The sequence below is a fragment of the Ovis canadensis genome, chromosome 24, assembly GCF_042477335.2.
Source record: "Ovis canadensis isolate MfBH-ARS-UI-01 breed Bighorn chromosome 24, ARS-UI_OviCan_v2, whole genome shotgun sequence".
NCBI lineage: Eukaryota > Metazoa > Chordata > Mammalia > Artiodactyla > Bovidae > Ovis > Ovis canadensis.
In genome coordinates, this window is record NC_091268.1 from 21,443,497 (window position 1) to 22,020,212 (window position 576,716).

The following is a 576,716-nucleotide window of genomic DNA, read 5'->3' on the forward strand; positions in this document are numbered from 1 at the left end:
ATGGAGAATAATAGGATGCATTGGAACAGGGCAATGGAAAATGGAGAGACTTTATAGTCAAGAGATGGGAGAGCTAAGAGTGATATAATGTGGGGATGGATTGACCAGTCAAAGCTGCAGAGGGAGGTATGAAGGGCAGATGTTAGGGTTTCAGGGTTATGTAAATGGGAGGGAGGTGTTTCCACAAGCAAAGGCAAGTCTATAGAGGCAGAGAGTGGGATGTACAACGTCTTGTTTGGCGGGTATTGAAACAGCCAGGAGGACAGGTCCTTTGTACTGAGACGTGCAGAAAGCAATCTGAGGTGCGTGATCATTCCTGAGGGCTGCAGGGGAGCCGAGGATTCTTGGAGAGAGTGGTGCTGTGGTTTCCCACCGATGCTGCAAACCCCTCTCCCACGCGCAAAGAGTACTGTAGTAAGTAGGTCATTCAGGGTGATGGCGATCGGAGTACAAGTGTGAAGAGACCTAACAAAGCACAAGATGATGCTGACGGAGGTCTCAAGTTTATGGAGCACGTAAGAATTCTGCCACAGACCTGTATCAGAAGGTCCAACCAGGGAAATACGTAGTTTTCATCTTAATGTGTCACTGTGCCTGACAGAGTGTCAGATTGTTCTATCTGAAACCAAGTGCAAAGGATACACCTCTTTTAACGGTGGGCACAATGAGTCATCTTCTGCAGAGTTCTGTTTGGGTTTAGAAAAATGGCTTGATGCACGCTTGGGCTTTCCAGGTGGTGCTGGTGGTAAAGAATCCGCCTGCCAGTGGAGGAGAGGCTAGAGACACGGGTTCGATCCCAGGGTTGGGAAGATCCTCTGGATGGAGGAAGTGGCAACCCACTGCAGTATTCTTGCCTGGAAAATTCCATGGACAGAGGGACCTGGAAGGCTACAGTCCGAAGGGTCACAAAGAGTTAGGCACAGCTGAGTGACTGCGCACACACAGACACAAACTTGAGTGAGAAGGTGATTCCTTCTAGGACACAGGTCAACAGATGTCAATATTTCAAGGAAAAGGAAACTTGAGACAAAATGGTGGGCATGGGAATTTGCTCTTGGGCTCTCAGTGGGAAGGGAAAGAGGAAGTATAAACATGGCCTAGAAACTCTGGAACCAAGAGAGTCTCATTGTAGTGGACGGTGGCAGAATAGGCAAGTGTCATTTGTGAGAAGGTGATTCATGCCGATCCTTCTAGAGTCGTTTTTCCCCCTATTCCCTTTCTTCCTTATATCTATCCCCAGTCTTGATGTCTGCTAAACTCAAATGTGCCTTCCGTGAGTAGATGTATTGTGGAATATGGCAAGAGGCTGAGCTTCACTGTGAGTTCTTGGGATGGAGCTCAGAGACTCCATATAATATAAAAACCTGGGTGAAAAGGTCAGATGAGGTTGTAAGAGTGTGAGTTTCCCATAATTAGGAATTGCAGTCTTGGGACCAAGAGTTGAAATTCCAGAGACATGTATCTATTGAAGTGAGATCTTGAGAACCAAGAAGCTCTTCTAGCTCATATCTGGTCCATTTGCAACGTGACTTTTTTGCAGACTAACCTAGTTTTGTCTCGAATCTTTACATCCATCCTAGCTCGCTGCCAGAAACCACCAGGCTTTGAAGCTGTGCCAATATTGCTGGGGATCCCTGTGGAAGTTCTTACCTTGTGCCAAGATAGGACCTTGGGGGGGTTAAGGTCAAAAGGGATGATTCCAGAGCTTGAGATGTTAGAGGCAAAATAATTTCTCGTAGGATGCGCTTGAGGGTGACTCTGGTTACATAAAGATAAGTCTTTCTGAGCATCGGTGGGGTCAAAGGACCTTGTAGCCGAGCTTGCTGCAGAGGAAAAGCAGAATCTGCTACAGGCTTTGTTTGCCTGCAGGTTTGCAGCAAGTCGCAACACAGAGAGTGGGTGGGGTGTGGAGGCTTCCTAAAGTAGACCTCTCCACCCACTTGTTCATTAGGAGAAATCACCGCTTAGCCGTTTTTGTCTCTACTGCCTACGGTCCCTTGTCCCACGCACTTACATTCTGTCCTGTGCACTGGAAACAAGATTCCCACCCTCTCAAGTGCTAAACTTTGCACTCTCCTTCAGCACCGCCTCCTGGAACCGATCATTTCAGGAAACCTCCTCTGGACGCTTAAGGTATTTGCTTGCTCTGGGTCTTTTTCAATTGGGGGGCTCTGCCTGGTATGTCTGGGGACACTCCTGACTCAATGTCAGTTGGCTGCTCTGATAGGACAGTCTCTCCATGTAGACGTGCCCAATCGCATCCAACTCTTTGAGACCCCCCATGGACTGTACCCCACCAGGCTCCTCTGTCAGTGGGATTTTCCAGGCAAGAATACTAGGGTGAGTTGCCATTTCCTTCTCCAGGGGATCTTCCCGACCCAGGAATCAAACCTGCATCTCCTGCACTGGCAGGTGGATTCTCTACCACTGAGCCAAGAGGGAAGTCAGGGGCGGGACTGACTTACTTCTCCCTCCCTCTAGTAAATAGGGACTAAAAATCTAGGAAATTCCCATTATAAAATTAGGTAGCTGGTCTCTAGGATAGATTCCTAGAAGAGGAAATCTTGCAGCTGAATTGACAAAGAATAATGCTTTGGAGAAGTGCTTGCTAAGTTTAGGTATTGCAAATGATGACAAATAAGATGATGACGATGGCAGTGATGATTTTGTAAGCAGCATTTCTGCCACTACTGGTATAGCATGCTGATGGAAAGAATACTTCCTGCCTTTTTAATTCAACAGACCTTTCTGAAAACACTACCCCTCATTCTTTATTACAGAGACAGGAGTATAGTTCTCGCAGCTTCAGTTCCTTCTGTAAATTCGAGCTGTAAAACCTACTTTACAGGGTTTTATGAGGAGATAGATAGGGTAAATAAGGATTGGCAGATAGATAGATAGATATAGGTTTACATAGATACAGAGGTCTATTGCACTGGCCATAAGCAATCTCATTACAAGTGTTAAGCATAGTCAGTTTCCAAAAATAGTAAAAAAAAAAAAAAAAAAACTTGACCTGACATTTTGTGAGATTCAGCTGTTGAGGAATTTAGTTGACAAGGACTAATGTGAAAGTTTGTGTCCGTTTGATTCATTAGCAAGGTTAAATAAAATGTGTGTACAGAGGACCAGGGCAGAAAGGTGATGTCTACACATGTTCATATGAATGTCATGTCATTTGAAAAAAATTCTCAAAAACAATTGCATCTGAAGCTGGTCAGTCCATGAATGTATTGATATTGTTGGTCTTGTTTGTGTAAGTTTTGGCAAAAAAAGGGGAACGCCTCTTTCAGCAGCTGGTTGGGGACTGAGTAGAAAAATAAGTCATAATTATAGTCACTAGTTTGTATGAGTGGTTATTAGATGGTAAGCACCAACCTCAGAACTTATAAGTACTGTGTTCATTTATGTTTAACAACTTATTTAGGAAGGCCAAATTAGCATCATTCTCTCTTTGAATGAGGCTTCCCTGGTGGCTTAGACAGTAAAGAATCTGCCTGCAATGCAGGATACCTCAATTTGGTCCCTAGGATGGGAAGATTCCCTGGAAAAGGGAATGGGCACCCACTCCAGTATTCTTACCTGGACAATCCCATGGACAGAGAAGCCTGGCGGGCTACAGTCCATGGAATCACAAAAAGTTGGACGTGACTGAGCAATTTAGCATTTATTCTTTCATCTCTTTGAATGAAACTGAACTTTTTATAACTCCATCGACATTTCATAGCAGCCATAGAAGAATGAGGGAGAACCAGACCTTCACACCCAAGAAGAGAGATTCCAAAAGGTGGATTCCGCCCTCCGCACTACACCACACACCCTCATATGAGCCAGAAAGTTATTTTTTTAAATAAAGAGTGAAAGTGTTAGTCACTCAGTCCTGTCTGATTCTTTGTGGGCCATGGCTAGCCATAGTCCTCTGTCCATGGGATTTCCCAGGCAAGAATACTGGAGTGGGTAGCCATTCCCTTCTCCAGGGGGTCTTCCTGACCCAGGGATCAGACCTAAGTCTCTTGCCTTGCAGGCGGATTTTTACCATCTGAGCCCCCAGGGAAGGCCCATATGGTCCAGAAGAAGCGCCCAACCCCTCCATCAGAGCCATTATTTCTGGTGGCCTTGAATGAGCAGGCTGCAACCCTTGTGTCATTGGGGAAAGGGAAACCAGTAATCCAATCAGTATGACCTTGATTAAGCTTCTCCCATGTGAAAGGCATGCTGCTCTGTGGCTCAGGGAACTCGGAAATGAGAAAGGTATTTGGCTGGGTCTACTGCAGGAAGTCTGTGGGGGTGAAGAGGTTAGTGATTCCAAGTTGTGTCTCTCACTGTTTATCATTTCCAAGCATCCCCTTAATAGATGATGTGTATTGTTGATTTGGGGGTTCTGATGCCCTTGCTAAGAAGCACTTTACGCTCATTTTTTCAGTGGTTCCTGGATCCACCCATTCATCTGATTCCATAATGACATTTTCAGCAGACTGCAGCTAAATGAGAAAATTAAGGGCAATTTAGTGAAATTTTTAATAGACCTAAATTTAATCCATTTGAAAGGCTGTCCTTTATTTTGAGGCTCTGTCCTTCTTACTTTTGGGTACAAAATGCCCTTTCCTTTACGAGATGATGATGAGAACAGATGGTGTATGTGAGTTTGTGTGTGTGTGTGTGTGTGTTTGTGCCTGTGTACAAATATACTAACTTGAACAAAAAAAAAAAAAATTCATCCATTAATCTCATGCAACCCCCTTCATTGTTTTCATACTTTTATTGCGATAAAAGTTATTATATGAATTAGGGAGGAAAAAAATCTGAGAATCATTGTAGTTCTGTGAGGGGGGCTATTATTAGCCCCCTATTAAAGATAAGCGGCTTCCCTAGTGGCTCAGATGGTAAAGAATCTGCCTGCAATGTGGGAGACCCAGAGTCAACCCCTTGTGTCAGGAAGATCCCCTGGAGGAGGGAATAGCAACCCACTCCAGTATTCTTGCCTGGAGAAACCCAGGAACAGAGGAGACTGGCAGGCTACATTCCATGGAGTTGCAAAATAGTCAGGCACGACTGAACAACTAACAGTTTCACAGATAAAAGAACTGAGCCATAGAGTGGTTACTTTGCATGCTCTCTGTACAGATCCTGCAAGTCGCGCATCTTGAATACAGACCCAGCTCGTTTGTTTCTGGGAGCTGGAATGCTGTTAATATATCTACTATGGGCATCTCCACACTTCTATGGCAATAAACTCCCTAGTCTTCCCTTGGCCAGGATAGGGTCAGATAGGGTCATGCCCTACAGATAGGTCATGCCCTATCCGAGCCCTGGAACTCTCCGGGTCTCTCTCTGGGGTGCAGGCTGAAATCCAGGACAGTTGACAGAGATTCTTGATGCAGTAGAAGCAGAGAAAGAAGCTCTGGTGGCTGGCACAGAGCAGATCAACACAGTGGGGAAGGGTTGTCCATTGCTGCAGGCTTGCCCTCTGAGGACACCAGCTAGCAGCCAGGGAGGCCACTACCCAGTGAGAGGAAGGGGGCCCGCAGGGAAGAGGCGTTTGAGCAGAGCAGAAAACAAGCCGCTCACTCCGTACATCATAAAGGTCTCCCTGAACTCTATGTTGAGCCTGGTACCAAGACAAACCGTCTCTCGCCCTGGGAAGTGGGGGATTGCAAATCAGCCCCTCCTGGGGTTACAAACCGATTCTGCCCTTACAGTCTAGAGCAGCGTTGTCTGACTTCCTCTTCACTGGTCTATTTCTCAGCAGCACTGGCCCTTGAGGAGGTGGTGGGGCTGGTGCTTTTATTTTCATTTTTGTCTGGGTCAGCTGCAGACCTGGTTGCTAAGAAGCGAGGTAGTAAACAGAGGTGAGGTTCTAAGTTGCTGGAACCCTGTATGGCTCCCAAGATAACGTGTGCTTCTCATTTTTGTTGTGGGCGTGTATACCTAGGCGACTCACTCCAGTATTCTTGCCTGCAGAACCCCATGGACATAGGAGCCTGGTGAGCTATAGTCTATAGTCTTGCAAAGAGTCAGACATGACTGAAGCGATTTAGCCTATTTATCTATTCTTGATTGGTAGTGTGTTTAGGCAGGCTTTCGTGGCCTAGCCAGGGAAATTTACCACCATTTAGAAAAGTATTCCTCAGGAACATGTAACCTGAGTTCCTCATTGTGGCAACAAAGATAACAGAATAGTGTTACTAGTTGTGCCACGCGAGCGTAGTCGCTCAGTCGTGTCCGACGCTTTGTGCCCATTTGGACTGTAGCCCATCGGGCTCTGTCCATGGGATTTTCCAGGCAAGATGCTAGAGGCGGTGGCCATTTTCTTCCTCCAGGGAATCTTCCTGTCCCAGGGATCTGACCTGCATCTTCCCGACCCGTGTCTCCTGCATTGCAGGCAGATTCTTTACCCACTGAGCCATCAGTGTAGCAGTAGAATTTTTTTTTTTCATCTTATTATAGAAGTCCTGCCCAAATCCATTCTTGTGAAAATTCAGACAGAAACATCCACAGAGAGTAACATTTGGAAGTCCCCCACCTCCCTTTTCTACCTCATTACTCTAGTTGTAATCGAATTTACCCCTGGTACCTTTTCGGATCCTTTTGTATGCATTTCACACGTGTATATACCTGTGTTTTTATAGCCAGACATCCACAGATGCCTATGTGTATGTCTCTATGTGCGCACACACACATCTACATGCATAAAGAGATGGTGGGGCTTTTCTTGCTGTCTGGTTAGTTTGGTTTTCACATATGAAATTTTAAAAAAATATATTTATTTATTAATTTGGAGAGGGGCATGACAACCCACTCCAGTATTCTTGCCTGGAGAATCCCATGGGCAGAGGAGCCTGGCAGGCTACAGTCCATGGGGTCGCACAGAGTTGGACACGACCGAAATGACTTAGCGCATTTATTTATTATTTGACTGTGTCGGGTCTCAGTTGCATCATGTGGGATATTTCTTCTCTCTTTTTTTTTTAACATGAAAATTTCTGCCTTATTATCATTTTTGGTGACTTTACTTAACAAATAGTTGGTATCCATCTTGTCTTTCTGAATAAATACAAAGACCTTAAAGCTGTTTAAGTCCACATTGCTTTGCAGTATTCACTGGACAGAAATGAACACCTACAAAATTTCTATTTGTCTTTAAAATGAGCATTATATTCATGATCATGATTAAAACGACTTTGAGTTTGGTTTTCTTTTTCATCTGAGGTATATACAAGTATATCAACATCTATCTACCTACTTAATGTTTTCTAGGTACATTTAATGAGATGTGTTGTGTCAGGAAAATGATCTTGGACTTCCGAATTTCTTACGTTTGATGACTTGAAGTTTACTTTCATGTGGGATCTTTCACTGCAGCGCACAGTCTCTCTAGCTGTGGTTCTGGGGCTCAGTAGTTGCAGAGCGACGGCTGAGCTGCTCTGAAGCACATGATGGACAGGGAAGCCTGGCGTGATAGCATCCGTGGGATCACAACGAGTTGGGCATGACTGAGTGACTGAACAAAAACGAGCGTGTGGAGCTTAGTTCCCTAGCCAGGGATTGAACGTGTGTCCCCTGCCTCGGAAGGTGCGTTCTTCACCACTGGACCACCAGGGATGTCCCTTCGTTTGTGAAATTAATCATCTATGCCGTGAAACTTCTTAAAGATCTTTCTTAGAAATCTTTCCAAGGAGAGACAACTAGCTGTCCCTTGTTCTTTCTAACAGCTTTTTTGTATGTGTGTGTCACACTCCACTAAACTGCTCTCCCATTGCTTCTGTCCATTTGCTTTTACAAGCAATGCTGGAAAAAAAATGATCCCACTATGTGTATCTCTGTGCCCATCTCAGCAATTTCTTACAGGACCCGTATGTAGAGCTCGAATAATTAGGTTGAAGGATAAGTATATTTGAGATGTTGAGAGTGAATGCTGCCTGTCATCTCCAGTACTGTACGAATTTTAACTCTCATCACCTGTGCTGAAGACGCTCCATTTCTCCACAGAGATCTCATTTCTAGGTAGTAGGCATTTTATTTTAAACTAGCTGATTTTATTTATTAATTGATGTCCATCTTATGGACAAAGGATCATAGTTAACTCTTCTAAACAGCCAGTATAATTTTGAAAAGAGCTTGTGTGATGGGAGCTAGTTATGAACTGAGCATCCTTGTGCTTGTATTTCTGCTCTTTTAAACTTGAACTTGACACCGCACACCCAGGCTGGGAAGCTCGTGGAGTTCGAGGGTCCTTGACTCAGAAGTGGATTCTGATCTCCAGCGTCAATCCTGTCATTACTTGCAAAGCAATTGTGTCTGAATGGTTGGAATCCAATCTGTCTGAGACACAGCCCTTTACTCTGAAAGAACGCCGTGCTCATCATCTGAGCCCTGCTGAACCCCAGTCCTCCAACTCTGCACCATGGAGTGGGGACACCTTTTCCAAAAGAACTATCTGGGAAGTAGGGCTTCACCAGGGTAGCCCTGAGGGACCATCAGGGGCTGAGACCTCATTCTAGAGGCCAAGAAACCACCTTAATATAGAAAGAGCTAAAAAGTAAATAAAACTCAGAATCTGTGTGTTTCTTGAAAAGAAAGAGATAGCTAGAGGTCATTTGCTCCAAATTGCTGTTGTGTTCATCCATCCATCCATCTATCTACCCATACGTCCATCCACCCATCCCCTAATGCAGTATTTTCTGAGTCCCTACAATATATCAGACACTGTGTTAAGCCCTGCCCTTCAAATGGACAACATTGCAAGTAGGAATCTTCCCCACTTTTATGCACTGATAGGGTCAAACTCTCCCAACACCCCTCTCAGTGGGCTGACCCACGAGAACTCCAGAACTGATATATTAGGCAAACCTGGGGCTTGGCAATCAGAGTGGATAGGGTGAGGATGCAAGGTTTTTCTTTTTAACTTCGTATTGTACATTGGAGCATACTCGATTAACAATGCTCTGTTAGTTTCAAGTGTACAGCAAAGTGATTCAGTTATACATGTATCTGTTCTTTTTCAAATTCTTTTCCCTTTTGGGTTGTTGCAGAATATTGAGCAGGGTACCCTGTGCTGTATAGGAGGTCCTTGTCAGTTATCCATTTTAAACATAGCAGTGTGTACCTGTCAAGCTGAAACTGCATTTGCAGAGTGAGCACCAATTTATACAGTATTTACTGCCACCTACCCCAACTTCCTTATCTTTGGTGTCCCTGACGCCGTGATCCTGTTCTTTCATTTCTTTGCAGAGCACTCGTCACCTTCTGTATTCTGTACAATTGACTTACTCTAATCTTTGCTCTGTGCTTGATGACACTCCCACCAGAATGTAAACCGTGCAATGTCAGGGATCTTTGCCTTCTCCCACTAACGCAGCCTTAGGGACTAGATCAGTGCCTGAGTGTAATCAACATCCACTAAATAGTGTTCAAATGTTTACACAAGTAGGTGACTTAATATGCTTGTGATAGAGATAATAACAACCAGTTCCCTACAGAGACTTCACTCTCACTCTCCTGAAGATTGTTGTTGCCATATCAAAATTTGGAAGTGAGAATAAAATACTTCTCAGTCACTTCTTGCCTAGCCTTCGAACGGAAAATTGCATTTAAGATCAAGAAGGCCTTCTTTCTGTCTAATAAAGTTTTTTTTTTTTTTTTTTTTTTTTGCTCTGAGGCAGGGCAACTTCCATAGAAAATCTTTCTTTAGCTGAATACCTGCTTTTTGACAGTCTTAGGAAGTTAGAATAAGGGATTATGAAAGAGAGTAAAGGAAAAAAAATGTTTCCTTTATTATTCTGAAGAGGTGGCAAATTTGAATGAAGTAAAAAGTTCCAACACTGTTGTGTGGGTCAAGTTCCATCTGAAGACAGCATTATTCATTATTTTCCTGCGCACTCTGCTTCCTGCGGGGTAAGCGTTCCATGACGGCTCCTTGTAGTTGAGAAAGCAGGAGGGCGGCCCTTGAATGTGACTCAGAATATACACCCAAGTGACACTGACTGCCCGGGCATTCTTTGTAGGGAGAGAGAAGAGTATTTTCTTTCCCCCACGTCTCCCATTTATTCATGTATAATAGAAGAATCATTTGGGAGCTAGTAGCATTGATGTGGCTCTCTCTCAGTCTCTGTTGAGGTGGAATTCAAATTCAGCATCCCCAGACACTGCTTAAAAGGCTAGCAGAGTTTTTTTCCACTGAGCCATAGTTGCAGCTGGGGAGTTACCATTTGATTTGGGGTCACCGGTGCTGTGTGTGTTTCTCAGTTACTGCAAAGTCTTTCCTGCCCTGTCCTGTATCCGGTTGATGGGCTGCATACTTGTCTGTGTGCAGAGTCAGGTCTGCATGAATTTGTCTGCATGCACTTGTGCAGGGATGTTCTGACTTGGTTATCCAGGGAATGCAGCCTGGCCCCGAATCATCCTGAGACGTGTTTATATGGTCTGGATTCTACGGTTTCTCTTTGCCGGCTTCCAGTTCGCCCGGCCGCGACACCTAAGTGTAAGGGGGAAAGTGGGAGCCATTATTGCCAAAAGGGTCTGTAGGAATCCAATCACCACCGAGAGTTTTCAACTTTCGGGAGAAAAACGGACGGGCAAACCAGTGTTGGCTGAGTGCAGCTGAGAGCAGTTATTGGTTCCTTACATAATGTAGTTGTTTTTCATTAAACCATTCAGATAAGGTCTTATTAAAGTGCCATGTATTATTTATCGTGTTTCTTATGAAAATGAGCTGAGGGGGAAATTCTGTTCTCTTCTTGGGGCCTTTGCAGGTTTTCCCAGTGGCAGCAAGGAATTAAAAAAAAAAAAAAAAAAAGGCAGGCATGACCAAACCCTGTCAGTTACAGCAGATTGCTTAAGGCAAAAGGAGAGAATGGGAAGGCGATGGGAAGGATGGGATAGGCAGAATCTTTGACCTTTCATTCCAGATTGTGTTTTGTGGGATGGTTTTCCCTTTGATTTTGCGAATTGCAAAATTTTACCAAAAACAACCAAAAAAGCCAAGACAGGCAGAGAGTAAGAAAAGACAGTAAAAAAAAAAAAAAAAAAATTGAATCAGTTTATTTGTAAATCAGACCTTGTCTGATGAACTGAGACAAAGTATAGCAAGGATTTTTCAAACAATCACTGCACCACCCCATCCCCACCCCTACTCCCAAAAAAGCAGTGTAAGATACCAGTCTCTTCTCCCTTAATCCTTCAGACAAACTTCTGTTTAGGGTTTAGCATCCTACAGTGCCCCCTCTAAACTGAGGGGAATGTGAGAGTCCCAGGGTGTTGGAGAAACTGGTTTTGCAAGGTGAGGGATAGAAAGAAAACAGCCAGGTCGGGGCCTAGTGTTTGGCCGAGTGAAGACTTGGTTACTGATGGTGTCTCAAAACAGAACAACAAAAAATGGAGCTGTGGCGTAATTAATTGCCTTTTCTTCAGAAAGCATTTTGATTAGCCTGCAGAGTGAGTTGTGCCTGGTGAAGCTGATGCCTGGGAAACTGTCATTTGGCCGAACATTCCCATGAGCCTCCCAGAAAGGTCAGTGGGGTTGCCCCTGGTGGCGAGTCCCCTGCCCTGTCCTTCAGGGCGAGGGCACCCACCACCCCTACAAGGCTTCTTGCAAGAAACCCAGCAATCAAGAGATGCTGTTCACACAGCCTCTTGCTCTGAAAAAGAAAATCCCAATTGCTGGGTGCAAATCTATATCACAAAATAGGACTACTATTTCTGATCGTTTTCCTGCAGCCCAGAACGTGCTTCCCCTCCTCCCCACCCCCATCCCGCTCCCACCGCATGGGGGACCAAGGACTCCTTAGAGTCTTAATATTTTCTTTTGATTTGCAGATCACATCCTATTTTATTGCATAAAGACTAACGAAATCTACTAATGAATAATTATTACTTCATAAAATAGAGGAAGGGGGGGGAGCCCCTTTGCAAGAGTGGAATGCTAATGCTGGCCGAGGAGGGCTGGTCAGGCAGGAAAATAAAATAAATAAACCTTGATGGGGGTTATTCGGGGCTGCAGCCCAAGAGTCATCGCTGATCAAATCCGGACTTGCCCACCCCGCGCGTTTATTAATTTGAGAAGAGCGGGGATCCTAGGCAGAGTGAAGCCCCCTTGAATTGGCCGTAGGGCTGGAGGTGGTCTTCGAACAGGGGCTTGATTTCCACGCCAGCCCCCAACCCCATGCAGGGCGGTTTCTCCCATCTCCAGTCTCGGGCTGGGTGGTGTGCGCCCGGCTGCTGGCTCAGCCAAGGGGAGGCGCAGAGCAAAAAGCGGCGCCCCGAAGGCCCGGGGGGTGCAGCGCCACCTGGGCCGCCCCGCCCGGGGTGCGGGGACCCCCACCAACCTCCCTGCCTCGAGCGCCCGTAACAGCCCCCAGCTCCCCCTGGCCGCCCCTTCCCGCCCCCCATCCCCTAGGCGTCCTCCCAGCACTCCCACGAGGGGGAATCCCATTTCTGTGTTTATTTGCCCAACCGAGCCGGGCAAACACCCCGCCGCCACCCCACATCTAGACTCTGGGTCCCGGCTCCCATTGCACGAATTGTCCAGCCTGCCTGGATGCTGGCGGTGTGGGGCGCTCGATCGCTTCCTCGCCCGCCCCGCGGAGATTTTTAGCAGACACAATTTGAATTTTGGTGAGTCGTTAAGGAAAAAAAAAAAAAAAAAAGAGCAAACGGGAGGGGAAAAAAAAAAAAAAAACCCTGCCCCTGGACCCATTTGACAAATGAGGAGACGCGGCTTCAGCATCAGCGGCTTGAGCCTCGGTGTGAGTCTGAATCTCTCCCTCCCTCTCTCTCTCTCTTTCTTTTTCTCTCTCTCCCCTCCCTCTCTCTCACCCTAAGCTCTATCCTCCCCCCCCCCTACCCCAAGGCCCCCCGCCACTACTCAGCATCTCCCGGAGGGCCTCCGCCCCCCTCTACCTTCCATAGAAGTTGCCTTTGCTGGTTTTCCCATCCTCGCGGGGGCGGGGGACCAGGAGACACCCTCCACTTTGAGGGGCCTCAGAAAGCAGGCCCAACAACCAGAAAAGAAAAAAAAAAAAACAAAACCAGCTACAGCCACGAAAGGAACAAAATAGTTGCCCGGCCCTCTCAAGTGTCTTAGTTGGAGGCAGAGATGAACGCCACCGGGATCTAGCAGAACCTACGGGAAGGAAAGCGAGGGAGGAGGGACGGACCGACGCGCGGGGTGCGGCGGGGGGGAGGGAGGGAGAGAGAGATAGAGAGAGAGAGAGAGAGAAGGGAGACAGGCGCCGGGTTTTGACTTAGATAATCAGCAAAATTTAAAAAAAAAAAAATTGTAGCGGCCAGGCAAAGAGCAGCGGCAATTGCGTGCGAGCGTGCCCACTCGTGCTCGGCGGGCGCCAGTATGCAGCATCCTCTGACGGGGGCCACCTGCGTGGCGCTCCCCAGCGTGGGCATGTGTCCCCAGCTCTCGTGTGCCTTGACTTTTATGTACTTACAGCAGGTAAGGCGCGCGTTTCTTCCCTCGGTGGCTGCTTCCCTGGGGCTCGGCGGCGGCGGCGGCGGCGGCGGCGGCCTGGGTACCCGAGTCGTTGGGAAGCGCTCTGGTACCTTGGATGGGTTTGGGGAACGGGGAATGCTTGCGTGTGGACCGGAGGGGTGGGAATCGGAGCCCCTAGTTCTCCGTGGAGCCCGGACACCCCGCGCCTGGCTGTGTTTGCTGCTGTCTGGGTACTTTGAACGCCTGATTCTGAACCTGGGTATCGGGAGTTTAAAATTGCAAACTGCATTTTTTTTTTTTTTAATCACTCACATTCTTTCTCGTGTCCGTGCGTCCGGTGGCGATATGAGCCTGAGACCTCTTTGATGCTAAGAGTTTGGGTCTTTGCGGAGGCATTTGGATGTCTGGAGTTTTCATTCAGCCGCTTTAATAAGGAGTGCAAAAAACATATATGTCGGTGGGTAGGTGCTGAGTATTTTTGTTTCCTTAAGTTTGTCTGGGTTGTGCTATGTTCCGCCCGCTGGGGACCCGAGCCCTCGGCTTTCTGGAGCGTGTCAGCCCCGGAACCTGCGTGTAAACTCACAGGGGATGCTGTGATGAAGGCTAGTGGTTTAGGATGCAGTCTTTGTTGGCATGGAAAAAGGCTCCCGCCCCCCGCCCCCCCAGGCTCCCATAACGGTCTTGTTGATGGGTTCTGCGTTTTATTTTCCATTCTGTGTCTATTTCAGAATCTTCCACTCTCTTGTCTTTCTCTGGGTGTTTCCCTCTGACCTTTTTTTTTTTTTCTTTTCATTTTTTACTAGTAGAGTGACTGCTTAACTTGGTTCCAAGGCTTGGGAAACAGGCTCAGTATTGCCTTGTGGGGTGACTAGCCCAGCTCTGTCTCACTGGACAGGGCTTGTGGATGTGAACTGGCAGAGTTGAAGGAATGCTTTTCCCTTCCCAGGATCACGGATCCTTCTCTAGTTTAATCTGATTGTAGTCTTTGAATCTGTTTTTCCACTGACTCCCTTCAAGAGTCCCATGTGTTAAGTGTGTGTGGTTGTGGTTGACTAAACTTCCTTTACACGTGTTCCAGGGGGCCTCGTGCTCCAAAGACCCTGCGTATTCATAAAATGTCAAGATTCTGCTTTGAACATCTGGGTAATTTGTCATCAAGTTGGTTGCCTCCAGAAAAAATATTTCTTGGGCGCGTTGTCTCTTTCGAGTCTTTTGGAGAACAACCTTTTTAAAATTTTTCTCGTTGTTTTACTATCTTAGGGCCAAACTGGTTTATCCTTTTAAATAGTGTTTTATCCTGTTTGTCGTTAAGGAAGCTGTGCCAGGAAACATTTCCCAAGAGGTTATTGGTAACATATGATGTGATTCATCTGCTTCTACCATTTCTGTGCCTTTGCTGTGAGTGTGAGTGTGTGTGTGTGTTTTATACCAGTTACCCACCAGAAGAGTCTCCTAAGGAGCTTTCTACAAATGCTAAACCTCAGCTGAATTTAATCAAAGTATTAATATGAGCTGATCTTTTGCCTACCGTATTCACTTCTTTCATGTTATTTATTAATCAATTTGAAAAGCATTACCTAGCAAGTGAAATACTACAAGTGTTCAGTGTGCTCATGGTTTCTTTATACATTTTTTTTTAAGAATATATTCAGGTTTCTTCCTTCTAGGTTGTTAAATTGCTTTGCTTTGGGGGGCACAACTTAGCAAAGAAGACAGTGACTTTGAATGAGAGGTTATTCTTGCCTCGAAAAGGACAAGTTATCTAGGAGGAATGCAGGGGTTTTTAACATCAGTCAGGCAGTGTCTATGGAGGAGGGGGAGAAACATTCCTGCTCTAGAAAGGGGTGGTTCAAGGGGGATCTTGGCAGCCATCACAAATATTTAGAAGTGACTGAATCAGCATTGTGGTTCCATATGGCAGTAGACAAAGGTGGGCTTTGACACCGTGGAAGGCACCCTCTCGCCAGTCTCTGACAGGGCTTATAATGCTTTCTACGAAAGCACTGATAAGGTGATGCCGACATTCATCGGAATGCGGTGTGTGTATCTGTGTGTGTGTCTGTGTGTGTGCATTTTTCCCGAGTTTCACTTAATGCCTGAAGTCTAGTAAGGCAGACGTGTAGTTTTGCCTGTCAGGTTGAGAACCAGGTTTTCCAGCCATTCATTCCACCTCGCTAAAGGCTCCCTCTCAGGGTGGGAGAGCTTTATCTTCAGGTCATCCCTCCTCACCACGGCTGGCGTGATAGTCCGTGCACACGTCTCATGTCAGTGCTTTTATTTAGCAGTGCAGACAGTTGGCTGATGAAGGGTGTGAAAGAGTTCACGTCAGTCTCCACGAACCACTTACTGTTACCATCCATACATCTCCTCTCTGTACATCTCTACAGTGTTTTCTATCTGCTATTAATCTATAACTATCACGGTATCCCTATTTAAGTTTGATGACCGGAGGGCTAAATCTGTATTTTCAAAGCTGATTAGATGGCTGGATGGGGCCACACTGATGATAAATGACACTTTCTTTGGAGACATTTTTCCTTTATTATTATTTAGAAATAAACATATTTCAGGAGTCTTGATCATTCAGATCACCAGTTACATAAGAACATAATTAAAACACCACTCTTATTTTGGAAGCATTATCATTCTGTTTTCTAAAGGCACACACTCTAATTAGGGGCCCCTGAGTCCTCCTTAAAATACATTTTCCTGGAATGAAGCTTCTGATGGTGCTTATTTCTCATCCAGTATTGAAGGAAAATGACTTCGTCATCCGTTTTCTTTGCCTTAGCCTTGACATCTCACCTCTCTTCCTAAACCCTCCCAGATTTGTTCCTAAGACAACTCATAAAAGCAAAAATCAATCTGGATACCTCAGCATCGTGTTTACCCTGAATGACCAAATGAAAACGGCGTAACCATTTTGCCACCAAAAAAAAAAAAAGAAAACGAAGTTGTTTATTCAGGCCGAAGAAGAGGCAACTTTGGCGTTGAAATTATTTGACTTATTCCATTTCATTGATTGCTATTCCCCGCTGACTCTGCTTTAGGCGAGCATTTTCCTACAGTTACAATTTCTTTCTTTTTCCCTTTTTCTCCTCTCTTTTCACATCAGGGATGTTACTACGGTTGCGATCACGTCAAGGGGTCCTTTTGGCATCTAGATCTCGAGGCCAGTGATGTCATCACATACAGATGTACCCACATCTGTATTCCTCTAGGGTGGAGCGGCGATCTTGGGGCCCTGGACCATTTTAAAGGTGGAAGGGACAGGCGAGCTTTGTAACAGTTCTGGGTTCAGTCTTGCCCTCTAGGGCAAGCTTCTGCTCCAGCCTCCGTTCTTGACACACTGCAGCATCTTTATCTGGTGTCTTCGTTGATGGTGAATCTACTTCTCCCAAGTGAACTTCAAACTCACACCTCCCCAGTATAGAATCTGCCCAGCTTTCCAAAGCAGGTACACATTTCGACAGTCTGACTTGGAGGGAAAATTCTGAATAGATTACTACAAGCCAGGTAGTGTTTTTCACAGAGAAATAGAAAACAACCACACACACACACACACACACACACACACACACACACACATTCCTCATAACAACAACAAAACACCAAGAGATGCTTGATGTCCACCCTAAAGGCACAGGGCATGCGCCAAAGAGCATTGCATGGTTAGGTATGGTAAGCGTATGGACAGAACAGACAGGTCTGCTGCCTGACTCACAGTGCGTGCCACATTTCCCCTAGAGCTGTTTTACGCTCAGTTCTAACTCCCTGGGAGAGGATCAGTAGCATATTAACTTCATTTTCCCCACTTCCTAAACCTCCATCAGTGTCTCCCAGTCCTGTTCTAAGAAAGCTTCTCATCTGTCAGATCCTTTTCACTGAGAACCTTTTTATCAGCTTCAATATGAAAACAAGTCAAATGCTTAAATTCCACATTAAAAGGGAAAGGGCCGGGGCGGGGGGGGGGGGGGGGTGGGGGCGGGGAGGGCCTGAAGTGGACGGTGCCACTGTCAATATCCGATCGGTCATTTTTCCCCACTTAATGATGATCCATGTGGTTTGTTTTAAATAGTGAAGTGGTTTGTACAAAGGGTAATTCCTGGTAAATGAAGTCATTGCTCACTATGGACACCTTCAGATCGAAAGCGATTGAACTGAAACCTGCATATCAACCCTTTCTGTCTTTAATTAGAAAGCGGATCTCAGCTCCAAGTCGCCAGGAAGATGGCTCTTACACCAAGGCAGTGGGGACGGGGTCGGGGGTGGGGGGCTCTCACCCCCACGCACCTGCCGCGGTTATAAATTTGGGACACGCTAGGGAGGCCGTAACAATGATGGCTGTGCAGAGAAGTTCAATTCTCATTCTAGTTACTTACCTCGTGCTGCTTCATCTGATGATTTATAGAGGACCAAATGGCATTTTATCACCTTCTTTCTTCTCGGCTTAATCCCGTGTTGATTTATTAGATCGTGCTGTGGATCGGGGGGAGTCAATAGTGTCAATAATGCAGAAAAGAATTAGGATAGATTATCTTCATGTCTGAATTGTTTAAGGAATTTAAGTGGCTGGAATGAGCTTATTCCCAAGCCTGGGTGGCTCCCTGATAGAACCGAGAACCTCGTGTCTCTTTGTAGAGAGATCGCGTGTTATAAACTGGCTTATTAACCAATTTTCCTAGTTTCTCCGAATTTTCCAGTGAAGGGGGAAAGACATGAATTATTGGGCTCTTGTCTGCCATGTAAAAGACCCATATCTTAGGTGGGCCAAGGTTCACCCTCTGTTTCTTCCTTTTTTAGGGATCTGTGTTGAAGCAGGGTGGGGAAGCGCTACAGGGTTCCTTGGGCCATGTCAGCCTGGAGAATATTTCATCCAGCATGCACTTGTGAAAACTGTAGGCATCTGTGAGGCCGGAGACCCGAGTCCTGCGCCATTCGGCAGCTCTGTCTGCCATTTCGTGGCGGTTCCCCGTGTCAGCACACACCCGGCGGCTTCTGCCTTTACCCGAGCCCAGAAAGCCCGTCCTATTAGCGCTCACACCATCTGTCTTCCTTGCAGCCGACCCTTGAGTAATTGTCCAGTAACTGATGGACGGAGGGTAGACAATCTTTTTTTAGGGTTTTCTGATTCATTTAACCAGGCTCTGTGCCCCCAAGAGAAAATGTAATGCTTGTTTATTCATATTTGGCCGGATGAAAACAGTGTCGTTTGTCAGGCAAATAATAGTCTTCTGGAAGAGAAATTGCTGCCTTGTAAACAAAATCAGGTTGGTTCGTTGGCGCAACGCGCAGAGGAGGTTGTCCTGTGAATGAGCAGAGATGACAAAGTGTGGGTGTAATCGTCCCTTCTGTAGAGACCTTTTTGATGGACGGGGAGAGGTGTCCCAGTGTGCTGTTTAATTCATTGAAGAAAGGCAAAGAAAATTCCATTCATCAATAGTTTTCCTCTTCCCCACGCGCTGCCCCACGAGAACTTGGCAGGGCTGGGCGTTTCCTCTGGGACTGTCTACGTGATGTGGCTTGCCTGGCCTGGCCCGGTTCAGAGGGGCTGCGTCAGGTGGGGTGAGCTCTCAGACACAATAGCTCAGGAGGGCCCTGGCCTCGGCCCTGGCATTTCAACCACACTGAGTGCAGCCGAGCTGGGGGCAATGAGCAGACCCCCTGCAGGAAGAAACTCCTAGAGAAAGGTTTTTCCAAAGGACCCCCAGTTCCATTCTCGAGCCTGTTATAGGCTTGGGAAAGCGCTTCTGTGGTTAGAACTTTCTGGTTCCTGAAACAGTTTGGGGAAAAAAGGTTTCATTGCTCTTTCTGCTCTTCCTGGCATACTATGGTGCTGACTGATGGATCTCGGCTAAAAAAGGGCAAAAGATGACGACTTTCTGTTATTGCCCGGGACCCTACTCCTGAGTGCTCTCTTGTTAATTTACTTTTAATATTTGTTAAAGTAAATATCGTGTTAGTTTTACTTGTAATATTTGTTAAGCATCAGGTGTTTTAGCGGGAGCTTTTGCTTGGCTTGTCCTGACCTGTTAGACCGCAGGCAAGATGGTGGCAGAGACGCCTTCATTTCTGTTTTCTTCTACCCCCGTGCCTAGAAGAAAGTCTGAGACTTAGTAGTTGTCCAACTAAAATAAAATGTGCCATGGATGAATGGATGAATGCATTTGCGCCTGAGAAGCGAGAGGAGGAATGTACTTATAAGCCAGAGGAGGCAGTGACTGTCCATGCTTTTTACAGCTGTGTGCCATTACACGTCCAATCACTCATCTTTCACCTGTCCACACAAAACATGATTTCCAGGCATCAAGGATGATGCTGCGCAATGGTTAGGGAAAATCTCCGCCACCCTGGAGCTCGCATTCTAGTAAAAGACTAGATGGTACAGAAGTAAGTGAATCGACAGGTGTTTTCAGATCATGGAGAGTGCTGTGCAGGAAATAAGCAGGATGATGGGTGAGGATCAGCAGCAGTTATTGGTTGTTGGGCTTTATCTGATGGCTGGGTCAGTGTGAATCCCAGGAGGAAAGTGATGATTTTCCTGACCGGAGGGTAAGGGATGTGTGCATTGTGGAGAAAGGTGTTTCAGGAATGAATGGAGAAGAGCAAGTCCACCTGCCTTGTCTGCGAAAGAGGATGTAAGAGACCGAGGGAGACAGTAAGTGGTGGAATTGGGTCAGCTGCCAGTGTGGTGGTCTCTGTGGATAGAATGTGGCTTCTGTTGCCCTCTGGAAAGTGTTAGTTGCTCCGTCATGTCCAGCTCTTTGCGACCCCATGGACGGTAGCCCGCCAGGTCCTGTGTCCATGAGATTTCCCAGGCAAGAGTACTGGGTTGCTGTTTGCTCCTCCAGGGGATCTTCCTAACCCAGAGGTTGAAACTGGGTCTCTTGTGTCTCCTGCATTGGCAGGAGGATTCTTTACCAATAGCACCACCACCCGGGAAGCCTGTATGTAAAAGATGTGTGTGTGTGTGTGTGTGTGTGTGTGTGAGAGAGAGAGAGAGAGTGTGTGTGTGTTAGTCCCTTCAGTCGTGTCTGACTCTTTGCGACCCCATGGACTGTAACCCACCAGGTTCCTCTGTCCAAGGAATTCTGTAGGCAAGAATACTGGAGTGGGTTGCCATTCCCTTCTCCAGGGGATCTTCCTGACGTGGGAATCAAACCCAGGTCTCTTGTACTGCAGGCAGATTCTTTACCATCTGAGCCATCAGGGAAGCCTGTTACCCTCTTAGGCCACATTGAAAAAGGGAGAAAAGACAGAAATGAGTGTCCAGCGAACAAACGAGACAAAGCCACTTCTGAGTTGTTCTGTGCGACACTCGGAGACAGGTTTTGCGATTGCAAGTGGAGAGAGGTTTTGATGGAAGCCCTAAGTAGGACGTTAGTTGTGGAGCTCCAAGAGTCTTGCTGGTATCTTCTGTCAAAACCCTATCATGGTGCTTACACAGTGAGCGGGCTTGTCACAGCAAAAACAATGAATGTGGCCCAAAGTTTCTCACATGTTATTCAAGCATCCCTTTCCTAATTTCTGCCAATTCACTCATCAACAACAGTTGATATCTACTTAGCATTCACTTATGTGTTGAACTTCAAAGTAGATTGCCCAAACCCCAAATAAACATGCTAATAAATGAATCAAGACATCCCATCATGTCACAGCTGTGATAGCATTTTTCCCAATAGACTTTGAAATACTTGCACATTGAAGTACCTGTGTATGCGCACGGTCATTCATTCAGTCTCTGAGCTCCCGTTAGGGGCCAGCTGATCTTCTCGACTGTTCCTAGAACAAAGCAAAGCCCCCGCCAACCCCATGCTCACATGGGGTCCATTCAGTTGTCCATCCGGGTGCCATCTTGTGAACCATAGGTGCAGGGCCACACCTTTGCTTAACACTGTCTTGGTCCATTGGCTTTCCTAGGAATCCCCTTCTATGCCTGGCCTGGAATGGCTCATTCCTCCGGACCCAATTTGCGAAAAGCAAAATTCTAGTTTTCTCTGCGTCACCTCTTGTCCTCTTTGCCAGAGCAGTAGTCAAGAGTCCACAGTAGAGGAGACCTATAGCCATATATTTAGCATCTCTGTGCTATCCTGGGTGCTCAGTCGTGTCTGACTCTTGCGACCCCATGGACTGTAGCATGCCAGGCTCCTCTGTCTGTGGGGTTTCCTAGGCAAGCATACTGGAGTGGGTTGTCACTTCCTTCTCCAGGGGATCTTCCCGACCCGGGGATCAAACCCAATTCTTTGTGTCTCCTGCACTGGCAGGTGGATTCTTCACCACTGCACCACCACCATCGTTAATGTCAAAAGCCATATATTTCACACGGGGGCTTTGAGTTGGTGGGACTGTGCAGAATGCGGTGCTCGGGCCTCTGACACTCTAACTGGTTCCCAGGTGAGGAAAAGCCTCCCCCTCTTTTCATCCTGTTCTTTATGTTGTGGTTAAACACACACAGAATCAAAATTAGGAACTGGAGCCAGAGTTTTTTTTAAAAAAAAGCATTCAGAAGGTGTGTGTGTTCCTAGGGAGGTAACGACTTTTTCTTTTTTTTTTTTTGTTTTACCTTGGCAGCTGTGGAACAAAGTACAGGCAGCCGTAGGATTTCGGAGCCTCAGATTTCCCAGCCCTGATGAGTAAATGCACAAAAGCTTCAGTTTTAGTGAGCCTTTTCTTTTTTGGCATCTGATGTTTGCCCGGGACTCACCTCGAGGACCAGATCCTCCTTATCAAAAACAACAGTGAATATCCCAGCTGTTCCTTTAGATGGTTCTGCTTTCTCCAGGCTGGAGAAGGCAATGGCAACCCACTCCAGTGTTCTTGCCTGGAGAATCCCAGGGACGGGGGAGCCTGGTGGGCTGCCGTCTATGGGGTCGCACAGAGTCAGACACGACTGAAGCGACTTAGCAGCAGCAGCAGCTATCTCCAGGCATGGGGCGAGCTCTGCCCTTAGGCAGGAGTGAGAGGAGAGAGGTACCCCCTGCCCAACGGATGGGCCCTCCGACCACACATGAACAACATTTGGCTCCAAAGAAGCAGAAGGGATGATGCGGTGGACACGTCGCAGTCTCCAAGTGCCCATCTCAAGATCCTTTCAAAATTCAGTTGAGAAACCAACATTATTTTAGAACCAGTTGGTGTCAGCTCTTTTGCAAAGCCTACTTTGAAAGAACTGGTGTCTCCGGAGCTGTATGTAGGACAGAAGTGGTGAGCGGAAGGCTTATCCCAGCTCTGTTACTCAATTAGCTGATCCAACTGGATCGAGCAAGTTGCTTAACGTGATTCAGGGGCTTTAATTGCCTTCTGTGAAAAAAAAAAATAGGGGTAAGAATAACTATTTCATACTGTTCTTTGCAAGATTAAATCTAATCCTTAGCACAGCATCTGGGACAGGGTGAGTGGCCAATGGGTGTTTATTAAAAAGTGAATGAAAGACTGAATGAACACCTGTGTTAAAAAAAGTAGCATCTGTTTATCAAACATCATTTTTTGTTTTCAATTTCTCCCAAATCAACATGATCCATGCCCCCGTGGCTTGCTGAGGACACACACGAGGCATATAGGGGGTAGGGGTCTCTCTCGGGTCCCTCGGATCCTCCTACCTGTCCTGGCTCTCTTCCACTTTTTCCTCCCGACCCCTGGAAGTCCTGCTGGTGGTACCGGCTTGTACAGTGGCTGCACAGCTTAATTAATGCTCTGTGACAGGAGGAGGGGAAATAAAAATTGTCTTGCTCTTGTCAGTAGCAGTTATTTACTTTCAAAAGCTGACAGAATCACACTGCAGGGGCTTCACTTATTTCGGTTCAGAATGTCCTTGTTCTGGATGCAGGAGACCTGAGCCACCCTTTCAAGTTCATTCCTATAAGCTTTCCTTGGGTGGGAGCCGGCTAAAGTGAAGATGGTCACCGGGAGAGTCCAGGGAGTCCCTCCGGGGCTTGGTGATGGCTGGGTCCTTGACTGATGCCTGGGCAGATGTCCCAGTCTGGGGATGGTCGGTCCAGCTGACACGTGCATTTTTAGATCCTGGATCTGTCCTGCCAGAGGGCATATGTGTCACCGTGTCCTCTTTGTTGTTGTTCAGTTGCTAAGTCTTGTCTGACTCTTTGCGACCCTGTAGACAGCAACACACCGGCTTCCCTGTCCTGTCTCCTGGAGTTTGCTCACACTCATGTCCATTGAGTCAATGATGCTGTTTTAACTATCTGAGGATAGATATCCAACTATCTCATCCTCTGTCACCCTCTTCTCCTGCCTTCGATCTTTTCCAACATCAGGGTCTTCTCTAATGAGTCAACCCTTTGCATCAGGTGGCCAGAGGACTGGAGCTTCAGCTTCAGCATCAGTCCTTCCAGTGAATATTCAGGGTTGATTTCCTTTACAATTGGCTGGTTTGATCTCCTTGCAGTCCAAGGGACTCGAAGAGTCTTCTCCAGCACCACAATTTGAAAGTATAAATTCTGTAGCGCTCAGCCTTCTTTATGATCCAACTCTCATATCCATACATGACTACTGGAAAAATCACAGCTTTGAGTGTATGGACCTTTGTTGGCAAAGTGATGTCTCTGCGTTTTAATATGCTGTCTAGGTTTGTCATAGGTTTTCTTTCAAGGAGCAAGTGTCTTTTAATTTCGTGATTGCAGTCACTGTCCACAGTGATTTTGGAGCTGAAGAAAAGAAAATCTCTCACTGTTTCCACTTTTTCCCCATCTATTTGCCATGAAGTGATGGGACTGGATGCCATGATCTTAGTTTTCTGAATGCTGTTTTAAGCCAGCTTTTTCACTCTCCTCTTTCACCCTCATCAAGAGGCTCTTTAGTTCCTCTTCACTTTCTGCCATTAGAGTCGTATTATTTGCATATCGGAGGTTGTTGATATTTCTCCTGGCAGTCTTAATTCCAGCCTGTGATTCACACAACCCAGCATTTCACATGATGTACTCTGCATATAAGTTAAATAAACAAGGTGGCAATATACAGTCTTGTCTTACTCCTTTCCCAGTTTTGGGCCAGTCAGTTGTTCCATGTCAGGTTATAATTGTTGCTTCTTGACCTTCTCAGGAGATAGGTAAGGTGGTCTGGTATTCCCATCTCTTTCAGAATTTTTCAGTTTTTCATGATCCAAACAGTCAAAGGCTTTAGTGTAGTCAGTGAAGCAGAAGTGATGTTTTTTCTGGAATCCCTTGCTTTTTCTATGATCCAACGGATGTTGGCAATTTGATATCTGTTTCCTCTGCCTTTTCTAAATCCAGCTTGTACATCTGGAAGTTCTCGGTTCACGTACTTTGAAGCCTAGCTTGAAGGATTTTGAGCATAACCTTGGGAGCATGTGAAATGAGTGCAGTTGTACCGTAGTTTGAGCATTCTTTGGCATTGCCTTTCTTTGGGATTGGACTGAAAACTGACCTTTTCTAGTCCTGTGGCCCCTGCTGAGTTTTCCAAATTTGCTGACATAGTAAGTGCCGCACTTTAACAGCATCATCTTTTAGGATTTTAAGTAGCTCAACTGGAATTCCATCACCTCCACTAGCTTTGTTCATAGTAATGCTTCCTAAGGCCCACTTGACTTTGCACTTCAGGATGTCTGGCTTTAGGTGAGTGACCACACCATCGTGATTATCCAGTCATTAAGACCATCTTTTCTTTTTACAGTTCTGTGTATTCTTGCCACATCTTCTTAATCTCTTCTGCTTCTGTTAGGTCCCTACCGTTTCTGTCCTTTATCGTGCCCATCTTTGCATGAAATGTCCCCTTGCTTTCTCCAGTTTTCTTAAACAGATCTCTAGTCTTTCCCATCGTGTGTCCTGTTTGTTCTGAAGCAAAAGGACAGAGCTTAGGGGTTCCCAGCCTCACATCCCTCTCATCTGAACCACTCCTGGAATTTCTGGAAATGCAAAAGCACCTCGTGTAACAGGCTGGGCTTGGGGTTTATCGATCGTCTCTACTTAAACCCTCTGACAGTTTCTCTCATCCAAATAATCTGTGTAAAGCTTTTTCGCTTCCTTTCTTCTGCCTCACCATCCCCCTCCCAAACCCCCAAGTGTTAGCAATGAACAGCCAAGTGGAAAAGTCCTTCTCTTCAGGGTGCAATGGCACAACCTTCCACTAGGGGTCTCCGTTTGGAACACGGTACTCAGGATTCTTGAGAACTCTTTCTTTTTTCCGTCTCCTTTCGGTTCCATTCAAAGAGTGAGACTCCCCTACAAGCTTGGAGATGCGGCTTGTTAGGTCTTGTGGATAAGCAGAGCATCCAGCTGGTTTCAAGGCGGAGGATGATGATGAAAAATGATAAAAAATAATGAAATAATAACTTTTCTGTGCTTCATGACAAGCACGTGAAACTAAGCCCTTTTACATGGATTATGTCTTTTAATCCCCCACAAAAGGCCTCCAGGGGAATTGATAGGAATATGAAATGTTTTTTTCTTTCTTTTTTTTATTTTTAAGATGGGAGGCCTAGACGGAAGTTGTGTGTGTGTGTGTGTGTGTGTGTGTGTGCGTGCTGAAGAGCCCATACTTAAAACCAGACTGGCTCTCTCCAGGGGCTTCCCAGGTTGTTCAGAAAGTAAAGAATCTGCCCGCAGTGCTGGAGACCCAGGTTCGATCTCTGGGTCGGAAAGATCCCCTGGAGGAGGGCATGGCAACCCACTTGAGTATTCTTGTCTGGAGAATCCCATGGACAGAGGAGCCTGGAGGGCTGCAGTCCACAGGGTTGCAAAGAGTCAGACAGGACTGAGTGACTAAGGCACGTGCCACACACACACAGACACACACACACATGCACACTTTCACACACACATCTCCCTCCAGAACCAGGCTTCTGAGCTCTGGGGTTTGTGCTGTCCCCTTGACCACCTGCTTGCCCTGCAGGGCACTGGTCCCCCCGATACACCTCCGCTTCAGTTAGGCCATCCCTCTGCACCTAACCACACCCTTGTTTCTTCTTCCTTTTCAAGGCAAAACATGTCAAAAAGGCAAAGAGTCTGGAGATGTCTCGGCTTGGAAGCTTTTTGCCATTTTAAGTTGTTCGGATGCTTGTTGAAACAACCACAGCACACATGGAGGCTGTTATCCAGGGGTGGGGGCTGAGCTGGGGAGTGGGTGAGCCAGTGGGGGAGAGCTGATGGCGAGTGCTGGGAGAAGAGTGGCCTGCCCGTCTCTACTGCCAGTTCTGATCCCCAGATCCCCCCGTGCTGAGCAGCTCTCCATCCAACTCAGGAAATGCAGTCACTGCCCAGCACCGTATTAATGATTTATACACCCCAAGCCACTGCTTTTGTTCACGTGCGGGGCCGGTCTTGTTAATAAAGGAATTTCTGGAGGTGGGATCTGGGCTCACCAGGCTGTTTTCCTCCATGCAGTGGAGACTGCTTCATCAATCAGAAGAATTTAGTGCTTTACAACCTTCCTGAGTGTCTGCCTGTGTGTGTGTGTGTGTGTGTGTGTGTGTGTGTGTGTGTGTTGTGGGCTTAATCAGGTCCACCTCGGGACCTGCCTTCCTAGAAGGGATGAACAAAAGAGGGGGTGCCATCTATCTAGGGTGTTTCAGGGTTGGTTTGTTTGTTTTGCAGTGGCGTCACAGCCCTGTTTGTTTACCATTTGGAGTTCGTGCTTTATGGTGTCTGTGAAAATGGGCTGACACCGCTTTATTAGCAGGAAGAGGTGCAGACCGCACTAGAACCACCCGCTTCCTTCATGCCGTCAAAGACAGCAGACCAGGAGATGGCAAGTGTGCTAAAGACTCCTTCACTACAAGTCAACAGGACAACGTGGGTTCTTTAAACAATGGGAGTTTTGAGGCTTTACTTTTTTTTCTTAAATTATTCACAGAAAAAGGACTTGGCTTTGTTTTAAAGCTGAGAGAAGATATTTATTTTCTGAATCGAGAATTCTGGATCTTGGAAACTCTCTCCTCTCTAGTGAGCCACAAAGAGTGAATTTTAATCCCTCCTGGTTTTTTTTTTGTTCCTAATTAAAGGGGAAAAATGATATAGTCACATGGTGTGTTTACCACTGTCCATTCCTTTTTCAAGGTATCCACAGAGAAAAGTCCTGAATTTCTGGGGGGAAGGGGTGGAGGGGATATTGCACGTGTGTTCTCTTCATTGTATCATTCATCTCATTTTGCATGTGGTTTTATTTCTTCCCCTATAGAACTGATTGATAACAACCAACAGAGATCTGAGTAGGAGTTTGAGGGGGAAACAGAATACTTAGAAAATTAGGATCATACTTTACATATGCTATCCCACAGGCTTCTTTTTACCATAAGATGAAAGTTTGATTTTATAGAAATGCACCTTAATTAAAACACACACACACACACACAAAGAGATGTAAGGATTTTAGGAAATAAACATGTCAGTTTAGTAGATTCCCTAAATAATGCATGAAAGATTGAATGCAGAGACAAATGAATAAAGCTGCAACCAACCCCCACTCAAACCGGGGCTTTCATTTCTTTTAGAGATGGGAATGTTTTGGCTAACTGGTTCTTTTTCACATTGAGGCTTATGAGAAAATGAAAAAACGTTTTTTGAAACTGTCCAGGGTCTTAGTCAGCAGGCAGGAGATGGAAACAAATATTCAATTGCAAAGACTACCTTTCCCAGTCTCATCTTCTTGAGAAGTGGAGAACAGAGTGTACATATTTACATAAGTAAATAAAGGACGGTACAGCCGTTTGCCATCACAGGAAATATGATACAGCGTTCTGCACTGGGAAAGCAGGTGTCCAGCACACACAGCTTCCATTCGTATTGTACTGATTCTCGTGTCTGTGTTTGGCCTCCATTCTCTGCATTTGTGAGCGTCTCATTGTCTTTAATTATGTCTACGAGGCACAAGACAGCAGTCAACATCTGCTCCATTGTTTACTCGGTTCACATATAGCTTTGATGGGTTATTAAACAATCTATTTTTCAAACCAAAAGCAGAGACACCAGCCGAACCCGTATTATGGCATTTTGTAAAGATCCATTATGCAATTAGCACTTGGGATTTGTGCAAAGCTGGTGATTCACCCAAATAAACAGTCCTTTATCCTGATAGCTTTTCTTGGCTTTGTGGAAAATGTCCATTCCCCCCCCCCAAAAAAATCAAATCACATTTCCTTCTTAATTGTGTAGCATGCCACGAAGATGATATATAAGAGATGTGTTCATATAAGAGGTGGATCCTTCACTTTTTATATCAGAAAAAGAACAACTCTCCAAAATAATGATGTCTTTAATTCAAGCCAGCAATTACTATATTACATAAGACAACTCTCGCCTAACACGTGAGACAGACTTTTCAAAGTTTATCCCAGACTCTCGGAGAAGACTGGCCATTTGTAGAGGGTTCCTCACACTTCATGGTCTATTGCTGAGACTTACCGTATCATCTACAACAAAGCGTGTGTCACCCATAATGACTGGCTCAGACCTCATTCTCTCACTTAAGTAATTGGTTAATAATTAATTCAATCGCTCACTCACTCAACAAATGTTTACTTAGCCTCTGCGCTGCCTCAGAAATGAGGTCAGTCCCTAAAGAGACACAGGAAGGAACAACCCACGTCATTTTTTCCTTCATGGAGCTCACAGTGTGTTGAGATTAGCGATCCCTTGATACATCGGTATCGCAAGTGGTGGTAAAGGGTCTGAAAGAAGGGTCCACAGAAAACAAAATGGGCTGGATTCAGAGGTGAAGAGTGTTCCCTCTAAGGCAGCTGCATTGAGACTGAGGCCAAGTAGGAAGTGGACAGAGAGGTGAGTGGGGATGTGTGCGTCCCAACCTGGGTGATCTCAGGGGAGGCTGAGAAAGGCCAGGGGGCCTGTGGGACAGTGAGCTAGGGCAGGAGAGACAGAGAGGGGCCAGAAGCCACAGGGGTGTAGAAGCATCCGTGTAGGGGTGGATTTTAATCCCAGAGAAATACAAAGGAAAAAAAAAAAAAAGAACGTAGAGGGTCTTTTTAAAAAATTTACTTCTAATTGGAGGATAATAGCTTTACAATGTTGTGTTGGTTTCTGCCCGACAGCAAGATGAATCAGCCGTAAATGTGTACACATGCCCTCTCTCTTGAGCTTCCCACCCACCCCTTGAGGTCATCACAGGGCACTGGGCTGAGCTCCCTTGTGCTATACGGAAGCTTCCCGTTGGCTACCTGTTTTACATATGGTAATTGATATGTTTCAGTGCTACTGTCTGAATTTGTCTCACCCTCTCCTTCCCCACAGAGGGTCTTTAAGCAGCGGGCACGTATGATTGAATTTAGCCTTTAAAAAGACCAGTGGGGCTGTTCTGTGGAGTCAAGAGTAGCAGGGAAGGAGATTGAAAGCAGAGGCTTAGGTAGGAAGCTGCTGTAATAATTCAGATGCAAGATGACGTACCCGGGAGTTGATACAAGAGATGGACAGGAGGGAAAAGTTTGAAAAATAAGCCTGATATTCCCTGTGACATTCTCCACCCCCCACTGCAGGTATTCAGCCAAAGGCGAGCACGTGTAATATCCTGCAGGGCGGGGCATCTGAGAGCTGGAGGAGGATGGTAATGTCTCAAGAGGCACCACCCTGGACTACAGGGGGCTTCACCGAAGAGAGTTACAAGCCAGCTCCAGCCTGTGCTCCCTGGAGTCTGCTTGGCCAGGGCTCTGAATCTCAGCGGCTGGCCCCGCACCTGGTTTGGTAGCAGTTACCACAGAGAATGGCACCCACATTGACAGTGTGACCTCTCCCCTCTTAGCAGCAGACTTCAGAAATACCGAGTGAGGAGTGGAGAGCTAGTTGGATGAAATGTCCCAGGAGCAATGCCTCCATCCCCCACGTCTGGTCAGGGGAGCTCGGAAGTTAGATGCATTCCTGTTGGTGTCCGGCAGAAGTGGCTCTGGATCTTTAAAACATTATGAATCTTTCAGACCTCTGACCAGCTCAGTGGGCATGTCTCTTAACCTCTCTGGAGCTTCGTTTCTACATTTGTGAAATAGAGGTATAGCAGGGCCAGTAACGTGGGATTGTCATGATCATGGCATGAGGTGATTTATACAGCTCCCAGAACAGCCCCTGGCAAATAAGAGCTCAGGAGTGATTGTACTGGTGGTGGTGGTGGTAATGGTCCTGATGCTGGTCCTGATGCTGGTGATGGTGATGGTGGTGTTGATGCTGGTAGTGATAACAGTGATGGAGGTGCTGATGCTGGTCCTGATGGTGGTGATGGAGGTGGTGATGGTGATGGTGGTGGAGATGCTGGTCGTGATAACAGTGATGGAGGTGCTGATGCTGTTCCTGATGGTGGTGATGGTGGTGTTGATGCTGGTTGTGATAACAGTGATGGAGGTGCTGATGCTGGTCTTGATGGTGGTGATGGAGGTGGTGATGGTGATGGTGGTGGAGGTGCTGGTCGTGATATCAGTGATGGAGGTAGTGATGGAGGTGCTGATGCTGGTCCTGATGGTGGTGATGGAGGTGGTGATGGTGATGGTGGTGGAGGTGCTGGTCGTGATATCAGTGATGGAGGTAGTGATGGAGGTGCTGATGCTGGTCCTGATGGTGGTGATGGAGGTGGTGATGGTGATGGTGGTGGAGGTGCTGGTCGTGATAACAGTGATGGAGGTAGTATGGAGGTGCTGATGCTGGTCCTGATGGTGGTGATGGAGGTGGTGGTGCTGGTTCTGATGCTGGTAGTGATAGCACTGGAGGAACTGATGGTGATGGTGGTGTGGTCGGGGGTGTGTGATGCTCTGGGTGATGACGGTGGTTGAGCTGATGGTGGTGAAGGTGCTGGTGGTGGTGATGGTGGTGGCAACAGCGATGGCAAGGATGCTGATGTTTGGTGATGGTGGTGATGCTGATGAGAACGATGTCTAGTAGAACCGTTGCAGAGCACTTGGATTTAAATCAGGTCCAAATCTGCCCCTTGCCATCACGTATGCCCACTAGCAAGTTATCTTTCTTTGTTTCAGTTTTCTCATCTATAAAACGGGGATGATGATATGCACTGTGGTCACTACAATGACAAAAGGAATTTATCTTTGTTTAAAAAGTGCAGCCAGCATTTATTCTAATGAACATTCTTTTCAATGAGCATGGAGTGTTTGATAAAGAACAAGCTGACTCTGAGTATAGCCTTAAAAAAAATGGTACACAGGGACTTCTTTATTCCTGATTTTGCTTTTCATTGTGAGCAGGAAGGCCATCTTCCTCTCTTCTTTACTGTCAGACCCTCCCCCCTCTCTCCATGTGTTCTGAGTATAGCAGGTGTGTGGTGAGCTGGGATTCTGGCAGAGTGCAACATGAAAAAGACTCCCAGTAATTACAAAAATAACAACGAGGGCTGCTTAGCCTGGTAGGCAGATGAGCACACCGCTAGCCAGAATGATAAATAGTGCCTGCAAAAGTTAGGTCTCAGAGGGAGTGTGGGAACATATGGGGATAAACCACAGTGAAAGTTGGGCATCGTTGGTAAGTTTCAAGCGGTTTAAGGAAGGCCACTCCAGTGCCAAGCTTCCTTTTCTTTTTTTTTTTTTTTTAATCCTAATTTTAAATCTTTCCATTCCCTTTTGTCCCTTTGTTCTATTTCGGTCCTAAAAGAAGTATTCAGCTTTGAGGTCAGCCATGGAGTCTCCAAGGAAGTGAGGTCTGGGTTGTAACCCTAACACGGCCGTACACCCTGGAATCTGTGAATTTCTACCCCGCGCTCTATCCAATATTGTTGGGGGGCGATGCAAACGAACACAGTAATTATGTTATGGAATGCCAACCTGTTGAGTTCAGATCTGTGATAGGTGGGTGTGCATAAAAATACACTCCTCAAAATGACCCAGCCCAGGAGTTTTATTTGGAGAAGGGGCAAACAGCACTCTCTGCCAAACATTATTTAGAAAGATATGGATGGTGGTGGGTTGATGTCAGGTTGCTGTTTTGGGTTCGGGTCTGAATATAGCTTGATCTGTGTTGTCACAGCTCTGCAGCAGTGGGATTTCTCTGGAAGGAAATATTTCAGTTCTTGCTTACCATTCATGCAGTTTTTCCTAGGGCTCACTTACAGGAGATTTCAGCATGGAGACAAGGTTCATGATGTAGGTACCCGGTGGTTCAGTGGTAAAGAATCCTCCTGCCAATGCAGGAGACGTGGGTTCAGTCCGTGGGTCAGGAAGATCCTCTGGAGGAGGAAACAGCAACCTACTTGAGTATTCTTGTCTGGGAAATTCCATGGACACAGGAGCCTGGCAGACTGAGGTCCATGAGGTTGCAAAGAGTCAGACATGACTGAGTATGCATTCATGCACGCATGCACACCTAAGAGGTGGTGTTGGCTCCTTCGTAAGTTTCCAGGATGCCTTATTTAGCAAATACACCAGCATGCTCAGGAATGGAAAGTGAGAAGAGGAATCACACAGACCTACGGCCCTCCCATTCAACTTAGCCATGAATGATTTGAACTTTCTGAATGATACTTCCTCATCTGTATAATGGGGCTAATACAGGCACCAAAATCAGAGACTTGTTGAAAGATTGACTCAATTAAAGTTTCTAAAGTGCTTAGATCGGAGAAGGCAATGGCACCCCACTCCAGTACTCTTGCTTGGAAAATCCCATGGATGGAGGAGCCTGGTAGGCTGCAGTCCATGCGGTTGCTAAGAGTCGGGCACGACTGAGTGACTTTACTTTCACTTTTCACTTTCATGCATTGGAGAAGGAAATGGCAACCCACTCTAGTATTCTTGCCTGGAAAGTTCTATAAGATGTTTGCTGATACAGATAAGCAAAAAGTATCCCGTATGACTCTTTTAAAGCATGAAGTGAAGTGAAATCGCTCAGTCATGTCCGACTCTTTGCAATCCCATGGACTGTAGCCCACCAGGCTCCTCCGTCCATGGGATTCTCCAGGCAAGAATACTGGAGTGGGTTGCCATTTCCTTCTCCAGGGGATCTTCCCGACCCAGGGATCGAATCCAGGTCTCCCACATTGCGGGCAGATGCTTTAACCTCTGAGCCACCAGGGATGCATGTATGTATATCTGCTCTTCCCATGGTTACTCTTGAATTAACCCAGAATCTATTAGTTGTAAGGGACAGAAAACTAACTCAGGAAGTAGCTTAAGCAATATGGGGCTTTGTTTATTCATGGAGCTGGGATGTTTGGGGTCAACCAGCAAGAAGTGAGCAGTCCCTTAAATGCTGGCCTTTGTATAAACAGAGATGATCAGGCTACCATGGAACCAATCACCATGAATCAACCCCACCCTCACAGAAGTGGACTCGAGCCCAAGAAGTTTTTCAAGTGCATTGCTACACTATTTAGAGCGCTCCCCACAACAACCTAGTAAGGAGAGTATTATAACCTCCGAATTTATAAGTGAATTATTTGACATTCAGTAACTCATCCATGTCAACAGAGCCAGGAATAGTTAGAGCCAGATTCTGAACCTAAGCTCAGTATGGGCCTGATATCTGAGTTCTTAGCCAGTATGGTACATATTATAATAAAAAGAAAATTCTGTTTTATATTAGTCAATTGGAGACCTGCAGAAATATATTTTGCAAAAATGTGTCTTTGGGAAATACACATGGGGCTGCCTGAGCCTGGACCACCCACATGTTCTGTGATCCTGGGCAAGTTGCTTAACGTTTCTGTGCTTCAGTTTCCCTGTCAGTCATACCGTGATAGTAGTAGCAAAACTTGCCTTTCAGAGTTGCTGTAAAAATTATATGAGTTAATCTAATTTGGCAAGTTGCATGTACACCAGTGTTCATAGCAGCACCACTCACAATTGCCAAGACGTGGAGACAGTGTAAACACCCATCCGCAGATGAACTGATAAAGAAGAGATGGTCTATATAGGTACACATGATGGAGTACTACTCAGCCATAAAGATGACATGGATCACCTAGAGATTATTATACTAAGTGAAATAAGTCACTTATTTCACTCAGGCAAATATTATATCATGCATATGTGGAATCTTAAAAAAATAATAATACAAGTCAACTTATTCGCAAAATAGACTCACAGAGAAAACAAACTTATGGTTACCAAAGGCGGAAGGGGAGGGGGACGGATAGCGTGGGATTGATAGATACACAGTGCTATGCATAAAATAGATAGAATAGTCCTATTGGGTAGCACAGAAAACTGCAGTCAATATCTTCTAATAGCCTATAATGGAATCTGAAGCTGTACACCTGAAACTAACACAATATTATAAATCAAGTGAAATAAAATGTTAGGTGCTTAATCATGTCCGACTCTTGAGACCCCATGGACTGTAGCCCGCCAGGCTCCTCTGTCCGTGGGATTTGCCAGAAAAGAACGCTGGAGTGGGTTTCCATTCCTTTCTCCAGGAGATCTTCCCAACCCAGGGATCAAACCCAGGTATCCTGCATTGCAAGCAGATTCTTTACCATCCGAAAAAAAAAAAAAAGAGGTTACAGGAGTGAATACATACAGGAGTTAGAAGGTGCCTGGCAAATAGTAAATGATATATATGGTTTGTTCCCAAAGTATTTAAAAATAGATGGTAATGTCGAGTCAGAAAGGAAATGAGGTCACTCCGGGTGGTTCCTCTTTTGATGTCCCCAGTGTGCCCCAGAAGGGCACTGCTAATCCGGGAAGCTGAGAAGCCCACCTGTCAGAGGCTCTCTCTTGCCACCAGCTGCCAGGCCCTGACATCGCGGAGAAACCATCTGCAGCGGTCAGCACCTTGGCTCCGACTTTCAGATGCTCAGCTGCATGGCGTGGTCCTGGGTCCCTCCTCTCTCTATCTTTTTTTCTGCAAGAACCAGACTGCGTAGTCTCTGAAAACACAGATGTGTATGTCCTGGCTCCATTCTCCCCCAGCGCTTGGTGACGGGTTTGGTGGGTGATACTCTATGCCTAACACACGCTCTTTGGGGTCTGTTTGTCTGTTTTCATTTCTGCTGTGAGTCTTTGTTGTAGCACGCCGGATCTTTTGTTGTTGCGGGAGTCCTCACGTGAGGACTGTGGTGTGCAGGCTCAGTTGCCCTTTGGCATGCGACACCTTAGTTCCCCGACCTGGGATTAAACCAGTGTCCGCTTGGTTAGAAGGCAAATTCTCAACCACTGAACCATCAGGGAAGTCCCCCACTCTTCGGTTTGATAGAATCTGTTTCTTGGCCTGAAATGGGAGGTGAAAGCTTCCGCTAGAAGGCAGACCTTATCTTAAGACGATTGTTCATTGTCAGACAAAAGGGCTAAGAGTATGTGTTCGAATTTCTTAGTGTCTGCCTAGGTTTGGGGATTCCCGGATGGCTCAGTGGTAAAGAATCCACCTACCAAGCAGGAGACGCAGGAGACATGGGTTCAGTCCCTGAGTTGGGACGATCCTCTGGAGAAGGAAATGGCAACCTACTCCAGTATTCTTGCCTGGAAGGTCCCATGGACAGTGGAGCCTGGTGGGCTGCAGTCCCTGGGGTCGCAAAGAGTCAGACACGCCTGAGCACACATACTCCTTGATGGTACAATGTGCAGTGCCTTAGCATCTCCCCACATTGTTTGATTTTTTCGCCTTCTTGAAACTCTCACTCCAGCTGAACTGTGGTGAGTGTTCTTTCAGTGGCAGGTGTACATCCACAGGGCTGGGCAACGTGATTCCAGGCAAGGACGGTCACCTGATCCGTCACCGGGAGCCTGAGGCCCCACAGGGCTCCGCAGATGGATGTCAGAGGACCCACCCGCTCCCTGCCGTGATATGGAACATTTTGTGAGTTATGTGCAGTTTTCTGGGATGAGGACAAAATTCAGAGTGGTCCATGCATCAAAAATAAGAGTGAAGAACCATCTCGTCACCTCGAGAAGAGGCATTTATAGGAGAAAGAGCCAAGGACAGGATGGGCCGAGGAGATAAGGAGTGCTGGAGGTTGAGGTGGTGACACGGGGTCATCTCTTTAGGGCTTTTTCTCTTGGATCACTCTGCCATCTTTTTTCTTTTCTTCCCGTGGTGACTCCTGGCTGGTGTTCCCGTGTATCAGCCCATTTCTACTGCCTTAGACCTCCTCTTCCTCGGGAGGTATTTTTCTGCTTCCTGATGACTCAGTGCGGTGGAGAGGGAGGGGCCGGAGGCCAGCCCTTCTGCAAGCCTTTAAGTCTTGTCCATCTGTCTTTCTGGGCTGTGGTTTTGTCTGGCTTTGCTTTAATGGCAATTAGGGTACTTGAGAATGAGTGGGAGATTGAGGGCAAAGGAGATGAGGGTCTACTCGGCTTGAGTTTAGTCCAGGCCAGCAGTTCTCAGAGTGTGTCCATGATTGTCGCAGGCGCAAAAGGGTTTCTCTTAGGTTTTAGGCGCTAGGACTTCTGGCCTGTTGCACAGGTCTGCATTTAGTAGCTCTGTTTTCTTGGTCAATTTACTCCCCTTCTCAGTGGCTCTGTGTTCTTGTCTCTGATGCAATAAATGTAACAGAATCTCCTTCATAGGGATTTAGAGGGGATCACCTAGATAACGCATCTGTTGAAATTAGTACAGGACAGGGCCTGGCACAAAGTAAGCATTGAATTCACAGCAACTGTGATAATGATGATGATGGTGGTAGTGGTGACGGTCACAAAGATTCTGATGAAAGTGAAGAAATAGGAGGAGGAGAATTGGGAGAAACAGTAAAGAACTTTGCCCAGGGACTGACATAATTTATTACTCTCAATAGCCAGATATTCATATAGACAGCAAGATGGATGGATGGATAGATGCATGGATGGATGGATGGATAGATGCATGGATGGATGGATGGATGATGAATGGATGGATGGATGGTTGGATGGATGGGTGTGTGTGGATGGATGGATGGATAGGTGGGTGGATAGATGGATGGATGGATGCATGATTGGATGGATAGATGGATGGATAAGTAGGTAGATGGATGGATGGATTGCCAGTCAGTCATCAAATACGTTTGGGAATGTCTGCATCAAACATGGTCAGACTGGTCTCTATTTTTCTTCCTTTACAGGACTTCTTGGGTACTGTACTAGGCTATGCACCATGAACCCCCAAGTGGGAGAGAGAACAAGCTGAATCTCTCCCACTTATTTGGCCTCAGGGTTCTTTTTACACATGAAGCATCTCACCAGGCATCTTTGATGCTGAGTTGACTTTGGTAGAGGCTAGTGCAGACGTAGTCTCTCAGGGGAATAGGATGCCCAGAGTTCAGGTGGTTCAGCCCATTCCGAGGGAGGACAGGGCAGACATGGGGTCAGGACAGAAAGACCAGTTCTGAGTCCTGGGGCCTCAGGCTATTTGGAGTGAACTCTGTACCCGGCTCCTGCAGGGCCTTGTAGGGCATGCACGCGAGTGCGCGCAGGGGCACGCACGCGCACACACACACACGACCAAAGATGCCGGGAGGGCAGGAAGCGCAATCTAGCTGAGCGGCTGAGTATTCATTCCCCCATCCCTGAGAGACCCCAGGGAGTATTTGTTTGCGGAGAACAAGGTCAATACGTTCTCAAACCCAGTTGCCATTCATCCCCAGACAGGTCAGGGGTCGGTTCCTGAAGCATTGTTGATCTCAGCAGAGATGGTGTGCGAGGTTGATATTCTTAGATTTGCTCATTCAGCCAGTCAGTCTGGCTTTCAGAGGAGAATCAGGTCAAGTAGCGCTTAATGATCCGAGAGGAGGCGCTGCCTCCACCACTGGGGGCTGGGGTTTCTAATGCTGATCACCAGCTTCATCACTCACAAGACCTACTGGAATTTTCTTTGTGTGTGTTCATAACCAATTTTATTGAGAGGGGGTGTGTGATGTTACTGGGTGGAGGTGACCCAGTGTCCTGGATTTTTTGGGTTATTCTTATTTCTTTCTTTCTTTCTTTTCTTTTTTTTTGTTATTCTTATTTCAGAGGCACTTCCTCATCCCCATAAACTCCCAGTTGAATTTGAAATTCTCGTATTTTGTTTTCCAAACTGGTCTTCCAGGGACAGTAGCTATGTCCACATATTCGTTAGACTCTCTGTCTTAATTTTTTGGTTTAGAACCTGGAAGAAGAAGGAAGGTAAGTTCTTCCAACAGAAATGCACCTCCCTGCTGGCATCTGTAAAAACTATCTGACCAGTTTACATTTGAAGGAAGGAAGGGTTTTGATACTTCTGGTTTGTGTTAGTCAATCAGTCGTGTCCGACTCTGTGCGACCCCATGGACGATAGCCCGCCAGACTCCTCTGTGCAAGGGATTCTCCAGGCTAGAAGGCTGGAGTGGGTTGCCATTCTCTCCTCCAGGGGAATCTTCCTGACCCAGGGATCGAACCTGGGTGTTGTGCTGATTTGATCCTTGGAACTAGATGCTGCTAATGCCTCATTACTCTGACAACTGTGTCCCCACTATCAGCTCTGAGCCAGGGCCTCAGCTAACCGTGTCTGTATGTGACTCTTTTTTGAGTCTCTCGACACCCCGCGAGGTGTGGTTGCTCATCGTATTCTTGTTTTGTTGTTGCCGTTCAGTCACTAAGTCGTGTCTGGCTCTTTGTGACCCCATGGTTTGCAGCACGCCAGGCTTCCCTGTCCCACACCATCTTCCAGAGTTTGTCGTAGTTCATGTTTTACAGATAATAAACCTGAGGCACAGAGATGTTAAGATTTTGGCACAAGAACACACAGTGAGCATCGGGTGGAAGTGTCAGGCAATGAGAGAATGTAGCAATGCCGCTGAGAACTGATGCTTGCTTAGTACTTATGTAAGAGCTTGTGTAAGAGCTCTCCATGCATCACCTGATTCACACGTGTTAACTGATCCCAGTGGGCTGGGGATGTGTCTTCTCTTCCCAGGATGTGACTCTCCTGGCTGGACTGGTCCTTGGCTGAGGTTACAAATGAGGCGACTATAACCTAGAGAACAGGCGGTCGGTGGCAGCTTCTCCTGTAGAAGGTCTTGCCTCCCTGGTTGTTGACACGATGCTTCCAGCCTCCCCTCTTCTGGGAGCTCACATGTCAACCCTCAGCCTCAGGACCATAAGCATTATGTAGCATCTCAGAAACTTTTTCTTTGAGGTCCATTTCCCTTTGAGACGAAACCCTTCCATGCTTTGATCTTACCTGCGTTGGATGGGGTTAGAATGTGTGCCTGGTGCTGAGTGTGCATGTGTGTGCTCAGTTTCTCGGTCGTGTCCGACTCTTTATGACCCCATGGACTGTAGCCTGCCAGGCTCCTCTATCCATGGGCTTTTCCAGGCCAGAATACTGGAGTGGGTTGCCATTCTCTTCTCTAGGTGATCATGAGTGGAGTTTATCCATTTTGGTTCAAGTCGTTGCTCTAGAGTGGTTGTTTATCATGCTTTTGCAGAGATTAGGGGCGTGTAGAAGGGAAAACTGGCCCCTGAGAATTAAGAAAGCACCTGTTTTGCTGTCTAACATTGGACAGGTCACTTAACGTCTCTGAACCTCCAGAGCATCATGGGGCTACCCCGGATAATTCTCAAGTGCCTCCTGGACGTCTACTCTGTGCCCAGTCCTGCGAGAAAGATGGGAAAACAAAATGCTGGAGCAGGAGGTGGAGGGCGTGAAATAGAAGCATACAGTCACCAGTCAGTCTTTACCTGTGGGAGAAAACCACTGCTGGTCTTCCAGGGGTTTAGGCAGGTAGGGTTCTAAGCTCTGGAGAGGGTGGGAAAGCTGCCTGGGGCATCAAACGCATGTTTGCTTGTTGAAGAAGGGAGCATTCATGGGTCCTGGGAGGAAACAGATGGCATGACGGCTCCTACAGAGACATCATTGTGGTGTACAGGTAGGGCATTGAGGAGGCAGACTTGGCCAGAAGACTGGGATGACTAGGAAACCCTTAACCTGGGCGCATGAAAGACATTGCTGAAGAAGAAAACATCGACTAAACTAGCCCTTTTTGAACACTTTCTGAGTGCCAGGAACACCCGTACACAGCCTATCATTTCACAGCAGCAGCGTACCTGTTAACAGGCCAGATGTTGTCCCGTTTTACCCCAAGGAGACTGGGGCTCAGGGCTAAGTGTCTTCTCATCCCAGATCAAATGTTGAAAAGGATGACAGAGCCAGGATCCCAACTTGGCCTCTACAGGTATGGAGCTCATGCTTTCTCATGGTACCCAGACCCTTCCAGGTGAGTTGAGATGACCTTGGAAATCTGAAGCTCTCAATGGTATGGAGACCGCTGGCAAATGCAATGTGTAAATGCAGCTTCACTCTTACTGGTCCAAAACCATTGTTCCATCAGTCATTCCCTCAGGAAGCATTTTAGGAAGCTTCATTTGTCTACTCGGCCTTTTAGTCATTGGGTAAATAAGCATGGGGACACTTCCCAGGTAGCCCTAATAGTAAAACAAAACAAAAAAAAAACCACCTAAGAGAAGTGAGAGATGTGGGTTCCATCCCTGAGTCGGAAAGATCCCCTGGAGGAGGGCATGGCAACCCACTCCAGTATTCTTGCCTGGAGAGTCTCATGGGCAGAGGAGCCTGGTGGGCTGTAGGCCATTGAGTCACAAAGAATCCGACATAACTGAAAAGACGTAGCACTGCATGAATAAGAATGAATAACACGCTTCCTTCTGTGAGCCAGTCTACCTACTTGAAGGAATCATCACACGTAAAAGAATCATTATTATACAATATAACATGATTTTAGCACACGGGTGATGGTACAGTTAGTTCTGCCTGGGGTGATGCAAAAGGTTTTGCAGAAAATGTGCCTTTGACTAAGGCCAGTAATGTTAAATTACAAAGAAGGAAGGGAGACAGGGAGAAAGGAAGGAAAGAAGGGAGGGAAAGAGGGTAGTTCTGCATAGCAGGCAAATTTGTAAGGAGTGGTGGATTCGTGAAGGTGTTTGGCAAAGGCAGCTCAGTGTGGTTTGCAGAGAAGTGATTGGTACAAGGAAGGACAGTGTGTATTAGAGGATGCAGCTGGGAAAGGAAAGCTGAGGGATATGGCAAAAGACCTTGAAAAATGGTACAAAATTCTCTGTCACCCAACTTGGCCTGGAAATGGGGTGTGTGCTAAGCGGCTTCAGTTGTGTCCACCACTTCCTGGCGCTATGAGCTGTATAGCACACCAGGCTCCTCTGTCCATGGGATTCTCCAGGCAAGAATACTGGAGGGGGTTGCCATGCCCTCCTCCAGGGGATCTTCCCAACCCAGGGACTGGACCAGAGTCTTTTAAGTCTCCTGCGTTGTCAGGCGGGTTCTTTACCACTAGCGCCACCTGGGAATGGGGAGGTGTGGGTCATTAATCTGCATAGATCTTCCTCAGGAGATAACGACTGTCAATACCCGCAAGATAAAGAGTATGATTATTGTCAGAGAAACACTCCATTCCCTGCGCGGTCTGTTTTGTCCTGTCTGATGGTCATTTTTCAGGAAGCAGGTAACGGATGATGGGGATGGTCACAAAGGCTCCTGATCAGGGGGTGTGTGGGGCGGGGTGGGGGAGGTGGCTCTCTCCCAGACTTCAGGGATTGTTGAGCCAAGGAAGTGTGTGCCAAAGGTTCTAGATCTTCCAGGCTCTCAAGAGATCTTGCAGATCTACAGTGTATAGACGGTACTTCCGTTTAAACATGCCTGCTCCTTTTCGTGTTGTGACGTCAAAGCATCATCGCTGTTGTTGTCATCATCATCCCCGTTAGCACGTTCATCCTCATCGTCCCCTATAAACTGGATTTGGTCCACGAGGCAGCAGTCGGCTCTGTTGGCCAATAGCAGCCGTAAGTCAGGAATCAGTCTTTGCTGAGTGCTCCCCGATCCCATCCTCCAGCCAATCCTTGTGCTTTCTGTCCTTTTTCCTTCTCTTACATGAGTGTTGAGACTTGGGGTAGCTGCTGCTCGCAAGGGTTGGTGCTGGCTGGTCACCCTCATGTTGGCTCTCAGGATCCAGGGAAAGAGTTGTCCTATGTGACAGCACAGGAAGAGCCTTCTGGGGTTCCCTCACGGTCCAGTGGCTGAGACTCCTTGCCCCCAATGCAGGGGGCCCAGGTTCGTTCCCTGGTCAGCAGGCAACTAGAGGCCATGTGTCACAGCTAAAACCCAGTGCAGTCAACTAAATAAAATAAATAAAAAATATTTTAAATAGAAAAACTATTAAAAAAAAAAAAGAAGAAGAAGCAGCATTTGAATCCAGGAAAGGATAAGAGAGGTCAGTAACCATGAAGCAAGTGTCTTATTGCACAGCAGAAATGAACACAAGATTGTAAAGCAATTATTTTTGTTGTTCAGTCGCTAAGTCATGTCCGACTTCACTCTGTGACCCCATGGACTGCAGCATGCTAGCCTTCCCTGTCCTTTGCTATTTCCCAGAGTTTGCTCAAACTCATGTCCATTGAGCCAGCGATGCTATCCAGCCATCTCACCCTCTGTCGTCCCCTTCTCCTTTTGCCTTTGATCGTTCCCAGCATCGTGGCCTTTTCCAATGAGTCGGCTCTTAGCATCAGGTGGCCAAAGTATTGGAGCTTCAGCATCAGTACTTCCAATGAATATTATACTCTAACTTAATAAAAAATAAAAAAAAGAAAGGATTTGGATAAAGATGAGAAAAACCATGGCCTGTGAGGCAAACCTGGCTTTGACTGTTTTTGTATGACCCTTAAGCTCAGATTGGTTTATATAATTTTAAACGGTTGAGAAAAACTAAAGAGAATATTTTGTGACAGGTGAAAATGACTGGAAATTCAAATTTCAGAATCCACTTATGCACTGTAATCATTTCCATATGAAAATGGCACAGTTTTGAGTAGCTGTAACACAGAGTTGAAGGTTCACGACATCTAAAATATTTGTCACCTGCCCATTTTCAGAAAAAAAGTTTGCCCTCCGCTGCTTGCGACTGCCAGCGTGCTAATGGTACATGGCTCTTGGTTTGAATTCAGTCTATCATTCATTCCCATGTTTGCTACCCACTGAGAAGTCAATGGCACCCCACTCCAGCACTCTTGCCTGGCAAATCCCATGGACGGAGGAGCCTGGTGGGCTGCAGTCCATGGGGTCGCTGAGAGTTGGACATGACTGAGCGACTTGACTTTCACTTTTCACTTTCATGCATTGGAGAAGGAAATGGCAACCCACTCCAGTGTTCTTGCCTGGAGAATCCCAGGGGCGGGGGAGCCTGGTGGGCTGCCGTCTCTGGGGTCGCACAGAGTTGGACACGACTGAAGCGACTTAGCAGCAGCAGCAGCAGCCAGGACTATATCTCTTGTCCTTTGCCTCTTTTTTTTTTTCTTTTTTTCTCACTCTCTCTTTAAATTCCTGCAAGATACTATGAGCTTAAGACACCAGTACTAGACACTGTAGCTACCTGTTTACTGTGAGCCAATGGGAAGTGAAGATACAGAGAATATAGTGCCTGCTTCTCTGTCCATGGAGCTTTTCCTGCCAAGAATGCTGGCGTGAGTAGACATTCCCTTCGAAAGATCTTCCCAACCCAGGAATCGAACCCAGGTCTCCTGCATTGCAGGCAGATTCTTTACCATCTGAGCCACCAGGGAAGCCCACCTTTTAGTGGAAGAAATGGACCCACAAGCAAAGAGCTGTGGTCCAGTCATATTGGATGCTTCCCGTTTGGGAAAACAGAACACGTTAGAAAACAAGAGGTTTTGGTTAGTGATCATCATTTATTTCCATGTTGTATTATTTCATAAAGTTTGGTGGATGGGTTTTGAAAAAGGAAACATTCAATTCACACAGCTTCACAAATATAACTACTACAATCATAGATGACAGTTGTATCTAAATATAAAATCAGAATCAGAGGAGATGTGAGTAACAGGACTGGAGGTGGCGAGAACAGGAAGATGAAAACACAGATACTCCCGTAGTACAGGTCAAAGGAATGGACAGAGCTGAACCTCTTATTGGGCTCTGACCTCGCAGCCAAAGTGAAAAAGGGTCACAAGACAACAGGCCTTTATTTTCAGAGAGAGGGAAAGGTATGTTAAACGCTCAGGAGCAGAAAAGCTTTTGTGGCTTAGAGTTCTTACAAAGAAAAGAGAAAGCACCTTTTGCAAAGGAAACGGTATCTATCTATATGTTCTGGTTGTATAGGCACGCCTCATTTCATTGTGCTTCCCAGATGCTGCGTTTGTTGTTTAACAGACTGAATGTTTATGACAACCCTGAGTCAAGCAAGTCGGCGGACACCATTCTCCCAACAGCACTGGCTCACCTCACATCTCTGTCATATTTTGGTAACTCTCACTGTTTCAGACTTTTTCATTATTTTCCATTTGTCTGTGTCTGTGATAACTGATTTTCAAGGTTACGATTACAGCTCGCTGAGGATTCAGATGGTGGGGAGCTTCCCTGGTGGCTCAGAGGTTAAAGCGTCTGCCTGCAATGCAGGAGACCTGGGTTCAATCCCTGGGTTGGGAAGATCCCCTGGAGAAGGAAATGGTACCCCACTCCGGTATTCTTGCCTGGAGAATCCCATGGACGGAGGAACCTGGTGGGCTACAGTCCACGGGGTCACAAAGAGTCAGACACGACTGAGTGACTTCACTTTCACTTTCACTTTAGCCTATTTTAACAACAAAGTATTTTTTTAATTAAGGCATATACTTCTTTTAGATGTAAGGCTATCACACACTTAATAGACTATAGTATAGTGTAACCATATCTTTTTTATGCACTGGGAAACCAGAAATGTGTGCAACTTGCTTTATTGCAGTGTCTTCAAGGTCTACCTATATTTCTGAAATACATCATCAAGTTCTTTAAAAAAAACAGCACACACAGTAATATATAGAAGACTCTCATATTTACGTAACTCTACAGTTTCCATGCCATTCCATGCCGTATTTCATTGAGCATTACCGACTCAATGGACATGAATTTGAGCAAACTCCAGGAGATGGTGAAGGACAGGGAAGCCTAGCTGTGCTGCAGTCCACGTGGTCGCAAAGAATCAGACACAACTTAGCAACTGAACAAGTTTCCAAAACACTTCCACAATTTTGCTCATCAGAACCCTCTTGGTGAAGAGGAAGTGAGTATTATCACTTACATAGGAGATTCAGGAAACAAAGTCTAAATGTATACATTTCTGGCCTTTCTGAACTCCTGCCTCCTGGTCCAGTGATTTTTCCATCAGAGACATAACACAATCTGACCCCAGGGCTTTCCAAAATCAGGAAGAGCTCTCCCCGCCCCCAGGAAGCAGTCTCATGGTAAGGCTTCTGTTCTCACTGGTAACTTCTCAGAAGAGCAGTGTTGAAAGTCAGCGTCAAAAGCTAAAGTTAGAAACAGTATCAGGCTGTTAAGTAAGAGAGGGTCAACTCGCAGCTGTTCCTGGAGCTTTCTGAATCGTAACAGGGTGGCCACTTGGATACATGAGAATCAATTATAGAGAAACCTTGTCAAGATGGCCCCAATTCAGCCTTAAATCATTGCATTCTCTGCCAAACGCTGTCCACTGTCGTTATCTAGAAATGTAATTATGCAACTAAATCAAGCAGCTAAAATTAGTGTAGTGTAAAAACACCTTGGCGATCTAAAAGTGGAGGCATTGACATTTGGATTTAGAAAAAGCCAATAGTTGAATACGTTTTGCTGTGTCTGATGCTCTCCAAGTTTCAACAAAAATCTATATCCAGTGTCAGGTTTCGAGTTCGAGGTGGGCGGTGGCAAGCAGATGTTGGGCTTGAAGGTGATTTTCAGTGATCTCCAGGGCCTTTAGCATGGCCTGAGTAGACTCAGTCTGTGCTCTCAAAACTGGGAAATTCTCCACACTAGCAGGTGCTTTCCTGGGATACATATTAGAAGAGTGACAATCTGAGGCTGTCTTTGCCTTCTACCCGAAGTCAAAGGCGTATCTATACCAGGCGTCCGTAGAGAAACAGGAAACACAGGATAAGAATGCCAAATACATGTCTTGTACACGTTGTGAGAGGATGCCAAGCACTTTTCTTGTCGCACAACCCTATGAGGTAGGGTCTGTTATTATCTCAGTTTTCCAAATGAAGAAACGAAGGTTCAGAGACGCTGAGCAACGTGTCCGGCATCACACAGCTGCCAAGTTGGGACACCCAAGTCAGTATAATTCCACTTCCTGCAATCCCATCTGGGTGTGTCTGTGACCATGTATCTCATGCTGGACCATCACTTGGATGTTTTCAAACATCAGAAAGATCTGAAATACTGGAGTGTATTTCTCATCTGTGGTTTTGCTGTACATTGGGTATGCCTTTAAACTCTCGGAGCAGGGAGTCATCTGATTAATAGATTGCATATTAAAATATAACAACTGAAAGCTCAAAGACAAAGAATGTTAAAACTTTATTTTTAAGGCATATGAAATTATATTACAGAACCAAGTACTGTAATGGATACAGTGGCCAATTAGGAATTAGGAGCCTGGCACTGCCTCTCATGTGTGGAGGGCTGTGAGCGTGCAGTTCAACCAGCGTGAACCTCATTTCTCGTGTGGACCAGGAACTAGCAATAGTAGCTACTTGCGAGAGTTTTGAGAATGAAATTCCAAAACATGTGTAAATAGTTTAGCTATAGTTCTGTGTGCCATAGCACACGCTGCAGATACTTGGTGGTATTATTATAGTTTGGGCACAAGTTGCCCCTTTAAAACTAAAACCAGGGAGAGAGAAAGAGATAGAGAGAGAGACATAGGATAACAAGATAGCATCTTCTTCGTTTCTCTGTGATCAGAACCAGAGGCTGTCTGCGCTCCTCTACTGAGCTTTTAAGTGGCAGCTGATAATCATATCAATTGACATTTCTCAGCTTTCCTCTCTAACCATCCCACACAGACTCCAATTTTGTTTTTTCTTTTTCCCCAAATTCCTTTGGAAAGAGCCCAAATCTGCCAGCCTGACCACCTTGCTCCCTGTCTCTGGGTCTCTCTCACTCTCTCTGAGAACTAAATTAATGAAGAGTATTTGGTTAGTCATGTTAGGCAAGCCGTTCCCAAAATAGAACCTTCCATTTTGGTAGCTTCAACCCTGCAGCTGCTGTGTCTCTCCCTCGTCTGCGAAGAAAACTTTCACATTAAGAGTTGCTGATGCTGGATTTTCTTTCTCTCCCCTCTGAGTGTTGATGAGCTCTGCGCTCCTGACAGCGGCGATCTGGCTCTCAGCTCTGTGGTTCGGAAGAAGTTGGGTCTATAGATTTTTTTTTTCTTTCTTTTTTTCCCCCCAACTCTCCATTGATGCGTTGAGCTTCCGAGGGGATCCCACCTGCCCGTAAAGCATGTTGCCTTCTCAAGGAGTCCTCTTGCATCCCTATGGCGTACCTATGATCGTTCCAGCCGCCCCCTACTTCCCAGGACTGATCCAGGTAATTCAAGGCCACTGCCAGCCAGCAACTTAACTCCAGAGCGCGCAGAGTAATAATTGGAATTTTTATGGTTGAGAAAGCAAACACTTTTAATACAGGAAAAAGCCCTCGTGTAGTCTGAGGGAAGACAGTAGGAAATCAAAAAGATGGATCACCCTAATCTGGCTATTGACATCTCTCATGGTTGAATAAATGGTGTAGTTGAGCTATATTTGCTTGTATTGATCGGGCTGCTGTTTAACATTCATGCCTTTGCTTCGGGAAGTTGACCACGGGGCAAAGGATTTGTTCTCCTTCTCGGCTCTCGGAGGGGCTCCGTCTCCCACAGCAGATCCCTAGATGGACTAACTGATCATGAGGTGACTTGGTTAAGAGCTTTCATCCAGGAAACAGGAGCATGAAATACGCATTAATCCTTAGGTTCCGCTTCCCAGGGTTTGTCTGTTTTCATGGAGGGTACCCCCGCCTTCCCAAACCTGAAATTGACCAGTGGCAGGGAGGCAAAAGGATCGCTCTTTTGATGGTTAATTTATGAAGTTCAGAGATGATACTAGGAATCCCTTACCAGTTGTTTACATCTGAATGATGGCAAGAAAGGAGATGATTGAAACACAAGTTGGTTTCACTTTTAAGGCTTTTCATTCTGTGTTGGGAGAATCATCAAATAAGATATCTGGGGCCTTTTTTTTTTCCTTTTCATTTTAAGTGTGTCTTTTTAAGCAAATGTTGGCTTCTGGGTAGTGTCTGAATTTCTCTGTGGAAGACTGATTAATGACAGAGGCTGAACGTCAGAGGAAACCCGGATGTCTTCTTTCGTGGTTTGTTTGAGAGCAGTCATCTTTTTGTTATACATTCTGTATCTCCCTTCTACAAGAAAGAAAAGCTGCATGTAGTTAGTATGTCCTTTTTACCTTCAGTTCTATGCTCCTCCCTCCACTATCTTTCAAAATTCTGCAACACTAGCTCATTAATTCAAATTTCTGAGGAGGGTTCTGGTCAAACCTCCAGTGTCTCCTTTTCTGAATATTGTTGTTACCTCTTGTAAACTGTAAGACTCTTGGCAATTTGAGCCATTAGGGGCGAGTCCAAAACATAGCGAAACATCTTATCATGCCAGATTTATGGTCCCTGATCATTTGGGAGGCTTCTACATTATGCATGAGAAATAATGGGCTACCTGGAGAGTGGTCCTCAACAACGTGGAAACAGTTCCATCCTTCCAGGAGTATGCAGGCCAATGAGGCACTGGGGTCTGAAGTCAGGCTCGGTGAGACACCGGAAAACCTTTTACTTCCGCTGGACATTCGGGGTGAAGGTTAGCGGTTGGAGTTTTGTCAGATCCTGGACCGCCCTACCCGATAAATAATTACAAGCAAATCGTGCCCTTCACTCTATGCTGATTGATGCTGAAATTGCTTTTGAAAGTTCTCATAAGTTCCTGTTATAGATTAAGTGCCGGTGTAGGAAAAATAACAGCACCCACTGAAATGGGTGAATGTAATCAGGCTTAATGGACTCGAGAGCTTGTTGGGAATTAAATAACTATCGATCCGCTGGAATGCTGCTGTCATTACAAAATGCCACTCTGGACGTATTACCCGGGTGATAGATGAGAAGACACACGGGCGAGCTGAGAAATTGGGGAGGCCCGGTTCCCATTCCTTCCTCCTGTGCAGAGCCTTTGAGAAATGGATTCAGTTTCTGGGGGAGAAGAAACAAGAGATTTTACTTGCAGATCGTTGCTGGGATCATGCTTTGTTTTCCCAAGTGACACCTCCGGTAACTAGTTACCCAGAAGTCAGGGAGTGGTGCGGCAGGGGGTCTGAGCCCAGATGCTGTGACAGCCTTCATCTTCTTCCTCTCCCAGCTGCCGTGGATCACACGGAAACGCTCTGGGTGGGGAGAAACTGGCCTTCTTTCCAGTTTTTTGAGACAGCCTGTGTTATTTATCCAGCAGCATCAAGCAACTCAGACACTCCACTGCAGTAACATTTGCAAGTGAAGGAAAGGCAACTCAAAGAGAGAAAAAACTAAGACACACACCCACACCCTCGCCTCTCAGCTGATGCTTCAGGTGATACTAGGTGCCCTGTACTCCCACAGACTCTATCAGCTTGCTGACCAATTCGTTGATCATGTGGGTTTCCTCCCAGACTCTTCAAGATGGAAATGTGTGTGGGGGTGATTTGTCGCTCAGTCATGTCCAGCTCTGCGACCCCATGGACTGCAGCTCACCACACTCCTCTGTCCATGGGGACTCTCCAGGCAAGAATACTGGAGTGGGTTGCCGTGCCCCCCTCCAGGGGATCTTCCTGATCCAGGCTTTCCCAAACTCACAGACTTAGAGAACGAACTTATGGTTGCCAGGGGGGAGGGAGAGTTAGGAAGTTTGAGATGGACATGTACACACTGCTGTATTTAAAACGGATAACCGATAAGGACCTACTATATAGCACAGGGAACTCTGCTCAATGTTATGTGGCAGCCTGGATGAGAAGGGGCTTTGGGGGGAAATGGATACATGTGTATGCATGGCTGAGTCCCTTTGCTGTCCACCTGAAACTGTCACAGCATTGTTAATCTGCTCTACCCCAGTACAAAATAGAAGTTTAAAAAAAGATGCCAGGGCTTTCCTAGAGGGAGTTAAGGTGCCGCCCACGTCCTCATAATGTGATCAGTGAGACAGTTCCATGATCCCAAATAGAGTGTGTTCCTTCCGCAGTAGTAAGTTCCCTGGGACTGGAGGTATGAAACAGCTGTAGGGGCCACTTGGCAGGGTTGTCTTATCAGAATTTAGGATTCCTCTCACAGTCTTTCCAACATGAAGAACCAGTGATTCTGTGGCCTAAGAATTTCCTTTTCATAACCCTATCAAGTGCCACTTTTTGTTTTCCTATTGCTCTGTTTTTGTCTTCTCAGTCCAAGAAAACAAACAATAATTGATCGGACATCATAAGAGGCTTTTAAGAGAGCATTGCCTTATCCTGCAAAGGCAGTGAGCAAAGATGTTTCCTAATAATTCCGAGGACGTGACTCAATAGTATCTTTTGTCCCAGGAGTAGATTCAGTAGTGACTGCTGACCTCATGGGCCATCCCCGAAGAAAGCTAGATGCTTTACCATATTGAATATCCTGAACCCATTTTTTGATGTCTGAACTTGTTGAATAAGATAGCAAGGTGAATAATTATTCCTTCCAGCCATGTAAAGTATTCCAGAGTGACCGTGGAGGATTGGGCTAAACCAGTTTGGACAGTTTTCATGCATAGCAAGAAGCAGAAGAGGAGAAATACTATTAAGCATCAAATATTAACAGTGTATAAACACTGTTCCGTTCCCCTTGGCATAGAGCGGACTGCTGGTATCTCTGGTTAAGAAGAACGAACATGTCTTCCCATTGAACGCCTTTATTCATGTCTCAGTTTCCAGCAAGACCTTGGATGATCAATGAGTTATCTGACCTGAGAACAGCAGATTTGGCAAGTAAATTGTCCGTCAGTCTTGAGTGGAAGAAGCTACCAAGAGAACTTACCCGAGCCGTGGACCAATGGCCGGCCACACAGCGTCAGACGATATTATCTAAACCACAGTCTTGTAACTGATCAGTCTGGGTGGTGTTTGGGTCAAGTGAGCCCTCGGCTCTGGGTTCAAGTTCAAACTTGAGCCCCTCACTCTAGATATTTATCTGCCAGATATAGCCCTTGCCCATCACTGCTGGATTATTCTCCACACCAAGACAGTTCCACTCTCGTCTCCTCCGGATAGTGCAGATCAGGTCTGGAGACTGTTTTCCTAGACAGAGGATGGTGTAGACACGGCCACATTTGCCTCACCACGCATTTTTTCACTTCAGTCATTCAGTTGCTGCCCACATAGTCCATATCAGGCACTTTCCATGTACCTGGAAACCAGAAGCAGGCAGTACAGCTACTGACTGTTAGGTTCACACCCTAGTGGAAGAGAACCTTAGATAAATATAAAATCCAGATGACAGTAAAAGCACCAGGAAGGCCTGATAGGTGTTAAATATTTCATACTTGCTATGTACCAGGCAGGGCTTCCCAGGTGGCATTAGTGATTGGTAAAGAACCCACCTGCCAGTGCAGGAGACGTAAGAGACTCGGGTTTGATCCCTGGATCAGGAAGATCCCCTGGAGGAGGGCCTGGCAACCCACTCCAGTATTCTTGCCTGTAGAATCCCATGGACAGAGGAGCTTGGCTGGCTATGGTCAATGGGATCACAAAGAGTCGGATCTGACTGAAGCGACTGGTATGCATGCATGTACCAGGCATGGTGCTAAATACTTGCATATTTTATGTCAGTTTATCCTAACAATGCAGTTGTCCCCCCGCTTATCTGTGGAGGATGTTGACTTTAAAAAATCTTCAGCAACCTAAAAGTTGAGAGGTATGTTTTATTCAATACTAAGTTTTAGGACTTCAAGCCTGGGCCTCTCCAGTAAGCCTGAGCAAACTGCTCCGAGGAGGCGAGGGGATGAGCCTGGTTATATAGAAGTTTTGTAACAAAGAGCAGGTAGTCTGAGCATCAAAGAGATTATTCTTATTGAAAGAAAAGCAGATATCCCAAGTTAAGGAATTTAGCACTTTTCTATTATAGGAAGATGCAAGAGTCCAGGCTCACTGAGATCATACCTTTAGTATGCGTCTCAGCCATCAGGGCATGGTCCTGTGTTTTCACATCCTGAGCTTCCTCAGGGCTCACCGTGGGGAGTGGCTACAGTCTGCTGGCTGCTGGATTGCAGGCGTTCTTCTGCTTCCCCCAGGGTCACCAGCCACTGATGACTGTGATGTCCTTGTTTACTAGCTGGGCAGGAAATGCTCCATTTCCCAGGGATATGGCCTAGACCCCCAGTGGATGCTTTAGATAGTACTGGACCCAAGATAGATTGTGTTTTTCCCTGTACACACATACCTCTGTGTGTGTGTGTGTGTGTGTGTGTGTGTGAGTTACTCAGTCATGTCTGACTCTCTGCAGCCCTGTGGACTGTAGCCTACCAGGCTCCTCTGCCCATGGAATTTTCCAGGCAAAAATACTGGAGTGGGTACATACATGTGGTCAAGTTTAATTTGTAAATTAGACACAGTCAGAGACTACTAATAATTAATAATAAAATAGAACTATTATAACAGTTTACTGCAGTAAGAAGTTGTGAATGTGCCCCTGGATATCTTACTATACAAAGCACACACTTTTTTTTTTTCCTTCCTAGAAGTGTCACAGAGAAGATTCATTCTTAACATAGATCTTAGCAATATTAGCATATGGTTTTGTTGCCTTCCTTATTAGGTTGAGAATGTTTTCCTTTTCATTTCAAGGAAGCACTTGACGGCTTCTCTTTGTCCATCAGAACTGCCAGCATCACTAATTCTTGTCCTTTGGGGCTGGTATTCAGGAAAATCAGGATCCTTTGCACCCGAGCATCGCAGTAACTCTGGAGTCAATCTGATAACTGAGATAGTTACTAAGCAACTAACTGTGTGAGATCTTCTAAACACAGGGATGGTCCACATCCTGGACAGGACAGAATGGGATTGGACCACCCAGAACAACATACAGTTTAAAATGTATGAATTGTTTACTTCTGGAATTTTCCATTTAATATTTTAAAGCTGTGCTTGACCTCAGGTAAACCTAGGAGAGCAAACTTGTGGATAATGGTGGTTACTGTAACCAGAAAGTTGGGTTCTATTTATCCTACCATTATCTGTAATTGTAAATCTCCCAAAGCTCTGAAAACCAGTTTTTTTGTGGGGTGGGGGGAATGTTGGCACTAAAATGCCTTTCGGAAGAAAACTTGACCTGAAATGATGTGTTGCTATTTATAGACTGTCTTTATCCCACTCAGTGTGAATATTCATATATTTTGCTACGGGAACTTTTCTGTGTTTGATTTTAGAGTGTTGTCCCAGGCCCTGCTGAGAAAGTTACATAATCTGTTTCTGATGGATTCCCTTTCTGGAAAAGAAAAATCTCCTCAAATCTGAATTTCAAGATAGAGGTGACCCCAGGGGTCTTGGATGAGAAATCACAGTCATGTATTACAATGCCTCTTCTGCATATGGAGGACCTGAACCTGGCATTTAGAGAAAGGTCACTTGCCCAAGGTCACAAGGATTGTCGCAAGGATTGTGCCAGAGCTGAGATGTGGGCCACATCTGGGAGACTGGAACCTTTGTTCTTTGTCACAGATCCACTGTCGAGGTGCATATGGAGATACAGGAGAGGGAGACAGTGGACGCCTCTTGAAGTAGGAGAGAGGGTGGTTCAGAGGGGGATGAGGGCTTCCCGGGTGGTGCTGAAGGTAAAGAACCCACCTACCAGTGCAGGGAACGCAAGAGGTGCAGGTTCAATCCCTGGGTCAGGAAGCTCCCCTACAAGAGGGCCTGGCAACCCACTCCAGTGTTCTTGCCTGGAGAATCCCACGTATAGAGGAGTCTGGCGGGGCTGCAGTGCATCGGGTTGCAAAGAGTCAAACACAAGTGAATCAACGTAGCATGCATGCACTCAGAGGGGAAAGGTGGCATTCAGGTCTGGCTGTAGAACATCATCAGACACTCTCTGGGCAAGCAGAGGAGAAAGCCCTTCCTATCAGAGCAGAGAACGTGGGTGAGCTCACGACGCTTGGGTTGACATATCAAGACAGAGCTTCAGTATCTTCCCCAACCCATTGGCACTGTGTGTCTTGCCATTGTGTAAGTATAGGTCTCAAAAGACAGGGCTCCAGAGGAGCTGAGAGGAATCTCAGAAATGGAGCTTCTGAGCCCCAAATTTCTCTGTGCCCACAGAGGAATGGGCTCTCTAATGCCCTTCTCTGAATCCGGCAGGTGAATGTCGAATTCCCTGGATTTATTTGCTATCTTTTCTCTCTGAAGCAGTAAGCTCTCTGAAGGCTGTGTTCTCCACCCTGTACCCCACAGAATTAGATGGCAGCAGAGAAATAAGGAACGCCTTCCCTGACGTGGATAGCAGTGGTAGAGGCAAACCCCTCAACTCTGGATTTGGAAGCAGAAATCAGCATCATTGAATTGGGTGATGTGTCTAATGAGAGATCTGTATACACCTGTGTCGTGAGGTCACAGGAAGGAGGAACACACCCCCTCCCCCAGGACCCTCTCGTCTAACACTCGGAAATGAACATCCCAGGAGACACACTTGCTGACAAACCCAGAGACTTTTGGGGGAAAGGGTGCCCAAGTGGAGAGCTGCAGGGGAAGGGAACGCAGGAGAACTGCTCTGCCGTGCAGTTCGCGTTCTCGGGTTTTACGGCGATGGGTTGGTCTCTGGATTTCCCGGTCAGTCATTGTGACTCAGGGTCCTTCCTGCTGGTTCATGCGTCACTTAGCCAAGATGGATTCCAGCGAGGAGGATTCTGGGAGGTTGGTAGAACTTATGGAGTCTCCTCTCTCCTTTTGACCTTTGCCGAATTCTTCCGGTTGGTAGTAGCGTTTTAGTTCCAAGTTCCTTACCAGGACTTCCTGTTGTAAGGTAACTCATGCAAGTGGTTACTCTCAGGCCTAGTCAGAGTGGGTGATTTTGGTCAGTGGGTCCCCTCACAGTGACACCAAGAATTATCAAACTTCTGGTTTTAGCAGTGGACCAAAAGTAACTGGCCCCTGCAGAAAGGTAGGGAAATGTATGAGGAACGTGCAAGGCAGTGGTGTAAACCCGAAGGGAATGAACTTGTTTTGCTCAGCGGCTGGTGGAGCCATTTTCAGATCTTGATATTGCTGCCCTGCAATGTTCTTTACATGTTTGGAATATCTGCTGATTGGGAAAGAAAGCAGAAGGCACGCCTGCATAATGTGAGTGTTGGTGGCGTCATTTACTTCGTGGCTGCTCCATCTTAGTCACCGAGTGACTTTTCTGTACTGCCAAAGAGGCCGTGTCAACAGCAGACTAAATTAAAGAGTCAGGGAGGTGGCAAAGAGAATTTGGCGTCAAACAGGTCCGTGTTGATATATTGGCCCTGGCATTTACTAAGCATGTGGCCTTGAGCTTGTCAATTAACCTCTCCAAGGCTGTTTTCTCAGCTACAAAATGGAAACAGGAACACCTATCTTGAAGAGTGGTTGTGAGTTTACATGGGATTCATCTCTTTGTTCAACAGTTATTTATTGAGCACCTACTATATGCCAGGCTGTGAGAAGTGGAGTGAGACGTGGTTGTAGGTGATGAGGCAGAATAGGAAACACACAAGATTCTTTTCAACCTAAAATTTATATCCTAATAGATGGGAAAGGTGGCACTTATACGTATGTGCTTAGTCACTCGGTCATGTCCAACTCGTGCAACCCCATGGACTGTAGCCCACCAGGCTTCTCTGTCCATAGAATTTTCCAGGCAAGAATACTTGAGTATCTTGCCATTTTCTTCTCCAGGGGATCTTTCTGCTCCAGGCATTAAACCTGTGTCTCCTGCATTGGCAGGCAGAGACTTTACCTCTAGTGCCACCTGGGAAGCCCATGTATATGTATATATAATATTTATTCTCAATTGGTAAAGAGCCTGGCGGACTACAGTCCATGGGGTTGCAAGAGTTGGACACAACTTAGTGACTAAACCACCACTGTAATGCTTATCCTGTGTTATTCTGAAAGAGGATAGGCATTTAGTCAGAACTCTTTTATCTTTCAGTGACAAGATCTAATTCATAATTGTTTAGAGGGGAAACAGAAAACCTCCACCTTCAGGCACAGTTGAATTCAGAGGCTGCAATGACTCAAGTCGAGTCAGCCCATGACTCCACAGTAGTTATTCAAACTTGATCTTCATTCACAAATGTACCACATCCAACTGGTGGCAAAGATGGTGAAGTAAATTCTGGCCTCTGTACACTAACCCTGAATTAACTCTCAGACAGAGTTGGTAGTTCAGCTGGTAAAGAATCTGCCTGTAGTGCAGGAGACGCTGGTTCTATTCCTGGGTCAGGAAGATCTGCTGGAGAAGGGATAGGCTACTTACTCAGTCTAGTATTCTTGGGCTTCCCTTGTGGCTCAGCTGGTAAAGAATCCGCCTGCAATGCAGGAGACCTGGGTTCTATCCCTGGGTGGGAAGATCCCCTGGAGAAGGGAAAGGCTACCCACTCCAGTATTCTGGCCTGGAGAATTCCATGAACTGTATAGTTGGTGGGATTACAAAGAGTTGGAAATGGCTGAGCAACTTTTGCAGAGTTTTGGGTGAAGTAGAAAAGAATAGCTTCATTGTTTGCCAGGCAAAGAGGGCCACAGCGGGCTAATACCCTCAAGGCAGTGTGTCCAGCCCTGCAGGTGTGTGTGTGGAGTGGGGGGACGGGGACCCCTGTGTGGAGTCTTCTAGTCCACGGATGGGGTTGCTGATGAGGATCAGAGTGCCTGAAGAGGCTGCATTCCTTCAATCCAGAGATCTTCTGGCCTAACAGTGACCTTCTCTCTGGAATGAAAAGTGCTTTATCAGACATTAACATCTTTCCATTTGGTGGGAGTTTCAGTATCTGCAAAACAGCTCAAAGATATTGTTATGTGTATCCCTTGAGGGGGAACTCGGACCTGCCCCCAAGGCTGCACTATTGTTTCTTGACTGTTCCTCCCTGGTCTCGGCATCCTCTCTCTTCCCCGGTTAGCAACTGTTTGAACCTGCCCTTTGGAACTCAGGGAAAGGGGCTTTTGTGCCCACGAGCCCCATAGGGTCCAGCTGGATTTCAGTGAGCCCCAGAAACTCCAGGCTAACACCCCAACCCTTCCCGAACTCTTCCCCAACTGCAAAAATTCCGGAGTCAAGCTGGAGGCTGGGGTTAGATCCAGCCAAGCAGGGAGTGAAAGAGCACTCAGAGCTCACTTATCCAGTTTAGGCATTCTTGTTGTTGAGTTGCGAAAGTGAAAGTGAAGTCGCTCAGTCGTGTCCTACTCTTTGCGACCCCATGGACTGTAGCCTACCAGGCTCGTCCATCCTTGAGATTTTCCAGGCAAGAGTGCTGGAGTGGGTTGCCGTTTCCTTCTCCAGGGGATCTTCCCAAGCCAGGGATCGAACCCAGGTCTAAGTCGTGTCCGACTCTGCCATACCACGGACTGTAGCCTGCCAGGTCCCAATGAAACCGTTTACCTCAGATTGGGACTTGAACCCATGTGACTGGGATTTGAACCCAGCCAAAACCCAGTTTGGAAATTGAACCCACGTGACTGAGACTTGAAGCCAGTCAAAACCCACATTGCCTGGTTTCAGGGCCTAATAAAGCTCAGGTTCTTGATGTTTCATCCCAGAAAGAATTCAGTGAGAGACAAAGTTATAGATACGAAATGGATTTATTCAGATTCAGAGAGAAACACCCGCCACAGGCAGAGTGTGGGCCTTCGCAGAGGGTGAGTGTGGCTGTGAAATGTGGTGTGGTTTTTATAGGCTGGGTAATTTCATATGCGAATGAGTGGGAGGATTATTCCAACTGTTTTGGGGAAGGGATGGAGATTTCAAGGATTTGGGCTATGCCCCACTCCTTGGTCTTTTAACAGTGCCTTGGAACTGTCATGGCACCTCTGGATGGATCATTTCACTTGTGATTGAGGATCAAGGTCTAGTCTCGTCTGCCATCTTGATTCTAATTGGTTTATGTTGTATCCTTGGGCCATGTCATTCTTTCAGAGGTTGTGCCCAGCTCCTTTCCCTCCTGCTACACCTCTGAACCTGGGATTGCAAGAATCCAGGTTCTGAACCCAGGCAAGAATACTGGAGTGGGTTACCATTTCCTTCTCCAGGGGATCCTCTAGACCCAAGGATCGAATCCACAAGTGGGCAGCCTTTACCATCTCTAGGGGATCTTCCCAACCCAGGGATCTAACCCGGGTCTCCCATGTTGCAGGCAGATTCTTTACCAGCTGAGCCACAAGGGAAGCCTAAGAATACTGGAGTGGGTAGCCTATCCCTTCTTTAGCGGATCTTCCTGACCCAGGAGTCGAACCGGGGTCTCCTGCATCGCAGTGGGATTCTTTACCAACTCAGCTATCATGGAAGCCGCCTACATTGGCAGGCAGATTCTTTACCACTGAGTCACCAGGGAAGCTCAATTTGGGTGCTCAACAGATGAAAAACAAAGCTCTCAGTTCCTTGAGAGGTATTACAGTTGTCTCAATTGTTCAAGCTATTACAAACATCCAAACATGTATTTTCTCCCCCAAACCTTGCCCATACCCCACCAGGGAAGAAATTAGTGGGTTTCTGATCTTACTTATCCAGTTACCTTTTTTTTTTTGCCAGTAATCATAGTTACCAGACATTCAAAATCACCCAGTGTATCTTGCTTCTCCATACCTGATCAGATGAGTCAAAGGCAGATATGGCAATTTTATGCAGTATTTTCCCACCTAAAGTAATTACAGGAGTGTCTCCCACCAGAGTATGTTTGGGTAATCCGCAGTCTTTTGCAAGTGACACCACCACAATCTAGGAACATACAGATAGCCTGATGAGGACAACACGTAACACCATAATTGAGGCAAGACAGGAGTTACTCACATCATGCAAACCCATACCTTCTTTTTATATTAGCAATACCAACGTCAATAAATCTAGAAATAAAGGGAAACTAAAGCCCTCCTTTTAGGAAGTTTGAAATCATGTGGACCTTGCACATCATTCCAGGTGTCTCAATGTGCTCGGAGACGCTAGCAGCTTTCCCCCTTCAGCTGTATAGAGGTGCACTTTTTTTTTTTTTTAATTAAAAGATTAAAGGGACACTGTCAATCTCTTCTGATTAATAGCAGTCCTATAAAAAGGATGTGTTCCTGCTGCAGCCATCTGTCATTCTGATCGTTTTAAAGGCATGCTATATCAGCAAGTATGCTTTTTATAATACGTTGGCATGGGGCAGGCGGGGCTGGAGGGACTTGTGGATTTCACACTCCACTTTGCCGCTTTGGTGTTCTGCGATCTGAGCCTTTGATGGTGAAGCGGAACCCCCCTCCCTGTCTTTGAAAGGTTGTTTTGGGTAAGTGCTTTCCCGGGCTGACTTAGAATGGAGATACTCGCCCCTATTTATGTTTCTCTCCCGTCTAAAGATAGATCCATCACACTTGCATCCCACCAGCATTCAAGCAGCCAGCTCCTTCACTTGATTAATCACTGAACCCTAAATACTGTCCAGAAGCAATGAACTCAATATTCCGTGGGTCCGTGGTCTTCTGCAAAGCCTATTTCTTTTTAATGTTTAAAATTATTTCTTTTATTGATGTATCGTTGATTTACCATGCTCTCTTGATTTACCTACTCTACATCTGGTTCCAGGAAGCGTGGTGGGTCTGGTGCATTGCTGGCCTGGGAGAGGATGGCTTCCCTCAGCTGTTACCTTTCATTCCCCCCCTAATCCGCACTGGCTCTCAGACAGGGGGGCGAGATTCAGCGACCGCGGAGGCAGCTGTCTTGTGCGTTCTCACAGTGTTCTCACCAACCACTCTCCGAAGAGCTATTTCTTCTCGTTTCATGAGGCAGCACAATTAAAGATTTAGACTAGAGGATTGAGAGTGTGGAATTTAGACCAGGGAAACCTGAGGCTGGCCATGACCTTCTCTGGGTGATTCTGGGAAAGCTGCGTGACCTCTCAGAGCCTCCGCTTTCTCATCCAGAAAGTGGGAGTAACATTCCATGGACTTCTGCCTCCCGGAGTCAATATCAGGAATAAAAGAACTCAAAGATGATCACACCTGGGGCCCTTGTAGGCCAGCCATGAGGACATTATGCCCAGGGCTGAACCAGAGCTGGCCCTTGGTCCTGTGTCCTGGGGGTTTCACCTCTCTGAGCTTCCGCTGTCTCAGCTTGGTGGCAGGGACAGTCACACCCACTTCGCAGGGGAGCCCTGGGGCTTTAATGCGATAATGTTTGTGAAGCAGCCATAGCAGCACCTGCTCATGGTGCAGACTCCATCGTGGTTGGCCAACGTCGCCGTTGTCATGGTGTTTCCATCCTATCCTGGGTGGCTGCGGTTTCCTTTGCATATGAAGGTGCTCTCGGTTTGGAGGTGGGTGGGCCTGTGTGCAGCTCTCTGCTTCTGCTGTCCATGGAGATTCCTGTGAACCAGGGGCACAGATTTTAGGTGCAGCTGAACAGAGTAGGGGTGCGGTCAGGGATATACCACGCTGGGGGTTGACAGCCTTCGCCCATGGCTTTGGGGGGCATGAGACACACATCCCTTCCCACTTTCTAAGTTGTTAGCCTGGGGAGCTGGGACTACTAGACACCTGATGCCGAACACTCAGTTTCTCTGTACACAGGTGTTGAATTAAACCTCGAAGACAGAGTTTTGGGTGAAGTAGAAAAGGGGGACTTCATTGCTTTTCCAGGCTAAGGGGGACACAGTGATCTCATGCCCTAGAAACCAAGTGTCTCAGCTCGGGGGAGACAGTGACAAGTCTTACAGTAAAAGAGGGTGTGATCAGCTCACAGTTGGTGGTGAGGTAAGTAATAGTCAGCATCATCAACCTTCAGGTTTAACTGGTCTGGGGTCCGCATGCCTGTGGGTGGCATATCATCATTAATCATTAACTTCTCCCACCTGGAGGGGGTTTCAGTATCTGCAAAACAACTGAAAGGTATTGTTGTACTGATCCCTTGATGAGGAAGCAGGACCCTGCCCCGAGGCTTCTCTTGACTGTTTCTTGCTCTTCCGGCATGCTCCCTTCCCTAGTTAACAACTGTTTGAATCTGCCCATTGGAACTCAGGAAAGGTCTTGGAGGCTGAAGGAAGGCTGTTTCCTGTAATCTAAGAAATGGGGGCCTCACAGAAGCCTTGTGTCCACGAGCCCCGCAGGGCCCTGCACGTTGGACACCCAGGCAAGAGTGGAGCAAATCTTTGTCCATTTGCTCTAGTAGAACAGCTGGGGCTGGAACTGGGGCTGGGTGGAAGGAGAGGGGTGGTGGGCTTTGAAGGCGAAGAGAGAAGCCCATCCCCTCTCTTCCATGTGGCCACAGCCTTCTGGGGACAGACTCTTGGGGACCACCCACACCCCTGTTCCATGTGGCTCCTGGCACACTGTGGGCGCTTAATAAATGCTAAATAATAAGAATAGCTCCCATCTGTCAGTGCCCGGTGGCGGAGAGGATGTTCGAGTACAGGACAGCCGACTGGCACCGGGCAGCTTGTGAGAAGCCTTCAGGGAAAGACGCAGCTCTGAGTCAGTCAGAGGGCTTCTTGCATCCAGGGGTCAGCTGGCCCTACGACTCATCAGAACCTGGGCCAGCTCATTAAGCATGCAGGGGTCCACTCTGAACCCCAGATCATCTCCATCAGAAGGTAGGGAGCAGAGCCGAGTGACCTGTGTGCCTCACAGGCAATCTCGGGTTTCCCACATGCGGCTGGATGCAGGAACTGGTGTCGACTGACAAGGCAGGGGCTTTGTTAGGGTTTAAAAGGGGCCCTGGATCTGCCCTCTGAACAGACGGCGTCATAAATTCATACTTCCGTCATTTTCTTGGAAGAAAATGCCTACTGGGCTTTGCGCATTTAGTTACAATAAAAACAACAGCAGCTGCTTGTTTTTAGGCATTTACTATGTACCAGGCCATGTGTAAGGCATTTCACCTACAGCATCTGACTGAAGCATTGTGGTTTGGAGAGGAGAAAGCAGGTGGACAGAGTGCTGTCAGGATGTGGAATCTGTGGCAGGTGACCTGGTTCATCTCCTTCCTTCAGCTGTGTGACCTTGGGCATTACTTACTCCCTGTGTGACCTCGGGCAGGGATCGTCATGTCTCTGGGTGGCAGTCACCTCGCTGGATGGTAGTGAAAGGAACCAAAGCGTATAAAGTTCATAACCCAGCGTCTGGTGCTTGGAAAGGACTAAGTGGATGTATCACCCAGTTCATTTCCAAGTGCACTGCAACACCACCACAACCAAACTGTGTAAGAGAGACAATATTGAGTGTTTGAGATACGCACACACATGCACACACACATATCTATAAATGCATGTGTGTGTGTGTGTTAGTCCCTCAGGCGTGTTCGACCCTGCGACTGCATGAACTGCAGTCTGCCAGTCTCCTCTGTTTGTGGAATTCTCCAGGCAACAATATCGGAGTGGGTTGCTGTTCCCTCCTCCAGGGGATCTTCCCAACCCAGAGATCGAACCCGAGTCTCCCGCATTGCAGGCAGATTCTTTACCATCTGAGCCAGCAGGGAAGCCATAGAGATGTATATGTATGTGTAATATATATGAGCTAAGAGCGTGAGCTCTCAAGCCAGACTGCAGACTGCTGAGCTAGAATCTCAGCTTTGCCTGCTGGGGGAAAACTACTCTGTTCTACAATTTTTCCATCTGTAAAACGGACACATCCAAAGCACCTCAAACCATGGTATACCATCCTCCTGTATTGGATGAGGACCACACCGGAGTTGCTGTTGAGAATCGTACGAGTTAGTTCTTGTAAGGCACTCTAATTGTGCTTGGTATATAGTAAGGGCTCAGTAAATATTAGAAATAATTATACAATTAGTAATACTATGGATTGTGTTTGTGTCTGACAATATGCGTTAGACATAATACATGCATAAATACATATTACATGTAATTGTCACATAATTACATAATGATTTTAAATTATGCTATTTAATATGATTATATAGTGACATAGGACTTCCCAGATGGCACCAGTGATAAAGAACCTGCCTACCAGTGCAGGAGATGTGAGAGATATGGGTTTGATCCCTGGGTCAGGAAGATCCCCTGGAGGAGGGCATGGCAACCCACTGGAGTATACTTGTCTGGCAAATCCCATGGACAGAGGAGCTTCACAGGCTACAGTCTATAGACTGTCGGACAGGACTGAAATGACTTAGCATTCACATACACACAGCAATATATTATTGATTATATAATAATACCAAGGAGAAATATAAGTATACAGAATATTGTGCATCATTTAATATTATAAAATATCACATATATTAATATATGTTAATGTTACATGTCATTATATATCATTATGTATTATATAATGTATTATGTATTATATATTATATAATGTATATGTATTATGTATTATGTATTATATAATGTATCATTAATATATAATGATACATTATATATGTATACATTATATATGTATTAATAATATATATGTATACATTATATATGTACTAATAATATATAACATTATTAATACATAATATATAATGTATATGTATTATATAATGTATCATTATGTATTATATAATATATAATATATAATGTATAACCCCATATAACACATATAATTACATTATTATCGCTATTATATTTGTTGTTATTGTTTAGTTGCTAAGTCATGTCCACCTCTTTGTGACCCTGTGGACTGTAGCCTGCCAGGCTCCTCTCTCCATGGGATTTCTTAGGCAAGAATACTGGAGTGGGTTGCCATTTCCTCCTCCAGGGGCTCTCCCTGACCCAGGGATCGAACCCACGTCTCCTGCATCAGCAGGCAGATTCTTTACTACAGAGCCACCTGGGAAGCCTTCATTATCTTATATAATCACCTGATAATAATCTTGTCCTTATTATTTCTACTATTGCTGCAGCTGCTAGTCACTCTGTTGGTTACTTTGCGTAGAATGTTTCTACCAGAACATTTCTATTACTGCTCGAGACCATCCTGGAGAGATGGAAACTGAGGCTCAGCTAAGTGAAACGCCTGCTGCAGCTCTCAGGATTGGAATACGGCAGACCGGGGGTTTCTGCCCTTGCAGCCGGGGGCCCCGAGCCACGCTGGGACCCTGCCACGCTTGGTAACTCTGGTGTCCTCTCCCTGTCCTCCGGCCTTGTCTCTGCCCTGTACAACCTCTTCTGAGCAGAAGGCTAACGTGGTTTTGTGCCGCTGTCATTTCTGATCAGCGTTCCTCCCTCTGCCTGCCAGTTCTCAGTCAAAAGGTCTCGTTCCCCCTGGAAGCCTTGTTCCTCGGGGAGAAGATCAAAACGGGAGGTAGGGGGTGACAGAGGGCGAGGAGGGAACTGCTGGGACGTGGTCCTTGTGGTTTTGTTGACAAGACTTGCGTTTTGGTTTTCAGTGTCTAAATCTCCCCGAAACACACTCTCCGTTTTCCCTTTAAACACGCATCAAGCGGTGTTAGCAACATACATTCTCTGTCAAACATGTCAGTCCCTCCGGGGGCCAGGGACAGCTTGCGAGCGGCGTCTCCTATTGTTATTGCGCTGGTGTGTTATTTCTCCCTTCAACAGCTCTGCATTTGTTCTGGCGAGAGGCGCGAACATTGAGGTGCCTGCGCACTGGGCGATTTTGACAGGAGATGTGAAATTGACAGGGACCGTCCACTGACCGTCTTAATAAGGCGACTCCTCCCGCTTTGTAGAGACTGGCCACGCAGGCAGCCCTGCCTTTGCCCGGATCCCTCACTGGGGATTTGGGTGGGAGCGTAAGGACTCTAAAGAGCTGGGGCTTGTTTCACACCTGGCGCGTTGGCCGGTGTCTCCCATTGTGATTTAGCCCAGGGACTGGGTATTGCCTGCCAGAGGGTCTAAGATCTGTGTGGGGCACTGAGCAGGTGTTGCACGCGTTCACACAGCATACGGTCCACCCGTCATCGGCCGCTGAGTCCCGGTCTGGTCTCCATTGTAGGGACCCGAGCTCTGACCTGCTGCATGGTGACTGGGTGTCCTGGGGATGGATGAAAAGCCTCTCGTTGCTGAGGGTAACACAGAACATATGGGATTCTTCTCTGTCTAAACAGTGGTAGGGTTGGAGTGTGCGATGCTGTCTGCACCTGTATTTTCTTTAGTGTCTGATTCTTGCAAGGTCAGAGCCTCGCTAAGGATACCACTCTGTAGAGTCCCCTCCTGGGGGGGCTGCTCAAGGTGTGTGTCCAAAGTCATCTCTGCTTCCTGGCTTCCCGACTTCCCCAGGTGCTGGCACTAAACTTCCAGTGACAATCCAGGGAACCACCCCCACCACCTCTCTCTGGGCCCTGCTAGGCGAATGCTCCTTGGCCATCTTGGTTTACTCCCTAGAGGTCTTGTCCCTGACACGCAGTGGTATGTATGTTCCCAGCCTCTCTGTGGCCCAGGGTCCTCCGCTTCATTCATGCCTCTGTGCTCAGATCTACCCCAGATATCAGAGATGAGTTCAGGCCTGTTTGGCTTTCTGTGGGTTGAAAGATGACAGATGATCGATCCATCATTTTGAATGCCAAGAAACCGAACATGATTCTTGAAAGTGGGTGTTTGTGTTCAGATCCCCTTTGGTGAAAGGAAAAGAACCCAGTCCTGGCTACGGTGGTGGTGGTGGTTTAGTCACCAAGTCATGTCTGACTCTTTGCAACCCCCCGGATGGTAGCCCACCAGGCTCCTCTGTCCTTGGGATTTCTCTGGCAAGAATACTGGAGTGGGTTGCCATTTCTTTCTCCAGGGGATCTTCTTGACCCAGGGATCGAACCCATGTCTGCTTGGCAGGCCACGACTGCGTTAGGAGAGAGCTAAAGCAAGTCACAGTTTCCCTTGTTCGCTCCCGGAGGAGGGGCAAGCTGGTTCCTAATATGAGGTGCGTGTAGGGGCGTGTCCAAAGGTCGGGCAGGGAGAGTGGCTTACATGGTTTGCCCACCCCTTTGGCGGTGTTGAGTGCACAGGGCCAGGGCAATACCCTGCTTTTGCTCCCAAACCCTTGGCTTTTGTTCCGGGCTCTTCAGAAATATTATTTGTGTCTTTGTGTGTGTGTGTGTGTGTGTTTCTATCTGTTGTCCTAAATTTGCCCGAGCTGCACATGCGCACAGTTATTTTTGGTCCCTAGAGTTTCTTTGTATTTTGTGACCCGAGGAGACGTTTGTCCAGGTACACACACTACAGCAAAGGGTCCCAGGTTCCAGCCCGTCTCAGATCCAGCTCGGAATCTGTCTCCATCTTTGAATCGATAAGCTATACATCCCAGACCCCAGGCCCTTGGAGCCACTACTGAAACAAAAGGAAACGGAGGTGGGTTTAGACTTGAAAGCCAGGAGCCTTCTCAAGAGATGGGTCTCACAGCGTTCGGGATAGCCTTCAGCGCTCCTCACCTGTGGCTGCGGTCCACTCCTCCTTGGGTTTTTCACATACGTCTGTCTGCCTTCAGGCAGCACGTCACTCCTTGGTGCCAGTCTCAGCAAGCGGTGGATTGGTTGGTGCTTTGATTTAACCCTGTGGCTTCCTTCTTGGGCCCCTTTCCAAAAGAAGATTCATTAAAAAATAATTGTCACCTAATTTTCTAATTATAAAATTAATTCAGGATAAATGCTAAGCAAGTTGGGGCGAACAGAAAAACACACACAGACTCACTTGCACACACACACCACATACATGCAGACATTGTAATTCACCACCCAAAAACAATGACTTCAAACCACTTTTTTTCTGTACACGTCTGTCTGTCTGCTCCGTCACGTCCAACTCTTCGTGACTCCATGGACTGTAGCCCGCCAGGCTCATCTGTCCATGGGATTTCCCAGGCAAAAATACTGAAGTGGGTTGCCATTTCCTTCTCTGGGGCATCTTTCCGATCCCCGAGATCAAACCCGTGTCTTTTGTGTCTCCTGTTATTGCAGGCAGATTCTTTTGCACTGCACTCCCTGGGAAGCTCTATATACATACTCTCTTCCAAAAAAAGTTCTCATACCCTTATCTTACACATAAACATTTGTATCACTTGCAGCTAGTGCTTTTTTTTTCTAAAAAGAAGCTTTAAAAAATATAATCTTTTTTTTTTTTAACTTAGGAATGTCTTTTCTGTTAGGGGCATAAAGCCTAGGATGGCATCCTAAGTGAATATCCTGTGTTCTTTTCTTTTCCTTCACCCATGACATTTACTAGCTGGGGATCCTAGTAAATGAATGATCTGAAAATTATGGTCCTTAAGTCAGAGGGGAGGAGGTAGTTTGGGCTGAAGGAGAGGAATCAGCCAGGGCTTAGGGAATTCCAAGAGAGAAAGAGGCACAGGTGGGCTGGCTCCAGCCAAGTGGTTGTGTCTCTTTCTAGGGTTCCTTCTAAGTTCCATGAAATGGAGACACTAAAAGATATGCTTCCCTTTGAGCAAAGAAAATTCCATCACCATCTGGAAGGCATGAGTATCCTATGACTCGTCGAATACAAAAGTCTCTCTGAGCACCTGGGCAATGTCGATGCTCATTTTAGAACTGGAACTTGGTTTCAAAACTAAGCTCCTTAAGACATTGAACTGTCTTCGTGGGCAGCCTTCTCTCAGGAGCTGAGACTGGAGACAGAGAAGACTTGTCAGCTCTCATCACCCCTGTCTGAATATTTCTCTTACAAACCAAACGTACGTTTGAGAAACGACATTGGATTTCCATTAAAATGATCTTTCTTTCTCTCTTAAAAGACTAAGTCTGTCTGCTAATTCCCTTACATCCTAAAAGTATAACATCTTCCCATTAGAGTTTGCAGAAAGACTTCACACACCGGGCTTGCCCATGGCATTGGGATGAGGTAAGCCCTTGTTAGAAGGTGCACACGAAATGCAGACCTTTTCCTCCATCAGTCGCTTACCTGGGAATGTTCTTCCCTGTCCATCTCCGTAACTGACCCTCAAAATCAAAGAGAGGGTGATGACGTATTAGGTGCATTTCAGAGGTCGAAAAAAGGAGTTGGTTTGAAAAGTCAGATTGCTCTCCAGTGGTTTCTGTGCGTGTTTGTTAACTTAGTAAATGTCTGTTGAACTGCGGCGTGTGCATGACAACAGGTGTACAGGGGTGAATAAGATCACTTAGATTTAATAGGGAGAAACAGGCAATGAGCAGGAGAGCATCAAATGGCGTTAAGCGCTAGAAAGAAAATAAGACAGGTTATGTGAGAGCGATTCGATATCACATAACAGAAGACAGGTTCTGTGATAGAGGGCTATTTTGGATGGTTGAAGGGAGGAAGGTGTGGAATCTGAGCTCACATCTGATTGACATTAGGGGCCAGCTGTGTGATGACCTGGTGTGGGGAACAAAGTTCAGGCAAAAGCCACGCGCAGAAGCTTGAAGAGGGGATGAGGTGGGCAGTGGTGCGGCTCACAGGTCGGTCATTTATGCCTGGGACCCAGTGGATGAAGTGGTGTGAAGCAGGCATCAAGTCACCTGTGTAATTCTGCAACCTTCTAGGACACCAGAGGAGTTTAGATTCTGGTCTACGCGAGATGGAAAACCCCTGGAGAGTTTCAAGTAGAGGAACACTGTGGTCTGGTTTTACATTTTTACAGAATTCCTCTGGAAGTTGGATGGGAGATGGACAGATGGTCTTTTGGGAGACAAGATGGGAGCCAGGGAGGACAGCTCGTGTGCATTCAAGTGGAGACGCCAACAGCGCAGCAGCCACGGTTGACAAATGGGTGTCTATTCCTCAGGCCACCATTTCTTCCACCTTCATTTTTTCCACTTTTTAAGTTCATTTTTTTCTGACTTAAGTATAGTTGATTCACAACATTGTGTTATTTCCAGGAGTATAGCAATGTGATTCAGTTATACATACATATATATATATATATATATATTTCTAGATTCTCTTCCCTCACAGAATTATTACAAAATGCTAAGTATAGTTCCCTGTGGTATATAGTAGGTCCCTGTTGGTTATTTACTTTATATATTGTTGTTGTTGTTCAGTCGCTAAGTTGCATCCAACCCTCTGAGACCCCGTGAACGGCAGGATGCAACTGCTACAAACTATATAGTAGTTTGTGCATGTTAATTCCGCACTCCTACTTTATCCTTGCCCCCCGTTTCCTCTTGGTAACCATGTTTGTTTCCTCTGTCTGTGCTTCTACTTCTGTTCTGTATATTGGTTCATTTTTTTATCATTCATTTTAAGATTCCGCGGATAAACACAATCATATGATGTTTGTGTTTCTCTGTCTGGCTTACTTACTTAGTATAATAATCTCTGGGTCCATCCATGTTGCTGCAAATGGCATTATTTTATTCTTTATATGGCTGAGTAGTATTCTAGTGTGTGTGTGTGTGTGTGTGTGTGGGGGGGGGTGTGTATCATCTTTGTCCATTTACTGATAGATGTTAAGGTTGCATCCTTGTCTTGGCTATTGTAAATAGTGCTACGGTAAACACTGAGGTGCAGATAGCTTTTTGAATTTCAGTTTTACACAGATGTATGCCCACGAGTGGAACTGCAGGATCATATAATTGCTCTATTTTTAGTTTTGCAAGGAATCTCCATACTGTTCTTCTTTCATCTTTGACTAGAGAATTCTGACCAGAAAGGAAGGCCAGTTTTCAGGGGGTGAGATAGAACAGGGAATCACAATGCTTATGGAGATGACTGGGACTTATGGACGGGTGTCTATGGGTCTGGTGGCTCCTGCTGCTTCAGGGGATTGCAGCATGTATGTTTAATTGTTAATGACCCCAGGGCTATGCATCCCAGGGCTATAGGCAGACCTGCTACAGCATGGGAGATCAGTCTTGGGTGTGTTATTCAGTCTTGCTGTACCGAAGCTGCGAGCCGCATCTGTTGATCCACATGCCTGTGGAATGGACTTTTCCATTACAGGACAGTTCTGTCTTGCATGCGTGCATGCTCAGTCATGTCCGACTGTTTTCAACCACATGGACTGTAACCCACCAGCCCCCTTTGTCTGTGGAATTTTCCAGGCAAGAATACTGGAGTGGGTTGTCATTTGTTCCACCAGGGGATCGTCCTGACCCAGGGATTAAACCCACGCATCTCCTGCATTGGCAGGTGGATTCTTCACTGCTGAGCCACTTGAGAAGTCCCAGTTCTGTCCTAGGGCTGCCTGATTTTCCCTTTCATTTCAGCAGAAGTAGGGAAGGCACCTGGGGGCCAGATGTCTCACTTGTGTCATTTGTGACAACAGGAACTATTTGAGTGTCTGGATTCAGACAGAACCGGATTCCAGAACCAGCTGTATCCCTTCCTAGATTCCATCTGGAATAGATTATTTTGTGTCTCTGCGCCTCAGTTTACTCACACAAAACATAATGAAACGTTCGTATGTTAGAGAGCAGCAGAAAAGATTAGGATGTGTGACTGGTTCATTGATTCTGTTGAGAACTCTTCAGACGCTTACTGAGCACTTGCTCCATGTAAGAGGCCATGCTGGATGTTAGCAGAAAGAGGCCCAACGTATTGGGCTTCCCTGGTGACTCAGTGGTAGAGAATCCGCCTGCCAATGCAGGAGACGTGAGTTTGATCCCTGAGTGTGGAAGACTCCTCTGGAGGAGGAAATGGCAACCCACTGCAGTATTCTTGCCTGGAAAAGCCCCACTGGACAAAGGAGCCTGGTAGACTAAGTCCATGGTGTTGCAAAGAGTTGGATGTGACTTAGCGACTAGACAAGAACAATAAGCCCAAAGAGTCAGGATGGTCCCTTCCTAAGCCCAGTTCACAGTCTCACGGGGGAAGGAGACAGAGCAGAACAGCTAGCGTGGCGCAGGAACTGACTAATGACGGGTGGAGTGAGTGCTATGAAGGGAACAATGCAGGAAGGGAGGTTAACGACGGGGATGGGAGAGGGGTCACGATATCCCCACTGCCAGCTCTTGAGAGCTCCTTCTGTAGGCTTATGCCTTGGCTTTCTGCACTTCCTGGGTTTGTCTTGGGGACACTTGATACTGCCCTCTTCAATGCCTGAAGTGCACGTGGCCGTGGGTGCAGCTGAAATTGCAGGAGCCGGGGAATGTGCTTTTCCAGACTGTGGGAGCCACCTGTTTCTGGGAGTGCCATGGAAACGCACATTCCGTCCCTTGATCTTGAGACCCAGGCAGGAAATTTTCAGCTGTCAGCAGCTGTCCCTTCTGATCCACTGCCGAGGAGTTTCCAGTCCCATGAAAAGCTCATCATGACCCTCACTAGTGATTTTGTCACCTCTCTCTGGAACTGAGCAGGAAACAGGGGTTCCTTCCGAGTGATGTGTGGGCATAGGTTTTTAACTGGGGCACCTGAAAAATCTCCCCTCCAACTATGTGTCAGACTAGGAGCATATGGTCTTGCCATGGAGGGATTTTAACCGTCTAATTGGTTGTCATAACACCCCGTGGCAGAACCATACTTAAGAATCTCTGCAGCAGAGATAGCCATGGCTCTGTGGCTTTGTGGCTTCTGGGTGGGGAAAGTCATCCAGCCTTTCAGAGGCGGTCAACTGGATACTGCAATACCATGTTACCTAAATCTTTCACCTGTCCCCAAATAGAGCAGAGAGGACTGGCCCCTTACTTTGGGCCTGTGTAGGAGGAGCCTGAGGTTGCCTCATCCCATCCTGGATGTGGTTGTGTGTCCTCTTTAGGAATAGCTGGCCATTCCCTTTCACAAGAGACTGTCAGCTGTTGAGCAGTAGTGTTGCTGAAACTTGGCCCCTGTTCACCAGTGCCGAAATGCAGAGATAGTGTTTTAGATCAAGTAGAAAAGAGCAACTTTCATTGCTCTGTAGGCTAAAGGAGCCACAGTGGGCTAATTCTCTTAAGACTGTGTGACCCACCCTGGAGGCAGAAGTGAGGAGTTTTATCGAGCAGGGCGTGATCACCCTGTGGACATTTCTTAGATTGGTTGGCGTCAAGGTGAAGTTTCAAGCATTGTCAGCCTACTGATTGCAACCAGTCTAGGGTCTGTGTTTGTGTGGTCAGCAGTGTCCATCTGGAGGGGGTCTGTTTCCTACAAAAACAACTCAGAAATGTGTTCCAGGTCTTTATCTGTAGCTTTCAGGGAACTGGGAGTTCAGTGGTTCTGCTAAGGGGCAGAATTATAGTCTAAATTGCCACCAGTTCCTTGGCCCAACAGCTAGCCTTTGTTTTTGCATCTTCACATTTCCCATCATTGGCTCTTGTTGTTTAGTCGCTAAGTCGTGTCTAATTCTTTGGGATCCCCTGGACTGTAGCCCTCCAGGCTTCTCTATCCATGGCATTTCCCAGGCAAGAATACTGGAGTGGGTTGCCATTTTCTTCTCCAGGGCATCTTGCCAACCCAGGGATCAAACCCATGTCTCCTGCATTGGCAGGCAGATTCCTTACCACTGAGCCATAAACTCTTGAGTCAGCATTTTAATTCAAAAGATCAGGACACAGAGTCTCATACACGTCAGCTGGGGAACAGTAGAATGGACAGAGATCCATCCTCCCACCAAGTTTTGCTTCAGATTCTCCACCTCTGTTGTCTGGTCTGTCCTGCTCTTCCAAAGTTCTTGGTGTCCAAATTCCAAAGAAAGGTAAGATGAGAACAGAATGATCAAGAGGGCCAGAAGTCATGGTCCTTCTCCACTAAGAGAGTGGTTGTGGTCCCACCTGCAGAAACTGGCTGAGTGATGCTTCTGCATTTTCCGTGCAGTTCTAGAAAGACCCTGATGCAGGAGCTCTGAAGACTGCACACTTGGTCCAGATCTGCCCCTGGTTGTCTGGGCCCCTGGCTTCTCTGTTTCTCGTTTATATATGTAAAGTGAAGGAGAAGGTCAAAGCAGGAGTTTCCAACCCAGGCACACACACATCTGAGTGTGAGTGCTTGGATGTATACACGGTGCTTTTGTACATCATTTCAGATGCCAGATCCATGCATGGACCCCTCGAAAGGGGAATCCAGAGCCTTGTCTTTGACTATAGTTCCTAAACTTAAGACATTCAAATGATTTGTAACACAAGTACTACTATATAGTGAATACTTTTATTTCAGTTGATTTAGCTTTTATAACTAATGTAAAATAATTCACAGAAGGACCACCTCAACTTCCAACCGATATTCACCTTCACTAGGTATAAATAAGTGGTATGTGCTAAACATACATTGATGGTGCCAACTAAAATGGTAAAAAGCAGAGACATCATTTGTCAATAAAGGTCCCTATAGTCAAAGCTATGGTTTTTTCAGTAGTCATGTACGGCTGTGAAAGTTCGACCATTAAGAAGGCTGAGCGCCCAAGAATTGATGCTTTTGGACTGTGGTGCTGGAGAAGACTCTTGAGAGTCCCTTAGACTGCAAGGAAATCAAACCAGTCAATCCTAAAGGAAATCAACCCTGAATATTCATTGGAAGGATTCTTGCTGAAGCTGAAGCTCCAATACTTTGGCCACCTGATGTGAAGAGCTGACTCATTAGAAAAGACCCTGATGCCGGGAAAGATTGAAGGCAGGAGAAAAAGGGGACGGGAGAGGATGAGATGGTTAGATAGCATAACTGACTCAATGGAGGTGAATTTGAGCAAACTATGGAAGATAGGGGAGGAGAGAGGAGCCTGGCCTGGTGCAGTTCATGGGGTCACCAAGAGTGGGACATGACTTAGCGACTGAACAGCAACAAGAACGGTTGGTAATAACAAGTGTTAGCAAGAATGTGGAGAAATGGGAATTTACATGCATTGCTGATGGACATGTAAAATTCTGCAGCCCCTTTGGAAAACAGTTTAGTAGTTTTTTTCCAAAATGACATATAGGGTTACCATATGACCTAGCAACTCCACTCCTAGGTATACAGGATAACTGAAGTTTTCCTACACGAGCAAAATAATCTTGTGCACAGATATTTACAGAAGCACTGTTCGTAGTGGCAAACAATAGAAACAGCCCAAATATCCATCAAGTGATAAATGGCTAAATAGAAATGGTATATTTCCTACAGTGGGAAGTTATTCAGCCATGGAATGGAAGGAAGTGCTAATATCTGCTGCAACATGGATGAACTTTGAAAATAGTATTCTAACTGAGAGCAGACTCAAAAGACCACATGTTGTATGATTTCATTTGTAGGAAATGTTCAGAATAAACAAGTCTATAGAGACAGAAACTAGATTACTGGGAGCCAGAGTCTGGGGGAGGAGGTCAGGGAAATGACTGACAGCTAGTATATACAGGGTTTCTTGGGGGTGGGGTGAAAATGGTCTGAAATTAGACACTGGTGATAGTTCCAAAACTTTATGGCTATATTAAAAAAAAAACAGTGAATTGTACACTTTCAAAGAGTATATTTTATGGTGTGTGAATTCTTTTCTCAATTCAAAAATGCACTGAAAACAAAGCAATGTGATCAAATCCTCAATTACTTGTGTTTACCAAAGGCATTTGTGGCATCTGAGGCATGTTCTCTCCTAGGGAAAAAGAGAGGCTCGAAAGTGTTCGATGAGGGAAGGGATAGTTGGGGAGTTTGAGATGGACATCTACACACTGCTATATTTAAAATGCACAGCCAACCAGCACCTGCTGTATAGCACAGGGAACTCTGCTCAGTGTTACCTGGCAGCCTGGATGGGAGGGGAATGTGGGGGAGAATGGATCCATGTATATGTACAGCTGAGTCCCTTTGCTGTTCACCTGAAACTGTTACAACATTATTAATCCAGCTATAGTCCAGTACATTGGAAAAGACCCCGATGCTGGGAAAGATTGAGGGCAAGAGGAGAAGAGGGTGGCAGAGGATGAGATGGTTGGATGGTGTTACCAACTCAATGGACATGAGTTTGAACAAATTCTGGTAGGTAATGAAGGACAGGGAGGCCTGGCATGCCTGCAGTCCATGGGATCACAAAGAGTTGGACACAACTTAGCGACTGAACAACATACTGCAATACAATAGTAAAAGTTCTCTTTAAAAACAAGAAGAAACTGTAGAAAAAATGGTGTTAAAAGCAGGATATCACAAACAGAAACTTTCTCTTCAAGCGGCCAGAAAAGCTGAATGACACTGAAAAGGCGATGGCCTTCTAAATCCTTCTAAACCCATCTGTTCTCCCACAAGTGAGACGAAATGCTTAGGATCTCACAAGATTTTGGGTTCTGTGACTTCCCCGTGCCAAACGTTTGTACCTGATGATCAGGAAAGAGAATAAGGATATTTTAGCTGGGAAACTAAAATGTCCAAGAAACTCACTGTGCAGTATAAGAGCCACTCGTTTCACGTAAATATTTGAATTGAAAGTCAGGTCACATCACTGGCGTGTCCAGTGCTCAGTAGCCATGTGTGGTTGGGGTTTATTGTATTGAACAGTGTGATACAGAACACATCTTTCATTGCTTAAGGTTCTACAGTACATCACAGCTTTCGAAGATTGAATTAGTTCCATTGCTGTGTTGTGGCTTCCTTTTTCTCCTTTGCCTTTCCCTCCTTTCAGCAGATTTGGGTGTTGAGACATGGATAATGTCGTTATAACAAAATTAATAATTTATACTTGCTCTGTGCCCAGTAGTGTGCCAAGCATTTACCAGGCATTATCTCAGTTATTCCTCACGAAAATTCTAACAGGAAGGCACTGTCATTATCCCAGCTTCACAGATGAGAAAACTGAGCTTCCGAGAAGTGAAGTCACTTGTTCAAAGTTGCAAAGCTGAGGTCCTGTCTGCTCCATCCTTTTCATCGACCTCTGCCGGGGCTTGGCACCCCTCACTGAGGCACAAATTCCCTTCCTGGGCCTGTCTAGGAGTCTTTCAAGGTCTCTCAGCCCTTTTCCTTTTCAAATTGCGATGCAATGGCAATGTTTATCCTGGAAGAGTTTCCAGAACTAAACAAGAAAGCAGAGTAAAACACCGAGTCTGCCTGCCAGATCTCCCCTCCTCTCCTGTCTCCTCCCCAAGAGGTGGTGCCCACGGACAGTGTGGAGAGTTGGTTAGTTTGACGTCCTCCCATACCTTTTCCAGGTAGTGACACACTTAGACATGTGTACTGGACACAATTCACGCTTTAGGTAAATGGGATTGCGCCACCCACATCATTCTGCAACTTGATTTTATTTTTTGATATTTATTTATTTACTTATTTGGCTGTGTTGGGGCCTGGTGGTGGCACGCAGGCTCTCTCATCGCGGTGTGCAGGCTTCTCTAGTGGCACACGGGCTCTGGAGTGTGTAAGCAGGTGGGATCTTAGTTCCTTGATCAGGGATCCAACTGCGTCCCCTACATTGGAAGGTGGAATCTTGATCACTGGACCAGCAGGGAATTCCCCACAACTTGATTTTATTCCCCTAAAAACACATTCTGGCCATCTTCCTGTGTGAGTACATATTGGTCTACCCTGTTCATTATAAGGGACTACACAAAATTCCAGATACAGTGGTACCACAGTACTTTGGCACCTGATGCTGGGAACGATTGAGGGCAAGAGGAGAAGAAGGAGGTGACAGAGGGTGAGATGGTTGGATGGCATCACCAACTCAATGGACATAAGTTTGAGCAAATTCAGGGAGACAGTGAAGGACAGGGAAGCCTGGTGTGCTGCAGTTCATGGGGTTGCAAAGAGTCAGGTAGGTACAGCTTAGCGACTGACGACAACAACAACAATTTGTTTAGCCATTATCCCTTTTCTACACGTTTTTGTAACTTCTGATTTTCTTTGCCTCTTACAACGATGCTGCTGTGTTTAAATGCCCTTGCATGTCTGTGTTTGTGTGCTGGTGTGAAGACATGCTTAGGGCAGCATCTTAGAATTGAGTTTGCTGGTTCTGAGGGTTTGCACACTTTACCTGCTGATCAGTGGTGCCCGATGCCCTCCAGAAAACCAGAACGTGGCTCTGCCAATTCTTCCATCCTCAAAGACCGCATGAGAGACACCAACTTCCCTGAAGCAGTGCCCAAACTGTATATCATCAATCTTTTACATTTTTGCCAATCTGTCGGGTGATAATTTCTTTTCCTCTCAACCTTCAGGGTCATTTACACCTCCCTCCACCTGCTTCGCTCAGGCTTCTGCCTGCTGACAGCCAAAGGCATTCAGCCGCAGGCAAAATGAGGTCAAGGCCGAAAGCTTATTGCCTTTCAGTAGAAGGGTGTTTACTTGGGTAAAGACAGTCCAAGTGAAGTGTCTCCTTGGTTTGAAAGGTGAAGAAGCAAGGTCTGAAGAGCCCCCACCAAGATGTGTGTCTCAACTCCCACACCCCAATGCATGGATCCATGCATTCTGATCAGTTAAAATGTGGAATATGTCCCTCCAATTATTTATTCACTTAATAGCAATCCACTGCTATGAGAAGAGCTGTGTACTGATAAAGCACAGGATGGTGGTGGGCAGAGATGTTACAGGTGGGGCCATCTTAGTTTTTCTCATCCTGTGGCCTATGTCCCCTACAAATCTCTGATTCCCAGGGAGGGAGGGCAGGAAGTCCAGCCACATTGCTCTCTCTTCATCGTGACCTACCTTGTTCTGCCTTGTAACGTGACCCCTAAATGCGCCTGGCAGTCTTTGAACGATATTCCTGGATTTGGAACCACCCTGGCACCACTTTCCGTCTCTTGCCCAGGACTTGTGTGCAGTCCTGGGGATGTAAAAGGCGCTCACCTTGCTTCACCAGGCAGCCTGATAGGAGAACAAGCCCTTGGGGATGCTTGCCATGCAGGGTGGTGCTTTAACAGCTTGGTTTTGAGGTGAATTCGAGGGAGCTTGCCTGTGCAACTTCTGCTGCACCCTCTTAGTTTTCTGTTTGCTTGGGGGTTTTTTGGTATTTAAAAAATATATATTTTTAAAATATGCTAATACCACTCTTACCTTTAACAACATAGTGACTGTATATATGTAAGTATATTCTTGCCCATTAGATTTCTACTCTGCTCTAAGCTTTCTACTCTGTTCATGGAAAGAGATGTCTTCTCAGCCTACGTTTGATTCCCATTTATTTCCATATTTATTTATTTATTTATTTTTCCTGGCAATCATGAGAGCAGGATTTGCTGTCGTAGCAAAACACATTTCATTTTTATTTTTTACTGTCTCTGTCTTAATAGCAAGGTCTGCCTCCATCCGCTGGAGAATCACATTATCTTGCATGCAGGCTAATAAATAGTGCAGTCTGAGACCTCGACTCAGAGCAGCCTCGTCGAAGTCGAACATTTAATAGGCTGATCTTCGATAGATAATTTATAAGACTTCCACTTCTTATTGATTAACTTTCATAACTCACTCCAGAAAATAAATTATGCATCTGTTGTCATCGCATCAGAGATGCACAAACTGTCCTGAGAGGGTTGATAAACCTTTGGAAGAATTCAGAGCCAAGTCAGCTTCTTCTACAAATAAACCATGAGCGAGCAGAGGGATGGCCTTATTCCTAAAAGAGGCAAGTAGCAGCAGCATCAGAGCAAAGCCTTGGCAAATTATTTGATATAGCATGACAAGTAATTCTCTCATTGGCACCTGCACTTTCCCAAAGAAAAGCTAAGATGCCCCTTCTGTATTTTCTCAATAGGAAGAGGAGAGCCAAAGCTATGTTAATATGACAGGACCCAGAGAGAAGCAGCGAGAAAGAAGGTTACATGTACATATGTTAGAGTGTCTGTGTGGCCAGAAAAGGGGCTTCCCTGGTGACTCAGAGGTAAATAATCCACCTGTAATGCAGGAGATGTGGGTTTGATCTCTGGGTCAGGAAGTTCCCCTGGAGGAGGGCATGACAACTCACTCCATATTCTTGCCTGGAGAATCCCTATGGCCAGAGGAGCCTGGTGGGCTACAGTCCATGGGGTCGCAAAGAATTAGACATAATGGAAGCTACTGAGCACTCTTGTAGGCGCGTGGCCAGAGAAAACCACAGGACATGCAAGAATGCTGCCCTTCATCCCTGTTCCTTTATTTTTAATGATTAGAATTTCAGATCTGCAAAGCAAAAAACAAAACAAAACATATATTTAATATAAAACTAGATTAATTATGTTTAAGCGCTAGGAAGTATGACTATGGATGAGCTCTTTGCAGGCTCTGCTTTTCTTCAACCCTGATGTTCTTGGGAATTGTCAGTTACAGTGTTATCACCTGAGGAAGTACAGAAAAAGTGTTAGTTAAGCTCATAAGCTCTGGGTCCAGCCCCGAGTCATCTGTGTGCATGCTTTGTGACCTTGGGCAAGTCTGAGGATCTCTCTGAACTGCAGTTCCTATCCTTGACCCAACAGGGTGGTTGTGGGAATTAACAGAATTAATGTGTAAAATGCTCACCCTATAGTAAGTAACTGATAGATGCCAGCTAATTGTGTGTGTCTGTATGTTTGTGACAGTTACTTGGAAAAATAATTAGCTTTCAATAAAGAACTAAATTCTTGCTAATACTCCCCCTGGAACTTGATATATAGAGCTATCTACATGGCTAAGCTGGTACAGAATCTGCCTGCAGTGCGCGAGGCCCAGGTTTGATCCCTGGGTTGGGAAGATCCCCTGGAGAAAGGAATGGCTGCCCACTCCAGTATTTTTGCCTGGGAAATTCATGGACGGAGGAGCCTGGCGGGCTATAGTCTAAGGGGTTGCAGAGTTAGACGTGGATGAACAGCTAACACACAAAAGGAGCAGTAACTTGATAGAAAATGGTGCCCTGCATTTTGAAGTCTCTGTCCCCTTGTCTTGATTTGGGGCTCAGATGTGGAACCATCTGTGTTTTCTGTGTCCATGGCTCTTTGCCGTATGTGGCCTGCCTCTCCATCAGCAATCTCAAGAACTTTATGGTGAACCTCCAATTCAGCCACTCTGGAAAATCTGTTTTTCTTTTCATGTGCTGAGTTATCTTGATAGGATTGAGCTATCTTAGATAGTTCCTCCAAATATGATGAAAAGGGAATCGAGCCAGTAGACAGAGGGACACAACTTTATATATTATCTAAAGCACTAAGTATATTCTACCTATTAGATGCTTCACACTATATAGTACGGTGTTCTGTTGGATGCTCTGTGTCATGAACCTACAGATGTTAGCCTGTGTTATTGATGAAGATTTCTTAGACTGATGCAGTTAAAATAAGAAGACCCGGAGTTGTTGGAAGAAAGAGGAAATGCTGCCGATCATAGCAAAACTGCCATCAGTTAACTCATCTGGGAAGATCTGAAAACAGTGGCTCTGTTAGCTCTCATGTGGCTGAAATGAATGAAGTGGTTTAGAGTGTGAGTGTGTGTGTGTGTTTGAAGGAAACCGAGCTGCAGGAGCCAGCATAGGCCCTCTGCACAGGGACATGGGTTTTTCTGAAGGACTTTTCATGAGGCCACTATGAGGCTAGAGGAGCTCTCCTCCCACGACATCATCAGCTTCTCTATTGTTTGAAACGCCGGTGTCCCCGGGATCTATTGTAAATCTTTTTTGGATGATGCTGTGGCCGCGCTGCCAATGTCTGACCCTCCGGGCTTCCTTTTCTTTCCCCCACGTTGGCCAAGTCCCTTCTTTTCACGTAGCCTTCCTTCAGGCCGTGCCATTAATTAGGCTTCCACATTCCTGCCTTGCCTCCCAGAGATGTCACCCAGGTCACCTTGGAGTCTTTGAGTAGATATTTACAGTCCCTTAATTTATCTTCATCCGCAGAGCGTCACATCCACGGGGTGTGAATTTCTCTTCCCTCCTTCCAAGGGCGACCTCAGTCCTCAGCCCCAGCGAGCCATCCGGAGAAGGAACCAAAAGCAAACAAGGAAAATGAGTCTGCGGCCACATTTGCAGGCTGTCCACCTGCGGGGGGTCCTCGACCACGCGGAGAAGGGCCACATGCCCAAGGATGGAGAGAGCTCTCGTTCCTCCCCCAGATGCGCTCTCTCCATGTCTCTGTCTGAGCCGCCCACCACGAGCTTGCGCAGTGAGGCCACTTCTGTTTCATGCAGGTTCTGGGCCTGAAAGGCCCAGTTGTGTCACTGCACATTTTATTGCAGTCCCATCTCATTGGGCCTGCCCGTAATAGCAGCAGAGCTTCTAGGCAGTGCTTACGGGGGGGCCTAAATTGACTTAGAAAGCTTTGCATTAAGCAGATGTTTACTCTTGGGGATGATGAAAACCATTTTGCATCAAAGGGCAAGGCAGTGGCACTGTCCCCAAGCAGGAGAGAATTGTTCCTTTGGCTCAACTGAGACTCACTCCATCCTCTGCTTGGCACCCTCATGCTCCTTGAAATGGACTCCGTCCAAGGGAGACCAGGTGAGTCTAAGGGAAGCGGGTGACAGAGCAGACTGTCTCCTCTGCAGCTGCTCTGGCCTCGCTTCTGCTCAGGAGAGTGATTAAAGCGACCAGACTGCGTGGGTGTCTCCTTCCCACACCCTGGGGAGGTGGGAGGCAGGATTCCTGGATCCGATCACGCCCCTGTTCTCATGACAGTAGTGGGAAGCGTGTAGGGATTCTAGAGGCTGCACTGGCGGGCAAATTGTGTGCCAGTGTGCGTGTGTGCATTCTCCACACTTACTGCGAAGCGACTTAACATGAGGTACGAAAATCGCTGGTGACAGCATGTGTATTTTATAATGTTATCAGTTAAGAACCCAGAGGCGGGAATCAGATGCAACTGGAGTTCATTTCTTTTTTTTTTAACCAATTTTCAAAATTAATTTTTACTTGTTTATTTATCTTTGCCTGTACTGGATCTTCGTTGCTTTTCTCTAGTCACAGTGAATGCGGACTACGCTAGTTGTGGTGCCAGGCTTCTCATTGCGGTGGCTTCTCTTGGTGCAGACCATGGGCTCTAGGCACCTGGGCGTCAGTAGTTTCAGCTCCCAGGCTCTAGAAGACAGTCTTACTAGCTGTGGGACACGGGCTTAGTTACCCTCCCTGGCACGTGGGATCTTCCTGGATCAGGGATCTAACCCGTGTCTCCTGCATTTCCAGGTTGGTTTCTTTACCACTGAGTCACAAGGGAAGCCCTGCAGTTAATTTTTAACTCAACTATGCAGTGGCTGTGTGATCTTGGGCAAATCACTCAGCCTCTCTCATGAACCTTAGTTTCATAATCTGTAAAAATAGAAGAGAAAATGGATAAGACCCACATGGAGTGTTTCCAGAACCTTAAACAGGGTACCTTGTAAATCACCTAGCCTGGGATTTGCCAGTCCCTTGAGATAATTAGATTTGTTGATGCCAGGGCTTACTATTGCCTCTGCTGTTGCTGCTGTTATTATGATGATTATTGTCATTATTAGTATTACTATGATGGGCTTCCTTGATGGCTCAGAAGGTAAAGAATCTGCTCGCAGTGCGGAGACCCAGGTTCAGTCCCTGGGTCGGGAAGATGCCCTGGAGAAGGGAATGGCAACCCACTCCAATATTCATGCCTGGAAAATCCCATGAACAGAGGAGCCTGGCGAGCCCCAGCCCATGGAGTTGCAAAGAGTCGGACACAACCGAGTGACTAAACACTTTCACTTTCTACTGCTGCTGCTGTTATTGTTATTAGTATTGTTGTTATTATTATTAGGGGCATTGCCAGAAATAGAACCACAGAGATTGCCAAAAGCCTCCGTCTTGAATTCACGCTGTAATATCGGAGAGAAACCTTCGAATAAATACATCAAGTAGTTGAGAAATCTTGCCTGCATCCTACACACCTTTGTGCTCTTTGTAGTTAGTCACACTCTGACTTCTTCAGGAAAGTGGAAGTGAAACAGACCCAGTTCTGCACCTCAACTCCATGCAGCCAGTGAAATGACAAGCGGGAAGCACTTAGGACAGTGTCTGGTCCAGACTAAATTCTTCCTAAGAGGTCACCCCGGGAGCTAGTTATAAAAAAAAAAAATTAAGACTGGTCTCTTTTAGGCCTCTCATCCGGGCAAAGTGCCTGGCAGAAAATGGGTCGCATGTCTTTTAAGGCAGTGTGCCTAGCAGCTGGAGAAAGGTCACCATGAGTTCATGGAACCTTTCAACACACGGGAACTTGATGCCGCTGGATCCTTTTCTGATGTCACCGTTTAGGTTGTTTTGTTGGAGGACACAACCCTTTTTTGCTTAAGGCAAAATACATTTTATGGAGCATTTAATGACTCTCCCCTAGAAGTCAGAGTGGCTGTGTTTTGGTTTCAGGGGAACAAACAAGTGCCCAGAAGTTGCTCTGTCTTTCTTGCTATTTATCATCTGGTGGAGGGGGAGGGACGGGGCCAAGTTAGCACATGTCAGCTTCTGCGTTTCATTGTTGACACTTCAGTAGAAGTGGGAGGAGGCATATGGCCCTCCTGGTATCTCGCGGGGAGGAAAAGAGGACATTTGAGGCGAATTATTTTGGAACAGGAAGGCAGAGCAAGATCGTATTTGTCTGTGTGCTGGAAAAGTCGAACAGCCGGTCAACTTTAGAACTCCTAAGTCTGGTGTAAAGCCCACGTCTTTTCAAGGCATTTTAAAAGATGAGGAATCCATCTTTCACTACGTGCTGGTGATTGTGGGATCAGGAATTCACAGGAGGTTATATCTGACAAGCTGGGCTGGGCTGGGCTTGCTGTGTCCCTATTTTCCAAACCCTGGATTGCCAGGAAAGAAAATGCCCTTTTAAGTGTGAGATCTATTTCTCTTGTAATTACTATAGAGAAGAGGTCTTGGAATTAAATGTAGGATATTGAATCCGATGTGTTTTTAGTAATTTTTTTATTTTTAATTGGAGGATAATTGCTTTACAATGCTGTGTTGGTTTCTGCCATACAGCAACACAAATTAGCTATAAGTTTATACATATCCCTTCCCTCTTGAGCCTCCCTCCCACCCATTCTCCCATGCCACCCCACTAGGCCATCGCAGAGCACCAGGCTGAGCTCCCTGTGCTTCCCAGTAACTCCTAGTAACTTCCCACTGGCTATCTATTTTACGCCTTATAATATGCTACCCTGTCAATTCACTCCACCCTTTCCTTCCCCTACTGTGTCCACAAGTCTGTACTCTCTGTCTGTGTCTCCATTCCTGCCCTGCACATAGGTTCATCAGTGCCATTTTTTCTAGCGAATCTGACATTTTTAATAGAAAAAAAAATGGACTACATCCTGGGGCTGATGTGTAGATGTGAAGTTGCCTGTGCGTTTGGCATTCACCATTTTAGTTGGCCTTTCCTGGTTGTACCAGGTCGAGTTCCTTTGTTTCAAGTACTAGAAATCTATTTGGACTGCCCTAGGCAAGAGAGCACTTCCCTGGTGGCTCAGAGGTTAAAGCGTCTGCCTGCAATACCAGAAACCCGGGTTCGATCCCTGGCTCGGGAAGATCCCCTGGAGAAGGAAATGGCAAACCACTCCAGTACTCTTGCCTGGAAAATTTCATGGACAGAGGAGCCTTGTAGGCTATAGTCCATGGGGTCGCAAAGAGTCGGACACGACTGAGCACCTTCACTCAGGCAAGAGGGAACACCTATTGGGTGTGTGTTGAGTAGCCCACAGCGTTGACAGGTAAGCCAGAGGAAGGAGCTCTAACCTAGGGAAGATACCCAGAGGATTGCAAACTATTGGGAGCGACCTTTCTTTTGTCCACATGACCCTCCAGCTGTATCTTCTCTCATTGTACCTGTCCTAGTTGAAATCCCAGGTCTTAGGAGGTAACATACTTGTTGGTTGTGTTCTTGCCTGAGAGAATCTTTTGGAAGAAGTCTGGAGAAATCATTAGGGCACCCTTAGTAAGGGCATCTATTTGTTATTCTCCATGTAAATGAGGAAGAGGCAGTTTATGTAAAAGGATATCAAGATTCTCTTAAGAAGATACAGTAGCTACTACTGACTGCACATTAGATGCCAAACATTCTGATCATTAATATATTAGAACATCTGGGGACTGACATATACACACTGCCCTATATAAAACAGATGACTAATAAGGACCTACTCTATAGCACAGGGAACGCTACTCAATACTCTGTAATGGTCTGTATGGAAAAATGATCTAAAAAAGAGTAGACATATGTGTATGTATAACTGATTCACTTTGCCGTATACCTGAAACTCACTCAACATTGTAAATCAACTATACTCCAGTAAGAATTAAAAAAAAAAAAATTTACAACCGATCTGCAATGATCAGAGGGCTCTATTGGGATATCCATAATATATAAGTACTGTAGTACAATTTTTCCATAAATCTATGTGTATTGTCCATCCCAGAGTGATACCTATACAATCTCATGATGGACTATGTCTCACAAACAATGCCGTGAATACAAGAGATCTTTTTTTCCTCTTTGTAACCATAAACATCTTTGTGAGATATAAATGTCACCAGAAACCAGAGAAACAGATGAAACACTCCACAGGGTAATAAATATATGAAGAACCTTGCCAGATTTTTTTTTTGTAGCAAGGAAGAATTTAGAATGTATCAAAGACTGAGAGCCTAAATTGGGACTCACTGTTTTATAGTCTCAACTCGGTGAAGAATCCGCCCGCCAATGCAGGAGACGCAAGAGATGTGGGCTTGATCCCTGGGTCAAGAAGATCCCCCGAAGTAGGAAATGGCAACGCATTCCTGTATTCTTCCCTCGAAAATGTCATGGACAGAGGACCCTGGCTCACTACTGTCAGTGGGGTCACAAGGAGCTGGACCCAACTGAGCTACTGAGCACTCACACATAGCCCTGGACCTTAGTTGCTGTATGGGCAGGGACAGAAAACCTTGCTGGTTATTGATGTCAAGTTGCTGGATTATAATTCTGTTAGTGCAGCAATTCTCAACTGGGAGCAATTTTTTCCCCCCATGGGGGACCTTTGATGATGTCTGGAGAGATTTGTTTGTTACAACTTGCGGGGTGGCAGTGTCAGTACTGGTGTCTAGTGGGTGGAGACCAGAAACACTGCTCTCCACTCTGCAGTGCACAGAACAACTGTCCATAATAGAGCATGAGAGCACCCAAAATGTCAAGTCTGGAGACTGAGACACTGTTTTAGTGTAAGAGGTGGAAATGCCACTCAAACCGACTTATGCAAAGTGATGCCTCTATACGGAGCACACAGGTCTGTCTCATATGATTATCACCAGAACAGTTCGGACCATAAGATTCTCCTTTGGGTCCTTTCTTTGTGCCAGGTTCACTTCCACAAACCTGCTTCCTGCACATGGTGGGAAATGTGGCTGACATGAGCTTGTTGTTGTTTGTTTAGTCACTAAGTCATGTCTAACTTTTTTGCGACCCTGTCGACTGTAGCTTGCCATTCTCCTCTGTCCATGGGATTCTCCAGGCAAAAATACTGGAGTGGGTTGCCATGCTCTCCTCCAGAGGCTCTTCCAGACCCAGAGATCTAACCCAAGTCTCCTGCACTGGCAGGTGTGTTTTTGTTTTGTTTTGTTTTGTTTTTTTTTTTACCACTGCACCACCTAGGGAGCCCTGCTATTAGCTCCTAAGCCTCTAAGTTTGGACGTTAGAGAATGCTTGAGTCTTTTTCCTGGTTCCACAGCAGAAAATCCCAAGGAAGGTTTTGATTGGCCTGGCACAGGTCAGGTGCATACCACTGAACCAATCAGCTATGGCCTGTGTGCAGGACTAGGTCATGTGACACAAACATGGCCACTGACTCTCCACTCAGGTATACTGAGGCCTCTCGCAGAGGAAAGGGGATTATTTTGAGCCAGGCTACCACCCCTGTTGACAATGTCTGCTTCCATTGTGCAGTCCCTGATTGCCAGGACATTTGTAAATCTGACATTGTTTCCTGCTGGCCTGTGCTGGAGGAGAATGTCACTTAGGCATTGCCAGATTGTTGAGCACCTTGGCCGAAAATCACAAAGACATGGGCACCTGTAGAGAAAACAACATTTGTGCATGTTTCCAGGGAAGCCAGGCCCTGACATTTATTGTGCAAAAATAATCCGGTGCAACCTTCTGCCTCCAGACTTGTGAATTTATAAACCTCTGGGACATGCAATGGTAAAGAATCCACCTGCCAATGCAGGAGACATGGGTTCAATCCCTGGATCAGGAAGATCCCCTGGAGAAGAAAACGGCAACCCACTCTAGTATTCAGGACAGAGGAGTCTGAGGGGGCTACAGTACGTGGGATTGCAAAGAGTTGAACATGACTTGGAGACTAAATAATAACAACATGCCCTTTTTGTTTTTGTTATTTGTTTAGTCACTAAGTCGTGTCCTAATCTTTGTGACCCCATGGACTGTAGCCCTCCAGGCTCCTCTGTCCATGGGATTTCCCAGGTAAAAATACTGGAGTGGGTTGCTGTTTCCTACTCCAAAGGATATTCCTGACCCAGGGATGGAAACTGAGTCTCCTGCATTGGCAGGTGGATTCTTTACCATCTGAGCCATGGGGGGAAGCTAAAAAAGGCCACACAGGCTATTCTGTCTCAATCTTAGAATGTTTCTCTCATCTCTTCCTGGTCCCGCCACAGAGGTTGCCTTCTTTGGCCTGTTTGACACCTTCACTGCAGCATGTTTGAAACTCTGGTCAGTTTCTCAGATGATATTGATAGTGGTTTTTTTTTTTTTTTCCCACTTAGATGAAATTTGTCAAGCCTGCATTGTGCTAAGCCCTATTAAAATGGTGCCAGAGACCCAATTATGGCAGCTACAAAGGCATTCAAGAGTAAGCACGGAAAAACACATAAAGGGATTAAAGATCAAAAATCGGATTCTAGTGAAAGTACATTAGGAAACATCAGGCGGGGAAACATGAAAGAATTAGAATATGAAGAACAAAGCCACACAGAGCTTTGTGGATGTCCTCACTTCTCACCCCCACCCCCCATCATTTAATTTCGAGCATGTTTACTCTTCAAAATAGAATGAAATGATCGATTGTACTTTTGTCAGGTGGACATGTTTTTAAAGTCTGGTGTGAAATGAACTGCAGTTGGGTTTTTCTGGCTTGATCTTTTTTTCTCATCCTGGTCTTAGACAATCTGGTGTCGGTGAGTCATGAAATCACTGCTGATGAACTTGTTTATTTTAGTCGATAGAGATGCTCCCAAGTGGGTTAATGTTGGCAGCTACACTCTGGGGAGTGGTCGAGGCCCACCCTACCCTGGGCTCTGGTTTGACTTTTGGCAGAGATGAGGCAGTGCAGGCTGGACTCTTGGGGTTTTCTTTCTGAGATACGAAGTGGTCATTCTGAGCGTAGCCATCATCTCGTCAGCCCTGAAAGGGTCTTGCCACGGCAGAACTGCAGAGAGCCAGGTATAAATAGACATGGTATTGCCTCTGGTCTGTCTCCCTTCAGTGGATTCTCTGACAGATTCTTATCCAGATATTTCATTGGCCTGCATTTGCTTGCAAAGGAAATGTAGGCTTGGCCAAAACCAAAATGGTTCAGTTTTTCCATAAGATGTTACAGAAAAAGGGAAATGAATTTTTGAGCCCACCCAATATGTTTGCAACCTCATATGAAGACAAGAAGAGATTCCTTCACCTAGAGTGTTGTAAAGTATCTTTTCTAGGTTTATGTGGTAAAGTTGTTGGAAGAGATGGAAATCTACTTGGCTCATGATAGTTTCCAACTCCAGACTCAGATACCCGCATAATTCCACATAAAGTATATCAGACAGGACAATGGGAACTGTGAGGAAATGGAAAACTAATATCCTGTCTCATATGTTCCATCGAAAGGAGGCAGCTTCTACTTAACCAGAGTCATTTTTCCCCCCCAGTGCTATAAGCTCTGTGTTACCAAATTTTCTGATATAGTTCAAAAGAAGCAAAATTAAAACCCTAGATTTTTAGGGGGATATTCATCATGATTTTCAAATGATAGTCACTAATTTGACATATGTTTTCACAGACATGGGCTTCCCAGATAGTTCAGTGGTGAAGAATGAGCCTGCAGTGCAGGAGACCCAGGTTCAGTCCCTGGGTTGGGAGGATCCCCTGGAGGAGGAAATGACAACCCACTCCAGTAATCTCACCTGGGAAATCCCGTGGACAGAGGATCCTGGCGAGCTACAGCCCATGGGGTCACAAAGAGTCCAGCGTGACTGAGAGATTGAACAACAAGACTTCACAGATATATGTATATACACACAACACACACATGTATATATCACACTGAACATGCATGTGTGCATTGCACATAACCAAAGATATGTGTGTGTGTTACACAGAAATAAACACATCATGAGCCCAAGTGTCACCAATTTTTAATGTCTGTCTACTCTAAAGAGAAGAAGAACCACAAGTATTTCCCAAACTAGTGGCTTATATTCCATCCGTTTTTCCCCCATTTATCTTGAGAAGACTCATGCTTAAGGATTACCAGCATCATTGATCAAAAGTCTTTTTATACTTAAAAAGGTTTCACGAAGATCTCAAAACATCATTAATTTCAGTTCCCTTTATTTTAACATGGAACCAACGTCCTAGCATAGCGTAGGAGCTTGATGGTGAGAACAGAAGTTCTCTCTGGTACCATTATCTTCTACAAAGAAGGGGTCTCCCAATGATCCCCATTCTTTATTGGAATGAGAAGGGTGGTGAATTTTTATTCTTTTCAACTCAAGACATTAGAGCTAAGGAAGACGTGCCAGATGATGGTCCTGGCTCAGGCATCACTGACGTGTGCAAGCTTCCATCGCCCATTTAATAGAGTTTCCCTTCTGATCTTATCAGGCTTCCCAGGTGGCTCAGGGGTTAAGAGTCTGTCTGCCAATGCAGGAGACGAGGGTTCAGTCCCCGGGTTGGGAAAGTCCTCTGGAGAAGGAAATGGCAACCCACCCCAGTAGTCTTGCCTGGAGAACCCTGTTGTTGCTTAGTGACTGAACAACAATGTCAAACCTGGTGTTATCTGTGAAAGGCCTTTCCTAACATATGTGAGAAATTGTGAGCATGAAATGACGTGACAGCATTTGTGAAAATCCAGAGTCGTGCTGTCCAGTAGGGCAGCCGCCAGCCATGCGGCATTATTTCCATTTAAATTAATTAAAATTACATCAGACTTTAAAAATGCAGGTTCTTAGTCACATTGGCCACATTGCAAGTGGTCGGTGGTCACAGGTGGCTCACAGCTACAGTATCGCACAGTACACACTTGGGCCATGTCCATCATCCCAGAAAGTTCTGTTGACCTACACTGATCATATTGGCAGGTAGAACGTGGTGATGGTGTTAGGTGATCAACAAGGATCTTACCCTCACATAAGTAAGGCAAACAGTGAAAGCAGGGCAGACCTGGGTTCAAGTCCAGAGCACCACCTGGTTGCCAGGCGAATCATCAAACCTCTCTGAGTCATGACTCCCTCACAGATACACAGAGACCTGTTAATACTTTGTTCATCAGGATGGAAGCAGGGAAAATTACCAGTGGCGGAGTCAGATCTAGGTTCAAGTTCCAGTTCCTCATGAGGTCATTAGGCTGCTTCATGCTGAGTTTCTCATCTTTTTAAAATCGGGGTAATGAACTACATCATGAAATTTTGGGGAAAAATGAGATGAGTCAGTGGCTAAGACATGCAGAGCTTTGTCCTTAATGCCTCCACCCCCGCTATGCAAACTATAGATATTCCAGGAATCTACACCTCCTCCTTCTCAAAGTTTCAGAAATAAATTTCTACTGGAAGCATCTCATTAGCCAATGAGCTGAGCTGAGGACATAGTTACTAGGAGAGGCAAGCATATTATGACTAATAATAGTCTCAAGTCCAGTGACCTTGGTGAAAAGCAAACCTGAAACTAACAGGATATTGTTCATCAACTATACTCTGATATAAAATGAAATTTTAAAAAAATGAAAACAAGAGCAAATGGACTTGGACATAGAGCTAGTATCTATGTATCTATTAATAGTAAGAGAAGGATTGATATCATCAACTTATAATGGGAAAGAATGTGAAAAAAATATATAAAATAAATCACTTTGCTGTACACTTGAAACAAAACGTTGTACATAACTATACTTCCATTAAAAAAAAAAGGAAAAATGAGGGCTTCCCAGATAATTCAGTGGTAAACAATACAATCCACCTGCCAATGCCGGAGATGTGGGTTCGATCCCTGGGTTGAGATGATGCCCTGGAGGAGGAAACACTATTCGTGTCTAACAATCCCATGGACAGAAGAGCCTGGGTTGCTACAGTCCATGGAGTCGCAAAAGAGTTGGATACCATTTAGCAACTAAATAACAACAACAAACATGAGAAAACTATAATCATTATCAATTATTAGTAGTAATATCATAATTTTATTTATATATATATATATACAGGCTTCCCTGGTGGCTCAGATGGAGACCTGGGTTCGATCCCTGGGTCGGGAAGATTCCCTGGAGAATGAAATGGCAACTCCCTCCAATATTTTTGCCTAATCCTCTTCCTCTTGATAAGGGAAAAATAACATACTGGTGGTGGAAATCATAATGAAGATGGAAAAGAAAGAAAAAGGAAAAAAAGAAAAAAGAACAAGGAAGGAGGTTTTCACAACCCATGACTCTGGGAGGACCTTGTCAATTTCAAACTCCTCGCCTGCTGAAACAGCAGAGAGGGTTCAATGCCACCCACGCACTTTGGTCCCCACCTTCAGAAACAAGCAAAGGTTCCCAACTCAGCAGTGACCATCATGCTCCCTCAGCTCGGGAGGATAGGGGGTGCAGACTGGGCCCCAGGAGGGAGCTCAAAGCCTCCTCCTCGCCTCTTGCAGCTTCCCTGTAACGTGGAGGCCTGAGCCGCAGAGGCGGACAGATGGTGTCCTGTGGTTTCTCCCTCCAGCACTTTCATCTCCCCTCTCACTATTAATTCATCTGTTTGGATGGATAGGTTCACGCATGGAACCGAGATGAATAATAATGAGCTTTTTAATAACTCCCTGCATTTGCATTCCTTGTTACTCTTTACATGGTTCTAGCTGATTAAAATGAATCATTTACATAATTAACATATGGTTATAGTGTTGGCTTTAATATGCTGATTATCTCAATACTTTTGTCTGGAGTCAATTGGACTCAAACTGTAACAATTGTTTGAAGTGAGGCTAGTTTATTCCTTGGAGGATTGGGGTGGATATTTGCTATGGTGCCCAATGAGCAATAGCAGGATTCTCCAAGAAGTTTGGTTCGGTTTCTATTTGGTGATGGGATTGCAAAATACGTTAATAATCACTGCTGATAATAGCCACCGTGATGATGAGAGCTCCGCTTGATTCTGTCACAGGTGCTTTCTGTCCTGTTGTTTCAAATTGCCGTCACTGCCATGCAAGGTAGGAAGTATGATTTCCACTTTCTGGAGGCAGAAACTGAGGCTCACAGAAGTTCAGGGGGAAATGCTACTACTGTCAGAGCCACGGACTCTCTGGGATCTTCTTCATCCTAGACTCCACCCTTTTAAATTACACTAAGCATGGTTTACCAATCTTGGCACTGTTTAAAAAAACATTATTTGGCTGCATCAGGTCTTACTTGTGGCGGGATCTTTTGATTTGGCTGCATCAGGCCTCACTTGTGGCGGGATCTTTTGTTGGGTCACACAGACTTTATAGTTGCAGTGCTCAGGCTTAGTTGCCCTGCCACATGTGGGGTCTTATCTTAGTTCCCCGACTAGGGATTGAACCTGCGTCCCCAGCACTGCAAGGCGAATTCTTAACCACTGGACCGCCAGGGGAGTCCCTCCACTTTGGCACTATTGTCATTTTGGCCAGATAGTTATTTGTTGTGGGATGGGCTGGCTCTGTGCTTTATAGGAACTTTTTAGCAGCATCCCTGGCCTCTGTCCACCAGATGCCAGCAGGAACTCCGAACCCACTGGTGATGACCGAAATATCTCTGGACGGTGCCAGATGTCTTCTGGGCTGTAAAGTTGCCCTTGGTTGAGAACTGCTACTCTAGGTTACCTTTTCATATATGAGGACAAAATGCTCATGGGCAACTGTGTTGTGCAGGTTGGCCCACTGGTGTTGCTGTTGTTCGGTTGTGTCTGACTCTTCGAGACCCCATGAGACTGCCTCATGCCAGACTTCTCTGTCCCTCACCATCTCCCGGAGTTTGCCCAAACTCCTGTCCATTGCATAAGCTGAGTAACAAGCTGTGTTTAACCAGAATGATGGCACTGTAACCTTTTTTGACTCTTGGGAGATAAATCCTGTTGTACGTGAGTCTTTCAGTTGCATAAGGCATGTTTGCTTTGAGCTACTCTGTTAGGTGTTCTCTTTCTCTCCGTCTCTCTCTCCCCTCCTCCACTCTGTCTCCTCCCTGTAACTTCTCTAAAGAACATCCTTGGTATTTTCAGAGGTGCCGCTTTGCTGAATTCATTGCATGCGTTTTAAGATACCATTTTCTCATTTACCCGACCCTAGGCATGGATGCCATCAGCTATGATCTGATTATCTTGCTAGCTCACATTGAATCTGAAAGGGACTTGGGAAACAGAGACCAGTCTTCCTGTTTAGGTACCGGAGGCTTTGGAAAGTGAGTGCTTTCGGAACATTCATATTGGAGACACATTTTGGCTAATTGCATGAGTGTTGTCCACAATTAGTCTGTGGTAGGCATGATTAATTGCAAGGAACACTGACATTTATGCATAAAATGCTTGAGGTCAAAAAGAAATGGAGAGGAATGGTGACTGCATCACTGGGGAGTGGAATACTAATGCACAGTGACCCTAAAAGCAAACTCCCAAAAGCGGAATTTTTGCATCAGCAGGATGGGTATTCTAATGTGACGGATGTCTCTATAATTTTGACTTGCCTGTATTTTATTCTTCCTGCCTCCAAAAACCTTTCGTTTCATGCAGGTTCTCGGAAGCTTCTCTGATGTTTTAATAAATGCCAAGACCTGTCTTATTCCTCTTCCTCAGCCCTTCTCCTACCCCCATCGCACGCCATCTCTGGAAGCTCATCCCTTGCTTCTTTAACATAACATTTATGTGTTACATGTCTTTCATGGAAAATGAAGACGTAAACCCATAGAGCACAGTCTCATCAACTAGACCAACCAGCAAACATTTTTGTTATAAGTTAAAGGGCGGCAAGCCCACGATAAATCATCCAGATGGCGCCAATACTAGCAAAGGAAAGTGCAAAATAAAGCTCGTTTCTGAGTCTCAGTTTTAACTAGAGCTAGTCATTATCAGTGGCTTGTAAATACCCTTTGGGGGTGGGGAAGGACACAGTATGTGTGCCTGTGAACATGTGTGATGTATATGTGGATGTGTACAGAGGTGCTTTATTTCCACAAAAAAATCAACAGATTGTATGTCCCGCTTTCTTTTGCTTTCATTGACTTACAGACACAGCATGGACACTTTCTCATATTAGCACATACTGGTTTCTATCACTCAATTGTCCTCCATTGTATGCTTGTAACATATCTCATTTAATCAGTTCACTTAATGAACTCTTTGGGCGTTTGTTTTATTCTATTGCAGACACTAATTCCAGGTACACATACTGAGTTATCTGTGTAGACAGAGAGATACACATAAAACTTAGATGGAGGGGCCTTGGTTAATATTTACAGGCATGTTATTTTCATAGCAGATTGTTGGGTCAAAAGGTGGTATCTAGAACTTACTTTTCAATGATGTGACTCAAAACTTACCAACTACTATAGATAATGGTATGCTTCCCAGTGACACAGTGGTAAATAATCCACCTACCAGTGCAGGAGACCCGAGTTCCAGCCCTGGGTCAGGGAGATCCCCTGGAGAAGGAAATGACAACCCAATCCAGTATTCTTGCCTGGAGAATCCCATGGACAGAGGAGCCTGGTGGGCTATAGTCCATAGGGTTGCAGAGTTGGACATGACTGAAGTGACTTAGCATGCATGCGTGGCAGTGTTATAGTGTCAGTTTCTTGAGGGCAAGAGCTATATAAGAAGGAGAGTTTGCGTCTTGCACCAATCCTGATTGATTAGTAGTGGCTGCTTGGAACTTTGTTTGGCCAAGAAGTCTGACTCAGGAAGGAGATGGTTCATAATCGATTGGTGATGTCTGCTGTGGACACTTGGCAACCCACTCTAGTGTTCTTTCCTGGAGAATCCCAGGGATGGGGGAGCCTGGTGGGCTGCCATCTATGGGGTCACACAGAGTCGGACACGACTGAAGTGACTTAGCAGCAGCTGCGGACACTGAACAGAGGAAGGGCAACCTATGAACTCGGTGTCCTTTCCCCGTTGTTCTATAATAAACGAGAGCTATGTATCAGGGTTATTTGGGGTTTATAGAAAACTTATATACCAACATATGAAAACAACTTTGAGGAAAGGGGCAAGAAAGAGAGGAAGGGAAGAACAAAGAGGGGAGAGAAAGAGAGAATAGAAAGATCTCAAAAATATGAAGAATATCCCGATTCTAACCTTATCTGTGTATTACCTTTTCTATATTTTTGAAATTTACTATGGGGGACATTGCATTTAAAATGAAGGGAAAAAAAGACCCCTGTAAATATTGTTAGGATAAAATAAAGATGGTCTTAAAGCAGAGCTATGAGGTAAAATTAAAATGCACAGAGATCCTGGGATGGGAGACGGAAGGCATGTCTGCGTTGTTCTGGATTTTCTTGGTTTTGTGGGACCGGAGAGCGGTGGGCATCCTCCCCTTGCAGGGCGGATGGTGTTAATCTGCAGTCCCTTTGTAATAAATGCTGGACCATGAGCAGGAGATGGCCAACAGAGAGTGCCCAGGCAAGCTGTATTCTTTAATAAGGTTCCCAGCTAGTCTATAACTGTCAGGGAGTGATGGAGGAAGCCGGCCTTCCACTTTCCTGCTTGGAATGAGAAACGGGGTCCAACCTGCGAAGCTTGCAGGAGCTGAGCTCTTCGCTCTGATCTGGGAGATGCTGGGAGGCCCCACGCTTTGGGGCCTTGACTCATTCGCAGAGCACCCTGTGCCAAAGAAATGGACGCTGTAAAGAGGCTCAGTTTCCTGTGAAAATCAAGTTCAGGTAAATTCTGATTCCACTCAACTCTTGGCTTGTCACTTAGGCGCCCGGTACCAGCCCTTTGCGATGAAACTATATCACTTCTGAAGCTTAGCAGATGGGAATTGTCATAAATGATATTTTAGTCACAGATATGAGCCATAAAACTTGAAAGATGAAGTATCTTTCTGAGACACACATGGAGAGGCAGATATAGACCCAGACATGGCGTGAGATTTTTCTGTCGCTCTAATGGAGTGGGGAGAAGGACCACTTCCTGGAGCTTTATCGTAGCATCGGGGTTTGCCTGGGATCGGGGGTGGAGGGAATAGCTCGGAGTGTGGGTTTGCAGTCACAGGTAGAGCTGGGTTTCAATACCAGCTGAAACATTTACCACCCAATGAAATCAAATTGCTTCATCTTTTTTTCAGAACCTCTGTAAAACCCCTCTGTAAAGGGGCATCTCCTTCATTAGGTGCTTCTAGGAATTAATTTAGAACAGCATTTGGCGCAAAAAAGATGACCATCAAATATTCCTGTTTGTCTTCCATACAGTTCCCCTCAATGGAAGCATTGCTTATTCCTATTTATGTTGGATTCTTCTGCTGAGCTGAATAATTCATGAGGGTTTGGGTTCTGAGATATGGCGCAACTGTAGCCAACAGCCTCTAGCCTTAAGCTAATATGTATATTAATGCTTTTTACCCATGGAATATACCTGGCTCTCACCCACCCTAATCCCACCTCCACGTGATTGCTATAACAATAACCTGGCGGAAGATGAGTTTGCATGGGACAAAGAGGCGATTGTTATGCCCAAACTAACATTTTTAAAAAATGATAACAAAACCCTGGGAATCTTCTAGAAATACCTACAAATTCCCTCTTTTTATCTCCAATAGGTACTCAGTCCTCTTCTTGTACTCCCAGCAATGTTTTCATGTCTTTGTTTGCGCAGTATCAAATATCCTGGAGATCTATGCAGTTGTCATCATAAAGTTGTGCTCATCTGATCTCAAGCAGTTGGGTATTTTGAAATAGAATAGCATTCTTTCCATTCCATCCAAAATGCATCTCCATCTATAACTTGCCAAGACTTGCACTTGAAGGCCTCAGCATTCAGGTATCTAAATATGGTTTGGCTAATTGAAATTAGGCTTTCTTGGTGGCTCAGATGGTAAAAAATCTGCCTGCAATGTAAGAGAGCTGGGTTCATTTCCTGGGTCAGGAAGATCTCCTGGAGAAGGAAATCGCAACTCACTCCAGTATTCTTGCCTGGAGAATTTCGTGGAGAGAGGAACCAGGCAGGCTATAGTCCAGAAGGTCGCACAGAGTTGGGCACAATTGAAGAACTGTCACTTTAATTGAAATTAACATGTACAACACAGCTATTGGTGGATGGAAGTGTAAAGGTAATCTCAAGGCATGCCCGTGTCTTCTTTGTAGAGTCGATGGGTATTTGTATGTGTTCCAGGAGAAGAAAGAAGGCTTTGGTTTCTACTATGTTTCAGGCATTCTGCCAGACCTTTTGCATGTATTATCCTATTTAATTATTTCAATAACCTTGGAAGATTAATATCATCATCCATGCTCTTAAGATAAAGACACTGAAACTCAGAAATAAAATTGCTTCTATGGACAAACTGCCAACTATTGAATCACTGAGTCAGTGTTCAAGCCAGCACTTTTTCATCCCAAAATGTGAAGTCTTGGGCTAATCCATTGCCCCTGGTGTCAATCTCAGGATACAATGGGTCTAATATATTTTTAGCTCTGGTGATTAAAGCAGTGTCTCCTTAGGGTAGATTAAAGCAGAAGATCCAGGAACCCCATCTTGCTGATAAGAGTACAAAGATATCTTCAGTAGCCCTTGAAAGTTTACCCCATAAAAAGGATACTTGCTTCGGGCTCCACTATTATGGGAGTTTTCTTTAGAATAGGGTATGGAATGTTCTTGGCTTCCCTGGTGACACAGTGGTAAAGAATCTGCCTGCCAGTACTGGAGTCACAGGTTTGATCCCTAGGTCGAGAAGATCCCCTGGAGAAGGGAATGGCAACCCATTCCAGTGTTCTTGCCTGGGAAATCCCACGGACAGAGGAGCCTGGCAGGCTACAGTCCATGGGGTTGCAAAAGAGTTGGACACGACTGAGCAACTAAACCACACCAACGACAGCGTGGGATGTGCTGATCCATTCTTGCTTGCCTTCATGAAAGGTGTTGATACCCTGCTGGATCCCTTGTTCCTTCCAAAGGTGGAGAGATGCCTAGCATAAACAGTGATGGAAAAGCGTTCTGGGTTAAAGTTCTGTAGTCCTTGTTGGTCTGGTAAAGTTTGTCTTGAGAGCGTCTTACCTATAAGGACAGGAAGTGACACATAAATTAATGGTATCTCTCCCTATCCTTCTTTTACTCCCTTTTCTGTTGACTTATGCTTTAAAAAAAAAAAAGTTGGCCATGTGGTATGTGGGATCTTAGTTTCCTGACCAGGCATCAAACCTGCATCCCCTGCATCGCAAGGCAGATTCTTAACCATTGGACTACCAGGGAAGTCCAGTCTACCCGTGCTTTTACGAATTATTTCAAACCCACTTATTAACTATGACACTGGCAGCAATTTTATTATTGTCTAATACCATGTTGGGCAAATATTCTCCGATATAGGTAACTTCTCAAAGAAGATCTTGGGCTAGAATGTGTCTTGGCTGAAACACAAAGGGAAGAGTAAGCATTCGATAGGTGGGGCCAAGACCTAGCAGCATGAAGGACCCAACTATTCATCCCATAACCCAGAGACCCCATGCTAGACTCAGACATGAAGCCTGGTTTTATTTTTTTTGTTGTTGTCAAAAAGTGCATTGCAAAATCTGAGGTGTTTCTAAAGCATTTTCTAAAATAATATGAGGTCATACAAATAGTAAAGCAAGAAATCTTTTTGGAATATATATGTGTATAAAAGCTTGGAGCCTTCTCTAAGTTGTCAAGAAATACACCCAGTTGGGACTTCCTTGGTGGTCCAATGGTTAAGATACAAAGCTTTCACTGTAGGGGTGTGGGTTTCATCCCTGGTCTGGGAACTAAGACCCCACATGCCGTGTGGCATGGCCACAAAAAGGGAAATCAACAAAGTCTGTATAATTATATTGAAGTAAAATTAGTTATAGTAAAAAAAAAAAAGAAATCCAGCCAGTTGATGTGGTAAAACGGAAACTGATTTAGACAAAATTTCGGTAAACAAGGCATCATATTGATGCTGACTTCCCAGCTCCTACTGCTTATTATATAATATTAGCAAGTCAGCTTCATTAAAATTCCTTGAATGTGTTATGGGCAGTCATTTGATTTCGAATCATTACTATATGGCTCAACCCAGCTTCCCTTTCGAGGTGATCCAGGACTCTCACCCCCATTTTACAGATGAGCAGGGGAGATAAGAACAGGTTAAGTGATTGCTGCCTGAGGTCCAGCACGCAGAGAGAAGAATTAGGAACTGGCGAGTGTTCACTGAGGTCCTGTGTCTGTGATAAGTCCCGAAATTCAAATTTTCCACCCTCGGAATTTTCTGGGTTAGACCTCTGGCTGACTACCACGGGACGTCATGTTATGTAATTAATTACAACTATAATTATCTTGGTTTCTGGGTCATTTAAAGATCATCAGTGCATTTTGTTTTCACGGTTCTTGCAGCAAAGGAAGTTTTGTTTCTGAAGTACCAGTATAATTTATTAATCCAGTTTTTCGACTCTTAAATAACAGAAAAGTTCAAACATCAGTTTAAAGACTGAGTTCATCTTTGCTGGTGTGCCTTGCCTTTCAGAAGGGCGTTTGGAGACTTCAGAATCGTTGAAAGTAGCTGTCATCTTTCTGGGAACATAAAACTTCCTGACTCGGGTTTGAGCTTCTTTAAGGGGCAAGTGCAGGTACAGTGAGTCCCCAGCACATACACCTGTGTCCACACCACAGACATAGGTAGTATTCCTTAGATCCCTGACATCAGGCGATTGCTTGCAAAACCAGGGATGTCCGTGCGTGCTCAGCTGCTTCAGTCATGTCCGCTTCTTTGCAACCCCATGGATTGTAGCCCACCAGGCTCCTCTGTCCGTGGAATTTTGCAGGCAAGAGTGATGTCCATAGGACCATATATAGGCTTCTACAGAAGTGATGGAAGGTACAAAATATTCAAAGTTATTCTGCAGGTCGAAACCACAATAATGTGTTATCTCACAGCGACTCATGAAAAAATCTACAAACAATAAATGCTGGAGAGGATGTGGAGAAGAGGGGACACTCACGCCCTGTTGATGGGAGTGTGAACTGATATGGAGAACAGTATGGAGTTTCCTTAAAAAACTAAAAATAGAAGTACCATGTGACCCAGCAATCCCACTTCTGGGCATATATCCAGAGAAAACCATAATTCAAAAGGACACACATACCCCCGTATTCATTACAGCGCTGTTTACAACAGCCAGGACGTGGAAGCAACCTAAATGTTCAATAAGTAACTTCCAAATTCCACTTTTCTTTAAATGAGGATAATATGATACTCAAGGAATTACCTTTTTCTTATACCAGCTGAAGTGTTAAAAATTTCTTTCTTGGCTTTGTTTTGCTCCACGCATGGAGAACTCCTCTATACGAAATGCTCCTGCATGGATCAGTGACCTCCAGTGGATTCTGGGGCAAGTGATATCACACAAGTGAGGTGGTGCCTTGCATTTTAGGGCTAAACCCATCACCAGACGTCTCATTTACAGGAATCAGGCCTGTTTACATTCTGTGCTTGTCACTGGAGGTGACACACAGGAAAGGGTTTCTAAAGGATCATTTCATCACTAAGATACATTAAATATGACAGCAGTGTTTGCAAATCAGTCATTTTGGGGAAAAGACTATAGTCACAGCCTAAGGAGGAGATGAACCCCTTTGCTCTGGGATCCATGTTTGCAGAGTAGGAAAAAGTGTTTTAGGACTGAATGTGGCATGGTTAGTAGACCTTTGGAGCACTCAACTGTATGAAAGGCAATGCATTCATGGATCTGTATATTTACTCATTTGTTCCAGGCATGTTTATTGAGACTCTTTCTGTGCTCTGGGAACTGTGTCTGGGGAATTCAGTGGTCAATGAGAGATCTAGGTTTCCTGCTCCCGTGGAGCTTACATTTTCTGGTAGAGGAGGAGAGAGAGAAGGGGCAGAGAGTGACAAGATCAGCCGAGAGAAATACTACTCGGTGGTAAAAGATCAGCTAGGGGACTGGTCTAAGAAGGTGACATTTCAGCTGAGACGTGAATGTCATGAGGGAACCAGCCCAGGTGAACATGTAGAGGAAGAACACTGCAGATAGAGGAAAAACAGCATGCGAAGACCCTAAATTTGGAACTTGACAAGTCTGAAGAAGAGGAAAGAAGCGTGGGGTGGGGGGGGCAGAGAACTGGGTTTCAAGGGAAGTGGTAGAAAAGAACAGTTGAGACATGGATATACCAGATCAAGAAGAGCATTGTTGGTAAGGTAAGGTGAGTGAAAGTGAAAGTGAAGTCGCTCAGTCCTGTCTGTAGCCTACCAGGCTCCTCCCTCCATGGGATTCTCCAGGCAAGAGCGCTGGAGTGGCTTGCCATTTCCTTCTCCAGGGGATCTTCCTGACCCAGGGATTGAACCCGGGTCTCCCGCATTCCAGGCAGACACTTTAACCTCTGAGCCACCAGGGAAGCCCAAGATGAGTGAACTTTCTGCTAAGAGAGTGGGAATTTGACACAACAAATTCCCACTAAAATTCTGCTAAGAGAGATAAGGGTCATGAGATAAGGGTTGATGAGTGGGCACAAAACATCTCTGGGGCTGGGGGTGATGAGGAGAATGTATGGGTGATGAGGAGGCTCCATCATTCAGGTTCTAAGTTTTAGGCGATGGGGACCCGGGTTGGCCGGCCATGCCTTGAAGACCCAAGTTCACCAGAGAGTCCTTGACAAGGGACAGGTTGACAGTCACGTCTGAGTCCAAATTGATTCCTGAAGCTGCTGCTTGTCAAGCTTTCTAAGCCTGCTGGTACTTGTGTAACATTTCTCTCTTGGGTAATTTTCCAACTGGATATGGAATTTTACCAAGACGGCAGCCATTCCAGCCTGGGGGTGTGTTTAATCTGGGACAGAGTTGTCTGTCTTCACTTTCATGAAGAATGCTCGGTAGAAGTTCCGCTCTGACTCCCCGGTGCTGTAGCCTTTTTATCTTTCAAATAGTTCCTCTCCTCTCAACACCCAGTTGCTTTCTGATAAGCTTTTTGCTGCTTTTCTCGGTGGCCAATTTGTACAGCGGCGCATGGACACAGGTGATGTGTGAATTGCTAATTCAGCCTCATTCCTGGCCAATCTTCTTGGTGGGCATGAAAGACCCTTCCAAAGCAGTGATGTGGTGTATGGTCACATATCAGCAGCGGTGGGCATCTGTGGGTTCACATCATCCTGAGAGATAAGAGAGGAGCAGACACTGGAAAAAGCTCACCACAAATATTTAGACTCAGACTGCGAACTAACTATTTACTTTGTAAGCCCAGTGGCCTCATCGGTGAAATAGAAATACGAACCATACTTGTCACTTGGAAGTGTAGCATCAGGTGTGATCCTGGCACATCATAAGCATTGGGAAAATGGTAGTAATGTTTTTGATAAAAGTAGTAGCAGTAGTAAGCTCCCCAAGGTGGTGGTGGTTTAGTTGGTAAGTCATGTCCAGCTCTTTGTGACCCCAGGGACTGCAGCCTGCCAGGCTTCCCTGTCCTACATGATCTCTCAGAGTTGGCTCAAACTCATGTCCATTGAATTGGCGATGCCATCCAACCATCTCATCCTCTCCTGCCCCCTTCTCCCCCTGCGCTCAATCTTTCCTGGCATCGGGGTCTTTTCCGGTGAGTCGGCTCTCCGCATCTTTGTGTTTGGAAGAGAGACGACACAGATGGAGTGAGGGGTATCTTTCCTGTTTCATGATAGAACTAAAGAGCGTCAGTAAACAACTGTGGCTTGCCTCTTCCTACCCCCAATTTTTCTTATTCTTAGGTTGTTTTGAAATAATAAAGGTGATGCTTCGTGGTGCAAGGAAAAATCAGGAAATGGTCTAATTGAAGAGGATAATGTACAAAAGAACACTCTGGAGCAATGGAAATAAACGGGAGACACAGGTCACAGGCAGAGTGGCTCTAGCCGATGTGACCCTGGGTGATCCTGGGTGAATAATGCAGTCTAACAAAAATAATCTACTCAGAAACTTAGCGCGCCATAGTTTCAGTGCTCTTTGCAAACATATGTGGTAAACTCATATGGTAAACATGTGCAGATGAGAAAGAAAACCCGGGATACAGAATATTGATTGCCTATAGCGATTCCTAATAAATATACACTCAAGGAGGTTTTCAGATGCAGAATTCAGTGGCCCTAAAATGTTCTGTTTTCTAAGCTGGGTAGCATTTACATGGATGCTTGTGTTTTCTACATACCTTTTGGAATGTCTGAACTATATTGTACTTTGCTTTTAAAGTAACATATGCTCTGAGTTAAACACATACATACATATCGCATTCATAGCATAGAATTGTATAAAGTAAAAATAAGTGTCTCTGTTTCCCTTCCCTCTTAGCCTCTCTCCCTTCCACCCTCCATCATTTAATGATTGGCAGTGTATCTTTCCAAATATTTTCCACGCACATTCAAATGCATGTGTTGAGAAAGATACACACTTAATATAATAAACTGTGACTTTCTGTCACCACTTAAAAATAGTGACTAAATCTTCAGTGTCAGCACATATAAATTATCTACCTCAGTCTACTAACACCTGCCTAGTAATCATACTCCCATGTACTGTAATTTGTTTAAATAGTCCTCCTTTTTAATAGACAAGTGTATTTAAAAAAAAAAAACAAACACTCTTTACAAACCCTGGGCTGTTTTCAAATAGAGTCAAGTATGGTGGCCTCAGTTCACTCCCAGATGAGTGACAATGGGTTGTCAAATGGAGGACAAACACCCAGGTGTCCTGGTTTTCATCTGAGTGTTTAACTATTGTGTGACAGAAATTCATTTCCTGGGAGAGAAATGAAAAATAATAATAACCCCTAAAAATCCCCAATAAGAATTTCAGATTTAGGGGTAGCACGGGGTCTCCTCCCTCTCATCTTTCAGGATGTGAGTACTTTTCAGGAATCACATACTTGGTAAATGTTATCACTAAAGGGTGCAGGGGACGAGAGAAGAAACAGTATTTTGAATGAGAGAGTGTGAATTTCCACACTTTCTAGTCTTATTTGCTTTCCAGGTATTTTCTCTGTTTGACTGTTTAATGTGTAGGTCCTAGTTCATGGGTACTTTGAGCATGTCATCAAACAAGCTCTGTGTTTTGGCTTTGCATCAAATTGAGTCGTTATGGCAACCTGATGTTCGCCCACCTCACAGTCTTTATAGGGGAGAGGTGTCAAGGCACTTCCTTCAAGGCACTGAGGTCGCTTCCCTTGAACTCAAACGCAAGTGGAAGGCAGTCTTTCCAGTTCCTACTTCCTGTTTCCTCTCCCGCACCCCGCCTTCCTTTTCCATCTTTATTATTGCTTCATTATGCAAGTAATGCATGTAACTTGTGAGAAAAGTTGTAAAATAGGAGAAGCAATTAGAAAAAAATCAATATTTGAAATAAAAAGTCTTTGAACTCCCATAAAAGTAATTCCTACTCTCCTCTCTAAAATTTCTGACTCTTTTTTCGACAAATATACATCCTTGTAAAACACATAGTTATCAAGATGGGTCCATGCTATGCACTGTATTTTGTAACTTTTGCTTTAGCCATAAAATGATACATAAAAACCTATTCTATTTCATTAAACTTTTTAAATAGGTATTTTTAACAGCTTCACAGCATTGTATGGCATGAATGAATCATTAAGGAGGGGATGTGGATTTTGGTGTCAACCCCCAATTTTTCTCACTGTTATTCATTATTTGAGGGTTGCTTTTATTGAACACTTGGGCTTCCTGTATATATATTTTATTGAATATATGGGCTTCCTGGTGGCTCAGAGGTTAAAGCGTCTGGCTGCATCTGCCTGCATCTGCCTGCAATGCGGGAGACCTGGGTTCAATTCCTGGGTCGGGAAGATCTTCTGGAGAAGGAAATGGCAACCCACTCCAGTATTCTTGCCTGGAGAATCCCATGGACAGAGGAGCCTGGTGGGCTGCAGTCCATGGGGTCGCAAAGAGTCAGACATGACTGAGCGACTTCACTTTCACTTTTACTGAATACTAGTATTTTAGAACTTCTATACTATTGAGTAAATTTTTCTTCTCCTCACTGGAAAAATGCAAGTGTCATACAATGCAGATTTGAGAGTTGCAAGTTATGGACAGTGGACACATTTTCCCACCAATGGCGTGGACAGGTAGCTAGTGAGTTGACTGTTCACAGCAGTCCTTTTCCATCTTGGCAGTACTGACTTTGGAATGCATAATTCTCTTGGATAACTGTCCTGTGTTTCGTTGGGTATTCAGCTTCATCGGTGTTGGCCCTCACCCACTAGATGCCAGAAGCACTTCCTGATCCATTGTGACACCCCAAAATGTCTCTTGCTGTTACTGTTCAGTTGGTAAGTCATGTCTGGCTCTTTCCCACCCCATGAACTGCAGCACACCGGGCTTCCCAGTCCCTCACTATCTCCTGGAGTTTGTTCAAACTCATGTCCATTGAGCCATCCAGCCATCTTATCCTCTATCACCCCCTTCTCCTCCTTCCCTCAATCTTTGTCAGTGTCAGGGTCTTTTCCAATGAGTCGGCTCTTCACATCAGGTGACCAAAGTATTAGAGCTTCAGCATCAGCCTCAGTCCTTCCAATGAATATTCACGGTTGATTTCCTTTAGGATTGACTGGTTTGATCTCCTTGCTGTCCAAGGGACTCTCAAGAGTCTTCTCCAGCACGACAAAATGTCCTTAGATGTTGCTAAATATTCCCTAGGGAGGGGATAACCTCCCCTCCCCCTCCCACTTTGAGAACCATTGCTTTCAAGTGATGGGGTTCTTGAGTCGTCTGAAGGGTGACTGTCTCTTGGAGCCTGTGTAAATCAATTGCAAGTTGGCCCTGGATTAGTGCCTAAAATAAAATTCAACCTATTCTGAGGAAACAATATATCTGAGTAGGGCCTAATTACCTCTTTTTTATTTCAAGTGACAAAAGCCAATATATCACACTTAGCCACTATGAAGACTCCATTTCAGTAAACTAATTAAACTAATCCTATCTCAACTCATTATTCTCAGTTCCACTAAATATTTTAACACTCGGGATTTATTTCATTCCATAAATTATATCATACTTAAAGCTCCGCACAGCCCTCAAGAGTTTATTTTGGACCTTTTAAATGCAACTCAAAGCTTTATCTAGAATGTATATTTTTCATAATCTCTCTTAGCTAATCATTCACCTTAATTATGACTAATTATTAAAAATGATATATTACTTTAATTAAACGAAAGTGCTCTTCATCTTGTTAGCCCTTATTAAACGCTGAGAACGTTACAACGATCACACAGCATGGGAAACAGTATAACTTGCAGATTTGGTTCTATTTTCTTGCTGCAAGCTGACAGAGATGCACATTTCAGGAGGCTGATTAATGCATAAGATGGCCAGAAAATTGTTTTTCATAGTTGCAAGGAATTAAGCCCTGTGTCCATCCCAGATTCGTTTTCTAACAGAGGATCGCCACATAATTAAAACGTTAATACACATCCTCCTATCCGTACTCAGGTTCCAAAGCCAGCATACATTAAATAGAAATTTAGCCCGAGTGCTTCCCGGAGAAGCCGAGAGGAATGATTCTTAAGTATCACTTCAGAGTAAATTGCTCCCCACTTATAGACGTGAAATGCAATTAAATCGAGGAGCTGTAAGCTGCCGAAATCAAGTAAGTTTAGTTTAGATATTTGTCTTTAGACATCTCTCTTTAGACATCTCCATGCTGAAGAGAAAAGAACGGACATCCAGCCAAAGAGCTGTTCATTAGAGTTGACATATGGTAAGCAAGGCCAGAAAACGCCTAAGGAATAGAGAATTTTCTTTGGCATCGAAAGAAAAAAAAAGGCCGCATTCAGGATGATCTCAGGATAACCATCGTTAGGAAACGTTTCCTCTGATTCTAACAGGGGTTCCTGGTCCAGTGTCTCATTCTATGCTTAGTTCAAGAACTGAAAATTGTTAACTTAAAGACAATGCAACAATACTAAATGCATTTTATAAAATGATATAACTGTTCTGCTTATGGCAGAATCAGATTCCTCAGAGGCAAAAAAAGTGCTGATGGCGAATACGTAAGTGACATCATTTTGAGTGTTTGGGGTCATAGACCCTTGACATTGAAATCGTCTCTAGAATGATCTGGGTTTTATGCTAGCCAGGGCCAAAGTGCCAACTGAATTAATGCCCTTATCATTCATCTTTGGAGCTTCCAGTGAGCATCAGTAAATGCTTTCCTTGACACATTGGCCTCATTTCTCCCCATTCTCCATATTGAAAACCATTTTGTATAATATTTGAGCTCTGAGGGTGTGACGCCTTCAGGAGAAAGAAATTTAGCAGTGATACATTAATCTGGAATTACACTTAGTCTCCTTTATGCACATTAAACTCTTATTCAAGAGATCCTCAGATGCAAGCAGGAATTTACAAAGCATGTTATAATCAAGGGAAGGAAGCATCAGTTCATGCAGTGAAAATAAATATATACAAATAATATACATAAAATTATACACATATATATATGAAAAGCAAGGAAAATGAAGCAGTCAATTGGATATTCCTGATAGAAACTTTGATATCCCAAAACAAGGGGAAAACATGGCTCCAGTTCATTACTCTATCTGTGTATGCAGATGATTGCAAACACGCGGCTGTTCTGTTTATTTTTGGTTCTCACATTTGGACCTGGAGCTGAATGTGAAGAGCTGAATCGTTTGCAGCGGGTTTTGATGTCAGACATAACTGAGTCTGAACACCAGCTCCACAACTCCCTGACTGTAGAACCTGGGGCAGTGTCATTTACCTAGCTTCTCCCTATCCTGTGGGGAAATCAATGAGATGGGGGTGAACTACTTTGCAAGTCATGCCACGTCTGGAATTAGTGAAGAAAGTAAGACCATCACCACCTAGGCTTAAATGTGAAGCAAGCGGAGACTGACTGGTCAGAATGATTTTCTCATTCACTCAGCAAATCTCTGCTGAACAGCCACTCTGCTGAGCCACGGGGGACTTGGTGCTGAACAGAACAAAGAGAATGCTGTTCTCATGGAGCTTACCTTCTCCTTGAGAGGATAAGTGAAATAAGAAAATGGCTCATGATAGATGTTATTCAGGTCATTCAAATAGAGGTTGGTGGATGTTTAAGGAAGGTTCTTATGAAGATGTGAAATTTAAGTTGAGCTGCTAATGACAGACCATGCCGAGATGGACAGGAAGAGCATTCCAGGCAAATGTTCTCAGAGGGGAAGAACTTGCAAGACCCCCAGACTTGCAAGAACTTGCAAAGACCCCCAGAAGGGCCTCCCCGGTGGCTCAGAATCCACCTGCCAATGCAGGAGGCCAGGTTCGATCCCTGATCCTTGAGGATCCCGTATGTCATGGAGTGTCTAAGCCTACGAGGCACAACTACTGAACCCAAGTGCCGAGAGCCCATGCTCTGCAAGAAGGGAAGCCACTGCAGTGAGAAGCCTGCTCGCTGCAACTGGAGAACAGGCCTCACAGCAGTGGAGACTCAGCACATAAACTTATAAGTCATCATTTATACTAATAATAAATTATCTTTTTAGAAAAGTGACCCTCATAAAATGGGAGCATGGCACAGCCACACAGCGAGCTCTGAGAAATGGGCAGAAGTCAGATCGTATAGAACTTTGCAAACCAGGGTGAGGGGTTTGTGACACTTCTGTGGCAATGCACAAATTTCCTTCACAAAGGTGACTGCTGTGTGGAACACTGGCCAACAAGGGCCCAGGGCAGGAAGCCAGGACATCAGCTTGAAGTCACCTGGGGATTTGGGCCAAGGGAGAGGGTGGCTTGGACTGTGGTGGTCACGCATTGGAAGGTGTAGAAGAAAAAGGGGCGGGGCTTTGGAAATGGATTTGAAATGAGAGGAAGTGATGAAAGGTGACTCTGGGTGCTGAGGTTGAAGCCTGGAGCGGGTGGTGTCAGCGGCATAGAAATTGCACACTGAAGGCTCAGGGCAGAGCTGGAATCACTGCTCAGAAGTTACAGGAGAAATTGTGAAGGCAGCGATTATCAACTGAGATGAAAGATCGATTGTATGGGGGGTCATCTCAGGCATTGGAACTGGATGGAGTTCATCCTAGAGAGGAATACAGCAGTTAGAAGAAACCTCAGTCAGTAGATCTGTTGTGCTGTGATTTTGTGTCAGACTGAGGTTTTGGTTCTTGCCTCTCCCCCAAGAAGGCATCAGGAGAGTTCTTGGTACTCTGCAGAATTGCGCGTGTGAACTGGGGGCATCTCTCCATCAAATCCACCACTGTGCTTGCCAAGAGAGACCTGAGGGATGCTGTCTATTGTCAGAGGAGGAAACCGAAGGTCAGAGAGGACGCCTGACTTGTCCAAAGTCACAGAGCGAGTTAGGATGGGGCGGAGCCAGGGCAGGGTCCTCTCATTGACTGCCTTTGTGTAGGGTAAGGAGGACCCGGGCCTGCTCCCTGTGGGTCAGAGGGAGCTGGACTCCACCTCTCTTTGGTCCTCTAAAGCAGAACCTTTGAAAATACAGATTCTGTTGTTGTTCAGTCACTAAGTCGTGCCTGACTCTTTGAGACCCCATGGACTGCAGCGCGCCGGGCTTCCCTGTCCCTCACTATCTCCCTGAGTTTGCTCAAACTCATGTCCATTGAGTTGGTGATGCCATCCAACCGTCTCATCCTCTGTTGTCCCCTTCTCCTCCTGCCCTCAATGTTTCCCAGCATCAGCTTCTTTTCCAATGAGTCTGCTCTTCGCATCAGGTGGCCAAAGTATTGGAGCTTCAGCATCAGTCCTTCCAGTGAATATTCAGGGTTGATTTCCTGTAGGATGGACTGGCTGGATCTCCTTGCAGTCCAAGGACTTCAAGAGTCTTCTCCAGCACCAGCACATATTCTAGATCACCCTTAGCAAATAGATCCCAGACACTCCTGTGCCACCACGTATCAACCCAGCCCAAATCATTAACCTCTGCAGCTCGGGAATTTTCATTTTATCAGGCTCCCAGGGGAGTCTGACACTCCTTCAAGTTTTAAACTGACTTGCCTGTCTTCTGCAGAGTCCCATGGCCTCTCTAGGAGCATACCTGACATAATCTTTTGCTCAGTATATGTTTGCTTAGTTTATTCATCATGAATTAATTGATTAACCACTAAGGAACTAATCCAGTCATTAAAGATAAACCCCTCATCCATGACTTCTTCAAACTCTTCACTGAGTCAAACTCAGCAACACCCACCCATCCTATCAGACACACCAGCCCCACTCTCGAGCTAAGCACCTCTGACTAGAGAATTTGGGGATTTTTCATATATTAATTTTTATTGGAGTATATTGCTTTACAATATTGTGTTCATTTCTACTGTACACCAAAGTGAATCAGCTGTACGTATACTTATACCCTCTCTGTTTTAGGATTTCCTTCCCAATTTAGGTTACCCCAGAGCATTGAGAAGATTTCCCTGTGTTACATACAATAGGCTCTCATTAGTTATCTATTTTACACAAGGTATCAGTAGTGTATATGTGTCAATCCCTGTCTCTCAGTTCATCTCACTCCCCTCTCCCCCTTGATATCCATACATCTCTTCTCTTCATCTGTGTCTCTGTTTTGCAAGTAAAATTATCTGTACCAATTTTTCTTTCAGATTCCACATAGATGCATTAGTACATGACGTTTGCTTTTCTCTTTGCGACTTATTCACTCTGTTTGACGCCTCAAGGTGCATCCACATCTCCACAGATGACCCAGTTTGGTTCCTTTTTATGGCCGAGTAACATTCCATTGGATATATGTACCACATCTTGCAATCTGGAGATATTAGCAGAGAGGTGTGTATCATTACGGGCACGTTGCATCTCTCAGTTGCCTTGCCATGTACTCTGAGTTCTGTAAAATCACTGACTGAGAAGGAACTGCATCCCATGAGGCTATATTGTCGGACTGTGGTGCCTACACAGGGGAATTCATAAGATACCTCCCTCAAGGACAGGTCAATGCAACCAGGGAGGTTTTGACTTCTCACATCTCTGTCCCAACCTGCAGTGGCCAATGGTGAATAATGAAGAAGTTGTATAGAGAGGAATAGAGGCCAATGGTAATAAAACAGAGAAGGTAGAGAAAAAGAAGGGAGAAACAGGCAGAGTTAGTTTTAAATTTTTTTATTTACTTACTTATTTATTTTTATCTTTTGACTGTGCTGTGTGACATGTGGGATCCCAGTGCCCTGACTGGGGATCAAAGCTGCTCCCCCTGCATTGGAAGCATGGAGTCTTAACCACTGTACCACCAGGGAAGTCCTCAGCGGTTTTTTTTTTTTTTTTATTGCTTGTCATACACCAGACATTGTGCAAAGCCTCCGCCACGTGCATTCTCTTGCTAAATTAGTATAATAATTGTATGAGATAGGTTTCATCATTACCCCCATTTTATAGGTAAGAAAACTGAGGCTTTGTAAAGAAGGGAGCTGGAATCTCCAGTTCCAGAGCTGGTGCCTTTAGTCATTCTGCCAGACTGACATACATGGTATCATTCAGATATTCGTGTCTTCTGGATCAGTAGATCTCTGACAGCTGTCAGAATGTATCTTCCCAATCTTGTTTCCTATCAAAATCTTGTTTTCTTCTCTGACAAGAAGAGAGCAGTGTGTTGGTTGATCCCAAACTGTGAAATAAACGCACACCTTGAGAGAGGCTGTTGGAATCTGTGGTTAGACACCATGGAAACTGTTATGTGTTTGGGAGGAAGCTGGATCTGCTGGGTCTTTAACACAGGGTACCATTAGGAGCGGTATCCATGGCAGCTGCAGGCGGCCCTGTTACACACCGCGCGTCTACTCCAGGCTCTACACAACTTCAGGGACGGCAGAGCCCCTCATCTCTTGAATGATCAAGAGAACAGAGGGCATACAGAGCTTCCCTGTCAGTAGGGGAGGTCTCTGGAATCCCTCCTTTGTTTTTAACTGAAATGTAATATATTGTTGTATAGTGTATATAGTATATTGTTTTTGTTGATGTTGAAGTGTATATGTGTGTGTGTGTATATATATATATATATGTATTTTCTTTTTAAAAATTCTTTTCCATTTGGATTTGTCGTTGTTCAGTTGCTAAGACATGTCCGACTCTTTGCAACCCCATGGACTGCAGCCCACCAGGCTTCTCTTCCTTCACTATCTCCTGGAGTTTGCTCAGACTCATGTCCATTGAGTCTCTGATGCCATCCAACCATCTCATCTTCTGTCATCTCCTTCTCCTCCTGCCTTCAATCTTTCCCAGCATCAGAGTCCTTTCTTTTTATTATAGGATGTTGAATACCGTTCCCCATGCTGTACAGCTCAGTTCAGTTCAGTCGCTCAGTCGTGTCTGACTCTGCGACCCCATGAACCACAGTACGCCAAGCCTCCCAGTCCATCACCAGCTCCCAGAGTTCACCCAAACTCATGTGCACCAAGTTGGTGATGCCATCCAGCCATCTCATCCTCTGTCGTCCCCTTCTCCTCCTGCCCCCAATCCCTCCCAGCATCAGAGTCTTTTCCAATGAATCAACTCTTCTCATGAGGTGGCCAAAGTATTGGAGTTTCAGCTTCAGCATCATTCCTTCCAATGAACACCCAGGTCTGATCTCCTTTAGGATGGACTGGCTGGATCTCCTTGCAGTCCAACGGCCTCTCAAGAGTCTTCTCCAACACCGCAGTTCAAAAGCATCAATTCTTCGGTGCTCACCTTTCTTCATAGTCCAACTCTCACATACATACATGACCAATGGAAAAACCATAGCCTTGACTAGATGGACCTTTGTTGGCAAAGTAATGTCTCTGCTTTTTAATATGCTATCTAGGTTGGTCATAACTTTCCTTCCGAGGACTAAGTGTCTTTTAATTTCATTGCTGCAATCACCATCTGCAGTGATTTCGGAGCCCAGAAAAACAAAGTCAGCCACTGTTTCCCCATCTATCTGCCATGAAGTGATGGGACCAGATGCCATGATCTTAGTTTTCTGAATGTTGAGCTTTAAGCCAACTTTTTTACTCTCCTCTTTCACTTTCATCAAGAGGCTCTTTAGTTCTTCACTTTCTTCCATAAGGGTGGTGTCATCTGCATATCTGAGGTTATTGATATTTCTCCCAGAAGTCTTGATTCCAGCTTGTGCTTCCTCCAGCCCAGCATCTCTCATGAAGTACCCATGCTGTACAGTAGGACCTTGTTTATAATCCATTTGCTACATCATAGTTTGCATTACGTTATGTGTAATCCTCACCTCTCACTCCACCCTTCCCCCTCCACCCTGCCCTTGGCAAACAGTAGTCAGTTCTCTATGCCCATGAGTCTGTTTCTGTTCTGCAGATTCATTTGTGCCATATTTTAGAGTCTGCATGTAAGTGATATTGTAAGGTATTTTTCTTTCTCTTTCTGACTTGCTTCACTTAGTATGGTAATCTCTAGTTGCATCTATGTTGCTGCAAATGGGATTATTTCATTCTTTTTTATGGTTGACTAGTATTCTATTGTATGTGTGTGTTATATATAAACACACATGTTTATCCATTCATCTGTCGGTGAACCTTGTTTGCTTTAATGCGTTTATTTCATGAGCTTTGTTTCTGTCTCTTAGTCTCTTATTTTATGCCTTTGTTGCAAGGGTGAAAGTCTCTCAGAACTTAAGAGTATTCTTGTTCTTTAGCTGTCATAGGGGAAAAAATGCAAAGCAAACAAATGACCCAAAACACAATATCCTCGTTTTGCCCCAATAAATCATTTCCGTTGCCTTTTATCAAGATCAAGTAAAAGGCATGAGGAGGTTGATAATTTTAAGACTGAAAAGGACTGGCCTCTGATCCGAAATTGTATGGAGCTCGAGGAGATTAACCCTGTTGTTCCTGACCCGGAAAGATTCTATGGAACACACAGATGAGGTGTGAATCTGTACTCTGTATTCAAGATGTGCTTGGGATCAGTTCCCATGCAGATTTTGCCTCCTTCCGGGATAATGCAGACACTGTGCAGATTTTGAACGCAAACGGAGGTGAAGTGGCATATGGGAAAACAATCTAAAACTGACATTGTATTGACTTCATTATTGCCGGGGTGTGTGATTCTGAAACTGGAGTGTGAAATGTGACCCTTGAAATCTTGACAGATTTGGGGTTCAAGTTCTCTCTCTTTATCCTCAACTTGTACCACGCCCCTGAGCTTAAGTCCCCTCAACTACAGAAGACAGTAATAGCCCTCACCCCATGTGGTTCTAGGGAGGCTCAGGTAGAGCTCTTTCAGTGCTTGATACAGAATAAGTGCTTTTAAAAGATTGTTTTATGCCAGGATGTAAGTTCTCTAGGAAAACCTGAGTGAAGTGGAGGTGGGGAAATAGGTAATGTGCAGAGCACAGCACCATTCTTTGATAAATTAAAAGTCAGCCTATTTAATGAAATGTTAATTGGGGCATACCCTTGTCCCCCTAAGGGCTTCCCTCGTGGTTCAGATGATAAAGGATCTGCCTGCAATGCAGGAGATTCAGGTTCAGTCACTGGGTCAGGAAGATCCCCTGAAGAAGGGAATGGCTACCCACTCCAGTATTCTTGCCTGGAGAATCCCATGGACAGAGGAGCCTGGCAGGCTACAATCCATGGGGTCACAAAGAATCAGACACGACCGAGCGACTAACACATTTATTTACACATACCTGCCCTCGTAAATGTTGGCTCTTGACCTTCATTCTGGACTTCAGGTCCTAGGACAACATGGTTTAATCTTGTGAATAACTCAGGACTAGCTTTAGATGGTGACTTACATTAATCAAATCAGGAGTAGGGCAAAGCATTGCCTAAAATAGTTAGTAAGCAGAACTGTCATCCAAATATGTTCAGGCTGTAGAGAGAAAAGAGCTTCTCTTGCAGCTCAGTTGGTGAAAAATCCACCTGTAATGCAGGAGATCTAGGTTCTATTCCTGTGTTGGGAAGATCCCCTGGAGAAGGAAATGGCAACCCACTCCAGTATTCTTGCCTGGAGATTCCCAAGGAAAGAGGAGCCTGGCAGGCGACAATCCATGGGATTACAAAGAGTCAGACACAACTGAGCAAATAATTATAGAAATGATAAATTTCCAGAACCAGGACTTGACCCAATCAATATGACACCCAGGCTCACATTGTTCACTACGAGGTGTTGGAGCTTGGAGTCAAAATATTTGAATTCAAACTGTGGCTTGTCGGGCCTTCATCCACATCCCCTAACTTCTCCGAGCCTTGCTTTTCTCTCGTCTGCAGAAGGGAATAATAAAACCTTGTTGACAACATTGTAAAGATGGAATGAGAAAAGGCATCTAAAATGTCTTTGCACCTCACAAAGATTATGCCGGTGTAAGGTGCCCTGTTTTGCATCATCCCCAGCCAAGAGATCATTTTCGGATTGTATTTGGGATTGCGAATTTACAAGGTTGGCAACTTCGGATGAAAAGAATCAATACGCTGTCTCTTTAAAAAGGAATTAGTGGTTAAAAGAACTGACAATCCATTTAGAGATTTGTGTATCTCAATAGCAGGCAATGAGACCATTTTCTTTCCATTTATAAGAATTTGTTTGTGCTACTGGGAGGACAGCTTCAACAGTCGGGCTGTTTACTATGATTTGTATGCCCTGGGGATACAGAAAGGCAGGAAGGTATGAAAATTGCAAATATGGAAGAAAAGATCTAGGAAGATTTTTCTTTTTTTTTTTTTTTTTACTACCTGCTTCAGTTGTACGGCTTGGAGCCAGACCTTCCCGAGTCCCCGGGACCTTTCAGACCTTTGTCGTGTGTGTGTGTGTGTGTGTGTGTGTGTGTGTGTGTGTCTTCTGCAGCCTTGTTGGCTCTCCTAGTTGTGGCTCTTTCTTCTGCTCCCAGTCCTTATTATCATACCTCCTATCCTCGACTGACCTTTTGAACTAAATTTGTGAAAGTCGATTCTCTGTGAGGTTCTGGGTAGGGCAGTGTGCCCAGGCCTCGTCTCTCCTGGGCGTGACCTCCGTCCCCTATCTCAGATCCACCAGCGTGTTGATCTGTGGCATGAATTTTCTAGTCTCTTTTTAGAATGGCGTCTGCTGACATCGCTGTAAATGGGCTTGTGGGATTATGTGCACTGATCTGAAAAAGGGGCCCTCATGCGGGTCATGGGGAAAGCTCCAGGTCCTTAGAGCTCCAGGGCTTCCTGGGTGGCACTAGCAGTAAGAATCCACCTGCCAGGGCAGCAGATGAAGGCGACGAGGGTTCGATCCCTGGGTCGGGAAGATCCCCTGGAGAAGGAAATGGCACCCTGCTCCAGTATTCTTGCCCGGGAAATCCTGTGGACAGAGGAGCCTGGCGGGCTACAGTGCAGGGGGTCACAAAGACTCAGAAAGTTGGATGTGACTGAGGGACTGAAACACACACGCAAGAGCTCCAAGGGTACCAGATATGGGGTAGCTGCTCCCCGCCTGTTCTCATCAAAGGAGCTGGGTCAGAATAGCCTCTCCTCCTGGACGTCCCCGTCTTTTTCTCTCCCTTCTTTGCCTAGTTAACACTCTCGGGTCTGCTTCCAAACCTAGTCCATCGGTCCCTTCCTCCAGGAAAACTTCCCTGATGTCATTGACTAAGTGCCTCTACTATCATTTCTCAATTTCATGTGCCTTCATGTGTAGCTTGTAGGGTCGTTTGGGCTTTTCATCTTTTGATATAACGATTTAATTCATTCCTGAAAGACTGTCAGTCCTATGGGAGGGGAACCCTATGTGGTTTTTCTGCCTGCCTCATATACAGCAGGTGTTTGTCAGTGACTGGATGGATAAGTGAGTGGATGAGTGAATGAATGGGTTACAGGACAAGACCGGTAGGACACCCATGTTTTCAGGCAAGCTGAGATCCATGACAGAAGGGATAAGGTGGGACCTTCCACTAGCTTTCTCACTGCACCCCATCCCAACGTAGAACCTCTTCATCCATCCTGAATGTCCGCAGAATGTAAGCTCCATACAACCCACCCCCTGACCCCTCCTGCCCTCTGCTGTCCCTTTGCTCAGTGTCTACCACTGTTCCTCAGCTGGGTTGGAATGATTTCCAGATTTTGAAACTTCCCAACCTTCTGAATTCTTAAGCACTTCTGCCCGTGATTTTCATTCAGCAAAAATGTTTTATTCCACCTCTTCAAGTTGGTTTTTCAGCATTGGTTTTAGACCTCTGCCCACATGCCACTTTTTGAATGGATGTTTCATGAAGTCCTGTAAGACCAGGTCCCCTTGGAATCCCCTTTCATACATAGAATCTTGCATTTCCCTTTAAAGACATGATGCTGTGTGTGTTTAGACAATGGCTTGTTTCTTCTACTGAGGAGCGAGCTACTTGTGGAAATGCATTAAGTCTTGACCATGGCGGTCTTGACCATCACTAAGCATCCAGCTCTTAGTAGGTGCTCCATAAGTGACTGTCAGCTGAAACTGCAAAGCTCAGACACCACACCCTTTGCAGTCCTACCAGAGCCTGTGACCTTGATGGGAGACACTTGGGGTCAAGGCGGAAAAGGGGCCGTGCGTGTTCATATATATTCACCCACCTCCTGTGATGTATGGATCCTCATCTCTCTCTGGGCTGGGGCCGGGACCTCGTTCTCCTGCTGTGCCATAGATTCAGCTGAATAGGTTATAAATCCTAACCTACACTAGCATAAGCCAAAGAAAGATTGATTATCTCGAGAAACGGAGAAGTCCAGGCGTAGTTCTGGCTGCCATCAGTCATTGCTGAGGATAAGGGTTTAAGTCCTCGTGACAGGGGTCTCTCCACTGCTGAGCCAGCCTCACTTTGGAGTTTTTTGGGTTTTGTTTTTGTTTCATTCGCTGTAGCGTCTGGTATGTTGTCAGTGGCTCTTCAGATCCGACGGCAAGTGCCTAGGGGTGAGCGGGTGGGGAGCAGTGCATGCTGGGTCATCCTTAAACCTGAATTGTGTGGCCAGGAAGTTGGAGGCTTTGACAGGCAAGACGTCCATCACTTCTTGCCCATCTCTGGATGTCAGTAAGCATGTTTTCCTTAGCATTCCCACTGCATGTGAAACCCAACTATTATACTCAAGAGTTTATTCATAGGAGTGCAGGTTTATTTATTTATTTTATAATTTTGTGGTCTATTTTTGGCTGCGCTGGGTCTTTGTTGCTGTGGCGAGCAGGGCTACTCTCCATTGTGATGCACAGCCTTCTCATTGTAGCAGCTTTTCCTGTTCCAAAACATGGGATCTAGGGTGTGCGGGCTTCCGTAGTTGTGACTCCCGGGCTCTAGAGCACAGTTCAGCATTTGTGGCGGTGGTGGTTTAGGTGCTAAGTCACGTTTGACCCTTGTAACCCCATGGGCTGTAGCCCACCAGGCTCCTCTGACCATGGGATTTCCTAGGCAGGAATACTGGAGTGGGTTGCCATTTCCTTCTGCAGGGGATCTTCCTGATTCGGGGGTCAAACCCGCGTCTCTCGCATTGCAAGTGGATTTTTTACCAACTGAGCCACAGGGAAGCCCCTCAGTGTTTATGGCGAATGGGCTTAGTTGCTGCATAGCATGTGGGATCTTCCCGGACTGGGGATCAAACCCGTGTCTCCTGCACTGGGCATGTAGATCCTTCACCAGCAGGCCATGATGGAAGCCCTATAGGAGTGTACTTTTGGTCGAGATTTAGAGACAGTGTTTCTGCCCCCCACCCCAATCTGGCTTAGGGCAGATTCCCTAGGGATTACGCCTGAGCTGGGAATTGCCAAGCAAGTCATCCATTGGCAGGATGGTCTCAGGAGAGACCTCTGGGTGACGCAGTAAAGAATCAGGGTAGGGCGGGAGAGACAGACAGAGGTGTAGTTTCAGGGGAAACCCAGCCTCAGCCTGACCCTGTGGCAGCTCTGGAGTATTAACTGGACCAGAGATCATTTCAGCTAGGGTATTCCTCCCACCTCTTCACCTCAGTCTGTCTTTGGCCACAGGCTCAGGCTGTCCGCTCTCGGGAAGGACGCAGCCCTCCTACCCTCCTTACCCGCTCCCTCCACCCTGGGCGTCTCTGACTAGGGCAGCCCCTATCAGTCTCCTTCAACCTTTCAGAGAAAAATTCAGGTTGGGAGCAATTTTCAGCCAATACACACACCAGCCAGGAGATCGTTCACCAAACGGGGGAGGATTTGTGAGGCTCGAGCTTTAAAGAAACACAGAATAATGAGAAATCTGAAATGACAGGGATCCTTGAATAAACAGTAGCCGATAGTTTTTATTTTCTGATCAGTCCCAATTCTGCCTGCTCTCTTCCCTCCCCTGTCCCTGACCTAAGCCTCCCTGGTGATCACAACAGCCTTTCAGATTTAAGGAAGTGTTGGTTGCTCAGTCGTGTCTGACTCTTTGCGACCCCATGGACTGTAGCCCACCAGGCTCCTCTGTCCATGGAATTCTCCAGGCAAGAGTACTTTAGTGGGTTGCCATTCCCTTTTCCAGGGGATCTTCCCGACCCAGGGATCAAACCTGCATCTTCTGCATTGCAGATTCTTTACCATCTGAGCCACCAGGGAAGCCCCTTAAGAGTAAAGTCACTATTTCTAAGAAATTTAAGGAAGACTTCCTATTAGAAGGGTTGACCTAGGAGGTGAACCATCTTTAGATACACAGGGAGAGAAATTGCCCTGACCTCCCATCCTCTTATGTTGCAGATTGTACGTCTCCTACAGAGCTCGGGGTCGTGACGTCTCTGCTCTCCTACAAACGGTCTGCGTCGGCCTCTGGGTTCTTGGTGGCTTCCCTTGCAGTCTACTGATTAGGCAGTTTCGGGGGCCAGAGTCAGGTTTTGGGGTGCCCCAGTTGTGACAGGAGCGATGGCATATTGAATTCCCCCTTGCCATCTCAGGAAGGCACGCTCCGCTCCTCTCCCTCTGGTGTGAAGGATCGGACCCACGCCGCAGACTCGCCCACGACCGCTCTTGGCTCGCTGCGTTTCCGGGTGACGCCCCCCTCCATCCCCCTCCCTCCCCCGTGACTACGCGGTCACCAGCAGCCTGCGCGCACATAAATAAGGCTGCATGCACGCGTGTGACGATATATAGCCATCACGGTACCGTGTGGGCATGTGGACGTGCGGAGGAAATGTAATAGGCTGTGGCTGTATGTCTGTAGGTATATAATAAGTTTGCCGCAGACCAGGGGCGGGGAGAAATGGAGCCATTTGTTGATTCAAACCAATTTTTTTTTTCCCCTCCCTTGAGTTAGTACCCAATCTGTAGCTAAGAACTGCTGACGACAGCATATTTCTGAGTGTAGATTTTTTTTTCTCCCCTGACAGCTAAGACCTAACTCTCGCCTGATCTATGTAGCCGCATTGTTCAAATTACAAAGCTTAGGTGACAGAACTGCTCTATTTTCTGGGAGCCCCAGACACACCTGTCATCAGATAGAAGCTAGAATGCAGAAGTCATCACTTTACTTAGAAACTCAGCAGATGACTGAAATTATTTCTTACTACTAATTCCCCTTTTAGTGGAGATAAGCCGCTTTGTTCGGCTGTAAATGAAACATTAGGGTATTAACGGAGGAGCCAGAAGTATTGGGGAAGCAAAGATTTTATCTGCAGTAGGAACATTTTGGGCAATAAATTGTTTTGTTGGACAGAATACTAAATCTCTTGAGTTACAAAGAAGCAGAGCTCATTAAGGAGGATGCTTAAAGCAGTAGGAAAAAAAAGGCGAGACAAAAGCTTATTACCTTTGTTGTGGGGATTGTGGGTGTTTGCAGGTTCTCATGTATCTAGCATGGAAGAATTATTCAGTGCAGTTATTAAATAGCTATGTCTATAGACTTGGAAATGCTCCGTGAATATGTCCAAGGGACAAATACATTGCTGAAATATCAATAGGAATCTGCAATCAGTTATGAATTCCGGAGTACATATTTATCCTCAAAGACTGGATTTTTGTTTCCTGTGGGTGAAATTTGCCCGTCTCTTTGCCACATCCTTCAGATTAATCGGCTGGCATGGTTACATAAATGTTTGTAATAGAGAAGACAGAACGCCAGGGTTATCCAAAACGTTGTCGCAAAACACACACCTAAATGAGGAGCATTACGCATTGAGAGTGGGGATCAACGGGCCTTGGAAGGGAGGGGTATTTTCCCAGGATGGAGGTGGGCAGCTCCGGAGTTGTGAGTGGTCGTGGGGTGTGGGTCCTGTCGGGTGACTCCCTGCTTGTAAGTGTCAGAGGAGGGACACTTACGACTCGGGGATGATCCATTGCGAGCAAGCAGGGAGGAAGGAGGAAAGTAGCAGGGAGACGGCTCCATCTCTTCTCTGGACATGGCAGCCCGTTTGGCTGCATCCCCAGGAGCAAGGCTGCGTGTTCTGACTCCTTGACTGCCTGGACTTGTTGCTCTTTAGAGCTTTCGGGAGGAAGATGGCCCCGGAGGTGTCGCACCTGAGAAATCAGGTGGGAAACGGTATCAACAGCCACACCTCACTTGCAAGCAGATGGGGATTTCTTGAGAGCAGTTTCATGGCTCTGCAGTTTTGCTTCTTCTTCTTTTCTCTCTGAATGAGGCACAGCATCTCTTCACTGACACCCACCCCGATAGCTCTCCATGCCATTTCTGCCTCCCCCTTGCCATGACATGCCCTACAGTGCAGGTGGGTGCCCAGGACTTGTCACCAGGAGAACCGTTCAGTTCATACTCTGGACCCACCAGTGGTTCCAGCTCACTGTCTGCTTTCTTGGTGGTTTCTACAAAAGCAAGGGTGTGCATGCCTGTGTGCTGAGTCGTGTCCCTCTCTTTAGTGACCCCATGGACTGTAGCCCACCGGGCTCCTCTGTCCATGGGATGTCCCAGGCGAGAATACTGGAGTGGGTTGCCATTTCCTTCTCCAGGGGATCTTCCCGATTCGGGGTTCGAACCCACGTCTCCTGTGGCCCTTACATTGGCAGGCAGGTTATTTATCACTGAGCCACTAGGGGAGCCCCAAAACAGTGACATCTTTCAAAACACAGCAGTGGACAAACAGATAACGTACACTCACATGAGCTATGGAAAAACACCAAAGTTGGATTTGGTTTGAGGAAACTCTGTGTATGAAGATTATTTTTTGAAGCTGCAAATAAACAATCGTAATTTATTTCAAAAGGCACTGAATTGGAAGATGTTCCACCAAGAAATGGCATCCTTTTTGGTCTTCTATCTCTGGCACGCAATCCAGTGCCAGGAAAAGATTCTTGATCTGTAGTGGAGATAGAATAATTGCCTGCATCACATTGAAATTCAGCATGTATTTAAAACATGATTCAGATCACAGCCTCTTTACCCTGTCATTCACTGAGCCAGTGACTTTTCAGGACCACTTATCCACAAGCCATCAGACAGCCGCCTGTCAACAGTGGTTTATAGGAGCTCCGAGCATTGAGCTAATGTCTTATGACTGTCGTGTGGAGGGCGTTGAGTCTTCTTGAGATGAGTAGAAACAGGGGTCCATGTGAAGGTGAATGAAACACCCTGGTGACAGAGGGGAGCCTCAGGGCTTTGCATCTCCCTGTGAACATGATTTCAAGTTAATTTTCAATTTGAGTCTAGTTGAATTACAAATGTTATGTTAGTTTCTGCTGTTCAGCAAAATGAATCAGTTATGCATATACATATGTCTACTCTTTTGTAGATTATTTTCCCCTGTAGGTCATTACAGCGTATTGAATAGAGTTCCCTATGCTATGCAGTAGATTCTTATTGGTTATGTGTTATATATATATAAGCGTGTATATGTCAATCGCAAGCTCCCAGTTTATCACCCCTTCCCTTTCCGCCTTGGCAATCATAAGTTTGTTTTCTACATCTATGGCTCTACTTCTATTTCGTAAATTTGTACGATTTTTTTTTTTTAGCTTCCATATAAAAGTGATATCGTGGTATTTTGTCTTTCTCCGTCTGACTGACTTTGCTCAGTATGGCAATCCCTAGGTCCGTCCATGTTGCTGCAGATGGCATCATTTTGTTCTTTTTTATGGCTGAGTAATATTCTATACCAATTATTTTCTGTCCATTCATCCACTGATGGGCATTTAGGTTGCTTCCACGTCCTGGCTATTGTAAACAGGGCTGCAGTGAACACTGAAGTTGGTATCAAAGAGTAATAGTGGTGAATAGAGAAAGGTGAAAATCAGTATTTTTCAATGTAGTGTTCCGATTCTACAGCAGATGAACTGTATGGTGAATAATCCAAAAGTGAAGCAGCACTTAGGTGGGGAAAGTGTCTGGGCACCTGCAGAGATTTTGACATTTATTTTTACCCCCATTTTTGGCCCTGAGTGTTTATGTGCTAGATGTATGATAGAGTGAACGCACGTGTCAACAGTTCTGGTTGAAATCCCGTGTCAGGAACTACACAACTGTGAATAAGCCTGTTAGTCTCTTTGAGACTCAGTTTTCTTATCTGTAAAATGGCACTATGGAGCTACCCAAGTGTTAAGAGGACAGTCAGCTCTAAAATGTCCCGTTTCTGGTACCGTTCATGATGACGTGAGGCAGAAAATGCCTTTTATGGGCCCATCTCAAACCAGCTAGGGCATTGAAGGAGACTGTCTCAGATGTTTGTACTCAAAGCACAGTCAGTGTCGCCAGGCAGACTGTAGCCTCTGGAGAAACACAGGGTTGAATGCTATCTGCTTTCCTTCCCCACTGGGCAACAGTGACAGGATCCTTAAGCTTGCTAAGCCTTAGTTTCTTCATCTATAAAATGGGACAAAGAATCATCTCAATGTCACACAAGTTTTAAAGATGATGATGGTGAAGCATTTAATTGAATTTTTTTGCTCTTTTTTTTTTTTTTTGAGGAGGGGGAGTGAGAAATTAAATATTTCCTGCCATGTCAATAAGCAAGGGTCTCACAGCCATCAGAGATTCCCGCCCTCCAAATGTGAATTTAGGAGCCCAGAGGATTCCTGGAAAGAACAATGCCTGCAGTCCAGCAGTTATCAGGTTGCTGCCACTCCCTAGGATGAGAGGAACTAAAGACTGTGAAAAATCAAGTCAGAGGCTGCTGGCCCCCGATAACTGAGATGCATATGAAAGGAATGGTTTCAGTGAGCCCAGTTCTTGCGTCTTCCCATACATACTTCAGATATCTGATTTTCCTTAATTAACAATAACCTTTTGATGTTCAGACTATCTGCTCCCTGTTGCAAGCGTCTAAATAACCTGGTGCACCCTCTCCCCTCACTTCCTCGGACCAGTTCTCTGAGTTACTTGAGATGCTGTTTCCTGGGCTTGAAGTCCTAAAAATTCCCACCAAATAAAGCATAACTCTCAACTTGCAGGTTGTCACTATTTTCTAAGTCGACAGGGGCGTGCTGTGTGGCATGTAGGATCTTAGTGCCCCAACCAGGGATCAAAACCGTGCCCCCTGCAGTGGAAGCATGGAGTCCTGGGCACTGGACTGCCAAGGAGGTCCTTTAATTTCTATTGTTAAAGGGTCTCAATGTGTGATGACTGTCACCAGCATTATTATTACTTTTATTGGGGAGTGAGATCCATGGGTGAATTCTCGGGCCAGTCCAGAGCTGAGAGCAGAGCTGCAAGCTCACGGCCGTTCTGAGTGGCATACCCAGATGCTGGCTCTTGGCCACTCTCTGACTGGCGCCACCTTCGGACCTCTATACCCAAGGAGCTCTCTAAACTGGAAACTCCTTATTCTTTCAAGAGCCTGCCAGAGAGTGAAATTTGAGCTTGGAATGTGCCCACGTGGTTGGCGGTGGCCAGGGGCTCCTGCAGTCACTGACAAGTGTGGAGACCAAGTAGCGTCTGTGCTCTGGTCCCCCCACTATAGGGGAGGGGGAGAGTCCCAAGCCTGTTTCCTTGGAGAACATTGGAAAGATCACCCTTTCCAAACAAGAGTCTTAGACGACAGTGGAGCTCAAAGGCTCCCTTTAATGGCTAGGAACACTACAACAAATTCTCAAACTTGGTGACATTCAGCCTCAGAAATTCTAGAGGCTAGAAGCCTGGAATCAAGATGTCAGCATGCTTGGATCCTTCTGGAGACAGAGAATATCCATGCCATGCCCCTCTGCCAGCTTTTGCTGGCATCTGGTAATCCATGACATCTTTTGACTTCTAGACGTGTGGCTTCAGTTTTCCCTCCATCTTCACATGGCCTTCTTTCCTGTGCCTTTTCCTCTTCTGTTTCTTGTCTTTGGATACAAGGTTCCCCCTAAAACAGGATGTTGTTGTTCAGCTGCTAAGTCATGTCTGGCTGTTTGTGACCCCATGGACTGCAGCGCTTCAGGCTCCCGGTCCTTCACTATCTCCCAGAGTTTACTTGGATTCATATCCTTGAGTTGTCGGTGAAGCTATCTAGCCATCTCATCCTCTGCCGCCTCCTTCTCGTTTTGCCTTCAATCTTTCCCAGCATCAGGGTCTTTTCCAACATGTCACATCAGGTAGCCAAAGTATTGGAGCTTCAGCTTCAGCATCAGTCCTTTCAGTGTAAACTCGGGGTTGATTTCCTTTAGGATTTACTGGTTTAATCTTTGCTGTCCAGGGGACTCTCAAGAGTCTTTTCCAGCGCCACAATTTGAAAGCATCTCATGTTAAAGTCTTTAATTATATCTGCAAACCACTCCCCTTTTTTTTCCAGTTAACATCACATTTGCAGGTGTGTGGGCTTAAGACTGAGACATACCTTTTGAGGACGCACACTTCGACACTGTCATTGTGTGTGTGTGTGTGTGAAACACCTTTGTATGGAGAAACAGTTGGATTTAACAAGACCACTCAAGGACAATTTCTTAATAAAAAGAAATGATATCCTCAGGCACTTACTAGGTCCACAAGTTGTGTTGTCTGATTACATATGCATCTTTTTTTTTTTTTATTCATCCCAATTCTCTGAGACAGGTAGTATGTTCCTCCTCAATTTATGAATCAGAAAACTGAGCTTTCGCAGCAGCTCATTTTTTCTTGATCAGCCAACCAGGAAAGTGGTAACGTTTATATTCTAAGCTAGGCTTTTGTAATTCCAAAACCCTTGCTTTGAACATTCATGCCAGTGCCATGTGTAGGAATCTTCTGGGGATTGTTAACACTTCACCATCCCTCAAGCTCCATCTCCAGAAATTTTGATTCTGTAAGAGTGATGTAAGGGTAACGATTCACATGGAAAGTAACTGCATTCTGTTGTCCACCCCACCCCACCGCAACCCATCTCTCAGGCCATTGCAACCTCAGCCTAGGGTCTAGCAGACATATTCAGAATATCCCCAAAGAGAGAAATCCTTCAAAGGGAAACTGCACTCATAAGAGACGCCAAGTTCCTTTTTTGATTATTGTTCAGTTGCTAAGTAATGTCCAACTCTTTGAGATCCAATGGCCTGTAGCACCCAGGCTCCCCTGTCCTTCGCTGTCTCCTGGAGTTTGCACAGACTCATGTCCATTGAGTTGGTAGTTCCATCCAACCATCTCATCCTCTGTTGCCTCCTTCCCCTCCTGCCTTTAATCTCTCCCAGCATGAAGGTCTTCTCCAATGAGTCGGTTCTTCACATCAGGTGGCCAAAGAAAGTACTGAAACTTCAGTTTCAGCATCAGTCCTTCCAGTGAATATTCAGGGTTGATTTCCTTGAGGATGGACTTTAGGATTGATTCCTTTTTTCATTATTGTTAGCTACAGTTCTCTGTGTCTGGAGCTTTCCCCCGACACTTCCCTTGCCTGTTTGCTCAAACACACACTTGTGTTATCATCTAGCTGCAGTGTGGGTACTGATGGTGGTTCTCTTAGTACCTTCCCAGATTTAAGTTTCCTTACTCATCAAGGGCTTCCTTGAAGGCTCAGTGGTAAAGAATCCACCTGCCAATGCAGGAAACATAGGTTCCATCCCTGGGTCAAGAAGATCCCCTGGAGAAGGAAATGGCAACCCACTCCAGTGTTCTTGCCTGGAAAAATCCCATGGACAGAGGAGCCTGGCAGGTTACAGTCCATGGGGTCTTAGACACAACTGAGGGACTAAGCATGCACTCTTTAAGCATCTGACGTTTTCCACGTGGAGGATGTCCACAGAGGTAGAGAGGGAAGTCATTCAGCAAAGCACAGCAGAGGAGCCATAATCCTACAGCAGCTCTAGTGAGTGAAAAATCGATTTCAGAAACCAGCACAGTGGTGGCAGTAGTGGGGAGTCATCCATGCCGCCCTGTTGTACAGGCCTGTTAAGTGAAATTTACAGGACCTTCCGTCATAGCAGAAAACTGTGCAGTTGATGATCTTTGCTGCTGAAGAAGCAAAATTGAAGTGTCACCTACCACGATTGCATTTTATTTCTAATATGTTGCCCTGCCAACCTTGGAGCCATGCGTGAAACCCAGGAATGGGAAGGGACAGAAGTGTGAACTCGGGCTCAATGGAGCTGATTGGAGAGGGTTTTTTTCCCCCAAAGTACAGCCCCAAGACATCTCAGGAGAACCTGCCTGAATAGAAGAAACAAGCGATATTTGAAAATCAAGAAGAGTTAAGCTGCTTGATAGAGTTACTTAAAAAATTTTTTATCTTCAGATCATTCAGTTTTAATCACACCGTGGTTGGCGTAAATCCATTCTCTCCGCAAAACGACTCACACAATACATAGATAGGCAAGAATAGAGTAAAAAGTGAAGGTTTCCAAAATTTAAAGAGCCTCCAAATCACCTTGCATTCCTCAAGGAGGGAACTGCTGTAAATACTTAGCAGTTATTTCAGGCATTTCTCTGCTAAACTCTCAAACTCAGTTTAAAATAGTTGCAGGTGCTCTGGTGAGACTGTAGACAGGTTGACAGGCTGATGAATAGATGAGATAGTCAAACATGGTGATAGATAGGCAGACAGACCGGGCAGGTTGAAAAACGGAAAAAAAAAACCAAAAACAAAAACAGAAAAATACTTTAGAATCCCAAATGAGAGCAGGCAGAAGTTTTTGTTTGTTTTCATATGTATTTACGTAATTGGGCTTCCCTGGTGGCTCAGGTGGTAGAGAATCTGCCTGCAATGCAGGAGACCTGGGTTTGATCCCTGGGTTGGGAAGATCCCCTGGAGAAGGGAATGGCAGCCCACTTCAGTACTCTTGCCTGAAGAACTCCATGGACGGAGGAGACTGGCGGGGTACAGTCCATGGGGTCACAGAGAATCATGCACAGCTTAGTGACTAACACTTGCAATTTTTATTTATTTATATGACTGCGTCAGGTCTGAGTGGTGGCATGAGGGATTTTTGTTGAATCGTTTGGAATCTCTCGCTGTGATACACAAATTCTCTACTTGTGGCCCCTGGGCTCAGTAGTCGCACACGGTGTCACTTGCTCTGTCGCAGGGAGCATCTTAGTTCCCTGACCAGGGATGGAACCCACACATCCCCGGCATTACAAGGCAGATTCTTAACCACTGGACCACGAGGGAAGTCTGCAGGGAGAAGGTTTTGAGTTTGCTGGTTACTCCCTCTATGATTCTAGGATTAGCAAATCCTTTAACTTCTTTGATCCAAACTTGCATTATGTGTTAAGGTGGAGGATGAGAGTAAAGCTTCCATAATAAAATGTATTTGAAAATAGAGGCTGTAGGGTAGTCTGTAGAGGTTTGGAAGCCAGGTGTATTCAAATTATGCGAAAGAGTCTGGAAGTCAAAGAACACCTTTCTACAACTGCAGTTCAGGTACTTTGAAGTATCCTCTCCCCAACCATGACCCACCAAGAGTAGCAAGGAGTCTCTATTCGCCCCTAGAAATTCTCAGTTCAGGAAGAGGCTGTCATAGCCTCTACAGATATAGTGACGCCACCGGGAGCAAGAACACACTCAGTTCCTTTCACACGCTATTACTTAGCAGCGGCCGAAAGAGTTTGTAAATTGCATAAAGGAAACTAGAGTGTCCTGTAAGGATGGCTCTTGAGGAACTTCACCTCCAAGTTCATGAATATCTATCTCAGTGAGGTTCAGTCTCACAAAGAAGGATGTCGTTGTTAATAAGCTATCAAGCCTGAAGCAAGTGGGTGTTCTTTTTCCTTCGCTTTGAAGAGTTTATTTTATTTTCGATTTTACAAGTACAGAGTGCTGGAACTTACCTGGTGGTCCAGTGACTAAGACTCTGCACACCCAATGGAGAGGGCCTGGGCTGGATCTCAGGTCCGGGAACAAGATTACACATGCTGCAGTTAAGAGTATGCATGCTGATAAATAAATAAACATATTTTTTAAAAAATACAAAGTGGCAGAGTGCATGTGACCAGACCGTATTCTAAAGGAAAAGTTTAACTCAAACATTTCTTTTTGCCAAATATACAGATTTTAGAACTCTAGCCGTGATGAGCAACCCTTTGAAAGTATGTTTAAAAATTCACCGAGTCTTGTCTGAAGGCTCACCTGTAAGGAAGAGTGAGCTAACTTATTCAGTTAGAGACGTTGTTAAATGCCCTGAAAGCGGTAGTTACTCATTTCCTTTTGAAGTGAAAAATAGCATATTCTTGAGCCCATCATCAATCTTTAATCATTTCAGATTAAGGCATTATCACTGGATACCCATGAATATCATTTTTAAAATGTTGTCCTAAAATTAAAGAAAAATAGTAATATCCCAGCTTCCTGACCTGAGAATTTCTAGGAGTGAATCAGCACTCCTTGCTGCTCTTAGTGGGTCATGGTTGGTGGCAGGCTACTTCAAAGTACTCGAACTACAGTCGTAGAAAGATGTTCTTTGACTTCCAGACTCTTATGCATAATTTGAATATAACTGACTTCCAAGGCTAGGTAAGTGAGGCTCCCCTCTTAATTGATAGTATTTTGGATGAGCCTAATTTGACAGCCACTGGCAAACAACATGCTAAATATTTAATAGGCTGTGACTTTGAGAAGGGAGCCCCCTGCCTTGAGAATCCCACTGGGTGAGACATTATGACTTAGAATCTCAACATCAACAATCGGGACAGCTCAACTGCAGAAAAAAAAAAAAAATCTTTCTTTGATTTGATGCTACCCAAAGTAGAGACCATGGTCCACAGATACAGTAAGTTCTAGAAACATTGCAGATAGCCTGATCTTGAAGGAAGTGGAGTTCCACATTCATAGTGCCTTTTTTGCCCTGAAATGGGGCTTGGTTTCCCTTGGATTATCTGACTGCTTCTGACAACACCCCCTCCCCATTTGACTGGGTAGAACTACCTTCTAGAAGAGCCCTTCTCAGGCAGTAACTGAGGCACGCACATTTTCAGACACTCCCAAACAGTTCCCCAGTGTCTTCTAAAAGATGCCCAATGAGTGACGTTGGCTGTGTATGTCTTACATGGACGTGAGCAACAAATAGAACAGTGCTGCCTGTCTGTACACTAGGTCTTTTTAAAAAGCAATGATATGTCCTAACGCCGCCTATGCTGATAATATTTAGAGTGAAATAATTTTTAAAAGCAAGTGGTATCCTTTCTGTTTTGGCAGATAAGAAAGACTAATACAGAGAAATGGAAATGTATTTAAGGTTACATTCCAAGTCACTGACTTACCTGGGATGGGTCCCCCAACTTCCAACATCTAAGGATGACGTCATATAGGTTAACTCTTGTGACTTAGCCAATATTTTCTGAGCATTTCTGGGTGTCAGACACCACATGAAGTAATTGGCATGCGTGAAATCCATGGACAGGTATTCATACCTTCCCTGTTTTGCAACTGAGGGATAAAAGAGTGTAGGCTGTTGTTGTTGCTCAGTTGCTAAGTCGTGTCTGACTCTTTGCAACCTCATGGGCTGCAGGAAGCCAGGCTCACCTATCCTTCACTATCTCCTGCAATTTACTCAAATTCATGTCCATCGAGTTGGTGATGCCATCCAACCTTCTCATCCTCTGTCATCCCCTTCTCCTCCTGCCCTCAGTCTCTTCCAGCATCAAGGTCTTTTTCAGTGAGTTAGTTCTTCACATCAGGTGGACAAAGTATTGGAGCTTCAGCTTCAGTCCTTCCCATGAATATTCAGGACTGATTTCCTTTAGGATTGACTAGTTTGATCTCCTTGTAGTCCAAAGGACTCTCAAGAGTCTTCTGCTGCTGCTGCTGCTAAGTCACTTCAGTTGTGTCCGACTTTGTGCGACCCCATAGATGGCAGCCCACCAGGCTCCCCCGTCCCTGGGATTCTCCAGGCAAGAACACTGGAGTGGGTTGCCATTTCCTTCTCCAATGCATGAAAGCGAAAAGTAAAAGGGAAGTCGCTCAGTTGTGTAGGACCCTCAGCAACCCCATGGACTGCAGCCTTCCAGGCTCCTCCGTCCATGAGTTTTCTCCAGCAGCACAATTAGAAAGCACCAGTTCTTTGGTGCTCACATACCTAACACATGAGTAAATAAGACCTCAAGCTCTGAAACCAGTCTGCCTCCCAGCCATGCTGGAATGCTCTCTTGGAAATATGTAGTGAATCTATTGATTTCAAGAGAATGGTCTTTGAAAAAATTGAGTATATTTTTGTTGACAAAAATTTTATCTGTGTTAAGATATGTTGATATCTTGATGTTTTGACATATGCATAAACTGTGAAATAATCTGGTACATATGTTGAGAAAAGGGTCCACGGCGGTGGGAAGATAAATTGATGCAGCTGCTACAGTAAAGAGTATGGATGTTCCACGAAACACAGTCCTAAACACAGGGCTACCTGATGATCGAGCCATATTGCTTCTGGGTATATATCCAACGGAAACCAAGTTAGTTTTGCAAAGAGATGTCTGGGCTTGCATGCTTATTGCAGCTTTACGCACAATAGCCAAGATACGGAAACAACTTCATTGTCTTTTGGCAGACGAATGGATAACGAAAATGCAATGTCTGTGTGGAAATACGTATATATCCACACACAATGAAATAGTATTCAGCCTTTAAAAAGGAAAGAAATCCTGAACGTGCTTTTTAATCCTCCAATTCCCTCCTGCCACACCTGTATCAGGTAGAATGCACGACAAGTTAGCCTTCCCTTCTCATCAGTAAAGACACACATGTGATCTCCCCTGGGATGCTGATGTGAGGGCAGGGGGGTGATGGTCAAATGGAGTTCCTTGGTCATTACATCTTGTGCCCAGGCAGTAGATGTTTGGGGTTGTGCTCCCCTTTCTCATCTCTGCTTCTCCGAGTAGAGCTGACTCTACAGCTGGAGAGATGCCTGCCAAGCCAGGAAGGGCATCCTTTAGGGGGGTACCATAATATCCCAGAAGCATTCAGTAAATGCTTGCTTGATCTGCAGGGAGGATCATTGAGGCAGCTTTCTGGGCACAGCCTAGAGAAAAAACCTCCAGTGAGGCTGCAGTTGCAGTTTATTTCCTTGTCCCAGTGAGAGAGCTCTTGCCGATACAGCAATGTGTGTTTTCTGCTTGGTAAAGTAGAAATGAAAACAGGAGAAATGGACTTGAGTACAGCCTTGCTGGCAGCCTCGAGGCGGGGCCTCTGATGGGACCCCGCCCTGCTCCCGCCGTAAACCTTTGCCGCTGGAGAGCCTTTGGCAGCGATGAGATTAGCAGAAGCAGCATCTCACGCCAGGGCGCTGTGCAGTTTTTTCTCTGTTCCACCAGGTGTTGCCAGAGAACATTGAGCAGAGACCAGCTCCGGGCAAAGTGTGTTCGCAGCTGCTCTGGAACTCGGGGGCTGCTCAGAAGGCAACCAGTAAATGTGATCCCGACTCCCGCAGCGCTCTGCCTTGCCCTTTGTGATATGGCTCCCTGTCTGCTTCTTGCCTTGCCTTTCAAATCCACACCTTGTGTGGCACATTTGGGCCTGTCCACACATTCTGGGCTTCCCAGGTGGCTCAGTGGTACAGAATCCATCTGCCAATGCCAGAGATGAGGGTTCGATCCCTGGGGTCAGGAAGCTTCCCTGGAGAAGGAAATGGCAACCCATTCCAGTATGCTTGCCTGGGAAATCCCATGGACAGAGGAATCTGGTGGGCTATAGTTCATGGGGTCGCAGGAGTCAGACACGACCTAGTAACTAAACAACAACACATTCTCATACCGGAGGTGGGAGACCACTCAGGCTTGTGCTGATCCAGGTCACAGCCCTGAGTCCCACTGGTACCTGTGGCTAGCCTGCATTTTTACCAGGAAGTGGATGGTCCCCTGGGTCACGCATGCAAGGAGAGTTCTCTCTACCAGGGATCTTGTCTCTTAATGCAGAGCCTTTGTCTCAGCACCTGTTCCTTGTGCCCTTTCCGTTCTTGGACATCGGGAGCAATGAGGTTACGTCCTTGATCAGTGATTCTCAGGCAGGTGTGACAGAGTGCCCAGAGGCCATCGACCACGTCCAGAGACGCTTTTGGATGTGCTGACTAGGGAGGAAAGGAGAGTTGCCGTGGACATCTATGGGCCAGAGGCCAGCAATGCTGCTGAGCATCCTTCATGCGCAGGACAGAACCGACCCCACAGGAGAAGAATTGCCCAAACTGCCGAGTTTGCGAAATCTGCGCTAGACACAAAGGCTTTACTGGCAAGATGATTGCATTCTCCAAAACACACATGGAGAGGTCTCTTCAGTTGTGATTGTCCCAGAAAGCTCCTCTGTATCGCTGCAGTTCCGAACTATGCCAAGACTATAGCCCATGGAGGACTGTGAAAGAGATGCCATGTGTTGACGACCTACTATGTGCCAAGTACTTCATGCCTGTCATTTTCAGCCTTGTAGAAAGGATGTTGGGGCTTCCCTCGTAGCTCAGTCGGTTAAGTATCTGCCTGCAATGCAGGAGACCCGGGTTCGATTCCTGGATTGGGAATATCCACTGGAGCAGGAAATGGCAACCCACTTCAGTATTCTTGCCTGGAGAATCCAGTGGACAGAGGAGCCTGGCAGGCTGCAGTTTATGGCATCATGAGAGTTGGACACGACAGAGAGACTAAGGACACAGCACAGAAATGATATTCAGGGCGGGATTCTTGCCCCATTGTGTAGAAAGGGAAACTGAGGCTCAGAGAGCTTGTGCTTCCTGCTCTGAATTACCCAGCTACTGAGAAGGGTGTCTGGTTGTGAACCCAGTTCTGATTCCTTTGGGGACATGGTCTCTATTCCTGTGACGTGTGGTCCCTCCCTGTGTCCAAGAAGGCAGGTGTGGACTTCAATGCTTTGTGCACATATTGTGGGGCAAAACATGTGCTGAGTTGTACCCCAGCCTCCCAAACTGGAAGAGGTACCTTCTCTTCATTGCTCATCTGCTGGTTTCAAGCAGAGAGGGCTTAATTCTCCATAAAGGGCACTTCCTGATTTGTCCCATCACCGATGACTGAGGGACGTTCGGTTCCCAGGCACCGAGGACATCCACAGTAATTGCACACCAGCAACTCGATCACTGGGCTTATGCTGTGGGCAGATGCTGAGGCTGGCATCTCCTACACTTGTCCCCATAGTTTGCCGCCCAGGATGCTTGGCCTTCCCCAAAGAGTCGAAATTGACAAGAGGCCAGACAAGAAATTCAGGCAAGGCTTTACTGGGGCCCCTGCTACAGCTGAGCCGGAGGAACAAGAACAAGGGTTCCCTTGCTCCCTCCCTGATGGATTGGCGGTGTGGGTTGGGGATGGTTAGCTTGTTCCTTTATGGGATGAATATAGCAGTGTGTCTAGGCTTCCCAGGTGGCTCAGCGATCAAGAATCCTCTTGCCAATGCAACAGACGCAGTTTAACCCTTGGGTCGGTAAGATCCCTTGGAAGGGGCAATGGCGACCCGCTGCGTGTTCTTGCCTGGAGAATCCCATGGAAAGAGGAGCCTGATGGGCTACACTCCATAGGGTGGCAAAGAGTTGAACATGACTTAGGGGCTGAACAACAACAACAGGGGTGTGTCCCGGGGTCACGTCGGGAGAGGGGCTTAGGTGTTTTGCCCACCCCTTTGTGCTGGGTGTGGGGCTCATGCATATAGTACTCTACTTTTGCTCCTGAACCCCGTGATTTTCTCCAGGCTCTTGAGGCAGTTGAGGGTTTTTGTTTTTTGTTTTTTTTTGGTCTCCTTGTATCTTTCATCCAGAATTTGCCCCAACTGTGCAGGCCCGCAGTTCTTTCTAGTCTCTTAGAGTTTCTTCGTCTTTTGTTGCTGGAGGAGGAGACGTTTGGCCAGGTGCACACGCTGCAGCAGAGGGTCCCAGGTCCCAGCCTCTCTCAAAGAAAGCCCTGCAGATGCTTTAGGGTAGAGGGCTTAGGCATCCGTGCTGGATCTGTACTCATAAGGAGGTCCAAACCCAAAAGGAAACCCACTTTTGAATCTAGTTTTTGAGTCAACAATAAACTAGAGAGTGATACAGAAGTTCTTAAGAAGGAAAAAAAAAATTCAAATGTTTCCAGAGTCCAGAGTTGCCCTCCTTAAAAGCTTCCTGTGTCCCAGAGTGACCCTTCAACCTTGCAGTCAATTGTCGCTCAACAACTACAGCCTCGGTAGGTGGCGCTAGTGGTAAAGAGCCCACCTGCCAACGACGGAGACATAGGAAATTCATACTCGATCCCTGGGTCGGGAAGATCCCCTGGAGCAGGGCATGGCAACCCACTCCAGTATTCTCACCTGGAGAATCCCATGCACAGAGGAGCTGGCGGCCTACAGTCCATAGGGTCACAAACGAGTCGGACAGGACTGAAGTGACGTAGCATGCTTGCACGTCCTGTGGCTGCTGTAAGCGATGACAACGAACAGTGTGTTTGAACCAACACGGAATTCATTATCTTGCATTTCTACAGCTCAGGAGTCCCAAGTGGCTCTCACAGGGTGTTGGCAAGGCGGTGCTCTCTCTGTGCTCCTCTGTTTCCTGGCCTTGTCCAGATCTCAAGGCCGCCCGCATTCCTGCGCTCATGACCCCTTCCTCCATCTTCAGAACCTGCAGCATAGCATCTGCTGTGCACTCTGACTCTACCTATGTGGTCATAGCTCCTTCTCTGCTCTTCAGAGGACCCTTGTGATCCCATTGGGTCCACCCAGATAATTCAGGATAATCGCCCATCTCAAGTTCCTTTACTTCATCACTTTGGCAACATCCCTTTTGCAGTGGAGGGTGACATTTTCATTCTGGGAATTGGGACCAGAACGTTTCTGGAGGGAGGAGGGGATTATGCTGTCCACCTGCTTTACAGCTACTCCTGCTAGAGTTAGTGGTGGAAAAAAGCAATGAGGAAAAAAAACCCACGACGTTAGCTTCAAGCGACTCGTATGGGGTGTGTATGTGTGTGTGTGCCTACGTGCATGTATGCTGTGGAGAAGCCTGGTGTAGAAAAGAAAACGTGACGGTCGTACAGTCACTCTTGGACGAGGACGATTACTGTAGCTCCGATTCATCTTTGCATCCTCAGAAGCTATGATGGTGCCTGGGGTATGGCATGGTAGGGGCCCAGTTAGTTTCATGCATTAGTGTTTCTAAGAAATGCATGTATAGGGTTCGGTAGAAACACAGCAGAAGCACTGTCTATTATAGCAACCCCAAGCTGACACCATTTTCATTATGCTCGTTGCTGCTGAGACTCACCTTAATACACTGGTGACGAGTAGGCATAGTCATAACCTTGAGACTCTACCCACTTTCAAGTGCTGCCCACACCCACTGCAGATTCAGTGACTTCAGTTAAGCTCTAGGATTTTCTCTTTCCCTGGAGGTGGACAGATCACGGCCCAACAGCTGAATCCATTTTCTTAAACAGAGTTTCATTGGAACGCAGCCATGCACATATTTATTTACAAACGGTTGATGGCCACTTTTGCGCTGCCACGGCAGATTTGAGTACTTTCAACAGAACGTATGACCCGCTGGCGTAAAATATTTACTCTCTGGCCCTTCATGGACCCTCATGGATAAAAGTTCAGAAACTGGTTTTAGACAGTGGAGCATTGACAAACTTCCACATGACAGCTCAGAAAATTTGATCCGCCTAGTATACCACTGTCCAGCTACTTTTGAGGGTCAGGCCTTTCACAGTCTTTGGATTAGAGCGTGCCTGAATGCTTAGTCGCACAGTCATGTCCAGTTCTTTGCGACCCTTTGGACTATAGCCTACCAGGCCTCTCTGTCCATGGGAGTTTTCAGGCAAGAGTACTAGTGTGGACTGCCATTTCCTTCTCCAGGGATCAAATGTGGGTCTCTTGTGTCTCCTGCATTGCAAGCAGATTCTTTACCTGCTGAGACATCAGGGAAGCCCAAGGGCTATAGCACGGGTCCTCAGCCGCTGAAATCTGATACCTGATGATTTGAGGTGGAGCTGATGTCATAATTAATAAAGTGCACCACAATAAATGTAATGCACTTGAGTCATCCCCAAACCATCCTCCCCCCAACCCCAGCCTGGTCCGTGGAAAAACTGTCTTCCACAAAACCGATCCCTGTTGCCAAAAGAGTTGGGCACCATCAGCTTATAGTATTTGAGCATCATCCGGTGATGCCCTTGTTGTTGCAACTAATAAAAATCTCAATCGGGGCGGACACTCAAATTGTTTAGATTTTTTTTTTCCTCCCCAACAGTTTCAGTGAGATAAATCACACTTCACCGTGGTGACTCGTTGATACCAGTAAAGCAGAAGAAATTCTATAAAGTGACTCTATTCATTTTGGGAAAAAAAAAAAAAAGAGTCTTCTTCGGGAAGTCGAATACAGCAAATGATTGGAGAGTGTCACCATGCTGGGGTGGATGGGAGTAAACAGTATGTCTCCAAAAATATCCTGTAAATATCCTTAAATTATAACCATCTGTTTGATCTGCTGAAGAGAAGCAACTAATTCCGGACCTTTTTTTCCTGTCCAGACTGTCCATCGATGGCACTGAGGACTGAGATCATTGTTGCCGATAACTAACTTGATAATCTAATTTAATAAGGCTTTATCTCCATCTAGCTGGGCAATCGGGGGTCGCTATCTCCTAGAGCAGGTTTCCCCGTCATTGGCGTTTTGCACCATATGTGTGTCCATTGTGAGAGAGCCGTCCTACGCATTGCGTTACGTGCATGCCGGTCAAAAGCGCCCCTCCCAGGGGCTTCCTTGGTGGTCCAGTGGTTACGAATTCACCGTGCAGTGCTAAGGACACCCATTTGAGCCCTACTCCAGGAAGATTCCACATGCCACGGGGCAGCCAAGCCCCGGAGCCGCAGCTACTGAGCACGCCCACCTGGAACCGACGCTCAGTACCAAGAGAAGCTGCCGGCAATGAGAAGCCTGTGAGCTGAATACTGTAGAGAAGCCCCCGTTTGCTGCAACTCGAGAAAGCCCTTACAGCGACCAAGATCCACCATGGCCAAAAATAAATAAATCCTAAAAAAAAAAAAAAAAAGCCCCTCCAAGTGTAACAATCAAAAGTTTCTCCAGACATTGCCAAATGTCCCTGAGGAACAGAAACCACACTGGTCCCCAGTTGAGAGTTGTTCTACGCCAGGGATGGGTTTAGAAGGGGCTTAGGAGGTGCTTGGCATCCAGGCGTGTGAAACACAGCACATTGTTCTATCAGATGAACTTTTATTCTTTTCCTTTTGCAGCCCTACATCCCTAGTCCTTCCCTCCTCCCCTTCTTCCAAGGCTGGGCTCTTATTAATGTCTAAGTGTACCGCCAGGACCGAGATCGCCTTGAACTCATCCAGCTTCATCCGATAACCCTGAGTCGTGCCGTTACTCTAAGCCAGATCAGCGGAACCCGCTCTGTGATCAGATTCCCGCGGCTGGACCACCTCTCCATCTCGGGCTGCTGTGATCCGAGGGTCTGGGACACAAGCATCTCTCTGATGTCGTCTTATCAGGCTGAGCCTAATGTCAGCCCTGTTAGAAGAGCTTTGTCCGATCTGCCTGTAGCTTTGTTGTGAACCATTCAGTAACAGTTCACTGGAGCAGAAAGAGCCCTGTGAATTGATATTATAAACCCTCGTGCCTGTTTTATTCGTTGCAGAGGGAACAGAATATAACACAAGTATTTATTTTTAGTGATTGGAGAGTGGCACTTCTTTCCAGTCCATCCACCCCCCGCCCTCCGCCCCCCAGCCTTGTCGCGGAACGCGGAAAACAGAAAACAAACAGGGAGACTCTTTCTGAACACGATTCCGTGGAAGAGACCTTGCCTATTGTTTCTTGTTTCAATTATTTCCCAGGATCCTGAGACTATATGCGCGTGCACTGAATACATATGCGTGCGTGATATCTATTACATCCGTTTGAATGGTCTTAATAAGGAGCCACTTGCCAGTGGATATAATCCAATCACGGCCGGACTGGCGCTCTCTCTCTCTCTCTCCTCTCTCTGGCTGTTCCTGGATTCCCATCTCCGATTTCACTGAAAGTTCGATTTTCTGGAAAAATTCAGGAAACTTCATCATGTTTCATTCATTCTTTGCTCCCGGGCACTCCCCGCTGAGAGCCTGGAGCTGTGAAATTCCTCTTTGGTCCCATTGCTTTGAGAGTCCTCTTTAGTCCCAGGCGATGGATGGAATGAAGGGTGGAAAAATGGACTCAAGACGATGATGTCAATGGGAGGAGGGGGTGGGGAGCCTGCCCAACCTAGCCTGGTTAGAAATGAGGGGGGATGCTGACAGTTCTCAAATAGGGGGCAGGGGTCCTGGAGGATCACCAGGGCACAGCTGGCTGGCTCCAGTTCTGGGTCACTTCATTTAGTGAAAGCTCCGTTGTATTTTGGCCTCTTCGGTGATCATGATGAAGATGGTGATGATGGCGAGAGGGGCAGGTTGAAATCTATGAAAATGCTGGCATCTGACAGTTGTTGACCTACTGAAGTGTTATATCCCTATGTTCAACTTCATCTCTGTAAAAATAATGGCTAATCTATATGGGTTAGACTCATGTGGTCAGAAACAGTGCTGTAATTCTTGCCTAGGCATCAGCTCTTTGGCCCAACATAATAACTCTTTGTTGGAGGTATTGTTCTGACCCCAATTTGACAAATGAAGATGCTGATGCTGTGGGAATATCTTGCCCAAGTCCTCTACGTATGAATAACAAAGCTGAGACTTAAACCCATGAAGTACCCAGGTGGCGCAGTGGTAAAGAATCCGCTTGCCAGTGCAGGGGCCGCAGGAGACAGAGATGTGGGTTCCATCCCTGGGTCGGGAAGATGCCCTGGAGGAGGGCATGGCAACCCATTCCAGTATTCTTGCCTGGAAAATCCGATGGACAGAGGAGCCTGGCGGGCTAGAGTCCATGGGGTCACAAAGAGTTGGACACAACTGAATTCGAACACATATACACAGGTTAATACTATGATCTTTGGTTGGATAACAGTTTTACAGAGATGTTGATACTTTACACAGAGGTTCCTGTATTTTCCTCAGATTTCAGACAATAAGATTCTTTTATTTGTATGCAAATTTCCCTCATCATGAGAGTTCTAATAGGCTCCAGGAAACTGCTCATCACCCAAGAATGGTCTAGTTGCCATCAAATTGGAATTTTAACAATCACCCACACACATTGTTGTATTGAAGGGTATGCATAAGAGTCAGATTTTTATCCTCATCAGGTTAGCCAAACTTCCACATGCATTAACACTGGTACATCAGTTATGCAAGAGGTACCATACTATTAAGATATATTAATAATAGAAGGAGTTGGGTGTGGAGCATGTACAGAGCAAATCCTCTGTACTATTTTTACAACATTTCTGTAAATCCAAAGCTATTTTACAGTGAAGTTTATTTTTTTTAAAAAAAGATGCATAAGCATACAGAGAAAGTATGGAATAACCAAAAAGTCCCAATGTTTCCTGTTAACAAGTGTTTTTCTGCTAAGTTTTTACTGAGTACTATAAAATGTTCTCTTTACTATTTTCATGGTTTCTATCAGTCAGTTAATGATTTTGAAAGTTCCCACCATAAACATCAAAGTAATTGTGCCATTTGCTTTGAACCAGGTTTCCCAGACTGATTTAATCATGGGGTCCTTTTATCAAAAAAAAAAATATATATATATATAAAAACTATAGGGAAGATAACTCAGTGGACCTAAGTTTTATCAAACTCCAAGAGATGGTGAAGGACAAGGAAGCCTGGTGTGCTGCAGTCCATGGGGTCGCAAAGAGTCAGACACAACTGAGTTGACTGAACAACAATAGGGAAGACAAACTTGGGTCACAAGCTTCCCTGACCCTGCTCAGCTTCCCTGAGCAGCATCTTAGCATCAGCTTTTCCAGGAAGCAGAGCTGGACCACTTTCACATGAGGGCTCTGCCTAGTGACTCCTCACCCTCAAACCATTTCTCTCCCCTGATAATTCCAACCTACTTGAAATGCCCTCTTTTCCCTCCCACTCTCTAAGGAGGGTCCCTCTCTCTAAGAGGGTCTTCCTCTTCCCAGGGGAACTTGTTGAAACCAAGGTGGCCTAAGGTACCATCGTTCCCCATCCTGACTCTGGGATGAGGTGGGGAGAATCTGCATTTCTTGAAAGATCCCAGGTGATGTGATGCTTCGAACACCACTGAGGTCCCATCCTGGTTGTGAAATCGTCTTTCAGTTCTCCATAGAATCTCACCTCTGCCTTGCTACCATATGTTTGCTTTTGCTGTTCCTCATGCACTGGTGACCTAATACCTAAAATAAGTATCAGTGAAGTCTTCCCCAGTGTCTGTGGGATTCAGAAACGACTGGAATTCCAATGGGAGATGGGGAGTATTTGGTTTGAGAATAGTACCGTTTATCAGAAGGAGTGTTTCTCTTTGTAACTATAGGTCAGGGTCCCACGGTCAGTGCCATGAGTTACTAGCTGAGTGACCTCAGCTGTGTTTCATAAAATCCAAGAGCTTGGTTTCTCTACTGTAAAACAGGGGTAGTGTTTACCTCTTCGGCTTCTGTAAGGATTCATCGGTTATACACATGTGAGCATCTGGAGAACCCCAACACATTGCCACAGTACCAGTTGCTCAGTGACTCATTGCTCATGGACAGTTTCTTCTCTAGCACCAGAAAAGTGATTCTCGAGCTTTGGTGTCCAGAATCGTCTGCATGGCTTGTCAAAATGCAGAGTCCCAGGCCTTGGCCCCTGAAGATTCTGACTCATGGCTGGAATGGATTGAAAAGCAAAGTCGACGGGGCTTCCCTGGCAGTCAGTGGTTAAGACCCCGTGCTTCCACTGCAGCGGGGTTGCAGGTTCGATTGCTAGTCAGGGACCTAAGATGCCACATGCCAGAAATCTTGCAGCCAAATTTCTTTTTTTAATTGTAAGAAAGAAAAAGATATTTGAATAACTCCAATTCAGGTGATCTACAGGAATTGATCCATTCGCATTCACTTACTTGGTTATTCAACAAATGTTTGTGGCCGGTCTCCAGGTGCCAGTAGGCTTTTTGGTGCTCAGGATAGATCCGTGGACTAAACAGATGGTTGAGTGAGCCCATAATGAATACCTGGGTCCTAGGAAAGTGATACAAAGTGGAAGTACAGCCTTGTGAGAAGATAAGTATGTAACACAGTCAGAGGAGGTCTTTCTGAGCAGATGACATTATTGGAAAGACAACATAAAAAGAGAAACTGTAAAACAATCTCCAATTCAAATGTGGTCTTCCCCAATGGAAATCACGCAACTTAACACAAATGTAGGCATGCTTATTTTGTAGTTTTTTTTTTTTTTTAATTTTTAGATGAAATCATGGACTTCCCAGCCAATATGGTAGGCCTTGTTGAATGCCCACTGTATTCTGGGCGCAATGCTGAACGTTTTTCCTTTTTTTTTTTTTCTAATTTACATAACAGCTCTGCCAGGAGAAGCTTTTGTTGTTCTTCAGTTACTAAGTCACTTCCGACTTGTAGCAACCCCATGGACTGCAGCACGCCAGGCTTCCCTGTCCTTTACTATCTCCCAGAATTTGCTCAAATTCATGTCCATTGAGTCGTGTCGTCCAACCGTCTCATCCTCTGTCGTCCCTTTCTCCTCCTGGATTCAATCTTTCCCAGCGTCAGGGTCTTTTCCAAAGAGTCGACTCTTCATATCAGGTGGCCAAAGTATTGGAGCTTCAGCATCAGTCATTCCAGTGAATAGTCCGGGTTGATTTCCTTTAGGATTGACTGGCTTGATCTCCTTGCAGTCCCAGGAACTCTTCACAGTTTGAAAGCCTCAGTTCTTCAGTGTTCAGCCTTCTTTATGGTTCAACTCTCACATCCATACATGACTCCTGGAAAAACCAGTAGCTTTGACTATACGGACCTTTTTCAGTAAAGTGATGTCTCTGCTTTTTAATACGCAGTCTAGGTTTGTCATAGTTTTTCTTCCAAGGAGCAAGAGTCTTTTAACTTCATGACTGCAGTCACCGTCTGCAAGTGATTTTGGAACCTAAGAAAATAAAAGTCTGTCACGGTTTCTAGACTTGCATCTCCATATCAAGAAGTTTTGAAGGCGTTACACAGTCACATCGCTAGTAAAAGGCCGACGTTGGCTCTTTCTGCTACAGCCTGCAGCCTCTAACATATAAAATTGAGAACTTTAGTTATTTTCAGTATTCGTGCTGCTACCAACCATGTTGTCATAATCCTCTCAAAGCACCACTTTGTCTCCATTTTTCAAATTTGTTACATCACCGTGCCCAGCCGTTTATAGCCCTGGCTGCCCATGGAAATCTGGGAGTGGCGGGGCTGGGTATTTGGGATTCTAAAGTCTCGGATGAATCTGACGTGCAGCTACTGGCGGGCACCCCTGGATAGCATGACAGTCCAAGACTAATACGTATTTTCTGGCTGTATGACCAACGGATCTCTGGTTCAGAATGCAGATCCAGAGGGTAGCCGTGAGCCAACACACTTGAGGTCCATAATCACCAGGGTGATAAATCTCTCCGAAACAAGAGACAGCTCAGTCCCCTTGAGTGAGCAGAGTGGCACTGTGGGATCAGCGCAGAATTTGGGGTCCGTGCAGGGCTTGACACCCAGTTCTGCTTTTCTGGCTCCAGGGTTTGGGTGAGGTATGGAGCCTAACTGTTCCTAGTTCTTCCTTCCCTGATATTGGGAACAATACAGGGGGTTCTCCACGTGGTATTCTCTTTTCTCTCTCTCTAATACACCACCCATGCATGCTTGGTCATGTCCGACTCTGTGTGACCGTGTGGACTGTAGCCCGTCAGGCTCCTCTGTCCATAGGCTTCTCCAGGCAAGAATCCTGCAGTGGGTTGCCATGCCCTCCTCCAGGGCATCTTCCTGACCCAGGAATAGAACCTGAGTCTCTTATGTCTGCTGCACTGACAGACGGGTTCTTTACCACTAGCGCCACCTGGGAAGCCAGCACACTATCCTATCAACTAAAAAAATGCACAGTGTGAGAGTTGCAAGTTAAAGTTTTTTACTTGGGGCAAAATGAGGACTGCAGCCTGGGAGATGGCTCTGAGAAACTGCTGCAAAGATGCAGGGGGCAAGTTCAGTAAATATTTGATTTTGATGAAGGGGAATACATGCAATCAAGCACACATTTTCCCAGAAGGTTTCTTCTAATCACGAGAAACATTCCTTCCCATGATGGATTTAGTGCTTTTCTAGATATGGGGAGATACACGAATTGGGCTCTCAAAATTGGCTCCTGAAAATATCTAACTATCTGAAGAACTGTCCTGCCAGTTTTTCCCCTCCCAGAGCACAGAGTGCCTCATTTCTGCTCTCCTTCCTGAACTCTTTTCAGGGGGTGCTGAAAATCAGCAGCTGCAGCAGCACGTGATTTAATTCTTGTAGAGGCAGGTGGGGTTCCTTAGTGGCTCAGATAGTAAAGGATGTGCCTGCAATACGGGAGACCGGGTTCAGTCCCTGGGTCAGCAAGATCCCCTGGAGAAGGGAATGGCTACCCACTCCAGTGTTCTTGCCTGGAGATTCCCATGGACAGAGGAGCCTAGTGGGCTACAGTCCATGGGGTCGCAAAGAGTCAGACACGACTGAGGGGCTAACAGGTATATACATATAGAGGTAGATGGCAAGTGGGCATGACCAGTGCCAATTTGTAGTTGGCAACCCCCACCAAGGAGATTTGTTGCATACCAAGAAGACAGCCACAGTTTCCTCTCCACCCAGCAATGACTACACTCCTTTTCCAGTAGAGGAACATAGAAGATAAGCAGAGTGCATTCAATTTTTTTTCTTTTTCCAGGCCCTTCTTTGCAAAGTTATTCGATTTCAAATTTCGCAGTCTCTCCTGGGAAAGATAGAACCATCCTTTTTATGCATTTGCTATGATAACTTTGAACCCAGTAACGCTTGCTATGAATCTTGGGCTGGTTGCGGTTTAAGAGAGAGGAAGACAAAACAGAGGACACGAGTGAAGCTGAAGCCTGCCTTCTCTCTTCTTTCCTGAACCTTCTCTCTGTGGAGCTGGTCTCCCCCTCTTGCAGACAGAGTCCCCCCACCCCCAGATCTCTTCCTTCTCGCCTGGCCTTTTCTTTGTTATTAAACCCCCAGTCGGAAACAATTGCCCCCACTTTGTATTCCGGGGAGCTGTAATATTTGCCCAACGATGAGCTCCATTCAGCAGTTTGTTAACAGAAATGGGAAGTGACAGACTCAATATAAGGAAATCTCTGTGCCAAGGAAACAGATATTATTTCTCCCCCTCACTCTCTTTCTCTCGCTCTATGCCGGGAATCAGCCGGCTCCGAGCTTACGGACATACCAAGGCTTGCTATTGATCCATGTCCAACTAATTCGATCAGAATAGAGACTTCTATTCCCCACTGCCCCTTTCAGTAGCTCTTAGCAGATGTGACTGAGTGCCCAGGAGTGGACCCTGGCCTCTTTGGACTGCTATAAGGGATGCAGGAGACCCTGGGTCTGCACTGGGGAGGCAGGGGTGCCCTCTGCTTCAGATGGGAAAGTTATAAGTGGATGATGCTGGGGAGGGGGCAATGCAAGAGCCCTTCCGCGGAACAGGCTTCTTATCCCTTTTTGTCAGTGATGAATTATGGAAAGCACCCGCCATTCCCAATCGTTGAAAATCAGAGAATCTAGTGGCAAGAGGTACACTTTTAATCTCTGAGTAAAGGCAACTCAGAGCTTAGGTGCGTCCTTATTTATCCATATAGATAGGGATACTACTTGTAAATATTAGTGGTCATGCTGACCTTAAAAGTTAAAAAAAATGAAGTAATGCCATTTGCAGTTACTAGAGATTGTCATACTGACGGAAGTAAGTCAGACAGAGAAGGAGAAAGGAAAGCTATCGTCTGACATCCTTCATATGTGGAATCGAAAAGAAATGATACAGATGAAATTACAAAACAGAAACGGGCTCACAGACTTATGGATGGGGGAAAGGGTAGTTTGGGAGTTGGGGATGGACATGTACACCCTGCTGTATTTGTAATGGACATACTGTGTAGCACAGGGAACTCTGCTCAATGTTAAGTGGCAGCCTGGATGAGAGGGGAGTTTGGAGGAGAATGGATACATGTATACGTATGGCTGAGTCCCTTTGCTGTCCACTGGAAACTATCGCAACATTATTAATTGTCTGTTCCCCAAAGCCAAGAGACTTCCCTGGTAGCTCAGATGATAAAGTGTCTGCTTGCAATGCAGGAGACCCAGGTTCAATCCCTGGGTTGGGAAGATATCCTGGAGAAGGAAATGGCAACTCACTCCAGTATTCTAGCCTGGAAAATCGCATGGACTGAGGAGCCTGGTAGGCTACAGTCTGTGGGGTCCCGAAGAATCGGACACGACTGAGCAACTTAACTTTCACATACCCCAGTGCAAAATAAAAAGTTTAAGAGAAAGCAGGTTTAAAAAAAGAAAAAAGTAATAACTAACACCAAACCTTTACTAAGTACCAAGGACTCTCTAACCAAAGAAAACATTACTTCATCAATCCTCCACAATGATTCTTTGAAGGACACATTATTCTTATCCATATTTGATAGAGAAAATTGGGGTTTATAGAAGTAATTTGTGTAAGAACTCGTGGCTGGTAGGTAGGGACCCTGAAAATCCCATGCATAAGTCCTGAACTTGCATTTTGCTGAAGGCTTTTTTTTAAAAAATTTGGAGATAATTGTTGATTCACACGCAGTGTGAAATGACATAAAGGAAAGATCTCCTATTCTCGTCACATGATCATCAAACAATATCAGAGCTGGGAAACTGACCCTGACCCAGCGCATCCACCTGACTCAGAGAGCACCGATTCCCCACGCGCTCAGTGATGCTCCGGCGCTTACTTTTGTCAGTGGTCACCCCCGTGGTTTCCCACGACAGCCTCCACAGTCAATACACAGAGCAGCTCCCTCACAAGAAGCCTGGCCCCTCGCCCCAGAGCCAGGCAATCGCTCATCTCTCCCATCTCTATGATTTTGTCATTTCAAGAACACTCTGTAAAAAGTATGTGAAGAGAGTGCGTTTCTGCTCCTCCGCGTCTGCGCGTGTGTAATGAGTTAGAGTCCAGCCCAGAGACAGAACTTGATAATCCGTTTGGCTTCCTGTTCCCCTTATGTTCCTCTGCCATCTCCCACTTCTTTTGCAGCAGATTTACTGCGATGAGATACACTTTTGACACCAGTGTGTAACCCATACACAATCCACCCCGACCTCCCACCCCTCACCCCTACCCAGCACCTCTTCTCTCACCCCCGGGGACAGTCTCCGGATCATTGTCTCCTGACAGTCTCCTGATCAGCTGGAACTGCGAGTTCCAGCTCCAACTCAGCCTCTGGAGGCGGAGACACTTGCATCAGTATTTCCTATCCGTTCCCATGCCCACTCTCACCGCTTCTCCCAGGCCAGCCCAGGTCCAATAGCTATACTGAGCCTGGGGATACCGGGTTGATATTTGATGTCCAGTCCCAAAAAACCTCCAGGCCCCATCCTGGTTAAAAAGTTCTGGCAGAGGAAGAGGTTTTCCAGGAGTAAAGCAGGTCTTGCAGAGTCTTATCAGACTGGATTTTGTATTGTCCATGGCTGGTGGGGGCGTGGAGGGGTGGAGGGCTTCACCCCCAGTTTCCACCAGATATGGTGTTTCCTGAAATTGTGCATGGCAAGCAACCTTGCCTCTCCCCTGCATTGTAGAGTATCCAGAAAACTTTCGACCCACTTAAATGACCACTGCCCCTTCTGGGTGTGAGTCAGGCCTCAGAGATGGAGATGGGGCATCACAGGTCACTGCCCAGTACAAGGAATGTCTCACTTTCCTCGTGTTGTAGCGATACTGTTAAGGTCATTGTCAATGGTCGGTATGCACTGGGGATGAAAGACCAGATGAGCTAAACTGAGCTATCCTTGGCCACAGAGTGTTAACTACTGTAGATTGAATCTGAGATTGGCTAGGGGTTTACCCCTTCATTTTGCAAGCCCAGGAACGGGGATAACCATGTTGAATCAAGGTCACATTCTCTCTGTCTCTCTTCCCTGTAAACTAAGGCACGAGTCATCCAGAGACCCCTTCTCAGACACACTAAGTGTCATTTACATTGTTGTCCTTTAGTTGCTAAGTCACGTCTGACTCTTTTGTGACCCCGTGGACTGGAGCCCAGTAGGTTCCTCTGTCCATGGGATTTCCCAGGCAAGAATTGTGGAGTGTGTTGCCATTTCCTTCTCCAGGGCATCTTCCCAACCCAGGGATCAAACCTGTGTCTCCTGCGTTGGCAGGCACATTCTTTACTACTGAGCCACCTGGGAAGCCCCTGTTTGCACTGCAGGCTCAGTCTAATTGGTTGCCATCCTGTCCTCCACCAGCTGATGCCCCTTCCCAGCCTTTCCTGCAATGCCTCCCGCCTTGGCTGGCCAGAAAACACAGACCTTGGGGTGGGGGCGTGTATTTAGTTTTAAGAGTGTCTCCTCACCCCCGCCCAGCTCCATTCTCCCACCTGAGTTTCAGGAAGCCGCCCCATGGGTCAGACACCCAGGAACAGAACCCCACTGGCTCCTCTGCCTTTGTGCATCTGGCGCCTTGGGGTGAGCCGACGTCGGTCGCTGCTCCTTGTCAGGCCTGCCATGGCGTTTTGTTTTCCCGCACATTTGAATAATACATCTGATTGCCATGGCAAATGTGGTGGTGTATGCAAGCCCAGACCTCCTGCTTAATTAACTGATGATAACAAGGTCCACTGCCCTTTCCCCTCCCTGCAGCCGTCACAGACATGGCAGCCCTTTTATCTTTCTTCAAAATTGACTTGCTCTCCCGACCCTCCAGCAGCCCCTGTTTTGTCTGTTTACTTCTCATGCCTGCGCCAGACTGTTAATTTTCCATGGCACCTCCTATCTGGTTGTAATTAACACATCGAACGCTGAAGACATAGTTCCACGTTTCACAGATGCCTAACGGACGTGTATTCCTCCTTCGCTAATTATGCGGCTGTATGTTCGTGATCTGCATTGACCCCAAAAGCTTTTTTTTTTTTTTAAAGTGTTTTGGTTGGAAGAACAAGTACATTTTTGGAACTCAGTTGGGGCAGAAGAGAAGGAAATCATTACCGATCTGTGTTGTCAGTGTTGCTTTTCATAGCCTTGAAAGTAACAAACGAGGATACATTTGTTGTCAGCTCTTCTGTTCAGCGTTTGGCAACTCTTTGTTAGATGTGGGTCATATTTGCTTCGGATATATGCTCCCGCTCGAATATAAATATTCTGCCTTGGTAATTATACAGATGGGGCGGCCGACTTATTTCATCGAGTGTGGAAATCCTCCGCAGATTGTGAATAGCCTGCCGTCCTGTTAGATTTTAGGAAAGCTGAGCCCTTTGCCGGCGCCAAACATGAGACGCAGAATCTGTTTATGATCTTATGCTTAGGCTTAAGATTTAAGCTGTAATGAATACCGGTTCAAAGAGATCGAGGTAGGAGAAGGAGGCTGGTAGTTACAGCAGTAAAAACAGGAGCAAAAAGAGCAGCTTTTGTGAAGGACTCCGGCTGGAATAATAATGATAGAATTGTCTCAATCGATACATCTCTTGTCAGACCCATGTCTGATGTTCGAATCAACCAAGCCTCTTCTCCAAGAGCTTTCCTTGAGAATATTGAATTATTTATTATTTGTATCTCCCCCCACCCTTTCTCTTTCAGATGATTTTTTTTTTCCCCCTTTGACTTAGTAAAATTTGTTTCTCATGCTGCCAGGTTCAATGTTGTCTGCTTTTTGATAAATAGCAGTAATTGGGCGTAGAGCAGAAGTCATGGACAAATGTATGACTTCAATTACATCTGGAGCATGTTTTTCCTTTATATCGATTTCCCCCTGCCCCCCCCCCCCACCACTTCCTATAAGATGTGTTCTCTATAGCCCATAGTGCTGAGTCGTTCTAAGAATTATTCTTTGTCCGTGTGTCGGCCTGCACTCTTGAACCCATGAATCTTTTTTTAAAAACGTGATGCTGCCCTTTCATCAGTCTGGACTGACCTGCAGGGGGAAAACTGGAGACCTTCACCTGGTGATCTCTTATAGACTCTTCTCACCTGACTCTTATCTCGTCTGGCAGCACTTAATATTTTTTTGGTCTGCTTTTCCTTGTTATAGGTAGGGCCAAGGTAAGGAAGGTGATCTTATAGATGAGGAAATAAATGTGTTATGGAAATTTAAAGGGGCAGTTCCCTTTAAAAAAAAAAAAGGAAAAAGTAGGAGAAAAACAAAGTGAAGAAATATAAAGGAGAGCGTCTGTGTTGTAATTCAAGCTTAAGAAAATGTTGTTCACGGACCCTGTTTCTGACTTGATCTATTGCAGTCCCTGTACGACTCTTAAACCAGATGTATTTGCAGCCTCTTTGTTTGCTACCTGAAGGCACGCGCTCACGCGTCCAAGTGTCCAGAGCAGTGCAACCTGTACGTGTGCACTCAGTTGTGTCTGACTCTGCCACCCCATGGACTGTAAGCCTGCCAAGGCTTCCCTGTACATGGAATTTTCCAGGCAAGACTCCTGGAGTGGGTTGCCATTTCCTTCTCCAGGGGATCTTCCTGGCCGAGGGATCGAACCCGCGTCTCTTGCAAATCTCCGGCGTTGGCAGATGGGTTCCTTACCGGCTGAGCCACTGCATCCCGTAAATATTTCCAAGGTGCCTGCCCCAGCATTTGATGATGATGGCTTGACACAGGGAGTATCTCCAAGGTACAAGTGGGTTTTCTAAGTTTCAAAGCCGCTGCTCTGGTTGAAGCAAACCCACAAGTTGGAAGAATAAATGCTAAGGCTGGGAGCCTACCGGGGCGCTCGGTTAGACAGAGAGCCTCTCCAGAAGTCAGGCGCACTTGGCGTCCCACGTCACATTCCCACCGGCCTGGAAGTGGCCTTCATTCGCCAAAGGGCAGCCCTACAAATCACGGCTGAGCAGGCTGTCTGGATGGTTCCTTCGGAGTCTCTGAATCTGTACCGTTGCGTCGTGCTGCGGTCAGCACTTCTCTGAGAAGCAAAAAGATGATGGGGTGCTGAATTTTGCTTTTTAAGGGCATGCAAATAGAGTGTTGATTTTTTTTTAAGTGTTTTTTTTTTAAGAAGCTGTCAGTGCTTAAGAGGCGTTTTTCAGGTAGGGTGCACGCACGCATTATTTTGTCTCCCGTCCAGTCCCTAAAGCTGTTTTCTGTCCCATTTTATTCAGAGGGAGAAAATAGAATAAAAGCCTTCAGAGCATCTGAGTGATAAAGGAGTCACACTCTGGGTTATTATGCTGGAGGTGACGAAGCTGGGGACTTAAAGAGACAGAGATTGAGTTGGTTTGGGCAGAGTCTGGGACTCCGGACCCCATCAGGTCAGGGTGTATGTGTGTGTGTGTGTGTGAAGTGCTTTGATAAAAATGCCTCTCCCACCAACAGGCTGTTAGGCACGGCGCTCAGAAACAGCAGTATTGTCTTAGACTCCCTTTCAGATCATGTAGGTGTCTATACCATGCCACCCACACAGGAGAGCAAGTGAGCTGTGAAATATATTCATTGTTAGAGTCCCGGGGAAACGGTGGCAAGCAATCGGAGGTAATAACGTCCGACAGGCAGGGGAGGCCGCCGACATTACCTGCATTATTTCGGTTGCCTTTTTCATTATAGGTTCGGGAAATAGGCAGCAATTCGATTATGGTATGATTTGGGGTGGAATTGCTCGCGCTCCCTGACCTCGTCACTGGGGGATCGGATGAGAAGTCAGCTCAAATAAAGTTTATAGTGCATTAACCGGCCGGAGCAGCGCCTCACCCACGGAGCGATTTCTCATCTTCCAGGGGTTTGGAACTGCAGTCCTGGATAGATCTGTACCTTAAGGCACAGGGAGGATTGGCTGAGATGTATAGGAGTGAGCAGAGGCGCCCAATGATGTTGAAAACCCTCCCCTCCCATGTGCAGCGCTAGGTTTCTCTGCAGCTTGGGCGAACCGGTGTGATTAATAACACGCAGGAAACCTGCTTGTTGGATTATTAATTTCTCGTCCCCTTTGCCTTATTTTTTCCCCCTTTGCACACATTTCTGATGCTTTTGCTCCTGCCTTTTTCCACTGTGCGTTTTGCCAAGCTTCTCCATCCCTCCTTTTCTGCCCTCTGGCTCACCTTTCCTCCCATGGAGCTCACTACTAGCATTGGCCACTGACGCCTGGCCACCCCACCTGTGCGGCTGGCTTCACACCTGGGGTGAGTTTATCGCCTCCCACTGGGGATTCTGTCTGTGAGAGCAAGAGAGAGAGACAGAGGGAGAGAGGAAACAGATCCTGGGGAGTTTGAACACTGCTGAATTATCAGCACAAGCTTGCTTGGCCTTCGGTGAGGAGTGACCCTCCCAAAAAAGCAAGACCAGGTTACCGAGAGACTGCGTCCCAGCCCGCCCCAGCTTCGGCTGCCTGGAGAGCTGTGGTTCCTCGTAGTTATCTAATGGCCTTGCTCACCACTTCTGGAGGCAAAGAGTGTGCATGTTGCTAAACAGAAACGAAAGGGGGGAATAATGACAGGTGATGCAGGCTCTCGTGCTAAAAGGTATTGAGGAAGAAGCTTTTATCTGATGGCAGAACTCTGGAACGGAGTCAAGGGGAGGAGTTGGGAGATTGCTGGAGGGGATAGGTTGTGCACTGGGGAGACTTGCATCCAAACTCCCATCACAGTCTCCACCCCTGGTTTGCTGCCTATACCTTCACCCCCTCGGGAAGGTGTGATTCCTGCTGATTGTGAACCCGGGAGAGTTTGCAGCTGTGATCTGGGCGTGGGGGTGGGGTTGATCCTGTGCCTGTGATTTGGGGGGACTTCTGGGTTTTGATTCGCTGACCTGCTCATGTGCCTGGTTCTATAAAAGGAGTAGAAAGGGGCGGCCTTCCGCATTCCACGTCCTGTGGTTCTGCCCAGATCTCTCCTCACCTGCTTGGGGGATCTCTCTCCTCCTCTCTGAATTTCTGCCCTCCTGGAAATCCCTTTGATTCAGTCGCGGAAGAGTGGAGGAAGCGCTGTCTTATTTCCCTGAGCTGTCTTGACTGGCGGGCCCATTTTTCTGCAGAAAACCTTGTGTTTTAATCCCAGGATGTCCCCTCTTTGTGGAGAGATTAGCTTGAAGCTCCCCAAAGCTAATAGAATGGAGAATAAAAGGCAGTTGACTTTAATTGTTCTCTTTATTTATATAACTTAAGCACGAGGCAAGAAAAATCCTCCAAGCTGATTATTCCTTTGGTTTATTCTGAGTCTTTTTTTTTTTTCCTTTCTTTTATTTAAAGCATCTGGAGCTTTTTAAGTAGTGAATTTTGGTTAAAAAGAAGGATGCAGTGTTTTAATGACTTCAGTTTCAGGAGCGGGGTTTATCACAGTGTTTTGAAGCGGTGCTAAACGTACACTCTCTTCTGTTTGATCCAATGGAAGATTGCTGTTAAGACCCGTATGTTCGACTCCTTTCCCCACCCACAAGCTCCAGTGTATATCTAGTCTGTGGCAGGGCACACAGCATCAGAAAGAACTCAGAACTCCATAGGGAAGAGGCTCTATCTTAAGTCTGACCATTTGTAGCCAATCAGAAACAAACAAGCAGGCAAATGGATAAGCCAAAAATAGTGTCAGCTGGAGCCACCACCCAGATTATCACGTTGAAGTTCTGATGAATTTGTCTTCCGTTTCCTTTCTCAGGGAATGACAGGTATTATATTGACCATGTCCATTGAGAGGTGAAATTTGGAGATGAACTCAGATAAATTATGCTCCAAAGCAGATGGGATATTTATAAGTTTGGGTACATGATATTTGACAGAGATATCACTCTCTCATGCTGATTATTTTGAAATATACAAGGGAACTTTTAAAAAAATTAGTGTATTGTTTATGGTAAATGCTTATTTTTTTGTTTTTGGTCTGGGAAAGGCTTGTCTGGGTGGGATATCATCTCATCTGGACAATTAAGAGAAAAATTTGAAAATTATGGTTTGAAACACAAGCTGCCACCCCAACAGAGCTTCATACTTCATTTGGAACATGCAGCGTCACCCAACACACATTTAATGAGCGGGGTTTAGTTTCTCTTTTACTATGACTTTTCAGAAATCTCTGAGGGGAAGAGGAATATATGATGAGTAATAGATGGGCTGGCTTTTCACCCCCCACCCCACCCCGCCCCGTCTCCCCCTTCTCCCATTTCTCATTCCCCCTGCCTTTCTTGACAGAAGCCTGCCAGTGAATCCAGTTTCAGGAAACTTCCTCAAAACATGTTTCTATTTGGGAAACTGCAAAGGATTGGACCCCTTCTTCAAAGGACTTTAACATTGCTAGCTGAATGAATCACATTTTAGTTTCACATATCTACTCATTTCTGGCAATCTCTTTTTTTCTCCAAGTTTAAGAATATTTCGTCTCAGATCAACGGATCCCTCTAGTTTATTCTGTTACCAAACTTCTCTAGATAGATGTATGAAAATAATGATGGTGTTAAGCCCCAAGAATAAGGTTGAAAAGAGCTGTTTTCCAACCTGGTAAAGACTCCAAACATTTAGAAAAGAGGTCTAGTCCTGTCTAGCACTGCCTTTTTAAAAATCTCCCTTGAACTAGGGAGGGACAGGATACTCTTCCAGCACATTATTTTCCCCTCTCTCTAATGTTGTATAATGCTTCTTAAAGTGCAGTCGACCTTTCCTAGCCCTGATTTTGCACCCGTGGATTCAACCAATCGAGGGCCAAAAATATTTGGGAAAAAAAATTCCAGAATGTTCCAAAAGGCAAAAGTTGCATTTGCCACACTCAGGCAACTATTTACATAGCATTTACATTGTTTTAGGTATTTAAAGTAATCCAAAGATGATTTAAAGGATAAAGGGGAATGTGTTTAGGTTGTATGTAAATACTACACCATTTTATAGAAAGGATTTGAGCATCCATGAATTTGGGGTTCCACCCGGTTGTTGGAACCAATCCCAAGCAGATGTAGCAGGATGACTGTATTACCTGGTTAATTTGTTTCTATGTTACGGGGATATGATGCAAACAGTGTTAAACTATGTATCTGCTTCCCCCCATTCTTCCGGAAGCTTCCTCCCAGACACTCTGTTTACAGAAAGGTGCTGTGTTTGAGGGGCTTCCCTGGTGGCTCAGCTGGTAAAGAATCCACCTTCAGTGCCGGAGACCTGGGTTTCAACATCCCTGGGTTGGGAAGATCCCCAGGAGAAGGGAATGGCTACCCACTCCAGGATTCTGGCCTGGAGAATTCCTTGGACTGTATAGTCCGTGGGAGTCTCAGAGAGTGGGACAGGACTGAATGACTTTCCCTTTCACTATGGGAGAATTCTCATCAGTTGTTTCTGCACATTTGGTGTTTATTCTTGAAGCCAGAGAACCCTGGGGGCAGAGCGCTATTCAAGGTGAGGCTTATCTCCTTGGGTGGGTGGATGGGGGAAGGAATTATTTTCAGAATGCTCCAGAAAAAGCCAGCTTGCAATTCTCAGCCCACCTTCCTCTAGGGAGGGTCCTCACCTTCCAAAGGCAAACACCTCCAGCAAGAGCTCTTCAGGAAGTGATTACAGAGTCATGATTGCTCGACAAATTGAGGCTTTTTTTTTCTGCTTGACAGTGATCCTGGCATAGTCCCTCCACTTAATCCTCGCTAGCAATTTGCCTATAGTTGCAGCTAACAAGAGGTGATTAGAGGGGAGTTGACCGTCACCACTTAACACCCAGCTCTAGGTCACCGTGGGCATAGCCTGCCGAATCAGACCGCTTTCCCTATTAACTTGCCACCTCCGAATGCATTAGCAAGGCACTTAGCAAATGATCATTTCCAGCACCAGCCAGAATTCCCGAATGACATCCGTCATCCACCCTCTGGCTCCCCGAGCAGCAAGGGAAACCAGGGAGGAAGGAGAGAGGTTTGTAAATCTTCATGGCAAAACCAAAGAGATGGGTCAAGAGCGAGGGCCTCTCCCCAGAAAGTTAGGTGGTCCCTGGGCTGGACAGCCGCCTGGGGCCTGTGGGTTGACTCCAAGGCAACCTGGGAGAGGCAGCAGGAATGAAGCCGATCCTGTGAGCTGTGGAGGAGAAGGGAGAAGCTGGCAGAGAGTGGAGTAGGTCTATGGTTCCCACAGGTGAGCATCTAGCGTGGCATCAGCTTCCCCTGGGGGTCTTGTTAAAACCTCAGGAGTTTCACGTTCAGTAGGTCTGGGTGGAGCCAGACGACTTGCATCGTAACAGATTCCAAGAGACTCTGCTGCAGTTGGTCCAGACCACACGTGGTTGGCAGTCACTGGCGAGCCCTTTGCTAGTGTGAACCAAGCCCCAGCCTCCCTGCCTGACGCCCACAAGTGGCTTTCAGCATCTTTTAAAGTTTATTTATCTTTGGCTATGCTGTGTCTTTGTCGCGGCAAGTGGGGGCTACTACTCTCTAGCTGTGGGGTGTGGGCTTTTCATTGTGGTGGCTTCTTGTGGAAAACGGGCTCTAGGGCGAGCGGTCTCTTCTCACTAGTTGTGGTACACAGGCTTAGTTGCCCCGCGGGATGGGGAATCTTCCCGGACCAGGGATTGAACTCAGGTCCCCTGCGTTGGGAGCCGGATTCTTAAACCGTGGACCACCAGTGATGAAGTCTGCTCTCACCATATTCAGGAGGAAGTCCCCAATCCTTAACAGATTCCTGAGACCCTTTATCATCTGGCTACTTGCCTATGGTCTTCCATCCCGCTGTCCAAGTTATGTAACTGGGAACATGCCAGGGGCATTCACAGCAAATGTGTTTTTACGTTTCAAGAATGTCCTTTCTTCCATTCTCTCGCCTGTGAGGTTATCACCTCTCGGCTAAGCTAGGGCTCAACTATTGCCTCTCCTGGGTGGCCTCGGACTGAATTCGTCACTCTCTCCCAGTCTGAATCTCCGACGTATATATATACACCTGCCAGATGTTTGTATCATTTTGTGTTAATATGACTGGGTTTCTTTTCCCTTAAAGTCGGGGATCTCTTTTGTTCATTTTATTAGGCCAGCACCTAGCATTGTGCCTGGCTCATGATCATTGCTCTATAAAATTTGCTGTTGAGTAAACACTTGCCTCAGACAAATCTGTCCTATGGAAATTGTTATCTAATGGTAAGGACCAAACTTCGGGGTCATATGATCTGTCTTTGAATTTTCATGCAACCGTATTGTGGCTTTTTGTTCTGGAGGTTAATTCTGCTCTCTGAGCCTCAGTCTGACCCATCTTTATAATGGGGATATTCATAAGCATTGTTATAATACTAGCAACAGTAACATTAATAACATCCCCACACAGGTAATAAAATGCACAGGACATGGACTTGCCTGGTGGTCCCATGGCTAAGACTCTGAGCTCCCAATGCAGGGGGCTGAAGTTCGATCCCTGGTCAGGGAACTAGATCCCACATGCCTCAACGAAGGGTTCACATGGCACCACTAACAGATTTCACATGCCATGGTGAAGACTGAAGATGCTGTGTGCCACAGCTAAGACCTGGCACAGCCAAACCAATAATTTTGAAAAAGGCAAGAACAATGCCTGACCCATAACAAAAATTCAAGATGTACTAACATTTGTTTTCTTTTCTCTTTCCTACTGTGGGATTTCCACACTAGAATAGAGGATCGGATGCGTGGAGAGGAGTGCATGACTGTAGAGGGAGCAGGTGCTGGAGGATGGGGTCCACACAGGGGGAGGAAGGCAGCTGAGCAGGGCAATGCTTTTCTCTGGTGTCCCTTGGTGTTATTATCAGCATAGCCCTGTGAATTGGAGCCACTGGCAGGCACAGCTTCTGGTGGACGGAGGCCCAGCCGCTTCTTATCTCTGGAGACTCTGTGTCCTGTTCACCCATCCTCAGCCACCCTGGCTTCTTTCTCTGGCTGGAGCCCTCTGGGATCCCTCAGACTTTGCTCCAGCCAGCCTGCCTCTCCTTCCCTCATGCCCTCTTCATTCCTCAGCTGTTAATTTAAATGTTGTGTCCTCGAAGAAGCCTTCCCGGGTCAGCCCATCAAAAGTAGCTCTTTCCTGGGACTTCTCTGGCACTCCAGTGGTTAAAACTCCACGCTTCCACCTCATGGGGGCACAGACGGGTTTGCTCCCTGGCTGGGGGCTTCCCAGGTGCTCAGTGGTAAAGAACCTGCCTGCCAGTGCAGAAGACACAGCAGGCGTGGGTTCGATCCCTGAGTTGGGTTGATCCCCCAGAGGAGGAAATGGCAACCCATTCCAGTATTCTTGTGTAAAGAATCCCATGGACAGAGGAGCCTGGTGGGTCCATAGGGTCACAAAGGTCAGATACGACTGAGTAACTGGACCCGCAGAGCACACAGGGAGCAGAGATAGACTAATTCATCCACCCATCCATCTGCTCCTCTGTTTATCCTTTCATCCATTCAGCCTAAAAATACTTGTTTCAGATCTGCTGGGTACCATGCGCTAAGCCCAGCAACAGAGAGAAAAAAGATAAAGGAGACCAATTGTGAAGGCACTCAGAGAAGTGTGGTAGACAGCTATGTTAGTCAGTTAATTATGGACTGAAGAGGTAGAATTTTGGACAGGGTATTAATGAGAGTGTGGAGGATGAACAATTAATACTGTTGGAAGCTGCTCTTGGAGAGGTCAAGGCTGAATGGTCTTAGAGACACTGAAAGGGATTAACCAGGTATAAAGGAAGAAAGATCAGGGGCACCTTGTGGTAGAGGAGCACACAGGATACGCTGAATCTAGGTATTGGAGCAGATAAGGCCGGAGGAGAACCTGGGAAATGCAGAAAGGGCCAAAAAGCAAGGGTCCCCATGGCGCTAGTGGTAAAGAACCCGCCTGCCAACACAGGAGACGCAAGAGATGCAGGGTTGGATCCCTGGGTTGGGAAGATCTCCTGGAGGAGGGCATGGCAACCCACTGCAGTATTCCTGCCTGGAGAATCCCATGGACAGGGGAGCCTGGCGGGCTGCAGTCCATAAGGGTCGCGAAGAGTCAGATACAACCTGAGTGACTTAGCCAGCACGCACGCAACCTGCCTTGCTGGACTGCATCTCTCAGAGATTCTTGGGAGCCCCCTGAAGTTTGACATGTTTGAATCAATTTTTGTTTCAAAAGAGTTCTAGAGTTCCAGCAAGGTTGCCAAGCTGGTGCAGACAGTTCCCACGGACCCTGCACAGTTTTCCCTGCCATGGATGTTTTACATGGCGACGGTACATTTATCACAACTAATGAACCAAGACTGATGCGTTATTGCTAACTCAAGTCCGTATTTTATTCATATTTCCTTAAGTGTTAATCTGGGGTCCCTTTCCTGTTCCTGGGCCCCGTCTGGGGTGCCCGCGTACATTTGGTCATCATGGCATTTATTCTGAAGGCTGCACTGGGTCTCCACTGGGACACACCGGCTCTTTGTTGCTGTGTGGGTTTCCCTCTGGTTGTGGCGAGCTGGTTTCTCATTGAGGGGGCTTCTCTCGTGGGGCGGCACAGGCTCCGGGGCGTGCAGGGTCAGCAGTTGCTCCTCCCGGGTTCTTGTGTGCAGGCTCAGACCTTTTGGCATATGGGTTCAGCTGCTTCGCAGTATATGGAATATTCTCAGACCAGGGATCGAACCCATGTCCCTGACATTGGCAGATGGATTCTTTTTGCCAGCGGACCACCAGGGAAATCCCCTGGTAGTCATGTCTTTTAACTCCCCTCTGACTGTGACAATCTCCTGGACTATTTTTTCTCTTTTTTTTTTTTTAATTTTTTATGGTGATCTTAATGGTTTTGATGAATTCTGGTCAGGTCTTGTATAGAATGTCTTTCAAGGGAGGTTTGTCTGATGTTTTTCTCATGGTTAGACTGAGGTCCTGGGCTGGGGGAGGAAGATCACAGAGGTCAAGTACCGTTTTCATCACATTCTATCAAGGGCATGTACTATCAGATTATCGTTGAGATGTTCCCTTTGATCACCTGGATGAGGTGCAGTTTGTCAGACTTCCCCACTGTGGACTTACTCTTCCTCTCCCCTTCCATACTGTGTTCATGGTATGTGTTCCATACTGTGAAGATGATAGGGGATGAGATGGTTGGATGACATCACCAACTCAGTGGACATGAGTTTGAGCAGAACTCTGGGAGATGGTGAAGGACAGGGAAGGCTGGCGGGCTGCAGTCCCTGGCGGAGCAGAGAGTCGGACATGACTGAGCGACGGAACAGCAAATAACTGTGTTCTTTGAAAGGAAGCCACTGTGTACAGTCCACGCTTAAGGACTGGGAAGTTAAACTCCCCCCTCTGAGAGAGGGCAGCATAGGCATCCATGGCGATCTTGAAGCACAAGAGGGACCTGGTTTAAGGGCCACTGATTAGAAAGCCACCTTGAAGCATATTGGACTCACGACCAGAAAGAGTGCCTGCCCCTTTCAAAATGTTTGATTGTGGGTTCAGTGTAAGGATAAGTAAGATTCTTTAAAGGTCTCCATCATCCAGCAAACATTAGCCACAGCTTCAGATCCTGTCTGAAAGAAAGCCTGAGTATTATTCTGGCATGCAGAAGTTTGGGTTTTAACCTCAGAAGTTGCCGCTTTATGGGGTATGTGCATGCGTGTGTGTGTGTGTGTGTGTGTGTGTGTGTGTGTGTGTGTGTGTGTGTATTTCCCCATGGATATAACCAAAGAGGGCAATCCTTGGTGCAATGCTTCACTATCATTGTAGCAAGTTATTTTCTTCTATCACACAGCAACCTCTTTCCTTCTCTCTCCACTATGATTGTCATATGTAACATTTTCTTTTTCCCTCTCTGGTATATTTTTTCTGGGGAGGGGATGGACTGAACCCTCCTATCTCATGAAACCTTCTCTCCAAGTGTACAGACAATTCTGTTGATGGGAGCATAACTCAAGACTGCTTCTTTGGAGGGCAAATTGGCAGAACCTTTCCAATTTAAAATGCTCCTGTATTTTGGCGAAGCGATATAAATTTTTTTCCAGTGGAATTATTCTTTTTTTTTTTTTTTTGAACAATGGACCATAGACAGCGTTTCCTTTAGTCTATGTTTATGTGATTTTCAATTTGTTTTTCCCTACTCTTTATTTGTATCTCTAAGTATTTCAGTAGGCAAACTCAAATGAATGTGTTTATGTGTATGGCTTCCTGTCAGATATTTTACAAGAGGTAGAATGGCCTATTCTGGAGCAAGGCACATTTGAAATTTATATAAGATGCAGCAGTTCACTCTCCTACAACTGGATGGATGTGCGTTTATGACATGGTGCAAGAGGACTGCATTTTACTTCATCCTAACTATAACCCTGCAAGTCAGGCCTGATCATCCCCATTTTAAAGATGAGAAAACTGAGGCTCAGTGAGGTTAAAGGTCTAGCCCTGTTCTTCCTCCACTCTAAGTGTGATATCTAGACAATTACACTGAGATCTCTTTGCTGAGATGCTCCCAACACATAAAGCCTCATGACACCAAAAGACTCCCTGGAACACATGCATCACTCACATTTGCATCAGGACCAATTTAATCTGCTTTTTAATAGATACCCCTCTAGACTTTTTCAAGTTCGTAGTTGTGAAACAAATGCATTACCCTCAACTGTGCTAGAATTTGGGGCTTCCCAGGTGGCCCTGGTGGTCAAGAACCCACCTGCCAATGCAGGAGACATAAGAGTTGTGGGTTTGATTCCTGGGTGGGGAAGATCCCCTGGAGGAGGACATGGCAACCCACTCCAGTCATTCTTGCCTGGAGAATCCCATGGACAGAGGAGCCTGGTGGGCTACAGTCCATGGGATCGCAAGGAGTCGAACTCGACTGAAATGACTTAGCAAGCACATGGATGCTAGACTTCAATTTTCTTTCCCTTCCTTGCTTTTATTATATTAAATTAGTATCCCACTTCTTCAAATAAGCTGTCCCTGCTTTAGGGGGTGGATGGGGTAGTCCTGTTGCATCTTCTCTGGGGAAAACATGTCCTCCTCCTCCAGCAGAGTGGAGCCTAGGCCCTCATGTGTTAGCCTTTGTGGAAAGGCCGTGAAGAGAGACAAAAGGACACAGCCGGTGTGTTATTAATGTTAAAAATTGTTGACATTCCACTCAGTCTGTTTTTCTAATTAGAGCCAAGCTGCAGAGTACCATTTCCATAATCAACATGGGAACGGGAAACTCAGCAAAATTTCATGTATTTGCAATGAAACTGCTCCCCGGCAACACAAAAATGGCTTTTATAACATAAAGGCTGTAATTAGAATAAGTCAAATCAGTTGGAAACGATTAAGGGCCGGAATCGGCAAAGCTGCCTTCTAAATATTTGTCTGGAGATTAGCCGCCTCCTGCAGCCCTGAGAAGCATCTTTGACTTACTTACACTGCTCAACGTGGCAAAGATAATCCCGCAGAAGGCAAATGAACACAGATTTAGATGTGCTGTTTGGCCCTTTCTGCAGTTTGACAGGAGGCAGCCCCTTGGAAGCAAAGTCGGGGAGGAAAAATGAACAGAGGGTCACATTAGACAAATTGCTTAAAAAAAAAATTTTTTTTTTAAAGGAAAGCAAACCATGATCATCCATTTAAATTCTTTTAAAATGCACTTGGTCTTTGAAGCTCTTAGGATGCACTTTACAAGTCCATGTGGGATCATTCCTGCACGTCAAGGCGACAGTTGATGCGTGTGCGTCTCATTGTATTTAAAATTATAGTTCTGAGATGGGCCCCAGTCTACGAGGCTTGTCTGACATCAGCTATTAAAATACAAGTAAGTCTTGGCAGGTGGAAATTCAAAGAAGAAAGGAGATTATATAAGAAAAATTCAGGATTGTTAATATTAATTTGCTAACCAGGCGACACCAGCTGGCGACGGTTCTTCAAGCTCTCTCATAGGAGGGTGATAGGAGAGACACCTTACTGTTGCCTGGAGTGGGGATGGAGGTTATGAGTGAGATTGCAGGGAGGAAAAGCCACGGAGGGCTAGGTGCACTCCATGGCTTGGGTCTTTTAAAGCCCAAGTGGTGAGGATGAGACTGCAGGCTTCTTCTATGACATCCAGACCAGCAAGTTTAGCTGACATGACAGAAGGGGATCAAGGAGAGAGGGCCTGGAAGTAACCGTTCTAGAAACCAGGCTAGAACACACCCAGACACATGCTTGCCTTTCAAAGGGCGTAATTTGTCCTGACAGGCTCCCCACTCATTTGTAAACCCTTCGGCATCCCAAACTCATGTGCGTGCCTGCATTTAGCCATTGAAACTATAATCAGCCTAATGCATTCTCTTACTGAATTTTAAACCAGCCCATTAAAACTCTTTAACGTGCTAAAGTCGGCTTCAGAGAGGGTTTCCATTTCATCTTTATTGAGCTGAGGCTGTGGTTCACTCTCCCCTTGCACCACAGTGAACGCCTGTCAATAATTCAATAGCGTGGCCTTGACGGGCCCAAGCCCAACCTAGACTTTCAACCCAGCCAAGCAGCTTGTCAAAGCGTGAGGCGCTGTCAATGGCCGACTGATCTATACTGCATGAATCCCCCCTCAGCTCTTGATGTGTCCCTGGGAATAAAAAGAAAGCCATTTCAGAAGTCAGCCCAGTGAGAAGCACCTGTTTGTAGGGAATCTTTAATGAGGGCAGGTTGCACCGCGGTGAAGTAGAGTTCGGCGCAAGCTTCCACGTTGTGTTTTGTTGAGCCAATGCGTGGTCTCTCCAGGTGCACCCAGGGCAAGCTGAGGAGCGTGTTCTTGGCACAAGGGCGTGGATGGGTGTCCTTCTGGTTGACTCTCTCCGATGCAGGTCTTTGCATTGTGCTTGGTTTCACCATTCTGGCTTCCCTGGCCACTCAGACCGTCAAGAATTTAGCTGCAGTGTGGGAGACTAGGTTCGACCCCTGGGTTGGGAAGATCCCCTGGAGAAGGGAATGGCTACCCACTCCATACTTGGAGAAGTCCATGGACAGAAGCCAGTCCAAGGGGTCTCAAAGAGTCAGGCGCAACTGAGTGACTCACTTTGACTGTTCTTGGAGACCTTGTACATGCAGATCCAATGGGGAACAAAACATACAAACCACATGATCATACCAATGGCATGACCTTTCCCGCACCGTCAGGGCGGCAATTTGACATTTCTGGCTCCATCTCCTTGTGGAACATCATGCGTCTGTGCAGACTGAAGGATTCCATGAAAAACAGGTAGGCTTCCCAGGTGGTGTTAGTGATAAAGAACCCACCTGCCAATGCAGGAGACATAAGAGATATGGGTTCAGTCCCTGGGTCGGGAAGATCCCCTGGAGGAGGGCATGGCAACTTGCTCCAGTATTCTTGCCTGGAGAATCCCACGGACAGGGGAGCCTGGTGGGCTACAATCCATGGGGTCGTAAAGAGTTGGACATGACTGAAGTGACTTAGCATGCAAGCACGCACGCATAAAAAACAGGTAAGAACTACAGCCTCGCTTTTCTTCTGGGATGGAGGAAAACACACCCATTGGTTGTAAAGAAGAACAAAGCATTTGTATTCTTCCAGTCTGGCCAGCTGGCGCTGGTGGTAAAGAGCTCACCTGCCAATGCCCGAGACTTAAGAGATAGGGTACCATCCCAGGGTCAGGAAGATCACCAGGAGGAGGGCAGAGCAACCCACTCCAGTATTCTTGCCTGGAGAATCCCGTGGACAGAGGAGCCTGGCAGGGTACAGTCCATGGGGTTGCAAAGAGTCAGACGTGACTGAAGCGACTTAGCCAGCATACATGCAGTCTGGCCATGGTTCTGTAACCCAGAAGTAGCCATCTAGCCCCTGCCATCTTGAAAAATTGTGAACAAGATGTGCCAGTCTCTCCCCTCCAAAGGGCTATAGGAGAGCGCTTTATCCATGTTTTAAATGCAGAATGACTTGAATCCCCATGCTGCCTGTTTTTTTCCCCCCGAAGATAAATTTTAGCTGGATTAAATAACTGTTTTAAAGGCACTCTTCATACAAGCTCAGGTCTCGTTTGTGACTGTATTTGCATTGCTAATGGACATGTCTTTTCCTCATGCAGTCTTTTCAGAGCAGCCACCCCCAAATTTACAGATTTCCTGCTCGTCAAATCGGGGTTTGTGGAAGCGATGGCAATAACGTAGATGAAAAAGAGGAGCGGTGATGTGTTAAAAGCTAATGGAAAATAGTTGTACTGGAATAGATTTCTGGTGTCGAATTCCTGCTTCCCTTAACCACAGAACAAGCGAATCATTTCTGATCAGGTCACTCGTGCCATGGGGCCCTGTGGTCTCCTGAGATGAGTCACACTGAATTTGTTTTACCCCAGTCATGGGCTTTGGGGTATGGAGAGATGGGCATTGGAGAATTAACAGTGAGCCAAAGCAAGGTTGCTCTGGCAGTAACCTTTCCAGGTGGGGAAAATAGAGAGAAAATGAAAATGGTGATTTTTAGGAAAGGAACTCTCTCTTTCCAGTTTAGCCTTCCCTAAATTTCCCCTCGGCTGTCCCCAAACCCAGTTAGATGATGGAGATACAGGGAACCAGGGTGACATGGCCAGAGTTAGATGTTAGTGGCTGAGTGGGGTCAGCACATTTCAAGCTTCTGAAAAATGAGGGCTTCAAGATCCTGCTGTCTTTGTGCTTTTCATTTGGAGAGGTTTTTTTTGTTTTTTTTTTTTTGTTTTTTTAATTCATTCATTCATTTATTTTTTTCAATATTTTTATTGAAGGATAGCTGGTTTACCATGTTACTTTCTGCTGCACAGCAAAGTGATTCAGTTATACTTGTAGAGGTGGTTGGATGGCATCACGGACTCAATGGACATGAGTTTGAGCAAACTCTGGGAGATACTGAAGGACAGGGAAGCCTGGCGTGCTGCAGTCCATGGGGTTGCAAAGAGTCAGACATGACTGAGCAACTGAACAACAACAAATATATATATACATATATATATATATTTTTTTTTTAAGATATTCTTTTTCTTTGTGGTTTATCTTAGGACATTGAATATAGTTCCCTGTGCTATACAGTAGGACCTTGTTGTTTGGTGTTTATTCATCCTATATATAGAAGCTTACATCTGCTAACCCCAGCCTCCCACTCTTATACGATCGTTCATTTATTTTATTTACTTTTGTTTGTATGTTTCACATATTTTGTTCCAAGTCTCAGGTGAAGGTGCAAAATAATACTGCTCCAGTGAAGCTTCTCTGTTGGAGGCCGGGTGGGAGGAAAGAAAAAAAAGAGAAATGGCACCAGAGTTTGCCTCCTCACTGCTACCCTTTTCTCTGTTACTCACCTTTAGCAGCCCCCATGGGGTTGCATAGGCCCTCCCAGATGGCGTCAGTGGTAAAGAATCCGCCTGGCAATGCTGGAGACACAAGAGATGGGGGTTCGATCCTTGGGCTGGGCAGATTCCCTGAAGGAGAGCATGGCAACCCACTCCAGTATTCCTGCCTGGAGAATCTCACAGACGAAGGAGCCTGGTGGGCTACAGTCCACGGAGTTGCAAAGGGTCAGATGCAACTCAGCACGCACAAGACAACACGTGGGGTTTCAGAGACCCCTTGGGGTCCAGCATGGCCTGGTCTGCCAACTTCTACCCAAGTTAAGCTACGTGCTCTTATGGGAGAGCTGGGGGCCGGGGCGGGGGGACGTGACCCCCTGGCGGGTCGGGAGATTCGGCTACACCCAGACTCTCCGCCTCCACCAGTGGCCCCCTGAAACCAACCTCTCTCGTTTTATTGAAGCCCATTGCGGTTAGAGGATCGATGCTGTGTGCACATGACTTGGCAATTCTGAAAGCTCTATTAGGCTAATAATCTATGTTTTTAAGAACAGTCAGCGTCAATGGCTTTGGCAGTGGTGGAGCTATTAGCATATTAGTTCCATTTGAGATGGTTAAATGCTTTTGGACTCTATAAGCCCTACCTAATAAAGTTTCTTGTAGAAATATTTGAGCCGTAGAATTTGGGCCCGAGACATGGCATCCACTAGCCCCTCACTTTATAGACTTGTGGAGAGGAATCAGTAGGAGTCCACCGATGTGCAGCCATCATCACCAGGTGCGGGAAGGCTGGTACTCGCGCCCCTCCTCATTCAACATCTTTCTCCAGTCAGGTGCCGTGAACCTGAACTCTGTACTTTCCTTTTACCCATAGAGTTGTTTTTGCTTTCTTTCTGTTCTTGGCTGCCAATACTGAAATAATAAAGATCTCACTTCAAATCCACATCCCTGGCTTCTGTGAAAATCAGACTATCGCCACATGGGGTAACTTCCCCACGCGTCAACCATCAGCTCAAACTCTGCAGCACCTCCTCGCTAAAGAGGGGTGTGAGCTTTCTAGTTCAACATGGTCCACCCCTGGACCTCACTCTTGACCTTGACTCAGCCTTGACTTAGCTATCCAGGGCTGCCCCCAGCATTCGGGTTTGCAGCCCTGTCCTCCTGCCCCTGGAAAAATGAGCTCGCCCGGAGAAATTGGCAACAGGAAGGCTTTGCATTTGCGTTTGGGGCTGCCTGTTTTTTGCAGCCATGCCTGGAGAATCGAGCAGCTCTTTCTCAGCACAAATAAGCTTCTTCCTGAGTTCCTGTAGAGAATGGCATCCTTGGCATGGAGCAGAAAACATCTGGTAATGAATCCATTAGCCCGGCTGTTGCGCAGGCTGCAGGTGCCCAAGGGTCTGAGTGTTTGGGCTGAGCAGGAAGCATGAATGAGACCCCGAGGATTTTACCTTTTGGCCCTGGTTCTGCCTGAGCTCTGGCTTGGTCCTTGGGGCTCCTGTGACCGCTGCGATGCCAGGTGTTGTCCCCTCCATCCCCAGGTGAGGAGCCGGCCCTTAGCATCCTCTCCTCCCTTCTCTCTCCCGCGCGGCCCTCCAGACGCACACAAAGGAGAGGCAGCAGATCCTCCCTGGCAGACGTAAGGGGCCGCATTTGTCAAACCCTTGGCCCTGCAACTGTGCAGACAGACCTGCACACTGTACAAAATCATTAGAAGCCCCGTGTCTGAGGGCTCACGGAGGTTGGGCAGGAAGGTGAGACTGAATAAAAATGAGGGGGCTCGCAAACCACTTTTGCCCAAGGGCTGGTTTTAATGAGCCTGTCCCTAATGAGTTGTTCCTGCAACTAGCTTCAGGCCTAAACAGATGAGGCAGGGTTTCTGCTAAATTTTTGATAGGATTTGCACTGGTTTTATGAGAAAGCGAGCAGTGGAAAGTGCAAAAGTGAGATCATGAATCTTTCACGAGGGTGGATGGTTGTCCATCTTGTCAACCGGAACAGGAAAGACCTGGTTGCTAGTAGAAACCATGGTCTCAAGCCCTCCCATCGTCACCCACCAGATCGGCTCACTTGGTCCAGGTGGCTGGGTAATTTTTTTTTTTTTTCCCTGATTCAAGACCTAGTCCATGGCCTCCAAGAATTCATCTTCCAACTCCATCAAGGAGATGACTTGACTCATTGCCTGTTTCTGATGAATGATCTTTGGTGAAACTCAAGTCACATTTATCTCAGGATGTCCTGGGAAGAAAGTTCCATCAAAGACCCTAATCAGCATTTTTTTTCTTGGGGAGGAGGCAAACCCCTTCCTCTCAGAATCACAAGCCTCACCCTTCTGGTGCATGAGGAAACCCTGATCAAGGATAAAATATCATTTTTGATTCATACGGGGATGCTACTAATGTTTCTAGTATTTGTCAATTCTGGGATTAAGTGGTACAGGAGATTTCATATACAACTACTTTTTTTTTTAAATATGAAAAGCTGCCAACAAATATATTTCTCTGGTTTGATTCATTCTCCAAGAAGCAATTTTCTTGGTGGCTTAGGAGGTTACAAAAGATGCTTAATCAGCATCCTTTGCTGGGCTGAGTGAACAAGTGTCTCTCCTCCTCCTGCTCACACTCTCTTTCACATTAATCATGTAATTGATTTAATAAGTTCTGGCTTTAAGAGCTTTTTTTTTTTTTTTCTTAACTCAGCTCTTTCCCTTCTCCCTGTAAGGTTTCAGTTTCACAACTGACTGGAAGGCTGAGGCTCTTGGATTTTGCCAAGCATGAAATCCAGCAACTGGGTTCATGTAATGAACATTCTCATCTTTTTGTAATAAATATCTTCTCTTACACTTCTTTTGCTAAAGCCATTTGATAAAGTTTAAGCATCACAAAATGCACAACCTATTTCTGCATTCATCTAGTTTTGAGGGGTGGTACTTCATACATTTGTAAGCATTTCACATTTGGTGTCTTTATTGACACCACAACTCAAAGCCCTGAGAATTAGCCAGGAAAGATCTGGACCCCTCTTTTATAAACAAGCAAACTGATATACAGTGAAGTGAACTGCCTTGTTTCATGTTTTAAACCTAGCGAGGGATGTGTGTGGGGTAAAAATGTTGACTTCCAAAATCATTGCAACAAGACGTTGCTGTTTTCATATTCCTATATTGCTTAAGGCATCCTTTTGCTGGGCTGAAACAATATCTATACATATTTATCTTCAAGAGAATACTTCTAGTTTGTGATCAGGAAATAGCTGGGGTTGTTTTCTGTGGTTGCCTTAAGTTAGATGTGTTAATATATAGGTTTAAGTCAAACAAGACCATACGTGCATAAAAAACATGATAAAGCACGTAATACTAAAGCAACATTGGTGGGGGTTCTTATTTCAGATTACTGTTAATGCGACTATGCAGTGTGAAGCCTCATGGCAATGTTCCATCATGGTTCTCAAAGTGGGGTCTGGCTGCTCGCCGCTCAGAAGCCATTGAAGACGCGGTACTGGTAGAAAGGGAAGTTGGATTTATTCTGGAGGCTGGCAGCTGGGGTGGGGGTGGTGGACTCCTGTCTAACGACTGACTGCCCCCTCCCCACTGACAAGCAATGGGCAAGAGCTTCTGTAGAAAGAGGGGTACCTGTAGAAAGAGCACAGTGAATTCTGATGGTCATTTTGAAATCTAGCCCTGCAGTGGTCTGAACAGCATCGTCTTGATTGTTTTAGGAATAGTTAACCTTCAGTTCCAGGGGCGGTTTGTTCCCATTTCTTTGAGGCCAGTCCTTGGAACTGTGGTGGCTTATGTCACGGCTAGAGTCTGGTTATCATGTAGTTAGCTTCCCCGCCTGGTGGGGGTTTCAGTATCTACAAGTCAGTTCACAGGAGGTGGCTCAGAATATTATCTGTAGACCTTGAAGGAGAAGTGAAAGTCCTTGACTTTGCTTAATGACTAAACTATTACTATTTGGTCTTCTCAGACAGTTTTCCTTTGTTTCTGCATTTTCTCATTCCTCTAATTAAGTTTATTGTTTGGCTAAAGTTTTTCCACAGACGAAAAGCAGGTGGAGGGCATGGTAGGGCAGGGGAGGACCATACGTCTCTGTTCCATTTCACCAGGAGTGAAAACGAAAGTCTTTCTTGCCCGGAGAAAGATTACCTGGTGATGCTGGTGCTGGGCTTGAGGAATTTCCTGGGGGAGAGAGAAGGGTGAAGGATAGTGCCTGGAGGTCACCAAGGATTAAACAAAAGACACATCTTAGTGCTGCTGCCTAGATTGTTGTTGTTTAGTTGCTCAGTTGTATCTGACTCTTTTGCAACCCCGTGGACTGTAGCCTGACAGGCTCCTCTGTCCACGGGATTTCTCAGGAAAGAATCCTGGAGTGGGTTGCCATTTCCTTCTCCAGGGGATCTTCCTGACCCAGGGATCGAACTTGCATCTCCTGCATTGGCAGGTGGATTCTTTACTGCTGAGCCACCAGGGAAGCCCCCTGGATAATGAGTATTACAAACAATGGAAGGCAGAGTGCTTCAGTGTGGATGGGGGCTCTGTAACCGTACCCTGTTAGCCATCCAGTTCCTTACTGCTCTCTCACTAATCTAGAGGCCCAGCGGGCACCAGCTCCATTAGAATAAATGAAAGCCGGGATCACAATATTGGCCCCAGATCTGCATAATTAGGACAAGCTTTTGAGAGCTGAAGAGGCTCATCAAATGAACTTCTCAAAATGCATTTGATATGGCATCAAATAGCAGTGACAGGTCCATAAATCAAGTGAGACTGCGGCCATCAGATTCAGAATGTAAAAAATTGTCTTCTCCCCAGCAAGCTCATCCCCAGGAAGTCCTTCGCAGAGTACAGAGGGTGTCTTCCTCCGGTCTCTTAGAAATTCAGAACACCAGGACATCTCCTGCGTACTGCCACAGTTCTCTTCCCTGCCCTTGTATATGGGATGATTTCTGAAATGCTCAAAGACTGGTATCCCCAAAGTACCTAGTCTATAACCACAAATATTTCTTGAACACATGATCACATGTCCTCACTTACGAAAGTTGTTTAATAAACCTTCCTTAGGTGAATGCTCTCAATCAGGTGGTAGATAGATACTGTCCACTTTAATTTACTGTATTACTAAGCTGTTAAGCTTCATTTTCCTTCCCACATCTTTCCTTTTCTTGGCTGAACAAGACCATCTAAAGAGGAAGGAATCTTCAGGTTTTAACCTCAACCTGGCAAACAATTTGCAGGGTGGTCTTACTGGCTCAGAGATAAAGAATCTGCCTGCCGATGCAGGAGACACAGGTTCGATCCCTGGGTCAGGAAGAGCCTCTGGAGAAGAGAACGGCAGTCCACTCTAGTATGCTTGCCTGGATAATCCCACGGACAGAGGAAGCTGGTGGGCTATAGTCCATGGGGTCACTCAGAGTCAGAAATGACGGCTCACGTGCATGCATGCACGTACTAAAGCCGTTTTCCTTCTTTGCTACTCCGTCTTGTCTGAAAGCTGGGTTAACTGGGACCTAACTCCTTGTCAAAGATAGTGTGTGAGATGACTAATTAACAGCACACTTGGAGACAGAATTGTCATTGACAAATAGGGCTGTTAGTAACCAGCGGTTCTCCTGGAAGTGTCTGGTCGGCCCGCGAGTCTCCCTAAACCCATGTGAATTTACATGAAGGATGACCTTCGTCATCCTTCTGTGATTGAGATAGTTGTCACTTGAGTTAGTAAACTTGGGAGCCCCTTGATTCAAGCTGTCCTGGAATGAACAGTTGCATGATTATAGTTTCGGAAGTTCATGAGCCATAGACGCAATGAGCCTGTGTTTTTCTGCTACCAAAAACAGATGTCAGCAGGTTCTCCCATACACGGTGTGAGATAGGTACCCACACTGGCCCGTCATTGAGCTATTGACATAATTGAGTTGGGGAGGGGAAACTGATACTGCATTTCAATCAGACACCAGTCTGTGTAGACGTAATATGAACTGTCATCCAAACACCTTTTTGCCTAGACTATCAGTGCTGCCCTCTCGCATCAGACCAAGCTTCTGGAAGCACATGACCAGACCTTCCCTTTACACCAGAAACCTCCCTCTTCGGTAATCTCCCCAGGAAAGACTCCAGAAACCGCAGAATTCTTATTTTCATAACCAAGACTCTCCCCTGTCAGCCTGAACTCACGTTTTCATAAACACACGTCCCAGTGGAGGCAGATCTAGGTATTATAAAACACGAGATTTACGCAATTTGCGATCCCCCTTTTAAAAAAAGGTGCAAAATGAATCGTGCAGGGTGAGGTGTGGCTGGGACAGCATGCTGCCCTAAGTGGGGGTCTCTGAGGCTTAATGTCCATCATCTTCCTGTTCCCCTCCTCTGTCCATCCCTGTTTGCCCACCTCTGTTTCACAATGAAATCTTGCAGCCACGAAGCTAATTTTATGAAGCGGTCAACTGGACTCCAAACTTCAGCTTGAGTCTCCTTCTTCCTCTCTATGAGCCTCTGCCTCAGTTGGACTAATCTTCTCTTGATGAAGAGTCAAGTTTTATGAGAGTTTAACGCATTGGCTTAAGGTCTTGGAGCTTGTAGGGGAAAGACAAGTAGGTGTTGTAGTTGAATTGACCTCGTTTACAGTAGATTCCTCACTGTGTTCAGTGTATTACCTGTGATTGCATCAGCTGGGGAGGGGTCAGCATTCAGCTTGTTCACCATGCAGTTTCCTGGGCCCTCTCCTTGCAGAACTGCTGAATTAGCACCTCTGGGGTTAGAATGCAGGGCTTTGTGTCTTAAGAGTCATCCACCTCCCATGATCTGGGCACAGAAAAGTGTGAAAACTACTGCTGTCTAGGCCCCTGAAGGCTGCTCTTAAGATGGGCTGTTTCCCTGAGAATTGGAAGATGAACAGAGGTGTCTGAGTGTATCAGTTTGCTAGGCTGCGTAACAAATGAGTACATGTGGAGTGGCTGAGAAACACAGAACCATATTCTCACTCAGTTCTCAGAGTCTGAAGCCTGAAATCAAAGTGTGCCCTGGATCAGTTCTTTCAGAGGTCTCTGAGGGAGTATATGCCCGTTCCTCTCTCCCAGCTTCTCATGGTGCCCAGTGCCCCTCCGTCCACCTTGACTGTGACTCTGTGTCTGTCTTCATGTGACCTTCCCTCTGTGTGTGTGTGTCTGTGTTATCACACAGCCTTCTTTTTAAAATATTTATTTGGCTGCAACACACGGATCTTCATTGCTCGTGTGGGAGCTTTCATCGCGGCCCATGGACTCCTTGGTTGTGGTGCCCAGGCTCAGTAGTTGTGGCACGTGGGCTTAGTTGTTCCAAGGCATGTGGCATCTTAGCTCCCTGACCAGGAGTTGAACCCATGTCCCCTTCATTGCAAGGTGGATTCTTAACCACTGGACCACCAGGGAAGTCCTTTATAAAGACACTAGTCATTGAATGGAGAGCTTACCCTAATCCAGTGTGACTTTATCTTAATTACATCTGCAAAGACCGTATTTTCAAATAAGGTCACGCTGCAAGGTGGACAGGAGTTGTTGGAAGGATCCTCTTCAACCCAGGACTCCAAGCAAAGGTAGCCAATGTGGAAAAAGGCAATGCAAAGAGAGGGATGAGCTTAGAACTCATTAAAAGCTCAAGGAGTTGATGCAGTGGACAGATGGCTTGTTCCCCTACTCTTTCTAGCACTCCACCACGTGTCAGTGCCTGGAGGAAGGAACTCCTGTGCACGGGCAGGATCTTGGCATCGGCGGATGAGTGGGCTGTGGTTGTGCAGTGTGGAGGGCATTCTCAGGAGGCCATGCTTGAGAGATTGGTCAGGAGGCCAGAGGAGGACTAGCCCAGTGAGCGATAGATTTGGTTGCTAATCCCCAGGGTTTCCATTCAGTTTTGGAGAGTGCACTGAGAAAGAAGAGTCCTGAGCCAGGCATATGGGGAGATGGTCTAAGATGAGGCTGGAGGAGAAGCTATTTGCAGGTTTCCAAAAGGAGAAGAATCCTGAGACCTGGAGATTGTCCTGGAGGGACTCGCTCCTCTGTCTTCCCCTATCTGCTCAGTGATCGGAAAGCACTGGCTGTGTTCTGGAAGGCATGGAATTCCATCGTCAGAGGAAAATGCTTTTTTCCCCCCTAAGTTCCATATTTCTGGACAGACCCAGGTCCTCTCTGGTTACTCTTTAAACAGTGAGTGAACAGTGTTGTGACTTTTTATTCCTTCATTTCCTTACAATTAATGCTGTCTTTGGGTCTTTGCACTTTGGCTGGTATTTTTTTTTTTTCTGCCTGGAGCACCCTCCACTCAGATCTTGCAAACAGGGCGCTTGCTCAGCGTCCACCTGGGTCTTGCAGAAATGCCCCCTTGTCAGGAGTGCGCGGCTCCATGAGTCACAAGCTAGTCCATCACCCTCTGCCATAATCTTGCTGTGTTTTGTGATTGCTCTCTCTGTTTCCTTGTTTAGTACCGTCCCTTCACCTCACAGTCCGGGGTCTGCCCTGGTGATCCAGTGGTTAAGATTTCACCTTCCAGTACCGGGGGCGTGTGTTTGATCCGTGGTCGGGGAGCTGAGATCTCATATGTTTCATGGCCAAATGGAAACATACATGACCTTATGTAAAATAGAGAGTGGGAATTTGCTGTATGACTCAGGAAAGCCAAACCAAGGCTCTGTAACAACCTAGAGGAGTGGGATGGGATGGGAGATGGGAGAGAGGTTCAAGAGGGAGGGGATGTGTGTATACTTATGGCTGATTCATGTTGATATATGGCAGAAACCAACATAATACTGTAGAGCAATTATCCTTCAATTAAAAATAAATAAATTTAAAAAGTTGAAACAGAAGCAATATTGTAACAGATTCAATAAATACTTTAAAAATGATCCATATAAAAAATCTTCAAAAAAAAAGCTCTACTACATTCAGGCCCGTGTTCTCCCTGCCCCCTCATCATGCCTAGAACAGGGACTGGTAGGGTCTCAGGGCTAACTTGTTTCATGGATGCTTTTAGCTGGGAGAAGGGAAAGTGTTTGCTTCTTCCAGTGACTGGAAGCACCACCTCTGTACCATAAAGAGAAATGCTTCAGGGGGCTTGATCTGATGATGTCTGACACTATAAGTACGAAATGTAAGGTGTTTGAAGGCATGCGAGGAGGAAAGCTGTTGAAAGATGAGAGCAGGGAGAGATGGAGGACTGTGTCTCTGGCTCTCTCATGAGGATGGTGCCACATCAGAGTGGAGCGGAGACACGGTGGGAGAGCCATCCAGGGCAGCAGTCTCCCCAGAGCCTTTCTGGGTGCAGCCTTCAGAGCCTGTTTCTCATCCTCGCTGCTGATGTGGGAGGATCAGGGAAAAGATGGAAGACGGAGATTGACAGCAGAGACGATTGTGTTTGGAGAACCCAGAAGGAACTGCCAAAGATGAGGGTGGGGCTTCCCTGGCAGTCCTGTGGTTGAGACTCTGAACTTCCACTTCAGGGGGCATAGGTTTGATCCCTAGTCAGGGAACAAAGATCCCACATGCCCTGGAATGCATAATATATATATTTTATATATATATATATCAAAGATAGATAGGGAGGAAAGAAAAGATGGAAGGAAGGCAGTGTCGACTAAAAAGATGCACGATGTGAGAGTTGCGGGTAAAGTTTTATTTGGGGCAAATGAGGACTGCAGCCCGGGAGACAGCACCTCGGGTAGCCCTGAGACACTGCTTTGAAGAGGCAGCGGGGAGCGTGGAAATGTAAGACTTTCGTGAAGGGGAAGTTCAGTGCAATCAAGCGCTTATTTCATAGATGGTTTTCTGCTAGGCACGAGGAGCTGATGTCACCATGAAGCATTTAGTGACTTTCTAGATATGAAGAGAGGCAAGGATTGGGATCACGGAATCAGTTCTGAAAACACCTGACTATCTAAAGAGCTGTTCCACCACTGGAGCGCAGAGTGCCTCCCTCTCCACCCTGAATCCCCCTCAGGGCGGGTGTTGAAAGTTGCCAGCTGCAGCAGCACGGGGTTCAATCTCAGCAGAGACAGATGGCAAATGCTCCTGTTGTTCAGTTGCTGGCAATGCTATTGGCAAGAGCCGATTTGTGGCTGATAGGAGGGTGGGAGGAAGGGAGGAAGGGAGACACCCAGGCTAAAGTGTAAATAAAGGAGAGAATTACAGAGAACCAGTTCAAAAGAAGCACCTGTGGAGATTAAATCCTGCCCCTTGGACAATGTTAACTCTGTGAGGGCTTGAAGTTAACCCCCTGTTACATTACAGAGGATGAAACAATGGCTCCAGGAGCCTGTTTTGGTTCCTTGGTGACTGTCACAGAATCCCATGTTTGGATGGTTTATGTACAACAAAAACTTGTTTCTCACAGTTCTAGAAGCTGGAGGTCCAAGGTCAAGGTGCTGGCAGGTTCAGCCCTGGTGAGGATCTGCTACCTGGTTCAACCTGGTTCACAGATGACTATTGTTTTTCTGTGTCTTCACATGGTGGGAGGCATTGTGGGTGGGTGGGGACCTCTTTTAGGAGGGCACTAATCCTATTCACAGGGGCTCTATCCTTGTGACTAAATCACCCCACAAAGACCCCACCTCCTAACACTACCACATTGAGGGTCAGAATTTCAGCCTATGAATTTGGTGGTGGGAACACAAACATTTAGACTGCAGCAGAGCCTGGGTGAGTTTCTTAAGGAGAAAAAGAGAATTGCTGGCATATCTGGGACTTAAGTGCTTGTCCCCAGAACCCTTACCTTTTCCCCCTTCTCCTTGTGCCTTTAAAGTGGGTGGAAGAGCATTGGCATCAATTAATGCCTACCAGGTGCCAGGCATGGATATATGAGTGCATGCTCAGTCATACAGTCATGTCTTGACTCCTTGAGACCCCATGGACTGCAGTGCACCAGGCTTCTCTGTCCATGGAATTTTCCAGACAAGGATACTGGAGTGGGTTGCCATTTCCTTCTCCATGGCTTCTTCCCAACCCAGGGATCCAACCGGTGTCTCTGGTATTTCCTGCATCAACAGGTGAATTCTTTACCACTGTGTCCACCTGGGAAGCCCTCCAGACATGGATGTTAATGATTAATTAGGTCTTCAGGCTGCGGGAGGAAGGTTTAAGGGGAGAGACTGGTGATCCCACTGGACATTGATGGGATTCTGTGACAGCAGGTAGAATCCAGGGATCCAGTCTGGGAGGAGGGGAAAACCAGCTGATGGAATTTGACAGCAGCAGTGAGAGAACAGGAGAGCTGGTGGGTTTCAGGACAGGGATTAGAGTATGGGTTGGTAGCTTGAAGGCCAGCCTCTGAAACAGAGAGGGGACCGCCTCCTTCAATCACTGCTCTGATGAGATCTGACCTGGGCTTCACTCCTGAGCAGTGAACTCAGAGGCTGCTGAGAGTCCCTGAGTGACAAGGAGGGGACTGGCTCACCAGGACATACAGGTGGCTGGTTAAAGTCTGAAGGGAGGGGAATCCTGAACAGGGCAGCCAGCTTCTGGAGGGAGGGGGCGCACACACTTCGGAGGTGGGGTGTGGAGCAGCAGGACAGAGGCATTGCTTTCCTAGGATTTCTGTGGAGGTATTTTGGGCAGGACTTTAGATATTAAAGGGCTTCCCTTGTGGCTCAGCTGATAAAGAATCCGCCTGCAATGCAGGAGACCTGGGTTTGATCCCTGGTTTGGGAAGATCCCCTGGAGAAGGGAAAGGCTACCCCCTCCAGTATTCTGGCCTGGAGAATTCCATGGACTGTATAGTCCATGAGGTCGCAAAGAGTCGGACATGACTGAACGACTTTCACTTCTCGTTAGATATTAAAATTAGATTGAATTCCACTTCATCATATGAGCTTTTGTTCTGCACTGATTCTGTGCAAACCCTGCAGGGAATGACCTGAAAGCATGTTTCTTCCTTACAGTGAACACAAAATGTCATTTCTTTTGACATTTAGGGTAACAGTGTGGCTTAATGATTTCCATGGACATGAGTCTGAACAAATGATTGAAAGCACATCATTTGAGAATGAATTGGGCCACGTTAGTAGGTAGGATGATCTGAATTGCATGGAGATCTTAGAACAAGAGAGGATATCATAGTTTAGGAAACTGAAGTGAAAGCCCTATTACCCTCAACCTGGTTGACTAGGGTGATGGTGAAGTTGACTTGGATGAGCTGGCCCTTGACTGCACCCACCACAGGCTTAAGACCACAGGGCCAGTGCCCTGCGCAGCACAACACAGCTCAACACATTCACTCATGACATCTTCACACCTCTGCTTCTCCCTTGCTCTCAGAATCCAGCATTTCCATTCCCGGTGAGCAGCACATACTTTCTGAGACTAGACAGTGCCCACATTTGGGAACGAAACCTATCTGCCTTTCACTGAATGCGTGGCTTTTCCTTCTTGTCTGTCTTCTTGCAGAACCATTTTGAGCTAGGAAATCTCTCTTCCCCATCTTGAAGTTGCTATTTCAGTCGCTAAGTCGCATTCGACTCTTTGTGACCCCGTGGACCACAGCACACCAGGCTTCCCTGTCCTCCACCATCTCCCAGAGTGTGTTCAAACTCATGTCCATTGAATCGGTGATGCCATCCAACCCTCTCATTCTCTGTCGCCCCCTTCTCCTCCTGCCCTCAGTCTTTCCCAGCATCAGGGTCTTTTCCAATGAGTTGGCTCTTCTCATCAGGCGGCCAAAGTGTTGGAGTTTCAGCTTCACTATCAGTCCTTCCAATGAATATTCAGGGATGATTTCCTTTAGGATTGACTGGTTTGATCTCCTTAGTGTCCAAGGGACTCTCAAGAGTCTTCTCCAATACCATGATTTGAAAGCATCAATTCTTTGTTGTTCAGCCTTCCTTATGGTCAAACTCTCACATCTTGTGGGGGCATAACCAAAGATCCATTGGCTTCCACGGAGACCACTGGCCAGCCCTCCTACTCGCTTCCCAATTCCCTAATCTAACTTGATGGAGTCTGTGGGGGGTCATTCAAGCACCAGAAGCTGGGCTATCATTGTTACATGTGCCAGCCACGACTTGTACCATCTGGGTATAGGAGGGGGTGGGGAGAGAGAGAGACAGGGGCGAGTAGTATAAGCACAGAGAAAGACTTTTATTCTATTACCAAGACAATATAATTCAAGAGTGGCTGCAGAGCAATTGGAAACTAAGGAATGGGAAGCAATGCACTTATAGTGAAATGTCAAAGTATAATGAAACAGGAGAACAGCACTGCTTTATGACACAGCCAAGTTACAGGCAGGTGGCAGCTGTAAATATGTATATAAATAACAATATGGATAAAATGTCAGGCCTTCCAGCTGGTTTGGTTAAAGCACTTTAGTAATATTCTATTTAGGGTAACAATGTGGCTTGACAATTTCCACGAAAAACACATCATCTGAGAATGAATCAGCCCACATTAGTAGGTAGGTAACCTGAATTGAGTTCTTAGAATACGAAAGGATGCCTGATTGGTCCTTGTCATACCGAGAACAGCTGATTGCTTCATATCGTGTGAGGTTAACTTGTGGGCATCCTCAGTCGCTCAGTCGTGTCTGACTCTTTGGGACCCCATGGACTGTAGCCCACCAGGCTCCTCTGTCCATGGGATTCTCCAGGCGAGGCTATGGAGTGGGTTGCCATTTCCTCCTCTAGGGGATCCTCCTGACCCAGGGCTCAAACCCGTGTTTCTTACGTCTTCTTCATTGGCAGGCAGATTCTATACCACTGAGCCACCTGGGAAGAGAGGTTAGCTTGGTTCTCTGGCAATGGAATGCAAATGTTTGCATTCCCTGTTACTCTATTATCAGTAACACATACAAGCGATAAGTAGTTGATGTCCTAGACCTGGGGTCATCCCAGTAGAAGGTGCCACTCAGTTTCTTTATGTGTTCACTCAACTAAATGTTTTGAGCCCTTTCTGTGTTGCTGAGGATCTGAAAGAGAGCAAAGTATGTGTAATCTTATTTATAAGATCTTATTATTATACAGAAGATCTAGTGGGAGAGAAAACACGTGAATGAAATAATCTTAAAAAATAAATGCACAACTGTAGGAGTCACACAGGTGACGAGTTCCATTTGGGTTGGTCAGGGAGGGCTTTCTGAAGGAGCTGATGTTTGAGTTGACATCAAAAGGTGAAAATGTATCAAGCAAAGCGGGATGAGAAAAGCATTCCAGATGGTAAGACTGGCACATGCAAACGGCTTGTGGTAGGGAGGTGAGTGGGAGAGAGGTCCTTAAATTGGAGCTGAAAAGTGGTCCAAGTCTATTTAAAACATGTAGGGGGCAGACAGGGTGTCACAGGTTGTGATCATGAGTTATGACTTTGATCCAAGAACGAGAGCTCATCGGAGGGCATTGTTGCTATTGTTCAGTAGCTCAAGTCATGTCCGAATCTTTGCAAGCCCATGGACTGTAGCACAGCAGGCTCCTCTGTCCTCCACTATCTCCCCAAGTTTGCTCAAGCTCATGTCCATTGAGTCAGTGATGCTATCTAACCATCTCATCTTCTGCCTTCTCCTTTTCCTGTTGCCTTCGATATTTCCCAGCATCAGGGTCTTTTCCAGTAAGTCAGCTCTTCCCATCAGGTGGCCAAAGTATTGGCGCTTCAGCTTCAGCAACTGTCCTTCTAATGAATATTCAGGGTTGATTTCCTTTAGGATGGCTTTATAGCATCAGACTTCTCTCCATCAGACACATCCACAGCTGAGGGTCGTTTCTGCTTTGGCTCAGCCACTTCATTCTTACTGGAGCTGTTTCTCCACTGTTCTCCAGTAGCATGTTGGACATCTTCCGAGGAGGTGGGGGGCATCTTCCAGGGTTGTGTCTTTTTGCCTTTTCATACTGTCCGTGGGGTTCCAGCGGCAAGAGTACTGGAGTGAGTCGCCATTCCCTCCTCCAGTGGACCGTGTTTTGTCAGAACTCTTTGCTATGACCTGACTTTCTTGGCTGGCTCCACATCACATGGCTCATAGCGTCATTGAGTTACACAAGCCTCTTCGTGTGGAGGCCATGATCCATGAAAGGGGCATTAAACATTACATATAGACCTAGGACTGAGGAGAGAGCTGGGACCAGACCTCCTCGGAGCTATTGTGTTCATATTGTAGTTACCTGGGAACTCTAGGAAGGCAGAAGCTGCTCTGCTCTATAGTCACCACATACGCTTTCATAAACATAAGCATCCACTTTATACCAATCACTAGTCAAGCCACTGAGCAAACACACACACACACACACACACACACACACACACAAGGGAGCATCCTTGCCCTTGAGAAATTTGCAGGCTAATGGGAGAATTCCATGGACAGAGGTGCCTGGTGGGTGCAAAGAGTCAGACACGACTGAGCAACTAAGACTTTCACTTTCAATGAGGTAGAGGTCATCTGTAACCAGTGATTTAAATATCAAGCATTTTGGTGAAATTAGGATGCACAGAGGAGGGCCTATAACCTTATGGATCACTTCCCAGAGTGGAAGTTCTCCAAACAGAATCTTCAGAGGAGGGACAGAAGTTGTCCCTCAAAAAAGGCGGGGAGGAAGGGTTGCTGTCTCGGCAGGGAGAACATTATGATTAAGAAAACCGCAGTCAGTGGCAAGTGGGGAAGGCTGCTGGGGTCAGTAGACAGAATGCTGGCAACGGAGATGGGGCGCCTGCTCCCAGGGTGGACCTCCGTGATCAGTGTCTTCCCGGAGTCTCCTAAAACTGTATCTTTTCACTAGAAGGTAACCTCCCATGCTTTTACATCCAAATTCATGTTTTATCCTTTTCCCCTTGCCCTATTTCCCAATCATATGTGTATAAAATAGGCTCTTATAATCAAGTTGAATTCATACAATCCAGAATTGCCATGCGTTTGAGGAAGAGTGAATGAAAGCCACCTTTGGGATTATACTCTCTGCCTTGGTGTGTGAAGGCAAGCTACACAGAGATGCGGGAAACTGGCTGGTTAGATCAAGAAACTAAAAAGACAAAATACCATCCGTAACTCACCTCTACTCAAAAACAAGTATGTGGATGGAGCTTGAGATACGATAGAGGAATGAGGTTTTGCCTCAGCTGATCCAGTCATTTTCACACCCACACATTTCCACCAGGAACACGTGCAATTGCCAATCTGTATTTTCTTCTTTCTGACCTTCCTTTTGGCCTTCTGGATCCCAGGGAAGTCCTCCAGACAAGGATGGACCCAGGACAGTTCCACCAGGGACTGCAGTGTTGATGACTGTCCTCTCTGTATGGGGTCAGCCCTTGGCCAACCTCTTTCCCATAGAAGAATCCTTGTTTCCATGTTTTGCTCACAGATTCATTAATTTATTCAGTAGTGATTTGTGGGGCACAAATTACATGACAGATGTGATACGGTGAACAAGACAGGTATAGTCTCCACCATCTTAGGGCTATATATCTAGAAGGGTTATGTTTTAGCTTTTAATTGAAATGGGACTATATCTTTCAAACGGATAGCTGCAATCAAGTATTAGGAACAGTTAGGTTTTTAAATAATTTGATTGACTGATTGATTTGTGGCTGTCCTGGGTCTTTGTCGCGGCACGGTCTTTTCTCTAGTTGCAGCCCACAGGGAAGACTCTAGCTGTGGTGCCCAGCCTTCTCATTGCGGTGGCTTCTCTTGTGCAGGACAGACTCCAGAGTGCAGGGCTTCCGTAGTCGCAGCACACAGGCTCAGGAGTTGTGACACCTGGGCTTAGTTGCTCTGCAGCATATGGAATCTTCCCGGATCAGGGACCAAACCCCTGTCTCCTGCATTGGCAGGCAGATTCTGTACCATTGAGCCACCAAGGAAACCCAGGAACAGTTAGATTTTAATTGGAAAATCTCTATTCTGAGCCCCCATCTACCAAAGGGTTAGGTTTTAGCTAAAATACGTTTTGTTTTTTCCCTACTTTGGAACATCCAAAGATGCTTTCCTCCCATCCTTCACCCTCTTTGTATTTTGATACATCACATCTTTTGAGTAGCTTTCTTCTTTCAGCTCTTTGGAATGTCTTTTTTTTTTTTTAATCTAGCTTTGTTTTCTCTGCAGGAATTTAACAGATCTCAGAGCTGTTGGCGAGGAAATATTAAATATTTATACAGATGGGGCATTTTGTTTGGATGATATAAGAGATCGTACTCACACTTTAACGCATGCTAATAATTAACATTATTGAGAGTGTGGGCCAGTGTGCAGTCTAAGATTCATTTCCTTCTTTGATTCTTACAACAACCCTATTAAGTCAATATCATTAACATCCCTGTTTTGGAAATGTCAAACCGAATCCCTTTTATTGAGGGCAAGTTCAGCTTTGTGGGCATGTTCCCTCTACGTTCACACGGGTCCCCGTGCTTTGAAGGACCCCAGATGTTGTCTAAACCTCTGCTTGGGGTTCTTAATGATTTTTAAATTATTCTTAATAATTCAAGGAATTTGAATATGCTTGATACATTTTTAATATGGTGCCCCGCATTTCCTTCTTGCACCAGCCCTGGGAATTCTATAGCTGGTCCTGATCAAGGGGCAGAGGCAGAGGTCCATGCAGGGTTGATCCAACCCCAGAATCTGTTCCTTTAACAGCTCCCCTACGTGAGGACTTGCCCCCCCACCCCAATATTTCATATCATGGAAGGGCCTCTCCTAGAGAAACCCGAAAGATACCTGCTTCGGTCTCCAGCTAGTGGGTGGATTCTCATTGTGAAGGGAATCACCTTTTAATGTATCGTTGGTACATCTGTTGTGTTGATATAGCACTTGTTTTATGGGCCTGGATTAATTCCAATGTAAACACAAAGTACTCAGCTGAAAAACTGCAAACACAAAACAGGCCGGCATGCGTCTCCAGCTCCCAGTAGCGTCTGCCAAGGGCCCGACTCCCTCCACACGTGATCCTGTTTGGTGTCAGAAAACCTTGGTCTCGTCTGCTCAGAGTAGAGATTTCCTAATTGATTTTAGGATCTGGAGGTGGGGCAAGGTGGCTGGGAGAACACACCTCGACTTGCTTTCCTTCCCCTCCTCTGCCTGTCTGGGTACCACTGGCTGATCACCCTGGGATGCTCTACCTCTTGAGAGTGATGCATATCTACAGAGCACCGTTCTCTGCTCATGGAGAGCCTCAGAGATGATGAGCAGGGAGCAGAAATTGACTCTGGGTCTTCTGTTTAAGCCCCCTGCGCCAGGGCATGGCTACATTGGCCTGGAGGAAGGGCTTGTTGTTGTTCAGTCGCTAAGTCATGGCCAAGTCTTTGCCACTCCATGGACTGCTGCACGCCAGGCTCCTCTGTCCTTCACTATCTCCCGGAGTTTGCTCCAACTCATGTCCTTGAGAAATGATGCCATCTAGCCATCGTGTCCTCTGTCGCCCCCTTCTCCTCCTGCCTTCAATCTTTCCTGGCATCAGAGTCTTTTCCAGTGAGTTGGCTCTTCACATCAGGTGGCCAAAGTATTGGAACTTCAGCTTCAGCATCTGGTCCTTTTAACGACTGGTAATTCATCTTCTGAGAGAGATGCCTTTTTATAATATAAAATCCGCGAACAGTGGCATCACGCCTACAGCTATTCAGGGGGTCAGTAACAAACCTACGGATCATCAAGTAGCGAATACCGTCTTCATGTCCGTGTCCTGGGCCCCTGGCCCCCTGACAACAGCGACCTAATTCTTGCTTCCCAAATGACATCATCAAAATAGAGGCTGTCAGTCTCATAGTCATGGCATTAGGATCTCAGGAGTGGAAAACACACAGGCGTATACACATTTATTCACGTGCAAATATACCTCACCTTGTATTCTTCCCTCCTGTTTACTTAAATGGAAAAGGGGCCTGGTTTCCTGCTGTGAGCTTGAGGAAGTCCCTGGGGCTCTGGGCCTCTGTTTGTTGGCCTTTAATCTGGTTTTCATTGTAAATATTCTTTGCAAAGTGTTTTAATGGCAGAGATGAAATCTCCTTTCCAAGGTTCAGGGAACTTGTCTCTGTGGCCTTCTTCATCTCCTCTGTCCTCATATCCTCAGCCTGACCAGGGCCCTTCCTGGTCTTCCCAGAAACATCTGGAAGCACATGCCTCCCTGGGTGGCTGCAGTCAAGTTGGTTATCCTAATGAGCACATGGCCTCCCACCCAGCTGTCACAATGATTTCGATTAAAAGAAATAAAAACCTTTCAGTGGTTAAGATCAACATCTTGAAGGCTGCCCAGGTGGCACTAGTGGTGAAGAATCCGCCTGCCATTGCAGGACACGCAAGAGCCCTGGGTTCAATCCCCAGGTAGGAAGATGCCCTGGAGAAGGGAATGGCCACCCACTCCAGTCCTCTTGCCTGGAGCATTCCATGGACAGAGGAGCCTGGAGGGCTGCAGTCCATGGGGTCCCGAAGAGTCGGACATGCCTGAGCGCGTGTTCCTGCACAGGAAGAGGATGGAATCGTGGAGGCGGCTGGAGGAAGATCGGCATTGTCGCTACGATCCGCAGACCTCTATAGCTTCAGCACCTCCCTTCTCCTTTCTCACGGCCAGCCATGCAGACGCCCTTGCTAAGTCGCTTCAGTCGTGTCCGTCTCTGTGTGACCCCATAGGCGGCAGCCCACCAGGCTCTGCCGTCCCTGGGATTTTCCAGGCAAGAACACTGGAGTGGGTTGCCATTTCCTTCTCCAATGCGTGAAAGTGAAGTTGCTCAGTCATGTCCGACTCTTCGCAACCCCATGGACTGCAGCCTACCGGGCTCCTCTGTCCATGGGATTTTCCAGGCAAGAGTACTGGAGTGCCCTTAGGTCCCCCCGATAATCATGATGTCGCTGCCACAGGGCATCTGCACATGCCTTTCCGGCTGCCTGCGATGCCCCACCCTAACCCTTGACTCATTCTTATAGTCAGCCTTCTTTGGTCAGACATCACTGCACTAAGGATATACCCTCAGATTTAACACTTCAAATCAGAATGAGACCCCCTGTTCTAGGAGCTAACTTTCTGTACTTTTCTTCCTGTTGTACCCAATGCATCTCTCCAACCAGGTCATGGGCATTTTAAAGGTAGAGATATTGTGTCTTCAGGACCCCAGTGCATCCTTGGAACCTACCTCTAACAGTCACGAATGCAGGGATTGTCTGATTCCAGGGCTTGCCACCTTCCTCTGGGGTTGGCTGGGCCAATGATTCAATCTACCCTGTGACCAGGTGCTCGCTTCCTCACAATGGGGACCATCCATTTCTCAAAGCTCTCCTTGTCCATTTTCTGAAAAAGTAAGTGTCTTATATTGATGTTTGCCCCCTTACTTACTTCCCTTTCAGATTTACTTGTTCATCATCTTTTCAGACCAGACCTCCTCGACCCCTCCGTTAGAATCAGACCCTCTGCTCATTCCCGTGTATCCCGCTCCCCTTCATCTGACACGCTGTCGTGCCACTCACTTACCACCATCTGAGGCACTCTATGGTTGTGCTTTTTGTTTGCTTGTGTCTGTCTTTCCCCACTAGTACGTCAGCTCCATCAGGGCAGATATTTTAGTCTGTTTTGACTGTTGAGGTATGTGACAGAGTAAACATTAATTGTTTCTTGAATAATTGAAACAATGGATGCATGGATGGGTACATGGGTGGACAGATGGATGGGTGGATGGGTGGATGGAGAAATGGATGGATGCTTGTTTGGGTGGATGAACGGACAGACGAATGGATGTATGAGAGTATGTTTGTATGTATGTATAGACAAACGAATGGATGGGTGGGTGTGTAGGTGGATAGATGGATGAATGGATTGATGGACAAATGGGTGGATGGATAGATAAGTGAGTGGGAGAATGGATACATTTGGCCTTGAGTTTTAATATCAATAATCATCTCTAATTTCTCGATTCTAGATTTGTGGATAAACACCAATCAGTATTATATTTTGAGACAGACTTTCTGAGGCAAGTCCAAGATATCATTTTGCTTCACTTGGTGTGAGCAATTACCTGGCACTTGCCATTCTGTGCAAAAAAGATATTTGTTTCTCTTCTCCCTCTCTTCTCTGGCAACTTGAATATGGTGGTTCGTGAAGTAAGAATTCCCCAAGATCTGCTGGAGTGGGTACAGATAAAAACCAAGCCATGGATTATTATACATTTCATGGTGCCAGATTAAGGCATTTCATCTAGGTTGTGGAAGCATTTAAAATTTCAGCTGTTAATTGGAAAAGTTATTGATATGGCAGCCGTTCAGCTTGGATTCGGAAGGACAATTCTAGTTTCAAATATTCTACTGTGTTGTGTCTGTAAATCAAGTAAATGACCTAGAAATTGCAATATTTTGGCATTCCAAATTATTGCTTGCACCTGGAAATAACACAAACAACAACAAAAAATCTTTCCCAAATCCAAATTGGTTTCGAAAATATAATCAGCATAGTTTTCAGACATATCTCTTATTCTAGTCCCTTTTCTTTCCAACCATTATAGGCCACAGTATAGTCACCTTTATTTGTAACTTTTGTCACCCTACTGAATGGCTTTTGTTTTCGACTGACAACTTGTTAAAGGGAAGAATCATGTTTAACTGGTGTATTGGTTGAATCCTGTTGAGTAAGTAATTGAAAAGTCACCTGAAAATAGTTTTTGAGGAAAGGCACGCGTGATCTCACTTAAGAATTCAGGAGGCGAAGCTGTGTGTGTGTGTCAGTAATCTGACTCTTTGCGACCCTGTGAACTGTAGCCCGCCAGGCTCCTCTGTCCATGGAATTCTCCAGGTAAGAATGCTGGAGTGGGTAGCCATTCCCTTCTCCAGGGAATCTTCCTGAGCCAGGAATCAAACCCGGGTCTCCTACATTGCAGGCCAATTCTTTACCACTTGAGCCACCAGGGAAGCCCCAAGCTGATTCAGACAGTTTAGCAATTCAGCGTCAGTAACGTTTCAGATTTTTGCTATATTTCTATTCTGCTATCCTGCTACTCTCATGGTGCCCACCTGTCCTCTTAGATGGGCGTTCCTCCTGGTCCCAAGACAGCTGCTGCTGCTCAAGACATCACACAAGATGATAACACTTCAGAGGAGAGTAGGAAGTGACCCTTTTGGATTTTTCTTCTTATGAAAAGAAGCCCTTTCACCTCTTCCAGAGATTTTTTCCCCCCGACATCACATTCCAGAAATTTTTTCCCCCTGACATCACATTGGCCAGATTATCGTTTGCCTTTATCACTGAACAAAAGAAATGAGACCCTTAAGAGTAATGACTTAAAGCAGTGTTTCTCACACTTGAACATCCTTCGCAGTTCTCTGCAGAGCCTGAGAAAACACCAAACACTGGATCTGACTCTCAGAATTTCTGAATTCAGTAGGTTTGGGGTGGGGCCCAAGATTCTGCATGTTTACGTTCCCAGATGATGCTGATGCTGCTGGTTGCAGAGCAACATTTTGAGACCCATAGACACAGAGCAATCCCGATTTATCCCCTTTGGCACTGGGGAGAAGTTCGGCTTCCCTGAAGGGCGTGGATGTCAGGAGGTGAGTGAAATATTTGGGTTTCTGTCAGCCAGAAAATTACCTCTTGTTTAGTTACCCAAAAGCATCGACACGATTGACATCTTACAGCAGTAACCTGATGTTTCACGTGGTTAGTAAGAGCTGGCTGAGGGTGAACTTGAATTTGGAGATTGAATTTTGTCTAAATGTGGACCTGCCACAATTCAAAGGCTTACCACTTATATTCAGCTCACTGTGGTAGTTCCACTTTATTTGTGTGTGCTTATTTTTCCAAGAACTGTACGTTTCATTGCATTCGTTGGGTTGAACAGATATTTTGGATGCTGGCATGATAATGCATGAATAGAAGGTGAGAAATTGGGACACACAGTGGTTAAGAGTTTTTCTACATCCTTGTCGGTAATAAGTCTGGTGTTAGCTCTGTATCTAGGCTCTCTTAATGTCTCAGTCTCTGAGATCCAGAGGACACAAGCATCTGGCAGTTTGTTGTGAGTACTCTCAGACGCCTCTCCAGAGGGTCTCCTTCCTCCCTCTGATCTTCTCATTAGCTTCTTAAGCCCACCTCTGAGGTGGACACATGGCCAGGAGGATTAGAGAAAGGACTCAGGATGACTTTTTCCACTTATACACCCGTGGACATGCCAGTGAGCCATGAGCAAGATAGAAGCTTGGACGTCTTCTCTTAGGGACTCCTTTGGGTCCGCCATATACCAGGAATGTGGAGGGTTCACCCACAGCCCGGAGAGGAGCAAGTGGTCACAAAGCGAGTTTTCAGTTCCAACACGTCAATTGTTTGGCACTCAGCCTTCTTTATGATCCAACTCTCACGTCCGTATATGACAACTGGAAAAATCATAGCTTTGACTATCCGGACTTCTGTTGGCAAAATGATGTCTCTACTTTTTCATACACTGTCTAGGTATTCTCATCTTACATGTTAAAGGTAAACAACTGAGACACACGAGACATCGGCATCTTGGTTTGGGTCCCTCAAAAGGTGATTGGGTTGCTCTTCAGCCCGGCGAATCAGAATCCCTAATGATGAACTGTGGGACTGTAATTTGCAACAGGTAACCCAGACAACTCTGATCTACACAGAGATATGAGAATCCCCAGCCTGGAGTGTTCAGTGTTACCCGTTATCTGCTCATAAAGGTGTCTTCTTGCACAACAAGAGTCTCTCTGGGTAGTCAACTAGGCAGTTTTATGATTTTTTTAAAATGTGACAGACTGAATAACAGAGAACAGACATCTCTCTAACAAATCTCATCATTCCAATTTTAAGTGGAAAATGTATCAGCTCCATTTTCTGATCCTGGGCTTAGGTTGGAGTAAACCTCCTCGGGGACTTTTTTTTTCCAGCCCTCGGCTGAGCAGACAGGGAGCAAAAGGCTCCTGGTTTTAAACAGGGAGGGTTGTCTGGGTCAGCAATAGACTTAAGCTGCCAAAAACCTAGCCCGGTTGTCATTTGCCTCTAATAAAAGTCATTTTTATGGAACAAAAATCCTACCAGCATGACTCTGCAGTGTTGTGTATGGAAATAATGCTGTTGGTTTTTGCTTTTTTGCCAGACCTCTGCTATCTAATAATGGTAATAAAGGTTAAATTAAGTGAGTGCTTATTCTGTGCCAGGCTAACCCTTCTAAGTGCATTATCTCATTTAATTCACACACAGCCCTGTGAGGCACGTACTAATGTTTGCATTTTCCTGGTAAGAAGAGAGGAGCTTAGTTTAAGGACAGTCGCCCCAGGTCATCCATTGGGTAGGGGAGTCTAGATGTGAAGTTTGCTAAACCTCAGGCCCTCTTGTGTTCCTCTGAACCTTACAAAGAAGGCAGGGTTCGGATTATTTGGGATGGATTATTGCTTTGGATCTTAGCTCTGCACACACTGGCCATGCAGATCTGCAAAACAGCAATGGTGAACCTTACCTGCCCTCACAGGCAGGACAGGAAAATGAAGTATCCTTGTGAGGCATGGGCAGAGGGTCTCTATCAAGAAAAGTAAAGTGAAAGTGTTAGTCGCTCAGTCCTGTCTAACTCTTTGTGATCCCATGGACTACAGCCTGCCAGGCTCCTCTACCTATGGATTCTCCACGCAAGAATACTGGAGCGAGTTGCCTTTTCCTACTCCAGGGGATCTTCCTGACCCAGAGATTGATCCCACATCTTCTGCATTGCAGGCAGATTCTTTACTGTCTGAGCCATGAGGTACTCACTCTCCATCAAGGGAACTCTATGATTATCTGGTTGTACACAGAGTGTTCACTTGGGGACACCACCCTTCTGGAGGAATGAGAACAGATTAGAACAGGGAATGACCAAGATGATGGAATGACCAGGGTGTATGTGTCCCCAAGCAGGGCTGGAGACGCTGATGCTCCTTGACCCCAAAAGTGACTCATCTGATCTGCAGATATGATACACAGCACCTCCTGGTGCTCCCAGGACATTTAGGAAAGCAGACAGTTGTTAGGACAGTTAGGAAAGGCATTAAGAATGCAGAAATAAATAAAGAGTGTTTCTATTCATTCATATTTCGCAAACAGCAAACATAACTATGTAGATTATTTAAAATTGTGATGTGAAGGATAAGTCACACTAGTATATAAGAGAGTCAAGCGCAGAATTATTTCTTAAAGAAGAAATCAGACTTCTTCAAGCCCCAGCGTGCTCAAAGTAGGGTTCTAGCTCAAGCACAGTCAGAAAAGCAGGGAGAACTTTCTAAGCAACCCCCCAGTCTGACCTGCCAGGTGACCTTGAAGTAGAGAACACAGGCTAAAGACAGACTGCTGCCGTGCACACTCGTCACAGGGGCCCCCTTGTACCCAAGGCTCACAGGTTGCACTATCTCCAAGGTCAGCCCTCGAGTCTGGAGATTTTGTGTCTGCCTTCCGGCGCTTTTTTAAAGGCAAGCACTTTGGATGGAGAGGATGATAGAGCGTAACAACCACAGTGGTGGGGAAACCCCAAATGCCCAGAGAGGACATTCAACCCCGAGAATATTAGAGAAGGCAGTATAATATAATGGGTGAGAACATGGATTTTGGAATCAAATCAACACTGGTTCAAATCCCAGTTCTGTCCTTAACTAGCAGTGGGATCTTGGGCAAGATAATTCAACAGTAAAAATGTGGTGTGATAATAAGAGTGACCTTGCTAGGGTGTTTGAGGATTAAATGGGATTGTGTACCTCCAGAAAAGTGGAGACAGGAACTCCGGTCTGTCTGCGCTGAAACCCCACATCCTCCAGACAACTTGTGGGCAGCATCCTTCCCGCCCTGACTTTATCCCTTTGGGAACCACTGTTGTCCAGCCTGACTTGAGTCTCTTAAAAGAATCCTTCTTTGTTTTCTGAGAGCTCCATCTACCACCGAAGTAATGAGCCTGATCTGACTCAGCCCAAGGATCCTGGCCATTGAATTTGACTTGGTGTGTCCAATAATTCATACATTTTGAATAACAGGTTCTGGCTAAGAGGAAAAACTTGTGCTGAATCTGACGCATTCGCAGCAAGCGAAGCAGGAGGAAAATGCCTAATTCCGGCTTGTTAGCCGCTGAGCTTCTGAGGACAGCATCAGCTTAGCCGCTTGCAAATAAGCCAGCATCAGAGAAGTTGGTTGAGCTGGCAGGAATATAACAAGCTGTGTATGAAAACCTTGGGATTAAATCTCCATAGCCAAATTGCTCGGTGTGCAGGATCAAAAGCGCTGCAAGGGGCGTGGGACAATGCACCGGCTCCCTTCTGCACGCCCGCCCGACCTTTCCCGGCAGGAACACCCCGAAGAGCATGTGCTTTGGCGCCTTATCAAGAAATAAGGCTGCGCTGTAGATTATAATTAAAACAATAAATTCTTCTCCCTTGCGTGTCTCCCGATTAGAAAGTTGATACTGTGTCAAGCTGCTGGGGAGATAAACTCTCGCTGCTTCTCATACTCACCGCACTGCTTATTTTTGAGATCCTCTGATGGCGTGTTTTTTTTTTTTTTATGACAACTTGCAAATAACATCTTGGAGTTTCTTTCCTTTGATTTCTCTATCACGCTATTGACACTGATACTCAGGGAACTTTCAGGGTGAGAGAGCTTTCATCTTAACGTGTGTTGGAGGCCCTGGCCTGAGTCATTGAGGAATCCAGGGAACTTGTTGGTCAGGAAAAATATCTGATGGCGCATGAAGGTGAAAAGTATTAGTCGTTCAGTCGTGTCTGACTCTTAGGACTCCGTGGGCTGAAGCCCGCCTTGCTCCTCTGTCCATGGGGATTCTCCAGGCAAGAATACTGGAGAGAGTTGTCATGCCCTCCTCCACGGGATCTTCCTGATGCAGGAGACACAAGAGACCTAGGTTCAATACCTGGGTGAGGAAGATCCCCTGGAGGAGGAAACGGCAATCCACTGCAGTATCCTTGCCTGGAAAATTCTGTGGATAGAGGAACCTGTCGGGCTACAGTCTACGGGGTTGCAGAGTCAGATACAGCTGAGCACACACACGCACATGCGCCCAACTGCCTCCTCATCTGTTTCTTGAGGCATCCCGGGCTTTCCTGTGGGGGATCCCACCGGCACTCAAGCACCATCAAAGGTTGGGACCTTGCTAGAACCATAGGGTCCCAGCCAAATGATCTCATTCAGGAATCTGGGACCTTGGGAACACTGTTGTGGCCAGACTGGTCATTTTTAGTTCCCAAACCTTAATATGCTACGGGCTTCCCTGGCGGCTCAGATGGTAAAGAATCCGCCTGCAGTGTGGGAGACCTGGGTTCGATCCCTGGGTGGGAAGATCCCCTGGAGGAGGCCATGGCCGCACACTCCAGTATTCTTGCCTGGAGAATCCTCATGGACAGAGAAGCCTGACGGGCTACAGTCCTTGGGGTTGCAAAGAGTTAGACACGACTGAGCGACTAAGCCCAGAACACGTTATGTTTGTCTCATTCTTGCACTTTTGCGCGTGGAGGTTGTTTTGTCTTACCCTTCACCATTCCCTTGGGCAACGCCAGTTCATTCTTCACACCTTAGCTCAGTATTAACTTCCTCTATTTTAAATAAACATTTCATTTGAGAGTAGTTTGAGATTTAAAAGGACTTCCCTGGTGGCTTAGATGGTAAGGCGTCTGTCTACAATGCGGGAGACCTGGGTCCAATCCCTGGGTTAGGAAGATCTGCTGGAAAAGGAAGTGGCAATCCACTCCAGTACTGTTGCCTGGAAAATCCCATGGATAGAGGAGCCTGGTAGGCTACAGTCCATGGGGTTACAAAGAGTTGGACATGACTGAGCGACTTCACTTACTTTCCCACTTCTGGGCATACACACCGAGGAAACCAGAATTGAAAGAGACACATGTACCCCAATGTTCATTGCAGCACTGTTTATAATAGCCAGGACATGGAAACAACCTAGATGTCCATCAGCAGATGAATGGATAAGAAAGCTGTGGTACATATACACAATGGAGTATTACTCAGCCGTTAAAAAGAATTCATTTGAATCAGTTCTGATGAGATGGATGAAACTGGAGCCGATTATACAGAGTGAAGTAAGCCAGAAAGAAAAACACCAATACAGTATACTAACACATATATATGGAATTTAGGAAGATGGCAATGACGACCCTGTATGCAAGACAGGGAAAGAGACACAGATGTGTATAACGGACTTTTGGACTCAGAGGGAGAGGGAGAGGGTGGGATGATTTGGGAGAATGACATTCTAACATGTATACTATCATGTGAATTGAATCCCCAGTCTATGTCTGACGCAGGATGCAGCATGCTTGGGGCTGGTGCATGGGGATGACCCAGAAAGATGTTCTGGGGAGGGAGGTGGGAGGGGGGTTCATGTTTGGGAATGCATGTAAGAATTAAAGATTTTAAAATTTAAAAAATAAAAAACTAAAAATTAAAAAAAAAAAAACAATGTAAAAGATATATTAAAGGTCAGATTTTTTTTGGCATTGAAAGAATGCCAAGGGTCTGACTACAAGTTTTTGGTATTTACTTCAAAATTAAATGTTACTTTAAAAAAAAAAAAAAAAAAATGTTGCCAGCATGGTACAGAAATCCTGTGTACTCTCAACCCAGTTTCTTCTGTGGTCAGTATCTTACATTATTATGAGACATCACTCACAATTAATGAACCAATATTGAACCAGTATTCAAATTTGCCGTCTTAGCTCTTTTTAAGTGTACAGTTAATACACTTGAGGTGTACTCACGTTGTTGGGCAACCGTCACCACCACCCATCTCCAGAACTTTTTCATCTTCCCAAATGGAAATCCTATATCCATCAAACACGAATTTCCTGGCTCCCAGTCTGCCAGACCCTGGCAACTACCATTCCTGTCTCTGTGACTCTGTCTGCTCTAAGTACCTAATGAAACTGGACTCACACACGATTTGTCCTTTTAGAACTGGCTTATTTTGCTCAGCATAATGTCCTCAGGATTCACCTATATGGAAGCACGTGCTGGAATTTCCTTCTTTTTCAAGGCTGAGTAATATTCCAACGTGTATCCAGTAGACCCTACCATCTGTGGATGTGGGACCCATGGCGACTGAAACCAACTGTAAGGGGTTTGGGCATCCTTGGATGCTGGTCTCTGTGGTCGGTTCTGCATTTGGGTATCCTAATCAGTTAATCCTCCCAAGACACTTTTGGGACGACTTGTTTATCCTACATTGTGTCCATCTATTTGTCTGTTCATGGACACTTGTGTTTCTTCCTCCTTTGCTTTCACAAGGCCTTTCTTGACCCAACTGTATCACCCAGGAGCGTCTGGGGGTCCCTTCTGTCAAGGTGTGCTTGTCCCACAGAAGCGTGAAAACTCATGTCCCCATCCACCTTCCACACTAGACTCTCAGCTTCTTAAGTACAGGTTCCATGACAGTAAGTGGTTCACCCTTGTTTCTCCATGATCTAGAACTGTGCCTGGCTCACAGGACACACAATATTTGTAATGCATGATTCATAGGATAGATGGATGCATGGATGGGTGGATGGATGGATGGAGGGTGGGTGGATGTATAAAAAGATGAGGATGAGCCTGAATAGATGTCTCAAGGGATACAATTGGATTCCTACTATTGATTCCAATGGGCTTCCCTGATGGCTCAGTGGTAAAGAACCCACCTGGCAATGCAGGAGTTGTGAGTTCGATCCCTGTGTCAGGAAGATCCCCTGGAGAAGGAACTGGAAACCTGCTCCAGTATTCTTGCCTGGGAAATCCCATGGACAGAGGAGCCTGGTGGGCTCTAGTCCATGGGGTTGCAAAGAGACATGACTTTGTGACTAAACAACAACAGCGTCAAGTCCAGTTGGTGACCGTGTGATTATAAAGCAGGAGTTCAGGGCAAAGGGAAAACACAAGGTTAAACTGATTCAGAGCGGAGAGTAGGAATGGAGCCATGGGTGGGGCATCGGGGAGTGTATTTTGCTTGACATTTTTGTACTTAAAAAGTTATGCTTAGTATTTTAGCAAAATAAATCAATGAAAAACTTTCCTAAGGTCTTACTGCCAAAATGGATACTGTTGACCTTATAAATATAAAAATAATACACAAACAGCTCACAGGGGAAAGAAAGGAATAAAATGTAAATTAAAAATTCCTCTTTGCAGAGGTAACCCCATTAACTTCATCTTAAGTGTTTACAACCATTCTTGGGGGAACTTTCCATAATCAGTGAATATACATGGCCACACTCTTTTTAATGGTGCCTATTCATCCATAGCGTGGAGATAGCATTATTTAACTGCTCTTCATCGGGGAGGATGTTTAGCTTTGATCATTACCCACCGAGCTGCAGTGTCTTAGAGTACTTTTGTGAGCATATCCACGAGATAAATTCTTTGAAGGAGAACTTCTGAGCTAAATTTTTTTAAGCACTTTGCATTTTGGTAGATATTATATGTGTGTGTGCTCAATCGCTCAGTCTTGTCCTACTTTTTTTTGTGACCCCATGGACTGCAACCCACCAGGGTCCTCTGTCCATGGGATTCTCCAGGCAAGAATATTGCAGTGGGTTGCCATTTCTTTCTCCATGGGATCTTCCCAACCCTGGGATCAAACGTGCATCTCTTGTGTCTCCTGCATTGGCAGGCAGGTTCTTTACCACCGTGCCACCTGGGAAGCCCAGATGTTACAAACACTTTGCATTTGGGTAGATATTGACCCAGTGCCTCTCTGTGTACTGTAACTTGTTTTATTGCTGTTAGCCCTGTTAACAAGAGTGAACTGTGCTGGTTAAAACACACACGTTTGGGGCCTTTGGTCCAGTTTATAGCCAGACCTTACTCAGACTCTTCAAGGAATGAGTCATGATATTCCCTAATTTATAATAAATTCTGCAAGGGGGCAGAAATGACTCTTTTTTTTTACACTTAGAGCTGTGTATATTGGATCAAGAAAGGGGAAAATCCAGAGAGGTTGAACTCAAACATGATTTGAAGTTCCGTCCATGATTTGAAGTTTCTTGTCCTCGATGGATATATTTAAAGTGGAAGAGACAGATAAGGTTAAGACCTCAGTCGCCTCCCCTTAAAAGTGATGGGTGATTCTCTTCTGTCTGGGAGCTCCAGGGTCTACCCCGCAGCGTGGCTGTCACTCCAGCTGAGAAGGGATGTCACCGGTTTGGCATGCCCTATATTTTGTGTTATTTCCTGCTTCCTCAGGTCAAGTGTCAGCCCCGTTCAGTAAGGGCTCAAACAGCCGATGAAAAGGAGTGTGGGGCTGGCTGTATCCCAGGGTGCAAAGGAGGCAGGAGGTGAAAAAGTGGCAAAACCCATTTAGCGTGTGTTTGACACAACTTAACTGCTGTGCCCGGCATCTCAGCTTCAACACACCCAGCCTGATGTTTGACACTAGGAAAAAGAAAAAAAATCAAAAGAGTTATCTTCTTTTTTTCCATCGTGCAGTGGGAAAAAAGTTGCTTGTCTTTTAATTCAGAGAGAAAAAGATACAGAGATATTCACAGACGCAGAAAACAAATTTAGTGTTACCAGAAGGGAAACAAGGTGGGATAAATTAGGGGTTTGGGGTTAGCAGATACAAACTACTCTGTGTAAACTAGATAAACCGCAAGGCCCCACTGTGTGGCTCAGGGAACTAGATTCAGTATCTCGTAATAAACCATAATGGAAAGAATATGAGATATATATGAGATATATAGAATATGTATATATCTATATACACATAGATACTCTTTGCTGTTGTCAGTGAGTCACTCGGTCATGTCTGACTATTTGGGACCCCGTGAACTGTAGCCCACCAGGCTCCTCTGTCCATGGGATTCTCCAGGTGAGAATACTGGAGTGGGTTGCCACTTCCTTCTCTAGGGCATCTTACCAACCCTGGGATTGTTTGCAGGCAGATTCTTTACCACTGAGCCACCAGGGAAGCCCTGTATACTCTTTATGTATACATAGACACATATATTTACAAATACACACACACACACACACACACACACACATATATATAACTGAACCACTGTCTGACTGACTTCCCTCAGTTTGACAGAGGAGGAGAAATGTAGTATGACATCCCTTATATGCAGAATCTAAAAAGAAATGATACAAATGAGCTTATCTGCAAAATAGAAAAAAGAGACTCACAGACTTAGAGAACAAACTTATGGTTGCCAGCAGGGGAAGGATGAGGGGAAAGGCTAGTCGGGGAATTTGGATTGGACATGAACACACTGGTATATTTAAAATGGATAACCATCAAGGGCCTACTGTGTAGCACAGGGAACTCTGCTCAACATTCTGTGGCAGCCTGGATGGGAGGGGAGTTTGGGGGAGAATCAAGCCATGTGCGTGTGTGGCTGAGCCTTTTTGCTGTCTACCTGAAACTGTCACAACATTGTAATCAGCTATACTCCAGTATAAAATAAAAAGTTAAAAAAAAAACAGAAGCACTTTTCTGTACACAAGAAACTAACAGAATATTGTAAATCAACTATACTTAATGAAAAAAAGAGAGAGAGAGAGATAGACACAGGCCATTTCCTCCTTTAGGATAAGCTGTAGCTAGTCGTCTACAAATTTCAACCCAAATCCATGGTGCTATGAGGGGAGAACGTACGTAAGCAACAGGAACTTTCCATTACCGCAGCACCTTCTCGCAACTGTCGCACTCGATTCTTTGTGGGTTAACTCATTTGGAAGTCAATTTTCTCCACTGCTGCTGCACTGTAAAGTCTAGAAAGCGGTGTTATGAAACTTGCAGAGAAAACATTACATTATTTTGATGTAAAATACTTTATTTTTAGACTATCACACAATGTAATATAAGGTTTACTGTGAAATGCTTCCTCTCCCCCCCACTCCCCTAAGTCAGTTCTGTTCCCCAGAGGTTCACTGTTAACAGTTTTGTGCATCTTCTGAGAGACAATCAATTAATACACAAGCACACTCACGTAAATAATAGCATGTGGTCACATTACGTTAGATCCAAGTCCAGGAAGATGAAACAATTATTTCCTTAAAAACAATAGGCACAGAGAGGAATACTCGTTCCGCAGTTTTTTAGCTATAAATATTATTAGATAAAAATATAAGAACAATAGTAAAACCATGAATATTCATGAATTCATGAATACCATGGCTGGTACTTCTTTTAAGTATATATTGTTTTATTTACAGCATGCACAGTCTTAAAAGGACCTGGAATGTAGTAAATAATAAAAGTGATTTACTTATTTTCCTCTTTGCCTGCCTATAGTATAATTTACTGGGACAACTTCTCAGACAGTAATATATTTTTATCCTCTATTTGGCTACATTCAGTGGGTTTCCCAGGTAGCTCAGATGGTGAAGAATCTGCCTGCAATGCAGGGGACCTTGGTTCGATTCCTGGTTGGGAAGATCCCCTGGAGAAGTGATAGTGGTTACCCACTCCAGTATTCTTGGGCTTCTCTGGGACCATAAAGAATCACCTGCAGTGTGGGAGATCTGAGTTTGATCCCTGGGTTGAGAAGATCCCCTGGAGGAAGGTATGGCAACCCACTCCAGTACTCTTGCCTGGAGTATCCTCATGGACAGAGAAGCCTGGCGGGCTACAGTCCATGGAGTCACAAAGAATCGGACACAACCGAGCAACTAAGCACAGAATCACTAGAGAGAGAGACAAAAAGAGAGAGAGAGAGAGAAAGGAATCAGGAGGTAACCCAAGAGTGCTTCCTTATTTATCAACATCCCCCACCCCCACTCCTTTGTTGCCTTCATACATGATGGAGCATGTGGACATCCTTTTTTTTTTAATTGAAAAATACTTAGTTTACAATGTTGTATTAGTTTCAAGTATACACAGTGATTCATTTATATATATATATTTTTTTTTTCAGATTCTTTTCCATTGTAGGTTATTACAAGATATTGAGCATAGTTCCCTGTGCGATACAGCAGTCCCTGGTTGTTTATCTATTTTGTATCAAGTAGTGTGTATCTGTCAAATCTGGACATTCATTCTTGTCTCACAGTGACTTTCATCCTAGGCAACTCCAGTGATTAAGACAGTGATTTTAGAGTATGTGTCAAATGCCCAAGCACCTTATAGCTCTCCAACTTTTTCTAAACCACCTCAAGCACTGTTTGAACCATCTATTAGCTGGCAAACAATTGAGATGCTAATTAGAAATCAATGTTATCTTTTCATTAAAGCCACCTCCCACCCCCATCTTCCCAGCTCTCACACTTTTGAACAAATGGCCTCTGCTTACCTCTTAGGGGTTTCCTCGCTCACTTCAGCTCCACTCTGAAGATAATCTATCCCTGCCTCTAATTCTCAACAATTAAGGGTGGACTCTCCCTTTAGGCTATTTGAATGCGATTCTGGCAGTGCCTCCATTAGCTTGGTGCACAGCCAGCTTCAGAGGTGTCTGGCTCTCGAGTCAGACGGGCAGGCTTCTCTCCTTATTACTCATGTGTTTTTGGATGAGTTGCAATGCTTTGCCTTTCCAAGACTTAATCTTCATTTCTATGAAAGGGAGGTGAGAGCAGAAACGAGCTCCTGAGATTCCTGAGATGAGAGGATGACTCTGAAGATGTCAGCAAGGAGGCCCTGGTTGCTGAGCCCAGGAAGCACTCTTTCTGGGTCACCTCCTTACTGTGAATGCTGTTCAGTTAGCCAGATCCATTCATCCATTTCCCCTCATTCATTCATCTGCTATTTACTACGTTGCACGCTTTCCTGGTGGCTTACACAGTAAAGAATCTGCCTGCAATGCAGGAGACCCAGGTTTGATCCCTGGATGGGAAAGATCCCCTGGAGAAGGGCATGTCAACCCGCTCCAGTATTCTTGTCTGGAAAATCCCATGGGCAGAGGAGCCTGGTGGGCTATAGTCCATAGCATCGCAAAGAGTCAGACACGCTTGAGTGACTAACACTTTTGGGCTCCAGAAATTCCGGATACCACTGCCGAGTTACCATCATCCTCCTTGGTGATTCTTGCATGTCTTAATGATTGTTCTCCAAATGATCGCCACCCTCTCCAGGTGTTTGCTGCAGTGAGTGATTGTTCACTCAGCCAGGGAGTCCTTTGAGAGTTTGTAGGAGCTTAGGAAAGACAGATGGGTGCCTTTTTAATGACTAGAGGCTCCTCTCAAGAGGTTGTGTTTCATGCGGAGACCCAGGAGGGGTATCTCATTCCTCTCTGTCATTGTCTGCCGTCTCACGGGAGCTGAGGAGGGGGATTACTCAAGAGAAGAAGGGAAACCCTGTGACCCCATTTTCTGTGCTGGGTGGGCCAAGTGATTCATGCTGCTGCTGCTGCTGCTAAGTCGCTTCTGTCGTGTCCGACTGTGTGACCCCATAGATGGCAGCCCACCAGGCTCCCTCGTCCCTGGGATTCTCAAGGCAAGAACACTGGAGTGGGTTGTCATTTCCTTCTCCAATGCATGAAAGTGAAAAGTGAAAGTAAAGTTGCTCAGTCACGTCCGACTCTTAGCGACCCCATGGACTATAGCCTACCAGGCTCCTCTGTCCATGGGATATTCCAGGCAAGAGTATTGGAGTGGGGTGCCATTGCCTTCTCTGAAGTGATTCATAGATTTGCAGAATTCCCCATTGGTGGGCACTCTGGTACATGGAGACGTAACTAAGATCATGCTTTGGGGGTCTAAAACCTTCGTTACAGTCCTGGCTTGGCTGCTCACTGCGAGTGACCAGGGGCAGCTACTCCACCTGTTTGATTCTCAGTTTTCCCATATGAAATTGAGAACTGGGTGATCCTAAAGTGTTAAGAGGACTTCCCAGGTGGCCCAGTGGTAAAGAATCTGCCTGCCAATGCAGGAGACACAAGCGATGTGGGTTGGGACGATCCCCTAGAGGAGGAAACGGCGAGCCATTCCAGTATTCTCTCCTGAGAATTTCCATGGACAGAGGAGCCTGGCGGTCTACAGTCCACAGGTGTGCAAAGAGTTGGACATGGCTGAACATGCATGGATGCACACCAAGTGGCTAATACAACACCTGAAACATTCAAACGTCTGTGACTTCCATCAGTTTATTGTTGAGTCTCTCAGTCATGTCCAACTCTTGTGACCCCATGGCCTGCAGCACACCAGGCCTCCCTGTCCATCACCAACTCCCGGAGTCCACCCAAACCCATGTCCATCGAGTCAGTGATGCCATCCAACCATCTCATCCTCTGTCGTCCCCTTCTCCTCCTGCCTTCAATCTTTCCCAGCATCAGAGTCTTTTCCAATTAGCCGGCTCTTCGTATCAGGTGGTATTGGAGCTTCAGCATCAGTCCTTCCAATGAATATTCAGGATTGATGTCCTTTACGATTGACTGGATTGATCTGTTGCTGTCCAAGGGACTCTCAGGAGTCTCCATCAGTTAAGAGGTAGCATTTATTGAGTACCTAGTGTATGCCAGGAGCTGAGTGTAGAGCTTCTTGTCGAAGAGTCAGCTGCTATGTAGTAACTCATGAACAAAGTTCTGGGGTCAGACTGTTTGAGTTTAGATCTTCCCTGAAACAATTATAAGGAGTGATTTTAGTCCCCTTAACCCTTTCTTTTCTTCAGATCCTTCGTGTGTAATACGTGAGAATTCAAGGAGATTGTATATGTAAAACACTTTTAAAATGTCTGCAGGTGTGGAGCTCTGGATATATATGCATGTGTTCCGTCGTGTCTGACTGTGACCCCATGGACTGTAGCCTGCCAGGCCCCTCTGTCCATGGAACTTTGCAGGCAAGAATGCTGGAGTAGGGTGCCATTTCCCCCTCCAGAGACTCTGCCTGACAGAGGGACTGAACCCACGTTTCTTGCATCTCCGGCATTGGCCGCGGTACTGAATACGTGTTGGTTATTCTTTACCGTCTGAAAGGATCAGAGCTGCTAGATGGCGTTAACCTTAGTAAGTTAGAGCAGCGAAGGAACCTGCCCAGGTTCACGTGACTTGGAAGATGCTGGAAGCAAGCCTGAGCTGGTTTTGTTGTTTCCTCTGCTGGAGTGAAGGCTAAATGAGCAGCATCTTGAAAACGAAGCCCTCCTCGTCTCCAAGGGACAACAATGCCCCTTTGTCCCTGGAAATGTCACCGTTGGGGCACATTCTATAAACTGGACCAAAATTAAATCCCTCACTTCATTTCCCCAGAAAGGCTCCTCCAAAGTGTCACTCTGAACCCCACCTGGCAAATCTGTATGAGAGGATGTTGGTAGGATTTGGTCTCCCTACAAAATCCCCTCAAAGATGTATGAGGCTGCATATAAATTGCATTGAATTTGGCTGGCCATGGGCTAGCCTTGCTTTTATGCTGAATATCAGCGGAAAGTATGAAATGGAGATTACATTTTTCAATTCGGGCTTTTTCTCCCAAAGCTCTGCCGAGATGCCCTCATTCCCATCCATCAGGGTAGAATTGCACTGGGGTGGAGTCCCAGGCTCTCCTCTTCCGGGAAGCGTATCTCACCCTTGCTATCAGACTGCAGCTGTGGGTAACACTCTTCTTAACAGCCAGTTACTTTATTCCTCTCCTTCCCAAATTCATGTCCTTTTTTCCCCAGGACTTTTTCTTCTTAAGATCTCTCGCACAGGAGGATCACAAAACCAACCTCAAAAAAAAAAAAAAAAAAGGCATTCTTGTGGATGCTGAAATTGGTATATCTGTCTCCTGGGTTGTTCAGGGCAGAAATAAGACATGGATGCAAATGAGCTTCATCCACCGACTATGAGAAACGTGCTCATTACTTCCTTCTGAAATACATATATTCATACCAGCTATTTCAGTTCTTTCCCCCCAAACAGCCCTAAATCATTGTCAGTGTTCAGCTCCAGCCGGGGTCTGTGAGAGGAGTATTTCCCAGTGGGGGGCGGGAGGGTGATTATGCATCTGGCTTTACATCAGCAGGAGCTTCAATATTTCAACAGCCCTGACTCCCCATGTGCTTGCCTCTCCCTCCTGCCCCCTTGAACGTGATTGCCTGGCTGACTCCCCAAAGACAAAGTGTGCTAAGTGAACTTGACAGATTCCAGGCTGGCTGCATATGGCAAGGCCCGACTTACATGTTCCTGGGATCCCCCAGCTGCTCTCACCTTATTAAGATGGCAGTAACTACATGCAAGTCAAGTTCACTGCATCCGTTTTAATTCTCTGAGCCCTGGAGACTAGCCTTGGACTTCAAGGTGGAATTGGACAGAGCGTCACCCACTGCAAATCTGACTTTTCCCTTTTCTTCCCGAACCCACGGCTGGGAGGCAGGTAGGTGAAAAAATGGACCCAGAAGTCAGAGGGATGTTAGGGAAATGTGAAGGGGAGGTTCCAGGATTTTCTTAGGGTCGTCAGCAGAGTCTAACAGAGACTTTTAGGTATTGTGTCCTTGTTGTTTAGCCCTAGATCTGTACTTTCTGAACCTCTGACTCCACACATAATGGAGACTTCGACTTTGATTCATAAGTCTATAATTTGCACCCCTCCCTCTCCCCACGTGGATTTAAAGACATGGAAAACATTCAAAAGTTGCCTTTCAAGTGGATAAGCACTTGGCAATTCAGTGATTAAAGTTTGGGGTTGAATCCATGCACATTATTTTAATAATAGAAATTTGTTACAGTGAATCTGTAAAGCGGAATTCTTTGATGGCTTTTCACTTTACCCAGGATCTATAGACAGTGTCGCTACTTTTATATAAGTAGTTTTCTATATTCTGAGAGCATGATTGCTATGTAGAATGGAGAATACTAAGAGGACACAGTATCATCTTATTAAAATAGATAAAAGGGAGATGTAGGTTCAGTCCCTGGGTTGGGAAGATCCTCTGGAGAAGGAAATGGTAACCCACTCCAGTACTCTTGCCTGGGAAATGCCAAGGACAGAGGAGCCTGGGGGGCTACAATCCATGGGGTCGCAAAGAGTTGGAGGTGAGTTAATGACTAAAGAACAGCAACAAGACATAACTGTAGGCAAACAAATGGAGTGCATTCTCAGTGGAGCCCAGAGGGAAAATTGTATCCAAAAGGAAGGCTATTTGAGGGGAGGGGATGGGGAAGTCAGCAAAGTTAAAGGCAGAAATGGTCTAGGGATTGGAGCTGACCAGCTGGAGAAATCCTGAAATGTTCACTGTGGGAGTGACCCTTGTAGTGGATGGAGAGTGGACATCTCTTGTCTGAAGTTCCTTCCAGGTCTGAGGTTTCCAGATTCTGGGCATTGGCACACCCACAGAGAGATGCGATGAGAAGACTTCCAGTGGAAGCTGAAGTGATTGTAGTCATAAATGATTCGGGTGATTTGGGAAGCCATTTTTCCAGCTTCTCAGTAAATGCAACAAAAACCTGAAGCTCTGAATTTGAGGAATTGAAACCGTTTGCATTTCTTTTACCCGAGGGTAACTAAAAACTGACTACCAGTGAATGACTTAACTAAAAAAGAATTTTTGAAGAAAACTTTAGCAAGAAGCCTTAAAGTAAGTGGTTTAGTGTTCTCAGGACCCACTCTGGTTGCATCTGTCCTTTACTTTTCTGCTCATGGTAACAAGATAGCCGCCAAAGTTCCAAGCCTCGTATCCTCACTCCACTGCCTCAAGTGTAAAAGGACAGGGGTAAAGCACTTATTATCTTTTGCAAGGATTTGCCTTTTTTTCTGAGAAGGAAAGCCATCAAGGAGACATGAAATTATGTCTTATTTGCCCAAACTGGATGGCATACATACAAAAGGTCATTGGATGACCCTGACCAATTTAGATTGATCATTATTCATTATCTGGATCTGGATAAGTGGACCCACCTTGCTGAGATTAAATAGTATTATCTCTTTACCTGAATAAATTGAAATTCTATTAATAAGTTAACAATGGGGCAGATGCTGGGTAGGCAGCAAATAGTACCATTCATGTAAATCCACCTAATTTAAACAGTGTGGAGCCCTTCTTAAATTTCAGCAGAAGGGCTTTTTTCCCCCAACCTATATTGTCCTAGGATTTACAGGCTCAGACTTTAACTGAGGTATCCAGAGGACAATATATCATGTGAGTGCAGGAGAGAGGTCCATTCATGCTTTCAATTTCTTGATACTACCTTTTTTCAAAATGTCAATGACTTTCTCCTAGAGCTTGGATTGTAGATGGATCAAGGTAATCAGGATAATGAAAATATCATTTTAATTTTACCAATGCTTGCTATAAGCCAAATATTGAGCAAAATACTTTACATATAGTTATTATTCATCTCATCACTGCAACAGTCTTATGTCTTGGAAAGGCAGAGGGTTAGGGATTATTGTTACTGGAATGTCTCAAAAGGGCTTCACAGGTGGCTCAATTGGTAAAGAACCCGCCTGCCAATGCAGGAGATGTGGGTTCAATCCCTGGGTCAGGAAAACCCCCTGGAGGAGGGCATGGCTACCCACTCCAGTATTCTTGCCTGGAGAATTCCAGGGACAGAGGAGCCTAGCAGGCTACAGTCCTTGGGTCACCCCCTGGGAAGCTCCTAGAATATAGTGCGTGTGTGTGTGCTGAGTTGCTTCAGTTGGGTCTGACTCTTTGCGACCCCATGGAATGTAGCCCACCAGGTTCCTCTGTCCATGGCATTCTCCAGGCAGGAACACTGGAGTGGGTTGCCATGCCCTCCTCCAGGGTAATCTTCTCAACCCAGAACATAATAGGTGCTCAGCAAATATTTATCCTAATCCCACAAATGAGAAAGTGGATACAGTAGTTCTTTGGGAAAAATAAACGTGCAACAAGCATGAGGTTTTTGTGCTCTAATGATCACCAGCTCATATCTTTTTCCCCCTCTCCTACGCTATTTACTTCTTCAAAGCTGCAAGCCTTGTTTTCATCACCCTCCTTGTTTCCAGCACAGACTTATTTTCAGTTGTGGATTCTCTCTTGCCTGAAGGCCTTAGCACCACCTGGGAAGCCCACTGAGCTTGCCACATGAGCTGCATCCTCTCTGAGAGCCCTGTGTAGAGCCAGAAGCACGGGCCACTTTCTGCTGCTGAGAAATCTTCCCTCCCAGGGCACATGCGTGCCTGCAAGGCAATGTGGGAAACCATTTGTAGAAGCTGTAATTAATGATCTGCTGGGTCTTGGCACTTATTTGAGGAAACGCAAAGCCACTGGGAACCGGGGCAACCTCTTAGATAAAAGGGCTTTCCAGGTGGCCGTACTAATAACCCACGTGCCCGTGTGGGAGACATAAGAGACGTGGGTTCGATCCTCGGGCTGGGAAGATCCCCTGGAAGAGGGCATGGCAGCCCACTCCAGTATTCTTGCCTGGAGAATCCCATGGACAGAGAGGCCTGGCTGGCTGCAGTCCATGAGATCATAAAGAGTCAGACACAACTGAGCGACTAACGCTTTCACTTGCACACTTTTCAGATGCATTAGGTGAGAGTTCCAGTCTCACCTTACAGGTGAGGAATACAGGGCCCAAAGGGACGTGTCTGGCCCACACAGTATTGCTGTTATGTAGTAAGCAGTAGAGTTATTCTTGATCTTCTCTTTGTGCCTCTTCATCAACTTCCTTCTGGTTCTTTTTTTTTTTTTTTTTTTTTATCAAGAGTCAGCTACTAGCACTGCTCTTCTCTTTCCTCTGATTGCCTGGGGTTTGTTTTGGGAAGCAATCATTAAAGACAGTATTGAGCCTTAGAGACACAATTTCTGGATTTGCTTCACTAGAGAATCCAGTGGGGAGAGGATGTCGGGCCAGGCGACCTTGGTCACTCCCTACAGACATCCCTGCGGGGTGTTAGAGCCCAGAGCAATGAAGGAATTTTCCTTCCTGGGTGTGTTTGCTTGTGTTCTTGGATGTTCTGCTAAGCCCCTGCCCACCCACCTCTATGCAAATGTGTCCTCCCACACACTCGGGATGTTCTGTCCCCAAACCCTGAACATCATGTACAGGGGATGGGCTCAGCTGTTGCAGAAACGAGATCTGAGAGGAGGACCGCTTTGCCTGCAATGATCTCTTTGTAGACTTTATCCTGGGTTGGAAGAGGCCTGCACCTGGAGGTGAGATCTGGCAAGGTGTTAGCCCCATGTATCGGCTTTCCCAGATCTCAGATGCACCTGGGAATTTTTATTCCTGCTACACTACAGTTTGCACGCATGCTAAATCCCTTCAGTCGTCTCCAACTGTTTGCAGTGCTATGGACTGTAGCCTGCCAGGATCCTCCGTCCATGGGATTCTCCAGGCAAGAATGCTGGAATGGGTTGCCCTGCTCTCCTCCAGGGGATCTTCTGGACTCAGGGATCAAACTCACGTCTCTTTGCATCTCCTGCATTGGCAGGCGGGTTCTTTACCCTTAGCACCACCTGGGAAGCCCACTGCACTACAGGGTAGGTGCTAAAATATTATTTTTCTTACCAGAAAGCAGGAAGGCTTGTAGCTATCATGACTGTTACTAGTCCTTGCTATGTGAAGACACAGAGCCAAGTGACCTCCAAGTCCTATTTCGTATAATAGTCAAAGCAGTCTTGTAAGTTTGGTATGAGGGATCACTGATCGCTTTTCAGTAGGAGGTATTTGCTGTTGTTGCTGTATGCAGGATCTCATTCAGGGATTGAACAGTCTATAATTATTTGAAGGAGTAGGTTAACTTCCAAACTGGCTTCCAAAATAGTACATCGCCTGGGCACCGCGGCCTGGCTGACGATGGCAGGAAAGGGAAGCCACTCTGTACCTGAGTTCCGCCAAGTGTAACGGGGCTGTGTTGTCATTCCAGAAGCAGTCTCTTATTTGGTCGCTAAGTTGTGTCTGACTCTTTGTGACCCCAGGACTGTAGCCCACCCCCACCCCCTGCAGGCCCTGTGTCCTAGAGGTTTCCCAAGGCAAGAATGCTGGAGTGGGTTGCCATTTCCTTCTCCAGGGGATCTTATGCACAGCCCTCACTGATTAGCTGTGATGTGTTTGTGGGTCTCGACTTGCTGAACTCTTTTGAGTCCCTCCGGAGCTCTGCTGGAGACTTGAAGTCCTAAACGTGGTGATTTTAGAATCCGGCACACCTAGCTCTGTCCCAGCTCAGCCTTACTGGGTGTGTGAACTTGGACAGGTTATGTATATTCTTCATACCTAAAGAATATATGTGAGCTTTAATTCCTTCATCTATACAAGGAGGATAGTAATGTATATCTATTCATAGAGTTCTCATGAAAATAATAGGCTGTGATAGTAAATAAGCACTTAGTGCAGTGCCTAGAATCTAGTAAGCACTCAGTAGGACGTTGTGTTCATACCATTTATCCCCAAGCCTGTGATGCTAACTTGGTCACCTCCCTATACATTCCCTGGGTTAGGGATGTGTCAGGTTGGATGGATGTAAAGGAAAAACCCAGAGAAACCGTTTGGCCCACTCAGTAGAAGGCCAGTGGTCTTATGGGAATGACTGATATCAGGGTATTAGTTTAGTGTCATACATTTTGGGAAATGCTGATATTTCAAAGATGTTTTTTTCTGGAGTTGGATCTATGATTTATTTATATAGTGTTTTGGTTGTACTGGGTCTTCGTTGCTTTGAGAGGGGCTTCTGCTAGTTGCAGCAAGTAGGGGCTACTCTTGTGGTGTGGTGAGCTGGAGTCCCCTTGCAGTGGCTTCTCTCGTTGCAGAGCACAGGCTCTAGACCCACAGGCTCCAGCAGCTGCAGCCGGTGGGCTTAGCAGTTAGGACGCATGGGCTTAGTGGCTCCAAGGCAAGTAGGATCTTCCCAGATCAGAGATTAAACCCATGTCCCCTGCACTGGCAGGTGAATTCTTATCCACTCTACCATCAGGGAAATCCTGGTGCTGGATTTAAGTCCAACCCAGGATAACAGGTTACTGGGGTCATATGGTTGTGTACCAGGATTGAGAAACAGACGTGGGAATAGTAAAACCAGTTGCTTTTCATTCTGAGAAATTCTTAAACTGGTTTGCACTGGAGACCACACATTAAGGTTTGTTTGTTTTTTTAAGTTAGTATTTATATGCAGTAAGATTTATTTATTTACATGTACAGCTTGGGGACTCTTGGTAATTATATACAATCTTATAACCTTCACTTTAATCAAGAGAGTGAATAGTCCTTCATTTTGAAAGTTTCCTTAAGCTCATTTTCAAGTCTGTTTTACCCCTAAATTCCCAACCCCTGGCAACCACTGATCTAGTCTCTCTCTATCATTTTGAATTGTTTGACTTTCTTCACTTAACTTACTATTTTTGATATGCATCCATGAAATGTCTATCAACAGTCCTTTTCACTGCTGAGTAATATTCCATGACATGGATATACCACAATCTGCTTGTCCATTCTCCAGTTGATGGACATTGATTTCCAGGTTCTGGTGGGTATGAATGCAATGAAATTTTAGCATACACCTCTGTGTGGACAAAAGTTTTCATTTTTCTTAGGTAAATCCTTGGAAAGGCACTGCCAGGTTTAACATGGCAAGTATAGGTTTAACCTTATAAGATATGGTGGTACTGTTTTCCAGAGCGATTGGTGGCTGTACTGTTTGCTGCCCACCAGCCATGGGGCATCATGTGTTATATTCTGTTTTGCTTTGTTTTTAACAGTGTCCCTAACATCAATTCAGCATAAGACCTTCTGACCTTTGCTTTTTCTGGTTTAATGGCAACTTTCAGACACTCAGATGAGTGATGATGTTAGTGTCATAAGGAAGACATTTGTCCCAACTAATATCTTTTGACTTGCTCAAAACTGTGAAGGAGTGAGATACTGTCTGGATTTCCACAATCAAGGTGAATTTTTATATGTCTTACACATCATAATTTGTATGCAAGTTTACGTTTCCTAGCATTAAATCATCATACTTTTAAAATATCAGAGAATTCACCTTAGATATATAAAGATAAGTCATACTCACTCCTGTAGAAAAGTGTTCTCACCCCCTGTACTCAGGCTGGATAATGAGCATTTGTTCAGCACGTTCCCTTTGACATATATGCTCATTGCATGTATGTTTGTTATGCGCCATTGGCATGTAAATTCACTGCTGCATGTGCTGGCCACTGTGATCTGTTTACAGCTGCAGTGGCTAATTCTGTATACACACGCACACTGGACTGCACAGCCACGTGTCCTCTGCCCCTCACCACTTTTTGAGGCAGGCTGAGCATGGCCTCTATAGTGGTCTGCCTTGCCATGCACCGTTGCTCACACGTTTCCAGAAGACATCTTCCCGTCTTCTGCTATTTGCCTTGTACTTGCATTTTCTCCTTGTTGAATTACAAGTGGATTAACATGCTTAATAGGCTTTCTCTGAATCCAACTGGATGCCTCAGCCTCCCACGTGTGCTTTTTTTAGTTTTAAGACATGACAGGGAATGAGGTGAATGAACTCAGGGCAAAGAATCTCAAAGCTCCCAAATGGGGTGTCCCCACTCCCCCAGGCAAGGGATTATAAGGAGAGGCTTGAAATAGAAGACTATATTTGCATATATCTAACTAATATCTACTTTTTTTTATTATGTGAACATGAAATCCCTTGACTGTTGTTTGTGTTTCCCCAAATCAGTTTGCCTCTGAACTTACAGATATTTAAAAGCAAATGTCAGCAAATGATAGCCTGTGGGCCACATCTGGCCCGCTGCCTACTTTTGCAAATAAAGCTTTATTGATACTCAGCCACACTCATACAGTTGTATCTACTTTTGCAAATAAAGTTTTATTGATCCTCAACCACACTCATTCACTCACACACATTCACACATTGTCTACGGTGCTTTCTGGCTATAATGGCCGACTTGAGTGGTTGCAACAGAGGTGCTATAAGCCTGGCAAAGCTCAAAGTTTATAGGTGTCTACTTGCCTTGGGCTCGTCACAGAAAAATGCTGCCAGCATGCTTCTGCTTTCTAGCATGCTTGGCTTGTTTGCACCTTCTTTGGACTGTGTGTCCTTCTGTGTGTGTGTGTGTGTGTGTGTGTGTGTGTGTGTGCTGGCAGTTTATCGGTGTTCAGTAACCTAGAGCTAGTCATCTAAGCTCTTTGAGATCCATGTCCAGAACTGTAAGCGGACAGCATCTCTCCTGTGGAATAGTCATTTGAAGATTTGTGGGGGGCCAAGTGGTGTGCTTGGCACACATGGTGTCCAATTCACATAAGGTGAGCTCACTGCATGGAAGCCAGGCCAATATTAGTGTAGAAGTGAAGTCATCCATCGTGTTCTGGGTGGTATTCCCTGCTCTAATGGGGCAGAGGGTAGGAAGGAGAACCTCAAGCGGAGGCTTCGGGGGCTGCACAGATACTTGTCTCTTGTTTCTAAGAGACAAGCCAGCCAAGAGTCAGAATTCCAACATCCAGGTCCTTGGCTGCCCTGTAAGTCTCATTCTGCCTCCTCGCTGCTGCCCCTAAATCCTTCCAAATACACAGCCCACTTCAAGGCATTGATCTTGCAGTTCCCTGGGCCTTATTTTCCCTAGATTTACACATGGCTTCCAGTAAAGAATCTGCCTGCATTGGGTCAGGAAGATCCTCTGAAGAAGGGAATGACAACCCAGTCCAGTATTCTTGCCTGGAGAATTCCAAGGACAGAGGAGCCTGGTGGGCTATCTCCATGGGGTCACAAAGAGTCAGACAAGGCTGAGTGACTAACACTACTGCATTCCATGTGGCCTCTCCTCCGCTGACTCCCTCATCTCAGGGAGCAGCTCCCATCACTCTCATTCTGTGCCTGTCCTCATCACACTTCTAGGTCATCATATTCTCCATCTATGTGTTTGTGGGTCAGTTACTTGCCTGCTTTCCTCACAGGCACTCCACAGGCAGCTGAGGAATTTATCTTGTTCTCTGCCCAGCACAGAGTCCTTGGCCTGGCATGAGATAGGAGACTGATGCATACTGGCTGAATAAATGAATGAATGGAAACATTCCTGAAAGGAAGCATTGCCTTCGGTGCTCTAGGTGCGTCAGCTCCCTCCCTTTAGGAGCCGTCTCTCCCTCCCTCCCTCCCCCTTCCCCTGCACAAAGACAAACCAGCCAGGAAAATCCACTCATATCCACAATGTGGAAACTCACGCCCAGACTGCACAGCACACACAGGACCCCTCCCCTGCACTCACCTGCCCTCAGCCCTCTCAAGGCAGATACAAACATTCTCCTGGGTGATCTGGGCACAGCCTTTCAAAGGGCCTCCTTCATTCCCCACTCTTGGAAGCTAACAGCTTCTTCAGTAAGACCTTACATAGCTTTATTGGAGAGGTCCTGGGTAGAAAAAAAGCTGCAGCTTAATGAAGGCCATTTAATAGTCAATCTCAATTCCAAGGAAAAGCAAATCTTTATTACCAGCATCCAATCATTTCTGTTCAGGGACTCCCACCCTTTGGAATGGATATGTGTGTGTGTGTGTGTGTGTGTGTGTGTGTGTGGTTTTTTTTTTTCCAGAACCTCTTTTCTAATTAACTCTGAAGCCTAGATTACAGGAGGCCGGCCTTGGGAATGGAGGGGTAGGTAGGAGCGGGGGCATCTCGGCCGGAAGTAAGCACTGGAGGTGATGTTTAATTAAAGGGAAGCTGTGAGAGGAAGAGGTCTGGGCGGGCTGCACTGCTAATCCTCTTGCCTGGCTCCTGTGTCCCCGCGTGACTGTGATTGATGAGCTGGTCGCCCTTACATCTTCATCTGCGGCAGTGCTAATACCCTCAGGCAGAAGGGGCGCCGGTTTGCAGTGCGTGCACTTAGCTCGATGGAGTTCTGAGCTGGCCAAGAGCTGGCTGAGCAATTCCTTTTCCTGTCTCTCTCTCTCTCTCTCTCTTTTTTTTTTTGCCTTTTCTTTTCTCTCCAAAGATCATAGTTTGATAGAAAGAGTGATAGACGGATGGATAGATGGATGGATGTGTAAAGGGGCAAGTGGATGAATGGATGAATGTTTAAATAGATAGAAACACATAGCTATATATAGATATGAAAGCGAAAGTGTTAGTCCCTCAGTCTTGACTCATTGCAACCCCATGGACTGTAGCCGCCCCCCCAGGCTCCTCTGTCCTTGGAATTCTCCAGGCAGGAATACTGCAGTGGGTTGCCATTCCCTTCTTCAGAGGATCCTCCCCACCCAGGGATTGAACCCCAGGTCTCCCGCATTGCAGGCAGATTTCATTACCATCTGAGCCACAAGGGAATATCCACACACACTGTATGTGGGTATGTGTGTATCCGTCTATCTATGTCTATGCAGCTAAGTCACTATCTGTCTGTCCATCTGAGGTCTTGCACTGTGAATTTCACTTCCGTGTTTGTGTCCGCTTTTCCTGGGTCTGCTTTCCTCCCTCTGTCCCGATTTCTCTGTTCAACTGCCTCTACCTGTCTCATCTTACTCTGTGTCCTGTCTCTCCGAAGCCTGCCCTATGAGGTAATATTAGGGAGTCTCTGGCTGAAATCTTTTATTATTCAGCAATATTAATGTCTGAGTAATTTGGAACCTGCCTTTCCTTAAGCATTTACTGAATGCCAAGAGCTGCCTGAGATCCTATTGAATGGTCGTTTAATATTTGTTCTTAAAATTGCCAACATTGATTAATCTCTTAATATGTGCCAGGTGGCAATGCTAAGCACTTTGGATACCTAATCCCATTTAATCTTCAGAATAATCCAGTGTAGTAGCTACCGTCATATTCCCATTTTGGAGATGGAAAATCTGAGGTTTAGAGACAGAATTATGCACATTTCCTTAATCTCTTCTTTATCACATCAAAATAGAGATGTTACCTCCATCTTTTAATGATACATATGTGTACAGTGTTTTGAAAGGGGACAGGAGCCACCCATTCCAGTATTCTTGCCTGGGAAACCGTGGACAGAGGAGTCTGTCGGGCTACAGTCCATGGCGTTGCAAAGAGTCAGACACAACTGGGCAACTAAGCACACTCAGCACACAATGTATTGTCGAAGGTCAGAGAGCTTAAAGGGTAAGACTTTTGGGGTCTTACTGCAGACGTGTCTTTCCCCCAAATGCTCATTTGAGTAGACTAGAAGGTGAGTTTGTGCCTGCCAGTGTTTCTCTGTTTTCTCTCCCCCTGTAAAATCTGTGCCCCGGTTGTGTTTACCGGAACATCCCTACCATGCGGCCAAGGGGCTAGTTCTAGAACACAGGCGGTTGTAGAACTTCTGTCAGTCATACGAGCCAGAATAAATTGGCAGAGATGTCTGATCGGACTTTTTCTCCTTCTTCAAGGCAGATGCTTTTCTCATTACCAAAGAAAAGGATGACACTCTGTCCAAGGGCTCAGACGTTCATGGTGATAGCCATGCAGCTTCTGATCTTGGACGTGCTAGCTTGGGAGGGTTGGGAGGCTGTAGTGCTCTACTGAGTGTTACTGCTGGCAAAAACAAGTTTGCAGACTGTCTATTAGAACTCATGGCCAACCCCCAGAGTGGATTAGTCTAGGACTCTGGTTTCACTGTGTGCAGTTTAATTTTTTTAGTTAGACGGGCTGCCTTCTTAATTGGAGGGGTTGAGTCCGACGGGGGGAACGGATAATGGACCCATGTTCTCCTCCACTTCCATCCATCAATGGGGAGGAGTCAAATAAACTTTGACCTTTCAAGTCACAAGTTAGTTTGTCGTTGTTCGGTTGCTAAGTCATGTCTGACTCTTTGCAACCCCATGGACTGCAGTACCCCAGGCTTCCCTGTGCCTCACTATCTCCCAGAGCTTGCTCAGACTCATGTCCATTGAGTTGGTGATGCCATCCAACCATCTCATCCTCTGCCATTCCCTTCTCCTCTTGCCCTCAGTCTTTGTCAGCATCAGGGTCTTTTCCAATGAGTCAGCTATTAATTAATTTGGGATAGCAAATTTTACTTTGGAGAAGGAGCCATGAGCTACAGAGCTATTTGAAGCCATGGGCTGTATTAGTTCACAAGTCCAAATCCACATCTGGTTGAAGGTAGAGTTGTTTGTTTTTGTTTTATTTATTTTTGGCTGTGCTGTGTCTTCGTTGCTGCGTGGGCTTTTTGCTAGTTGTGGTGGGCGGGGGTCACTCTCTAGGTGTGGTGCTTGGGCTTCTCACTGCGATGCTTCTCTTGTTCTTGAGCACGGGCTCCAGGACGTGCAGCTCCAGTAGCTGTGACTTGCAGGCTCTAGAGCACAGGCTCATTAGTTGTGGCAAATGAGCTTATTTGCTCCCCTGCAATCTTCCCAGATCCGGTATCGAACCCGTGTCTCCTGCATTGCCAGGTGGATTCTTTACCACGGATCCACCAGAGAAGGCCCAAGGGTAGAGTTCTGATAGCCTTGACACCTGACTTGTTCATGAGCTGCTGCTGCTGCTGCTGCTAAGTCGTGTCAGTCGTGTCCGACTCTGTGCGACCCCATAGACGGCAGCCCACCACGCTCCCCCGTTTCTGGGATTCTCCAGGCAAGAACACTGGAGTGGGTTGCCATTTCCTTCTCCAATGCAGGAAAGTGAAAAGTGAAAGTGAAGTCACTCAGTCATGTCCGACTCTTAGTGACCCCATGGATTGCAGCCTACCAGGCTCCTCCATCCATGGGATTTCCCAGGCAAGAGTACTGGAGTGGGTTTCCATCGCCTTCTCCGTCATGAGCTTCTAGCCTTGGTAAAAGGAGATTTCCCATAGTCTCAAAGAGAGGAAACCATGGTAAATAAAAATCTGATCCCACCTTTTTGCAGAAACAGCTCTGCATTTTTTCCTTCGATGGTTTTGCTCTGACATCTAGGCATCTTTGCTGTCCTGAGAACTTGTGGAAATGTAGATCACCATTTAAACACCCTTTTTTTTCCCTTGAAGTGGCCTGAAAAAACCTACTGTCAATCTCTTCATCATCACACATTTTGAAAAGTGTCTTAAAATATACTGCTGAACTACTTTAATAGACAGTGAAAATAAGATGTATTTGAGTGTTTAAGGATTCAGTAAGATGAGCTGAATTGGAGGAGGTAATGGCACATCACTCCAATACTCTTTTGCCTGGAAAATCCCATGGACGGAGGAGCCTGGTAAGCTGCAGTCCACGGGGTCACAAAGAGTTGGACATGACTGAGCGGCTTCCCTTTCACTTTTCACTTTCATGCATTGGAGAAGGAAATGGCAACCCACTCCAGTGTTCTTGCCTGGAGAATCCCAGGGACGGGGAGCCTGGTGGGCTACCGTCTATGGGGTCACACAGAGTCGGACACGACTGAAGTACTTAGCAGCAAGATGAGTTGAATTACTCTCCTACCCCTGGTTTAGAGACCCATCAATTAGAGATCTGGGGAGACCAAAAAGTGACCCATACTTCTTATCTCCCCTTCTCCTCATGTCTCTGAAATAAAGTGAGGAACTGTCTTAACTGTAACAAGACTCGCAGATCATTGGATTTCCTCTGACATCAGTTCCTAAAGCCTCTGCCACCTTATCTTTCCTTGTCTGCTGAAGCTGCACCCGCTGCCTTAGAGTCCAGTCTACGCCACCATTCCCTGTCTGTGACCATTTGGTTGGCTCCAAATCCTTCATTTTTCCTTTGTGATAACTTGTCATCCTGTCCGTGGCCTTGACTTGAGTTGACACCCTAGAAAGGGATTCTTGGCTTTTTCTTTAGGATTCAGTCTCTTCATGGGTTATGTCTCTATCATAAGTGGATACAGCCCTGGAGGGCTGGACCAGACACACCGAACATCAGACAGACTGATGGTGTTGTCTCTCTGACTTTCAGAATTCTTCTGAGAGATCACATTAGCTTTCCTTATTGATCACTGGGCTGGGGTCAAGGTAAGTTTTTAAGTGGTCTCTCTATCTTAGGTTTTTTGCTTAATGTAATATTAAAGGTTTTTGTTGGACTCTTTATTCTCAACAAGTAATTTCATTGCTACTATATTTGAGTCTGTGGCCCACTAAATCCCTGGGGTCCCCCCACCACCACCAAACTGACACATCCTAATAGGTAACAGTCTTTTAGCCATAGTGTTTATTCCCATTCAAATTGTTAGAAGAAATTGGGTCTTATTGACTCTTACCTAACAAAAGTTTCAAGAAGAATTTCAGTAATGCGATTTCAATAATTTTCTATCCAGTTTTCTATATCTAGTCAGTTCCTATGTCTAGCCCTCACTCTTGTGTCTCTCTTTATCATCCTGGATATTGATGAATATTGTCTATACTACTAATTCCTGGGCTTCCCAGGTGGCACAGTGGTAAAGAATCTGCCTGCCAATGCCAGAGAGGCAGGAGATACAGCTCTGATCCCTGGGTTGGGAAGATTCCCTGGAGTAGGAAATGGCAACTCACGCCCTATTCTTGCCTGGAGAATTCCATGGACAGAGGAGCCTGGTGGGCTACAGTCCACAGGCTCACAAAGAGTTGGAGTGACAGAGACTGACAACACACAGAAATCCCTTGGCTAAAAATTCTCCTCAGTACACTTATTTTACTTTTCTAGTGTTGGAACTGTGGGTTTCATGCTTGTATATCATGGAACCAGCTCAATTTTCAGCATTAAACTTACCATGCTGAAAGATGGATAAAAGCTCAACAATAAACTGACTACTTTGCATGATTTTGTCTGCATTCTGCATTTAGCACTGATTCCCAACGTAAGCTAAACGGGCATAAAATTCAGTTCTTTGGTATTCAGTCACCAATCAGAATACTGGAAAAGTCATCTGTAAAAAATTCAAGAGGAATGTAGATTCACAGAGAGGAGTCAAAGCAGAAAAGTCTTTGTACTTCTGTCCTTGGTGCTGAAAAATGAAAAGGAAAAAAAAAACTTAGGTCAACTTCTCTGCTTTAGTAAATGTAATGATGTGACTGTTTGTAAATGTATGAGAGATCACCCATTTAAAATAATCATTATTTAGCCTTATTTTCCTAAGAGAACAGATTCTATTGGTGCCATGCTGCTGCTGTTGCTAAGTCACTTCAGTCCTATCTGATCCTGTGCAACCCTGTTGACTGTAGGCTGCCAGGCTCCTCTGTCCATGGGACTCTCCAGGCAAGAAGACCAGAGTGGGTAGCCATTTCCTCCTCCAGGAGATGCCATGGGAGCTGACTAATGCTCACCCCAGTACTGCCCTGCTGCATACAATAATCACTACTATTTAAATAGTAGCTATTTAAATCAATTTAAGTGAAATAAAATTAAAATTCAGTTTTCCAAGGACATTATCCACTTTTCAGGTGCCCAAGAGCTGCATGTGGCTGGTGGTTACTGTGTTAGATGGCAGAGGTATGAAATGTTCCCATCATCTTGGAAAGTTTTAATGGACAGTGTTTGCTTAGAATATCATCACTATGGTAGACTCAACATTATTCCCCCCAATATATCTGCATCCTAGTCCTTGGGACCTGTCACTGCTGTGTTAACCTTGTATGACAAAAGGGACTTTACAGATGTGATTAGGTGATGGATGTTGACCGAGAAGCATTATCCAGCATTATCCCAATGGGCCCAATATAATCACAAGGGTCCTTAGCATAAGAGGGAAGCAGAAGTGTCGGAGTTAGAGGAAAAACCAGTGTGATAGCAGAAGCAGAAACTGGAGTGAGGCATTTCAAAGGGAGAGAAAGGGCCCAGAAGGCCGTGCATTCAAGCGGCCATTGGACGCTGAAAACAACGAGGGGACAGATTGCCCCCAGAGGCTGCAGAAAGAGCCAGCCCTGCTGACATTGCCTTTAGGTCAGTGGCACTGATTCCAGACTTCTGACCTCCAGGACTCTAAGAGAGCACAGCTGCGTTACTTTAAGTCACAAAGTTGCTGGTGACTTGTTATAGCAGCAGAAGGAAGCACATTCATCATTATCATGATTATCATGATCAAAATCACACTCAATTCTTGCATTTCATTTGGATTCTTACAGTTTTGCAGTCTCCTCAAGTAGAGAGTCCAGTCAACCCCTGGGGTATTTGAAGAATCAAGCTCACAAGCAACGGTTCCCTTTTTCATCTGAGATAGTCACATTGACTCAGAAATGATTTCTACTCTGAGAGTGGGTAACGGGAGTTCAGTGAATCACGAGTTAGCTGTGTCAACAGGGAGTGGAGGGGGCTGTGATAGTTGAAAGGGACAAGAGGTGATCTCTGTAGCCTGGCTTTCTATTTTCTCTGACTCGGGTGGTTGCCGACTCTAGTTCTGGTTTTGAGTAGTGTGTTTGTATGCGATCAGTAGAGCTGAACACATAAGTGACTATCCTACTGAGCGACTTCAGACAAATCAGAATCAAAGTTCAATCCAATAGATGAATGGATAAAGAATTTGTGGTACATATGAGCAGTAGAATATTATTCAGCAATGAAAATGAATGCAATTGGCTTGGTTCTAGTGAAGTGGATGAACTTCGAGCCTGTTATACAGAGTGAAGTTAGTCAGAAAGAGAAATACAAATTTTGTATATTAATGCATATGTATGGAATCTAGAAAAAGGGTAGTGATTAACCTATTTGCAAGGCAAGGAATAGAGAATGGACTTTGGACACAGTAGGGGAAGGAGAGGGTGGGTCCAACTGAGAGAGTAACATTGAAACACTTACTGTATGTAAAATAGCTAGCTACTGGGAAGTTTCTTTAGAAGCAGGGAGCTCAATCCGGTGCTCTGTGACAACCTCGAGGGGTGGGAGGGGGTGGGGAGGAGGTTCAAGAGGGAGGGGACATATGTATACTTATGGCTGATTCAAGTTGTTGTATGGCAGGAGCCAACACAATATTATAAGGCAATTATCCTCCAATTAAAAATAAATTTAAAGAAAGACAATATGCAAATAGAAAAAGACAACATTTTATCCTAAAAAAGAAAAGCTCAGTTCAAGACTTGGAAGACACAGTTCAGCGAGAAATCCTTTGTGCCCTTCCTACCCCCGCGGACCAGCGTGTTATTTTCCAAGCCTAGTGTGTGACTGTGGGTGTGATGAGTCAAGTTTCTTCTCTGCTCCCTCAGCCTGCTTGTCTCCTCCCAGGCTGGATTTTGACTCTTTGCTTCTTTTTCTGGAAAATGTCCCTTCATCCACTGTACACTGTCATGTAAGTTACATCTCTTTCAAATAGCAGTAATGGTAATAATAGCCCATATACCATAACTATTATAAGAAATATAATTGGATATGTATTTTCAGGATGGTGATAGGAACTTTATATGCTTTGCCTAATTTATTTCACAGATAACTCCATAAGGATACACTATTAGTATTCCCATTTTACCAGAGAGAGACAAAGCACAGAGTTAATGTTACTTACTCAAGAGTAAGCACCTAGTAAGAGGGAGACACAGGATTCAGTGAGTTTGGGAGGGTATTATGATAGCTGAAATAAGTCAAATGGAAAAAAGACAAATGTGGCGTGTTATCACTTACATGTGGAATCTAAAGAATACAACAAAGTAGTGAATACAGCGAAAAAGAAGTGAACAACGGAGAGAATGAACTAGTAGCTACCAGTGGGGAGGGCGGGATGGCAAGAAGGGATGGAGGTGTGAGAGGTACAAGCTACTGGATATAGGACAGGCTCAAGGATATATTGTGCACGGGGAAAATAGCCAAAAATTTGTAATAATTGTAAATGGAATGTAACCTTTAAAATTACATTGAATTAAACAATTTTTTATTAAAGAGGGAGAATCAGAATTTACACAGCAGGCCTTTTGGCTTCAGAGGTGGGCTGAATTTTTAAAAGGTGTCTCCCTCTCTTGTACGAGGAAGAGGAGGACTCTTTTTTTAAAAAAAAAAATACTTATTATTTTTTCACTTATTTATCTGGCCATGCCGAGTCTTAGCTGTGGCACACAGGATCTTTCGTTGCAGTGTGTGACGTCTTCATTGTGGCATGTGGGATCTGGTTCCCTGACCAGGGATCGAACTCAGGTCCCCTGCATTGGGAGCTCAAAATCTTAGCCACGGGACCACCAGGGACATCCTGGGCTTGTATTTTAGAAGTCAGCAAATGGTTCCCCTTCCCAGACTTTAAGCTGTTTAGTACTGGGAATCATGCTATCTTCTTTTATTCTTTCTCTGTTCCCTCAAAGACAGCAGACAATTTCTTGGAAAACTAGCAGAAGCTCATTGATCCTGTTTATTGAAATTTATTTTTGAATACTCTAGATTGTTAATAAAGGACCCCATAGAAAGGGGAGACCACTAAAGAAGATGCCCAGAGAAAGCCTATAGAATATAGAATAGTAGAAAGACCCCAGGCTGGAGTCATATTCTGGCTGTAGCTGTTAAGAGCAGTGTGGCTGTGAATAAGTCATTCTTTGATTGAGCCTCAGTTTTCTCATCTGTCAAGTGGAGATAATATATTACTCAGAGTCCTTATGAGGATTTAATGGGTATGCAATATGAAGGGCTTTATTAATTGTCATCATCATCATTAACATTTTTTCCCATAACCTGTACTCAAGAGCTTGGTGCATGTAAAGTTCATAGTAGGCCTTGTTTTGCTTGAATGTATTTCTATTCCAACAGCATAATCCTAGATAGAAGTTTTGCTTCTTTAATTTGACCACTTCAGCATTCTCGTGACAAAGACAATGGAACACAAAAGCAGTTTCCACCTTTCATATAATTACTCTGCATCTCTTTCTTGTGGTGAGCAGAGATTGTGGTCTTTAGAGTCCTAGTAAAATAAAAATGTAAACATCAGTGAGTTTGCACTGGACCCGAGAAATACGGCACACGTGAAGATTAGAGCCGTTAGCATCCTTACCGAAGCAGAAAAGTAGCTTGGGGAGTGGGCCCTGATTCCATCTGCCCTGCTCCATCTCTGCCCCTGCTTTGTCATTTCATTTGTGGTTGACTGCGGTCATCTTTGCTCTTCCCTGTCTCCATCATGTTTCTCCAGTGCATTAGCTGGTCAGTGGTCAGAATACTCTTTCTATAGCCCAGATCTGACCATTTCATCCCCATTCCTGGAACTCTTCAGTGGCTTCTCGTTACTTAAGGAATCAAATCCAAACTACTTTATCTGACATTCCCTTTTCTTGTCTGTGTATCTGCAGCCTCATTTCATTTGTGGTTGACTGCGGTCATCTTTGCTCTTCGCTGTCTCCATCATTTCTCTCCCGTGCATTAGCTGTTCAGCGGTCAGAATACTCTTTGTAGAGCCCAGATTTGACCGTTCCATCCCCATTCCTGGAACTCTTCAGTGGCTTCTCATTACTTAAGGAATCAAATCCAAGCTATTTTACCTGACATTTCCTTTTCTTGTCTGTATATCTGCAACCTTATTTCTAGCTCCAGTTTCTGTTGAATCCCCACCACCCACATACTTCACTCATAGGAGTCTTCTCTGTGTTCTTTCTTTCCCTGATCTCCATGCTTTTCCTCTGTTTCAGATTCCCCCTAACTCACTCCAACTTCTCCTTTAAGACTCATCTCCATCATATCCTTCTAGAAGCATTTGCTACACCTTCCATCTCTGAACTGGGACGCTTCCACTCTGGCTCCCGTAATCATATGCATGTTGACTCTTAAAAATCCATGAAACTTGCTTTAACTGTTGATTTTCCTGCATCTGTCTTTATCCATCTTTTAAATCTCCTCTTGAGAAGAGACAGTTTTCTCACGCCTGAATGTATCTTACATTCATGTGCACGCTTAGTCATTTCGATCGTGTCTGACTCTGTGCGACCCCATGGACTGTAGCCCAGCAGGCTCCTCTTGCCATGGGATCCTCCAGGCAACCATACTGGAGTGGGTTGCCATTGCCTTCTCCAGGAGATCTACCCCACCCAGGGGTCGAACCCACGGCTCTTATCTCTCCTGCCTTGGCAGATGAGTTCTTTACCATTAGCGCCACTTGGGAAGCCCATTTTACATCCATACAAACACAAATGCTGATCCTGAGCCCACCAGGAGCCAGGCACACTGAATCAAAGTGTCCTTGGGCATCTCTCTGTGCCAAAGACACAGGCAGAAAGTACATCTTGAGTGACTGGCTGACTGAATGAATGAATGAAAGCAAGACCATGTGTCTATGAGGTTTAAAGAAGAACTGGTTCCTTTCTGATCAAATACAATGGATAACCTTGCAGAACAAGAGCTAACTCGGACTGTCTGCTCATGCCTTAAGCATGTTGCATACTGGAGCGTGTTCAAGGTTCTTCCCTGACCTCACACACACAGTGAATGTCTGAGCTCTGTAGGCTATTTGTAGAGAGTTTATTTCATCTTTGCAGAAAGCTGCCCAGTATAAATATTAGTCAGTTGATTTCACACAGAGTTAAAACAAGCTTTTAAAAGCCTTTTACCTCGCCTGTCCCCAAACAGGTACTTTAGACTGATTCTCAAGAGCCTTGGGAAGCTTTGTCGGATTTGGTAAAGTGAAAGTTATGTTCTGTTCAGATGCGGCCTTCTGTGAAGGCTGTCTTGGGGTTGATGCTGAAATTGTGCAGAAAGGGTCAGGGAAAGTGAAGGATTTTAACATCACAAAGATGGAGTGGGGGGTGGTGTAGGAATCAGACTTCCCTGGAAGTCTTATGGAGAGGAATCTTATGGATTCCTCTCAACAAGGTTGTTTCTGAAGCCGTTTTCCTTTGGTACCAAGAAGATAGCTTGGTATTGTGAAGGTGCAAGGGCTTCATATTTCAATGGTCTGAGTTCACTCCTAGTTCTGCCCATCAATTGGTGGTGGCTTAATTGCTAAGTTATGTCTGACTCTTGCAACCCCATGGACTGTAGCCCACCAGGCTCCTCTGTCCATGGGATTTCTCCAGGCAATATACTGGAGCGGGTTGCCATTTCCTTCTCCAGGGGATCCTTCTGACCCAGGGATCGAACCCACGTCTCCTGCACTGCAGGCGGATTCTTTACTGCTGAGCCACTATGCCCATCAGTTAGTCAATGACAAGCATAAATCCACCCCAGCTCTATATAACACTTGAACCAATGGGTATCGCCACCAAGGACCAGCAGAAAGATAACATAAGCCGCACATAGATTTTTTCTTTTTTGTAATTCTGGTAGTCACATTAAACTCAGTAAAAAGAAACAGGTAAATTTAATTTCAAGATTTTATTCAACCCAGTAGTACGTCTCAACATAACTGAAAATGTTTTATTTAATCCAATGTCTCCAAAGTATTATCATTTCAACCTGCAATCAAAATAAAACTATTAGACAGATACTTTGCATTCTTTTCCTTGTACCTTGTCTCTGAAATTCAGTGTGCATTTTGTGCCTGCAATACGCCTTATGTCTGATTACTACACTCCAGCTGCTCAGTGGCCACACGTGGCTCGCGGCCACACAATAGGACAGACTGAGGTGGGACCACAAGATAGACACCTGCACAGATCTTAAGGAGTGAGTGACTCCACTCCCAAGTAAGGTCACATTGTGAGATAGAGGGGGCGAGAACTTCAAAAAGTTGATGGGGGGAGCACAATTCAACCTTTAACAGCACGTGTTCATTATAACAGCATGTGTTCATTAAACCTAAATCAGATCCATGAATCAATAATACTTGACTATAAGGACCATCTTTTTCTCTACTCTGGGTGGGTCCCAAGCATATTCCATTTTGTCTGAAAAAGATAGGCAGGTTAAAAATCAAACAAGGAAAACTGGACGTGAAGAGGATGAATATTATTGATGGGCAGTTCCACTCTGCAAAGGCACCTGCTTTGCAGTTATCGCATTTGAAAATATTTACATATGCTGCTTGAAGGTCTTTTGAATTAAATGTACTTCACTTCCATCAGCCTCAGTGTCCTAGCTAAAACTGCCTCAGAACTGTTCAGATAAATTAACTTCAGTATCTTCATTTGTACACAGAGTGATCACACACTTTATTTGGCCAGACTTACACGCTGTTGTATCTAAATAAAATGTCTTGTCAATAGGCACATTCTCTCTTATATACAAATAAGGTGAACTTCTTCCATATTTTCAAAATTTCACTCTTCTCCTTGGATCCACCTTGACATTTTGCAAAACCTCGTCTTTAAATCAGTCCAGCCCTGTTTTACTCCAAACTGTGTGCTGTTCTCGGCTCAGCATTCTTGGAGGCAGATATCCTTAAAACATCACACATCTTTAGCTATAGGAAAATACTTGTGCACTGACCAAACATATGTAAAGAATTCAAGGTTTTCCAGTCTCCAGTGGTGCTTTGTTTGAAGGTCCAGGGCTCAAGAGGCCCTTGTGTTGGGGCAGCACCAGTTACTGAACTTGGTTCTTCACTTAGGAAAATGGAGTTCTCTGTTTTCAGTCTCGCTTGACTTTAGAGACGTCAACGGCACCCCACTCCAGTACTCTTGCTCTCTTGACTTACTCTTTTACAAATAGCAATAACTTCAATACTGGCATGTTCATGCCAAGTTGGATTGTATTGAATTTGTAAAGCCAATAAAGTTTTATCTCCCGTTTGTTCTGATGGGAATTTCAATTGTCATACTGGCCCTGTTTATTTCTCTTATTCTCTGTATAAAAGTTTATGGAATGAGGATGGAAGAAACCCAGAAATGCATCATGCAATCAAGTCTGTTGATATAGCCAGACATTTGGGTCATATGGATGAAAAATTTAGGAAGCCGTGTAATGTAATGGAAGTGTATCTAGAGTTCAGATCTTAGCTAGAATGTGTTTGCTGTCTGAACTTGAGCATGTCACTGAGTTATTGGCCTCAACTTTCTCTTCTGCATGTCACTGAGTTATTGGCCTCAACTTTCTCTTCTGTTAAATGAGTATATATGGTACCCATCCTACCTACTTTCCAATGTGGTATGGAGGTTCAAACAGACCCTGTTTGAATGCTCCCAGAAGCCTTTACGTTGTATCATTGGCTAAGCAACTGTGATGATGTCTATGGTGAGAGTGAGAAACTCTATCATATTTATTTACCTAAACTGACCACTCGAGTTATTGATTTATTTCTTCGGTTTCAAACATTTGAGTTTCCTCAAGAGAAAAGGTATCATCAAACAGTGTAGTTTAAAAGATCAGATCCCTCCCTTTTATTTTTCTTCACTCTTCCCTTGACTTTATTTACCAGCATTACATTTACTCTGTGACTTGCCAAGATGTTTCTCAGCATCTGCTCTATGCATGCCATTCAAACACTCCTGGGAAGGTGATATTCAGTAATGCAGACCTTCCCTCAAGGGCCCAGATAATTCAGGCCTCTTCCCTCGAGGGCCTTACAATCCAGTAGCCTCCAGGTCTCTGTCTCAGCTCACCCATGGCTCTGAAAATAACCTCACCACTTTCTTTTACTTCGTGTCCACTGATTCTGCCACCCCAGGTATGAGCTATTTCCTCCTTCTGCAGCATTAAACTGGCCTTTCCACACATGATTTTATCAACCTGTTTCGTACCATCTGGCTGTTTTGTACCTACCCTTCAACTCGAGGTTTAACATCAGTTCTTCTGGAAAGCCCTCCCTGATAAACCATAGGGGATTGGCGAGTTCTCTTAGCTCTGTATATTTCTCTTCTTGTGGCACATACCCCATCAAACTGTACATTCCCGGGTTATTCTGTGACTTCTGCCAACTTAGAGCTGCAGAGGTTTCTGGGCTGCATGAATCCTTGTCACCACTGTGGCCCCTGAAGCTAGCAGAGGACCTGCCATACCAAAGATGCCCAGTACTTTGCTACTGAAACAACGGCGTGAATATCAAGTTCTTGCCTATTTGAATAGTTCATTGCCCTTGCTTTCTGGCAGTCTCTCCTAATTTCATTTCTTCCAAATCCAAGTATAATTCATTTTGTGACAGCCTTTTTTTTCAAGTTGGCAAACTATTAGAGGCTAAAACTTATGCAACGCACAATGAAAGACAAGGTCATATTTTATCATCTTTGCCTGTTGCCTTAACCAGATTAGACATCTTTCTACAAGTAAGGTGAATGCAAGCCAACAGATATTTATCATGTCAAACACCTGATTACAAAGGACGGAAGAAAAAGAGGGAAGTGTTAAAGATGAAGATGGCAAGTCCCTGCCTTGAAGGAATTTACATTCTTTGGTGAGGCTCATAATAGCCATGTAGGGAGATTGGAAAAGACTCATTGGAAAAGATCCTGATGCTGGAAAAGATTGAGGGCAGGAGGAGAAGGGGGTGACAGAGGATGAGATGTTTGGATGGCATCACTGACTCAATGGACATGAGTCTGAGCAAACTCTTCACTATCTGGGAGATAGTTGAAGGACAGGAAAGCCTGACAGGCTGCAGTCCATGGGGTCACAAAGAGTCAGACACAACTTAGTGACTGAACAACAACAAGGGAGATTGGATAACTGAAAACACCAAAAAAATAAAAACGGAAGCCTCAAAGGTTTGGTTCTGGAAATTCATGATAAGTTATGTGGAGGTGGTACATAGCTTCTGTATCTTAACAATGTCATGTCTCCTCAAGGTCATGGGTTATCTCAGCGATGTTTAGGATCCACCTTTGAGAGAAGACCAAGGAAGAAATGTCGATTAGTGTCATTGGGAAATAAACTTTCCTGATAGGTAGAAAATTCAGTTTTCATAATGTGATGTGAGCGAGGTTGCTTCAATTAGCAACATCCACGGTGGAGCTGGCACTGCTCTGGGCTACTTGGTGCTTGCCGTATGTACAGCAACGCCCTCTCTTACAGAGAAAGTTGTCTTACACCACATCTATTAGTTTCCTGTTTCAGATGCAGGCAGAGAATCCCCTGGATAGCTACAATGGAGTAAGGAGCACCGCAATATTATCCCGTCGTATCTGCAGGGCAACTGTAAGCAAGCTCTGTAGGGGAACACAAGGCATTCTTTTCTTGTTGTGGATATGGTTAAATGTAGTAATGTTAGCAATGGTGCAAGTCTTTGAAGTTCATCTTGGATAGAAATTTGATGCTGATGTTACCCTGGTGGTGGTGGCAAGAACGTTTCTGTTTTTCCCCCTTCTTTACAAAATAGCTCCTTGTAAAAGGATTTCGATTGTGGATTGAAGGTTTCCTCCATACCCAGGAGATGAAGGGTCTTTGTGGAATGATGAGTTAAAATGTGTTGATCTGTTCCTTCCATTATGGAAACAGTTTCTGCTAATATTTATTTGCTTGGTTCAATTGTCAATGAGTTCATCTGCCCTTCTGTCTGCACCACTCTGTCTGGGATGGTGGTGGGCAGCTCCAACTGGCACTCAGGGATGTGTGGCAATAACAGTGAGGCCATGCTATGGATGCAAAAGGGGATGGCTGAACTTTTGCTGCCCTAAATTCCCTTTGTGTTTGCGGCCATGAACGTGGTCCTGCAATGTCAAGTATCTGGTTTTGACAGTTTCCTGTAGTTGTGTGAGAGATTACGTTGGGGGAAACTGGATGAAGAACACAGAGTAACTGGCCTGAATTTTTTTTTTTCAGCTTCTTGCTTTGCCGTCAGAATTAGATTGGTCAAACTATGATTTTCATCCTGCCTCTGGGGGTGATCGCAGATTATTTGCATAGTCTTTCAAAGCTGCCCGTCTATAAAATGAAGATAATGATGGAGGCTGTGGAGTGCACTGAGGGAGTGACATTTATACAACACTTAGGGCAATAGATGCGTATGTTGAGAGCCATTCTAATTATATCCGTATTTATTTATTTTTATTTTTGGCTGTCCTGGCTCTTCGTTGCTGCACAGACTTTTCTCTAGGGGCAAGCAGGGGCTACTCTCCAGTTGCAGTGAGCAAGCTCCTCATTCCAGTGGTTTCTCTTGTTGCGGAGCTTGGGCTCTAGGGCACATGAGCTTCAGTAGCAGCAGCTCCCAGGGTCTAGAGCACAGGCTCAATAGCTGTGGTGCACAGACTCAGTTGCTCCGTGGCACACGGGGTCTTCCCAGATCAGGGATCAAAACTGTGTTGCCTGCATTGGCAGGTGGATTCTTTACTACTGAGCCACCAGGGAAGCCCTTCCAATTATATTCTTGCTGTTATTAATAATGGTATACTCACCATCATCATCATTAACACTACTAACCCCTCTTGGGTTCTGGATCTTGAGATGACAAGAACAAGATCTCATGCCTTTTTGGTAACTTCTGACTTTGGCTAGAATACTTCAGAAAATAATTTGTGATTGAAATAGTTCTACCATAGCCCTTACAGATAACAGCGCCCATCTTGGCCAACAAAGAGGCCAATCAGAGCATCCTTGAAGGAACCTCAGCTTCGGAGAAAGATGTGGATTTGAGGTCTGCCTCTGACATTTGGTGGCTCACTGGGAAGGAACCCGCCTGCCAGTACAGGAGACACAAGAGCCACGGGTTCGATCCTTGGGTCAAGAGGATCCCCTGGAGGAGGAAATGGCAACCCCCTCCAGTATTCTTGCCTGGGAAAGTCCATGGCTAGAGGAACCTGGGGGGCTACAGTCCATGGGGCGACAAAGAGCTGGGCACGAGTGAGTGAGTGACCACACATCTGCCACTTACTAGCTTCCAGAAACCATTTGCTTCTTTATCTGTGAAATGGGTTTGATAACAAATAAGTTTAGTAAAAACACAGTTCCTGTAAACATGAAGTTAGACATGTATATCAAGCGGCTACCATTATCTAATGCTGAGAATGAACTCAGTGTCAAGCTGCTATTCTGCCTGGTACTTTTTAAAAATGTATAATGGGCTATAATAAGGCATTTACAGCTATTTCGTAGACAGAGAAGTGAATCCCTATGCCGCATGGCTTTCCAAGAAGAAATCTTTCAGTATGATGTTGGGATATTTCAGTAGGGAATTTTTTTTTTTTTCCAACAGAGCAACCCTTGATGGTTTGACTTTGTTTCTCAGCTCCCTGAGTTACTGGGTGAATCAGAGCATATCTTAATTCTCATCGGGACCTGAGAATTTTTCAAGGGACAAAACACTTGGAATATGGGCATGTGCGTACCACTCTTTAAGATGCTCCAGGCAACAGTGGTGAGAAAAAAACAGCAGGGGTTCCTGCCCTCATGAAGTTTACAGTCTAGTTGAAGACAGACCTCAAACTGCAGATTTTACCATAATATCTTACAGAAGGGTCCCCCAACCTCCAGGATCTAATGCCTGATGACCTGAGGTGGAGCTAATGTAATAGCACTAGAAATAAGTGAGTGAATGTTGGTCACTTAGTCGTGTCCAACCCTTTGTGACCTCGTGGTGTATAGTGTGCCAGGCTGTTCTGTCCATGGAATTCTCCAGGCAAGAATACTGAAGTGGGTAGCCATTCCCTTCTCCAGGGGATCTTCCCGACCCAGGGATCAAACCCAAGTCTCCTGCATTGCAGGCAGATTCTTTACCATTTGAGCCATCAGGGAAGTCCAACAGAAATAAAGTGCACCATAAATGGAATGCGCTTGAATCATCCCAAAACCATACCCCTTCCCTCCCTGGTCCCTGGAAAAATTGTCTTTCACGAAACCAGGCCTTGGTGAGGACTGCAGTCTTACAGGAAAACCCAAATAAAGTTTTTGGCCAACCCAATATACATAATGTAAAAATACACATAATGTCAAAATCAAAGTGTACATCATGTCAGACTTTGACAAGGATTTTAAAGGACAAGTCAGGGTCCTCTAAGACCCTGTGGATGCAGTGAGCAGGATAAGAAAGCCCCTGTTCTTAAGTGCCCAAGATTGTTGGCTGGGAACTTCACTTGCTCCAGAGGCTAATGATTCTTTTTTTTTGACACAAGCATGTTTCTCTTTGGAAATACCACCTCATAAGCCACCATGTCAAGGCTACTGATTAACACCAAGTGCCATAAATATTTGATTGTTCCTAACTTTTAAGGAGTTGAGAAAAACAGCTTCTCCGTTGCCTTCTGTGGCTCCACATGGAAAGTCAGGACGGAATGTTTCGTAAGCGTGACACCTCACTGTTGAAAATCCGCCCCGCCTCCCATGCTTCATGTTTCTGGGGCTGGGGCTTTCAGCCGCGGCAAGGTGGCTCCTGGCCTCTCCTCTGTGCCTCCCTGCGGAGCCTGGGAAAGCGAAATGAAACAAATTGCTTTCTCTCCAATCTGTGACATGGATTCCTGTTATCGTGGTTGTTGGTTTTTTGTGAATTATGGTCCCAGAGCAATTTCAGAGCTCTTTGTTCCAGGGATTTTTTTTTTTATTTTTTGGTAAGCTCATGTAGTTAGGAAACCAAGGTTTGTATACTCACCTTACAAACTATAAGATCAGTTTGTAAGCTGACTTGGAGGTCAGCTTTGAACCCATCTCCAAGTGTTTAAAGATGTGGGGCTTAGGAGTCTGGTGGATTTGGGTAACTAGCTTTTTCTAGTTGTGTGAGTAGCAAGAAGTGCTGGATTGACCAAAAGGTTCATTTGGGTTCTTCTGTAAGATGTTATGAAAAACCTGAATGAACCTTATGGCTGACCCGATAACTCCACCTCGCTTAAAAAGAGAATGATGGTAGGTGCCACATTGGGTTCTTATCAAATATGATAATATAGGCAAAGCTGCTTTATTGAATCTTGTATCTTTGGTGCCAAAAACAGTGACTAGTACATAGTTAGTGCTCAAGAAGATTTTCTTATCATCACCATCATCTTCATCACCACCATCAGCTTCATCACCATCATCTCTGTATCATCATCTTCATCACCACCATCATCTCCGTCTTTATCATCTTCTTCATCACCGTCATCATCAGCTTCATCACCACCATCATCATCGCTATATCGTCTTCTTTATCACCACCTTCATCTCCGTCTTTATCATCACCACCACCATCATCATCCCCATCGTCTTTATCATCAATATCATCTCCATCTTCACCTTAGCATGGATTCAGTGACAGGAACTCTTCAATAACACCAAATCAGGTTCAAGATCTGGGTTCCACCATTTACGAAAATTTACAGACTCCCATAGTGGGAAATATCTTTTCACCTATTTGGAGCCTCAGTGTTCTTACCTTTAAAAGGACCATAATATCTGTCTCTTGGGGGTGGTGGTGATTATGGGGATTAAAGTGCCTGGCACACAGTAGAATGAATCCACACCTGCACATGTGTTTTTCAGAGAAGAAAGAACTTTGCTGGACTAGAAAGGGGACTGATTTCATCCCTACAGTGGGTATATATGCTCAAGGACTTTCTACATTATGAAACACATTCCCATAGATTTGATCCCTAGAGCATCACAAGAGCCTCATCAGGAAGGAGAATATTTGTTTTGTTTTGTTTTTTTTAGGAAGGAGAATGTTTTTGATTTATGTTAATAAATGAGGAAATGGGATACACAATAGTTCCACCATTGAGTTTCTGATTTTTCAGCATTTGTCTCCCACCCCGTAGTCACAGCACCAATAAAAAGTTAGATGGTAACCAACAGGGAAATTACCCAGCACAGAGTTTTTTATTTTACTTATTTTATTGCGATCTATAAAAGATTTTACATCACAACCCAATTCACCCGCATAAAAGTTTCATGAAACATTTCTCTTGCTCTATTCTATTCTTTCCCAGTGTGGTATAGTTTATTTCATTTAGAGACTGTTGGTGCCATAACCCCCACCAGAGTTTTACATCCCAAGGGATCACACCTGTAATTTGAAAACAATACATTTCACCCCAAAATTGTGTATAAGAATAGTCTGAGGCACCTTTACACAGCGCCCAAGGCTGGATCCCACCCACCCTCAGAGACTTTAAGCTGGTGGGTCTGGAGTGGAGTTCTAGCATCTGGCTCTGTAGGACCACCCCTAAGTGACCTGATGGCTCGTGGGCTAAAGAGTAATGTCCTATTACATCACTCTGATTGTCTCCACCTGAAACAGTCTCCTCTGTTGAGTGTTTTGACTTTTTCGTGTTTTGGGTTTTTGCATTTTCTCTGTCACTTCCCAGAACACCGGGGACTCTTTCTGTGCTGGTTTCACACTTTTTGCTTTCTAGGAGAAAGCAAGACCCCTTTGATTAAAGAACAGAAGTTTAGCTCTTCAGTTATTAGTTGGACAAGGAGCTTGTGGCGCGTAAGAATGACTGCTGAGTCCACCTATTGAGCGAGTCCTTTGAGAAGGGGCTCTGGTCGTCTCGTGATGCGGTTTTGAGAGGGGGAACCTGAGTGAAAGTGAAAGGTGCTCAGTCCTGTCCGACTCTTTGCAACCCCATGGACTGTCTGGTCCATGGAATTCTCCAGGCCAGAATACTGCAGTGGGTTGCCTTTCCCTTCTTCAGGGGATCTTCCAGACCCAGGGATTGAACACTGGTCTCCTGCATTGCAGATGGATTCATTATCAGCTGAGCCACCAAGAATACTGGAGAGGGTAGCCTCTCCCTTCTCTAGCAGATCTTCCCGACCCAAGAATCAAACCCTGGTCTCCCGCACTGCCGATTGGATTCTTTACCAACTGAGCTACCAGGGAATCCCAAGGAACCTGAGTCGGTTCGGTCAGTTCAGTCACTCAGTCGTGACTGACTCTTTGCGACCCCATGAATCGCAGCACGCCAGGCCTCCCTGTCCATCACCAACTCCCGGAGTTCACTCAGACTCACGTCCATCGAGTCAGTGATGCCATCCAGCCATCTCCTCCTCTGTCGACCCCTTCTCCTCCTGCCCCCAATCCCTCCCAGCATCAGAGTCTTTTCCAATGAGTCAACTCTTCGCATGAGGTGGCCAAAGTACTGGAGTTTCAGCTTTAGCATCATTCCTTCCAAAGAAATCCCAGGGCTGATCTCCTTCAGAATGGACTGGTTGGATCTCCTTGCAGTTCAAGGGACTCTCAGGAGTCTCCTCCAACACCACAGTTCAAACGCATCAATTCTTCGGTGCTCAGCCTTCTTCGCAGTCCAACTCTCACATTCATACATGACCACTGGAAAAACCATAGCCTTGACTAGATGGACCTTAGTCGGCAAAGTAATGTCTCTGCTTTTGAGTATGCTATCTAGGTTGGTCATAACTTTTCTTCCAAGGAGTAAGTGTCTTTTAATTTCATGGCTGCAGTCACCATCTGCAGTGATTTTGGAGCCCCCAAAAGTAAAGTCTGACACTGTTTCCACCGTTTCCCCATCAAGGGCTGCTTAATTTCATCCTACTTTAATTAATTAATTAATAATCACATCCCCAGACTGTGATTGGAAATAGGACTGTAAGAATGGCACAAATACTGTTTATCCAGATTTTCTTTCCAACCCTGGGAAGCTGGGAATTTTAAAAAAAAAATCACCCAGGGGCTCCCTGAACTAGCACCTCCAACAGATCAGCAGGAAAGTGGAATTCTTCCGGGCAGCCTTCTCCGCCCTCACCTCCTCCTCTGTTATACAATTTAATTACAAGTTTAATCACTTCAGAAACCTCATCCATTCCCTCCAGTGTAGCGAGATCTCTCCTTTCCAAGCAGGCGTCTCAGTGATAAGCGGCTGTCCATGCAGAGTGGATGGGTCTCTTGAAACCTCTCCTTGGGCGAGCCAGAAAGACATGACTAAATAAAAACTGAGATTGTGTTCACATTTCACTGCGGTGGTTGTAGTTTTAATAATAAAGGAAGAACAAAGTATTTGCAGCTTTAAATAAAGAGGCAGCATTTGGCATTGAAATCACAGGGGATTTTGTACGAGGTTGTATTTTTGCTCATTGGGAAACAAGAAAAAAAATGAGCTTAGAAGAGACAGAAGTTCAAGACAAGAGAAAAACAAGAGGCTCTGATTTTCCTTCATGCCCTTGATCATCAACTGGCGTTCTGTGGTCAAGGGTGGGTTCCTTTTCTTCAGAGCCTACTGCAGGTCCTTCCAGTTGGGTCCTCGGGGACAAAGATGGTTTTGGATTTTGCTCACCACGTTACTGAATGTGATGAATGAAGCTGTTTATCTAGCGCATCCTCTGAGGCAGGGCGCCGTGCGTGTTTGTTTTTTGATTTTTATCATGATCTTCTCACAATTACCCTGTGAAGTCACTCATCATGTTCCCCATTAAACAGAAGCAAAAAAACAACAACAACAACAAAAAAAAACTGGAGCCCAGGGCATTGTAACAACTTGCCTGAGATCACGCAGAGAGGCTGCCAAGGAGCCAGGCCTGAGCATCTTCCACACACTCGCCCCTGACAGTATTTTAAGATCAATTTACAATTAACCACTCAGCTTTGTTATACATTTATCTGCAGTGTTCTCAGGGTGTGTTTTTAAAAAACGTATCCATCACCATCTCTCTTATCTCTTCGAGCTCTGTCTTCCTCCCTCTTCCCTCTCCTCCCCTTCTCATTTTGGCATTCCCCCCACCCCTGCCCATCCCCTCTTGAAAATATAAAACAAAAATAGGAGAGTCACGCGAGCTTCCCGGTGGAATTCCTAAGTTTGCTTGCATACCATATATTTAGTTTAGTAATGAAAAATTCCAGCTCCGGGCGGTGCAGAGGATAGCATTTCTAATGTTTTTTAAACAGCTATTAATGTAGTCAAGCGCTGTGTGGGTTTTCTTTCTTTTTTTTTTTTCCCCTTCCTCGTCTATATAATCATCTGCTCAGTGTACACTCGGAAAGGGGGAGCAGGGGCCAGAGGAGGGGTGGGCTGTGATTGATGGATCAGCTCCAGGAAGGAGTCCCCTCTGGGGCTGGTTTGGGGAGCAGTCAGATGTTGAGGAGGAGGTCAGCCGGGCGGCCCTGGCCCCCCCTCCTCCCGCACCCCCGCCGTCCCCACGTTGCACAGCACACACACCCGCGCTCCTCATCGAGGCTCTCTCCTGCCAGATGCTCTGTGGCGTGGCGCTGGCACAGCTGCTAAGTTTATGGAGGAGAAAGGAAGCAGGATGGTACAGCAGGTACATTTCCCCCATTTTCCTGTTTCACTCGAAACTGTGCTTTGAATGGAGCGGAAGCCTTTCTTGGTATGAAGTCTGTGTTACTCTCTGTGTGATGTGGATTTTGCTCCTTGAATCATGCCGGGAGGGAAAGGAGAGGAATTCAGCCAAGTGTGTGTGTGTGTGTGTGTGTGTGTGTGTGTGTGAGTGTGTGTGTGTGTGTGTGTGTGTGTGTGTGTGTGCATGGGCTTTTCTGCTTGATGTGTAATAACTGAGCTGGTCTTCGAACCCGCAGGTTAATGATGTGATTTTGCATTTCCCTTCTTTGGTTTCAGTGCCCCAGGGGTATGATGCAGTTGTAGTTCCTTTCCGTCCAGCACAGGAGGCTTTTCTCTGAATATGCGCAATTTCTTGCCAGAGAAGTAGAACAGACCCGGCTGAGAAACTCAAGTCGACCAAACTGTCAGCAGGACGGAGAACTGCAGGCAGCTGAGAAGGGACAGTCTCCTTTCTCGAGTTGGAGTTGGTGGGAGGAGTGGGTCCCAGGGCAGGAGACACCGCTTTTTCTAGGCGGTGTGGAGAGGTGTAATCAATTGGTTTAGGAGGACTGAACCATTCCCGTACATTTCTTTACTAGAGGGGCGATGTTTAGGCCAGAAGAGGTTTGAGGGGACGAGATAGGGACTGGGAATGGGTAAATTTCAGACGCAAAAGGAGAAAGGATGCTCTAGACGTTAGATGATTAGAGATGGGAAAACACACACAGAGACAGGAAAGAAAAATACTTAAAGTCCACCTTGGCAGGCACTTTTCCCCCTCAGTAAAAGTCAGACAGTTCACGGTGAGAAGAATAAATCCGTTCCGTGCTCTGCCACGTAAGGACTCTTTTCTGCAGTTGAAATGTGCTTTGCATTAGATGGTGAGCCAAAATATTTTGCCAAGTCCGGTGGGCTGCCAGTCTTGGTTCATTTATTAGTTTCCCAAAACTACTTTATTAAACCACTCAGGGCTGTGCCCGGGAGAAGGGGATGTCTAACAACAACAAAACCCCACCAAAATATTAAAGAAAAGCACCTCCTGTTTTCTCCCCGGCTCTGCCTCCTGAGAAAATTAAGGGTGTGGGATGTTTCAGCGACCCAGGAAATTCTCCTTGTATTTGAGGGGTGTCTCACTGAATGCCGGCAAGCAGCAAAGTCCACACACTATGCTAATGGTCAGATTACGGTATTTGTCTTAAAATAGCAATAATATCCTGGCTATTTCATGCTTCAGTAAAATATTTAAATTGAAATGGCATTTTTTTTTCCTTTGGTGAATCAGACTTGGTTGCATTTTAATAACCCGTTTTTCGCTCTGTAACTGGAGTGCAAACTACCCACCGGGGTGTTTCGGGGAATGAGGGAGGTGGGGTGGTTCCCACGTCATCTGGCTGCTGTTGAGCTGCTGTTCTAATTGAAGTTTGGCCCAGGAGGACGAAGAAGTTTCTTTTCCATTTATCCTAATAGATGCTCTTGATTTCAAATTTCTACCCAGTTCTGCAGCAGCCAAGGGTGGGTTGGAAAACACGAGGTCTTGGCATCTTTTTCTTCCCTTGTGTGTATTCAGCAGTGCCCCAGGGAAGTCCAGGCATTGACAATCAGATGCTAGGGTTGCAAAATCACTTGAAGCCCCTCCCCCCGATGATGTGGTTGTCCAGTCACTAAGTTGAGACCCCGTGGACTGCAGCACGCCGGGCTTCCCTGACCTTCACTGTCTCCCAGAGTTTGCTCAAACTCATGTCCATTGAGTCAGTCCAACCATCTCATCTTCTATCATCCCCTTCTCCTGCCCTCAGTCTTTCCCAGCCTCAGGGATGATGTGGAGGTACATGCAAGGCAGAATCACCCTCCGCTGTCAACTCAATACTCCCACAAGCACCCTGACTCAGGAAACATCAGCATCTCTGTGATCATTCCACTTATTTGGGAAAAGCAGGCATTTGGCGTTAGAGGAGAGGGATGATCCTCAGATAGTAAAGAATCCGCCTGCAGTTTTGGAGACCTGGGTTCGATCCCTGGGTTGGGAAGAACCCCTGGAGGAGGGCATGGCAACCCACTCCAGTATTCTTTCCTGGAGAATCCCATGGACATAGGAGTCTGGCGGGCTGCAGTCCATGGGGTCACAAAGAGTCGGACACGACTGAGAAGCTAAGCACAGCACAGACGGATGGAGGGAGCTTCTGCAAATCAGAGAATGTCTAGCCAGCATGCTCTGGATAATTGTTGCCTGTCCCCGCCACCAACATGAAATTGACATCAGCTTCCCCTCATTTCCCCCCACTGCCCTCCCTGGAGCGTGTTCAGGTGACTTAAGACTTGTCTTGACCTGGAGTGGAGAAGATGCCCTTAATGGGAATAAGGACTTCCCAAGTGGCGGAAGTGGTAAAGAACCTACCTGCCAAAGCCAGAGATATAAGAGACACAGGTTTGATCCCTGGGTTGGGAAGATCCCCTGGAGGAGGGCACAGCAACACACTCCAGTACTCTTGCCTGGAAGATCTCATGGACAGAGGAGCTGGTGGGCTACAGTCCTTAGGGTTGCAAAGAATCGGACATGACTGATGCGACTTAGCATGCAAGCACGAGGTGAATGTATTTTTTTCCAGAAAATTCTTTTCAACCATGCTAAGAATCCAGGAGCATCACTAGGGAGGAAAGAAAGACATCTCCAAAGCCCTTTGAAGGTGAAAAATAATTCCATAGGAAGAACGATGATCTTAATTAAATATTAGATGTAATTAGCTCAAAGTGCAAATGTTGGGAATATTAATTAGGGTCTCTTTGGAATGGTTGTCAGTGTTAATAAGAAACCGCAGGGGGTCCCACCAACATCTGTCTGAGAACTCCAGGAATGGGAGTGCATCTCAGGCTCCAAGGACTTGAGTGCTACCTGTAGACTCCTTGGCTACCATGGACACTGTCTGTTAGAGTTGAGCATCCTGGCTTTATTTTTCTGGGCTCCAAAATCACTGCAGATGGTGATTGCAGCAATGAAATTAAAAAACACTTACTCCTTGGAAGGAAAGTTATGACCGACCTAGATAGCATATTAAAAAACAGAGACATTACTTTGCCAACAAAGGTCCGTCTAGTCAAGGCTATGGTTTTTCCTGTGGTCATGTATGGATGTGAGAGTTGGCCTATAAAGAAAGCTGAGCGCTGAAGAATTGATGCTTTTGAACTGTGGTGTTGGAGAAGACTCTTGAGAGTCCCTTGGACTGCAAGGAGATCCAACCAGTCCATACTAAAGGAGATCAGTCCTGGGTATTCATTGGAAGGACTGATGTTGAAGCTGAAACTCCAATACTTGGGCCACCTGGTGCGAAGAGCTGACTCATTTGAAAAGACCCTGATGCTGGGAAAGATTGAGGGCAGGAGGAGAAGGGGACAACAGAGGATAAGATGGTTGGATGGCATCACTGACTCGATAGACGTAGGTTTGGGTGGACTCCGGGAGTTGGTGATGGACAGGGAGGCCTGGAGTACTGCAGTCCATGAGGTCGCAAAGAGTCGGACACGACTGAGCGACTGGACTGAACTGGGCTGAACCCTGGTTCTGCCAGATTGGTTCAGGTTTGGGTGGAGGTTGGGGGTTTGTCCTGGCTCCAGTGGTGCCCCTACTTGGCCCGTGCCGTTGCCTCTCAGAACCTCAGAGCCTTCAGAAGCCAGGCTTCAGGCTTGAGGTGGTGGAAATTTCCCAAGCTGCTATTCTAACACTTGCCAAAGGATACCCCTCGCCCCTCCCCAGTCTGGCAATCGGAAGTTTGGCCTCTTTGAATCAAATACCCTAGCACCTGGGGGCTTCCCACGTGGCACTAGTGGTAAAGAATATGCTTGCCAGTGCAGGAGATGAAACAGACGAAGGTTCCATCCCCAGGTAGGGAAGATGCCTTGGAGAAGGAAATGGCAACCTGCTCCAGTACTCTCTCTTGGAAAAAACCATGGACAGAGGAGCCTGGAGGGCTACAGTCCACGGGGTCACAAAGAGTTGGACATGACTGAGCAACTGACTGACCCTAGCACCTGACATGCCACCTGACGGAAAACGGGTCTCAGCGTCACTGTATATGTGACAGAGAGTGGCTTATTTATTTAAAATCAGAGACGTATCTCCCCACCAGGGAATCTTCTTGCCAGATGAGAGATACCTTGGCATGGGATAAACACAGCTCTGGTTCAGCTCCTGGCTTTCCTCAGCAATACCTGTGGCTGTGACCTCACAATATTATTTACCAGTTCTGGGCCACAGTATCCTTTACAACGAAATAAAGTGGGATTCCAGATGTAAAGCAGAGTCTAGACCTTGGCACTATTAGCCTTCAGAGCTGGATAATCCTTGGCGGTGGGGTGGGGTGATCCTGTGGATCGTAGGGAGTTCAGCAGCATCTCTGGCCCCCTAGATGCTCTAGCTGCTGGTGGTGCTACTTAATCCCCAGTTGTGACGAACGAAAGCGTCTCTAGTCATTGCTTCATGTCTCCTGGGAAGAAATCATCCTTGCTTAAGGACTTTTGCTGTAAAAATGCTCAGCACCATGCCTGATGCCCGCTAGGTGTGAGTTACTCGCTTTGTCTTCTGGGCTCTGGTTTGAAGAGGACGTCTTTCAGATGGAGCAGAGAAGTGTGGCACCATCATTGCTCTTCTCATAAGCCCACTTTTGCTGGGTTTGATGAACCTGTGTGTACAATGTAGATGTCTGGTGATATAAAGAACATTCTGGAAAAGATTCTATGGCATCCTTCTCCCACCATGCTTAACACTGTTGATCTTCAAGTCTGGCTAGCCACCCCGTCCTTGGTTTAGGGAGAAGGCACCCCGTTTTCTCTCCCTGCTTCACCACTGACTGTATTTCCTGCCCAAACTATTTGTGCAACCACAGCTTCTTAACTGATGTCCCCATGATTCATGATAAGTCCCCCAAAATGATGAGAAAACCTTTTCTGCAAAGGGCCCCCAATAGTTCAATAGTTTAGGCTCTGTGGGCTATGTGGTCTCTTGTCGTAGTGACTCAACTCTGACATTGGGGCACAGTGAGCATGGTTATGCTCCAATAAAACTTTATTTACAAAAACAAGCCATGGGCCAGATTTCTTCCAGAGTTCATTTGCCCATCCCTCTCCTATCCCCACCCCCTCCATCCTGTTACCAAATGAAGCCTGACAGAGCCCAGAGTTCACTGTCTAAGCATGCACTCACTTAGCAAATACTGGGGTCTGTTGACTTTGCAGCTAGTGTGCTTTGGAACCCTGGGGATAGAGCAGAGAATATGACACAGTCTTCTACCCTCTGGACGTTCACAGGCAAATCATCAGGCAATGGCGGTACCTCGAGTTATGTGGGAAGTGAGCAAAGCTGTGATGGAGCTTAGAGGACAGGCAGCTGATGTGATGTAATTGTCAAGGAGACTGGCTAGGGGATCTGGAACCTCCAAGAGAAGCCGAGGGCTCCCCTGGTGGCTCAGCGGTAAAGAATCCTCCTGCCAGTGCAGGAGACACGGGTTCAATCCCTGGTCCAGGAAGATCCAACGTGCCGGAGGGCAACAAAGCCCATTCGCCACGACTACTGAGCCTGTGCTCTTGAGCCCAGGAGCCACAGCGTTGAAGCCCATGTGCCTAAAGCCTGAGCTTCCAAAGAAAAGCCACCACAGTGAGATACCCACACACCGCAAGTTGAGAGTAGCCCCACCCTTTAAACTAGAGAAAAGCCTGCACAGCAATGAAGACCCAGCAGAGCCAAAGTAAATAAATAAATATTAAAAAAGAGAGAGAGAGAAGCTGAGACTAGCCAGGCAAGGGAGTAGGGGAGAACTTCCCAAGCACAGGAGGCAGCAAACAGGAAGACATGATGTTGTTGAGAGGATAAAGAGACCGTACGCTTCCTGAGGTCAAGCCCTTCCCTGGGCAGTGCAGAGAGAGGTCAGGTCCTAGCGCAGAGCGGCTGCTGTTTTGCAGAAGCACACAGGACTGGTTCTCTCTTCCTGAGATGGCTCTGCCATGCGGAAAGGCTAGGTGGGCGTATACGTTCCAGGGAAAGAATTTCTACTGAAGGCGGAGCAAGGAAAGCTGTGTCTATACTGACCATCTCTCTCTACCCCTGATCCTGTGAGCATTTCAGGCTCCCTTGGTGTTTTTCACAAGACTGTCTTTCAGAGACAAGTGACGGGAGGGGCAGGAGAGGCTGAAATAGATCTTTGGGCGGAAGTGAAAATCTGTCCCAGTGTATTTCCCTTTGGAGGATTCTCAAGGTCCCAAAGCTTCTAGGACTTCTTATGAGCCAGAAAGAAGTTGCGTTGCATGGAATTTCTGTGCACAAGTCTATGTTCTTTGAGCAGCCCTGTAGAAGAAAAGAATGCTAGTCGGCTGATACACAGTATTTTTTTTCTTGGTATTAGTCAAGACCTTTTTGGTTGCATGTAATGGAAAATCGGACTTACACAGACATTTACTGAGTTATGGAATTTAAACAGCATCATTACTGACTGCAGAAAGAGATGGGTCCAAGACTTCAGATGACGTCAGGGGGACTCAGTGGGTCTGTGTCTCCATTTCTGGGCTCCGTTTTCCTCCAGGTCGGCTTCTGCTTTAGGGAGGCCCCCTTTCAAGGGGCATTTCTTGGTAGCTCCAAGCTCCTATTATGTTTTCCAGTTACCAGTCATCGTAGTGAAGGAACTTCCTCCCTGAACGCCAGTCAGGTCCCAGGATTAAGCTTCTCAGGAATGGCAAGGGGTCAATTTGCTAACCGGCTTAGAGGGACGGGCATGAGTCCCCATCACTGTGGCCGTGAGAGGAGAGCGCTCTCTTTGGTCAGCCAGGCTGGGTCACGTGGGGCTCGGCCACATCTGCAGGTGGTGGGCTGGGAGTGGAGGTGTCCCCTGAGAGGGAACCGGGCTTATCCTTGGAGAGGCTGAGCAGTGAGCTACAGTGACGGCGAATGTGGTTTCCCAAGGAGAGATAGCTAACTTTGCACCTCAAGCGATCCAACCCCAGCACAGTCGGACCTTCAGCTCCCAAAGTGCTGTGAAAACACGTTGCCAAGAAATCCACGGCTGTGCATTTTTGCTTCCGATGGCACAGACATTTGGAGAAATTAGTCCAGGGGAGGAAAGGGCCTGCTGGGGGTGTTTTCACTCGTAAAATGTTTTAAACTTATCCTATGCGCTGTTCTCTTACAAGCGTCGTCTTTAACATTCTAATTAAGGTTCCTTCTAAACAAATGCACCCGCTCTTGGCACCGCTCTGAGAATAAACTTTTTTTTTCTACCCTCTCTGTCGTAATGGGTTTTGTTGCACTCAAGTTGCTTGGGCTGAAGATGCTCTCAAATGTCAGTGGCAGGGACTCTGGAGATGGGAGAGATTCTGACATCGTTGCCCTGGTATCATTACAGGAGGGCTGAAGTCACATCTAATTGACCACAGACAATGGGAGAGGGAACTATTTGGTGGGCTTAATTGCTAAGCTTTCCCTGTCTCTCTCTGGCTGTGCAATCCTATTTCTTAAGACCATGGAAAATTTAGACCTCTGGGTTATAGTCTCTGATGCTGTGTGTGTGTGTGTGTGTGTGTGTGTGTGTGTGTGCGCGTGCGTATGTATGTAGGGTAGTAAAGTTGTGGGGGTGGGGGTGGAGAGACAGGTTTCCTGAAAGGGAAGCATTTGAACTCTTCTTTTTTTATTCTTTTGACTTGACTGTAATTATCACATTGCATGTTTTGCCTGGATCTGAAGGGTGAATTGTTATATAATGCTCTGCTTATAAAAAAAAAAATTAGTCAGGGAATTGGGGGGAGGCACTGATTAATGAGGCCAAGAGTCAAATCCATGTTTTGCAGAGACACTTAAAATGAGACTATCATAGAGGGCCATCGTTGTCCAAATTAGGTCTTGAATTTTCATCAGCCACTTCATGTTGGCTCTGAGAATATCACACACAAACACACACACACACACACACACACACAGAGTGACCCTTGCAAGGACCACCACCCCCATCCCATTATGTGAGCCAAAGCACATAAAATGTTGATTAAATTCTAATACTTACACGAATTGTCTCTCCTCTCAAGAACACACACGTTCAATTTAATCTCTCTTGGCATTTTAAGTATCAAATCAAGGCTCCGCTGTCACTGGCGACAACTACAGCCTCACATGTTCCAAAATGGGAATGAAATGAGAAAGACCTGCCAGAAAAATCCAGTGCAGAACACAGACTCTCACAGTGTGTGGCTGGAAGACATGCGAAAGGGTCTTCCACCTTTCAGAGCCTTGATTTCTGCATCTGTACAGTGGGGCTGTCTCAGTGATGACTGTTCTGTTGTTGTTATTTGCTAAGTCCTGTCTGACTCTTTGTGGCCACCTGAACTGTAACCTGCCAGGCTTCTCTGTCTGTGGAATTTCCCAGGCAAGAATACTGGAGTGGGTTGCCATTTCCTTCTCCAGGGGATCTTCCCCACCCAGGGATGGAACCCATGCCTCCTGCATTGGAAGGCGGGTTCTTTACCAGTGAGCCACCAGGGAGGCCCTGGTGATGGTTACTTCATCCTTATACGGTCTGATGAAGATGGTACCCAAATCAGGCTCTGGGCACTACCCTGGCACCCACGCGACATCCGGGGAGCTGTTGTGTCTGGGCCCGGGGAGAAGGTTCTGCCTGGTGCCCACTCATGCTTTCTCTCCCTCTCTCTGATTTTCCAGGGTAATCAGGAAGCAGCAGCTGCCCCTGACACAATGGCTCAGCCTTACGCTTCGGCCCAGTTTGCCCCCCCTCAGAACGGCATCCCCGCGGAATACACGGCCCCTCACCCCCACCCCGCACCGGAGTACACGGGCCAGACCACCGCCCCGGAGCACACGCTAAACCTGTACCCTCCCGCGCAGTCGCACTCGGAGCAGAGCGCAGCGGACACGAGCGCGCACACCGTCGCGGGCACGGCCACAGTAAGTGTGCGCTGTTCCGGGGGGCGGGGCGGGACTCCTGGAATGGCGGCAGGGCGCGCCTCCATGCGGCTAGGGGGGCCCCACCCTGCAAACCGGTCTCCAAGCTCATCCCTGGCATCCCAGCCCCGCCGGGTTCACCTTACTCACCTGCGTGCATCCTCTCGAGACGCTCGTTTCAATCAATACATTTTCCCATTAACCGCGTGTTTTGTTAAAGGGCAAAGTTAATCTCTTTTCTGCTTCTGCAGTTTTGCTTTTTCTGGAATTATGTCGTCTGTGTGGAATCATACATATGTAATTTTTTTTTAATGCCTTTTTGGAGATACCATTTACATACCGTAAAATCCACCTATTCGAGGTATACAATTCAGGGATCATTATGGTATTTACAGAACTGTACAACCACTGCCACAGTCTGTCTTAGGAATATTTCCAACACCCCCCAATCCATCTGTCCTACAGCCACCCCCTGCCGGGTTCCCGCCCCAGCCCTCCTTATCCTAGCCAAATTCATTCAAGTTGCACCCGCATTGTGGCTTATGTCCCTAGCGTCTTCTTTACTGCAGAGCCCCCGAGGTATGGGTGACCTGGGCTGCCGAAAGGCAGCAAGAGAATTTTGCAGACCTGTTTTGCATTTTGATGGTAGTGGTAACATACCTCTGTGCACCCAAAAGTCACCTTTCTTGTCTATGAATGAATGGAATGGATAAAAAACAAGCAAACAAACGGAAAAGAAACAGTCTATCACCACTGCCAATGGAAACTAACATTGCTGGCTATTCATAAAAGCTAGTCGCTCTAAACAAAAATGATGATTAAAAGTACACCATGTTTATTTACATACCCCCGGAAGTAACCATGCAATATGAATCTCAGGAGAGGTTTATGTAAGCATTTAGGAAACCTTGTTCTGTGGAATTCTTGAGAAGCCTGGACACATGCAGCTTCTGTCCAGAACACTTTATAGGTGCAATGCACTTAGGCCTCTTTCTCCTGACCTCTGAAAAACTAGTATTTGTGAAGAAGTGTATTGGTTTGAAACAGTTATCTGTTTTCTTATAACCAAGTTCAGTTCAATTCAATCGCTCACTCATGTCCAGCTCTTTGCAACCCCATGGACTGTAGCACCTCAGGCTTCCCGGTCCATCACCCACTCCTGGAGCTTGCTCAAACTCATGTCCATCAAGTTGGTGATGCCGTCCAACCATCTCATCCTCTGTCATCCCCTTCTTGTAACCAAGGCAGTCATCTAACTTTACTACCTGGTACCTCATTCATTTGGAAGTTCAGTTTGGAGATTTTTCAAAATAATGTAAATTGAAAAGTTTTCTATTGCTTTCCCTTTTTTATTGTGCCAAAATACATATAAAAATTTTAACCATTTTATCACGTACAGTCCAGTGGCATTAAGTACATTCACAGGGTAGCACATCCATCACTACTACAGAGTCCCAGACGTCCCCATCACCCCAACAGGAAACCCAGTATCCATCAGGCAGACGTCTTCCATTCCTCCCTCCCCGCAGCCCCTGGGAGTCACGAGTCTGCTTTCTTTCTGTATACATTTGCCTCTTCTGGCTTTTTCAGAAGACTCAGTCATACAGTATATGACTTTTGTGTCTGCCTCCTTTCATTTAGAATGCTTTCAAGGTTCATCCACGTTGTAGGATGGACCAGTACTTCATTCTTTTTCTACGACTGAATCCTATTCCACTGTATGGATAGGTCATATTTTGTTTATCCATCCATCCATTGATGGGCATTTGGGTTGTTTCTACCTCTTGGCTATTGTCAAGAGTGCTGCCCCTGTCTTGTTTGTCATTGTTTGCTGTAACGTAGAGATGGATTTATTAAATGGGCTTGCAAATGTAGTAGGTGTTTCTTGTCGTTGGGTTGACTACCAGTGGTAGTGATGGGGCTGTTGTTCATTTGTGTGTTGTTTTTTTTTGGTGTGATAACCAATGGTAGGGCTTGTTATTTTAGGCCTAAAAATGTTCCCATCAGGCATTATTTATTAAGCTTCCACATGGACCAACCATACACACACTGCTGTGGAAGATTCATTCCTTCACTCACAAAGATTTATTAAACATCTGCTTAGGCCAGGACTCATACTTCATGCTGTGAGTGAGCCAGACGGAAATGGTCTTTTCCATCTTTTTTGAAAAAAATTGTTTTTTGGCTGCACTGGGTCTTCATTGCTGTGTGCACGGGCTTTCTCCAGGTGCGGAGAGTGGGGCTCCTTTCCAGCTGCGGCGCACAGGCTTCTCATCGCGATGGCTTCTCTTGCGCGGGCCCAGTAGTTGTGGCACGTCGGCTTTGTTGCCCCATGGCACGTGGACTCCTCCCAGACCAGGGATTGAACCCATGACCCTTGGATTGGCAGGCGGATTCTTAACCACTGGACCACCATGGAAGTCCAGCTCATTCCTTCTTAGAACTAAATGTGGGAGACAGTAAAAATGTAGAAATCAGATACCTCTATAAATACACATGGTGAGACATGCTCTTAAGGAAAAGACGGGTGCTATGGAGGATTAAAAAAAGCAGAGGTACCACCTGCAAATGAGTAGCCGGGGGGCTTTTCTTCAAGGACATGATATTTAAGGGGAAAAGAAAAAGCTTCCAGGTAAAAGGAATGCCAAGGTCATAGGTCTCAAGGTTGGAAAGAGCTGAAAAAAAAAAATGAGGCAGTATGTCTAAGGGCTTGTGAAGAGGGTGTCGGGATGCAAAGGAGCACAGTGGCAAAGGAGAACAAGAAGCAGCCACAGGGATCCTATGGTGTATTCTATAAGGGGGTGGGCTTCCCAGCTGAAAGCTATGGGAAACCACTGAAAAGCATTTAAGGCAGAAAAGTTAAAAAAATGACATTTTGAAGGAAAGAATTAATTATGCCTATGCTGTGCTGAGTCGCTCAGTCATGTCCAGCTATTTGCAACTCTATGGACTGTAGCCCTGCCAGGCTCCCCTGTCCATGAGGATTCTCCAGGCAAGAATACTGGAGTGGGTTGCCATGCCCTTCTCTGGGGCATCTTCCAGACCCAGGGATCGAACCCATTTCTCCCACATTGCAGGTGAATTCTTTACCATTTGAGCCACCAGGGATGCTTACCTTAAAGGAAATATTAAGCCAGCAGGGGAGATGAGAAACTCAGTATCCTTTTCTCACACGAAGAACTCTTAAGAGATCAACCTGGCGACTTTTAAATTGCATGTTGTGTGTTCACAGTGCCCCCGGCACTACAGCGAGGTGACATGGGGAGCAAACAGGCTCCCTCTATCAGGGAGCTTTACACAGACAGCCAAATACATAGATCAAAGATGGTTCCACCAGGGTCAATGTGAACAACTTTTTTCAGTGTTTATTTTTATTATGTATTTATTTGGCTGTGCCAGGTCTTGGCTGTGGCACATGGGTCTTCAGTCCTGTTGTGGCATGCTGGATCCTTAGTTTAGGCATCTAGTTCCCCACCCAGGGATGGCACCTGGGCTCCCTGCATTTCGAGCTTGGAGTCTTAACCACTGGACTACCAGAGAAGTTCCTGCGACTTCTCATTAAAGGTTGTCGAATGAACAGAAATGGTCAGTGCTAAAGGCAATATGGTGAGCCGTTTGCATAAAGAGCTTGAATTGACACCTTTGTCAAGTGTAGGGAATGGAGAGGAAGTCAAGGACTGATCACTAGAGAGCTCATAGGTGGTGAGGTTTGGAAGAAAAGGCTCTATTGAATGACCTAAAGAGGGTACCTGGATGGAGGGCTGAACCAAAGATTGTTGTCATGGCAGCCTGGCAGGTATAAACTGAGGACATGATTGAAGCTGGCAGATTGGACAACATTGAAGACCCAGGAGAAAGTAAAGTACTGGGAGCGATTCCAGGGAGCTAGGAGTTGAAGAATAAATGGGAAATACCAGAGTGGGTATGTGCAGTACCCTCATAAACCTTTGGAGTAAAGAGGAGAAAGAAAAGATAGCAAAAGAAGAGCACAGAGGGCTGAGGAACCGGTTTGTAGGAAAGTGGATTTTGATTCAATATTTTATACCACAGAGAAGAGAGATGGAGGAAGGACAGGGAATCAGAGATAGGGAATGACTCGAGGGAGAAAGCAGCAAAGTATTTTAGAGGAAATGGGAAGGAATCTGACCTTGAGCACACAGATTCAGTAGGTGGTCTGGGAAAGGAAAAGATGTACTTTATTGTTTACAGTTCCATTGACATATAAATGACATACAATAAGCTGCTGCTACGCTAAGTCACTTCAGTCGTGTCCGACTCTGTGCAACCCCATGGCAGCCCACCGGGCTCCTCCGTCCCTGGGGTTCTCCAGGCAAGAAAACTGGAGTGGGTTACCATTTCCTTCTCCAGTGCATGAAAATGAAAAGTGAAAGTGAAGTCGCCCAGTCATGTCTGACTCTTAGTGACCCCATGGACTGCAGCCCACCAGGCTCCTCCATCCATGGGATTTTCCAGGCAAGAGTACTGGAGTGGGGTGCCATTGCCTTCGCCATGCTTAATAATTTTGTAATTATTTAGTGTCAATAAGTACATATGTATGGAACCATTTCTACTCTCATGATAATAGATATATCCATCATCTTCAAAGTTTTCTTTTTTTTCCACCTAGTAATCACTTTATTTTTGTTTATTTATTTGTTCATTTGTTTATTTATATTAAATTGTAGTGATTTACAATGTTGTGTTAGTTTCAGAAGTACATATATACAGCTGTACATATATTCAGTTATATATACATATATATGTACATACATATGTGTCTATATATATATATATATTCTTTTTCATTTTATATATAGTAATTTGTATCTCTTAATCCTAGATTCCCAATTTATCCCTCCCCTGCCTTTTCCCTTGTTTTGTGTATCTGTGAATCTGTTTCTATTCTGTAAATAAGTTCATTTGCTCCATATTTTAAATTCCATGTATAATTCAGATCATACAATGTTTGTCCTTCTCTTTGTGACTTACTTCACCTTGTATGATCATCTCTAGGTCCATCCATGTTGCCGCAAATGGCATTATTTCATTCTTTTTTATGGTTGAGTAATATTCCAGTGTATATTTATATGTAACAGTAAAGAAGTTCCTTAAAAAACTAAAATGCATATGATCCAGTGATTGCATCCTGGGTATTTATCTAGAAAAAGGAAACTATAACTTGAAAAGATACATGCACCTCAGAGTTGGCTCATAACCCCTCTGTAATCTTCCCTCTCTATTCTCTCTCCCCATTCCCAGGAATCAACTGATCTGCTCCTGTAGTTTAGTTTTCAATTTCTAGAATTTTCTATAAGTGACAGCAAGCATTGCATGTTTTTCCCCTCCTCCTCTGGCTCCACTCTCACTCAGCATCATTGCTCACAGCTTTGTCCACCTTGTCGCATGCATCAGTCCATTCCGTCAGTTCACTCACTCAGTCGTGTCCAGCTCTTAGTGACCCCATGGACTGCAGGCACGCCAAGCTTCACTGTCCATCACCAACTCCTGGAGCTTGGTCAAACTCATGTCTATCAGGTCAGTGATGCCATCTAGCCATATCATCCTCTGTCGTCCCCTTCTCCTCCTGCCCTCAGTCTTTCCGAGCATCAGGTCTTTTCCAGTGAGTCGCCTCTTCACATCAGGTGGCCAAAGTGTTGGAGTTTCAGCTTCAGCATCAGTCCTTCCAATGAATATTCAGGACTGATTTCCTTTAGCATTGACTGGTTTGATCTCCTTGCAGTCCAAAGGACTCTCAAGAGTCTTCTCCAACACCACAATTCAAAAGCATCAAGTCTTCAGCACTCAGCTTTTTTTATAGTCCAACCCTCACATCCATACATGATTACTGGAAAAACCATAGCCTTGACTAGACAGACTATTGTTGACAAAGCAATGTCTCTGCTTTTGAATATGCTATCTAGGTTGGTCACAACTTTCCTTCCACGGAGCAGGCATCTTTTAATTTCATGGCTGTAGTCACCATCTGCAGTGATTTTGGAGCCCCCCAAAATAAAATCTGTCACTGTTTCCATTGTTTCCCCATCTATTTGCCACGAAGTGATGGGACTAGATGCCATGATCTTAGTTTTTTGAAAGTTGAGTTTTAAGCCAACTTTTTCACTCTCCTCTTTCACTTTCATCAAGAGGTTCTTTAGTTCTTCTTCAGTTTCTGCCATAAGGGTGGTATCATCTGCATATCTGAGGTTATTGATATTTCTCCCAGCAGTGTAGATTCCAGCTTGTGCTTCCTCCAGGCCAGCATTTTTCATGATGTACTCTGCATATAAGTTAAATAAGCAGGGTGACAGTATACAGCCTTGACATACTCCTTTTCCTATTTGGAACCAGTCTGTTGTTCCATGTCCAGTTCTAACTGTTGCTTCTTGACCTGCATACAGATTTCACAGGTAAGGTGGTCTGGTATTCCCTTCTCTTTAGGAATTTTCCACATTTTGTTGTGCTCTACACAGTCAAAAGCTTTGGGATAGTCAATAAAGCAGAAGTAGATGTTTTTCTGGTATTCTCTTATTTTTTTGTTGTTGTTGTTGTTGTTGTGTTTTTTTTGTTTTTTTTTTTTGATGATCCAGCGGATATTGGCAGTTCGATCTCTGGTTGTTGGCATGCATCAGTAGCCTACTCCTTATATACCGCTTTGTAGAATGTGCCGCAATTTGTTGACTCATTTACCTGTGGATGGGCATCTGGTTGTTTTCCATTTTTGGCCACAAAGAAATGACCAGCTTACAAATAGAGACTGCCATGGATGCCTGAAAACATTTCAGTTTTGAGGCAAAAGAAAGCTGTCACTGTCCATTCTGGTTGCTGTAACAAGAATAGACAGCAGAAATTTATTGCTCACAGTTCAGGAGGCTGGAAGTCTAAGATCAGAGTGCCAGATGGTCAGGGGAGGGTCTGATTCCTGGTTCAGAGCCTCTCTGCCTTTTCACATGATGAGAGGGGGTGAGGGGCTGTATGAGGTCTATTTTATGAGGGCGCTAATCCTATTTGTGAGGGCTGCACCCTCATGACCTAATCACCTTGCCAAAGCCCCATCCTCTAATACCATCACGTGAGACTTGAGAATTCTAACATGTGAATCTGGGGCAGTGAGTGGGGGACACAAACATTCATACCCTAGCAAGAAGGAAGAGTGAGTGTGTGAGGAAACGGATGAATCCCGAGGTCAAGAGACAACTTGAGAAGGTCCTTGTGTGCGACCTTCAAGCTCATCATCAACTGACAGAATGAGAAAGGGAAAAATTTGGAAGCAACAGAATGAGTCCTAAAATTGGGTAAACCTGCCAGGAATCTGGCTCAGACAATCCCTAGGGTTTTTGAAGGGCATGGACAGCCTTTCTGACTTTGGAGACTGTGAAGTTGTGGTGGGACTTGGTTATTTGGTGACTGTGTCTATTCTAGCGATGTTCGGATGGTACATACTGCTTACAGGAGCTCTTCCAGGAAAGAGGACCATGATGAGGTGAAGCGGGAGGGATTTGTGTCTGATCCTGAAGGGAGTCTTAGAACGTAGCCTCTTAGCTGGCTTTGAGGAAGGAGCAGTCATTCTAACAGGTGCCACCTTATTGTCTGCTGCAATTACATACTTGTGCTTTTCTCCCTTCTGCCAAAAGGGAAGATGCTTCTGTTCGTCCATGACCTACTTTTGAGCTGTAGTAACCTGGCCTGACTGTGCAGGACATAGTCTATGACAAGTTTCTTCAAACTGTCTCTGCATCCTTGTGCGTTTACCAAGTGCACCTTCTCTTTACTTAACCTCAAAGTGGGTCAGAGGCATGTTTCTGCCAACCCTGGAATACATAGGCCTGTATCAGACACCTCAGTTATTGCCCACAGGGTAGAGTTGTACCCAGAATAACTCCAACTTTCCTTTGACAGGTGCTCAAAGTGCTTATTGCCAGTCTGAGGTCACTCTGGGGGCTGTTATAGAGAAAAGATCGATCCATCTGGTAGGCTGCAAGAACATCTAATATATGCACATGATTTCACACAAAGTGCAGGATCTGTAAAAGGGAAGCAGACTGCACCCAGAGTTCCCAGCCAGAGTCGAGGAAAGTACAGACAGAAAAGAACTACCAGGTCATCCTTTCAGCTCCCCAAGGGCTGAGATGAGTCCCCGCAGGACATTTTTCTGCTGAATGTCTATTTAATGCGGGCCTCCAAACACATCATGGATCACTGTGCTGACAGAGCCAATGCTGTATTATATTAGAGACTGCTCCTGACAAGGTATTTTACTCTTGACATATTATAATTAGAGATTTGCAAGTGGTGAATTTCTCCATGTATCTCCAATAGCAACTTAACTTCTATTTTTAACACCTCTGCAGCCTGTCTAACAGTTTCCCACCAGCTCCAGGAACTAATGGGGAAAAAGAACGTGGGACTTAGAGCTTGGTCTCTGAGCTCTGGGCTCTGTCAACAGAGAGAGGAGCTGTTTAAGAAGCCAGCTTTCACTTGATCTTCAGCTCCTTCTAACTGGAGTGCTAACTGTGTCCCCTGTTTTCATGAATACCTTTGAGAAGATAAGACTTGGGTTGGTGATGACTTCCTGTCCTTAACCCTTTATATGCTGGCTCTTCTTTGGGAGCCGATTATATAGGTAAGGTTTGGAGAAAACTGTTCAGTGCACTCCTTTTTGTTAACTGGTAATTATTATTATTACTATTAATTATTCTGGCAATTAATGTTTGTGGTTAAAAAAATCACACAACAGAAAAGTGTGTAAAATGAAAACTAAAATTTTCTTAGACACAAGAGTCACCAATTCTTTGTATTTCCTTCCAGAAATGCTTTATGCAAACACAAACATATGCCTGTGTCTTAGTCTGTTCAGGCTGCTATAACAAAAATGTTATAAATTGGCTGACTCATAAACAGTAAGTATTTATTTCTCACCGTTTGCAGGGTGGGAAGTCCAAGATAGTGGCATCAGTAGATTTGGTGTCTGGTGAGAATTCACCTCCTGGTTCATGAAGAGCCATCTTGTCACTGAGTCCTCACTTAGCAGAAGCATCAGGGGAGCTCTTAGGAGTCTCCTTTATTTTATTTTTATTGGAATATAATTGCTTTACAATGTTGTGTTAGTTTCTGCTGTATGACAAAGTGACTCGACCATATGCAAACATATAGTCCCTCCCTCTTTGATCTCTCTCCCACCTCAGCCCCAACCCCGCCATCTAGGTCACCACAGAACACTGAGCTGAGCTCCCTGTACTTTGTATCCGCTTCTCACTAGCTATCTGTTTTACACAAGGCAGTGTATATATGTCAATCCAAATCCCCCACTTTGTCCCACCCTCCCCTTCCCTTTGGGAATCTCCTTTACAAAGCCACTGATCTCATTCATGGCAACACTAGTGGTAAAGAACCCACCTGCCAATGCAGGAAACATAAAAAACGTGGGTTTGATCCTGGATTGGGAAGATCCCCTGGAGCAGGGAATGGCTACCCACTCCAGTATTCTTGCCTGAGAACTCCATGGACAGAGAAGCCTGGTGGGCTACAGTTCATGGGGTTGAAAAGAATTGGACACAACTGATGGACAGGGAGGCCTGGCGTGCTGCGATTCATGGGGTCGCAAAGAGTCGGACACGACTCAGCGACTGAGCTGAACTGAACTGACGTGATTGAACAGGCATGTACAGTCTCATTCATGAGGACTCCACCTCATGACCTGATCACCTTGCAAAGGCCCCACCTCCTAATATCATCACCTTGGGATCTAGGATTTCAGCATATGAATTTTGAGGAGATACAACTCTTGGTTTATAGCAGCCTGACTGTCTGTTTCTCTCTCTGTCTCTTATTCAGTCTTCACATCTTCTAACTTCTCACTAGTTCCATTCCCAAAAGGACAGAATTAAAGTCTATTAATCACCTGCTTTGGCACCTTTTATATCTTAGAGATCGTTCTGTATCAAGCTTCGCATTCTTTTCTTTTTTTTTCCTTTTGTGTGCTGTCTGACATAGAGAGGTCTGCCAGTGATTGAATTGGGTTGTTCCTGGGGTTCATTTTGCAGGGTCTGTATTCTCAATAGGCTGTAGTGAGCAGCTGAGAGCAAATAGCACTGCCCACTTCCGGTATCTCTATGAATGGTTAAAGGTGCCTGGGTTTAAATGTAGACCCTCCAGGGAGCCACGTGCAGCCCGCAGACAGTCTAAAAAGGCCTGCCGCCCTCACCCTTGCCCAGAACATTGTGCCATCCAGTTCAGTTCACGGCCATTCCCCCGTGTGTCTGTGGCTATACTTCTCTTTAACAAAAGAAAGTAACTTGAGAGCTGTCTGGTGTCAGGGAGAAGAAAAGGAAAGACATGCTACCACTGATTGAGACCTGTTATGGTCACAGACCCTACCAGGCACACTTTCATCCTTCATCTCGTCTTGTCCTCACCAAACCTTTTACAGGGCGTCCCCGGTGGCTCAGCAGTAAAGAATCCACCTACAATGCAAGAGACGTGTCTTTGATCCCTGGGTCAGGAAGATCCCTTGGAGAAGGCAATGGCAACCCACTCCAGTATTCTTGCCTGGAAAATCCCATGGACAGAGGAGCCTGGCGGGCTGCAGTCCAAAGGATCACAAAAGAGACAGACACGACTTGGAGAGGAAATAGCGATAGCAAAGACTTTAGATGCTATTAGTGCTCCCCATGTTACACTGAGAGGCCGAGGTTCAAGATGCCATGAGTATGAGGAGTTGTGAGGGCAGAGTAGAGACACTCACCAGCTAGGTCTAGTGTCAAAGTTCAGACTTTCCTCAGTCTCCAGGCTCTTCCCTACGAGGTCTCCTGGCCAGCAGCTAAGATGACCAGTGCCCAGGACCAAGGTGGACAATCTACAGTTCCACCTAAGGCTGGCTTCTTCAGCCTGCTCTCCAGTTTAGAGAAGCATGTCAGCTAAGAAGCTGAAATCAGCATTTGCCAGGGTTAGCCCCTCGGCTTCACCATTTCCACGGTGAAGGCTGTTGGACCGGTTGTTTGACCTCTCTGCCCTTAGAGTCCTACTGTTCCTTTCTTGCATGGTGGTTCTGCCATTCTCCAAACACCCTTCCTCTTCCCTTCTAAACATCACCAGAGAAAAAGTTTTTTAAAAAATACCAGAGAGCCCCTCTTCCTGTCGGAAGACTGTGGCATTCCCTGCTTCCGTTTAAAGTTTGGCAAAATCACTAAAAGATGCCAGTCTAAAAATAGGGTAAGGAGCTCCATCAAAACAGAAGGCAGGGACTTCCCTAGTGGTCTAGTGGTTAACAATCTGCCTTGTAGTACAGGGGATGTGAGTTTGATCCCTGGTTGAGGAACTAAGATCCCACATGCCATGGGGCAACTAAGCCTGCACAGTGTAATAGAAGATCCTGCATGCCACAACTAAGACTCGATGCAGCCAAATAAATAAATAAAAATAAATGTTTTAAGAAACAGGAGGCAGAGCATCCAGTCTCAGAAATAACAGTGTTTGCTCATCGAGTCTCAGGCTATGTTGTAATCACTGTACATGTACAATCTTGACCCTCCATTATCAAAAAAAGAGAAAAGAATAAAAATATATAGGAGGCATTGTCATCCTCCAGTTTAAAAACCCGAGGCAAGTAACTTTCTGAAGGTCATTGAAGCTAACAGATGGAAGCCGGGGCTCCAAAACAGTTGTGTCAGACCAAAACTCTTTAGGGCTTGGAGCCCAGAAGGCACCCCCAGGCAGGTTGGGGCACACACCCGGGGCTCGTCTCTCCATCCACAGCTGCGACAAAGAAGAATGCTTTGCCCAGGAATTCCTCCATCCACCCTGGGGAGGGCCCTGGCAGATCCAGGCATGTGCAATATTACAGGCTTAGCGCCGGCTCATATTTGAGACCAGTGCCTTGAGCAAACTCCAATAACATGTTTCAGTGGCTTCAAAATTGTCTTTTCAGATGACAGTGTAGCTGAGCTGTTTTGTCAATACCAGTTCTGCTTTCCTAAGGTTCACATTTGCTTTAAGGACACAGGTACTGCCTCTAGTTCCCTCATGAGGCTGAGTATTATGCGTTTGCTTGCTGTCTATGCTTTAGAATAAATGGTCCGTGGCTTTCAGGATGAATTAAAAGCCTGTGTTACCCAATTCCAGGGCCATTTTACCATTCCAGAGCGCCAGTTGACCGAAGATCACCCAGTCCTGGAGGTCCAGTGTGTATCATTGAGTCCAACCAAGCTCAGTTCAGTTCAGTCACTCAGTCATGTCCAGCTCTTTCTTCAACCCCATGGACTGCAGCACCACCAGGCCTCCTTGTCCATCACCAGCTTCACGAGCTTGCTCAAACTCATGTCCATCGAGTTGGTGATGCCATCCAGCCATCTCATCCTCTGTTGTCCCCTTCTCCTCCTGCCTTCAATCCCTCCCAGCATCAGGGTCTTTTCTAATGAGTCAGTTCTTCACATCAGGTGGCCAAAGTATTGGAGTTTCAGCTTCATCATCAGTGCTTCCAGTGCATATTCAGGACTGACTTCCTTTAGGATCGACTGGTTGGATCTCCTTGCTATCCAAGGGACTCTCAAGAGTCTTCTCCAACACCACAGTTCAAAAGCATCAACTCTTTGGCACTCAGTTTTGGAGCCCAAGTTAGGATAATTCTAAAGCCATGAGCATCAGAGACCCAAGTCTAATGTCTAGGAAGGACAGGCTTCCGGGGCTGCTGCCTGGAAGTCTGAAAGAATTGAAGGTTCTCATGACAAGTCAGGAAAAATGGTCCGGGATAAATAAATACCCTTAGGTATTTTCAGGAGAAGGGGCTTCCCAGGTGGCACAGTGGTAAGGAATCCACCTCCCAATGAAGGAGACGCAAGAGATGTGGGTTCCATCCCTGGGTCTGGAAGATACCCTGGGGTAGGAAATGGCAACCAGCTCCAGTATTCTTGCCTGGAGAATCCCATGGACCGAGAAGCCTGGAGGGCTACAGTCCATGGTGTTGCAAAGAGTTGGACACAACAGTTGCTCAGTCATGTCCAACTCTTTGCGATCCCATGGACTATAGCCCACCAATCTCCTCTGTCCATGGAAATTCTCCAGGCAAGGAGACTGGAGTGAGTTGCCGTTCCCTTCTCCAGGGGATCTTCCTGACCCAGGGATAGAACTCTAGTCTCCTGCATCGCAGGCAGATTCTTTATCATCTAAGCCGCCAGGGAATCCCATAGCCACAGACACCCATACACACATTATCAACACATTATCAGGACAGGTAGTGAAGCATCAAGGTAAAGAGCATGGAGTTCCCATCCCAGTTCTGACCCAGGGTGGGACCGCTGGCATGGGATGGAAACTCTCCGAGCCTCACTTTCTCCCTTTGAGTACACGAGGCTGTGACATCTTGCTGAGATAATGCTGATGAAGGGCTTAGCACAGAGATGGGCACATAGTAAATATTCTACCAGATGAGCTATTGTAATCAGGAAATAATTATGTCATTCTCCATGGGAAATCAGAGCATTCTCCTTTGTCCTGAATTCTTCCTTCTAATTTTTTTTTTCAGGACAATAAATCCATCCTAAGAATTGTGAAATTTCCTGGGTTAAGGGGAAACAAAGACTCAATTTCCCACATTTATTTTAAAAGGGATTCTTGTATGTAATGATTTCCATACAAATTGTTTTCAATCACTCATGCCTGAGTTCAGCTGATGGGTACAAGTAAGTCATTGACCTAAGTCTGGGTCATAGAGAGCAAGGTTAGGGTTTATTAAAGGGATACATGACTTAATGTTTGGCCCACATGGCTGAAGCCATCTTGCTTTTGCTGAACGAGGGAAGAACAGACCTATTCTGTTTCCTTAGGGAGACTTTATTGTTGAATTTCCACTGGGAGTGTTAAGTCACCAGAAATGTTTCTTTGTGACTTTGTCTTCATTTGGTGTTCTGTGCTTGTTCATACCTATATTCACTGTCATCAATTTTACCCTCTCAGTATGACTAAGCAGTCTGTATCCGTGATGAAGATGTTAGTCTTTGAGCAAGTGTTTGTGCAGTGTCATTGTAAAGGGTTGGGATAATGATTGGATAATTCAAAGATGAAGTGGACTGTCTATGAGCTGCACAAACGACTTTTAGGTGTTGGAGGAACCTTTGCATACCCCGTGGCCTCCTACGGTGGTTTCATTCCTCTTGTTTGTTTTTATTCAGAGATTAATCTGTTTTGTGGGCAACATTTGAATCACTTATTAGCCAGCCATCAGCTCATGCTTTTAATTCGTGGCCATATATTTTTCAAGTTGATGGTGAATTCCTACGAAATCTGTGCTCTGTTGGATTTTAGGCAGGAGAAAGAAGTTGGCTGTGCTGTTAATTGAGGGTTTCTGGGGGCTTCCAGCCAGACTCTTGGAGTTTTAGAGTTCGAAGGAACCACCTGTTGCAATCTCCTCATTGTATGGGTGTTAGGTGATCACATAAGTTAAAGGCTGAAACCCAGATACTTTCAGGCTCAGGCAAGTAATGTACCTATATGAACGGGTTTGGTTTATGTTGGAGACATCGGTAAAAGAAATAACTTTCTCCATTAAGATAAGAATGATAAAAGCTTAGGCGTTATGCTGTGTGGGGCTCCCCTGGTGGCTTAGTGGTAAAATATTCGCCTGGAGTGCAGGAGCCACGGGGGACTCGGGTTCGATCCCTAGGTCAGGCAGACCCCCTGGAGCAGGGTATGGCAACCCACTCCAGTATTCTTGCCTGGAGAAACCCATGGATAGAGGAGCCTGGCAGGCTACAGTCCATAGGGTCACAAGAGTCGGACATGACTGTGGTGACTTAGGACGCATGCACGCATGATGCTCTGTGACCCCCTGATAAAACCCTGTTGGCAGTCTGGAGGGCTCGTGGCCCTTCCTCCCTTTCCTATCATTCCATTCAATCTCTGCCACGTTGAATTGCTAGCCCGGCATTGCAATATCTTGATTTTTTTTTTTTCAAGAGCAAGCAGCATTTTGGATTTTTAAAGTGCTCTCCCATTCACTTCTATTTTGTTCCTTTTTGTTATCTGCCCAGCTTCTGAAGATACTAAGTTTATAACCCCTGACTAGTTTTTGAACCTTCATTTATTCTTTTTTAATAAGAGTTGAAATGAGGAAGCTTAACCCTTTAAGTGAGACTCTATTTCAGGTTTATGAGAAAGGCAGCTTGGCTACTTCTGCATGACAATACAGAGGTTCGTAGACTATGAGAGCTTGAAGTGACCATCTGGTCTACCGGCTTTGTTTACAAATGATGCCAAGGCTCAGAGAGGGAATGGGACCTGCCTGAGTCACACAGTGACTATCTCAGCAAAAACTAGAACAGGGACAAGAAAATTTCCACTGTACCATGGCCCTCCCTGTGCTATGACCATGCTTTTTTTCCTCTCTGTCTCCTGGATTCTATAGTAGCTTTCAAAGTCCACTTACTTAGAGTTATCTCTGCATAAAAATAGACAAAGCCCACTAACCCTGCCTGTCAGAGCAAGTCAGGCTATATGATTTAAGGCGCCGTTTCTCTTTGATGTTCCATTTTGGTTCCTAGTCGGAGGTTTCAGCCAGCAGTGGACCCTGCTTCTGTAAAGCCTTCTGGAGTTCTGAAAGGAGGCGATTTTCTCTGTTCTCTCTCCTGCTGACCACAATAGTTGTGCGAGTTGGGCTGTGCTCATTCAGTAGTGTTTTGTGTTCCAGCTGGCTCCTGGGCCAGAACGTTCTAACCAGGGAGTCCTGGATTTTATCTTTGCACCCCTGAAGGGCATGGAGGCTGTCAGATTGTCAAGTGATAGCCTTCAATGTAGAGCTCAGTCCAGGTCATCGTCCCAGCTCCCCAAAGGGCAGAAGATCAAACGGTGGGTTCTGCCCACCTCAGCAGAGTCACCAGACCCTTGCGAGACAAGTCAGTCTGGCCCATGAGCCAAGCAGAGTGCAGTCCCCACAGCAATGCTCATGGGTTCTCCAACTCTTGGACTTAGGAGAGAAGGCCACTATAACACAGACTCTAACTCAGCCCTCTGACATCGGGAATGTCAGAATGTATCCTGTCTAGAGGCCCTGACTTTTATGTGCTCTCTGTGTCCTTGGAACAAAACTACATAGGCAAGTTTGTTCCCCAATAAAACAAAATTTGCAGACTGTACAGTCCAAAATAAGCCAGGACATCAGGACCAAAGTCATTTGAAGGCTTAAGTGTTGCAGACTTTTTTTTTAAAAAGCAATTATCCTCCAATGAGAAATACCTTTTTTTAAAGTCCGTATTCTAGTTTTTGCTGAAATATTCACTGTGTGATTCAGGCAGATCCTAAGATAGTGTATATATATATATATATATATGTATATGTATATATATATATATATAATATATTGTGCTATACCCTAGAGGGGTGGGGTGGGGAGTGGCAGGGAGGTCCAAGAGAGAAGGGACATATGTATGCTTATGGCTGATTCATTGTTGGTTTCTTCCACACAACAATGTGAATCAGCCATGAGCACACAAATGTCCCCTCCCTCTCAGACTTCCCTGCCACCCCCCCCCCCCACCCATCCCACCCGTCCAGGTTGTCACAGGGTACCGAGCTGAGCTCTCTGTGTTGTACAGCAGCTTCCCACCAGCTATCTGTTTCACGCATAAAACTATATATGTCACTGTTACGGTCTCCGTTCATCTCACCCTCTCCTTCCCCTGCTAGGTCCATAAGTCTTATCTCTAAGCCTGCATCTCTATTCCTGCCCTGCAGATAGGTTCATCAGTACCATTTTTGTTTTCTAGATTCCACAGATATATATATCTCTTTCTCTATGTTTCTATGTATTTGTTTTTCTCTTTCTGACTTACTTCACTCTGTAAAATAGGCTCTGGGTTCATCTACCTCATTAGAACTGACTCATATCTGTGCAGACTTGTTTTGGAAGCAAAAAGGCTTTTCAGAAAAATCATGGAATTAGTTGCAAATAATACAGTTCAACAAGTTTGAGCTGCCCTCTCTCTGAAAAGGGGGAAATATTAATGTGGGTCCTGATTGTATATGCATGCTTCCTTGCATCATTTGTATCTGATTCTACAACCCCACGATGGACTGTAACCCACCAGGCCTCTCTGTCCACAGAATTTTCCTGGCAAGAACACTAGAGTGGGGTGCCATGCCCTCCTCCAGGGGGCATCTGGATTGGTAGATGGGGAGAAACAAATAGAAATTTGGGAAACTGAAAGAAAAATATTTTTTTAAAAAAAAGAGTCAATTATCCTGTGTGAGTAATGTCTAAATAACAATATCTAGCAGGTAGGGAGTGCATGTTAAATGCCCAGTGCAGCGATGCTCCCAGTGCTTTGGACATGATCTGATGGAAGCTTGCAGCATCCAGAGGAGGCGGGTACCATAATTAACCCCTTGTTATCGAGGTGAGAAAACCAGAGCATGGGGAAATCAAGGAGTGGGTTCAGGTCACACCACAAAGCCACTAAGGGCAGAGCTGAGATTCAGAGGAAGTCAGTTCAACTCAGGGTTTGCTTCCTAACTCACTCCTGAGCCACGTGCTACGCTGCAAATTTTACTCACATTCCATAACCCATCATGGGAGGGTTGTGACGATGCCAGAATGACAGGTAAGGAAACAGCCCAGATGTTCCGTAACTTGCCCCCAGGCCGTACAACTAATAAAGGGAAGGGAATAAATGCCAGCAGAAGCCTGGTAGATTCCTAAACCCAAAATGTGTGACTTCCCCATCAGAAATCATTTATTTTACCAAAATGACAGTCCCTGCTATTTTAAACAGGATAATAATGTAGCAAACAAGTATCTTAACAATCTTCCTGGTAATTCTTACTTTAGCTCTAAACTGCCTCAATTTATACACACACACACACACACACACACACACACACTTGCATCTCCCAATCACCACCTCCCCCTATAGCATCCAGTGACCCCCATGGAGTGAAAGGGACCTTCAGACCCCTTGGCAAGCTGACTAGAGGAAGCCTGGATCTCCCAGAGAAACTTGCTACAAGGAAATCGCTAATTATAACCCAAATTGTATTTGACTTCTGCATCTCTGCTTCACGTTATCACACTGTAATTTAAAGAGATTGTTCCCTGGCCTTTTTTTAGGGGAAGAAATTAACTACCTTTTTTTTTTTTCATACTGAGAAAAGCGGTGGTAGCAGCAGTACCCGAATGACAGGAGGTGGGTCTTGTCCCCCCTTTTCCCTCTAATTGGCTTGCAAGTGGGAGTCAGGTTAGCAATTATGCGAGGAGTTGCCTAGGGTTCCAGGCAGTGTCTCCGGGTGACACTCATCTGGTGAGTTCACAAAAGGGAAAGAGATCCTGGGGGTGGGGCAGACTGGGGGGACGAGCCTCAGAGTCTCCTTGACTCCTGGAGGTGGAAGTTCAGAGACAGGAGAGAGGCAAGGCAGCTTAGTCCTGAGATTTGAAAATCTTTTGTTTTGAATCTTAGAAAGTGAAAGTGAAGTCGCTCAGTCGTGTCTGACTCTTAGCAACCCCGTGGACTGCAGTTTACCAGGCTCCTCCCTCCATGGGATTTTCCAGGCAAGAGTACTGGAGTGGGTTGCCATTGCCTTCTCCGTTTGAATCTTGGAAGCCTGTGGCATTGAAGAATGGAGGGGACCTGATCAAAGGTTGCAAAGAGAAGTAGGGAACATGGCATAGACCCTAGAGCCTTGGATGTCCTTCTGCCTGGTCCAGCAGCCCCCAGTCCAGCCTTTCCCTCTTCTTTCCAGCCTTCACCTCTCCCAGGCCTTTAGTATCAGCATTAATTAGCTAAGCCAAGGCTTGGCAAACTGACCCAATGAGTCAGTTCTGGCCCACTGCCCCTTTTTGTCAATAAAGTTTTATTGGCACACAGTCATACCAGTCCTTTCATGTATTGCCCATGGCTACCTTTGCGTTACCACAGCAGAACAGAGGAAGTGCAAAGAGACACAGGGCCTGCAAAACTCAAAATTCTTACCCTTTGCCCTTCTGAAGAAAATGTTTGTTCATACCTGAACTAGGACATAGCTTATGTATTGTTGGCCTGCTGAACTTGACTCCACACCTCAAGCCTCCCAAAGGAATTTACTGCCTACATTTAAAAATGGGTGATTTTCATGTGTTTGTTAGCCATCCGTATGTCTTCTTTGGAGAAATGTCTATATGCTCAACATCACTCATTATTAGAGAAATGCAAATCAAAACCACAATGAGGTACCACTTCACACCAGTCAGAATGGCTGCGATCCAAAAATCTGCAAGCAATAAATGCTGGAGAGGGTGTGGAGAAAAGGGAACCCTCCTACACTGTTGGTGGGAATGCAAACTAGTACAGCCACTATGGAGAACAGTATGGAGATTCCTTAAAAAATTGCAAATAGAACTCCCTTATGACCCAGCAATCCCACTTCTGGGCATACACACCGAGGAAACCAGAATTGAAAGAGACACATGTACCCCAATGTTCATCGCAGCACTGTTTATAATAGCCAGGACATGGAAACAACCTAGATGTCCATCAGCAGATGAATGGATAAGAAAGCTGTGGTACATATACACAATGGAGTATTACTCAGCCGTTAAAAAGAATTCATTTGAATCAGTTCTGATGAGATGGATGAAACTGGAGCCGATTATACAGAGTGAAGTAAGCCAGAAAGAAAAACACCAATACAGTATACTAACACATATATATGGAATTTAGGAAGATGGCAATGACGACCCTGTATGCAAGACAGGGAAAGAGACACAGATGTGTATAACGGACTTTTGGACTCAGAGGGAGAGGGAGAGGGTGGGATGATTTGGGAGAATGACATTCTAACATGTATACTATCATGTGAATTGAATCCCCAGTCTATGTCTGACGCAGGATGCAGCATGCTTGGGACTGGTGCATGGGGATGACCCAGAAAGATGTTCTGGGGAGGGAGGTGGGAGGGGAGTTCATGTTTGGGAATGCATGTAAGAATTAAAGATTTTAAAATTTAAAAAATAAAAAACTAAAAAAAAAATGGGTGATTTTACAGTATAATCTGGCTTTGATTAAAAAGTGAAAAAGTCTTACAAACCATGATAATGATGTAGAAATGTTCAGGATGGACTGTCCCTCCAGACAGTATGCCGTGGCCACCAGCATTCCCTGCAGTATTTCACCAAGCTTACCTCTTCTATCTACGTGGACTGGTCCTCATAGGCGTTTGAGTTTGACTAGGGCATCTTGGTCTTCTGGATTATTTTTTAATGAAATAATTCTAATTTTTCCCCTGGACAAAATTGCATTTATTTTATTTTTTTGTTCTCCATCAAACTGGGCTTCCTTATGGAACTCTGGCAAGGAAATAAATGTTTGTGCAATGCCAGGATTTAGTGAATGTCATAGTTCTATCAGAAATGTAGCATCTCCTTCTATCTCTAAACGCATCCATACATACATGTAGTGTCCACATTAAAAAAAAAAAAAACCTTTGAAATTGAAATCTGTATCACCATTGACTGACTTAAATCAAAACAGGGTTAGTAAGTGTTACCTTCATCTGAGACCATAAAGTGAAGGACTTCCCTGGTGGTCCAGTGGCTGAGACTTTGCACTCACAGTGAAGGGGAACCAGGTTCCATCCCTGGTCAGGGATACCACAACTAAGAGTTTGCTTGCTTCATCTGAAGGTCCTGTGTGCCACGACTAAAACCTGGTACAGCCAAATAAATATTTGTAAAGAAATAAATCATGAAATGAATATCACAGTTACTATTGACAAATAAGTATTAGTAGTTTGGGGTAATGTTTTCAGGCTTCAAGTCCGTTATTTGAAACCTTGGTGGAATGCATAGAAAACGAAAGTGACAGTGTTACTTGCTCAGTCATGTCCGACTCTTTGAGACTCTGTCGGCTGTAGCCCGCCAGGCTCTGTTATCCCCATTTCACTGGCTAGGAAAACAGAGCCTCAGAGGTGATGCGTACTGCCAGAGTTTGTAACACCAGGAAGTGATGGGCACAGAACTCCAGTCCAGACCTGGCTGATACCAAAGGCACTGTTCTTTCTAATACAACAGGGTAGGTCTTCACACTCGCTGGCACAGACAAGAGAAATATCAGGAGCTCTTAACTAAAGTAGGTAACTGGTGCCCAGCTCTGGGATTGACATAAGAATGTGGTGTGTGTGTCTATATATATATATATGTTTAACATATATATATATGTATATGTATATAACATATACACATATATATGTTAAACATATATATATGTTTAACATATATATATATATATGTTAAAAAAGAGTCCTAAGCGATCACTTCTCCTGTAACTAGAAAAGCTGACCCCCAGAAGAGCCTCAAAAGGCTTGGTTAGGGCCATTGACGTGAGTTTTTGGTGACCATCCTTCATTGCTCTCAACAAATCTGCAGCGAATGTTTTTTCCATGGTCTTTAGCAAGCTTAGCAGAAGGAGAACTGAGGTTGAGCCTAAGTGGGGGAGTGAGGTGCTTGTAGGGCAGGAGACTTGCCCTGGCAGAGAGAAACCCTAGTAAACAGGATCCAGGATTTGTTGGGTAGCTTAGTTCTTGCAGAGAGCCCAGCCTGGGCGGCATCTGGACTTACCCTGGTGTGGTGAGGTGTGGTGAGCTATGGTGTGGGTGTGGGTGTGTTGGGGCGGGGGGGGCTTTAGGAAGCCTTGTATTTGTTTTTTGTTAGCTGCATCCTGTGACATATGGGACCTTAGTTCCCTGACCAGAGATCGAGCCCATGACCCCTGCATTGGAAGTGCAGAGCTTGCCCACTGGACCACCAAGGAAGTCCTGGAAGTCTTGTACTTTTCCTTCTGCTGCTTGGGTAGTGAGTTCCACGGGCTTTCTGAGAATTCACAGGGGCCTGACACTGGGGCCGAATCCTTGATAATGACACTGTAGGCATGAGATAATTACAGATCCGCTACTTCCCAAGTCAAGCTAAGTGGACCTCTGATTATTATTCTGAGTATAATAGGAGCATAACTAACACTGAAGGGAAATTGTACTTCTCTATTTTATTAACCGCTTTTATATTCCCTCGTGCATGGCTATGATGCTATGAAATCTTCTTAAATGTGATATTACTCAATATAATACAATAATAACGCACACACTGTAATGTATTGGATTACTTTGCAAACAGCCCTTCTGAAATTGAATTTCCCATCATTTCCCTGGACCAGCTCAAGGCTTCTGGGCTCACAGGCCCTCTCTGGGGCTGGGAACCTGGAGTCTACAGTCACTTAGGTTTTCATAGATGTAAGCAGTTGGTCCTCATCATGTTTATTCATGGTAGGGATGTTGGCAAGCCCTGTTTCCAGACATCTTGCTGTTTCTCATGGCTCAGAAATGTAAGCAGTTTTTGATACCTCAGTACAGTTTAAAAATGAACTGGGTTAGAAAGCACCAAGAAGGAACTTTGCTAGGCAGAAAGGAGACCTTGCACGTTGGAATTAAATTCTGAAGTATTGGTAACTGCCTTTGCTGGAGATCCTATCAAATCTTTACTTACTCCCAGGCTTTGTTCATCTGTAAACCTTTTTTTGTGATATCATCTCCAATCCAGAATTGGTATTCCCTTTACATGCTAGATGCGCCTTGAGAATTCACCCCTGTGGCATCCAAAAAAAAAAAAATTGTTTCTTGACCTCGTGCAATATATCACAATACACATTCATCTACTAAATGCCCACCCAACAACTTTACAGTAATTTAAAACTTTCTTTTTTGCCATACAGCTGGAAAGTCCTTGAGGACACCATGGTACCTTACTCATCTTTTTTATTCTCAGTTCCAAGATAAAATAGATACTCAACAAGTGTGTGTCATTCATCAATTCATAAAGATGCCTGGAGTTTCTACTATTTGGGAGGTACAGTGCTTGGCCTTGGAGGTATAAGAGTGAAGGATACATGTGGATTGTCCTTTAGGAAATTAGATTCTAGTTTAAAACATAGAATATAAACAAATAGACAAAATCACGTATATAATTGAATAATTATGTTTGTGGAAAGTGCCATAAAGAAAAGGTATGCCATGCTGTGCTTAGTCGCCCTGTGACATCCGACTCTTTGTGACCGCGTGAATTGTAGCCCGTCAGGCTTGTCTGTCAATGGGGATTCTCCAGGCAAGAATACTGGAGTGGGTTGCCATGCCCTCCTCCAGGGGAAGGATCTTCCCAGCCCAGGGATTGAACCCAGGTCTCCTGCATTGCGGGTGGATTCTTTACTACCTGAGCCACCAGGGAAGGCCAAGAATACTGGAATGGGTAACCTATCCCTTCTCCAGGGGATCTTCCCAACCCAGGAATTGAACCGGGATCTCCTGCATTGCAGGCAGATTCTTTACCATCTGAGCCGCCAGGGAAGTCCAAAGAAAAGGTTTGGGTGCACATTTCTTCCCAGGTGACAGAAATGCCATGTTCGTAGCTTGAAATAGCCTTGAGAGTATTTACACCACAGAAATTGGCGGTGATACAAAACAGGGCTTTGGGGGTTTTGTTTTCTGTAAAGCTGGTTGTTAACCACTTACCACCTTACTCCTGGTGAGGAGGAACTTGATGTCTTCAAACAGAACAATGTCAGCATGGCTGGACTGGGGAGGAGAGAAAGTTGGCCCAAGATGAGGATAAAGAAGTGGTCAGGCAGCAGACCCACTACTGGCCATGTACCCTGAGAAAATCGTAACTCAAAAAGACACGTGTACCCCAATGTTCATTGCAGCACTATCTGCAATATCCAGGACATGGAAGCAGGCTAAGCATCCCTCAGTAGATGAATGAATAAAGAAGATGTGGTACGTATGTGCTGTGAAATATTACTCACAAAAAGGAGTGGGGTGGAGTCATCCGTAATGATGTGGCTAGACCCTAAATCTGTCCAATGAAGTAAAGTAAGTCGGAAAGAGAAACACGATCATCGTGTATTAATGCACATATATGGAATCTAGAAAAATGGCACCAATGAACCGATTTGCAGGGCACAAATAGAGACACAGGCATAGAGGAAAGATGTGGACACAGTAGGAGAAGAGGAGGGTTGGACGAATTGGGAGAGTGGGATTACCATATATAACTATCATGTGTAAAATGGGTAGCTCATGGGAAGCTGCTGTATAACACAGGGTGTTCAGCGTGGTGCTCTGTGATGATCTAGATGGGGGTGGGGTGGAAGGGAGGTTCAAGAGGGAGGGAATATATGTATACACGTAGCTGATTCACGTTGTTGTACAGTAGAAACTAGCACAACGTAGTGAAGCAATTAGACTCCAATTTAAAAAAAAAATAAGAAAAGAAGTGGTCAGGGTATGCTCACGCATGGCCCTGTGAGCCATCCTGGTCGTGGGAGTAGTAGCTAGCTATCCTTTGCACTGGAAAGCCATTGGAGGGTTTCAAGCAAGAGGATGACAGGGATTGGTTCTGATTTTAGGATTGATCTAATGGCAGTAAGGGCAAATGAATGGGAGGGACACAGAGATGGCGTGGGGTAGGAGTGACTGAAAGTGCAGTTAGGAAGCTCTTGCAGTGGTCAGAGAAGAGACAACAGCCTGAATGCGTGTGATCTGGGCGATCCGTTGACTGTAGGATGTAAGAAAGAGAACAGGGCCCAGGATGACTCTTAAGCTTGGGCCTGAACAAATGCCAGCTCTTATAAAGCTGAGTTTGGTTGGCTGTAAGGATCACCTTCCCAAGAACAGAAAGAGTTGAGATCAAAATTTCAATGTGTGTGTATGAACTTTGTGAGACACCTAACTCTATCATTAATCAAGGCTCTATTTTTCTCTCTCTAAGTGGAAAGAATAATGCCTGTCTTATTGGCTATGATTCTTAAGTGCACTGATTTATGGGGAAGCACTTGGCATATAGGAAACAAGTAATAAAATATAGATGAAGCTGATTTTCTGACACGTTTAATCTGTGTTCTTTTAAAAATAGGACAGCCAGATTGGCATTAATTGATCAAGTTTGAGGTTTGGTCTGAAACACACATTTGTACAGATTGAGTTTCAATGTCTAGAGTCATGGGGAGAAAAAAGCTTCAAGTTGTCAGCTCTAGTTTCAGTTTGCTCTGCTGTGCTGTGCTTAATCGCTCATTCATGTCAGACTCTTTGTGATCCCGTGGACTGTAGCCCACCAGGCTCCTCTGTCCATGGGGATTCTCCAGGCATGAATACTGGAGTGGGTTCTGGCCTCCTTCAGGGGATCTTCCCAACTTGGGGATCAAACCCACATCTCCTGCATTGCAGGTGGAGTCTTTCCTGTCTGAGCCTTTGGGCATTCACTTAAGTAAGTCATTTAGGGCAGTGACCACCAGTGATAGTGTCAGGCTGTCTCGGTTCAAACCCTGCTTGACCACCTCTTAATAACTCAAGCAACTTACTTAATCTCCCTGATCCTCTATTTTTCAGAATATAATTGTTTTAACTTTGTAACTTTTATGAGCACAAGATATTTCAGGCACAGCTCTTTAGGACGCTGTGGGGCACGTAATGGGCACTCAGTCCATGGGGGCTATGATTAGACAGCATCTTGAGTTCTGGTTTTCCTATCTTCTGAATGGGCACAATAGTAATCTACAGCCTGCTTGACTCACAGAGTTGGAGTAATTTTCAAATGACTGAAGAATCTGCCGAAGCTCTGTGTAATATGCAGTGTGCGCGGGTGTGAGGTTCTGCTGGGCCTCCCTGGTGGCTCAGTGGTAAAGAATCTGCCTGCAAAGCAGGAGATGGGAAGATCCCCTGGAGAAGAAAATGGCAACCCACTCTAGTATTCTTGCCTGGAGAATTCCATGGACAGAGCAGCCTGGCAGGCGACAGTCCATGTAGTTGCAAAGTCAGACATGGCTTAGTGACTAAACAAAAACAACAGAATGTCCGTTGCTAGTTTGGAGTGCTATAATCCCTTGTCATTTCATCCTCAGATTGACCATCAAGTGTAAATGTCATGATGCTCTTTTTACAGATGAGGAAATGAGGGCTTGGAGAGGTGGCATGACTTGATGGTTTTCCCAAGGTCACGTCAGTAGAATGTGGCACATTTGTAGCTACAACCTGTGCTAATAGTGACAACTTTTCTGCAGCCCTCTCCCCAAGGAAGGAAGAGTAGAGAAGCCACACCCACTGGATTTGGGATGAGGATACTCAGAAAAGATGTACCTGGTCCTGGGATATCCATCCATCTTTACCTTGCCAAGGGAGGAGGGAGTCAGGAAACATCACCTCTCACCTGACTCTTTCACCCAGATCCCTATCGTACTTACCTAAGGAATAGTGTTTGAAACTGACAGAGGGTGTCAGAGACCAGCCAGACAAGCCCCCACCCCAGTGCAGATTTCCAGCTGGATGCAGACTAGAGCCTTTGAAAACTGCATTGGAAAACAGTTCCGGATAAATTAATTTCCATGCTACATAATGCATGAGGGGGAATCTGTGATATTTTTAAACAATGGAAATGAGAGAATCTGCCTTTCGGGCATTGATCCCAATTGCATTTAGTGCAGAAAACATTTATCAACACCTACTGTGTGCCAGGTCCTTGATGGGAAACAGAGATGAGTCAGACCTTGTCTGTGCCCAGGAAGAGCGAGAAATCATAGAGGTACCGCTGAGCCCTCAGCACTGGCTTAGACCTTGAGATGGGGTGTCAGGATGAGCTGTCAGAACACCTGTCCTAGCAAGGGGACCCAGGGGATCTGAGGAAGGAGCTTCTGCCCATGGCTGCAGTTGGATGGTTTCTTCCTCTTGTCCTTTTCGCTATCAACGAGATCCTTCTTTCAAACCTTCTACCTTCTAGCACCTTTGAAACCAGGATCTGCCAGCTTACCCAAAACCCACCAAGAAGCTTCCCAAGTCTTTGGGTATCTCAGATCATGAGCATCACTTGAGTTTTCTGAGAGTATACTACCTTCACTATATTCTGGGGTTATTGTAAGTGGAGGACAGAGATAATGTACAGAAAGCCTCTATTACAATATCTTGTATATGATACTCATGGACTGAAGGGAGTTGCTGTGATGACAATCACCTTGAAAATGATGGTTCTTTTGAAAGCTGTGTTCTGTGTTGCTTCTTTAACTCAAAAGGGTAGCAGTTGATGCTACTATGGTGTGACTATGTCTTTGACTTCTGCTGTTATGACAACTGGGCTTCCCTGGTGGCTCAGTGGTAAAGAATACCCCTGCCAACACAGGAGCCTCAGGAGACTCAGGCTCGATCCCTGGGTCAGGAAGATCCCTTGGAAGAGGAAATGGAAACCCACTCCAATATTCTTGCCTGGAGAATCCCATGGACAGAGGAGCCTGGCGGGTTACAGTCCATGGGGTAGCAAAGAGCTAAGCAACTTAACTAAGTTCAGTTCAGACGACTGAGCAGCTGAACATGCACACACCTTATGGCCACTGCAAGTACCCCTACTCTATTGTTTCTGCTATTCCTACTTATATGGTTGCTGTTATTATTACTTAGATTGTGTAGAGGTTCATTCAGAATTATTTGTTGAGTGCTTACTATGTAACAGACACTGGGGATTCAGGGTCAAGTCAACACAGGCTTGGTTTCTGCCCTCAGGGTGATTGTGTTGATAGAGAACAGAGAGATGAAAACAAGTAAACAGCATAACTAAATAATTACAAATTGTAATGTTTGCTTTGGTGATGAGTGGCCGCCTGACAAGCTGCCTGCCAACATAGGGACCTAAAATGATCAACATTTTATTTGCTCTTGCTTCTATGCCTTACGAGTTTGGGTAAGGCTCAGCTGGACAGATCAGTTGGGTTCATGCCCTCATATTCCACTGGTGGTTGTGTTGGGCAGGAAGAACCATGGTTCCCCTTAGCGTCTGAACCTTGGTAAGCATCTCTAAGCCGTGCGCACTGTCAAGTATGCTTGACTGCATTGGGCTTCCTCACAGCATGGTGGTCTCGAGTGAGGCAGACTTCTTGAAGAAGCAGCCTCTTAGCAGAAGAACACTGACGTGGTGGCTGGATTCCGAAAGGGAGGGGATCAAGAATGGAGACGTAAGCTGCCCACCTCCTAAAGCTCCACCTTGGCATTGGCACAGTTGGCCCCTCTGCCCAATCTGTTCAGCCCACATCCAAGGAGAGAGAAGGAGGCTCACCTTTGATCAGGAGTGTCAAGGAATGTGCAGCCATCTTCCATCAAGTCTTTGAAAATAAACACATACTAGGTTGAGAAGGGCAGTGTCCAGTGGCATCACCTATGCAATGGACATGAACTTGGGTAACTTTCAGGAGATGGTGAGGGGCAGGGAGGCCTGGTATGCTGTAGTGCATGGGGTCGCAAAGCGTCCATGGGATCGCAAAGAGTTGGACACCACCAGGCGACTGAACCACAGCAGCAAGGTTGAGGAAAAGGGCAAGAATGGAGGGACATGAAGTCCTGGAAGCCTTCTTGGAGGAAGTGACAGTTAAGCAGTATTCTGAAGAATGAGAGTGATTCAAGCATGAGAAGATCATGGAACAACGTTCAAGAAAGAGGGAAGAGCATGTGCAAAGCCACATGCTACATCTCTGAATGCCCAGTTCAGTTCAGTCGCTCAGCCGTGTCCGACTCTTTGCGACCCCATGAATCGCAGCACGCCAGGCCTCCCTGTCCATCACCAACTCCCAGAGTTCACTCAGACTCACGTCCATCGAATCAGTGAATGCCCAGGGCAGTCTTTATTTCTCTCACTTGGAAGTGGTAGTAACACAGAGTATAAGGACTATGCTTTTGGACATCTGAGAGCCCCGAGTGAAAACTTGTCCCTGTTGTTTTTAGCTGTGGGATCTGAGGCAAGAGATAATGTACATAAATCCGATCACACTACTGGAGGCTCCATAAATGGTGATTTTTTTTTTCCTGTGTGTACTTCCAACTGGTCCTCCCTGGTTGCTCAGTGGTAAAGAATCCACCTGCCATATGCAAGAGACACAGGTTCAGTCCCTGGGTTAGGAAGATTCCCCTGAAGGCAGAAACGGCAACCCACTCCAGTATTCTTGCCTGGGAAATCCCATGGACAGAGGAGCCTGGCGAGCTATATAGTCCATGGAGTCACAAAGAGTCAGGCACAATTTAGTGACTAAATAGCAACAACAGCAGAGTTAACCGGGTCTGATGAGAGGGACATTGCACTTGACCTTGTCTAGGGCCCAGGGTGTTTTTGTTTAATAGAAGCCCCCTCCCTGGGAATCCAAGGCTCCGGCATTCAGTCAAGTGCCTTTCTACCCTCTACCACTGTACCCACCTTGAGCAGAAAGGTGCGTGCATGCTAAGTTGCTTCAGTCGTGTCCAACTCTTTGTGACTCCATGGACTGCAGTCCACCAGGCTCCTCTGTCCATGGAATTTCTGAAGCAAGAACACTGGAGTGGGCTGCCATTTCCTTCTCCAGGGGATCTTCCCAGCCTAAGGATCAGAAAAACATCTCTTACATCTCCTGCATTGGCAGGAGGGTGCTTTACCACTGGTGCCACCTGGGAAGTCTGACCAGAAAGGTCAGTCAGTTCAGCAGAAAGGTAAGTTACTCTAATCACCCAGGACAGAATTGAGTTGGTTGGATGGAATCCCTGACTCAATGGACTTGAGTTTGCGCTAACTCTGGGAGATAGTGAAGGACAGGGAAGCCTGGCATCCTGCAGCCCGTGGGGTTGCAAAGAGTCAGACATTACTGAGCGACTGAATGACAAGAACCCAGAACAAGGACAAGTAGAGAGAACACTGTGTGCCGCGTGCTTAGTCACTTGTGTCTGACTCCTTGTGATCCCGTGGACTGCAGCCCTCCAGGCTTCTCTGCCCATGAGGATTCTCCAGGCAAGAATAATGGAGTGAGTTGCCATGCCCTCCTCCCAGGGATCTTCCCAACCCAGAGATCGAACCCAGGTCTCCCACGTTGCAGGTGGATTCTTTACCATCTGAGCCACCAGGGAAGCCCAAGAATACTGGAGTGGGTAGCCTATCCCTTCTCCAGGGGATCTTCCCAACCCAGGAATCGAACTGGGGTCTCCTGCATTGCACGTGGATTCTTTACCAACTAAGCTACCAGGAAGGCCCCCAGAGAACACTACCTGCAGTTAAAAAATTAATGATTCAGGAAAATCTCTGGAGACAAATTCCCTCAGAAAGACGAGTCCATCACTGACAGTCCTAAAATCCAAATGTTAGACCAAGTATACCTGGAGTGTCTCCCAATGTAGCTCGTGGAGGAACCCACTTCCTGTGGTCACGTCACCCTCATCAGATGATACCAGTAGTGTTTGCTTTACATCAGGTGTGTCTCTTTTTTTTTTTCCCCTCACTTGTATCTTACTTAGCATCGAATGTTCACTATCATTTAAGGTATTAGGGAATACATCTCAATTTGCTGTGAAAATCCTATTCATTCCAGCAAGAGTGTCTCAGATACTCTGGTGTTGATGGAGGTTTGGCATTTGCCCTTTAATCGCTTTCTGACATAGAGGTTTAGTGATGGATTTTCTGGAATACTCCAAAGGGTTGGCCCGTTGGAATGGGAGACCACAGACTGTGTGGTCCAAACAGCCACACTCTCCTTCTCACTTAACACGTGGCCTTGAACCCAGCATTCATTCTGAGTCTCAGTTCTTTTACTCAGTAAATGATCTTGTTGCCTGCCATGAGGATTGTGTGAAATAATATGAGTGATTTGAGGTGCTGAAGGAGTCTCCTGGGGCATCCTAGAGTAGGTGCTTGCAAAGATGTTTTCGGGTGGACGAAAGCTCCATTTCCCCTGAAAGCGAGATCCCTGAGGCATACTGCAGCTGCTTGAGATCAGAAAGCAGGACGGGCTGGCATCTAAGGTTTTCCTTCGTTCCTTCTTTTTTCCTTGAACTGGAGAGGACTGTGGGCATCGGGAGGCTCCCCAGGGATGCCTCTGAGCTACCTAGAGCAGCAGTTCACTGATAGAAATGACAGCTGAGATCTCAGCAGTAAATGTCACAAAGGCTGAAACTCAAATCTTCTGAACCTAGTACGTCACCCGCCTCCATCCCTGTGAGGTAGACAGCCCAAGGAGGTATACACCAGGAAGACTTACCACAGAGGAGATCGCATCCTCCCTTTTAAATATCTAGACAACAGGGCGCTCAACCCTGGTGACAATCTGGAGGGGTGGACAGGATGGGAGGTGACCAGGAGGTCCAAAGGGGAGGGGACCTATGTGTACTTGTGGCTCTTTCATGTTGATGTATGGCAGAAACCAAATTAAAGGAATTATCCTCCAATTAAAACTAACTTTTAAAAAAAAATTAAAAAGAAAATTCTAGCCGGACAACACATATCCTCTGATTCGGGGACCTGGGACAAAGACAGACTTGAAGGATGTAACTTAAGGGCAGAAGAAAGCATCAATCAGGCAGGTCACTTTCTCCCAGCTTCCCAGCACATCCCCCCTCCTGGACTGCAGATCCTCTAGGTCAACAGGTCAGATTCCAAAAGACTTGTAAGCACAGAGGAGGAAGATGGGGAACAGGGAGAGAATAAGACAAAAAGACAAAAAGGGGAGGCGTGAGGGGGACGGGAGGAGAGAAGAGCAAGGGAGAGAAGCTGGGCTCCTAATTTTTGTCTTCTTACAACAAACAAACAAAAAAGACAAGCAACAGAGAATTCATTGACATCACTACTGCAGATACTGACATCCAGGGCTTGGTGACTCTGCCTGCTGTGAGCTGAGTCCCAGTGAATGTCCCAAGTTCTGATAGTAAGAGATGAGTGTAGGCAGATGAAGCATTGAGCTCCCTAAGCATCTCACCCTTTGCTATTTCTGCTCCCAGCAGTGCCTAGGAATCCCCCAGGGATGGTGTTTAAGGGACACATCCCCTGAGCTACTGAATCTGCAGCTGGAGGATGTGAGGGGCGCAGATAGGAGGCCAGTGGGAATCTAGTTTTCACACAGTCCCTGGGTGAGGCTTATGCAGCCCAGGGACACATCTCTACACACAAGGGGTTAAGATCTAGTGTTCCATGATAATTCCCTGCTCACTTACCCAAGAGTGTCAAGCGGCAAGGAGACATTAGGGATCTGATGCAAAAGACAAGATTCTTTTTACAGCTCCTGATAACGGTGATGCCGAGGCCAGCAGCTGCCATGGCCCAGGATCCATCAAAGGCCAGGCCTTCTCTGTCATATCACCCAAAATCCTCTGGATAAAGCTGTCTTTTTCAGACGAGACAACTAAATTTTGGAGGGGCTAAATGGTTCTGTGGGCCCTGGTAACATAGCCTGTTCAACATAGCCTTATGCACATTAAAATTGAGAACCATTTCTGGAGGATTTCTTAACAACTGTAATTTACAGGTTACCTGATATTTGCTGGGCAATGTCTATGTGTCCCGCTTCCCTGGTCGCTCAGATTGTAAAGACTCTGCCTGCCAGTGCAGGAGATGCAGGTTCAATCCCTGGATTGAGAAGGTCCCCTGAAGAAGGAAATGGCAACCCACTCCAGTATTCTTGCCTGGAGAATTCCCGCGGGCAGAGGAGCCTGGTGGGCTATAGTCCATGGAGTCACAAAGTGTCAGACACTTAGCGACTAAAACCATCACCACCATCTATGTGTCCTAAACTACTTATTTCCATTTATCTTCTCAGTGACTCTGTGAAGCAGGAGAGAATCTTCTCCCTCTATGGAAGAGGAAATGAGACTAAAAAAAGCCTAAATTGGACCCAAAACTAACTCTTAAGCCTGGGCTCTGAGTTGCTATATTATATGTCTTGTTCCTGTCCTTTTGGGGTAAAAAATGGCTTGGTGATGATTAATGGAGGGGGAGAATAACTAAGGGAGAGTGGGTTTTGGAGTAAGACCAACATTTATTCAAACACATGCTGATGGTGTTGCCCAGTTTGCAAAATGGGCATGCTATTTATTAACTTGAATAGTGCCTGGTCCAAAATTCATGTCCACCAGGAACCGCAGAATGTGACCTTGTCTGGATGTACAGTTCTTGCAGATATTATTAGTTAAATGGCTCAGCAGGTAAAGAATCCACCTGCAGCGCAGGAGACATAGGGGACCTGGGTTTGATGCCTGGCTCGAGAAGATCCCCTGGAGGAGGGCATCCTCGTGGATTCCGACACAACTAAGCACGCATAGCACATTCTGCAGCTCAGAGTCAGTTTTCTTACTCGTTGATTTCCTCATGTGGACCCATCAGCTTCCTGGAGGATCAGTTCCCTGGAGCTTTCTGCTCAGCATCCCTGATTCGCCGACGTTTTGCTCAAAGTAGCTGCTCAGGAAGAAGGGCTGAGTGATTGAATGGACGAGCAAATGAACGAATGAATGAATAGGGTTGTCGTGAGGATGAAGCCAGGTGATATACCAAACTGAAAGCTACTACGATGATCATTTGAGGCAGGGATTATTTTTCCTGGAGCCCCTCTGTCTGCCTCACTGAGAGCCAAGGGGAGCTTAAGGAGCTACACGGAGTCAGAGAACACTTAACAGCAAAGGTTGTTTCTGCAGAAACTGACAAGATGAGAGGCCCCTGCCTTCCGTTTCTTGACCAGCAGTTTCCCTTGGGGAAAACAAGCCCACCAGTGAGAGAGGCAGGGTCCAGGCTGTGGGGGGTAGGGAAGGCAGTGTTTGCAGCCCCGTGACCCCCTTGCTCACAGCCGGGCCCCCGCCTTTCCCCTCCCTGGAAAGCTTTGATCTCACCTCTCTGTCCAGCAGACACACATTAGTCGATAATTCTCGGAGACATCAAAACCTCAGTACCATCCCCTCCGCCCCCTGCAGCCTCCGGGAGCTGCGAGCCATATTAATGGGCTCTGGACAGGCCTGTTCTATATCCTGGGGTTTAAGGTGATGCTGCTCCCTGTTTAAGTCATCCCCAGACTGCAGCCATGAAATTCAAAGATGCCTGCTCCCAGGAAGGAAGGCTGTGACAAACCTGGGCAGCGTATTAAAAAAGCAGAGACATCGCTTTGTAGACAAAGGTCCCTATAGTCAAAGTTACGGTTTTTCCAGTAGTCGTGTAAAGATGTGTGAGTGGTATCATAAAGAAGGCTGAGTGCTGAAGAATTGATGCTTTTGAACTGTACTGCTGGAGAAGACTCTTGAGAGTCCCTTGGACTGCAAGGAGATCAAACCAGTCAATCCTAAAGGAAATCAGTCCTGAATATTCATTGGAGGGCCTGATACTAAAGCTGAAGCTCCAATACTTCAGCCACCTGATACGAAGAGCTGACTCATTGGAAAAGACCCTGATGCTGGGAAAGATTGGAGGCGAGAAGAGAAGGGGGCTACAGAGGATGAGATGGTTGGATGGCATCACTGACTCAATGGATATGACTTTGTGCAAACTCTGGGAGGACAGGGAAGCCTGGTGTGCTGCAGTCTCCATCGAGTTGCAAAGAGTTGAACATGACTTAGCAACTGAACAGCCATGCGTCCACTCCTGGCTGCCTCTGACCCAGTGAATTTAGAGTTAGGCCAAGTGCCCTGAATGGAGGATCTGACCTTCACAGTAACTTGGTTGACCTCTGGCTGCTGTGGTTTTCTTGCCACATAGAGACAAACAGTGGAGGTGAAGAAACCATAGGATGGGGAATTGGACAACTTGGTGAAAGGTCTTAGCACTGCCTTCTGAAGCTGTGTGATGCTCAGTAAGTCGCTTGCACCATTTGAGCCTCCCTCTCAGAAACTGGGAACAAAATCAGAAACATCAGCCATGCCTGCCCAGCAGGACGGTTTGAGACTCAGATGAGATATCAGATGGGTATATGCTTTAGAAATCCAGAAGCATTTATAAAAAAAAAAAAAAAAAATAGAAGCCGATTGTTACCATTATTCTGTGCCTTTGCGTTCATTTAAAAAAAAAGAAAAAAAATAAGGATTTCGCTGATGGTCCAGTGCCTAAAATCCATGCTTCCAATGTAGGGTTCTTGGGTTCGATTCATGATCAGGAAATTGATATCCCACATGCCACGTGGTGCAGCCAAAAAACAAAAAATAAATTGAAAAAAGAATTAGTCACTGACCATTTATTCTGTGTTGCAGATTAAGAAAAAAGAAAGACTCAGTTCCTTTTGACTCTTTAAAACTATGCAAATAAATCCAGTTCATTATAAAGATTTCTTGTTGGTCGCTAAATTATGTCTGACTCTGTGAGACCCCATGGACTGTAGCCGACCAGGCTCCTCAGTCCGTGGGATTTCCCAAGCAAGAATGCTGGAGTGGGTTGCTATTTCCTTCTCCAGTGGATCTTCCGGGCCCAGAGACTGGACTTGTGTCTCCTGCATTGCAAGCAGACGCTTTACGACTGAGCCACCTGAAAAGCTATAAAAAAAGATTTAAAAACCCCAAGTAAGTAAGTAATAATAATCACAATAGTTCTACCCTTTCATTGGTTACCTGGTTGTTTATCGTCTGAAAGCTTTTGCAGTATGTTACAAATTAAAAAAAAATAATAATAAGTAAAGATAGAAAGATGGTACATGCCATACTGTTTTGTGACTTGACTCTGTAATTTAAAGATCCTACATATCTTTCCAAGTCATTTTCTGTATTTTAACCTCTCTTTTTGCCTCTGATGGCCTCTGGGCATTTTAGTTCCTAGCATCGTTTGGACCTAGCTTATCTAACCAGTCCCTTATAGTTGGATACTTAGGTTCTTTCTCATTTTTTACAGTGGCAAATATTCACCGTGATGAATTTCCTGTGGTCCAAATCTTTGTGCACTTTCGTGATTGTTTCTGTAGAAGAAATTTCTCCTGTAGAAGACATTCCCAGAAGTAGAACTGTTGGGTCAAAGAGTAAAAATGCACATTTTTTAAGGCTTTTGATAGTCAGATAAAACTGAAAAATCACCCTCCAGAAAGATGATACCAATTTAAACTCCCACCAAGAAGGCACCAGAGTGCCCTGTTTTTCCGAACTCTCGCCGGTACCCAGCATTATCTCAGAGTGATTTAAAATGCCTGAAGAAAGGAGTGATAAGGGTTTCTAAACAGCACCAGCTAAAACACGAGCGCTGCATATTGGCTTTCAGCTTGATAAATACTTTCTTATAAGGTCATAAATATCAGTGGTACCAAAGGTTAATGTAGTGTGCAGTGCTGTAAAATTCAGCAGGCAGCCAGCTAGATCACTGTGATGCATTAGCACCTTTCAGTATGAAGTGGGCTGACTTACAAAGTCTGTTTATAAGTGGCCACTAACTCAACAAGTGCATAATTGTGCTGGTTGGCCCCACCGTTCCTGCAAACATAATTTATGAAGGGAGCACCTTGCCTTTCGTTATCTGCCAAACATGCAGAGGAGAGGGGAGAAAAGTGGAGAAGAAAATGATGAGTGGCTCTCACTCGGCACTGATTTCCTTTTGCAAGCTGAAGGTGCTTACCAGAAGGACATCACTGACTGATGAAGAATAAAGCAAGTAATCCTTTCCCTAGAGGAGAGTGAGCTTACCGCAGGACTAGCTGTGTCAGACTCAGAATGGAGGCAGGAGTGACAAAGAGCTGGACCACCAGACAGCGTGGAATTTTAGAAACGCAGCTTCTCGGTGATTTAGTTGGTGTTCTGAAGTTTTTGATTCAGATAGCTTGCTTGCTCCATTTTTTAGGCGGGTGGAAACAGGTATCGCGGCTCTCTGCTGTTGTTCTGAGATTGGCTGGTATGAGGTGGGAACCTGTGACTGTGATGAATGAACGTGAGGCTTGTGTGTATTTAAAGCAGAAGGGCAATCTATCCTGGTGGGGACACAAGAGAATGGATGATCCCACCGACCACGTGACCATTTGATTTTGCTCCTTTGGGGTATATCTCAGGCATCAGGGACAAGATTCCCTCAGCCCGTCTGAGCTTGTGCTCGTGGGTAGTACCTTTGCTCTTGGGGCTTTTTTGTAGAAGAAAATTGCTGTGTGCAATACTGTAAGCTGGACGTTTGCATTTTGAGTAATTTATTCCATTCATTCTCAGTGACTCTTCACCATGTAAATTATTCTGAAACAGGCCGAGGAGTTCTTACGTTCTCCTTTAAATGCACACGCACAGACACATGCATGGCTATTAATTTCTCATAAGAGGTTTCATTTTTGTTATCATGGGGCTCTTTGTTACATTTTGTCTTGGGGGGTTTTCTGGCCTCGAGTCATGTGGGATCCTAGTTCCCCAACCAGAGATCGAATCCTTGCCCCCTGCATTGGAAGCACAGCATCTCAACCACTGGACCATCGGGGAAGTCCCTTGGCTGTTCATTTTTAAAGCAGCTTTTAAATCTGGCCCTGAATGAAACTTGCATCATGCCCCCACAGAACTTAACCTAGTCTGGTGGTCTGGCAGTGTAGGCCAAAGTGAATGGCGAATGCGTTCCCAGGGCCCGTGAAGACGATGTTACTGGAGCTCAGACAAATGAGGCACAGACCTTCTCCTCTTCAGTCTGAGCTTCTGTCTGTCTCCCCTACTGCCTGATGTATCACGCGGAGAGGAGCGTTTCCCTGCGTGGTTTGTTTTGCTCCTGACACCCCCATGTTCCTCTATGTCCTGAGTCATCAGCCAGGCAGGAAACAGAGAGGAAATTTCAGGCATGACGGCACTTTCATGGCACAGCTATTAATTAGTTGTGTGTTCGTCATTACTTCATTCATTCGGTGTTAATAATTTTTGTGTGTATGTGTGTTAATTATTAATGAAGTCATCACTGTTCAGAACCAATGTCTCTGTGCACTGGAAGTATGTTGAACAGAACCACAAAGATGCTGCCAACACACCGTTAATCTTACAGGGGATCAATGCAGTTGTTCAGAGACGGAACAACAGTTGTGTCTGACTCTTTTTGACCCCTTGAACTGCAGCCTGCCAGGCTCCTCTGTTCTTCGCTATCTGCCGGAGTTTGCTCAAATTCACGTCCATTGAGTCAGTGATGCCATCTGACCATTTCATCCTCTGTCGCCCCCTTCTCCTCCAGCCCTCAATTTTTCCCAGCATCAGGGCCTTTTCCAATGAGTGTACCCTTCGTATAAGGTGGCCAGAGTATTAGAGCTTCAGCTTCAGTCTCAGTCCTTCCAATGAGTATTCATGTTGATCTCCTTTAGGATGGACTGGTTTGATCCCCTTGCAGTCCAGAGGATCAAACACACTCTCAAATACTTTCTGGCCTTGATGGCAATAGGAGAGAAACTGGCAAGAGTGATGCTGGGTGGATGGGGAGGGTCATCTGCAGAGTTGACTTTTAAGCTAATGACTCAGGATGAGTAAAGAAGGCTGAGCACCAAAGAATTGATGTTTTCAAACTGTGGTGCTGGAGAAGACTCTTAAGAGTCCCTTGGACAGCAAAGAGATCAAACCAGTCAGTCCTAAAGGAAATCAACCCTGAGTATTCATTGGAAGGACTGATGCTGAAGCTGAAGCTGGCCACCTGATGGGAAGAGTCAACTCACTGGAAAAGACCCTGATGCTGGAAAAGATTGAGGGCAGGAGGAGAAGGGGATGACAGAGGATGAGATGGTTGGATGGCATCACCGACTCCATGGACATGAATTTGTGTAAACTCTGGGAGATAGTGAAGGACTTGGAAGCCTGGCGTGCTGCAGTCCATGGGGGTTGCAAAGAGTCTGATTGAGAAACAAGATAAGAAGGAACCCTGGTTGGTTGCAGAAGGAAGGGGTTCTAGGGAGAGGAGCCACTGTACGCAGAGGTTTTGGGGTGGGAAAGATCCTGCAGGTGTTGAGGCATGAAAGGCAGGAGGAGAGTCTAAGGATGTGAAAAAGCAAAGAAGGACTTGAAGTGAAATTGTCAGGGTGGAGCCTTGCTAGACAAGCCAGGGACTCAGATCTAATTGGAAGATGCAAGGGGAAGGTTCCAGAGACTTTTGAGGCAGTAAGTAAGAGCACTGTTCTCTTAGGCGGATTCCTCCAGATTTTTTTCCAGCGAGGCTTGAGGACACCCTTAAGGACCAGGGGAAACGAGTGGTCTCCCGGATTCCGCTGCCCATGAAGACTAATTTGGTAACACAAATATCTGCTCCCAGGCTGGGGAGATGGCTCTTACGATACCCGGAGGGAGAACTCTATGATCTCAGAGCCCTTGGAATGTTTGCAGCAGCAAAGCCACGTTGTCCCATGGAATGTGTCTTCCACTTTTAATGAGGAGCCTGGAGGCACTATATAAATAAAACGGCCAAATTATTAAATTATCACTCTACAGGGCATCTTATATTAGTCCTAATTAAATGATGCTTTACATAGTTTCAAACAGTGCTAAAAAAAAAAAAAGAAAAAAAAAAGGATTCCCATGTTTAATCCAGACCTAACAGAAGTAGGAAGCCTTAGAAATTTCTACAAGAGGCACGGTGCCCCTTGACTCACTGGAGGGCACAGGTGGTGAGTTTTCAGGTACTGCCCTGCATTTTAAAATTCCCAGTTACCCCAGCAACTGCCTGGTTCACCAAAACTCAGACACTTCATTCATCCAAACAAGAAATGCTTGTGGGACTTCTGCTTTCAGCTACAATGGAGAAATAGGTTTACATTAGAAATAGGTCCATGTAGGTTTACTGGGTTTACATTCAGACCATAAACTGGATTAAAAAAAAAAAAAGATCAACGTATAAGGAATGATGGAGACACATAGTGGATAAGAAAAAGAACCAGCAGAAGGAAAAATAAATGAGCTGAACCCTCCAGTTGTTGTTCAGTTGCTAAGTTATGTCTGACTCTGCAAGCCCATGGACTGCAGCATGCCAGGCTTCCCTGTCCTTCACCAGGTCCCAGAGTTTCCTCAAACTCATGCCCACTGAGTCGATGATGCCACCCAACCCTCCAGAGGCCCCTCTCCATAGCTTATGGCATGGAGAGGGCTCCCATGCCACAGGGCAGGAAGGGGGAACCCAAATAAGGAATATTTGGAGTGTACTTGCTGGGTATCAGCTATAAGATGCTGGGGACAGGACACAGTAGCCAGTGAGATAGACAAGGTCTCTCCCCGACTGCGCTTACATGATTTGGGAAGAGACTACATAAATGGGGTAATTTCAGGTGATGCCTGAGCAGCCGGCAAGAACCAATTGTGAGCTTTTCTTCCCAACTCCATATTCAGTGATGTCATGTCAGTAGAAGAGTATTTTTACTGCAGAAGTTGGCAGGGCTTGGTTTTCCTTGTTGTTGCTGTTTTATCTCCTGGGGGTTTTCCCCTCCTTTGTTTTATTTTCAGATAGTGTGGTCAGGGAAGGCTTTATAAGGGAGTGTCATTTCTGTCGAAACATGAGCCAGTCATTCATGAGGCTAGCCCTAGGAGGAGTGGTCCTGCAGAGACGATCGCATGTGCAAACACCCCACATCCACGTCCTCCATTCGTCCATCCATGCCGATATCAAGACAGAAGCTTCAGCCTTCCTTATGATCTTTTACTGAGACTTGTGTTCCACTGGTGTATCAGCCATCCTTCTTCCAAGTCAGCGTAGTGGAAAATATCTTTGTAGAATCTCATACCTGGATCCTCATGTTCGTTTTCAGATTGTTTCCGACATTCTGAGTCTCTCTCTGTCTTTTCTTCTTCTTTTTTTAATTATTCCATAGTGGAATTTTACCACTCATTCCCAGGAATGTTTCTTTCTTTCCTTGTCGGGGGAGAATGCTGTTCTGGAGCTCTGCTCTCTTACACAGTCTGTGACATTCATTTGTAGGTAGTTACAGCAGATTTAAAAACAAAAACTGGACTGTTCCTTTTACCTCTAGAAGTGTTAGGACTGCAGCCTGGGAAGGGGAAAGAGACTTTGGAAGACATTTTCCAGAAGTATTTTCTTGAGCACCAGGGTGTCTTCAGAGAATTTGCAGCGTTGACCCTGAAGGAATGACCAGACTGGAGCCATGCCCTGAGTCACCGCCAGGTCAATGTTAATTGATAATGATGCTTTTTATGGCGAAAGCTGAACTGACCCTTCGTTCCATTCTGAATATGCACAGCAACAGTGGAGAGGACAAATCCATAGTTCATGACCCTGTAAGATTTACGTCTCAAGCCTTTCCAAGGCTCCATCCTTCTGTGTTGTCTTGGCCTGATTCGTTCACTGCTTTCAGACATCCTCTGATATAACCCCTCCGTCCTCTCACTGAAGCAAATGCGATGTTCCAGGAGGAGCAAGGTCATGCCTCCCTCCCTTCTGCCCTTCTCCCTTTCCTTTCTTTCTTTTATTTTTGCATTTTCTAATGTCTGCAATTTTTAAAGACCAGGATCCGTGTGGGCTCATTTGGTCAGTTGTGTCCGACTCTTTTCGACCCCATGGACTGTAGCCGGCCAGGCTCCTCTGTCCAGGGGATTTTCCAGGCAAGAGTACTGGAGTGGGTTGCCATTTCCTACTCTAGGAAATTGTTCTGACCCAGGGATTGAACCCACCTCTCCTGCATTAGCAGGCGAATTTTTACCACCTGGGAAGCCCAAAGGTAGATAGCTTAAAATTTTGCCTGACAATTCAGAATGGATGTTAGACTTACAGGGCAGTGAGGCCATGCTAAACACTGATCCACAGACACTCACAGGGAAGGAAGTACTTGTGGCAAAAGTCGCAGTTCAGATGAAGACCCCCAAGTGCCCATGCCTTGAGGCTAAGGTGCACAGTTCATTCTAGAAGGTACTGGGGGTTGCCCAGATGAAGCACTGTGGTAAGCCCCAGCTGCAAGGGAATTCTTATGGCAGAGTGGAGTCAGCTAGGGTAGTCCAAATGCTAGGACAGTCACAACCTTAAAGAATTCGTAAGTTGAGAAGGCTGCTTCTGGAGGCTAAGAAGAGCCTGGTAGATGGTGACATCTAACCTCAGAGGTAGCTGAGCCTGTCTGCAGAGAGTTCTTTTTGTTCTGCCCTGAAGCCATCAATATATACCAGGCTCTGTTCTGGGCATTAAGGATAAAGAATAGACACTCGGTTCTTATTCTTTCAGGGCTCATGGCTTAGTTGGGATAAAAGACAAATTGACAGTTTTGGTTGAATATTGAATCCACCCTGAATCTTCATTGGAAGGACTGACGCTGAAGCTGAAGCTCCAATACACTGGCTACCTGATGCGAAGAGCCAACTCACTGGAAAAGACCCTGATGCTGGAAAAGACTGAGGGCAAGAGAGAGGGGTGACAGAGGATGAGATGTTTGGATAACATCACTGACTCAGTGGATATGAATTTGAGCAAACTGCAGGAGATAGTGGAGGACAGAGGAGCCTAGTGTGCTGCAGTCCATGGGGTTGCAAAAAGTTGCACACGATTTAGCAACTGCACAAGCAACATTGTCTAAGAGCATGCCAGGAGCGGTAAAACAGCCAGCAGCATAAAACCTCCCAAGCCAACCCAGGGATGATTATTCATTCACTGATGTCCCGAAGCCCTGTACTAAGTGTTTTCCATGCATTCTGTGATCCTTACAGCAATCCTGTATCTTATATCCTCTTATAGGAAAGTCCATTTTATTGACTAGCAATCTGAGCCCAGAAAGATTAACCAACACACTCATGGTTGCACAGCATGTAGTAGAAAAATGATTCAAACCAAGAAAATCGAATTCTTGAGTTCAGCCTCTTGGTCATTAGCTGTTCTGACACGTAGCTGGAATAACCCAGATTTAGCCCTCTGGATCTCAGTTTCCTCTCTGGAAATATGGGTATATTCATGTCATTGTAACTCTAAAACTGAGCAGCTGACTTTGAATGTAAAGGAATTCAGAGGAGTGGTTCAGGCACCTTCAGCCCTCACCCTTTTAAAAACAAATATCCTGCATGCATAGCTTGGGGTTTTCCCTGGTGGCTCAGATAGTAAAAGAACCTGCATGGATTGCAGAAGTTCTGGGTTTGATCCCTAGGTAGGGAAGAGTCCCTGATCTTAGCGACCCACTCCAGTATTCTTGCCTGGAGAATTCCAACTGTTTTTCTGGCTGCCAGGCTCCTGGCTGGTTTCATTTTCTCACGCAAAACCAAATGCCTGACAGCGAACCTGTAATTTCGGCCACATTATCGCCATGTCCTAACCAGGCAAGCTTATTAGCTCAGACAATTAAGCAAATACAAGTTGAAAATACTTGGTTATTAGGGAGAAAGGAATAGCATATTAATAAATCCAAGAGGTTGCGACAATTAGCACTTGTCATAAAAATCAAGGAGAACGCTAAGGAAATGGATATTATGTTTATTATTTAGCATTTCCATAGCATTTTGCATTTATTAAATGCCTGATAATTGTTCTTGTCCATTTCTTTCAGTTATAACTCCAGTAAAGGACATTTGCTATTCTAGTGGGCAGCGTTCGGGGCCTTTAAGGAAGAGCTCATTAAATTACTTTTCAAGTAATCTTCCTATCCTCCTGCTCAACTCAGATTTAAGTAAAGAAAGAAAACACCCAGAAATCCTGCTGAAATGTAAATTATTTTATCCCTCTTCTTGGTTCAAAGCCCTCCAGTGGCTCCCCCATTTCTCTCAGAGTAAAAACCCAAATCCCACAAATGCAAGTTGATTGGATCCTGCAAGAGAAGAAAAGCATACGCGGAAATTTAAATAAAACCCTCAGTTGATAATAGAATACCAAAGTTAACTTCTTAGTTTGGAGAAATGCACGTGATTAGGAAAGATGCTAACTTCAGGGGAAATTGGGTGAAGAGTGCGGCTTCCCAGGTGGTTCTGCTGCTGCTGCTGCTGCTAAGTCGCTTCAGTCGTGTCCGACTCTGTGTGACCCCATAGACGGCAGCCCACCAGGCTCCCCCGTCCCTGGGATTCTCCAGGCAAGAACACTGGAGTGGGTTGTCATTTCCTTCTCCAATGCATGAAGGTGAAAAGAGAAAGTGAAGTCACTCAGTTGTGTCTGACTCTTAGCGACCCCATGGACTGCAGCCTACCAGGCTCCTCCATCCATGGGATTTTCCAGGCAAGAGTAGTGGAGTGGGGTGCCATTGCCTTCTCCACCCAGGTGATTCTAGTGGTAAAGAAACCACTTGCCCATGCAGGAGACACAGGAGACCTGGGTTAGATCCCTGGGTCTTAGTGCTACATTCTAGTAATAATTATTTACTTTATTGTATACTAGGACTTCCCTGATGGCTCAGGGAAAAACTCTGCCTGCAATGCAGGAGACACAGCAGACTTGGGTTCGTTCCCTGGGTCAGGAAGATCCTCTGGAGGAGGGAATGGCTACCTACTCCAGTATTCTTGTCTGGAGAATCCCATGGACAGCAGAGCCTGGTGGGCTACAGTCCACGGGGTCGTAAAAAGTTGGACACAACTGAGCACTTATGTATCCGTTGTTTACTGTGAGTCTGCAAACAATTATTAAAAACCCATTTTGCAGATAAGGCAATAGAGGTTGCATGGAGAACTAATTTGCTTCATGACACACAGCCGTCCTGGGGCCCAGGTCTGTGACCCACGTGGTTCTGATCCTAGACTCTAGCTCTTCATCAGTTCTCGGCACTGTCTTATCACCAAGGAGAATTTTAAAGCAACCGACAAAGTGATCAGAATGCAACTCTTCCATGGACTGGCTGTTCTCAAACTTTGCCAGCATTTCTTAAACTATGTATCAGAAACCACTTTTATTAGAATTGCCTGGTATGCTTGTCACAAAGGTGCATCCCTGGCTTCCGTCAGTGATGGGGTAGTAAATGTTTAACTGTCCTCGGCCACTGACGGGGCAGGAAGGGCTCAGGAGACTTTACCAGTTTCTGTGGTGTAAATACTTCCCCCATGACCAATTTCAAGCTACTAGTGCCTTGTCACTGAATGAAGAGTTGGCTGAAGATGCACAGTAGCAAAACATTACGTAGAATTTCTACCATTCAGGTATTAGAGAAACAGAAAGAAATTTCAAAGGCATCTCGCAAATTATCATAAATTATCATATTTACATACTATCGTATTACCGTATTTACATATTATCATATTTATGTATTATCATATTACTGTATCATAAATTAGTAAAGTGTTAGTAAATAAAAATTAGGAAGCAGAGTTTGAATCCTTAGGACCTTTTAATATATTTTATTTCAAGGTGGGTTTATGTCATTTCATTTTTTAACTGAAGTACGATTGCTTTTAAGGTTGTGTTCGTTTCTGCGGCGCAGCAAAGAGAATGAGCAGTCTGTACACACGCGTCCCCTCCCTCTCGAGCATCGGTCCCGTCCGCCCCCATCTCGCCTCGAGGCCATCACAGAGCACCGAGCTGAGCTCCCTGCACTACACGGCAGCTTCCCACTAGCTAACGGTTTTGCACACAGTAGTGTGTAAATGTTAGTGCTACTGGCTCAATGCATCCCACCCTCTTATTTTTTTCAAGGCTGTGTTCAACACCAGGCTCACAATCGCTCTGACAAATGGACCATTGGTTCTCACCATTCCATGGGGAGAGGCTGCAGCCTCCCTTTGTGTATGAATGCTGAATTGCTCAGCCGTGTCCCTCTCTTTGCGACCCCATGGACTGTAGCCCACCAGGTTCCTCTGTTCGTGGAATATTCCGGGCAAGAATACTGGAGTGGGTTGCCATGCCCTCCACCAGGGGATCTTTCCGACCCAGGGATTGAACCCTCACCTCTTGCATCTTCCGCAGTGACAGGCGAATTCTTTACCACTAGCACCACTTGGGAAGCCCACAGCACCCCTTGGCTTCAGACTAAGGAAAATCAGCAGTGGAAAGGCTAGGACCCTGGAATCTGCATTTCCAAGGAGTTCCCCAGGTGATCCTGCTCTGGGCTCAGATTCCAGAGCCAGTGCCCTAAGCCTCTTTCAGAGCATCTTTGGAGTAAGTGGATGAAAATAACCTGTAACAGGACAAGCATCTAGAAAACGTAGATGGGGATCCATATTCCTAGTGGATGCTCATCTGCAGTTCAGCAGAATGAACTCCACTGTTACTCATCTTAAAAGATTTTTCTAAAAATTGCATAAAAATATTGCAGAGCTTTATTGTATTTTGCCCTTCAGTGAAGGATGGTTGCTCTCTGTGAAGGCACAGCCAGTAAATCGTGTTCCCCTCCCAGTCAGCAGAGGAGGAAGGTTCAGAGGCCTCTCCTGGAAGGTTTAGGCAAAGATAACAAAATGTCAGGAAAGCTGCAGGGCAGGGCTGAATGGAAAAGGAGGCTGGTAATCTCAGATTCAATATAAAAAGATCAAAAGCATCAAATAATCAGTCAGAGGTGAGCCTCCCCATCAGAATGTTCCATCAGCCTTGGAATTCAACCTTGTCATTGTATTATGAGGTATACATTATACAACTCCCTTTCTCTCTTGCTCTTTCTGTCTCTCTTTCTCATATACATACGTGTGTGTGTGTGTGTGTGTGTGTGTGTGTGTGTGTGTGTGTGTGTGCTCTGCTTGGCTGCTCAGTTGTGTCCAACTCTTTGCAACCCCATGGACTGTAGCCCGCCAGGCTCATTTGTCCATGGAATTCTCCAGGCCAGAATACTGAAGTGGGTTACCATGCCCTCCTCCAGGGGATCTTCCCAACCCAGGGATCAAACTCAGGTCTCCCATGTTCCAGGCAGATTCTTTACCATCTGAGTCACCAGGGAAGCCCAAGAATACTGGAGTGGGTAGCCTATCCCTTCTCCAGAGTATTTTCCTGACCCAGGAATTGAACTGGGATCTCCTGCATTCCAGGTGGCTTCTTTACCAGCTGAGCTACCAAGGAAGCCCCTCTCTATATGACCTCATAGAGAAAGCTAGGTGCATCTGAAATCCATAAGAAATTCTTGTATGACTAACTGTTCAAAACCGTTTGAGAAACCTTTTGAAAAATCACCTGCCTCCACCCTTCCCCACCCTATCCCCACCCCCATCAGCCTTAAAAATACATGTCTCCTTTTTAGGTAGAGGAATTAATTCAGAGAGACGGTATACCCCTCAAAATCAAGGGTAATCCAGTAGCTGTGTGCATACCCAGATATACACAAGATCCAACCCAGGGCTTGGGGTGTGTCCTCTAAATGGTGGTTTTGCTTTTTGAAGCTGTCTCAAGAGGGTTGCTGTGCCGTGACTAATGTTTACTCAGCGCTCACAGAAACACCTGAAGTCACCGGTCATCCCTGTGCATGCATTGTGGTTTTAATCTTCCCCATCTCCTGGTTTTTTTCCAGTCATGTTGAAGGTAGTCCATCAGTGCACTTTGGAGGAATGAATTCATAGGAGGTGAGGTGTAGAGGGGCCGTGTGACAAGTCCAAGGTCGTATACCTGGGAATAGAGCTCCACTTTCATTTGGTTTCCTAGTCCAGACATGAAAGCTCAGCACTGCTGCCTCCCTAAAGAATATAACAGTGACTCTGAGATACATCAGAGTCGCCCATGAGGAATGATTATAAATGATTCGTCTTGGGTCCAGGATTGTGAGTAATTGGTTGTGGGGTAGGGCCAAGAAACCTGCATTTTCAACTAACTTCCCCAGGTCACTTAGATGTGATCTGAATATGCCTGTAGATAGATTGATGTTGTTCACACAACACTCTCTACCTCTCCAACCATAGGCGAACCTGTCCACCTTTCAGAACACAAAACCTGCATTTCGCTAGGAGGACCAACAACATCAACCCGCTGGATCTCTCCTGCCAGTCTTCCCACTCACCCTTCCTGAGTCACAGAGCCTTGACTAGTCAACTTTATAGGTACCTGGAAGCCCACCAAATTCAATGCTCTCATGTTTTCAGATGACTTAAATTTCAATCCAGAAACAGGACACAGTGAGAGATGGACAAAAGTTGGGCTTGAATCCAAGTCTCTTGAATTGAAGGACCTCAAATGACTAAAGGTTCAATGGCTGTAGTCCAGTGACTACAGGTCTCCCCTGTAGCTCAAACAGTACAGAATCTGCCTGTTGCAGGAGACCTGGGTTTGATCCCTGGGTTGGGAAGATCCTCTGGAGAAGGGAATGGCAATCTACTCCAGTGTTTTTGCCTGGAGAATCCAATGGACAGAGAAGCCTGGTGGGGTACAGTCTGTGGGATCCCAAAGAGTTGGACACGACTGAGCGAGTAATGCTACTACTGCCAATGAATAAACAAGCTTTCTGGTCGCTACATTGGTTTCCATGTTCTCCTCTGCTGTGTGGGAGCATCTTGCGTTTCCCTTTAGCCCACAAAAATGGAAATCGTTGCTCACAGATACGCAACATCCTGAATTAGTCAAAGCACTTTCTGGGACATAATTCCATTTGCTTCTCTCTGACCCAGGAGGGAGGTGGTATCATGTTCCTTAAATAGATGAAGAGTTGGAGACTCTGAGAAGGCAGGTGACTTGCCCTAGGTCATGCAGCATGACATCTACCACCAAAATCTTATCTCTTGCAGCCTCACCCTCTTCTTCTTAGAGCTATGAATGACATAATTAGATGAGATGGCCGAGGACTAGCAGCTCTTTCTCCTTCTTCTCACCGCCGTTGGCTGCTTTCATGGGCAACAGAGGCAGTTGTTCAATCACTCAGTTGTGGCGACTCTTTGTGACCCCATACACTGCAGCACACCAGGCTTCCCTGTCCTCACTACCTCCTGGAGTTTGCTCAGGTTCATGTCCATTGAGTCAATGGTGCCATTCACCTATCTCACTCTGTCTCTCCCCATCTCCTCCTGCCCTCAACCTTTCCCAGCATCAGGATCTTTTCCAATGAATCGGTTCTTCGCATCAGGTGGCCAAAGTGTTGGAGCTTCAGCTTCAGTCCTTCCAGTGAATATTCAGGGTTGACTTCCTTTAGGATTGACTGGATTGATCTCCTTGCAGTCCCAGGGACTCAACCGAGGCAGATCAGCCATCAGTTTACTAAGCAGACCTTTAAGGAAAAGTTTGCTCTCTGTCTAGGTAAAGAGCAAACTCCAAGGGAGATGCAGGCGTGTCTACTTTCAGAGTACACGTCTTAGTATTTCTATTTCCTGATGTATATTTAGACTCCTCCCCATCTACCAGTGCACTAGAAATTAGCCTTCTCATGAATAAGATTTGGAACTCAGAAGGAACCAGAACTGTGTCCATTTGTAGAAATCACATACATAATGAGACAGAATTCTTTAGCTCTCGAGTGTCAGAATAGACAGCGCCACGTTCACACACACACACACACACAAAACCACATCCACCTACGCCTTGGAAACATCTACATATGTCTTGGAAACACATCCACCTATGTCTTGGAAACACATCCACCTATGTCTTGGAAACACATCCACCTATGTCTTGGAACCACATCCATCTACGCCTTGGAAACATCCACCTGTGTCTTGGAAACACATCCACCTATGTCTGAGACACTGAGAAAACTCCAGTAGTCCTAGAACAAAACCCCTGGAATGCTTGTCTCTTTGTTTCAAGCATTTATACAAAGAAAGGTCATTAATGAGGCAAATCCAGGGATTTTAGCTGAGATCAGTTCCGTCTTAAATCCATCACTCATTTTCTGCAGCCAGATTGTGCTGTCAGCAGTTTTCTTAGGCCTGGGGACTGAACGCCATGCATAGGTCTGCCATTTGGTTAAATTAAATACATGTGGGGGGGGGGGGATCTTTGAGGATTTGAAGATTCATTGCAAAATAGCCAAATTTTTTTTCCTTTTAAATTGATGTTTAAGCTGACCTTGATTTCTGAGTGGAGGATTAAAGACAACACGGGGACTCAGGTGGGATGAGAGGAGAGCCGTAGGAGAGTCTCTCCTGGAGGGGGAGGCTGGGGGTCGCTGTCTCTTTCAGGCTGTGTGCTTGCTGGGCTGAAGAAGAAGCCTTATCTTCATGATGCCGTCAAAGCAGGAGAAGGCGGCACAGTTTCTGCAAGAATTTGACACATTCCTTGAATCATTTGGGCCCCGGGATGTCATTAACAGAGGATTCACGCCTGCTTCTTACCTGGGGGTTTATAAAAGTGGAGGTGTGCTGGCGTAGTTAGAAACAGCAGGATGGGAAAGGACTGTCGTGGAGAACGCATCCAGGTGCCCACCCTCTGCTCCCTGTGGTCCCCCTGGCTCCTGGAGGAGCCTGAAGTTCAGAGGAAGGATGGGAAGGGGTTCTGAGGCTGTCCAGGAAGCCTATTGCTCAAGGAGGGGACCCTGCTTATAAGGAGAGTTGCAGTGTTGAAGACACAGGGCGCTGGGCAACAGTAGAAGTTGAATGGGGCGGGGGCGGGGGGGAGGTGGCTGATCACGGCTCCAAATAACCCAAACGTGCTGACCCCTCAGGCCCCTCCACCCTCACCGAAGCCACCAGGGGCGCACGTGCTCCAGCTGAAAGACAGAGAAAGCCCAGCAGGGCACCTGTGTCTCCCCATCAAGAAGCATCTTGTTTCTTTGAATGTCCTCCACCTCCCGCATCCTTTCTTCCAACCCCTGCCCCAAAGGACAAGCCCTAACGGGTCCCAGGGTGGACCTCCTCTCGCGAGTGCTGGAATGGGAGGGGCAGAGAGGCAGGGAACACGCCCTGCTACTGCAGGTCCATCGGGGCAGGTTTGCAGCACTCAGCGGTGGGTTTGCATCTCACGGACTTTGGAGGTCCTTGAAAGTGGACCTGGCTGTTTTAAATCACCAGGTGATCAGAGAGCTGTGACATGGTCTTCATGTGTCATTCAGGGGTTTGACCCAGGAGATCGGTCCCACCCACCCTGCCACTGTGCCTCCCGTGTAATGACTGAGCATCCCAAAGAAGCTCTGAGCTCTCTGAACCTCAGACTCCTTGATCATAAAATGGGAACAAACAGTAGAATCTTCTTCTCTGAGTCATCAGGTGATGCAGTGAGCTTATCGGAGTGCCAGTCATTCAGCGAATCTTTATTAACTGGCTGTCAGGTGTCAGACACTGTTCTAGCTGTCCATCACCATAATAATTATGTGTCAGTTGCTCAGTCATGTCTAACTCTTTGCTAACCCACGGACTATAGCCCCACCCTCCACCAGGCTCCTCTGTCGTTGGGGTTCTCCAGGCAAGAATACTGGAGTGGGTTGCCATTCCCTTCTCCAGGGAGTCTTCCTGACCCAGGGATCAAACACGTGTCTCCTGCATTGCAGGCGTGTTCTTTACCGTTTGAGCTACCAGGGAAGCCCTTTAGGGCAAAACGCCTTTTCTTATTCCTAGGTATTTGCAGGTTCTGCTAAACATTGCTATGGACTGAATTGGTTCTCCCCAACCCCGCCCCCGTCCCCTTGCCTCCCACCCAAATTTGTATGTTCAAACCCTAACCCGCTGATGTTATTTGGAGGTGGGGGCTTCAGGGAGTTATTGAGTTTAGATGACATCATGAGGGTGGGATCCTCCTGATTGGATAAGTATTCTTAGAATAGGAACTGAGAGAGGCCATCCCCTCTCTGGGGCTCCCCAGATTGCATTAGTGGTAAAGAAGCCACCTGCTAATGCAGAAGACACAAGAGAGGCCACAGGTTTGATTTCTGGGTCGGGAAGATTCCCTACAGGAGGAAATAGCCACCCCCTCCAGTACTCTTGCCTGGAAAATCACTTGGACAGAGAAGCTACAGTGCATGGGGTTGCAAAGAGTTGGACATGACTGAGCACATATATGCTCATCCCCCCTCCACTGTTTGGGGACATAGCAAACACATTTGCCAGAAGGTGGCAAGCCACAAGAGTGCTCTCGCAAGAAACCTAACATGCTGGTACCTTGATCATGGGCTTTGCAGCCTGCAGAAGCATGAGAAATAAGTGTTTGTGGGTTCAACCGCCCAGTCTGTGATATTTTGTTACAGCAGCCAGCACTGACTAATACAGGCACATTGGCAGCTCATCTCCATTACAGATGTGTTCAGTGCTTGGCCCTTTTCCGCTCATCCTATTCTTTCAAAGACTTAAAAAAAAAAAAAAAGCCAAAATCTATTGAGTCGTCCTGTCTCTGTCCTCCAGTCCTTCTCCTTTCCTAGGAATTTCATCATTCTAGCAGAGCGTTGAATTTGAGTTGAAAGAAATGCAACATGTTTCTTAATTCTGCGTCACCTGGCTACAGAATCAGCCCAGCTGAATCAGGAAGGAGGCATTAACTCCATCCAAAGCTGTGTGATTAACTTATTTGTTTGCCTACAGAGCTAAAATGGAAAGAAAGAAAAAAAAAAAGCAGGAAGCAGAGTGAATCCGCACAGGCCCTGTTTTGAAGTTGGATGGATTTCTAGAGAACCCGAGATGAGGGTTTTAATGCACATTCCCCTGGCTTACCACGATTATTACTTTTAATGGAAAATCGCTTTGCACCATCTTGCTTCATTTTAAACGGAGAGTGTGTAATATTGTCTAACGCCAGGGTAGGAAGTCGATTTAGTATGCATGCTTTTCGTCCCTCTTCACTCCTTTCCGTGGTCCTTTGTGCACATTCAGTATAGTTACATTTTTGCTTAGAACATGTATATTTTCCCCCTGAACTTTTCTCGATTGCTTTTTTATCAAGTTTACAAATCAAATCAAATAGGTATGTTGCAAAGCTCCGCGATATTATTTTCGGAGCCGCTAGCGCAATGTATTGAATTACGCTAGTCTGTGCTCTTCCGCTGCTGCTCTCCGTGGATTGAGAGAGAGGGTCAGCGGATCCTCTAAATTCACCCGGCATTCCTGGCTGAATCAAGACTGCTCTTCAGGCTGAGAGAAGAGGCAGGCCAAGTGTTCGTTGCACGAATCAATTTGGTCCCAAGTACATCGCAGTGGCTACTCAACTATCTCTCCCAATAATATTGTCAACTTAATCAAATAATGCCTCCAAGACACTCAGCTTTTCTCTCGGAGAAATAAACTTGATTGGTGGGGACGGAGAAGCAGCTGGCTATGCAAAAGTACACTTTTTATTTATCACCACTGAGAGCTTTGTGTGTGAAGGTGGGGGATGCCCTTAGCAGAGGGAAGATGCTGAATATTCAGTAGGCTGACCGGGAGGTGGGGCAGGGTAGGGTTCTTACTGCCTCAGGGTTGAGTCTTGGATGGTCTGTTTTGATACCTCCATGGCAGAGTGAGAGATGCTCAGCAGGAAAGAAGATGGACCCAGAGAATGTTCCTGGAATTACTCAATAAAGTACCTACTATGTAATGTGGGCTTCCCAGGTGGTGCCAGTGGTAAAGAATCCACCTGCCAATGCAGGAGATTCAAGAGATGGCAAGTTTGATCCTTGGGTCCAGGGGGGTCTCAGAATTGGACACAGTTGAGCAACTGAGCCCACAGTGCGTGCTCAGTACCTTGGTTGTGTCTGACTCTTTGGGACCCCATGGACTGTAGCCCTCCAGGCTCCCCTGTCCATGGGATTTTCCAGGCAAGAATACTGGAGTGGGTTGCCATGCCCTCCTCCAGGGGATCTTCCCGACCCGGGGAGTGAACTTTTGTCTCTGTTATCTTTTGCATTGGGATTCTTTACCACTAGTGCCACCTGGGGAAAGCCCTTTTCCTATGCTTCTCCTCCCAGAGATCTGGTCATCCCGTTTCACAGGTGAACTCTGCAGAGTCCCTGGGCTGGGAGAGAGGAGACCATAGAGGGCGGGGCCACAATCTGAAAGGCGCGGATTCCTGCATGACCATGCGTGCTCTCTCCAACAATCGTCCCTGGATTGGTCGATATCAAAATCCAATTTCACCAGGATTAGCCTTGGGTTGCTCAGAGCTATTCATTGAATTAGGAACGATTATAGCAGAGGGAGCCCCACGGTTCTTTATTAAGGTTTTCTTTCTTTTTTTTTTTTTTTTAACGGAAGCACTAAGCAATCAGGAGATTAAAGAGCTGGTGATGTTTTCTTAACATTTATAACCTGTGCTGATATCTGGGGAGTTTGTTTATTAGGAAAAATTCCAAGGTACACATTCTGCCTCCTAATAGGGCCCTCGAACTGGACCAGAGCAGGAGCGGGCTTTGCCGTTCTAATGAGTTTATTTGGGAACCTCTGCCAAGAGCTTCCTGGAAATCTACCTCTGGAGTTAATGGGCTTTACATGATGTAGGTTCCCTGGTGGCTCAGATGGTAAAGAATCTACCTTCAGTGCTGGAGACCTGAGTTCAATCTCTGGGTCAGGAGAATCCCCTGGAGAAGGGAATGGCAACCCATGCCAGTATTCTTGCTTGGAGAATTCCGTGGACAGTCCTCTGGTGGGCTACAGTATTTGGTGTTGCAAAGAGTCGAACAGGACTGAGGGATGAACACACACAGGGTCCTTCAACCTTTCCTGCAATGATGAGGAAGCTGCATTTGAGTCATCGACATCCATGGGCCTGAGAAATAAAGAACAAAGCTGATGATTGTTAATCCTGTTTGTAATAAAGATGACGATGATCCCATTTCTTCATGGCGCTTTGATTTCATGACCCTGCACTAAAGGATCTAGACAGAGATGCATTTATCATTTTGGTTGTTCAGTCGCTAAGTTGTATTTGACTCTTTGGGACCCCATGGACTGCAGCTCACCAGGCTTCCCTGTCCTTCACCATCTCCCAGAGTTTGCTCAAAGTCATGTCCATTGAGTTGGTGATGCCATCCAACCATCTTATCCTCTGTTGCCCCCTTCTCCTGCTGCCCTCAATCTTTCCCAGCACCAGGGTCTTTTCCAATGAGTTGGCTCTTCTCATCAAGTGGCCAGAGTATTGGAGCTTCAGCATCAGTTTCAGTTATGGAATGTTCAGTTAGGAATGTTCAGGGTTTATCATTTTATCCAAGTTGGAACTAAGACCCAGAGACATGAAGTCAGGATTCATGCAACTCACTTGTGGCAAAACCAGGTTTGTTCATGTATGCCACAGATATTTACAGAGAACTTACCACGTGTGCTAGGTGAGCGGTTTTAATTGGTGCAGTATTGCTCCCCAGGACCTTTGAAGCCTCGAAGAGATTTTCAGTTGTCCTAGCCCCAGGGCAGGCTACTGACATCTAGTGGGTGGAGGTCAGGGATGCTACTGGACAGCTTATGGTTCACCAGGTGATCCCCACATCACAGAATTAAGGAACCCCCAGTGTCAAGAGTTCTGTTGTAGAGAAACTCTGCTCTAAGAGGTAAGAGGTCGGTGCATAGAGGTTCTGCCTTCCCTGTTCTCATGTACTGTGCATTCTGGTAGAGAAGACAGATTATAGAAATTAACAGAAACATGAAATGTAAAAGCAAGAAGTGATGTGTGTTGCACAAGAGCAATAGGCATGAAGGGAGGAGATGCTGATGCAGCTGCTTTATTTACTTATTTATTTTTTTGCTGAAGGATAGTTGACCCACAATGTTCTGGGGAGAGAATTATCCAGGCGAGGGGACAGATAAACAGGTGTGAAGGCTAAGGAATGTACTGAGTGTTGAAGGGAGAGCTAAGAGGCTCGTGGGCAAAACGGGGGAATACCAGGAGACAGGGGGTCAAGGCAGCATCTCTTAAATCAGGGTGAGGGTCTGGCCTGGAAGGTTCTGAGAGGGACAACACCCCAGCCATTCTGCCTACACCACTAACATCCTTACCTCAATTTCCTTCCATCTCTGAGCAAGTGGAACAGTATTAATTTGCTTGGTTTTTAAGTTCCACCTTCTGATCTTCCAGACATGGTTACGAGGTACATTTCTAATTCAGCTGGGTCTCACTTTAGAGCCAAAGTGACTTTAAAAAAATCAGACACGGATAAATCAAGAGTTCTTCTTTCAGTGATTAATTCCCACTAAGCTTTGACACGCACCAGCCTTGGGGAATGTAATCGGAAACCTGGTAGATCCTGCCTTTCAAAAAGACATGTTCTAGATGGTTCATTCCGTTAGTGAGTCTTGTAGCTTTTTCACATTGCTTTATTTTTGTCTTTAGAAATCTCACCCTGTGCTTTTACCATAGGCTTTAGTGGACTCCTCAGGGATGCTTGTCCATCTGTGTGAGGAACCTGCAGGCAGGTCTTCATCTTTCAAGTGCTGGTGGCCTTTCTGGAGGCTTCTCAGCCCAGCTGAAGGTCATCACTGCATTCAGGGGCGAGTACGGAAAGGGGTCTTGGAGCTCGTGTTTGAAGGGAAAGCTCGAATCTCTTCTCATTTTGCTGTTCAGTTCAATTTAGTCACTCAGTCATGTCTAACTCTTTGGGACCCCATGGACTGCAGCAGGCCAGGCCTCGCTGTCCATCACCAACTCCCAGAGTTTACTCAAACTCACTGAGTCGGTGATGCCATCCAGTCATCTCATCCTCTGTCATCCCCTTCTCCTGCTTTCAATCTTTCCCAGCATCAGGGTCTTTTCAAATGAGTCAGCTCCTCACATCAGGTAGCCAAAGTATTAAGTCATAAGTCATGTGTGACTGTTGTAATCCCATGTATTGTGGCCCTCCAGGCTCCTCTGTCCGTGAGATTTCCCAGGCAAGCATCCTAGACTGGGTTGCCATTTCCTTCTTCAGGGGATCTTCCTGACCCAGGGATCGAACCCACGTCTCCTGCATTGGCAGGCAGATTCTTTACCACTGAGCCATCTGAGAAGTGAGAACTCATCAGACTGACCAGTGTGATAGCTGAGAACCCCGGGACAGCTCTGGTGGGGGCATTCTCCCTTCTTCTGCATCTGGGTTGCAGCCAGCCCTTTTGAGAGCCTCATACCACCAGGACTGCTTAAAAAGTACAACTGCACCTTGATAATTCTTGATAACAGTTACTCATTTTCCAAGCATTTCCCATCTGTTTGCTTAGCAGGGGACTTCGTGGGTTGAACGAAGGCCTTCAAATATGTGTCCATGTTCTGACCTTCGTAAACCTGGGGATGTGACCTTATTTGGAAAAATAAAATAAAAGGTCTTTACAGATGCAATTAGGTTAAGGATCTCAAGACTAGATCAGCCTCAATTTAGCGTGAACTCTAAATCCAGTGTCCTTAATGTCCTTATAAGAAGAAAAAAGGCTGAGGGAGACTTGAATCTCAGACACTCAGACGGAAGAAAGCCAAACAGAGATGAGAGACTCTAGCAGTGCAGCTCAGGCGAGCCAAGAAGCCACCAGTGGCTGGAAGAACAAGGAAGGACATCCCCCTGGGGGTCTCTGGCCAGAGCGGGACCCTGGGGGCATCTTCACTGTACTTTTCTGGCCCTTGCAACTGAGAGAGAGTCCATTGCTGTTGCTTTAAGTCACTAGGTTTTGGGTAATTGCTTAGGAGACTAATACAGGGATATGAAACCCCGAGTATGTGCTGAATATGTTTTCCCTGAAAGTTCCCAGCAAACAGGAAACCTCACAGCCGGAAATACTCTTGAGGGGTCAATACGGGTCATTCCCACAGCTCTGACCCCTCGCGAGATCGCAGCTTCATTGTAGCTTCTTTTGTTTGCCTCATACTCCATATGGTCCTCATCACATCACAACATACAAGCGGGCCTGCTCAGTCTTTTAGATTGCCTCCTTATGCTTCTTCGTCAGCCTCTGGATACTGATACCCTCCCTCTTCCCTTTCCTTTTCCATTCCCCTGTTGTTGAGTCACTAAGTCATGTCCAACTCCTTGCAACACCATGAGCTATAGCCCACCAGGCTCCTCTGTCCTGTGAGATTCTCCAGGCAAGAATCCTGGGGTGGGTTACCATTTCCTTCTGCAGGGGATCTTCCCGACCCAGGGATCGGAGCCATATCTCATGAAGGCAGCTTCTTTTACCACTGAGCCACCAGAGAAGCTCCCTATGATGTCTGAAATAACTTTTTGGTTTAGTTTTTTTCTTTTTTCTGTGTTATCTTTAAAAATTACTTTTAACACACAGGTATGCCGGCGCAGCCGTTTCTGAGCATTTTTCGTATTTGTGCCCAGCGCACAGTGATCAATTGAGCGTTGCGTGTTTTTATCAAAGGAAACAACACAAAGATTTCTCCAAAGTCCTGTTTGACTAAAGATGATTAATTTAAATTTTCACATGAGCAGCATAATGCTATTAATCATTTAATATGTTTAATCGTAATCTCTGTAATTCCTAATTAGGTTTATTAAACTGAAACATCCAACAGTTACACACAAATCCAAATCTTAAGTTTCCTTCTTGGGAGGCGAAGGAGCAGGTTTTCATCTGCATTTGAACAGCAGCTTCTGACTGAAGGGGGAAAGTGGGTTGAAGCCTGAGAACTAGCGTGCTGCTTCTGCAAACTGAAGAGTCTTGTATTTGGCCAGTAAGACCCCCAGCCCCTCGGAAAGTGACAGTCTCAGAATTCAAGGTCATTCCTGTCTCGTGGCTGTGTCTCCAGACCTCATATTGTGCGCGTGTGTGTGCTTACTTGCTTAGTCATGTCTGGATCTTTGTGACCCCATGGACAGAGGCGCCTGGCGGGCTACAGCTCCTCTGTCCATGGGATTCTCCAGGCAAGAGTATTAGAATGGGTTGCTATTTCCTCCTCCAGGAGATTTTCTTGACCCAGTTTATTGAACCCACGTCTCTTGTGTCTCCTGCCTTGGCAGGCAGATTCTTCACCACTGCACCACCTGGGAAGCCCCAGGAAGACCCGGCACGGCCAAAAACTATAAATAAATATATAAATACCCAGGTTACAAGTGTCAAAGTTGTAATATTGTTCTTCCTCTCACTTGGGGGGAGCAAAGGAGACGGCTCACTCCTTCCTTCACTGGTTTCTTCCTTGACTCCTAACGCATTCACCCCTTCAGTCGGTGAGTCAGCCAGCCGGGAGGCAGACGTTTGTCATTTGTCCAGCATGGCTCAGCCTGTGTCTCATGCTGGTCATGCCACCGCCCTGCTACGGTCCTTAAGGAAAAATTGTATCCTCTTGATCTCCCCTCAGGGTTCTTTAGGTCCACCACCTGCCTCCCTCTGCTGGGTCCTCTCCCACCCTTCCGTCATGCACGCTCCCTCCGACCAGTGACATGGAGGTCTGCCTGCAGTCCCAATCTCAAAGGAGTGCAGTGAGGTGTGAGTTAAAGTGAGATCTTGGTGCTCTGCCCAGGAATTAAACTGGGTAGCCTGGATGAAAACCATGACTCCTAGCCACTAGTCCCCAGGGGCTAGAGGCTAGAAGCAAAATTTCCCGGGCCCTTGCCCCATTGAAAAATGCATTTCTCAAGGAGGCAAAAACTGTAGAAAGAGGTACAAAATTTATGATTAGAGACACAGCACAACCAAGTTGGAGAGCACACAGAGAAGCAGTTTGTTAAGACAGAAGCAAGGCAGAGATACACACCCAAGGGAAAGGGTGTTGGCGTCCCCCCTAATGAGGAGTGCATTAAAGAGGCAGTTAAGTCATTTATGTAGGGCATTTCTGCCAGATCTTTGTCTACCTTTGGCCAATTCTCTCATTTCTTTTCCCACTCCTGACCTGCCTAGGACCCTCCCTAACATGCCTGTGAAACTTTTTCCCAAGATGGATTTTCCCCAGAGGCCAGTGCAGGGTTGGGGTGGTAGGGGGTGCTTGGCATCACATATTATGGGGTGGTGCCCCCTCCATTTTGACCTCCAAGGAGCCTTTCTGGGCATGTGTAGTGTCTCCCTTGCCCCAAGGATGGAAAATATATGACCTCTTGATCCTTTACTCAAATTGGGTTTAGTCCCTCTCTGTCCTTGCCATAGCTGTTAATGTCCCCAGGAGACAAAGTTTGGCTATTTACCCTGTTTCTGCTGTTGTTTTCTATTTCAAAGTGCACACAGGAGGCTGGTTGTAAATATCTGGCCTGGAGCCCACCTGCCCCCTTCCTCAGGAAATGTAAAAAGGAGGCTAGCTGTACATGCCTAGCTTGGAGCTTGTCTGTCTCCTGCTCAGTCCCCTAAATCCAGAATTCACCTCTCTGCATCTTGGCACATACTTCGCACTCCACTGGTACAGCATCACCTTTTCTCTTAGACATGTCCCACTCAAAGCGTGACCTCCAGACTCAGCAAGCCTGAGGAACCCCCAGCCATACAATTTAGAGTGGCAACCCGCTGAGGGTCACTCTGACGCTCTTAATAGTCTGTTTAACCATTGCCTTTTCTGCCTCTTTCTCTTCTACTAAGCTAGACACTGTGCATGCTTTGGAGGATGAACTTTTGTGCCTAGTGGATAGTAGTTGCTCAGGAAAGATGTGTTTACCAAGCAAATGGGAACCTTCCCTTCATGTTTCCTTAATGAGGCTTTTTACACCTCTCCTTTGACATTTTTGGGGCTTCCCTGGTGGCTCAGCTAGTAAAGAATCCACCTGCAATGTGGGAGACCTGGATTCAATCCCTGGGTTGGGAGGATCTCCTGGAGAAGGGTACAGCTACCCACTCGAGTATTCTGGCCTGGAGAACTCCATGGACTATTCCATGGGGTCGCAAGGAGGCGGACACAACTGAGCGACTTTCACTTTCACTCTCACTTTGGCATTTTTTGTAAAAATCACCATCATTCTGAAAAATGCCTTGCCTTCCACTTATTGATTGTATCTTGTGCTGGGATCTGTGGCAAACAGAGTTTGGTTGTCACAGAGCCTTATACAGTATGCACCATTGTCATTATCTAACTCAATGGATATCAATTTGCGCAAACTTTGGGAGACGGTGGAGGACAGAGAAGCCTGGGATCAGCTGTCCTTGGGGTCCCAAAGAGTCAGACATGACTTAGCGACTGAACAGCAGCATTCTTACTGCTCATTTTTCATCCTTTTTATTAGATCCAGCAGCATTAGGAATATGACCAAGTGCATTATCTTCTTGACACAACCCTTGGAAGTTGAAGAAAGTATCTGGTAGCGCTTTGGATACCAAAGAAGCTTGGAAGCATAGTACGCCAACTACCAAAATGCCTTACCTTACAAATACAGTTCAGTGTGTGTTAGGAAGGAGATTTCAATGAAACCTGTCGATATGGACAAGCGTTGATGGGAAAGTCACTGATTCTGTCCATGTTATTAGTTTTGTCCTAGTTGTATGCGTCTAAGTTGCCCCTAAGTACAAGGGGACGATCTCTCCTTCCTAAGTTTGATGGCCTTTTCACGGATTTTCCCTCATGTTTTAGCAAAGCAGACATCTCCTGTGAATGGCGTCTACTGCCACCTAGAGGCAGTACATGCTAATTGCAGAGAAAGCATCTGGAAGCATCTCTGAAATGCTGAAACTCTAAAACTGAGCATATGAAAGTGGCCTAGATGATTAAATCAAATGTTACTGTGACTTTTCTCCTGGTTCCTGCCTCACTGGGGGTATCATTGTAATATCATGTATCCAGGCTTTTCCTTGGACGATGGGACTGAGTGGGAGTCAGAGTAACAAATTATACTAATTATACTGATAATGTCATTGTCAACACCAACTTGAGCCAATATAACTTTCTAATATAGGCACTGTGCGTCTTCGTTGTCCAACATGGAAACCACAGCCACGTGTGGCCTCTAAACACTCAAAAATGTGGCTGCTGTGAGGGAGGGGCTGAATTTCCCATTTGATTTAATTTTAATTCATTTCCGTTTAAAGAGCCACATGGGGCCAACTGTCATGAACAACACAGGTCTGCAAAATCAAGAAAGGAAAAATTAAAACCTTGAAAAAGTTTAAGTCCATCAGATACTTACTTGGACTTCAGAATACCAAACAGCCTTTTCAAATATTTTGTGAGATTTACTAATGTTTTTATCTGTACAGCCTTGGCAATTAAGTAGGCATATTTTAAGATTTTGAACAGCCTGGATGAAAGAAGGATTCTCCTTTCTAGATGAAGCTTTCTCTAATTACCTACTGAAACTGCCTGCCCCTCAGTCCCAGCGAGTCCTTGCCCTTACTTTATCCCCCTCCCTCTTATCTCCTTCCTCCAGCTCTGTATTTCTTTAGTTTATTGTCTGTCTGATTCTTCCCTGGTAAGAATTAAATCTGTGATAGTGAGGATCTCTGCTCCTTTGCTCATGGCTGAATCCTGGATCTCTGATGGGCACTCAGTGGTCTTTCAATAAATCTTTGCTGGATGAATAAATGATTCAGCAGTTTCTTCCTGTATTATTCCTTTGTTCTGGCATTTTTCTACCATTTTGAGGGAGCAAAAGCACACTGGATATATGTGGAATCTAGAAAAAAAATGGTATAGACGAACATATTTGCAAAGCAGGAATAGGGACACAGACGTAGAGAACAAACGGGATGGATGCCAAGTGGGGACGGTGCAGGGCGGGGTGAATTGGGAGATTGGAATTGACCTATACGCACTGTTGATGCTCTGCATCATAATACACTATTGATGCTATGCATAACCTAGATAACTAATGAGAACCTACTGTATAGCTCAGGGAACTCTGCTCAGTGCTCTGTGGTGACCTAAATGGGAAGGAAATCCTAAAAAGTGGGGATATACGTATATGTATAGCTGATTCACTTTGTGGCACAGCGGAAACTAACACAACACTAAAGCTACTCTATGCCTATATATATATTTATGGAAAGCACGCTCAGGTCCGCTCAGAGCCTCTTTGCTTTGCTCTTGTTCTTTTAGCAGACAGATGACGCGGCGCCCACGGATGGCCAGCCCCAGACACAGCCTTCTGAAAACACGGAAAACAAGTCCCAGCCCAAGAGGCTGCATGTCTCCAACATCCCCTTCCGGTTCCGGGATCCGGACCTCCGACAAATGTTTGGCGTAAGTACTGCCTTTCTTCTCCTCTGCCGTGGCCGCTCTGGGGTCCCCAGAGTCCTCCCCTCCTCATGTAATGTCTTGGTATTCATAATACGAAGTGAGCAGGGGTTGGGGGAAGGCATTTTAGATCCTATCTGTGGGTATTCCTTGGCCAGGATCTCCATGATTTTAGTATAAACTTTTCTGCTATGTTCACCATGTTTGCACTTGGACCAATGGTACTTCTTCAAGTTAGTAACTTGAACGTCAAATGGAAAATAGGCTCCCAGGGGCTTGAAACAAGCTCATTGCTGATCCCCCGTCAAAAGCCTGGGGACCCATGTGACAGCTAACATAGTTATGGGTCATCTTGCTTTTTCTCGCTATGGTGATTGCCAAGTTATTGGGAAGAGTGACTCGTAACATATTTCTGCAGACCTTGCTCTTTCCCAGGTACTGAGCATCTAAATCTCAGAGGTGATTGTAGAAAATAATTAGTTCTGCATAAAGCCTCGTTAAAACAAAACCACTGCAGATTTCAGAGTCTGACTTGTATCCTGCCATATACGTTCTTCTGGAATCCGTGGTGAGGATTCAGAGATTTAACTTATAAGATTATATGCCACAACTGACAGTCTTGCCCAAGCACCATGACGGAACAGCAAGCAAGGCAGAAGCCACCACCAACCCAGAGAAAAGGAATGATAGAGTCACTTGCTCAGGGGACATTGTGACCCTGATTCTCTTTTTGGAATGACCTTTGCACCATCCACCTTGCGAAGGGATGAGCTTGCCACCTCTTTGGGCTCAGTTCCGCCAAAGGACAAAGCTATGACAGAGCTTGGATAGCATTCATTTTTTGCAAATACAGTCACAGTCCCTTTGTCTATGTCGGCCCAGCATTGGTGGGAAATGTCTGTGGATTCAATGAACAAAACTACATTCTTAACGTTCTACTTGGAATAAAGGTTGGCTGCCCAGAGAGTCCCCCTCTAAGAGCTTTTGGATGGGTGCAGAGATGGCAAAAGGAATAAGAAGAGGCTCAACTTTCCAAGTCTAGGTCTGGGCCAGGTAGACCTCATTGTCCATATGATAACACCAGCTCTGTGTCATCATTCCGCGATGGTGGGGTGAACGCGCATGTTTTCTTCAGCATGCATGATGTTTATCAAGTATGCATCGGACACAAAAGCCAAAAAGTGTCCTCGTAGTTAAGATACCCAGGCCTGAATCCTGACATTTCAGTGGAAAAGGTCAGCTTGTGCTCTTTTATCTCTCTCATTTGGTAATAACCTTGAGTTGAGCCTCTAACTCTTGCAGAGCAGAGATACCCTCGGGCAATTTCAGGTCAAAGATGACTTTGAAAAGTGCAGAGCATTCAGAGTTAAAGTCGAGGTTAAGTGTGTGTGAAGTGAGGAGACCAGGTTTGAATGATGGGCAGCCTGAGGAATTAGATCCCTTTTGTCAGGTCTGGTTCGAAAGTCTCGCTCTTCAGCCTGTCTTAACTCATCAAGTGTCACTGGGATGTTGACTTGGAATTTGGTCCTCTTAATGACCATCCTGTGCTCTTTTCTGGTGTCACTCATTGTAGTAGACCCCAACTCCCACCCCTGAGGATGGCTATGCGCTCTCTGGTCTTCTTGATTATCTTGAAAGTGACCAGAGGGCTCAACTGCAAAGGCATTCAAAATATTCAGAGCTAGATGCCAAAAACAGATCCTATTTGCATGAATATCTGAGCCTCTCTGTTCTTACTGGGTGGTACAGGAGAGGTGGTACAGAGCAAATTCTTGCCAAAAGAATGGTCGTGCTACCAGTTGTCAAACCTTGATCAGAATCTACTAGTTTCAGAGTTGCTGTTTGTAAAAGTCAGAATTTTCAAGCAACTGACAAGATGTCGATTTGACAAGATGATGGATACACTTAGGATCCATCTATCCGTTCAGAAAACGCAGCACACAGTCAGTCATCCTGAAATTAATTCAGTTCATCACAAGCTGCCTCTACGCCCATTTTTAAAAGTATGCAAGATTTTTTGGTGGGCTTTGTGACCATCCACTCCAGTATTCTTGCTGGGAAAATTCCATGGACAGAGAAGCCTGGTAGGCTACAGTCCACAGGGTCGCAAAGAGTCAGACACGACTTAGCATGCTTCTGCGCACACACTTCTGTAACAATCATCCAGCACCTACAGATTCCTGGACTCTGCGATAACTCTGAGGCCTTCTTGGTTGACAACCACCATTCTGAAGACATGGAATTTTAATCCTGCAAAATCTATTCTTCCCGGGCAGACGTCAGTGGTGGCCACCCCGCTCTGGTTGGGTGCTACATTTACCAACATGAATCACGTGGAAAGGCATCTTTAAACATTCTGACTGGCTCCCCACTCTCCAGCTCAGAGAATTAAGAGTGGTTTCCTCTTTCAGGTCACAGTTACTCTAAGAAATTGCATTTTAATCCCAATCAGCTGTTTTCCACATCACTGGGATGTGAGATGTCATCTCTCCTTTTCTTGCTCTATTTTGCCCTAGTTCCTTGTAGCAGAGGCTACGAGGGGAGAGACAGCAGAGAAAAACTCTCACGAAGATTTGTTTGCATTTTTCTTCTTGGTCTCTTTTGTTCTGTATGGCCGTGGGGACTGCAAACCAAAACCACAGCACAGGAGTAAAGAGACTTTCTTTCCCAAAGTCCCTGACACCCGGCAGTGCTCTGAACAGGTTCTGTATCCGTGCATCATTCAGCCGTGATGTTTGCAACCCCTACACGCCTATCGGTTACCGCAGGTGCCTCAGCGTTTCATTTTAAACGGTGGCTTTAGTGCCTCCTTATCACAATCCTGGTTTCCCTTCTTCCACAGTTCACTTTGTATCCTCTACGTCCTCCTCTTTCAGATGAAACATATTCCAGTATTTGGCATGAAACCATCCAGATCATCTTAGATTTCCTAGGGTTTCCCTTTCAGATGGAACATCCCTTGGTCAAAAAATTTGGTGGCTACTACATCCAAAGCAGAGGCCAGAGCATCTTTCGTTATTTATTTTTGGCTACTCTAGGTCTTCGTGGCTGTGCGTGGGCTTTCTCCAGCTGTGGCAACCAGGGGTGTCCTGGTGCAAAGGTATCTCCTTGTGGTGGCCTCTCCTGTTGCAAAGCACGGGCTGTAGGGCATGTGGGCTTCAGTAGCTGGGGCACGTGGGCTTAGTTGCCCCCTGGCATGTGAGGTCTTCCCTGACTAGGGATCGAACCCATGTCCCCTGCATTGGCAGGTGGATTCTTAACCACTGGACCACCAGGGAAGTGCAGAATCCAGAGTCTTTTTTAAAAGATCAATTGGCATGTGAAAGAATGGATCTCTTATATTCTCAGGGGCCTTGGTGCTGGAGGTTTCACTGGAAAGGATGTGGATTCTGGCCCTGCTACCTTCTTCTTGAACATATCAGAGGTCTCAAAAGAGCATGTCTTTTCTTTCCATTTGAATTCTCCATGGGCCCATGCAAGCATTGTATGGATTGCCATCAAATTAATCATGTCTTGGTCTTGAATAAACAGCTCAGGTGAACCTAGTATTTTAAAGTAAGCATTTGGGCTTCCCGGGTAGCTCGGTGGGTCAAGAACCTGCTGGCAATGCAGGAGACACAGGAGATGTGAGTTCGATCCCTGGGTCGGGAAGATCCCCTGGAGGAGGGTGTGGCAACCCACTACAGTATTCTTGCCTGGAGAATCCCATGGACAAGAGGAGCCTGGAGGGCTATAGTCCATGGGGTCACAAAGAGTCAGACACGATTGAAGCGACTGAGCAGACATGCTTGCACGCGGAAGTAGTTCTAGGTTTAGACCACTGAGACGAGCCGTTGTATCCTAGAGCTGTCTTCAGTAACAGCTACTCAGGGAGTCCTGGGTTCAGATTTTACCTCCTGCTTGTCCGTGTGACAGTCCTGCTTTCGTTATCAAAATACAGGCCTTCTGGGCATGAATGTGACCCACCGAAGTCTCTATTGTCACCAAAGACAGGTTACGTGGCTTTCAGAACACTCAGAAGAAACTTGCATTAAAAGTAGAAGAAGAAGAAGAAGGGACTCTTGTGATGACTTTTTAAATGACAAAACAGATATTTTCAGACATGGCAGGGTGCCTCCTCCTGTTCCCACATCCGAAACGTGAAGACAGCCCTAAGAAAACAAAACCAATACAATATTGTAAAGTTAAAAAAAAAAAACAAAAACCCTTTCAAAAAAATAAATAAAAGAAATGGGAATTTAAAAAAATAAAATGAATATAGAAAAAATGAAAACTAGGATGTTGCCTTTTCTTCGCTTCCATGCACATTCTTTGAACTAAGCTTACTTTCATGTTTCATACTGTATCCATTGAACACCTTTCAAAGGTTTTCAGAGAAATGTTATTTGATCTGAGCCAGTCTAAACATGGGCGGTACCTCTTGGCCCAAGTGTGTGCCTACAAGCTCCCAGATTTTAACCTTGAAGCATCTGTTGAGACCCCTCCGGTGGAAACTGAGACTTTTGTTGAACATGGCTGAATGCCGGTGTTGGGCAAATAGATCCTAGTTATGTCTGCGAATGAGTCGTGTCTATTTAAATTGAAAATGTGCCAGCTGTGTTTACATCATTAGTACCAAACTTCCCAATTAAACTGTTGATACTATAAATATAGTACACAACTGCCTTAGAAAGGGGGCTTACATCAGCATTCTTCTTACGGCTTGTTTCACTGGCTTTGAGAAACTTCCACCCCGTGGCAACTGCCAAAGAAACAAACGTTGGAGACATTTCAGGGCATGCGGTGCCGTTGTTCCGTTTAGGGAATGACACATGCGGAGATTACTCTTTGATTGGTGCTGTCTCAGCCGGCAGCTTCCCAGGTGGCTCAGTGTTAAAGAATCTGCCTGCCAGTGCGGAAGACACAGAAGACTCGGGTTCGATCCCTGAATCAGAAAGATCTCTTGGAGGAAGGCATGACAGCCCAGTCCAGGAATCTTGCCTGGAGAACACCATGGACAGAGGAGCCTGGTGGGGCTACAGTCCATGGGGTCACAAAGAATCAGACACAGCTGAGCAATTGAGCATACGTGTATCTCAATCAGATCTTTTTTCTTTCTTTCTTTCTCATATTTATTCCACTCATCCACATATTCCCAATCCCCGTTTACTGGCGTTGACTTAATATAGTAATGAGGTGGATATTTCCCATGTGTAAGGAGCATGGTGGAAACCAAGCAGGACCCCATGAGGTTTCTAGGCACAAAAGGCTTTCTGTGTCCCCTTCTCCGATGGGTAGGTTCAAACAGTTGCACATCAAGAAAGGGAGGGGAGGCCAAGAAAAGGGAGGATCAGTGAAGAAACCATAGTGTAGCTTTGGGGCAGGTCTTGGTTTCCTCGTAAGGGATACACATAGCAGTATCTTTGAGCTCTTCAGCAGAACTATAACCTCCAACAAATGGAAGATGTTAACTATTTGATGCATCTCTCCTCATTCCAGAGAAACTCACAGTTCGCCCATCACCACCTGAGACCAAGTGATCTCTTCAACCAGATCTTATTTTAAAGGAAATGTGTTTGTGTTGACTGCTTCGAGAAGGTTCCGTGGATGACATTTGTTTGTTGGTTTTAGAGGAAGTCCTTTCCAAGTTTCTCTATCCATAAATATGTGTGCTTCCTGTCTCTTAGGCCTGAAATATACATGGTAGCATCTGTGTGGACTGAATATCCTAAGGGGGTTATATCAGAATGATGGCTTCTCAGAGAGTCGCAAAGCTAAAGGATTTTTTTTTTTTAACCATGGAATTCAGTTTGCCTTTAAACGCAAATCTTGCATTTCTCAAGTCTGAAAATCATCTTCTCTTTTTAACAGTTTTCTCTGCCCAAATCTAGGGCATGGAAAAAGCAGTAGAACCATCTTGTCTTCACCAAAAGAATTCCTAAGTGTCCACTGATCACAGAGTGAGGGAGTTGCGTGTTTCCTGGTGTGTCTGGAGGGCATGCTAGCCATGGAGACCTGCTGTCTTCTCTCCTGGTTGAGCCTTCTCTTCTTGGTTTCTTTCTCTTCTTCTCCCTCAAGTCGAGAAGCACAATAAGAAGCTCAGTAAGAAAAATTCAAGTCTGTAATCCCCAAGCTGAGTACACATCCTGAGGGATGGGCACCTTTCTGTGGCTCAGGATGACTTAAGCTTTGGATTTCTTTTTCTCATAGTCAGAACTACTTTCATTTCAAGGTTTTAAGCTATTTATATTCAACTGAAGTCGGCGTTTTTCTCTTTCCGAGGGAGTGTAGATTTATTTGTATGTTCCAAAGGATAGTATCTGTATATTCTTTTTTTTGAATCTCAGTAAGATCTTCTTGGCACTTACAGTCTGGCTCTCTCAGTACCCTCTGAGTGGGGCACATCGGTCAGGCAAGCTGCCCCCGGTTCCTGGGTTCTAATTGCTTGTTCCCTTTCTCTCCTGCCCCTCCTACCCTATCACCCTGTCCTCTGCGACACAGAAGCTGCGTAAGGCTTTCCACCCAGGGGAGAGAGACAGAATACAGAATTTCCTAGGGTAATAAAAGATGTACTAAAAATACCCAGGCTGCAAAAGCAAAAATGTTGCTGTTGTTCAGTTGCTCAGTCATGTCCGGCTCTTTGCGACCCCATGGACTGCAGCACGCCAGGCACCCCTATCCTCCACTGTCTCCCAGAGCGTGCTCAAATTCATGTCCATTGAGCCGGTGATGCTATCTAGCTATATAGCTTTGACTAGATGGACCTTTGTCGGCAAAGTGATGTCTCTGCTTTTTAAGGAAAGTTCCAAATCAGGGAAAAAGAGCCTGGAAATATTACTTTCTGTAGTTCTTTACATGTATTTTAATCCCTAAAACAGGCATTTGCTCTTAATTCTGCATCAGTGTAAAATTTCTATCTGATTTTCCCCTGGGCCTCGTCATTTACTTTTATGCCACCCTCTCGTACCTACCTTTATGTAGAACACACCATGCTCAGAAAATGCCCACTCAACTTCATGCAATCTAAGAAAACGGAAAGAATTCTAGCCTCAGGAGACCGGATTTGGGATTATCAGATGCTTCTGGTTCAGGGTCCTTGTTCTCATTTTTTTTTTTTTTTTAAGTATGAATCACAGATCTCTTGCTGTGTATTTGTCCCGAGGACTACAGGAAATAGTCAGTCACTAGTTGTATTAAGTTACAAAATACAAGACGCAGCAGTTGCATGTGATTTCAGATAGCAAATATTTTAGTAAATTTAAGTATGACCCAAACATTGTGCGGCGGTGGTGGTTTAGTCTAAGTTATATCTAACTCTTGTGACCCCATAGACTGTAGCCTGCCGGGCTCCTCTGTCCACGGGATTTCCTAGGCAAGAATACTGGAGTGGGTTGCCATTTCCTTCTCCAGGGCATCTTCCCGACCCAGAAACTGAACTTGGGTCTGCCCCCTGCCTTGCAGAAATATTCTTTACTGGCTGAGCCATCAATTAAAGTACCATTGTGCAAGGTATACTTATCCTGAGAAATCTGAAATTTAATGGAACATCTGTAGTTTATTGGGGAAACTTTGTCATCTGAAATGTTGTTTCTAGGTTTGAATACGTTGAGTTTCTTGCATTGCTCAGAAAGCCTATTCATGCTAATTGTCTAAAATCTATGTGTTTGTTTAACAATATGGAGAATCATCTTGCAAGAAGGACATTTCAACCTGAGGATAGACAGCTACAGTGGTTTCTTGCTTGTAAAGAGTGTCTGTGTAATGGATACTCCTTTTACCTTTACTTCTCTTATATGGCCTGGCTACTCCTGGCTTTTATGAAACCAAGGTCCAAAATCCTAAGCATCTCATTTTAGTTGGATATTTTAAGTTATCAAAATCCCACTTCACTAAGGATGTTTTACCCAGTGGCTAGTGACACAGCCTAGAAGGACCGTTGTATATGCTAGCTGTTTTTAATGCTTGCTGCTCAGTGCCTTGGAAAGCAATCAATCATCCATCAAGAAAGAAAACTAGAATTAACCTCTTGCTTACATACTTGGTACTGGGTCCCTAATTACAGTATCTCATATGATGGGTTATGCCATAATATGGAAATAATACATACAGTTGTATTTTCTCTTGGTTCAAGTGCATCATTTAATGATAGGAAAACATCAAATGAATATCCTTGATATTAAAAGAGAGAAAAATTCTGACTCGGGGAACAATTACCCATGCATAATCTGATTGACTCTGTTTCTCTTCTTGCTTATAAACTATTTCTATTTTTTTGCAGCAATTTGGTAAAATCTTAGATGTTGAAATTATTTTTAATGAGCGAGGCTCAAAGGTAAGCAACTTAATTAACTTTAGAATTGTTTAGCTTTATTTTGAAATGCTTGTTATAAATACGGGGAAACAACTGCACTGTTTTAATCAGCACGTTGTGAAAATACGCTTCCGTGGGAATTCCTTTAGGGACCATCCCCCCCCCCACCCCCGTTTCCAAAATGGTGGGGAATACACTGGAATCAATTTAAACTGTATAAGGGGGTATTTGAAAATTGCTGTTTTATAGATGTCTATATATCAAGTTTCCAGAGGAAAACTACCCATGCTTAAAAAAATAATGCTGTTGCTACATTTTTGTTTTTCAGTGATAATTATGTTCTTTATATTAAAAAGTGAGTTCATAGTCTCATGAGCAGGTAAATATGTGATTATTCTGTATTAATAAAGTGCAGTTATTTTCCTGGGTTGTAGGGGAGAAAATCTCATATACACCAACCTTTTGAATAAAATTTAATCCATTGGTCTGTGTATACAACCACATTTTGCAATTTGCCATTGCTCTGAGTTAGTTTTTCCTAGGAAACCAATTTTTAAGTAGGTTTTTCTTACAAGTAACAGTGTTAGTAAAAATCAGAGGTGAGGGATTTCCGTGGTGGTCCACTGGTTAAGACTTCACCTTCCAATCCCTGATCAGGGAACTAAGATCCCACCATGCCTCATGGCCAAGAAAAAACAAAGCACAAAACAAGCAATATTGTAGCAAATTCAATAAAGACTTTAAGAATGGTTCACATTTAAAAAAATTCTTTTTTTTTTAAATATCAGAGGCTATATGGGTAAACTCCAGCATCTTCAAAATGCAAACATATTGATAGAGAAAAAAAAAAAGCCGCCAAACTCTTGTAAAGCATCTTCTGTGTCAGTGATCATCTAAAACCAGTGCTCACACCGGCAGCAACATCTGGAAATTTAGCAGCAATACAGAGTCTCAGGGTCCAACCCAGACCTATTGAATCAGATCCTCTGATATTGGGGCCCAGCAATCTGTGTTGTAACAAGCCTCCCAGGGCTATGGTTAAAGTTACAAATCCCTTGTCTCCTTATTCTCAACACACGCCCAGGCTTCATGTGAATACAGACTACCCCTGTGCCCACTGGGATTTCATGGTGGCTCAAGTGTCCTGTTTCTACTTGCACTCACAGAAAACGCAGGGAAAGTGGTGCGCTGGGCAGAACAGCAGCTGCTGTGAGGAAGGTGAAGAGAAGTGAAAGTCACTCAGTTGTGTCCGACTCTTTGCGACCCCATGGACTATACAGTTCATGGAATTCTCCAGGCCTGAATGCTGGAATGGTTAGCCTTTCCCTTCCCCAGGGAATCTTCGCAACCCAGGGATCAAACCCAGGTCTCCCGCATTGCAGGCTGATTCTTTACCAGCTGAACCAAAAGGGTGCTGCCAAAGACTTGGATATTGACATCAGAACCTAGGAAGTGAACACATCCAGTAACTCCGCCTGGCTTCTGGTTCCCCAGGAACGTTCAGCTTCCTTCTCATGTCCCTAGACTGTGAAAGCAAAAATGGAGAGAAATTCATTCCCTCACACAGAGAGATTGCAGGTTTAGCCCCAGAGCTTTCCTTACAGAGACTGTTTGGGACAAGCCAGTATCCAGAAGTGTTACTTAGAGAAACATGTTTTGGGACTTCCCAGGCGGTCCAGTGGTTACAACTCTGCACTTGAACTGCAGGGGCTGCGGGTTTCATTCCTGGTCAGGAAGCTACGGTTCCATACGTCATGTGATATAATAAAGAAGGATGGGTTTTACCTAAGGGAGGAGGGGTGCAAAAGCCAGTCTTCTGGGTATAGGAACCACCACCTCCCCACAAAACAATCCTGTATGATTCCTTGGGCAGCCTGCATAGGTTTTATATTAACTGACTTAATGTTAACTGAATTGTATTAACTGAATAGGAGAATGCTGATTGAACTGAAGAAAGAAAATGCCAGTATTCTCTTTGCCACAGCCAAAATGGTGTTGTGATATGCTGGATGAGTAGAAAAAAAAAATCAATTCACTACACTCTGAAGTTCTGCTACTTTAAGGACCTCGTCTTTCTGCTCTAATTTCAGATATTTACAGTAATCCTTATAATCTGTCAGTAGTTTGACCTCCAGGTTGGGGGAAAATAAGTTAACTCTTTTTCTGCTCTGGTATGAAAAACCATTACAGGGACTTTTTCTACATGTCCAAAGCTACGTACATTAAGAGAAAAATGTGTCTGATCCCTTTCACTTATGACAGATGTATTCTGGGTGAAATTGTAGAAGATGACATGGAAAGTTGGCCAACTTTCTTTTACTCCTGAGCCCAAAGCACTACTGCCTTTAAAGTTTTCTTTTCTAAATTCATATTTCATGTGTATTTTGTTTTGTGACTTTTGCCAGTTGGAGGAAACTTTAATTTTTTTTTTCCCAGAGTTGTTTGAGGACATTAGAAGAGTATCATTTGTTATTCTAAAAGTACAATGGTGATGCTATTTTTAAGATTTCTTCCGTCATTCCTGTGATGAGCCTGTCTCTGGGGCTTTAGGAATAAGCCCATTTAAGTTTGCCACATCCAGAGACTCATTTTGTGAAGCTGTGAAGCTGCTTTTCTTTTTTTTTCATGAAGAAACATTAAAAATAGCCTCTCTCAGTGGGTTTGCTGAAACAACCAGTCTTGCAGGTGTCGGAGCTGACTGGTACCACTGGAGTGTCCTGGAGACACTGCAGTTGGGACCTGCTGAATGAAGGTGGCAGCCCACACAGGAATATCTTTTGTAATTGAAAGATATTCAGCTCCGACTCTTTGTGACCCCCCTGGACTGTAGCTTGCCAGATTTCTCTGTCTGTGGAATTCTCCAGGCAAGAATACTGGAGTAGGTTGCCATGCCCTTGTCCAGAACTTGATGTTATCCTTAATGGGAAAAGTCTTATGGAAAGGGACATTTCCATTTCAATGGTCAAGAAGGCTACACCGCTGGAATGACCTCATTTTCATCATTTGATGGTGGAGAAGCAGCTAGGAAATGGGAGAGCCCTTACGAGCTAGGAGCTCACCTTCAGGCCATCATCTTTGGGGACCTTCCCTGGGACAGTCACTCGATGCAGAGTGAGGATGGCTGTGTGTTCTGGGGGTGGTTGGTGTGTGTGTGTGTTTCTGTTTGTGTGCATGCGTGCATGTACACCTGTCCATATACAGGCAATATCTATATTATCCTGAGAATATATAATGTACAAGTTCATGTGTATGCGGATAGCAAGTAAACAAAGAAATCACATTTTAGAAGGATCTGGGCAGACTTTGAAAAAGCAATGAGCTGGCATTTCGGGGGTGAAAGATCCTATCATTCAAGTTTCCTTTTAGGAGATTTTAAAACATTGTGTTTACATCTGAAACCTTTTCTCTGGGGGGATAGACAGAGATGGCCGTGTTTTCATAGACCTGGGAAATGCGTAGTCTGCTCTGTGATTCAGTGGTGTCTGTGGTACTGGCTTGGGCTTCCTTGGTGGCCCAGTGGTAAAGAATCCTCCTGCCAAGGCAAGAATCGAGGGTTTGATCCCTGGGTCAGAAAGATCGCCTGGAGAAAGGAATGGCAACCCATTCCCAGTATCCTTGCCTGGGAAACCCCAAGGACAGAGGAGCCTGGCGGGCTACAGTCCACGGGGTTGCAAAAGCATCAGACAGGACTTGGCAACTAAGACAAGAAACACAGTCTTGGTTTCATTCCAGTACCAGGCTAGTGAATCGGATGTGAGACAGACAGAAGTGCTTCCTGTCCTCAGACTGCCCTGAGTATCTGAGAGACAAATCCTTAAGACAAACAAGTGTGGTACAGTTTGCTGTGTTCCCTGATGAATGAGAGGCTGCTGAGACTCCAAGCAGGCAGACCCATCTTGTTGAAAGCCAGGAGGGCTTCTGGGAAGAAGGGGCATTTCAGCTTGGAGAGAAAGATAAGTAAGACATGCTCCAGGGGAGGGAAGGAAAAAAGATGGTTTTCTAGGGAGAAGGGGCTATGTGGAGAAAGGTGATTGGGAACAAGTGTGCTTTAAAGTCCTAAGTCCCACAGGAAATTGAGTCTTCAGACCCTTAATCAACAGCTCCTCTTCTTCTAGGTGATAGGAGCTCTCTGTACCAGAAACTGGAGGAATCGAGTTTTCCTGTAAGATGAAAAGTCAGTGCAGCATCCATCCTGGGTGCTTCAAAGCCTTGATTTGCACACTAAATGTTGTATGTGTGTTACTACAAAAACATAACCCAGACGACTAAAAGAGAAAAATAACTGGGATACAGGAACGCCAGAATGTATGTTTCATAAAAAGATGCAAAAATGAATAAGTCATGGCTGATCTACGTTAGTGTTGCCATTATCTGCCTAGGGGTCACGCCTTCCCATCACAGGGCACAATCATCACAGATGTCTTCTGCAGGACTGTGCCTTCTTTCAGCCACCTCCCCCCCACCACCACCGAAGGTAAACCTTGGGAAGTAGCATCTCTCTTCCAACTGGCTCCTCCCTGCCCAATGTAGCCTCCCCTGCATCCTTGATATGGGATCCTTACAGCGTACTCAGATCCTGTGTTCTCCAAGCCAAATCCAAAAGGTGCTTTTTTTTTGAAACTGAGATTTTTAAAAAAAAATATTCAGAGTAATTTTAAGAGTATTCTAAGTATTGCATTTTGCCAAAGACAGGGTACTGACCATGAAGTGAGAGTGTTAGTCGCTCAGTCATGTCTGACTCTGCAATCCCATGGACTTGTAGCCTCTGTCCATGGAATTCTCCAAGCAAGAATACTGGAGTGGGTAGTCATTCCCTTTTCCAGGGGACCTTCCCAACCCAGGGATTGAACCCAGGTCTTCCACACTGCAGGCAGATTCTTTACCATCTGAGCCGCCAAGGAAGCCCACTGACCAAGAGGCAGGGCAAAAGAAACCAGCTTTGTTGCCACCTACTTTCAAAGTTGCCAGCACCCGTGCCTGCTGGAGTGGGTGCCTGAAAATGGCCAGGTGACCGTCTGCCTGGCCACAGTGTGGCTCCCCAGATAGGCACCTGGCTATCTTCTGATCCAAGGATGTCACATCCCTTCTTGGCTGGGTGGAGATAGGATGGTCCCATGGGACAGGTGGGAACTGCCCTTTGGCATTTGGGTGACTGTTTCTGCAGCAAGGTCTTCATGAACCCAGCTTTGCCAAATTTCAGCTAGGCTTCTCAGCAGGTTGAAATGAGATATATTGAACCACTCAGAAAAAAAAAATGTTTAGCAGAAAATAATAAGAGTAAGAATAATAATAAAAAAGAATCAATATATTATTTTTACTTGAAAGCAAAGTGAAAATGGAGTAGAATTCCTCTTTAGTTTATGAACTTGGGATTCAGAAGAGATTTCTATTTCTACTTTCATCTCTTCCTCATATACGGATGCAGATTTTAGGCCTATGTGGTTTGCCCAGGATTTAGATTGGAATCATTCTGACTCCACTTGTGGGGATTGTGTTATTCAAATGGGTCGAGTGTTCACTTCTTCCCAGCACTGCGGTGACAATGACTGTTAGGACCCATTAGCAGCAATGATGCCCCCAAATCCTCCATTGGTATATCACATTGGACTGTAAATTTCCTTTCTTAGGCAAGAGAGAGAATTGTCCCAGATAGAGTCATAGTCCTAGTTTCCCTAATTATTTATTAAGTGTATGGCATGGCTCAGGATGCTAGAGCCTCGGTCTTAGAGGTCAGGAGGAGAACATTTCTGTGTGATTTTGGCTGATTCCTACATTTAAGATCTGAATCACCGAGTCAAGTAGATATTCGCCACAAAAGCTCACTCCCCTTCCTAAACTGCTCTATAGAAACTGGCCATGTAATTCTGTATAGTCAAAGCTATGGTTTTTCCAGTAGTTATGTACAGATGTGACAGTTGGACCATAAAGAAGGCTGAGCACTGAAGAATTGATGCTTTCTAGCTATGGTGCTGGAGAAGACTCTTGAGAGTCCCTTGGACTGCAAGGAGATCAATCCAGTCAGTCTTAAGGGAAATTAACCCTGAAGCTGAAGGCCCAATACTCTGGCCACTTGATGCAAAGAGCCAACTCATTGGAAAAGACCCTGATGCTGGGAAAGGTTGAAGGCCAAAGGAGAAGGGGGAGGCAGAGGATGAGATGTTTAGATAGCATTACCAGTTCAATGGACATGAATTTGAGTGAACTCTGGGAGATAGTGACAGATAGGGGAGCCTGGCATGGTGCAGCCCATGGAGTTGCAAAGAGTCAGACACTGCTCAGTGACAGAAGAAGCCATGGAAACCCAATTGCTGGGCCACATAGGTAACTTTTTCGGCAAACAGATTTATGGGCTCCATTCTGGGATTCTGATCCAAGAAACATGTGTCAGGGCTTAGAAATCTGAATGTTTCATATGCCCCCCAGTTCTTTCTGATGTATAACTCAATCTAAGACCCAGTGGCCAAATCAGAGGCAACAAATAGTACCAGCCCTCCAGATTTTATCTTTTTTGCCTATTGAAGTGCTATTATTTCAAAATGAATCAGCATGTATGTTTGTGTACCAAATGTGGCTAATCCCATCAGTGATGAGCAGGACTAAGTAGGGTCTTTCTAAGCTTATAATCTTAGATTAGTCATATAATTCAGATCTGTCCTTATCACAGATCCTCACTATGAGAAATAGGTAATTCAGTCTAATCCCCCAAGTGAAGAATTTTTTTTTTCCTCTATCAGATCACCACCTCTAATCTAACTTGACTACATCCATAGCTGTAATGCTCTATGGAGGAGCCCATCATAATATTGGAAGGTTCTCCCTTGTTGGAACCCTGGGTAACAGCTCTGTGAAACTGAGACAGCTCTCCAAAACCCTGAGTTTCAGAAATTTCTTTCATGACCTAATGAGGAATTGAGAGTTAACGAGTTGGTTATGACCAGCTGAGATTTGTAATTTTTTGTTTTATTAATAAGACTGACTGTCCTACCACTCCAGCTAAGTTTAACACCAACATTTTCCTTTATGTAAAGATTACCTAACACAAAGAGCAATCTTGGCACATTGCATTATTTTACCCTGTTTATACTGTGAAGACCAGAAAGAGCTGGGCAGATTTACACTGGAATGGTTTCAAATGGTTGGTGTATATTTCTGAACAAGATGTACAAATATTTTTAGGGGTTTTAAAAATAATGTGTCATATTTTCTGTACTCTTCTTAGGAACAGTGTCAGTGAAGAAAAAGGATGGATTTTGACAATGTGATGTGTAGGGGGGTTGTTTTTTTTTTTTTCTTTTTGAGGCTGAAATATTAAAGCAAAATATACCAGTGGTGCAGAAAAGAGTGCATTTGTTATTGATCAGTAAAAGAAGTACCTAGAGTGTTACTGTAAATACTATTCTATTGAAGGAGGTTTTGAATTTTCTACCTGTTGATTTGATAAATGGGTATCAGCATAATGTCTTAGAACTTTACCATATGTATACACATTTCTGGTTGGGGTTAGTAAAGCAGTCCAAAAAGCTGACAGTTTCAGAAGCACTTATGGCATTTGAAGGGGGAGGGAGGGGATATAAAAATGTTACTTGACCTGTTTGCATTAGCAATCAATGGGTGTTTATTTCTATTCATTTCATGGGATTATTTTGTTGATTTAGAGCCAAGAGTTTCAGATTTATTAAAAAAAAAAAGGTCTTTCCCTTTTTTTTTTTTTAGGCTTCTAATTTTTATTTTTTGAGACATAAAGGCTGTAGACTTGACAAATTTGAATAACCCTAAAACTGCATGGAGAAGAGATGGTCTTAAAACCACACGGCATGACTCTGTAGGCAACGTTAGAAGACTCTGGCATTCATTGTTGAATTTTGTGCACACGTTTTCTTTTCTTTTCTTCTTAATTTGCATGTCAAGAAAGTGGTTCCCTTTTTTTTTTCTCCCTCGTTATTTCATTTTCTTCTCTGTGAAGACACTGTACATTTATTTTGATCTCATTTTCTTTCCGTTAGATTTCTTTTCTTCTGTAGTGACATTTAGAAAGGTATTTTGGGTATCATTCTTTGAATTCTTCAGGGGTGACAGCTAACGGGTGACAGAAAACAAAAATCTCGTTCACATTTGTCGCTTACTTATTGCACATTTTAGTACTCTTATAATTTCTCTAATTTGCATGTTACAGAACGGAAGCCAGGACAAGAAATAGAAATTAAAGCGAGAGAACGTTCCGCAGTGGTCGTTGACTGAAAATAATAATCTGCATGTTGTTTTCCCTTCTCCCTCCTGCATGTAGGGATTTGGTTTCGTAACTTTCGAAAATAGTGCCGATGCGGACAGGGCGAGGGAGAAATTACACGGCACCGTGGTAGAGGGCCGTAAAATCGAGGTGCATGTCCAAAATATTTTCCTTTTCATCTTTTCGATAAGTGTCTGCTTCCCGCTCATTTGTTGTTTCAGATGCATCATTGTGTCTTGTATGTGACCCTATTCCCTTCTCATTGTTTATATATATATATTTATATATAAAAAGGAAAACTGGCCTTACTTTTTTTTTTAATTTTCCTTTATTATGTTACTCTTATTACTGCTGAAAGGTGGATGGCAAAAGTGAGACAAAAGAAAGGTTAATCTGAAAGGTGTTTTTTTTTTTTAATTCTTATTTTATTTTTCATGTCTTATAACCAATGGGTGCAGTAGATTCCAAGCAGTGGTGAGAGAGTGTTGCAAAACAAATTATAGAGTAGTTTTCTGTTTTTCTTTTCTTTTTCTTTTCCTTTCTTTTTCTTTCCACTGCAGGGCTGATGAGGGATCCACAGTGGTGTGCAAATTAAACCAAATTGTGAAATGAATAGCATTTAAGAGAACAGTTTCTGGGGGAAAAAAAAAATGAGAGGTCTTTGTCATGAAACCTTTCATTTTTTTTTTCTTTTTAAGAAGCCAGTTTCAATCTTTGTATTCTTTTGCTAACAATGTGAATAACCAAACAGGATTTCCTGTTCAATATTTGGCCTTTCTTCATGGAAAAAAAAAAACAAAACGCTGAAATTCCTATACTCAGAATCTACTCTTTCTACCACTGGCTCTCCCTCAAAATGACCATAGGGTCGTATTTGTTAAAACTTAAAAAAAAGAAAATACCAGTTAAAAATGCTTTAGTCTTTGGAGTAAGATGTTGCATATTTTGCCTTTCATTTCCCCCCACCCTCGACGATAATCCTTAGGCCCCTCACCAAACTCTCAGTAACCATGGTAACTGTATACAAACCCATGCTGGCGATGGTGGTGAATGGTAAGTGGTGAAATCCATCTGCCGTTTCACGTATTTAGTGCTGATATATCTCTATACATATATATATACCACGTGAATTTTTTTGACTTGTTGTATTAAGTTTTCTTGATGCTCTATTTTTTTGGATATTGGTACGCCTGTAACTGAGTGTACGTTCTAAGCTGGCCTGGGAGGCACTGACTGGATTGAGATATGACCAGTGCACATCTTACTCAGATTGTTAACTCCATATTGTGTTAAACAATGCACCCTCTCTTTTATCCTTTTGTTAGCTGTGACTTTAAAGCTTGAATGATTTTGTTAATTCTTGCGATGTAAAAGGCTCTTGTTCCAAGTGTTGAATGCTAGATGTTGCTTCCCCGACGGTTCTTCCCCCTTAAAGTGTTGCATACGGCTAAAACTTGTTTGTCCTTTTTTTGACATTTATGTTCCCTTGTACCTTGTCTCTCCCCTCTTCTCCTCCACTGCATGTTCCTTCATATGAACCTTATTTTATGTTTAAAAAAAATATTTATTGTTTCTGTGTTACCATGGAGTACACGCATGCTTTTCAGCCTTCAATTATGCAGTTCCTTTTAATTTGCTTTTACTGTCTCCTTATTAAACTTTTAAATGATATGACATTGCTTTATTGAAATGATTTGTTAAGTTAAAATGGCTATGAAGTAAATGTAATTATAAAAATGTATGATTTTGTTATGCACCTACTGCCTTTTATAAATTAAAATGCATTTTAGTTTTTGTTTTTTGTTTTTTAATAAGTAATCACAGTCATAATGCATGCAACTAATTGAACTGTGGACTGGCCCTGGAATATGTGCTGATTTGAGTTTTCTATGTACATAGGTAAATAATGCCACAGCACGTGTAATGACAAATAAAAAGACTGTCAACCCTTATACAAATGGTAAGTAGAGTTTGGCCTCTTACAAGAAAATGTCTCCACCTCAGAATCTACCAAGGAATTTAACTGGGGAATATGTGTCAACAAACCATATTTGCCTCAGCATGGCTCCTGTGTCTTTGCTGCTGACCTGCTACAGTGGACCACTTGAATCAGTAAGATAAATTTCATGACAAAGGCAATTTTAGTTTTTAAGTGAAGAGTGAATGTTCTTCTTTCATTCTCTCTGGAATAACTCCCATGTGGGGTGAGATGCATAGGAATTATTTGAGAATTACATGGGTGGTTTAATTTATTGTAATTAGAATGAGTTGATGGAGAATGAACATTTTGTTTGTTTCTCCCTTAATCATCACCTCCTCGCTGATCACTAATCATTCCCGGAAGTGGGACTACAGCATTTGGTTCTGGCTTTGAATCTTCTCTGGAGCTCTTAGACTTCTGAAGTATCCCTCACGATGACTTCCACACTGAGAACAGAATGTATGAGTATGTTACACACTTCTCTCTGGGTTACCAAGTGGCATTTGGGGCAAGGGAGGATGTTTACTGTGTATTGCAGACCCCTTCAGGACAATGCATTTCTGCCCTTGCTCAAGAGGAAAACATCTCAAACCACCTCATAATAAGGACTTACAAAATATGAAAAATTATTAAAATATTCACACATCTTGATGTTTTAATCCTCAGAAGAAATGTCTCTTAAGATATATGGAGGGGGTGGGGCAGGAGAAAATGTCATATGCTAATCACATGCTTAATTGTACCAAAGTTAGAAAGAAGGTAATATAATAAGTTAAAGTTAGAGTTTCTTGGGATACAATGCTCATTATAATGAGTAGGATGAAGACTACAAAGGGGCTCGTAATGAATGAAAAGTTTTAAAATAAAAGAAATTATATGTAAATAGCATGATTTAAATTAAGGTAGGCATTCCCCCCAAAATGTTTATGGTTGAGTTGCATTGTGAGAATGGAAGGTGTTTTTCCTCTGTTTTATGGATTTTTAAAAAAAACAACAATTTCATTACAATCTTAAGGAAAAATTTATGGAATTTTTTATTTTAATATTTTAATTACGCATGAAACATGAAAATACAGACATTTAGAAAATGAAAAGAGAAAGAGGGAGAGAGAAAGGAAGGGAGGAAGACAAGGCTAAAATATATTTTGAATGACACCACTGCCATGTTGGTTTCCCACCTAGCCCCTCAGAAGGTGCCACTATTACGGATTATTATCTATATTTTATTTTATACTTTCTTCTGTACATGTGTAATAAGTATATAATACAGTGGCATGTGTATGATTTTTATATAAATGGTGTCATGGTATAGACATCATTTCTGATTGACTTTTATAAATCAATATGGAGTTCTTTTTTTAATTTTTTTAATTTTATTTTTTTAATTAATTAATTTTTTTAATTTTAAAATCTTTAATTCTTTGTAAATACATACAGTCTACATTCATTCCTTCTAATGGTTACATAATATCCCATACAAAGGATTTATTCCCACCTTACACACTGATTGACCTTTTTTTTTCTGTTGTAAACAATACTACTATCATTTGGTAGTTTTGTTTTTGTTTTTCTTCTTTATTAATTAATTTGTTTGTTCTGATATTTTAAAGGTGCACTGTTAAACAAAAATATCCCCTCAATGTGATAGAACTCTAAGGTGAAAGACTGGAAGAATTACTTATTCTGCTAACCCATTTTTTCAGCTTTCAACCACCCAAGACAAATCCTGAAATGGTATAGAAAAATTCTGCAACAGGCTTTGAATGCCCAGTGCTGAAATGAAGCAAACCTCTGATTTAGCGTGTCATGGAGTCTTTCTACTTGGGTAAAAACGATAGCTCTGCAGCTTGCCAGAGTTAGTACACGATGCCACCAATCTGACTGTGGGGCATTTTCTTTAGTTATGAAGTAGCAATTGTGTGTGTGTGTGTGTGCACCACACATGCCTAGGCATAGGTGTTCATGAATGCTGCTAATGTGAGAAAATAAGGCAAAAGAAGCCAAATATTCCTTAAGCCATATGTAGACATATTTATATTAAAGAGAGGGTTACTGATCAATGTCATCCCCAGTGGCTGAAAACTGGACCTGTGGTCCTTGGAGACACAGTTCAAGCCACAATGAATAGTCAACGTTTCTGGAATACTGACTGTGTGGCATTATGTTAAACATTTTAAATGCAGTGGGTCCACATAGTGTCTTAGAAAGAAGACATAGTTATTCCTGTGGTAAAGATGTAAAATGTGAGGCTAGTGGAGATGAAGTACTTAGTGGCGTCTGTTCCTTTTATTAGGACATAACAAAATCCTATGGCCGTGCCGGGTATTAAGAGTGCATCACTCTCACCTGTCGTTTTGCAGGACTGCACTCAGGCAACTGGCTGCAGGAACATAAAGATTATTCAGTGTGCAGCCCCAAACTCCTGCCACCTTGGCAAGTGCTTGTTTGCTCAGTCAGGCCAGACTCTGTGCCCCCTCATGAACTGTAGCCCCCCCAGGCTCCTCTGTCCAGGGAATTCTCCAAGCAAGAATACTGGGGTAGGTTGCCATCTCCTACTCCAGGGGCTCTTCCCAACCCAGAGATCACACCCACATCTCCTTTGTCTCTGGCATTGGCATTGGCAGGTGGATTCTTTACCACTGTGCCACCTGGGAAGCCCATGTGTTGGCATAAATATCTCTTATCCCATTACGGGGGACCCTGCATTCTTAGTTTCTGGAAATAAATCGCATGGGTCTCTCACCTGTATACCTGAAAGGGGACACTCAGGGGATTATCCTGTTACATAGACTGTGTATGTTACCTAACTGGGGAAGGATAGTCGCAGTAGAATTGACTTTAAAAAAAAGAAGAAAATTCTAACTGTATAAAGACAGTTGCTTTTGTAGAGGAGATCATGAAGAATTTTACTATTCAAGTAAAGGATTCTCAAGACTTTATTAATCCTCAATTCATGAATGCCATCACTACAAATAAAATTTCCCATAAAATGCAATACAACATTCTGGAAACATAGGGGCCCTCTTAGATCCTTGGACTTCCCTGGTGGCTCAGACAGTAAAAGCATCTGCCTACAAGGCGAGAGACCCAGGTTCGATCCCTGGGTTGGGAAGATCCCCTGGAGAAGGAAATGGCAGCCCACTCCAGTATTCTTGCCTGGAAAATCCCATGGACAGAGGAGCCTGGCAGGCTGCAGTCCATGGGGTCGCAAAGAGTTGGACACGACTGAGCGACTTCACTTTCACTTTTCACTTTCACTTAGATCCTTAACACGCATGACTGTGTTAATAGAAAATTTTATCACAACACAAAAAAGAAAGAAACAAGAAAGTGGTAGCTGTGTGAGATGATGGATATGTTGGTTAGCTTGATTATTGCAAAAATTTTACAATGTGTATGTATAGCAAATCCACAATGGTACATTTTCAATGGAGACACCAATTATACCTCAGTAAAGTTGGAGGGAAAAATAGAAAAGTGAGGATCAATGAAGCCACATGGAAATGAGAAAATTAAGTGATTTGGGGGATTCATTCATTGGCTACCTCATTCATCCTCACAAACCATCAAACTCAGGCTTCAGCAAAATTATGGATTTACTCAAGTCATCGAATTTTGAGGTCATCTTCAAATGGAGAAGCATCTAACTATCAGTGCCATCATCACATTTCATGCATGCCTTTCGGATATCAGTCAATTATCCAACAAAGTGTTAAGCAGCTGCAAAATTTCCAGTGATGAGTAAGACAGGATCCTAAGCATGGTAAGACACCTAGCTAGGACTCTCTGCTCTAGAGGGGCACAGTTAATAATGCTGTGGAGGAGGCGGATTCCCTTTCCCAGGACCTTTGAGCTTGTCTCTAAAAGACTGTGGAATGACATAGAAGAGTCTGGAAAACCCTCCCAATCTGAAAGCTCCATCAAGAGAGTTGAGTGGGCTACTTCCATATTGCTGGGTTTTCCTGAGGTCATCAAGCCTCAGAGAAGAGTTAGGGTTTACTGTGCTCATTGGAGATCAAATATTTGCTTTGTAAAATACGTGGAGAACCATAATCCCAGGAATGTCTTCAGTGTTGCAGAAGCTTGTGTGTTGGATGTAGCTCTTTTATTTTCTCAGCGTTCACAAGAAGGGTGAAGACTGAACAAAAAGATCCGAAACTATATAAAGGTGGATTTTATATCACCTCTGTTTTTCAGGGACTGTTGACCTGCAGCGGGGCTGTTGAAATGTTCTGCATAAGAGCTTTCTCAAGTGGGACCTGTAGATATAATGGGACCTACTATATAGGATGTTTGTGGTTATTATGGGAGATGAAGCTTCCTTGGTGGCTCAGTGGTAAAGAATGCACCTGTCTCCATAGGGGACGGAAAGAGATTCGGATTCAATCCTTGGGGTGGGGAAGATCCCCTGAAGGAGGAAATGGCAACCCACTCTAGTGTTCTTGCCTGGAAAATTCAATGGACAGAGGAGACGGGCAGGCTACAGTCCATGGGGTCACAAAGAGTCAGACACAACTGAGTGATGGAGCGCATACAAATGCTCACAAGTGCATGCGCACATACACACACAGGAGATGAAATACTCAACACAGTGGCAGGCACAAAGTGCCCTAAAAATGTAATATCATGATAATCTCAATAATAAATACCCATCTTGTTCCATTTCTTGCTATGATAGTAAGCAGATAGATATACTAGTTTAAGGATCAAATATTCGGATGCCAACAGAGGCTGGCCAGGTAAAATAAACAGAGAAGGTCTGAGAAATTTGCAGCCTTTTTGACTCTCTTTCATTTTCATACTGAGCAAAGCAAAACAGTTCTCTTCTAGGAGGAAAAAACCAGAGAAGGCAATGGCAACCCACTCCAGTGTTCTTGCCTGGAGAATCCCAGGGACGGCGGAGCCTGGTGGGCTGCCGTCTATGAGGTCACACAGAGCTGGACACGACTGAAGCAACTTAGCAGCAGCAGCAGCAGAAGGGAAAAATAGCACAGGGTAACCATAAAAGACGGCTGATTTTTGGCCCCCAAGCCAAGCATGTAACAGGGAACAAACTGGGGGCTTAAGTGAGAGTTATCCCTGGTCACCCCAGCAAATTGGTCTGTAGGGAATTCCTAAAGGTGCCATTTCTGCTCATATTTGAAGAGAAGCAGAAATCTTGTATCATAGATGAAATTTAAATGTTGACAATAAACATGTATTTCAAAAAAAGAAAAAGTTACTGAGTGAACCGGATGCAATGTGCAAATGACTTTTCATTTTGGGCATTGCCTTCTGCAGCATTTCAAATACCAGATTCCTGGCATCTGCAGTACACGTCTTTAGAAAGCCTCGGGACAGTTTTGGAAACCCCTGTCGGGCATTTAAGTGTGCTTTCTTGAATGTGTTTTCCTTGAAATTCAACTCAGCAAAGCCCTGGAGAAGACATGTGTTGATTTGTTTGTGTGCACATTCAGACCTGTCTTTTAACACCCGATACAGCCATAGCCGAAGAATTGATGCTTTTGAACTGTGGTGTGGGAGAAGACTCTTGAGAGTCCCTTGGACTGCAAGGAGATCCAACCAGTCCATTCTAAAGGAGATCAGCCCTGGGATTTCTTTGTAAGGAATGATGCTAAAGCTGAAACTCCAGTACTTTGGCCACCTCATGCGAAGAGTTGACTCATTGGAAAAGATGCTGATGCTGGGAGGGATTGGGGGCAGGAGAAGAAGGGGATGACCGAGGATGAGATGGCTGGATGGCATCACTGACTCAATGGATGTGAGTCTGAGTGAACTCCGGGAGTTGGTGATGGACAGGGAGGCCTGGTGTGCTGCTATTCATGGGGCTGCAAAGAGTCGGACACGACTGAGCAACTGAACTGAACTGAACTGAACAGCCATAGTTAACACTAAGGACCTCAGCCAGTGTTTTCTACAGAAGGCTGGCAGATGACCTTAAGGAGGGGAGCACTGATTTGGAGGCAGCCCCTTGAAGCTGGGCCGCAGAGGGGTCCCTCTAAACAGCTCTTGCGTCTGATGTGGAGTGAGACCCCCGTGTGGCTGGTGTCTGCTCCGTTGCCTTCCTGTATGGGGCTCTGGGGGGCTGGGGGCCATGCGCTTTTATCAGCAATTCTCCGTTTGCTGTAAGCCTCATTGTTCGGTTTAATGTCCTTGATCAAAATCTCTGAATTCGCGAGGCCTGGGGACAAACACAAACTGCCTTAGAAATTAAAGCTGGGATCATTTTGTCCATCTTCCTGACAGTGCAGGCTCCTATCTCCAGCAGGGTGATCCCAAGGGTCCCTTCCAGGTACTAGAAGGAGTGGAAGGGACTAGGAGACCATTTGCATGTGATTTGCATGCATTTACATAAGCCTGCAAGAGCCCTGTTAAGTCTGAGCAGAGGTGATTTTCAAGAGCTGGATTCTTATTGCCTTTCCCTTGAAGACAGTCACCCTAATGGTGCCCCCCCCTTTTTTGTAGATGTGTATAAGGAAGCAGGCCATCAATGGTTGGAAGGAGAGCATAGCCAAAAAGGAATGAGTCCATTAGAAAAAAGCTCTTTATTCTTTCAGTTTCTTTAGAGCAAAACTAAGTAAATATTTATGGAGCCAAACACACAGTTTTATATGTTGGGAATTCACCTCAGACAGCAGTCAGTCCCGCTCCCTTTACCATCAATTTTAATGAGGGAGGGTGGTTATAGAAACAATTAAGAGCAAGCGAAGAAAGAAAAAAGAGAAATCTAGGCAGTGTTAACTGCTTTGCAGAAAACAAAGCTGGGAATTGCATCAGGGAAGAGCCTGAAGAGTGGAGAAGGGAGAGACATTAGGCAGCCTGCCCTGGAGAAGATGTTGTTGTTCAGTTGCTCAGTTGAGTCTGACTCTTTGCAACCCATGGACTGCAGCATGCCAGGCTTCCCTGCCCTTCGTTGTCTTACAGAGTTTGCACAAACTCGTCCATTGAGTTGGTGATGCCGTCCAATCATTTCATCCTCTGTCACACCCTTCTCCTTTTGCCTTCAGTTTTTCCCAGCAGCAGGGTCTTCTCCAATGAGTCAGCTCTTCGCATCAAGTAGCCAAAGTATTGGAGCTTCAGCTACAGCATCAGTCCTTCCAATGAATATCCAGGCTTGATTTCCTTTAGGATTGACTGGTTTGATCTTACAGTCCAAGAGACTCTCAAGAGTTCTCTAGCACCACATTTCAAAGGCATCATTTCTTCGGTGCTCAGCCTTCTTTATGGTCCAACTCTCACATATGTACATGACTGCTGGAAAAACCATAGCTTTGACTAGACGGAACTTTTTTGGCAAAGGGATGCCTTTGCTTTTTTATGCAGTCTGGGTTTGTCATAGCCGGTAAACTCTGAGTACTGGGCAGATGTGTCCAAGCAGAGCATGCAGTGGGTACAATTCAGAATGCTCTAGATTGATCTAGAAAGATCTTTAGTTCTTTTGAAAAGATTTAAAAGGCCAGTATCACCATAGATTGGAGGGAGAGGAACAGTGGTACCAAATAAATGGACTTGGGTTAGATTGTGTGGACTTGTTTGTTGCCATATACCTAAGAAGTAGAAATGTCTAGGCTGGCATGATGGCATTGATAAGAGAGGGATGTAGAGAGAGAAGAAGTACCTGTTCAAAGTCTAACCTATAGGATTTTTTAATGGATGGTACAGGATATGTGAGGATTAAGGGAGTATCAAGGCATTATTGACCAAGAATTTTGTTTCGAGGAACAAAGCGGATGGAGATGCCATTTGCTGAAGGGGGATATCTTGGTGAGAAATCCACTTCAGAGGGAGGAGGGAAATGAGAAGTTAGGTTTCCATGCCTGAGATGTGGTTCAGAAATGCCTTTGTTTCTCCTCCAGTGGGTGTATAGTAGCCTTGTATAAGAGACAGGACCAGTGATGGGAAGAAGGGAAAACCCTCTTCTCGTGTTCCCAGGGCCCCCTGCGCAGTCTCAGTGGATTTCGCTGCTCACAGATCCTAGCTGGCTTCTTGTAGAGACCTAAACATTTATCTCTCTTGATTAATGCTTGTGACTGTGAGATGGCGCGGATTTCCTGAGGAGGGAGAGTATTGTTTTGTTTCTTTTATGCTTACATTGATTGAAAGTTCTCTGTAGGGAGATTTAGTAAACCAGTAGACCATTGGTAGATAGATAACACCATGAAGGGGCGTGCCAAGAAGACATCAGCTTTAATAAGAGCTGATAGGTTGATTGATCAAGCAAAGACAGATAATAGCAATGATACACTTGGATGGGTGAGTGGATGGACAGACAGATAGATGATAGACGCATTCCATCAGCGTCTGGCATGAATGAAATTGCATCTCGCCCTTCATCTCCTGTTGCTGATGACCCTTCAGTTCTACCATCTCCCACCTCCTCTCCCTTCTCTTCTTGCCTGTTCCTTTGATGCCAGCCCCTGGATGCCAGCCGTTATACTACTGTCCTTTTCAAGGTACTGTTACAAGGTATAAGATTAAAAACATCTTCTTTATTTTTTTTATATTATTTGTATGCGCAGTATTATAAACCTGTATAGCCAGTTGTGTCAGTAGGGTACCTAGGCTAACTTTGTTGGACTTACGAACAAACTGGACTTACGCACATGCTCTCAGAATGGAACTTGTTCATTTGTAGGGGACTTACTCTATCTGTCTTCCTCAGTGGCTACAGTCCGTGGGGTCACAAAGAGTCAGACATGATTGAGCACACACACACACACACACACACACACGCATGCTTCCTTAGTGGCTCAGTAGGTTGTGGCTACCTCTCGGCTGTTCTTATAGGTGCATCACTTGTACCAGGCAATGGGATGGCACACTTTTCCCTTCCAGAAAAAGCCCTGAGAGTACTTGTCAGAAACACCTTCTCTCATATCACAACTCTCACCATTGCTTTTTCTCAGGAGCATTTAGTAAAGGACCTCTGGTGTTTAACCTTCAACCCAAGGACACAGGGTTTCCCATACCTGTCCTTCTCTGTCTTTCAGCAGTTCTATAATAGATGCTTTCACACACACACATACACACACACACACACACACACACAGATACCAGAAGGAACAGGAATTAATCACCAAACCCTGAAGTATGATCATTTTTTGAGCTGGTGGTTTAATCACCAAGTCGTGTCTTGAGAACCCATGGACTGTAGCCTGCCAGGCTCCTCTGTCCATGGTATTTCCCTGGCAAGAACACTGGAGCGGGCTGCCATTCCCTTCTCCAGGGGGTCTTCCCAACCCAGGGCCTGACCCTGCGCCACCTGCATTGCAGGCGGATTCTTTGGCACTGAGCCACCAGGGAAGCCCATAGATTGTTCCCTAAATAGTGTGCAGTGGGTGTGTAGTGCAGATAGCTTCCTGATTTGCAGATAATCTTGTTTGCTATTTGCTTAAGTAGAAGTTTCTAAAGGGCCAGGATTTATTTTACAGAAAATGCACCATGCAGAACATTTGGAAAATTACAAAATTCTGTTAATCCTATATACAGGTTATTTGAAAGTTCTCTTAGATATCATGCATTGACTAAGAATTTGTATGGTTCTTGACTGATTTGAAATGTATTCCACACAATCTGTAGTGAATAAATGTCATTTTATTTGGGTTTTAGAAAGCACTTTGGAATTCTATAGGGTCTCTGGGTCACAATTAGGAATGACAATTGTTAGAATATAGACACTTGCTCCTTGGAAGAAAAGTTATGACCAACCTAGACAGCATATTAAAAAGTAGAGACATTACTTTGCCGATAAAGGTCCGTCTAGTCAAAGCTTTGGTTTTTCCAGTGGTCATGTATGGATGTGAGAGTCAGACTGTGAAGAAAGCTGAGCACGGAAGAATTGATGCTTTTGAATTGTGGTGTTGGAGAAGACTCTTGAGAGTCCCTTGGACTGCAAGGAGATCCAACCAGTCCATCCTAAAGGCAATCAGTCCTGAATATTCATTGGAAGGACTGATGCTGAAGCTGAAACTCCAATCCTTTGGCCACCTGATGCAAAGAGCTAACTCATTAAAAAAAGACCCTGATGCTGGGAAAGATTGAAGGCAGGAGGGGAAGGGGACGACAGAGGATGAGATGGTTGAATGGCATCACTGACTCAATGGACGTGAGTTTGAGTAAACCCTGGGGGTTAGCAATGGACAGGGAGGCCTGGCGTGCTGCAGTGCATGGGGTCACAAAGAGTCAGACATGACTGAGCTGAACTGAACTGAACTGAATATGAACTGAACTGAACTGAACTGAAGAATGTTTCTAAAAGAATTCCGTTTTATGTGAGCTTCCAAAATTTTGCAAACTTAATACAAAGAGATGTGATGGATTATCTAGCAGCAATACATGAAAGAAGAACAGAATATTTCAGTTATTATAGAGGCTCTAGCAAATATGGATATGGGGCAGAATCAATTACCATATCCTTTTCAAAAGGTTCATCTGTAGCTGGTCAGTAGTTTCCATGCTATTAACGTGGGTAGGCAGAAAATCAAAAAAGGCCATAAATCCATTAAAAAAAAAATACGCCAACCCATTTGTCTTGTGGTTAACTTGCAATGATATGAGTTGTTGAATCAAATGTGATAACATTTTTGTGTATTTGTTTTAAGGCTGGAAATTGAATCCAGTTGTGGGTGCAGTGTACAGTCCTGAGTTCTATGCAGGTAAAGAGTTCCTCTTTGCATGATGTTTTCTTTGTCTTTTCTAAATGTGCTTTGCCTGCCCATAAAGAGTGGGTTTCATCAAATAATCTGAACCAATAAATTCCTATCCTCCCAAGTTCTGAATGATTTTTTTTAAGGCAAAACCAAAAGTGTTCAAAACATCTTAAAAATAAATAAAGGGGAATCATGTAAGTTACATTATGATATAAGCATGGGGCCACAGCCCCTTGTGATGTTTCACATAGATTTTGCCTCAAAAAAAGCATTGAGATTTTGTTCAAGAGCCTTTGAACAAATGGACGGCTGTTCATGCAGGTTTTCTTTCAATGTGCCTGAATGTGTTTTTTAGCCATACCTTTCCATTTGGAGTTGCATTTTTTTCCCCTTGGCAAAGCAGAGAATTGGATTAATTATTCCAATCATGTGGCAGTGAGTTGGAATTGCAAAGAGAAGTATTTAGAAAACTAGGAAAGTTAAGTTCTCCTTCTTTCTCCATGAATCAGTGTTCCATAGTGGTTCCCTTTCTCTCTGCTTTGCCTTCAAGGGTCTGTATCTTTCTCCTCATCCCTTCCTTGCCACCCACCAACTACCACTCAAATCCTCTGTCCCAGAAAACTTGGTCATCAAATTTGGGGAGAGAGTAACCTGGAAGCAACAACAGCTGAGACTGGTTTTTTATTTTTTTTTGCTTGGCTTTGCCTGTTAACTTCTATCAGTTATTTTTCCTGCTCATGAGCAAAGCTGCATTGAACATCTGGGATGTTCAACCTACTCAACCTTAGTAGATTTGCCATGTAGAGGTTGAGAAGAAGTCTTGCTTCAATGTGGCCCTTGTTTTTTAATAAGGAGAGATCAATGACCCATTGGTCTATATCCACTCTTTTGTAATCTCTTGATGGTAAGCCACTCCCCTTGCTTTCTCTCTTCTGCGATGCTCTACATCAGTCATTTTCCTGAAAGTCAACACTGACCTTAGTGGATGGCAAAGGAGTATAGGAAACTTCAATAGCTGCTCTAGCACAAAAACCAACTTGACTGTAAAAGATGATAAATCTGGAAAGGCCCAACATGATAGCTGAGTTCCAGATTTTAGACAGTGTTTGGAGTTGTTCTTCATGTGTGAATTTTATTACAAGCCTGGGATACATCAAGGGACTCTAATAGTGAAATAGTTGTGCTGACTTTTATGGGAGGGAGGGGGAGGGACCTAGCTTTGAGACTTCCCATGATTATGTGGTGGGATCCACTTCCCAAGAGGACACATAGCAGAGTGAGGAACATGGATGTTACTCTCAGGCACCCTGGGATGGAATCCTGGTTTCTCTGCTTACCAGATGTGTGACTCTAGGCAAGTTGCTTAACCTCTCTGTGCCTCAGCATCTTCATCTGTTCCGTGGGAGATGGTGGTAGTAACAAACTCACAAGTATTTATAAGAATTACATGAGTTGATATATGAAGAGTATCGGTGCATAACCGGCACCATAGAAATGTTGGGGAAATACAGATAAATCAGTTAATGCCCCAGCTCTCTGGCATAAGGGGAAAGTTAATGGAGAGCTGATTCTGCTGAATTCTGGGTGACCCACTAGACTAAAAGATTCTCTTCTCAGTGTGAGAGAGGCCTAGTGCTTCAGGGCTTAGGGTATCCAAGCCAGGGGGCACAGACATTTCTGGGGTTGTTCAAAGCTCCAAAGAAATGAAATCTCCTGAAAGGGCAAGGAGGAAGTTGGAAAGCAGCTTCTGTGTATTTGCAGGTGGTGCCCGGTGAGATGGAGTTGCTAGAATAGAAAGGAGGCAGATTTTCTCTGTGTGTGTGCCAATGTATATGTCTTCTCCCCCAAAATAATGAGATCAAGAACAGGAAGCTTGACACTGTCCTAGGAGGTCGAGTATGAATGTGTGAATTGAATCAGAGAGAAGAAAGTGCATTTTTTCAGGCCCATGCAATATAATTTCTGTTCACCTTTGGCTCATGCAACCAGGAAAACACCAAATATCTCCCTTACAAGTGATTTTAAACCTCTTTGCATGTATGTGAGTGTCTAAGAGGTTGTTAATTCAGAAGAAACCATCCAGAATGACTTACACATATAAGAATAAATGAATCTGTATAACTCTTAGAGCGTTAGAGCAACCATTGAAATGAGCCCTGGGCCCAGCCTCAAAAGTCAGGTCATTGGACTCCAGGGAAAGAATCCGTTATTATAAGGGTTACTATTGACTGAGTGTTTTTTGGTCAGGCACTGTTTTAAGCACTTTACCTACATTAATGTATTTGAATCTTCACAGCAGTTTCCCAAATGTGGAAACTAAAGTCCAAAGGGTTTGCATCACGGAATTAAGATTTCACAGCTGGTAAGAAGCCGGCTAGAATTGAAGTTAAGAGCCTGTGTTCTTTGAAACCAGCTTATTTTGCTTTCTTTTTTATGAATGTTACAAGTCATCATTCTTACTGAGCATGCCTTCTGATAGTAGATCACGTTACTACTCTGTCCAAATAAGTCAAATTAAAGAGGAAAATGAAATGATCGTTTTGGATTATTCCAACCACCATGCATGCTGCTTGTGATCAGTTACTCAGTTGTGTCCAGCTGTTTGCAACCCCATGGACTGTAGCCCGCCAGGCTCTTCTGTCCATGGAATTCTCCAGGCAACAATACTGGAGTGGGTTGCCATTTCCTCCTCCAGAGAATCCACCATCATATTTAGATGTATTAACTGGTTGTGTCAGGGGAAGTTTTCAGGAGCCTGGACAACTGGGTAATTATTTCTATGGGCTGCTCCAGTAAACTTGAATCTAAAAAAAGGTGGGGTAGGGGAGGACAGATAAGTAAGTGTTCCTTGAGAAATCTGAATATTTGTGTCTGGTGTGGCCGGTATCTGGGCCGTCCTTCATGACCAGAGGCTGTCTCTTTTTGCCTGTATGTCTGTCTGTGTAGGTAGACTGTGCGTGTGTGCATGCACGGGTGTTCAGTCGTGTCTGACTATTTGTGACCCCGTGGACTGTAGCCCGCCAGGCTCCCCTGTCGATGGGATTCTCCAGGCAAAAATATTGGAGTGGGTTGCCAGAGTTCATGATATTCAGAAATCTGGGAAAATGTTGCTGCAAATTCAACACTCCAGAACAATTCTTTTGAAATACTTGAAGACCCATAAACCCTGAGAATCCTGCTAGCTTCCATTTGAAATTTCAGGCACCTGTGTGTGTGGAATGCATATATGCAAAACAGAGCCGTAGAACGTATTCATTTCCATAACCAGGTATAATGCCTTATGTTATCCGTTTAAATACCCATGACTAAGAATCTAGGGGGCATTCGAAATTTCCCCAACTATAAAAATAGTTAGGATTTATCTTGGAATTTTGAATGTGCCCCAGAGCTGAAATGAAGATCATGTCATTGATTTGCTGTGGGTATTTCACAGGTCAGCACTGTATCTACCTGAGATAGAGAACCAGCCTTATTTTGTTAGTCATTTCTGTATATAAGATTTTTGCATTAATGACAAAGATCACCATATCCCCATAGTATAATCATTGATTTTCTGAAGCTTATACAGAATTAACAACCCAGCCTCCAATTGTCTCCCAGAATGGGGCAGGAAAAGTCCACATATTTTGTAAATTAAAATCAATATTTTCAATTTCTCCTTAAGGTAATTTTCCTAATTTAGTGGACTTTTCCCTAACATTTATTTTCTCTTTAATTATAAAATGGCAGGTTATTGATTTTCGTCTATACCCTCTTGACGCCCTGAGTGCATTCTTATTGCTAATGCAGGGTGGGGGTGGGGAGAACAGTCACACCTCTTAATGAGGATCTTTAATTACTAGCTGAACAGTATTAATTTGCTTTGATAAATTATGACACACACTCTCCCTCGCACACACGTTCCAGGGGAACCATTTAGAAACCTGTTATGAAAGGTCTTTCACTGGGGGTGGTTTTTCTGAACTCTCATCAAGTCATGCCTGTAAGGACTCTTTTAAATGCTTATCCAGTACCAGTCTCCAGAAGCAGATATACCTAAATCAGCATATTCTATGAACGTATATAAATCTCCTCCAAAGACAAGTGGGTGTTTTTCTATAAAACTAAGCAGCAGCATTGATGATTTTTTTTTCTAAGCCTAATGATCTTCAGACTCCTTGAGGCGTATTCTCATGACAAATGATTGATAAGTCAATAGGAAAAACAAACAAACAAAAAAAGCCCAGGTGAGTTTCAAAGACTCCAGTCAGCTTCTATGAGCATCCCATTTTAGAGTCAAAATAAAATTGAAGGTACTAAATAGAAGTAGAATGTCTGAAAATATCTGTTGCCAGTGTGTTCATGCTAAGTCATTTCAGTCGTGTCTGACTGTATGAAACCCTAGGGATGTAGCCCCCAGGCTCCTCTGTCCATGGGATTCTCCAGGCAAGAATACTGGAGTGGGTTGCCATTCCCTCCTCCCGGGGATCTACCTGACTCAGGGATCAAACCTGAGTCTCACGAATTGACAGGTAGGGTCTTTACCATTAGCACCACCTGAGAAGCCCATTGCCAATAGCATTTCTCAAGTTACTTAGTGTAATTAGAAATAAGATTTTTAAGAGGAGAACTCAACAGGGACCTCAACACTTTCCCTGTCATTGTGACAAGAGATTTTTTTTTTAAATTATATCCTTAAGGGATAATCATGATATCAAGCCAACAAAACTGTTGATGGAAAGCACTTTTAATCTTCACACATAAGGGAAACAAAATAAAAATAAATAACACAAGGCTATACACAGTTGTCGACACAGTGCTGACAAATGGCAAATTCATCCATTTCTTAGTTGCTGGTAAGATGGCTACAGAGCTCACACACACTGTTTATCATATCTGCCAACTCATTTCTGTGATTAAATATTCCATCAGTGGGGCTATAAGGCAGCAGAGCTTAACAAGATTCATAAGATGCACCACTTGAACATGCATAACTCACTTCCGTGGATGGGGAGCACCCCGCCTGCAGAGGAAAATTGGAACGGAGTTAAATTACTCCACAAGTCGTGATCAATGGAGAAAGGAAAAGATCTTCCAATGCATTGCAGGTCTAAGATAGGGTTAGGTTTTGATGACTTGAAACCCAGAAAATCAAAAGAAGAGAGATACAGAGCCAATTAACTTGGAGACCTTGAAGATGATGAACAATAGTCTGAGTGACGCTGTTATCATTAGTGGATTTGGCAGTGGGGAGAGGGGAAAGAAAGGAGGTCCTGAGTGGATCTTCCTCCTGAAAATAAATATTTCTGGTTTGGGGGCGGGGTGTGAAACAAAATGTCACGTACTCCAAGAAGGGCATACGTTGGCTGCCAAGTCACATTTGAAAAATGGCCAGGTCTTAAAACTAGGTTATCCTGGGGTTATAGGGAGGATCAGATACAGTAATGAGTATAAGAGAACTTCGCAGACTCTAAGGTAAGATAGAAATATAAGAGATTAGTGTGATCGCTGAAGTCGCCTGGATTGATTGTGTCCACGTCAGCACAAACCTGGCCACGGGCCACATGACTTGATACCAGGCTAGGTGACGGGAAAGAGGATTGGGATCTCAATATAAAGGTTAGAAATGAAGAGGATGGATGAGCACTGTGAGATTGCACATCTTGAAAGGGCAGCTGTATTTGACCTTGGATTACCTGAACCAAGGTATTGGTTTTCTGTGAGCTCTTGGCCACTGTGAACCATGATTCATCTAAGAATTGGGTCAGAAGAAGGTTAGATGTAGGTCTCCCTGCCAGCTGCCCCTTTACCCCCACTTGACTTTGTTGAGTCCATTACAACTAATAGAATGACCTTTAGCCACACTTTTGGATGGACTTCTTTCCAATTCCTTTCCTGAAATTTGGATACAGTAGCTTCTGACAAAAGTAAGATTTGTCCAGAATCTGGGTTAGCCTGACATTTGTTGCTGTTGATAAATTTAGTCACAGTCCTAGACTTTGGGTTGGGCTTGGGGTAATCTACCAAAAGACTGGGTACCAAGCATGCTCCATTTTGGGTAATGGTCTTAGCATCCTGAAAGAGTATGTGCGTAGTTGCTCAGTTATGTCCGACTCTTTGTGATCTTGTGGACAGTAGCCTGCCAGGCTCCTCTGTCCGTGGGATTCTCCAGGCAAGAACCCTGGAGTGGGGTGCCATTCCCTTCTCCAGGGGATCTTCCTGACCCAGAGATTGAACTCACATCTCCTGCGTTGGCAGGCGGATTCTTTACTGCTGAGCCACCAGGGATGCCCCCTCTACGGCTCTACACTTCCTTGGAGCCACCCAGAGGACCAGCCCTGCCTGGCCTCAGAGCCACGGCGGTGAGGAGCTGCTCCTCATGCAGAGAGTGACCTTTGGCTCGGTGATATTTTGTATAATTTACACATCTGCCCAATTCCAGTGCAGTGCACTCCAGTGAACTGGAACAGAAGAGTCCAGATTGAAGTCCCCAAGCAAAGGATTTTCAGCCTGGAAATGTTCCACTTCAAAGAGTTTATCTTGTACATCTGTTTACCTTTGCCTCCCCTTTCAGCTGCAATTCACTATGCTTCTCCCCTCTCCACCCTGCATCTGTCTTGTCAGATTTCATCCCAGCCCAGCCCACATTTGGCCTTAATTTTTATCTGCGTCCTTCCCTGTCCCACAGAGGGACTGCAGCTCAGCTTTGATGGAGCCCTGTGGGCGTTTTTGATCTTCAAATAGGATTAGAACTTGCTTATGTGGTGCAAACGGCATTTCCTAAATAAACGTGTCCCCATTCTATTGCATGGAAAGGCCATCAAGGCGAGCTCCCCCCAACGTGAGGAGTGACGAGATGGTCCTTGTAGGAGATGCCCCACCTTTAGCCCATGGGAGGAAGATGAGGTTCAGGTATGTGGCTCTGGATAAATTTCACAGGGAAAGTTCTAGGCTGCCCTGATCAATATACTCAGCAATTTGAAACATCAGCTACATAAGCCAACTTTGGGCACTTCCTCTGTGCCAAATTCCGTCTCTCCTCCCATTCTTATATAAATGTTATAGCCTTGTCTTCATTATAGAAATTATGAAACCAAGGTTTCACAGAGAGTTTCTCTCATTCATTTAAATCACAGAACTAGTATGTGAAGAATCTGTATATCCTATGAGCGTAACCTTTTTCAGGGCTTCCCTGGTGGCTCAGACAGTTAAGAATTTGCCTACAATTCAGGAGACTTAGGTTCGATCCCTAGGTCGGGAAGACCCCCAACAGAAATAAATACCAAGCTTATTCCCTGGGGAGGCGTTGTATTTCTGTTTAGCATTGCACTTGGTAGCAATTACACAATACTGCACGAGCCCATGAGGTCAGCTGGCTGTCACTCAGTTACATGATGTCCATCAAGGGAGGGCCACAGAGAGAGGCTGTGAATAAATTCACACATACCACTGGCTTCCCTTAACTCATCCTTTATATCAGAGTAACAGCATCGAGGACCTAGGAAACACCAAGCACTGTGGTGGGCCCTGGGGTAGCAGTGATTCCCTCCAGAATTTGGCAGAGCAATATTCAAACTCAGGTATAATAAATAACGGGCTTCCCAGTGGCTCAGTGGTAAAGAATCTGCCTGCAATGCGGGAGACACAAGAGACATGGGTTCGATCCCTGGGTCAGGAAGTTCCCCTGGAGGAGGGCATGGCAACCCACTCCAATATTCTTGCCTGGAGAATCCCATGGACAGAGGAAGCTGGCGGGCTACAGTCCATAGGGTTGCAAAGAGTCAGGCATGACTGAAGCAACTGAGTATGCGTGCACACACATAGTAAATAATGGTACCTCCTGGAAGACTGGAAAATAGCCAGGCTCTCTGCCTTAAAAGGGGTGCCATAAATTAGTTGTGAAAGGATAAGTAAGAGTTTGCCAGGAAAGAAGGCAGAGAGAAAGGCATTTTAGGGCTGAGTAAGAAGGAATTTGGTAGTGTACAAAGGAGTTTCTCAACCTTTATCTTCAGAATCCATTGAGAAAATTCTAAAAAGAAACAAAAATAATACAAGCACTTGATGTTCACTTGAGATGGGAATTACTGGGGCAAAATCAGGTTTCTCCAAAGGCTGCAAAGGATTGGCTAAGATCAGAGAGGACCTTCTAGAGAAAAGTTGCCAAAGACTTGATAATACCATAATCTGCATTCTGGTTTATCTTCTGAGGGTTGACAAAGGCTTCCCTGATGGCTTAGACAGTAAAGAATCTGCCTGCAATGCAGGAGACCTGTGTTCGATCCCTGGGTCAGGAAGATTCCCTGGAGGAGGGCATGGCAACGCACTCCAGTCTTCTTGCCTGGAGAATCCCTTCGACAGAGGAGCCTGGCGGGCTACAGTCCATGGAGACACAAAGAGTCAGACACAGCTGAGTGACTAACACACACACAGACACACACACCTATTGAAAGCTCTGATAAAAAAAAGAAGAAGAACGCTTAGTGATGAGTTAGTACCCAGATCTATATTCAAAACAAATAGGAGTCTAATCATGAGGAATATATGTGGATTAACCGTGAAAGACTGAAAGATGTAAGAACACATTGGTGACTGGTCACCAGTCCCAGAAACTGGCTTCTTGACAGACCCCAGGATAGCAAAACGGTGTTCAATAACCAAAACTGTTACATTGATAGAATGTCTCCTAGCTTTAATCTAAAAACTTTTCTTAGGAAAGAAGGCAAATTACCAGAGATTTTAAAAAATGAGATGGATTCATTTTTCTCTTTAAGTTTTAGCTTGAGCTGCCGTTCTGTCATAAACCATTTTGTTTCTAAGACTTTTTTTGTTTTGCTTTCCACTTTTAGTGTTCCCTTCAAAATTTATGGTTCGCTGTTATTAGCCCAGGCAATTAAGTTGTTGTGTAAATAGAGACAAATTGGCCAAATATTGTTTAATATACTTTATGTTAATTATATGTATATACTTACTCTCTAAGCATAAAATGAAGTTGTCCCTTTTTCTTTTTAAAAAATGTAGTGTTGAAGAATCAACACATAAATGGCAAAACCCTACTTAGACTAACTGCATTGATGACAGTTAATGCCATTCCAGAACTTCTATGGAACTGTTACAACCCATTACAGTCAAAATATTGGTTTATGAAAAATTAATAAAGCCAGTGGAAAATGGAATCCAGCATCTGCATTAGCTATTAACACCAAAAGAATCAGCCAGAATTAATTATGCTGCACGATACATCCTAATGAGTTTTTCATTAAGCTGTATACCATTATGGAAACTAAACAAGGATTATTCAAAAAATAATGCCAATGGCTGTTATTTTTTTTGAGACAGATTAAATTAGTTAATGGGTTATCCATTTAAATCTGATGCAAAGGTTAATCGATATACACTCATAATTGTATTAAACTCAGTATCATTTGAAAAACAAGAACACCCCAATATCACTGATACTTCCTCTAAAGAAAAATATGAGTTTATTTGTATATTTCTAGTGTTTGTTTGATATATTGATACGTGCGGTATTGTAAAGACTGAAACCCACTATATTACTTCTCTGTCATTTTCAAAACCAATTTTCACCAGGTGAAATAGTGTGCTTGTTGTCAGCTTCTGTGTGTGTGTGTGTGTGTGTGTGTGTGTGTGTAGTGTGAGAGGCATGTTTATATACCTTATTCCTCTTTGAGAGGGGCTTCCCACGTGGTGCTAGTGGTAAAGGGGGGGCATAGATGTGGGTACAATCCCTGGGTCAGGAAGATCCCCTGGAGGAAGGCATGGCAACCCACTCCAAAATTCTTTCCTGGGAAATCCCATGGACAGAGGAGCCTGGTGGGCTACAGTCCTTTGGGTCACATAGAGTCAGATACAACTGAGCAACTTAGCCTGCATGTGCTCTTTGAGAGATTCAAAATTGAAGTATTTTTTATTCTCACCAAAAGAAAGAGGTCAGGATTTAAACCTAATCTGGGATAAGAAGGAATTTCAAGATGAATCTCTACAACCATCCCATGAGTACACCCAGTTCCTCCTAAAATCCAGTCCTGTAATAGGAAGTCAAGTATAAGAAGGGGGCACGAGGGAGAGCTTTTGGGTGTTTTGGACTCTTATAGCATCATAGAATACGGACTTCCCTGGTGACTCAGAGGTTAAAGCATCTGCCTGCAATGCAGGAGACCTGGGTTTGATCCCTGGGTCAGGAAGATCCCCTGGAGAAGGAAATGGCAACCCACTCCAGTACTCTTGCCTGGAAATCCCATGGACAGAGAAGCCTGGTAGACTAGAGGTTCTTACCACAGAAGATGAGAGGCAGAGAGGGAGAAAACCCATCTAACTCCTTTGCAGACTCTTGTAAACGCCACTGTTTCCAGCCAAAGCACAATTTGTAATTTGTGTTTAACCCCAAGCAGAGATTGCACTCTAAAATATCTTCAGGAGCAGAGCCTGCACACTAAAATATCTTCAGGAGGAGGCTGTGAGATAGGTAAATGAAATGTGCAAATTGAAAGAGATACCAAGTGTTTTGCAGTTACTTCCCAGTCTTAAGATGTTTTCTATTAATTCTGTTACATTTAGCATTATGTTGTTGGTCAATCAAAACGGTATGTTTTTGTTGTTTAATCGCTAAGTCATGTCAGATTCCTTGCGACCCTATGGACTGTAGCCCACCAGGCTCCACTGTCCCTGGGATTTTCCAGGCAAGGATTCTCGAGTGGGCTGCCATTTCCTTCTCCAGAGGATCTTCTCAACGAAGGGATGGAACCCATGTCTCTTGCATTGGCAGGCAGATTCTTTACCCTTGGACCACCAGGGAAGCCGCCAATCAAAATAGAATAGTAGTTACAAATTTGCTACTACTTTGTTAAATAAGCAAAACCAAGAGAACAAAATAGGTCACCAATGGATTATATTTTGAGATTCCAAATAGTAGTAATTACTATTTCCATTATTATTACTGAGATCACTTACTGATTAGCTACTATTTGCCAAACCCTTTCGTGTGATAATTTTAATCCTTACGACAGTACTCAATGAAATTGATAGTTTGTCCCTGTTTGGCAGATATGAAAACTGGAGGCTCAAGGTTATTAAATGATGAGGTCCAAAAAAACTGAGCAAAGTTAGAGAATAAAACTAAGCCTGAAAGTTTCCAAAAACTATGCTTTGCCAGCTACTCTATCTGAGCTTAAGGGTTCACTATTTCTCCTCTGTTTCCTTCCTCCATGTCTTGTTTCTATTTTGCAAGTGGGATTTTTTCTTATCTACAGAAGATACAACCTCCCCACAGACTTCCTTGGTTGGATTTAAAACCCTACCTCAGATTCTTCAAGTTGATCAGGAGCTTCTAGATGTTAATAACATCTTTAGCCTGGAAGAGTCAGATGGTTTCAGCCAGAAGATGACTGCAGAATCTTTAGACATAGTCTTGTTGAAATGGGTTTGGTGAATATTTATCAGGCCTTGCCTGGGAAATTGCATGGACAGAGGAGCCTGGTGGGCTACAGCCCATAGGGTTGCAAAGAGTCAGACGCAATGAATTGAGTTACGCACACACACACGCACATGGATTATTTATCATTCCAAGGTTAGAGAGGATGTGTTATCAACTCTAAACCAAGTATCACTGTTGATAAGTTTCATGAGAGAGTCTGAGCTTCGGAGTCATGCCAGGCTGGCTCAGATTTCGATTTTGTCTGATGTTTTTCTGACTCAGCCTTAGTTTCCTTGTGGATTTAATAAGACAAAAAGTTCCAGTGCTTATAGAACATACTTGGACCAGGAGCAGAAACTCAGTGTCATCTTATCAGTCTTATTAATATCAGATGTATTTAAGATTGTTTATATAGTTCTTGGATTTCCCAGGTGACATGGTGATAAAGAACCTGCCTTCCTATGCAGGAGACTGGGGTTCGATCCCTGAGTCAGGAAGATCCCCTGTAGGAAGAAATGGCAACCCACTCCAGTATTCTTGCCTGGAGAATCCCATACACAGAGGAGCCTGGTGGTCCACAGTCCATGGGGTTGCAGAGAATTAAACACGAATGAGCAGCTGAGGACACACATATACCCTATAGTCTCTTCGTTATCATGTTACTGTTGCTGGTAATCCTGGAATCCCCTGAGAGCTTGTAGAAATGTAGACTCTCAGGCCTCACCCCATGGGGTCTCAAAGAGTGGGACATGATGGAGCAACTAACACTTTCACTTTCTTTCATACCTACTAAATCAGAAAGTTCATTTAAAAACTGTTCTGGCCCAGCCCATTGATTCAGTGCATATTAGCATTTGAGAAGCAAGGCTCTAAGATGGCCCTTATCTATATACTGATGCCTATGACCCAGAAGGCCAAATGCCTTAGGCAATAAAACTTATTTTCATCATTTTTCTTTTATTTGAATTGTTATCTTTCCACAAATGCCTTATGGGACCATATTTCTCCTTGTTCCATTCAAACAACAATGAATTATAAAGAAATTTGGGTGAAGTGTTAGAAAAAAAGAACATGTCTTCAAACTCTTTGGGGGATATTCATTTTTAACAAAACAAAGAACATTAAAAAATTTTGGCAAATATTGATAAAATGATACCTTCTGAAATTTTTAGTGCCCACTTCCTGGGAAGGGGCTAAGGTTGTCCTGAAAGACAATTATTTGTAGTATTGTTCCAAATAGAAAGTAGACCTAAGAACAAGGGTCCCTAAACATGTTCTGTAAAGGTCCCGCCAGGCTCCTCTGTTCATGGAATTCTCCAGGCAAGAATAGTAGTGTAGGTAGCCATTCCCTTCTGCAGGGGATCTTCCTGACCCAGGGATCAAACCTGGGTCTCCTGCATTGCAGGCAGATTCTTTACCATCTGAGCCACCAGGGAAGTCCTACAGGGGTCCAGGCAGCAAATGTTTTAGTCTTTGTGGACTACATGTTCTCTGCTGCAATTACTTAGCTCTGCCATTGTAGCATAAAGCAGCCATAAATAAGATTTAAGTGAATGAGTATAGTCGTGTTCCAATAAAACTTTATTAATACTTAAATTTGAATTTTATATAATTTTCACCTATCACCAAATATTATTCTTCTACTGATTTTTTTTCCCCCTCAGTCATATAAAAATGTAATCATTCTTAGCTCATGGCCATACAAAAAGGTGGTAGGCCAGATTTGGCTAAAAATCTGTAGCTTGCCTTCACCTAATTTAAAAGATTAGTTTTGAATCCCTGAACTGTTCACCTGAAACTATCACAACATTGTTAATCAGCTATACCCCAAAACAAAATAAAAAGTTTTAAAAAAAAGATTAGCCTTAGGTCCATGGGTCCAAAATCCCGTTGGTTTATTTTGCACTTACAACACAATAATTCTGTCTGTGTAACCTTGGGCAAAATGCTAAAACTCTCAGTGTCTCAGTATCCCCATCTGTTAAATGGGTATGATAGTAGTACTTGTCTTATAGGGTAAATTAGGGGATAATCCAAAGGAAAGATTGAGAGGGTTTGCCTGGCACATAGCAAGTCTTCAATAAGCAGTTTTTGGAACTGTTACTGTAACATATGAGGATCCAATATATTTATTATCTTATTGAGTCAATTAAATATTTTCTGTAGAATCCTCTATTAGCCTAAATTTGGGAGGCAGGAGAATACAGTGAAAAGAATCATTACATTTTTTAAACAATAAAGAATCAGGGAGAAAATTGTACAGATATCTGATATACTAGCCTTTTTCTCTGCAATTTTGTCAAAATAAAAAGTGAAATGAAAAAAGCGATGTGTTTCTAAATAGGAAAATCAAAACTCCTTAAATAAATTGGAATGAGGGATTATTTACACTATAGGCAGATTCACTCCAGGGCTCCTTTAAATATGGAAATCCCTTGGCACAATTAAAACATGATTTGATTTATAAGAATTAAACATACATGCTGCATTTTCTGCAGCCACGATGCCTAAATGGAAATACCTCGGTACGTAAAACGCTCCCATAACCCTTCAGAGAAGCTCATCTTTCAGGCATATATAAAAGCTTTAGGTATTAGCTGTGAAAATATGCTTACATGGATTAGCTCAATGCTAGTCTATGTTCAAAAATGCATAACTATAAAAGCCAAAATCGTCCACAGCCCTTCGGGGCTTTGGATAAATTTGTCAACTGGAAGCAGTTACCTCCACTGGCAGGGACCACATGGCTACCTCCCAGGTCTCTAAAGAGAACAGAAGTTTGATGGTTATATGACCCTTCGTGGGGAACCCTCATGATAGCTCATTATTGGTCCTTAAGGCTAAGGTAGGGTTATTATGACAAAGTACCATTGACTGGGTCCCATCTCTTCAAAAACAGACATTAATTTTCTCACAGTTCTGGGGGCTAGAAGTCTGAGATTCGGGAGTTGGCAGGATTTGACTTCTTCTGAGACCTCTCTCCTTGACTTGTAGACGGCCATCTTCTCCTGTCTCCTGTCTTCACTCGGTCCGCCCTCTGAGTCTCTGTCCTAATTCCTGTTTTTATGGGGACATGAGTTGTTGGAATTAGGTTTTACCCTCATTTTACCTTAATCACCTCTTTGAAGATGCTTTCTCCAAACACACTCATCTCCTGAGGTGTAGGTGTAGGACTTCAGTGTATGAATTTTGAGAGACCACCACTCAGTCCATTACAGTAGAGCAAAGAGTGTGTGTGCCTTTTTTCTGGATGAGCAACTAAGAGTGACCTCTCTAGGATTGTGTAATTGATGACTGCCTGCCTTCTTCTGCAGCCAGCCTCCACAGAACTTGACAGGACTAGCTCAGACTAGAAGTGAGGTACACTTTGATGTTGAAATGCTCCCAAGCAAAGACAAAACTGGTCAACAGACCATAGGGTTGGGATGAAAAGTAAGTCAATTCTGCCTCTGCCCACAGAAGTATTCAGACCAAAGATATGTAACCATTTTCATTTTTCTTCTAAATATATGGAGATGACCTAGGGCCTGGTTTACTCTGAGCTCATCTGCAGAGCCTTGCCTTGCTCTGCTGGGCTGCTGATTGTTGTTCAGTCACTAAGTCATTTCTGACTCTTTGTGACCCCATGGACTGTAACCCACCAGGCTCCTCTGTCCATGGGATTCTCTAGACAGGAATACTGAAGTGGGTTGCCATTTCCTTCTCCAGGGGATCTTCCTGACCCAGTGATTGAACCCATGTCTCCTGCTTGGCAGGCAAGTTCTTTACCACCTGCCAGATGGAGACAAATAGATCCAGTTTCTAGGAGGAGGAGAAGTGAGTGGGAAGGGAAACTTCCTGGGAGAAGGACCAGTCTGTGTGATGACCTGGAGGTGTGAAATTGCATCCTTGTTCCAGTTGGCTTGTGTCCAATTTCATCACCTAAGGGTTGGCAGCAGAGAGAAAAAAAAAAAAAATGTAGACACTTTCTCCTTCCTGTCTGGGCTAGGAGACACTCCCGGCTGGGCTTCTTCTTGCCCTTCCAAGGGCCAGAAATGGTTCTCTGTTCCATTTCTGTACTCATTTCTGTACTCATTTATGGAGTGGGGAATCTCCAGGTGAGAAGCAGAATTGAGCTACCCCATCTGAGGTCTGGATCCTGGCTCACCAGCTCCTGTGGGAGATGCCAAATCCTGCCTGAGAGTGGCCCTGGGGATGTGCATCTTGCCAGACTTTGGGATGCTGGTGGTTGTGGCACCCTGAGTACCAAGGGACAGGCTTTGCCAAAGGCTCCAGTGATCCCAAGATCACGGTCGGTCACACAGAGCCCGGTCCCTGCCAGTTGCAGATAGAGCCGTCAACACTGCAGGGAACGGATGAGCAGGCGGCCCAGGTTTCACTTAAACTGGATGAGTCAACCTTCAAAGAACCAGAAAAGAGGAGGAGACAGTGAGACCTGTAGGCACGCGAATCCCCAGCTATCAACAAGGGACAGAATGGTTGACTGGGAAAAGCACTGTTTTTATCAAAGAAAAGAGAAAGGAGGAAGTCTTTAAAAACATTATCATTTAATCACATTCATGAACCCCTCTGAGAGCCAGGTACTTTGGTGGGCATGGCAGTCCACTCCAGTATTCTTGCCTGGAGAATCCCATGGACAGAGGAGCCTGGCGGGCTGCAGTCCACAGGGTCGCAAAGAGTCAGACACGACTGAAGTGACTTAACAGGCACGCACGGGGATAAAAAGATGAGTATGATTTGGCTCTGATCCAGGGGGATTATCTGTAGCTGAGGACAATATGTAAATAAAAAGCTGTAATACAGCATATCAAAGGATCTACTAGGGAGATTTCTAAGTGTGATAGGAGCATAGAAGATGGAGTGATTAATTAACCCCTGGGGACTGGGAAAAGAAGCAACTTTTAAACATTGAAGAAGGGTCGAGGTGGAAAGCCTTTTTTTTTTTTTTCCAATTGAACCACATGTAATTGCCAGTGTTCAACCATCTTTGACATAAGAAAAGTCAGTTTCATATGGTTCAACCTAAATCCCCTGGAGGAGGAAATGACAACCACTCCAGTATTCTTGCCTGGGAAATCCCACGGACAGAGGAGCCTGGCAGCTTACAGTCCACAGGGTCTCAGAGAGTTGGGCACGACTTATCCACTAAACAAGAAGCAGAGCAGGAATAGAATAGAGGTTTCATCCCATCTGCCGAGGCTGACCTAGTGGTAGTAACTGCCTGCAAACTGTCAAGAATGACCCAGAGGATCCCAGGCTAATAGAAAAAGATACTATTGAAATTTGATGAAAGGTTTCTCCTGACTAATGGGTGGATGGATACTGGAATAGATGGATAATGGAATGGGTAGATACTGGTATAAATTGAACATACCTGCCATCCTTAAATTCTAAGGAATTTATAAACAGAGGCATAGAAGTCTGAGAAATACCAACAACAGCATAATAGACGGTTCTTGGTAGTTGGAAGTGGTGAGTCTATATTTGGGGGTGATGGCAGGGGCAGATCAGAGACTCAGTTCAAGAGACTCATTAGAAAACTCATCAACGCTGTATCACAAAGTGCCTTAAAAAAAAAAAACTTTATTGGAATATAGCTGATTTACATCGTGGGTTGTTTTCTATTGTATAGCAAAGTGATTCAGTTATATACATACATACATCCGCTCTTTTTAGATTCTCTTACCATATAGATTATCTCAAACTGCCTTGATGACTTTATAAACACTTTTTTTAGAAAAATATATTTTTATTGAAGAATAATTGCTTTTCGACATTATATTGACTTCCGCCATACATCAACATGAATCAGTCATAAGTATATATATGGTACACACTCTGTATACTGCTGTTTGTACCCTGTTATCTGTTTGACTTTTTAAATAAACACGTTAGCTGCTCAGACCTAAAAATACATGGAAGTGACAGTGTTCTTCTGTGCTCCTTTGGTTTTCTTTACTTCAAAACCCTCTTGTAAGAAAAGGTCACGAAGTACTAAGAGAACTTACAATAAATACTTTGCAAATTAAATTGGAGAATGTTTTCAGATAAAATAAAAACCAAGTCCTGTGACAGTATGGATTTTGTTTTACAAAGGTCAAAATCATCACATAAGGTTTTTTTTTTTTTTTTTTTGCTATAAAGAGAACATCGAGAGTTATTTCTGTCTTTTTCTAAGAATCCACAGCATAAGAAAATGAGGAAAACATCACTATGCACTTCCAGAATTTAGCTTTCCAGAGAGAATCTGTGTGGTGTTCCAGAGGGCTTTGCTCTGCCACAGAACACAGTATTGAAAACTGTCCCTAAGTCCTTAACCGCATGATACTGAAATGCCCTTCTGGATATGGTTTTGCTACAATTATATAATTTTTCTTTGGAAACCTGGGCACCGAAGGAGGAGGAAATGGCAACCCACTCCAGTATTCTTGCCTGTGGAATCCCATGGACAGAGGAGCCTGGCGGGCTACAGTCCATGGGGTCACAGTCAGACATGACCGAGCATGCAGGCAAACACACACCACTCACTCTAGAGGTTCTCACTCCCTCTTGTTGACGTTGGGAAAGACAACAAAGGATTCCGGAAGCCCTTCCTAGGGCAGGTCTCCAAGGATATAGGTGAGTTGATGGGAAGTCAGGGCTGCTTCTCCTGGGAGATGGCTTCCCAGTGGCAAGGATGACAGGAGGAAAGAGGATCAAGTGGAGGCAACTGACCTTGCCCAGCCAAGGAAGGGAACAGAAGCCCCAGGAGCCCTTATCCGTCATTAGCAAGGGGCTTACCGGTCCTCAAAAGTCTCTCTCACTCTTTGCAAAATCTCAGAATGTGAGCTTCAGGCCACAGGATTGCAGGACTGATAACCTGAAAGATTCATGACCCTGGTCATCCTTGGAGCAGGTGGTCATTCCACAGAAAGTCATAGATTGAGAAGATACCGTAGGATGCCACTGCTCGTCCCCACTGCAAAATTCCATTTTGCAAGGACAATCCCAGGGTCCTTTGCTCTAGATCAGGGGGAGGAGAGGCATCACTGCTGCGCACCATGGTCCATAGGCTTAGGAAGCCACCTCAGACACTGCAAGGCACAGAGCTTTAGGGAAGAAACTGGAAATGCAGAAGCCAAAGGTGGTTTCTCCTGAGTCCTGGGTGGGTCCAGGGTGGGTCCCAGGGATGGCCAAGTTGCATTTATTTTCTTCCCCTGCCTTACTTCTGCTTTTGCCCTGAAGAAATGATTCAGAAAAAACTAAAATGGGGGAAAGAGGAAAAATTTTCTTGAAATAAATCAATGCATGTGCTTACCATGTATTCAGTTGAACACATCTCCAGTAGTACATACGATTTCATAACCCTTCCTGGAGGTGGGTATATTCACCCTCGTTTTCCAGATGGGAGTCCCGAGGCACAGAGAGGTACAGTGGCTTACTGAGGTCATGCAGCTAAGTAATACCTGCATCAAGCTTGTTGACCACGTCTCTCCGGTATTTCTTTCTTTTTTTTCGCTTTTTTGGATGTGGACCATTTCTAGTCTTTGTTAAATTTGTTGCAATATTGCTTCTGTTGTTTATGTTTGGAAATTTTTTGACCCTGAGCCATGTGGGATCTTAACTCCCTGACCAGGGATCGAACCTATACCCCCTGCACTAGAAGGCAAAGTCCTAACCGCTGGACTACCAGGGAAGTCCCATCTCTGATATTTCTAAAGCTCCCTTTTGAGTATGCCGTGCTGCCTCCATGCCTGATCTGAAACCGGGCTCCACTATCAAACCCCATTGGAAAAAGGAAAGTCGAGCATGTGATGGGCTGGGTGGTGGGCTCCTACCAACGCCCTCTGACTAAGGCAGGGGGCTTCCCTGGGTGTCCCCATCCTACACTCGGGGGTGTGGCTGTGTTTTCATTTCTCTGCCTTTCTTGCTTGTGTTTCCATGACTCCCAGGTGTAGTGAGCGTGCCTGTTCCCAAACCAGATACCATCTCTCTCTCTCTCTTCCGTAGGCACCGTGCTGTTGTGCCAGGCAAACCAGGAGGGATCTTCCATGTACAGTGCCCCCAGTTCACTTGTATATACTTCCGCAAGTAAGCCCGTTCGCCTGGCTCTTTTTTGTTTTGTGATATAAATCTGAGTCTAATCACCTTCCCTCCCATGTAAGTTCTCTTCCCCTCCCTCCGCACCACCCTCCCTTCTGGCTTTCTGCAAGGTGAAGCTGATCTTCACAAGCATGTCTCCATTTTTCCCTGTTGCCTTAGCATCTAACCCCTCTGCTCATTACCTCTGAATCCTTGCCCCAGCCATTCTTTGTTAGACCTTTGTCAGAATGGGGGCCAATGAATGGGATGCTGGGCTTTGGGTTGGGGGCAGGGGGGGTGGGAGGGAGGGCATAGCTGGTTGCCTGCCTTCTATCACAGCTTTGCAAATATATGTGAAAATAACTTACCTAAAACATGCAGGCCATCTAAGTGGCACCGTAGCCTCGCAAAAAGTGCTTGGTTGGTGCTTGTGGGCACAGTGTTCTCATGGTGGGAAATACCACTAGCCTGTGGCTGGAGACTTGTTTGCAAGGCTGTATTATCCTTTGTGATTCCATTGAAGAGGAGGAAATGAGAGGAAGGTGTGGTTCTCCTCCATTTAACTGGGGGTGGGGGAGAGAAATAATAATTTAAAAGCACTTTAATAGATATGATTATAGCCACAAATTCCTAGAAGGAGGAGACCGCAAAATCATTGTGAAAGAAGAGATCACAGTGTTGGCAAGGAAAGACCAAGGATTCCTCTGCAGGGGATGGGTCCTCTAGGGTGGAGGTGTAGTACCCCACTCCCACCCCAGTTCCCAGAGCAGGTTGAAGAATTCAAGGTCTCGCTGAGTCCACCGTTGTTCTCCAGCTGGTTGGCCCCTCCTCACAGTCCCTTGGCACAACCACGAAAGACCTTCCCATCATACAATGTGTCTACACCCTGTGGAATCTCCGTAACTTCCCAATGGGTCCCCACTGGGATAGATGATCAAGAGTGAGTCTAGGGGCCAGAGGGGAGGTGGGCTGCTTCTGAGATCAGCTAGAGGAGGGGATGGGTGGGGGTCAGAGGCAACAGCTCGGGGTAATTAGGATAAGAGACTGAGGGAAGTCTTTACCAGGTACCAAGGTCAAGCATCTCAATTCCCAAAGGCTGAGACAAACCAAACTCTTCGCTGTCGGGGCAAAGGTTAGAAACAGTCACTGGGAAGCCAAACCCGAGGGTCCCTGAAGGCATTGGGTCATGGAGGCGTCCCAGTTGTTTCTCCCAAGCAGAGTGTAATCTTCAGCAGAAGCTCTGACAGTCCTTAAATGCAAGGTATTTTTCTGTGTTCCCCGAGAAGCCCAAATCTAACCATATCGGCAAGAAATGGTTCTTCTGAATTTATGAACATTGCCCCATTGCCAGTGTAAATTGCATCTGTCTCCTAGAACTAGAAATCTACTGCACATTTTCACAGGCTCAAGCTTGTTTAATCCTCGTAGTCTGCACCAGGTAGGTATTACCCTATTTGCTTTTCAGCTGAGGAGGTGGAGGGCAATGAGAAGTGGAGTGATTTGCCCAGGATCATACAGCTAGGATATCACAGAGCCAGGATGTGGTGTTTCTGAACTTGGGGAGATTTTTCAACCATTGTCTGTTTTTCTGGCTCCATTTGATGCTTAATTTTATCATCTTTCCATGGAACCTGTTTCTCCTTCTATATAAATTTTATTTTCTGTAGGAAAGAGAGTGACCCAAAACTCACCATAGGATACGGTATATTATTTGGGGTTTTCTCCACCATGGTCCTATGGAGCTGTCTAGAATGACATGTTCTAGACCTGCATGGTTCAGTACATGGTGTGGGTGGGACCAAGGCATGGAATTTAAAATTTCATTAAATTTTAATTAATGTTACTCTAGCCTCATGGGCTGACGGCTACCATTTTGGGGAATGTGGCTCTCTATGTAATATGTATATTTCAATTTCCTTTATAGAAATGAAAACCAAACAAATTAACTCCAAGGAAGGCCTGGTTTGAATTGGTATAGCTCTTCTAAAGTGACTTGAGGAAAATGTGTGTCGTAAATGTCAAACATAAAAATATGTCACAAAGTCTCTGAATTAATAAATGGGTAGCAAATACAGGGGACATAAAATCATCTAAATTGGGGATCAGCAAACCATACCTTCAAGGTCAAATCCAACCCCCATCCTGTTTTTGTAATGCTGGCAAACCAAGAATGACTTCCTAGATTTTTCAAAGGACTAAAAAAAAAAAAAAACAAAAAAAAAGCGAAAACAAAAAATAACATATGACAGACATGAAAACAAAAGCTAGCTCAGTTGTGTCCGACTCTCTGCAATGCCATGAACTGTAACCTGCCAGGCTCCACTGTCCATGGGATTTTCCAGGCGAGAATACTAGAGTGGGCTGCCATTTCCTCCTCCAGGGGAGATTCCCGACCCAGGGATCAAACCCCCGTCTCTTATGTCTCCTGCATTGGCAGGCGGATTCTTTACCATTAGCACCACCTGGGGAGCCCATTTGATGACAGACGCAGGTGTCCCACAAAAGCCGCCTGGCTTTTTACAAAAAAGTGTGCTGATCTCTGATTTAAATGGTCAGTTTTATTATTGAAAATACAAAATGGCAATGTCACGTCACTGGTTATAATGCAACTGTTTTCCCCTGGAGTTTTAAAGTAAAAAATTTATAATAATTATAGAAACTGCATCATGTGTGTCCAAGACCCTTCAGTTTTAAATTGCACGATCTGTCATATTACCTACACATTTTTCATCCTATTATTTTCACTTATTATCATGTCAGATGCACTTTATGAAAATATGTTAATAGCCTCATAATAATCTATTGTTTAATGATATTATATTTTAATCTATCCACCCACTGCATTGTTGGGTACTTATGTTGATAGCAATTTTTCAAAAATATTAAAGAAAATAAATGTCCTTGCATATACCTAGTATATAATCATTTTAAAGAAAACAATTAATAAATAACTAATCCTACTGCGTGTGGGCTCAGTCTCTCAGTCATGTCCAACTCTTTGTGACCCCATAGATTGTAGCCCGCCAGGCTCCTCCATCCATGGGGTTCTCCAGGCAAGAATACTGGAACAGGTTGCCATTTCCTCCTCCAGCAGATCTTCCTGCTGCTGCTGCTGCTGCTGCTAAGTCGCTTCAGTCGTGTCTGACTCTGTGTGACCCCATAGACAGCAGCCTACCAGGCTCCCCCGACCCTGGGATTCTCCAGGCAAGAACACTGGAGTGGGTTGCCATTTCCTTCTCCAGTGCATGAAAGTGAAAAGTGAAAGTGATGTCATTCAGTCGTGTCTGATTCTTAGCAACCCCATGGACTGCAGCCTACCAGGCTCCTCCATCCATGGGATTTTCCAGGCAAGAGTACTGGAGTGGGGTGCCATTGCCTTCTCTGAGCAGATCTTCCTGACCAGGGATCAAACCCCGGTCTCCTGCATTGATAGGTGGATTTTTTACCACTGAGCCTCCTGGGAAGCCCAGCTAACCCTACTACCCCATAACAAAGCCAAACAAAAACTAGTTTCTTGCCTTAAGCATCTTCACTTGTCAAGTCCTTCAGGGAAGGTATTCAGATCAACAAGCTCATTGTTTTTTTGTTTTTTGGTTTTTTTTTTCCTGGTTGATGCTTTGTAAGGACAGACAACCCTGAGACCCCTCCTTTTCCGCTTGAGTTCCAAGTTCCCATCTTGAGGCAGTGGCTCTGAGTATATAAAGATGTTCCATCCCTCCCTAAGACATGTTGCTGAGGTTTCCTTTCTGTTCCAGTTCTCAGAATCAACAATGCCTTTTGGAGCTGGACTGTTTGCAGTTAGCTGACGTCTATGAATCATTCATTTATATTTACTTTTCCAGATCAAGGTGTCCATTCTAGTTACAAAGTCACACCCTACTTTCTATAAATAATTCAGCCAGAAACTAAGGGTTCATTCTTACAGGTGCGCGCACACAGTCTGGGGACCCAAGCACCATCACCTAAGATTCTTTTCCTGACTCCAGGTCTGACATCCACAGGGCTGAGAGTCAGGGGCCTCCTCTTGGAGGCCTGAACAGTGTGGCCTTTCTTTCTCTAAGAATCCAGCCTTCTCCCCCAAAGCTGAGGCTCCCTTAGGTCTCAGCAACTTTCTTTTCTTAGGCTACACCATCGCAAAGAGTCGGACACGACTGAGTGACTGAACTGAACTGAATGGCACCCCACTCCAGTACTCTTGCCTGGAAAATCCCATGGACAGAGGAGCCTGGTAGGATGCAGTCCATGGGGTCGCTAAGAGTCGGACACGACTGAGTGACTTCACTTTCACTTTTCACTTTCATGCATTGGAGAAGGAAATGGCAACCCACTCCAGTGTTCTTGTCTGGAGAATCCCAGGGATAGAGGAGACTGGTGGGCTGCCATCTGTGGGGTCACACAGAGTTGGACATGACTGAAGTGACTTAGCAGCTTAGCAGTGTTTCAACTTGAAAATGCATGTGTTTCTCATTTTTATCCAACAATTGTGCTCCTGGAGCAAGATGTGTGTAAATCACACTTTTATCAATGGGATGCTGTGTGTTTACGGACTTCCAGGATTACACCAAGTTGGTACTTTTTTCTATGGATCTTAAGCTGGCCTTGGATGTTTTAGGCTTAAATTGTCCTTCTGCCTAGCCCAAAAGCTAATCATCTGTAAATAACACCCTTAAATGCAGTAGGAGAGATGGTTTTTAAAGGAACCCTGCTGAATTAGTCTGTAATGAAAACAATGCTACCAAAGTTATCTGTTTTTTATGATGCATTTATGCATAATGGGTTTCCTTCCCCATCCCCCTCCTCATAATACGTCCCAGGACATTGAAAGCATTAACAGAATGATTTTCACTTGAAGCTCAATGTCCACACAGTCCAATCCCACATTTTCTGCCATTGCACTCCCACTGAGTCCAGCATTTCCTCCTTTCCCCCAAACTTGAGCCTCCTCCTGTGAAACCCACTTCAAGCTGTGTGCCAGAACGTCACGCATCCTTTTTCATGTCCTAATAAACCACTTCCATCCATTAGCATATCAGACTTAAGTGAAGTCTGCTCAAAAGTCTGGAGAATTAGGTTAGATCACGTTGGACCAAATGGAAAACATTTTAACATCAGTATTTTTGTCTTAAAATATTAACCTTTCTTACTCACAAGTCAGAAAGAGACTTATGGACTTACAGAATGAACTTATGGTTGCTGGGGAGGAAAGGATAGTTAGGGAGTTTGGGATGGACATAAACACACTGCTATTTTTAAAATAGATCATCAACAAGGACCCACTGTAGCGCAGAGAACTCTGCTCAGTGTTAAGTGGCAGCCTGGATGGGAGGGGAATGTGAGGGAGCGTGGATACATGTATATGTATGGCCAAGTCCCTTTGCTGTCCACCGGAAACCATCACAACATTGTTAATCGGCTATACCCTAATATAAAATTAAAAGTTAAAAAAAAAACCACCTTTAATCAACTAAGTTTAATTACATAAAATTATTTTAGTGACTTTCAAATAATTATTTAATTCATTAACATCATGCTTTGCTTTGTGTAACAAACAATGCAACCCCTCAACAGAGAGGTTTGAGGAAAGTCGGGGCAGGGCTGATGGCCTGCTCAGGGCCCCTCCCTTCCTAGGGCCAGGGGTCTGGAGGCTCCTTTTGTTGGGGGAAGGGCACTAAGTATATTATTATCCTCTCTGCATACGGTGGTTGCTTACAACAAAAACAGCTTTAGGCTGAATCTTCATTAGTCTTTATCAAAGAATCCAAAGTAGTTGTAAATACGGGGCTTCCTTGGTGGATTTTCAGACAGAATAGAATCTGCCTGCAGTGCAGGTGACTTAAGTTCCATTCCTGATTCCCTGGAAGATTCCCTGGAGGAGGAAATGGCAACCCACTCCAGTATTCTTGCCTGGGAAATCCCATGAACAGAAGAGTCTAGTTGGCTATAGTCCCTGTGGTCCCAAAGAGTCGGACAGGACTGAGTGACTTTCACTCACTCTCATTCCTAATGGTAAACATAGATAAATTATATTTGAGTAGATGTATTAAATATTAATGAAATCAAATATACTGACAGCTAAGTATTTCTCTGTTAAATAGTTATACACTTGAGAAAATTGGAGATAATTTGTATATACAAACCTGATCCAAGAAAATTCCTGAATCTAAAATCATGGTAATGTTCAACTATTTACAAACCCTCTGCGTAAATCAAGCATCAACATTTGTGAGTGATGAATTCCTTCCTCTTCTAAAGTTCTTCAAGTAATTATTCAACAGTTGTTGTTCAGTTGCAAAGTCGTGTCCGACTATTTGCAACCCCACAGACTGCAGCTCAACAGTTCTTGGGAGCTCTTAAATTTATTTACTTTTGATCCAGTGTACCTTTGGGCATCCTTAATCCTGACCTGAAGAAAGAAAAAAACTGGCTTCAGGCAGAAATAGCAAGGTAAAAATTCTATCACCTTTCTTCCAAATTAAGACATTATTTCCATTTTTCTCAGTTGAAATATTGAGGTAAATCGTTCGTTCCGTGAACGGGACTAATGAAACATCCACTTCCAGTATGGATTAGCAAAGTCGGCTCTCACGGATTCTTATATTCGCATGGGGTTAGATGTGTGCAGAAGCAGGTCAATGTCAGCTGCTTTAATTTGTCTTTCCAGTTTCATAAATAGATTTTAAATTACAAAAAAAGCATGTATTCACTGTAATGAAGGAAGCAGGCAAACACACACACACACGCCTGTATGGAATGATGCAGTCACATCCCCCCAGTTTGCCCCTAAACACATGCCTTCCAAGTAATCTGTAATCTGACTCCCTGGTAAATTATCTTTCCACATTTTTTCCGTAACAATGCAAAAAGGACATACACCAGTGAAATGCGGGTGTGAGCAGTTTGTTTTCACCCAGAAGGAAGTCAGTAACATCCATATTAAATCCACGTTACACATGTTGATCACACTTGGTGTCACTTAATATCACATTTGGGCTTCCCCCATAGCTCAAGTGGTGAAGAATCCATTTGTAATACAGGAGACCTGGGTTCAGTCCCTGGGTTGGGAAGATCCCTTGTTGGAGGAAATGGCAACCTACTCTAGTATTCTTGCCTGGAAAATCCCATGACCAGAGGAACCTGGTGGGGTACTGTCTATGGGGTCACAAAGGGTCGGACACAACTGAGCACACACATACACAATAACACATTTTCACTATCTCCCATTAAGCGTTTTTGATAGTTTCATGCTGTTCCCTGATATGAGTGGTCCAGAGTTCATGCAGTCATCTCTGTGCACAAACTTTAAAGCTATGTCTTTTCCAGCCTCTCTCTGAAGGCTGCAACACATATCGTTACCTATACTCCAACATACCCTTCCATGTTCCAAATCCACATGGAGATCCCCACAATTGTCAGCTTCATCCCACATTCTTACTAGCACCTGCATCGTTTGCTCTTTTCTATAATTTTGCAAACCAGGTGGGTGAAAAATAGCATCAAGCTTCCTCTAGTTGCCTGTGCCTTTCTTTTAGTGAGGAACATCATCTTTCACATACTTAATTGTCATCTGGATGTTACTGCTTGCGGATTTCCAATGCACAGCTGCTCGTTTCTCTTCCAAGTTTTCCTCATTTTATTTTTAATTCACATCGAGTGATAATTATTATTTATTTATTTGGTATATGGGATCTTAGATCCCCCGATCAGAGATTGAACCCACAGACCCTGCATTGGGAGCACAGAGACTTAACCACTGGACTACCAGAAGTAATTATTTGTGAGGTGCATTACCTATGAATAATGTAAATGTCACAAATTAATTCCTGTGTGGGCCAGTTGATTCTGCTTGCATTCCACCCTACATTTTTAGTTCTGTAGGTCAATGAATTTGTCCTTTCTTTTGTTACCAGCTTAGACATTGTATTAGATGACTAGAGCCGCAACGTTGGGCTCACTGCATCACACATCAAGCTCCCACTGACTGCCTGTTTTACATGTGGCAGTGAAAATGTTTCAGTGCTGTTCTCTCAAATCATCCCAACCTTTCTTTCCCCCACTGTCTCCAAAAGTCTGTTCTTTAAAGTCTGGGTCTCCTTTGCTGCCCTGCTAGTAGGATTTGAGTACCATCTTTCTAAATTCCATATTTTGGTATGGAATATCCATATGCGTTGATATGCAATACTGATCTTTCTCTTTCTGACTCCACTCTGTATAATAGGCTCTGGGTTCATCCACCTCATCAGAACTGATTCCAATGTGTTCCTTTTCATAGCTGAGTAATAATCCATTGTGTTTCTGTACCACAGCTTCCTTATCCATTGCTCTGTCGATGGACATCTAGATTGCTTCCATGACTGGCTATTGTAAATAGCGCTAAAATGAACGTTGGGGCACATGTGTCTTTTTCAATTATGGTTTCCTCAGGATATATGCTCAGTAGTGGGATAGATGGGTCATACGGTAGTTTAATTCCTAGTTTTTTAAGGAATCTGCATACTGAAATTTTCATCCCTGGCAAAAAAAAAAAAAAATTTATATCCCAGGCAAATGCTCAAGGACCTAAATGTTATCAAAATGCAAAGACATCTCCTCCTTGATTAACTTTTATGAAATTCAAGGGCAAGTGGTAGTGGCAAAGTTTTAATTGATGTATTGATTGCAGATTTTATGGCAGTAGTCGTGTGGAATTCATAAAGCAATGGCTTAAGTGGCAGAAACAAACGTAAATCAGGCCTGCCCTGTTCTGCTTTCAGGTAATTGATAACATTTCCATTGCTTTCTGTAATTAAAGTAACAGCCTAAATTAATTGATGGCTTCTTCTTTCTTCTGCCCAACATAGAAAATGTCAGTAGGTGGACTTCAGTTAATAGAAGGTGCCGGAACAGGTCATTGTGCTACTGATAACATTGGTTTAATGAACCATGCCCTTCTTTCTCTCTTTTCAGTAACTCACACCTTCCTGGTGACCTCTGAGAGGCTTTTTCTAATGTTTTCTGGAGGAATCACTTAGAATAATAAACAGTACTGGGGCAAGGCCAGTGAATTTTGTCTTTGGTCAAAATTTAAAGAAGCACGAAGAAACTCAGTCATCAAGGACTTACCTGGTGGGTCCAATAGTTAAGACTCCTTGCTCCAATGCAGGAGTCCTGGGTTCTATCCCTGGTCAGGGAACTAGATCCCACGTACCACAACTAAAATTTCACATGCTGCAATTGAGACCCAGTGCAGCCAAATTAATAAACATTAAAAGCAAAATAAAACTCAATCATCAAGATAAATAACATTTTAAAGCAATAGTTTTTTTTTTTTTTTAAGGAAATGAATGGGAAAAGATCCAAGATCAGCAAAATATCAAAAATTTCCAAAAAACAAGATGAATATTATTCAGTTTTCTTTCCATGTAGGATCCAAAATGGCACAGCCAAGCACTTCTTTATTTAAATTTTGAGTCTGTTTATCACCAAATCATTAATAATCATTTAATCTTTTTAAAAAAATTGCATGAAAATATGATCAATCCTAATTACTGAGTTTTTTGGCCTTGTTACATTTTTAAGCCCAAGGTGAGTCCTAGTTCCAGCCCTGAAATAGAAGATAATAATTATAATGGTAATAATCAATGGTTTTTGAGCACTTTCTATATGTTCAGTCGTGTCTGATTCTTTGGGACCCCGTGGACTGTAGCCCGCCAGGCTCCTCTGTCCATGGGATTCTTCAGGCAAGAATACTGGAGTGGGTTGCCATGACCTCCTCCAGGGGATCTTCCCTACCTAGGTACTGAATCTGCGTCTCTTACGTCTCCTGCATTGGCATGTGCGTTCTTTACCACTAGTGCCCCCTAAGCCCTTCATATGAATGTTCTCACTTAATACAGGAAATCTATGCTCTAGGTGTGATTATTATGCCCCCTTCTCACATGAGAAAGTTTAGGCTTCAAGAGATTGAAGAACTTGGCTGTGGTCATGGATCAAGGATGAACTAGTCTGACTGAATCCTGAGTTTTCCATCTTTCTGACTCTAAACTTACACACCAGAGATTCCTTGTTCTGTTCCTGGAAAAGTCTGAGCAGAGAGAGGTCAGATGGACCTTCTAGACAGCTCTCCGTCTTCACCATTCAAGCTCTGAGGTTGGGCTCTCTCCTTTCCATCCCAAGATCCCTGGAGAGTCCTTTTTTCTCTGTCTGTTCTTTGGCAAAACTATTCTTTGAAAAGTCAGATAGTCAATATTTCCATCCTCGTGGCTTATCGAGTCTCCATTGCAACTACTCAGTTTGGTCCCCATAGCTTGAAAGTAGCCATGGGCAATACATAAATGAACGGGTGTGGCCTGGCTTCCCATAACAGTTAATTTATAGAAACAGTCTTTGTGTTTATCGTCTCCTTCATCAGGCCGTCCTTCTCCTCTGATATGGCAGGGCCCGGGGCAGCTGGCTGCTGGGGTGGAGGAAAAGGAGACTTCCTTTTGAAGTGAACGCTTGTGTCTCTTTTGCCTTTTGTACCATTTAATCACATTTTAAAACAAGTAATGTTAGGTAGGCACAGACAGAGAATCCCCTTCTCCTGATCCATAGTAAAGTAAGATCCATGCATACATTCAGTCTAGATACAACGCATTGACCTCGTTTTGCCCTCACAATAAACAGTAAAGAAACACATCTGGACTTGGAGCCCTGATTTTGGAGCTTTGATCTTCTCTAGGGCTTCCCTGGTAGCTCAGATGGTAAAGAATCTGCCTGTCATGCAGGAGACACAGGTTCAATTCCTGGGTCAGGAAGATACCCTGGAGGAGGAAATGGCAACCCACTGCAAAACGCTTGCCTGGGAAATCCCATGGACAGAGGAGCCTGGCAGGCTACAGTCCATGGGGTCAAAAGAGTTGGGCATGACTGAGCGCGTGTGCACACACACACACACCGTAATTCACTTGTATTTTCGATCCTTGCCTCCACCCCTGAACCCCAACCCGGTTAGCTCCTTTACTGACATCTGTGATCACCCCCGCTCCAGCTGGCTTATGATCACAGGCCACTTGCTTGTTACTGTTGTGTCCATTTTTTACCCTTTTTTTTTTAACTAGTTTCAAGAAAATTCTTAAAACACGCTAGTTGAACACCCTCAGTTGTTCACAGGGAAAACTCAGCAAAGGAGAAGCCATGATTCAGGCAACTGCTCTCCCAGCGCTTTGCTTATTAATCTCCATGCAGAAGAGGGCTTTTGTCTTTTTCAGACGGGGGTCTCACTTCTACAATAGGCTGCCAGTTGCAAAAAAAAAAAAACCTACCATCCGGTAGTGTGCCCCCAAACATCTTATTTGTCTTAATATTTCTTGCACAGAAATGCATGTGACAGATAGGGAATCACTGGAGAATGGTTTGCTTTGTGTCAGACAAATATTAAAGCAATAAACTGCGTTGCCCTGGGATCCCCCTGCATGCAGCCAGAGAACGAGGCTGAGATGAGCTGTTTCTGAAAGACAGGGAGGTGGCCATTCCAGGGGAATTCCCTGGAAACCCCACGTCCCGTGATGGCACTGACAGTACTTTTTCTTATGCGCATCCACACACAGCCTGGTGCAGAGCCCACATGTAAGCCCTTGACCATGGCTGTGTTCTCCTTCCCCTAGCCCTGAGCAGAGGCCACAGGCTCCTTGTTGATTATCTCTTGTATATATAGAGGTGAAAGTGAAAGTGTTAGTCACTCAGTCTTGTCCAGCTCTTTGTGACCCCACGGGCTGTACCTCGCCATGCTCTTCTATCCATGGAATTCCCCAGACAGGAATACTGGAGTGGGTAGCCATTACCTTCTCCAGAGGATCTTCCCAATGCAGGGATCAAACACAGGTCCCCTGCATTGCAGGCGGGTTCTTTACCCTCTGAGCCACCAGGGAAACCCTGTGTAGCAGTGTGTACATATTAATCCCAAACCCCCCTTTTATCCCCCACCTTGCCACTTTGGTAGCTGTAAGTTTATTTTCTATGTCTGTACCTCTGTTTCTGTTTTGTAAATAAATTCATTTGCATATTTTTTTAGATTCCACATATAGATGATATCATATGATCTTTGTCTTTCACGAATGTGGATTTAAAATGGGAAGAAAAAGAAACCAACCTTATACTGAGTTCAGAGCTGGGATCTTGTTTGATTCCTGGAAAGTAAAGTGAAGCAGCGTGATGCACTGGTGCAGGTGTTTGTTTTTAGGGAACCTGGCTTTGTAAGTGAAGCCAAGCCCTCCCAGTCTGCAGAGCTGGGAGTGAACAGCTTAGGAGGGAAGATAAGAACCCCGAGGGGAGCTTCCCAGGTGGCGCTAGTGGCAATGAACCCTCCTGCCAATGCAGGTAAATGTAAGAGATGTGGGTTCGATCCCTGAGTCGAGATGTGGGTCGAGAAGATCCCCTGGATGAAGGCATGGCAACCCACTGCAGTAGTCTTGCTCGGAGAATCCCATAGACAGAGGAGCCTGACAGGCTACAGACCGTGGGGCCACAGAGAGTCAAACACACTCGACCACTAAACAACAAGGACCACCAAGGACCCTCAAGCCCTGCAATGGGATGCTTGATATTTCTTGCATAGAAATGGGTCCAACCTCAGAGAGGTGGTCCCCTCCTTCCCTTGCGTTATTTCTCTTCAAAAGCAGATTTCCCCACACACGGTAAAGATGCATGAAAGGAAACCGAACCTGGCATCGTTCCTTTAAATAGTTGTTTTAACACTTGCTTCATGAAGAACTCCAAAACACCATTGTCTGAAATCATGTTTTCATTCATGTAAAGGCAGTGACTTGCCAAGAGCTCTTTTATTGCTTCTGGGGAACTTGGTGTCGCGTGTGTGCTAAGCCACTTCGACCCCATGGTCTGTAACTCTACAGGCTCCTCAGTCCATGGAATTCTCCAGACAAGAATGCTGGAGTGGGTTGCCATTTCCTCCTCCAGGGGATCTTCCCGACCCAGGGATCAAACCCGTGTCTCCAAAACCGTGTCTTCTGGGTCTCCTGCATTGCAGGTGGATTCTTTACTGCTGAGCCACTGGGGAAGCCCAAATACCTGCTTACCTGTGAGCATTAAGTGACATCCTTGTTTTAAAAATTTTCAGGCTGCTTGAGGCATTGTAGCTCCTCAAACAAATGGCTCTTCTTTCCTTTTCGTTCTTAGATGCGATCTTTTCCAGGTGCTTTCGAAAGTTCACCAACAAAGCTGGCTTGGAAGCTTTATGTTAATCTAGTGCCTGGACAACTGGACCATGTCTGAATGGCCCTCCTTCGATCTGGTCTAGGTGGGCATGTTGGGGAGGTCTCCAGCTGGGAAATCAGACAGGTGATCCCAGGTCCAAAAAGTACCTTTAAACCTCTGGGTTTGTTTGGGGACATTGCCCAGAGGATCAGGACTCAGTTTTCAAGTCTGGAGCTGGTTCTCAAAATCAGATGAGGTTTGACATCACAGTGGTGGCTGGCAGTGAAATGAACTATGCTTTTGCATCTCATTTCCATCCCGAGAGTCCCCATCAACCCCCATCTAGGGCCTCGCGTTCATGGAGCTGCAGCAGCCCCAAAGAACCATGGGAAATTCAGCCCAGCATAAGGGAGCTCATTTATCTCACTTGCCCCGCTTCCTACCTGGAGAGGCAATTCACCGAGCTTGCTGTTTCAGCCAGCTGTTAGCTAGATCATGAATGATTTAACAATTGAACCTTTACTGTGTATATGCACTCGATAAAGTAATTATTTATATAAATTATTAGCCTTTTTTTTTTTTCTGCTCCATGGCTGCCTGCAAAAAGCTACATTGACACCAATACAGGTTTTGTCAGAGGAATAGATGCTGGTAAATTGCTTCATCTGAGTTACAGTAGGTCTCAGCATCTCAGGTCTTTGTCTCCCCAGGTTCCTTCTAAGGACAGAAAGCACTTTTGCAGATGCCTTCTGAGGTCCTGCCGAGTCAAACACTCCAAGATGGAGATGCATTCTTGTTTTGTTTTGTCTTTTTCACTGAATGAAATGTTATAGAAACCCTGCCCAGGGGGCTGATGTCAATACATATAAGTAGATGGAACACAAAAAGGTCTTTAGCACAGAAAAAGCTGCTCACTGCACGTTTTAGCAGCCTTGGCCCTCCCCACATGTCTGTTGGATTAATCTGCCCATGTGTAACCTGGGAGAAAAGAGACGACCAGCCCCTAACTTCAGGGGGTAAGCAGGAATCAGGAGGTAATTAGATAATATCCAAGGCTGCTGTCCTCATTCAAAATCCTAAGTGTTGAAAGAATATTTAGGTGTGTGAGCATTGTGGGATTGTGAGGAGGTTTGTTGAGACTTCTTAAATTTATTAAGTTCAGAAACATGTTTGCTTTGGAAACACCAAACTCACTGCTCAGAATGCATCCCTGTATCAGCATTACATGTTTTAATGTATATTTTTTACCTAGATGACTCCTTTCTTTCCAAGGAAGAGACTATTTCTAACCAAGCTGTGAGTCAAGTGACATTCGAGAAAGTGAGTTGCTCAGTAGTGTCTGACTGTTTGCCACCCCATGGACGATACAGGCCAGAATACTGGAGAGGGAAGCCTTTCCCTTCTCCAGGGGATCTTCCCAACCTAGGGATCAAACCCAGGTCTTCTGCATTGCAGGTGGATTCTTTACCATCTGAGTCACAAGGGAAGCCCAAGAATACTGGAGTGGGTAGTCTATCCTTTCTCCAGTGGATCTTCCTGATCCAGGGATCAAACCAGGGTCTCCTGCATTGCAGACAGATTCTTTACCAACTGAGCTATGAGGGAAGCCCAAACATAAATATGGAATGGAAGAAATGTCACCTGCCCCCCTCTTTTCCATGCCCTGGCCTGCAGCAAGATCTCAGGGAGGCTTGTAGACAGATCCCCCTGCAAATTAATTCAGTCCATGATGAATCAGGGCTGGTTCTCTTGGATGTGTTATGGATTAAGGGAGGTGATGGAGCAACTTGTCCAGACAATAGGAGGGAAGTGAAAACTGATGGCCTGGAAGCAGTTTAGGGGGGCTTCCCAGGTGGCGCTAGTGGTAAAGATCCTGCCTGCCAGTGCAGGAGATGCAGGAGACATGGGTTCAGTCCCTGGGTGGGGAAGATCTCCTTGAGGAGGGTATGGCAATCCACTCCAGTATTCTTGCCTGGGAAATCCCATGGGCAGAGGACTCTGGCGGGCTACAGTCCATGGGGCCGCAAAGAGTCAGGCACGACTGAAGTGACTTAGCACACACACATGCAAGCTGCACGTGGAGAAAGTGGAAGTGGAAAGGTTTTGCCTAAAACTGACAAAGGATCCCTTTGTTCCAGCGCCTCCTGCCATAAATAAGATGTCAGGGTCTGGTGTCAAGTTGTCTGGGTTCAGATCACTGGAGAGTTTCTGAGCTGCTCTCTGTCTCCCTTTCCTCTCCAGGAAAGTGAAGATTACAGTTAAGACCTGATTCGTGTGGTTCTGTGGAGAGTTTTGTGAGTTCATCTGTGGGTCTGGCCTTTAGCAAGTGTTAGTAGCTGTTTACTGTGTGTTTCATCATATAGTAAAATCTCATCTATCTGATCATGGAGTCCAAGAGGATGGAATTATGCCAACCGTAATCGCCACTTTTAACGATTCCAGTTATCACTGCCTGAACTTTGAGACACGTGAGGTCCAGAGTCTCTCATCACTGATGTCCTCATTAAATTTCTCTTAAAATAGACATCCTTCCGAAGCAGCAGCTCTCACAGGGTCAAGGACTGGCACTCATCTTTCCTCTGTAACAGAATTGCTATGGCATTCTGAGTTTATCTAACGACATAATCAATAAACATCTCAGCGTGTACCTGGGGCCAGGTCATCCTCTGGGTACTAGAGACACAGTCTGGACAAAGATAAAGTCCTCAGGACACCTCAAGAGAGAGCTCGATAAGGAGAGTGCAATCGTATGAAATGGTAGGAAGGAGATGGTAGGTGAAGAGGGAAGAAGGAGGGGTATGGTGGTGGCTGTGCTGGCATCAAGAAATGTGGGGTAAAATTGAGAGGAAAAACCTTTGAAGGAGGAGGTGATGTTGGAACCAAGGATTAGATTAGGGAGTCGACGTTTAGAGACTGGACAAAGGCGAGAGTCTTTATCACTAAGACGCGGTGGTCAGAGGAGGCTGGAGGAAATGAAGTCTGTCAGTCTCAGTGAAGATTTAGGTCGATAAATTCATTTTTGGCAATCAAGCCAGCACAATATCCCCATCATTTTTTTTTTCCTTTCAAAAATGTACATCTCTCTCCAAGTTCTTGCCAGTTCTTTCCACACATCCTCCTCAGACCTGTAACGGCCTAGAAACTTCTGGCTAATTTGGATTTGACTAAAACTTTTGTACCATGACATTATGTAAAGAGATTCAATTATGGTGCGCAATGTTTTGTGAGTAACTGCCGCCCATAAAAAGTTAATTAATCAGGGCTGTGTCAATTTCCTTGTGCCATGTCAATTTGCTGCCAGGTAATTAATCACTAATCACCCACCAAACAGCAGGCGGGGGTGGGGGGGTGCATCCTGGAGCCATTTATTGTCTTTCTCCAAATAAATGGCACATGCAGCCAGCAAGAAACACATCTTGCCTTTCATAATATTTTTATCGACACTTTTGCAAGTTGTAATGGACTGCACCAACAAGCAGCTGCAGTTCAATGGAATATGAATATTAAAGAAACAAATGAGCGGAGATTTATAGGACATTGCGTTTCTGTTATGTCAGTTTTGAGATTAAACCAAGCAAATGAACAGTGAAAAATTACTCTTCCATGTGGAGAATGGTGATTAGACTTGTACATTAATTAGAAATTTTTGTTTTCCTATTCAATGCATTTCAAATGAGGATGTCCTGTAAGAAACTGTTTGTCCAAAACGTAGATTTATTCACTTCTAAACAGCAGTGTTTAATATCAACATGCATTTTAAAAGGAAACAAGAGCCGATCCCAAATGTGAGTTTCAGGGATGAATAGATGTGCGTATGAAAACCAGAGAGTCCAACAAATTAAGTGGCCATTTTGGTCTTTTTGTCAATGACTGCCTGAATGCAAGACTCCCTTCTTACTCCTAAACCTGGAAATGACTGAATTTTAACAAAATTGAAAGCCTTTCCATTTTTATTTTGACCTAGAACCAAATATGATCCATCATATTAAGTTTTCCATTTAGTCTTATTTAAAGACAGTGACCTCACTATGTATACACTCTGTGTTACAAACCAATTTGATGTATCTTTCTTTGAGATCTGTCCTGCAAATTGCACAAACATTTTTTTGCCATGTGGAAAAGAAGTCATCAGGTTTTTATGTGGGCTTTTTTGGAGGATGCATTGTGATGTTTATCACACAGTGCTCTGCCTGTGAAATTGAGCTATCGCTGGTTGTTTATTTCACCTCGGTATGTTACCTATTATGCCACTTCTTAATTTATGGTCCAGCTCATGGAACAGGAGTTCCCTCGAGGGGAATCCTGCAGAACCGTGAACCTGCTGTTGAAACCGCATCTGTACCCCCAGAATTGTGTAAGTGAATATTTCCTACCGTAAATTACCCGCGGAACAATTCAACCCCCAAATGAGCATGAAGATCTCTGTCTTAAAACATTTCAGGGGTGGGGGAGGAGGAAGGTGGCATTCACACAGCAAAGAAAAGGAAGAAGAGACAAAGAGAGAGCTTTCCCCACCCCCATCCATCCTAAACAGCACACCTTTTCCAGGCATCTGGCAACTTCATGCAAATTCAAACCCATGCACAAATGCAAAGAATAATTGCCCGTTAAAGCAGTTGTATATTTTTATGGTTTTGATGCAGTCTGCCCCCTGTCGGGTTTTGCATCTGCTGTTCTTCCATTTCTCCCAGAGCTCTAAAACTTTAATATGCAGTTTATAACCCTCAAGTATTTTCCACGGGTTTTGTTGTGTTCCTTCTCTTGGGATTTCCGGGCTTGCTGAGATGATCTCATTTGTGTTTATTTTCGAAGGTAAGCACCACATTCGTAAAAGAGACAGAGGGAAGGGATCACGCGTTCGTCACTGTAAATACATTGAACTCCGAGCTCCTCGGAGGTGGGAGGTGGGGGCCTCTGTCTTGCGGGGGAGAGAGGCAATAAGCAGTTGACACTTTGGTAAATGGCCCATTTGTCTGGTTGATACACCCACACATCTTCCCTTTAAAAATGTTGATTTGCCTTGATACTTGAGCACATCACAGCATGCCTCTGGTTACGGCCCTGAAGTTTCCGTTTCATTGAGTTCAGCGGTGGAGAACTCCTTATTCCTGAGAGCTGAGACGGTTGCTCTGCTAACCTCGCCCCTCTCTGCTCTGGATATAAATCTAGCTGAAGGTTGGGAGTGGGTGGGCTGCGGATGTCGAGGTGTCAACGAGATGAGCAGTTGGCATTTGCTCCAGAAGCTCAGGCCCTGTTTTCTTGGAGAGAAACTCATTTTTAGCTTATGAGCTAAATCCAATTTTCATTGCAGTGATACCAGATTTTTCACTTTGATTCATGCTGGAGCAGGTTAAAGAGGGAACGTTTCCAGTATAATGAACCTGTGCTTTTTTTCCCCCTCCCTTGTCTCCCTCATGCCAAGAACTAAGGATTTATTTGGTACCCATGAAGCAGCCTGAATACTTTCCATTGTTTGCCATGGATGGTCTGTTTACATGCTTATTAACGTGAAGTTCAACTAGGAAAAAAAAAAATCAAACTCCAGCATTGGGGTTCAGAAATGCCTCTAATTTGGTGTCTTTGCTTTCAAACATTGGTCTTTAATTAACAAAGAGGCATTTACAAATATTGGACAGGGTGACAGGTTGAATGACTTTTGTTAGCATCGATTTACTCTGTTTTGGTAGTGAACAGGACATTGTGCGTTTCCCCTTGGCCTTTTGCATTGGATTTATTAAACATGCATTGCCCACTTCTTGCATCCAAACTCCTGAACTGGGGTATTGATAGATGACATAACTTTCAACAGAAGAGACAAGTCATGCTGCAATGTAAACACATAATTAAGAAGTCTTCTTGTTACGAAACCCAAGTTCATGTGACCAAAGTACAGTGAGACCAAACAATACCTAAATGTCAGAGCTTGGGTGCAGGAAAGGTTTATTGGCCTGCAGGGCAATGCAAGGAGAAGGCGTGACTCAAAACACCCCAAATTCTCTGAAGTGCTTCAGCAAAGCATTTGTAAAGGCAAGGCGAGGGAGGTGCTTGGTCGGTTGTTGCAAGCTTCTTGATGTCAGAATCCTTTGTTCTTGTAACACTCCATGTAGGTCTGATCACTATATTCCTGCAAACTTCCAACAAGACAAATGTTATTCTCTGTTTTGCAACTTTTTATCTCCATATGAATGGAAAAGTGTTATACCCTTAAAGATGAGAGCCTTGAGAACGGGCAATCCCATGTATTTTAGGCTATAGGCAACATATAGGAAAGTCTGATGGCTCAGCAGGTAAGAGAATCTGCTTGCAATGCAGGAAACACAGGATTTGAGTTCGATCCCTGGGTCTGGAAGATCCCCTGGAGGAGGAAATGGCAACCCATTCCAGTATTCTTGCCTGGGAAATCCCATGGACAGAGAGGAGCCTGGTGGGTGGCAGTTCATGGAGTCACAAAGAGTCAGACACAACTGAGTGACTTAGTACAGCACATTACATTCTTTTCACATGGTTCAAGGATAAAGCCATTTTGGTTTTGTTCAACCTATATCCTAATCACCTAAGTATACGCTTCACATATGCAGTTAACCATGCTCTATAAGCCAGCAGACCCAGTAGGCAAGTAAAAATAAATAGATCAGCTCCTACCATCCCACCAGAGTCTAAAGGAAGCTTGACAGACAGTTGTGGTATTTTGCCCTTGAATTTGACCATTTGTCTTAGTTGCAAGACAAGAGAGCCACACTGTCCTGAGCCAGCCGTAGTGGGGATATCCTCTCATGGAGACAGGAAGAAACGCAGAAGGCACAGCTGTCAGTCAGGCAAGGTAGGGATTATAAGGATTGCTATTTTCCAGTGTTCCTTGTTGCATAAAGACTGAGATTTGCTGGGTTGCTAGGGAGCTCCATGTGGGGCTGTGTGCAAGAAGGAACACAACCAAATACCTTTTACTGACCAGATGGGTACCACCTGTCTGGGGGTGGGGGGAGTTTGAGCTCAACTTATCTAAGAACAAGAAACCAATCTCCAAACCCTAATGCTGTGCAGCAATAAAGGTGAATTTAAGTGAATGAGGATGGGCAATAATTCCCAGTGTAGAGCATTTACCCAAATCATTTCCCTTTTCATCAGAATCACACATATTCCAAGTCTGGTTGCTATTTTTGGGTCAGGATAGCATCTTCTGAGTATGGGTGTAGCAGTTTTTATAAAGATGATTGAGATCTGATGTATTATTTGCACACTGTGTTCCTGCAAATCTTGGGCAGCATGCTTTTTATAAAGGACAGGGTTATGGTCCTTTTGAAGGAGACTAACATGGGTTCATCATCAAAGCTTGTCCAGGCATGGTATTAGGTAGCTGACACCTTGCTGTGCTAGGCAATTTCCTAAATCAAAGAGCAGAACAGATGAAAAACACTGCCCACATGGAGCTTGCGTTTTAGCTATGGTGAGAGTATTTTTTTCCCTTCATATCTGTGATCCAAGTTACTTGATTGCTAGTACGCCCAGGAAGATTTGGGGTAGGCTTCTTCGGAAGGAGATTACAAAATAAAAGGGAGGGAGGAAGGAATGGATGCCTAATCCATTCTGTGTACCTTGACACCCACTTCAATCTCAGAGAGTTTTGGATGAAATAGAAAAGAATAGCTTTGTTGCTTTGCAGGCAAGAGGGCCACAGTGGGCTACTGCCCTCAAAACTGTGTGTCCTGACCCGGAGGGGGTGGTGAGGAGTTTTATGGTAATGGCTCAAAGAGGAGGAAAGCCTGACTAGCTCCTGGACATCCTTCTGATTGGTTGGTGGAAGTCAGCATCACCAATTTTCTGTTTCCAACTGGTCTGGGGTCTGTGTGCTGGTGGGCAGCATGCAGTTAACTTCTCCCACCTGGTGGGGGTTTCTGAATCTGCAAAACAACTCAAGGATATTATTATGTGTATCCCTTAAGGAGGAGCCGAGACCCTACCCCGAAAGGCTGCACTGCTGTTTCTGGGCTGCTGCTGCTTGTCTCTGCATCCCCTCCCTTCCCTAATTAGCAACTGTTTGAACCTGCCTGTTGGAACTCAGGGAAAGTCTTGGAGGCTGAATGAAGCCGATTTCCTGTAATCAAGAAATGGGAAACACAGAAAGGCTTCTGTGCCCAGGAGCCCCACTGGGTCCTGTTTGGTTTCAGGAATGAGGGAGGGAGGGAGAGAAGAGGGAAAGAGAAGGGAATATTCATCAATGACAGTGATTAACTAGAGACTTCATGAAGAGACCCCTTGGCCAGCTCTAGACGGCAACAAGAAGGGATAGCTGAGCAGACATCCATTTGGGAGACTTACATGCCTGCTCCTGTAACAGGAAGCCCCTGTTACAATTTGTTGTGGTTGTTTAGTCGCTAAGTCATGTCCGACTCTTTGCAACCCCATGGACTGCAGGCTCCCCTGTCCTTCACTGTCTCCTGGAGTTTGCTCACATTCATTCCTGAATATTCATTGGAAGGACTGATGCTGAAGCTGAAGCTCCAACCATTTGACCACCTGATGTGAAGAACTGACTCATTAGAAAAGGCCTTGATGCTGGGAAAGATTGAAGGCAGGAAAAGTGGACAACAGAGGATGAGATGGTTGGATGGCATCACTGACTCGATGGACATGAGTTTGAGCAAGCTCCGGGAGATGGTGAAGGACCGAGAAGCCTGGCGTGCTGCAGTCCATGGGGTCGCAGAGAGTCAAACATGACTGAGTGACTGAACAATGACAACATGTCCATTGAGTTGGTGATGCCATCCAACCATTTCACCCTCCGCTGCCCCCTTCTCCTTTTGCCTTCAATTTTTCCCTGCATCAGGATCTTTTCCATTGAGTCAGCTCTTCGCATCAGGTGGCTCCTTATCTTACCTGAGGGCACTTGGCCTCCCAGGAAGTTGATGTGCCATCCTTCCCTTGCTCCTATAACATCCAGAATCTCTTTAATGCGCCCTGCTTGGAGCAGCCCAAAGAGCTTGGTACGAAGACCTGCAAATCCCTTATCCTGCACTGAGAAGGCTATTTTCTCCCTGCAGCAAAGAGGGTACACAGCGGCATCCTGGCTTTCCCCTTCTAGCAGCTTGCACTCCCCTCGCTCTACTGCCGAGCTTCTGTTTCATGTTCTATCTCAACATCTAAATCCTCCAAGAATTATTGTAAAACCTGCTTGTCGCTGAGAGGGATCTTGTCTGGCTCACTCCGTGCCGCAGCCAACGATAATGAATGGGTCAGCATAATTACTGCGTTTCCTCACACAGGCAACCAGCTGCTCTGCCAGATTGTGAATTTTTCATTTGCTTTATTTCAAAATCCGGGGTGTTCCTCCGCAAACTTAATATTTGAACTGTGGCAAGATCACGTTGGAATCAAAGGCTCGCTCTCTCCTTTTCTCCCCAGTGTTGAAACCAACATCTCCTATCTCACAACTCCTGGCCTTTTAGGATATTAGGATTGCCCTGCTTCCCCTGTTGAGGTTGATACCTCTTCGCAATTTCAAGAATAGTAGTTGGGCTTCCCAGATGGCACACTGGTAAAGAATCCACCTGTCAGTGCAAGAAATGCAGCAGCTGCGGGTTCTGTCTCTGGGTCGGGAAGGTCCCCTGGAGGAGGACATGGCAGCCCACCCCAGTATCCTTGCCTGGAGAATCCCATGGACAGAGGAGCCTGGAGGGCTACAGTCCATGGGGTCGCAAAGAGTCACACTCAGCTGAGCACAGCTGAAACACCAGCTAAGAAGCATGGATGCTGAGGGGCTGGCAAGCTGAGAGTTAAGTACTGCTATATGATTTGTCTTGACTGACAATTTTTTTTAAAGGTTAAGAAATAACCTGGAAGGTCTTCTGGGTCATAAAGGACATAAATAGAGAGAGAAAATCATTCTGGCTTGGTTCTACCATCCTAGCATTTTACTAGCATCATCAGAGAAGGATATGGTAGAATCCAAGAAACAGGCTGGCTGTTGGCTATTCAAGAACACATGAAGAATTCCAGATGGTAGTCAGTCTGTCTTCAACTTCCAGTTCATGAGTTATAGTCCAGTCTGTGCAATCCCATGAATATAGGATTGGGAATAACTGCTGTGGGAAATCCCACTTCCTTTCCTCCCCAGCCTCCTGCCACCGACATGCAGCTACAAACCTGCTGTCCAAGAACTCTGGGAGTAAGGGGAGCTGATGGAGTGCAGGGCTCCTACTCTTTTTATTTATTTATTTTTATTGAAGTGTTGATTTACAATATTGTGGTACTTTATGCTGTACAGCAGAGTTATTCAGTTACACACATTCTTTTTCATATATTGTACAGATATATTTTCCTCTTTCCTTTAATTTTTTTAAACTATGAAAGCATGATAACACAATTACAAGAAACTTGGAAAATACAGAACAAAATTACATGTAGTCCCACTATATGCTACGATTATTTTTAAAGTAGATAAGTTAATATTTTTAATTGGAGTTTCCATATCAAACTCAAAAATTGATAGAATGAATAGACACAAGAGTAGAAGCATACAGTAGACCTGAAAAGCACCGTGAACCAATTCAACATAGTGAAGCTTTATACAGTTTTCACACAACAGCAGGATACAAATTCTATTCAAGTTCCCATAGACTATAAACTAGGAGACACTGGAACATATCCAGGGACATAAAACAAGGTGCAAAAAAATTTCATGGTCTAAAGTAATTGGAGTCCTACAGAGTCTGTTTTCTGATATTCTTTTTTAATTATGTTTTCCATTATGACTTATCCCAGGATACTGAATATAGCTCCCCGTGCTATACAGTAGGACCTTGGTGTTTATTCATCCTGCATATAAAGCCTTACATCTCCTAACTCCCACCTCCCTGTCCATCCCTTTCTGAACCCCTTCCCCCTGGGCAACCACCTGTCTGTGGAGGGCTTCCGCTCTTGAACATGATGGCAGGGAGGAAGGCTGTTTGGATGTAGACGGAGGCAACTTTAAGATAATATGACACACAACACCCTGTGAGAGGTTAGGAATTCGGCAAAATACATGCTCTGGGAGAGGGCAGCTTGGATGTGTTGCCTTGCCTCTGGGAAAGAGCCTCCTGGGCTGAGGCCTCTCCGAGCCTTTATCTTCCTATCAGACCAAGAGAAGCTGGGTCCTTCCCAGCCTTGCATGTTGCTACCAATACTGTCTAAAATCCCAAGAGAGACGGAGCAGGGGAGACAGGGCTGTGGACACGAGGAAACCCATCCTGGTTCTTGTTCATTCCACCTGTCTCCCTCTCTAACAGGAGATACGTCAAGCTCCTGTTAGGTAAACAGGGTGAGAGGAGAGAATGGATAGTCCGCCAGTCATTTGGTTGGACCACATCCCAGGGCTTTATTCACTGGTCTTTAAGTCATCCAGAATCAACTGTGTCCAATATCTAGAACCTACTGTGGACAAAATCAGGGGGCTTCTGCTGACATTGGGGGGGAATGCACGGGGAAATGCAAGGATGAATGGGATATGATGGGGGCCCTCAAGAAGCTGGCTGATGAGTAGAAGAAGTAAACATAATGACTAAGTTATTTTCTTCTCCAGACCAGTAGCCAGAGGCTGGGTATTCTCTGAACTAGAGTTCCTGGAGAAATGAAGTCTGGGGTTGCTGTGTTAATGGTGCTAATGCACTTCCCAGGTGGCGCTAGTGAGAAAGAGCTCTCCAGCCAATGCAGGAGACATAAGAGATGTGGGTTTGATCCTTGGGTTGGGAAGACCCCCCTGTAGAAGGAAATGGCAACTACTCCAGTATTTCTGCCTGGGAAGTCCCATGGACGGAGGAGCCTGGTAGGCTATAGTTGAAAAGGGTCAGACACAGCTGAAGCGACTTGGCACGCATGCGCACACTTCCCTTACCTTAGGACTTTCTGAGCCTCTAATGTATTAATAGATCTCCTGGGACAGTGGCCTTCCAAATGTATTTTCCTAAAAGAGCATCCCCTCTGTGGGATTCACTGCGGGTAACAGTGCCTGCTGAGAGTGGGACGGGACGGGCATGACCAGTATGGTGGGAGCCTGCGATTCAGGGTCTAGAAAGAGCAGCAAGGCGGGGTGATGTCATCAGGGTTTCATGGACCTGATGCACTAGGATTTGCAGACATCCTGGGAGGAAGGGCATCCCAGGCAGAGGAAGCTGTGTTAATTATCATGGGTCTTGAGCATCAGGCTTACTTTCCCTCCCGACTCTTGACCGAGTCACTTGGTTCAGAGAATTTCCACACCACCACCCCTGGGAAGATAACCCTGCCCACACTTTCTCTTTCAGAGTTGAGTCCCCGTACTTCTCTGTGGTTATGGTTGTTGTATAAATGGTTTTATAAGCTATGTAAATGGATAGGGGGCTGATGGGGTCTTAGTAGTGATTTGTCCATAGGAGCATGAGGGGTCTGTACATGTCTGATGCATACCTTGTCTGTAGGTACAGTGCATTTCAATTAAAACATTTTAACCAGCAATATAGGTTCATAAGTTCTCCCCCTGTGACTCAGCAGTAAAGAATCTACCTGCCAGTGCAAGAGCTGCAGGAGACTCAGGTTCTATCCCTCAATTGGGAAGATCCCCTGGAGAAGGAAATGGCAACTATTCCAGTATTCTTGTGTGGGCAATCTCATGGACAGAGGAGCCTGGCAGGCTACAGTCCATGGGGTCACAAAAGAGTCAGACGTGACTTATCAACTGAACAAGAAGCAACCTTAGATACCTAAAGGAAAATATGGGAAAAAAGATAAAACCGAATGGAGAAAAGCTATGAGTAGACAAGTAACATTTTCTCATGAATTTTAGCCTCACAGATAACTACAAACACATTGAAGTATGTATGTATTTGCGTATCTAATTGTATACATATGCACGTATATATAAATAGGCATGTATACATATTCCCATACACACACACACATACATGTGATATGTACACTAACACCCACGAATACTTTACACACATATACATAATAGGGCTTTCCTTGTGGCTCAGCTGGTAAAGAATCCGCCTGCAATGCAGGAGACCTCAGTTTGATCCCGGGGTTGGGAAGATCCCCTGGAGAAGGGAATGGCTACCCTCTCCAGTATTCTGGCCTGGAGAATTCCATGGACTGTATAGTCCACAGGGTCACAAAGAGCCGGACACAACTGAGCGACTTTCACTTCACTGTATGTGTACATATACACCTATGCATATTGCATGCTCATCCACATACGTATCATGCGCAATACCTATATTGGCCAGGTATGCATGTTAATAGATGATAGGCAGATGTGAGAACCCAGTACACACACATCTTGCAGTCTCCCTTTTTAAAAAGTTAAGTTTATGCAGTGAGCATTTCCCCTGTTAGAATCCTTTGTGGATGTTTGTCCTCGATATTGGTCCCAGGGATCACTGACTGCGTTAGCCCATCCTCTGTGGAATCGAACCTTGGTCTCCTTCCTCCAGCCTGCCTTTAGAAGTCTGATTCCTGGAAGGAAGGGGTGCGGGTGTCCAGCCCTGGCCTACGGGGAGCAGGGTCCTGGGTGTGTGTGTTGAGGCGGGACAGTTCCCCCACAGGCAGGCTCGATCTGAACCTTGTGTTCTCTCCTCTCGCCCACAGTGCCCGGCTTCCCATATCCAGCCGCCACGGCGGCGGCCGCCTACCGAGGGGCGCACCTGCGTGGCCGTGGCCGCACCGTGTACAACACCTTTCGGGCCGCAGCGCCCCCGCCCCCGATCCCGGCCTACAGCGGGTAAGTGGGGAGCCCCCCACCGCGGGTGGGCCTCCCGCCCCAGCACGCCAGCCCTCGCCCCAATCCCTGCCTGCGATGGAGTGCGTGCCCGCCTTGACCGCCCCTCCGGAACCGCCCAGCATGCAGCCTGCCCGCTTGCAGTATAGCACCTTGCAGAGTCTTGAAAAATGAGTGTAATTTGTCTTGTCATGGTTGGTGCCTTTAAGCATTCTACATGTCACATGTTGTTATGGAAATTCTCTTTGAGACTGAATGCTGGAGAACAGAGAAATGGTTACAGCCCAAGACGTCTTTCTGATGATTGCAAACATCTGGTGATTAAGGAGGTTGGATCACATACGCCCCTTGAGTCTCTCTGTTGGGGGACGGGGAGGGTTTAAGATGGAAAAATCACCAGGGTGGCCTTGTCCCCCTCCCCAAAGATATCCAGTACTTCAAGGTGTATGAACTTTTGGCCCAGAAGAGAAAATTAGGTGAGGAGGTGTACTCTTGAAGCTCAAAGAAATTGGAATTGACTCATTGCGTGGGATTTTTCCAAAATGGTTTTGCTTTCCTTTTTCCCTCTTTGAGGAGAATTTGTTTGCAGATTAATTTGTTCCCCATGGCCCGTTTGGTCTTTCTCTGCATGGACTTTACTGTTGCCAAGTGAATCTCAAGGAATAGTGGTGAATGCTATTTAAAAAAAAAATAGTACTGGTATAATGGGCTGCAGTTTCAAAGTGCTACCCTTTCTGCTTTGCTATTAGGAATCTTCCTGGTACATTCTGGGTTCCTGGTGTGTTGTTAGGAATCCTTCTAGAATATTCGAATATTCTGGCCCCCTGGAGTCAGAGAGAGGGAAGTCCCTCAAGCAATAGTCCTCACAGGACACTGGGAAAGTCTAGAGACCTTTTTGGTTGTTGTGATAGCATCTACTGGGTGGAGGCTGGGGATGCTGCTAAAAATCTTACAAAGCACAGGATGGCCCCCCGTCCAGTCCCCCAACACAAAGAGTTACCAGGATCCAAATGCGGCTTCCCCAGTGGCTCAGTGGTAAAGAACCTGCCTGCCAATCCAGGAGACTCAGGTTTGATCCCGGGGTCGGAAAGAGCCCCTGGAGGAGGGCATGGCAACCCACTCCAGGATTTTTGCCTGGAAAATCCCACAGAGGAGCCTGGAGGGCTACAATCCGTGCGATCACAAAGAGCTGGACACAACTGAAATGACTGAGCGCGCACACACACAAGGAAAACTCAGCGATACCCAGCACAGTCTGGCACAAGCCTTCTCTGGCCAAGGACTGGCTTTCTGGTCTCCAGAAAGAATCTAGTTATATTCAGGACTGTGTGAAAGGGTTAAACGCATTTTCTATAGCTCTTTAGCTAATCTGTCTTTTAGAAAACCGGAATAAGCCTAGATCATGTCTATTATGTTGATGACAAAGGGAGACGCTCTCTGTTCATTATTTATTCATATCTCACCCATTCCAGAGTAGAGCATTTGAGGTGTTTTAAAAACAAATACACAGAAATAAAGTTAAGGCTATTAAGAAATGAGACTCTATGAAATCATCAGGAAGGGGAAATAAAAGCAGAGAAATAAGACAATGTCCATCATTTCTTAAATAATCATTAGATTTAGATGAATTCTGAGCTTCTACTGCAAAAAAGTTGTGGTTTTTTTTGTTTTTTGTGTTTTTTTTACTGAAAAGGTGGAGGATGATAGCAAACCAAGAATGAATTGACCTTAAATTCTCACAGTCCTCCAAAATAATACATTTGTGTGTCCTAAGCCTTTTATATCTGACCATGTGTTGTGAGGAATCATTGATTTTATAGTGATTATCTCCAGTCCACAGTATTGAGCCCACTTTATAGATCCAGAAAGGCAGAAACAAAGGTTTAACATTCCCAAGGTCACATAATGAGTAATGAAGAAAAGAAAGAATTACCCTCTGGGTTCATGTGATGACTAAAGCAAGATTCATAAGCCATACATGTAAAATTGCATGTTTATATCATATTAGTTTGTCTGAAAATCATTATCTTACCTCAGTAGATGAAAATTGTTGCTTTTGGTCTACATACCCTTGATATCTCATTACTATACCAAACAGAAAAATATCCTCATATGAGCAATTTATTTTAAAAAATCTCTGAATAACACACCTGCTGTGAAATTGAAATTTGCTAACTTGTAATGAACTTGTTCTTTGCTAGGAATAACCAGGCATAACTAATGAACGCCACATTTGCCAGGGAGAGACTTAGGCATCTCCAAGTGGTAAAACACATTGTTGGTGACTGCTTTGTACATGATTTCACTTTAATATTCCAGCCATCTTCCTAATCATTTTGGTTGTAATGGTAGATTTTGCCTTTTTGCTGGCAGTATTATGGCTGGAATTCTGAAATCACACTTAGAAAGATAAAATTCTCAAGACAGGAGGACTAGAAATTTTAGAAAGGCTAGAGAAGTGTATGCCCATGTCTGCATGTTTTATTAGAGCAGAGTACTGGTCAAAGGAAGGAAATTCAGCCAGTTGCCTGGGTGCTTTGCTGGATTATAAACTGTCTGGAGTGCACTGGTACCAAGTGAAAAAGTGTGAACTCAGCATCTTCAGTGAAGGCTCCTGTTCCTTCATTGGCTTAAGCTGAAGGAGTCCATGGTGGAGGGGGTGGGGCAGACGGGGCAGTTCATCCTCAAAGAAAGAGCACCAAGGAGGACACAGAGCAGACCTTGGCTGGAGTGGAGAGCCCTGATGTGTGTTGACTGAAGCAAGTAGCAGAGAAGCTGCAAAACCCACGTCTCTTTCCAGGAAGTGATGTCATCAGGATTCAGGTGTTCCAGGGGATGGTGTGGGTTTCCTGTAGTTTTTCATCTTCAGAGTCCTTTGGTTTCCCAGTTACTAGATTTGACTGTCTTTCTTCCAGTCCAGTTCAGTTTAACTTTGCCTCTCTCAGCTCCATGAGCTGAGGATGCTAAGGCAAATGGCACCTTTGAAGGAGTTTCTTACAGGCAGGCACAGGGAACACCGTAGATGCTAAAGATTTTAACACATGTGGAAGTGGTAAGATAGGCTTTTGAGGGAGTGTTGTTGTTCAGTCACTCTGTCGTGTCCGACTCTCTGCAACCCCATGGACTGCAGCACGCCAGGCTTCCCCTGTCCTTCACTATCTGCCAGAGTTTGCTCAAACTCATGTCCATTGAATTGGTGATGCCATCCAACCATCTCATCCTCTGTCGCCCCCTTCTTCTAAATCAATTACACTTCAATTAAAAATTTTTATAATTTAAAAAAAAATTAAAACCAAAAAAGGAAAGAAAACCCAATCAGGAAAAATTCCAGTCATTTCCTAAGTTGTCCTGCTAAAATCTCATTCTGTGATTTTCCCTCACATTCAGAGATCCCCTCTTTTTTTATAAGCCATCATCTAGCAAACTGCATTTTGGAGGGAGACTTTATTATTCCCCTTGTCACCAATTGAAGACATATCTGTCATCCTAAACTTCTGTTTATTGTAAAGAATCTAATCTGAAAACACTGTTACTAAAATCTCAACCAAAAATATGTCATTTATCCTATGTCTATGTATAGCTTCCTTTTGGGGGAGGGGGCGGAGTTTGGAAAACATCCACAGAATCTCCATGGCCACTTTTGTGGAACCTTGGGTGACCCTTGGAAGTATCCAACATCACGGCAGTCACCCAGGAAGATTCACTGAGAGTGCCTTGGCATTCATGCATTTCCTTTTACGGATTTGGTTTTTTCCTCCACATCCTGACATTTTCTGAAGTTCCTCCCAGAGAATAAAGAACATAGGTTATGAAGAGCCTTGTCTTCTCTTTCTCTTATAGCTGAACCGAAAGTTATTATGACATTAATGCATGATCATCCCTGGGGAGGGGAATTCTGCCTGGACCAGGATCACAGGAATGAGAGGAAAGCCTTAGGTTGCATTAGCTAACTCCTTATTGATTGTCAACATTAACTGAATGAGAATGGGTGATAAGTTAGAAAGCTAATACCTACACAGTCAATAGGATTGTTGCACTCCTATAAAGACACAAATTACCGGGCAGATAAGATTGCCTCCTGCTGTTCTGTCTCATACTGCCCTTGGTAGCTGACTTAATCTCTGCAGGCACAATTGCCTTAGCAGCTGGGTAAAGACTCTACCTGCCTCTGAAGTGTTGATAGAGGACAAAGTAGGGAAATGAGTGTAAGGTTACAGCTCCATCCGTTCCATCAGATGGCATGTGTTAAGTGAACTGTAGCTACTGTAGTTGTTGCTGAGATAGGAATTGAATTTTATTAGCTGCCCATACTCCTCTCTTTCTCAAGGTCCCCTTTTGCTTGAGTTGAACACTCACATTTCTGCATCCATGAGTTACTTACCCCGGGGCTGTGGGGGGTGGGATGGGGTGCCTGCTGTTAATTGACCTCCATCCCATGTAAGCCACAGAGATGGCTTCAGACAGAGGTACTTCAAGTGGCTAATGGAATCTGTAGATTGGAAACAAAATATTAACTAGTGAACAGTGTCAAAGCGAGTTGAAAGGACCCTGTCATCCATATTTCTTCTTGCATTTGATCCCACAGTCAGTGTCAGACGCCATGTCCAGTGTGTCTTCCTAGGACTCACACTGGGGAGAAATTACCCATTGAGTGATTGCCATCTGAGGGAGCTTGTAGGCTGATGCTCTGTGGATGAAGATGGCAGGTGGAAACATCAGAAACACATACTCCAGACTCAGTACAACACCAGATGTTACAGGACAGCGGTTAAACCATAATCCTCTCCCCACGAAACCCCATGAGATTGGTTTCATCAAGTTCTTGTTTCTTGGTTAATTAATAAACAGCCCTTAGCAAGTTCTGGGTTTCCCAGGTGGTGCTAAGGTAAAGAAGTGAAGTGAAGTGAAGTGGCTCAGTCGTGTCTAGCTCTTTGTGACCCCATGGAGGAGCCCGGTAGGGATTTTCTAGGCAAGAGTACTGGAGTGGGGTGCCATTTCCTTCTCCAGAGTATCTTCCTGACCCAGGGCTTGAACCCGGGTCTCCTGCACTGTAGGCAGACGCTTTACCCTCTGAGCCACAAGGGAAGCTACCCACCTGCCAATGCAGGAGACATAAGAGAAGTAGGTGTGATCCCTAGGTTGGGAAGATCCCCTGGAAGAGGGCACGGCAACCCACTCCAGTATTCTTGCCTGGAGAATCCCATGGCCAGAGGGGCCTGGCAGGCTACAGTCCCTGGGGTCCCAAACAATCGGACATGACTGAATCGACTTAGCACGCTCATATGTATCCAGTCCTACTGTGTACCAGACATCTTATATGAGGATAGAAATAGAAAGAACCATAGGAGATTTTTAAATTATTGTCATTATTCTAAGTGAAACATCCAGCATTTTGCAACAGGTTTTCGTCTTGGCTCTCAGGATATTTTTGAGCAAGGTATTCTGAACTTTCTCAGGTCATTCATTATGACACATGTGTGGTCAGTTGCTCAGTCATGTCCGATTCTTTGTGACCACATGGACTGTAGCTCACCCGTCTCCTCTCTCCATGCAATTCTCCAGGCAAGAATACTGGAGTATGTTGCCATTTCCTCCTCCTGGGGATCTTCCCAACCCAGGGATTGAACCCACGTCTCTTGTGGTTCCTGTCTTAGCAGGCAGATTCTTTACCACTGAGCCACCTGGAAAGCCCTGTTAGGACACATCGATGTGAAACTTCTTAGAGTTACCTCGTGAAGTATTTTGAGGAGACTATGCTCCTCTGAATGCAAAAAGATATGGTGAGATCCCTGGGAGAAACTTTATACAGTTGGCCAGTACAAAAATGAAGCCCATACATAGCACTTTAGTGGGTGCTTTCAGGTTAGATCCTGAAGAAACCTGTGAAACTATGTGGGTGAACCTTTCTTTCTGTGAATCAACCATGCTTTCTGGTTTTAATTTATAAATGTCTCATGCTCAGATGTTATTATCTGATGCTCAGGAACTTTCTCAATTAACACAAACACTAGAAACTACAGTCATTATCACCTATTCTCAGAATACTTTCAGAATTCTCTCTAGCTGTTTGGCTTTATTTTTGGTTTTGCTGTGAGTTCTTGTTTAAATTCTCAGCCAGTTCTAAGATGTAACTTCTCACAGTAAAAAGAAAGCCTCCTCATTGAGTGCGTTATGAGACAAACACCATAAATGAGTAGTTCTTAAATTTGGGGGGAGAAAGTGGAATGTCACAGATGTCTTTGATAATCTAATTTAAAAAATATATTTTTCCCTGGGAAGATGTCAGTGTCCTCACACCGCACAATGCTGTACAAATGCTAGTGAGTTTATGGACCCACCTGATATCCATTCTAAACCAGCTATGGTTTAATGCATTTGAATGCATTACAAATATTTTTTTTTTCCATTTGGAAGGGGCAGCAAGATACACCATTATTAAATAACCTTTCCTTTAAGAATATATTGGTGGATGGGATATATTACATTATTCAAACAGATTGTATAGTCTGGGTATCCCATACTTTCTTTCCTTTTCCGTAAACTAATTTGCTGTAGTGCAATCATCCCCTGCTTGCATTCATCCAAATATTTAACTACTGTTATTACCTTTCTAAGAAAATGAGATGTGCATTCGCATTACATTCTTGCAAAAGCATATTGCGGTCCCAAAGTGATTGACAAGCAATACAATTACCTTTGCATGGCTAGACCGACCGCCTCTGCATTAAAATGGGGCTGCACCTGTTCTATGCATGATGGTAGCTCTCTTTTCTTGTACGGGGCCATGGCTCATTTATCGAGAGCTCCATATTAGACATCACCCCCCACCCTCCTCTCTCTTCGTTTATGTTATTTTGAGTGCACCTGTTTAGTGAGGTTTTTAAAAATGTTTGAATACATTCTTGGAAACCATCATGAGTCTTTGTAAGAGCTTCCTTGAAAACAGTTCCTATTTAGAATAGGACCTGGGCTTCCCAGGTGGCGCTAGTGGTTAAGAACCTGCCTGCTGATGCAGGAGACGTAAGAGAATGGTTTCGAACCCTGGGTGGAGAGGATCCCTTGGAGAAGGGCATGGCACCCCACTCCAGTATTCTTGCCTGGAGAATCCCATGGACAGAGCAGCCTGGCAGGCTATGGTCCATAGGTTCACAAAGAGTCGGAGAAAACTGAAGCCGCTGAGCACGCACGCCTGCTAGGAGGCTGGCCTCCAGCATTCTCTCCAATGTCATGTAAGATGACACGTGGAGGGTGGCGCTCTACAGGGCAATAAGCTTTTTAGTCCTTGGACCAGAAGCCTCAGCTTCCCCTGGGACTTGTTAAACATGCAAATTCTTAAACCCAACCTCCCCCTCCCTCTGCATCCAGCTCTATTGATTCAGAACCTCTGGGCTAGGCATGGAGCCCAGCCATCTGTGTTTTGATGGGCCCTCGAGGTGGTTCTGATGCTGGCTGAAGTCTGACCACTGCTGCCTGCCATAGCAATTAAAAGTTTGGGCTGTGAAGCCAATACAATACAAGCTAGGCTACAGTCCCAGCTTTGTCAATACCTAGCTCTCTCTGTCTCACTTTTCTGATGTCAGAAGAGGCTATAATAGCATTATCCATCTCATAAGCGTATTTTGAGGACTCGGTGGGGTCATGATAACTAGGTCAGACTAAAAGGACAGACACGGGGCTTTCCAGATGGCTCAGCAGTAAAGAACCTACCTGCCAATGGAGGAAACACAAGAGACTTGGGTTTGATCCTTGGGTGGGGAACATCCCCTAGAAAGAGAGATGGCTGCTCACTCCAGTATTCTTGACTGTGAAAATCCCATGGACAGAGGAACCTGGTAGGCTACAGTCCACAGGGTCACAAAGAGTAGGGCACGACTGAAGCCACTGAGCATGCACGCATCCCTTCCCATACTCGAATCTATATTAATATTTGGCTAAATATTATTATATTGTTCACTCTTACATCATCATCTATCTAGCCTCTTGTACTGGTCTTCTAAGTCAGAGTCTAGTTGTGAGGAGTTGTGTTTGTTTGTTTGGGAGATATTAGTTCCCTGGCGAGGGATTGAACCTATGCCTCCTGCAATGGAAACACTGAGTCTTAACCACTGGACTTCCAGGGTATTCCCAAGGTCCAATTTTTAAATGTGATCTCCCTCCCCCTTTGACAGTAGTTACTGATGTTGAATAACTAGAAGAGGATTCTACCTAGAATTGCTCTGGGTCACCTTCTGTCACCTCCTAATGGCCAACCCTCCCCCTTGATGGGCAGGAGTCACTCAGCAGATACTTATTTACATCTTCAGGGTGGAAAGTGATATGTTAGCTATCAAATGAGATACAGTGTTGAGGAAGCTATTGGGTACAACTTTCAGGGTGAAATGAGCCCCATTCACAAATGCCCCATTCATATTTGACTGATATTTAAAATTATTGGACCAAGCAAGGATCAGAGGGTCAGAAAACGTGAGGCTGGTATTTACAGGAAGGAGGAAGAACTCCGTTTTGGTGGTGGGGGGAGGACACTGGATAAAGCTCATAGCAGTGTAATCTTTGACTAGAGCTATGACTGCAGATACCTTGGGCTTCCTGGATAGCTCAAACAGTATAAGAGTCTGCCTGCAATGCAAGAGACCCAGTTGAATCCCTGAGTTGGGAAGATCCCTTGGAGAAGAGAATGGCAACCTACTCGAGTATTCTTGTCTGGAGAATTCCCTGGATGGAGGAGCCTGGCAGGCTACAGTCCATGGGGTCACAAAGGGTCAGACACAACTGAGCGGCTCACACTTTCACCTTCTTTGCATAATCCTCCCTTGATGTGGGCACCTACTCACCTCTTTCCCCATTTTGCAGCCAAAGAAGGGATGATGCTCAGGTTGCTCAGATCATTAGTTCCAGGGCCCCTAGCTGCTGGTTGCTGAAGCTGTGATCCAGAGGCCCATGTTTCCCGTCTAATTTGGCTCTCGTATGGTGCTGTGCTTTTGGAGGAGGTTATGAGGAGACGAGGCTGTCCCGACACCAGGATCAGCACGTGCAAAAGGTGTGACGGCATGAAGGAATATTCAGAGCTGCTCTGATCTAGCTGAATGATCAGTGCTGGGTGCAGTCTTGTTGGCAGAGGCCAGCCCTGCCTTCTGACCCCCGGCAGACAGTATCCTTTTATGTTGGAAGCGTTGAAAGCAAAATCAAAGCCTAGCTCAGGATGCCACACACTCAGTATCTGGGATTAGGGTTTGACGCTGCTTGACAAGGGCTCTTGTGAACAGGAGCCCTTTTTGATCCAAATGAAGACAGCTGAAAGCCATGCCTACCAGCCTCCTTAGTGTGTGAAATCTCTGCACCCTGTTTAAAGACGATGGTCCTTGGGGTTTAGCCCTTCAACTCGGAAAAGCTCTGAGAAGCCCATGTGGTGTTCTCCAGCAAAGCAGTGTTGCTGCCGTGTGTGTGTGTGCATGTACGTGTTGTCAGTGCCTCCCTCGGCTCTCAGTGTGCTCAGCCTTCCCGTTGGTGTGCTCTGCTCCTGAAACCTGCTGAAATCCTTGGGTAATTGACATCATGTTTTCGGTTAGGACCCCAGCTCCATTCAACGGTGGGGCACATGGGTCCTTTGCCAGAATCATAAATCATCTGTAAACTCCATGGGAAGGTTGTAATAACAACAGCTACCCTTTGGAAAACATGCCTTTAGAAACTCGCGTTTTTGTATTTGAGACGTCTTGGGATCGTGGCAAAAGCCTGTGAGGTGTGCAGGCTATGTGGGGTCCTCACTAAACCCATTTCAATGCTTAGGAATTGTACGCCGGTTTCCCAGGGTTACAGAGCCTCTTCTTCTGGCTATTTTGCTCAGGGTAAACCATGAGACTTCTGGAGAAGTCCAGGATCTTGTATTTACCCCTCCTGTGAAGTCCCTTCTCTCTGGCATGACTCTGTGGCCAGGGATCAGAGAGCCGCTGTGAGGCTTGGCCATCACATGCGGTTCTGTTCAGTCTGGATATAATTTATGTGAATGTATGCACAGACATAGCCATGTGCACACAGGTGACACGTGAGTACATATAGATGTGTGAACGCATATTACTACATGCATCATATGCACAGTATCTACTTTCATAAACACATGCACACACATGCATTTACATGTACAAACAAACATCCATATATGCAAAAATCTGGGGGCTTCCTGGGTGGCCCCCTGGTGAAAGAATCCACCTTTCAATGCAGGAGACTAGTGTTCGATTCCTCGATCAGTAAGATTCTCTGGAGAAGGAAATGGCAACCCACTCCAGTATTCTTGCCTGGAAAATCCCATGGACAGAGGAGCCTGGTGGGCTGCAGTCCATGGGGTCACAAAGAGTTTGACACGACTATGGCACTGAGCAAGCATGCATGCATACATGTACATGAATCCCACACATACACAAATGCACACCTGTGTTCTTGCACACACATCTGTATACCTGTTCACAGACCACGTAACTAGAGATAGTCCCCTCCCTTTCCCATAATAGAGGGGCACATGGAATTACCAAACATTAGAGTGTGAAAGAATATAGAAGAAAATCTCTGAAGTCCTTTAGATCTCAGCTCCCCTGAGATCATTCAGCTGTAATGCTTATTGAAAGCATGACATCCGTACCCCTATACTTATCAATCATGTATTTTAAGCAGATGATTTGTTTTTCTGGGAAGGAGCTAGGGGTTTGGCTGAATGCAAACCCCGATCCTCGTATCAGCGTGGGCCACTTGAAACATACGTGAATCCTGTCTGCATCTGCAGCCCTCCGGAAAGCCCACTGCCCAGCATAGCATTGCCGCCGTGTCCTGATTCTAGGCCCCCACCGAACCCCAGCCTCATTTTCCTCAGTCTGACAGCCTGCCATTGTCTCCAGCCTCCTTAACCAGTGTGGAAACGATCCCCGGTTCCTGTGTCTCGCTGGCCCTTGTGACCAGACTAACTTGGCCCGTGCAGGGGTTGGTGTGTCTGCATGGGGAAGTGCACTAATATGAATGTTTTTCTTTGTGTGTGCATCCTTGCAGTGTTGTTTACCAGGATGGATTTTATGGTGCAGACATTTATGTAAGTATCCATTAACATGCATGCCACCCTCGTTTCTCACCGGAGTCATTCTTTTTACAAGTTTGCTGCGATTTCTCAGCTGGGTGCCACCTATTTCCGCTTCCCGTGGGAAAGAGTCAAAGGCTCGGAGGACAGATGGCCTTCTGCTCACGGTAGCCATCGTGCTATTGAGTGAGTGGAATGAACCCCTTGATTCATTTCAGAATAGAAGAATTTTATTTATTCAAAATAAATAAAAATACTGACTTTTTTTCCCCATGTCCAATTAAAGACTTTGCCGCAAAAAGAAATTCTCTCCCAAATGCCCAACTGGGGTCTCTGTGTTTTCAGTCTAATATTTAAGATGACAGCTGTAGTTACCAGCTGTAGAGGGTGAAAAGATATTTTCATGGCTAATGTTTTTAATGTTTTCTTGTATTCATTGAATTATTTATCACGACAGCCCTAGAAAGATTCCCCTCAAGTCCCCGTTTCTCTCTTTGTTTCCCCACATTGATGGTTTTAGCAAGAAACATCTCCTAACAAGATATAGATCCATTTGAGCATTCAATTCTTATTTTTTTTCAACCCCTGATTTCCCTCTATTTCCCCAAAACAGTTACCTGACTTAGAATTATTAGTCCTATTTAGGATTGTTTGTTAAGTGGTACCACTTTCTTAAGCTTCTCACTTTTAGAGAAGAGGAGGAAGTTTTTCATTATGGGGCCATAATTAAATTTACCTAACTTGATCTAGAGGTAGTTATTCACCGATGGTATGATATTAGCATCAGTGTTATGAAAATGACTTGGAATAAACACAACTTAAAAGAAATGGGGGATATTTTCTAAATCACATCATTATTTTCATTATGAGCGACCTCAAATAAATTCAGGGGAATCATATTTGTTGTTTTATAGGCTAGGTAACAAAGAAAAATATAGCCATATTCCTGATCAAATTGAGGCAATTTACTAGAAAATAGGAAAGATGCTAGTTATTTAATTTTCTTCCCTTTGAATTTTAGATAATTACAATTTTGAGCCAGAGTATTAATCTCCATCAATGATGAACTTGGGTTTTATTATTATTATATTAAGTATATTTATTATAATCTGTGGGTTAGTTTTTATTTTATTTTTTCCCCTTAATAAAATGAAAGAAGAACCTACCTATCTTTCATTCACCCAGGGAACAAACCAGTTTCCTTTTTGTGTGTCCACCTCCATCCACTCCTTCTCAAGTCCTCTTTTTCCAAGCTTTGAGTTTGTACCATTTTAAATAGAGAAACAGGCAGGGGCTAAAGAGCCTGGACCTCCTCCATATCCTCAGGTATCACAAACATCAATCTATCCCCTTCCCCTAGGGTAGCTTCTGGATGGAGCATACATATGGAGGAAGTAAGGACTTAGTTGGGCCTCCCTGGTGGCTCAGACAGTAAAGAATCTGCCTCCAGTTCGGTAGACATGGGTTCAATCCCCAGGTCAAGAAGATCCCCTGGAAAAGGAAATGGCAACCCTCTCCAATGTTCTTGCCCGGGAAATTCCACAGATGGAAGAGCCCGGTGGGCTACAGTCCAAGGAGTTGCAAAGAATCAAACATGACTTAGCTACTAAACAGCAACAGCAACCTCTTGAGATACAGCTATATGTCCTTTGAGATACAGCTATGTTCAGATAACTGGAAATGTCCTCCCTGCTCCCTTTTTTAAAAAAAGAAATGATGACTAAAGAGGTTCATAAAAAGACACACAAGGTTCTGTTTTTATTTAAAGGAAGTTTGTGGCTGGCTCGTTCAATCTCATTAAAAATAATGCACAGTGAGTAGGTCTAGGGCCATCCTGAGGGGACCTGGGACATGTCTTAGACACACTGGTCACCTCTACTGGGTCTAAATCAGTTGTTTCTTTTTTCATTTTACTGGGCAGAGTTGTAAGCTTCTGGCTTCAGTTACTTTTAAGGGAGATAATGGGAGTCTGCTCTCCACTTCTTCCTATTCAGATAGTTCTGTCTTGACAGTGGATCAGAGCAACCCAACAAGGACAACAGAATGGGAGCCAGGACCACTGACCTTTTATGCACACCCCACTTTCTCCAGCACATGCTCCTCTTTGTTGTCCAAGGTTCCCATCCCTCCCACATCATGGTGGAGCCCTCGGGCATCTCCCAGTCCTGCTGAAGCAAACAGCATTTGAAAGACCTGCATGGATCCCTGTAACTAGCAAGTCACAGCCTCCTCTGTAGAAATAGCTCCTCTTAAACTTTGCAGGGAAGAGAGGATTGAGGAGAGAGAGAGAGAAAGAGACAGTGATGATCATAGATACCCTGACAGAGCTGGAGGCGGTGGATGTGTTATAAGATGCTGTGAGCCAGAAACGAAGGTTAAAAACCAGGGATGCTCCTTTGGGCTGAGTGCAAAGAAAAATCATCTTGCTGGGAAACCCAGCTCTGCAGGAAAAAGGCTGCCTGCCCTGCTCTGACCCAGTGCATATGGCTACTCACCAGAGAACAGAGAAGTCTTCTGAGTCAGCAAGGAGGGTCACAGAGGTCACTACCTGGGTCTCTTCTACCTGGGGCATAACCCACACACACACACACACACACACACACACACACACACACACACACACACCCCTTTACTTGAAAAGGTAGCAATTGAGCTTCCATAACTAGCCTATCAAACCTACACATTCACTCATTGCTAAGCAGCACATATTTCCATAAACTCCTTTGAATTAAAAAGCAGGCCATGGCACAGCACTGTAAGTCAGCTCTCTACTGTGCTCATTTACTCAGCCCTCGTGTCCCACTCTTTGTGACTCTACGGGCTGTAGCCCATCAGGCTTCTCTGTCTATGGGATTTTCCAGGCAAGAATACTAGAGTGGGTTAGCATGCCCTCCTCCAGGGGATCTTCCCGACTCAGAGATCTAACCTGAGTTTGCTGCACTGCAGGCGGATTCTTTACCACTGAGCCACCAGGGAAGCCCAAATCAACCAGACTTTAATAGAAAAAGAAGAAAAAGTAGACTAGGTTAATGAAAAAATATAGAAATAATAGGAGAGGCAACACATGGATATGATCAACTGTGGAAGGACCACAGTCCTTGGACTTGCAAAGCAATCCATTAGATTGAAGGGTGAAGCCAGGGATCTCATAAGGCCAACCTTGATTGAGGAGCTGAAAATAAGGGTTGCTGAAGCAAACTTAGCCAGGACATGTGTCCTCACCCACTCAGGGAGATAGCAAAGAATATGGAATTAGATCAAAAGATAACTATTGAAAATGGAGGAAAGGACATAATAATCGAGCTATAAAAAAAAAAAAAAAGACCTGACGAGCTCTCAGTAGAAACTAGAGTAAGATAATAGAGTTCTGAGCACTAGGAGAAAGCAAATAAAGGAAAAAAAGAGAGAGATGATACAGAATATTAACCTTACTCTCTTTTATTGAAAAAGCCCTAAGCTTCCTAACAGGGCTTCCCTGGTGACTCAGTGGTAAAGAATCTGCTTGCCAACGCAGGAGACGTGGGTTAGTTCCCTGGGTCAGGAAATGGCAACCCCCTCCAGTATTCTTGCCTGGAGAATCTCATGGACAGAGGAGCCTGGTGAGCTACAACAGTAACAAAGCTTTCTCACACTCAATGCAACTGTGAAGCTATCTAGCAAATATGTCTGGATAAGATTCCAGTGCACTTTTGTATCATGCCTAAATCCCATTATAAAGAGGTTCTGGGTGACACCATGACTTCTATACATTATTTCTGAATTCATGTCCCTCTGCCGTCCATGGATCTTCAAGAGGCAACCTCATTTCAGTGATGTTTGAGCTCAGGACAGAGGTGTCAGTAGCTTTTGGAACATGGAAAATGGAAATTCTCCAGATAAAACCCCTAAGTGTTTATTTCTGAGACTTTGCTTTCTGTGTGGGCCAACTGGGGCGTTCTGGTCAGTCACCAGGTAGCAAGGCAACAGCTCATCTGGAAGTTAAGCACCTCCTGTGTAAGAAACATGATACTCACATGCCACATCACCCCACCCTCTCTGCACATGGTTCTATGAAGTGTGTTAATTGCTCAGTCCTGTCTGATTTTTTGCGACCCCATGGACTGTAGCTCACCAGGCTCCTCTGTCCATGGGCTTCTCCAGGCAAGAATACTAGAGTGGGTTGCCATGCCCTCTTCCACGGGATCTTCCTGACTTGGGGATAAAACTTGGGTCTCATGCATTGCAGGCCAGTTGTTTACCATCTGTGTCCTGGTCCTAATCAAGGAGCAGTCTTATTACCCATCACCTTCATTGTTTTCTCCCCAGAGGAGAAAACATTTTTTTCAGAAAAGAGATGAAATCTTTTGCCTGGACATCTTCACTGACACTGTGGTTTGAGCCCATGAAATGGATCAAATTGCAAAGTTCAACCCTTAAGCCCTGGGCCAACAGAAGGACGTCATTGTCTCCACTGAGCAAACCTGAGAATGTGGTGAAAGACAGGCAAGGAGGAGGGAGAGAAGTGAGCGGATAATGGCGAGCATGTGAGGCGGACTGGTCACAGGGAATAATATCTGTACTTGAAATATTCAAATGACAGACAGAGAGGTGGGGGAACTTCTATAGGATAGTTCCACAAACGTGGAATTCTAACTTAAAAGAGAAGGCTCCGTAGAACTAGGAGCTTCCCTGGCAGCTCAGCTGGTAAAGAATCTGCCTGCAATGCAGGAGACCCTGGTTTGATTCCTGGGTCGGGAAGATCCCCTGGAGAAGCGGTGGGCCAACCAATCCAGTATTCTTCATTGTTGTTTGTTTAGTTGCTTAATCATGGCCGATTCTTTTCTATCTCATGGTCTGTAGCCTGCCAGGCTCCTCTGTCCATAGAATTTTCCAAGCAAGAGTACTGGAGTGGGTTGCCATTTCCTTCTTTAGGCGATCTTTCTGACCCAGGGATCGAACCTGGGTCTCATGCTTGGCAGGTGGATTCTTTACCGCTGAGCCACCAGGAAAGCCGCACGCACACACACACACACACAGACACACACACGCATGCACATATATTTGCCCCCCCCCAACATGGCGTGAGAACCTCCCTGACCAGGGATTGAACCCATGCTCCCTGCTTTGGAAGTGCAAAATTTTAACCACTGGACCGCAAGGAAGTTACTTAAAATATATGTACTATACTATACACACACACACACACACACACACACACCTTTATCAGGCAGGTCCCTACATCTGTTAAAATGTTTAGTCACCTTGATGTCTGCCTTGGAACTAGAACACTTCACTTCCAACTAGAACCACGCACAGGAAAAACTCTGCCTCATTCACAAATCACTGTCACATCCCAAACTGCTCCCCAGTCTGCCCAAGGGTTCTGTTGAGATCTTGTGAGTGTTTGGACCTGAATGAAGTGATGGTGGGTTAATGACATCCATCTTCAAAGAAGCTTTTCCAGACCTATGCGTACACACGTGCCCATGCTCTCACACAAACACACACTCACACAGGCACACAAGCAGTGTTTCCAGTCATATATGTTAAAATTAGCTTTGGTAGCTTCCATCTGATTCATTGCTTCCTGAAATACAATTGCCCTGTCTGTTGTTGTTATTTGAAATTAATTTTTTTTTTAAAAAGGCACTTTAAAGAAAAAAAGAATAATTTGTAGTCACTGTAGGTCATGTTTGTTTGTTTTAAATTATAGCTTTACTGAGGTATAATTGACAAATAAAATTATAAGGTACTTTTTTAAAAGGTGTTGATTCAGTTACTGTCATCTTAACTGCCTCCGTCATTCGGCATCAAAGTTAAATCCTCAGGTGTGCCCCAGAAATCCAACCATGAGATAAAGAGAGAAATGAGAGAGTGTGTTAATTTGAACTGTCGGAAATGGCAGCCCACTCCAGTATTCTTGTCTGGAGAATCCCACGGACAGAGGAGCCTGGTGGGCTGTGGTCCATGGGATCGCAAAGAGTTGGACATGACTGAAGCGACTTAGCGTGCATGCAATATTCTTGGAAGGGAAAGAAGCCATGAAAGTATCCTTTTTCCTTCTTTAAAAATACATGCAGAATTATAACACAAATACAATGAGGGCGGTTTGATCCCCACCCCCACCTGCTTGATACTCTCAGTTACAGAGATTCGCGGCTCAATAATGTCTGGCATTCCTTGGCCCTTCTTTTGGTTTAATGGGTCAAGCTTAGGTCTTAGTGACAAAAGAAAAGCAAACTTGGAAATGAAGTGCTCTGGAATTTCTGTCTGACTTATGCGTTTTCTTTATTTATTTCATTTTTGCATTGAAAACATTACATTTCTGTTTCCTTATAGAGTAGTGTATCAAGAGCCTGTGTATGGCAATAAATTGCTGCAGGTATGAAATCCTGGCTGGTGGAAAAACTCATCACTATTGATTGTGGGTTTGCTGTGAAATCCTACTAACAAGATGATTCTGGGGAGGGAGGGGAGACATTCTCTAACATAGAAGGAGGGAAGACTGAACTGAATTTTCCAGTTTTGATATCAATTCTTCTAGAAGAGAGACACTCATCTTGAAATCTTTCTTTTTTCCCCTCTTTGCTAGATTATGTGTGTATCAGAATTGAGATTGGGCTTGGCTGTTTCTTTCTTGGCTTAAAATGTAGCTGGCTTCAGTGAACATAAACTCAGTGAAAAATTCCAAGGGTTTCATTGAACCAACTGTCTGAAAAAAATTTTAGTAATTTCCTGGAGTCAACTGGGATGGTTAAACCAAAAACCTTTTATAATTCAGCATCAAGGATCAGTATACACTGTAGCTTCTTATAAATTTATTTCACATTTTCTGCCATAACTCTCAAACTTATTGCTCACTGATGAAGCAACCCCAAATGAACAAACTTGTTCAAACTTTAGGGAAACAAAACCCAACACATCCATTGGAGTGTAGCTGGCTAAGTCCCAAATTTTGTCTGTAACCAACACAAAAACTGTCAAATAAAATGAAAGAAGAATGTAAAACTAAAATGATCAGTGGGAATTTTATTACACAGGTTTCCCTTAACCTGCAATTGTCGCTTTTGTTCAGTATTAAGTCAATTAAGAAAGTACTTTTTTGTGTGAGATTAATCAAGTTTTAATAAGAAATCTAATATGAAACAAATGGGTATTTAGACTAAGGAGAGAACCAAATAATTAAAATTTCTGAGATAAGCTTTTATTTTCACCTTTTAAGAAAAGCTGGACTTCAAAAACAGCTGAATATATCACACAGATAAGTTAAAGAGTAATGATTAATATGAAGGATTTTATATTTTGTAAATGATGCTCTTGTGTGTGTCATTAGAGTGAATAAATTTTATGTATATCATTAATCCACCTGTTTTAGACAAAGTAAGATCCCTGAATATTCTTGGAAAGGAGGAAGCCCTGTGTCCCCAATGATATACAAAAATTTCACCTCACTTCCTCAGCAGTTTGCCATTTGGATATTTGAACTTTTTTTCCCCAAAAGTATGCTTTCAAGTTAAAAATGTGATTTCCATCATCAAACCACTTGGTGATGCAGTAGAGATGCACAGAGCTCATTAATACTGCTTTACAAAGTTCCACAAATGAGTAACCAGTTTCATTTCATTTAACTCAACATCTCCCAAACCTATGTGGTCATGAAACCTTGCCTTTCCCTTGATGAAGATCCCACCAAGCACAGTTTTGAAAATGTTTCATTGGAGCATCATTAAAGTACTTAATTGATAACTTCCCCCCATGGACCTCCAGAGGTCTTGCTAACAAAGGAAGTATTCCCAAGCCTGTGAATCAGTATCTCTGATGGTTGCCTCTGCTAGTGGGGGCAGGGGTGGGAGGGGGAATCCATGACCATTCAAAATACATATTTTCTATAAGATCACATGTCTATTTTGATGCCCAGCATGTGAAAGTATGTTTGTGAGTAGGGAGTGTAGAGCTCTTGTGTGCTTGTCATCCCTTTTCTTTCTTTTTCACCTTTACTTTGGTGGTGGGAAAAATCTAACTGTCAAGGATGCATTTTTTTTTCTTTGTCCCAAGGTCTGGGAGGATCAGTTTTAAGGTGGCTGTACTTTGATGACCACAAATGAAAGTGAGCACTTCTTTTTCAAATATTACCCCAGAACCTTGCTGAAGCTTTGGCTCTACTCAGCAAGCTGAAAATTATGGGCAATAAAATTGATTAGAATCACCTGTTAGAAAGGCAAATTAAAGCAATTTGCTTTTTTTAAAAATAATTTTACAGTGTGTGCACGCATGCACCGAGTCAGTATACAACTCTGGTTTTCCCCTTAAATGGCTTCCATGGGGAAGAAGAATCGGAAAGGAAGATGAGGCAGTGTATAGAAGCAGAGGCATCAAGCCATCTACCCCTTTTCTCTGTCCAATTACTACAGATTTCAGGGATCACTTGGACCTGGGCTGTCCAGTACTGTAGCCGCCAGCCCCATGTGGTGGTTTACATTTTAATTCAAATGAATTCAACATTAAATAAATTTAAAAAGCCATTTGTTGTAGCCCCCACATTTCAAGATTTCCATAGACATTTAGGACACCTGGCTACCATATTGGACAGCACAAGTATGGAACATTTGTGTTCATCATCAAGTCTACTGGACACCTAGGAGGTCACTGACCAAGGTCAAAATCTCTCCACCGGTTCCACAGACTTTACCAAACTATGACCTTGACTCATGAATCAGGAATACTTGTAAACATGCTCTTAAATAGCAAAGATAAGTGTCAGGACATTGATCTCTTGTGCCTGTCTTACATGGAAGCCCACACTTGTTTTCTCTAAACAGCTAAAGCCTGTGCAAATAGAGAATGGATCCTTCCCAAAACTTCATAGACAAGCCCCTCAGTTGCTCAGAAGGATCCCACGTGTACACTCCTCCACTTTATATCAATGCAGTAAGTGTCAACCTAGTAGTCAGTGAGGGGCTGCTGCTGCCTGGGTCAGGGAAGAATCCACCTGCAATGCAGGTAGACCCAGGCTGTTTGATCCCTGGGTTGGGAAGATCCCCGGGAGAAGGAAATGGCAACCCACTCCAGTATTCTTGCCTGGAAGATCCCATGAACAGAGAAGCCTGGCGAGCTACAGTCCATGGGATCAAAAAGAGTCGGACATGATTTAGTGACTAAACCATAGCAGTCAGTAAGGTTCGTTTTAGGGATATTCTGTGTGCACTGCCATAGTTTTCCCCACTTATCAAAATTGCTACCTACTTCCATTGACAGAAACCATTGCAGAAGTTGAGGGAGTCCTCCAGAATTCAGACAAAGAGGTTTTGCAAGTAGGATGTTGCTAGAAGTCTTTCCGGGAGCCAGATTTACAGTCACCACATCATGATTCATTGACATGGCCCTTGATGCAATGCGCTTTGCAGTAACTTTTGTTTTTCAGTCTGAGAGTGACAGAAAACACACACACACACACACACACAGATGTGCACTCCCATGCTCACATTCTCAGAGTTTTCAGCCGGTTGCAGCTAATGCCTCTGAGCCATCAGGAAGCCAGTGCCAGCCCCTCCCTACCTCATTAAGTTCAGTACGCATGCGTGCACACCTGTGTTTCTGTGGATGCCTGATGAAAGGCAAGGAGATGGGCAAGCTGATGAAAAGACTGGCTCCAGAAATCGGGTGAGCCGATTTCCCCTCAGCCCATCAGTCTATACCTGGAGCTCCGTGCTTACTGTGACAACTGCTTTGGTTTCCCAGCTCCTCGGTACATTTAATGAGTTTCTCCATCCTAATTAGAGAACATGGTGTTTGGAACACCAGGTGGTTTCTGGCTAAGACCTCTTTTTTTTTTTAACTTTCATATTGTTTTTCAAGGGAGACTTTAAAAAAAAAATAAAAATACTGGCTCCAAATTATGGGTGATTATCTGTCAGAATGTCTTGGAGGTGTCTTCTCCAGAGTGATCCAAAGAAGGAGCTTGATTAAGGAGAAACTAGCTTTTTGGAATGGCCACGTAAGTGATAGAAAATTTGCTTTGAAAGTTGGTTATGATTGGCAAAGAGTAGAAATAAATTGCAGAGACCACTGTTCTGATAGATGCTTCTTGCAATTTTCTCATTCATCTGTCTTCTATGCTGTACATGGAGCCAAGAATAATGAACTGCTTTACTCAAGAAACTACCATTAAATCCCCCCAACATCCAGTTACTTTGCTATTAGAAGCCCTCTGACATGGTTGTGTCCTGAATTGCCCCTTCACAGCAAGGGTGAGAACCCTTCTCCCAGAGGATCGTGGGACTATGTATTCTATTTAGAACCTGAATGGCCCCCATGTTATCGGTGGAGACTGGATCCTGTTAATTGTACTAAGATCATTCAACAGTGGTTGATGTATCGCTGTGGTCTGCTGAGCAAGGAGCTCTGTTATTTTCACAGTTTGATAATCAATGCTCCACTGAACACAATTCCTTTCGAATATGCCCATTTGCTTGTCCTCTGCTTAATTGAACAATTGCAATTACTGGTACATACAACTAAATGTTAATTATTTTTCTCCAATTTTTTTCTCTCTCCTAATGATTTCATTTACAAATTGGAAGACTTTATCATATATTCCACAACAAACAAATTCCCCATTTGAACCAGTGTGATATCTTGAGCTGAAAAGATAGAATTTTTAAGCAGTGCTCAAGATTCCTTTTTTTAAATCATTATGTGACATTTAAAAAGCTAGAGACGGTCTTCTTTCGTTGCTTTAGTGGGTGAACAACTACATATGCAAGAGACTCCTAGCACAGTTTCAATCAAAGGATTATCTTATTTTTGTAAGTAAATATCAAAGACATTAACATTAATAAATATCAAAGATAGCAGGGCATTAGCTTGACCTGTATTGGATTTTTAAGGATGTAATCAAAGATGGTTTGAATAAGATGTAAGTTGATAACTGATAAATCAAGGTAAAGCATACTCACTTTTGAAAATCTGGAAAGTTCAGCAAAGTAGAAAAAGCATTTGAATAATCTCCCATAATCCTCTGCACCCCAAAATGATTACCATTAATTAACATGTAGGTACATCTCCTTCAGAGGGCCTCTGGGTTCCCCCTTTGGGATTTGCTTACAACTGCTAATCTTTAACATCCAGCTGGGGCTGGTAGTCCACCCCACATCTTTCTCGCGTGTTTTGGCACTAAGCTTTCATTAACCTCCACTTGAGTTCGCTAGATGGGGGTCACTGCTGTTCTGCTGGGGTCTCACCATCAGGCGCCCTGAGTCGGCTCCTCTGAGTTCCTAAGCCTGCTTTCTCCTTGTGTTTTAGGGTGGTTATGCTGCATACCGCTACGCCCAGCCCACCCCTGCCACTGCCGCTGCCTACAGTGACAGGTAAGGGCTTTCCTTCTCACGCTTGACTATTACCTGGAAATGAACTTAGCTGGTGGGAGGTGAGCCTCTCGTTTGGTCTCGGTGCAAATGCATGACTGCTGGGGAAGGCAGTGCCCCGAAAGTTAGGTGTCACGGTGAAGGTCAGCACGGGGCCACCAGGATGCAGTGACGCCTAGCTCACTCTGATCGCTCGCCCTCTCTGCTAAGACACAAAGACGGTGGGTCCATGCAAAGTTGGTTTTCCTTTGACAGCACGCCCTGCATGCACAAAATACACCCCTTGTATAACCTTCTCCTGGGCTTCTCTGTAAAATCCTGGATTCATGTAACTCATAGGACGAAAGCCAAGAGAGGATCCCACAGGGTTTACCTCAATTTTCAACACCTCAGTTCCCTTTTTTACACCTTTGTACATTCAGGAAAGCATTCCCCTTTATTGCCTTTTAAGATCCCGCCTAAAGGAATATGGGCAGTGTGTCTGGCATTCATCAGGAGAGTCTTTCTTTTTGGCAATGCCCAGACTTCAGGCCTATGAACATAAGCCAACATTTATTTGTAATGCACACCACATGTGAAGACTGGCAGCGGAAGGGAGTGAAGTAGGTTTAAGAAACGCAGAAGTCAGAACTGGATGGCAGGGGGGGGGGGTGGGGGTGAGGGCTGGGGGTTGGTGGAGCTCTATTACCCATTACCCAGGCTTAACAGATGACTCGGTTTCTGAAATGGCAAGCCACAGCTATTTTCATATAAGTGCTTTGGAAAAAAAAAGAAAGTGTGCGTTTCCATATTGAATGCAAATCGTTGGCTCTGTTTTCAGAGGACATAAATGTGAATGTTCAGATGCTCTGCATGCACAAATGTCATGGAGGGTGCTTATTTTGGGTAATGATTCCTTTAATTTAAAACTATGTTTCATGAGTAAAACAGTAATGGTAACAGTTTGCATGTGTGGCTGAGGCATGCTGGGTTCGACAGGTAAGCAGGCGGTGTCTTGGACTCTTGAATGGGGCGTGTTGGCAGACTCTGGGTCTCCTCTCGGATCTCCTGTGACTCACTTCCTCTCTTAGTTTGCTGTGGTATGCTTTCTCTGCAGTTCCATTCCATTTCTCACAAGATGTATCCTTAGTTCTTTGTAACCACAGACTTCTTCGGAGGTATACGAAAGCAAAAGAAATTCCTGAACCCTCAATGTCACACTTTGAAAACCCCAGGCATAAAAACTCGTGATCAAATAGCTCTTTGGCAAGACAGAATTGAGATCTGTTATCTGATTATATGCAGGTATTATTCCTATAACTTCCTATTATTCTTATAAACAGCCATCGAGAGCTCTCAAGTCTGGAGGGAGCTTCCAGAGAAACCCAAACAATTGTCATAACACAGTTCTAAATACTTAAATTATCCAGTTACCCAATCATCAGTTGCTAGGATGCAAAATATGTTTTATGAAAGTTGCTATCTTCAATACACTTTGACACTGAATTAGGGAAATTGAGAGGGTCAAAAAAGCTAATAAAAATGATGACAGTCTTGAAATTCTCAAGATCATTCTACAAATGAAAAGGCTTAATTCTATTAAATTCTGCACACTGCATATTCACAGAGTGTCAATTGTAATGTGGTTCATCTACAACCCTTAATTATTTTTATGAAAATATCTCTCGATGCTAAATTCTCCAACACCCACTTTGTATATAATTATAATCATAGTAACTTTAGCCTGCTGCATAATTATAAGAATCTTAAACAGATTTATGTCTTTGATTTTTTTTTTTTAATCTTGCTGCTTGGTATAAATGCATCTATCCCCAAGCTGAAAAAAAGGTTAATTACAAAAATATAATTTAAATTGCTTTCTTTAATAAGACCAACATAGACATTTAAAAAAAAACAACAACAATGTTTAATACTATTCTTAGATAGAATTACTTGAGGATCTGGCCATCTCCATTTGCGTTTGCCTTAAAAAATAAGTTAAAATTTTGCTGCACTTGGGGGCACCATACATGCAAATATATATATGAAATCTGTTATTTTAATATTATTAAGATTTCTCACTGGCAACCTGTCCTACTGAAAAATTGCCCTCATTCTTGGTGTGGTAAATCTTGACTAACTCTTCAATTCCCACTTTGGTGTAATAGTTTCAGTTGAAGAAACCAACTAAACCTACTCTTGTCCTTATAATTGGCCTCTTGCTGTTCATTAAAGAAATTTGCACATTAGCCCTTTTTGGTTGCTGTGGAAATTGATTACTAGTCCTATTTCACTTGCCACTTATGGAAATATTGCATCGAGAGAAACGCAGACATCGATAAAATTACCAGAAAACAATCTTAAAAATTAGGTTTCTGGTTTGATTTGTAAAGTGTGTTTATGAAACGGTGGTACTCCATTTGTTGTTAGTAAGCAGGTAAAGAGGAGGAAGACCCTTCAAGAGAAGACACATATTTAGGGGAAAATGCGAAATTATCAGAAGAGCTTTCCAGTCAATTAGAGATGGCAAGAATCTAGAATTATCTCAGGGAAGTTATTTAATCACTTATTTTTACTCCATCACAGGATAATATCAGTAGGGAGAGACTCTTAGTACCTACTTTCTAGAAGACAGGCAGGATGACAAAGAGAAAAGCTCCTTAACCCAAAGAAACTCCTTCAAAATAGGAAATAAAATCAGAAGGAACAGAGAATGTTTGGGTCACACTCACTGGCTGTCAACCTGATCCAAGGGGAAACCACAACAAACTTACTAATCATGAGATTCACTTCTCAAACATCTTGAAAGGGAAAGAAGTTTGATGTCCCCAGTCAGTAGAATTTTACCTTTTATCAGCACAAATTAAGCCCTCACCAAATTAAAGATTCAGGGGCCTTTTGGAAAATCCTGAACTCCGGTAACCTCAGGACTGGCCAGAAGTTCGTTGATGGCCACCTCGTTAACTCCCTGCCCATCAGCTTCTCGGTTAAATGATCACACGATGATTATCTCGGAGTACGCTGAGAGTTTCTTGAATGCCGACCTCCGGAAGGAAGACCATCTGGTGTGGGCAGTGATTTCCCCCCGAAGAAAAGGACCTGACTAGACTAGGTAATTTTGCAGGCTCATTGACGAATCGAATGGCAATAGGCAGATGTCTTTCTTGGGCATTCAGGAAAGATTGGTAAGCCTTTGACTTCACCTCAGATCTTCTAATCTCACTTTGATTTGTGGAAAGCCAACTATCTGGACTCTCAAGGGAGATGGTTTTCTGAGCTTGAACCGATCAAAGCATGGCAGTGGGGCCGATGATCATCTGGTCGTTGCATGCCACTTGGTGTTGCTGATGTGTTTGTGGTATGTTCTGGATTGGACAGGTCCATCACCACATTAGCTCGATGAATGGCTTGCTTGAATGAAGCCTGGGGGCAGGCTTCTCTTGATTGACTGGCTCTTGGTTTCTTTGTGTCTTCTCACTTGGTCCTTGTTGCATCTTTGAGCAGCCAAACTGGGAGGCAGGGAGGGAGAGGGGAAGATTTCCTTTTCAATGAATCACGCTACAGGTATTTGGGTAAACGTATCTGATGTGTACACAGCTTTGATGACAATGTTACCACGCCAAAAAGGCAGACATCCGTCATGCTTGCCCTGCTTGCCGAACATCCTAACATCCCCTAACACACAGTGCATGGAAACAGCCCTCCACATTAGAGCAGAAGGGAACTCAATTCAGACCAGCTAGAGGAGAAACTAATAGAGGCATTTGCTGTGAGATTTCATGACGACCCAGGTGCCCTGCTAGTTACCCTGGGTCACTGTTTTCATGGACACTTGCATTTCCTTAAAGATCCTTAAAAGTTAGCAGCTTTTGACCTACAGTAGTAGCCCCAGCCATACAGGTGCCTCTAGACTGAGCAAAAGAGACAGCAAGCAACAGGCTTCTGTTTGTTGTTTTATTTTCTACCCTTTTTTGTTTTTTGAGACCTTTAGGTTTTTTTTGAAACATTAGACTCTATCATATGAAACCGCTATTTTTGTGGTCCCCAAATGGTAGAATATTGGCAATTTCATGTAGCTCAGCTTAATAGAGGGGCTTCCCCAGTGACTCAGTGGTAAAGAATCTGACTGTAATTCAGGAGTCACAGGTCCGATCCCTGGGTCAGGAAGATCCCCTGGAGGAGGAAATGGCAACCTCCTCCAGTATTCTTGCCTGGAAAAAATCCCATGGAGAGGAGCCTGGTGGGCTACAATCCATGGGGTCACAGAGTTGGACATGAGCAACTCAGTTGGACTGAGCAACTGACTGATCACAGCTTAATAGAAGCCCAATTAAAATGCCAAATATCAATATCAATAATCTTGTTCTCTGCCTAGTCAAACATATACATATATGTATGTTGTATGTATATATTACCCACATATACATGTGAAAAGTATATGTATACACAACACACACACTTCTGCCTTAGGACCTCATGGAGGATGTATATGCATGTCTAGATAAATAAATCTTAATACAAGGAGGTCAGGATATGCCAAGTTGTGCCAGTCATGAGTCCCATGCTAGAACATTTTTTAAATGTGATACTCATAACCTATAAATAATAGGTTCTATGTCAGAGAGAAATAGATTAGTAGCCTTTCTTAAAACTCAATAAGAATAAATAGTCATGTCTTTGGGGTCATGGAGTGGTTGATCTAGAGATCAACTATTTAAAATTAGATGGTGGTAGAGATAGATAGGGGATTCCCTGGTAGCTCAGTTGGTTAAGAATCCGCCTGCAATGCAGGAGACCTCGGCTTGATATCTGGGTTGGGAAGAGCCACTGGAGAAGGGATAGGCTACCCATTCCAGTATTCATGGGCTTCCTTGGTGGCTCAGATGGTAAAGAATCTGCCTACAATGCGGGAGATCTGGGTTCGATCCTTGGGTTGGGAAGATCTCCTGAAGGAGGGAATAGCTACCCACTCCAGTATTTTGGCCTGGAGAATCCCTATGGACAAAGGGGCCTGGCAGGCTACAGTCCATGGGGTCACAAGGAGTTCAAAAGATAGATAGGTCCTACATACATAGATGGGTAGGTGGATGGATGGATGGATGGACGGAAAGGTAGATAGATGATAGGTACATAAGTGGTTAGGTGGATGAATGGAAAGAAAAAGAGAAGAGAGAAAGAGGGGGAAAAAAAGGAAAGAAAGCAAGAAGGAAGGAAGTATGGACAGATAGGAAAAGACTGTCTCTCTATGCTCTCATAATCTTTCATAATAAGCTTCATGCCAGGACATAGAACCAAATTCTTATGTATAACCGTAGTTTGATCTAAACTGAAAAACTAAAGGGGTTAGAGTTGATTTCCATTCATGTGGGTACTCACTATCTAGTTTAGAATGTTTTTACTTCCTGGATTTAGATTAAATAATAGAGAAATGTCATTAAAATAAGGCTAATAATTGCATTTAAAATGATATACTATTTTTTGTGGAGTATTTATCGAATCATATAGGCTAAAAATTAAGGGGCTGCAAGGCTTCAAAGCATATATACAGGCACCGTGAAATGAAAAATTTAATTTACCCTTCAAATTTTTTTAGTAGAAGGGTTAATTTTTAAATATTGTAATACTTTAGGGACTTCACAATTTTACTCTTTCTTGCTGAAAGCTTCATCTCTGGATCATGCGGATTCCTGAATGAGGGTAGACCATGCAAAAGCAGAGATAGGAGGGAAGTTTCATAGTTTTCCCTGTTCCTCTTGTGTGAATGGAGTTAGAGCAAGGTTGAAACTGTTTCTGGTTGAAAAGCACCCATTCTTTGTGATGTGTGCGATGAGGGATTTCAAGATCTTAGACTCGGGCTTTGTGTGAAGCACTGTCTCCTTTGGGCTTCCCAGGCGGTGCTAGTGGTAAAGAACCCGCCTGCTAGTGCAGGAGATGTAAGAGACATGGGTTCAATCCCTGGGTCGGGAAGAAACGCTGGAGAAGGAAATGGCAGCCCACTCCAGTATTCTTGCCTGGAGAATCCCATGGACAGAGGAGCCTGGCATAGGATCGCAAAGAGTTGGACACGACTGAAGCGACTTAACACACACTATCTCCCATGCCCAGTTCAAGACCAGGTGACTGCTTCTGATGACATATTTACTAGTTTTCCAGGACAGGAGAAAACCATGGACCATGTAATATGGTGACCAACTCTCTTGTCCGGTGAATGGCCAGACTTTAACTAGGCTTCTTTCCCATATGCTGTGAAAATAGCTTTTCTTGTATGAAAGGATGACAACAGCTTTGCTTTCTCCCTTTTTATCCAATTTTGTTTTGAATGTTCTTCCTCGGCAAAGTAAAACTTGGCAACTCTATGATACACTCCATATTATATTTTATTTACATTTTCAGTCCTTTTTGAGAAATCCACTGGTGGAAAAATAGAGTGAGGGTGTTGTAAAACTTGGTGATGCCAACAGTGGAATTCTCAGATGGACGAGGACCTGAGGGCTTAGTTCATGGGTGTCCAGAGAGGATAGCCCCACAGTTCAGACCAGGACCCGGGGTCAAAAGGAAGCTATTTGGGACTCACATCCCAACATGTTGAGTTAAAACATAGCAGCAAGCAGTGGTTACTCCTCTGTATCTCTTATTGATAGTGCTCTGTTGAAGTAATTCTTGATTTTAGCTTTTAATCTTTTCCACTGTTCTCACTCATCCCTTGGGCTTCCCTGGTGGCTATGATGGTAAAGAATCTGCCTGTGACGCAGGAGACCTGGATTCGATCCCTGGGTCGGGAAGATCCCCTGGAGAAGGGAATGGCAACCCACTCCAGTATTCCTGCCTGGAGAATTCCAGGGACAGAGGAGCCTAGTGGGCTACAGTCCATGGGGTCACACAGAGTCAGACAGAACTGAGCAACCAACCTTTTCACTTTTACTTTCACTCATCCTGATGAGTTCCTCTGGATGCTGCAATTTAAAAAAGAAAAAGTTGCTCTGTGAACTTGTAATAGGAATGAGTCACTAATGTCTATATTTATATCCTTTTTAGTGCAGTCTCCAGAATAGCATGTACAGCTTTCAATTAGAACACTGGGTGAAAATATGCATTCATACATAGTAGTGTATATAATATATTCTTATTTTTTATTTATATTCTTGTCCTTCGTTTTGGTTTAAAGTTTACTTTCTTAACTGGTTCATTTTTTTTTCCCCAGTGACTCAGGGGCCCCTCAGGAAGAGAAAGTGAAGCTGATTAATCTAGACAGCTTTAGGGTAACTAGAAAGAAACAGGTATTGTCTGTAAATTTCATTTTCCAAGGTACACAAGCCAGATCAAAATACATTTTATCAATAAAACTTGCCACATATATGAAAATGCTCCTGTGAAAATGTTCATCAGGTGGAAGCAGAGGACTTTGGTACTCTTACTGTTTCCTAAGACGTCTTGAAGCTTAATATAGTAGCTGGGCAAACTTTGATTCAGATCATCTCTCTGTGATAATTATAATAATTATTATAATAACAGTGATAGCAACAGTGGCTATGTTTGGAGCCCTTGCTCTGTGATTGGCACTGTTCAAGGTGCTTTATAAAGACAGTCATGGACTTGGCTTACCAACCCTATTGAATTGATGTTGCCACCTCCATTTCACAGATGGGGAAGACAAGATTGGGGAAGGATGAGGCTCAGTTCAGCTTGAGAGTGAAGTCTATGCCCTTAGTCCCCAGGCTCTGAGCATCTTAGTAGAGCAACCTTGAGGAGTCATTTCTTGGTCTTCCATCACATCATGTGTGATGGGTTTATTGATTCCACCTCACAGAGTGGTTCGGAGGTTTCAAGATACTGCCTATGAAGTATTCAGCACATCAAGGGGACTATATAAAATATTCTTGTTTTTATTTTCATGTTCTTATTTCCATAATCCTCAATTCCAATTTTTCATATTTTATATTCCCATAACATCATTCATTAAGAGTTTTAAATCTGGAGCGCAAGAGTGAGCTTGGAGGAAACCAAGACTGTCTAGGTTATTTTAGTTCCACCTGAATCTGAAAGTTTGAATCTGAGCATTTGAATCTGAGAGTTTGAATCTGTTGTTTCTTTAACCCATTCCAGAGTCAAAGTTTAGGAAAGGTAAGGATCAAATCTACTCAGCTGATTATGCTGTAGGCATGACTTTTAAATAGAATAGGTGGGATTCTGTGCAAATCTAATCCTTTTAAATCCACTGAGTTCTGGAATAATTTGTTTGTTTTCCTTTGTTGTTGTTGTTGTTTTTAAATGAAAAACCATGTATTCAGGGGCTACATAGGTCCTTTAATTGATCAGTCCTCAAAAGTTCAGATTTTGATAAATCAGGTTTTCTTAAAATGATGTTTCCTGCCACTTTTCACCATGTAGATTTCTCTTTTGAAGTTAATTTTTCAGCAGTTGCCTCTTGTCTGTCAGGTGGTATCACCACATTGGAACAAATGACCTGATCAGGGAAGCAGTTTAGTGAGGGCAGCCGTATAATGATCATTTAAGACCGATCGCTTTAAATAGGCCACTTAAGTGGGTTTAAGACAGGATAACGAGTCAGAGGAGGGACACCCTGTCAGTAATGACGCTAGGACCACAGGCTTCACCTAGGACTATCGAAGGACGAGGAGGCCACGTGTGGCCATCCTCAGTGGAGCTCCCAGGGGCCAAGCAGGAGAAGCAGGTCCAGGCATGGTGATGTACACCCCAGGAAATCCCGCTATTGGGGTTCAAGTCCAGTGTCTGTCAGCCTAGGTCCTGGATTGTTTCTATCCCCTTATGCTATTCTTACAAAGTCAGAGCTAAGGCACGTTTGCCGCTTCAAATAGTCAAAACGAAGACGCAATTTAATGATTAAAAAGTGAATGGAATTTCATGCTCTCATTTACTTATTTTCCCTGTGGATCAATAATTCTGATTGAGCATTCACCGAACAAATTACAATAACTAAGATAATTATATTTTCTGCCAGCCTGCTCTGCAGATGGACAATGATTCTATTTGATGAGGACTGAGATGGCCTGGGAAGAGTGAAGAAGGGAGAATGTAGTTCTTGACGGTAGCATCAGGGTGATTTGGGGAACTTGTGTTTATGGACGCAGAGCCCTCAGTGATGAAAAGTAATATGTCTGTTACTGATCAATGTATACCCTGAGTTTCTCATTTTTAATTTACGCATGTGAAGACACACACACACGCGCACACATTGAGAGAAAAAGTGCTCAAATTTTTGTTTCAAGAACCAGTTGTCTTGGGTCCATAACCTGTAATGGCTTCTTAACTAGTGTTAGGGACTGTCGGTTGAATATATAATTTAATTGAAACCGTTAAAAAAAGAAGCAAGCCTGTAATAGTCAACAGACTGGACCAAGAAGGAGTGAGGGAGATATTAAAGGAAGTTCCAAACCCAATAGACCATGGTTGTCACAGCCATGTGGGGAGCTATGTTTGCCTGTGACAAGACAAGATATAACAACTCCTTTGGCCGTGCCATGGCCTAATTACATACTTTTCGGGTTGCAGATCGTTGACTTGATGGGCCACAAAAAAGCAAATAAAACCTCTCTTTTCAGTAATATCATCAAGACCCTTCAACTGTGAAGGGTTTCGAGGCAGGTGAGAAAGCCCAGTGCTTTCCAGAGGCCGGTCAGACACCTCTGACGAGAAACTGCACACAGAAGCCTCTGGATCAGACATTTCCATTGCAAATAAAGAGCTTTCCTCGTAGAAAACAGTATGCCAGTCAAGTGGAAGGGAACAGACAGGCCGTAGGTAAACTCTGGGGCTTCTCAGACGGCGCTAGTGGTAAAGAATCTGCCTGCCATTGCAGGAGATACAGAAACACAGGTTTGATACCTGGGTCAGGAAGATTCCCTGGAAGAGGGCATGGCAACCCACTCCAGTATTCTGCCTGGAGAATCCCATGGACCGAGGAGCCTGGCAGGACCCTACGGTCCACAGGGTCACAAAGAATGAAACACAACTGAAGGGACTTAGCGCGCACACACACAGATAAGCTCTGAGCTCATGAAGCATTCATGATTGTGACAAAAATTAAACCCGCTCCCCTATGCCTTTTTTTTTTTTTTTTTGTCACTATCACATATCCTACAAGATCTATCTTTGCAGGTAAGAAGGAACTTTTCATTAAAAACTTCTAAATTTCTTTTAACGTTATCAAAGCAAGTTCTGGCTCTTATACCCATGAAGAGAACTTGGATCCTCTTCCAGAAGAAATGACTTCTGTTTATATGTAGGCTTTATTTTATTTTCATATTTGTGTGTAATACATGCCTGTTAACAGTCATTGGACAGAAATAAATAACTTATGATTTTCTCCCTAGGGTAGATCACAGTGATTGACTCTTCTGGAATTAGATTCTCCTCCAAACCATAGTGCATTTCATCTTTAATTAACATCTGAGACATTTAGAGTAGGGACTGCTATCAGAATTTAGGGGGATGGTAGTTGGGTAGGAGGGGCTTCCCAAGTGGCTCAGTGGTAAAGAATCAGCCTGCAATGCAGGAGACACGGGTTCGAATCCTGGGTTGCGACGATCTCCCAGAGGAGGAAACGGCAACCCACTCCAGTATTCTTGCCTGGGAAGTCCCATGGACAGAGAAGCCTGGCAGGCTACAGTCCATGGGGTCAGGAGAGTTGGACACGACTTAGCGACTAAACCACCACCACTAGTTGGGTAGGAGAGAGAATTGCAATAGCTAACTTGTCCATGCTGTCTTTGTTCCCAGCTTATTCTTGCTACATTATGATGTATGAATGTTTGGATCAGTCAATAGATTTGAGGGAGAAGATTCAGATTCAAAACCAAACAGCCTTTTCCCTTCATTATCATAATCACTTAGGTTGAAATGCCTTGGCTTGAGAGTCTAGGAATGCATCACATGTCTGATAACCTGGATCAGTGGTTCCCAGTGTTTTTGCAGCTGTGGAATTTCTTTAAAAAGAAAACTAGAATCTCTGGATGCTCCTAACATCCTTTTAATCCTTCTAGCATCCTTTTAATCCCCACTTTCATGGGCCAATGTTGTCATTTGAAATTTGATTGCAGTAAAAGATGAGAGACTTCCCCCTGCCCACACACACACCATTTCTACATGGTTACAGGGTTTGTGGATCACTTCTAGATACTAGAATAGGAGCCCACGTGGTGGGGCTGGGGACACATCAAAAAATGTGTCCCGGAAAATATTAGTTCCATTGCTTTCCCAGAATGATAATTTCTCTGTTGTTTTCTTTAACGTCTTTGACTTGAACTAAAAATTAACAAACAACAGGGAAAGAAGTGCTCCCCTTATTCTGTTCTAATTTCAAGGTTAGAGGGGTTCACACTTAGGATCCTTAGACACTTGCACTGCAAAGCGTGGTTCCTTGACCAACCAAATTCCAAATTGGCCTCACCAGGAACTTGTGAGACAAGCAGACTATCAAGCCCCGCTTGAACCAGAATCTACACTTTTAAGATCCCAGGGAGATTTGTAGGTGATTTGTGAGAAGCACCATCCTTGAGGTGCTGCAGTTCTACCCCAGTAGGCAGTCAATGGGGCTTCCCAGGTGGCGCTAGTGGTAAAGAACCCACCTGCCTGTGCAGGAGATACAAGAGATGCAGGTTCGGTCCCTGGGTAAGAAAGATGCCCTGAAGGAGGAAATGGTAGCCCATTCAGATACTCTTACCTGGGAAATCCCATGGACAGAGGAACCTGGCGGGCTACAGTCCATAGGGTCGCAGGGAGTTGGACATGACTGAAGCGACTTAGCACACACATGGTCAGTAAACAACGTTCACTCTGGGTTCTCCCTCCACACATCTTGCACATGTAAGAGAGTTTGTCTTTGTAACTTGTTGACTAGTGATTGTCTCCTCTGCTCTTTCCCTTCTAAAAGGAGAAGGTTAGAGTTGCCTGAGGTTGGTTGTCCCTCACAATCCCATTTTGTTGTGACTTCCTCCCTCAGCTAGCCTGCTGCTGCTGCTGCTAAGTTGCTTCAGTTGTATCCGACTCTGTGCGACCCCATAGATGGCAGCCCATCAGGCTCCCCCGTCCCTGGGATTCTCCAGGCAAGAACACTGGAGTGGGTTGCCATTTCCTTCTCCAATGCATGAAAGTGAAAAGTGAAGGTGAAGTCGCTCAGTCGTGTCCGACTCTTAGCAACCCCATAGACTGCAGCCCACCAGGCTCCTCCATCCATGGTATTTTCCAGGCAAGAGTACTGGAGTGGGGTGCCATTGCCTTCTCTGTCAGCTAGCCTAGGGCCACCAATTATCATTTTCTTTACCCCAAAGATCCAAAGCTAATCAGAATGATCCTGTGTGTTAATAATATCTGCTCATGGGTTGTGTATAACTGTAGACTCTCCCCGTTATAAAACTTACCCTGGAAAAGTCATATCAGACTCCTCTTACCTTTATGGAGCCCCTGTTTTGCCATCTGCTAAAGGGAGAGAATATACCAGTTAGAATCAGAAAGAGGCAAAGGTAAACACTCACTGTTTTATAAACTGCAAAAAGGTGGTGAAAAGCATGGTGTTATCAATAATTTGATGATTGACAGGTTTTTTAGAGCATATATGGTTGAGGGCTTCCCTGGTGGCTGAGCAGTAAAGAATCCACCTGCAACGCAGGAGATGTGGGTTCAATTCCTGGGTCAGGAAGATCCCCGGAGTAGGACATGGCACCCCACTCCAGTATTCTTGAGTGGAAAATCTCATGGACAGAGGACCCTGGTGGGCTACAGTCCATGGGGACGCAGAGTCGGACGCGTCTGAGTGACTAAACACACACACACACACACACACACACACACATGATTATTTGAAATTATTGAGGGACTTCCCTGGTGGTCCAGTGGGTTAAGATTTCAGCTTCTAATGCTGGGAGTGTGGGTTTGATCCCTGCGCAGGAAGCTGGCATCCCACATGCCTTGTGGCCAAAAAAAGAACGAAACAATCCAGAAGCAGTATTGTAACAAATTCAATAAAGACTTTAAAAATGGTCCAAATCAGAAGAAGAAAGCGTTGAGTATATACAGACAAAGTCAAGCAAATTAAGTCCATCTGAAAGGACAGATCGTTTTTAGACGAGGCAGTCTTTCAGGACCCCCTGTAACGCTAACATACCGGGAACCTGTGTTTCCTCAACTTGTCGTTGCCCTAGGCAGGATGTGAAGTGGGGTCTCTCACTCTCCTGGTGCCTACTCTTTGATTGGTGCACCCATTGGCCAATCTTTGCTGATTCACCTACAGATTATGATCAGAGAATGAGATTTAGAGCCTGAATCTCAGTTCGTAAGTTCCTTACTACACAAGATAGTAGAAGCAAACTAATTGACCCTCCACTGTCTCATCATTAAAGGGGTGGGGTGGGGCGGTTAATGAGTGATGCCTGCCTTCCTGAGTGTTTGTGAGAATTAATTGTGGTCATAAGGAGAAAGCTGCTTGCATAGCACTGATGCTCAGTAGCATTCAGAATATTATCATCAACATCATCATCCTTAATATTGTTATTATCAGCAGCATCACTAAACTAGGAGCATAATTTGTTTGTTGACTCAAAAATGAGTCCTTTCCTGTGGCAGCAGGTTCTCTGAGTCAGAAAAGTTCTGCCTCTAGAAGATTTTTTGTTGGTTTTTTATCTTGACTTTCATCCTAGAAAACATGAAAACACATGGACCTGAAATTGGCCACCAGAGTAGAACTTAAATGTCCTGACCACAGGTAAAGAAAGGTGACGCTGTGTAGTGATGGGTATGTTAATTAGCTTGATTGTCATACTCATTTCAAGATGTACATGGGTATTAAGTCATCACTTTGCGCACCTTTTTAAAAAAAAAAAAGCACGCTGTACAGCCTGGTTATAAACAATTTTAATTTGTCAATCGTATCTCAAAATTGGGGAAAAAAAATAGATTGGGCGAAAATGTTTTGAAGGAAGAAGCACCTGAGAACCTTGTGATCAAACAGCCTATACTTCTGTTCATCTTTCTCCTGGATTATTTCTTCTTTTTTCATGTCCAAGGAGGAGCTGTCAGCCTACCAGGGGCACATCAAGTTCGTAGGAAAAAACACTTGATTCTCCCAATGTAGACCCTGTCCCCAAACCAACATGGCTTCAAAGAGTCAAAAAAAAAAAAAAAACACCAAAAACCAAACCTGCCTATGTTGCCCTTTTCCCATCATACTTGATGAGAAGTCCAATGCTGTGGTGGCAGTGGGTTTTCAGAATCCCCAGGGATTAGGATGTTTCTGGAACTTTCCACCATCAGCTCCGTTTGTTTTGCACACAACTCCTAGGTGGACCCAAACCATCTCAGTGTGGCCTCTCCACCATCCAGAGGCTCAACCTGGACACCCTGTGCTTTTCCTGAGCCTCCAGGAGCTCGGAGACCCCCTCCTCAATATGAGGTGGCTTCTCCTAGAACAGCGGTCCCCAACCTTTTCAGCACCAGGGACTGATCTCATGGTAGACAGTTTTCCCACCTCCTGGGGTGGGAGTGGATGGTTTTGGGATGATTCAAGTGCATTGCATTTATTGTGTACTTTATTTCTCTTGTTATTACATAAGCTCTACCTCAGATCATCAGACATTAGATTCTGGAGGTTGGGGACTCCTACTCTAGAGAATAATATACGCTGTTCAGAGAATCTGCCAGACCCATTTCCAACTTGTGATTGGTACCCCACTGTGCTCTCGTTTGCCTGCCCAGTGAAAGCTAAGGTGGAATTTTACCTTCCTGAAGGTTGCAGCCACCTGTACAATGGCCTACAACCTCAAAAGACTCTTAACTATCCCCACTTGCCCTAAACCCACAGAAGTCCAGGACTTAACAACACAAACAGCCAATGTCTTTGTGGAGGGAGAGAAGCTTACAGTGTTTATGAGTCCATGCAGCCAAAAAAATTAATGTCTTCCCCCAATGGGCTTCCCTAGTGGCTCAGATAGTTAAGAATTTGCCTGCAATGCAGGAAACCCAGGTTTGACCCCTGGGTTGGGAGGAAAAGGCTACCTACTCCAGTATTCCTGCCTGGGAAATCCATTGGACAGAAGAGTCTGGCGGGCTATAGTCCACACGGTTGCAAAGAGTCCAACATGACTGAACAATAATACACACCCCAAACAGATTGCTTTCCCATTCATGTTCTCGTTGATCTGCACGTACATATACCAAAAAAAAAAAAAAAAAACCTAAGAGAGGGGTGTGTGTGCACACACGTGTGCAAGTGTGCTGTTTGTTCCCACTTTCCAGATGAGAAAACTGAGGCCCAGAAAGATGCAATGATTTTTTCTGTTGGAACACAGCTTGTGCATGACGAGGCCCAGCTTCTGGACTCTGCTAGTTCTCTTTCACTTTAGCTGAGAAAAGCAGTGCAGGGGGAACAAGGGAGAGTATTACATTTTGGAGAAACTAACATTACAGAAGAGGGCTGTGCTAAGGTCTCCAGGAAATGGAGGTGCCCTTATATTTGAGTGTCTACGTCTCAGAGCTTTCGTGAGGAAGATTCAAACTGGGGACAGATTCGCAGGCCTTAACTCCTTTCGCATTAAACTTTTCAGTGTATGTAATGTTAGTGTAGGAACTGTTGCTCCATGAACTAGCTTTGAATGGGTGTGAATGCATTCCTCTTTTTAAAAATATCAGGATAGCCATTTCAGAGGAGTCTATAGTTAATCTACTTATTTGCTTGCTCTTTGTACTTCATCTTGATTCTACATGACATACATATCATTATATATATATATATATATATATATTTAACAACAGGGCAGGGAAAAATATGAATCTGCATGGAATTTGTACAGTTCTAGGACTTTAGAACTGAGTCGGCGGGGGGAGAGAGGTAAAATACTGATCACAAGCAAATCGGTCTTCCTTTCAAGGTGATAAAACTGAAATATAAATTAGATTATGAGCTTCGCGACAGCCAAGCCCAGTAATAGACACTCCTCAGTGGTTTAAAGACCATGAGCATGGCATCAAATTCCTTAAGCTTAGCTGGTTGCCTTGGAGAAGGAAATGGCAACCTACCGCAGTGTTCTTGCCTAGAGAATCCTATGGACGGAGAGCCTGGTGGGCTGCTGTCCATAGGGTTGCACAGAGTCAGACACGACGGGAGTGGCTTAGCCTGCATGCATGCATTAGAGGAGGAAATGATAACCCACTCTAGTATTCTTGCCTGGAGAATCCCAGGGACAGAGGAGCCTGGTGGGCTGCCGTCTATGGGGTCGCACAGAGTCAGACACGACTGAAGCGACTTAGCAGCAGCAGCAGCAGCTGGTTGCCTGGCCCATCGCAAGCCCTCATTAAGCATCTGAGGAGTGAATGAATCACATCAGTAAACTATTTAACAAAGGTACCAAGTATAACTGTAATAGGAGCATCTTTTGTCTGCATATTGTATTTATGCAGGAATCAATCATGGCTGGATTCCCCAAGATTCCAGCAACTTTTAAAATATGACCAACAACCTGATTAGTGTACCTTTCTACCTGAATTTTATGTGTCTAAAAAGAATCACCTGGTAAACATAGTTATTTAAAAATTAATAGCTATTAAATATATTGAACAATGTATTAATTACAGATGCCAAGAATTAAAATATCAAGAACTATAAATGATGGAAATCAACAGTAGCACAATTTAATCTAAAAAACAAAAGAACATGCAATTCTTAATTCCTGTAAAGGCAGATACCTGTGTTCAGAGAACATATGTGAGAAATTAGTTCTCAGTGCTGGCAGACACATTAGAAACACCTGTGTGGCTCTTTGGAACTACCTGGGTACCACTCTGCAGAATTCTGATTTAAATGATTGGGTCTGGTCATGGGTATATTATATTTTAAAAGATGGTCTGATCATTGGAAGAAAAAGTGTTAGTCACTCAGTCGCGTCCGACTCTTAGCAACCCCATGGACTGTATAGCCCACCAGGCTCCTCTGTCTTGGAACTCTCCAGGCAAGAGTACTCAAGTGGGTTGCCATTCCCTTCTCCAGGGGACCTTCCCAACCCAGGGATCAAACCCAAGCCTCCTGCATTGCAAGCAGATTCTTTACCATCTGAGCCACCTGGGGAGCCCTGGTCATTGGTATTTTATATTTTTAAAAGAATCTTAGAGTACTATAATGAGAACCTCTACTTTATAACTAACAGATACCCTAGAACTTACAGATAGAATTAAATTAACTTTGTCCATTGCTATCTTGGGGCTGACATCTGTCAGACCAGAAGACTCCCTTCTCAGGCTGAAGGAATACTTTAGAAGATAGCCTTGAAGGATTTTAATCACATACCTGTGTGTCTGCGTGTTAGAGTGAATATTCATAGCATTGGCTATAAGAGGAAACTTACTGTGAGTGGCATCAAGCCTGAGTTTTGTGTAACAATAGAGACAAAGATTAACTAAAAGGCCAAAGAAGGGTAAATGACCAGCACCATTAATAGTAAAATTTAAAACCAGTATTATTTGATGGTAGGACATCTCCGGTCTGGCCTTTCCCTCCACCCCCATCCGGGTGGGAAGATTTCTCTGTATCTTATTCATACCTAACCCCTCACATCCCCTCCAGCAACCCTGGCTGGCTATTATTTTCATTTGACTCTTAGAATTCAGCTGTGGGTGGTTTGTGGAAGAAAAGAAAATTGCCGAGAGATGAGATTTAGCCTAAGATGAAAAGCAAGATATTAAGGATAATATAGCAAGTTCCAGGACTCATTTAAGGGTTCCCACCAGCAGAGTCAGATCCGGAGTCTAGGTGGCTGGTCTGTGCAGAGGTGCCCAGTCTTTTTGGCACTGGAGACAGGTTTTGTGGAAGACAGTTTCTCCATGGATGGGGGTAGGGTTGGGGGATGCTTTGGGGATGATTCAAGTGCATTACATTTATTGTGCCCTTTTTTGTATTGTTATGACATCAGTTCCACCTCAGATCATCAGGCCTTAGATCCCAGAGGTTTGGGATCCCTGATCTATGGAAATCATCGTAAAGCATCATGAAGTTTCGTAATAGATTAAAAGAGAGAAAGACTATGAAAATTCCTCCATAGGCAAGCCACACACATTATTGACTCCATGCCCTTTGTGGGAGCATCCCTGAGAAGAATCTTAGAGAGTGAATGAGACTTGGGGTCTTGGAATCTAAAAAAATAGAACAGATGAATGTGTATAAATAAACAGACTCACAGATCTAGAGAATAGTGGGGAAAGGAAGAGAGAAGGGGTAAAATAGGGATATGGGATTAATAGATACAAACTACTATGTATAAAAAGAAATAAGAACAATGATATAAAGTATGGGTACTTAGCCATTATTTTATAATAACTGTCCATGGAGTCCAATCTATAAAAATACTGAATCACTATTTGTATACCCTAAACTAATATAATACTGTAAATCAGCTATACTTTAGTTATAAATAACAGAATAAAATATCAAAATATCTTGATTATGATTTTTATATTCAAGCAAAAAAGAAAGATTCAAGAGTCTTGACCCAATGCAGCTATCTCCACAGTTTACCTCCATCCCTTAACATCTCGTTCACATTACATGACCTTTCTCTGTCTCTGTTACCTCATCTGTGAAGATGGGGAGGATAAGAGAGATTGTCAGGAAAAATAAATGAGTGAATATATACATGCAGCCCTCAGCAACCACCTGTCATGGATAAGCGCTCCATCACTGTTAGCTAGTGGCCCTTTGGTGTCCACATTCCAAAGGATCGAAACGAACACAGCCTTCTGTCTTGTGCTCAGTAATTGACTGTTTCCTCATTTTTCTTAAGTTAGTCATCTTCTCTTCTTCCACAAAGCCTCCCTCTATCCAGCAGTCTTCTGGGAAAGGCAGGCTTTGAAGCAAAAATGAAAATGAATTTGCAAGAGATGTCTCAGCAAGTTTTCCCAAATTTTTCCATGGTAAAAAAATTACCCAGGACCACAGTTCCCTCCCTGGAGGTATTGTCCAGATAATCAGACCTCTCTCCTGGAAATTCTTATGCAGGTGGTCAGGGTTGAAACCCAGACATCCATATTTTTTAATAAGCATTCTAGGTAATTGTCTTAAGGGAAGTTTGAGACATTCTGGAGTAGAGGGAGGGGTCAAAAATGGGGACAAATTCTAGGTTAAAAGAAATGGAAAAGAGAACTAGATGCAGACTCACTAGGAAAAAAATGGAAAGACCCAGCCAAGATGAGCTTGAGTAAACCCATTGGGAAGAAGAGGAACAGAGGAGAAAGCAAAAACGGAGAGCATGATATTATGGCCACTTTTCCTCAGCTTCTCCTGCAGAAATGAGGTTTCAAGTTCATTCTCTGGGAAGGCTTTCAGAAAGTAAAAGTAACCAGTCCTGGGTCATGTGTGATTTTCTATGATCCAGCCTCAGAAACCATGCAGCTAGGTTGTCTCAGAGAACAGCACAGCAGGTGGCAACATGGAAGTCATAAGAGAAGCACAATCTATAACCAATTCGGTGTCCAACCCCCTTTCTGCTCACATTTGTAGCATCCCCAGTGCTTTGCGGCCATAACTGAGCAATGCCTGCCTCTTTCTAGACTCAGTCCCAGACCCATGAAGTCAGGACCCACCAGAGCAGAGTTCAGCTATCCCGGGCTGTGCTAGTGGTAAAGAACCCAGCTGCCAGTGCAGGAAAGGGGCCAAATCCCTGGGTCAGGAAGATCCCCTGGAGGAGGGCATGGCAACCCACTCTAGTATCCTTGCCTGGAAAATCCCATGGACAGAGGAACCTCGTGGGTTTCAGTCCATGGGGTCGAAAAGAGTAGGTCACGACTGAAGCAACTTAGCAGACATGAATCTAGGAGGGCTTCCCTGGTGGCTCAGTGGTAAAGAATCTGCCTGCCAAGTAAGAGACATGGGTTCAGTCCCTGGGTCAAGAAGATCCCCTGGAGAAGGGAAATGGCAACCCATGCCAGTGTTCTTGCCTGGAGAATCCCATAGTCAGAGGAGCCTGGCGTGCTGCAATCCATGTGGTCACAGGGTGTCAGTCATGTCTTAGACTTAGTGTTCATCACAGTGACTAGGAGCCGCCAAGGTGAGAACCAGTCAACTAGACAGGTGCTTCTCTCTTGGCTGTGTAATACACTCACCTGGAGGTCTTTGGAAACTACTGATGCCTGAGACCCACTCCAAGAGCTACCTATTTAATTGGTCACTAGGCTTTCTAGAAGCTCACTAGGTGTTTACTCTGTCCGGCCAAGGTTGAGAAAGATTCTGCCAGACTTAATCACTGACAATCACTGAACAAACCAGTTGGCTAAAAAAATCAGGTCCCACTGAGTTTGAAGTTTACATCCTCAGGTCTGTGTCAAGAGTGAAGAGCAGACTAGGATTAGCAAAAGGGGACAGGCCCCAGGCCAGCCTCCTTTCCCCTCTTAAGAGTTGACCCGGCTGTCCAGAGCACACCTGGGTTGCTCTGATCACTGAGTTTTCCTGTCACTTAGAGCACAGCAGACTGCTCTGCTACATTGTTAATCTCTGATCATACCTCTCTCTGGTCATTTGGAGTAAATGATTTCACCAAGAGGGTCGGATCATTTATGGGCAATCTAAGATAAATAGTTTATCTTCAAGTTAAAGCAGGGAGAAACAGAACCACATAAAAATGTCCTAACAGAGGAGGCAGGGCTTCCCAGGTGGTTCAGTGGTAAAGAACCCCCCTGCCAATGCAGGAGACCCAATCCCTGGGTCGGGAAGATCCCCTGGAGAAGGAAGTGGCCACCCACTCCAGTATTCTTGCCTGGGAAACCCCATGGACAGAGGAGCCTAGCAGGCTATAATCCATGGGGTTGCAAAAGAGTTGGACATGACTTAGTGGCTAAACAACAGCAGCAGAAGGGACATAGACACCACAAGGAAACCTGCCCCTTCTTCTCATTCCTCTCTTGACCTGATCTGTGGGGTATCCCTTGCCAGGCTCTTATTTGCCGGGCATTTTCTATTAACTGTACTTATAATCAATTGATGAAAGAAAGTGTAGTTTAGAGGGAGATGTGATCACACAGGCTGACTCCAGGGAATTAATGAGCTCTGTAAAAACACACTTTTCTGAGACATTAGGATAGACTTCCTGGGATGGAGGGAGATTGCTTGTATGGATTTAAAAAATAAAAGTAAATACAGAATTAATACATCTGAATGGCTACTGTTTTTTAGAAATATGTTTATATATGTTTTTTTGGCATTGCTGCAGAGTCCATGGCACATTCCTTAAAATGTTACTGTTGATGATAACTCTAAATTTTGATATAGGCTTGATTTGATAGTCAGAGGTTATCTGAGGCAACTCTTTTGAAGACAGTGAGTCATCAACAGGAGTAGTTGCCTTTGTTTGGAAATTTACTCAGGAATCAAAGGCACTGAAAAAGCCAAACAGATTATTTAAAAAACAAAAAAATAAGAAGAATATGGAGAAAGAGTAGCATTTTTTTTAAGAGCAAATATATCATGTCAAAAAGAAAAGGGCTATGAAGGACAGTCATCACATTTTCTAAAAATCTGGTACAATTCAAGAAAAGGGTCTAGTTTCTTATCATACTTGTAGGCTACATTTTTACAAAGGTTCTCTCTTCATCGGATCATTTATTTTTTGATTATTTCTGTTGGTTGCCTCCCATGGTTTTCCTGGAATCTAGCATGCTCGACAGTCCCTTAGGGAGAATTCAAAGGAGATATTCAAGGTAGTACTGTCTTTAGGATGAGTGAGTAGGGATGCAATGGAGCCACCTCATGAATGAGGCCCTGCCTCATTGATAAGTGAATAGCTATTCCAAAGAGCTTGTCTCTTTGGATAAACCAGATGACCTTTCTTGGTTACTGTAGGTTCTTCTTATGGATGTGCTAGAAACAGAGGTCCTTCCAAAGTGCTTGTTTGGTCCACCCAATAATATATTTGTAATTTGAGCTATCTATGTCTTATGCCCCTAGAGTCAGTCCAAGGTGAGCAAGTCAAAACAGATATTCAACTCAAGCATCTTCATTTTCAGGGATTTTAAGTTTACTGCTCCTCAAACCTTGAAAATTTGATGCCAGGTAATGATGGGGCCCGAAAAGTTTGTGTCAGAGCTGAAAGATAGCCAACATCAAATGACACTGACTTGATTTTAAGAGAGGCAATAAATGAACTTAGTTATGACTTTTATTACGATAGATGAGAAACATAAAAAATGCTGTCCTCAGATCACATATGAGTTTTGTTAAGATTTCATTGCAATGATGAGAATCTTCAGCTGAATGTTAGATTCTAGTGAATTTCCAAGTGTATATTTCAGGGAGTTACCTTCTGCAACAGGAAAACTTCCTTAAGATGTTTTAAGAGATGCTCGATCACTAGACCAATCAAACTGAAATGCATTTATCTTGGTTCTAGACGATTCCCATGCACAGAAGACTCTAACAAATAAGCATTAGAAGCCTTAGTGCTCCTGCCTCTGAGGCATTTAAGAGCCTTGCCGATCTCATTGGGACATTTTTGTAACCTGCCTGACACAGGTGTTCTTATTTCTAGAGAAACAGACAGTACCCCTGGATTAGAATACATTACCTTGTGGAAATGCCACAGTTGGAAACATCTTAAGAGACTTTTATCATCTTTCTGGATTTATTAAATCAAAGTGAAATAGCGTTTTCCATTTTTATTTTCTTTTTTAATACCACATCGTTAAAAATAATTTGGCAAGACAGGGTTTATTTCAATTGATGAGTTCTCTTACCTTCTTTATGTAGCAAGCCTCATTTGGTGAGAAAATTATTATCCATAACATGATACCATTTAATGTTCTCTTCAGAAATGATGGCATTGCTTTTTCTTTCCTTTAAAATTTTTTAATATTATATTATAATAGTAATAAAGTCTGGAATTGTATGATTTTCCTAGCTAGTTGCAGTATACTCTTTTTCTAATAGTCTATTTTTTTTTTCTTTGTAGCATAGTCTCCTTTGAGTGTAAGAAATCCATAGAAGCTCAGTTTGAAAAACCCTAAGCCTTAGAAACCCACCCTGGCATGATAACATGTTAGTAACACATAGTATTAATATCTCGTGCAACAGCTATACATGGTCCATGTTCTGACATCACCATGATTTTGTGGAAGGGTTCCCTCGCATGCCTGTTTCATGATCTTCCTAAACTCTCCAAGCCCACGATAGCAACACATTTCCTTGCAACATCCATTCAAACTCAGCACCCTTCCCTTACCTCATCTGACTACATCGAACCAATTGGCAGAGAGCGCATTTCCCCCTGAGCGAGCAGTATTGTGAATTTTATCTTCTCTTCCAGAAATCAGTTCGTCTTCGTTGCAGCAGATGAAATTTCTTGTAACACCTCTGCAGGTAACAAACATTGCTACTTCTTGGTGCATCCATCCGACTCTCAGTATCCTTTGTTTTTCCTTTTCTCCCTTCACATGCTGCAGTCGGTCACACTAGAAAGTTGAGTTTTTTTAAAAAAGTCATATCTTTGCAGTATAGCTGGAGCTTTTAGGCTCTGCTGTCTAAAAAGACAGTAGGCATTTTGCTAACTTGGATGTTTTATTTCCGGTTTTAATAATACATGATCCAGAAAAGTAAGACTATATTGAATGAAGCTGCAATAAAATATTACAGTATAATCGGTGCTCTTAACATTAAAATACTGAATAGGGGAGATTTAGGCACACAGACATGGGACTTCTATGTTTTGGGACGTATTATGTCTGGGTTCACATGGGTTTCTATGGGATTATTTGGGATCTTTATGGAATGACTGTTTTATATTATAGGCCCTAAAAGACTGAATCTATAAAGCTGGAGGCATTGGGGAATATAATAATCTCTGTCTTATAAGAAGAGGATCTTCATTCCATTAGTTAAAGATCTATTTCCTTTCTTTTAGCACATATTACAAATAATAAGGCATGAGAGAGACAGAGTCTTCTGTTTTTAAAATCAGTCAATTGGCAAGTGGAAATTGTCCAGTTGCATGGTGTGTCCATCAAAATAACGCCTGTCTTTTTGCTTTGATGTGGTTCAGAACAGTTGTGTTTGGACTTTCATTAGCATGGAATTACTTGGTTAAATGTCAAGATAGGTGAGTTGCCTTAACTAACAACAGAATTCTTTTATTTATTTGTTTATTTATTTTGCTTTTAAGCCTAAACTGTGACCCAAACAATGACTAGGAGGTCTTACCAATGTGTTGCTTTTAGCCAAGAAGGAAGGAAATGACAGCTCATCCCCATGTCATTGAGTGTGCCATGACCTTCAGAAGCATACATTAAACAGAGCCCAACATACAGACATTCATCTGTCACCAATCACGTGTTATCAACAGCACACTGAACAAAGGCATGTTTGCAGTGCTTCACTCCCTGCTTAGGGTCTTTGGGGAGAAAGACATCAGGGGAGCAGAGAGAACTAGAAACAGGCACCCAGCCCTCCCTGATCTATTTCACTGATAGTTTCAGTCTCAATATTTTTAATGGGTTATGGTTTTCCTGTGACAGAGCCTGAGATATACATGCTCACATGATAAAGCGCTAGCTTGCAACCTTCCTAGAAAACCCTGCTCTTTCCCTTCTAACCCCTAGCCTCAAGTATCTCTCTTTCTCCTTGTGAGAGGTGGTGAATTCACTAATGCCTAATGATAGAAGGTAGGGAGTCCTATTGCTGGAGGTGGGGGTGGGGGGCTACCCTGGGGAAAGGGTCACTTAACCTTTGCAGAACCTACAGAGAGAATGGAGCATGGGACTCAAGGGGAAATCAGCTTAGGGTGTGGAGGAATGTTGGTTTAAAATGTTAATGAGCATCCTTTGTGGCTATGCTGGTCATCCAGAGCCTCCATCCTCCCCGTGAGCCTGAATGCATGTTCCAGCGTATCTCAGGCTCTACTTTGGCATCATAAGTCAAACACTGTGAAGTTACCACCTAAGAGGTAGATGTCGATTTTGTCCTGTGACTTAAAAACCCTGCCTTGTAAGCAAGTGGTCTGCACACAATACATCGAGGAGAAGCTGCAGATAATGAAAGTTTGCCCAAGTCGAGAGAGTGTCTTCGCCTACCTTGTCTAATTTAGGATGGCTGCTCTGTAAATTCTTAATGAATTGCTATTGATCAAATTTCAAATTGAGAGAGATATCCCTGTGGCTTTGATGGTCATATTAATAATATGTTGTATGCTTCATAAAGTTCAATTTGAACTCTGAATTTTGAATCAAGCATGAAAAAGGAGACACCCATATCCATCAAATGTGAATTATCTCCTAGCCAGATCACTCTCCTCACAGAATGAAAATGAAAAATCAGAACTGTGCAGTCAACAAAGGTTGTGACTCATGGTTTCAATGAAGTCTTGCTCACAAGCTGGAAAAAAAACCCAGGGCATCCACACCCTAAGCAACCCAACCATCTAGAATTCTCCCCTCTCTATATAGAGCAGCACTCCTTGTTATTGTTCAGCTGCTGTCATTTCTGACTCTTTGTGACCCTGTGGACTGCAGCACAGCAGGCTTCCCTGTCTTTCACTATCTCCTGGAGTTTGCTCAAACTCATGTCCATTAAGTTGGTGATGCCATCCAAATATCTCATCCTCTATTACCCCCTTCTCCTCCTACCCTCAGTCTTTCCCAACATCATGATCTCTTCCAGTGAATCAGCTCTTTGCATCAGGTGGCCAAAGTGTTGGAGCTTCAGCTTAAGCATCAGTCCTCCCAATGAATATTCAGGGTTGATTTCCTTTAGGACAGACTGGTCTGATATCCTTACTGTCCAAGGGACTCTCAAGAGTCTTCTCCAACACCACAATTCAAAAGCATCAATTCTTCCATGCTCACACTCCTTAGGGTGGATCTGTTGAATCCTCATGTCTCCTGGATTTCAGTATTTGACCCCAAGAGGCAATTTATCCTATTTAAATGGGGGAAAAAAGCGATTGATAAGATGCTTAAAATCTGTTTGGAGGGCCCGATTGATTTGATACCTGAATTTCTTATAAGTATGCGTTATTTTATGTGGCTGCCTATGGGGGCAGAGACTGCCAGACAGTTTTGTCTATGGCTTGGGGCAGAGGTGGTGAAATACAGATCATCCAATAGGAGCAACAGGAACTCTGAAGAGCTTTTCTTTCTGTTCCCAAAGGAAAAGTGAAGATGCTTCCTTGGGTCTTTGATAGAGAGACCCAAGGTATTTTGGTAGAGCCAAAATATCAAATATTGATTCTCCTTTGCTAGACACATAGAAGAAACTTGCATGTGTTGTTTATGTGATTGTATTCATATGGGAATGTATTTTGTTGTCAGTGGTATTGGTTGTTTTCTTAATTTTGTTCCTGAAAGACACGTGTTTACATGGCTGTCTCATCCACCTTGAACACACCCAAGGCTTTCACATTCTGTAACATCAGGAACCTTTGATGAGCTGGATTCTGCAAAAGGTGGAAAAAAGGGCAAAGTGATTGTCCCTCCCCTTCCATCCAAGTCCTTCCTGTTGCTGGGGTTCATTGGAACTTTTTTAAGACTGGTCAGGTGTTGTAGTTGTAGTAGAATGTGTAAGTCTTATACAAAAACAGAGGTTGAAAGACACATGACTTATTTTGATAGAACTGCTGGAAGTTCATGTCAGTTAATTTGTACATGTTGGGTCATCACTGTTCCATACATCACATTACGTAAGTCCAGAGAAGGCTTTCCTTCCAAGAGCCTCCATCCTAGTGCAGACCAGACCTCAAGTGATAGGATGATACTGGAGGATCAGCTGCGGTCTGACTTCTTTTTTTATGATAAATTGGACTGCTTTGTGGATTGCAGTGTGATCAGAGCAGAAAAAAGAGAATCTTTCAGCAGACCCCATGAATGAGCAAGTCAAGTTATGGGCTTCCCGGGTGGCGCCGGTGGTAAAGAACCTGCCTGCCAATGCAGGAGTCCTAAGAGATGCTGGTTCAATCCCTGGGTCAGGAAGATCCCCAGGAGGAGAGCATGGCAACCCACTCCAGTATTCTTGCCTGGAGAATCCCATGGACAGAGGAGCCTGGAGGACTACAGTCCATGGGGTCACAAAGAGTCGGACACAACCGAAACGACTTAGCACGCATGCATGTGGAGTTATGCAATAGCTATAATGAATCAAGGAGAAGGCGATGGCACCCCACTCCAGTACTCGTGCCTGGAAAATCCCAGGGACAGGGGAGCCTGGTGGGCTGCAGTCCATGGGGTCGCTAGGAATCGGACACGACTGAGCGACTTCACTTTCACCTTTCACTTTCATGCATTGGAGAAGGAAATGGCAACCCACTCCGGTGTTCTTGCCTGGAGAATCCCAGGGATGGCAGAACCTGGCGGGCTGCCGTCGACGGGGTCGCACAGAGTCGGACACGACTGAAGTGACTTAGCAGCAGCAGCATAATGAATCAAAAAGCAAGGGTAGGGTAGAAAGTAAGTTGTGATGCTCCTGTATATTCACCGATCAGAGATGGCCTCTCTGAGAGGGTGACACTTGAGCCAGGACCTGAATCGAGCCAGGTGAGTAACTGGGGAACCGGAAGCATTTCAGGCTACAGCAGTAGCACGTCCGGAGGCGCTGTGGTCAACGCATGCGCGAAATATTGAGGCTCGGCGTGTCTACAGAGTGTGAGTACAGGGAAAATTTCAGAGATAACATCAGGAAGACAGCCAGGGGTCCAAACAAATTAGGACTTGGAGGTTACAGAAATCATTTGAGATTTTAAGTGTGATAGGAAGACATTGGAGGGTTGACAGTAGTCCTACTTTTTTTTTTTTAAATGATGAGTTGGACTGGTTTTGGATTTGCAGTATGGCCAGAGCAGAAAAATACGGAGGCTTGAAGCCCAAGGAGGGGTGATGCTGACCTGGTTTAGGATGATGGCTGTAAAAGAGCTGCAAACTGGTTTATTGGGCTGCATTTTGACAAGAGAACAAACAGAATGTACCAGCAGATTAGAGAGATGTGCAAGGACCAATTTTTGTTAGATGCCCGCACCTCCCCTCTTCCTCCCACGGTGTATTGGTCATTTCATTGAAGAGTTAAGACCTTTTGAGAGCAGAGAAGACAAGCCCTTTACCGCTGCAGTAAATAACTGTCCCCCAGATAAGCTTCCCTGGTGGCTCAGAGGGTAATGAGTCTGCCTGCACTGTGGGAGACCTGGCTTTGATCCCTGGGTGGGGAAGATCCCCTGGAGAAGAAAATGGCAACCCACTCCAGTATTCTTGCCTGGAAAATCCCATGGACAAAGGAGCCTGGCTGGCTACAGCCCATAGTGTTGCAGGGAGTCCGGGCATGACTGAGAGCTTCACTTTCACTTTCAGATAAACTGTGTTGAATTCCCCAGGTTGTAGTCATAACTTGCTGTCATTTATTGTGCATAGCCCATGTACTAGCAAGTATAATAAATTATATACAGTATATACATATATGCATGTGTGTATATATGCACCTATGTATACGTGTGGATAAAATTCATTACAGTATCTCAGTGGGGCAGAGGTTACTATCACCATTATTTGCAAATTTCAAAAGAACAATATGCTCAGACCCAGAGAGGTTTGGTAACTTGGCCATGGTTACCATGGTTACACAGGAGTCTATCTGATGCCACTGTTCCTTCCACTGAACTGCACTGCCCCCAAGTGCTCCTTTCATCTTGACCTTGGATGTTTGACCTTCACCTCCAGATGGAATTCTGCATTCTTCAGTTGTGCTGTCTTGCTTCTAGAAAACTAGTGTTTGTGAACTGGGGAGTGGGCATAGTTGTTCAAATTTGGAGGGACCCAGGTGGCTCAGAGGGTAAGGAATCCTTCTGCAATGCAGGAGACTCAGGAGACACAGGTTCGATCCCTGGGTTGGGAATATCCTGTAGAGAAGGAAATGGCAATCCAATCCAGTATTCTTGCCTGGACAATCACATGAATGGAGGAACCTGGCGGGTTGCAAAGAGTCGGACACAACTGAGTGACTGAACATTCATGCAGTAGGATTAGCTATTTATTAATTGTTTTCTTTAAAGCAATTATAACTGGGTATATACAAGGATGTTTATTTTCTTCAATATTTTTGAAAACTTGCTATCAACCTGAGCACCCAACAATGCAGTGGGTAGATAGATTAAAATATGATATCATTAAACAATAGATTATTATGACACAACTGAAGCAACTGATCGCCACCACCAGGGAACTAAATGATTCTCTAAACAGATGGTCCAGTGGGAGTTTATTTGCCTTGGCCCTGTCTCCTTCATACAGCTCAGGTATGCTGAGCACACGATGTGTGGGTCCCAGGTCTAGCGGGGCAGGACTGAGTGGCAAAGAGGAAATTCTGCACATCAGGGGGACAGAAGAGGACACCAGCCAAGGGTGTTTTAGAGCAGTTCTCCAGAAATCTTTCCTTTGCTGAAAAGCAGTGGCTAAAAATCAACAGAGAAGATAAACAGTGCCCTGGAAAGTACCAGACACTTTGAGCTTGTTGTTTTGGCTACCAGTTGCCCCCTGCCTGGGGGAGCGTGTGCACGTTTATGTGTCTCTGGGAGGCAGGTGAGGCTGGGTCTCGATCTGGCAGCAAGTTTCATCCCTTCTACCATGCCAGGTACCGTCATGTTGGTTGGGAAGCCAGCCCGGGGACAGACTCTCAGTCCTTTTTGAGCACTCAGTACAGACACGTGGGGCCTGGGAAGAAGCCTGGACCAAACACACCTGCAAACGCTGCTGAAACCAGTCTCCTTGGGGCGGTGGGTTGCTGTCCACTTTTATTAGAGACATTATTTGTCAAGTTTGGGGCCACAGTGGGGAGTATCACTACCCCCTTCCAGCTTTTTATTCCCCACTAACCTGAACACACACATACATACTTGCACACCCAGGCAGCCGCACTAAGACTTCAGATACTATTTAGAAGAAATTTCTAAATTGACCATTCCTCTAATTGATCCTTCAGCAAATTTCATCTAAGGGTCTCTCCTTTCCATTTTGGTGATTTGATTATTCAGCAAAGTTGTCATGCAGCAAATCGATCGGTAGTTAATTGGTCTGTTTCCAGGAAAGTGTGATGTGTGTTCTAGTAGGGGAAGCGTAGGGTGCTAAGGGAACATGCGGGGAAAGGAACTTAGTCAAGATCCTCCCAGTGTTAACTGAGTGCTTACAATGGGCCAGACACAGTGCAAAGCCTATTACATGCAATAACAATACCTCCTAAAAATGAAATGTCTTTATCAGTTTACTTATGAACAGTGACAATGTCTAGAGAGCTCTGAATTAGCCTGAGTAAGGGAGGGTTAATCAGGGCAGATCTTTTTTTTAATATACAACGGCAGGTATCAAATGTAAGGTTGGGTGATGATCACCTGCAGAATTTATTACACATGCATGAACAACAAGGCCCTACTGTACAGTATGGAGAATTATATCCTATGATACACTGTAATGGAAAAGAATATTTTTATTTATTTATTTTTAAAATTTTTATTGGAATTTTTATTGGAGTAGAGTTGCTTTACAATGTTGCATTCGTTTCTGCTGTACAGCAAAGTGAATCAGTTATACATCTAACTGATGTATAACTCTTGTTACGTTTTCTTGCCATTTAGTTCTTTATACTGTCTTGAGGAGAGTTGCATGTGCTATGGGCCTCCCCAGTGACTCAGTGGTAAAGAATCCCCCTGTAGTGCAGGAGATATGAGTTCATCCCCTGGGGTCAGGAAGATCCCCTGGAGGAGGGCATGGCAACCCACCCCAGTATTCTTGCCTGAAGAATCCCATGGACAGAGGAACCTGATGGGCTACAGTCCATGGGGTTGCAAAGAGTCAGACACAGCTGGGCAACTTAAGATGCCCACCCTGTGCTGTACAGCAGGTCCTTCTTAGCTATCTGTTTTAGACACAGAGTGTATACATGTCATTCCCAGTCTCCCAGTTCATCCCATCCCTTCCTCCCTTCCTTGGTATTCTTAAGTTTGTTCTCTACATCTGTGTCCCTATTTCTGCTAGTAAAGTACGTCAGAAAGAGAAAAACAAACATCATAGACTATCACTTATATGTGGCATCTAGAAAAATGGTACAGATGAACTTATCTGCATAATGGAAAAGAATATTTTAAAATGTGTATGTATCTGTAACTGAATCCCTTTGCTGTACAGAAGAAATTAACACAACATTGCAAATCAACTATACTTCAAGTGAAAAGTACTAAAACTGAAAAAAAAAAAAATACAGATTACACTCCATCCTCCCTTCTCCCTGCCCCAGGAATTCCGGTTCCTAGGTCTGGAGAGGGAGCCTGACGATCAAAGTTCTTAGGCCCCAGACCATTCTCACAGAGGAGACCTCAGCTCACACTCCAGGAAACATTGAGTTGATCCGTCAGGAATGTTTTGTCTTTCAATGAGGAGAACATTCTGTAGATTTTTCTGGACTCAGTCTCTGCAACATGGTGACCGATTACCATGTGGCCGTGGAGCCTTTGGAACATGCTTGGTCCATGTGGACCTGAACTCTCAGCGTACAATACACAGTAGATTTCAACAACCTAGTATGAACATAAGGTAAAGTATGTCACGGATTATTTTTATGTCAGTGACACATTGAAATGATACTATTTTTAATCTGTTGGATCGAATTAAAATATAAAAATAAATCACACCTATTTTCCATTTATTTTTTTTTCAATGTAGCTACTGGGAAACTTACAGTGTCCTATGTAGCTTGTCTTTGAGGCTTTTACCATATTTCTATCAGAGAGCCACATTTTCATTCATTTTTCTCTAATGAATATTGAAAGAGTATGTGTGCCCCAGGAAGGGGTCTCTTAGCAGCAAGGATGCTCACCTAGAATTAAAATGTTTCAACAGTTAACCTGGACATTGGTAGTGTGTCGTATTGTTCAGTCACTGTCATGTCCGACTCTTTGCAACCCCATGGACTGCAGCACACCAGGCTTCCCTGTCCTTCGCTATCTTCCGGAGTTTGCTCAGACTCATGTCCAGTGATGCCATCTAACCATCTCATCCTCTGTCACCCCCTTCTCCTCCTGCCCTCAATCTTCTCCAGCATCAGGGTCTTTTCCAGTGGGTCAGCTCTTTGTGTCAGGTGGCCAAAGTAGTGGAGCTTCAGCTTCAGCATGAAGCAATGTGTTTTGACTTTATGTTTTAACTTTGCCTTTGAGTGTGTGTGTGTGTGTGTGTGTGTGTGTGTGTGTGTGTCTATACGCACTGTAGTGGGACATCTCTGGGGCAGAGGTCCAGAATCTGTCTCCCTCTCATCCCATTAAAACCATTGATCTACTTACATGGGGCTTGGAGGTTGCTGTACCCATGGCTTCAGAAGGACAACTCAGTTTGGGAGTAGTTCTGACACAGGTATTCCAGGGGTTTTTACTGGAGGAACCCCACGTGGAACAGAGAGCAGGCAGGAGCCGAAATTCTCTTAGTCTTTTAAAACAAATGTGTTTGTTTCTTTGGATGCACTGGATCTTCGTTGCTGCACGGGCTTTCTCTAGTCGCGATGTGCGGGCTTCTCATTGCGGTGACTTTTCCTGTTGCAGAGCTCCGGGTCTAGGTGCCTGGACTTCAGTAGGTGCCCCGCGGCATGTGGAATCTTGGGCCTCGAACCCATGGAATCAAACCCGTGTCCTGTGCACTGGCAGGCGGGCTCTTAACCACTAAACCACCAGGAAAGTCCATCCCTGCTACTTTGGAGGAAAAGAATCATGAAACTGAAAAAGGCAATCTGCGAAGATAGTCATTTCAAATCCAAGCTAAGGAAGTGAGCCACAGGAGAGTTCAGAAATGTCAGCGTCGGGTTGTGCTAACTCTTAAGCTCCTCTTGGAGAATGTCTTCTGCGTCTTCTATGTCTTTCTTGGAGGTTTTTAATTATGGGATTGATTCTGCTTTCTGACTTGTGCGTCTTGGGAAGCTTTTAGAAAATCCCCGGTCACTCACGTGGTCTACAATTATAGAAGTCATTGCCTAGATGAGACTAGGAGAAAGCCGCAGTCATCATAGAGGAATATTCCTTAGTGAGTGCCTTCACCAATGCCAACTGAGCATTGAGGTCTGAGACCACAGGGGCGGGAAGGGGAGCATTTCCTGGCTAAACCATCGCTCTCCAAATCACAGGCCATGAGGACCATGGGGCCGTGTGTAGGGCCCTCCTTGAACACTCTGTGGGAGGTGTGTATCTGGTGTGTATTAAGTTCCCAGATACCTTCCAGACTCTATCTTAGATCTGATTATGAAGCCACTGTAGCTCTAACGGCATTGCAGATTCTGGGAGTGCACATTTTGACCCTTTGTCAGGGATCCTGGTTTGAATGCATAGTCTGTAGCGCTTCTCATCATGGTGGGGACTCAAGTGTTGGCACCTTCTTGCTGCATTGGGACCGTCTAGGAGACCTCCGTGACACTCGGAGCCTCATCGGAGCACTGAGCCTATTTTATTCATCTTTCTGCCCCCAGGGACCCCCCACCCCCACCCCAGCTATCTTTGGGGATAGATGTGGGGAGGTGATGCTGAAATAAGATTAAAAGTTCTCAGGAGCATAAAGACTGTGAATTCAAATATACAGAGTGAACTCTATGGAGTGGAGTTAATGACAGTGTTCTTCCTGTGCCCCTATAGGAAAACCACTTGACTGTTAGAACCCAGGGGCACGGTACCCACATGGCCCTACTGTATTTCATTCACACCCAGCTTGTTGCAGCTGGACTTAGAAGATGTTAATAATAAGTAGTATTTACATTTCTCAGTCGAATTGACAAAGCTCTTTCACAAACACGGGTTTGTATTTCCCATTCAATATGCAACTTATGTACTCATTTGACTCCAGCATATCAAGTTCAAATATAGCCATTGAAACTATATGTGTAACTCATAAATGAGACAGAGCTTCACTTCCGAAAGCATCTGTGAGTTGATCGCTAGAACTATACGCAATCCTGATCCTTTGGGTGCTTCTGCAGACCAAACAGCTGGGCAGGAGTGAGAGGTCGGCTTATGAAATTCTGTAGAAGAATCCTTGTTATCATAGTCTCCCATCTCTGTAGATGGCTTTTAAATGCCCCTGGTTTCCTTTCATGTGCTTTATCTGTGAATTAGGCAGAGCTCAGACCGAGCAGAATCATGTTACAAACAAGGACGATGAGGTTCAGAGAAAGTTCCCTGCATCATTGATCAAGGGCGTCGCAAAGGGAGAACTTGAGCCTGGATCTTCTGGCTCCGAGCCTTTGTCCTCCGTGGGGCAGGCCAGCCTCTTGGCTTTCTTGTCACAAAGGTCCAAAACAGAGGAAGGTTCATGATGGCGTTGAGCTACAGCAAACTAGAGAGCAGAGCAGTTATCTTGTTTCACTTTGGCTGTTTGGTTTTCTTCCCTTCAATGAACTTGGACTTCCTTGGTGGTTCAGTCAAGAACCTGCCTGCAGTACAGGAGACATGGGTTCAATCTCTGGGTCAGGAAGATCCCCTGGAGAAGGGAGTGATGAACTTAATGGCAACTTGGCCTCTGTGAACTCTCAGGGGTGATGGGAAATAACACACTGTGTATTTTGAGACTCAAGGAACTTTTTTCTGAGCATCTTGAAAAGTTTTGATTGTCTCTGGGAGCAGGTGCTATAGAATCTTCAGAAAGCATAGCTCCTAGGAGCGTGGTACTGACAGATGGTGGATACCAGGGTCTTCCCAGGCCTCTTGTCTCTCCTTAGCCCTCCTCCACTCAACACGTGGCATTGGCTTGCTCCCTCGTTCACCTACCCCATAGTTTGTGCTGTGCTAGACACTGGAGAAGGCAGTGGCAACCCACTCCAGTGTTCTTGCCTGGAGAATCTCAGGGATGGGGGAGCCTGATGGGCTGCCGTCTATGGGGTCGCACAGAGTTGGACACGACTGAAGCGACTTAGCAGCAGCAGCAGCAGACAATGGAGAGAAAGGAGGAAACAAGATAGACTCAGCCCAGCCCCTGGGGGTGGGGGTGGGGCTGGCATTCCAGAGGGGGCACAGATACACAGTCAAGGCTGGAAGTAAGTTACCAAAATGAATGGAGATCTGCTTCATGATGTGAAGGATGGGGATGCGGTTGGAAAGTATGCTTAAGAAAGAGCGGTCAGGGAGGCAGGCACCGCTCCGGAGCTGACGTTTGAGCTGAGAGGTCAAGGATGAAAGGGAGCAGCTCAGATGGAAGATGAGCACGGCCAGGGTCCCAAGGGGAGAATGAGTTTGCCCGTGTCCTGGGAGTCCTAATGAGCAAGGGGTGGGGTTGGGAGTGAGATGGGGGTGAGAGCGGGGCAGGGGTGACTCAGGTAAGTTGGATTTTATTCTAGGATAAGTGGGAAATCATTGAAGGATTTTAAGCAAGGCCGTTAAGTATGATTAGGTTGATACAGGTTTATATTTAAATAGATGGAAAGATAGGTGATAGGCAGCTAGGCAGATAGACAGATAGATAATAGACAGATTATAGATAGACAGATAATTGGCAGAGAGAGGATAGTTAGATGTAGACAGATGATAGAGAGACAGATAGATGGTTGATAGATGATTGAGACCGAGTGATAAATGATAGGTGATAGACAGGCAGACAAGTCATAGATGATAAATAGACAGACAGCGAGACAGATACATTAAAAATAATCCTATTACTTTTTTTTTCCCTCCAGATCCGTGACAGACTTTATTTTCTCATGAAATGAAAATCAACACCAAAGTCATCCATCATGTTCTTTTCTCCCTATTAGTAGCTGCTTCTAATTAGGGGTAAACGCCCCAGTTTCATGAGTAACCTCCATGAATAAAAGATTTATTTCAAAAAGTCATCATTCTTCTTGCTTTAACACACCCTGTCTTGGACATACATCTGCTTTTTTTTTTTTTTTTTTCCTCCCTGAGAGAGGGAGAATCTTTGATTAAAAGCAGTTTCAGTGAGTCAAAGTCACAAAGGATGTCCCAAGGAATGAAAGCAAGAAGGGCTTGCCTATTTGTTAGTTTCACTGAGAGATTCATCTCAGAAAAGAAACTCCTGTTTGTTTCTGGGGATCAGGAGAATGCTGAATGTTGACACTTTTGAGGATCAGGCAGAAGACTCATGTAGATGATTTGAGCTCAGTGACCTTTGAAACAAGCAGAGGGCTTGGGAGTAAAGCATGTCCAATGAGAGCTTAGTATTTTGTTGTCCAGTCGCTAAGTCGTGTCTGACTCCTTGCTATCCCATGGACTGCAGTACCTCGGGCTTCCCTGTCCTTCCCTATCTCCCAGAGTTTTCTCAAACTCATGTCCATTGATTTGATGATGCCATCCAGCCATCTCATTCTCTGTTGCTCCCCGTGTCCTCCTGCCTCAATCTTTCCCAGAATCAGGAGGTTAGTATAATCTTTTTTTTTTTTTTTCCCCAATCTGGAGTCTAACTCAGAGCCTGAGAGTTAGAAGGTTTTCTCCCTGGTTCTTCCTTCTCAGGCTTCACGATGTGAGATCCATCCAGTGCATTCTTTATCCATCAAGTATGAGAAGGAAGATTAGAAGGCAAATAGGGACAGACAGGGGAGGAGAAGAATAAAGTCAATGCAAATTCGACCCCAAGGTTGATAGTATAGACCAATGACTTCTTCCTGGCTTGTTCCTTCCTTCTTTAAAGGAGTGTTCAAGATTCAAAATACCCCATCTAGTGGCTGGTTTATCCCTCCCCTAGCCACTGTGAATGTTGGTCGCCAATGGTTCCCAACTGCCTCTTTCTGCAGAGACTTACCCTCTCCCAAAGAATCACTGCAAGTAGGAAGTTTATCGTCTGCCCTTCTAGGAAGTCTACAGCTAATGCTTAACTAACAAGAGCATTAAAAAGCCAACCCACTTGCCTCCAGCTGGGATCAACTTTGGGGTGCAACTCAGGATTAGGGAGAAGTTAGTTTTCAGCTCAGAACTGATACAGCCTTGGTTCTCTATTTTCCCTTTCTCTGAGCTGCTTGCCTCTCCCTCCTCTTAAACGCACCGCCCCCAACAAATCAGGAGTGGAAGACTCTCCATTTCAGGCTTTGCTTCCAGAGACCCTCACCTAACTTCTCCTGCATCTCAGGTGTGATCATTACCAAAACAGCAGCGTTCAAACTCTCTCTAAGGCCTGGGTATTGCAATACATGCAGTAGTGCATCATTTTAGCATCTAAAAAAAAAATTAAAAAGAGGAAAAAAAATTACATTTTTTATCTTATACCTCAGATATTTTGTTCTGTGTATTTTAATATTGTGGGTCTTTCATTTCCGAAGGTTCTGTAGTTTGGTTGCTGGCTGTAGGCAGTTTTTTTTTTTGTGGTTGATCTAGAGAGATGCTAGATATCTGGCAGGCCGTTCAAGGAAGGGTATCTGGAACCATGGAAAGAGCATGAGAGTTGCCCTGAGAGATTCAAGGATTAGCTCTGACTCTGTCTAGCTCTGTGACTTTGAGCAAATGACCTAATCTCTCTGAGCTCTAATATCTGATGAGTTGCAGTGTTCATCCAATGCGTTAGGTGTCCATCTCTTCTACATTTTTCTTTTAAAGCCTGTGCTGGGCGTCAGGGCAGTGGAAGGAGGATGGTAGAGAGAGGAGGAAAAAATCCTCAGATATAAGGAAATGTCATCAAGAAATATTGTTCAAGAGACTTCCTGGCGGTCCAGTGGTTAAGACTTTGCCTTCCAATGCAAGTTCCATTCCTGGTCAGGGAGTTAAGATCCCACATGCCCTGTGGCCAAAAAACGAAAACATAATACAAAAGCAATATTGTGACAAATTCAATAAAGACTTTAAAAATGATTCATATCAAAAAAAAAAATTAAAAAAAAGAAATATTGTTTAAAATGTATCACTTCCCAGAACCTGGCTAGAGATTGATGAGATAGAAGTTCTGGGGTGATAGACTCAAAAATCAAATCAGGCTCTAATTCTTGAGTGGGGAGGGAGGTCCCACAAAGCCTTCAAGGATGCTTCTGTTTGAATACATCTGTTCTTTCCCATTCTGACATGTTGGACCCTAACTGTAAAGACTGGGCCCTTTTTGGCCCACCCTGTCTCACTTGATTGGTGACAACTTTGTTAGGAAAAGAGAACAGTCTGTCTTGATTATAATGGGTCCTCTGTGGTTCCTGGCTTTCTTAAGACCACTCTTTCAAGCTGTTGCCTGCCTCCAACCCAGTGTATACAGGGTTGTATGAGAGAGAGAGGAAACACACAGACACACACACACTCCACATACTTTTATCACCAGCGATGTTAAGTGGACACAGGAATGTGTTGTATAGGATGGACTTTTCTCATGTTACGTGGCCAATTGGAATGCGTCTCTTATTTCTCAAGATGGATAGGGCCTCTCCACACTGTCTTGGTATTTTGTGTTTTACGGTTGTTATTGTTACTTCGTTAATCACATATTATGGCTTAATCTTCCCCTCTGTCTTCCTTCTAGTTACGGACGAGTTTATGCTACCGACCCCTACCACCACACACTTGCTCCAGCCCCCACCTACGGCGTTGGTGCCATGGTGAGTTCCGCTTCCTCCTCTTCCTCGCTTCTTCCTTGCCCCCCTCCCCCGGCCCCCAGCCGCCCCTCCCCCCAGCTGGGATCTCAGGATGGGTTGACGGCTGACATCCTCTCACTTTCCCTTAATTGAATTTGTCTCTTGTGCTAACAGCAGCTAAAAAATGCCACATTAATCCTCCCAGTAAACTTGATAAATGTCTTAATTTCTTGGCAATGTCGTGCATGTAAGTTATTATATTTCTCATTTTGCAAGTCTCACCTAGCCAAGCACTTACCTTAATGGAATAATTAGTCATGTTGATAATGAAATCCATCACTAACGGAATGCAGTGTCAATGCAGAACTTTTTGTTTTCTTTTTTTTTTCCCTCCCTCCCTTGCCGCTCATTCACATAGCCCCAAGGTTCCAGCCCCACCACAGACCTCAGAGGAGCTAAGCTGCACAGTTCCAGGCCTCTGCTGTCAGGCAGCTGAGAATCTGACTGCCTCTCCTCCCCTATTACAATTCATGTTTAAAGTCATAGTCGCCCAGGAAAGAAAATAGAGAGAGAGGCACGCTTTGTGTGTGTGCCTAGTACATAAGGAATTAGAAGGAAGCAGTTTGGGAGTTGTCTCTTTTTTTTTTTTTTTTTGGTGGGAGTGGGGCTGGGTTTTTGTTTTGGGAGGGGTTTGGGGGGAGGGGCAACACTGGGAGGCGAAAGGGGGGGTGGTGAATTTGCCTGTACTTGTTCAAACTTCTATGCAGTAAAAGCGTACAGTAAGACGTGCCCATTACGTGAGAGCGTATGCAATCATTACAAAGCTTTTTGGCATGCAGATTTCTGCTTGAGATCAAGACGATCAGTTCTCCTAAAGATAAAGCCCCGGAGGCATTCATTGGCATCGCCAAAACTTTTCACAAAAGGAGATAGTTAAGTGCCGTCTAAAACCATGGCTAGGCAATTCCCTGGAGCTTGGTGGTAGACATTCCGCCATAATTGGGAAACCTATCATTTTTTGCACAAGCTCAATGACACCCAGTAATTCATCTACACAACTCCCTTCTCAAGAGCACCTTCCATACAGATTGTTCAGCTGAGTCAAGTAAAGAGTGGACTTACATGTTCGTCCCACTTTCGCTATTCAGCCACTCCACTTCAACACCCAGTCCACTGGGGGAAAGTGTTGGCCAAGAGGGTTGAATGATGACATTCAATAAGCCCTCTGCATGCAACATCTTGAGTGTAGACAGAGCCTTTCCCAACAGAGCACATTATTATCAGTGACTCAGATGGTCAACCCTAAGAGACAGCATCAATACTTCAGCAGCCCATTTGTTTCAGAGTCCTTTTTAGCTCCCAGGGCTGGCCACCCAAATTTGGTTCTACAGAGAATTTTTGTTATAAGGAGCTATGGGGAGAGGAGCTCAGGATTGGTCCTATCTTCAATTCTCTAATAAGTGGACCCGGGATGGGTAGGGGACGCCTCCATATTGGTTGTTTCTGAGTGTCTATTTTTTCAAATAGTAGTCTTTTTTTTTTTTTTTGATGATCCACATGTTGTAAAAGGAAAATGTAAAAAAACATACCCCTTAAATTGCTTTGTTTCAAAATGCTTTTGCATCCTTGACACACAGTATTGTTAGAGACTCAAACAAGCCAAGAATAAGAGACAGCATCAATCCTTCAGCAGCCCATTTGTTTCAGAGTCCTTTATAGCTCCCAGGACTGGCCGCCCGAAGTTGGTTCTACAGGGATTTTTTGTTGTAAGGAGCGATTGGGGGGTGGGGAGAGGTCAGGCTTGGCAGTATCTTCAATTCTCCAAAAAGTGGACCTGGGATGGGTAGGGGACGCCTCCATATTGGTTGTTTCCGAGTGTCTGTTTTTTCACATAGTAGTCTTTTTTGATGATCCACGTATTGCAAAAGGAAAATGTAAAAAACACACCCCTTAAATTGCTTTGTTTCAGAATGCTTTTGCACCCTTGACTGATGCCAAGACTAGGAGCCATGCTGACGATGTGGGTCTCGTTCTTTCTTCATTGCAGGCTAGTATATACCGAGGGGGATACAACCGTTTTGCTCCATACTAAATGACAAAAACCATTTAAAAAAAAAAAAAAAAACCTTCCAACGTGGGGAAAAAGGAAGCTTTCCGAGGCCTGGGTATTGCAATACATGCAGTAGTGCATCATTTTAGCATCTAAAAAAAAAAAAAATTAAATTAAAAAGAGGAAAAAAAATTACATTTTTTATCTTATACCTCAGATATTTTGTTCTGTGTATTTTAATATTGTGGGTCTTTCATTTCCGAAGGTTCTGTAGTTTGGTTGCTGGCTGTAGGCAGGTTTTTTTTTTTTTTTTTTTTTTTTGTGGTTGATCTAGAGAGATGCTAGCTATGACTAAACACTGGTATAGGGCCATATCCAGAGTGCTGTATTCTGTAAATGAAATTATATATGCTGAATATTAAGCTACTGGGGTTATCAGCTGTTGGGGAAGAGTGTAAGTGACTACAGGAGTCATGTTCTTTTCTGCATCCGCATTATTTTATTTTATGAAACGGGAAGGGTGGGAGGGACCTAGGGGGTGGGGACTGGGGTTTGGCTGAAAGGGGAAAAAAAAAAAAGTAACTGATGAATCTAAACGACCCACTGCACCAACGTCCATATAGCAACGGTTCTAAGTTACTCACTGTCAGTTCAAGCCAAAGGTTAGGTTGTTAAGAGGATGCTTCTAGAAACACTTGTGCATCCAAGCTGAATGCAGCTGTGCAAACCCACCCTTTACAACCATTCCACCCGGCAGTATTCAGCTTCTTAACCAGCCACTAGTTATTTAGGCAAAAGACTGCTAGTTAGGCCATCTGCAAGCATTCTTTTTATATTTCTTCCAGTATAATAAATTATTGATATCATTGCTGACTTTTATATTATGGGAGGGAAAAAAATAACATTAATAAAAAGGTGATAAAAAGCACTGTTTCTATTTTTTTCTTTTTTTCCAAAAAAAAGAAAGTAATAAAAACTTAAATTCTTTGTACCAGTGAAAAAAAATGTATAAAATTTACATCTGTGCAGTGGCGTTGTTAAGTTCTAGAAACAGTCTTTCGAAGCTTTAGTTTTAGCCTCGTAGAACAACTGTTACAGACAAGACGTATAATTTTTATGGAATTACATGATAATCATATTCGGATTTATAGAAGCATTTTACAAGTATTGCAATCATTGGGTAGAGATAATCATGGTATTTTCATCCGCTTGGTACTTTTTGAAACATGACTGTGTTGTGTAAGCAACCTGCAATTTTTCAGCCCGTGAGAGCCCGCCCTCCCATTTTTTTCCCCAATCCCTATCTCAAATCAATATCTTTAGTTTTCTTTTTTTGTCTCCAAGGCCCAGGACACTTGTCAAAAGGAAGCAAAAAAAGTAGGTCCACCCTCAACATCCCCTAAAGAACGCCCCCCTCCCCACCACCTCGGAAGCGGGGCCAAAATGGCGCATCCGAAAAATTGCAGTTTGTCTGTATACTCCTTCTGTTCGAAGTCTTTTCATGTTGTTCTGTTTACAAAGTTAATCTCAGTTGGGGTATCTGTCACGGATCTTCCTGTTTTTGTATTTAAATTAAAAAAATATATATATATCCTGCAGCAAGTCGTCCCCAGTAGTTTTGCTGCCATAGTTAACAATTTCCATGTGTGCAGTGCAGGCCTTCGTATGGCACGCACTTTAGTAAAGCTCTCAACTCACTGCTGTGAACCTGCCAATCCGCTGTAACAACTCTGCTTTAAGACAAAACCAGACAAAACTTTAAAAAAAAAAAAAAGTGTTTGTGATCCAGCTTTTCTCTTGTCATCCAATGTGCATGCAGTAAGATCGGTTGGATATTAAACCATCAATAAAGTTTCACAAGATTTGAAAACCGAGTTTCTGTAGCTTTGCTATCTAAGATCACCGTGATCTTGCAAAAAATAAAAATAAAAAACAAAAAAAAAAAGAGAGAGAGAGAAAGAGAGAAACGGGGGAAAAATACTGCTGCTTAGCGTCCAAAAGCAGAGAAAAATATTCTTTTTGCCAGTGGGGGAGGGAAGAAGGGAGAGGGTGCTTGATAGCATTCCTGAGACATTCTCATCTTCCTCCACGTGGAGAAGGTGTCATGACAACGGGTGCCTGGTTGATGTTTTTGAGGGAAAGGATATATTAAGATGCTACGGCATCCGACCCCAAAGTGGGGTGAGGTAGAAGGAACAGGGGGTTTGGGAGAATCAAGCGAAGTCTCCCATGTGTCTCAGATTTCAAAATCCAGAATTTGCACTGTATTTGGAATCACAAACATAGAATTCTTACTGTGTTGGTTCAAGTAAAATTAATTTGCAGTTTTGATTTTCATTGATGAGCTGTACTTTCCCCCATGACTGTATGTAGTTTTAATAAAATCATTTAGAGCAAGTGGGTGCCAACTGGTGTTACAGACTCTTTTGTCAGGCACTCCTCCAAGAGGCCAATAAGTCATTTTAAAATGTATGTCAGAGATGTAAACAGACATTTTGGATTTTTTTAAACGGTATTTATTTGGAATGTTTTCATTTATCTAAATAACTATTGCTATTATGAATTATGGAAAAAAAAGATTACTATCATGTGTGGCATATAGTGACTTAACACACACCTCACGCAATCTGCAAACCCAGAAAATGTGTATATCTGTCTTTAGAAATTAGTGTTTATATCACTTACAGTGGTTTGTGAATAAAGAAAACTGGTTTGTAATATCAAAAAAAATAAAAGCTTAGTCTGAAAAGGTCCACGTGAGTTGGTGTTATGATTCTTTGGCCTCTGTGTGTTTCCTGGGAGAGTGGATTCGTCATGTCCACACGAGTCTGCTCTTCTGCCCAGCAGGGCAGGCGGTGCAGCTGCCCAGGTAAGCAGCAGGCTTTGTCGCCGCGGGTAGACCAGGCGGCACCCTGCAAGGGACCCGACTGGCTGGGTCACATGACTCCTCTTCCTCACCCATCGTTCCCAAGAAGTCAGTGGAACAACTACAGATGTCTAAGAAAGAAACAGAACTAAGCTGAGTTATTTCCCCATCGTGGAAACCTCAACCTTTGGTTTAAAACAAAACAACAATCAGAAAACAATCTTATGTTTCAAATGAAAACAGTTACTAATGTCTAAGCTTTTAGTACAGCTGTTAACTGGTTTCCCAAGAGGTGCGAACAGTGAAGAATCCGCCTGTCAATGCAGGAGACCTGGGTTCAATCCCTGGGTGGGGAAGATCCTCTGGAGGAGGGCATGGCAAGCTATTTCAGTATTCTTGCCTGGAGAACCCCATGGACAGAGGAGCCTGGCAGGCTACGGTCCAGGGGGTCACAAAGAGTTGGACACGACTGAGTGACTTAGTACGTATGCACGCGCTCATGCAAAGCTGTTAATTATCCAGACAACAATTAGGGAGGCTTGTAGGAAGAAGATGAAAAAAAAATCATCAGAATAAGTGGCAGGGTTGATGTTTATCAAGTGCTTCCCAGGTGGTGCAGTGATAAACAGTCCGCCTGCAATGCAGGAGATGTTGGTTTGATCCCTGGGTCAGGAAGATCCCCTGGTGAAGGAAATGGCAACCCACTCCAGTATTCTTGCCTGGGAAATCCCATGTGCAGAGGAGCCTGGTGGGCTACAGTCCATGGGGTCGCAAAGACTCAGATACAACTGAGCACCCACACTGTACTAAGACCAAGAATAATACATTCCTTATTTTCTTTAATTATTTAAGGCTCCCACCAGGGTTGGATTGTCTCCCGCATTTGCTTAACGGTATGTATGTTTTAAATTACTTTGGTTTTGGCCGTGCTGGGTCTCGGTTGCTGCGTGGGCTTTCCTGCATTCGCGGCAAGCAGGGGCTATTCTCTAGTTGTGGTGTGCAGGCGTCTCGTGGTGGTGGTTTCTCTTGTTGGCGGAGCACGGGCTCTAGGGTGCACGGGCTTCAGTAGTTGGAGCCTGTGGGCTTCAGTAGTTGCAGCTCCCGGGCACTAGAGCACAGGCTCAGTAGCTGCGACACACGGGCTTAGTTGCTTTGCAATACGTGGAATCCTCCTGGACCAGGGATCAAACACGTGTTTCCTGCACGGGCAGGTGGATTCTTACCACTAAGCCACCAAGGAAGTCCTTCTTAATAACATCATAATCCTATCTCATTTAGTTATCTTAACACCGCTGTCAAATTGGTCATACATACAAAAGGTTTTAAAATATGGAGTGTGGACACAGGTGTTCTGACTTTGAATCCTGATTCGGTCCCTTCCAGATGCAGTCAAGGGTGCCTGCGTGCTCAGTTGCTAAGTCGTGTCCGACTCTGTGATCCCACGGACTAGAGCCCGTCAGGCTTCTCTTTCCATGGGATTCTCCAGGCAAGAATACTGCACTGGGTTGCCATGCCCTTCTCCAGGGGATCTTCCCAATCCACGGATCGAACCTGAGTCTCCTGCATTGCAGGCAGATTCATCTGCACCACTATGAAGCCCTGCGGTCAAGGGTAACTTAACCCAAAGCTCTGTGCCTTAGGCTCCTCCTCCATAATTCATGATGAGAAGACTACTTGCCTTTTAATACTGTTATGTGGAATAAATAGGGCTTCCCACGTGGCTCTAGTGGTAAAGATTCCACCTGTCAATACAGGAGACATAAGAGATGCGGGTTCGATCCCTGGGTTGGGAAGATCCCCTGGAGAAGAGCATGGCAACCCAGTGCAGTATTCCTGCCTGGAGAATCCCATGGACAGAGGAGCCTGGCTGGCTAAGGTCTATAGGGTTGCAAAGAATCAGACACGACTGACGTGACTTAACACACACGCACACGGAATAAACAAAACAACCTATGGAACAGGCTTACGGCAACACTTTGTAACTTGCAAGCTTATCATTCACAGGTGAGGACCCTGAGACCAAAGAGGCGATTGTGCCTAAACCACACATCAGGCAAGTGGCAGGTCCGACAGTCCAGAACGGGCATTCTTGCTCTCCTGGCCCAATGGGAACTTTCAGCATTCGACTATAGAACCAAGAAGTCTTAACTCTAAGAGCCAAAAGCTGATTTGAGTAAGGCAGTTGTCTTCATAGCATGAATTTTACCATTTCAAGTATATCCAGTGCCCTTCTCGGGAAACTGCTTATACAGGGGACTGTGCAGGTTACATCAGCTTCCGCTGGTCTATGTCCACTGACCCCTGAAGACAGTGCTACCCTGATTTTACAAATGAAGACAGTATGGTGTGATAGGTCCAATGATTTGCCTAAAGTCGTGTCTAGCAACTGTTGGCCTGGAAGCTTGCATCTTCTTCCAGAAACTCTCTCATTATTGATGATGTTGGTGGTGATGGTTGTGGTGAACTTGGGCTTCTAGTACTCTCCTTATGAAATATGTAAGGTTATATCAATTTTAAAAAAGAAGTCCCCACCTTTATCCTGGCACATGGTGAGGGGGGAAAGTCGTGTCTGAGTCTTTGCGACCCCAGGGACTGCAGCACACCAGGCTTCCCTGTCTTTCTCCATTCCCTCAGAATAGCCATCTTTGCAAATGCTGGTTTATAGCTGAGTCCCTGCCAAGTCCAAAAGGAGGATATAAGTAGAGATAGGGGCCTCCCTGGTAGTTCAGTGGTAAAGAACCCCACCTGCCTGGTCCATAGGGTCGCAAAGAGTTGCTCATGACTGAACAGCAAGTAGTGGTAACAAAAGCTGTCATTTACATCAGAATCTCCCAAATCAGGTTCTTCTCTAAAATGGAAATAAGCACATATATGTAACGTGAAGTGTCAAGAAAATAGAAATGGATGGCAGAAGTGAAACAGTTCCTGACCAATGGATGCCCATGTTTGGCAACCACTCCCCTTGTCCACCTGGAGTGCGGGCAGAGGTGAGCTCACCGGCCAAGAGAAGGTGATGAGGTGAGGGTGTGGTATACAGGCTTTATACCTACGGACAGTGCCTGGGAGGTGGTCAGAGCCTCATCTCATCTGTACTATCTTTCCTTAAAACAGTATTATTTATTTATTTACCTGCCACAAGTCTTTTAGTTATGGCCTGTGGGATCTAGTTCCCAGACCAGGGATCAAACTGGGGTGCCTTAGCCACTGGACCACCAGGGTAGTCTGGTGTCCTGAGTTTGAGTCCTGATTCAGTCCCTTGCCAGCTGCAGTGAGGGGTGCCTACCTGCTCAGTCATGTCCAACTCTTTGCGACCCCGTGGACTGTAGCCTGCCAGGCTCCTCTGTCCATGTGACTCTCCAGGCAAGCACACTGGAGTGGGTTGCCATTTCCTTCTCCAGGGGATCTTCCCGACCCAGGGATTGAACCCGAGTCTCCAGCATTGCAGGCAGAGTCTTTACCAATGGTAAAGACCACCTGGTACTATCCATGCATTCTCTCATGCTTTCTCATGACAACCTGTGATTATTTTTTCACACTTAAAGAGTTAAGACTGAAAAAATAGTCTCTCTAGGGTAGAGATAAAAGAGCTCTTTTTGTTTAAGAATGAAAAACAGCACTTTTGGGGGGTTGTTTTTGTTTTTTATTCACTGCTGGATGGTCCATGTGTGTGCACACGTATATATTATATACTATATACTTCATATTATATATATTATATATTTGACAGATTTGTATGTAAATTCACAAGACACAATCTTTTCTGAAGGATACGAAACTCTCATTGTACAGTCACTCAAGATTCAACCTGATGTTTGATGTCAGACCAAAGGCAGCCATTTCTCACTGCTTTTTTGCAGTGCTAAGGGATAGAAATTTGGGCTTGACTAGGAGCAGCTGGCTCCAGGGCACTTTTGAAGCGTCTCCTAGGAGACCCAGTCTTATTTGATACAGTGTCCTAGTCACCCTCCTGGAAAGTTAGGGTAGTGGAACCAGGATGTGTCTCTGACTCTGACCTGCTTTGATCACTGGTATATGACCTACAGAAGGTCTTCCCTGGTGGTTCAGATGGTAAAGACTCTGCCTGCAATGCAGGAGACTGGGGTTCGATCCCTGAGTCAGGAAGATTCCCTAGAAAAGAGAATAGCTACCCACACCAGTATTCTTGCCTGGAGAATTTCATGGACAGAGAAGCCTGGTGGGCTAAGGTCCATGGTGTCCATAAGGAGACAGACACTACAGAGTGACTAACACTTTCCCTTTTTTTTTTTTTCCTCAAAGGGGAAATATATTTTGGGCAGCAAAGTAGCACTGTGATGAAAACACCCCAGGGTCTTTTAAAACTAATGGTGTTGAGGAAGCAAATGCTGTAGGTTGTATTGAGAACAAAAAATAGTGAGATTAGGCTTCCCAGGTGGCTCACTGCTAAAAACCCTGCGTGGCAATGCATGAGACGTAAGTTCAGTCCCTGGGTTGGGAGGATCCCTTGGAGGAGGTCATGGCAACCCACTCCAGTATTCTTGCCTGGAGAATCCCAGGGACAGAGGAGCCTGGCAGGGTTAGGGTCCATACCCTCACAAAGAGTCAGGTATGACTTAGCAACTGGACAACAACAAAATAATGAGACTAGCTAACATTGTTTTAATACCATCTCAGCTGTTCTACAAAACATGTAATCTTTACACTATAAACACATAGCTGTCTATATATGAACATGTTTAAGAGAGGCATTCAGAAAGCCTCAGCCTCTCTGTGCTTCAGTTACATTTTCTATAAAGTGCAGGTAATAGATAATACCCACTATGGAGGGTTCTTACAAGAATGAAATGCGTTCAGACATGTGAAGCACTTAGTCTGGCATATAGCATTTTTTCTTTTACCAATAAATCATTTCTATCTATAATTTATTGGTGTCCGTATACATTTCAAAGATTCAAATCATATACCCTATTGATATGATATACATTACATAACACAATTGATTATACATACAGGTCTATGCAGTTTATGCATCTAAAACGAATCTGTATACACACGTGTGGAGCAAAAGCTTATTTTTTATTTATAATTTTATTTATTTTTATTGGGGTATCAGTTCAGTTCAGTCGCTCAGTCATGTCCGGCTCTTTGCGTCCCCATGAGTTGCAGCATGCCAAGCCTCCCTGTCCATCACCAACTCCCAGAGTTCACCCGGACTCACATCTATCGAGTCCGTGATGCCATCCAGCCATCTCATCCTCTGTCGTCCCCTTCTCCTCCTGCCCCCAGTCCCTCCCAGCATCAGAGTCTTTTCCAATGAGTCAACTCTTCGCATGAGGTGGCCAAAGTACTGGAGTTTCAGCTTTAACATCATTCCTTCCAACACCTAGTACTGATCTCCTTTAGAATGGACTGATTGGATCTCCTTGCGGTCCAAGGGACTCTCAAGAGTCTTCTCCAGCACCACAGTTTAAAAGCATCAATTCTTTGGCGCTCAGCTTTCTTCACAGTCCAATTCTCACATCCATATCTTAAAATGTTATGCTAGTGTCTGCTGTACAACAAAGCGAATCAGTCATATGTATCTCTCTTCCATCTTGGACCCTCCCCCGTTTCCCAGATCCCACTCATGTAGGTCACCACAGAGCCCTGAGCTGAGCTTCCTGCACTAATACATAATATGTTCATTTTCATGTATTAACATAACTGAAAAAAAAACCCATTGAAAGTGAAAATGTTTGTCGCTCAGTCATGTCTGACTCTCTGCAACCCCATAAACTATAACCCACCAAGATCCTCTGTCCATGGAATTCTCCAGACAAGAATACTGGAGTGGATTGCCATTCCCTTCTCCAGAGGATCTGCCCAACCCAGGGACCAAACCCTGTAATCCTGCATTGCAGGTGGATTCTTTACTGTCTGAGCCACCGGGGAAGCCCAAAGTATACGCAGTAGTGGACCATAAGCATATTTGCCATTTCTGGTAAAGGCTTGTGCGTGCATGCTAAGTTGCTCAGTCATGTCCGACTCTTTGTGACCCCATGGATTGCAGCCCACCAGGCTCCTCTGTCTGTGGGATTCTCCAGGCAAGAATACTGGAGTGGGTTGCCATTTCCTTCTCCAGGAGATCTTCCTGACCAAGGGATCGAACCCATGTCTCCTGCAGCTCCTGCGTTGCAGATAGATTCTTTACTGCTGAGCCGCCAGGGAAGCCCCTGTGGAAAAGCACAACAGTCTTAATTCTGACAGAGGAAATGGTCAGCAAATGCAGCTTGTCATCCTCATCGTTAGTATTATTTCATTTAATCCTCACAAAGTGGCAAAGTAGATACTCTCATTACTCTCCTACCCACTGGGAGGCAGAAGCTTACTGTGCAAGCATGGTGGGTGATGCCCAAGAAACGCAGCTTTAGGTGGTAGAGCTGAGCTCGGGACATGAGCTCTCTGGGTCCAGAGTTCCTGCTGCTCTGTACTGAACATAACGCTGCACACTGCTGGCGCTTACTCCTCGCGGCAGCCCAGGTAAGTAGCTCACCGTTGACTTCCTCCACTGCCTGGCAAACACTTGTTCAAAAGGTGGAAGCCAGGTGGATCCCAGCATCCACCTCTGAGAGCACAGACCACCCTCCTGTGATTATCTCCAGGGCCCCCCGCTGCCCCATGCCTGCGACTTGGCCATCTTAGCTTTCTGACTGAGTCAGATTGTCTGTGTGAGGTAAAAAGCCAGGGAGAGTGAGAGAATTCCCCAGTCTCTAAGAAAAAAGAAACAGCACAGCTGAGGGTGGAAAACTGAAGACCCTGAGGTGCAGGGTCACCGGGGAGGTGCAGGGTCACCGGGGAGCTGCAGACAGGTGATGGCTGGAGGGCAGGCAAATTGGCAGCCTTGCAGCATGCAGACTCCAGCAAACCTTAAAGGAGAATTAGAGTTTTTTGTTGTTTTTTTTTTAAAGAGAAGACAGCAGTTTGCAGACCAACGCACGAAAGCCCCATGCTCGCATCGGGAAAGTCACACTTTCTGCAGCCACACCAGGAAGTTGTCTAGAACTGAAAAGCAGGTCAAAGGCGCCTCTCACAGCCCCGCTTTTATCTCCCCCGAACACTCCAGGCAGGGAAATTCATTAGTGGAAGGAGGGTTTCAGCACCAGTGGAGACGGCAGCTCAGCTGGACAGGGCTGTCAGCGTAACTGGCCTGCTGCTGCTTCCCTTTTTTTATTTTCCTAAACTGTGTGACTAGATGATGTACAGTTCTTTGGACTATTTCCCTTTATGCCCAAGCCCTGCTTTTCCCCTTTCCCCCTAAAGACCTAGAGAGAGAGAGAGAGAGAGAGAGAGAGAGAGAGAGAGAGAGGGAAGAGAGAGAGAGAGAGAGAGAGAGAGAGAGAGAGAGAGAGAGAGAGAGAGAGAGAGAGAGAGAGAGAGAGAGAGAATGCACAAGCTTTTGCTTTGTGAGAAAAGGAGGTAAGAAGGAAAACATCTTTTAAAAGACACAAAAACTTTCAAAGTCAGTTGCAACCTTGTGTTGAAATTCAAAACTGTTTATGGTAGAAGAAAAACATAAAACCTCCTTTCTTTTTCTCATTTTCGCCATCACTTAGAAAGAATAACTCGTGCAAGTGGATATACACAACAGATCTTGTGATTTCCAATTTTTGCAAAGACTCGAACATGCAGTAGACAGAATGGAAAAAAGAACCACAAATTTCAGTGGTTAGTGGTCTTTTGCCTCTTTTTAAAAATGTCTGTAGGTAAGCCTGGGTTTTGACCCTTCCTCTGCGTTGGGTTTCCTGGTGGCTCAGACGGTAAGGAATCTGCCTGCAATATTGGAGACCCAGGTTCAATCCCTGGGTCAGGAAGATCCCCTGGAGAAGGAAATGGCAACCCACCCCAGTACTCTTGCCTGAAGAATTCCATGGACAGATGAGCCTGGTGGGCTACAGTCCCTAGGGTGGCAAAGAGTCAAACATGACTGAGTGACTGACATACACCCCTGATATCATCTATCTTCTCCTCAGCTGTGCAACCTTAGGTAACTTAATCAGCCTCTCTGGTGCTCAGTTTTCATGTCAGTGAAATGCTTCACAGGGTTTTGGTTAGAATTTCATGAGATTTTGTGGCACTGAGAAGTTCAGTTCTGGAAAAGTCACTCACCTCCCACTGGGCAGCAAAAATCAGACCCCAGGTGTTTTTCTGTGTGTGTGTGTTTTGTTTTGTTTTTCTTTGTTACCCTGAGTCTTTGTTGCAGCACTCAGGACCTGAGGTATGTGAGATTTTAGTTCCTTGACCAGGGATTGAACCCACATTCCTTGCATTGGAAGGCTGGTTCTTAACTACTGGACTGCCAGGGAAGTCCCTGGACCCTGTGCTAAGTGAGATACTGGGGACTTCCCCAATGGTCCAGTGGTTACAACTCCATGCTCCCAATGCAGGGGGCATGGGTTTGATCCCTGGTTGGGGAACTAGGATCCCGCATGCCACACAGCCTGGCCATTAAAAAAGAGAGAGAGAGACATTGGATTTTTTAATAGCAGGAAGGAGTTCCAAGCTTGGCTGAATTTGGGAAACCAGGGAGGATGTTCAATTAATAAAACTGTTCTTAGATGAGAAACCATTGTAGTGCTTTGGAGTCTGCATGCTCGCCACCCAGGAAACAGCCCAGTGCTGGGGGTAGCGCTGGCAGTGTGTCTCTGATTTGGGTTTGCAGATCCACAAAAGTGTAGCCATGCCTCCCCCACCCCAACTGCCAAGCAACACAGCATTAGAGCTCTGCTCCAAGTGTGAATTTCAGCACCATCATGTTGTTCCAGGTCAAGGTATTTAACCCCACGAAGCCTCCTCTTCCCTGTGACTAAAACAGACAAAAATAGAATTACATTGAAGGGCACATGCAAGCTAAGTTGCTTCAGTCATGTCCAACTCTGTGCGACCCTATGGACTGTAACCCGCCAGGCACCTCTGTCCATGGGAGTTTCCAGGCAAGAGTATTGGAGTGGGTTGTCATTCTCTTCTCCAGGGAATCTTCCCAACACAGGGATCTAACAAAGGTCACCCACATTTCAGGTAGATTCTCTAATGTCTGAGCCACCAGGGAAGAAAATAGAAATAAATTGCACCATAAATGGAATGTGCTTGAGTCACACCAAAGCCATCCCCCCAGCCCACCCCAGGTTGTGAAAATATTGTCATACATGAAATCAGTCCCTGTGATCAAAAAATTAGGGATGGCTGCCCTAGAAAATTCCATTCCTTCCTGGTTTAGAGGACTTAAATAAAAAGCAAAATAATGCCAACTTCCCCCCTCCCCCAAAAAACTGTTATAGATACCAAGATCCACCCTTTCCCCAGAGACACAGTGAGATAAACTAGGATGGACCAGAGGGATCCCTCAGGCCACAGTTGTTCAGTTGCTAAGTCGGGTGCGACTCTTGGTGGCTCCAGGGACTGCAGTACCTCGGGCTTCCCTGTGCTTCATTATCCCCCGGAGTTTGCTCAGACCCATGTCCACTGAGTCGGCAATGCAGACAATGGGCCACATTCCAAACAACCTGGACCGAGAGATCTTGCAAGGATGTTTGATAAGCTCAAAAGGCCAGTGAGCCTCTGTGTCCCCTGCAACCAAATTGGTTTCTCTCTAACAGAACACTGTCTCCACCCAGGTGGGTGGGTTGAGATTGGAATGGAGAGAGGTCATCAGAGGGGGCAGTTCGCAGCTGCAACCTGACCCTTGGGCAAGAGGCCACAGCTCATCTCTCAGCCCTCCCAATAGGCTTCCACCAGTTTTCCCCTCACTCATTTATTTTAGTTTTGTCTGTGCTGGGTCTTCGTTGCTGGGCGAGGACTTTCTTCTAGTTGCGGTGTGAAGGATTCTCACTGCAGCGGCTTCTCTTGTTACAGACCATGGGCTCCAGGGCGCACGGGCTCAGTACTTGTGGCCCACAGGCTTACCTGTCCTGCAGTATGTGGGATCTGCCTGGGTAAGGGATCGAACCCATGTTCCTGTGCTGGCAGGTGGATTCTTAGCCACTGGATCACCAGGGAAGTCCAGCCACCATTTTTCCTAGTATTAATTTCTCAGCTTCAACCTCCAAATCCTTGAGGTAGGTTCAGGAAGGAAGCAAATACTCTGTCTGTCCTACATCAAAAACCAGGATATTGTGGCTGGGTCCCAGCTGCAGGCTGGTAGCAGTGGCTGAAGGGGTTAAATCTGTTCTCTTAGACTCTATTGCTGGATCTGTGAAGGTCTTTGCAAGAAATGAGCTCATGTCCAAAGTTTGAGAATTGGGAGATTTCACGGAATTCTTCCCTTGAAAAACCAGAAGGTGGGGCAGAAGCGAGTCCACATTCTCTCCTGGTAACAATGAGCTGAAGCCCCCTTGTGTGTGTTACTCACTCTGTGGTATCTGACTCTTTGTGACCCCATGGACTGTAGCCCACCGAGCTCTTCTGCCCATGAAATTCTCCAGGCAAGAAGACTGGAGTGGGTTGCCATGCCCTTCTCCAGAGGATCTTCCTGACCCAGGGATTGAACCCGGGTCTCCTGCATTGCAGGCAGATTCTTTACCATCTGAGCAACCAGGAAAGCCCAGGGAACAGTGAGCTGAAGCCTCTGAAAAAAGGGGCAATAACTCTCCAATTCTCCCCAAACCCCGCTCCCTTACCACCAGCAAGCCAGGAGCTCAGCTAGGCACTGGGGTGAGAGACCTCTGGTTTGGAGCAGGGTTATTGGACAGACATAGTCAGTGCCACTGGCTGGGAGAGGAAGGGATCAAGGGAAGATGTGCTACCTGGAAAGTTCAAAGGAGAGAGAGAGATAAAGAGGGCAAGAGAGAGAGGAAGAAGGAGAAGGAGGAGGAAAAGAAGGAAGCAAAGAAGGAGGGAGAGAGTGAGGGAGTGAAAGACTGGGAACCTCTTTCCACCGATTGTTACAAATCTGAGTGTGTAACAAATGCATCACTTATGTCTCTCACTCGCTCTCGCTCGTATTCCATCATATCTTGCGACTCCCTGGATTGTAACCCCCCAGGCTCCTCACTCCATGGAATTCTCCAGGCAAAAATATTGGAGTGGGTGGCCAATTCCTCTTCCCCACCCAGAGATCGACCCTTCATCTCCTATGTTGCAGGCAGCTTCTTTACTGCTGAGCCACCAAAGGCCCTAGTAATTTACTCCTTCTCTAGTGATCTTTATATAGATTTCTTTGCATGGTATTTTTCAATCCAAGGTTGCATTTTTTTCTCCGTCTTACCTTCTCTGGTATAGACTTCTTCATGCTTTACATGGGCTCTGCTCCATCAAAATATCATTCAAGATATATATGTAATTTTAAATGATCTAGCAACCATGGCAAAAAGTTTTTAAAGAGATGAAGTTAATTTCATAATAACATCATCATATATTCCTTACTTGTTTTAATGATTTATTTTCATTTATATGAGTGTATAAAGTCTGATCATTTTGATGTCTTATCAACATAAAGATCTATTACAGCAATGCTTTGCATTCTCTTTTTTTTTTTAGTTTTTAATTTTTTTTAATTTTAAAATCTTTAATTCTTACATGTGTTCCCAAACATGAACCCCCCTCCCACCTCCCTCCCCATAACATCTCTGTGGGTCATCCCCATGCACCAGCCCCAAGCATGCTGTATCCTGCATCAGACATAGACTGGCGATTCAATTCTTACATGATAGTATAAGCCTGGTGTCTGTTGGGAACTTTATACTCATGGCCCATCATCACTGTCTGGATCAGTCATATTTCAGGGGCTCAACTGCCACACATGGCTCCCGTAAGAGACAATGACACTTCAGACCACAGGTGACTCTCCTGGCCCCACCCTATTTCCAAATTTCCTGTAAGGTAAGCCTCTGAAGTGAGATCCTAGGGGTGATGCTGAAATGTCACCGGCTTTGTCACTGGGATCCTAGTGCTCAGCCAGAGTGGAGACCCCCGTGCTTCTCAGGAAGGCAAGCACAGGCTCGCCTTAATCCTCCGAGGAACCCAAGCATTTAGTTATTTTTATTCTACTTGTTGCCACAGACACCCAGTTTCTGGAGAAAAAAACTTGACACAAACTAAAAGCTTGTCTTTGGGTATTGTCCTGGCTGAGTCACTGAGTTCTAAATCCCAAAGGAAGCAGACTGTGAATCCAGAGGGTGGATCCAAGAGGGTGGTTCACTTCAGTTCAGTCGCTCAGTCGTGTCCAACTCTTTGCAACCCCAGGGACAGCAGCATGCCAGGCCTCCCTGTCCATCACCATCTCCCAGAGTTTGTTCAAACTCATGTCCATTGAGTCAGTGATGCCATCCAACCACCTCATCCTCTGTTGTCCCCTTATCCTCCAAGAGGGTGGTTCAGAAGCAGCAATTTGGAATAACCACATGGCTTCCTTCTCCCCTGACCCAGCCCCATCCTCAACCCTCAAGGCATAGAAGCCCAACATCTATGTTTTTTCAGTATCTCTTTACTCATTAACAATGTCCCACTCTGAGACTTTGCTGGTGGTCCTGCAACTACAGAAAACCCCATGCAGCAATGAAGATCCAACACAGCCAATTAAAAATATACATATTAAAAAAGAAACTTATTCAGGTGGCTGATATCATAGTCACACTTCCCTGAGACTTCCCTCACACTCCAGGGAAGGAAATTACTCACAGCATGTTAACCAAGGGGACTCTCAATTATATAGAGCAAGGGGGCCATCTTATAATGCTGCCAACCACATCTTGTAAATCTGCTTGTTTATATCAACAATATGAAAGTATCATGCGTGCATGCTAAGTCGCTTCTGTGATCTATGGACCATGGCCCACCGGGCTCCTCTGTCCATGGGATTCTCCAGGCAAGAATACTGGAGTGGGTTGCCATGGCCTTCTCCAGGGGATCATCCTGACCCAGGGATTGAACCAGCATCTCCTGCGTCTCCTGCATTGCAGGAGGATTCTTTATCACTAAGCCACTATGAAAGCCCATGAAAGCATCATCAGCTCTGTAATAAGAACCACTTTATCTATAATTTTGACCTTTCAAGGTATCTCTTTTTTCCAAATAAGAAAATCAAAACACCGAGAAGTGAGAGGAGATTGTATAGCTAACAGAATTGGTGAAGCCAGGGACTTCCCTGCTGGTCCAGTGGCTAAGTCTCCATGCTCCCAAAGCAAGGGGCCATGGTTTGATCCCTGGTCAGGGAGCTAAATCCCACATGCTGCAACTAAGAGTTCAGATGCCATAATTAAAGATTCTGCATCCTGCAAGAAGATTGGAGATCCCATGTGCCACAACTAAGAGCTGGTGCAGCCAAATAAATAAATTAAAGAAATATTTTTAAAACTTGGTGGAGCCAGATTAGAAGCTTGGTCTTTTTTCAGCAGCAGAGCCTTGAAAGTGCTCCCCACACCACATGGACCTGTCACTGATATCATGTTTCCAGAACTTTCTAAGTGGATTCCCTGACTTTTACAGACAGAACAACTGTGTGTGTTAAGTCACTTCAGTAGTGTCCAACTCTGTATGAACCTATGGACTGTTTGTCTCCAGGTTCTTCTGTCCATGGGATTCTCCAGGCAAAAATACTGGAGTGGGTAGCCATCCCCTCCTCCAGATGATCTTGCCAATCCAGGGATCAAACCCAGGTCTCTTATATCTCCTGCATCGGCAGGCCAGTTCTTTACCCCTAGCACCACCTGGAATGCCCATAAGCCCATGTACTAGTTATCTATTGCCACATAGCAAGTTATCCCAACATTTAGCAGCTTAAAATAACATATGTTTACTCTCACAGCTTGTGGGCCAGGAATCCAGATGCAGTTTGCCAGGGTCTCTGGCTCGGGGTCTCTCCCAAGTTTCCAATCACAGGGCTTGATGGAGCCACCATTGTCCTCAAGGATTGGCGGGAAGGGGAAGGATCCACGTGCCAGCTCACTGCCAAGGTTATTAGCAACATTCACTTCCTTGTGGACAGTTGCATTAAAGGCTTGAGATTCTTGCTGGCTGTGGCCCAGAGAACTTCCTCAGTTCCCACCATGTGGATCTATCCACAGGGAAGATTAGCAGTCTTTCTAATTACAGAAAACCAGGGGAAAGAGCCTTTTCATACTGTTCATGGGGTTCTCAAGGCAAGAATATTGAAGTGGTTGCCATTCTTTTCTCCAGTGGACCACATTTTTTCAGAATACTCCACCATGACCTGTCCATATAGGGTGGCCCTACATGGCATGGCTCATAGTCTCATTGAGTTAGACAAGGCTGTGGTCCATGTGATCAGATTGGTTAGTTTTATGTGGAGGAAAAGTTATGACCAACCTAGACAGTATATCAAGAAGTAGAGACATTACTTTGCCAACAAATGTCCATCTAGTCAAAGCTATGGTTTCTTCAGTAGTCATGTATGTGAGAGTTGGACTATAAAGAAAGCTGAGCACCAAAGAATTGATGCTTTTGAGCTGTGGTGTTGGAAAAGACTCTTGAGAGTCCTTTGGATTGCAAGGAGATTCAGCCAGTCCATCCTAAAGGAAATCAATCCTGAATATTCATTGGAAGTACTGATGCTGAAGCTGAAACTCCAATACTTTGGCCATCTGATGTGAAGAACTGACTCATTTGAAAAGACCCTGATGCTGGGAAAGATTGAGGATGGGAGGAGAAGAGGATGACAGAGGATGACAGAAGATGAGATGGTTGGATGGCATCACCAACTCAATGGACTTGAGTTTGAGCAAACTCTGTGAGTTGGTGATGGACAAGGAGGCCTGATGTGCTGCAGTCCATGGGGTTGCAAAGAATCGGACACAACTGAGTGACTGAACTGAACTGAACTGAGGGGAAAGTGCACTCAGAGCATCTGCAAGATGGAAACTAAAATATTTTATAACGTCTTCTCAAAGAATCTGACTGTAGTGCAGGAGACCCTGGGTTGGGAAGATCCTTTGGAGAAGGGATAGGCTACACAAACCAGTATTCTTGGGCTTTCCTGGTGGCTCAGCTGGTAAAGAATCTGCCTGTAATGTGGGAGACCTGGGTTTGATCCCTGTGTTGGGAAGAACCCCTGGAGAAGGGAACAGCAGGCCGTTACAGTATTCTGGCCTGGAGAATTCCATGGACAGAGGAGCCCGGAAAGCTACAGTCCATGGGGCTGCAAAGAGTCAGACTCGACTGAGAGACTCTCACTTTCACTTCTCAGATCTGACAGGGTCTAGTCTTAGAAGAAAATCAGTAGTTTCAACCCGCAGACCCCAGAGCAGGGGCGGACACCGGGCGTGAATCTCAGAAGGCAAGGCTCATGAGTATGGGTGGTGTGTAAGAAGCTGCTGATCACCACTCCTTCCCAAAGCTGGGGACCCCCCCGCCAATCAATGTAGGGTCACCCACTTTGTGAGGCTCTCCATGAATTATATTTTCCCATTTTCTAAGTAAATTAAGGGGTATCATATTAAACCATGCTGGTCACACAGAAACCCAGTTCAATGAAGCAGCTGAGGAAACCCTTCTGTCCCAGAGTGATACATAGCAAAGTCAGAAAGCCTCTTGGTTCCTGGGGCCACAGTCAGACTTAGCTTAGGGTGATAGACTTAGGCAGGAAGCAAGCTATGCTGACAGTTGTGATCACTGGGCTCTCCAGCCTGCCCTACACAGTCCAGGAGGATGAGCCCAGTGGGTCCCAGTTCTCAGTTTCCACGAGATGCCAACGTTGAGGATGCAATGGGCTAGGGATGGAACATTCTGTTTGTGTACAATTACCTGTACCAAAACCCATAAGGGATTTCCTGGTGCATCAGATAGTAAAGAATCTGCCTGCAATGAGGGAGATTCAGGTTCGATCCCTGGATTGGGAAGATCCCTGGGAGGAGGAAATGGCTACCGACTCCAGTATTGCCTGGAGAATCCCATGGATAGAGGAGCCTGGCAGGTTACAGTTCCTATGGTTGCCAAGAGAAGGACACAACTGAGCAACCAAAATAAAATAAAATAAAAAGTCAATAAATACCTTGGTTCATGCTTCCATTTATAATCCAAATTTGTTCCTCACGATCTCATCTTTCATCCGTTTCCCCCCAAATTCTCCCAAACTCCTCCCTAAAACATTTCTCAGGGAATTTTCCCATGTCTAAAGCTTAAGAAACAATTATTTTTGTGTATGGTGTTAGAAAGTGTTTTAGTTTCATTCTTTTACAAGTGGTTGACCAGTTTTCCCAGCACCACTTGTTAAAGAGATTGTCCTTAATCCATTGCATATTCGTGCCTCCTTTGTCAAAGATAAGGTGTCCATAGGTGTGTGGATTTATCTCTGGGCTTTCTATTTTGTTCCATTGATCTATATTTCTGTCTTTATGCCAGTACCATACTGTCTTGATGACTGTGGCTTTATAGTAGAGCCTGATGTCAGGCAGGTTGATTCCTCCAGTTTCATTCTTCTTTCTCAAGATTGCTTTGGCTATTCGAGGTTTTTTGTATTTCCATACAAATTGTGAAATTATTTGTTCTAGCTCTGTGAAAAATACCATTGGTAGCTTGATAGGGATTGCATTGAATCTATAGATTGCTTTGGGTAGTATACTCATTTTCACTATATTGATTCTTCTGATCTATGAACATGGTAAATTTCTCCATCTATTAGTGTCTTCTTTGATTTCTTTCACCAGGATCTAAACGTAAGACCAGAAACTATAAAACTCCTAGAGGAGAACATAGGCAAGACACTCTCCGACATAAACCACAGCAGGATCCTCTATGACCCACCTCCCAGAATATTGGAAATAAAAGCAAAAATAAACAAATGGGACCTAATTAAACTTAAAAGCTTCTGCACAACAAAGGAAACTAAAAGCAAGGTGAAAAGACAGCCTTCAGAATGGGAGAAAATAATTGCAAATGAAGGAACTGACAAACAAATAATCTCAAAAATACACAAGCAACGCCTGCAGCTCAATTCCAGAAAAATAAAAGACTCAATCAAAAAATGGGCCAAAAAACTAAATAGACATTTCTCCAAAGAAGACATACAGATGGCTAACAAACACATGAAAAGATGCTCAACATCACTCATTATCAGAGAAATGCAAATCAAAACCACAATGAGGTACCATTTCACACCAGTCAGAATGGCTGCTATCCAAAAGTCTACAAGCAATAAATGCTGGAGAGGGTGTGGAGAAAAGGGAACCTTCTTACACTGTTGGTGGGAATGCAAACTAGTACAGCCACTATGGAGAACAGTGTGGAGATTCCTTAAAAAACTGGAAATAGAACTGCCTTATGACCCAGCAATCCCACTGCTGGGCATACACACCAAGGAAACCAGAATTGGAAGAGACACATGTACCCCAATGTTCATTGCAGCATTGTTTATAATAGCCAGGACATGGAAGCAACCTAGATGTCCATCAGCAGACGAATGATAAGAAAGCTGTGGTACATATACACAATGGAGTATTACTCAGCCATTAAAAAGAATACATTTGAATCAGTTCTAATGAGGTGAATGAAACTGGAGCCTATTTTACAGAGTGAAGTAAGCCAGAAAGCAAAACACCAATACGGTATCAGTTCAGTTCAGTTCATTTCAGTCGTTCAGTCATGTCCAACTCTTTGTGACCCCATGAATCGCAGCACGCCAGGCCTCCTTCTCCATCACCAGTTCCCAGAGTTCACTCAGACTCACGTCCATCGAGTCAGTGATGCCATCCAGACATCTCATCCTCTGTTGTCCCCTTCTCCTCCTGCCCCCAATCCCTCCCAGCATCAGAGTCTTTTCCAATGAGTCAACTCTTCGCATGAGGTAGCCAAAGTACTGGAGTTTCAGCTTTAGCATCATTCCTTCCAAAGAAATCCCAGAGAGGATCTCCTTCAGAATGGACTGGTTGGATCTCCTTGCAGTCCAAGGGACTCTCAAGAGTCTTCTCCAACACCACAGTTCAAAAGCATCAATTCTTCAGTGCTCAGCCTTGTTCACAGTCCAACTCTCACATCCATACATGACTACAGGAAAAACCATAGCCTTGACTAGACGGACCTTAGTCGGCAAAGTAATGTCTCTGCTTTTGAATATGCTATCTAGGTTGGTCATAACTTTTCTTCCAAGGAGTAAGCACCTTTTAATTTCATGGCTGCAATCACCATCTGCATATACTAACGCATATATATGGAATTTAGAAAGATGGTAACAATAACCCTGTATGCGAGACAGCAAAGGTGACACAGATGTATAGAACAGTCTTTTGGACTCTGTGGGAGAGGGAGAGGGTGGGATGATTTGGGAGAATGGCATTGAAACATGTATAATATTATATATGAAATGAATCACCAGTCCAGGTTCGATGCATGATACTGACTGTTTAGGGCTAGTGCACTGGGACGACCCAGAGGCATGGTATGGGGAGGGAGGAGGAGGGGGTGGTTCAGGATGGGGAACACGTGTATACCTGTGGTGGATTCATGATGATGTATGGCAAAACCAATACAATATTGTAAAGTAGTTAACCTCCAATTAAAATTTTTTTTTAAAGAAACGATTATTTATTTTTGGCTGTACTGGGTCATCATTGCTGTGTGGGCCTTTCTCTAGTTGCAGCGAGCAGCGCTACTCTCTAGTTGCTCTGCTCAACTTCTCACTGTGGCGGCTTCTCTTGTTGCAGAACACAGACTCTAGGGAACACAGGCTTTAGTAGTTGTGGTGCACAGGCTTAGTTGCCCCAAAGCATGTGGAATCTTCCCAGATCAAGGATCGAACCTGTGTCCCCTGCATTGGCAGGCGGATTCTTACCAACTGTACCACCAGGGAAGTCCGAAAGAGCTTTTGCTTCCTTTTTATAAGGCTTTTCCCTTGCAACTTTCATGAGGAGGCATTGGAACTCCTGGAGGAAAGGTGAGTGCAGTTAAGCAGTTAAGAACTTGAATAGGACCTCAGATTTTCTCTTCTGACTCTGTGCTCTTGGCTTCTCCCACTCCTGTGGTCTCAAGCACACATATTTTCACTGCTTCCTCCTCCTCGTAGTCATCTCGACAGTGTCCTATGGACCTACAGCCTTTCTCCTGATTTCATTCTAATATTTTTGAAAACTAACTTTAGACTTTTCACTGCTCCAATGAAGATTTCCTTTGTGATCAATACTGCCCAGTCAATACCTGACCCAGCAGATACTTAGCATATCAAAGATGAAAGAGAGCTTAAGGCTCTTTTTTCCCCCCTCTCAACCTGTGGTCCATCAATGCCATGCATCAAAATCAGCTAGAAAGGCTGTTTACGAGGCAGACCTCTGAGCCCCTCCACAGAGCTTTGGAAGTTTGGTTGCTAGTGTTGTTTGGGGGACTGGAAGGCAGCCCAGACTTTGGGAACTCCTACCTTAGAGCTCACCAGCTCCAGAGGTTCTTACACACAGCTGCACAGCACAATCAGGTGGAATGCTTTTGCCAAAAGTCTACACCTAAACTTCATCTCCGGGCCTCTCTGGTGCCCAGTGGTAAAGAATCCACCAGCCAACACAGGAGACACAAGTTCAATCCCTAGGCCAGGAAGATACCACAGAGAAGGAAATGGCAACCTACTCCAGTATTCTTGCCTAGGAAATCCCATGGACAGAGGAACCTGGTGGGCTACATTCATGGGGTCACAAAGTCAGACATGACTTAGTGTCTAAACAACAAAAACAACAAATGTCATCTCCAGGGATTCTGATTTAGTTTATCTAGGTGGTTCAGACTGCCATGCTCTGTGAACTAACCCATCCTCATTTTATATACAAGGAAACTGAGGCTCAAAAAGAGGAAGCCATCTGCCCAAGCAGTTAGCTGAAAAATCCAGGATTCCAAACCAGGTCTAAAGGATACCAAAATCTATACCCTTCCAACTGCCCTGTAAACCCAACATGATGCCAAATGTTCTTTTTAATCTCCAAGAGAACTCTAAAGTTGGGGAAGCTAAACTACTGAAATGTGGAGATGATTTTCCTTGGGTGGTCAGTCTTTTATCCTATAATCAGATGATCTGAGGGAAGGACTTTCCATAAAGTATGAGATTAACAAAGGTTCCTTCCATTGCAGGGCAGAAACCTGACTCAAGTTGGCTCAACAACAGCAACAAGCAATGTGAAGAGGGACTTACTGAGCCCCAGCTTTGGGCATGCCTGGCTCCACCAGTATGCTGTCAGAGCTCTCTCTTTCTCCATCCCTCGGCTCCTTTTCATATTATCTTTTCTTTTTAATTTAATGTTTTAAATTTTTAATGGGAGGATAATTGCTTTGTAAAAGGTCCATATAGTCAAGACTATGGTCTTCCCAGTAGTCATGAATGAATGTGAGAGTTGGACCATAAAGTAGGCAGAGCGCCTAAGAATTGACGCTTTCAAATTGTGATGCTGGAGAAGACTCTTGAGAGTCCCTTGGACTGCAAGGAGATTAAACCAGTCAATCTTAAAGGAAATCAACCCTGACTATTCATTGAAAGGACTGGTGCTGAAGTGCCAATATTTTGGCCACCTGATAGGAAGAGCCGGCTCACTGGGAAAGACACTGATGCCAGGAAAGATTGAAGACAGAAAGAGAAGGGGGCAGCAGAGGATGAGTTGGTTGGATGGCATCACCGATTCAATGGACATGAACTTGGGCAAGCTTGGAGAGATAGTGAGGGACAGGGAGGTCTGGTGTGCTGCCGTCCATGGGGTTGCAAAGAGCCAGACACAGCTTGTTGACTGAACAAGAACAGCTTGCTTTACAGTGTTGTGTTGGTTTCTGCTGTACAACAACATGAATCAGCTATAAGTAGACACATATCCCCTCCCTCTTGAGCTGCCCTTACACCTTCCCATCCCACCCCTCTAGGTCATCACAGAGCACCAGGCTGAGCTTCCTGTGCTATACAGAGGCTTTCCACCAGCTATCTATTTTGCACATGGTAGTGTATATATATATATACACACACACACACAATTGTGTGTGTGTGTGTGAATGATGCTCTCAATTCGCCCCACCCTCTCCTTCCCCCACTGTGTTCGCTAGTCTCTTCTCTATATCTGCATCTCTATTCCTACCCTGCAATTATGTTTAGTCCTCCTATATTTTTTCATACTTCAAATTGGCTTCCTCCATTTCGTGGGGTAGTTGCCATCTGGTAGCTTTGTGCCTACTTGTATTAATATATTGCTTCAGCCTAGAAAAACTAGCTCAAGTGATGGCTTCTTGCTTATTATATAGCAAGACCATGGATTGAAAACCTAGCACAAGCCAGGGAAAGTTTCTGATTGGTCCTTCTTGGACCAATCACTGTGCCTGAGAGAGATGAGGGGCTCTGATTGGCCGGATTTGGATAAACATCCTCATAGAGATTTCCATTCTTATAAGACAAGGAGTGTTCCATGTGAGCAAAGAAGTGTGGCATTGCTGAAAAAGGAAAACATCCCCATGTAAATGAAAACTACAAGTGTATGCATGCTGTAAGCCGTGACCTTGAATTTCAGCCGTGGGGCTTGATGGCATTATTAAAATGAAAGTTTCACCCCAGATATGAGCTGAGTAATGTTAGAACACTTCATTTCCTCTCCAAAATTTTCTCTTCCAAGTCTGTGCAAGCAAAATTGAGGAAGAAACGCCACATGTAAGACTCCAAAGCATAGTTGAAGTTTAATTTTCTCAACATAACCATGACCGTAGCCGTTAAGAGTAAGTATTCTCCCCATCTGGGAAAGTGCTAAGCTAATTTTTGAAACCTTGAAGAAATGAAGACCACAGACATCGCCCATCCCGAAATCGTTCTTTTTTAGCCCGGTTGCCTGCTGTGCTAATGACCCACTGACTGGGTTTTAGGCTTTTTGGAAGCTGAGTTCTCACATCAAACTTTCATCTCAGAGATAGCAGCCTGTCTCTAATGAATTTTTTATTTGTTTACTCATTGCTTCTCTGGGATATAAAAGTAACACTCCTCTTTTTAATATTAAAAATAAAACTTTAAATCAGGACCTAATCCAATGCCAAACTGTTTAAATTCACTACCCCCAAGACCGCTTCACGTCTGGAGACATCACGCTCTGAAATAAAGGAGGCTGGTACTATGGGGAAAGAGTGACATGCCATATGTGTCCTGCTTATTTTATTTTTAAAGCCTTTTGCGTGCATCGTGGTAAATTATTCATGTGAAACTGTGCACCGTATATCATGTGAGTTCCAGGAACATGTTCACCGAACAGCTGTGCTCCCTACCTCAGGAGGGGCTGCTCTCAGAGACGCTCTCTCTCCATCACTCTCCTCTCTGCCCTGTAAGTCTGATCAGTTTACTCTTGGGGATTTGGAAACCATCAACAGGAGACACTGCCATGTGGAGACCTTGGGAGTGGGGTCCAGATGCCATTTAAAGGGAGCCTTGCACCCAGGGGCTGCTCAGAAGGCCAGGAATGCATTCAGCCAAACTTCTGGATGCTGTTTATGCATCTTCCACACACATAGTGGGAAAAATAAAATATAGTAAATAAAGTACAGTTTGGTGAAGAAAGACCCAGCAGGATATGGAATTGACTGACTGTAAGAAAAAGAAGCAGACCCCAGTGATCACCAAGGGCCAGGGTGGGGGTGGAACAGGGAGATAATTCAGAAGGAACTAGGAAACCCTTGGGGTTCACTATATTTCGGTGACAATTTCAGTTAAATATGAAACTGAAAGCATTAGTCGAGTCTGAATCTTTGCAACCCCATGGACTGTATCCTGCCAGATTCCTCTGTCCATGGAATTCTTCAGGCAAGAATCCTGGAATGGGTTGCCATTTCCTTCTCCAGGGAATCTTCCCGACCCAGGGATCGAACCTGTGTCTCCTACATTGGCAGGCAGATGCTTTACCACTGAGCCACCAAGGAAGCCCAGGTCATTTTTATTGGTAGACTAGCCTTAGAACTTGGAAGGGAAGGAAGAAAATGTTTCCTTCCTAACACAGGAAACACAGCCTTTAAAGTCAGTGTTTCTATTTTTACAGATGTGGTGACCCCACAATGGCAAACCATGACCCTCTACAGTCCCATTACCACGCGTAAGCCAGAATGACCATTACAGGTGAAAAAGAGGACTCAATATAATTATTTAAATGCTCTGCAAATGACCTACCACTACGAAGCTTTCGCTTGTTTTCTGCACGTACTGATTGTTTGCCTAATACCGGATGAATGATAACTATATTTGTAATCTATCAGAATCTGTGGCATTTGTTTAGAGTCTTACTAATCTGGTGTCAAATCCTGGGTCTCCCATTATATCTGTGGGTGATCCTAGGAATGCCACTTGACATTCAGAAACCAAAGTTCCCTCATGATAAATGGCACAAATGAGACTACACACCCCACATGCTCTGGACAGAAGTAAACGATACAAGAAGTAAAGTCCTTAGTGTTGTGCCTCACATACATCCAGGAACAATAAAACCTATCTTTGTTATCACTGTTATGATTCTTCTTGTTCCAGGTACTTTCTACAGTCTGATACATTTGGTAGATTTTAGGGGAAGGATTCCTACAGGAAAGAGATAGTCTCGGCATTCCTGACTTCAGAGGGGGAAAGGGTAGGTTCAGAACTATTGAGTGATTTGGGGACTTCCTTGGTGGTCCAGTGGCTAAGACATCATGCTCCCAATGCAGGAGACGTGGGTTTGATCCCTGGTCAGGGAACTAGAGTGCACACGCCACAACTAAGATTTCTCACATTGCAACTAAAGACGCCACATGGCACAATGAGATCCTGTGAGCTGCAACTAAGACTTGTGCAGACAAATATATTTTTTTTAATAAGACCTTTAAGTCATCCAATAGGTACATTTGTCTGGCTCCCTGGCATGGCTCTCCACTGGGACAGTGTTTCTCTACTGAAAAATTTCCAAATATAATGGGAAAAAAAGTATAATATTTTGTTGATTAAAAAAAAGAAAGACATCATTGAAAGCCTGGAGGCATTTCAGAACTAATGTAATCAAATTCAGGTCTCTGCTTGAAGATGAGAGCGTTTGAGATGCTGTGGGTGGGGTTGGTGGGAATGTAGACAGAGGAAAACACCCTGTGAACTCAGAGCTATGTGTACTATTCTCTTGCACTACTTCCGTGGCTCCGACCCCCGCTTTTTATTTTTATTTTTTAACTTTGGCTGTGTTGGGTCTTCGTTATGGTGGGCTTTTCTCTAGTTCGGTACAAAGGCTCTGTAGTTGTGTCTCATAGGCTTAGTTGCCCCACTGCCTGTGGGATCTTGTCCCCTGACCATGGATCAAATCTGTGTCCTCTGCATTGGAAGGTGGATTCTTAAGCACTTAACCACATTCTTGAGGCATTCTCCTTAAATCCCAGGGTGCCACATTTTTCTGAACCTCTCTGCTTGGCTGACACTTCACTAGAATGGTACTGACTGCTTAATACCCAATTGACCAATGAGGATAAGAATCATTTAACTAAACTCACCACATCTGATCTGCCATTTGCCTTCATGAACTCAGTTTCTTTGTCTGAAAAACAGGCAGAGAAATGAAACCTACCTTATAAGGTTGTTTAGGGAAGAGACTGAGACCCTGCCTAGGCAAAGCTAGGTTGTGCTTGGCACAAAATCATATGCTTCACCATTATCACTGTTGGGAGGGAGAAAAATAATCTCAGGATAAGTCACACGATAAAAGAATCTACTTCTCAGAAAGAGAACCTTCCTACACTGCCAATGGGAAAGTAAACTGGTGCAGACATTATGGCTTTCCCTGGTGGCTCAGTGGTAAAGAATCCATCTGCCAGTGCAGGAGACGCAGGAGACTCGGGTTCAGTCTCTGGGTGGGAAAGATCCCCTGGAGAAGGCAATGGCAATGTACTCCAGTATTCTTACTGGGGAAATCTCATGGACAGCAGAGTCTGGTGGGCTACAGACCATGGGGTCACAACGAGCTGAACACGGACACGACTTAGTGACTAAACAACAACCACATTATTAAGAACAATATGGAGGTTCCTTAAAAAACTAAAATTAGAGTTGCCATATGGTCTAGCTATCCCGCTCTTGGACATATATCCAAATAAACTCATAACTCAAAAAGATCCATGCACCCCTATGTTCATAGCAGTGCTGTTCACAGTAGCCACGACATGGCTTCATCCATCTGGATGAATGGATAAAGAGGATGTGGTACATACACACAATGGAATGCTATTAAGCCTTTAAAAAGAATGAAATAATGCCATTTGCAACTACCTGAATGGACCTGAAGATTATCATAGTAAATGAAGGAATTCAGACAGAAAAGGACTGTTAGTGTATGGCAGAGTTATGCAAATCCACCCCCCCCAAAGTGATACAAATGAACTTATTTACACAGAACAGGTTTGTGGCTACCAAGGGTGGGGAGTGGAGGAGGGTTGGATGGGAGTTTGGCATTAGCACCTGCAAACTCTTATATATAGAATGGATAAACAATAAGGTCCTACCATATAGCACAGGGGACTATATTAATATCCTGTAATAAACCATAATGATAAGGAATTTTTAAGTGAGGGAATAAAAGAATCTACTTCTCAGAACCCATTTTGATGAGACTCCAATAGAGACCAGAGCCAAATTTAAGAATGAGAAGCACAAACTTTCCAAACTAGTTTGCTCAAAGATATCTGTTATTTTACTAATGGAAATACGTGTATGCTCAGTCATGTACAACTCTTGTGACTCCATGGACTGTAGCCTGCCAGGCTCCTCTGTCGAAGTGATTTCCCAGGCAAGAATACTGGAATGGTTTGCCATTTCCTCCTCCAGGGGATCAAACCCCTGGCTCCTGCATTGGTAGGTAAATTCTTCACTGCTGAGCCACCTGGGAAGTCTCTTACTGATAGATAAACATAACCAAAAATGTGTGTGAATGTGTGTGTGGAGAGAGAAAGTGAGACTGAGAGATTTTTCACACACCAGTTTTAACTCAATTCAAACTCAACCCAAATAATTTTCCAAACTCCTACAGTCAAATCAACTGCCATATTCTACAAATCAAACTGAAACTGGATATTGTGTTCAGCTTCTAATGTCTTGACCATTTTCTCAAATTTAATTTACTTACTAAGCATCTAAATAAAGACTATGCAAGTAAATTAATTAAATAAGCAAAGCTCTCTGTGACTAAAATTTCTTCCAAATGAACATTATCCATTATTCCAGATGACACTCTCCTATCCTTGTCTTATAAATATGCATTCATTCAATAATTTTTTTAATGAAGTATCTACAATTAAAAGCCCAATATGGTTCTCCTGCCTCTTAATAACATGGCTCTATTTAACCCCTTCCTCACCTCTCATAGGGCTTCCCTGTTGGCTCAGACAGTAAAAAATCTACCTCCAATACAGGAGACCTGGGTTCAGTCCCTGGTTTGATCTTGTTGTCCAAGGGATTCTCAAGAGTCTTCTCCAGCACCACAACTTGAAAGCATCAATTCTTCGGCGCTCAGTCTTCTTTATGGTCCAGCTCTCACTTCCATACATGACTACTGGAAAAACCATAGCTTTGACTAAATGGACCTTTGTTGGCAAAGTGAAGTCTCTGCTTTTTAATACACTGTCTACATTTGTCATAGCATCTCTTCCAAGAAGCAAGTGTCTTTTAATTTTGTGGCTACAGTCACCATCTGCAGTGATTTTGGAGCCCAAGAAAGAAAATCTGTCACTGTTTCCACTTTTCCCGCTTCTATTTGCCATGATATGATGGGACTGGATGATATGATCTTAGAGAATCTTGCTCTATCAAGTCTATTTTGTTTTACAGTCCTCCTCTTGGTTAAGTTGAACACCTTTCATTGTTGATCAAATGGGATAGGAGAGAAAACAATATTACAGGGATGTTAAAGTGCTGTATTCAATATGCCAGCAAGTTTGGAAAACTCAGCAGTGGCCAGTTTTGAAAAGGTTGAAAAGGTCAGTTTTCATTCCAATCCCAAAGAAAGGCAATGCCAAAGAATGTTCAAACTACCGCAAAATTGTCCTCATCTCACACGCTAACAAAGTAATGCTCAAAATTATCCAAGCCAGGCTTCAACAATACGTGAACCAAGAACTTCCAGGTGTTGCAGCTGGATTTAGGAAAGGCAAAGGAACCAGACATCAAATTGCCAACATCCACTGGATCATTGAAAAAGCAAGAGAATTCCAGAAAAACATCTACTTCTGTTTTATTGACTACACCAAAAGTCTTTGACTGTGTGGATCACAACAAACTCTGGAAAATTCTTAAAGAGATGAGAATACCAGACCACCTTACCTGCCTTCTGAGAAATTTGTATGCAGGTCAAGAAGCAACAGTTAGAACTGGACATGGACCAACAAACTGGTTCCAAATTGGGAAAGGAGTAAGTCAAGACTGTATATTGTCACCTTGCTTATTTAACTTATATGCAGACTACATCATGTGAAATGCTGGATTGGATGAAGCATAAGCTGGAATCAAGATTGCTGGGAGAAACATCAATAACCTCAGATATGCAGGTGACACCACCCTTATGGCAGAGAGCAAACAACTAAAGAGCCTCTTGATGAAAGTGAAAGAGGAGAGTGAAAAAGTTGGCTTAAAACTCAACATTCGGAAAACTAAGATCATTGCATCTGGTCCTATCACTTGATGGCAAATAGATGGGGAAACAATGGAAACAGGGACAGACTTTATTTTGGGGGGCTCCAAAATCACTGCAGTCATGAAATTAAAAGATGCTTGCTCCTTGGAAGAAAAGTTATGACCAACCTAGACAGCATATTAAAAAGTAGAGACATTACTTTGCCAACAAAATTCCATCTAGTCAAAGCTATGGTTTTTCCAGTAGTCATGTATGGATGTGAGAGTTGGACTATAAAGAAAGCAGAGTGCTGAAGAATTGATGCTTTTGAACTGTGGTGTTGGAGAAGACTCTTGAGAGTCTCTTGGATGGCAAGGAGATTCAATCAGTCCATCCTAAAGGAAATCAATCCTGAATATTCATTGGAAGGACTGATGCTGAAGCCAAAACTCCGATACTTTGGCCATCTGATGCAAAGAGCTGACTCACTTGAAAAGACCCTGATGCTGGGAAAGATTGAAGGCAGGAGGAGAAGGGGACAACAGAGGATGAGATGGTTGGATGACTCAACGGACATGAGTTTGAATAAGCTCTGGGAGTTGGTGATGGACAAGGAAGCCTGGTGTGCTGCAGTCCATGGGGTCACAAAGAGTTGGACATGACTGAGTGACTGAACTGAACTGATAGAGCTCAGGAACAGACCCAGGAAGGCCCCCAGGCTGGTTGAAAGGGCTGTTTGTTCTTTGGTTTTTCATTCCTTAATCAGAGGTCTAGAGCCTGTGAGCCGCCACAGGCTGTGCAACACACAGCCTGCACACCACAACTAGAGAGTAGTCCTGCTCACTGCCCCTAAAGGAAACCCTAACTCTAAATACTAGAGAAATACTAAATATAAAGGAAAAAAATAAATGAAACCTTATAAAAATTGAAATAGCTATTTATCAAAGGGTGCTAAACATAACATAAAAGGCAAAATATAGACTGAGATAAAATATTCATAATAAATGTACGTGACAAAGAACTTATGTGATGAAAAAGAAGCTCATACAACTCAATAGTTTTAAAAAATCTGCAATAGATTTAATCATACATACTTCCCATGGACTGTAGCTCACCAGGCTCCTCTGTCCACAGAATTCTCCAGGCAAGAATACTGGAGTGGGTAGCCATTTCCCTCTCCAGGGCACCTTCCCAACCGAGGGATTGAACCTGGCAGGCAGATTCTTTACCACTGAGCCACCAGGGAAGCCCAAAAGAAGGTATACCAAAGTTCAATCGACTCAAGACAGTGTTGAACATCATTAGTCAAGAGAGAAATGCAAATTAAAATAAATATGAGAGCCTCTAGAAGGATGAGTATATTTATATCTTTATGGGTTAAACAGTACGGGAATTTGTCAAATGTGATTGATCTATATGATTTAAAACTGTGTATTTCACTGTGTATAAATTATACTTTCCCTCAAAAAAAGCCCTTGGGGACTTTTCTGGTGTCCAGTGCAGGGGACCAAGGTTTGATCCCTGTCAGGGAACTGGATTGCACATGCCACAACTCAGAGTTTGAATGTTGCAACTAAAAAGATTCTGTATGTCACAACAAAGATTCAAGACCCCAGGTGCCACAACTAAAACCTGGTACAACTGAAAAAAAAAAAAATTAGAAGACATTGGTATATATTCAAGAGGCATTTCAATGATCTACAGGTTATCAGGTTATCAACTCTCAGAAGAATCAAAATGGAATTCCTGAGCATTGGTTCCCATTACTAATCTCTTCTACTAGCTGAAGATCTGAACAACACCATTGGCGCTTAGAATAATGAAATATAGTCCCCAAATTATAATGGTTCAACCCAGTATTTTTTGACTTCATGAATACAATGTACATTCCATAGAAATCATATTTCAGATTTTAAATTTTGCTCTTTTCCCCTGCTGGTGACATACACCCCTATTTTCTCTTATGATGCTGGGCAGTGGCAGTGAGCCCCAGCTCCCAGTCAGCCAGTCGATCTCAAGGGCTCCCAATACAGGCGGCATGGGGTCAATCCCTGGTTGGGGAACTGAGATCCCACATGCCATTTGGCCAATAAATAAATAAAATAGTGGGTTTTTTTTTTTTTAAATAAAGAACCGCTACCCTTATACCAATGGGCTTCCCAGGTGGTGATAGTGGTAAACAATCTGCCTGCCAATGCAGGAGACTAAGGTTCAATCCCTGGGTTGGGAAGATCCCCAGAGAAGGGAATGGCAATCCACTCCAGTATTCTTGCCTGTAAAATCCCATGCACAGAGAAGCCTGGTAGGCTACAGCCCATGGAGTTGCAAAGAGTCAGATAAGACTGAGGGAGTGAGCATGCACACACATCCTTAGGACCATGCTGCACCCATACAACCATTCTGGTTTCTACTTTCAGTACAGGATTCAGTTAGTTCCATAAGATATTCAACACTTTATCACAAAGTAAGATTTGTGTTGGATAATCTTTCCAAGTCAGAGGGCAATGTAAGTGTTCTGAGCACGGTTAAGTTAGGCTGGATTAAGCGTTGGTGTTCCATAGGTTAGGTGTATTAAATGCATTTTTGGCTTCTGACAGTTTCAACTTAATATGGGTTGGCCAGGATGTAACCACATCAAAGGACTTCCCCGGTGGCTCAGTGGTAAAGAATCTGCCTGCAATGCAGGAGCTGCAGTTTGATTCCTGGATCAGGAAGATTCCCTGGAGGAGGGAATGGCAACCCACTCCAATATTCTTGCCTGGAGAATCCCATGGACAGAGGAGCCTGGCGGGCTACAGTCCATGGGGTTGCAAAGAGTCAGACACAACTGAAGCAACTGAGCATGCACGCATGCAACCACATCATAAGTCAAGGACGACTTAAGTCAGTGGGTCAGAATGTCATTTCTGCAATAGGATAAGTAGGGAAAGAGATTCCCCTTTTGAAGCTGGCAGAGTCATTCTGTTTCAGTCTCGGGAAGAGGGTTAAGTGTTGAGCTAACTCTCGCTGAAATATATATATAAAAAGAAAGTGTTAGTCACTCAGTCATGGCTGATTCTTTGTGACCCCATGGGCTGGAACCTACCGGGCTCCTCTGTCCTTGGGATTCTCCAGGCAAGAATACTAGAGTGTGTAAACATTCCCTTCTCCAGGGGATCTTCCCGATACAGGGATCAAACCCAGGTCTCCAGTCTCAGGAAGAGGGTTAGAAGTTGAGCCCATCAATGGGAACTCTTGTTAAAATATAAATGAACTCAATTTACTCCACATTCACAAATGAGTTGAAGAAAATTCATGTATCCTGTTTGTTGTAAATATTCCTTGTGTTGTAAATATTCAGATGACCCATAACAAACCTGTACTGAAAGTTTATGAGCCTCTTCTGGCTTTGCCTCTTTGCCAAGTAATTGTATAGAAGAGGAATCAACCCATAAAAGTTGAAAACACACACACAATAGACTGAGGGTAGAGACTGTCAAAGATTTAGAACTCTATTCATACCCTGGATAACTTATTTGGCTTTGAACACACACCATAAAAAAAATACAGTGTTATTTTCATACATTAGTTATAAGACAAACTTTCCAAAAATGACACAGCTCATTAACTAAGGATATTTCTCAGTAGATTTGTTATATTAAAAAGGCACTGTGTCTACTATGCTAATCAACTATGTTGTACTAAAACTCCATGCAGATTAATTAAATGCGTTACTTGCCAAAAGGAATGTGATGTATACACAACACACACAGACACACGCACACACACACACACACACACACACACTCATAGAGCCTTTTAATAATGGCAGGGTGTAAATTACTAAAAGTCCTCTTTCCTAAAGCCAAATGCTTTTTTAGTTCCTGCCTACATGATATTTATAGAGAACTGAATGAAACAATCCCTTCACAGCTGAGCCAAACATTTCTGCAAATAATAACACAATGATAGGCTTGTGTGTCTGGGTCAAAAAGCACTTTATGTGTCTGGCACTAGGGTGAACATTTGCTTTAGATTTTAGGTTTAACCTGGGATTATAGAAATGAGTCTGTCACCTGTATTCACCACCTCTCCAAGGAAAGTAAAGCTGAATGTCCTAAATGAAATCTCAGTGCACACCAAACCCTCCAGCCCATCCAGGGCAAATGCTCATGACTTGAGTTTAAGAAGCTGCAAGACAAAGAACAAAGGTCAATCATCATTTCTTACTACTCTCTCCACCTAAAAATAAGTTGATCAGGCAACTGGATTGTCAGGAATCATCCTTTGCAGGAAGAATGTACCCCTCACTCAAGGAGGACAGAGGGAAGAAGACCCCAGAGATGGGGCTGGACAGGGCAGAGTCACTAGTTTCTGCATCTCTTTGTCACATCCGCGTTGAATGGCTTTGGATAAGCTAGTTCATCTCCCTGTGCCTGGTTTTTTCATCTGTAACTGAGACTGTTGTGAAGATCATGAGTCAATACCTGCAAAGTGCTCAGAACCTCCTAGCACACAGGGCTAAAACCTTCTTAGCGTCTTCAGTCCTGAATGCCTTGTGCTAAGTTGCTTCAGTCGTGTCCAACTCTCTGTGATGCTATGGACTGTAGCCCACCAGGCTCCTCTGTCCATGGGATTCTCCAGGCAAGGATACTGGAGTGGGTTGCCATTTCCTTCTCCAGGGCATCGTCCCAACCCAGGAATCGAACCCACGTCTCTTAGTCTCCTGCACTGGCAGGTGGGTTCTTTACCACTAGTACCACCTGGGAAAACCCAACTCCTCATCTGTTTTGTAATCTACTTGGTCTCTAGAAGATTCCCCAGCTCAAGCATCAGGGACCACTTGGACATTCATTGCATTGACATCCCCCTACACCACCTCCCCTCCCAAATTCACACCTGGAAACTTACAGGAGTCTGCTTTTCTGGGTCAAATGTCACTCTAGCTACTTCCAGGATACACTGGTATCATTTCCTGATCTCAGGAAGTTTTGTTTAAAAAAAATAAGATTTGCAATGAGACAGAACTGTGTTCATTTATCAGCTTTATCACTTCTCAAGACACTTTGGGAAGACATCTCAGAGCCTCAGATTTGGTTAAATGGAGATGTTAAGAGTTCTGGCATCCAAGGACTATTGGATGGACTACGTTTTCTACATGTGAATGTCGGAAAGATTTGGCACAGTGCATTTTAAGCAATCCACAAGTAATTTAAATATACGTCATAATTGCAGTGGTAGCATTGCCAAAAGTATTCATGCACTCCAGACAGAAATAAAAACATATACATTGTAGAAACACAGATGCTAAAAGGGACGTGCTCAGCCTTGAGACCCCATGGACTGTAGCCTTCCAGGCTCCTCTGTCCATGGAATTTTCTAGGCAAGAATACTGGAATGGGATGCCATTTCTTCCTCCAGGGGATCTTCCCTACCCAGAGATCAAACCTATGTCTCCTATATTGGCCAGTGGTTCCTTCAGTCCTGAATATTCATTGTTAAGACTGATGCTCAAGCTAAAGCTCCAATACTTTGGCCCCCTGATATGAGGAACTGACTCATTGGAAAAGACCCTGATGCTGGGAAAGATTGAAGGCAAGAGGAGAAGGGGATGACTGAGGATGAGATAGTTGGATGACATCACCAACTCGATGGTCATGAGTTTGAGCAAACTCCGGGAGTTGGTGATTGACAGGGAAACCTGGTGTGCTGCAGTCCATGGGGTTGTGAAGAGTCGGACACGACTGAGCGACTGAACTGAACTGAGTGCCCCCTGGGAAGCCCCAGGTGTATAATATAGTAGAGTCAAATTGAACCCAGTTCTGTCACTCTGTAGCTTTGTGACCTTGGGCAAATACTTCATACGATGTCAGGCTTCCCTGGTGGTCCAGTGGTTAAGAATCTGCCTTCCAATGCAGGGAACATGGGTTTGATCCCTGCTCAGGGGACTAAGATCCCACATGCCATGGGGCAACTAAGTCCATGCGCAGTATCTAGAGAAGCTGGCTTGCTTGACAGCCCACGCTCTGCAGCTAGATACAGACTGCATGCCACAACGAAGACCCAGCACAGCCAAAAAAATTATACAGTGTCACCTACTGTAAGCATTGGGTGCTTCTCATGTAGGAGGCGTGAGCTATCTGGAAGCTAGCATAGTTAGGCTCAAGGATGTACTCCGGTCCACTGTTGTCAGTCCTACGCTAGGTTTGCCTTCGGGCTTCCATGTGGGACTGTTTTCCTGGCATAGAGACATTCCCAAAGGACCCACTGACCCTGGTGAACAGCAACAGCGGGAAAAACTGACAGGTAGCATCCGTAACATTTCTTGAGTGGGGACAGGAATGTGTAGGAGACAAGAGATTAGGAATAAATCAGTCTTGCTGGCTGTTGTGGCCACATTACAAGGGTGTGTTCATGGCCCTTTCTGCTGCTCACTGAAAGTCATTCTTCAAAATAAACTAAGCACTAATCAGTTTATATGCATAGAGCATGCGAATACTCTGAGTGGTGTTCCAAGAAATAGCAAATTTTGGAAGCAAAATAAGTCATTAAATAGTCAGTTTCAACATGTAATTCTGCATAGAGCTGTGTATCTTGCTAGGAGATACAAACATTAGCATTATTCAAATACTGTCCAATATTGTGCACTTGTGTATTCAAGGTTTGAATATCCACTGTAGGCTGAGGAAGTTGGTAGAACAAAATATACTTGGATAGATATATAGAGATAGATAGAAGAGACAGAAAAATAGATACAGATAAATGATCAATAGAGATGATAGATAAACAGACAATTAAAAACATTAATCTTAAAAAAGTGAAGGAGAACTTATATGAAACAACATGAGCTCTAACACCCAACTTTTGGTATTAAAACCAACCTAGGATACTTTTGCTCTCTTCCTTAACAACTCAACCAATGATCGTGCAAAAGGAAAGGCATTTTTCCATGTCTGGACAATTTTGTCACAAAAGAAAGACAAGGATATTGAGTTGAGCACTGCAAGTCTTGTGTTCTAAAATTGCAATTTAAGAATGATAACTCTAAACTACTACACATCGGTGGAATTATCTCTCCATTTTAAAACTGATTTTCATTTGAAATTTATTTTTGGTGATGATTTCTGTGATCAAATGTCTGTATCAGGAAGAAATAATTCTTACCTGCTATTGAAATATCTAATCTTGTATCCGCTCCCAAAAATGCAGAGTAAAGCATGTTTGTTACAATAAAATCTCTAAATCATCTCTTATGACATTATCAGTGAAACAAATTATTCACTTTTTATCATGATGGTCCTTTATACTGCTGTTTTAAAAAAAACATACCACATAAATAATAGGGTTATAAAATGTACAGAATGACTTTTGGGAGATTCCTGAGGATTTCCAGGGATTTCATCTTCTTATTCCCAAGTACCTAAGATGAATAACTTCTCAGGAAGCTACTGAGATTAATTCATGCATTCACCTAGTCAGTGTTCATTGTGCATAAGTTGTGGTAATAATCAGCTTTCCGTCTAATGGAAGAGACAGGTAGGAAACAAGTAAATGTAAAAATAAGAATTAGAATCCATGCTGGACACTTGAGGTACAAACTGTGATGGGGAGGACAGCTTGGCTCATGAATGTTCCCCAGGGATGTGTTTGTTTTGCTTTCTTGTTGGAGCGGAAAGCTCTGTCATAGGATCAAATGGAACAGCATCGTCTCCCCACTCAAGTCCAAATACCTGACACAAGCTGGCCAATCAGAATGCTCCATGCTCTGGAGGCCAGTGACTGGCCCAGAGGTGGTCATGTGACCCCAATGTTGGAGGACTCATGGTCCTTTCCTGGGGTTTTGGGAGCTGGAGCTTGAAAAGATGGTTCTTCCCTTTTCTATCTGAGAACTACTCAGCTAAGAGTCCAGACCCAGCCATGGTTCCAGCCCAAGTAGAAAGCTTGCTGGAGAGGCCAAGTGCTCACATACAGAGAGGTGAAGGATGGAAAATAAAGAGAGAATAAATGATACCATTGTATCTTGTTTCCTATCAGAGTTTCTCTTATTATACTGAGCCACTCAACCTTCCTTTTAACTGGATCTAGCTAAAATTAGGCTTCTACCAATGTGCATGTGTTTTACTAATAATTACAATAGTCAGGACACAGAAACAACCAAAATGTCTATTGACAGATGAATGGATAAAGACAATATGGCGTATATATATATATATATATATATATATATATAATGGAATATTACTCAGTCATGAAAAGAAATGAAAGTGGGTCATTTTTAGAGATGTGGATGGACCTAGAATCTGTCATATAGAACAGAATGAAGTAAGTCAGAAAGAAAAAGACAAATATCATATATTATTGCATATATGTTAATCTAGAAAAGTGATACAGATGAACCTAGTTGCAGGGTGGGAATAGAGACACAGATGTGTGGACAGGTGGTTAGGGGTAAGAGGAGGTGTGATGAATTGGGAGATTAAGACTGACATAAATACACTTGCATATGTAAATGGGTAAGCTAGTGGGAAGCTGCTGTATAGCTCAGTGCTCTTGTGACAACCTAGAGCGGTGGGATGGGTCGGGGGAATGTATGTATATACATAGCTGATTTACTTGGCTGTACAGCAGAAACTAACACATCATACACTCCAATTAAAAAAAGTGCTTAGAAGAAGCAGAGGAAACCATCTCCATGAAAGAGAATGAGAGGGCTTAGGTAGACACTTTGGGACTTCTACATCTGCTGGGGGAGAAGGCAAGCAGACCCTGGTGGTGTGATGTGCTCCCATGGCTGGAAGCCCAGGTTGCTGTGACTATGCCCCGTTGGGTATAAGCACCCACTCTGTACTTCATTTCTGGGTTCTCACTGAGAATAGACCTTGTGCCCTTACTAGGAAGTTGTTGCTGCTGTTGTGGTTTAGTAGCTAAATGGTGTCCTGACTCTTTGAGACCCCATGGACGGTAGCCCACTAGGCTCCTCTTTCCATGGGATTCTCCAGGCACGAATACTAGAGTGGGTAGCCATTCCCTTCTCCAGGGATCTTCCCACCCCAGGGACTGAACCCTTGTCTCCTGCATTGGCAGGTGGATTCTGCTAGGAAGATACACCCACTGTTCCATGCAGCTCTTGCCTATGTAGAGGCACAGGGCAAGTCTGAAGAAGCGCATCCATATATGGCGGTCAGAGCCATCCCCGGGCATAACGGGGGAGGCCCCGGAAGCAGGAACTGAGCCCTGGAGGCCCGCCTCTGACCACTGAGAAAACATTCCACACTGCCTCCTTGTCAGTATCTCCCTGGGGATGACTTGGTTTCAAGGTGGCAGTTTAGAGCGCTGGGCAAGCTTTCAGCTTGGCTGCCCAAACCAAATGTAAAACAAAGCCCATCTCCGTGCTCCAGCTTAATGGGAAGCGTGAGCCACCTGTGGGTGTTCCTTCTAGTTCATTTGCGGCATTGGCAAGTATTAAACAGCACCGTAAAGATCCAGAGAAATTATGGAAATGGGTATTAGCATTAAAATCAGAGTACAATTAGAACATTTCACTGCGTAATTGTTTGGCAGGGCCTGTGAGGAAGCGAGGGATTTCCAGCACTATGATTTATTGCTTGCAGGTCTGACTTTTCAGAAGCTCCCGGGCCAGGCACACATTCTGGGGGTGGCGCCCCTGACATGACAATACAGCTGGACCCTGTTTAGAAACTTACGCTGTCTTTGTCTGACTCCTGGCAAACCTACTTTGGAGCGGATACACCGGCTTTGCAAAGGTTGACCAGAGCTCCATCCAGACGCAGTGAACACGCAGGGACATGGGAGAAACCTTGGTGCCAGGCTCCCGTGTCTTTGTCAGAGGAAGTGTTTTACGTCCGCTCGTAATTAGCACTAGGAAAGGCGTCAGAGAAAATGGCTAATCACTGACATGGCCCACAGTGCTTTGTAAGTAAACACCATATTGCAATAGACACGCAATTAATTACCCAACACTCCAATTAAACATGTTCAAAATGAAAACGGGGGTGGGGAGAAGGTATCGGAGCCGCAATGCCAACATCCTCCCTATTTTTTTTTTCTCTAAGAAATAATAAATGACTCCACCACTCCTGAATGTCACCAAGCTGTTTCCCAGCATCCCTTGGCTCCAGGCCCGAGGCTGCCACTGTTTCTGGGAAGTTCTGAGTTGCTGGACCAAAAGCTTCTTAAATATATTCCAGACTCAGTGTCTCCTTTGGCTCCTGTAGCATCTATTATGGGAGGCCTTGGTCATTTTCATTCTCACCAGGTCGCAGCCCCATGACCCAGCTTCTGCAGGTTTTGGCTGATCGTCACTCACAGCTGTACCCTTCCCTGAAAAATGACCTTGACTGGCAGGAACCCCCACCTTGAAGTTGCTCAGAGAACAGCAAGATTTCCCACTGGAGTGATGCTCATCCAGTGCCTGAGCAATGTGTGTGTCCAGTGCCCAGCCTCCTTTCCTGGTGCTGGGAAAACTTGTGATACAATCAATGCTCCAGAGATCCTCGTGCAGTCGGGTGGTGGCTCCACTCTTTGTCTAATCTTTTGCCTTGCCCTGTTCTTCTTCCCTTGCTCTTTCAGAAGTATCTCTGCATTCTTTCACTCAATAACTCACTTGCCATGACTTCCCTGGTGGTTAAGAATCTGCCTTGCAAAACAGGGGACACAGGTTCAATCCCTCATCAGGGAACTAAGATCCTACATGCTGCAGGGCAGCTAAGCCCACTTGCCACAACTAGAGAACCCACGTGCCACTGCTAGAGGATCCGTGTACTACAATGAAAGATCCCATGTGAGGCAATGAAGATCCCACATGCTGAAACTGAGACCCAACACAGCCAAAATAAATAGATATTTTAAAACATTTGTTGCTGTAGTTCAGACACTAAGTCATGTCTGACTTTTTGCAGCCCTACAGACTGCAGCATGCCAGGCTTCCTAGTCCTTCCCTAGCTCCTGGAGTTTGCTTAAACTCATGTCCGTTGAGTCAATGATGCTATCTAGCCATCTCTTCTTCTACTGCCCCCTTCTCGTCTTGCCCTCAATCTTTCCCAGCATCAGGATCTTTCTCAATGAGTTGCCTCTTTGTATCTGGTGGCCAAAGTATTTAAAAATATATGTGTTAAAAATAAAAACTCACTTGTCCAGGGAGAAAAGGGAACCCTAAATAAGGTGACTATCTGAAGTATGAACTAAGTATGGTAGACTTTTTCTTTTTGCTCAGCTTCTCATCGAGGTGGACACCCCAAATGTGCAACAGAAAGTGGTACAGGAAGTTTCAGAGGGAAAGAAAAATTATAAGGTTGGCTGAGGACTGGAGCTCCACATTTGGGGATGCAGCGGTCAGCTCAACCCAGCAAGTATTTATTCAATGCTTCAGGCAAGTCAAGACAGGCATGTAAGAAGCAAGCATCCCAAATGTAGTTTCTGCCCCTGACAGGGTCAATTGTCTTAAGGTAGACAGACACACAAAGAAGTAAGATGACACCAACATTTATTGAGCATCTGAAAAAGTAAAAGTGTTAGTCACTCAGTCACGTCTGATTCTATGTAACCCCATGTACCATAGCCTGCCAGGCTTCTCTGCTCATGGAATTCTCCAGGCAAGCATACTGGAGTGGGTTGCCATTCCCTTCTCCAGGGGATCTTCCCAAACCAGGGATCGAACCTGGGTCTCCTGTATTGCAGGCAGATTCTTTCCCATCTGAGTCACCAGCAAAGCTCATTGAGCGTCTACTACATGCCAAATATTATTAATACAAAACATTTGTAAGACATTATTGAATTTAATTATTCTGAGAAGGTTCTGGAGTGATGTATATGATCACCATTTTGCAAATGAAAAAAAAAAATAAGTGAGGTTTACAGAGGTTAAGTCACTCTGCCAATGCCACTCAACTAGCAACTGTTGGGAATGTGGCAATCAAGAGCCCTGGCAGGTATTAACAAGGGAATGATGAGATTAGATGAGGCACAGAGAGGCTACAGGAGAGAAAAGATGGCCTCGCAGCTCTGAGTCCCATGACCAGCATAGCAGACCCAGAAGAGGACAGAGCATTTCGCTGTGTAATATCCAAACTGGCTTACACCCTTGATAAGCCAAAGACATTGGCAAAGCTCGTCTGCTTCGCTTTCAGCGTTAAAGTCTCGTTGCTTCTACTGGGAAAACTAATAACATAACAAATGAAACTATTGTTCAGTTTCATTAAAAATAAATCTGATAAGATGGGCAGAATTGAATTAACCAATCTCAATAGAGTTCTCATTATTGGAGCAAACGGAATATTCTCTCTAATAGAATAAGTCCTGGTTCATTTTGGCTGGTCTGAGGCAGCTCCTTGCTGTCGATTTGATTTCCAGCCTTTGGCGCGAGATGTGCTCACACTAATGTTGGTATTATCAGGTCAGTGTAATTGATCAGCATACTAGATCTGGCAAGGGTTCTGGAAGGATCAATGTGACAGGTGCAAGGGCCTCGGTTACCCTTGGCAGACAAAAACTGTCCTCCCTTCCAAGGAAGTCAGATTTAGGGCCCGAGAGCTCGCTCGACAGAAATGGCCCTTGTTCCACCCAGGGTGAGGTTGGGCTCAGATCCTGTGATGAGCTGCTCTTGGAGTCAGAGACGGAGGAAACAGACACTCGCAATGCCCGCTTGTTTTGGCTGGCTCTAATTGAAGTCAGCGCCAGCAATATTTCTACTCCTTTGCACTGGCTGAAGTTCAAAGGCTCAAGATTGAATAGCAAAGAGGAGCGCGCGGGTATTTTTGTGGACACACACAGAGTCACATACACATTTACATCATTTTTTCAAAATAAGGGATCTGATACAGTGTATGAATAAACACAGAAACAGAAGATGGAAAACTTGACGAAATCGAGATCAGATCGAGAACAAGAAATAATTTTGACTGATTAATAAAATACAGCTCCCAGTGTGTGGCTGAATCACTTTTTAGAGGTGCACCGTAAATTTTGCTCTAAACTTGCTAGTGAACATGGAAATATTAATAGACGCATGCATACACACACATGCTTACGTATAATCAGTTCATGGTTTATATCATTCACTGGATGAACCGAGAGAGCTGTTAGGAGAAACACAGTTTCTTCTGGTCCTAATGATTGAGAACATTTTTTTAAAAAGCTGTGCATGCTGGGCCTTCCCTGGTGGTCCTGTGACTAAGAATCTGCACACCCAACCCAGGGGGGCTGGGTTCAAACCCTGGTCAGGGAATTAGATCCTGCATGCAACAACTAAAAGTCTTGCCTGCCACAACACAGACCTGGTGCAGCCCAATAAAGAAATAATTGCATATATATTTTTAAAATCGTTCATGCTTATCAAGAGGAAACTGAATTAAATTATGGATGAATGAATGAATAAGCAATTGATGTGCCATCGATGGCAAAGCCATTAAAAGCCATCCTTGTAATGACATGACGTCTAATGGCGCATAATCTGTAAAAATCTTGAATCACTATGCTGTACACCTGAAACTAATATTACACTGTGACTCAACTATACTTCAATAGAAATGACTCCCGTCCAAGTCTCCTCCTTCCCCAGCCTCCAACAATTCCAGTGCTTGGAAGCCGCCTGTTAATTTCCCCTCTGCCAGTAGGGATCCAATGATACAGCATTCACTGCTTTCCGAGGCAGACTATGATCTGAAGTTCTGTCTACAGAGGTGCATTTCTGTCATCATAGCAACACGGTTGGATGGGTCTGTGTGTCCCAGGCGGTGCTAGTGGTGAAGAATCTGCCTGCCAATGCAGGAGACATAAGGGATGCAGGTTCTTAATTTTGACAATTTAGTCCCAGACAGCCAAGAGGGTAGTTTCCCCTTGACGTTTCTTCTAATAATTACAAAAGAAAAGAGACAAAACCATCTGGGTCAATGGGATCCAACGGTGCCTCTCCTCTAATTTCTGTTATTTAAACATGAAAAGAAAAAAGAAAAAAAAACCCACCTCTGTTTGGTTATTAAAAGAGTAAAGTTAAGTCTTCCTTGCATGATCCCTAAATAAGGAAATAAATTCTGGCTTCATTGTGATGTAGTGTTGGCAAGTCATGGAGGCAATTAAAGAGACTTCAGTTTTCAGTCTTTTTCCCTATTAGGACTCCTCTGGGTTTCAGATTTTAGAGTTGATAGGTTTGCAGCCAGGTGAAGATCCATACAAGGAACTAGGAATACACACAGTCATGATGGTGGGATTGATGATAGAGATAGCAACTCTAAAGATAATGAAAAGCTGATATTTATCAAGTGCGTTCAACCAGAGAAAGCACGGCAAGAAACTTCACAGTGTTCTCTACCCCCTCACCAGCCTTGGAATTGGCATTATATGATTACCTTCAGTTTGCAGATGAGAAACCTGACTCACAAAGACGTCAATTAAGTGATTCAAGAGGAAGCTGCTCATAAGGCTAACATACGGTCCATGGAAATCTCCCTGCCAGAATCCTGGAGTGGGTAGCCGTTCCCTTCTCCAGGAGATCTTCCCAACCCAGGGATCAAACCCAGGTCTCCCTCATTGCAGGTGGATTCTTTACCAGCTGAGCCACCAGGGACGCCCCATAAGGCTAACAGGGAAGACTAATGAAACCTCAACACCGATTTCCGACATCAGACTTGCCCTCAGCTGATTTCAGGACTTTAGACAGGTCACCTCTCCTCTTTGGACTTTGGTCTGTTCCCCATATGTAGTGGCTCTGTAGGTATAAAGAATCTGCCTGCAATACAGGAGACTGCCTGTAATGCAGGAGATGTGGGTTCAATCTCTGGGTCAGGAAGATCCCCTGGTGAAGGAAATGGCAATCCAGTCCAGTATTCTTGCCTGGAAAAATCCCATGGACAGAGGAGTCTGGCGGGCTACAGTCCATAGGGTTGCAACAATCGGACACAACTTAGCGACTAAACCACCACCTCCACCACCACTTGTAAAAAGAAGCGTTTGGGCTACCAGATGGTGAATGTCCCTTCCACCTGTGATAAATAATGATTTAGAGTTTCTTTCAGCTTCTGCGATGCGATTTAAGTGGGCTGTCACCAAGCTTAAATGTTTTCAGTCACCCGGATCCAGAGTACCCGTTAGATGTTAGGAAACAATCCATTATTTTAAAAGTTTGGATTCCCTCACCATATGGAAAAGCATATGGGGCATGGTGCTAGTTTCCAGTACAGGACGTTTTCTTTTTGAATCAAGAGAGAAGCCTGGAACTTTGCACGACTTGACGTGAATACAATCAGATCAGGGAAAAACCAACACCCAGGCTCAAGCTACACTTGGAATGTTCCCTTTGCTAACGCACATCCACATTGGCTTGGGGGTGAGTTTAACAGGCTTTATTTCTGATCTTGAAGTAAACTGTAAATGGGTCACTGGCTCCCAGAAACAAATCACGGGCTCTCTCTTGCCCTTGATCTTTCTTAAATGCACCTCTGTTACTCTCTCGCTTGTATGTCTCTAGTTTTGAGGATATGACTTTCAAAGTAGCTGGAAGTAATCACTGCATTCCTCTCACACAGAGAAATCAAAAGCAAATATAAACTGCTCTCTCAGCTTACTTCTAAATCTAAGCAGACCCAACTGCTGTTAGATAGTGCTTTGTATGCTAAGATGCTATATCTCTTTGAATGGAATAAACAAGGAAAACCTCCAAGTGGTTTGCTGCTGCTAAAGCATTACTGAGCTGGCAAAATTCATAAACTAATATTGCAAAGTAGCCCTTGGCACATGCTATTTTCAGCAATTTGTACTCTCTGTCACTATTTCCTTTTTCATGCCATCTGTAAAGCACACTCCGGCTTTCTTCTCAATAAGAAATTTGTCTTTCTGGAAGGTTGATCAGGAAAAAAAAAAAAACAGAAAGTGCTTGCTGGCTTGGTTGATGACTATAGAAAAATGCTACCTTAGCATCCTGGGAGGGACCATTTTGAGGGTTATACAGGATAGACATGAGAGAGAGATACGGAAAGTAAGGGGAAAAAAATGGAAGCTATCACGTGCCAGCTAGGATATGCTAAATATTTCTCATCATTAAAAATGATTTTATTTAAATTCCCACTGCCTGATTTATTAGGAACAAGGGAAGAAATACCAGTGTCCTTAAATAAAAATCTGTTTGGTTATTGAGGGATAAACTTCAGCCATACATGTGTGATGCTTGGATGCAAGGGTATGGATCAGGAGACCAGGGCCTATCCACTTACTAGTTCTGTAACAATGGGCAGGTCAATTCCACCATTGTGTAGTCTTGGTGTCATCAAGTCAGATAATCAGGAAGGACCTTCCCAATTCTGAAATGCTTTGGTTTGTCAAAAGGAACATTGATTTGTTCGTGTGTTCAGCATTTATATATATTGAGCTTCTACTATGGGCTGGGTACTGCAAAAGAGATTTCCAATATCATGAGGCTTATGTTCAAGTAGAGGAGAGAGCCAATTAATGGCTCAGCAAATAACAGAACAAGAAGGCTTTAGGTGGGAGTAAGGGCCATGAAGGGTCATAACTCTATGATTGGATAGAAATCATATAGAAATTAATTGGCATGGGAAAGGGTGGAGGTTAGGTTTGCAATACCTAACTACCAAGAGAGGTGTTTTTTACAGGGCTGGTAGTACCGCCTATTGAGACTTTGGAATTTTGCAAGTGAGCTCATTATTTTATAAGTGTAGTTGTGCTACACAACTGACACATTGCAATACAAATTATTTTACTATTAATTACATTTTTACACTCTTTTTTTTTTTTTTTTACACCTCAGGCTTTGCAAGTGGCACAGTGGTAAAGAATCCGCCTGCCAGTTCAGGAGACATGGGTTTGCTCCCTGGGTCAGGAAGATCCCCTGGAGGAAGAAATGGCAACTCACTGCAGTATTCTTGCCTAGGAAATCCTATGGAATGTGGAGCCTGGCGGGTTACAGTCCATGGGGTTGCAAAGAGTTGGACACAACTGAGCCCACAGGCACATGTATTAGATCTTGAGAATTGATGGCATCCAAAATTGTGTGGGTATATCTGTTACTTATGACTTGCACTTTAGTCTCATAAAACAGAAGTTAGACATAATTTTTAATAAGAGGGGGCACTGAATTTGATAAGATTAAAAACCACTGATCTGAAACTCTCATAACCAGAACCTTATGTACTTGGCATTGCTGTGCAGCGATCTATTTTTAGGCAAAAGTGATGAATCATTAGGAAATAGTAGTAAGTTTCTACACCGAATGATGGGCACAGATTTCAAGTAGCAATTTTCAGATTTTTAGAATCAATTAATTCATTGGGTCACACCTAAACTTCAGTTGGTAGCCTGTTACACACTAAGTTAATCTTATGAAAAATGAAAGGAGGACATTTGGTATTTGATCTGAAAGTCAGAACAGGGACTTGCCTGGTGGCCCAGTGGTTAAGAATCTGCCTTGCAATGCAAAGGGACAGAGGTTCGATCCCTGGTTGGGGAACTAAGATCCCACTTGCCACAGGACAACTAAGCTGGTGTGCCACAACTACTGAGCCAGCCCAAGCACCTCAACTAGAGTCCACACATCAAAATGAAAGATCCCACATGCTGCAACTAACACCCCATGCTGCTGCTGCTGCCAAGTCGCTTCAGTCAACCCAAATAAATAAATAATTTTTAAAAAAATGAAAGAACATATTAACTGGGACAGAAATAGAAACAAGTTTCAGACAGGAACAGCTCTCTCACCAGTTCCTGGATCATCTGGCTTGTGGATATAGACTCACTGGCTGTCTACAAAACACCTCCTATATGCTAAGGAAGAATATTCCCTGTATTTGAGGGGCTACTTCTATTCTTACTCTAATGAGGTTTGAGTTAGGATGAGTCGCTCAGTTGTGTCCGACTCTTTGCAACCCCATGGACTGCACCCTGCCAGGCTCCTCTGCCCATTGGATTCTCCAGGCAAGAATACTGGAGTGGGTTGCCATGCCCTCCTCCAGGGATCTTCCCAACTTAGGGATCAAAGCCAGGTCTCCCACATTGCAGGAAGAATCTTTACTCTCTGAGCCACCAGGGAAGCCCCAGTAGGATTTGAGAACCACCATGAGTAGCCACTCTTTTCTGCACAGTTGGCTTGCACATGAGCCTGAGTCAAGTAGGACTGATCAGGCTCACCTCCAAGAGTTTTCAAAGGAGATGAAGAAAGAAATTAAGCATTTTTCAGGAGTTGTGGTGGAGGTGGGGATTCCCAAGTTTCAGGAACCATTGACAGTGTGTTTTCCTGCATAGAGAGGACACCTATTTGAAAGGAAAGATTGAACATGATACACAAAGAGAGGCCTTCATTCTCATTAACTCAATCAATGACACTTTTCATTCTGTTATATACTAGATGAGCCAACTCATTGGAAAAGACCCTGATGCTGGGAAAGGTTGAGGTCAGGAGGAGAAGGGGGCGACAAAGGATGAGATGGTTGGGTGGCATCACTGAATCAGTGGACACGAGACTAGAAATCCAGACTGATGAATTGGCATAAGAGTTGGAGAAAGTAAAAACCGCTGGTTCCAGCCGATCCCCAGATCCAGCTATTTCCCTGCAGCTATTCAGTCCTATCCCAGTAACGTCAATAAGTTGTCTTTTCTTCTAATTTTTTTTTCCAGTTGAGTTTCTCTCCCTGTCAAACAAAAGAGCCCTGTTTCATATCATCTGCATTTATGGTCCTATTGGGGCTCTGATTCTTACTCTGTCGACCTGGAGGCAGTTTCTCAAGAAAGTCTTAATGATGTTTACCACAACTACATTTTCTTACAGGAAAATGTGCCTCTTTCTCCAAAGTAGAAACATTTTCAGCAGCAAAGAGAATTTTCTGTGAATTTCTTATTAGACAGGCAGTTCCACTAAGGAAACCTGAGATGCCTTGGGCAAGCTACTTAATCCCTGCCAGGACTTGGTAACTGAGATTTTATTTAAAGCAACAATTACAATACAGTGTGATAATAACACTAACCATCCATGCTTATGCTCACACTCTATACTAGCCCACTATCTAAACAATGAAAATGGCTTACGCAGTGTTATGGTCATTGTTGAGGAGGGAGCACCATTAGCGCTCTTTTACAAATAAGGAAACTGCGGCAGGTTTAAGAAATATGCCCAGATGGCAAGGAATGGTGTCAGGTTTTGCAACCAGATTCCAGAAACTGGTAGATTCCTGCAGTCAGATGACTTGCATCCTATCCTACTTGCATCTTATCCTATAAGATAAGGAACAGCTTGGGAGGCAAAATTACTAGAAGAGGCAACTAGGTTGAATTTCTCTGGATGGTTAAGAATTAATTGGGTGGGCCAAGGCTGGAGTTTCACATAGAGGAAAGCTACAGGGAATGATTCATGGACTGAGCTGGATGAGATTTGACTGTTAAGGAATGGAGTTGGAGGAATAAGCAGGACCCTGGCTGCAAAGAGCTTTGCATTCCAGTCTACTAGGTGCCCCTTTGGCTATTCATTCCAGTGCCTCTGTCTATGGTTCTGATAATGTGCTTCAGTGTTGCTAATAATTTTCTCAGCACCTTGGACCTAGAGGGTATCTGACTATCCTCCCCCCACACACGATGGACTTCTTTGTGCATCTCTGCCTTCTCTGCATGGCCGATTGCTTGCTGAAAGAACACAATTTCTTACAAAAACCCAACTGAGAAAAACAAGGGCGGATCCAAGATGTCAAATGATGTTGTCATGGGTCTCGCTTGCCATCTTTTCTCTTGGCTTCACCCCAGTGGTTCCTCTCCAGGCTCTGATAAGGGCCATTCTCTGGGGCTCCCTCGGCGCCTGGCTTGCTCGGTCCATCCATTCACCCAGGCATCATTCAACAAACACTGAGTGAACATCTATTGTGATGCGAATGCTGGAAAATGTGAGGACACAGAAGCAAGCAAAATGCAACCCTTGCTCTCAAGGTAGCTCATTGTCTAAAGGGAAAGAGAGAGCCGAGAAGATTATCAATGAACAGCAGGATACAAGGGGCTGTGGGAACAGGGGAGATACTCACTGTTTTCATCAAGGAAAAGGTACTGAGGAAGCTTTGTTTCCAATTAATATGTTACAGCCTCTTAGCTTCAAAGTCACATTTTTAAAAAAATACTCTGTGGTACTGAGGCTGGGAAACCCACATTTCTGCTCTGCCAAGTGGTTGCTGCTTTGGCTCTGAAAATGGGGCGCCCCGGGGAGCCTGCAAAGCTGGAGGAGGGAGAAGGGACTTGCTCTTGCCTTTTAGGTCACCACCGATTTTCCCTTTCCTTTCTGTTTCTATCAGCGTCCTCCCAGCCTGGCTCCTGCACTCTGGCTGGGTGCTCTAGGACCAGCGATTAATTCCACTTTCCAGATTCTCCAAGACTCACAGAACCAGCCTGATTATACCCGATCGGAGACACACGTCCCAGTTGGCCAGCCCATCCCCTCCTCTGAGTTCAGAGACTTCATCCCAGCCTAGCAGCAGACTCAGACAGCCGTGCGTATCCTGGCCTGGCAGGACTCCTCCTCCAAGCCTTTAAATTTTAATAATCCCAACTTCTCTTTGTTCCCCCAGCCCGAGGGGTGGTAGCTACGTTCCACCTGTGGTATCTCAGTGTTCTTTTTGCTTTTTTAGTTCGATACCTAGTTAATAATTCTTTATATTAAGTCTTTCCTGTTAAAAGAACTAGTGTGAGTTCTGTCTCCTGGCCAGACCCTACTGATACAGCTTCCAAAGGAAATTTGTCTTACCGGAGTTCTAAAGGATATACAGGTATCTCCAAACAAGGAGAATGGCTTAAACCAACGCTTTTAAAGGAGAGAAGGAAGATAGTATGCTCAGCTAGGATGCTGTTTGACTCCAGAAGGATTGTTTTTCACATTGACCATAAAACTTAGAGAGCGTCTCATGCTTAATTGTGTCGACTCTTGGCAATCCCATGGAATGCAGTCCACCAGGCTCTTCTGTCCATGAGATTCTCCAGGCAAGATTACTGGAGTGGGTTGCCATTTCTTCCTCCAGGGGATCTTCCCAACCCAGGGATTGAATCTGCAACTCCTGCATCTCTTGCACTGGCAAGCAAATTCTTTACCACGAGCCTCCTGGGTTTCCCCAAATTGATCATACTGCCGTCTAATAGCAAAGGCTTCCCAGACTTCTTACATATGGCACATGAGAAAAATGATCTGTGTATACATATGTTGTTGTTGCTCAGTCGTGTCTGATTTTTTGCGACCCCATGGTCTGCAGCACGCAAGGCTCCCTGGTCCTTCACTGTCTCCCAGACTTTGCTCAGATTTATGTCCATTGAGTCAGTATTGCTATCTAACCATCTCATCCTCTGCTGCCCTCTTCTCCTATTGCCTTCAACCTTTCCCATATCAGGGTCTTTTCCAATGAGTCAGCTCTTCATATGCTAGGATAAATGGATGAAGTTGCTTTTATCCAGAGGTGACTTGGCCTGAGGGCTCTGGTGTCCCCAAGTCACATCGCTTTGCCTCAAAGGGATTACTACCAGCACCCTGGATGGAAAATTTTATCTCATTACAAGTAGAGGGTGGCAGATACTCTGGAAGATAGTGAGGGACAGGGAGGCCTGGCATAGTGCAGTCCATGGGTTGCGAAGAGTTGGACATGACTTAGCGACTAAACAAGAAGCAGTGTGTGTGTGTGTGTGTGTGGGTGTGTGTGTGTGTGTGTGTGGGTGTGTGTGTCTCCCTGATCACTTTAAGGATAGGACAACTTTGTGGCCTTAGAATCACAGACTTTGAATCTCAAAAAAGACTTTAAGGACGATTCCATCCATGGTCTCTTTTTAGCCCAAAGAGAAATGTAGGTTTGTAAGAGAAAAAGGGTCTGCTCAGAGTCACAAGTCACCAAGTCCGTGATCCTTCATGATGGCAAGCCTAGAAAACTAACACAGCTATAACTTAAAATCACATAAAAACGGAAAGTAACAAGCACTGATGAGGTTGAGGATAAATTGAAACCCCTGCTAGTGGGAATGTAGAATGATATAACTGCTGTGGAAAGCAGTTTAGCAATTACTCAACAGGCGAAACACAGAATTCCCATGCACGCCTGTGTGCTAAGTCATTTCAGTTGTGTCTGACTCTTTGTGATCGCATAGACTGTAGCCCACCAAGCTTCACTGCCCGTGGGATTCTCTGGGGAAGAATACTGGAGTGGGTTGCCATACCCTCCTCCTCCAAGGGATCTTCCCAATCCAGGGATCAAACCCACATCTCTTATATCTCTTGCATTGGCAGGCTAATTCTTTACCACTAGAACCACCTCGGAGGCCCCAGAATTACCATATGATCCCTGAATTCTATCCTTAGGTTTATACTCCAAAAAGTGGAAAATAGATATTCAAACAAAAATCTATGAGCATTCATAACTGCACTGTTCACAATCAGCAAAGGATGGAAACAATCCAAATGCCCATCAGTGATTACTGAATAAGCAAAATGGGATAAATATGGACAATGGGATAGTATTTGGGTATAAAAATAAATAAAGTGCTGATCCATGTTACAACATAAAAATCCTAGGACTTCTTGGTGGCTCAGTGGTCAAGAATCTGCCTGCCAATGTAGGAGACGTGGGTTCAATCCCCGAGCCAGGAAGATCCCACAGGCTGCGGGGCAGCTATGCCCGTGCACCACAACTATTGAGCCTGTGCTCTAGAAAGCCATAAGCCACAACTACTGATACCGTGCACCACAGTTACGGAAACCTGAGCACCCTAGAGCCCGAGCTCCTCAGCAAGAGAGGATACTGCAATGAGAAGCCTGTGCACTGTGGCTGGAGAAAAGCTGGCGCAGCAATGAAGACCCAGCACAGCCAACAATAAATAAATAAATTACTTTAAAAAAAGAGAGAAATAACAAGGGCTGTTTATACATGCTTCTTGCCCCCATACTCCATATCTTTGGTGGTAAGGGTGTCATTCTCCCTCCAGATATGGAGAGGGGATGTTTCATATGAGAGATTTATTACCTGCTTTCAGGGAGACAGAGAAGAGGGTCAGAGCATAATTCTTGCATCAGCTCTTCTTCAAGTAACTGTAATTCAAAATAACCAATATGCCCTTGAGGCACATTTAGGGGTTGCCTACCCTGGCTCCTGTGGATTGACTTGTATGGATTCAAGTACAGGGGAGTTGATGAGGAAACCCAGGATTATAGAACCTACAACAACATGCAAGAAGCACGTAGAGGGGAATCAGTGTCAGCAATCAGAGGGGAGTTCAGAAGTCTGGCTGGATGATTCAAGAGAAACCAAGGGCTGGTGGCTTTAGCAACAAAGAACCCGCCTGTCAATGCAGGAGACCTAAGAGATGCAGGTATGGTCCCTGGGTGGAGAAGAATCCCCTGGAGGAAGGCATGGCAACCCTTTCCAGTATTCTTGCCTGGAGAATCCCATGGACAGAAGAGTCTGCCAGGCTGCAGTACATAGCAGTGCAAAGAGTCAGACAGGACTGAAGTGACTTAGCACGCAGCATGCATAGTTGATTTACAAGGCTGTATTCATTTCCGGTGTACAGCAAAATGATTCAGTTATACACATATATATTATATTATATATATATATTCTTTTTCAGATTTTTTAAATTATAAGTTACTACACAGTGTTGAATATAGTTCATTGTGCCATACAGTAGGCCTTTTAAAGATTTTTATTCATTTGTTTGTATTTTAGCTGTGCTGGGTCTTTGCTGCTTTGCGAGAGCTTTCTCTAGTTGTGGTGAGCAGGGGCTACTCTTCCTTGCGGTGCTCCGGCTTCTCATTGCACTGGCTTCTCCTGTTGTGGAGCACAGGCTTTCAGGCACACAGACTAAGTAGTTACAACTCCCGGGTTTAGCTGTTCTGCAGCACGTGGAATCTTCCGGGACCAGGGATCGAACCTGTGTCCTCTGCATTAGCAGATGGGTTCTTACCCCTACTGTACCATCAGGGAAGTCCTAAAATATGTCTTTGTTATTTATTTTACATATAGTAGTGTGCATCTGTTAATTCCAAATTCCTAACATCCCTAATTCTTAAAGAGATGGGAATGCCAGACTACCTTACCTGCCTCCTGCATTACCTGTATGCAGGTCAATAAGCAAAATTTAGAACCAGACATGGAACAACAGACTGGTTCCAGATTGGGAAAGGAGTACATCAAGGCTGTATATTGTCACCCTGCTTATTTAACTTATACACAGAATACATTATGTGAAATGCTGGGCTGGATGACTCACAAGCTGGAATCAAGAATGTTGGAGAAATCAATAACTTCAGATAAACAGATGATACCACCCTTATGGCAGAAAGTGAAGAGAAACTAAACAGTCTCTTGATGAAGGTGAAAGAGGAGAGTGAAAAAGCTGGCTTAAAACTCAACATTCAAAAAACTAAGATCATGGCATCTGGTCCCATCACTTCATGGAAGATAGAGAAACAATGGAAACAGTGACAGACTTTATTTTTGGGGGGCTCCAAAATCACTGTAGATGGTGACTGCAGCCATGAAATTAAAAAAGACACTTGCTCCTTGAAGAAAAGCTATGACAAACCTAGACAGCATATTAAAAAGCAAAGACATTATTTTGCCAGTAAAAGTCCACATAATCAAAGCTATGGTGTTTCCAGTAGTCATGTATTGATGTGAGAGCTGGGCCATAAAGAAGGCTGAGCACCAAAGAATTGATGCTTTTGAACTCTGGTGATGGAGAAGACTCTTGAGAGTCCTTTGGACAGCAAGGAGATCAAACCAGTCCATCCTAAAGGAAATGAATCCTGAATATTCATTGGAAGTACTGATCCTGAAGCTGAAGCTCAAATCCTTTGGCCACCTGAGGTGAAGAGCTGACTCCTTGGAAAAGACCCTGATGCTGGGAAAGACTGAAGGCAGGAGGAGAAGGTTGGATGAGAATGAGATGGTTGGATGGCATCACTGACTTGATGGACATGAGTTTGAGCAAGCTCGGGGAGTTGGTGATGGACAGGGGAGCCTGGCGTGCTGCAGTCCATGGGGCCACAAAGAGTGGGAGATGACTGAGCGACTGAACAAATTACTTCCCCTCTAGTAACAAGAGTTTGTTTTCCTATGTCTGTGAGTCTGTTTCTGTTTTATAAATAAGTTCACTTGTGTGATTTCTTTTAGATTCCACATGTAAGTGATACCATGTGATATTTGCCTTTTCTGACTTACTGCACTTAGTATCATCACCTGTGGTCCAACCATGTGGCTACAAATGACATTATTTCATTCTTTTCTTAATGCCTGAGGCAGTCGTTTTTAAAAATAAAAAATAGAGATTAAAAAAAGTTTTAAAGTAGACAGTAACCAGCATGTGAACGTGTTCTATTGACATTGGGTGTAAACAATTGTATGCATTCAGGAGTGGATAGAGCTCTAGGGTACCCACCCGGGGGTCTGGAGGTCAGTAGAAATGGGGAGATTGGTTCTCAGAAAATGAAAGGAGAGACTCCTTGAGCCATGTTCCAGGCATATTGGGGTTTTCTTGTTGCTATTGTTCATCTGTTTTTCTAATAATAAAGCAAAAGGCATTTATTTGGATTTTCCCCACTCATATATTTTCAGGAACCACCTGTGGGAAAATTGATTTATAGACTCTTTAGGGTGGAAAACAAAAGCCCAAAGTCTTAGAGATGATATTGGCTCTGGCCCCTTTGGGGGTTATTTACTGAGGAATGAGCTAACTGAGGAGTGCTGAGAAAGGTTGGTTGAAAGCAGTGGAAAAAACACAGCTGAATTTGAACTTAGAAAACGGTCCTTGTTAAGCCTTTGCCAGTGGCTTGTTCCCTTTCTACTCTCTCTTATTATTTCTTGTGTGCCTTAGTTGCTCAGTCATATCTAACTCTTTGCCATCCCATGGACTGTAGCCTGCCAGGCTCCTCTCTCCATGGAGTTCTCCAGGCAAGAATACTGCAGTGGGTAGCCATTCCCTTCTCCAAGGGATATTCCAAACCCAGTGGTAGAACCCGGGCTTCCTGCATTGCAGGCAGCTTCTTTACTGTCTGAGCCACTCATACAGAATGAGTCCAAGACTAAATATCACTTTCTCACAAAGGTTTCTTGAATCTCCAGTCTCATTTCCTGGCTATTTCCCCTTATGGCAAGCAGACCAAAAAAAAAAAAAAAATCCACACCACAGTTGAGTTCCATTTTATTTGGGGCAAAATATGGACTATAGCCCAAGAGACAGCATTTCAGATACCTCTGAGAAACTGCTCCAAACAGGCAACGGGGAAGGTCAGTTTATATATGATTTTGGTGAAGCAGAAATACATGCAATCAAGAACATATATTTTGCAGAAGCTTTCTGCTGGTCTTGTGAAGGTTGCCACTAGTCACAAGGTACAGTCTTCACCATGAAGGATTTTAGAGCTTTTCTAGATATAAGCAGACACAAGAGCTGGGCTCATAAAACCAGCTCCTGAGAATATCTAACGATCTGAAGACGTGTCTTGCCAGGTTTTCCCCAATCTCAGAGTGCCTCATTCCTGATCTCCTCCCTGAACACCTTTCAAGGGGCTGTTGAAGGTCAGCAGCTGTAGCAGCACATGATTCAATCCTTGTCAAGGTAGACGGCAAGTACCCAGTCACTCAGTCATGTCTGACTCTGCAGTCCCATGGACTGTAACCTGCCAGGCTCCTCTGTCCATGAGAGTTTCTACGCAAGAACACTGGAGTGCATTGCCATTCTCTCCTCCAGGGGATCTTCCTGACTCAGGGACTGAACCTGCATCTCTTCTGTCTCTTGCATTAGCTGGCGGATTCTTTACTACTGGTGCCATCTGAGAAGCCCTAATTGCCCACAGCATGTGCCAGTTTGTAACTGTAGGCACTTATTGCCATCTATAAACCATATGTTTGATAGTTTGCTTACATTTGTCTTAAAAGCTTCTGGAATCCAGTGACTATACTTGCTTGGACCACCAGTATATCTCCATACCCCGACACCTAGAGTAGGTCTGATATATAGTCTTGTACGTATACATTCATTATCTGTAGTCTTGGGCAAGTCAGGTGTCAGGGAGGAAAGCATTTCCCTCTATTCTTTTAGGTTCTTCAAGCTGGTCTAAGAATTAAATTGAGGGGACGTCCCTGGTGGTCCAGTGGTTAAGATAGCATTTCCACTGCAGGGGCAGGGGTTCAAACCCTGATCAGGGAACTAAGATCCCTCATGCCGAGTGGTGAGGCCAACCACCTCCCCACCAAAAAAACAATTACATCGCTATGAGACAGAGTTAACAGGAGAGTTTAATAACACTGCATACATGGTTGGGGGCTTCCCTGGTGGCACTAGTGGTAAAGAACCTGTCTGAAAATGCAGGAGACGTAAGAGACACAGGTTCAATCCCTGGGTCGGAAAGATTCCCTGGAAGGCATGGCAACCCACTCCAGCATTCTTGTTTGGAGAATCCCATGGACAGAGGAGCCTGGCAGGCTACAGTCCATGGGGTCACAGAGTTGGACATAACTGAGCAAGCATACACATGTACTGTACCATACATGGGAGAGACCCAGGAAGATTGAATAATTCACCAAAATAGCAGAGACTCTCACCTTTAATACCATCTTCAGCGAAAGACTAAAGAGAAAGTTGGGGATGGGGGGGTTGAGACTTCAAACTGGAGAAAGGCAAATGACATGGAGTAGGAAAAGCAATTGTTTGGTAAACAAATGTTTGCTGGGCCAGCAGAGACAGTTGGACCCAGAGAGGAATTTTAGCAAATAGACTTTGCTAGGTTTCTCTGTCCACACACCTGTTTCACTATAGTGATCTCTGGTGATGCTTCCTTCAAGGAACAGGCCCTCTATCTACATTCCTTCAGGGAGTTAGGGGAAAGAAAAAGTTATTCCTATGTCTTTTGAACCTTACAAATAATCAGCTAGGGGCGTGGGGGAGATATGTTAGGAGTTTGAGATTAACATACAAACACTACTATATAAAAAATAGATAAACATCAAGGACCTGCTATATAGCAACAGAGAACTAATATTCAAAAACTTGTAATAACCTATAATGGAAAAAAGAATTTGAAAAAATATATTTCTATGTACAACTGAATGATTTTGTTGCATACTTGAAATTAAAACATTGTAAATTAACTATGATATTGCTGTGGTTCAGTTGCTAATTTGTGTCTGACTTTTTGCAGCCCTATGGATTGCAGCACGCCAGGCTTCCCTGTCCTTCCCTATCTCCTGGAATTTGCTCATATTCATGTCCATTCAGGCAGTGAAGCCATCCAACCATCTCATCCTCTGCTGCCTCCTCCTCCTTTTCCCTTCAGCCTTTCCCAGCATCAGGGTCTTTTCCAATGAATTGGCCCTTCTCATCAGGGTGCCAAAGTATTGGAGCTTCAGCATCAGTCCTTCCAATGAATATTCAAGGTTGATTTCCTTTAGGATTGACTGGTTTGATCTCCTTCTAGTCCAAGGGACTCTCAAGAGTCTTCTCCAGCACCAGAATTCAAAAGCATCAATCCTTCAGCGTTCAGCCTTGTTTATTGTCCAGCTCTCACATCTGTACATGACTACTAGAAAAACCATAGCTTTGACTCTATGGACCTTTGGAGGCAAAGTAATGTCTCTGCTTTTTAATGCACTGTCTAGGTTTGTCATTGCTTTTCTTCCAAGGAGCAAGCGTTTTTTAATTTCAAGGCTGCAGTCACCCTTCCCTGCTTGGGTCTCCCCACTGGAACTCAGGGAAAGTCATAGAGGCTGAATGAGGCTGTTCCCTGTAATCAAATAAATGGGGGACACAAAGGTCATGTGTCCAGGAGCCCCACAGAGTCCTGCACGGTATCACACCCAAGCCAAATGTTCTTTACCTTGTCAACATCTCACAAACTTATTGTTTTTACATCTGAAAAAGTACAAAAGCTGCCTACTTTGACCCCTTCTTTTGGGCCCCATTTTGGGAGACCTCCATGCTCACAAATTACTTTTTTCTTCTACTAATCTGTTTTGTATCAACTTAATTATTAGAGCTGCCAAAAGAACTTAAGAAGGGGAAGGGGGTAAATTGTCCCTTCCCCAGCCACGGCTAATAGATACAGAACAAGTAAGTCTTCACGTAATGTCTTAGAGGACTAATGAAATGATTCAAGTTCAAATTTGACAACCTCCTTCCCTAGTGATTGCATTGGTGGAAATGGAAAAGGTGAAGTTGTTATTTCTTCCCATCAAAGTATTCCATTTTTGGGGTAGCATTCAGCAAGAGTCATGAAATGTAATTAGAGGTGACAGGTCTTTTTTTTTCCCCCTCCTAAAAGGACTACTATCATATCCAATGTCAGCTGCTCTTTCCTACTCCAGCCATCCCCGCCCCCTTCACCTTACTGTTATCAGAGTTCTGGGATCCATAGACATATAAAAAAATTAAGAACCTTTTTGATCTTTCTCCCTCTCTCCTTTAAAAGTTTTCTTTGTTCCTAGAACAGAGAGAGACTTAGATGGCGAGAGAGAGAAGGAGATAGGCAGTAAGCTTTTCAGCAATACTGTGCACTTAGTGATGTCAGGAACATCAAGAAATGCAGAGTCCATTCGTGCTAAGATATGTCACCATTTTTTTAAGAAGACTATGTGCTGAGATAAGTGGCTTCCTGCCTCTTATTTCTTCGTAGCTTGCTGGAGCCTCTTATGTAGCCTGAGCAAGTGCTACTGAGCAGGCCCCTGAAGGAACCTCCCGGGTACCAGATCTTTCTGTATCCCCTACTTCTTGTTTGTAGGAAAAAGCTTTCAGGCTCCCAGACCACCCCTGAGTTCTAAGGGGCAGATACAAACAATTACTGATTTGGGAAGTAAGGGAATGTATAAACAAAGGAAACGCAGTCAATAAACAATAGTGTCACCATAAAGCAGAGTCCTAGTTCCTCCTCAAGGGATGTATGTAACAATATATCTTTGAGTTCTCCTGCAGGGACTAAGTCCCCCGGGGGGGGACTGGTAATGCCAAGTGCAAGAGTCCCGGAGCACCGCCCTGTGACGTCACCACCAGCCAATCAGAAGAAAGTCACAACCCTGCAACCTCATCCAATATTTCGCCTTTGAAAACTCTTCCCTGAAAACCATCGAGGATTCCTTTGAACAGAAGCCACACATTCTCCTTGCTTGGTCCAGTAGTAAACCATCTTCTGCTCCAAACTCTGACCTTCTGGTTTGTTTGACCTCACGGGGTGTCAGGCACGTGAACTTGGGTTCAACAACACAAGGAACATGGGCTGCAAGCTCTTTGCAGGAGGTGACAGACATGGCTCAAGTCTGGCAAAGAGAAGGGCAGTAAGAGGAGCCTTGGAAGAAGAGATGGAAAGAAGCTTTGGTGATCATCTCATCCAACTTCAGAGACAAGACACTGTCAACTTAAAAAAAATACACACTGTGAGAGTTGTGAGTTAGGTCTTATTTGGGGCAAAATGAGGACTATAGCCCAAGAGATGGCACCTCAGATAGCTTTGAGAAACTGCTCCAAAGGGAAGAGGCAAAGGTCAGTATATACCTAATTTTGGTGAAAGGGGAATGCATGCAATCAAGCAAATATTTTTTGCAGAAGCTCTCTACTAGTGTCAAGAAGCAGTCATCACCACGAAGGATTTTAGTGCTTTTCTAGGTATGAACAGACACAAGAGCTCGGCTCATAAAATCAGCTCCTGAATATATCTAACCATCTAAAGACCTGTGCTGCCAGTTTTTCCCAGAGCACGGAGTGACTCATTTCTGCTTTCTACCCTGAACTCTGTTTAGGGGTTGTTGAAAGCCAGCAGCACATGATTTAATCCTTGTAGAAGTAGATGGCAAATGCCAGTTCGTAATGCACAACACAAAAAAGGCTCAGTGTCATAATTATAAAGGAAAAAAACTCAGGGCAAGTTTGCTTCTCATTTTTCTTTTTCCTGATTGTTTTCATCTTTGTTTTTTGTCTTTTAGGAGAGCAACGGGAAAGAGCAAGGAGTGACGTCCCTGTCTTGGAGAAAGGAGCAGTTTAGGGTAAGGATGCAGACAGGGTCAGTGTTTGCCTGGGCTTTCATGAGTTCTGAACTCTGGCATGAAATTGAATACGAGTAGAGTTAAGCAAATATAACCCAGTGTGCTGCACAAATGACTAAAGATCTTACATGGAAGAATACTCTTGTTCTATAGGAAGCCAAATAAATTTTAAAGTGCCCAAATATTTTCCAAGCATGCTTTGAGGGTCCAGAAGGCAAGAGCTACAACTGGAAGGGGATTCTAATCATCGTCTTCACTGCTCTGTGGGTAAAGGATCCGCCTGCAGTGCAAGAGACACAGAAGGTATGGTTTCTCTGAGTCAGGAAGAACCCCTGGAGTAGGAAATGACAACCCACTCCAGTCTCCTTGCTGGAGAATCCTGTGAACAGAGGAGCCTGCCAGGCTGCAGTCCATAGGGTTGCAAAGAGCTGGACGTGACTGAGCGCACACTCACACACTTACCGCACACTCACACACTTACCGCGTGATCAGTTCTCACCATTTCCTTGGTGGTGCTGGTTTAGTTGCTATGTCGTGTCTGACTCTTGAACCCCAGGGACTGCCGTCCACTAGGCTCCTTTGTCCATGGGATGTTCCAGGCAAGAACACTGGAGTGGGTTGCCATTTCCTTCTCCAGGGGATCTTCCTGACCCAGGGATTGAACCCAAGTCTCCTGTACTGCAGGCAGATTCATTTCCTTCTTGTTTTCAGGAAAAACTAAAGCTCCCAACTTCACTGTGTCTCCAAACTCTGGTACTGGGTTCCTAGGACAACGTACAGAACAAGGAATTAGTCTACTGGAAGAAACAGAAAGTGAAATTCACTCAGTCACGTACGACTCTTTGCGACCCCGTGGACCATACAGTCTGTGCTATTCTCCAGGCCAGAATACTGGTGTGGGTAGCCTTTCCCTTCTCCAGGGGATCTTCCCAACCCAAGGATTGAACCCAGGCATAAAACCCTACTCTACATCCTCTCAATGAGGTCTTCATATCTTAGAACATTCAGGTTTTCAAAAATTTCTGAATCTCCTCCACCCATTCTAGGCCCTGACTAACTGGATTCTATAGCTATAGATTGGAGAAGGTAATGGCACCCCACTCCAGTACTCTTGCCTGGAAAATCCAATGGACGGAGGAGCCTAGTGGGCTGTAGTCCATGGGGTCTCAAAGAGTCAGACATGACTGAGCGACTTCACTTTGACTTTTCACTTTCATGCATTGGAGAAGGAAATGGCAACCCACTCCAGTATTCTTGTCTGGAGAATCCCAGGGATGGGGGAGCCCGGTGGGCTGCCGTCTCTGGGGTCGCACAGAGCTGGACACGACTGAAGCGACTTAGCAGCAGTAGCAGCATAGCTATAGATTGAAGAGAGATGGAAAAAGTCCGTACAGGAAAAACTGGTTTAAGCTGAACTGTTACTCCATTCTCTGAAAAGACTGGCCCATTGACATTCTACCACTGATTTCCTTAATGTCCATAGACTAAAGATAAAAAGCAAAGTGTTAATTGTTCAGTGTGTCTGAACAACTCTTTGCAACCCCATGGACTATATAGCCTGCCAGGCTCCTCTGTCCATGGAATTCTCCAGGCAAGAATACTGGAGTGGGTTGCCATTCCCTTCTCCAGGGATCTTCCCAACCCATGGATCAAACTCGCAACTCCTGCACTGAAGGCAGATTCTTTATCATCTGAACCACAAAATCGAATGCAAAATAGAAGCAAAATTGCTTCCCTTGGGCTTACCTATACCCTCATCGGCAGGCATCTGGAAATGGGTTGGAGCCTGAAGGTATGTTTTTTAAGCCATTCTAATTCAATTAGTCGGCAAGAAAAAGAAGCAAAGAAAACCATTATGCAAATACATGCCATCTGAAGTCAGAAATTGAGGTCTGGAGGTGAAGAGTGGGAAGAATAAAGGTTTGGAGCATTTTCTTACTGTCAGAGTTCACCTCTTGTTTTACTGTAATGTTCCTTTTCTGATCATTACAGATATTCAAATGCCACATCCTGAATTGTTTGTCTTATTGCCCACATCCCAACTGCACTAAGTAAGAAATTTCCGTACAGGACATCTCTGCGTTTTGCTTCTGGATCGAGATCTGCTGCTACTGCTGCTAAGTTGCTTCAGTCGTGTCCGACTCTGTGAGACCCCAGAGACGGCAGCCCACCAGGCTTCCCCGTCCCTGGGATTCTCCAGGCAAGAACACTGGAGTGGGTTGCCATTTCCTTCTCCAATGCATGAAAGTGAAAAGTCAAAGTGAAGTCGCTCAGTCATGTCCCACTCTTCACGACCCCATAGACTGCAGCCCACTAGGCTCCTCCATCCATGGGATTTTCCAGACAAGAGTACTGGGATGGGTTGCCATAGATCGGGGACTGGCAAACGTTTCTGTAAAGACTCAGACAGAAAATATTTCAGGTTTGGGGAGTCACAGTGGTGCTGGTGGTAAAGAACCTGCCTGCCAATGCAGGAGACACAAGAGGCACAGATTGGATCCCTGGTTTGGAAAGATCCTCTGGAGGAGAAAAGGGCAAGCCACTCCAGTATTCTTGCCTGGAGAATACCATGGACAGAGCAGGCTGGTGGGCTACAGTCCCTGGGGTGGCACAGAGTTGGACACGACTGAAGCGACTTAGTGCACACACATGATCTCGATCACACCCACTGGGTGTGGCTGTGTAAACAGATAGAGTAGAGGGTCTTTGGAGAAAGAGAACCAGGAATAGCTTTCTTGACATAATAGAACTCATTTTGGCCTAAAAAGTCCGTTTGTGATCTGAGCCAGGCCACATTGATTGCCTTCAAACAGTTCTCAGTATTTCATGATCTTAAGGGAGGAGGGTACAGAAACAAGAGTGAAGTGAAGTGAAGTGAAAGTCACTCAGTTGTGTCCAACTCTTTGAGACCCTGTGGACTATCCAGTCAATGGAATTCTCCAGGCCAGAATCCTGGAGGGGGTAGCCTTTCCCTTCTCCAGGGGATCTTCCCAACCCAGGGACAGAACCCAGGTCTCACACATTGCAGGTGGATTCTTTACTAGCTGAGCCACAAGGGAAGGCCAAGAATACTAGAGTGGGTAGCCTATCCCTTCTCCAGCGGATCTTCCTGACCCAGGGATCGAACCAGGGTCTCCTGAATTGCAGGTGGATTCTTTACCAACTGAGCTATCAGAGAAGCCCAAAGAAACCAGTGAGGAGTAGTCAAAAAACAACAGTACAGCCTTGGGGCAGGGTCCTGTTCCTCAAGTAATATACATAATAACACATTGTTGAGCTCTGCAGCAGCTAAAGACCCTGATGCTGGGAAAGGCTGAAGGCAGGAGGAGAAGGGGATGACAGAGGATGAGATGATTGGATAGCATCACCGACTGTATGGACATGAGTTTGCGTCCGGGAGTTGGTGATGGACAGGGAAGCCTGGCGTGCTGCAGTCCATAGGGTTGCAAAGAGTCGAACACGACTGAGCGACTGAACTGACTGAACTGAAGTCCCCCTCGCACTGGAGATGGGATGATGGTGTTGACCCACTTGACTTCTGTCAACTAAAGCTTGGACACTGTTGAGCTTTGCCCCAATTCTATGCTGAATTCCCCTCTGCTCAAATCCTCTCCTGAATATGCACACACAGTCCAAGTGCCCTCCTGAATAGGCACGCGTGCATGCCTGTGTGTGTGTGTGTGCATGCCCATGTGTACACTGTCACTTCAGTCGTGTCTGACTCTTCCTGATCCCTTGGACTGTAGCCCGCCAGGCTCCTCCGTCCATGGGATTCTCCAGGCAAGAACACTGGAGTGGGTTGCTGTGCCCTCCTTCAGGAAATCTTCCCAACTCAGGGATCAAACCTGGGTCTCCTGCATTGGCAAGCAGATTCTTTACCACTAGCTCCACCTGGGAAGAGGCATGTACCCTCAGCTTAAAACTTCTCCAATTTGCTGTTCAGGGAGATGACCCTGCTTTGGGAAACAGTCCGGTGTTCTCCTTACTTGCTGCCAGTAATAATAAATCCTTACTTCTCTGGATCTTGGCTTGTTTGTGTCTATTGACACACACCAAGAGGTGAACCCAGGTTTCAGGTAATAGCTACGTTCCAAGAAAACCTCATTTATGAACATTGACATTTACATTTCATAAAATGCTCCATACAATGAAATACTGTTCTTTTTGTTTGATTTTTGTGGTCATTCTTAAACCATGAGCAGTACACAAGCAGCCAGGCAGTGCTAGCTAATCTCTGCTATGTATCTTGTAGTCCGCACGTCTGTGGCGTCAGTACCTGAAAAAAGCAATCTCAGGCCCCTCTCTTTCCATCACCCCGATTTGTAGGTTCAACACATGCATTTGATCAAGGTTCCCCGTGTGGGGCACATGAAGCTTGAGCTATATCACTCCCTATCAAGGTTTTCCAATTTGGCCCTGTTAGAGTCATCGGGAGTCTTGTGAAAAATGCAGGTGTCCAACCCCTTCCCCTGAAAATTCTGAGTCTATGTATTTGGAGCTGGGAATAGGACTGTGTGTTTTACAAGCTCCTCGGTTGTTGGTTCCTATCCATATCTAAGTTACCAGATTGCATCTTGACAAAGTTCTGTGAAGAAGCCTGTCCATGCAGTCCCTTTCAGCTTTCTATAACCTGCAGAGACCCAAGAGAGCAAAGGTTCTTAAACATACATGTGTCACTTCGTAAAACAACAAAAACAGAAGCAGATTCCTGAATTTGAACTTGAACTCCATGCTACAGATTAGCACCTGCTCTTGCCACACGAGAAAGAGACGCTTGAATCAGCATGGGTACCAGAGCGAGTGTGCCATCCTTTCTGATGCTGCTAGACTCCCCTGCCCTCTCCCCAGCATACCAGCTTTCCATCACTGCCTGCAGGGGATTCAAAGAGATGATTCAGAGACTTGGAAAAACAGGCCAGCTTCCCTGGACTCCAGATAAATGTAACTAGAACCCCAGAAAGGACAGAAAATCTTAGGAAAAATACAGCAGAATGTGAAAGGGCAGGAGGGTGGTTAGAGGAAGCTGGCTCACCCTAGATTTCAAATAGCGTCTAACAACACCCACAGCTGGTTTCTAGAAGCACCGATTCCAGGTGTGAGGCATTCTGTGAACAATCCCCTCTGGCTGATGGAGTGGAATATGGCACGTCGTCAAGAATAAATGAGACAAAATATTCCAATTACAGACTCATCCTATGTCTCCCCATCTCACGCCAAGTGTTTGTCTCAATTGTTCAGGCTACAAATTACCCCCATGCTCCCGAAAGATAGCCAAGTGAGCAAACACCAAGGCTTCCGCTTAGGGGGAAATTGGCTGATTTTATTTTCATTGGGGGGTTTGTGTCTAGGGCTTAAGCAGCTTGTCTTTCCTCTCCAGGATGGACTACGTGGCATGGGGATATCCCAGACATGGCCACTGATGGGAGTGAGAGGACCCTGGCATTGACAACTGTCTGAAGTGTAAGATAGGGACTTCCCTAGTGGCCCAGCAGTTAAGAATCCACCTTCCAGTGCCAGGACACAGGTTCAATTCTTGGTCAGGGAACTGAGATCCTGCATGCCACAGGGCAACTAAGTCCACGTGTTACATGGACTTGAGCCTGCACACCTTGGAACCCTCACCAAGAATAGAGAGAAGTCCACGTGCCACAGTGATGACCTCACGGGCCATTACAAAGACCCAACGCAGTTAAGCTGAAAACAACAACAACAGAAAGAGTATGGTAGTTACTTCTAGTTTTTTAAGGAATCTCCACACTATTCTCGATAGTAGTAATGATGCATAGTGACGTATGGCCAAAACCATCACAATATTGTAGAGCAATTTTGCTCCAATTAAAATAAATACATTTTTTTAAACAGCCAATAGAGACAGAAAGAAATATTTAAAAAAGAATGTATGTATATGTATAACTGAATCACGTAGCTGTACAGCAGAAATGAGCACAACATATAAATCAACTATATTTCAATTTAAGAAAAAAGGATAAGACAAAATTTTAGCACTATTTAATTTACTGGAGATCAAAAATACCCATGACCTAATTAGGAAACTGGCTAAATAAATCATGGTATATGAATAAGAGAGACAAGACAACTGAAATAAAGTCATGCACTTAAAAACTATGGAATCTATACAGAGTGAAGTAAGCCAGAAAGAAAAACACCAATACAGTATACTAACACATATATATGGAATTTAGAAAGATGGCAATGACGACCCTGTATGCAAGACAGCAAAAAAGACACAGATGTGTATAACGGACTTTTGGACTCAGAGGGAGAGGGAGAGGGTGGGATGATTTGGGAGAATGGCATTCTGACATGTATACTATCATGTAAGAATTGAATCGCCAGTCTATGTCTGACGCAGGATACAGCATGCTTGGGGCTGGTGCATGGGGATGACCCACAGAGATGTTATGGGGCGGGAGGTGGGAGGGGGGTTCATGTTTGGGAACGCATGTAAGAATTAAAGATTTTAAAATTAAAAAAAATAAAAAATAAAATAAAAATAAAAATAAATAAAATAAAAAAATAAAAACTATGGAATCATCTGGGGGAGAAAGGGTCACAGTGAAATAAAAATAAAGAGCACTGTCATTAAACATAATTGCCACCAGTGACCAAATCCTTGCCATGAGCCAGACACTCTGTTCCACGCTGTTGGTACATCACAACATTTAATTCACAACCAGGAAGGTAGGTGTGATTTCCCTGCATTTTCAGAGGGTTAATTAATTGGCCCAAGGTCAAACAGCCAGCAGGTGGAAGTGGTGCTGTGAATCAAGTTCAGGCCTGTCTGAGTCCAAAACTGGGACCTTTAATCCCCATTCAATAGTCCCAATTTAACTTTTAATGAATTTAAAACACATAGGAAGACATGGGAACAGTGGTTGTTTCTGGATAGTAGGGCTAAGGATGATATTTTGGTTTTAATTCTGTGGTTTTCCCAAATGCCCTACATTCTTCTTGATATCCCTATTTTATAGTGAACAGATTTTTTTTTAATGATCTGAAAGATACTACAGAGAATCAAAAAATAAGCTGGATTTAAAATGCTTAGTTTCTGTTATTTTATGCTTCCAATCATTGATTGCAAAGCGGTGACTTGTGATTTTGGTCACATCCATTTGATAAATTGAAAAATAATTGATGTGCTTTAACATATGTATAAACAATTCTCTTAGCTGTAACTGTTGTCACCTGCACAGACTTAACAAATGAGCCCTATTTAGGGACAGATGCGGCACTCACCTAACTCTGGGATGAACATGCAACGCTGATTCCATTGACAGTTATGTTTGGAGCTTCCACCTGGCTGTTTAGGAGCACACGGCAAGGTGCAGCCTCGCTCTACAACCAGGAGACTCCTGGTCACATGCCCGTTGGGTGACTCCGAGTATGTTCTCTTTTTTTCGCCTCATCTTGCAGAATGCAGCATGTTAGTTCCCAGACTGGGGATTGAACGCTTACCCCCTGCAGTGGAAGGATGGAGTCTTAACCATTGGACTGACAGGAAAGTCCCTGAGCACGTTCTTTTAAATTGCTGCCTGCGTGCAAAGTTGCTTAATCATGTCTGACTCTTTGCAACCCCATGGACTGCAGCCCCCCAGGCTCCTCTGCCCATGGGATTCTCCAGGCAATAATTCTGGAGTGGGGTGCCATGCCCTCCTCCAGGGTAGCTTCGTGACCCAGAGATTGAACCTGAGTCCCTTTTATCTCCTGCATTGGCAGGTGGCTTCTTTATCACTAGTGCCACCTGGGAAGCCCTTACATTGTTGAGCTTCCCCATAAGTAAAAAGGAAACTTTATATCCATCTAATAAGATCATTTGGAAGGTTGAATGGGTTAATACTGCACAGGCTAGTTACCAAGAAGGTGTTCATATGTGATGGTGATGAAGCCAATTATTCATGACCATCCTTAGTGTGACCATCCTAGTGCAAAGTGAAGGGAGCCGTTCCATGTGGGCCGACCCAACATTGGATGTGAATACTGACCTCACAAGCAGCAGGCATCCCTCCCTCTCTCAACAGTGAGTGCCCACTTGCTCCGCTTGAGTCCTGCGAAGTCATGAGGGGAATCAGAGGAAGACAGCAACAGATCACCCCTCCAGCGCATCTGCATTTCTATCCTGGGGTCTCTGAGGGCCCTCAGGCTGCTGGGATAGAAGTATCTCCCCTCTCAACTGCCATTAACAAGCACAGTATTTGTGAGCACTCTATTAGGGACCCTCCCCTTTCTTCTCCACGTGGTCACAGGAGGTGAGAAAAAGTTGTGCTTTAATTTAACAACAGCCAAAAGACCATGAAACGAAATTACCCTGTAACCCAGCAATTACACACCTAGATATGTGCCCTAGAAAAATGAAAATGTACGTCTATGAAAAACTTATACACAAGTGTCTTCATATCAGCACGACAGTAGTAGTAGTAGTGTGAAATAGCTCAGTCCTGTCTGGCTCTTTGTGACCCCATGGACTGTAGCCCACCAGGCTCCTCTGTCCATGGGATTCCCCAGGCAAGAACACTAGAGTGGGTTGCCATTTCCTACTCCAGGATTCTTCTCAACTCAGGGATCGAACCTGATGTCTTCTGCACTACAAGCAGATTCTTTACCTGCTGGGCCAGTGGGGAAGCCAGTATATCATTATTTTTCAAAATAGTTTAAAAAAAAAAGGAAAAGGAAAAAACCCACATGCCCATCAAATGACAAATGATACATAAAATATAATATATTTATGCAATGGAATATTATTTGGCATTAAACAAAAATGAAGTACTGATACATGTTACAATACAGATGATCCTTGAAAACACTAGGCTAAATGATCTATATCATTCACAAAAGACCATTTATTGTAAGCCCATTTATATGAAATGTCCAGAATGGGAAAATTTAAAGAGACAGAAAGCAGATGAGTGGTTTCTAGGGGCTGGGGGTTGAGAAAAAATGGAGTGACTGCTAATAGGTATGGGTATTTTTAGAAAGGGACAGGTGATGAAAACAATCCAAAATTGATTGTGGTACTTATCTTTTCTATAATTATATCAAAACGTAAATTCATGATTTAAATAGATCAAGTGTTCAGCATCTCAAACCTATCTCAATAAAGCTTCCTTTTTTATTTTCTTTTTAAAAAAAGGCAAAGACAAAGTCCATGGCATCTTTGGGGTGATTTAAAAAAACCAGCTAAGTGTTGGTTTCTTCATTTGGTTTCCCTCCTTCAAGGAAAAGAGATACAAGGTTTTTACTGTTGTTTTCTGGTTTTGTTTGTTTGTTTGTTTACTGTTTTTAAAAGATAAAAGCAAAGATGTTGACACTCAGAGTTTCTGACTCCTGCAGAGATGGGGGAGGAATGTCAAGTGTGGCCTGATTGTAGCGGAGTGTTTAGAAAGGGATGCGAATGAAGGGGCCAGGTCTCAGAGAGCCGTGATCATCAGGTGAAAAAACTGTATTTTATCTTCACAGAAATGGGAGCAATGAGTTTGGGAGGCAGAATGGTGTTTTAGAATACAAGAAAACAGCAGTTAGAAGAAAGCATTGGAAGGGTATAATATATCAGTTCAGTTTAGTTCAGTCGCTCAGTCGTGTCCAACTCTTTGTGACCCCATGAATCGCAGCACACCAGGCCTCCCTGTCCATCACCACCTCCCAGAGTTCACTTAGACTCACGTCCATCAAGTCAGTGATGCCATCCAGCCATCTCCTCCTCTGTCGTCCCCTCCTCCTGCCCCCAATCCTTCCCAGCATCAGAGTCTTTTCCAATGAGTCAACTCTTCGCATGAGGTGGTCAAAGTACTGGAGTTTCAGCTTTAGCATCATTCCTTCCAAAGAACACCCAGGGCTGATCTCCTTTAGAATGGACTGGTTGGATCTCCTTGCAGTCTAAGGAATAATATGTATTCCTTCCTAATTTCAGAAAAACTTTAAGGTTGTTCATAACTTCATGGTAAAATCCAGAAGCCAATAGGAATTCACAGCTGGGTAAAAGTATATGTGATATCTATAGATAATATAGATATTATGTAGATATATAGAATATATATAAGGAAGATATATAGACTACATACACATGTCACAGAAGGCATTAGTCGATAAAAATGTGTCTCTATGAAAACTCACTTCAGAATGCCTTCCTCCCTATGACTCCCTGAGGTTTCTGGTCCCCTTGAACTACTTTGATCAAAAAATAAATGATAAGAGGGGACTTCCCTGGTAGTCCAGTGGTTAAGAAGACTTCACCTTCCGATGCAAGGGGTGAAGGTTTGATCCCTAGTCAAGGAGTTAAGATCCCACATGGCTTGGGGCCAAAAAAACAAAACATAAAATAGAAATAGTGTTGTAACAAATTCAATAAAGGCTTTAAAAAAATCTTAAAATAAAAAGAAATAAGAGAAATAATAATAAATCATGTAAGACACTGGCTAACTGCTGCAGTGACCAACTAACCCAGAATCCCAGTAGCCTAATAGCAAAGACATATTTCCCTCTTAAGTTCTGTGTCCCACAGGTCTGTGGGGGAGACTTCTCTCTATAGAATCCCTTGGAAATCAGACTCATGGAGAGTCTACCATCTCATGATGCCACCTTATCAGCATGGCTCTCCTACCAGGAAAGGCTTTGAAACCCACACCCAGGCCTCACTGTCTTTACTGGTAGCCCATTGGCTAGAACAGGTCACATGGCCCAGACCTCCCTGCAAAGGATGCTGGGAACACAGAGGAGCACCTGGGATACTTGATGACCACTAGCGGTCTCTGCCAATATTACTCAGCTGCTATGACTACTACTAATGAAATAGTTCATCTTTATGGAGTGCAGGCTATGCCCAAGGCACTGTGCTTTACACAGGCTATTTCATGTAATCTTCCCCCAAAGACTCTGAGAGCTAAGCAACTCTCCCTGTTTACCTGGCAAGTAAAGTTAAGGGATGTGCCTGCAAGAAAATGAGTGAGCAGGAAGTGGGTGTCACAGTGTCTGATTCCCTAGCCAACACTCTCTCTGTTCACCAATGCCTATCCCTACCTCCCTGCAGCCCAATTACCTAATGAGACCAAAAATAGCCACAGATGGGATTTCCCTGCTGGTCCAGTGGTTAAGAATCCAATTGCCAATACAGTGGTTACAAGTTCTATCCCTGATGAGGGAAGATCCCACATGCTAAGGGGCAACAAAACCTATATGCCACAACTACTGATGCCCACACTCTAGAGCCCACAAGCTGCAACTACCAAGCCTGTGTGCCACAACTACTGATGCCCACACACTGTGGAGCCAGGGCTCTGCAACAAGAGAAGACAATACAATGAGAAGCCCTCAGCCCGTGACCAAAGAGTAGCCCCTGATCACTGCAACTAGACAAAGCCCTTCTGCAGCAACAAAGACTGAGCACAGCCAAAAATAAATAAATAAAGTGTTAAAAAAAAAAAAAGCTTCAGATCTTGTACAAGACCCTGATGCCTCTGCTCTGCCCCTCAGCACCTTCTCCTGGGAAGGAAGCGATCAGACCTCCCCAGTGGGTTCAGTCTTCCCTTTCACCTGGGCATCGAGGCTTTCTTCAGGAAGGCAGTACTTAGCTGCTCTATTTTTCCACTCGAAAAACATGCATTATTTAATAGCAGGGTTTCAAAAACATGGAAATGACCCTTGTAAACACGGTTAAAACGTTTTCCTTTCAAAAGGCCCTGCTTCTCTTTGTAGCAGTGGGATTTCAGCCTGCAGAAGGAGCTTTCTCTCTTTTTTTCCTTTTTCCTTTGGTGCCAGACAAATCTTAATTTTGTTTGGCATGCAGTAAATATTTAGTTTTACTCTCCCAGTGCTGAAAGACATTTATACAAGCTTTGGGGTTATTTGGAAATTGTCTTGATAATTGCCTATGTTTTCATAGAGATCAAGGGGGCTTTGCATTTCTTCTTCAATTAAGTTTTTCTTTCTTTTTAGTGAGTATTTTAAAATGATCAAACGTGGGATGCTTTCCTTACTTGAGTGTTTTGGGTGTCTAGAATAAAGCAAAATCTCATCCAATGGAGAGACAGACTGTCTAGATGGTAAATTACTTCAAATGCCTTAGTTTTCCTCCTTAGGTGTTCATCCTAAAAATATGAATGGGCTGTTGGTAAACAAACACAGGAAACAGCAGTGGTGTGCAGAGTGAGAGCCTGAGATTGTGGTTGAGTCACTAAGTTGTGTCCAACGCTTTGCCACCCCATGGACTGCAGCACTCCAGGCTCCTCTGACCATGCGATTCCCCAGGCAAGGATACTGGAGTGGGTTGCCATTTCCTTCTCCAAGGGGTCCTCCCAACCCAGGGGTTGAACCCCATCTCTTGCATCTCAGGCATTGGCAGGGGGATTCTTTACCTCTGAGCCACCCAGAAAGCCTGAGAACCTAAGATACCCATCCTTTTTTCAAAGACTGCTTTGGAAAAACGTGGGATGAAGGACGGGTTGGAACAGGAGGTATCTCTCTTCTCTAAGTTTTAAGCACTGTAGAAAAAGCCAAGGTCAACAGTGTTCAAGTTGATATAACAAAGGAAATGTCTAGAGGAGGGTAGAAGACAGAGGAGAGGTTGGTTTGCATTTAGTGCAGAAAGTAGAAATATTATTTCATCCATGTGAGCATGATAACCAGCAAGGAAGTGAGAGATCATAGGAAAAGGCAGAGGCTGTAGCGTCAAACACACGTGGGTGACTCTCCTTCACTTGCTGTGTGCCTTTGGGCAGGCTAGGCAACTTCTCTGTGCCACAACAGGTTCCTCCAACTAAAGAAGGCTCACTAAAGTTTCTCTCCCTTCCTTCCTCCCTCCCTTCCTCACTTTTCTCAGCGTATGTCAAGCACTGTTCTTGGCTCCCCCTGTTCAGTCACTAAGTTATGTCCAACTCTTTGCAACCCCATTGACTGCAGCACACCAGGCTCCTCTATCCTCCACTATCTCCTAGAGTTTGCTCAAATTCATGTGCATTGAGTCAGTGATGCTCTCTAACCATCTTATCCTCTGTTGCCTTCTCCTCTGGCCTTCAGTCTTCCCAGCATCAGGGTTTTTTCCCAATGAGTCAGCTCTTTGCATCAGGTGGCCTAAGTAATGATGTGTTTCAGTGAGTGTATACTGAGGCTCAGGTCTAGTGGAACTCATCTGCCACCTGGGACCTATTTTGTTCTAAACAGTTTATGTTGTGTCCTGGGGCTATAATTTTTTAAAGGTTGTGCCTTGCTCTCTTCCCTCCTATTTCAGTAAGGACTCAATACATATTAGCTATCGGCATCATTTTATTCATCTTAAAAAACAATATGGGTCCAAACTTAAATTACTTATTGTTTCTTCCTTTCTACCCTCCCTTACTTTATAACCATCAACTGTTCATTATGAAATAACTTCTGACATCTCCCTTTCCTCTGGCCCTGTGTTTGATACGAGGACTGCAGAGGTGGTGGAGAAATGATCCAGGAGCATGGAGGAATGAAGTAAGATGAATGGCATGTGCGGCTTCTTGGTTCTGGTCTGAGTGTCCTTGAATCAATCACTTCTTTAAAGGATTTTCTGAGCCTCATTCCTTCATAAGCATGCTAGGAGACTGACATCTGGGCGAAGGGGTTTATGTAAAGCTTAAGCCATGACTGTATTAATTCCTGGTCATGTCCTTGGCATCCAGTACAATGCCTTACTCGAAGTATTGAATAAACACAGGGTAGTTCAACACTTTCACCAACAGCAACAAAATAACAAACTTATGCAGCCTTATAATCTGGAGATCTAGGCAAGGAGGTCAGAGAAAAAAATACTACTTCCTTGTACACAACGGTGGCATCCACCAGCTGTAGGTAGGATTTCCCAAATTTGAAAGAGTTGACAGGATTCTCTTTTTCAATCTCCTAAACCTCTTTGTTTCTCCTTGTCTATCCCTTTGTTTCAGTTCAGTTCAGTTCAGTCGCTCAGTAGTGTCCGACTCTTTGCGACCCCATGAATTGCAGCACGCCAGGCTTCCCTGTCCATCACCAACTCCCGGAGTTCACTCAGACTCACGTCCATCGAGTCAGTGATGCCATCAAGCCATCTCATCCTCTGTCATCCCCTTCTCCTCCTGCCCCCAATCCCTCCCAGCATCAGAGTCTTTTCCAATGAGCCAACTCTTTGCATGAGGTGGCCAAAGTACTGGAGTTTCAGCTTTAGCATCATTCCTTCCAAAGAAATCCCAGGGTTGATCTCCTTCAGAATGGACTAGTTGGATCTCCTTGCAGTCCAAGGGACTCTCAAGAGTCTTCTCCAACACCACAGCTCAAAAGCATCAGTTCTTCGGTGCTCAGCCTTCTTCACAGTCCAACTCTCACATCCATACATGACCACAGGAAAAACCATAGCCTTGACTAGATGGACCTTAGTCGGCAAAGTAATGTCTCTGCTTTTCAATATGCTGTCTAGGTTGGTCATAACTTTTCTTCCAAGGAGTAAGCGTCTTTTAATTTCATGGCTGCAGTCACCATCTGCAGTGATTCTGGAGCCCAAAAAAATAAAGTCTGACACTGTTTCCACTGTTTCCCCATCTATTTCCCATGAAGTGATGGGACCGGATGCCATGACCTTCATTTTCTGAATGTTGAGCTTTAAGCCAACTTTTTCACTCTCCTCTTTCACTTTCATCAAGAGGCTTTTTAGCTCCTCTTCACTTACTGCCATAAGGGTGGTGTCATCTGCATATCTGAGGTTATTGATATTTCTCCCAGCAATCTTGATTCCAGCTTGTGTTTCTTCCAGTCCAGCATTTCTCATGATGTACTCTGCATATAAGTTAAATAAGCAGGGTGACAATATACAGCCTTGTTGTACTCCTTTTCCTATTTGGAACCAGTCTGTTGGTCCATGTCCAGTTCTAACTGTTGCTTCCTGACCTGCATACAGATTTCTCAAGAGGCAGGTCAGGTGGTCTGGTATTCCCATCTCTTCCAGAATTTTCCACAGTTTATTGTGATCCACACAGTCAAAGGCTTTGGCATAGTCAATAAAGTAGAAGTAGATGTTTTTCTGGAACTCTCTTGCTTTTTCCATGATCCAGCAGATGTTGGCAATTTGATCTCTGGTTCCTCTGCCTTTTCTAAAACCAGCTTGAACATAAGGGAGTTCACAGTTCATGTATTGCTGAAGTCTGGCTTGGAGAATTTGAGCATTACTTTACTAGCATGTGAGATGAGTGCAATTGTGCGGTAGTCTAAGCATTCTTTGGCATTGCCTTTCTTTGGAATTGGAATGAAAACTGACCTTTTCCAGTCCTGTGGCTACTGCTGAGTTTTCCAAATTTGCTGGCATATTGAGTGCAGCACTTCCACAGCATCATCTTTCAGGATTTGAAATAGCTCCACTGGAATTCCATCACCTCCACTAGCTTTCTTCATAGTGATGCTTCCTAAGGCCCACTTGACTTCACATTCCAAGATGTCTGGCTCTAGATTAGTGATCACATCATCATGACTATCTGGGTCATGAAGATCTTTTTTGTACAGTTCTTCTGTGTATTCTTGCCACCTCTTCTTAATATCTTCTGCTTCAGTTAGGTCCATACCATTTCTGTCCTTTATCGAGCCCATCTTTGCATGAAATGTTCCCTTTGTATCTCTAATTTTCTTGAAGAGATCTCTAGTCTTTCCCAATCTGTTGTTTTCCTCTATTTCTTTGCATTGATCGCTGAAGAAGGCTTTCTTATCTCTTCTTGCTAGTCTTTGGAACTCTGCATTTAGATGCCTATATCTTTCCTTTGCTCCTTTGCTTTTCGCCTCTCTTCTCTTCATAGCTATCTGTAAGGCCTCCCCAGACAGCCATTTTGCTTTTTTGCATTTCTTTTCCATGGGGATGGTCTTGATCCCTGTCTCCTGCACAATGTCACGAACTTCATTCCATAGTTCATCAGGCACTCTATCTATCAGATCTAGGCCCTCAAATCTATTTCTCACGTCCACTGTATAATCATAAGGGATTTGATTTAGGTCATACCTGAATGGTCTAGCAGTTTTCCCTACTTTCTTCAATTTAAATCTGAATTTGGTAATAAGGAGCTCATGATCTGAGCCACAGTCAGCTCCTGGTCTTGTTTTTGTTGACTGTATAGAGCTTCTCCATCTTTGGCTGCATAGAATATAATCAGTCTGATTTTGGTGTTGACCATCTGGTGATGTCCACATGTAGAGTCTTCTCTTGTGTTGTTGGAAGAGGGTGTTTGCTATGACCAGTGCATTTTCTTAGCAAAACTCTATTAGTCTTTGCCCTGCTTCATTCCGCATTCCAAGGGCCCAGAGATCACCTCTCAGCAACCATGAACAAAATTCAGACCTCTTGTTGGGTGAGACCTCTCTTTCTTTTCCCTTTGTTTACTCGACAAATATTTACTAAAGGCTTATCATGTGTCAAGCACTGAGCTAGGATTATGACAATAGATAGAAATATCTGTTGTGGTTGTTTAGTCTCTAAGTCATGTCTACCTCTTTACGACCCCACGGCCTGAGGCCCACCAGGCTCCTCTGTCCATGGGATTTCCCAGGCAAGAATGCTGGAGTGGGTCTCCCTTTCCTTCTCCAGGGGATCTTCCTGACCCAAGGATTGAACCCGGGTCTCCTGCACTGCAGGCAGATTCTTTACCATCGGAGCCACTGCTGCTGCTGCTAAGTCACTTCAGTCGTGTCCAACTCTTCACGATCCCATAGATGGCAGCCCACCAGGCTCCCCCGTCTCTGGGATTCTCCAGGAAGAAACACTGGAGTGGGCTGCCATTTCCTTCTCCAATGCATGAAAGTGAAAAGTGAAAGTGAAGTCGGTCAGTTGTGTCCAACTCTGTGCGACCTCATGGACTGCAGCCTACTCCTGCAGGCTCCTCCATCCATGGGATTTTCCAGGCAAAAGTACTGGAGTGGGGTGCCATTGCCTTCTCCACTAGGGAAGCTCAAACAGAAGGTGTGAGGAATTATTTTAAAAATCACACACAAAAAAACAAAAACAACTTGACTTACATTTCTCTGATGACTCATGATATTGTGCATCTTTTGATGTGTTTGTTGGCGATTGGTATGTCTTTGAAGAGATATCTACCCATTTTTTAAAATTATAAAAGTATGATAAGTTTTATTGTTTTTGTTTTTTTAATAAGATTGTTAGCTTTTGTTGTTCTTGAGTCATAAGGGTTCTTCCCCTATTCCAAATACTCGATCCTTATCAGATATATGATTTGCAAATATTTTCTTCAATTCTATGGACTGACGTCTTACTCTCTTGATAGTGTCCTTGGAAAGGAATGAAGTATGGATTGCTGCTATAACATGGGAAAACCCTGGGCACTGTATCCCAAGTGAAAGGAGCCAGGGACTTGCCTGAAGGTTCAGTGGTTAAGACTGTGCTTCCAGTGAAGGGGTAAGGGTTTGATCCCTGGGGAACTAGGATCCCATATGTTGTGCAGCCATAATAAATAAATAAAGCATAAATAAACAAATAATCTAAGAGACAACAGACAGATGTAAAATTATATTACATGATTTCACTTACATGGAGATACGCAGAATAGGCAAATTTCTAGAGAGAGAGAACTCATGTTAGTGGTTACTAGGGGATGAGGAGGGAAAAGTGGGGAAAAACTGCTTAAATGACATGAGGTCTCCTTTTGGCGTCAAAACATTCTAGAGCTAGGGTGTGGTGATGGTTGTACAGCATTCGAAAGGCACTAAATGCCATTGCCTTGGTCTCTTTAGGATGGTTAGAATGGCCAATTTTATGCATTCCATTCAGTTCAGTTCAGTCACTCAGTCATGTCTGACTCTTTGCGACCCCACGAACTGCAGCACGCTAGGCCTCCCTGTTCATCACCATCTCCCAGAGTTTACCCAAACTCATGCCCATTTAGTCAATGATGCTATCCAACCATCTCATCCTGTCTTCCCCTTCTCCTACCACCTTCCGAGTCTTTTCAAATGAGTCAGTTCTTCTCATCAGGTGGCCAAAGTATTGGAGTTTCAGCTTCAACATCAGTCTTTCCAATGAACACCCAGGACTGTGTTGGACTGGTTGGATCTCCTTGCAGTCCAACAGACTCTCAAGAGTCTTCTCCAACACCACAGTTCAAAAGCATCAATTCTTTGGCACTCAGCTTTCTTTATAGTCCAACTCTCACATCCATATATGACTACTGGAAAAAACATAGCCTTTACTAGATGGACCTTTGTTGGCAAAGTAATGTCTCAGCTTTTTAATATGCTGTCTAGTTTGGTCATAACTTTCCTTCCAAGGAGTAAGTATCTTTTAATTTCATGGCTGCAGTCCCCATCTGCAGTGATTTTGGAGCCCTGTACAATAACGTCTGCCACTGTTTCCACTGCTTATCCATCTATTTGCCGTGAAGTGATGGGACCAGATGCCATGATCTTTGTTTTCTGAATGTTGAGCTTTAAGACAACTTTTTCACTATCCTCTTTCACTTTCATCAAGAGGCTCTTTATGTGTATTTTACCACAATAAAAATAGAGAAGTCTATTCTACCAAGAGCAGTAAAAAGAGCCCCACATTAGCCTGGTGTATGGCGGGAGGTGAAGGGGAGGATGGAGACTATGATAGTGGAGAAAGAGGGCTGTGTGCAAGGGGAATGGCTTGTGTCAAGACCCCACTCCCTGACCTAAGTGCATTACAGCTGTGAGCTTGCTACTTTAATCCTACGCAGGAGGCTCAAGTCTTCCGGATGGGTCTACACCTTAGCAGTAAAGGTGAAACCCAGCAGGACCCTGCCGGGCTCCTGGGCACAAAAGCCTTTCTGTGTTTCCCATTTCTTGATTACAGGAAATAGGCTTCATTCAGCCTCTAGGACTTTCCTGAGTTCCAATGGGCAGGTTCCAACAGCTGCTATCAGGAAAGGGAGGGGAGGCAGAGACAAGGGAGGCAGTCAAGAAACAATAGTACAGCCTTAGGGCAGGGTCCTGGTTCCCCCTCAAGCGATACACCTGACAATAGGTTAGATCTGCTTCGCAAATACTGAAGCCTCCACCAGGTGCGAGAAGTTAACTGCAAGCTGCCCGCCAGCACGCCGAGCCCAGATTGGTTGGAAAGACAAGGTTGAGGATGCTGACGCTCACTGACCTCACCGCCAACCAATCAGAAGAATGTTAACGAGCTGGTCACGCCCTCCTCTCTGCACCATTACTATAAAACTCCTCATTACCGGTTCCAGACACACAATTCTGAAGGCATTAGCCCGCTGTGGCACCCTTTGCCTGGCAAAGCAATGAAGCTATTCTTTTCTACTTCACCCCAAACTCTGTCTCTGAGATTAAATTCAGCACAGGGGCACTGAGGCTGGATTTAGCTTCAAAGGCAGGCTGGGAAGACCCTAGGACCCCCGCTTACTGCCACTCCTCCGAAGGTCATAATACCAGCAACAAGAACGGAAACGGGAACACAGAGACGCACATTTCTTAAGTGCCATGATATATAGTATTCGTGCTCTAAAGTCAGTACCCCTAATAGATCCTTGAGGTGGTTATCCCCACTTTAGGCAGCCAATTCATTTGATTTTGGTCATTGATCATCATGGAATATTCTCAAACATAGCAAAGAGCACAGAATAACGGACAGTGATCATCCACACACCAGCATCCAGCCTTAATGTTTGTACTGCCAGTTGAAAGACCAAAAAAACAAAGAGACTCACTTATGCCGGGTTCTCCGACAGTCCCTATCTTCCATCCCCAAGTGTATCTCTTCAGCAGTGCACAGCTCTGTGGGCTTAAGTTGAGCTGGGACTGATCATCAGAAATCGGCATCCTCATCTGTGAAACAGGGATGAAAGAAACGAAAGCATTAGTTGCTCGGTCATGTCCGACTCTGCGACCCCATGGACTGTAGCCCGCCAGGCTCCTCTATCCATGGAATTCTCCAGGCAAGAATACTGAAGTGGGTTGTCACTCTCCAGGGATCTTCTTGACCCAGGGATCGAACTTCGGTCTCCTGCACTGCAGGTGGATTCTTCTCCCTCTGAGCCATCAGGGAAGCCTGAAACAAGGATAATGCCTTCTTATTTATTGATCTCACATGGTAGTTGGGATGAATGTTGGGGGAGGGGGATTAAGAGGGATGGACAAGGAAATCCCAGGAAACTTGCCTGTATGGAAACCATAAAATATTCTGATAACAAAGAAATTCCTGATACGTACAAGATATTAAATGCCTTCCTCCAAACTGCCCTTCAGCCATCAGAAAAACATACCTAATAATCCACTTTGGCTAGCATCTGTGCAGATAGATGTTGGTTATCACTTTAATGATGTTGATCGTCACTTACTAGGTAGAGACTCCCTTGGACCCTCCCCAGTACAATCCCAGTGTGAACAGTAGAACCCAAAGATATTCTAATCCCACCTCCGAATTTCTTGAAAAAATAAAGTGGCTGATAGCATGTATCCTCAATGTCTGAGCTAGATCCCATCCAATCCTGGGACAACATTTCCATTTTACTAATGGTTTGTGCCCTGGTGGATGCCCTCCATTGCCCAAAAATATGCAATCACTTAATTGCCATAGCAATCCTATTATATTACCATTACACAGCATCTAGTGGGGAAAGCTGAGAACATGTTATTAGTGCTGAAAGGGACAATTTACTGGATTTCGCTAAATGCCATCGCTTCCCAAAAAATGAATCAAAATGACTTGATGATGCATGTCTCACTTTAATGCCTCACTCAGAGAATGATGGGAAAGCCGTCATGATCATCTGAGCTGCTTTCAGCAAAACCGGCTTTGCGGCAACTTCAAGGATGCTGAGCTCTGTCTGTCTCTAGCCTAACTGACATTCCCCAATGTGGATGCTAAAGAAATACATGTCATGTCACCAGGTCGGGGTCCTTGGCCATGCTCTGTGCTCATCAAACAATCTTGTGTAGAACTTTCATCAGGAAACTTTAGTTCAAAAGAGTATTGAATTCTGAAGTGGTTTCTGAATTGTAGAGGCCATGTCAGGAATACACAGACACGTCTCATTGTCTGAAAACGAAACTCCTAAAGCAATGGAAGGTAAACAGGGGTCATGGATCTGAAAAGAGCTGTTGTTGCTGTTGAGTCTCTCAGTTGTGTCTGACCCTTTGAAACCCCATGGACTGTAGCCCACTACTCTCCTCTGTTTATGAGATTTCCCAGGCAAGAACACTGGAGTGGGTTGCCATTTCCTTCTCCAGGGGATCTTCCTGACCCAGAGATTGAAGCCCTGTCTCCTGCATTGGCAGGTAGATTCTTTACTGCTGAGCCACCTGGGAAAAGAGTAGAGATTGGTAAAAACGAATCAGACCAAATCCAGGTACAAACCTGAAAAACCAGTGCAAAACTCTATGGGTCAGAACATAATCTTTATATATGAAGAAGCACGTCTAGATGTGTATTCTTCCTGTGTAAAGATGTTACCTTGCCTCTAATCATTCTTTTGCCAATACTTGCCATGCTTTTAAATGTTTGCTGGACAGGTCTTTCTGTTGTTCTAACTTTTATTTTGGGGCTGTGCTGAGCCTTCATTGCTGCACACTGGGTTTCTCTAGTTGCAGCAGGTGGGGGCTACTCTTTGTTGCCGTTTGAGGGCTGCTCATTGCGATGGCCTCTTCTGTTGCAGCAGAAGAGCTCTAGGTACGTGGGCTTCAGTAATTGTGGCGCAGGGATTAGTTGCCCTACAGCATGTGCGATTTTCCCAGACCAGGGATCAAATCTGTATCCTCTGCACTGGCAGGTGGATTTGTAACCACTGGACCACCAGGGAAGTCCCTGGACAGGTCTTTCTTAAAGAACCACATAGCAGAATTAAAAGTCATGTGTGCTTGTGATTAACCCTTTGCATGCAGAAACCGGCAAAGCATCATGAAGCAATGTGAGTCACATCGGGACCTGGAATAGGGAGGCTTACAAGGGCAACCATGTCTCCAAGCAGAGTGAGAAGAATTTGTACAAGCCTTTGATTCTCTCTGATTTTTTCTGAAAGCACAAAGAGGCTTCATATTTAATTTATGGGGTTATATAAGCTGCTCTTCCTGTGTGTGTATGTCTGTGTGTAAATTTCCCAGCATAATCCTGACTCTGGTAGTTTGGATGTTTGCTTTACGGAGGCAACAACTATTCCAGGAGGTGAATACTCATCCAACAGAGTGAAATCCAGGAGAGTGAAAGGGTAGCAGCAATTTTGCAGAGTTGGTGGCATTTCCCTTGCCTATAAAACCAATTTTAACTGTGCAAAACCCTCAGCACATTGCATTTGGGAAATGCAGCAGCTGCACATTAAGCTGTTATGAATAACGGCTGTTGGAATGGAATAAAATGGAAACAAATCTGCATTTCATTTGCACTCTCTCTGCAATCCCATGCCATCAAGGACTGCAGTTACGGTGGGTGCAACACCGCTGAAGGGGGCGAGTTTTTGCTGATCGGCATGACTGTCCTCTGATTTTTTTTTTTTTTTTAGCCAGGCAATCGTTTGAAACCATGGCCGTTACCCCCTGACACTGGCCACTGAACATTCTAATAGAGATGGTTTGCTTCTATGCAAGAAAATATAATCCAAGTCAAGTCTAATTTGACTCAGGCACTCTCTAACTCTCCTGTTCTAATTCAGAGGCAATGAACCCAGGGTAAGAACTGTCAGGCTGGCCTCTGGGACTGTGAATATTCCTTTGCTCAAGGAGGCATGATAGTTACATTGGCTGATTTGGGAATCTGGCTTGTAACTACACAGCGAGGCACCTACAATGGTGGAAGGTGCTTTGCGCTTATCCATGTTGACAGGATGAAGCGGTAACATTTCCGGCAGGAGGATGAGAAAGACCCTACATGTTTGCCTGATGACAAAGGAATGAGTAAGCAAATTATAACACAGCCCAAACTATCTATAGGACTGAAACGGCACAGAATCTGCCCCCAGTGCAGGAGACACAGGTTTGATCCCTGGGTCAGGAAGATCCCCTGGAGGACGAAATGGCACCTCACTCCAGTATTCTTACCTGGAGAATACCATGGACAGAGGAGTGTGGTGGGCTACAGTTCATGGGGTCACAAAGAGTAGGACTGAGCAACTAAGGACAGAGTATATATATGTAGCCTGCCAGGCTCCTCTGTCAACGAGGATTCTCCAGGTAAGAATACTGGAGTGGGTTGCCATGCCCTCCTCCTGGGGATATACGTGTGTGTGTGTGTGTGTGTGTGTGTGTGTGTGTGTGTGTGTGTGTAACTGAATCACATTGCTGTCTACCTGAAACTAACACAACATTATAAATTGACTATACTTCAATAAATTTTTTTAAGGAAGAAAATCATACTGGTAATTTGGAAAGTAAAGTAGAAGCAAAGCCCCTTGTTTTAAACCTAGATGATGATAAGAATAAAACCTGGAGTGCCTGACTCCATGATAGGCACTTGACACACAATTTGATGGCAGCTTTGTGACAATCCCATGAGAAGACACTGTCATTTCATTCCAGCCCTGGGAAACTCAGGGACTGATAAGGAAGATCAAGTCACACAAGCTAGGGAGGAACTCCAGGATTTGAACTGAGATGTCAGGTGCCCAAGTCGAGGCTTGCTGATCAGGACTCTGCTGAGATGTGCCCAGCCTAAGCTTCAGGCCAATGTGGGTGGAAAAGCGTAACCACGGAACTGTCACATAATGAGCTTCCTTATCCAAGGCTCCATGCAAGGCATTACAAGGTGAGAAAAGGAAGCATGGCCAGCTCCTTAAATATTTAAGGATTGTAGGAATGGTGGTGCTTGGAGACACAGATGGTGTCCCCCCTCCAGCTCCCCAGTTGCTTCTTCTGCCTTTGCCCCCAGCCACTATTTAACAACTTTTACTTCCAAGTTAATTTTTATGAATCAGAGTCCAGCACTTTCAGTGGACACTGAGTTGAATTATGGGGCTTTAGGGAAATTTTATACCAGAGCAATCAAGAAAGAGCTTTGGGGGATTTCTGTGGTAGCCCAGCGGCTAAGACTCTCTGCTCCCAATGCAGGGGGGCCTGAATTCTATCCCTGGTCAGGGAACTAGATCCCACATGCTGCAACTGAAGATCATAGATGCCACATGCTACAGTGAAGTTCCATGATCCCTCATGATGCATCTAAGACCTGGCACAGACAAATAAATAAATAGAAAAGGAAAAATGGAAGGGCTTTAGCTTGGATCCCAGTCCAAGTACTTTATTAGCTGTATGTCCTCGGACCATGAGGCTTATTGTCCTTGGGAATCAGCATCCTTATTCATAGGGTAGAGATGGCAATAATAATAGTAATTATGTCACATAATTGTTGCAAAGTACACAGATCAGAGACTGACACGTAGCATGTATGTGTGTATGTGTGCATGTATGTATGTGTGTGTGTGTGTTCTGGCAATCTGTCAACACTGTGAACATCGAGCCAGGATCAGCCCTTCACACTCTTCCCACACTTTCTTGAACTTGCAGCTGGTGGGCTGACTTGCTCAAGGTCATCCTTGATAACCTAGCTCGTTTTCTGACCTCTTTTTCAGTTTACCTGAGTATGTTGGCCTCCAGACTCCAAATCACAGGGAAGAGTGTAGGAGTCACCATTTAGACTTCCAGATCTTTAGATTCTAGCCTTTCCTGGGCTTCCAAAACTAAGACTTTTAAGGCACTGGCTCAGATATTACTGGAGTGGTTCTCTGAGTTCTCACTGTGTATGGCAGTTCTCTAGGATGATCACAGCAGTACTCACCTCCTAGTATTCACATCTTTGCATAATCCCCTCTCCATCTCTCCATCCCCTGTGTCTAGGCTAGACTGAAACACTGGCTTCTATTGAGTAGAATATGAATACAATGATGAAATATCATTTGCAAGATTAGGTTACAAAGAGAGTCCCCTCTTGGTTCTGTCTCTGATAAACAAAGTGTTACCCTGTGAGCTGCCTCATGGAGCACCCACAAGTCAAGAAATGCAGGTGACCTCCAAACACCAGCCACAAGAATGGGATCCCAAGTTTCACGGCATAAGTCACATTGGAGGTAGATGCAGGCCAGGCAAACCTTAAGGTGACACTAAGTAGCCCTTGGCCAGCTTTCTGCTTACAGTTTGCAGGAACTGAATCAAGTGCCCAGCTCAGCTATGCCCTAAACCCTGACCCACAGAAATGGCGAGACGGTAACTGTGTGTTGTTTTCAGTCTCTGAGTTTTGGAATAATTGATTAAACAGCAATAGATGACAAATACCCTTTCCCCTGTCATTAGAGACTTATCTTGAAGATTCAGGGGGAAGGGGTAATGGGCATGGCAGTGATGAGAAATATGTGAGTTTCAAGAGCAACTAAACATCATTGCAAGTAGTTGTGACTGCTCTGGCTTCCCAGGTGGTGCTAGTGATAAAGCACGTGCCTGCCAATTCAGGAGACATAAGAGATGTGGGTTCAATCCCTGGGTTGGGAAGATCCCTTGGAGGAGGACATGGCAACCCACTCCAGTATTTTTGCTGGGAGAACCCCATGGACAGAGGAGCCTGGTGGGCTTCCGTCCATAGGGTCACAGAGAGTCAGACATGACTGAAGCAACTTAGCACACACACTGGATATAATTAAACTCCTAAAAATATGGAAGATGCCCTTTGTCCTCAGAAGACAAAACCAGTTGGATGTGAAAGTCAGTTAAAGACCATCTAATCAGGTGCAGTTCAAGGCAATATATTTAATTTGCTTGTTAGTGGGTGTGCAGAGCTGCACTGGGTTCTCGTTGCTGCTCATGGGATTTCTCTAGTTGCAGCGAGTGGGGCTTGCTCTCTAGTTTCAGTGCCTGGGTCACCCATCATGGTGGCTTTCGCTGGAGAGCACAGGCTCTCGGGCACACAGGCTTCAGTGTTGCAGCACGTGGGCTCCGTAGCTGTGGCTCCTGGGCCCTGCAGCTCAGGCTCCATAGTCGTGGCCCATGGGCTTAGTTGCACTCATCTCCCATGCTGGCAAAGTACCACTCAAAATCCTCCAAGCCAGGCTTCCACAGTATGTGAACCAAGAACTTCCAGATGTTCAAGCTGGCTTTAGAAAAGGCAGAGGAACTAGAGATCAAATTGCCAACATCTGCTGGATCATAGAAAAGGCAAGAGAGTTCCAGAAAAACACCTACTCCTGCTTTATTGACTATGCCAAAGCCTTTGACTGTGTGGATCATAACAAACTGTGGAATATTCTTCAAGAGATGAGAATATCAGACCACCTTACTGGCCTCCTGAGAAATCTGTATGCAGGTCAAGAAGCAACAATTAGAACTGGACATGGAACAACAGATTGGTTCCAAATTGTGAAAATAGTACATCCACGCTGTATATTGTCACCCTGCTTATTTAACTTACATGCAAAGTACATCACAGAGAAGGCAATGGCAACCCACTCCACTACTCTTGCCTAGAAACTCCCATGAACGGAGGAGCCTGGTAGGCTGCAGTCCATGGGGTCACGAAGAGTCGGACACTTACTGAGTGACTTCACTTTCACTTTTCATTTTCATGCATTGGAGAAGGAAATGGCAACCTACTCCAGTGTTCTTGCCTGGAGAATCCCAGGGACAGCAGAGCCTAGTGGGCTGCTGTCTATGGGGTCGCACAGAGTTGGACACGACTGAAGTGACTTAGCAGTAGCAGAGTACGTCATGAAAAATGCTGGGCTGGATGAGGCACGAGCTGAAATCAAGATTGCCAGTAGAAATATCAATAACCTCAGATATGCAGATGACACCATCCCTATGGCAGAAAGTGAATAGGAACTAAAGAGCCTCTTGATGAAGGTGAAAGAGGAGAGTGAAAAAGCTGGCTTGAAACTCAACTTTTAAAAAACTAAGATCATGGCATCCAGTCCCATCACTTCATGGCAAATAGATGTGGAAATAATGGAAACAGTGAGAGACTTTATCTTTTGGGGGTCTCCAAAATCACTGCAGATGGTGACTGCAGTCATGAATTTAAAAGATGCTTGCTTCTTGGAAGAAAAGCTATGACCAACCTAGACAGCATATTAAAAAGCAGAGTCATTACTTTGCCAACAAAGTCCATCGAGTCAAAGCTATGATTTTTCCAGTAGTCATGTATGAATGTGAGAGTTGGACCATAAAGAAAGCTGAGCACTGAAGAATTGATGCTTTTGAACTGTGGTGTTAGAGAAGACTCTTGAGAGTTCCCTGGACAGCAAGGAGATCAAACCAGTTAATCCTAAAGGAAATCAGTCCTGAATATTCATGGGAAGGACCAATGCTGAAGCTGAAGCTCCAATACTTTGGCTGATGCGAAGAACTGACTCATTGGAAAATACCTTTATATTGGGAAAGATTGAAGGCACAAGGAGGGGATGACAGAGGATGAAATGGTTGGATGTCATCACCAACTCGATGGATGTAAGAGTGAGCAAGCTCCAGGAGTTGGTGATGGACAGGGAAGCCTGGCCTGCTGCAGTCCATGGGGTCTCAAAGAGTTGGACACAACTGAGCAACTGAACTGAACTGATGGGCTTAGTTGCCCTACGGCACGTGGAATCTTCCCAGATCAGGGTTCAAACATGTGTCCCTTGCATTAGCAGGTGGGTTCTTAACCACTGGGCCACCAGGGAGGTCTTTACTTTGTGTTTTGCGGTATTTTATTGTGTATCTTTATCTTTCATGAGGATGGCTACCTTTTATACGAGTGCTTACTATGTGCCAGCTGATTTTTTTAAGTAATTTAAATATCTGGTTTAATTTTTTAGAAAACCCGGCAGAGTGTTATTATTTTTCTGATTTTAGAGATGAAGATATGGGAGCCAAGGGATGGTAAGCTACTTGCTACTCAGCCAGTGGCTGGGGGCACTTGGAGTGGGCCTGAGGAATGTTGGATTTCAAAGCCTGTTCCCTTTTCTCCCTATTCCACACCACCCCGAAGGCAGGAAACTTGTCTTCATTTATCTTTGTCTTCCCAACAGCATATGGTGCATTCCCTAACACACAGAGGGTGCAAACAGTAATAAAATATTTAACAAAGATTAGCAAAAAAAAAAAAGAAATCCAGAAGTCCAATGTTGCATTGCCATAATGGGGTCAATTTACTTCTTCTTTACTATCTTCTGTCTTTGTTTTCACTTTACAAGCTGTTTGTTTCTTTTGGTGGCTCTGGGTCTTTGTTGCTGCTTGTGGGCTTTCTGTATTTGCAGTGTGTAGGCTTCTCATTGCAGTGGCTTCTCTTGTTGCAGAGCATGGGCTCCAGGTGCGTGAGCTCAGGAGCTGTGGTGCACGAGCTTAGCTGCTCCAGGGCATGTGGGCTCTTCCTGGAGCAGGGATTGAACCTGCGTCTCCTGCATTGGCAGGCGGACTCTTAACCACTGGACCACCAGGGAAGTTCAAGGTGAATTTATTTCTGTATAAACAGAAAGACGCTGCCTTCTCTTACCAGAGGTGCTGAGGCTAGGTCCATATCTTCTGACTCTGTCCCCAAATTTTATCCAGAAGAGGGGGGTAATCAGGTCATGTTGACCATCCTTCCTTTAATATATTTCAGTAAAATGAAGAGATTTAGATTCTGAAAAGAGTTCTTCACAGGAAAAAAAAAAAAACAAAAGACAAAATCATAATTTCTGGCCACTTTCTTATAAGCCACATAATAAATTCCAACTCTTCATTAATTCATATATTCATTCATTCATTTATACACTTATCTCCCTAGCAGGTGCTGTCTTCCTAAAATCATCTCAGTGTTTAGATCTGACAAAGGAATACGATGCAATATTTGATTATGGCAAGCTCATCACACTGAATAAATTTTGTTCTTTTATGATTCTCCCATAATGCAAAATAATATTTGCTAATTATTAAAAGACACTAATCAAAACATTTAAAAAAGAATCTCCTATAATCCCACACTTAAAAATTAATAATAACAAATTAACATTTGGTTGTATTTCCTCCCAGACTTTTCTATGCATATCTTAAAAACACGGTATACAACACATACTAATTTATGGCTTTTCATCACTTACTATACATTGTTTGCATTTCATCATTTTATTAAATATTCTTCTACACTGCCTTTCTTTGTTGGCAAAATGTTCCACTCAATTGCTCTGCAGTACTGTGTTTAACCATGTCTTGAAGGTATTATTCTTAGCGGTATTACTGCTGTTCTTTAAAAAAAAAAAAAAACTGCAATAATGAGAAACTGATGTTGGCAAAAGTGTACAGAACTACACTGCACCCAAAGTTTCACCTGATTTATTTATTTTGCATTCATTTTCCAAATTACTTTTGGGTAGCTTGACACATCTTTAATTTAAGTCCTAATTATTGTACATAATGCAACTCACACCTGTGGTGATAATGCTTTTATTAGCATTAAAACTAAAGACATCAAAGAACCATATCAGGATAAAATGTCTATTTCTAATTTAATAGAATTGCAATTAAAGCAAATTTGATCTGAATGAAATCCCATCATAACTGCTTTTTTTTTTCTCCTGCACAGTGAGTGAAAATTATTCTCCCCTAAATTGAAGATTAATAACATGCTTTTAATGTTAAATGTAGCAATTCAAGCATTAGGTTGCAATTCAAGTTCAACATCACTGAACATTTTATAAACTTCACATTTTACCATCTCTGGGAAGTGCTCTAAGGTAAATGCATTAGCGTTAAACGCATTAATGTTATTTTTCCTTATAAATGAGCTTATAACAGTGTTGTTTCCTTCATTTGAATATTTTAATGAACAGATAATATAGGGAGAGTGCTGCATTTTCACAAGGTAATTGTTTCTTCCCTGAGTGGCTAAACTTGGGCAGAAAGTGGAATTTATCTCATTGAAATTCTATTATGGCTGCATGGCTCTAGTTACTTGTCAAGAATCTCTCATTACCTGGAAACTGGGGCTTTTTTGCTAAAGCTCTTCTCTCCCAATGCAGCCAGTCTCCTGCCTACCTAGGGTGTAGTCCTATCCTCTGGCAAGTCACAGCAGCAAACCTTTGCTATCTTGCTCCATGTATGCACTAGCTCAGCACTTAGAACTAAACCAGATGGGGAATTCTGATTTAGATAAGCAGACCAGGTTGGTCATCAGTAATACAAATTTGCAGTAGAACCTAAAATGAGGGAAAGGTGTGCAACAGCTTTCAAGTTACTCAGAGCTGGACTGGTGCCTATGATAGATTAGTTGCAAAAACAGCCCTGATTTTCTGTCCTGTGCAGAATTTACTCCATTCACGAAGTAACTTAACAGATTCTCCCATGTGTCTGGCATGTCAATGCAGTCATTTGCCCTTTTGCTGAGATTTAAAGAACCTGGATTGTGGGAGGGGAAAGTGACTCACCAGTGAGTGAAACTTTCACTCAGCGTCCTGTCTCCCTATGGCTTTGCTTATCTTTGTTTATCACAGATTACAGGCCTGGCTTCTTTATTAGAAAGAGTTCACCAAAGAAAGCCAATTGCCAAGGCTGTTATGGAAAATGTATAGAAAATAAGAAAACCAGAGCAAGGGATGGATGACGGGGAGGGGCTGGTTCACTGCATCTTTTTGTAACATCACTCACAAGTGGCATGAATCTCCTCTCCAGGATTTTTCACTGGTCAAGAACCAAGGGATCTTTGGACTGGAAGAAATAAAGAAATTCCGCAGTTCTGTTCAGCCTCCCATCTAGTATATTTATTCTCAAACACATGGATCTGCTGTATAAATACACAGAGCAAAAGAGCACTTCCTGGGAGAAGTCAAAATAAAGACCCCGCTCTCAAGATTGAGTCCCAGAGCCCAAGATTGTCACTCAGCAGTGTTTCTCCCTCCATCAGGAACAATCTCAACTTCAAGCTTTCTCTTACTCTTTTCCAAGGGTCCAGTTACTTAACCTCCCAAATGTGTTTATTAACAGGGATACGGAACATAACCTCCAAGAACATCACACATGGCAGGCTCTGGTGTATCCACCTGAGGTTAGACTCTAAGGAAAAGAATGATGGATGAGTCAGTCTTTTTGTCAACACAGAGGACTCTTGGTAAGGAGCAGCCAAGACTGAGATTCAAAGAGATTCAAAGCATCCAACATTGGACCAACATTGGTGAAGGAATTTGATACATGAGATTATAGCTGTTAACTTGTATCACAAAATAGATTACAAAATAAGCAATATAAGACTCTTAACAGAAATGCTATTTTTAAATGTTGTTACTACTACTACTACTGAGGCTTCCCTTGTGGCTCAACTGGTAAAGAATCTGCCTGCAATGCAGGAGACCTGGGTTCCATCCCTGGGTTGGGAGATCCCCTGGAGAAGGGAAAGCAACCCACTCCAGTATTCTGGTCTGGAAAATTCCAAAGACTGTATAGTCCATGGGGCCACAAAGAGTTGGACACAACTAGCTACTTTCATTTTCACTACTACAATTGACAGGACTAACAGTCATCATGAACCGTGAACTCCCTGATGTTCAAACTGGCTTTAGAAAAGGCAGAGGAACAAGAGATCAAATTGCCAACATCCGCTGGATCGTCGAAAAAGCAGGAGAGTTCCAGAAAAACATCTATTTCTGCTTTATTGACTATGCCAAAGCCTTTGACTGTGTGGATCACAATAAACTGTGGAAAATTCTGAAAGAGATTGGAATACCAGACCACCTGACCTGCCTCTTGAGAAACCTGTATGCAGGTCAGGAAGCAACAGTTAGAACTGGACACGGAACAACAGACTGGTTCCAAATAGGAAAAGGCGTACGTACGTCAAGGCTGTATATCGTCACCCTGCTTATGTAACTTATATGCAGAGTATATCGTGAGAAATGCTGGGCTGGAGGAAGCACAAGCTGGAATCAAGATTGCTGGGAGAAATATCAATAACTTCTGATATGCAGATGACACCACCCTTATGGCAGAAAGTGAAGAGGAACTAAAGAGCCTCTTGATAAAAGTGAAAGAGGAGAGTGAAAAAGTTGATGTAAAGCTCAACATTCAGAAAACTAAGATCATGGCATCTGGTCCCATCACTTCATGGGAAATAGATGGGGAAACAGTGGAAACAGTGTCAGACTTAATTTTGGGGGGCTCCAAAATCACTGCAGATGGTGATTGCAGCCATGAAATTAAAAGACGCTTACTCCTTGGAAGGAAAGTTATGAACAACCTAGACAGCATATTAAAAAGCAGAGACATTATTTTGTCAACAAAGGTCCATCTAGTTAAGGCTATGATTTTTCCAATGGTCATGTATGGATGTGAGAATTTGACTATAAAGAAAGCTAAGTGCTGAAGAATTGATGCTTTTGAACTGTGGTGTTGGAGAAGACTCTCAAGAGTCCCTTAGACTGCACGGAGATCCAACCAGTCCATCCTAAAGGAAATCAGTCCTGGGTATTCATTGGTAGGACTGATTTCGAAGCTGAAACTCCAATAATTTGGCCACCTGATGTGAAGAGCTGACTCATTAGAAAAGACCCTGATGCTGGGAAACATTGAGAGCAGAAAGAGAAGGGGATGACAGAAGATGAGATGGTTGGATGGCATCGCTGACTCAATGGACATGGGTTTGGGTAGACTCCGGGAGTTGGTAATGAACAGGGAGGCCTGGCATGCTGCAGGTCATGGGGTCGCAAAGAGTTGGACATGACTGAGTGACTGGACTGAACTGAACCGTCATCAGTGATTGAGTCTACCATTAACAGCAGTTTAAGATGACATTCATTCAAGCAATTCTTCAAGGAATGTAGAACAGCGGTATAGATGGACTTATCTGCAAGGCAGAAATAGAGATACAGATGTAGAGAACAGGTTTGTGGATACCGAGGAGGAAAGGGGAGGTGGGATGAACTGGGAGATTGGGATTGATGTAAATACGCTACTGTGTGTAAAATAAATAATGAAAACCTACTGTAAAGCATAGAAACTTCTTCTCAAGCTCTGCAGTGACTTAAATGGGAAGGAAATCCAAGGAAGGGGGGACATATCTATACATATGATTGATTCACTTTGCTGTACAGCAGAAACTAACACAGCGTTGTAAAGCAACTATACTCTAATAAATTTTTTAAAAAAATTTAAAAAAGGAAGCTAATATTGGTTTTATTTTACACCCAAGGGAAGGTGAAGAACTTGACTAGATTTAGACTAAGAAGTCAAGCCAGTTCTCTCTGACTCCTGAGTCTCTTTTGACCATTGCTGTGTGACCCTCCAGTAACTTCTTTTATAGATTTGAGTTGTACCTGGAAGCCCCCACCCGACCTGACATTTAAGCAGGTAGACCTGCAACCTTAAACGAGGCAAGAGGCTTCCACCAAACATGAGTGTGGCTCATGCAGCCTTCCAGGGGGTCAGTGAAGAAACAGGTACCACAGCCTGCAATCCACTCATTGTAGCACTTTTATGCAAACGATTGCTCTTAATTAAATACCTTGCCCATGTTTTGATTTTTAATTTTCTCCTCTAACAACATAATGTGCCATTTAGAGCAAGGTTCAAATCAATATGACATTTCAGTACCCGTTAAATGTCTTGGCAACTAAACTTCCTTGTTGTCAAATTACTTGTCATTTAGTAAACATGCTCCCATCTTGAACTGGAGAAGAGAAGAGGGGTGAGCTGCCCACATCCATTCTCTCTTCCGTGGTGATGCTTAGCTGGGTGTTGGTGCTGACTTCTTTCCATATTTCTCTGTCCAGCCCAACAGGGCTCTGCCCTAAATGTCATTTTCATGTCTCATTTTGCACTTTAAAAAGTCAACATAGAAATGTGCTTCTCTTGGCTAAACAGCTTTGTTCTGTGATTTTGTTGTTGCCGTTATCTAATCAGTGGCACATGTGTGCACATACGTGTGCATAAACGTGTGCACGGATGCACACACACACACACACACACACTTATCCACCTCACAGCTTATAACAAAGTGTGAAAAGAATCTCAGGCCCTAGATTGGCCTGAGCCACCTACTTTTCCACCTTGAATCTTCCTTTCTCTAACTCCTTTATCTCACCCAATAGTCAAGTTTCTTTTAGAAAACCTCTTACAAAGAGGCTTAAACCTCTCAGGAAAACTTCAAACTTTCTCTTTTTCCCCCCTACTTCTAAACACTGGAAAACACACCTTCACATCACAGAGACAAATCCAGAAGCAAAGTTAGTAGCAACTACTTTTACTGTGCTTCTCTCTTTAGAAGTTGAAAAAATCAGCTTTTATTGGGATGCACCATTGACAGAGGATGTTGAATTGAGAATGTATACTCGAAGCATAAACTCAGACTTGGAGTGTCAGACCTGATTCTGGTATTAGCCAGCAAGAAACAAAATGACCTTGAGAAAATAACTCCCCGCCCTCTGGATCTCCCTGAACACATATTTAAAGTGGGATTTGTGTGGAGTAGATTCACGGTTTTCACCTGGATTGGTCCATGTGTTCTCCAACAATGGACTGATTCTCACTCTGCATTTACGAGTAAAGCACTGGGCAGCCACAACTTAAGACCTGTGTGCTTGATGACCCCCAAATGCCCTGCCAGTCTACAAGTCCGTGGGTACATTGTTCTGTGAGAAGAGAAGAGACATACAAGATCCCAGCACAGTATCCCAATCAACCAACAAAATGAAGAGAAGTAGCTCAGTCCAGCACAAAATGCGTTGTGTTCCAAGTGCAGCAAAACCCAAAATCTCATGGGGAGAAGAAACACATTAGCCATGCTACTTAGGACAGTATCTTCAGCTACAGAATCTACCTGATTTTCAAGGAAAGAGCAATACCGCACCCCCCTTCACTGGATTCATGAAGCATCAAGAGATGCTTCTCTAGCCAGAATGTTGCATCAGAGTGACTAAAATTGTAGGGATAACAGTACTGTTTATTAGCTACTGTACCCATTGTCCCATCTAGTCAAAGCTATGGTTTTTCCAGTAGTCATGTAAGGATGTATGAGTTGGACCATAAAGAAGGCTGAATGTTCAAGGATTGATGCTTTCAAATTGTGGTGCCAGAGAAGACTTTTGAGAGTCCCTTGGAGATCAAACCTGTCAATCCTAAAGGAAATCAACCCTGAATTTGCATTGGAAGGACTGATCCTGAAACTGAAGCTCCAATACTTTGGCCACCTGATGCCAAGAGTCTCCTCACTGAAAAAGACTCTGATGCTTGGAAAGACTGAAGGCAGAAGAAGAAGGGGGAAACAGAGGATGAGATGGTTGGATGCCATCACCGACTCAACGCACATGAATCTGAGCTAACTCTGGAAGAGACTGAAGGACACAGAAATCTGCTGTGTTGTGGTCCATGGGGTTGCAAAGAGTCAGACACAACTTAGTGACTGAACAACAACAACAACAACAACATACCCATTGGCAAGTCACTTAACATCTGGATTCAGTTTTTCTCATTTACCAACTAGGGCTAATGACAATAGCTACCACATGAAGATATTCAGATTAAATTGAAAGTTACATATATATATATATATATATATATATATATATATAATCACTATTATTTTTAAAAATTCAAATGAGGGGGACTTCCTCTGTGGCCTAGTGTCTAAGATGCTGCATTCCCAGTGCAGGGGACCTGGGTTGGATCCCTAGTCTGGGAACTAGATTGATGTGTTATAACTAAGAGATCCTGAGTGTTACAACTAAGACCCAACATAACCAAAGAAATAAACATTAAAAACTCAAATGAGAAACATGATAAATTCAGGGTGATCTCACCCTCCAATCCTCTATTCGTTTCATCTCACTAAGGTGCAGATACATGCAGAACACATGGGTTTCCTTCTGCCCATTATCATTCCCAATAAGACAGCTCTGAATTGTGCTTATGGTTGCTGGGTGGAAGGATGGAGGGAAGGGATAGTTAGGGAGTTTGGGATGGACATATGCATATTGCTATATTTAAAATGGATAACAAACAAGGACCTGCCGTACAGTGCAGGGAACTCTGCTCAAAGTTATGTGGCAGCCTGGATGAGAGGCGAGTTTGGGGGAGCACGGATACATGTATATGCCTGGCTGAGTCCCTTCGCTGTCCACCTGAAACTATCACAACATTGTTAACCGGCTATACTCCAATACAAAATAAAAAGTTGAAAAAAATAGCTTGAATTGTGAAAGGATGAGGCTTAATGCTGGATGAACCCTTCACTGTGACAACAGCTGGATGGACAGAGAGAGTTCCACACTCGTCGTGAGATTTTCAGTACTTGGGAGTCCTCTAATCTTGTTTAATCAGATTTATTGATCATTAGTTTAAGATGGTTAAGTTTCAATAGGGGGTAAAATGCTTCATTCCATTTTTTTGAGGACTAAAATATTTCTTTGCTATGCCATCAGACACTGCGTATCTGAGAGGCATGCCAAAGGGTATGGGATCTTTCCAGAAGCCCCCTCCTCACTCCTGTACCACCTGGCAGTTCTCAGGTAAATCAAACCTGAGAATGGCTCATTGATTTCTTTATGTAAAGAAATTCAGTAAAAGGGGATTTTAGGACTATTCTAACATAACGTGTCTTACTATCTACAAAGTCATCTGAAGTTTCAATCTCTCTGTTTTTTTCCTAAATCAATGGTTTTTTTTTTTTTTTTCTTATCAGGAAAAAAAATGAAAGCCTCTGTCACCCTCCTTTATTTCCACCAACATCGACTAAGCATCTGTTGCGTCCATGACAACACGGAGGTACTGACACTCCTGACCTCAAAACATCCACCTTCTAATAGAGACGGCCAAAAGAAATCAATCTATCAAAATAACACATGAAAAAGGATCAGGGCAAATAGTTGTTGAGCACCTGCTTTTCACCCTTAACTGTGTTATGACCCATCAATACAAAACAAGGAAGATAAGGTTGTGTGTGTTGGGCGGGGGTGATTCAGCAGAGTCCAGCTCTTTGTAACACCATAGACTGTAGCCCACCAGGCTTTTCCATCCCTGGGATTTCCCAGGCAAGAATGTTGGAGTCAGTTGCCATTTCTTTCTCCCGACTCAGGGATCAAACCTGCGTTTTCTGCAATGACAGGCAGTTTCTTTCGCACTGAGCCCCAGGGTAGCCAGCTTTGTGTTAATCTAAGATGGAGGCCTAAGACAGTAAGAGTCACGAGTCTTAGATTCCTAACAGGCTTTTGATTTAATAGGTATATTAATACATAAAGCACCTGGACGGTAAGCACTCTTTCCTGGAACATGAAACATTTAGGACTAAAGAACTTGTGCTTCAAATGGGGTAAAGCTGGATAGTTTATGGGAATAAAAACATGTTAGCCCTCCTGCAGAGGATAGCATGCACCTTCAGCTGCAGAGGCTAGCGGACATTAATAAAGCAAGCATCACCAAGTTCCAAATAATTGGTTTTATATGGATCACATTTTTTGGACTATAATACAATTAAGTTAGAAAAGTGTTACCAAAGATAACTCATATATAAAGAAATTTTAAAAACTGCCTCTAGATAACCCATGATTCACAGAAACATATTGGATGTTTTCAAAATATTTGGAACTGAATTATCATTAAAATATGGGATATCAAAAGGTGAAGGATGAAGTTCAAATGATATCCAGAGGGAAACATACGGCCTCATATACTCACATGTAAGTATTCAAGCATATATACATATGGTACATATACATATATATGCTGTGCTGTGCTTAGTTGCTCAATCATGTTCAACTCTTGCAATCCCACGGACTGTAGCCCACCAAGTTCCTCTGTCCATGGGATTTCCCAGGTAAGAATACTGGAGTGGGTTGCCATGCCCTCCTCCAGGGGATCTTCCCAACCCACGGATCAAAGCTGTGTCTCTTGCCTCTCCTCCATTGCTAGGTGGATTATTTAACACCCCGGAAGCCCTCTGCCTTTATAAGTTAGGTATTATTCCCTTTTTTCAGATGAGAAAAATTGTGGCTCAGAGAAATCAAGCACTAGTCCAAGAAGATCTAACTAGGAGCAGTCACAGCAGAGGGGAAACTCAGAGCTGACTCTTCCCAGACTGTGAGATTTCTCAATGACACTCAAGTGCTTTTTACACCATCCTAAAAACTAACCTGGGGGCTGATCTTCCAAACATCATTTGAAGCAGGGCTCTTTTCAAAGCCCTTGAGCTAAGTAAGAATATTTTTTCCCTCGTGTTTAAAAGATTGTAAAAAGAGCAAACCCACCACCAATAAGAGCAGGGAAAAAAAAAACCCAAAGACTATACAATAAACATATTTGTGGCCCTGTAAAACATGGAATATTTACTATCTGCTCTTTTATGGGAAAAGTTGGCCCCCTCCTGGACTTGGAGTATCTGAAGCAATCCATTCATCTACCGTGTTTTGTGTTTGCTGTTTTATTTTTTTAATAGCATGGCTCCTGTGCTTCATAAATAGCCATCGTCATCTATTATTCCACCCACTGTTTCATGAGTAAATAAATGCGCTCTCACAGCATTCCTGGGGAAGGTGGCTTCACACACTGTTATAATTCCTGATGAGAAGACAAGCCGATCGGAGGTAAAGTGGATGAAGAGGGAAACCACGCTGTTTGTTTAAAGCGCCATCGCAGGCTAATGGAATTTCTCTTTCCCAAGTTATTGAAATCTGTGTGGGAGAGGGGCGGTTTGATGGGATCAGCACTTTTAGAGTCATCGACAGCAAGTAAATTGGAAAAATGCACCAAACCCTGGGTTTCAGCGGGCTATCGACTTATTATAGATTGAGTCGGGAAGAAAAATATTGCACACTATGCAGTTTGCGCGTCTCATCATCTCATTAAAGAGCCGGCAGTGGATAACACAGTGGGCCCTTTCCCTCCCCGGCTCCCGGCCGAGGAATCAGGCATGCGATGGGTAATAATATACCATTTCATGGCACTTTGAAGGAACTGCCGTAATTCAGCATGAAAACCTGCTTTGATTCTTATTTACAAAAATAAAGCCTACCCATGCCTACAAGCACATGGCTTTCCCATCGCTTGCCACTCCTGTCTCTGCCTTCTTTTGGATGACCCACAAAGAGCAGCTTCAGAGCCTCTCCCAGCCTGCCAGCCGCCCGATTATTTAATTACAGTTTTCTAGCTTCAGCACTTCGCCCTTACCTGGGAATGTAAGTGAAATCTGTCAGAAATAAAGAAATAAATTACAAGCTAAATCAATAGGAAAGAACCGTGCAAATTGGTATAGCGGTGGATATATGTTTATCCAGAGGCTTTCAAAGGCATTTAGACCTTCAAGGAAAAGGGGGAAAAAAATAGACAAAAACAGGGTAAGTTGGAGAGGCAGGTGGAAATAGAGGAGAGACGGTCTGTCTGCAGACAGCCCCTGCCTGTATCTGTCTGGGCTTCCTGCAGATCCCCTGAGGTCAGCCTTCATGTTCCTCTCCAATGAAGGCACCAAGACGCGGTTTCGTAAGTGGAAAATTTAAAAGTAATTTTTCACCTTGAGAGAGAGGTTTCCTTCTGTTTAATGCTTACTCAGGCAAGACAGCAAATCTAAAAAACAAACAAATTGGAGGCACTTCTGCCAAAACTCCACTCAGAAGAAAAAAGATGGAGAGGATGCCTCCGCTTCTCGGGGGCAGCTGGAAGGAGGGCGGGGTGAAGTTTGGAATGCCACGCCTCTTTTTCTAGGCTTTTCTGAGATTTAGAGCAGTCTCTTCTAAAATCCTTAAGGCATTTTCACTCTCATTTTTAAAGACTAAGCAGAACTGAAATATTGAGGGTATGTCCTTGTAAGAATTCTGTACTCAATTACAAAGCGTGAGGTTTCCACCCCTACCATGGTGCGTGTGTCAGACTCTCCGACCCCCATGGACTGTAGCCCGCCAGGCTCCTCTGTCCATGGGATTCTCCAGTCAAGAATACTGGAGGGGGTTGCTCTGCCTTCCTCCAGGGGATCTTTCTGACCCAGGGATCGAACCTGCGTCTCTTGCAGCTCCTGCCCTGGCAAGCAGATTCTTTACTGCTGAACCATCTGGGAAGCCCTTCCCCCACCACAGTATCAAGAAATTCTTCAACAGCAGTTGGACGTCCTACAATGTAACTCAACTCTGACTCTGCCCAGAGATTGCATTGGCTGACAAAGTCCTAAAACACTGCACTCCTCCCAGGCCCATCCCAAGTCTCCGCTGGCACTTGCGCTTCTGACCCACAGGTGGGAGATTCCAATTGTTCCCTCCTTGTTGTCATTGTTGCTGTTCAGTCATGAAGTCATGTCTGACTCTTTGTGACCCCACGGACAGCAGCACGCCAGGCTTCCCCTATTTTCCACTATCTTCTGGAGTTTGCTCAAATTCGTGTCCACTGTGTTGGTGATACTATCTAAGGCCGAAAACAACAACTGTCCCCAGCTTAGGTTTGGTTGCTTTGCTAGCTCAGCTCACAACATGCAGAGAAACATTTTGCTTACTGGAATCCTGGTTTATTACAAAAGGTTATAACTCAGGAAAGTCCAGATGGCAGAGATGCAGAGGGCGAGATATAAAGAAAAGTCAACACTCTCCCCCAGTCTTCACATATTAGCCAGACTGGCAGCTCCCCAAACCCTGTCTTGATTTTTTTAATAGAAACTTTATTCCATCGATATAATAGTCATCAGCCATTGGTGATCAATGCAACCTCTAGTCCTCTCCTCCTTGGGGGTCAAGGGAGTGGGACTGAAACTTCCAACCCTCTAAACACATAGTTGGTTTCCTTGGCAACCAGCCCCCATCCTTAGGGGGGTGTGTGTATGTGTGTGTGTGTGCTCGTATGCACACACTCAGTCATGTCTGACCCTTTGTGACCCCATGGTCCCTCTGTCCATGGGATTTCCCAGGCACGAATACTGGAGTGGGTTGCCATTCCCTTCTCCAGGGGATCTTCCCAACCCAGGAGTCAAAACCATGTCTCCTGTATCTCTTGCATTGCCAAGCGGGTTCTTTACCAGCTGAGCCACCAGGGAAGCCCCAGCTATCTCTTCAATAACATAAACTCAGGTGTGGTTGAAAGGGGTTTTTCATGAACTCTTATCACTCAGGAAATTCCAAGGGTTTTTGGAGTTCTGTGCCAGGGACAAAGATAAAATATATATCCCTAGTAATAATGATAATATAATTATTTTATAATGTACATGTATATCAAAACATCATATTGTATATCTTAAATAATATAAATTTATAAAAATAATAAAACAAATATATTTTGATATTAGAAGTAGACGTTTATGCTAAAGCTGATTTTCCCCCCAAAATTAAATTGCTGGAAGTGTGCAGTAAAATCTTTTTATTCTTTTAAAAAAGGAAGAGGAAAAAGAAGTGATTTGTGCTGAAAACGAATGCCTCAGGTCTACATAAGGATCCTTTGCCTAGCATGAGGCAACATACGAACACAGGGACATTATAAAAGACTGTTCAAAGAACAAGGAAACTGTAAATTACCAGAGATCAGACAGTATTGGGAGATGGTCAAGTTTTAATCAGAAAAAATGGAGGATCCTTAGTGATTATCTGAGGCATTCCATGAAGACGCAGAAAGACCATGATTTAGGAATAAAGCTGAGTTAAACTAAGGTTTTCCAATACTTGCCCCAGAAAAGTTGACCACAAAATAAGTCTCAACAAATTTAAAGGGATTTGAATCTATAGATTCAGCCCCCATGGTTTTTTTTTTTTTTTTTCATAGAATTTTGACAAGTTAATTCTAAAATATATGTGGAAATTCAAAGAAACTAGAATAACCTAAATAATTTAGAAAATGAAGACCAGAATAAGCTACAATAATCAAGGAATTGAATAGAAATAAAAATAGAATAGAAACTGGTATGAAGATGACTATATAGGTCAATGGAACCTAATAGAGCATCCATAAATATAGTGCATATCAATTGATTTTCAATGATTGTGCTGAGGTAATTCAGTGTGAGAATGGATAATATTTTCAATAAATGTTACTGGAACAACTGGATATTTATATGAAAAGAGACCAACTTCACACTGTATAGAAATTAACTAAAAGTGGATCATACATCAAGAAGCTAAAAGCTAGCATTTTGAACTTTCTAGAAGATAGGATTATTTTTTATGGTCTTGGGGTAGACAAGAGTTCTTAGGACCCAAAAGCTGCACCTGAAGTGAAAAACAATGAGAAATTGGGCTTTATCAAAATTCAAATCTTCTGCTCTTTAATAAATACTTAAGAGAATGAATGAAGGGCTTCCAGGTGGTGGCTCAGTGGTAAAGAGCCCACCTATCAATGCAAGAGACACAAGAGATGCCGGTTTGGTCCCTGGGTTGGAAAGATCCCTTGGGGGAGGAAACAGCAACCCACTCCAGTATTCTTGCCTGGAAAATCCCATGAACAGAGGAGCCTGGTGGGCTACAGTCCATGGGGTTGCAAAGAGTCAGACACGACTGAGTGACTAAACACACAAGAGAATGAAAAGGCCAGCTACAAAATAAAGGAATAAATGTGAAATGTATTTGAAAATATACTTTTAAGTTCTTTTTACAATGAGTGGTGTTGGTTTCATAAGTTGGAATAACAACAGAATCAGTTTCATAAACATGTCTTTGTCATAGCATCTCATGGTTGGTATCTTACTTTCCCTTCCTGGTTATACCCAGTTTAGGATTTGGATGACAGTAGTCACTGATGAAACTTACCAATGTTAAAAGCCCCTCCTATTTCTGTTGTTTCCGGTGATGATTCCTTCTTCGGCTCCATAATAGATTATTTCCAGTATCACCTTCCCAGAATACAGGCTTTCTTTGGAGTGATCACTGGAGTCACCAGGAGGACTTGAGAAAACACACATTGTTTTTCACTTCTGGTTCATTTCACACTTTTTGTATCCTAAGAAATCTTGTCTACCCCAAGACCATCAGCTAGTGCACTGCAAGGAAAATCAAGGTATAGAAGATTCACAGCTGAAATACATGAAAAGAAAAAAAAAAAAAGATACAGTAAGTCCCCTACATATGAACCAGTTTCATTCTGAGAAAGCATTTTCAAATTGTTTGTAACAACAAAGTTAGCTTGGTATCCAGCTAACACAAGGGGCTATATGGTACTATTTTGGGATAGATTTATGACACTTTTCAGACAAAATAATACATAAAAAGCAAAGACAAAAAAATAAAACATTTTTAATCTTACAGTATAGTGCCTTAGAAAGTATAGTAATTCAGTTCAACAGCTGGCATCCAGGGGCTGGCATGGACTGAACAGGCAAGAAGAATTACTGACTGGAGGAGGGAGAGGTGGTGGGAGATGGTACAGCTGAAGGATCGTCAGCAATAGGAGACGGAGGACAAGCTGCAGTCTCACTCATACCTGATGCTGATGGAACACATGTTCGCATTGTTTCAAAGTTTGCAACTTGAAGGTTCCAACGGAGGAGATTTACTGTATCAAGTTCCTATTGTGTTTCAAGTCATGAGGTAGGACTTTGCATAAGTATTCTTCACTTAGTCCAGAAACACAGTTTTAATTCAAGAAGTTTTATATCCCTCTCATTATCTTCAACAATTGAAAGAAAAATACAAGCACACATACCTATGCAGCGTTTTGCTTGAAAAGGGAGACTTAATTCACAATCTGTGGGAACTACATAAGCAATTTACCATAATTGAGTAAACAATTGGCTTTTATTTTTTTTTTGAGGGATGTTCTAAGCTCATTATCTTTTTAGTATTTATTATTCTCATTATACAGGAGTCACTTCATCAATAGCACTTTAGGCTAAGCTTTAAACACTGAAATAGTAAATAGAACTCCATTATCTCCTGTTTTCTAACACTGTTCTTCCATCTTGACTTCTCCTACACCCAACACACCCTTGGCCCTGACTTGCAACAACAATAGATAGTATGCATTCAATGCCTGCTATGCCCAAAGCCTGTTCTAAACATTTCACATGTATTGATTCATTTAATCTTTATAACCACATTACAGGGGAGGGACAATTAGACCATCATTAGCTCCATTTTCCATTTTGTTGCTTGACTTCTAGCTCAGTTTCATGAGCCTGCACCTCATCTAATTGCCTTCTTTTGCAGTCAATATGTTTACCTCAAAACCAGTTCTCTTCCCATTTTACCATTTCACCCACTGAAAACAGCCATGGTGGGATAATTTAAAGAGGTGAGAATTCACATTTAGTGGGAAATATGTGGCTTAGATGGGCTTCCCAAGAGGCACTAATGGTAAAGAACCCTCCTGCCTATGCAGGAGACATAAGAGACTCAGCTTCAAATCCCTGGGTTGGGAAGATCCCCTGGAGGAGGAAATGGCAACCCACTCCAGTATTCATGCCTGGAGACTGCCATGGATAGAGGAACCTGGCAGGCTACAGTCTATAGGGTCGCAAAGAGTCGGGCACTAGTGAAGCCACTTAGATGCACCCACCTGTGGCTTAGAGGAGAAATTTTCAAGAGTAATTTTTAAAAGCATAATACTCCATCTCTGAGTCCCTTGAAACAGAGAAGGTTGAAGACCGAGTTCCCTAACTTATATAGGATGGAGAGTTGGATATGATTTTATTTAAATATTTAAGGACAGAAGGGTGAGACCGCATATCAATGGGGGAGTCAGGGGGCCCTGTTGCTCCTGTCATCAGGATCGGCAAAAGTATCTGATATCTAGATTTCTAACATGGCTTCCTGATTTCAGAAATGCTGCTGCCCTAGGCTCCAGAACTCAGCAGTTAGGGTTAAAATCAACTTCAATTAAAATTTTCACATAATTTTTCCAGCTTTATTGAGGGATGTCTGACCAATAAAAATTGCACCAAAATCACTGCAGATGGTGACTGCAGCCATGAAATTAAAAGACACTTACTCCTTGGAAGGAAAGTTATGACCAACCTAGATAGCGTATTGGAAAGCAGAGACATTACTTTGCCCACAAAGGTCCATCTTAGTCAAGGCTATGGTTTTTCCAGTGGTCATGTATGGATGTGAGAGTTGGACTGTGAAGAAAGCTGAGTGCCGAAGAATTGACGGTTTTGAACTGTGGTGTTGGAGAAGACTCTTGAGAGTCCCATGGACTGCAAGGAGATCCAATCAGTCCATTCTGAAGGAGATCAGCCCTGGGTGTTCTTTGGAAGGACTGATGCTAAAGCTGAAACTCCAGTACTTTGGCCACCTCATGCAAACAGTTGACTCATTGGAAAAGACTTTGATGCTGGGAGGGATTGGGGGCAGGAGGAGAAGGGGATGACAGAGGATGAGATGTCTGGATGGCATCACTGACTCGATGGACGTGAGTGTGAGTAAACTCCGGGAGCTGGTAATGGACAGGGAAGCCTGGCGTGCTGCAATTCATGGGGTCGCAAAGAGTCAGACACGACTGAGTGACTGAAATGAACTGAACTGAACTGAAAGTATACAATATGATGACATGATGTAAGTATACATGGTGAAATGACTGCCACAGTCAAGCGAACTAAGCTGGCCATCACCTCACAAAGTTACTGTTCTGCGTGTGTTTGTTGGGGAGTGGGAGGGAGAGTGCTTCAGATCTACTCCCTTTTCAAACTTCAAGTATCCAATACATCATTATTAAATGTGGGCACCGTGTGGTACCTTAGGTCTCCAGAACTTGTTCATCTTATAACTGAGAGGGTGCATCCTTTGACCATTACCTCCACATTTCCTCCAGCCCCCAATGCCTGTCAACCATCATTCTACTACTAATCAATTTCCATTTTTTTTTTTGCAACTTTCTTGACCAGAGTGGTTTTTCTCTTGGGAAAGTATAAGATATAACTTTAGGTTAAAATCCCCATCTTTTCTTGCATATATGAGTTGGCCTTGTCCCTGTATAAGGAAGGGCTTCCCTGGTGGTTCAAATGGTAAAGAATCTGTCTCCAATGCAAGAGACCTGAGTTAGGTCCCTGGACCAGGATCTGCTGGAGACGGGAATGGCCGCCCACTCTGGTATTCTTGTCTGGAGAATTCCATGGACGGAGAACCCTAGCAGACTACAGTCCATGGGGTCGCAAAGAGTTGGACATGACTGAGTGACACACACACACACCACTCATGGAGAGGGAGAGAAGTGTGGATTAGATTCAGATACAAAGACAGACGTAGATATATTGACATATTGATATAGAGCATTTGTCAGAAGAAAATGCAAGATTAAGGGTGCATATAGAGAGGACACCGCTCTGTGGCTGAGGACTTCCAGAATGAATTTCTTCAGGGAAGAACATAGGAAATGGGTCTCGAAGCATCAGTATAAATCAGAAGAGGACAAAGGAACACGAGGCAGGGAGAACCCCATGGATATAAGGCTCGTAAACAGGAAGCCGCGGAGCCCGTTTGGGAACCAGAAATTTCATCAGCCTGCTTAGAGGGTAAAATTGGCCTCAGGAGGCTAAAGAGGGGGTGAGAGCCAGTTCTTGAAAAGCTTGATGCCCCATCAACCTGAATCCTCACCTACAGGATGGGATGAGGGTGCTGTTTTCTGAGCAAGCCCCTTCCTGACCATCTCTGGGGAGGTGTCTTGAACATTGCAGGCCTGTTTGTACTCAGCTGGTATTTGAAAAGCTTTTCCTTCATGTTTCTTGATAAAGAAGGTTTTGCAACATCACTCACTACATTAAAATGCTTTCCTAGCTTCAGGGGACTGAAAGCATTTTTATTATGTTCCGACATTATTTATCCTTCCTGTACACAAGACTGAGAAGCAGAAATCCAAAGAGAAAAATCCTCCTAACGTCTAACACATCGCCACGGTCCATTTGTCTGCTCCTGCAGAGGTAGAGAGATGACAAAAAATGTGGGAGAGGGCAGGCGCCTGCCCCCCTCCCCTTCCCAGGATATATGGACAGGTAGGGGCGAGCTCTCAGGATATCCACCACTCAACATTGAGCCTTCATTCTCACTCATGTCCCAAAACCTCCTTTCAGCAGGACACTTTGCAGACCCGCTTTCCGCTGAGAAGCTCCATCCATCTGGTCACACTGTCTGCAAGCTCATCCAAGGATGGTCTTTAATCAGAAAGGAAATCATCTCACTGAGGTAGCAATTAAGTCAGCAGACACAAATTCATTTGCAGGAAGTGTATTAATTCTTGGTGTTGAACAACAGGTATGAATTTTTATCAAACATCCCCAAATGGCCTGATGACACAAACTGAGCCCAAATCACTTTAAGGAAACACGAGTTAAATCAGTGTTTTTCAGACAGCTGGGGAGTCGCTCCTGTATATTTTCAGAAGGGTTGTATGTGCCTTGCAGAGGAGATTTTTATCATCACTTGGGTGGAGGAGACTGTGGTGGCTTGTTCATCATTGTTGATCTACACTAGAATCTGCTGGGTCGACTTTACTGTGATGGGGGCCAGCTGTATACATCTCCTACTTGTCCTGCAGTATGTGCCTACCCCAAGTTTCAGATGAATGAGTAGTGTCTATCGGGTTGGCCAAAAAGTTCGTTCAGATTTGTCCCTAACATGTTATAGAAAACCTGAGCACATTTATTGGCCAAGCGAATATTTTCCATCTGGTCCCCTGGTTTCAGGCCACTTTGTGTCTTGTCCATCCCAAATTCAAAATAAGAAAGACGTGCCTTGACTCTGCACCTCACTAACTGACTCATTTCTTCTCTTTAACCCCCATTTCCTTTATAGGAAATTATAGGAAATAATTAACAGTGCTTTAGTGAGGGTTCAATGAAATAATATTTCTACAATGCTTCATTTGGGATGGACATGCTCTATTTAAATTAGATAACCAACAAGGACCTACTGTGTAGCTCAGGGAACTCTGCTCAATGTGGCAGCAGATGGGAGGGGCGTTTGGGGGAAGAATGGATACATGTATATGTATGGCTGGGTCTCTCTGCTGTTCACCTGAAACTACCACAACATTGTTAATCTGTTGTACCCCCATACAAAATAAAAAGGTAAAAAAAAAAAAACTGTTTCACACAGTCCCTGGCACACAGTTTAAGAGCTCCGTGCTAATACTTGTTGTTATTTGCTACAATACAATGGGCTGTGTCTGACCCATATCAGTGATGAGTAACTCCTCTCTGTAATGTAACGGGGTGAGGATGGAGTGTATTGTGTGACATTTTCCCAACGCAGGTAGAAAAATAGTCTCCTTCTGAGAAAGGGCCTTCACCTGCAGAACGGCTTTAAAATATTGTGCCAGACACTGCCAGCAATTCTAACACAAGAAATCTGTGATGTCTAGAAAACCTTGGCAGGGCTATTTCTCTTGGGGCTCTCGAGGATTCGAACAGGTGCACAGTCTTGACCTTACACCACGAAGGCATGATTTTTCTCCAGCCTGAAGCATGACGGCATGCCTCATATAAGTGCTGAAGGCCAGGGCCCCAGGAAATTGGAAGCTGGAAAATAAGCATTCGAAAGGCGAAAATGTTTCATCTAGGTATTAGAGGAGGAGAAGAATATGTTTGCTAAGAGTAGGGCCTTCAACATGCTCGTGGATACGATTAGGGCATTCACAAAGGTGCCCTTGCATGCTGGCCTAATTGCATCACCCAGTGGGAATGGAAATGAGCATAGGAGAGCTCCATCAAAAGATCTGTTGATTCTGAAAGGGCTTGGGGTGGGGGTGGGGGAGGTGTAGGGGATGGTAATTTTGCCCCTGATTGGTGCTTTTTTTTTTTTTTCCAAAAATAAAAAGGCATATTCAGATGAAAACAAGGAAAAAAATAGAGAGACCTAAATAAGAAAATAATATTCCACCAAGCTAGCAAGAGGCACCTAATAGCACCTTAGTGTTAGCACACACTCTATCTCCTTCCATTTTTATCTCTCTAAACAACATTATTGAGGCCTACTTATACATCAAAACTATCCCCTATTTAAATTTATTTGCACAGTTCACACTGTTCATGGGCATGTAAACTGGCACAGCCAGTGTGGAGATCCTTTAAAAAACTAGGAATACATATTCCATATGACCCAGCAATCTCATTACTGAGCACATACCCTGAGAAAACCACAATTCTAAAAGACACATGTGCCCTAATGTTCACAGCAGCACTATTTACAATAGCCAGGACATGGAAGCAACCTAGTTGCCCTTCAACTAGATGAATGGATAAAGATATGGTACATATATACAACAGAATATCACTCAGCCATAAAAGGAATGAATTTAAGTCAGTTTTTAGTGAGGGAGATGAACCAAGAGCTGTTATACAGAGTGAAGTAAGTCAGAAAGAGAAAAACAAATATTGTATATTAATGCATATATGTGGAATCTAGAAAAATGGTACTGATGAACCTATCTGTAGGGAATGAATGGAGACAAAGATGTAGAGAAGCGACTTGTGGGCACTGTGGGGGAAGGAGAAGGTGAAACGAATTGCAAAAGGAACATTGACATATATATACTACCACGTGTATAATAGATAGCTAGTGGGAAGCTGCGGTGTATCACAGAGAGCTCAGCTCAGGGCTTTGTAATGACCTGGAGGGATGGGATGGGGGTGGAGGTGGGAGGGAGACTCGGGAGGGAGGGGATATATATACAATTATGACTGATTTGCCTTGTTGTATGGCAGCAACATACACAACATTGTAAAGCAATTTTCCTCCAACTAAAAAATAAAGTTAAATAAAGTGATAATCTTAAAATAAAAAATGAATAAAATAAATAGTTCAGTAAAATCCACTGTGAATCTTCTGGTGCTGAATGAGGTAGGAGTTGCAACTAAAGGCCTTCCCACATTCACTGCACTCATAGGGTCTTTCTCCAGTGTGAATTCTATGATGTTTGAAAAAGAGTGAACTCCTACTGAAAGATTTCCCACACTCATTACAGCCATAAGGAGTCTCTCCTGTATGGACCCTCTGATGTTCAACAAGGTGTGAGTTCCGACTGTAAATTAATTGGGTTATATGACCATCACAACAACCCAGTTTCAGACCATTTTCATCGTCTGATAAGATCCTTCATACTCGTTTATAATTAATCTCCATTTCCTTCCCAACCTCAGGTAAGCACTGATTTCCTTTCTATCTCTGTAGATATATCTAAGTTTTAGGAAGAGTTTCAAATAAATGGAATCATACAACATGCGGGCTTTTGTGTCTGACTCCTCTCACTTTGCCAAGTGTTACTAAGGCCCATCCATGTTACAGCAGGTATAGCCTTATTCCCTTTTAAAGGCTGTATAATAGTTCATTGTATGGAGACACCATGTTTCTTTCTCAACTCACCCACTGATGGACATTTAAACTGTTTCCAACTTGGAGTTATCACACACTACGCTCCTGAACAGAGAAGGCAATGGCAACCCACTCCAGTACTCTTACCTGGAAAATCCCATGGACAGAGGGGCCTAGTGGGCTGCAGTCCATGGGGTCACTAGGAGTCGGACACGACCGAGCGACTTCACTTTCACTTTTCACTTTCATGCATTGGAGAAGGATATGGCAACCCACTCCAGTGTTCTTGCCTGGAGAATCCCAGGGACGGGGGAGCCTGGTGGCCTGCCGTCTACGGGGCTGCACAGAGTCAGACACTACTGTAGCGACTTAGCAGCATGCTCCTGAAGGAGGCCTTACAGATGACACCACCCTTATGGCAGAAAGCGAAGAGGAACTAAAGAGCCTCTTGATGAAAGTGAAAGAGGAGAGTGAAAAAGTTGGCTTAATGCTCAACATTCAGAAAACTAAGATCATGGCCTCTGGTCATATCACTTCATGGCAAATAGATGGGGAAACAGTGGAAACAGTGGCAGACTTAATTTTGAGGGGCTCCAAAATCACTGCAGATGGGGACTACAGCCATGAAATTAAAAGATGCTTGCTCCTTGGAAGGAAAGTTATGACCAACCTAGACAGCATATTAAAAAGCAGAGACATTCTTTGTCAGTAAAGGTCCATCTAGTCAAGGCTATGTTTTTTCCAGTAGTCATGTATGGATGTGAGAGTTGAACTATAAAGAAAGTTGAGCACTGAAGAACTGATGCTTTTGAACTGTGGTGTTGGAGAAGAATTTTGAGAGTCCCTGCAAAGAGATCCAACCAGCCCATCCTAAAGGAAATCAGTCCTGAGTGTTCATTGGAAAGACTTATGTTGAAGCTGAAACTCCAATATTTTGGCCACCTGATGCGAAGAGTTCACTCATTGGAAAAGACCCTGATGCTGGGAAAGATTGAAGGCAGGAGGAGAAGGGGACAACGGAGGATGAGATGGTTGGATGGCATCACTGACTCAATGAACATAAATTTGAGTAATCTCTGTGAGTTGGTGATGGACAGGGAGGCCCAGTGTGCTGCAGTCCATGGGGTCACAAAGAGTTGGACACGACTCAGCGACTGAACTGAACTGATGCTCCGAAAGAACATTTGTGTGTCAGTTACATGCTTTCATTTTTCTAGGCATGAAGCTGCTGAGTCACCTGATAAGTTTATGGCTAAACCGTTTTGCAAAGGAGCTGTTTATCTCTTTACATCGCACCAGCAACATATAAGGGTCCCCGCGTCTCCTTCTCCACAAACTCGTTTTGCTTGGCTTTGAATGTTCTCACAAGCATGAAATCTATTTGTAATTCCACGTGACTTTACTTAATCCAGGGCTTCCTTGGTGGCTCAGATGGTAAAGAATCTGCCCACAATGTGGGAGACCTGGGTTAGACCCTTGGGTCAGGAAGATCCCCTGGAGAAGGGAAAGGCTACCCACTCCAGCATTCTTGCTGGGAGCATCCCATGGACAAAAGAGCCTGGCGGGTTACTGTCCATGGAGTCGCAAAGAGCTGGACACGATGGAGTGACTAACAATTTCACTTAATCCAAAGAATCAGTAAGATGGAAGCTTCAGAAATCCTTACACATCTTATCACATAAGTAAACAAAGTCATAGTTTTCTGCTGATCAACAGAGTTTACTTCTTTTTGGCTCAGTTTTCTCCCCTTCTCATCTGCACGAACATAATCATGTGTGTGAATACATATTGCATGTGTCAGAATTTAAGTTATTCTGAATAAACCTGGCATGGCAAATTGCTGGCACAGGTGAGATGCCCTCCTTTCTTTTGCCCACACAGTCCTTGCTAATCATTACTGCCGTGCCCACAGGACCTCAGAATCTTTTCCAATGCAGAGTTCCAAGCAATTGGTGTTAGCAACCAATTGGTGATGAGATGAAGGATGAAATTGATTTACCATGCTGAATATGTAAAGGTCTGCATATTGCCTTTTCATCAATTAAATTTATACCATCTGTATGTACTAAGCATTTTTTCCTAAAATAATTTTCACAGTCTGTGACAGTCTGCCTTATGAAGACATGATAATTTAACCATTCACCTATTTTGAATCCATGCTTCCCCACTGATCTATTTCTATCATAAATACTAGAGTGAATATCCTGTGCATTTGTATATCCTAAAAGCAGAATATTGGATTGAAAGAGTAAAAAGTTTTGGAGTCTCACAATGCATCACTGGTCTTTTCAGAGGATATGTTTTATTTGGTCTTCATTTTTCTGATGGATAGAGGTTCAGGCTGGTGATGATGACTCAGACTTTTCCCGAAATACTAAACAGACTGTAGCATTTTCTTAAATTTCTCTTAATCCCTGGTATTTATGTGAATGCCCTCCCACTCCCCTTGGAAGTTCTTGCTTGCTTTATCATGCAAAATCAACTGTTTGTTTGTTTTCCCATTTAAAACGGGAAGAATATTATTCCTTGTTTCTTTGTCCTTTGATAAGTTCCTAGCTCTAGAAATAGCCTTCAAAATCTGGTCAAAGAGTTCAAAGCTCTTTGCTTTGGTTTTGTTGTGGGTGCTCATAGGAAAATGTGGGGCTTTCTGGGGGGTGCAGAGGTAAAGAGTCCGCCTGCCAATACAGGAGACACAAGAGTTGTGAGTTCGATTCCCGTGTCAGGAAGATGCCCTGAAGAAGTGAATGGCTATCCTCTCCAGTATTCTTGCCTGGAGAATTCCATCAACAGAGGAGACTGGTGGGCTACAGTTCACGGGGTCACAAAGAGTCAGACATGACTGAGCTTGCATGCACATAACATACAGGAAAATGTAGCAAGGAACTAAGTACAGTGGATAAGCCAGCTTCTTCCTCAGGGAAGAGGGACCAAGCTTGGTCCAGCATCCTGCCTCCTCAAGAGGATTTCAGCTTGGAAACAAGTCTAAAAGTTACGAGAAGCTGATGCACTGAGTTCAGGGCATGACCGTCATGGGAAGCCCAGATGGCTTGCTCACATCTTGCTGTAAGCTCTGGTTTCCCTTCCAGTTTCCAGGAATCACATCTCATTGAGAGTCACATCCCAATCGCTCTGGGTCCCTTGCATCGCAGACTGTGTATGTCATACTCTCCCTGGAGTCTAAACAAGGTCATCACACATCATACCCAGAGGCAGTGTGGTAGGCAATGTGTTTCCATCAGATGTTTTCCCCCTAAAATCGTTCTCTGCTGTTGCTGAGTCAAAGATCACATGTTCTCCACATCTCAGCTTTCCTTAAAAAAGCATTCAGGCAGACTGATAGGGTAAATGTCAGTATCCCCAGCATCATTCTCCAGTCTTAGAGGCACTGTGATGGCAGGTTTTCTTCAGTCATGATTTGGGGCTTATGTTGTCCATTGGTGCCTCCCCTGGTGGCTCGATGGTAAAGAATCTGCCTGCAATGCAGGAGACCCAGGTTCTATCCCTGAGTTGGAAAGATGCCCTTGAGTATGAAATGGCAACCCACTCCAGTATTCTTGCCTGGAAAATTCCATTGACAGAGGAGCCTGGTGGGCTACAGTCCATGGGATTGCCAAGAGTTGGACACTACTGAGCTACTAACACACACATGTACACATAGTCCATTGAGGGTATACCCAGAAGCAAGTGTCAAGAGGGTAGGGTGCTTTGCTGTTTGCTGCTTTACCCCCCAACACATAGCAGGTATTCTAGAAATGTTGAGTGAATGGGATAATGCATGTGATGGTTCATAGTAGCCTTAACCCACACCACCAACACAACAACTTCACTCCTGGGTAAACCTCCAACAGAAATGAACACCAGTGTCCTCCAAAAGGACACGTGCAAGAATGTTTATCACAGCATTATTAATAACACATGAGACTATTAATAACTGTAATGTTCATCCTCAGTAGAAAAGGGTCCATACATTGTGATGCATTCAAAACATGGGCTGATACACAACAATAAGGATATAACTAAACACAATAAGAGGGACTTCTGTGGTGGTCCAGGGCTAAGATTCTGTGCTCCCAATATAGGGGCCTAGGTTCAATCCCTGGTCAGGGAGTTAGATCCCACAAGTAGCAACTCCAAGTTCAAATGTCACAACTAAAGTTCCTGCGTGCCACAATGAAGATCATAGATCCCGTGTGCTGCAGCTCATACCTGGCACAAGCAAATAAATAAATTAAACACACACAATAATAAAACATCATTACGTAGGAAATGGCCACCCACTCCAGTGTTATTGCCTGGAAAACTCCATGGACAAAGAGGGCTGCAGTCTAAGGTGTCACAAAGAGTCAGACATAACTGAGTGACTGAGCATGCATGCATGGAGAGAATATTGAATAAGAGAAGTCAGATCCAAAATGTATATGTTGCATGATCCCAGGTATATGAAGTTCAAAGACAGGTAAACACAATATTCAGTGACAGAGAACAGAGAAGTAACCTTAAGGAGATAGTGATGGGGATGAGGCTAGAATCAAGAACTGAAACGGTTTCATATATTGATTAGAGTGTTATTTCCATGAACATATCCATGCACCCATCTGTCCAAACTCTTCAAGCTATATAGTTAGATGTATATGGTTTGCTAGATGGAGGTTGCAACTCAGTTTTTTTGTGTGTCCTTTTTTTTTTTTTTAAATGTTGCATCACAGCTTTTCATGAACTGTCTTTTACCTCCCTGGATGCTCATATTTCCCTATGCATATTTTGCTACTTATTACTACTAACCAAAGGGTCCCTGAATATAATATAATAAATATAATGTAAAATAATATAATGAATATAATATAAATGATAAATATAATACTGCTTCACTATCAAGATTTTGCAAGTTCTATTTCCTTCTCACTCCTTAAAGCCTGGAAAACTGCTCTATAAATAATCTTCAGATACCATTTAGATGTCATTCCTTTCCAGGATAAACTGTTGGTCCCCTTTCTGCCAAGACTGCATTAACCAGGTGGGTTTTTCTGAGCCTTCGCAGCATCACGTATTTAACTCTTAACCCAAACGTAAATTGAAATTGCTTGAGTTCTAGCCCATCTCTCCTGCTGGATTCTGAAATCACTTCGGGCAGAGGTCCCACTCTGGGTTCCAGCTGAGTGCCAGCGTAGGTTGCGTTGCCAGGCAGCTTGGAGGACCATAAGCAATGCTCCTAGGATTGAATCCTGCATCTCTCCTCTCAGAAGCTAAGATATAGCATCTGCAGTCCAGAATTTTCTCCTCCCCAGCGTGTTGGTGTTTGTAGGGCTTCTGCTCAGGCCACACCAACACATTCTTTGTACAAGGCCTGTTGGAAAATTAGATCAGGTGGCTTCCCCGCTGTAACATATGACACTTTTCTAATTAGGGCAATGTTTAATTTACTGTCTCATGGCTTTTTGGATAAATATAAATTGTCATAGTAAAGTGACAGGTGTAAAACCCAGGATGGCTGTGTTAGAGAGGTTAATCTACTGTTAATCAAATCAGTTCTGCCTGACTTTCTCCTGGGGAGTGAGAGATAATAGGCCTGTTTAACTGGAGATTAGCCAGCTTTTGGCTGCAAATCCCTCCGGGCTCACCTGAGCCTCTTTGTGTCTGTTCAGAATGAAGATATTCAAATGTACCCCTAATTAAGGTGGGGACCTTCTCTCTCCTCTGACATTCCATGAAGGCAGGATACTTTCTGCTGGGTCTTTCCATTTACTAGAAGGGTTTTTTTCCCTTTAATTCCAGTTACTTCTGGAATATTACTAAAAGCTCCCCAACCCCCACCACTAAATTCTTCCCGGAGATGGAATTGGGTATCTCCAGTCTCCACTGCCCTTGCTGCTCCCTATAGTGAAGATGGTGAACTTGGGGGGTGATGGAGAGCTGGCCTTGGCCTTGAGGTCGCCTTGGATGTGTCTATGGCCCAGGGAGAGCAGGGCTCCAGGGAGAAACTGCTGGCACAAGAACTGGAGATTGGGACCCAGAAGCAGAACTGGTCTGGGGTCTAGGAGACCATGTTAAAAGGAGAAGGTGGGTGGTATGGAGACAGTACCATGGAAACATACTTTACTATATGTAAAATAGGTAGCTGATCTGAGTTTTCTGTGTGACTCAGGGAACATCAGAGAAGGCAATAGCACCCCACTCCAGCACTCTTGCCTGGAAACTCCCATGGACAGAGGAGCCTGGTGGGCTGCAGTCCATGGGGTCGCTAAGGGTCGGACACAACTGAGCGACTTCACTTTCGCTTTTCACTTTCCTGCATTGGAGAAGGAAATGGCAACCCACTCCAGTGTTCTTGCCTGGAGAATCCCAGGGACAGGGGACCCTGGTGGGCTGCCACCTATGGGGTTGCACAGAGTCAGACACAACTGAAGTGACTTAGCAGCAGCAGCAGCAGGGGACATAGACTGAGGCTCCCATCACGACTTCTTACATGTATGTATAAAACTGAACCATTTTGCTGTACACCTAAAGTGAACACATTGTAAATCAACCATGAAAGTGAAAGCGGACATCGCTCAGCCCTGTGTGACTCTTTGGGACCCCATGGACCAAAGCCCCCTCTTCCTTGTGACCAAAACAGAGAAACATAGAATTACCTCGAAGGGCACATGCATGCCAGGTTGCTTCAGTCCTGTCCGACTCTGTGCAACCCCGTGGACTGTAGCCTGCCAGACTCTTCTGTCCATGGAACTTTCCAGGCAAGAATACTGGAGTGGGCTGCCATTTCCTTCTCTAGGAGATCTTCCCAACCCAGTGATCGAGCCTGGGTCTCCTGCATTGAAGACGGATTCCTTACCACCTGAGCCAGTTCAATTAAAAAATAAAAAGAGGGAAAAAAGATTTTGGAGAGATTGACAGTTTCATTATGTGGATCATGGAAGAGTAAACAGAATATGAATCATTACCATTAATCTGAACCACCATTAAAGGAAGGCGATATGATGGTGGGATTAAGACCGAGGAATACAGAATTAGAATGCTAGGTTCAAAACCTACTTTATTATCTAAGTTATGTGATGATGAGCAAGCTAGTTAACCACCATAAATCTCATTATTCTCACATGTAAAATGAAGTTGTTGTCATTAAGTGAGATAACATGCACAATGCACTTAAAACTGTAACTGGCCATAAAGAAACTAAGTAATTATCCATTATCATCATTATAATCCCCATCATCATCATGACCTCAGTGCTGTTAGCATCTTCACCATCAGCATCACCATTAGCATCACTATCAGTCATCACCATCAGCATCACCACCATCAGCATCACCACCATCAGCATCACCATCAGCATCATCACCATCAGCATCAGCATCACCACCATCAACATTAGCATCACCATCAGCATCATCACCATCAGCATCAGCATCATCACCATCAACATCAGCAGCAGCAGCATCACCATCAGCATCAGCATCACCACCATCAGCATCACCATCAGCATCATCACCATCAGCATTACCACCATCAGCATCACCATCATCAGCATCACCATCAGCATCATCACCATCAACATCACCATTACCATCAGCATCACCATCAGCATCATCAGCATCACCATCAGCATCAGCATCATCACCATCAGCATCACCACCATCAGCATCACCATCAGCATCACCACCATCAGCACCACCATCATCAGCATCACCATCAGCATCATCACCATCAACATCACCATTACCATCAGCATCACCATCAGCATCATCAGCATCACCATCAGCATCAGCATCATCACCATCAGCATCACCACCATCAGCATCACCATCAGCATCACCACCATCAGCACCACCATCATCAGCATCACCATCAGCATCATCACCATCAACATCACCATTACCATCAGCATCACCATCAGCATCACCATCAGCATCAGCACCACCATCATCAGCATCAGCAGCATCAGCATCACCATCAGCATCAGCATCATCACCATCAGCATCAGCAGCATCAGCATCACCATCAGCATCAGCATCATCACCATCAGCATCAGCAGCATCAGCATCACCATCAGCATCAGCAGCATCAACATCAGCATCACCATCAGTATCATTCTTATTATCTTTATCACAGTCATCAGAATTGTTACCATCCTCCCATCTCATCCCATCACCACATCATCAGTATTCATACCTCAGTCCATAATGAGGACTGAGAACATCAAAATTGCACTGGCATTATTGTCTTCTCTACTTTATCTTGCCTTGCTCAAGACCACAGTTAATTCAAGACTTTGGCTAGCATTTGAACCCAGTTCTTATACATACTAAAATCCAACAGTCTTTCCAAAAAGTGGGTTGATATAGAGCAAAGAGCCTAAGAAACAGGTGAACAACAGGATATACAATCACAATATATATTTGCATTAGTTTAAGATGTGACATTGCATTGGCTTTCCAGGTGGCGCTAGTGGTAAAGAACCCGCCTGCCCATGCAGGAGACTTAAGAGACGTGGGTTTGATCCCTGGGCCAAGAGGAGCCCCTGGAGGAGGACACAACAACCTACTCCAGTATTCTTGCCTGGAGAATCCCACAGACAGAGGCGCCTGGTGGGCTACAATCCATAGCGTTGCAAAGAGTTGGACATGACTGAAGCAACTTAGCACACATGCACGTGAAATCACGTGGTTGGTTGGTTTCCAAAGAGAGGAATTCCTGATTACTTGAATTTTGAGATTAAATGTGCACACTGCTATATCTAAAATAGATAACCAACCTACTGTAGTGGCTTCTGTGGTAGCTCGGTGGAAAAGAATGTGCCTGCAATGCAAGAGTCACGGGGGACATAGGTTCCGTCCCTGGATCGGGAAGATCCCCTGGAGGAGGGTACAGCAGCCCACTCCAGTATTCTCGCCTGGAGAGTCCCTCGGACAGAGGAGCCTGGCGGGCTACAGTCCACAGGGTCATAAAGAGTCGGACACAACTGAAGCAACTTAGCATGCACACATGCAAGGACCTACTATATAGTCCTGGGGGCTCTGCTCAATACTCTCTAAAGACCTAAATGGGAAAAGAAATTGAGGAAGAATAGATACATGTATATATATATATAACTGAGTCACATTGCTATACACCTGAAACTAACATGACATTGCTAACCAACTGTACTCTGAAATAAACATTTTAAAAAATGCTCACCTACAGATTAATGACAAGGACAACCTTACTCTCTTACATCTTTCTAGCCAACATCCCATTGTTCATCCCCACCCCGTGATCCTGAATTGTCTCTGGATGTTGGAGAGACAAAACAATGTATCCACTTATTTTCCCGTAACTCATCCTGCATGTAAAACAAATAACCAGGCTGGCATGTCTGAAGGGCTGTGTTGCGGGCAAAACAAGCAGGCGAGATAGGCTTGCTCTTCTATTTATGGACTATAAACCCTTTACAGTGGCATTGATGAAGGGTTTATAGTCAGTACACAAGCTGGTTATACCATAAATTGTAATGTTATATGATAAACTGGGACTTTATAGCAGTAGTAGATATCAAAGAAAAAAATGAGTGGGAGTCTGAAAGGATCTATCATGGAAGATACTTGCTGTAAGTTTAAATATTCAAGCTTGTTTTTGTCTTCATTTCATTCAAGCATCAGATAATTCATGTTCTTCTGAGTGGGGATTTATAGATTTACCTAGAGATTGTGAGTATGGGAAAAAAAAAACACAAGAAAACAGAAAAACAGTTGGCATCCTGAATGGTAAATGGCACAGTCATGACGTGGATAAGAAATAGATGAGAAACACTGAATTATTCAAAGACTTGGGCTTTCTATTTTTACATTAGCAGATGACAGGTAAGACTGCCCCTCTAGTTTGGGGCTTGCTAATATGGCCCTGTTGTAAGACATCTTGGTTACTATATACAGAAATGGAAAATATTTACAAGGGAAAAATGTTGAACATAACTTAATTGCCTCTAGTTTACATTAAAACTAAAAGCAGGAGAATGTCAACAAATGTTAATTTCCCACTCTCTCTAATGGGCACACACTCTTTCAGCTCCCAATTCTGTCCTTATTCATTATGGAACCGAAATTGCTGATATTTACTTATTACTTATTTATATTTTCATTTGAAAGTAAAAATAAGCTCATTTGCCATAATAACAGCTTAATATTTCCAGTGCTAGGAAACTGTCTTTTTAAAGATTTCTATTAATGGCCTCTCAGAAGAAGAAATTAGAGAGTTTTCACTTTTTGCATTTGGAATATGAGGGAAGCATCGTTGACTTAGATCATGATCATCACTCACTTTGGTGCCTATTTCTGGCTTCCCTGCTGGCTCAGATGGTAAAGAATCCCCCTGTGATGCAGGAGACCTGGGTTCAATCCCTGGGTCGGGAAGATCCCCTGGAGAAGGGAATGACAGCCCACTCCAGTCTTCTTGCCTGGAGAATCCCATGGACAGAAGAGCCTGGTGGGCTATAATTCTAGGGGTTGCAGAGTTGGACACAACTGAGCAACTAATTTTCTTTCACTTTTAGGGCCGTGGAAAATATGGTGCCCTGAATTCATGGAAGGAACCAGTGGGTTGATATTGGCTGAGAGCTGAAATCAACCTGCAAAGATTGAGAGCTAAGAGGATCCATTCCAGAGGCTAGGCGTTCAGCTTCCCATCACATTCTCAAGCTTGAGACCATCTGCAGCTGACTTCTAGAACATGTCAAGGAAACTGGCCAGAAAGTGAACCAAAGTGTTAGTTGCTCAGTGGTGTCCTACTCTTTGTGACCCCTTGGACCGTAGCCCACCAGGCTCCTTCGTCCATGGAATTGTCCAGGCAAGTATATTGGAATGGGTAGCCATTCCTTCTCCAGGGGATCTTCCTGACCCAGGGATCAAACTCAGGTCTCCTGCACTGCAGGCAGATTGTTTACCACTGGAGTCACCGTTGAGGCCTGGAGCCACTCAGGGTAGAATTGTCTGCACCACGTTAGATGTGCCAAGTTCCTCCAGTTAAATCAGTAGCTGTTTGGCAGATATCAGAGCCTGCCTTGTCATAGATCTCTCATAACTGGACTCCTAGAAGCCCTGTGACGCTACTTAAAGTCTCCCAATTGTCTTAAAGCTCTTCCACAGCCTGTAAGCTGGAGACTAGCTCCCTTGGCCTTGGCTCAGTTATCCGACTTTCTTAGTAACAAGTAGCTTTGGTAAGCCACGCACGCTCTTGTTCACAGTGATCCCTCCTAACTCACATCAGGGCTAGATCCACCAATCCTCCCAGTTTTCCTAGGACTGAGGGATTTCCTAGGACATGGGACTTTCCATTTTAAATCCAGAAAATTTCCAACAACCGTGGACTATTGATTAGAACACTAGTGACCCTGAACTACCAGGAGTGGCGGAGATAGAAGAATTCAGTGATCAGCTGTACAAGTCTGAGTGAGGTTCAGAGGAGAGAACAAGGGAGTGAGAAAGACGCAGAACTATTTGTGCAGAAGTGAGGCTGTGGATGAAGGGAAAACCTCTCACTCATGGGGTTTCCAGATCAGGGAAGGAAAATTAACATCGGCTTGCATGACAATGCCAATGGATTGAAATGGCTGCCTGGAGTTAGGTGTTGAGAAGTCCTCTGAGGCTATTTAACAAAAGAAACATGAATAACAAATTTCATAGGGCGAAAGAAAACACTAGAACAAGTATGTTTCACTTCAGACCCAGAAATGAGAGAGAACTAAGAATCAGTTGTGATGACCTGTCACACATTTAAAAAGAAATTTTAAAAATCTTAGCTAAATAAACTAGAAGCAATCACAGATGATGAAAATGAGAAACAAAATTTGTAAGACTTTGATTTAAACTATGCCATGTGCTATTTTTTCTATGTACAAATAAATTCTAAATAACACTTCACTACTGTGTGTCAACCTATTTGTTTGTTTTGTTCACACAGTCAATATTTTGAACAACATCTCTGTCATTAAGCAGTATTCCACAGCTTTATTGCAGATGACTGAGGAATGTATTATTACATAGAATATGCCCAAATTTGCTTCATTATTGTCAGATATCTGACTGCTAATATCCACCCATTTTTGACCCACAAATGTAAAAGTTTTATATGAGTCAATCTAATAACGTATTTGCTCCTGCCCCAAGCTAATAAAAGTTCCTGTAAGAACAACGGTGATGTTCATTTCTGTACTTGGATGTGCAAATTTGCATAGTTACTTCCTTCAGGGAAATTCCTGAACTTGAACTTGCTAATTCTAAGGATAAAACTGATAAAGACAATATGGGCATTTGTCATCAAAATCAGGCAAGTAAGGTGGAGAAGAATGGGCGTGGTTGGATCCCTTTGTGAAGAGGGATCAGAAGGAGATTTTTCCAAGTTCAAACAGCTGATCACATTCCTTCCTCATCAATGTATCACCTCACTTGTACTTATTACTTGTTACAGTACAAAGAATGTGTAATAAGATTGTATGGATGTTTCACTCTTTCCATTTTAATAAATGCATTCAAAAGCATAATTTTGTATCACTGCCAAAAATCCAATATTTTTCTCATTGTATTTAACCATTAGCACATTTTTAAGTGTTCAGTCCAGTTCAGTCGCTCAGTCATGTCCTACTCTTTGTGACCCCATGAATCGCAGCACACCAGGCCTCCCTGTCCAGCACCAACTCCCGGAGTTCACTCAGACTCACGTCCATCGAGTCAGTGATGCCATCCAGCCATCTCATCCTCTGCCGTCCCCTTCTTCTCCTGCCCCTAATCCCTCCCAGCATCAGAGTCGTTTCCAATGGGTCAACTCTTCTCACGGGGTGGCCAAAGTACTGGAGTTTCAGCTTTAGCATCATTCCTTCCAAAGAAATCCCAGGGCTGATCTCCTTCAGAATGGACTGGTTGGATCTCCTTCTAGTCCAGGGGACTCTCAAGAGTCTTCTCCAACACCACAGTTCAAAAGCATCAATTCTTCAGCACTCAGCCTTCTTCACAGTCCAACTCTCACATCCATACATGACCACTGGAAAAACCATAGCCTTGACTAGATGGACCTTAGTTGGCAAAGTAATGTCTCTGCTTTTGAATATGCTATCTAGCTTGGTCATAACTTTTCTTCCAAGGAGTAAGCGCCTTTTAATTTCATGGCTGCAATCACCATCTGCAGTGATTTTGGAGCCCCCCAAAATAAAGTCTGACACTGTTTCCACTGTTTCCCCATCTATTTCCCATGAAGTGATGGGACCGGATGCCATGATCTTCGTTTTCTGAATGTTGAGCTTTAAGCCAACTTTTTCACTCTACTCTTTCACTTTCATCAAGAGGCTTTTTAGTTCCTCTTCACTTTCTGCCATAAGGGTGGTATCATCTGCATATCTGAGGTTATTGATATTTCTCCTGGCAACTTGATTTTTAAGTGTATGTGCTTAAAAATGTGATTTTGAACCACCCAAAATCATCCTATTTACCAATGTCACATGGCACAACATGATAAACACTGCATTCAAAGATATCCTTAGGTCTCTTTTTATTCTCCCAGTGTATGTTGCTGCTGCTGCTAAGTTGCTTCAGTCATGTCCGACTCTGTGTGACCCCATAGCCGGCAGCCCACCAGGCTCCCCTGTTCCTGGGATTCCCCAGGCAAGAACACTGGAGTGGGTTGCCATTTCCTTCTCCAATGCATGAAGGCGAAAAGAGAAAGTGAAGTCTCTCAGTCATGCCTGACTCTTAGCGACCCCATGGACTGCAGCCTACCAGGCTCCTCCACCCGTGGGATTTTCCAGGCAAGAGTACTGGAGTGGGGTGCCATTGCCTTCTCCGCTCCCAGTGTATAGGAAAAGCAAAAACATGATGAGGACTTCCCTGGTAGCCCAGTGGTAAAGAATTAGCCTGCCAGTGTGGAAGACCCAGGTTTGATGCCTGATCTGGGAGGTTCCCACATGCCAGGGGGCAACTAAGCCCATGGGGATTGTGTGCTCAATCGTGTCTGACTCTTTGAGACCCCATGCACTGTCACCCGCCAGGTTCCTTTGTCCATGGAATTTTCCAGGCAATAATACTGGAGTGGGTTGCCATTTCCTATTCCAGGGGATCCTCCCAACCCAGGGATTGAACCTATGTCTCTTCCATTTCCTGTCTTAGCCGGAGGATTCTTTACCACTGTGCCACCTGGGAAGCCCGTGGAAGACCTGGCGCAGCCAAAAAAAAACACACCACCTAATACTTAAAAAAAAACTCTGATGAACATGGTTTTGCTTTCAGCAAAACTGCATACTTACAGGTATTTAGAACTGAATTATAATTACAGTAATGGCCCTGCAGTCTTCTCCAGCTTGGAAAAGCCTGCACTGCTGCAGGGGTACAGGGTTATTAACAACTGTGCCCTGCTTTGCTGCAGCTCACTATAGGCTTCCCGGAGAATCCACATATGGGTCACTTCCTTCACCCTCAGGCAGGTGTTGGCTTGCAAACTGACCCCGTACACGGGGGACAAGATGAGACCCAAGAAAGAGGCAGCCACTCCAGACTCACAGGTGGCAGGTTTAATAAGCGAGGGAATTTACAAGGTTTATCTCTTTCTCTTTTTTAAAAGTCTTAGCATCTTTTACTCATTTAAAAAAAAAAAAAAAAGAACCTACCTACAAATTTGTCTTGGGCAGCTGTAAGATGAATAGATCTAGGCATCTGTCTGCCAGAATCTTAGTTTTAACAGATACCCTGTCCAGACAGGCTCAACTCTTCAGTCTCTCAAAGATACATCAGGGCAAAGCTGCCAATATGAAAACAGTGGGCAGAATGTACATTTCAAGGACAGAGGAGCTTCAAATTGCCTGAGGCCTGCCGCGGTTCAGCTCGGGGTCAGACGGAGATCTCATCCTCTCCAAGACCTCCTTATCACTTTTCTAGGGATCCCACCCCTTAGTATCTTACTCAGGCTTCCTCACCAGCTCTTGGACCCTAATCTTGGGCAACTGGCGCCCTCCTCGCTTTGCAAAAGGGCTCTCCGAGGTCTCCAGTTGACCATCTAGTTCCCCCAGATTGTCTGCCGGCCCCGGGGTGAACAGAACAGGGGACTCTGCAGTCTTTCTCTGACCCCAGTTCTTCCCACTTTCTAACTTAAACTTCAGCCATCAGCCTCTTCCGCCCCAAGAGGAAGTCAGCCGGCTATGCTTCCGGGATTTGCTTCTTCGCCTGCAGCTCCCTCTGGGTGGCTCTGCAGACACGCACATCGGACCAGCCAGCATGTTGGGGGCGTCCTGTACTCCAGCAGCCGTCTGCACGCATCTGACATTCAGGACACCCCTCCCCACGTAGGGGTCAATGGCCAGCCCGGGATTTCCCTTCTGCGAATGCCTCTTTTCCAAGAGCCATTACTTCGGTCCCCAGGATGGCTTGCCACACCTTGCTTTGCAAACCACCAGTAACACAGAGCACAAGGAGAGACCCCAGAGCGATGTAAACCCCTCCGGACCGGCAGGTGGCGGTTTTAATAAGTGAAGCAACTTAATTATGAGACTGGTCTTGAGAGGCCATAAGAGAGATCTCAGCAACTGCCCACTGGAATCTTGGTCTATACCAACACCATCACTTGGTTTAGGCTCATATCTGGTCCAGGTGATCAGAACACCTCGCTTTCTCAAGGCTACATCCTTGGAGCAGCTCCTGCTGCAGGAACAGTGGACAGGAAGTATCCTCCAAGGACAGAGAAAAGGGTGAGGACCCTCCGATTGCTGATTGCCAAGGTCCACGCCGTGGGCCAGCCAGTAGCCTCCTGCTGTTGATGACCTGTTTCATCAGCAAGTAATGCACTTGTTCCATTTTACATATGAGGACACTCAGACCTTGGACCTTTACCAGCTTGTCTGTCTTGCTCAGAAAATGAGATGGAGCTGAGATGGTAAGTCATGTTTTCCTCCAACAGTGTTGCATAACTCATTGAGGAGATGTAGGAGAATCAGATGGTGTACCGTCCAGGAAGGTCTTCATTCTTGTCTTGTCAACGGGAATGTCTTCTATCTGCATCCATTTGCTCTCTTGGTTTGTGTGGATCAAGCAACACTCAGCTGACTTGTCCTGCTGAGATTTTTCTTTTTAAGCCAGTGGTTCTGAGTGTGTATTAGAAACACTTGGGATGCTTTAAAACTATATGGAATCCTGAGCAACAACCCCCCTCCCCCCAGAGATACTAGTTTTATTGATGGAGTGGTACCTAGAAATTGGTGTTGAGAAACACAAGCACTCCAGGTGACTCTAAGGTGGTTCTTGGTTTGAGAACCACTGCTTTGCCAGCACTGATACAACCCAGGATCTTGTTAGAAATTTAGAATCCCAGGCTTCCCTTATTGTTCTTAATCAAGATCTGCCCAGTAACATTCTCTCCATATAATTTGTGTGAGCATTAAAATTTGAGAAGCACTTCACCATAAGGGCAGGTGTCTACCTCGTGCATTTTTACTAGGGATGTAGTTTATCTGTTACAGCATTCTATATGAGGTTGAAAACTGAACTGACCCTGAAAAAAAATAATTAAAAGGTGAATCAATATATCAGTCTTACAGTTTAGACCTGAAGAGGCATGTTTGACCTTGATCTCATCCAAAGGACTGAAGTGTCATGGTTTTTCTGCTGCTCATTTGTGTCTGACTCTTGGTGACCCCATGGACTGTAGCCCACCTGGCTCCTCTGTCCACAGGATTTCCCAGGCAAGAATACTGGAAAGGGTTGCCATTTCCTCCTTCAGGGGGATCTTCTCAACCCAGGGATAGAACCCATATCTCGTGCATTGGCAGGTGAATTCTTCACCACTGAGCTACCTGGGACTCCCTGAGTATCATGATAGACCAATCCAAAATTTAGCACATAGTCTTGAGTAGGATGGAGTCCTTATAGACTGTTCCTTAACTTGAATGTTAATTGGGACCCTAGATGGTATTAGTCTTAGTGGAAAGAGGCTTGGGAATTAAGCCTCTTGATGAAAGTGAAAGAGGAGAGTGAAAAATTTGGCTTAAAGCTCAACATTCAGAAAACTAAAATCATGGCATCTGGTCCCATCACTTCATGGGAAATGGATGGGGAAACAGTGGAAACAGTGTCAGACTTTATTTTGGGGGGCTCGAAAATCACTGCAGGTGGTGATGGCAGCCATGAAATTAAAAGACGCTTACTCCTTGGAAGCAAAGTTATGACCAATCTAGACAGCATATTAAAAAGCAGAGATATTACTTTGCCAACAAAGGTCCATCTCGTCAAGGCTATGGTTTTTCCAGTGGTCATGTTTGGATGTGAGAGTTGGACTATAAGAAAGCTGAGCGCCAAAGAATTGATGCTTTTAAACTGTGGTGTTGGAGAAGACTCTTGAGAGTCCCTTGGACTGTAAGGAGATCCAACCAGCCCATCCTAAAGGAGATCAGTCCTGGGTGTTCATTGGAAGGACTGATGTTGAAGCTGAAACTCCAATACTTTGGCCACCTTATGCAAAGAGTTGACTCATTGGAAAAGACCCTAATGCTGTGAGGGATTGGGGGCAGGAGGAGAAGGGGTCAACAGAGGATGAGATGGCTGGATGGCATCACTGACTCGATGGACATGAGTTTCAGTGAACTCTGGGATTTGGTGATGGACAGGGAGGCCTGGCGTGCTGTGATTCATGGGGTCACAAAGAGTCGGACATGACTGAGCAACTGAACTGAACTGTGCTTGTTGCATGATCCTAGGTAAATAACCTCTGAACTTTTCACTGTTCATGTGAAATAAATTAATGCATGTGAATTAACTGATGCAGGCTAGAGGCTCATTGAATGGCAGCTCAGATGCTACAAGTTGTGTAATCTGGAGAAAACGTTGAAAATTGGTGGAGGTCCTTTTTCTCATCCTTAAAATGGGAAGAAAGATGGTAGAGATGCCTTAGTAATATGTGACAAGACACTTTTTAGCAGGGTGCCTGATAGTTGAAAAATGCTCAGTAAAGATTTGTTATCTTCATCAGTATTACCATCATCATCGTCACTTCCTTCCATTTATGGTATATGTATTTAAGATGGGTCTTGATTTAGGAATTTGGGCCTAAAGACAGACAAAAATTGGAAATTCTTCTTGCTTTTGGTCTTTCCTGCTTTTTCCTTCTCTTCTCCCCCAATTGTATTTCCTTTGTTTCCTTCTTTTCTCTGATATACCTAGACACCGTCACCCTCATTTCCTTCATATTTCACATCATGATTGTGTTCTTAATGATCATCTCCCCCAATGTCTAGCAAAGGGAATGAAAGCGAGATTTGACAAGGGGATAATCCTGGTGAGAGGCCAAGATTTTAATCACCAGGAAGAAACTGGCAATGATCAGAGTCATCAGGGAAGCACGCCCGAAAAGTACATGAAAGTGATGCGATTTCACT

The 576,716-nt window shown here is 44.6% G+C and overlaps 1 protein-coding gene across 21 annotated transcripts; it reads left to right on the forward strand.

Moving 5' to 3' along the window:
- The first annotated feature begins 13,074 nt into the window (after positions 1 to 13,074).
- On the forward strand, positions 13,075 to 449,696 carry LOC138428933 (RNA binding protein fox-1 homolog 1). Of its 21 annotated transcripts, XR_011252625.1 has the most exons (15): positions 47,306 to 47,658; positions 245,907 to 246,149; positions 308,380 to 308,523; positions 316,775 to 316,828; positions 325,092 to 325,184; positions 326,934 to 326,994; positions 337,617 to 337,670; positions 357,064 to 357,144; positions 383,902 to 384,034; positions 401,409 to 401,451; positions 406,371 to 406,435; positions 429,721 to 429,773; positions 444,842 to 444,917; positions 446,863 to 446,940; positions 448,288 to 448,813. XR_011252625.1 is itself a non-coding variant. In XM_069569885.1 (14 exons), the coding sequence occupies exons 1-14, from the start codon at positions 13,346 to 13,348 to the stop codon at positions 445,457 to 445,459; spliced, it is 1,344 nt and encodes a 447-aa protein (XP_069425986.1). In that variant the 5' UTR covers positions 13,075 to 13,345; the 3' UTR covers positions 445,460 to 447,135. The 21 variants fall into 21 exon arrangements, 20 of the variants coding, with proteins under 20 accessions (XP_069425986.1, XP_069425992.1, XP_069425985.1 ...); XM_069569885.1 differs by lacking the exons at positions 47,306 to 47,658; positions 401,409 to 401,451; positions 448,288 to 448,813 and adding exons at positions 13,075 to 13,444; positions 395,066 to 395,105 and having other exon boundaries at positions 445,312 to 447,135; XM_069569891.1 differs by lacking the exons at positions 47,306 to 47,658; positions 448,288 to 448,813 and adding an exon at positions 13,075 to 13,444 and having other exon boundaries at positions 446,863 to 447,135.
- The last annotated feature ends 127,020 nt before the right edge of the window (positions 449,697 to 576,716 follow it).

Excerpts from the sequence above, each read along its gene's own strand:
- LOC138428933 (XM_069569882.1), top strand. The coding sequence starts at position 47,572 with ATGTTGCCTTCTCAAGGAGTCCTCTTGCATCCCTATGGCGTACCTATG. Across the intron at positions 357,145-383,901 it reads ACTTGTATATACTTCCGCAA|TGCCCGGCTTCCCATATCCA; the intron begins GTAAGCCCGTTC and ends TCTCGCCCACAG. Across the intron at positions 401,452-406,370 it reads ATGGCAATAAATTGCTGCAG|GGTGGTTATGCTGCATACCG; the intron begins GTATGAAATCCT and ends CTTGTGTTTTAG.